The sequence below is a fragment of the Triturus cristatus genome, chromosome 12 (assembly GCF_964204655.1).
Source record: "Triturus cristatus chromosome 12, aTriCri1.1, whole genome shotgun sequence".
Taxonomy (NCBI): Eukaryota; Metazoa; Chordata; class Amphibia; order Caudata; family Salamandridae; genus Triturus; species Triturus cristatus.
In genome coordinates, this window is record NC_140595.1 from 37,397,716 (window position 1) to 37,974,431 (window position 576,716).

A 576,716-nucleotide genomic window follows, 5' to 3' on the forward strand; every position below is an offset into this window, starting at 1 on the left:
TCAACATTTAAGTCAGCAGAAACAGCTCCACCCCTCTGCCCAAGATATAATTCTGGCTGGCTCAACACACACCCCTTCCTCCAGCCGCCACCCTAAATACATATACACTAGTCTACCTATTATTGCGCCACTGTTCTGCACAGCTTGCTCAATGTTCTTGATTTGGTTTCTTAAAACTGACAGAAGTTTGTATTTTGGATAAGACGTTCTTACAGTATCTAATGGCTTTTTCTTTTATGGTTTAGTATGATACACATATTTCCTTTTCAACTGAAAAATCGAGTAAGATAGTATAATTTTTTACTGTCTTGTTTGTTTCCTTCCTTCACTCTGGAGATGGTTTTCCCCTCATCTTACTGCTAAAGAGAACAATGGTGGTCTTGTGTAGCCGCTTTAACAGACTCTCCCACGCTTATGTGGTAGAAGACATGGTCTTTTCCCCAGAACCCTTAGAGAAGTTGACCCCAAACCAATACATACTGCAAAACCTACCTCCACAGCTAACAAGTGCCATTTACACTCAGGGTAGTCTTATTGTAGTTGCTAGAATTCTCCCCCCCCCCCCCCGCAACAAGCAACAAGAGGTAAACAGTGGGATCTCATGAAAGAGTGCCGATGCATCTTCCGCTACCACAGAGCTCTCTTGGTGAATCTATGCTCATGACTGCACTGCTGAAGGAAAGTAAATGCCACTTGTGAAGAAATAAATTTACAAGACTAAATAGGAGTCATTCAATAACAATAAAAATGCACTAGAGGCGACTACTAAAGGTAGAAGCATTTCTACACGTGAGGCTTTGAAATCCAGTCACTATGCGGAGTATCAATTTCCCACAGTTGCAAAGAAGAAACGTTGAAAATAATATATGCAATTTTCTGCTAGATTTATTACCTCTACACCTCAACCTTTCTCTTAGACGCTCTACCCACTTTGAGGTCATAAAATATAACAATTCAAAGATGCTACAGTGCTAAGGAGGCATTAAATGCCGCTGTCAGGGAACGCTTGCCCTCCTGCTTCTGCACATGCTGGCAGATTAGAGCGTGTTATATGCAAAAAGGAGGTCTGACCTGTTGCTGCGGATGCCTTACACGTATATTTGTTTGCTTCTAGGTGTTAAGGAAGCTTGAATTGCAATTCCTCGAGAATTACACATACTTTCTACGTCAAGGAGCTAGGCAACATCATTTAATCACGCACAACCCATATGTTTGGCCTTGTCAATCTTTGTTCCTAGTGATTTGAATAAACATCTTTCTCCAAGGAGGTGCTGACTGATGTCCTACTGAAAGGTACGTATCTTTCAAAAACGTAGAGTCTAAAGAGCGTTTGGGTCATTAAGCATTCACAAACCTAGAATAGGTCAAAAAGGTAGAACAGACCACCCCCCCCCCCCCAATAGTGCACACTTCCTTACACGCAAAGCAGAGACAGCACATGCAGCAGTAGCAATGCAAGCATCCCCCGCATACAAAACAGGCAGAATCAGAATGACACTTTTCTCACACATAGAGAACAGATACAGGATGTGGAACAGCAGTACATGGTGTGAGCGTGTAATATTGTGTATAATTTAATGTGCACGAGTGTCATGATTTGGTATGTGTGAGTGATAAAGTGCAGAGACATCTGTGTGAATGTGTGTGAGATGCTGTGAGGGGAATCATAGTGTTTGTGCACATGTCCGTGATGGAATGATCGAGTAGGTATGATTGTGAGGATAACCGATGTGCAACAGAGTGTGTGATCACAGAAAGTGCCTGTCCCAGGCTTTTCATGTCTCATACGAGTCCTACGCCTGTCCCCACTTTAACTTCCCTCTAACACTTCACATACATATTCTGTTCACGTGACTCCCGCATGGCCACATCATGGTCAGTCAAAGAAGGATTTGTGAGCGATTATGTTTAGGAACGGAGTACATTCTATAGAAGAGAAGTGCTTGAAGACAGGAAGACCAGGGGAAAACCAACACATCACCATCTGGGAGGAGGGTGAACTGGAGGTGCCGACATAAACCACAGTGATGTGGTCTGTCATTTCCATAGCCGCTGCTCCCTTTCTTCTATTATCACCCAGCACATTGCCCTATAAAGGTTGAGCTTAAACATAAAAAATGAAATACACAAACTGCTCCACTTGGCTCCTTAAAATCAAGGAGAACAACAACGAGGAAAAAAAATAAACAGAACAGAACTGTGTGCATGGGAGTAATTTTGATGCAAGTAAACTTTTTTTTTTTTCTTCTAAAGAGGATTGCGATATGAATCTAATCAAAGCATTGCCTCCATTCCCCTACGCATGGGAGGAAAACAAAGCAAAGTGATGTAGATATCACACCAGTTGTTTTTTTATGTCAACTGTGTGTGCATTATTCATTAAATTCCAATTCCATACATCGCAATAGAAATAATTTCAAAGAAAATGTCTTTGCTGCAATTATTCGTTGCCACAGAGGATCTGGAAGGCAGATCACCAGGCTGAAAAGCTGAATGCTACAGCTAACCGAACATCAAGGCCATTTTCGTGAATGAAAGAAAAAATTTCCTTAACTTAAATCTCTGAAGCCACTCAACAGAGGTTCTGATTTTCCAACAGGACACTAAAGCAACAGGCTGGGATTTGAACAAGGCCTCTATTTCCCAACCCATCCTATGACAACCATCCAAGAAATGCACTCGAAATATAGACTATTTAGTGCATGTGATACAATTACGAAGACAACACAGAGACCTCCGCAAACACATACATACACATCCACCTCTAATAATTTTCATATGCTTGAGATTTTATACCTCGACCAGCGCCTCCAACACCCCTTCCTTTTTGCTGCTTCTGTTGCTGTTGCATTCCACCGCCACCACGGCCCCTGCCCTTGGACAGCACTTCCTCTTTCACCATGTCGATAATTTCATCAGGAATACGCAGGTACTTAATCGTGCTTCCACGAATGTAGCATTCAGGCATCCTCCAGAATTTGTCACCATCCTGTAGAACACAAAGGAATAACAGAAGGTGGGGAAAAACTATTCTGAAGAAGGAGGGGGTAGGTGATGTGCGACAAGAGCTGATGGAGGATTTAAGATGCTAGTTAAAAATGAACAGGTGGTTTAGGAGTGAAAAGCTTTGTTCGTCCGTAAATTATGGCCTTGATCAAGTAAGGTGAAGTTAACATTGTAGTATGAAAAACAGTTAATGAAATAGCATCAAATGCGTTCGAATATGGTTCCCTTCTCCTCTACTCTGCAATACAGACCAGTAACTCTTCTGTTTCCTCATGTATGCTGACGACATTGCTCTCCACGTCCGGGAACCTTCAGTCACTTTGGACCCCATCATTCGTGAAGTATGTAGATTCGAGGGCCAGTCTGGTATACAGATAAACTGGGCCAAGTCTATCATTTTTCCTCTCACCAATACCACACAACGTTTTGGCTCTGAATTTCCCCTGGAGTGGGCGATGGAACCGGTTAGATAGCTCGGAATCTGGCTCTCCTGTGACAGAGGCGAGGTGTGACGCGCTATGGTTGGGTGATGTCCTGGCTTGGAGAACAGAATCAATATCCACCCTACCGCTTCCTGCACATTTTCTCCAGCGATTGCGCTCTAATCTAAGATCACTGACATGGGCTGGGCAACAGTCCAGAGTCGCATGGGAAATTCTTACATTACCATTAAGACAAAGGGGTTTAAATGCAGCAGACACCTAAGCGTTCAGGCCTAATATTTACATTTTTAGTTATACCCTATACGATTTCAGCCGCATGTGCCGGTTGAGGCAGATGCGGACTCCCCAGTGCCCCTATCGACCGCACTTTATCAACCTTACAAACCCCCACGCACAGAGTGATATTGTCGGTTGCGTTCAGTGGGCGTGGGTTGGCCTCTGCCGCCGTGCCCATCTACACTGCATATATGCCCCCTCCATTCCTTTGGCTCAGAATCCAGTGCTACTGGCCCTACAGGAAGACGGTGCTAAAACACAAGCACGCAGACAGAAATTATTACATATGGTGATCTATATCCCGACGAACAATTACTCCCCCTGTTCATGCTTGAGGAGACTCCAGGCCCCACCATGCTATACATACTCCCAGATCCGTGCTACATGCCCGGCGCAACAAGTCCCTGCCTACACTACACTCCCCTGAACATATATTGACAAACGCTACCCCTCGCACACTAGTCACATGTATGTACGCAATCATGCAAGATAAGGCACCAATTTGCTACCCAGCGGCCCAAGCTAAATGGGCGATGGATATAGACCCACTCCACCCACCTACAGAGGAACCATGGATTTTTTGCTGCAAACAAATTGCAGCCCTTTCACCTGATTACAGACTCAGACTTATTAATTTCAAGTTTTTACACAGATTATATCACACTCACGAACAGATACAGGGTATGGGTCTGCTGGTGTAGGGGTACTGAGAGAAGCTCAGCACCCCAGGCTTCCTTCCTTCATCTGGCCTGGAATTACCCTAAAAAAGCAGCTTTCTGGAGGTAGGTACATCATATTATTCACCAGATTACTGGTCACACTACTGCAAACTCCCCGGATTAGTTTGATGAGCTGTGTCAGACATGTTTCACCTGAACACCGGTGCCTTACAGTTATGCTCTTACTTCTGGCCATGCGCTAAATTGCCATGCACTGGGGGAGAAAACCTGCACCAAAGGCTGTGTCTTGGCTACGAGATGCCTCCTATTGTCAAGAGCCACTGGCCAATTATTGGGAATAATTGCCGCTGACCTCTCGCCCTATAGACATTTGGGAGCGGTTTTTAATGTACTTACGATCACCCATCCCTGTCGCAGAGGGATGGAACCATACCGGCTATTGCCTGCCCGCCATTCTGCGGGTTTGCGGTCTTCGGTACTATTTCATGTGGTATCAGTAGTTCCAAAACAATTGCTTTTTTCAGTCAATCAAGACTTGCATCTGCCCGAATTTTGGCTCCAAAGGTGTCTTTAATTGATCACCCTGAACTTCCTGTGAGAAACAGGTCAACTTTCATGTCATGAAAACACAGCAGCTTCATCCAGTAGTCTGTCTTGCAGCTGTAATTTTCTTGGGCACCTTGTGATCACAGATTGTCTAGAACTTGACCTCTTGTTTTCTCAGTTTTTACCCTACTGCCCCGCAATATATCTTAAGGCTTAAAAGAGTGCAATGACTTGTGTTGTTAGTTGTATAATGGAAAATCCTACTCTTTGGTGTCATAGTACAGATCATAAACTTGGCATCACTTCTTTTGCTCATCTGCAGTTAACACAGCAGGGAAACATTTGTAGTAAGTGCAAATTTCACCTATTGGGGAATTGGTCATGCCAGCTGTTAATTTAATGTGTATTGCATAAAGGCGCAAGGACTCGTTTGAGGAGGCAACTGTATGGATTCCAGCTTTAAATAAAGAACAGTCTGGGAAAGCCTCTGTGGACAGGCAGTTTAGAGGTTCATAACAATACCTCTAAATGTGGTGGTAAGAAATGTTAAATGATACCTTATTCCAACCAAAAAGTAAACTCCAAAGAGAAACAGATCCGTATCACAGAAACAAAAACAAAATTGTTCAATTTCCCTCTAAAAATCTATTTCACACTAGTGCTAAGAAACTATGTTGAGCACTGTCACAAGGAAGCAGAATTCTAAAAGGTGGGCATTCTCTGGAAGTACTAAACAGCAACACTTCAAATTAGGATTTTACTCGATGGCAAAATCCAGTCATCGGAATTATACAGGACTTCAGGCCAATGTCAATACAATCTCTCTTTATGAGACTATCATTCAATAGCATCTCAGCACTTACTGCCTTTAAATTTGTGAAAGTTTTAAGTTACACTGGTCGTGTTTTCAGTTCACGCTGCAGTACATGGACAGTGTTTAAGATACTCTTGAGAAGGATGGACTCCTCCGGCAACTGTACAAAGGAAAACTGACCAACCGACAAAGGTGTAATGAACCAGCCTTACTGCTGTGTAGAATTGTGTATGGCCCTCATTCTTATAATCCAAAAGGGATTTAGCTTTAATTGGGCCCGGAAGATGAGAAGGATTTCCTTTAAAACCATATAAGTGATTGAGTTAAGGATAGTGTGGTATCCATTTGCTATGTGAATGAAGCCTGTTTAAGTAACATGACTGCAAGATAGAATTTGCAATGTTGAGTACGCTAGGTATGAGTATGCTAGAAGGGAGTATTCCGTCAGGAATCAGTTATGGAGATGGGAAGGAGAATTACAATCTATACTGCTGGAGGGGATATGTATACACTGCGATGCATGTATATTGTTAAATATAACTATTGGACAGAAACGGAGTTCTACAGAAGGCACATTTCTATAATTCATATCCGCTAAAAGATGTACAGCAGATTGTGCATTAGAAATGCAATTTGGCCTGGATACAGAGGTAGAGATAAAAATACCACCTAGCTAACTCCAAACACCTAGGATTTGAGGGTTGTGAAAATTAAAAGCAAGTACCTACCCTCGAGGTACAGATCACTTCTCTGAGATTGATGTTCATCCAGTTATCACAACTCACTAGATGGCCGTTATACGTTTCTCCATTTTTCAATTCCACCAACTGCAAAAATTTAAGAAAGTAAAGTTAAACATGTACTGGAAGGCTATGCTGCATGCAAAGCACTTAATCTCCCTGTGCCTGACAAAATGAATGTGTCCATCTGTAACGCAACTGGTGCTCATGTAAAGCGCTCCGATACCTTGAAGTCGAGTTTGCGCTATATACAACTTCCCAAAGAAATAGTACAATTTACTTCTGTAGGTAGTTAAAAGACACGAGGTGAGGATGAAGGATTTGCTGAGCAGATGCTGGGCAGGTAGGACGATAAGTCACCCACAGTAGTGAAATGCTTTCAAGCAATTCTTTTAGAGACTTGTGGGGAGACAGGAAAGAAACAATGGTTTGTCTGTGGTTTGCCCTTTCAGTGTCCCACTCAAGGCAACTGGTTCAGAACAAGGTACTTCAAAATCAATACACCACTGACTACCATGCACAAACTCAGGTTCTCTTTTCCGGAAATGCATCCTCGCCAAAAAAGAAAAATTGATATAGCTGAAGTAAAAAATTAAAAGTGGCCTGGGAGGAGGGGGGGTCTGCATGGAAGAACTCTCTGATTCTTCAAGGAGGATATTTCTTTTGGACCATTCTTATAAGGCTTGAAAACAATTTCTTTACTCACCATAGGGTGATTCTGAGCAGTCTTCAGTAATGATAAAGGCAGCTGCAAAAACAAAGGAAACAGCAAGTCACATAAGCGATGACAAAAACAGTCATCAAAACAAGGCATAGTCAAGCAGTAAGGAAGTGGACCCTTTTTATGATGTTTAAAGACACCAGATTATGTTTACTTTACAAGTTTCACATCTAGTACATTTGCATCCCTGTCAGATGCAAGAATATATTCTAAAGTGGTCATTACTCCAAAACCAGGATATCACACCATGGTGTGAGGTCTCACAAATACAGTTTCAATCAGGGACACAAATTACTGGTAGGGGCATCCTAGTACTACAAATCCAGATGTCATGCTCAAATGCAACATGGATTGGATTGGATTGGATGTCGATTTGTAAAGCGCGAATTGTTGCCCGAGGGCAATCACATGTACATACAGACAATCCTTCTGACGGAAAGGGCTTAACAAGCCATTTAAGATATGAATAGACAACTAAACTGAGCGACCCCCATAGGATTGATGTTAGAGGTGCGGAAAGCATCCAACAAACGTTATTTGTTCCAAGCAGCTGTATGGTTACAGCATATACTGTGGACTTTGAAACTGGCAAGGTTTTGGAGAGATGATTTTAATAGAACATAATTTGTCTCCAATATTAAATGAGGTAGTTCCCCGTTAACAGTGGTGTTCCAATATTTTAAATGATGATTGTTGGCTGCCTAGCAGTTTGAAAATGCAAGTCTATCATGCAATGAATCATGAAAAAAATCAAACACTTAGGGCATGGCAAGGAAATGAAAGTCTTTTGTTCACGATTACATTTTAGAGCTCGTGATTATTTCAAAGAATTGTGATATTCAAAAGAAGAGCACGGTCAGTAGTTTAACAACATTTATGTATCTATAAATCGCATACGTCTGATCACATCTCCCCTGCTTAATCATGTTTAGTTGTTGGATAAAAATAAAAATGGCATATACATACATTTTTAGTGCATTTCTGTACATGTTACATTTGATAGACATATTAGGAGTATAATAGTATAGTCCAGGGATGTAGAATCCCTATAGCCCGATGCCCACAACATTTTGTTTGGGGTTAAGGACAAAACGTTTTCATGTTCATTTTGTCCTTGGGACAAGTAGGCCCAACCCCTTGAAGCACAAATCCCTTTGCTGCCATATTACAGTACCACATTATACATCAGGAAAGAGCATTGTCTGCAGTTACGGTAATATTTATGTCCATATGTTAATTTCACTACTGTTTGAATTTGTATTTATGGTTCATTAATACAAAGCCTTTATTATTAGGGTGACCACTCTAAGGAAATGTAAGTTCAGACTGCACTGCTGACAGTGGTTCCAGTTTCAGTAAAATGGGTACAGTTGATTTCAAAGTTTAACAATTTGAGGCTACTTATAATGCTTCCAGGATGCTCTCTGATTAGATGTAAATGTATGCAAAAGCTTGAAAGCAAGATAGATGATTCTTTGCTTTCAAAATAAAATGTTAATTAAAAAAATTGCAAATACGAAAAAAAAACGTTTTGCTAAACTATGGTAAAACTCTAGGTACCATTTCTTTGAAGCGTCACTTAATAAAATGTGTTGATGATGGATGCTAGTATTTCCCAAAAATATTCATAATAGAAAATCAGTGTACCCCGTTTCAAGAAATTATATGAAACATGAAAAAAAGCATTGGCAACGCGTCTAGGTATGACATTGGTGGTCAGCCTTTTTGGTTTTGTCAATGCGTGTCTTGTTTTGACATGGTTTTGTAAAGTGGGGGCGACTGCAGTGCCTGTGCTCAGGCCAGGTCGCCCCCACGCTCCTGTGCTGCTCCTGCCTTGCCCAACTGCCGCTTCCTTTGTTTGCCTGCTGCCGCTTCCTGTTACTTCGTGATCGGGCGACCCAGCCGCCGCTGAGCCGCCCGCCCGAGCTTCTTCCCGCCGCTGCCTCCCTGCGGCCCCGCCAGCCTATTCGCCGCCCCGCTCCCGCCAACCAGCTGTTCCGCCCACCCAGCTCCCTACTTAAGGGGACCGTGCCACCTGATCGGGAGCGACTGCAGTGCCTGTGCTCAGGCCTGGTCACCCCCACGCTCCTGTGCTGCTCCTGCCTTGCCTGACTGCCGCTTCCTTTGTTTGCCTGCTGCCGCTTCCTGTTACTTCGTGATCGGGCGACCCAGCCGCCGCTGAGCCGCCCGCCCGCACCAGCTTCTTCCCGCCGCTGCCTCCCTGCGGCCCCGCCCCCCGCCAGCCCATTCGCCGCCCCGCTCCCGCCAACCAGCTGTTCCGCCCACCCGGCTCCCTACTTATGCTGCCCTCACGCATGCGCAGCGTTGACGTGCAGCGGGCGCGCCGATTGTGCGCCGAAGGCGCGCCAAAGGCAAGCCCGTCTGCGCCCGTCCGCGCCTGGACCACGCCCAGCGCCAGGACCCCTGGTCCCCACCGCCGATGCAAGACTACACGTCAGACCTACGACACCGCCACTCTCAACACACTCAATGCCGGCCGGAACCCTGCCTGCTACCGAGCCACCCCGAGGCGCACCCACGGACCCTTCGCCTGCAGAGCCTGCCGATTCACCTGCTACCGGACCTGTGCCGCCCCCACCGAGTCCAACACCAACAGCAACCACCTGAAGTGCATCCTGCTCAACACCCGCTCCGTCCACAGGCACGCCGTGGAACTCTGGGACCTGCTCGACGCGACAGCACCAGACGTCGCCTTCCTCACCGAAACCTGGATGAACGCCTCCTCAGCGCCCGACATCGCCATAGCCATCCCGGACGGATACAAGATCACCCGGAAAGATCGCGTCAAACAGAGGGTTGGAGGTATCGCCATCATACACAAGAACACCATCCGCATCTCGACTAACTCCGACGAAACCTTCACCGCCGCCGAACACCTGCACTTCCAGATACACACTGACCCCAAGACCACCCTCCGAGGCACCCTCATCTACAGACCCCCGGGACCACGCACACAATTCAGCGAAGACATCGCAGACTTCATCAGCCTGCACGCCCTCCCCTCCGCCGACTACATCCTCCTAGGGGACCTCAACTTCCACCTGGAGAACAACAACGACAGAAACACCACCGCCCTGCTGGACAACCTCGCCAACCTCGGACTCAAGCAACTGGTGAACACCCCCACCCACTACGCCGGCCACACGCTTGACCCCGTCTTCTCATCCAGCAAGCACATCTCCTTCAGCCACGCCACCGGACTCCACTGGACCGACCACAGCTGCGTCCACTTCTGCTTCAGTAGAACTACGAACCACCACCACCCGCAACAGGTCCCCTGCCGAAGCTGGAGCAAGATCACCGCTGAGCAGCTCACCGCCTCCCTCAGCCAGAACACTCCCACCTGCACAACGGACCCCAACGAAGCAGCCAGCAACCTCACCAAGTGGCTGACCGCCTGCGCCGATGACCTCGCACCACTAAAGAACCCGCCCAGCAGACCCGGCAGCAAGAAAACCCCCTGGTTCACCGACGAACTCAAGGAATCCAAGAAGAACTGCCGCACCCTCGAGAAACCCTGGCGGCTCGACCAGACCACAGACAACAGGACCGCCCTCAAGCACGCCACCCGCAAACACCATCAGCTGATCCGCGCCACCAAGAAGACGGCACTCAAAGAACGACTGGACAACAACGCCCACGACAGCAAGGAACTCTTCAGCATCGTCAAAGAGTTCTCCAACCCCAGCGCCGGAAACAACGACATCACTCCCTCACAAGACCTCTGCGACTCACTCGCCTCGTTCTTCCACCGCAAGATCGCCGACATACACAACAGCTTCGACGCACAGACCACGCACCCTACCACCGAACCAACGCCCGCCACCACCACCCTCTGCAACTGGACCCCGATCAGCACCGAAGACACCACCCGCACAATGAACTCCATCCACTCCGGATCACCAACCGACCCGTGCCCACACCACGTCTTCAACAAAACCGACGCCATCATCACACCCCATCTCCGAGACACCATCAACTCCTCCTTCTACACCGCCACCTTCCCGGAGAGCTGGAAGCACGCCGAGCTGACCGCCCTCCTGAAAAAACCAACGGCGGACCCCACCGACCTCAAGAACTACCGTCCCATCTCGCTCCTTCCTTTTCCGGCCAAAGTCATCGAGAAGACCGTCAACAAACAGCTTGCCGCCTTCCTCGAGACGAACGGATCCCTCGACCCCTCGCAGTCCGGGTTTCGGGCCAACCACAGCACCGAGACCGCCCTTATCGCAGCCACCGACGACATCAGAACCCTGATCGACGACGGGGAAACAGCGGCCCTCATCCTCCTGGACCTCTCTGCGGCGTTCGACACTGTCTGCCACCGCACCCTAGTGAAGCGCCTCAGCAACATCGGAATCCGAGAGAAAGCGCTGGAGTGGATCATCTCATTCGTCACCGGAAGAACCCAGAGAGTCCGCCTCCCTCCGTTCAGATCTGAGGCCACCGAAGTCATCTGTGGCGTACCACAAGGATCTTCACTCAGTCCAACCCTCTTCAACGTCTACATGAGCCCCCTCGCAGCCATCGCACGCCAACACAGCCTCAACATCATCTCCTATGCCGACGACACCCAGCTCATCCTCTCCCTCACCAACGACCCCACCACCGCCAGAGCCAACCTACACGAAGGGATGAAAGACGTCGCCGACTGGATGAGGAACAGCCGCCTTAAACTGAACTCAGACAAGACGGAAGTCCTCATCCTGGGATCATCACCCTCCGCCTGGGACGACTCCTGGTGGCCCCCGGCTCTGGGCACCGCTCCCAAACCAACGGACCACGCACGCAACCTGGGCTTCATCCTGGACTCCTCCCTGTCAATGACCAGACAAGTCAACGCCGTCTCATCCTCGTGCTTCAACACCCTGCGCATGCTCCGCAAGATCTTCAGATGGATCCCCACTGAAACCAGGAAGACCGTCACCCAGGCACTCATCACCAGCCGACTGGACTACGGGAACACCCTCTACGCCGGAACCACAGCCAAACTTCAAAAAAGACTCCAACGCACCCAGAACGCCTCCGCACGACTCATCCTGGACATCCCCCGACACAGCCACATCACCGGACACCTGAGAGACCTGCACTGGCTCCCCGTCAGTAAGAGAATCACGTTCAGACTCCTTACCCATGCACACAAGGCTCTCCACGACCTGGGCCCCAAATACCTCAACGACCGCATGACCTTCTACACGCCCACCCGCCAGCTACGATCGACCAGCCACGCACTCGCCACCGTACCACGCATCTGCAGAGCCACCGCCGGAGGAAGATCCTTCTCCTACCTGGCAGCCAAGACTTGGAACTCCCTCCCCACCCACCTTCGGCGAACCCAAGACCATCTCTCCTTCAGGAAGCAGCTCAAGACCTGGCTGTTCGAGCAGTAACATCCACCTCTCCCAGCGCCTTGAGACCCTCCCGGGTGAGTAGCGCGCTTTACAAATGCCGTGATTGATCGATTAAAGCACTATTGTTGTGGGAGCTGCCGGGCCCTCATCATAACAACAAACATTGGCAAAAGCAAAATATTTGACTCAAAAAACCCCACATTGCCACAGTAGTTAGTTCTTGGCACCGAAAAAAACTATTCTGCATACCAATATGCTCCTTGAGAAAGAGCAGAATGCAGTCACTCACAGTGAAGTCAACCAATAGATAGAGGGATAGAATTTTAACAAACACAAAAGGTCTCGGTTAACGCCAGACTTAAATAAGGACCCAATTCTTAAATAAAGTCACAAAAGTGCACCCATGGCTTACGTCCTTGCATTAGTGCAAATGTACAGTTATCATGAATTCGCAATAATTTACAGAAGTAGGTCAGGAAATCGCATTCCTAGAAAATATTTGTGAACTGCACATTAGCACTAGCAAATATGCATGTACATATTTGCTCATGCAGAAATCTGTTGAGCGGTAACAAGTTTGCACTCCCACCAACCACTTTTTTCCTCAACCCTGGAAGAAGTTTTACTTCTGCCCTTGTAAGGAGTAAATTTCAAACCTTTTTCTGTATGGGAAAATATTAGAGAAGAGCTGATGAAAACTCATAAAATATGCAAGTTATGTTTGCACGGACTCAAAATGGCATTCCAACCATGGAGAACTATTGCTTACCGCTACCTCCAGTCCCCAGTATGTAGATCTACAGAAAGGAGGCAAAATAAGGGAACTGCTACTATTCAAACTCTACCATGGTATGAGCTCTGGCATAATCAGAGAGGCGAATATCACAGCTCTTATATAATAGGATTGCTGTCATAATTTGTTGTAACACTTCATGGCACCAAAGAGACAAGTGAATTGTTACATGACAAGTAGATTTATGAAGCAACATGTTCCATGGACAAGTAGATATTTTATTAAATTCCACACACCCGATAGTCATACTCGGATGTAGAATGTTTTGGTGGATCACTGTTTTAATGCTTAATACATTTTCAAAACAATATTTGTCCAAACCATTGTCAAGAGGGATCTAAAAAGATCTTTTAAATCTTAGCAAATAATCTGGAAACTGCACAGTTTACAATTTTTGAGTCTGCACCATTATAACTGCTTTAGACAGATTGTCCCGAGCAACCAACAAATATATGAATACGCGTATCCAAATCTTCTTGCTTTCAGGTCGATTTCATCAACAATCTTCAGTGGCCACAGCCTTTCATCAACAATCTTCAATAGCCACAGCGTTAGTGGCCACCCTCTCCCTTGGAGCACCCAAGGCAAATAGCATTGATATTTACCGTGGGGGAATCTAAAAAAGTTGTCGCAAGTGGCCCTGCCACGTTCTAGATCGACCCATTATAATTGCTAATGCTGCCTTTCCAGGTGGCAATATGATCAAATGGACAGGGTTCCAAGTCTTGAATAAGAATTACGGCCACACTGTCCTATTCCCTCACTTCCTCGCTAGGATCTGAATAGGATTCTTAAATCTGCTGCTACCTTTTAACTCCTCTCACGAAAATCCATCCTGGAGCAGTCTTTATCTAGATTAAAAGCTGGTCTCCTAATCCATTTGTAATGTACTACCTGCTCTGATAGTAGCGGACAACAGTGGTAGAAGTGTGCAATAAAAGGGTCATCATCACTGTCGTAAAATGGGGTAAAACGCAGCCCTTGCTACAAGGCCAAAATTAAAACCGTAGTTTAATAATAAGAAAAATAAAGGAGTCCCTTTGAAAGGTCTGTAATAAAATTGACATGTATTCGGCTTATAGCGAAAACATTTGTTGTCCTTACTGAACTGCTATTACAGCATCTGATGCTATCACATGGCCCTTCAAATCTTGAAGAAGTTTTAGCTTCTCTTCACAACACCCAGTGAACTATCTCTATGTTTTGATGTCAGTTCAGTACATTCCATTAAAAGCACCACTTATGCCAGGGGTCTCCTGAAGCTTTTGCATCAGCCATTGATCTAGCCTCCCCAATCTACTTCAGCATCTAATTACACCCCCCTCTCCCCCATAGGCGAATATTGAAGAAAAAAACTTGATTAGATGCTATTTACTCATTTCTCCGTTGCCTTGTCTGTCCAAAATGTTCAACTGGATTATACACTGTTCACTATCTGATGTTATGCCTATAGTTTATCACTTCCTACTCAGAATAACTTGTGTTCTAGTTAATCCAGGCATTGGCTTACCCTAACTTTATTGTTCACACTTGTTTTGCTGCAGCCTGGATGCAAGGCATCTAAATCAAACACATCAGATGTTTGGAAGGCCTTTCTATATTTTGTTTGCATATGCCAAACGCAGCAGGCTCACACTATTGTTGCCTGGATGCTAACATAAAATGAAAGATTTATTCAGTAATTACAGTTGCAAATAATGCCCACAGGGACAATTCAAATGAACCCTAAGATGTCTGATGTCCCAGAATTGGTTGGGCACATACAGAGGCTATTTGAAGAACAACAAAAAATAAATATTAATGTTTAACATTTGTGTGGTGTATCCCATGAACTTTATTAGCTCTGGTGCCAAATATGCCGTATAAATGTCGATCCTAAATTAGGAAGATTGCCAGAATTTGAGAGGGAGGGGAAGCAAGCATGATACGAAGGCCTCTTTCAAAGATTTATTCAGGAACTTGCATAAAGCAGAATGCTATTCTTGAATTTGCGAGTCAAACCAGAGAAGAACCTGTAAAACCTATCTGTACTGAAGGTGTAAATGCACCTCAATTATTTGGAGGGGTGATGTTTGCCACACTAAGTACCATGCATCAGGAGTCAGACTAACACATTTTAGTACCGGTGTCCATAACATTAAAATTCTTAGTCACGCATATTAAGCTCGCTCCCAGAAGGCCAACTAGACACTGCAGGCCGCGGACCTTTTTTGATGTATAATTTGCAAAGCAGCAGTCAGCGATCTTGCTGTGCGCTGCTACTCAAGACAATTATGAGCTGTGGCCCAGGTCAAGGAGCGGTGACTCGTTACTAGGTGACAAGCTATGTACCCTGATAAGTTTGTTTACTTGTGCTTTCCTTTAAACCATTTAGGCTGTGGCCTTTAGGTAGCACTCGCAGCATTGTGGATCCAGCTTAACACATTTTATAAAACAAACAGGCAAGCCTAGGCAGGTAAAACGTATTTTGTCAGACCTGTTCCAACCTAGTTGCTTCTACAACAGCACAGGAAAAAGGAGCGCTACTAATTTCAACCTCTGTGAAAGGAGGTGAATTAAAACTAGTACCGAGGCTTCTCTATGAGAGCAGTAGCAGTCTGGTAGTTTTCAACAACCTCAGTCCGGTGAGGTTCCAAAGTAATCTGCCAAAGTGTGTTCAGTATATAATGTAAAGATTCTGGCTTTGTAAATGTACATTTTTTTTTATAAAAAAGGTAAAACATATTGAAATAACACTGCACCCTCTTCAGCAATCTGAAAACGTGTTTATTGTGATTTGCCGCATTTTAATGAGTTTTTGCCTTTGGACATGACAAAGCTAAAAAGGGTAAATGGACTGGAATATAGCGGTCTTCCTAATAAAATTATATTTACAGGAACTGCATTTTTCTGAACTTAACAGAGCAGTTTGCAATGTATGAAATTCTGTTTGTGTATATTTGTGTTCTCATGCATAGGGGACATGATGGAAAAGTGGCAAGCCATGATCTATGATATAACTGGAACGAGTTCTTGGATGACAAATCTTCAGTGTGTTTTTGCTTTTCACGGATTACTTTTGCTTTCTGGTCTGTTTTAAGGCGATTTCTAAATCATTTTAAAGCGAGAATTCCCCAATATTTATCATATTTCACGGCTATAACTGCTTTATTCAATTTACGATAAAGCGTCACTCAAAGTGTCACACATATGGCATTAAAATATCACACATGGGCAAACTGAAACCTTGGCAGTAATGTTAAGAGTCCAAGGGTTGCCTTCTATATAGGGCACAGAATTTGAATTCAATTTTTTGTCTAACAAAAGCACCTCGTGGAGGACTTTAATCCCAGAAGCAAATAGGGGCGTTTTCTTCAAATCAGTAAAGATCCTATTACTAATGGTGGACGTATTCGGGAGCGTTCTGGTGGAATTTTTGGAACCTCCATTAAAGGAATAGTCTTGCCTGCCTTTTAATACGCTGCCTGTCCAACTGCGGTGAATAAGAGGCCTCTTTGACTCTAGTTTCCATAAACTGAGACTAAGGTTTTTTTGGGGGAAACCCTTCCAATTACTGGTTGAGAGGTCCACGCACTCTGGTTTGTGGAGCCCTCCTAAACGCCCCTCTCCCCAACATCCTGCAACATTTGTTTTAAGGGCCCCAAACTGTCCACCCCCCTCTCTGCCCCAGCCCCGCCATCACTTGCCATGGTGCCAGAGCTTCCGGCGTCGCTTTTCTCTTGCCTCCGTCACTCCTTCCGCGGCGCGCGAACCTGCTCACGGCCTGATTGACACCTCTCTCTTCCAGTCGCCTTCTGATCAATGCCGATAGCTGACCAATCAAATTCCTCAACTTTACACTCCGGTGGAAGCAGCGCATGTCGCGGGCTTCTGACGTTGTTTTGGCACGTTGAAGAACAGCGGGAACGTGAGAATACAGCGTAAAAGAGGCTAAAAACTAGACAGCGCACAAGCAGCGCGGCCATATTACAAGTAGGAAAATGTACCTCTTGCTCGAAAAACTCTTAGTCATTTTCAAATTGAGGACTTCGTCATAACTGTGTAGTCACTAGTTGGACTTATCCCTTTCTGCTTCGGTAATGTTTTTAGCGTAGCCTACTACTAAATGGCCGCGAGATGGCAGGCTAAGCCTAGCTATCAAATGTCCGATGTTCCGGTTATTGATTTTGTAAATGTTATTTTCATTCACAAACGTCCTAAAATATGGCTTACACCTATGTTGGGTTTCGTTTTTGACATTTTAGAAATGTTCCAAGAATTCCAAGACTATTCCTGGAATTCTACAATTGCACATTTCTGCAGGAGTTTGAGGTAGAAAAGTATATTTCTGGTTGCGATTTTTTTTCTCAACGATGAAAGTGTTTTCCCAATGAAAAAGTGCTCTCCGCTGTACCCGCATAAATTCAGGGTTACTATAACCCAACAAGACATCCTGAAAAAGGCACGAACTGGCAGGAAGTACCTGCAAAACTCTACAGCATAGATATAGGCAAAATATATGAGAGAGAGGGTTTGGTTTGAAGTAGGCATAGCTGCCAATTTTTCTGATTGCTTATGCGTGACATCATTTTCATAATTTCAGTGGAATTATGAATGACATTCAACTACTATGAGTGACACTTTCTCACAAGCAAAATCAAGCACTAAAGACCAGCGAAACATATAAAGAAAAGAAATTACACCCAACTGACCAACAAGAAACAAGAAGATTTTAAAACTGCTAAAAACACCAGAAATGGAAGAGCTGTTAGTGTTGTCAGTGAACTGCCAAATGTGTGACACATGGGGTGACATTTTCTATGGAGTAAAACGAAGCAATGAAGTGCATGGAAAGAGATAAATATATAATATCAGACACTTTTGATCAACGAGAAACCCTAAAATACCTTGAAACTGCTTCAAAACCCCTGAAATAGACGATTAAGATACTGATACGAAATGATTCGTCTGCATAGATGATATGGAATTGAAGACATTTTTCATAAAACCTTTCACATCCCAATGCCATTGCACTTTATTGCGGCCTAATACGGGCAAGCACACGCTGCAGAGATCAAATGAACACAGGGCAGATATGTTATTCCAGCATGTAGAAAAATAAGCGAAATCTCCTAAAGCTCAATCAATCAATCAATCAAGAAATTTGTAAAGCGTGCTACTCACCAGGAGGGTCTCAAGGCGCTGGGGGGGGGGGGGGAGGGTCCGCTACTGAGCCAGGTCTTGAGTTGCTTCCTGAAGGAGAGGTGGTCTTGGGTGAGTCGGAGGTGGATGGGGAGGGAATTCCAGGTCTTGGCTGCCAGGTAGGAGAAGGATCTTCCTCCCATGGTGGCTCTTCGGATGCGAGGAACGGTGGCGAGGGCGTGGTTGGTCGATCGTAGTTGGCGGGTGGGAGTGTAGAAGGTCAGGCGGTTGTTGAGGTACCTGGGGCCTCGGTCATGGAGGGCTTTGTGTGCGTGGGTGAGGAGGCGGAACGTGATTCTTTTGCTGACGGGGAGCCAGTGCAGGTCTCTCAGGTGTCCGGAGATGTGGCTGTGGCGGGGGGTGTCCAGGATGAGTCGTGCAAAGGCGTTCTGGATGCATTGGAGTCTTTTCTGCAGTTTGGCTGTGGTTCCGGTGTAGAGGGTGTTTCCGTAGTCTAGTCAGCTGGTGACAAGTGCCTGGGTTACCGTCTTCCTGGTTTCGGTGGGGATCCATCTGAAGATCTTTCGGAGCATGCGTAGGATGTTGAAGCATGAAGACGAGACGGCGTTGACTTGTCTGGTCATCGACAGGGAGGAGTCCAGGATGAAGCCCAGGTTGCGCACGTGGTCTGTTGGTTTGGGTGCGCTGCCTAGGGCCGGGGGCCACCAGGAGTCGTCCCAGGCTGATGGTGTTGATCCAAGGATGAGGACTTCCGTCTTGTCTGAGTTCAGTTTCAGGCGGCTGTTCTTCATCCACTCGGCTACTTCTTTCATCCCTTCGTGAAGGTTAGTTCTGGCGGTGGCGGGGTCGTTGGTGAGGGAGAGGATCAGCTGGGTGTCGTCAGCGTAGGAGATGATGTTGAGGCTGTGTTGGCGTGCGATGGCTGCGAGGGGGCTCATGTACACATTGAAGAAGGTGGGGCTGAGTGATGAACCTTGTGGTACGCCGCAGATGACTTCGGTGGCCTCCGATCTGAACGGGGGGAGGCGGACTCTTTGGGTTCTTCCGGCGAGGAACGAGATGATCCACTCCAGTGCCTTTTCTTGGATTCCGATGTTGCTGAGGCGTTGAACTAGGGTGCGGTGGCAGACAGTATCGAACGCTGCGGAGAGGTCCAGGAGGATGAGGGCCGCTGTTTCCCCGTTGTCGAGCAGGGTTCGGATGTCGTCAGTGGCTGCGATGAGGGCGGTCTCGGTGCTGTGATTGGCTCGGAAGCCGGACTGTGAGTGGTCGAGGGATCCGTTCGTCTCGAGGAAGGCGGCCAGCTGTCTGTTGACGGTCTTCTCGATGACTTTGGCAGGAAACGGGAGCAGCGAGATGGGCCGGTAGTTCTTGAGGTCGGTGGGGTCTGCCGATGGTTTCTTCAGGAGGGCGCTGAGTTCGGCGTGCTTCCAGCTCTCCGGGAAGGTGGCGGTGTCGAAGGAGCAGTTGATGATGTCCCGGAGTTGGGGTGCGATGACGGAGTCGGCCTTGTTGAAGACGTGGTGAGGGCATGGGTCGGTTGGTGATCCGGAGTGGATGGTGTTCATCGTCCGGATGGTGTCTTCGGTGTTGACTGGGGTCCAGTCGCGGAGGGTGGTGGTGGGGGGCGTTGGTTCTGTGGTTGGGTGTGTGGTCTGTTCGCCGAAGCTGTTGTGTATGTCTTCGATCTTGTTGTGGAAGAACGTGGCGAGTGAGTCGCAGAGGTCTTGTGATGGAGTGATGTAGTTGTTTCCGGCGCTGGGGTTGGAGAGCTCTTTGACGATGCTGAAGAGCTCCTTGCTGTTGTGTGCATTGTTGTCTAATCGTTCCTTGAGTGCTGGTAAATATTTGCAACCTTTAACTGAACATACTACAAAGAACAAATGCAAATAGAAAGCACTTTAAACGTGTTCTAGCGCTGATCCATGACTTACTTAGAGTAACCAACACAGAAATGAAACGTTACAAATAAATACATCTGATTTCGTCTCCAGTTCTATTTATATCATGTCCAGGCATTTACAGACTTGATAAAACAAATAAACTTCTCTTGGGAATGTGACAACCCTAGTCAGAGTGCTCGACTCACCTGCCTGCTGCTGTCCATCCCACCACTGCCTGTAATTGGGACTCAAGGCTGAATGCTACGCCAGCTAACTTTTTTCACAGTGTTGAGGTGCGACGTGTCTTGGTGTTTCATCTGCAGTTTAAAGCTGAGTCGGAAGGAACAGAGAGCCACAGGCAGCTCGCCTCAAGATTGTCTTGCTCTAGTTGGCAGCGGATTTTGATACAGGACCCCAAGCATGTTCTTTTCAGGCGGGCCCGCCTGAACACCAGTGATGCCTTCCTGGAGGCTGGCCGGATAATATAGTTAAAAACATCCTGCCAGCCATGAGCGCTGACGACCCTCTCAAGGTTTGAGGTTAGCACACAGTACACTGCCAATTAAGTGCCATTTGGACAAGAGGTCGCCAGCCATCTCTGCTTCCGGCGGGAACAGGTGCGTACCTGAAAAAGAAAGTTTAATTTGCCTGCCGCTGTCACTCATTATTTGGCCATAATCCCAACACAGTGCACGGGTGGCGTCGGTTGACGGAAACATAGAAAGGCAAGGCGTGGCCCCCGGATCTTTCAGTGCAGGCACACTGCCGCGATTTGATCACTGCACAGAGGATAACACAGTTTCTATATCTGCGGTGATGCAGTCATGTGAGGCTGTGCCGCAACCCGGGCTGAAAGTGAGTGGCTGATTGAATGCAGCCAGGCCATGTGACGGCGCGATGCCAATTTGAACTGGTGATAATTGCAATGCTTCCCATCAGCAGGTTGTGGTCAGGCAACACAGTGTGTGCACTGTACGCACCAGGCTTGCGCTGCTTTACCTAATGGAGCACAGCTCCTACATCAGTCTCACTCGTGCCACCAGCGCCTATGGTCTTGGAAGGCACTATGAATGCGTGACAATGCATTTTAGTGCGGTGATGCGCACCACCACACTAAAATGCGTCAGTCTCACGCCTGATGTGTGATACTTGGCAGGGCTGAGTAGGTTCCATCAAAGAATGGCGAACCCTTCATCTGCACCTTGGAAAACACTGGCATCGTAGCCGCCTTAAAAGAAGGATCCAGAACTTACAATATCCATAATAATCAGCAGTTAGAGGGTGTTTTATTCCTTATAAAATGTGGGCATTTCAAGTTAAATTATCCTTTTTGTACTACCTCGCAATAATAACTTTTAATAGAGTTTCATCCTACGCATCTGACATGTCTAAGCGGTGTAAATAACAAGTGTTAATAATTTCCACTTTTTCTTTATATTATCCCATTGTGATCCAAGTTGCCTGCAGTGGCGTAGCAGTAGGTCCATCCATCAGTCCTAATGCAAGCAAGAAAAATGGTAGGGTAAACCTACACAGAAGTAAACAGTGGCGGCTCCTACGCTAAATCAGAAGAGCGTCGCCCCACTGCTATTTCAGCAGTGCAAAAAATAAAAATAAAATGATAATAACAGGATGTTATTATCATTTTATTTTTCTATGCGGGACTCAGAGCCAGGTCAAGGCGGGGCTGGGTTGTGTGACCAGAGCAGAGAGAGGAGTGGTTTGCACACCTCTAAGTGCGCATGATGGTTTGGCCGGCCCTCTTGGCCCGGGCTAACCGTCATGCGCACTTAGCATGTTCTCCAAGTGGCTGTGTTGCACCATACATGCCAACATTTTAGGATAGGGACGTGGGAGATTTAAAATGAAAAATCGGGAGAAGGAAAATTCCACATTGACTTGTATTGTAGAAAATGCAATTTCAGGCGGGAGTCAGCTAAAATAAAGCCATTTTTGGCTTGAAAAATCGGTAGTCTCCCGCCTGATTCGGGTCTATTTGCATGTATGGTGTTGCACAGCCCTGTGGAGCACATGCCCAGGCTCCCAGGCACTGCCTGAGTGGCCAAAGAGGCAGCTCAGACCAATCGGCTGGGTGAATACGGGAGCCTGGGTGCTTCCGATGCTTTCCAGCAGATGAAGAGGAGAGAGGAGAGGCGTACGAAGGTAAAGGTAAGTTTATTTTTTTATCTCACCACCCCAGTTCCCAGACAGCTGCCACTGGAAGTAAACAGGGTGCATTTGACCAGTCAGGCTTCTGGGCCCAGGGCAGCTGCTGGACTATTGATAGCCCTCCCCTAGCTGTTTGTGCCCATGGCTAGTAAGTTGGACTGGTGCAGGGATTCTGCATTAGAACAGAACTATTCTTGGAACCATAGAGCATCATTATGTAGGGACTAAGTCACCATGCCACCTAAGTATCTATGAGTCAGAGTCCAACTAGCTATGTTGCCTCACTTGCCCCCCTAACTTTACCATAAAAACAAGTGAATTGGCACCCCAGAACACAACACTCTTGACCCTCTCAAGGATCCCTGTAACAGAACACACCCTTTCACTCTCTCACTCGTACTCATGCACAATAAGAAAACCAGGAGACAGGAAGGAAGTTTAGAATATTTATTCAAACTATCGTGCTCTAAAATGCAGTATAGAGGGACATGGCCAAGATGGCGGCCGGATAGGATGCACGTTTGTGTTCCTCCGGCTCCGCCCCACTTAAGCTTTGCTCTCCGTTCCTGACCCTCTGCTGCTGCAGGGGAGGTGGGTCTTGAACATCCCAGAGCAGCAACAATTTGGTGCCTGAAGCTAGCTGCGGCGGACACTGAGGTGTGATGAGGCCTGCAGCCGAATAGCAGAGGCAGAGGCCGGGAATCCCTGGAGCTCGCTGGCCAGCAAATCGGAGGAGTGGCAGCGGCTTGGGCTACTCATGTATGCTACTGGACACTGTGGAGTGCACCAAATAGCAGAGTACTGAGAATGCGGCTGGTGGCCTGAACTACTGGAGTTTATGTCGGTGCGCAGGGATCGGCGCCTGCCGTCTTGGTGATTGAATCGGCGGTCCGCAGACAAGTCCTGGAGGTCGCTGACTGCCCCCAAAGTCTACGACAGCCTAGCTGGGAGGGTTCCCAGCCCCCCTGTGGCACAACAGGTGAAGCTTACTGCCCGAGATCGGTGATTGGCGGGCCCTGCTGCACGGGAGTTTCACAACGGAGCACAGCGCTCAGCGACTGCCGCTTTGAGGCCCGCCCAGCGGAGACGTGATGGATGCTCATCGGGCCTGCTGCGGCCTCTTGGGTAGGTGATGATGGCCCTGGCTGCCCCATCATACGAGGAATAGCGCCGCACGACCAGCGCAGCTTGTGGGGGTGAGAAGAGTCAGCTATTTTGGGTGTGAGCGGTGTGGCCGGCCTTTGCTGCAGCGGCGAGCTACGAGCACCTGGGCTCGCTATGATCAGGTTGGTGGGGCCTCGGGCCACCCGAGCAGGCAAAACTCAGCTCCCCTGGGACACTGTCATTGGTGGTTGAGTCCCCCCTATCACCGAATGTGTTTTGGCCCTCCCCTTCTTGGCCTACCGGCAGTGCACTCAGATCCATCTACCCTGGGAGGCTCCCACCGGCCAGAGAGACGGTAGGTGGAGCACATGGCGTCCCAGAGCCTACCGGAGGAGGATTGAGAGGGGGCTCCGAGTAGAACTGGCCACCCTAGCTGGCATTGAGTAACTGCCTGGGGCAAGCTCACAGCCTGCACACGTTGCCCAGAAAGACGCACCTAGCTATAAAGTCCTGGCTGCATGGGGCTTCCTGCGGGGTGCTGGACATTGCCCAAGAAGTAGGGAGACAAACCAGCGATCGCCCCGAGGTTCTGCTCTATGTGAAGAGGCCGAAGAGACTTACACGCCACCATTTTGTGTATACCCTCCTGCAACCTGGAAGTACTTGCGCAGCATTGAATAAATCCCCATGTGGCGGGCGATCTTTCCCGAGAGGACCTCGTGGCCCCATGGACCCTATGCCCCTCCTATAGCACGGCAGCTGGGAAGTTCCTAGTGCACTGACAACAGGGGAAGCGAGGCCTGAGACTCTGGACACTGAGGAAGTAAGTGGTGATGGGGGCACGGGAGCATACACCCAAGGCATTTTCTGAGTGGGACAAGACAGTGCACTACACAATTCAGTGGCCAGTCCGCAGAGTACCAGAGCAAAGCGTGAGAAGCGACCGACCTTGAATGATTCTCCTTATCGCAGTGCAGGCCCAGGTGACCTAAGATCTAAGCTGGGCGATCACCTCAGGGGCCTCAGGGACGCTGAGGAGAGTGATAGGCGCATTGAAACCTAACAACAGACCAACATCTTTGCGGGATCCTTAAGGCGTTTAGCCCCAAGAAGTATTACCAGGTGTCAGACATCGCTATGGCCACAGCGTGCGCAAAGAAGGACAGATCTGTGAAAGACATGTTACTGAAGCAGCCCGGGGCGAGCAGCCCAGCGGGAGGAGCTCACAGCGAGGAGAGCCAGCAAGAGGTGGCAGAAGGTGCTGATGGCCCGGCAACCAAAGCTTTTATGACAGCGCTGTTTAAGCCCCTCAGGGGCGACCTCCAGGACATGAAAGGACAACTCTCCACTGATCTGAAAGAGATCAGGCACGATCTAGAGGAGGTGGGTGACCGAGAGGCGGCCTTAGAGGAGCATGACACCAGCAGGGATGAGGAGATCGCTGCGATGCAACAGGAACTTATCCGTCTACAGGAACAGCCTATTGACCTGCAGGCTCATGCTGAGGACCTTGAGAATTGCTCTAGACAAATAATGTGCGTATTAGGGGCGAGCCTTGGCAGGCTGAAGGAGATGATCTCAGGGCCCATGTCCTTGCTCTATTCTGTCATGTTCTAGGCAGCAATTATTCCATAAGATATGCAGTTGGATCGGGTGCATAGGGTGGGCCTTCCGAGAGGGAATAAGGCCCCACCACCTGACATACTTGTGTGTGTCCATGATTCTCATCTGAAGGAGAAGATCATCCGTAGAGCATGAGAGACCCAGCCCATCCAATTTCAGGGGCACGCTCCTACCTTCTTCCAGGACCTGGCGGCGTCAACCCTGGTCAAAAGACGAGAATTTTGAGCTGTCACCACCCACTTCTTAGAAAAGGGAATCTCATACTCTTGGAGGCTCCCCATTAGAATTATTTTCAAATATCAGGGGCGTCTGAGGCAACTGCGCTCCCTGAAAGAAGTGTGTGAGGTGCTAGGTATTGCGGAACCCTCTGCAGCTGAGCATGGGGGTGGCCCCCAAGAGTCGGCATGCCCTCCTCCAAGCTTAAGCCGGATCTGGCAACGATTGCTAAAGAAAGGGAGGCAGTGATCACTTCACTGTCCCGATCGCCGGGTCGACCAACTGCCCCCTGCGACAACTGTGCAACAGCTGCCAGGATGGCTTACACAAGGTGGAGCTGGGGGGGACCCACTGAATCGGCCTGAGGCTCCCCGATGACAGACGCTGACTTGTCGGCGATGGAGGCCTGGGGCTGAGTCATGAAGACCTTCTGCCGTGCCATGTCCCCTATGGGCTTTCCCACCTCGACAAACTTGTTTTATGTGTTCTAGGTAAGGGTTTGTTTATTTTATTTTGGGAGTTTTTGTTCTTCCTCTTCTGCGCATGCACATGCGAACACTCCGCTTTACATGACAAATATGGTCCTCTGAGCCGGCTATGAAGAATGGTGTTGCAATTCTGTTTAGAGCAAATTTCCCAGGGAAGGTGGTGGCTGCATTAGCTGAAATACAAGGGCACTTGCTCGCACTTAGAATCTTATGGGAGAACACATATATCACAATTGCCTCTATATATACCCCCAATACACAACAGGAGTCCTTTGTCCTTAAAGCCTTAATGCAGGTACTATCCTCTCCAGATGCGGTGATCCTGGTGGAAGGAGATTTTAATCTGGTTATGAACAGCGTGCTAGATCGGTCGGGGCAGAGAACGATCCAAGCGGGAGCCTTCTCAACGGTTGGGCTGGAATGGCTCGCACAGAATGGTTATCGGGATGTCTGGCATATTCACCATCCCGTGGGTAAGGGATTACACCGATTATTCAGCGACCCATAAATTGTATGCGCCGCTGGATCATTTTCTTGCCTCCAAGTTATTTGTGCTTAACCTAGCAGACTCTGACCATGCATTATTCTCGGTCAATATCTACGCATCGCACAGCCAAACAAACCCACCTAGATGGCGCTTGAGGGAGAGCCTTTTGCGGTCTCCAACAATCTTGACAACAATAAAAAACAGATTGGTAGAATACCTGCAGACAAATGATGTGGGAATTGCCTCCTTGGCGGCTGTTTAGGAGGCATTGAAACTGGTGATAAGAGGGGAATTTATTGCAGTCTCTGCTGCTGAGAACAAGGTCCGACGAGAAAAGCACCAGACCTTGGAACGCAAGGTGTCCGAGAATGAATCCATACACAAACGAACGAGGGCCCGAGTGTTTGGGGAGAGCTGGAGAAAAAGAGGCTTTTATTTGAAAACGCCTAGATATAGATAGAGCAGAGTATGCACTCCTTAGGCTACGGCATAAATTCTGTGTCAGCAGCGACAAATGTGGCAAGCTATTGGCGCAGAGGCTTAGGGCCAAAACGGGGTCGTCATCGATTACAGTGAGCAAAAGCCCCACAGGAGAAGAGGTCTATACTGATCTGCAAATAGTAGACACCTTTAGGAACTTCTATGAAACTCTTTACACCGGGCAGGATCCCCCACTGGTAGAACCCCGCTCCTACCTGGAGAAATGTTCACTCTCTAGCCTGCCAACACATACAGCAGATCAACTAGATCAGCCAATACGCACAGAGAAGGTAATCTCTGCAATTGCCCACATTAAAATTCAGAAGGCTCCAGGTCCTGACAGTTTCTCTGTTTCATTTTACAGGGCTTTTTGCCAGGAGTTAGCACCCTTCTTGACCAGATTGTTCAATTTGTTCCTGGAGACAGGGTCGGTGACGGATTCCATGTCGGAAGCGGCTATTTCGGTATACTTAAAACCATCCAAGGACCCCTTTGACTGTGGGTCCTATAGACACATCTCGCTATTAAACATTGATGCAAAAATATTCGCCAGCATTTTGGCAGCTCGTCTAAATCCACTTATGGCGGGGCTGGTGAATCCTGATCAGGCCGGCTTTATTCCTACCAGGCAAGGCAGGGATAATACTAAGCGCTTTTGTCATCTTATGGACAGCATCCAGAGTTCACGTAAACATGCATTGTTTCTATCAATAGATGCCGAGAAGGCGTTTGATAGAGTAAGTTGGTCTTATCTGTTCGACACATTGAGGCACTTTGGGTTTGGTGAAAAGTACATAAAATGGATCAGTTGCATCTACGGTGCTCCCAGGGCTTTTGTCCGGGTGAATGGAGCAACTTCCGCCATGTTTCTGATCACTCGGGGGACACAACAAGGATGTCGTGTGTCCCCCCTCCTATTTGCTCTATATATGGAGCCTTTTGCACAGCGCTTGAGGGACGACCCATGGATAGAGGGAGTAAGATTTGAGAGCGATATACTTAAGTTCAGCCTTTAAGCTGATGACTTGATAGTTTCGCTTACTAACCCACAAACCACCCTGCCAGCATTGATTACCGAAATTAATTGCTTCAGAGAAACCACGGGCTTCAAAGTCAATCTAAGTAAATAACAGATACTAATTCTTTCGATCCCGCAAGCCCTAGTAGAGACCATACAGCACCAGTTCCCATTTCAGTGGACACAACAAGATATCTCGTATCTGGGTATTCAGCTTGCCCAGACTATTCAAAGATCTGTGGCCCTAAACTATGCGATGGTTTTCAACCAAACGATCAAAGCACTGGATAGTTGGACACGGCTCCAGCTGGCCTGGTTTGGGAGAATTGCAGCTGTAAAGATGACGATCTTGCCTCGCATCCTTTACATTTTCCAAACGATCCCGATGGCACCGCCTCTGAAAGCGCTGGGCCAACTCCAATCACTAATTAATAAATTTGTATGGGGAGGGAAGAAAACGCGTATATCGCTTGCTCAAATGACAAATCCTGGGAGGGAAGGGGGTGCGGGACTACCTAGGATTACCCGATATTTTCAGGCATCGAACCTTCGGTATGTAATAGAGTGGTACGTCCTCTCTCTGAAAGACAGTGGAACTTTATGGACCAGTCTGTAGCAGGAGCAAACATTTGGCGAGAGATCTGGCTTCCCAGGAAATACAGGGCATGGGGACTGTATTCCTGTCCAGTGACACCTTCAACCACGAGGGTGTGGGATGCAGTGGCGAGCAAGAGAGGTTGGACCACATTTTCAGCTTCCATGTGCCCGATAGTGGACAACCCAGATTTTCCCCGAGTTGGGATTCAGAGGTGCTTCAAAGATGGAGAGAGGGGAGTTGCAAGAGGATAGGATCCTTGTTCGATACAAAAGGACTGATTCCATTCGATCTGCTGAGGAGAGATTATGATCTCTCCCAATCTGATGAGTTCCCCTACCACCAACTACAGCATTGGGTTTTCTCGTCTTCCTGCCAAAGGGGGGCGTCGCAACCACTCACTGCCTTTGAAAAATGGCTGGTATGTAAAAAAGACAATAAGCGGCTCATTTCTGAGTTATATTCAATGGTTTCTACAGGCAACACGGGGGGACTAAGGGGCAATTGCGTTGGGAGGCAGAATTAGGATGAATACTCTCCAACAAAGAATGGGCAGACATACACTATCAGACATACCATACAGCGCATCATACAGCGGGAACTGAATCAGAGTATAAAGTGATATCGGATTGGTACTTTACGCCCGCACACATGCACAGCTGAGTTAAAAGCAGATCCGAGCAATGCTGGAGGGGGTGCGGGATGACCGGATCTCTAGTGCATTTATTATGGCAGTGTCCTAAACTACAGCTCTATTGGAAGGAGATTTTAGATAACATAGATGAAGCATTTGATACTTCCCTTCTTAAATTTCCAGCATACACTATTCTGATGCTGTCAAACCCTCTGACCTTTCCCCTTTGCTCTCTGAGGGGTAGACAGATTGTGCTAGCCTTATTAGCTTCCCGACAAGTGATTCTGGCCCATTGGGGGACACCGGCTACTCCTGACTTTGGCGCGTGGCTTCAGAAATTATATCTCGTGCTGGCAATGAAGCGTATGTCCCTGGTTGCAGATCCAAAAGAAGAATGATATGCGGAACTGTGGGCCCCTTTCTAATATCTGCTCTCCAAAGAATTGCGGAAGATAACATGTCCCAAATATCTACAAATTCTACGATTGCTTCCGCAGGACGCACCCCAACATGCATCATGCCCTAAATCATGAAGATACATTTAGGCACACTTTTCGCTATTTGGGCGACGGGAGGATAGTGGGGAGGTTGGAATGACTGGTGCGAGTTTTAGGGAGGAGAGTGGGGGAGGAATGGTTTATTTTGAGTTTTGTTCCTCTCATGTTCGTTTAGTCTGCAGGTGTTTATAAAACCCAGAAATGATTCCATTGACGCTGCCAGCCTCAGGGTTGTGGGCACACAGTGGTGTAATCTTAATTGATGTAAGCGCTGCTGGCCAGTGGTTGTTTTCCATCATCCCATTTGGTATTGCTTTGTTCTCCCTAAGTTGGCAGGGTATGCCCAGACGTGGGTCCCTTGCTCACTTTGCCACCGGATTCAAGATAGCCTGGCTGATGAGGGTTATGGACCCGAAACTGGTCCCAGGATGCTTGTTTCTGGTCCAGGGAAGACATGACTTGGCAGTTCAGGCTGGACTGTTCCCATGAGGCACAGGGTCAGACTGATTTGCATATGGCCATGTCTGAACTGGGGTGGTGGAGTGAGCTAAAGAATGATGATGGATTAAACCCAGATCAGTTGACTGGGGGTGAGTGTTTGATTTGCTCAAGCGCTCTGTCCATCATCCCCTTTGGTATCGGCCAGTGGTTGTAGGCATGAAGAACAAGTTACTTACTTTCGGTAATGATATATCGGAAGAAACATAGGTTAGTTATAGATTCCTTACCTTAGAATTACCCCCAGGCGTCAGACTAGATCCGGAAGGTTTTTCGTCAGCAGTACCTCTGCGCGTTGGAAGGTGGCGTCGGTCGACTCCGCGTCCGTCGTTGGCATCGTGGTCGCCGGGATGACGTCGCAGTAGCTACTTAGACGCCGCCCTCGTGTACTGACGTCAGTTCTGTACACGACTTTCCGCGCCAGAAACGCACAGCCATGCAAGACACTGACCACTGGTGCACAAAACGAGGGCCCTGAAAGGATATCCTTAACCCTAGAAAGTTTGCATAATGGGGAGAATGGGTGGGGCAGTAAGGAAGCTATAACTAACCTATGTTTCTTACAGATATATCGTTACCGAAGGTAAGTAACTTGTTCATCTGAAAGAAACAGTTAGTTATAGATTCCTTACCTTAGAATAGATACCCCAGCAATACCACCCCCAGAGGTGAGTCTGTGAACCAAGATCACACCAGAAAGTCCTGGAGAACAGAACGGCCAAAGAAGCCATCTCTCCGGACTTGGCTGTCCAGGCAGTAGTGTTTTGTAAATGTGTGCAGCAATACCCATGTAGCTGCCGGACAGATGTCATTCAGAAGAACTCCTCGTCCCAAAGCAGTAGTGACTGCCATCGCCCTGGTTGGAATGGGCACCTAGCCCCACTGGAGGCTCCTTTTTAGCTGGAGAATAGCAGGCTTTAATACACAAAATGGCCCATCTAGAGATGGTCTGCCTGTGTACGGCCCGACCTTTCTTGGTGCCCACGTAGCCAATAAAGAGTTGGTCATCCACCCGGAACTGTTTTGTGTGATCCAGATAGGAGGAAAGAGCACGTTTTGGGTCCAGACGGTGGAGCCTCTCTTCCTCTTTAGAAGGATGCAGAGGCGGAAAGAAGGTGGGCAAAGTGATGGTTTGCCCGATGTGAAAGGAGGTGACCACCTTGGAAAGAAAGGATGGACGGGTTCTTAGGACAACCTTGTCCGGATGTACAGCCAGAAAAGGAGGTTTGGATGAAAGAACCTGGAGCTCACTCACTTTTCTGGCAGATGTGATGACTACTAGGAATGCAGTCTTAAGAGTTAAAAGTCGCAAAGGACAGTTGTGAAGCGGCTCAAAGGGAGCGCACATCGGATAGGTCAAGATCGAATTCAAGTCCCACTGAGGCATTACGAAGGAGATAGGAGGAATGAGATGAGTAATGCCTTTTAAGAAACAATTTACAACCGGGGACTTGAAGAGAGAAGGCTCATCAGGAAGCCTTAGAAAGGCGGAAATGACCGAGAGATAGCCCTTGATAGTGCCCAGAGCAGAGCCCTGCTGAGCCAAAGAAAGGAGGAACAAGAGAACCTCAGAAAGAGGGGCAAAAAGGGGATCCACAGCCTTTGCTGCACACCATGCCACAAATTTGTTCCATCAACAGGCGTATACCGTCTTAGTGGAGGGACGCCTGGTTGCCAAGATTACAGCACATACTTCGGAAGGCAACTCAAACGACGTCAACTGCCGCCGCTCAATCTCAACACAAGGAGGTGGAGGCTGGGCAGGTTCGGGTAGAGGGCTGTCCCCTGCTGCTGCGACAGAAGATGCTCCCGAAGAGGCAGTCGAATCGCAGGATCAATGGCGATGTGGAGTAGCTCGGGATACTAGACTCTTCGTGCCCAATCCGGAGCCACAAGGATGACTTGGGCCCGGTCGTGCTTTATCTTCTTCAGCACTCTGGGCAGAAGTGGTATGGGCGGAAAGGCGTCCAACAGACCGCAACTCCACTTGTGACAAAAAGCGCCGCCTAGCGAATGCCGCCTTGGAAATTCCAAAGCGCAGAATTGCTGACATTGTGCATTCTCTTCGGTGGCGAATAGATCTAACCAAGGCTCTCCCCACTGTTGAAAGAGAGCTTGCACCACCTCCGAGTGAAGACGCCATTCGTGATCCTGCGGCTGAGTCTGTGCGCCCTGGCGTTCAGGGAACCCGCCAGGTGTTGAACAACCAGGGATATGCCATGATGTTCCAGCCATGTCCAGAGGCGGAGGGCCTCCTGACATAGGGTCCATGACCCCACACCGCCGTGTTCATTGCAGTACCACATGGCGGTGGTGTTGTCCATTAACACCTCCACTACTCTTCCCCGGACAGAGGGAAGGAATGCTTTCAGTGCACGCCAGATCGCCAGCAGCTCCAGAAGGTTGATGTGGAGCCCGGACTCCGCAGGAGACCAGAGGCCTCTGATCTCCACCTCTCCCATGTGGCCGCCCCATCCCAGTAGTGGTGCATCGGTCACCACTGTGAACTCTGGTTGAGGAAGGGAGAGGGATCTGCCGTTGACCCAATGCTGGTTCGTGAGCCACCACTGCAATTGGCGTGCAGTGCCCTCTGAGATCTGGACGCAATCTGACAGATTCCCCTGATGTTGAGCGCATGGAACTTTACGTCCCACTGCAGAGCCCGCATATGCCACCTGGCATGATCCACCAGCAGGATGCAGGAGGCCACCAGGCCCAGCAGCCGGAGGGTCATCCTGACCGAAACCAGGGATAAGGGCTGAAAGATCGTAATCATAGCCCGAATATCCCGTACTCGCTGCTCAGGAGGATAGACCCAAAACCGTGTTGTGTCCAGAACCACTCCGATGAAGACGAGATTCTGAGAGGAAATCAGGTGTGACCACGACATGTTGATGGAGAACCCCAGCGAATGCAGGAGGTCAGCCGTAGTCTGGAGGTGGGAGGCGACTGCCTGGGGCGAGCCCGCCTTCAACAACCAGTCGTCGAGATAGGGGAATATTTGAACCCCTGATCTGCGCAGATGAGCTGCGACCACCGCCATCACTTTCGTGAACACCCGATGGGTGCTTGTAAGGCCGAATGGGAGCGAGGTAAACTGAAAATGCACGTGGCCTACCATGAACCGCAAGTAGCGCCGGTGGGCCAGCAGGACTGGGATGTGAAAATAGGCGTCCTGCAGGTCCAGCGCTACCATCCAGTCTCCAGGGTCGAGGGCAGACAAGACCTGAGCTAATGTCAACATCTTGAACTTCTCCTTCCGAAGAAAGCGATTGATGCTCCTGAGGTCCAAGATAGGACGCAGGCCCTTGTCCTTCTTGGGTACCAGAAAGTAGTGGGAATAGCAACCACAACCTATTTCTGGGACAGGAACGCGCTCAATGGTTCTCTTTGCCAAGAGAGCCAAAACTTCCTGTTAGAGAAGGCCCAGGTGATCCTCCGACATGCAATGGTACTGAGGTGGCATGGCTGAGGGGTAGTCTTGAAGGGTAGGGAGTAACCCATTTGGACTATCTGCAAAGCCCACCTGTCTGACGTGATGGTGCTCCAGTGGGGAAGGTGATGGCGGATCCTGCCGGCCACTGGCGATTGATGGGCCTGAAAGGTCGGACTAGGAAGGTTTGGAGGCAGAAGCAGGGGGGGGTTAGTGGACTGGCCCGCTTGCGGGCCCCCAGAACCACGTTGGTGGTTCCCACGTCCCCGGCCGCAAGAAGGTTGTGCAGCTTGCCCCGGCCTGTGGCCCTGGGTGGGTCGTAGAGGGGCACTCCTTCTGTAGACACGAAATGGCCGAAAAGCAGACTGTGCAGGGCAAGTGGAGAGGCCCAAGGATTTGGCTGTAGCCCGTGAGTCCTTGAAACCCTCTAGAGCATGGTCTGCTTTGTCGCCAAAAAGGCGACAGCCATCAAAGGGCATGTCCAGGAGAGCTCTCTGGACAATCCCAGAAAAGCCAGTCGATCTCATCCAGGCGTAGCGACGAAGGGCTACCGACATGGAAATCGTCCTGCCTAGAGAGTCAGCGGTATTCAGCCCACAGCGGATGATAAAGTTTGCTGCATCTCTCCCTGCGGCAACGGCCTGGGAGAGTACAGCCCGGGCCTCCTCCAGACACTGAGGCAGCACTTGGCCAACCGTATCCCCCACAGAGTGCGAATAACGGCCCAATAGACATGCAGTGTTTACCAACCGCAGTCCCAAGCTGGCGATCGAAAAAACCTTCTTCCCAAGATGATCCAGCTTCTTGGATTCCCTATCTGGTGGTGTGGTAGGGAATGTGCCCTTGGAAGTAGAAGCATGGACCACCAAGCTCTCTGGGGTGGGGTGTTGGGAGAGTAAAGTGGGGTCGCCCGGGGTCAGGCAGTGGCGTCGGGCAACCATGCGATCCACGGGAGACCCCGTGTTGGGCCTGGACCAAGTGCCAAAAAGGATGTCGGTCTGGGCTTCATTGAACGGCAGCAGGGGCTCCAAAGAATTCGCTGCCGGCTGAAGCACCTCTGTCAGGTGGTTAGCCCTGACTGCCACCGTAGGAAGCTCGAGGTTGGGAGCCTCGGCCGCCCTACGCAACACCACTGCATAAGACGCACCCTCCTCCATAGGCATGGTAGGAGGAGACAACATGCCATGGTCTGGTGAGGTATCCAGTCCACTGGCATCCCCCAGGTCCTCTCTCCAGTCCTGTTCGTACTCCAACTGGTCTGACAAAGGGTCCCCAGACCCCTCCCAGTCTTCCTCACCTTCCTCTGGCTGCCAGGTTGGCTGAAAATGATCAGGGTGGAACACAGGGGCAAAAGTACCCATCGGAGCCGGATCTGGCACCGGCCGACGTCAGTCCAGCTCCGTGTCCACGTTGGGTTGGAAGCCGGGGTTGATGCCGGCTGAGGGTCCAGGCGGCGTCGGTAGCGAACGCTGTGCTGGTGCAGTCTGTGCCGGTGGAGGTGTCACAAGGCCGACCGGTGCCAATCTGGATCCAGGCCTGGATCCATGGGGGCCCTGTGGTGCCGGGGCCAGAGCCACCGGCAGGGATGGCCTAGGGCCCCCAAACGAGTCCGCGGGGCCCGAAGGCGCGCTGCCAGAGTCGGGCTGCCCAAAGATGGCATGCATGCCTTCGTAAAACTGACGAAGCTAGGCAGTGGTCGCTCTGGGTCCCGGAAAGGGAGGGAAACTCGGAGTCAGCCCTTCATGCTCTGCAAGTGAAGCCGCGGGAGTGGCACCGCCCGCATCCTTCATCGCGTCTGCCGACCCACGGGGAGAAGTCGAAGAGCGACGATGCTTCTTCGACTTTTTCTTGTGCTTCGACTTACCTGACCCCGAGTGTGAAGACTTGGATGACAAGTGGTGATGGCTCTGTGACTGGTCCCTTGACCTCCCTCGCGACCGGGACCTCGAACAGCAACGAGCCGAATGCCAGCACTCAAGAAGCTTTTGGGACTGCTTTCGCAAAGACTTCGGAGCCAAGGTCTGGCAGTCGGAGCACAACTTGGGGGTCATGGTCGCGCTCCAGGCAAAAGAGGCACACGTGGAGTGGATCCGTCACCGACATCATTCGGGAACAGGAACTACAGGCCTTGAAACCGGGTATCCCTACGTGCACCTGGAGTAGTTAGTCCTCGAAAAGACGTTGACAAAAGTCACTCAAAAAGTTCAGTCAAAAAGTGACTGGAGGTACCGCTCTCTCTGGATCTGCGCTGGCTGGCATAGTAAAAGAAAGAACTGATGTCAGCGCACGAGGGCGGAGTCTAAGTAGCTACCGCGACATCATTCCGGCAACCAGGACGTCAACAACGGACGCGGAGTCGACCGACGCCACCTTTCGACGCGCAGAGGTACTGCTGACAAAAAACTTTCCAGATCTAGTCTGACGCCTGGGGGTAATTCTTAGGTAAGGAATCTATAACTAACTGTTTCTTTCAGATGCTGTGTTCTGTCACTCTGAATATCCTCAATAAAAAGATTGGTTCTCCAAAATGCAGTATACGTGCCACAATTAGAAAACAAATGCATACTAAAAATACTGTTAGCATGGTTAATAATCTGTATATCATGAAAAGCCCTATCATTTTATAGGACAGTGTAACCTAAACCCCCCTCACCTGCTACTAAAGCTGGATAATCATATATAAAAGATCTCTGGGATTACTGGCAGACCCTGTACCTTAGCATATACAGATGAATGCTCTACATCTCAGCAGACGCAGTGTTCTTGTATCAGAACTCTTGTTTCAGGTGTCAGATTTTTGCTCATATGTTCATCTATATGATAGGACATGTGTGCACATAATAAACAGCTGTCAGGTGCTAGTGCCTGGCCAGAAAGAATAACAAGGGACATTGTTGTTTGACCTTGTTGATGGTGTTCACATTAAATCCCAGGAAAAGAACAGAATGCGAAAACATATGCAGGTTCTGTGTGAATGTACAATGGGGCACAAAAGCAAAACATGTTTATATAGTAACGTGTGCAAAGGAAATTAAGGCCTACAACATGCACAGTTAGGTTAACATAGGGAAAACTACAATGGGCCATGCAGAAAACACATGACAGGACTTTCACTCACAAATAGCATATATGCCAACCCTCCCGATTCAGGCGGTAGACTACCGATTTCAAGGCTAATCTTCCGCCTCCCGATTCCTGCATGCAGAAACTCGATTCCTCTGAGAGCTTTAGATGGCATGGGCTGGTCTTGTGAGTCTCGGATTATGCACTGCCAGTAACCTGCTCCTGGAAGCAAGTGCATAACATTTGTGCCACGCTTTCGCTTCCTGCTTTAGAGATTCCTCTGTGCTCCTGGCAGGTATGGAAATCACTTATATTTGCATTTATGGTATCCGTTCCTGCAGCAGCTCACTTGCAAGTCCCACACATGCAAATGGACCCGATGAAGGTTGAGATAGGAGGAAATGGGAGAAGTACATTCTCAATTTGTTTTTTAAAATCTCCTACTTTCCTCTTCCAAAATGTTGGCATGTATGAAATGGGTAATTGTATGACAGCAAGGTGACTTTTTGCTCTACTGTTGAAAGAGGTCAGTGAAGATGACTGAAGGAGGATCTGGGGCTGAAAGCTGGACAAAAGAGAAGGGCCTCAGTCCTGAACTTCAAGTTTTTTGGAATGTAAGAGAAAGATTACCATGTGAGGGAATAACATAAAATGTGCAACAGTAATTGTGTATTTCTGTTCCTAGTGTGTGTGTGTGGAGTGGAAGTTTATCAGTGTGTCTACCACAGATGGAATATTATAATTTATGCAAAGTGTTCTATAGACAGGGAGCACTTTTTTTGGTTATCAGAAAGGGTGTTCAGTTTACGTTAAACATTAAATAGGATTTTCTGATACAGAGAAAACACAATGGGCCCAGGAGACAAGAAATCCTACTGACTATGGAAAAAATAACTGTTTGGTGGAAACTGAACAAAATCATGTGCAAACGTGTGCAGACAGCACCAGCAAGTCTCATGCAAGGTAAGGAATGCTTAAGGCAGTAGTGAAATGCAAAATGATGCCACACCCTAAAAAATTTGATGAGGGCCCCTGAGTCTACCATATCCCACTTTCATTAGCCTTGAGTTGAAGGGGGGTCACCTGAAGGGTTGAGATCCCACACTGCGCCGCAGGGACCTGCGGTACGTCCATGGCTTAATGGGGCATTTTGGGCATAGTAATGTAAACCCACATGGAACCACACTTCTCACCTTTCGAAAATACTCCAGAACAGGGCTCTAGAGAAGAGTTCCCCAATCAAAGTTTAACCAAGTGTGGCTAACTGAATATTAGGGGTAGAATGGAACAGTCAACATTTATGAGTCTTTCAACGAAAAGAAGGGCCCGGTTAATTGCATTGTGTGCGGCAACTCCTGTTTCTACAAATATCACAATCAGGAGTTTGGCAACTAACATCACATTCCTGCAGTTTTCCACTGATAAATTCGGGAAGGTAAAATATGGCAGCGTTTATTGGAGAAAGATGCCTGATAATAACTGGAAAAAACAGATTTTTGTGAATGTGCATGTTAGTCCCCAATAAATATTGGATCCAATAAATTTCTACCAGGCCGAGTCAGATTTTGTCAGAGCTGATACATATCAGGTCTTACACTGGGCCACCTTTAATGAGGTCAAAGAGCGAGTTGTGGTATGATGAGGAGGATTAGGGATATGTGGGAGAGCTAGACTTGCACATGGGAGGTTAGGGGGAGATTAGAAAAGCTAGATCCGTGAGCGAAGAGAAGTTGATGTTTTCTAGTCCATGTCAGGTGTCCTTGTTGCAAAGGCTGTTATCCAACATAGGGATTCTACCATGTATTATGTGAATATATATGCACCCATGTGTGTTCTGCTATCAAGAGGAGGACGATTCTACCTTTTTCCTCTTCACTCCCTCCTTTGATTTTTTGCTTGTTGCAAAAGTATCTATAAAAGTGGAGGATTGTTATTGGTGAAGTCTGGATTGTGTGATTAAGGTAAGAGATGTCGAAGAATGATTAGGGTTTCTATTTGTCTTTTTCTCCAGATTCCAATATGGGAGATTCTGTTAGCACCCTGAATGTAGAAAAGAAGCAGGATTAGGGAAAATTTGATCTGAAACTGGAGAACTGGGTAGTCCATGTGTTAAGGTACAAAACCCCATGTTGCTCATCATCAACTTGTTTCACACAGATTCTTTAACAGACCTTATACGTGTCAGATTCTTCTTAAAGATTTTGTGTGGGTATTGTACCACGTTTTTTCTGTTTTAAAAAAAAGAAAATCTCTGTTTTTTTTGTAGTTTCTGCCTTGTACTTTCCATATCTGTATATTGTTTAAACAGGTAGGTATATTATAATGGTATTCGGTTATTTTACGGTGGGTCTCAAGCAGCTGAGACAAGCATTCTAGCTTTGGAGTGTTGGAGATATTATTTGAACTCACTTGTCGGGTCCAATGACCACCTTCTCTGTGGGGGCGGCTTACTGTGGAGCTGCTGCGGCAGGGGTCGCATCTACCACTTCAAATCCTGGAAGGGTAGCTCCTTAAGAAATGTTTGGCATCATTATTGCTGCTGTTTCGCTCATCGTTGGATCTACAGGCTCAATAAAGTCTTGGTAGATTCTGGTCATAATTTGGCCTTCTGCATCCACTGCTAATGATCCATGTCCCTTCACAAACAACCCTTTGAGTGGCAGGGGCTTTGCCCTCAAGTGCCTGGCATTTTCTTTCATGTTTTCCCAGATCTTGTACAAACATCGGAAGGGCACTGGCCTGGACATTTGTGTCTCGTACCCATGATGCGTATATACAGGGCATGAAGGGGTTAATATGAGAGTTCCACTCTGGAGCAATGTCGAACAGAGATCATTCCTCCCAAAATCTGCTTCTCTGTCGGCCTTACACTCTTCCACTGCCCAAAGTGTTCAGCTCTATGGCTCAAAGCCACCTCCAGTCCTCGTGTGACACCCAAGGCTTCACATATAGGTCACACTATATCTATAGATTCTCACAAACAAGCATATTAGACAGGATTGCCGCAAACTGACCAAGGACTGCTCGCACATCATGGTTATACTCTTAATGGGTACATGTTTCATTCTACAATATGCTACGACGCTTAAGGGTGTCCTTAGGTGGAAGATGTGTAAATTGATTAAAAGAAATTGGATTTTAATGCACGCCGATGATTTCCAGATTTGCCTCTGCCTGGAGAATGAGAGAAAGGGCCAATAATAGCTATTCACCGCATGCAAAGAAGATACCTCCCATTGGATGGGATACAGCCTCCACCAGCTCAATGAAACCCAGAGGAAGATGTTAGAACTGCATGACTGAGTTAGTTGCCCTAAATCCAAGGGCTTGCACAAGACAATTCTAAGATGTCAGACTCTTTGGTTCATCTTCAAGGCAGATATCTCCGCCTCCGTTTTAGATTGAGACACATCAAATAACTTAACTCGTAATGCGGAAATGTCTACGATTTGTCTATATAATATTTTATAATTTTGAGGTTTTTTTATGCAATGGTTTTGAGTAACTATGCTAATAAACTTGACTCCTCCATGTAGGCCGCTGCAGCAGTTAAAGGAGACAACTTCTACATGGCCATGTTGCACAAAACCTTATCACTCACCTAGGTTACACCAGAGGAGCTGAAAGATTAATTTACGGCTGAACTACCAAAATGTGAACCTGCGCTGGCCTCACATGGACACTCACAGACAGGTAACATACCATTCGGACTTTGCGTGCAATTTGAAAAGTCAGACCACATTGAACCGATTTTGAAGTTTGCATGGAATTGGTCCTAAACAGAAATGGCGTGTAAGGAAATATCAACCAGGAAACGTTGCACAGTTTATGTCGTCAATTACACTGCTAGTAATGTTTTTTGTTTTTGCCTAAATGCCATCCTTTCGATGTTGTTGTATGCACCTTTTTTTCTGTCTCACTGTATTTTATCTGCTCCTGTCCTGGTCTCTGGAGCACCACCAGTCATTTGTATTTGTGCCACTTAGTTTTCAATCGAATCTGCTGTTTATTCATTGTGTCTACACATCATTGTTGTGTAAAATGTAATTTTTCCAATAATGTTTTTAGTCTGTATTTAGTGTGTTTGGGAGTTTGAGCGAAGGACATGAAAGTGAATGTATGAATATCACAGGTTACTCAACTGTTAAGAATTTAATAAATGCTATTTTTGATAAATAGGTTGTAGCCTTGGTTCTTTCTGATTTTTATTGTTCATTCATTAGTACTAATTATCTCTATTTGAATGGTTGCCTTAAATCTGTACAGCGATTGTTTTTGTCCCTACTTTAAGGAACTTTATCTTCATTGCAGGGGGCCTCTTCTTCTGCTCATGTCCTGGTCCCCGCCTGCTTCACTTCTAGCCCCTCACAAATTCTGCATGTTTTTCCTGATCCCTTCCTTCTTACCCACTTGAGACCCAACCTTGGTTAAAACATTTTTTTTTTAAACCAATAAGTACTATCGTCAATTCGAATGGTCTCTTGATCAGCACCGTTGACAACATCACAGAGAGTGACATCATATGTCCGTGACCTTAAGGGAATTACAGGAAGTGAATCTTATGAAGCCCCCCCCCACATTAAAGTCATGAGATGTGACATCATATGAGCTCTCATACCGGAATAGACAACATCACTGGGTGTGTGAATGACACTCGAGGAATGAAAAAAGGAGCTTAACCTGATACCCATGAATTTACTTCAGTGCAACACACCTTCGCCTGTACCACATAGATATGGTCTCATGGAAACCACGGGCAAGATGACCACACAGTGACGTTGGGCTCTAAGTACAATGTGTGAAATACATAAATAGATAAGCAGTGACATGCCAATACGCCTGGCTTGCGTCTCTGTAGTAGCAACGGTGGGCACATAGTAGTAGCAAACTGGCATGCATGAGAAATTGTGAAGCTGAAAATGACCAAAATCATATCACTGTTGACATATTGGAAAGTCACTTTCAGTTTGTCCATCTGCGATACGCTTTGCCTTGTAATGTACCGAACACATTAGCATCTTGGAACAGCTAAGGCACAGAAAATAGATGAACAGATAATTAAATATTTGAATTAATTCAATAAATAAATACAAATATAAATAAATAACATTTCATACTAGAATGACGTGTTTGTCTGGGAAAGGTCTCTTTCTGGACTAGCAGTGTCACAGATCTGTTGTTTACACCCGCTATGTGACCAAATGTATAACCTCCTCCAAATCAGCAGTTGAAAATCTACCATACTTATAGCAGTTCACTATGAGGCCAAGGTTTCTTCACCAAAGAGGCTTTATGTGCCATGGCAGGAGCCACTTTGGTGCAGAAACATTTTGGTACTGATCCACCAATATGCGTTAGTGCTGGCTGATGTTTCAGAAGTTGGAACCGAAGGCAATTCTGGTTGTAACACGAACACCACATAAAGTGCATTAGATAGGGCGGTTGCACCACCAAAGGTACAGGTGGAGAATATATTGTTTTGACAGATTCCATGTGGCGTGTCCAAGGTTTTAGAAGGACAACAAGCGAGAAAATTGAAAGAGCGTTTCCCGTTGAGGCTGAGGCATACCACTCTATTGCGGCTATGATGCCAGAAATAGCTAACCAGCCTTGGCCAGGGGCCAGACTTCTGGTTCATGACATACAGCAGCAGTATGTAAACTTCAGGAAGACAATGGAAGCTGTCTGACAACTTCACGGTGTATTAGCTCTTCGCTGTCGCTAGTTTGTTCACTGTTCTCATCCGTTACATTTTTTTTTTTTTTTTTCGTTCACGGTTCCTTGGCTTCCTTCTCAGTTTACCAAACTTTCGCTTTGTGGGTTCTATTTGGCTTTGCCATACTCCTGTTTTATGGCTCTTTGATCCTTTGCCTTATAGCTCTGGCTCTTTGGATCCTCTTTTGTCTGGAGGTTTTCCTGTGGATTTACCTGCACTACTTCTCTCTAATCTCTGTTGTGGCTTTCTTGCCTGGTTGCGTGTCTTCGGTTCCCTTTCTTTGTTTAGACACATCCTGAATCTGTTTTATTCCATATAGGTACCATAATATAGGCCTTGGTAACTTCATCACCCTTCACCTATATTCTTCCCTACTTTACACTTGTCACGGTTTACAGGGACTGACCTTTAACCTAGATATTATACTGCATTCAGAACGCGGGTTTTCCCTAGTTTGAAATCTCATACATTATGCATGAGGATTCTTGGAAGCACAGCAGATTCACCATCTACTGTATAATATCTATCTATAAAGTTCATACCCGACGTCATCTTTAGGCCGACACAGTAATGCAGCACGGTAGGACACCTGGGGAGACCTATGGGTATATATACATTACATCTTGCTAAGAAAGCTAGAGGAGACAGAGACTTCCCGACTGACACACTGAACAGAGACGGTGAGGTTCCTGCATGCACGCACTCCAGCTCCCAGTGATCAAAAACATCCCTTGCAGGGTGTCCAACCAGAGACCAGGACGTGGTCCCACAGTCTCTCACTTCAGGTAATGGGGTTGACTAAATCCTAGAGGGATTCTTTGCTTAACACCTACACACAGGCTAGTTACACTTGGGTATATCTACTAAGGGAGACATTGTAGGAGTACGCGTCTTTTATCATGTGTTTTATATACTCAAATGTATTCATGGTTATTGTACGTTGGTAGAACTATACCATCCATTTACTTTTATAATACTGCTAATCATTTATATCTTATACTAACAGTTATTGCAGCTCATTCATTTTACACCAGAATAACAACTGTGTAATAAATGCTTATTGAAAACGCCCAGCCTGTTTATTCTGTATATCTCTCTGAGACAGACTAAGTAAGCACGAGTGACTGTGCGAAAGGTAGTATATTGTTTCCACGATCCTGAGGGATCAGGGTTGTCATGTTCGATAGCTGCCAGGAACTATTCTCTCCTTGATAAGAGGAGATTCTAGTGGCACTGTGAGCTAGTTGGTACAAAAGTCAGGGTGTTCAGAGTCAGTCTGACACCAATCCTACAGTGTATGTTGCCTAAACGCACAGATCCTGTATACTTTCCATAGTAACTACACAACAAATCCTTGCCCGAGTTGGAGGCTTGCCGGCCTCACTTCCTCCTGGCTTAGGTTCACTATGACCCTCCTTTCGGAAGTCAGTGAGTAAATATGTGTATCATGTTTGTTGAGAACATCTTGTATTTTGATTAACACTAAAATGCTGCATGTACCTTCTTAACCTCCTGAGAGTCTCTGTGAACACCAGCACCGCGACCAAATACGTACCACCAGGGACGGCCATACTTAAGAAGAGTTAAGCGTACTGCTTGCCTCCATCTGTCTCTCTCCACCAGTCCCCCACACCTCCAGAGTTTTACCCTGTCTGGTACAGAGACGCACTCTGGAGAGCAAGGTGGATTGTCGTCAGAACTTGTCGGATAACACTTGCAAAATCTAACATTACCATCCTCTAGTGCAGGCATTTAAAGATTTTCTTCAGAGAGAACAAAACTACTTACTAAAATGGTACTAATATGTCAGTTTTGTTTATAAGCTTTCAATGATAGACAAAGTTCTAATTACAATATTAACCATTTACACATCATCGTGGCCTTAAATACGGTTTTATCATGAAAGGGTTCTGTGATCTTCTATTGGCAGTCAATGGTAGCTCTGTCACTAATGTATGACAAACGAGAGAGGAATGTAATCTAACTAGTTTGGATTTTATAAGTGGCTCTTCGAAAAATAAAAAATAAAAACATTAAGGGGAAATAATAGTGATAAACTATTATAATAACATTTTTACCGCAGAGAGAGGTAAAATCTTGACCCCATTGGATATGGAATTAGAAAGGGCACTGGAGCTCTTGGGCAATCAGTCGGTTATTTTATGGGTGGGCGATTTCAACATAAGCCCGTGTACGTTTGCCATGAGTGATTTGTGTGGGTTAAGAAGGGAGAGTGGAAATAAACAGGATGCTGACTACTTACATTTTCCACATTGTACGTATGGCATGGCCTTAAATAATATGATAGCAAAACACGATTTGGATATGTTAAGTTGTACAAAAAATAGAGAAAATGTCAGTTGTCCTACTTTTACAGGAAGAGATGCTAATACTTATATTGATCATATTTTGCTCTCCAACAACATTGCTTATTCTAATTTATGGGTCAACGAACAAGTATTGAGCGATCATAACAGCATTTCGATATCGTTGCACTGTTGGGGTAATAAATTAAGAAACGATAGCAACTGCATTAACTCTGTTGAAGCTGTAAGACCAAATGGAATGAGGATCAGGCGGTCAAGGATCGTCCAACATAAAATACTCAAGGAGCTGCTGGACAAATGCAGCAAGGAAATAGAGTACTGTCTTGGCGAGGAAGTCAATTCACATATTATATTAAATAACGTACTTTTGATTAATGAAATGATAGATAGTTTATTGACTAGGAAATATAAGGGGGGGAAAGAAACTAATTCAGGTTGGTTCGATAAAAGTTGTACTCGCGCTTTGCATGATCTAAAAGTAGCTTTGAGTGCCAAACCTCGTAACCCCACTAATGTCAAAAGCTGTAGAGTTAATTATAAACTATCCCTTGCCAAGAGGAAAAGAGAACTTCAAGAAGAGGCTTGGGATAACCTCAATTTAGCCGCAGACACAAAAAATAGCAAACTTTATTGGCAGACTATCAATAGCTCCTTTTTAAAAAATGACAGAGTTCCAGAGTTATCTTCACATGTAGATTGTAATTCATGGATCGAACATTTTTTAAATTGTTTTTAATCCAGGTGGGATTGTTTTAGATTTAATACTGGATAAGGACCTTTCCTGGCCCAGGCTACCGTTGAATATAAGCCTTGAGGAGGTTTATGAGGGATTAAACAATAGCAAAGGAGGTAAAGCCCCCGGCCCAGACGGGGTCCCGTTGGATCTCTATAAATCTGAACCGCATTTGTGGGCCCCTCTTTTAACCAGATTTTTTAATGCAACTGCAGAGGGTCAGTTGCCCATTTCATGGGGCCAGTCTTTAATTATTTCTCTTTTTAAAAAAGGCTCTAAGTCTGAGGCGAGCAACTACTGCCCCATTTCTTTACTGGACTCCTCTATCAAAATTCTGAGTAGAATAATGCTAAAAAGACTAGAAAAATGGGCCATAGACAATTCAATTTTATCAAAGGCACAATATGGCTTCAGGAAAGGCCTGGGTACTTTGGAGCAGTGCGTTAACCTCGACCTTTTGGTCAATAAATACACTGTTGCCAAGGAAGGGAACCTGTTCCTCTGCTTCGTAGACCTGAGCAGCGCTTTTGATCTGGTGGATCATGAAATTTTGTGGGACATCTTGTTAGAACTTGACGCCCCAAAGGAGTGCGTTTATTTCCTGGCGCGGCTCTATTCACAATTATCTTGTAAGGTCCGTTATGGCCCCCAGGGTGAGTGCACACCTTTTTTTTAAAGTTGCAAGAGGCATCAGACAGGGTTGCGTATTGCGTATTTTCACTATTTATTAATCAAATTGACTCAATTTTATGTAAGCTACCCTCGGATGCCCCTATCATAGATGGGAGCGTAACCCCAATTCTATTGTACGCTGATGACGCCGTACTTTTATCAAGAACACAGGTTGGGTTACAACGCCTTATAGATAGATTTGTGTCATTTATCAACGATAGAAAATTGGTAGTTAACAAGACCAAGACTTTTGCAATGGCTTGTGGTAGGAAAGTCAAATCAACCACCACCACCTTTTATATTGATAAAGCCAAGATTGAAACGGTCAAATGGTTTTGCTACCTAGGAATAACATTTTCAGGAGACGGGAAATGGATACAAGAGGATGAAAATGTTAGACCAAAGATGAGTAGAAATACCAATAGTATTTTTAGATTTGCCGCTAAATTGGGTCAAAGGAGGATAAAAGAAATGATGACAATCTATAACGCCAGGTGTATTTCATCGGCACTATACGGGGCGGGCGTGTGGGGTCACCATAGTGTGAATGCACTACAGAATGATGAAAATAAGTTTAAAAAAAAACTATTATGTGTTCCCCCATCAGCATCTACCCTGCTAATTCACAAGGAAGTAGGCATAGACCATGTTGCGGACCTGGCTGCACTACGCCCATTATTACTTTGGCCATCTATCTGGTCTAAAAACGAAACGATTTTTACGCAATCAATTATCAAAGACTGTCTGAGGCTTGATAACTCATTATGTATACCCTGGCTGAGCTATATCTATTATTGGTTTAACCTTTTATTCGACTGTAATATCCGTCTGAACCCTGAGGCTTCAGGACTGATACCTAAGAAAGACTTAAAATCGAAGTTTCTCTAATACAAGAATGCGGCCAGAGAGAAGCAGTCTAGAAATTTAACAACTACTGTACTTTATAGTGATTTGAATCTGAGAAAAGGTTTCCAGGCCTACCTTTCTTTTGTCACACGTAATTCTCATCGCTTTGTTTTAACGCGCATAAGGCTGGGGATTGTCCACCATTTAGTTTCATTCCCCCATATGAAAATCAGATCCGATTATATGTGCCCCTGCGACAATGTTTCGAAACAAAGCTGCTGCCATTTTTTACTGTTTTGTAAATTTTATAGTCATTTTAGGAGGTTTTATCTTAAACCCATCTTTTTAAAATATAATGTTCGGTCCACCAAATCTGCATTGAAGTTATTAACAACTCTGGAAAGCCCTGACATTTGTTTTTCAACCGCAACTTACGTGTTAAAATGTGTATTTATAAGGAAGTCTATAATTGTTCCTGTATAGCTCCCGTTGATTTGCGTATTTTGCACATTTATCTTGTACTGTTAGTAATTTTCCATGTACTACAAACCTTGAGCTCTGTTTTAGATGCATATCGCACTTTAATATTATTTCTTTTCGCCTCTTTGCACTTTACATGTACGGTTTTTTAGCACATTTGTCATTTTATGCGAAATTTGCACTTTATCTCTGAAGGCTTCTCTGCTTTGCATGGAAAATGGTCACATCCATACATAAAAATACAGTGTGTATTTTGAAGAAGGTTTTTTCACAGGCTATGTAATTTTATTTAATGTTTTATTGTTTGCTTGCTTATATGGTTGTATTCTTCCAACCGAATAAAAGCTTTTGAAATTGAAATTGATAAATCCTTACAAACTCTGGTAGAGGAAAAAATCCTATTTACATTTTGCAACAATGCTACAATTTTGACAAAAAAGATGAAAATGCCCCTAAACCTAAAGGTATATCTACCCTTTATCCGAAGTGTACCCATATCCGAATGCCTCAAGCGCAACACAGGTCCCCAAACATATGTCTGATCTTAAATTGATCCCTTACACTCACAAGAACCTTAGTCCTCACCCCAAGTTCAACCCTTGTCCTATGAGTTGACCTAGCAGTTAACACTATCTCTAATCCTAACCCTCACACTACATCTAACACTGACCCAACAGTAACCCGCCATAGTCCTAGCTCCATCCACTCAAACCACAAACCTTCCCTCTAAACTAATATTGTTCCTTTAACTAACAGACTAAACCGACCCCTGGCAATAGCCTTAACCCATACCTTAACATGGTACAGCCCCAACTCTGACACCAACTAAACACTGACATTACTGTGGGTGTATGTCAGGATACTAAGCAAAAACATATTATTCAACAAAATTATAATTAACAAAATATTGACGACCAAAATATTGTGAAAATGAGTATATAAAAGTAAGAATAGATTGACTATTTGTAACTCACCATCTTCATACCTTGAAGGTAGATAATTATCTTGAAAGTACATAGGGGAGAGGAGTTGGCCTAACGGCTAGGGCGGTATACCTCGAATCTGGGAAACTGGGTTTGAGTCTCGGCAACGACGTTAAACATCCTGTGATTCTGAGCAAATCACTTAACCTCCCTGTGCCTAACAAAAATGAATGCGTGTCCTCATGTAACGCAACTCGTGCTATGTAAAGTGCTCTGATACCCGATTTGGGTCAAGTTCGGGCTATATATACAAAAAAAAACATAAATGTGAACTTAGGAGTAGTAAACTTTGACTTAACTATATATACTGTCACAAAAGTTTTGTAGTTGATATTCTGGCTATGCTTTTTTTTTTTAAGCACAATATTTAAAATGTGATAGTCTGGTACTAACTATAGCCACAACTATCAATATCTATCCTTACCATAACCCAAGCCATCACTCGAATTCTAACAATAACTGTAGTCACAGCCCCAAAAAACATAAGTAAATCGGACATAGTCTTAATTATAACTCTAGCAATAAACCTAACCCTGGCAGTATCTGTCTTTAACCCAAATCCTCAACCGAATACTAACTCCAACCCTACACCTAACCGTAACCTTAAACCAAATTCTCAACCCAACCCTAAAACTAAATTTAACCCTAAACAGAACCCTTGCAGAAATCCTGACTTTGATGCTTAACATAACTGTGATTTAACCCAATTCCTCAATCTAACTCAAACACCAACTCCAATTCTTAACCTAACATCAAGCATAACCATAGGCCTAACTCTAACTTATTGCCCTAATACTGCCACTAATAGTGCACTGATACATTTCAGTGAGCCTAGCCTTGGCTCTGAACCAAAGCATAACTCTAACCACAATTTTGTAAGTCGGCACAGCATTGTTGCATTTACTGTGGAGATTCTGTCATCATTAAATGTATTTCACATACTGAAAAATACACTTTGACTTTTTAAATAAAGTTTAACTCTAAATATTTAGTAAAATATTGTTTTAACGTTTCTTTCTGTGATCAACTTAGAAGAAAGCCACCTTTACAAACAATTTTTATTTGAGACTACCGACGTCACCGCGATGTCTGTAGTCGCGAAGAACGTGTGGTTTATACAAAATGTAAAACATATATCTATAGACATATTCTACGGTATATTTAACAGTAGAGCTTTGACCGTGTATTTTTCAAACTCATATTTTTATAGTGAGTTTACAAAATAATCGCCTTCAAACACTGTTTTCCGTTTCCGCAAAGACAGCGAAAGATGGGATGATGTCGGTAATCGCGATCCCCTACGGACACGTTGCGAAAACGGAAAACAAAAGCAGACATTCAATAGCCACCAACACATCCAAAAATAATATATAAAAAAATCCATTCTGAACATTACCCTACACATATTACCATATACATATTCTTTTAAAGCACATTTTGTACTAAGTTTCTTTATAAACCATCTTTCAGACCTATTTTCTCTTTTCGCAGTTATTCGGGTCGTCGTGATGAAGTCTTTAGCCACAACAATCGCTCCTTTTCCATAAAGTTAAAGTATTGTAGGAAGCGGGCTTTGTATATCTTATAATAAAGTAAGGTACAGTGTGCACAGAGTCCAGTGGATCCCCAAAGGTAGGCAGAAGTTAAAGTAGATAATACCTTACTCTCTATTTGTGGTAGTGTGGGCGAACAGTAAGGCTTTATCAGAGGGTAGTGTTAAGCATTTATTGCACGCACTCAGGCAAGAAATAATGTCACACAAGACTGAACTCTGACCAATTTGTTTTGTATATAAAAATATTTTAGTTGTATTTTGTTTCTAGAGCCTGGCCAGGCCTGGTGCAGGTGAGTGAAATAATACTTTGCAGGAATACAGTTGAGTGCCGTATGTAATTGGCTTGGATACAGCTAGGCCAATTATTCAGAAACAGTTTAAATTACTTTTCAGTGTGATATGCTTGATATCAAACTGGGACATTTCCTAAATAAAAGGTAAGTAAATCAGTTTTTGTAAGCACTCAGTTTCTTAGGTTTTCATACAATTTTAGAACTCCCCACTTAGAACATTTTTCACAGAAAAGCAGTCAATGCAATCCAATGGGAGGAAATTAAGGTATCAGTTTACAGGTAAGTACTTGGTTTTTGGGAGTTTTTTTTCTGGGGTGAGAACAAGGGTTCCCCCAGGGTCAAGGATGCACTGCAAGACCACCCTCGGCAGCCTCAGCAGCACTAGGGCGGCCGGGTGCAGAGTGCTGAGGCCCAATGTTATTCAATGAGGGATAGGGGGGCCTCCAGTTGGTGGCTGCTCAGGAGCAGGCCACCGATTTGTGGGAGCAAAGCTCCTGGAATTAAGCTCAGGGCAAAGGGAGGTTCAAGTTAGCACAAAGGAGTGCACCCACAGCAGCTCAGGGAAGGCCCTATTGTTTTCAAAGGGAGTTGCCGGTTTTGGATTTTGTCTGCAGGCTCGGTCCAGGAAGTCTCCCAGGTGGAACCAACACCTGGGCAGGTAAGTTGGAGGGCTCGAGGACGCAGGTGCACCTCAGGTCCTCTTCTCCGTTGCAGCCAGATGCAGGGGTGCCTTCTGAGGTCGGATTTCACCTTACTAGGTCACTCGCGTTTGAGGGGGTCTCCGTGCAGAGGCTGCAGGCGACGTCGGGAAGTCCTGGAGGGGTCAACCCAGGGTGGGCTCAAATCTGAAATGAATTTTTTTATTGTTCAGTTAATACAAACTTACAGTATAACACACTTATATTCGTTTCATATGTATTATCATTATTGAACAACTTTTAAAAAACACAATTTAAAATAAGGGCTAATCAATCCCACAGTAAGAAACACTCAATTCATCTTGATAAAACTACCTAAAAAAACCCTACATATTAGGTGCTTTCGCGCAAATCGTGGTCCACCTACTATTTCCTCTTTACCTAAAGTGCCCTATTTTCTCCGTTGATTACTAACATGCAACACCCTATAAATAAACCCAATCATTCCTGTGGTATGGTCTACCAATTTTAGCACCTAACATTACGGAACCAGCTTACCACGTGTAAAGCTTCAAAGTGCAATGTGCCTTTTCTTAAAGTCCTCTCTCAGCTTGACGGTGATAAGCCCTAATTATTTCACGTTGTTCTAGATGCTCATGTAATGTTAGGATGCAGCTCTACTCGGTCTGCCGTTCTAAGCGATTTGTTCCTAAATTAATAGGATACTAGCAGTAAAAGCCCTTTACTGAGCACAGTTAACCAGTTTCCCCTCTGCAATATCTACAAACTTTAAAAATCTTCCTGTAAATTGTAAAACTTTTCCCTGCAGGCTGGCTATTACTGCTTGGCGGCATGTACGTATAGCTTGATGGTTAAAATCCTGCCTAAACAGACTTCTGCGTTCGGCTGTTAAAGCTGGGCAACTATAGACTATACGGCAAATGTCTTCTGTCTTGTAATTGCAGAGACGACATGACCTAACACTACTCAGTTTTTTCCAGGCTGGAGTGTCACTGCGGAATGGAAAATTGCTAAGCCGGAGTCTCAAGAGCTTCAGCTTTGCATTTAGAACATTCAGGCCCCCCAGATAATTCTGGGGTTTTAGCTGGCTGTATGATGCAATTACCACCCACGCATGAGATCCTTTCGCCAATGTCTCTCTAGCCATTAGTGATGATATTTTCTTACTGCTTCTGTTAATAACTCTATTAAATGCAGACTGAGAGAGAGTTAAGGCCTATACTTGTTCAACCTTAAAAAAGGATATAGCCAAATTGAAATATTCATGCACCTTCATATGTTTACGATCGCTTATTGCCTCCCAAACAACGAACTTAAGAGTGGAGTTGTCGTTTCTGAGTTAATGGCAAAATTTCAAATATGCCCCCAATCTGTTTAAGTACTCTTCTCAGCCCAAACTCGGATTTGTGCTGGCGATGCCTGCTGTGGGAGATTGACCAGGCGATGATATGTTCTTCTTACAAGCTTGTCTATGATTTTATTTGCCTTCCTTCTTAAAATCTCCACCCCATATGTCAGAGATGGTCCTTGGACTCTGGAGTGCTGGCGGTTCTCGCTTGGACCGGTGGGCCACTCTGACTCGGGCCGTATGGGTTGGGTGCAGTGATGATTCCAGACGTCCTGTTTCTTTGTCTTCAGCAGGCTCGGTGTCTTTCTTTGGTGATTCTTTTGAACAGAGCTGCTGTCGTCAGGTGATCCAGTCTTTGTTGAAGGCAGTCAGTCCTTCCAGGGGTTCTGGAGGTCACTGGCTGCAGGACAAGGTGACTTTTGGCACAGGATCTCTGAAAACTGCAGACAGGCCGGTAGGGCTGTGCCAAGTCAGTTCTTCTCTGCAGTCTCCTCCATGGTACCTTTTATAAGGGACTTACATGTGGCCAGAGGGGTGCCAATTGAGAGTGCCAATGTACAGTTTTGGGAAAGAACACAGGCCCTGGGAACCTGAATGGCAGGGACCCAGGGCACAGCAAGTCAAAGTGCATCAGAAATCTGGCAAAAAGTGGCACATTACTCCAACAGAAACCCAGCTTCCTACAAGTATTTTACAGTCTAGGGGTTTATCACTGTACACTTCAAACTCATGTTTTTCTAGTGTATTTCTAGAACAATCATCTCTAAAACCTATTTTCTGTTTTCGTGGTGAGGCCAGAGATCGCGATGACGTCGGTAATCGTGATCCCCGTGGTTACGTCACGGAAGCATAAAGCAAAGGCAGGAATTAAATAGCCACCACCACATTAAAAAATTATAACTATATAATTCGTTCTAACCATCACAGTAGATAACTCACTATGTAAATAACTTTATAAAACATTTATCAATATCTCTATAACAATGTCATTAATGATTCATTGATTTTTTATATTTTCACCAATATTCGCAACAACATTGATAATCGCGATGTCCCCTCAATGGTACAAGGTGGTCCACGCTAGTGGTTGCAGCGTCACCACAAATATCGATGGCAATTAAAAAAAACAATTTTGAACGCATAACTTGTGTCACTAACACCCCCATTTCTCAACTATGGTGTCAGAGTATCTCCACACAGACCCCTTAAGTGGGCTTTCACACAGATTTTCAGCCCTGGGAACCATTCCCGTTAGATAAAATGGCAGCCACAACTTTCTGTTCAGGTTGCGTCCAGCCAATCAGAGCATTCCCGTTTGAGCATGCATTTGCGATTCATCGCAAAACCACAGTGAAAAAAAAACGTGGTCAGAGAGTTCACTATTATTTTAAACTTACATTTCTCAACAACTACTGAATTGATTTACACCAAATAAGCAAAAGGCACTTCCTTGAACATACATCTACCTCCCTGCCAAATTTGATGTAAGTCCGTTCAGCGGTTCTGGCTGTAGGTGTGGCTAAATGTTACTATGGGAATTAACATTACAAACGCAACCTTATTTCGCACGCCAAATTCTTGGTCCTCACTGCACGGATCAATATCACATCGAAGTCTAACCTTGAAGAAGGTCAGTGACAGTGGTGACGTGTTGTATTATCCGGTCTGGGCTTACAGAACCCAATGGGAGTGGCTGTTAAGTTGTGAGCTGTAAAGAGACTTGCATTGATACTTCATACCATGGTTCCCATGTTATTCTGATACTGGAGAAGAGTACATTGGTATTGACACTATTGAACTATGTGTACTTCATGAAGGGAGGAGGAGAGAAGAAAGGAAGAAAACAAATGCTACAATACAATTGTTGGATTCTTGAGGCGCTCCCTTTTGTGTGTTTTTTCAGTTTTAATTTATTTAGGGCTTTGGAGTAGCTTGACAATTAGAGGGTGAGTGCAAACCACTATTACCTTGTGGAACTAACACCTATTCAGCTGTCTTTAGCCAGAACTACTCTTGCTTTGGGATTATTGGTACCGCGGAAAGGCCTGGAGACAGGCTCAACTGGAGAGGGAAAGGCGCGGTTACATCTTTGTGTCTCCCTGTTGGGGTAAGTGCTTCCGGGGAGGAGGGAAGTGCTTATCTACCCGCCACAGAGCTTAGGTAAAAGGCCGAACAAATAATCACGACCACGGCATCACCCGTCCCTTACATGGAGCAGTGTATTATATATATATATATATATATATATATTTTGCTTCCAATGACGCGGCACACAGGGATTAAGTTTCATTAGTTTATTCAGCAAACACTCAGACCAACGCGTTTCAGCCTCCTGGCTTTGTTCACGGTCAGTGAGCCCTCTTTTCTTTCTACATATATACCATATAGCCATTATGTGGCATTATGGGATCTGTAGTTTATAATTACAAAGTACATAGTAAATGTGCATTTTACGAGGAAAAATTAGGCAATTAAGTTATTCAATTCATAACTGTTACTTAGCATTGCAGTCCATGTAATTCGCGTTTAGCAGCAAATACCTTTAAGACATGTATAGTACCATAAGTCCCTACTTCAGTAGAATTGACTATGTATTTGGTATAGTACCAATGTCGTTAATTCTATTAAAAAGATTTTCTCTTTTTGACTATAACTCTCAGCGTAATTTTACCCACTAAGAAATCGCAAGTAGAAAATTTAATCATCAATCTTTCACGTCGATGGGGTCGGAAGACGCCGCCGAATCAAGAGTCTCCCAGCAGGTGAGTGGGAAACAATTTTATACAAAGTAGCGGACTGCAGCGACTTGCTTGCTATCCGAAGACAGGACCGCACCGTAAACAGTACGGCGGTCGCGGGAGCGACAAGTAGGGATTTAAGTTAAAGAAATCAACAGCAGTTGAATTGCAATAACACTCAGTTGTGTAGATAGGCAAAGACTATCATTATCATTGCAAGATGGAAGCGCGAGCAGCAAAACGAGCAAGTAAAGCGGCGACAATGTTTAAAAACCCAATGGGAATTCAAACTGAAACAGCAACCACGAGTGAACAGCATAAAGTACCAAATACTTTGAAACAATCATTCAATGAAGCAGAAAGAATGTACAAAAAGGAAATCAACAAAAGTTGGGAGATCATTTCCCTGGAGAACTACATAGAAGTAAACAGAATACCAAGAGGTTTGCGTATTTTCACTTTACCGACACATCCAGAAACGAAGGTAGAACTTCTAAACGAATGGGTAGAAAATAATCAACAATGTTCGCTGAATATGATGCGCATACTAATAAAACATGCCAAAATAGATGTCGTGGAGATCACTAAAAAAATCGAAGAAATCGAGGATCTTATTAAGCAACAAACCAATAAAGAGGACATGGCAAAATTGCGCAAGGAGATGGATGGTAGATTAGAAAAATACGAAACAGAAATTGAAGAACGAAAACAACGAAAATTCAAAAGGGATGAACAGGACTATGCCCAGGGTAGAATATTGACCTTTGCCAGACGATTTGATGCACTTAAAAAGAACTTTCCAACTCAACAACAATCAAGCACTCCTACAAGCAGTGTTGAATCAGATGTAAGTGACGGTGAACTATCCAATGCAATGAGTGGAGTGACCCCAATGAATTTTTTAGAGGAAATGCGACTGATGAACTTAGACAAAACATTAGCCCGGGGAAGAGGTCGCGGAAGACCCTTAAGCCGAGGGCGGGGAAGAGCGATGCCGAACAGGGAACAAGAACAGGAACAAGAAAAACAAGACGAGCGAAAAGGAAAAAGTTTTTACCCACTAAGAAATCGCAAGTAGAAAATTTAATCATCAATCTTTCACATTACGAATTAACTCAAGAAGAAAAATCACTACTAAACAAAGGCCTATCCTTTTGCCCTGAGAACCACTTCAACTACACTCAAGTTAGAATTGATTTATATAAGTATATCCGGAAGCTAAAATTAGCTAAAGTCCATGCACGCAAACCAGAAAAACCAACAGTTTCAACAACAACAAATATACAGAACAATGAAACATGGACGATAAATGAAATACCGGAACTCCAGGATATGTTTGACCTCATGTATAATCAGAATGAGGAAGAAATATCGGAAACGCAATTGGTTACCCACCTAAATATAGCGACTGACAAAAGAATCGAAAGCGGCTTAAAAAGAAAATCCAGATTTTGTCCCACTCTTTCTTCGGGGAACAAGTTTGATTTATTCTCGGACGCCATCATTGAGGAACTGGAAAAAATGCCAAAAAAGAGAAATGAAAAAACTCAAAGAGAAAACTTAACAAAAAAGGAAAGGCAAGCTATCACTAAGTTAGTGGACAACAAGAAGCTGACCATCAAACCCGCTGATAAAGGGGGAAATGTTGTCATTATGAATACACAAGATTATGTGAAAGAAGCTCTACGCCAGTTGAATGACGCAACCAACTATTGCAAAATAAAAGCAAATCCAATTAACAACATGACAATGGAATTGAATACGTTTTTACAATCATCTCAAGAAAAAAATCTTTTGAGCGTAGAAGAATTTAAATTTCTCACTAACGATTTTCCTATTATACCCACAATATACTTTCTGCCTAAAATTCACAAGACCCTTACAAATCCACCGGGAAGACCGATTGTTTCATCCTGTGAATCATTGTACGAGAACATGTCCCACTATGTGGATACTTTTTTGGCACCAATTGCCAAATCAATGAGCTCATATATACAAGATACGGGCGATTTCCTTCGGATTCTAGAAGGAATAAACTGGTGCAAACAATATCTTTTAATCACTATTGACGTAGTATCCTTGTATACGTCTATCAGGCATGAAGTAGGGCTCAGAGCATGCAAATACTTTCTGAGCCAAAGAAACATTTCAGAACTTCAACATACCAACATGCTACTTCAAATGATTGAAATGTGTTTAACAAACAATGTTTTTCTCTTCAATAAACAGCTGTACAGACAACAGTGTGGTACGGCTATGGGCATATAATTTTCTCCGAACTACGCCAATATCACCATGGGCTGGTGGGAGAAGGTGGTAGCATGGAGTTCCGAAAATCAAGCAGAATTTAACAACATAATACTATGGGTCCGTTACATCGACGATTTATTTATAATTTGGAACAGATCACAACAGAGCTTCGAACAATACTATGCAAAATTGAACAATAACGACATTGGTTTATCTTTCACATGTACCTCAAGCAAAAAAGAAATTGACTTTCTGGATACCAAAATCTACATTAAAGGCAATAAAATCCATTCTACACTGTTTCGCAAAAAAACAGCGACAAACAGCATTCTTTATGGCACCAGCTTCCATCCGACCAGTCTGATTAAGAGTATCCCCTATGGTGAGTTCACCCGATTAAAACGAAATTGTTCTGAACCGAAGGATACAGAGAATCAGATTGCAGCATCAATGGATAGACTGAGAGCGAGAGGCTACAATGAAAGAAATTTACAAAAAGCGAAGAAAAGGATTGACATGAAATCAAGAACAGAAATTCTCAAACCCAGAAGCAAAAATCAGGAAAAAGATCAAATACCAAGATTTGTCACAACCTACAGTAAGGAGAGTGGCCAAATAATGAATAAAATCAAGAAATATTGGCACCTGATTTCTAGTGATCCGGATATAGGAAAAACATTAGGAAACGGACCAATGGTATCGTATAGAAAGACCAAATCCCTGAAAGATGCACTAGTACTGAGCCATTTCAAAGAAAGTGAACAAATAAATTGGTTGGAACATCAACAAAAAGGCTTCAAAAAGTGCAATACATGCAAAGCATGCAAGATCGGAAGAAATGTGAACTCCTTTACAGAACCTGATGGTAAAATATTCAAAATAGATCAAATAATTACATGCACATCAACACATGTGGTATACGTAATTGAATGCAATTGTGGAATGCAGTACATTGGTAGCACAATCTGTATGTTGAAGAAGCGCATCCTTGAGCATATAAGAGCAGTAAAAAACAAAGACATGACCTACGCTACTGCCAAACATATGGCATCATGCCAAGGAAGTAATTGGAGAGCGATGAGTTTCTTTGGAATTCATATGATATCACAAGATGAGCGAGGAGGAAATCGTATAAAGAAATTACGACAAATTGAATCGAAATGCATCATCCGACTGAGGACGAAGACCCCGAAAGGGATAAACAACGATGAAGAACTTTATGTGCACTTAGACTGAAAATTGATTGAAACTGAACAATAATACGATTAAGAATAGCACAATTTGAAAGATATTTGAAAACCGCTGAAAACATAGTTTTGGGTACTATACCAAATTACGCTGAGAGTTATAGTCAAAAAGAGAAAATCTTTTTAATAGAATTAACGACATTGGTACTATACCAAATACATAGTCAATTCTACTGAAGTAGGGACTTATGGTACTATACATGTCTTAAAGGTATTTGCTGCTAAACGCGAATTACATGGACTGCAATGCTAAGTAACAGTTATGAATTGAATAACTTAATTGCCTAATTTTTCCTCGTAAAATGCACATTTACTATGTACTTTGTAATTATAAACTACAGATCCCATAATGCCACATAATGGCTATATGGTATATATGTAGAAAGAAAAGAGGGCTCACTGACCGTGAACAAAGCCAGGAGGCTGAAACGCGTTGGTCTGAGTGTTTGCTGAATAAACTAATGAAACTTAATCCCTGTGTGCCGCGTCATTGGAAGCAAAATTGATGAAACTGGGTCTGGATCCGACCCCTACGCAGAGCACCCGCACTTGAGCGCGCAGGATCGATTGGATCCCATTGTGGCAAATATATATATATATATATATATATATATATATATATATATATTTACATATATACATAATTTATTGCAGTGTATATATCTATCCAAGAAAGAAGGGACTCAAACTGATGGATTTACCAAAGAACAAAAATATATTTCCACTAAAACGTTTCAGCTCCGCCTTCCTCAGGTGGTACAAGGTGGTTTGCTCAGTGGCTGCACAGCTGACACTGCTGTTTTTTCAAAAAGCATCAGGAGTGAAGATTTCATTTGGAATGTGGAATTAATGCAGTCCTGAGAGCTCTTGAGATATGCAGCAATCGGGTGGTATTGTCAGTAATGTTTAGTCCATCTGGATGCAGTGATTTTAAACGGTACATCCAGAAGTTTTCACTGGAGTCCAGAAGTTCTTCCTTTAAGACACGTTCCACTGGAAAAATCTTTAATTTCAGCTGTGCATCCACAGAGCAAACCATCTTGTACTACCTGAGGAAGGCAGAAGCTGAAATGTTGTAGTGGAAATTAATTTTGTTCTTTGGTAAATCCATCTGTTTGAGTCACTGCTTTCTTGGGTATTTTATTTCTTTGTGACTCATTGTATCCTGGGGGTCCTGATTTTTGCCCTGGCTGGCAGTTGGGTTCTTGTGATCCTTCCTCTTCAAGTATATATCATTGTTACAAAAAAAATAGAAATCACTTTTTTTCTACTGTTTTCCCTTGTGTGTGTCTTACTTTCTGGGAATGCGGCATTGTTTAAGGAATTGCAATAGTAATTATTGCACTCTTGTCCACTTTATCACTGAGGAAAAAAATTAAATTAGCTAACTCTTCTAGGAGTCACACCAGACGTCTTTAAGACATACTTCTACCTCCTGAACTTTGCAGAAAATGTAATTAATTCCCAACTAATGGCTGGTTCCTCAAAAAAGATTAGCTCTTGCATGGTAAGAATATACAGTTCTTCTATCGGATTTCCCTGATCTGTGCCAGTTTTTTGTTCATACTTAATCCTTTTTTCACCTCTCATTTGCTGATGGAGTACCACTTGCACTCTGCTTATTTGGTGCGTCCCCTTCATACGATGGATAGCATGGGATTAGTTCAGTTGGTTCAGGGGTCCATAGATGAAGCGGGTCACATGCTTGATGGCATATTTTCTAATCACCCACTTCTCACGGGTCGTTGCCTATCACGTGGTCTGACCACTTCGCGGTATAGTTTAACTTGGTTGTATCTTTTAATTCAACTGCCCCCAACATCTTATCCAAGCCACTTAAAACTCATGCTTGGAATAAAATCAGTTCTCACCTCTTTGAGGAGTTTTTATTGGTTATACAGCCTGAGTATTGTGACAATGTTGGGACAGTCATTACAGCTTTTTAGGTCTCTTCGAGACATGTTGTATTCAGGATATGGGCTTTGGGCTCCGCCTATCTTTTTAATTGGCTCCCTCTACTGTTCTTCATAAATGGCTGCTATTCATTGGTTAATAAACTCAGTAGTCCTTCCTTTTCTACGTTTGTAACCTCCCGTGAGGACTGCCCCTCTTACATGTGCTGTAACTCGTTATGTCACTTATTAGTTTCAGAGCACTCTTTTTTCCTTTGTGCCGCTTTAAGCTCAGCCCCCACACTTGCTTCCTCTCCCTGGCTGCAGCAGACTCCTCCTTGTCCCCCTTCGCTCCCTCTCTTCAGTTGCAGATGCCACCTCCTCCCTCCTGCTTTTCAAACACACGGCCTGGTGTCCCGAACCCTGCCTTCCTAAAGCTGCTGCCGACTGGTTATGACGATGCAAGCTTTTCTGCTAGGTAATCAATAATTAAGTGTCAGTTTGCTGTTAATACATGCGCTTCCTGAGTTTACTGCCTGGCCAGTAGACAGCAGGCAGGCATGGAAGGCATGCAGGCGAGAACAGGCAGTTTTGTCAGTGCACATCGGCCGACCTTGTCACGCTGCTCTCTTCAGAAAACTCTAAACTTTTCATCAAGCTTAGCCAGTCTTCCGTCATACACAGACCTCCCCCTCTGCTCTGATTACTGGAAGCGTCTCACCTTACACGGCTCCAAGTAAAAGCGGCTCCATGCAGGGGCCTTACGGGCAATGCAAACATGCAAAGGAGCACACCGTGTACCAAACACACTTTAATTTATGCACTCTTTGTGTTTGCCCATGTAAATAATGGCTGGGTAATCACTAATTGGGTGCGCCGCCACCTAGCCAGTGCATGCACTTGCCGAGTGGTAATCATTAATTAAGTACACGTAGGCAGAACAGGAGCTTGCAGAGTTTGCTTTTTAATGCCTCCTGGGCAGCCCCATTCCCCCCTTAAAGTTGTAATTCGACTCTTGGCAGTCCCTTGGCCAAAGTTGCCGAAATGCGACCCTCCCCCCTGTCCCCCAGTGTCCTGCCACACTCACTTTTTCCCCATTCCCTTAGCAACCACTCTTTTCTAACACACTAAACCCTGTATTCACTTAGCACCATTTCTTTGGCTGATGTAGCAATAAACCGACAGGCATGGATCCTGAGACCTCCGACTTCGGTCTCAGGATCACACTCTCCCTGCAGCTCCGCGGTGCTCTGCGTCGCCTGCCTGCCCCACCGTTGCAAGGTTCGAATCTACCCTGAGTCAGGTCTTGTTTTCTCCGCTCTGTTCCTCCTCATTTTACTTCCTTGTGCGTAAAACTGTTTTTTTCCGCTCTATGCCCTTAATGTTACTTCTTTGTGCATGACCGCTGTTTAATCTTGTTTTTCCATGCTGTGCCTCTTATTATACTTCTTGTGCCCGACTGCTGTTTTATTTTGGTATTGTGACCATTGTGCCTCACTGCTGTGCCCGTTTTCTTTTCTCCCCTCTCCACTCTTTTTCCCGCCGTTCCCCCCATGCAACCAGACCGCAGCCAGCGCCAGGACCCCTGGTTCTCCGAGACCTAACCGCTATGACTCAACCACCCTCCACGCACTCAACCCCGAAAGACACGTCGACTGCGCAAGATCCTCGCCGAACACCACCCACGGGCAGTTCTCGTGCAGACCCTGCCGCAAAACCTTCACCATCGACAGAGCCCCCGCAACCTCTGAAGGAACGCCCGATGCACACACCACTGAAACCCTGACTTGCATCCTGCTCAATGTGCGCTCCCTGCACCGACACGCCATTGAGATCTGGGACCTGCACGACACCCTCTCGCCCAACGTCGCCTTCTTCACGGAAACCTGGACCAACGCCACCTTCGGTCCCGACCTCGCCACCGCCATCCCTGACGGCTACAAGATCCAGAGAAAGGACCGTCCACACCATCCAGGAGGAGGACTCGCAATTGCTCACAAGACCCCCCTCTGCCTCCCCACATCCAGCATGAGTGACCCCCACTCCAACACAGAACACCTCCACTTCCCGATACAGACAAGCCCCAGGACCACGCTACGCAGAACCCTCATCTACAGACCGCCAGGACCTCGCACCCACTACGCAACTACCATCGCCGAGCTCACCGCACCCCACGCCATCACCTCCACGGACTACATTCTACTCAGTGATCTGAACTTCCACCTCGACAACGGCAACGACCCCGACTCCACGACTCTCCGACAACCTTGGGTTGAAGCAGCTCGTCAACATGCCCACCCACAGAGCAGGCCACACCTTCAATCCCATCTTCACGGGAGGAACAAACATCCGCTTCTGCCATACCACCCAGCCCCTCTGGACTGACCACCACTGCGTCCACTTCACCTTCAACACCACCAGCGCACCCAAACCCGCCCTACGCCACCACAACGGAACTGGAGCAAAGTCACAGAGGAGCACCTAAACACCATCCTCCGTCAATAACCCCCCCATCACAGCGACCGACACCAACGCCGTAGCCAGGGAATGTCACCGCTGGGTCTCCCAATGCGCCGACAAGCTTGCACCCCTCTGCCCCCCTGCCAAACAACGCCCGCTGGAAGCTGCCTGGTTCACAACAGAACTTCAAGAGGCCAGATGCTCCTGCAGATGCCTAGAGAAATCCTGGGAAAACCTGAAAACCACGGAAGCACGGAACAACCACAAGAGCACCCTGAAGGAATACCACCAGCGCATAAGACACACCAAATGGACCTTCAAGGGAGACAAAGTCCAGACCAATGCCAATGAACTGTTCAACGTCATACAGCAGATCGCAAAACCCTCCTGCGAAGCCACGGACATCACACCTTCCCAGGAACACTGCAACAAGTTCAGCTCCTACTTCCATCTGAAGATCAAGGCCCTCTACACGACAACTTCAGCGAACCAACGATGAGCACCACCCACCTACCCACCGCCGTCGATAAGCCGGCCATCACGTCCTGGGATCCCGCTACCGTCAAACTCATCACAGCAACCATGAAGAAAACCCACTCAGGAGCCCCAACAGACCCCTGCCCACCACACATCTTCCACAGGGCCGCCACCGTCATCGCACCCGAGCTACGAAGCACCATCAATGCCTCACTCAGATCCAGGCATCTGCCCAGTCGACTGGAAACGGGCGGAGGTAAAACCCTTCCTTAAGAAACCTTCGGCCAACCCAACGGACCTAAAAAACTACCGGCCCATCTCTCTCCTCCCTTTTGCAGCCAAAGTAACTGAGAGACTCAAACGCCCAGCTGACCACCTTCTTAGAAGAGAACTCCATCCTGGACACCACCCAGTCTGTATTCCGCAGCAACCACAGCACCGAGACCGCCCTCCTCGCCGCCACTAGCGACATCCGCATGCTACTAGACCAGGGACACACCACGGCCCTTATCCTTCTAGACCTCTCCGCAGCCTTCGACACCGTTTCACATCTCACACTCATAGCCAGACAGCATGACGCAGGAAATACAAGTAGCCGCCCTCTACTGGATCCAATCCTTCCTCTCCGGCAGAACCCAGAGGATTCGACTCCCCCCCTTTCTCTCCAAACCCACAGAAATCAACTACGGAGTACCCCAGGGATCATCACTCAGCCCCACGCACTTCAACATCTACATGGCCCCCCTCGCCGCCATCGTCAGACAGCATGGGATCAGAATCATATCCTATGCCAACGACACCCAGCTCATCCTCTCACTCACAAAGAACCCTGAAGACACCAGACTCTGTTTCCAGGAAGGTATGAAGAACGTGGCAGCCTGGATGAAGGACAGCTGCCTGAAGCTAAACTCAGAGAAGACCGAGGTCCTCATCCTCGGTCCCTGCACCTCCGCCTGGGACAACACCTGGTGGTCCTCCGCCCTCGGGAGCCCACCCACCCCTCTAGACCACGCTCGGAACCATCCTTGACTCCTGCCTCTCTATGAACCGCCAGATCAACGCCGTCGCCTCCACTAGTTGCAATTGCCTTTGCATCCTCCACAAGACTTTCAAGTGGATAACCCCCGACTGCAGGAGGACAGTCACCCACGCACTCATTATCAGCAGACTAGGCTACGGCAACACCCTCTACGCCAGAATCAACAAAACTCTTCTGCACAGACTCTAGACCATTCAGTACGCCGCAGCCAGACTCTTCCTCTGGACACCGCACCATGAGCACATGACCCAACACCTACGAGGCCTCCACTGGCTCCTCGTCGAGAAGAGGGTCACCTTCAAACTCCTCACCCACGCCTACAAATCCCTCCACAACATGGGACCCAAATACCTCAACGAGAGTGTATCCTTCCATGTACCCAACAGGAACCTCCACTCCGCCGACCTCGCCCTGGCAGAGGTCCCCCACATCCGCAGAAACAGAGCCGGCGGGAGAGCTTTCTCCTACATCACAGCCAAAATCTGGAACGAGCTCCCGGTGATCATCAGACGCTCCCCGACCCTGCACACGTTCAGGAAGGACCTCAAGACCTGGCTCTTCGACTGATCCGGAGCTGAACCCCTCCCCCCCTAGCGCCTGAGCAGCGCGCTATACAAACCCCCAGATTGATTGATTAATTTACTTGTAAGTACTTCCAGCTCGTGACTCTACCGCCTACCGTAGCTAAAAACCATCTTACCCCAACTCCCCCCACTGTACCAGGGCCCCGTCTACATCCACGTGCCATCAGCGTGCATTTCAAAATCATAGGACGGCATCATTGTTTCCCATCTGCCTGCACCGTAATGCTCACGGGTTGTACGGCATCCATGCAGTTTTAAAAAACACGCTGTAGCTCTACTGTTTTTAGCACTCTTTTATCTCTCTTTATTTCTGCCCACCCGCCCCCTTCACTCTTCATCTCTTTCCTCCCCTCCTTCCTTTTTAAGAACCCATAAAATGCTGCAGTTTACTTTGTCTGGCATATATCTGATTTCCTTATTTCTCTCAGAATCCCCGCTTGGGGTTAATTGCAAACTCATTTATATAAAGGCACATTTAATGGCACGTTTAGGGGAGAGGATGTAGCCTAACGGCTAGGGTGGTAGATTTCTAATCTGGGTAACCGGGTTCGAGTCTCAGCAATGACGCTCAAAATCCTGTGATTCTGGACAAATCACTTAATCTCTCTGTACCTACAAAAAATGAGTAAGCATTGGTGCTCATGTAAAGCGCTCCGTAACCGGATACCTTCGGGTCAAGTTCGTGCTATATAAAACTATGGGGAAAAAATGTCTGCGGGCAAGAATATTATCTAAAAAGGATATATTTTTTTGTATTTTTTTTTTTATTTTTTTTTAAAAACCTTTATTTTCAAAAGTCTGGACACAGCTATTCAGCCGACAACCCGGAGGTTCGGCAGCTTCGGTAAAGAGGAACAGAGACGCGTCCACAGTACAGTGAAGGAGGAGTGCAAAGATTCCATTTTTTAAATAAACACAAAACACACAACAACCCCCAGCAAGGCAAGAACACTGAATGCCCATGGTGATAGCCCCCCAGGGGAGGCAGGACCCCGATCATCTACCATTTACAGTACCGTGAAAAGAGGGAGAAGGGGGACAGCAGGGGCCAAAGAAGTACATTAATCATACTGAGCTGGAAAGAAGGTTAGGAGGAAAGCTGTTCCTCGGGGGGGATCCAGATCAGGGGCAAGACAAATTCCCCCCCTGTATTGGTTCCACCGCCCCCAGATGGCGTGCCACTTCCGAGGGCGGCCTCTAGCGCAATATACCGTCTTCTCCCTTAGCATACTCCAGTCCATATTTTCTTTCCACGCGGTCAATGTGGGGGGGCCCACGGATCCCCACAATCGCGCTATATCTCTCTTAGCGACCATGTTGCCCAGAGTCACCCATTGGGTCTGCGCCGCATTGTGATCAGTGGGCCCCCAGACATTCAGGAGACAGCACCGCGCTTCCGGCTGCATAGCAATGCCCGTCACCTCCCCCATCACTGCATGGACTCTCCGCCAGAATTCCGTGATGACACCACATTCCCAAATGATATGCAGGAAAGTACCCACCATACCACATCCCCTCCTGCATAGGCCGTCCTCCGAGAATCCCATGTGAACCAACCTTGGCCCCGTCACGTACACTCGATGCAGTATTTTAAGCTGCACCAGCCTCAGACGCGACGGGATCGCAACCTCCTTAGGAGAGGAAACAGCAGACTGCCAATCCTCGTCATCCAACTCGAGGCCATCCCTAGACCACTGGTCCCTCAGCCCCAGAAGCATATCCGCCCGGACGTTATCAGTTTCTTATAGATGAGCGAGATCGTGCTCTCGGGCATATGACCATCAAGGACCCGGTCCTCCAAAGGAGAGGACTCAGGCACCTTCTCACCCTCTATGAGGACTGATCGGAGGGCGTGACGCACCTGAATATAGCGGAAAAACTCAGATGGCCCCAGTTCATACTCCTTCTGCAACTCTTCAAAGGACTTCACCCTCCCCTTAATCAGGACATCTCCGACCCTGGAGATGCCGATCAAGTCCCATTTGTCAAAGCCTTTTGTGTGCCAAAGCCTACCCAATCTCTCAGATTCAAACAGCGGGGTAGCGAGGGTGAGCCTATCCTTCCAGCCCAGCGAGTCAGTTGCCATCTTCCACACCCGCACCGCCACACCAGTGGGCCCCGTGAGGGACGAGTCCAGGGACCGCGAATACAACGCCCTGTAATAGTTACCACCACGCAGCAACCACCTGTCCATGGCATACCCAGGGCTGAGGGCCGGGCCATAAAACCCATGATTAATCGCACTCAGCTGGGTGGCCCAGTAGTACCGTCGGATGTCTGGAAGCGCAATATCCCCGTCGTACCATGGGAGCGTCAACTTTGCAATAGCTATTCGCGGCCTCCCATCCCACAGCAAAGCTCGTTGGAGGCCTTCGACCTCCCGAAAGTAGTTGGCCGGTACCCAATCCAAAGTATTCTGCAGCGCGTAGAGGAACCGGGGAAGAGACATCATTTTGAACAGGGCCGCACGCCCAACGAGGGAGAGCGGCAGCCTCCGCCAGCCCTCCACATCCCGCCTCAGGCGCGCTAGGGGGGGGAGCAGGTTCCTCTCATACCGCACGGCAGAATCCATGGAGATAAAGATCCCCAGATACACGAAGCCCTGCTGAGCAACCTGGATCGAACAAGTTCGAGGGATCGGTGGAACCGCGCCGCTAAGAACATATAAATACGATTTACTCCAGTTGATAACGAGACCCGAGTTCCTACCGAAAGATGTGAGTACGTCACAGACCACTATAAGTGATTTCTTGGGTGAGGCAAGATACAACAGGATGTCATCAGCATAGAGCGATATACGGTCCTCGTGCTCAGGCGACCATCTAAGTCCCCGTATATCCGGGTGCCAGCGTATCCACGCAGCCAGCGGCTCAAGGGCGAGGGCGAGCAGCAATGGCGACAGGGGACAACCTTGCCGAGTACCCCTCCCAAGCTGAAACGGAGTCGACGCCCGGCCATTTACCACCACACTCGCAAGAGGGCCCTCATACAGCAACTTCACCCAGCTCACAAAACCGTGGCCATAGCCGAACTTGGTCAACACGGCCCACAAATATGCCCATTCCACCGTGTCAAAGGCCATCGTGGCATCGAGAGACGCCACAATAGCTGGTTCACGCAGCGTGCCCGCCCTGGCGATTACACCATGTAGGCGCCGAAGATTTAACGCTGTGTTACGGTGCGGGATGAATCCGGATTGATCCGGATGGACCAAGTCACCGAGTACCCTGATCAAACGGGCCGCCAGGATTTTAGCCAGAATTTTCGGCTCTGCGTTAAGGAGTGAGATAGGCCTATATGAGGCGCACTTATCTCGGGGTTTGCCCTCTTTGTGTATAACCACAATCGTCGCCAGGCGCTGATCCAACGGGAGGGCCCCACTCCCCCGCGCCTCCACGAACATGGCGCGCAGGTGAGGGGCAACCCTATCCGGAAATAGCTTGTACAGGTCGACCGGCAAGCCGTTCGGACCCGAGGCCTTGCCCGGGTTCAACGCGCGAATAGCCCCCGCCACCTCATCAACCGTTATGTCACCATCTAAATCTTCCCTATCTATATCAGAGAGACAGGGCAATGCAATATCACGCAGGAGGTCATGCGAGTCCTCGGGCGGCCTGTCCGACACTGAGGCATAAACCATACGGAAATAGTCCGAGAAACACTGCACAATCCTCTCAGGTTCCACAATCACCTCTCCCCCCTCTCCCGTCAACTCCGGCACTACTCTATTGACCCGTTCTTTTTTGTCCAGCCAAGCCAGGAGTTTCCCGGCCTTGTCACCAACATCATACAGACGGCCCTGCTGTTCCCTACCGAGGGTCTTAGCGGCATTCGTCACCAGGTCCTTATACTCGGATTGCTTCAAGCACAGCTCATGCAGTGAGGCCTCTGTAACCTCCTCCTCCAGCGCTCCCTCCAAAGCCTCGATCTCCTCCTCAACCTGCAAAACCTCGCCATCTCTCCGCCGCTTGGCAGCCACTACAAGGGAGAGGGCTTCCCCTCGCAGCACGGTCTTAAATGCTTCCCACAGCGACACTGCCGAGTCCACGGATCCCTGATTGTCCTTGAAAAAAGTTTTCTACTGTCTTTACCAGCGCGCTGCGCATCTTGGGGTCTCGGAAATACCAAGGGTTGATAGGGGCCACCCTTCCCCCTCCCTCCCAACCCAGATCCAGCCTGACCCACACCGGCGAATGGTCAGATATGCCACGCGCCATGTGCCTGGCCTCAGACACCAATGAGGCATGCGCAGCCAGAGTGAGTAAGTAGTCAATCCTAGAAAGGCTACCATGCGCCCCGGAGTGGAAAGTGTATTGGCTCTGTGTGGGGTGCCGGAGCCTCCAGCAGTCTATCAGGCCAAGCGTATCTAGAAAGTCTGGAAGCCACTTCTGAGCCCCCCCCGTGTCTCTGGGCGGGTATCTATCCAGCAGGCCGGAGCCAACAGCATTGAAATCACCTCCCACTACAAGCATACCCCCCGGGAGATCCAGCAGGGCCCTACCCAGATCTGTGAAAGTGGAGGCCTGCAGGGCCGGCGGGACATAAACCGAAACTAAAACCAAAGTTCTTCCTTCCCACCGCCCCGCCACCGCCACAAACCTCCCCCTATCATCAACAATGGTGGAGTCCACCTCAAATGGTAGCGAGGCTCTGACTAGGATGCCCACACCCCTGGACCCAGAGGAGAATCCCGAATGAGCTATGAATGTATAACCCTTCCTATTCAGGGCATAGCACGTATTACCTATAAGATGCGTCTCCTGCAACAGGGCGACATCCGGCAATGACCGTTTCAAGAATTGCAAAACAATCCCACGCTTAATGCGATCCCCCAAACCATTCACATTCCAGCTTATAACACTTAAACCCCTACCCCCCATCCCCAAACGTAAAGAGGCCCACCCCACACCCGAAGAGCCCCCATGGAACAGTCCTGGAAATAATCACTATGCCTTGCTGAAACAAACCCCCCAACAACAACCCCAAAATCCCGGAACCCCCCCCCACCCTGCCCCCCTGCTGCAGCTTACAAAGCCCCCCCAACTTGCAGTGTGCCTGTCGCCCTACCAAACCCAAAATCTACAAAAAGTACTCTAAGGGAGGAAAGAGCTCCCCTCATCCTCCCACAACCTCCGAGTTTACTGCAAGTCATTATCTAAAGTCAGTCCGAGTCAGTCCGGTTCCGAATACATCAACCTTGTTCATCCCGGCCACTGTCCCTGTCTACGGCAGTGTCCTCTTCCGTGCGTCGTCGAGGCAGAGCGTCCAGCCATTCATCCGCCATGGCAGGTGACTCAAAGAAGAATGTTCGGTCTTCAAACACCACCCGTAGTCTGGCAGGGAAGAGCATGGCGTATTTCAGATCCCTCTCCCGAAGCCTCCTCTTCACCCCCAGGAAGCCCTGCCGCTGCCTCTGTACCTGCTGGGTGAAGTCAGGATAGAAATTCACCGACGCGTTCTGGAAGGGGACCGGGCCCGTTACCCTCGAGGCCTGCAGGATAGCGTCCCGGTCTCGAAAATGAAAGAGCCGGGCGACGATCGGCCTCGGTGTGGCTCCCACCTTGGGCCGCCCACCAGGCACTCTATGGGCCCGCTCAACTGCGAAGAACTTCCCTAGACCCTTAGGCTGCAGATGATTGAGCACCAAGTCCTCCACGAGCAGGTCCACTGAAATCTCGTCCGAGGACTCCGGGACCCCGATAATGCGCACGTTGTTGCGCCTGGCCCGGCTCTCGAAGTCCTCCAGCCGACGGGCTGCGAGATCATGCTCGGTCCGCAACTTACGGAGCTCGGTCTGCAGGTCCGAGACATCATCGGCGAGGCCCGTGGTCTTGATGTCCAGGGATTTGACCCGTTCATTTGTTTTGCCCAAATCCGCGCGGATCAGATTAACATCCACCAAGATGGTATCCACTTTGTGCGCCAGGGCATCAAACTGTCTCCCAATCGAAGTCTGCAGCCCGTCAAGTGCGCCCATGACATCCTGCAGTGAGAGCTCCGGGGCCAAGGGTGCAGCAGTCTTCTGTGTATCCGGGGACTGGCTCGGTGCACCCGGTGACCCCTTCTGCTGGGCATAGCGGTCCATGTTATTGGCTTGAGTGTAGGCTCCCCGCCTGGTGGCCTTGGGCTTCGGCCGATCCACCTCTGCTTTGCCCGACATGGTGGGCTCGAGCAGGTCGGGTCAAACAGGACTGCCCTCTCTCAGCGAGAGAGAGCAGGAGTGCTCCGTCTTACGATGGGTCGCCAGTGTGGCATGCAGAGCGTCCAAATGATAATAAAGCAGACGCGAGCACTCCCTGGGCTGGGCAGACAAAGGGCGAGAAAGTGAAAGTGAAAGGATAGGGACCTCCGTCCGGCAGTTCACACCTCGCCTGGCCGCTGTTGTTCAATTAGAGGTCGGGCATCCTGCCAACTCGAGCCCCTGGCATCCCTCGGAGATGGGCCTCAATCTTCCGCCATGCATAACTCCGGTTCCCGGTGGGCGATTCGACCTCGGGTGGCATCGATCGCCTCCCTGACAAGTCATCTACACGATGCCATGCATACAAACAGGATTATATACAGGATAGACGACGGAGGGCACGAGGGTCTCGGGAGCTCACAGCTCAAGCGGCCATCTTGGTCAAGCGCTAGGCTCCTCCCTTACCTAAAAAGGATATATTAAACCTACTGTGTGCACAATAATTAGTGACAGCAACGAGCGGATGATTGAGCACTCGCCCAGCCTCCTCTAAACAGTGCCCCTACTTACAAGCCATTGAGCATTCTTGCTCTGCAGTCCTCATGCCAGGAGACTCGCCCCGGTATGCTCACAAGACAAAAGAAAATACATTCAAGTTTCATCCACTTTATAACGCAAGAAAAATATTTGTTAGGTTTCCTTATAGATAGGATAGATCATAATGTTCTTTAACATTTCTGGCAAATTAGTGTAGTGGTACTCTGGTACACCCCTTTCAGTTCATATGATTTATTACGCTGGTCTCCTTTGCTTATTTTTTTTTCCTGTGTGTTTGTTTTTTCTGTGTGGACTTTAAGTTTGATTAACAGATAGTTGCTTTGCGTTGGTTGTATTCTACAGATGTGTGGTTCAAATACTGTGTAAAAAAATATAAACTGGGGTGAGTAGCTTTGTACAGTAGTGCACAAGTAAAGCAATTGGCAAAAAAACATAACTAAGAAACATTGCTATCTGCAGCACCAATAGCTAGAGTTTTAACTATTGCGAGTCCTATTGCATTGCAAATGTTTGTTCTAATTGGCTTGTTGCAGCTGGCTCAGCATTAGTTCGAGAGCCACTTAAATATCCGCGCCACCATCTCCTCTCAGCGTTATTCTTTTTAGAGGATCTTAAAAAAAAAAAAAAATTGTAAGCGGCCAGAGCACCTTTGGCGCAAAGACTACGACAGCCTAGAGAAGGACATATACAAAAGATGCCTTCCTACCTATAAAGCTCCTTTAGTAAAAGAAAAAGCAGCTTATTTTACCAAATAGAGATGTTGTGCATTCTTCCAAAGAATTGTTCAATACTGTTAGGATACTTACCACACCAAATATGTCAAAGATGATAAGCAATCAGTCGCTCTGTGATAATATTGCAGTACACTTTACGAATAAGATAGAACGCATGTTCGAGCTCGACGGTCCCAGGGTGAACTCTGCGGAAGCCCTCGCATGTTCGAGCTCTACGGTCCCAGGGTGAACTCTGTGGAAGCCCTTCTTCATGCCTGTCATGACCTTGTGACAATCCTGCCAGACTCTCAAACTACCCTCTCTAATTTTGAACCTCTTCCTTCTAATCAGGTCTTGGACCTCATTCTCTCGGTTAAGTAAGGTTCTCCACTAGACACTTTTCCAGTTTCAGATTTGAAATTGATCCCTAAATTGATAACCAATAACCTAACCACCTTGTTTAACATATTCAAAACTGTGGGTTTTCTAAAGGCCTGGAAATGTGCCTCAACACTTCCTCTTCTCAAGAAACCTAGTCTTGATCCTAATGACCCACATATCTTTACCTATTTCATGGCTTCCTTTGTCTGCCAGATTGGTGGCGAAAATTATGAATTTCCAACTTTCCTCTTTCATTCAGGATAATTGTATGCTTGATGACACGCACTATGGCTATGGAGGAAGCCATAGCACCGAAACTGCTCTGATTAATTCAATTGAAGAAATCCACGAGGCTCTAGATTCAGGAGGTAAGGCTGCCCTGATATTATTGGAGCTCTCTGCAGCCTTCGATACAATCCACCACGACCTCCAGCTGGAATGCCTTGCATCCATAGGCGTTCAGGGAGTATCTCTTGCTCTGTTGTGTTCCTTACTTTTGGACAGGAAACAGTTTGTGGCACTCGATTCCTTCGTTTCGGAGCCTTTTTCTCTTTCTTGGGGGGGGTCCCACAGGGCTCGTCAATCAGCCCAACCCTGTTTAATGTTTATGTGTCTGCTCTGGCACCTTTAATCAGATCCTTTCGGTTCGTTCTGACCTTCTATGCCAATGATACACAAATTGTCATGCCGGTTTCAAACCAGGACATTACCATCGGCAGCATTTTTCATGGCTGTATGCAGGCGATCAGTTAATGGATGAGTAACAACTGTTTAAAATTTAATTTTGACAAAGCGCAGATTATTCTTTTTGGGAACAATCCTGCCTTCTTGCCTCCGTGCTGGTGGCCAGAGGAATTGGGTACATTATTCACTCTTGTCAGGGAGGCCAAAGATTTGGGAGTCATTATGGACAATAAACGTTCCTTTGGAGACCAGGTTAATACCTTGACTTACACCATATTTTTAATGCTCAGAATGATCAAAAAGATCTTACAATTTATTCCATCAGAGTCTCAAAAACTGTGGGGACCTCCCTTATCCTGGGTAGATTTGTTGTAATAGTTTGTATCTCAACATGCAGCAGCAACATCTTCATAAGGTGCAGGTGCTCCAAAATGCCACTGCCAGACTCCTTGTGGGCACTTGTAAATTTTGCTGTGTAAAATCAGTAATTCAGAAGCTTCACTGGCTACCTGTTGGGAACAAGATCAAGTTCAAAGCCTTGTGTATAGCCTTTAAGGCTTTACACAATACTGGTCCTGCATAATTCAAACAAAAGTTCTTGTGGTACTTACCCAATAGAAATCTTCGTCCTTCAGATTCTAGAACATTGGTAGTTCCCAGATTTAGGAAGTTTACCTGGTGAGGAAGAAGCTTCATCGTTGCTATGGCCAAGGTCTGGAAAGAGCTACCTCTTTATTCATTCTATCCACAATTTGCTCACTTTCAGGAAAGAACTTAAAACATCGCTATTTAATACCTAGTCCCCGGTCTGTTCCGTATTCAGATTTTTCTCATGGGAGTTAGCGCAAGGACCCATTTGGGTAATAGTTCGATCTGTAAACCTGATTAACATTTAACATTCTACTCCGATACAGTGAACATTTGCAAATTTCGAAATATTTTACCTTTCTTTTACTGCATTCTAGGAAGTCGCATCGCACTCACATTTTTCATTTCCCCTTTGCATCGCCGTGTTATTTTATCGATAGGTGTCATATCTCAAGCATCTCTTCTTGGATCCGTGTGCTGCCATCCTGTCCAGATGGTTGAGCATCCAAATAAATACGAATGGATACAAAAGTCTTGATTTTGGTCTTGGACTTGATTTATTTACAAAATACACACCCTTGGACTTGATTTATTTACAAAATACACAGCCAAGCCTTAAATTGCACTCTGGGCAGATCTGACCTAGATTTTCCATTTCACTTCGAAGTCTGTGAAAGTATACTTAAGCTCCCCTTCTAGTTACTCATTCTTTGGCTATCCCCTCTAGTATAGATCTGCATGCTTGGTTCCAATAGTATTATCTTACCTTACAGTACATCAACTGTGATACACAGGAATAGAGAGATTGGTACAGGAATCATTACTGTATATCTCCTTTCACCGTTTAAGTTTTTTGCCATTCCACATCAACAAACATATGATACAAGGAGAATCACTCTACCTGGTCCCTGACCGTTTATCCCAAATTTTTGTTGTCTGGCTGACCTTCTCATCTTCGATCATCCCGATTTTGCCTATAGTATTCTTAATATTTCTTAACTAGTTAGTAGCAACATAAATTCACACACACACACGCGCGCGCACACATGCACACGATGTGCAGTGTAATTTGCTTTTTATAACCATTGTTGAGTGGGGGTTTGGGAGGGATGCAAAGCCTTGAGTGGGTCATGGTGCCCCTCATCCTCCCTCAACAATGGCAATATACGGTATGTTACATTCCACACAACTGCATGCATGGCTTATGCTGTGGGACCTTTGTGTATTTGTTTAAAAAACATATTTAACCTAACCAGGAGGCAAGGGGTTATATTTCAGCATTAAGGTAAAAATCACATTGAAGAGTTGTTTTCTGGAGTAAAGGTATTCCAACATGCAGTCTGTCAGGCAATAAACCCAGTTTCTATTGCATTTTACCTTCCTGAGGTAATAAACTGGACTTTGACCTCTGCATTGTAGTAATAAACCTGTGAATGTGCGTTTATTAGTACAGTTGCTCCAAATACCACGTTGTTGGGCCACATTCATTTGAACTGCGATGGCATAAATATATGTATATATAAATATCTCCAGTTTATGGGAGGGCAACAACTCACAATCTAGAACATTCTCATTCTTCATCCACAGAACAGATCCTTCACCAGTCCCTCAAAGGAATAAAACACTTTCTTACATGAACAACAAGCCATACCCTCTAAACGAACACTTGCTCACCTGGCCATACAAAAAAACCAAACCCCCTAATCAACCATAAAACTGGAAGGATTGAGTTTTCAATCATCTTGGGCTTTACACACAATACAGATAAAAAAATAAAATTCTGGAGGTATCATTGCAATAACCTCTGTCTTTTAGTGTTACTTTGGTTTAATTCTGTATGCTCCTCTCCAATATCCATTTGGTTCCTGGCAAATTTCAGCTAGCTGAACAGTTCTCTGCACATCCACAGTATCTTGTGGCTAGAAACAAAGTCCTTCAGAGTTAGATTTGGGTCCAAATCCTCAAAACGAGTGACACACTTCTCCATCAAGATGACCATCAGCACTTTACTTCTGAATCAAAAGCAGGTTTTCGGAAACAATTCCTTGATAAATTCATAGGTCCGCGGGCCTCACAGCTTTTTTCGATCATGATCTAGATGGAGGACTTTTGTTCCTAGTTGGCTACCCAAGGCCTCTGAATTGTACTATGTCCCAGGTTGTCCGAGGTCCACTGTGATTTTTGTGTACAGCTTGTGCCTGGTTGTATGCACAATCTTGTATTGTATAGTTCTCACTCCATCACTATGCATCCTCCTGTGAGCCTGGTTAATCAGTGGAAAGCTGATAAAACATAAAATGCAGAAAAGTTACAAATTGAGCAGCCTAATATGGTAACATTTGGAATTTTTACAGTGCCCAGATATTTTGTCTTAATTGTGGTTTAGTATGAAATGAGTAAGAGATAAATATATTTTGAAAATGTCATACGCGGATTAGAAATATTTTTTCAAACATGATTGGCATGTCATGAATAAATGAAGTTTTATAATATGTTATTTCATATTTGGAAGAATGATCCAGTTTGACGTTCACTAGTACAATTCCAACTCATGGATAAGGAAAGCTTAATACAAGTGCAAGCGGGACAGCGTAACCCAGGCATCAATATGGTGGTTTCCAGAATCTGAATCTGTGAATGCCATTCACTAAATCTTTTAAAATGAATGTGTTTTACCACTGCTCTAAACTACAGATGTTGATTTTCTTCATTAACATTGGTATGCTTGTGTGGTTTCTTACACAATACAATACTATGACACAAATTGTGGCTTCATGACTTAGGGTAAAAAAGTGGCCTTTGTCCATCCCACCCCAACCTTATTCACAGGTGCAGCAACTGTTGTGTTTTTTCTGGTGGGGACATAACCAGATCCGATCCCTGGTTTGCAAGCACCAGTGGCATTGGAGGGGCAACTTTTATAAGGGACACTTTTTTCCGACGACAGCCAGGCATTTATTTGCTGTTGTGAACTGCCATATAAACAAATGGCTTGATTTAGAGATTATGCGAGACAAATAAGACAAGGGTCTTAGACAAGAGGCGCACTACACAAAATAACTCTAGCTGAGTGTATTCATTTCAAATAAAGAACAATATACGAACATGAAGCATAACATTCTTATGCATTGTTAAACATAGGTAATCAGTGAGTCCATTAATATATTACTCAAAATCATGGACCGTGCAAATTGTCTTCGAATCCATCTTCATGATTCTTTACTCAGCAGCTTCAGTGTAGCAAAAACAAATCTTGAAATATAAACAGTTCACGTACAAGGAGATTCTTCACTCCCAATGCATTTCGGGTGATCGCACACCCTTCGTCAGGGGAAATCTACAAACAAATATGTAGGTATAAAGTAAACAATATCGCTGTATTAATGAACATGAAGTCATCCTGAACATATGGCTGAACCATCCAGGATTGTCACTGTCTCATTTGGAAATCAGCAATTAATATGCGTGTGAAAATAATCCTGTAAACTATGGCCTTCATTGCTCTCGGCTTAAAGAAAGAGAAAATAAAAAGAGAAAATACAAAGTAACATGACAGATCCAACCACCATCTGGTGACAATAGCCTGCAAGTCCATATGGTAGTATTGACGTGAAACACCCGTGTCAATTGTAAGTGTAGGGGAGTCAAACGTGACAAGATCAAAATGAATTACCTCCAATGTCTGGTATAAAAACTAAAAAAGGACAACCTTCCAAATAGTAATGCACGTCCATGGTCGGGTGCCTCCATTAAACTATCATTCACGGCCAATTGTAATACACAAAACGTAATTTATGCGATTCGGTGCCCTTGTGGCCTTCTTTATGTTGGGAAGACAGAAAGGTCTTTACGAATTCGCATTACTGAACATAAAAGCCGCATTATAACTAGAGTCACAACGTCCCATCTAGCAAGCCACTGGAATGAATCTAAACACACCATAGCTCAATTAAGATTTACTGTACTAGAGGTCGTCAAGCATCGTAATGATAGGGACATGACTAAATTGATCACTTGCCGGGAAACATTTTGGATAAAGTTTTTAAATACACTACATCCGATGTTTAACAATGCATAAGAACTTTATGCTTTATGTTCGTATATTGTTCTTTATTTGAAATTAGTACACTTAGTTTGAGTTATTTTGTGTAGTGCGCCTCTTGTCTAAGACCCTTGTCTTATTTGTCTCGCATATTGTTCATTGGTGGCATGGTGGAACCACCACAACAGGCGCACACCGAGATTGATGATTGGGAATATTGAATAATTCATTTTGGTTTATACTTAGAAACAGAGTGCATCACCGCTGCTATCTTCTCAATTGATTTAGAGATTGGCAGTGTACACCAGTTCCTGATCGCCAAACCCTTGTTCCGCCTGCCTCACTTAGAGATGAATGGACCATAAGTATTCCCTTGTGGGAGCCCCTGTTGGATCCATCAACTGAATGCTTCTTCAGACGGCCTGAGAAAGTAGGAGCCATCAGAGGAATGACATTACACTTCCAACTCTATTTAGGGTGGACGGTGTAATGACTTTTTCCTCTCCATCACCACCAGTAAAGTAAAACATGGCACAGAGAGACAGGAAACATAGAATAACGATCTCCACACCATGGTGGAACACTTCCAGGGCATGGGGTGTCATTATTTTTTTGTTTTTTACAAACAACCTTTATTTGAAAAACAAACCGTTTTTGACAAGTTTGATGGCTCACCATCATGGTCGACAGTACCACCCATAAACCTTTCCTTCAACGGCAGTGGCCACTGTGACAACTGTTCATGGGAATGTATATTGATCCATCGTGCCCACAGACCTCTCCAATTTAAAAAAATAACTTTTTTATTGGTATTTTCAACATTACTCCATACATTGCCTTACAATACCCACTGGCAGCATTTCTCCGCTGTTATGCCACTCGTATATGGTTCTCTACCCACCCTTTACATCTCTAAGTTTGGTGGATGTGATGTGCACCTGGGTGATGAGATAAAGTACTTCTTCACCCTAATGTGCATTATTTTGTCAGCTGAACTCAAAATCAGGTTCTAAGCCTGAACACTGGAAACTTATAAGTTCATATGATGTGGGAAAGGGCCAGTGTTTTTAGTGCAATTGCATTTATATATTGCTTCATACCACTGAAGAGGTGCTAAAGTGCTAAAAAAGAAACACAAAGAATAGCCTGTGTCACTACTTTTTCGCCAGTTTCAAATAAACTGAGAAAAATGATACTCCACCACTGGCCAATTTTGAACGTAGGAACCCTTACATTAGACAAACCACTTTTTGCCTTTAAAAAGAACAAAAATCTAAAGGATCACCTGATCCGTGCTGCTCTACCCTCTACTGTCAATACTTCCACTCTTGAGGGTACTTGGGGCCTTCCACCCATTCTAGGGCATTTCAAATGCAGAAGTTGTAATGTTTGCGTTTTTTCAATGGAAGGTAAAAGTTTCACGTTTAATAACATCACTGCACTCAGCAATTCCTTTTCCAACTGTAACACTGCGAATGTAATTTACCTCATCATGTGTCCATGCCAAAAGATCTATATTGGCCAAACAACACAAAGAGTAAAAACGAGAATTTGCCAACACAGAAGCCGAATCCGGTGCAAGACTCCAAATGCGCCACTCGTCGATCACTTCGGAGAGGCCAATCACAATGAGGATGATATCCGCTGCACAGTGTTGAAAGTGCTGAAACTACCACAACGTGGGGGCAACATGGCCCAGATCCTAAACAAAGAGGAACTAAAAGCAATCATCACCTATGATTCAATTCGAAAAGGCCTGAACAGGTCGGAGGATTGGACAACGCTCCTTTAAAACTTTATTCAAAAAGAGACTTTTCCCTTTTGTGAACATCCTTGAATGGCTAAAACTGAATTGTTCTACAAAAAAACATACAACTTACATGCAATTTGTTCGCTATTTTGACTTGTATTGCATTTTACCATGTTTTCATAACCTGTTTGACTTATAATCACCGTCAATGCTTATCTCTCAAAACTTTATTAGTCACATGACCACTTCTTTCCCCACTCCAAAATGGCCCCCGCACTCACGCCGGTTCCGGCACCGCACCGACACAGTCCTACTTTTATTTTCACCATTCTTTCATCTTATACCAAACACTGCATCCTCCAGTCCAGTCCCCATCGCCGGTCGACTCCGACTTCCCATTGTGGCTGTGAGACTCTGATGAGGTAAGCGCCAACCCCGCACAACTCCTGTGACCTTCCGCCCCACTTTCATTCAACTAATGAGCCTTCCCCTCCATTTAGCTCTAACAAGGAACGCGGACAGCCATTGCAGCTGCCGCCTGAATACTACACCAGACGCGCTCCTTCATCCAATTCTCGAAGTACGCGCGTCCCCATAACCAACTAATCCGGTAAGCATTTCCATCTCTCCATTTGACTGTCCCTGGGCCGGCCCTCCACGAAAGCACTTCCTGATACGAGCTTCGCGGTTAGTGCATCAATCGCCGCTGGCCATCCACGTATTCTGCCTTTTAATTTAATTTTTCCCCCCCATTTAGCCTTATGACGAACCACGGACAGCCTTTTTAGCTGCCGCCCAGACACCGTACCAGACGCGCTCCTTTATCCACTGTTCCAAAAGCGTGTCCCCTTTAACTACCGATTTGGTAAGCATGTCCTCCTTACTTAACTGTCCCCTGACCGGCCACCAACCCAGGCACCTCCTAATACGAGTTATATTTTCAGATCCAACACCGTGGCTGGCCTATCCCGCTGCCTCGGTGGACGTCCCCGTTCTCACCCAGAGCGGAACTCACCCCCACGAAGTCGCAAGAACTTCCAACCGCCAATTGTTGTCCTACCTTGACACAATTCATACTCCTTTACCCCATTTAGGTAATTATCACCTTCATTCATTGCCAACCTCCAGGCTATGTAACTTGCACGTCTCTATCAAATCACCACTACCAGTCTTCCTTGCCGCGCACTCCATCACAGCACGACCGCAGCTCGCACACCAATTGTCGCATCGTCGCATGAACCTTCCTTCATCGTTTCAAAGGCTTTTGAGGGTTTTATTGAAGAATCACTCACATGTCTCGTCCAACACCAGGCACTTCTTCAAGCAACTGATAATTGCGGAACAACCTCCAGTATAAGACCACCCATCACAAAACCTTCGTGCGGATACTCCATCACTGCCACATACACCACTAAATTGTCGCATCGTCACTTGTTCCTTCCATCACCATCTGTCGCATGCGGCACTACTCCTGAGCACACATTTGCCGTTTGACTGTTGTCTTTTTGAGTACTATCATACGTAATGCTGTATTTTATTCTCCCCTTCCTTCCTTCATTTAACGTCCACAGGCTTTACAATCAAACCAGGCAATCTTTTGAAAAACCCTATAGTCCTGATGATGATCCCTTTATACTAGGAGCTAGGGATCGAAACGTCACGTCGACTTGCTATAACAGTTCCACATTGTATCGAGTGTGTAAATGTATTGTGGATACTGTTGGCTAGAGCTTACTTAAAGTTGATTAATGTATTGTAAGCCCCCATGATCGCTCCAAAGCCTTTTTGCCTGTTATTACTTTGTATATTCTTCTCACTTCTTGATCTTCTTTTTCCCTCTCTGTTGAAAACTCGGTACAGGATTGTGCCCTTGTTTCATCAGTCTTCACTATTCTAACTTATAATTTTGTGAAATTCATGATTAAATGCTCCTCTGTCCAGCTGGACACAGGAGGAACTCACATAGGTCTCATTGAAGTCTATGTAGAATTAGTTTTCCTAACCAAGATTACGCTAGGGACTATTGTTAACAAAAATACGAATTCACCCGTGATCCTTAGCTACCTTTACCGGGTTCCCTTGTTACTTATACTGTTTGGAGGAAACGTAGCACACTAATTCATAAGTTATGGACCATGCGCAAGATATCTCAGGCATAAATATGGACTTTGATTCTTGGTCCAAAGACCAAGAGTTTTTGATGTAAAGCCACTTAGGCTCTGCCAGTGGAAACCATTCAGTACCCAACTTCTAAATAGGGCAAGGGAACTGTGAGGTTGGCGGACAAGACATCATCTGTTTTATTGGAGTATGCCCCACATGCACTAACCTCTAAATGAGGTCTTATGCCCAGCAGTGGTGGAATTATACAGAGAATTGGTCGATTTTTGATGAATCCTCTTTACTTGTCCTACAAACCACTCTCTAGGACAGATCATCTTTTGTCCTGCTTTACTGGATGCCCCTTACTGTCTAAGTGAGATATGACTGGTCTACCAAGCACTCTGAGGTATGATAGGTCCAGAGAAGACAGAGTGTCCTCAATCTGAGTTTGGGAACTGGTGGACGGAAATAAGTACCTCTGGGGGAGTTTTGGAAATAAGAATGCCCTTTTCATGGTGGTCCTAAGTGGAAAAGTGGGTGCCATTGTATGGCTAAGTGCTACCCTGAAAAGAGGGGGAGTACGGGGGAGCTCTGGGCAGGTGTTCCTGCAAGAATGAGGACAACGTAAGTTACATTTTGAGAGGATTATTTTCTGAAGCGCTGTTCCTTAGTATGCCAATATTTTATCATGGACAAGCCTTTGTTGTGGGGCTCGGTATATCTGCCTTGTTTGTGCCTTTAGATGCCAGAGAAAATTGTGATATCAGAGAAAATTGGTGCTTTTACAGCCACAAATTTACAGTTGCTTTCTCTTTTTAGAGCAGTTTACTAAGCATATTAGTTTAAGAACTAAAGTTCTAAGAAGGCAGCGGGTTAGCAACTTGTTTGTCTGATTTGATAGGTGGCTAATCTCATATGTAACATCACTTTTTTGTCATTGTTAAATCCCAACAGTTCTACATAAAGTAATTGTGATTAAAAAGTTTGACTAGATTCTTTGATCAATAAGTAAGTTAAAAATATTACGTCATAATAAATTATGCAGTCACATAGGGATAGTGGCATGCGCTGTGAATTCGTTTTCTACTTATGCCTCATTGGCTATTTACACGCAAGGAGTAAAGTGCTCAATTCACTGGGCAAAAGTGAGATGTCAGACACCTCGCGGCCATTAGTGAGTTGCTACCATCACCCATGAAATTTTGTTGATAGTACTCTTTTCACCCAGCATGCCACAGAATTTGATATAAATAATTAAACATGATCATACTAAAAAAAATCTGAGGGTATCGTAAAATAAATGGGTCAATAATTATATAAATAAAATGGTTGGCATTGCCTGTCTCTTGCAATCGCCTTGCACATTTTAAGCAAGTTTCCATTTTTAAGAGCCATAACAAAATAGAGCAAAGCGTAACTGTGAATGTGCTGACTTTTCAAGGTTCTTGTGTAACTTCTCAAACCCTTACTTTGATGAGTTTTGAGCACTTTTACTGCACAAATGTTTACACATCTATCAGACTTCGGTCAGCAAGACCTAATGCATGTCTTACAACACAAGATCAGAAGAACTTTGAAAAACAATTGAAGGCAAACCTGTGAAAAAGTTGAACAAATCTAGCAAAAGGCCTCCTCAAGAAATTCAACCAATTATAAACAGATCCAATGGCAATAACTTGGCAGTCCGTCCAACAGCAAGTTAATAGTGTTAGTCAGATCAGAAATCAACATCTATTTGGGCATGGCAGATGAGCTCTACACATCACTACATGAGATTGCGAGTACACCAGATAGGGTTTTAAACATATGAAGAAAAAAGGGTCACCGACATATTTGAAGTAATTTGATCATCCTACATTGAGTAATATTCTGCATAACATCCCTCAGCCTTCTCATCTCCCTCTGTATTTGTTTGTCCCTTTCTTTTCTTCTGTTTTCTTCCTGCCTCTTTCTTCCAGTTGTTCATTGTTTATAAGTAGTTTAAGCATTTTTTATTATAAAAGTTACAAATTGCTATATGGAATATTTTTAATATGCGCTCATTTTTGCTCCTTACAAGTCATACTCCTTTGCTATTTTTTTGATAATGTAGGGGATATATATATCTTACCAAACATGCATCTAATATTCTTTCTAATAAAATCTCTAAGCACGTTGATGCACACAGTGACAACACTTGTTGTGGGGATTATGAAAGCTGCAGCTCAATCAGTGCCTATACACAACATACCTTTTCCCGTTGCTTTCATTCCCAGAATCCCTGTTGTGGACGATCATTTTAGACCTGGCGATGGCACTGTTGGGACGCTCAACCTTCATCCCTGATGAAACAACCCTAGTTATCATGGACGAAAGCACAAATGTTACTTTATAGGAGACCAGTCTCTCTGCTCACTCGTTGCATGCATTGGTGGCCCAATCGGCACACTGAGTGAAAGAGAGGAAAAATCTTAAATGTTAATCGTGGCTACCCTTCAAGAATGCCTAAAGCTTTTACATTTCTTTAGCTTTCACTTGTGAGCTACATGATTGTTTACATGTTTAGTAGATATTCAGAAACCACAATGAAATGTTGGGATATTAGGAGTAGCAAGAGTGCATTTAGTGAAATAGTTACTACATTATGTACGAAATACAAACCAAGGAAGTCCTAAGGCGACACACAAATTATGCTATTCAGAAAGTGGAACTTTGGGTAGTTTCCGTTGCATGTGGAGGACAGTCCGAGTGAAACACATCAATTCACCAGCAACATTTGAAAGATATGCTTCTCAACTGCTTTGAGAAAGTTTGGGTGTTGAGTTAGCGAAACGAGTCACATGCATTTGGGGTGTGGCTAGTGGACCGATGTGCTTGGAAGGCTCCAAATACAAGGAGAATCAACCCAACAGGCCAAAAGGGACAGGGTAGTTTACAACTAAACAAAAAATAATCCTCCCTTTCTTGCTTCGTGTGTGTCTATACACCCTTCATTAGACACCTCAACCATCATATTTGATAGAGTAAACATCTAAGGTAATATTCAACAACGATATTAAAAACACAAATACTATTAAAAACAAAAAAATAACTGTCTCACTCTCCTTTCAATGATTATCATTTATTTAAATATATACATTACATTAAAAACACACAGGCATTTATTAAAAATGATAACATCAAAATATACCATATTCAAATAAATAAGTCATTTTACTTTTGTTACTATTCTAAATAAAAAGATCTGTCGGCATAGTGTTTCGGTGGAAGTCAGAATGGTTCACACGACCTTCATCGGAACATATATTTTAAAATCAAGGACTATAGGAGACAGAAGCATAAATTACTAAAGTGCATTGTTTATTTAATGACATAATATACAATTCCCTAGTGTACAATCAACATTATAAACAAAGAAGGGCTTCCTTTCGTCTTCCACTTTATCTATGTAAATTGTTAGTGTAGATTAATAGCGTAGTCAGAATGCACTAAACAAAATACATCATATAGTGTCAGTGCATAAAACCATATATGACACGCAGTCCTTACTGTGAAAAAATATACATGTTTAAAAACATGGATATATCAGATCATCATATTTATTTATAGTATTGCATAAACAAACTCCCCTTCCTTCATAGACACTGTTTATCTATCCCACATTATAAATAAAAATATGAAAATATTTGAAACAGCAACATACATTCCTTTCCCTTCACTAATAGGGATAAGTTGATAACCATCTTTCGAGTTAGACACATTATAAACAAATATATACCTTAATCGTTATTCATTACACCATCGCTCAAGAGTGGTCTTGTAAATGAGGACTTAATAACGGGTCAAACAATTAGAGATGAAAACATTAATACTTTAAATTATGTCGGCTAATTAATTTGTATATATTGTAGGACATATACATTTCCAGAGGCAATTTTATTTAGACCTCCACAAGATCACTCTTGAGTGAGTGTGTAAAGGGTCGGTGATTTTTAGCCAGTAGTTTGCACTAAAGTATGATACATATTTAATGATGCTCAAACATAATTGCTAAATATGGATTGATTGGGTTTTTAGGTCTCTCTTGTCTCCTACAGAAACAATTGTTTTACTGTGTGAATTTATAAATCTAAATAGATTTGTCATCAGGAAGGCGGGGGATTGATCTCAAGAACAGACTAAACGCAGCATCAACAGAATTTATTTATTCAAAAGGACTTTTTACGTATAGGGATGCTTTGTTGCGGTTCCACATATTTTGATATTTTTATTTATAATGTGTGAATTATATATACAGTATCTATAAAGAAAGGGGAGTTTGTTTATGCAATACTGATGGGAGCAAGCTGTCCTTAACAATTGATCAGCTCCTGCCAATCAGTTCCTCTGTATGATTACCAGGAACATTGTCTCCACTTTTTGGGATTAACTAATCTGTAATGAATAAACCCAATTATTTTAGTTAATGCAATCCTTTATGTTGCACACTTCATTCTTCTGTGTAGTACGGGTAATGAAGTATCTCCTCACTCTTACCTCATTGTTTTATCATTGCTTGGTGTTCTATGTTTCACACAAAACTTAGATTTCCATATCCGTTTTCTATTAGTTTAAAACCGCCCGGAGTTGGTTTACTTATCCGCTCCCAAGACCGATATACTTTGCAGGAGGCAAAACAATCAGAATTTAACATAGTGCACTTCCTCTAAATTTAAATGTAGATGACATACCTATGGAATATGATTTGATACTACCTACATTTGTGAGACTTGCATTAATTAGAAGAGTAGAAAAGGGAAGCACATCTTGTTGGAATATTTTTCTACTATAATGCTGTTAATGCTCATATTTATTATACGAAGGAACTTTCATTAACATCAATGTAGTTCGTCTTTAATCAACACTGTGATCCATTTCTAAAGTGTATATAAAAAAGCTGGCAATGGTAGGAGCTAAAAATACAGATTTAATGTACGCAAAGGAAGAGGTGTCGACAAAATGACAGAACGATTTTAGGGCAGCGCAAACAGAGCACTATATTTTATTGGATTTAATTCTATCTAAACAAACTGTTGGAACAATCCGTGATCTCTCAGAAGTGCTATGAATCTATGACGACTTGTGTCAGTACAGAAGTGCTTTGTGTCTTGGTGACAACATAAAGACATCAAAATGTAGGCTCTTCATCAAATCTACCCCCAACTCCATTATGGGGACAGGTTATGTTTGCATAATGGCTATTTTCATATCCTGAGCTAAGAAACATTGAAAATATCTGAGTTACACTGTAGGAGGAAACCTTTTCCAATACAAGGTTCTTCCTTTCGATCTCGTCTGCACCACAACATTTCTCCAAATGTATGATGGCTGTGGCAGCTCACCTCGGGAAAATGAAGATTTTTGTCTATCCATAGGAAGACGACTGGCTCATCAAGGCATCTTCGTATCAACAAGCAAGCTCTCAGTTAACTGGGACTGTAGGTAAAGCACAAGAAATGTATCTCACCAGCAGTTTAACCCCTACACTACCTGAGTGCAGTCCTAGACACGGCACACACAAAAGTGTTTACTTCTAAGGAGAAAGGCTTATCTACCCTTCAGAAATGTTGCAATATGAAGACGACAGGCCATCCAACTGCAAGAGAAGTCTCCTCTCTTCTAGGATCAATGGCATCATGCATTTGTCTGGTCCCAAATGCACGTCTCTACATGAGGCCTCTACAACAGTGCCTAGACGATCAGTGGGATCAGCTATCAGGAAGATGGGCGGACAGAGTGATGTTAACAATTTATGTAAAACAATCGCTCAGCTGGGTCGCCGAGCATAGACTCTTTTCAGAGGAGTAAATTTCCATCAAGCCATTTCGATCGAAACCATAATGACTGATGCTTCCCTTACAGGTTGGCATGCTCATATGGACCAACTTCAAATAGAAGGTATGGGATCTCTGAGGGAACAGTCTTACCACATCAACCCATTGGAGCTGAGAGCAGTACATTTAGCCCTGAGAGCTTTCCTCCAGCCATCCAGGATGAATTCTCTCCTTGTACAGATGATGAATACAATAACCATGCATTATCTGAACATTGACATTATCTCCATTGAAATCATAAGCTCCACCCCGAAGGTAGAGATATAATAAGCATAACTCTATCCTGCTAATTTGAATATCCAAAAGAACTGAGCAAACTGCCATCTACAGGGCATGATGGGACACTGGAGGTTAAGGAGCACTAGGTGCAGTATTTCATTCTCAATATATTCAATGCTGCAGCATACCCTATACATCTACATTGCCATATATTCCAGCATACCCTATACATCTACATTGCCATATATTCCAGCATACCCTATACATCTACATTGCCATATATTCCCCTATCTCTTACATTAAAAAGAAATACAAAGTTTGTGGAAGACGTTTTTAAAAGGTCACCTTATAATTATTTCTCGTGAATTTTTAAAGCTTATGCCTTTTTGCTTCCAAATTTCAAAGTAATTCAATATAATTGGCAATACGGCCTGTTTTAAGGCTGCAACATTTCGCATTTGTGTCACACGTGCTCCCTGGCCCTACTGAAGTACAGCAAAGAAAATGTGACGTCGAAAGATCTTCTTCAAGGTCCTTGCACGTGAGCGGAACTATTCAGTGTTGTTGATTATCAATGGAGATCCCATGAGACAGAAATAGTTTTCAACATGAAAGTGCATGTCAAGCAGGTGCAGGAGTCACAAGAGGGCACATAGATGTCAGAGTAACTTGTGTTGAGCCCAAAGTGGGGTACTTTTCATCAGTTACTGCGCCCTGGAAATCATTGCCCTAATGTCCTTTCTGCCCCTTCCTCGGCCCTCTCCATGGGAGCAGCATGGTGCTCAAAAAACATAAGCTGAACCATCTGCTCCGGTGGGTTTAAGAGACATGTACTTTGATTACTGGTACATATGTAATTCCAGTGGGATTGGTAATGGACTCCTCTGGTGAAAATTCCAGGTGAAATATCAGGAGTAAAATGAGGATGGAAATTACTGATTTCCTCTTGAATTCTTTATTTCACAAAAGACTCTCTTGGTTTGACACATATTACCAGATTGTTGTGATTTGTGGACATAATGTGGAGACATATCGGTTTCTTGTTGATGTGTATAAACCCCTGGCCTGCAGACACAACCTGTACCAAAAATATTTTAGACTTTATCTGAGATACAGACCTGTTGTACAATTCATCGTCTTCTCCTCCCCAGCCCCAGAACATGTTGGAATATCCATTGATTTTGAGAAATTGGTCTTTGCTGAACGCTACCACCCCACCGAAGAGTGTATCATAGGGTAAGCTGTGAAAAGAGAAATATTCGACAGAATGAATGAGGTGTCCTTGGACTTAGAAACCATAACATCACAATTTGTTACACACTACAACTGCTAGCTATGAATTCCCCTAACCTGATTAATGAAGAAAAAGACTGCACACATTACCAAGTTAAACAGGATATTGTTTCAGTAAAATAGGTTTTGCCATCCCTGCATTGATGTAATTATAAAGAAGCATTCTGAGCAATCACTGTATTGTTATATAACATGGTTTTAAAAAGTAAAAGCAAGGATACATTATATGCATTAACAGTGCTAGACTGAGAAGTTGGAAACTGAGCTATTTCATTTCAATTCAAAATAAGCTTTATTACATTTCTTCTGTGGAAATCATAAAATGAAAATGCATATATAAAAACCCAAGTACTATTTACAAAGCTAAAAATCATGTGCAAATTAATTACGTATATGACAATCTTATTTGAAAAGTTAAGAACCTTCAGCAACAATCACTGTTGCTAAGAAAATGTATCATAAAATGCAGTCACATTTACATCACCAGAAGATCACAATATGATGGCCTTTCTGCATCTAATTACATTCTTTAAAAACATTGCCATAGACCACACAGTGTACTCATTGGCTAACAACTAAAAGGATAAAAATGCTGGGAGGGCGTTGTCTAAGGCCAAGCAGCCTTAAGGTCAGTAAAATCCAAATATTTCATTGTTTTTATTAAAATTTACAAAAGAGCACGACATGAATTGTTGCCTGTTGTGACATATCATCACATGGACATTTACAAAGCAAACATGACCAGTCATTAGTTACAGGGAAGCTTGTTAGGCGATGGAAAATGCCTAACCTAAAGCGAGTTAAAACAAATCTGTCCTGCGTCCCCTCCATGAATTGTTAGTATGGCTGTAACTGGTCAAGATCATTTGTTTATTACAAACACTCACCTTCAATATTTCCAGAGATAATCTAAGAGACTCCAATAGCAGCATGCACTCTCTTTTAAGATCTTTTCTGCTGATGTGTCTAGGGATTCCTGTTGTTCATAATATTCCGGAAGGCCTAGGTCGCTTCTGAAGTCTTTTATATATTTATATACTTCATCCAAGGTATACTAAATACCCACAGCAATTTAAGACAGTCCCTTATAATATCCCTATTAAGGGTGGTTTTCACTGAAGTCCAAATCTTATGCCATAAAAGAATAGATTGTATTTTAATTAAATCTGATAAGTGGGGTAACCGCCGATTCGCATGGCATACATAGGTGGAACAGCCACCCGGAACAGCTAGTACAAATCTTAAAAAGGCATTATCCACCAGATGTAGGGGCTGACAATCATAATAGCCCATATCCCAGCACCATACATAGCTGTAGTTACGCACTCAGCCTACACTTTTGCCCAGCTTCCTTGAGAAGTTAACCAAGGCTGACGAAGCTTTCAATGGCAATAGCTTTCTTGATTTAATTGCCTGGCACCAAGAGCCATTCTGGTCAAACAGGATACCCAGGTACAGAAATGTCTTGGTGAATTCAATCTTCTTATCTATGAGGATATCCTTGCACTTTGAGATCCCTTTCCACAGTCCTTTATGAAAGTCTTCAATTTACTTGCAACCCCAGGTTCTGCATGTAAGCATTAAAGCTTATAAATAGACGTTGTAGCCCCAATTGAGATTGTGCCATCACCGCTGCATCACCAGCATAGAGGAGGGCGGGTATTGGGCGATGTCCAATTTGTGGCAAATCCCGACACTGATCAGACAGTGTAAATACCAAACTATTAATATATAATGTAAAAAGAAAGGGTGCCAAAATGCATCACTGCTTCGTCCTTGGGGGCAAGTGTGATTTGTGTTGCCGCTACCCCTGGAGGGGCTGAGATTGCTGTTTCTGCCACTGCTGTGGATAAGGAAGGTCTCCGCACGGGACTCCAGCTTCCAGGAGTCCGTGCGTGCTCACAGCTGCATCGAGGTCCGCCCACCCGCCCATTGGTTCCTGCCCCCTTCAAATATCCCCAATCACCGCTGCGCGGGACGCGCGCGGGACGCCCTGGACGAAGCCCGGACAAAGGGCAGACAGTCTGTGACAGTCCAGGACAGGAGGGAGCTGGAGGAGGCTGGGACGGATCCAGTAGTGTGGGTGTAGCTTTAAGGTATCCAATCACTTCTGTTGCCCTGGTAAGACTGTTGTGCCTCCCATTGTAATATTAACAACTGTGACCTGTAGCGGGTAGCCACTAGTTTACTGGATCAGAACGGCTGCTTGGTTGAGTTTATTATGTCTAAAGCGAAAAACGCCATTGTGACGGCCACCATGGACAATTATTTGGTTAAAATGGCGGACAAAATCAACCAAGAGTGCAGAAAGTCTTTGGGGCGTGTGGACCCCCATATTATTTCTTCACCTCCATCTATTTTATCCATTTCCCCGTCTAACCCTCCCATGGCTATCAATAATTCCAACCACTTGGATAACTCCATCTTGGCGGTGCTTCCAGACCAAGTCCGTTCAGATGGTTTAATACCTGGGGCTGCTACTGATTTAGAATCAAGTTCGGTTGGACATCCAGATCCACCGTTACCCTGTCCCACGGCAACGAGATCGCAGAGAGGTCCACGGGCGTGTAGGAATATTAATAAGAATGCTCAACTGAAGCGGGGGACGAATCGCTTAATTAAGAGAGTGGATCCACCTTCAACCAGTGCTGTGGGTGACCCTAATTTAGTATCGGCCTCTACCTTGGCCACTTTAGATGGTGAGTTATTCGATCTCCTAATCAGTACCTTAGAAGCTAAGTTTGACTTGATTGTCAAACCCCTATTGATTAAGCTTGATATGGTTAATGCAGAAGTAGTTAGACTGGGAGGTATGTTGGATTCGTTTATTAACCCCAGTATAGGTGACCTAGTTAAGGATCAGGAAGTTGGAGGCCCTACTCCCAAGAATGCAAGTGAGATTACCCCTACGGTTATGTCCAATACCCCTATGCCTCCCTCTGGGGGTTTTTGTGAGAAGGTACCTGTTGTGTCTAACCTCTCGTTGAGAACAGGTCGTAATTCTTTGTCTAATTTAGCCTCAGGGAACCAGGTGACACATAGTACTGGAAAAGCCAAAATTAATGTCAACTCACAGCCTGATTTACCACCGGACTGTGCTCCTTATGTGGCAGTCCTGACAAACGTCCCCCCAGATAGAGAGAGCAGACATAATAATACATATAGCGAATCCCATGCCTCTTTGAAAAATAAGACTGTGGACTGGCTTCATCGGGAGTGTGGTTTCCCAGTAGCCCTAGCTGATGAAATTCTAAGTACCGGAAGAATTAATTGGATAGGTAGCTCGCGCAAGAACTGTGATGGCGATTGTATAGTTGTTAATTTTAGAAATCCCCATCTCGCCTCCACTGTTCTGAGAAGAGGTACTTCTCTCCCCTACCGAGGCCAAGGGATTTCTCTTCGTCCCCTTGGTTATTTTTATAGGCATTTATATAACCAGCCTAATTCCGACTATATTAGTGCGGGGGCAAGAGATTTAAACCTGCATACTACTTTTAGTGTTGCTACATCCAATAGATTCCAGTCACAGAGTGGACTGGATTCCAACGACTGACTGGGTACTGTCCAGAAGAACTCAAGGGATGAAGCTGTTTCTTTAGGACGTGGGGGAGGTGATGCAACATTGGGGGGTTTCTGACCCCGCGGGACTAGGTGCCAACTGTAGCCCTACTGTTGATACCATTAATGATAACAGACGCTGTGAAGGCGGAGGTTGGTTTCTGACGATCGGGGTGGATACCCTTCCCTTATTAGTGTTCCGCACGGTCAGAGCGGACCAATTTCATTGAGCTTTATGTCCATTAAAAACTCTAACCCCCGGTTATGTTCAATTGTTAGTTGGAATGTAGCAGGTCTCTCATCTAAGGACGCCTGCTTGGGTTGGTTGGAGTTTATTAATGCTTTTAACATTATTTGTTTTCAAGAGACCTGGTGTACTGATCTAATCAATTATAATGGGTTTGTTTCATATCAATTACCAGCTGTGGCATCCCCCTTGGGTAGGGCAAAGGGTGGGCTCCTGGTTCTGATTTCAGTGGATGTTCCCATCATTGTCAAAAAACATGTATTGGTTGGGGTCCATTCCCAGATTCTATGGCTTTATCAGGAGCATGGGAGAAATATTCTTTTAATAAACTTTTATAACAATGTATTTGATAATACCAGGCACCAGGTAGTGGTGGCTCTTGAGACCGCTTTGGCTGACATCATAATGGAGTTTGATATTGATTTTGATTATATTTGGGTGGGAGATTTCAATACTGCTGTTTGTCCTCTTTCCTCCCAAAGGGTCTGTGGATCTAATAATAGTTTAGGAGTTGATGTTCCCCACTTCCCACATACCAACTATGGAGATGCTCTGAATAAAATCCTGACCATTTACGATCTGGAAATTTTGGTTAACGCGAAAAATGCCTCTGGAGATATAATCCCTAGTTTTAGGGGAAGGAATGCAAATACCGTAATAGATTTTATTTGCATATCCTCTAGTCTTAGTTCATGGTGTCTGACCCCTGTGGTCGTGGATAATGCGCTCAGCGATCACAATTGTATCACCATTGAGACACTTCTCTGGAAGGAGAAGCATGGTCCTAACATTCGTACCATTGCCAATATTGAACCGCATCGACCAAATGGAACTAGAATTAGATGGAAAGGGGATAAAGCGGAGCTCGTGTCAAATTCCATTGTCTCAAGTTGTTTGGTAGAAATCACTACCATTTTAGAAAGTGAGGAGGTTACCGACCAAGTTGTGCATAATTTTACCAATATTAATCATATTATAGATAATAAATTTACCAAACATGGAAAGGCCAAGTTATTTAAACAAAACGGGTGGTTTGACCATGCTAGTACCATTGCACTAAAGGGGCTCAAAACCGCTTTGGCAGCCAAGCCAAGAGATAATAGTGTGGTTAGAGATCTTAGAGCCACCTATCAGGCTGCAGTCAAACACAGGAAGTCCGAATTAAGGCAAGAGGCCTGGGACAAACTTGATCAGGCAGCGGCTACTTCAGATTCCTCTTTATTTTGGGATACGGTTAATTGCCCGTTCCTAAAGGATGATAAGATGCCCGAACTGACGGCTAACGTCAGTGAGGGAAGAACAAATGTTACTTACCTGTAAACTGTGGTTCTCCAGTATTGGTGTCTTTCATAGATTCACATGCTTGAATATTCCCCGTCGTCGAAGTGGGAGTCCCACGGTACATAACAAAGCAATGTAGTAACAACCCAAGCCCATTAGGCATAAAAGAAAGAAAAAACCATAGAGTTTTCACAGATAGACAACTTGTCACCTCTATAACATATCACTGTCATTATGTTCTAGGCCAAATCCAGCCAATCAGGCGTCCGCACCCTCTAGAACCCTCTCCCCAGAGACTCAGGCTCTCAGATTTTCGTAGCACAAGAGTGACAAAGTCAAATACACAATAGAGCCTCTGAGGGGAGGTGGGTGGGTCGCATGTGAATCTATGAAATACACCAATACTGGCGAACCACAGTTTACAGGTAAGTAACATTTGTTCTTCTCCAGTATTGGGGTGTCTTTCATAGATTCACATGCTTGAATAAGAGTAGTGAGCAGTGCAGCAGAATAATACAAGGTACATAATAATCAAAACAACAGCATATACAGTGCAGAAGACTATATGCATATAAAAGCCATATATATATATATATATATATTCACTGAAAAAACCATAGGTTTCACACATGTTATAGTTAGCGGAAATTTTACTGATAAAAAAACCGATGAAATTCCCCCGTTATAGTTAGTGCAGGCAACTATAACTCACGCGACCGCAATCCTCTGCTGATGACATATGTGTCTTTATGAAAAAAAAATATTTGTAATATATGTATAGCTAAAATTTAATGGAAGAAGGCATGGGCAAATAAGTGTCTAAATACAGTATTAGCATCAGCAGAGGATTGCGGTCGCGTGAGCCTGCACTAACTATAACGGGGGAATTTCATTGGTTTTTTATCAGTAAAATTTCCGCTAACTATAACATGTGTGAAACCTATGTTTTTTTCAGTGAATTTGCAAGGTTTTTTAAATGCTAATTCCTAACTATAACGTGTGTGAAACCTATGGTTTTTTCAGTGAATTTGTACGGTTTTTTAAATGCTAAGTTACTTTACGACATTCGTGGCGTGCGCGCCCACTTAACGCAGTTCGTTCCGTGCGCGCACGGTGCGCTACGCGCACCGCGTGCCCACGTTACGCTAGATGGGCCATGTACGGACGATGCGCTTCGCGCACCGTGCGCACATGGAGGACATATGATGCGCTTCGTTGTGAAAGGTAATATTTTATTTTTTTACTATAATACAGAAGCCATGCACAACTGGTGGCCTTCGGGCACCATTTGCACATGGGGTGGGGAGAGTGTGGATATTTTTTTTTTTTAATCATTTTTAACGTACGCGTACGGTAAGCGTAATCGGCGAAATTATCGAAAAAATGAAAATTCCGTTTTTGGCTTTAGGGGAACTTTGGGGACTCCCTCAACAGGTCTAGGTGCTTAGGAGCTGTCTAAACAGCCCCTTTACATGTTTTTGCTCTTTGTTTTTTAACCCCCTCTCAGAGTGCGAGAGAGAAAATGGCGGCCGCCACTTCCTGGTTTCGACCGATTCGAATGTTTACTAAGATCTAACAGCCAATCAGAATCGCGCTCGCGCACGTCACCGTACGCGTACGGTAAGCGCACCGTAAGCGCACCGTAAGCTGGCTCAGATATATATATTGATTTAAAGGCTATTTTCTCAGAATCTACTGAACAGATTTACACCAAACCTACAAAAGGCACTTCCTTGACCTGTAGACTACCTCTCTGCCAAATTTCAAGGAACTCTGTTCAGCCGTTCGGGCTGTAGCTGTGTCTAAAGGTCCTATGGAAAAATGCATGGGAAAAACGCGTTTTGGGACCCCCCTTTTATCTCAGCCCCCGCTTGACGAATCCCCCCGAGACTTTCAGGGTAGGAGCGGAGCGTAGCGCCCCATTAGTTTTGAAAATGTCACGAGGATTCGTCGACCGGCGCCAAAGTTATTCCAAATAGAATGTTGCGGTTTTCTTATGGAAACAGGGTCCTAACTATAACTACCTACTGGCGACCGCCAGTAGGTAGTATATATATATATATATATATATATATATATATATATATATATATATATATATATATATATATATATCTACTATACATAATAAATAAAAGTACCTTGTATGCAGGAGGAGGGAAGCATCAGAGGCTCACCTTATTTAAAAAGATTACGAAGGACTGCTTGTCCCACGGCTGTGTCCGTGTTGTCTGCAGCATCCAGACAGTAGTGTCTCGTAAAGGTGTGTCTGCTGGACCAAGTCGCCGCTCTACAGATGGATTGAAGAGGGACTCCAGCAAAAAGCGCAGTAGAAGAAGAAACCTTCCTTGTGGAGTGCGCTTTCACGGCAGCAGCGAGAGGTTTTCCTGCTTGTTGATGGCAAAAGGTAATAGCAGAGGATATCCAACGTGTTATAGATTGTTTGGTGACAGGATGACCTTGTCGCATGCGTCCGTAGGCGACAAAGAGTTGGTCATTTTTACGAATGGCAGCAGTTCTCTGAAGATAAAATTTGAGACATCTCTTGACATCCAAAGAATGAAGTGACTTTTCTGCAAAAGTTTGAGGATTAGGAAAACACGTTTTTAAAACAACCGGCTGATGGAGGTGGAAATCAGATGGCACTTTAGGGATATAGGCCGGATTGGTGCGAAGCAGGACAGAGTCCTTAGTAAATTGAAGAAAAGGTGGGTTAATGGTAAATGCTTGCAAGTCACTGACCCGGCGTGAAGATGTAAGAGCTAGGAGAAGAGAAGTCTTCCACGTGACATGTTTGAGGCTGACCTTATGGATTGGCTCGAATGGTGATTTCATGAGCTGTGCCAATACAATGTTTAAATGCCACGGAGGAGGAGGCCGACGTATCGGAGGAAACATCCGAAAAAGTCCTTTGAAAAACTGTTGCATTACTCTTGACGAGTAAAGGGAGTTAGAGCCATCTTGACGGAATCGTGAGATTGCCGCTAAAAAGACTTTAAGGGTAGCATATGAAAGGCCTGATTTTGCTAGATGCAAAAAGAAAGGTAAAAGTTGCTCTGGCTTGGAATGTATGGGATGAATTTTGGCATCACTGCACCATGAACAAAATCGTTTCCATTTGAGTTTATACGTTTTTACAGTAGAAGGAGCTCTAGCCTTTGCTAAGACTTCTCTGCACTCCAAAGGGATGTCCAAATTCACAAATTCAAAGTACTCAGGTTCCAAGCCGCTAAGTGTAGAGACGCAGGATCGGGATGACAAATTTGACCGTGTTCCATGGTCAAAAGATTCGGAAGAGGACGAAGCATGATTGGTTCGCACTGAGACAGTAGCAGCAGCTCCGTGAACCATATTTGTCGAGGCCATCGGGGGACTATTAGGATGAGCCGACAGGGTTCTTTCCTCATTTTCCGTAGAACCTTGGGGACTAGAGGAATCGGTGGAAAGGCGTAAGCATAAATTGTGGACCAGTTCATCAAAAAGGCATTCCCGCATGACTTTGGTTGGGGAAGCCAACTTGCGTAGAACTGGCATTTCCGGTTCAGATAGGTTGCAAAAAGGTCCATATTCGGGGGACCCCATAGCTGGAATATGTGCTCCAAAGTGGGTTGGTGCAATTCCCACTCGTGATTGGTCGTGGAGGATCTGCTTAGGGAATCCGCCAGAATGTTGGACGCTCCCGGAACATGTACTGCTGTGAGGGCAATGTGATGTTGAATCGCCCAATCCCAAATCTTTTGAGCCTGAAGGGACAACAGAACGGACCTCCTTGCTTGTTGATATAGTGCATGCACGTTGTGTTGTCCAACGGATCAACACCGTGCTTCCGTGAATGATGGTTCTGAAAGCTTTTAAAGCCAGAAAGATGGCCAGTAATTCTAACAGGTTGATGTGTCTCGTCTTTTGATGAACAGACCACTTGCCCTTCACAGTTAGGCCTTGCAAGTGGGCGCCCCAACCCTCGAGAGATGCGTCGGTGGTGAGGGTAAATTGTGGAGTGTCCGCTAGAAAAGGACGCCCCGCGGAGACATGATCTTCGTGAGTCCGCCACAAAAGAGCTCTTTTTAAGCAATGAGTGACACTGACCAAGTCGTTGAAAGTGCCCGAGACCTGAGCCCATTGCTTGTCCAGTTCTTCTTGGACAGGTCTCATCTTCAGGCGGCAGAGAGGGACTAGAGGAATGCAGGACGACAACATCCCTAGGAAAGATTTCAACTGTCGGACAGAAACAAACCCTTTTAGATGGATAGAGGCCGCTAGATCGCGAAGACGTTGTCGTCGTTCGTGCGACACAAAAGCTTTCCCTAGAGTGGTATCCAGAATGGCTCCCAAGAACAATCTGTTCTGAGCTGGGTGCAACTGAGATTTTTCTAAGTTCAGTGTGAGGCCCAGAGACTGGAAAAGGGATCTGCAAAACAGAGTTTGTTTGGACGCTAGTTCGAAAGACTTCGCCTTTAGAAGGCAGTCGTCTAAGTAGGGAAAGATTTGAACTCCCTGAAGGCGAAGGTAAGCCGCCACCGGTGCAAGGACTTTTGTGAACACTCGGGGAGCAGAACGAAGGCCGAATGGCAGGACCTTGAATTGAAAATCTCGTCCGGCCACTCTGAATCTGAGGAATTTTCTGTGTCGTGGTAATATGGGAAGATGAAAATAAGCATCTTGTAGATCTAGTGTTGTCATGAATTCTCCTTGAGAGAGAAAAGGAAGGATTTCTTGAAGGGACAACATACGGAAAGTTTGTGTCTTTATGTATTTGTTCAGGGCTCGCAAATCCAAAATGGGACGCCATTCTCCCGATTTCTTCTGTACAAGGAAGAACCTTGAGTAGAACCCCCTGCCCTTCTGTAGTTTTGACACCACTTCGATCGCGCCCTTACTCAATAAAATGTTTAGCTGCTTCAGTAGCTCTTTCAAATGTGCAGGAGGAGGACCTCTTGGTGGAGTATTTGGAGGAATCTTTATAAATTCCAAAGCGTGTCCCCTGCGCACAATATCGAGAACCCATTGATCTGTGGTTATTTGCGACCATTTGGAGAAGAAGCGGGAGATTCGACCTCCAAGTTTTGGAGGAGTCCGTGACTGAGGGTAGCGAGAGTCATTGTTTCTTTGAGGAATCCTTTCCTCTGTAGGAAGATTTGCCTCTGTATTGTCTGTAGTTGGAAGAATTTTGCTGCCGATAAGATTGCTGGTTTTGTGAGGAATAGCGGTTTTGTCCTTGCCTGTATTGGTTGGAATTACCACGAAAGGAAGAAGAGGAACCACGACCTCTTGCGCCTCGAAAAGGCTGTTTTTTGAACTGCAAAGTTCCTAGAGCACGAGCTGTGTCAGTGTCCTTCTTGATGGCTTGAAGGGCATCATCTATATGCTGGCCAAAAAGGGACTCGCCGTCGTAAGGCATGTCCAGGATTTTTGTTTGCACCTCTTGACGAAAGGACGTAGCCCGTAACCACCTGACGCCGGAGGAGCGCAGAACCAGCCAAAAGACGGAAGCCAGAAGAAGACACATCAATGGCGCAGTCTATGATTTCCGAAGAAATTCTTTCTCCTTCTTGGAGAATCTTCAAAGCCTCTGACCTGGATGATTCAGGAATGAGATTAATCAGAGATGAAATGTCCGACCACATCTGGCGATCGTAGCGGCCCAAGATCGCCAAAGAATTGGCCGCTCGAACCGTAGCTGCCGCCATAGTGGAAAATGTTTTCCCTATACCATCCAGCCGTCGACCTTCGCGATCTGGAGGTGCCGACAAAGGAGATGAAGGGTTCCTAGACCGGCGTTGGGCTGCCTGAGTAATAATAGAATCAGGCTTTGTTTGTGAAGTCAAACAGGCTGGAGAATTTGGAGGAGCCTTGTATTTTTTGTCTATCCTAGGAAGGATGGCCGGAATCGAATTAGGAGTCTGCATCAATTTAAGGCCCTCTTGCCATATAAAATCAATGATCGGAATGCAGCGGACCTGCTTTTGAGGTTGGTCCTTAAAGTCATATAAGAAGCAATCCTCCTCTCTGGTTGTCATAGGGAGGTGAAATCTTTTCGCTGCTCTTTCCATGAGCAAATGAAAACCACAAATGTCAACTGGAGGAGAATCCAAAGGGGCTGGATCAGCGGGAGAAGGTGTTTGAATCTGATAGTTGTCCCAGTCAGAAAGGAGGGAAGCAACATCCAGCTCACCTTCCTCCTTGTCGGCGTCATCATCTTGTTCCTCGACAATATCTTTCAGTGGGGTTGGAGGAACTCCAAGACATTGTTCTCTAGGTACTGATGTAGGTGTGATAACTGTTTCCCTAGGAAAAACAGGTTGTTGAGGTGTCTGCGGCGTTGGAGTGGTATGGCCAGACCGCGGAAAACGGCGATTATAATCATCCAGCATGTACTGTAAATTGGAAATTAGACTTAAAGGCAATTGTGCCATTTGAGGTTCCTGAACTGGACGTGTGTCATAAGATGAGAAATCATCTTGTTGTAAGTCTTCGTCATCATCATCCGACTCCTGACATTTAATTAGAAGTTCTGAAGGACTGCGAGCAGCCCGAAATCTATCATCCTCGTAGTCTTCATTGTCAGAAGAAAACAGCACTTCAGGAGGCTGTACAGGTGTTTTAAGTGGCAGCAGGGTATCCAGAGACGAATGCCGTCGTTGAAGCAGAGAGTTTGAAGTCTCTAATGGTAGCAAATCCAGAGTTGGAGTCGTCGCCGTTGTTGCTGGCGGTGAAATTCGACGTTGAACAGCCGTCGACGACACCACCGTCGACGACGCAGTCACCGTCGACGACGAAGCCACCGACGACGAGGTAATCGTCGAAGACAAAGCCACCGTCGTCGACGAAACTACCGTCGACGGCAGAGCCACCGCCGACGAAGAGGCCACCCTCGTCGACGAAGCACCCGCCGACAACGAAGCTGCCGTCGACGATGAACCACTCTTCGACGACGAAGCACCCCTCGACGACGAAGCACCCGTCGACGATGTTTTCTTCTGCTTCTGCTTGATAGTCGTCGACGACGAAGTTAAGGGTAGCGTCGATGAAATGGGTCTCACCTTAACTGACACCAGCGTCGACGGTGAAGACGCAGACGACATGATCATGGTTGGCTTCATAGACATAGATGCCGAGGTCGTCGACGTAGATGCGACGATGGCAGCTCTCGTCGACGGAGGAAGCGTAGATGAGCTCGTCGACGAGAGAGGCAGTTTCTGAGGTAAAAACTGCGCAGATGGAGTCTTAGACGCCTGAGAATCCGATCTCGGGGGCGTCAATGAAACAGAGAGACTCCTGGGGGGAGAAATCACCCCTCTTGAAGTAGAAGGCTGTGAAGAAATCTTTTCTCCATGCTGTTTCTTCATCACTTTAGGTCTAGGAGAAACCTTTTGAGAGTCACAGGACCTTTTCAGAGAGGGAGCAGTGTGGATGGAAGATACACTCTCCACATCAGAAACAGGATTTTCTGAAGTTTTTAACTTCTGTAGCCACAGAAGGAGACGCCCTTCTCTGTCCTTCAAAGTTTTTTGTGAGAAGGTTCTGCAAAGTTTACAGTCTTTTACCTGATGTTCAGGATATTAACAATAAATGCATTTTTTGTGAGGATCTTCAGAATGAAGTCTCAGTTTACCACAGCTCCCACAAGGTCTGAAGAGGGACTTCTTGGTTGAAGACATCATAAACCCAATCTTCTGTGAAGTATGAGAAGAAAAAAACTGAGCAAGCTCAGGGAGACTCCCTTCACACGACGTGCGGTAGAAAATCTGAGAGCCTGAGTCTCTGGGGAGAGGGTTCTAGAGGGTGCGGACACCTGATTGGCTGGATTTGGCTTAGAACATAATGACAGTGATATGTTATAGAGGTGACAAGTTGTCTATCTGTGAAAACTCTATGGTTTTTTTCTTTCTTTTATGCCTAATGGGCTTGGGTTGTTACTACATTGCTTTGTTATGTACCGTGGGACTCCCACTTCGACGACGGGGAATATTCAAGCATGTGAATCTATGAAAGACACCCCAATACTGGAGAAACTGGGTTTCCCACTTCTCTGTGATCTTCGATTCAGATAGACAGAGGGGTGTGCATGAAGATGATTGGCCTATCATCCCTCTGAACATTTCTACAGCCGAAGTACAGGGAAGTATCACCTTAAGCAGCGGTGGGAAGGCCCAGGGTCCCGATGGGGTGCCTATCGATCTGTATAAATTAGTCCCTGAGCTGTGGGGCCCATTGTTAACAAATGTTTTTAATGCGGCAGTATGCAATGGAGTCCCATCTACTTGGGAGGAATCCATTATTATTCCTATTTATAAGAAGGGAGACAGGGGTGACGTGAAGAATTATCGCCCAATCTCTCTTCTTGATTCCTCTGTGAAAATCATGAGCAGGGTGCTCTTGGTCAGGTTGGAAGAGTGGGCCGATTCTAATAACATTCTGGCCAATTGCCAATATGGTTTTAGGAAGGGTCGAGGGACCGTTGAACAATGTCTCAACCTCGACCTCCTTATTGGGAAATATACGAGGGCTAAGAAAGGCTCTCTCTATCTCTGCTTTGCAGATTTGAGCAGTGCCTTCGATATGGTGGACCATAGTATTTTATGGGCCAAACTGCTTGATTTGGGGGCACCCGAGGGTATTATTTATTTCCTGGCACGACTTTATTCCAACCTTAGTACCAGTGTTCGTTATGGACCGGGAGGGGAGTGTACCCCCAAGTTTAAGATCGGGCGTAGTATAAGACAAGGGTGTGTTCTTGCCCCCCTTCTCTTTACCCTTTTTATCAATGAAGTCGATTCTGCCCTAAAGACTGTGGCGGCAGATGCCCCGAAAATCAATGATTTTAACGTCCCGGTATTACTTTATGCGGATGAGGCCGTGATCCTATCCAGGACTCCTATTGGCCTTCAACGTCTGATGGACAGGTTTTCTATGTTCATCAAGGATAGAAAGCTATTGATCAACAAATCCAAAACCCATATCTTGGAATGTGGTCTGGGGCGTAATATACCCCATTCCTATTTCATTGATGGGCATAAGGTGCAAACGGTGAACTCCTTTAACTATCTTGGCATCAATTTTACTAAGAATGATTGCTGGTCCAGGGAGATTACCTATGTCCGGGCCAAGATGGCTAAATGTGCTCATGGGGTGTTCAAGTTTGCTAGTAAAATTGCGGATAAACGGATTAAAGACATGTTAACAATTTATCAAATGAGATGTCTTTCGATTGCCCTTTATGGTGCTGGAGTTTGGGGCCACTACTCGGCCCGGAGTCTCCAAGTGGAGGAAAAGCTCTTTCTTAAGAGACTTTTGTGTCTGCCCATATCTGCCTCTAACGATCTGGCGCATAAAGAGCTTGGGATTCAACACCTTTCAGACCAAATTACCTTAAGACCATTAATGTTATGGCGTGCCATCTGGTCTAAGGAAGAGACTTCCCTAAATAGAGCTATCATCCGAGACTGTTTTTCAATCGATTACCATATGAAGATTCCCTGGATTAAATTTGTTGTCAATAGTTTTTTAGAGATCTATGGATTTGATATCAGTAAGGACATGTATGCTGCTTCCAGTTTGTCAAAGGGTGAGATGAAGACCATCTTTATGAGCCATAAATCAGAGAGGCGGGAGAGGATTGGTGGCCATTCTTCCACATGTATGCTCTATGGTAGATATAGTGAGACTGTGGGCTACCAACCGTATTTGAGTTATGTTACTAGAGTTTCCCACCAGTTTGTTTTAACCAGATTAAGGTTGGGGACTGTGCACCATTTGGTGGCTTTCCCCTGTATTAAAAAATATCCGATTGGCCCATGCTAATGTGATCATTCATCCGCACAAAGCACTATGCACTTTTTATTGCTTTGTAAATTCTATGGTAACTTTCGTTCAGCCTTCTTAAAACCTATTTTTGTGAAGTATGGAATCCGAAATGTCCATGACTCTATGAAGCTGTTTTTTAACCCTAACCCTGATGTCTATTTTTTTACTGCAACTTTTCTCCTACAAGCTGTTAAAGCAAGGAACAGCATGATATTTTAACCGTTTTTTAATCTTGTATTCTGTACTGTATATTTAACTTATGGTTATTATGATTTCGTTTTTGATGTTTGTATGTATGTGCTTTTATGGACTTTGTGTTTAAGCTCCGAATAAAGCCTTATGAAATGAAATGAAAAAATGCATCGCTGTCTTACCCTTCTCTCTACGATGAATGATGCAGTGCACTCGCCCTTATCCACATATCGAACCCTAGCTTTGATGCCAGAGTGCAATTGCCTCAAGAAGTCTAAAAGCGGCGGCTCCACACCTAAATTGGCCATTATAATCCATAATTTATCGTGCTCTACACAATCAAAGGCAGAGGATAAGTCTACAAATGCAAAATAAGCAGTCTACCATGTTTAGCCAGGATGTATTTCCCAATTAATAGGTTCAGATTAAACCCTGCACATCTGTGCCAAGACCTGGTTGAAAGTCAAATTGCAACTCAGATAAAATATTATTTGTTTTGGCCCAGTCCTGAAGTTTATTTAGTTCGATGAGTCCAGCCACCTTGACAAAGAATCAAGAAGTGAGATTGGCCGGTAACAAGCGGGATTCTGGCGGTCACCTTTCTTGTATATCGGAACGAAGAGTGATTCCGATCAGGTATCAAAGAAACCTAGGGTACAACAAGCTGTTATAACTCGTGTAAGTAGTGGGCCCCACAGGGCAATATTAGCTTTGAAGAGGTCTACTGGTATCTCATCGGGGCCAGAAGCTTTACCCCCTTTCCTTGCTTCAGGAGCTAAATTAACTTCTATCAGGGTGACCTGAAGGCTTATTAGAGATCTACGGTGCAGGGGGGCAATTGTGCTCGTAATTGTTGGAGCACTATCAGTTCCTATCTTCTCTACTGGAAGTCTATACATATGAGAGTAGTGATTCACCCATTCCTCTTTGCTGATCGCAATCTCTATGGTTGGTGTATCCTGGGGGCTCAGGAAGGGGGCGTTTACGGCCCGCCAGAACGCATTATTATCTCTAACCAACGTTGCTTCGTGCAGCGCCCTCCATGCATCCTCTCTCATGCCCTTCGTGCGATCTCTAAGTGCTTGTTTATACTCCAATCTACATGCTTTGATTTCTTACTTAGCTTACAAAGGTTTGTGTAGCGCATGTTTCAGGTTCCTATATGCCCTCGTACATCTAGTGTCAAACCAACCGTGATTTTTCTTGTTCCCTTTTCTATTCTTGACCAATAAGCCTTCCTTAATTCCATGAGTAATCAATTTAAGGATTCCAAAATCTTAACATGATCCACATTCTCATCTAAACAAGCTACAAAAGCTTTGTAGTGTTTACCCAAAAGCTGCTTGATAAAATTAACAGGATCAACTTTGGACCACCGTAAAGAGTAACCATTAGTTCTGTTGAGAGAAATATTATTAACCACATGTGAGCACTTACCCTATCTTTTTATTGCTTTGCTAGGCAGTTTAAAACTTACGCTCTGCGGAAAGTGATCACTTAGAGGATTGTTATGTGTTTTAAAACCCTTAACTCGAGATGAATGCCTATTTGACGTTATCACAATCTATAATCGTGTTCGCACCTCTTCCATTAAAGGTGCAGTCGAATGGTACTAGTGGAGCGCATAATTCATTAGCGAAGCCTAAATCAAACTGGAACATAATATAATTCAAATTATCCCCATAAAGCGAATGAGGGAAAAGGGTATAGCCTATAGCACCATCTAATGTTATACCACAGGTTTTTTCCACATAATGTGGACACAGACTAATAATAAAACCTCCACTCCGAAGTACAAACATGTCTTTAACGGTGTCATTATGTATGTACGCAAAATCGTTACCCTTAGACATTGTCTAAGGGCCACGCAAATCTGCTCAGGCGGAGCGTTATAATAATTTATCACAACTGCACAAGAATGTTTATTGATTTCAATAGTGATAATTTGATAATAAATGTTAGATGCCAGCAGCTTTATCTTGGTCGCATTCATATAATTCGAAATGTATGTACATAATCCTCCTTTAGGCTGAAGTATGAAAAGATTCGACCCTCTACCCAAGTTTCTTGGAAGCAGAGCATAAAATGACAGATGCAAACAATAATCAGTTACCTGAAGCCAAATTTGTCCACAGCATTTGCCATGTGCCGAGGATTGCTGCCACACCGATATAAGTTCCTGTCATTCATGGGGATGATGTCAATGTCCGAGAAGACAAAACAGTTGTAATCGTACTCCTTCTGGGCCTCGTTGAAACCCACGTTCATCAGCTTGGCTCGGTTAAATGTTGTGTCCCCAAACTACAAAGAGAAACAGAAAGATGTTAGGAATGTGCAAAAAATACATTATATGGTATTAATTATTAGAGCATGCAACAGAGAGGAATGTCCAAAAAGCACATCATAAGATTTTATCAATTACAGTATTCAACAGAGAGGAATGTGGAAAAAACATCATGAGATTTTATTAATTACAGCATGCAACAGAAAGGAATCTGCAAAAAACACATCATAAGGTATTAATTAGAGCATGGAACAGAGAGGAATGTGAAAAAAACACATCATAAGGTATTAATTAGAGCATGGAACAGAGAGGAATGTGCAAAAAACACATCATAAGGTATTATTAATTAGAGCATGGAACAGAGGAATGTGCAAAAAACACATCATAAGGTATTAATTAGAGCATGGAACAGAGAGGAATGTGATAAAAACACATCATAAGGTATTAATTAGAGCATGGAACAGAGAGGAATGTGAAAAAACACATCATAAGGTATTAATTAGAGCATGGAACAGAGAGGAATGTGCAAAAAACACATCATAAGGTATTATTAATTAGAGCATGGAGCAGAGGAATGTGCAAAAAACACATCATAAGGTATTATTAATTAGAGCATGGAACAGAGGAATGTGCAAAAAACACATCATAAGGTATTAATTAGAGCATGGAACAGAGAGGAATGTGAAAAAAACGCATCATAAAGTATTATTAATTACAGTATGCAACAGAGAGGAATGTGCAAAAACACATCATAAAGTGTTATTAATTAGAGCATGGAACAGAGAGGCATGTGCAAAAAGCACATCATAAAGTATTATTAATTAGAACATGCAACAGAGAGGAATGTGCAAAAAACGCATCATAAGGTATCATTAATTAGAGCATGGAACAGAGAGGAATAAGGAAAAAACACACCATAAGGCATTGTTAATTAGAGCATGGAACAGAGAGGGATGTGCAAAAACACACCATAAGGTATCATTAATTAGAGCATGGAACAGAGAGGAATAAGGAAAAAACACACCATAAGGCATTGTTAATTAGAGCATGGAACAGGGAGGAATGTGCAAAAACACACCATAAGGTATTATTAATTAGAGCATGGAACAGAGAGGAATGTGCAAAAACACACCATAAGGTATTATTAATTAGAGCATGGAACAGAGAGGAATGTGCAAAAACACACCATAAGGTATTATTAATTAGAGCATGGAACAGAGATGATTTCTGCTAAACATCACAGAAGTCCTATTTGACCTTCCAGGTGTTTGATTGCCCCTATTTCAAGGGTGTCAGAAAACAGACAACCCTACATTAAACCCACCTCCTGCTTCGACATCAACAAAAAGTCAGATGTTTGCGATTGTGAAAAACAGGGGCAAATTTCCTCCCAAAAGAATGAAAAAGAGAAATTATGGTAGAAACACTAAGTTGCATGTCAAAGAAAATTGAGAAGTGGAAACTCGTAATGTACCCCACAATGTGGGTACACTGATAGAACCCACATTCGGTGGCAGCAATACTTCCTTACCACACAAGCATGTTGGGATTCCCATCCAAGATTTTCTTGCCACCAAGTGTGTCCTCTATGGTTTTCTTTTGCATTCTTTTGGAAGGTCATGTTCCATGTTTTTCACAATCACATACATCTGACTTGTTTTCGAACCAAACGAGTATACGTTTCTGGTTTTTCAAAGAGCGTTCCTTCTTGAGATCCTCGTTGGTCAGTGTCTGGCATCCCTTGATGAATTGTAACAAAGAATTGACTGTCGCTTCATATGGCCGTCTTATCATCGGGATGACAGAAAATGAGGGTTGTTCACCTCATTGCCCCCTTTTAATCATCAGCTGGTTGGCTATATATGTGCCTACATTTGGGCAGACTTTGGGACTTAGAGTCATGGGTGATAATTCAAGGTTATTTGGCTTGCTTTGGTATCTATTATAGAGTAAGTACTGTAGCGAGGAAGACGGATGAGGAGCAGTGCTTTCTACAAGTAATTTTCATAACCCTACAATTCTTTGCACGCTACTTTCACCTGTCTACCCTCAATACATGAACCATTTGTTTAAATCTTTATTTTTTTAGATAGTTTAAAAAACAATATTTATCATTTTTAAAACTTACAAATAGTACCACGTTAGTGACAGTACATGAAATATGTTGTTGCAAAAACACAAATTTGCTCCATTGATGCAAGAAGGAATAGCATAGTTGACGGTTTGTTCTACACATACAACAATTTGTGTATCCGTTAGTAAGTCCAACAATAATCATATAATGACATATATAACCACTTCGTCCGCATCAGACCTTAGGGGGAAAACGCCATGTTCGAATGTATACACAAACAAGAAAACTGCAACGTATGTGTAACACAAAGCATAAGCCACGTTAATCAGCCCAGTCCATCTAATCTCCGTTGCTGCAAATAAATGTGTAGTGGTTGACAAATATTCCAAGGATGCGATGTGGGTGGTTGCAATGAAGCGTATAGCTCACGAGTGGTGTGGCAGACTATGAGACTTTTAATCCACTTTGCAGCAGTGGGACAGTGACTCCGGCCCCAGCATATCGCAATTTCATGTTTTGCCAACAAGACTACATTCGCTGTAAACCGTTGAATCCCCCTTGGGACATCATGTACATATCCCGGCAGTGCTAACAATGGTTCAGTTGTCAAGCTGGATTCCACCATCAAGGAGAGCTGTGCAAAGTTATCTGCCCAGTAGTTGCTTATGTGTATTCATATCCATGTTAGATGTATAATATCTGCTTCATCTGCATGGCATTTAGGGCAGGCCGAGGGTCGGATAGGGTCAATCATGGCCAAGAGACTGGGCATAATGCAAGTGTGTCTGAAAATTTTCAGTTTGTTTTTAAAGCTTTATTTAACGAATATAGGACCCGATGTAGATCTTGGTGGACGGGTTACTCCGTCACAACAGTGATGGCTATCCTGCCCAGCAAAATATAAATCCTGTTCGATATAATGGGATTTATATTTCAGTGGATGGGATATCCGTCACTGTCGTGACGGAATAACCCGTCCACCAAGATCTAAATCGGGCCCTTAATGTATAATTGTCTTGTGACAAAGTAATTGTATGTATGTATGTGTGTTCTTATATAGCGCTCAACTTACCCTTGGGCATCTCGGCGCTTGCATTGGGAACCCGTCCTGGCTTTTTCCCTGTGAGATAACCCGTACTGGGCATCCCCAAGGTGAAAACCAGGCATCCCGCCGCGGGGGGGGGGGCCGTAGTGGAGATTAAGCAAGCTATTGCCCAGAGTTGCAGAGTGTGAACCCATGATTCGAGTAGGCACCGAAGTGAGAATTATCAAGTCCGTGGACACTTGGGCTCAGACCCTGCCGCGTCGGGAATTGAACCCTGGTCCCGGGTCTGACCTCTGCTTCAGGGTATGCCTTCTCTAACCAGTGAGCCACACTTCTCCACAATTACACACTTCTCAATAATTAACAGTCTTATTAATTTAATATAATAACAGTAGAAGATGTGTGCCATAGTATATCGAACACTTTTAAAATGCTAACAAACTCTTTCTTTGAAACTGAAAAACAGTCATAAGCATAGACAGAAGTATTTATATATCAACAAAAGCTAAAACAAGGCTAAAAAAGAAACTAAAAGAAAAATAGGAAGGAAGGGTTGGAAACAATGGTTTCGATATTATAGATAGTACAAGGATAATTGCACAAATGAAAAATAACGTAAATCACAAAAAGTTACCCAAAAGTTGCATTATCTCACTGTAAACTTAAAACAGATACTATACAATGCACACGGACAATAAATAAACTTTGATATGCGCGAGTTGCCGCATTTATGGCAAAAGGAGGAAAAATATTTTTCTTATGAGTGTACAAGCAGAAAGCCTACGTTCAGTGGAAATTACCAGTCAGTAATCGAGGCATTTAATCCTGAAACCGGTCTAATCCACCAATCCATGCTAGATTTAGATTATTCTGGCTAGATAATTTTTCAATCTAACCCAAACCTCAGTATGACACCAAGCGGGAACATTTACCTGCTCAATCACATAAATTCCATAGTCTCCTTGCTGTCGTTTGAGGATGGGGAGCATGTAGTACAGCCAGAATTTAAGGTGCGTCTCGCGGTTGCGGAAAGGCACCACAATGGCGATGCGCTGGCGGGCCGTGCACTCCGCTGGCTTAAAACGGCCCCCGTCACTCACATCTCCGTGCTCCGCAATGATGTCGTCAATCGTTATTTTAACCGTCAGGTCAATGTTGAGAGGCCCAACTGCAAAATATTAGAAACAAATCCTTATTGTTTTAATTAAGTAATTGTTGACATGTATACAGCATAGAAAGCACTTATCAGGTTTTCCCACAGAAATGTAATCCTGTTGGAATTTCTACACAAGGAGGTAACATAACATAACATAACATGTATTTGTAAAGCGCATGTTCACCCACAGGCATCTTGGCGCTGAATAACAGATGTTTTTTTCCTTTATATTGATTATCATTATGGACACAGGTTCAGCATCATCGCACTCAAATACACATGTATAGACACTAGGTTGACATAGACAAGACTGATCAACACAGTCGACCGTCAATATTACACATCTGCATCTTCTCGCCCAAGTAGTTTGCATCAAAGTCTGGTCCCTGGGTCCAATTAACAATCCCCGCAATATCGGCAAAGGGATAATGGGGGGAAAAAGAGGGGAAGGGGGTAAAGAAGTGGGGGAGAGAAAAGTGTGCTGGCCTCCCGGAGAGATGGTCTTACAAGCCCACTTACATTCGTTCTGTGTACAAGTGAATGGTTTCCACCGTGTGACTTTCATTCATAGCGACGGGGGAGTCTTGTCGCAGACTTGTGGGTGGGAGTTAAGATACCTCTGCAATGGTTCCCAGATGTCCCTGGGTCGAGTCTGTGCAGGCATGTATTCCCTTCCCAGTACTCAGTCAGTTGTCCCTCACAGAACACTGTATCTCTAAACCAGGGCTTCGACATCGGGTCCAACCCATCGCTATCCGCCACTTGGCAAGTAGCAAGAGCAGAGACCCTAGCTTTCTATTCGGCGCAGTCACAGGTCGCACATATCCCAGCAAAATAACAGATGTTTGTTGTCAGACAAATCAATGGTACTCATTTTATCAACCTCAGGAGGATGGAAGGCTGAGGTAAAGTGGTGGCTATCTGTGGTTAGCCAGGAAGTCACAGGACAGTAGAGGTTCTACGGCTCATAACTACGAAGCAATTAGTACAGATATTAGTATACATTAAAAATGCCCTTGCGCTGCTGCACTCTGCATAACTAATTAGAAAACCGCTTCGCCTGCCTGGCCCTAGAGCAGAAAGGACTCCTCTGGGGGTTTTGCACATTGGTTCTAAAGCTTGGGAGCCTCAACCAAGGCAAATATGTTGCATCGATATTCGCTATTACACGCTCTCTCGTTGCAGAGGGTATATGCCAGCTTGAAGTGGCATGTGCACAGAGCCGGATTACCAAATAGGCAAAGTAGGCACCGGCCTATGGGCCCCACTCCTTTTAGGGGCCCGCAACAACAGATCAAAATAATATTGATTTGATCTTGAAATCCATCTTCAATGACACAAGAACTTCTGAACTCACATGCCATTATTGCCACTGAATACAGCGTCTTGCAAAAGGTAGACTTCCAAGACAGCCTGAAAGATTTCACCACAAACAAATTGAGGAAAGAGAATTATTAAAGGTTTTGTTGGTTTATTCATTTTTTTTATTTAACATTAATAATTGTTAATGTTTAGTTGTGTAATAAGATTGGTTTATTAAAATGGCTGGTTGGTAAAATAAAAAATTTATTAGGAGATAATTTACGAGGGGCCCCCGAAATTTCAACTGCCTTGGGGCCTCCACGGGGTTTAATCCGGCACTGCGTGGGCCCACGTGCAAAGTGCACAAGGCTCAACCCTGGCCCCTGCCTCTGGTTTACCCTCTGATGGTGGACTGCATTGCCTCCAGATCTCTCTTTGCAGCGACTGAGGATAGAGGAATCCCGAGGTCCCCCATTCCTAGAGGCCTCTATTGTGCCCTTTACTCTCTGTGTGGCTAAATATGTTGATACTTTGAGACTGGAAAATATTGGCTACAAATCCAGGTGTGTGTCTGCGTCAGTTCTCACACTTCTGTTACACCACGTGCTCATGCGCAGCTATAAGTTTATCACACTTAGTTCAGAACACGTCCCGGAACCTGCCGTACCGCACATAAATCCTTCAGCATAGGCACGCCCACTGGAATTATGCGTCAGGGAAAGACCAAATTATGCGGAAGTATTGAGTAAATTATGCGGCAAGAAAATGCAAATTATGCAGCACATTTTGTGATAGCGTTATTTCATTATCTTGTCATTTTTAAACTTAACACTTTCTGGGCATTGAATGCACCTCATTAATACCAGTTTAATACCCCAATACAGCAATAAGCTACAGAAAGGTGACTAGTGAACCTTTGCAAAGAAGCTTCTACTGCACGGCAACATGTGCCACTGCGTTTTAAGTAACTTACGAACCATCTGAGTTAGAATGAATATTTTTTGTTAAAATCTGCAGGTTATGCGGCAGATGGTAATTATGTGGTAAATGTGGCAAATGTACAATTATGCAAAACCGCCTCGGCTGCACAATTGCATAATTCCAGTAGCCCTGCACATAGGCCTCTCTACAGGTTACACCTTATCAACCGTGCACTCCGAGAAAGGCACCTACGAACCTGATGTGAACCACAGAGCTTCACAACTTTGTCGGGGGAATAAAGCGCAATGCATATGCCAATATTTTATATGCAATACAGGGTTTTTAGCTCCATTTGTAATGCAAAGCACACATTATGCATTGTGGTAGTCCCCTGTCCAAAGGTATTTTTTGTTTCAGTGAATGTGGCCATAAAGGATATTTGAACAATTTACAGTGGAAATACTGCAACACTGATGACATACAAAAGCAGAATCCCTGAAATGATCAAAACTGCCACTGGAATGCAGTGTGTGTGTACGCACACTTTCTGGGCCCCAGTTACTTTGGCAATGCAGGAGATGTTGCAGGAGCATTTATTTATTTTTTTGCTAGATTTATAGAGCGTGAACTTGACCCGAAGGTATCGAAGCTATCTGAGCGCTTCACATGAGCACCAGTTGCATTACACAAGGACACATTCATTTCTAGGCACTGGGAGATTAAGTAATTTGCCCAGAATCGCAGGATACAAGACTCGAACCTAGTTCCCCAGCCTTAAAGTCGGCTACTCTGGCCATTACGCCACATCCTCGATGCCGGCTGCTCAGCCATATTCTCATCCTTATCCCACATTCTCATCCTTGGTGCTTGTGTGGGGCCTTGTGATACAGAGTGCACCGATGCATGTATCAGTGACTCAATCTTAAGGGAGTGTTCATTCATTTGCACTGGGGTGTGGAATCATGCAAATTAGGAAACAATTTGCATCTGCATCCACGTTGCATTATGGACATGGGCACAGAGGCAAAACGACCATCAGGAGGGGCACTGACTGTGCGCCACAAAGAGGTGGCACACAGTGCACCCTATAAATGGCGCTACTAGGAGAAGGAGAGGAGGTCCTTGCAGACCAGTGCAGTCACTCACAGCCTCACCTGCAGGGAAATCTCTGCCCCTGTAGAAGTGCATGCTGGGATGCTGCCTGCACATCAAAGCTTCGAGCAGTGGGTCTGCTTTCTCAGGTGCTCTGGGACAAGAAATTATGGTAGGGCCCACTGAGCAGCACTGTGTAAATCCTGGCGGCTCCACTCAGCCTTTCATCCTTCTGAGGTCGAATAAAATGAGTACCATTGATTGAGTAACAATAAATCTGTCATGTCATGTTTTACCAAAATAAAAGTGTGACATGACGCAGACCGGGACAGTGCATCAGATCTGTAATATGTGCCCAGGTAAACAGCTCCATCTGGCAATTGTAACAGAAACATAGCATCATCTGCACTACACTCAAAACATGGCTACATACAAAATAACTACTATTTATTAGCACACACAAATCAGATAATATTTTCTACAACTTTACAAAGACTTGGACTTAAAATATATTGAACTGGCATTTTGTAGCTCCTGACTTCTTCCCAGTCTCCCAACATGGAATGAGAGCACCGGACAGGGTGCACCTCCCTCTTTCCGTCAGTGGGGCAGAAGGCGGGACATTCTTTGCCTCCTCTCATCAGTGGGCTGCCAGGCTGCACAACAAACCATATTTCCTTGGACCTTCATCTTTTATAGAGCATCCCTAGAACTAGATCACCACCCCCTCCCAATGAGGACAAGCATGTCACCACCCCACCCAGTGAGGACAAAATTGTCACTACCCCCACCCAATTAGTACAAACAGGTCACCAAACCCACCCAATGATGACAAACATGTTATTGGGTATCAAACGTCAATACTGGGGCTAATGCATGAGTGAGTACCGGGTGCCCTTCTCCGTGGAAACATGAGCTCATCCTCTTTTTTTATTCTCATGAAGGGTAGTACTTCCCGGTTTTGGCGCTTAACTGGCACAAAAAGAAAAGAACTGACGTCCGCGCGCCTGAGTGGCACCTATATAGGCCCCGCAACGTCATAATCTATGCTGCTGACTACTTCACGTGGAGCCGAATGGGGCCACCCGATGCTGCGCACAAGGGGTATTGCTTAGCAAAAGTTTCCGGATCCAGCCTGACTCCTGGGAAATTCAAAGGTAAGGAATCTGCAGCTAGAAGTCTCTATTACATTTTAAAAATTAAACAAGATCCCTTTAAGAGAAGACCGAAAACACTAAATGAAAGGAAGACGTCCTAACAGAATAAAGGGGTCTTTGGAGCTTTCCTATAGGCAAGATGGGAATGAATGGCTCAGAGGTGAACAGGAAGGTTTTTCCTATATTCAGGGCCACGCAGTTGAAGAGAGCGACTGCCTGAATGCGCACATTTGGGGTGTGGGGCAGAGAGCAAGAACAGAATGCTCAATCTGGGGCTCCTTTCAGAGTTGCAGCAACTGAAGAGATCTTTCAAGGACTTCTTGCTTGCATAGAAGCTCTACAGAAGGCTGAGTGTTTTGAAATTAATTCCCTTCTTGATGGGATCTAGTGGTGATGGAGTCTGGGTTTCTGGGCGATGAGATAGACCAAGACATAACATGGCAGTGTAGGGTCCTTCCACATATAACCATGGACATGGTGAACACGCGTGCAAGCGAGGCCCAGTAGAGCCTGTGCATACGAGACATTTGTGGAAATTGGTATCATTCTACTGCACAATGAATATACTACCGTTGGCCAGCTTCCCTATGTGGTACTCCATGAATCCAGGGGCAGAAGAGCGTTGTCAGTGGTTAAAGAGGGTGGCGCCTGAATGACTAAGGGCCGTATTTAGAGTTTGGTGGATAAGCTACTCCTTCAAAAAATGATGGCTCTCTCATCCCCATACTTGCCAACGTTTTAGAAGAAGAAAGTGGGAGATTTTAACAAAATCACCGGGAGAATGCATTTCCCCATTGATTTCTATTGCAGCGGAGGCAGTTTCAGGCGGGAGAGCCAGAATAGAGCCAATTTTGGCTTCATGAGAACAAATGTTACTTACCTGTAAACTGTGGTTCTCCAGTATTGGTGTCTTTCATAGATTCACATGCTTGAATATTCCCCGTCGTCGAAGTGGGAGTCCCACGGTATATAAAAAGCAATAAGTATCATGTATATATATATACATACATAAACCACATAAGAGTATATACATACCCAAATAAACTTTATATATATATATAGTTCAAATAACATATCAAGTAAAAATACCATAGGATAGCATTGAGACATAAGAAAGCATTGAGAAAAAGAATCACTTTACTGACATATCACTGTCATTTTATAGTCCAAACTCCAGCCAATCAGGCGCTAGCACCCTCTAGAACCTTCTCCTCAGAGGCTCAGACCCTCAGATTTTCTAGCACAAGAGTGACAAAAGAGCCGAAAGAGGAGAAGAGAGCCTCTGAGGGGAGGAGGGTGGGTCGCATGTGAATCTATGAAAGACACCAATACTGGAGAATCACAGTTTACAGGTAAGTAACATTTGTTCTTCTCCAGTATTTGGGGTGTCTTTCATAGATTCACATGCTTGAATAGAATAGTAAGCAGTAAACAGTATTCGGCTGACCAAGCCGTATTGATATTGCATGAAATACAATGACAATGTATTTAGAACGCAATTAAGAATACCCCAGGAGGAGGGAAGTAGCAGAGGCTCACCTTATTTAAACAGATTCCGTAGAACTGCCTGTCCCACAGCCGTGTCTGCTTCATTAATCGATTCCAGACAGTAGTGCTTCGTAAACGTGTGCCTGCTGGACCACGTAGCCGCCCGGCATATCTGATGGATGGGCACACCAGCGAACAGGGCAGTGGAAGATGATATAGCCCTCGTTGAATGAGCCCTCACTGCAGAAGACAGAGGCTTACCAGCCCTTTGATGGCAAAAAGAGATTGCTGATGAAACCCAACGGGCAATCGTGGGTTTGGTGACCGATTGTCCTTTGCAAGCACGCCCGTAGGCCACAAACAATTGGTCAGATTTGCGAAAGGATTGAGTTCTGCTAATGTAGAATTTAAGACATCTCTTCAAGTCCAGAGAGTGTAAGCTTTGCTCCGCCGGAGTTTGTGGATGCGGAAAAAAGTTTTTAAGAGCACTGGTTCGTTAAGATGGAAATCGGATGGCACTTTAGGTATAAAAACCGGATTAGTGCGGAGAATGACACAGTCCGATCTGAATTGAAGGAACGGAGGTTTTATTGTAAAGGCGTGAATGTCACTGACTCTGCGGGAAGAGGTCAGAGCAAGGAGGAGGGCCACTTTCCAAGTTAAAAATTTGATATCCGCTGAGTGGATAGGTTCGAAGGGCGCCTTCATGAGCTGAGCCAGTACGATGTTCAGGCGCCACGTGGGTAAAGGACGCCGGATGGGCGGGAACATTCGGAAGAGACCCTTGAAAAATTGCTGTATGACTCTGGATGAATAGAGAGAGGACGAGCCGTCTTGTCGGAAGCGAGATATTGCCGCTAGAAAGACCTTTAAGGTAGAGTGCGATAATCCAGACTGCGCTAGTTGTAGGAAGAACGGCAGAATGTGTTCTGGGGGAGCGTGCACTGGATGTATGTGGGCGGAAGCACACCAAAGACAAAATCGCTTCCATTTGAGCTTATACGTTTTCACTGTGGAAGGAGCTCTTGCCTTAGCTAACACCTCCCTGCAGGCTGGAGGAATGTTCAAATGAGCTAATTCAAGGTGCTCAGGTTCCAAGCCGACAAGCTGAGAGAGCTGGGATTCGGATGGCATATCCGACCACTGTTCATTGTCAGCAGATCCGCCTTCAGGTGAAGAAGGATGGGGTCGCATTGGGATAGGAGAAGCAACTCCGAAAACCATGCCTGCCGAGGCCACCGTGGAGCTATGAGGAGTACATGGCACGGTTGTTGTCTCATCTTCCGCAACACTCGCGGAATCAGAGGAATCGGCGGAAAAGCGTACGCAAATATCCCGTACCAATTGATCGAAAGGGCATTTCCGCACGACCCTTTGTGGGGAAACCAGCTTGCTATGACCGGCATTTTGTATTCTGAGGGGTTGCGAAAAGGTCGATTGTCGGGTGACCCCAGAGGTTGAAGACAAATTCCAGAGTCGGTTGATGTAATTCCCACTCGTGGGTTGATGATGCTGACCGACTGAGTGCATCCGCCAGAGTATTGGAAATGCCGGGCAGGTGAATTGCCTGTAGCGTTATCTGATGGAGTATGGCCCAACTCCAAATCCTCTGCGCCAGACGGGAGAGCAGTGGAGATCTTGTCCCGCCCTGTTTGTTCAGGTAGTGCATGCAAGTGGTGTTGTCCGTCTGAATGAGGACTGACTTCCCCTGGAACTGGAGGCGGAAGGATTTCAACGCCAAGAAAATGGCCATCAGTTCCAATCTGTTGATGTGCCAGCAACGCTGAGCCGCTGACCACTGGCCCTTGACGGATAGATCTTGAAAATGTGCGCCCAACCCTCCATGGATGCGTCCGTGGTAAGGACGAGTTCTGGGGTTGTCAACAGAAAAGAGGTTCCTGCTGCGATGTTGGCAGGACGGGTCCACCAATGCAGCGCTTGAGCCATGCGGGGTGACACCACGAGCTGATCGCTGAAAGAACCGGAAACCTGGCGCCACTGCTTGTCTAATTCCTCCTGAATGATACGACTCTTTAGTCTGCAATGAGGGATCAAAGCGATGCATGAGGACGCCATTCCCAGAAAGGATTTCAATGTGCGGACTGAAACTGACTGTTTTGCTGCGATGGAGCTTGCAAGCTGTTGAATCCGCGCTTGACGCTCTGCTGAAGCGAAAGCCATGGCTGTGCTCGTATTGATAGAAGCGCCGAGAAAGGTCTTGCACATAGCCGGCGTGAGTTGAGATTTTTGCACATTGATCGTCAAACCCAGGGACTGGAACAGATCGAGACAGCGCTGAGTATCGAGGGCCGCTTGGTGATAGGATTGAGATTTGATGAGACAATCGTCCAGGTAAGGGTATATTTGAATACCCGCTTGCCTTAAATGAGCCACCACCGGGGCCAGGAATTTCGTAAAGACCCGTGGGGCTGAGCAGAGTCCGAAGGGTAGGACCTTGAATTGGAAATCTCTGTGACCCACTCGAAATCGTAGGTATTTCCTGTGGCGTGGCAGAATGGGCACATGGAAATATGCATCCTGCAGATCGATCGTTGTCATGAAATCCTCCTGAGAGAAGAATTGGAGGATGTCCTTTAATGTGAGCATTCGGAAGGATTGGGTCTTGAGAAATTTGTTGAGCGACCTTAGATCGAGGATGGGGCGCCACTCCCCTGATTTCTTTAGTATGAGGAAAAAACGGGAATAGAACCCCAACCCTCTTTGATATTTCGGAACCACTTCGATGGCACCCTTGTTTATCATTATCTGGATCTGATTGAAAAGTTCTTTGAGATGGGCGGGAGGAGGTCCGGATGGAGGGGTGCGTGGAGGAACCTTCACAAACTCTAGGGCGTGGCCCCTTGAAATAATATCCAGAACCCAGCGGTCCGAAGTGATTGAGGACCAAGTTGAAAAGAACTGGGAGATTCGTCCTCCAACAGGAACTAGAGGACAACTGGGAAAAAGGAACTTTTGCCGTACACAGTCACTGTTTTTTGGTAGAATTCCCTCTGTAATTTGACTTCCCTCTATATGATCTGCCAGCTTGCTGTCTGTAGGACTGCTGTGGTTGTGAAGAGTATCGCTGTTGTCCTTGGTTGTAGGAGCGGTACTGGGAAGAGGACCCACGAAAGGAAGAGGAGGTGCTGCGGCCGCGCGCACCTCGAAAGGGCTGCTTCCTAAACTGAAGAGTGCCGAGGGAACGAGCCGTATCCGTGTCCTTTTTTATGGTTTGCAAAACATCCTCCACATGCTGGCCGAATAATGACTCTCCGTCATACGGCATGTCCAGAATCTTAGCCTGGACCTCTTGCCGGAATGAGGTTGATCGAAGCCAACCCTGTCTTCTTAGGACAGCTGCTCCCGCCAATTGACGGAAACCGGTGGATGCAATGTCGACAGAGCAGTCGATGATTTCGGATGACGCCCTCTCACCCTCTTGCAGGATCTTTTGAGCTTCCGCTCTAGAATCTTCCGGTATAAGCTTGACCAAAGCAGCCATGTCCGACCACATTTGTCTATCGTAACGGCCGAGGATTGCCAAAGAATTCGCAGCCCGGACCGTTGTTGAAGCCATGGTTGAGAACTTCTTGCCAATGGCATCCAGGCGACGGCCGTCGCGATCCGGAGGCGCCGACATTGGAGATGATGGATTTTTGGAGCGGCGCTGTGCCGCTTGTGTAATCACTGAGTCCGGCTTAGGTTGAGACACTAAGCAGGCTGGGGAAGAATCCGGAGCTTTGTACTTTTTCTCCAGGCGTGGAAGCACCGCCGGAATAGAATTAGGCGTTTTCATTAACTTTATACCTTCATTCCATATAAAGTCTATAATGGGCACAGCTCGTACTTGTTTCTGAGGCTGGGACTTGAAATCGTACAAGAAACAGTCCTCTTCCCTAACCACCATGGGAAGGTGAAAGCGTTGCTGTAGGACAGTAGGGTCTGCTATCCTATGGTCACCCCAAATTTTTGCTTTTTGCTTCACTGGTTTTTGACATATTGAGGCTGTGGGCCTGCCAATCAGACCCCCAGCCTGCTGTTCTCTCTACTAAATTAAAACTATGCACCCTAGGTGCATAACCAATTGGAAGTGGATCACCCTGTCAGCCCCTGTACCAGTGTACACTAGGTACCCAGGGCATTGGTGTACCCAAGGCCTGCCAGGGGCTGAAGCATGTATTATGCCACCCCAGGCTTGGCCTAACAATCTGACACAACTGGCTGATCACTCAGCTGGGGTAAGTTGGTGTAATCACCTCTTACTTAGGTGTAGTATACCTATACCTAACCTTAAATGGGAAACCTGGTAACCTATAAGTCACTCCTATGGCAGGCCTTAACAATCCTGAAGGCAGAGTGCTTGGTTCCATGTGAGATGGTGCTCTGGCATGAGCTGAGCCTGTCTGCAGTGGTCGGAACAACTTCCTTCTATTGTTTCCAGATATCGTCATACCATATACTCTTAAGTGCATTATGAACCTCGCGGTTAAATGCTATCTTTGGTTTGGCTTTATCAAAACATGTCGAGTAAGGTGTCATACGAATTGGAATACTAACCCCTCGCCAATTCTGGCGACGGGGTTAGCATTCCACCCTTCTAGAGGGACACGACATGTACAGTACCTGAAACCCGGGTAAAATCAGACATAGCCTCAGCTCCACAAAATGGATGCTGCCACCACAGACACAAGTCTGCCCTCCTGCTGCTGGGAGTCCTTCCAGCTTGGGAGGTGTGGACAAAGGGTTTCCTGCCAGGGGAGGTGCATGCACCACCTCAGACAGGATTTTGTGTATTGGTCAGGTAGGGCTTGGAAGAAACCAGACATGCCTGTGGCTCACAAGGAGCCTCGGTGCATATGCCAGTTCAAACCGGTCCTGGGGCACACCAGTCCCGAGCCTGGGGCAAGCTGGACAAAGGATTGGGGGTGTAACCACCCCCCTTCCTGGTCCCACCCTTAGGGAGGGACCTAGCAGGTAGTCCGGCCCCTAGAATCCGCTTAAAGGTAGGAGCTGTGTCCTAAGACTTCAGACATCCTGGAATCAACTTGAAACTAAGAAGAAGACGGGAACTTCGACATTCTGCTGCACAGAAGACTGAAGGAAATCTCCCTTGTGGTCAGGGAGTGACCACCTTGCTAACGCAAGCACCATCCAGCGAATCAACGTCTGCTTTGCCGCCGCCTCCCGCCGGAGCCCAAGCCCAGAGACTGACAAGACCTGGACCTCCAGACCTCTCACCGCCCGATCCACAGTCCCTGAAAAGAGGAGACCCGTGGTGGCACCGAGACACGTGGAGCCAGCCATCTTGAAACGACCACGACAAGCTGACAAGTGCAACAACCGAGGCTCCCTCCAAGTTGTGCTTTGGGATCTGAGAAGCCCAACACCCGAGCAGCATCTGCACCAAAGGTGAGCCCTCCAGCATCTCCACGATCTGCGTGGGGCCCTTCTGCATTTTGCCACTCGACGCGCCTAACCGGTTGCTGGCCCGCTGGCTAGTAGCCATCTTGGCGACGAACTTTACAAAATACACCGCTGGTCTGGTTGCTCCAGACTGGCCCTTGCTCCCCTCCAAAGGAGCAGTCCCTCTGACCTTGCTGGTCAGAACCATCAGCTTATTTCATCTCCTCCAACAATTGCTTTTGCCAAGGCTTGTTTGCTTTGATCAAGTCGCCGACACCGCCGACAGCGAGAGCCTGCGTGGGACAGCTCGTGAACCGGCTCCTGGACGTCGTCGACCTCCAGGGACCACGTGGCTGCAGAGACAAGCTACACCTTTCTTCCTGTTTGCACCCGACATTGCCTGGTACCCACCTGGTGCCACGCTGGTCACTGGCTAGTGACTGTGAACACTGTCCCCTCTGCTTACAGGTCTTCAACATCTCCGATCCACTCTTGGATCCACCGCATCTCTCCCGGACCGACCGCCTGCAGCATCTTTGTCCACAGGCTCCACGGAACAGATAGAAGAAACCCGACGCACTTCGAGGCCTATGCACCCGCTTCCTGTGGGTGAGGTAAAGCTGGCACTTCTGTGCCCAAGTGTAGTATTACATCTCTAGTGCCTGTGTTCCAAATCTTGAGTTCCTAGTCCATCCGGAAGATCCTTTTTGCAGTAACTTTGTACTTTTTACGCACCCATTGAAACCTATGGGAGCACGCGTGTGACTATTTGCTCTGCACACGCCACCCGTGGACCTCCTGGTCACTAACTGAAGTTAGCTCTGTAGGAAGGTGGATATCTGACTATGGTTACCCCCCACTTTTTGCCTAGTGTCTAGCTGGTTTTTCGACTTAGTTGGCCTGAGATCCTGCCATTCAGGGTCTCAGGCTGTCTGCTCTCTCTGTAAAATGGACTCCATGTACCCTAGGTACATAACCAATTGGTAAGGATCACCTTATTGGCCCCTGTACAGTGTACCCTAGGTACCCAGGGCATAGGTGTACCCTAGGCCTCCCAGGGGCTGCAGCATGTATTATGCCACCCCTGGTCTGGCCTTCCAATCAGACACAACTGGCTGATCACTCAGCTGGGGCAAGGTCGTGTAATCACCCCTTGCTTAGGTGTAGTATTCCTATACCTACCTTATATATAGACACATGTGTACCTATCAGTCACTCCTATGGCAGGCCTTGACGATCCTGGAGGCAGAGTGCTTGGTAACATGTGAGATGGTGCTCTAGCATGAGCTGAGCCTGTCTGCAGCTTTCGGAACCATGTCCTTATAGCTGTTCTATGATATAGCCTACCATATACTCTTAAAGTGCCTTATAATCTTGAACGGTTATGGTAACTATGGTTTGGCTTTATCAAAACATGTCGTGTAAGGTGTCTAACACTCGGGAATAATACCCCCATGCCATTTCTGGACATGAGAATATTATTCCCCCCTTCTAGAGGGAAAGACATGTTAAAATCATACTTCAACTGTTAGCCTCTGACCAAAGCCTCAGCATCACAAAATGGATGCTGCTGCCACAGACACAAGTCTGACCTCCTGCTGCTGGGAGTGATCCCAGCCAGGGAGGCCTGGACAATAGGTTTCCTGCTTGGGGAGGTGCTAGCACCTCCCCAGACAGCCTTTAGTGTATTGGGGCAGGGTGGGCTGAAAGGAATGAGACATGCCTGGGGCACACAAGGTGTTCCTTGCATAGTCCAGTTCAAACCGGCGCTGGGGCACTCCAGCCCCAGCTCTGGCGCGAAACTGGACAAAGGGAAGTGGGTGTAACCACCCCCTCCCAGGTCCCACCCATAAGGCGTGACCTAGCAGGTATCCCAGCCCCCCAGATTAGTATAAGAGTGGGAGTTGGGCCTCAAGACTTTAGATTATCCTGAACCTGCAAAACTGAACAGAAACTCTGGACCTTCGACATTCGACGAAAGAAGAAGACTGAAGAATCTCCCTTGTAGCCAAGGAGTGGCTACCCTGTGCAAACAGGCACCATCAAGTGACTACCCTTTGCTTTGTGAAACGTTCGACGAGGAACCGATTGCAGAGCCCGACCAGAGCCTTGATTTCCAGACTTCTCCGACCCTCATCCACATCTGCAGCCGAGCTGAGATCCGTGGAGGCGACGAGCGACGTGGGACCGGCTACCTGGGAAAAGTGGCTAGTAACTTACAGCGCAGCTTCTGAGGTACCCTCGAAGTTGTGCACCGGGGATTGAGAAGCCCCAACCCCAAGCACCATCTGCACCGAAGACCAGCCCCCCACACTCCACGAGTCCTGCGTGGGGCCCTTCAGCATTTTCCTGCTTGCCGCGTCTGTCCGGTTGCTTGCCCGCTGGCTAGTGGCCTCTGTGACGACGCTCCCTGAAATCTTCTGCGCTGGTTTGGCTCCTCCAGACTGGCTCCCGCTTCTCTGCAAAGAAGAAGCACCCCAGACCTTCCTGGTCTGCACCAGAAGCAAGTCCCTTGTTCTTCGTGGGTTCCGCTTGCCAAGGCTTGGTGAGTCCTAGTCCAACTTCGACGCCGCCGACAGCAAGAGCCTTCGTGGGACAGCTCGCCTCCTGGTCCTGGTCGTCCTCGACGCTTCCTGGTCCTCCTGGCTGCAGCGACAAGCTTCACCTTCACCTGCAACACTTCACGACATCGCCTGGTTCCTTCCTGGTTCCACGTGGTCACTGGCTAGTGACCCTGACTCTGTCCCTTCTGCTTGCAGGTTTCTTCTCTTCTTGATCCCAGGCTTGGGATCCACCGGACACTCTTCACTGACTGCCTGTCAGCATCTTTCTTCAGGCATCCATAGGAGTCGACGACGAAAACGACGCATCTTCACCCCTATGCACCCGCAGCCTGTGGGCTAGGTAACTTGGGTAATCCGGTGCTCATCAGGATAGTGACTATCCTAGTGTCTAGTTTTCAAGTCTCAACTTCCTAGCTACTCCGGAAGTGTCCTAAATCTATCTATTTCTAAACTGTAACATTGCTATTGACTTTTACGCATTACGCGTGAGTGTTTCCACTCTGCACACGAATCCCGTGGGCCTCCCACTTCCTAACTAACGCTAGTGTAGTGTAGCCCCAGCGATTCCCTAGGCCTAGGCCTATTCTATTTCCGTGACAGTGGTTCTTATACCACTTATTTAGTATATGGTTTGCGTGGCCCCTAGGGCCTAACTGTATTACTTACCTGTGTGACTTACTGTATGCATTAATAAGACTGTGTTGTACTTACCTCTAAACTCATAAAGAGTGCTGAGGGTTTGCTTAGAATAAATACACTTTATTTTATATATATATCTGTTGTGGTGTCCTTTCATTTGGTATTCAAGGGATTATATATGGTATCACAGCTGGCTTCACATGCCATTCAGAGTTTAGCCTAAGACTGCTCTTGTCCATGCTACCACTAGGATAGCTGGTCTATAAGGTTGACTTTACAACCAATCACCATAAGGGTATTTGGACTGATATAAGGTGTACACTATAACTAGTGACATCATACATCAGGCCAACTTCTCACATTGGTGAGCAGCGGTTGGGATCTGAGCTTGCTGTTGTAATACCATTGTAATCTTGAGATACTAAATTGAAAGATCACACAGATATTGTCTAGGTACATATAACATAGATTATTATACTTAAGTCCTACTGGACTTTGTAGTTGTAGGTTGAAGGGAATAACACACCCTGACTACAACTACTAGAAAGGTTTAGTAGATACAACTAGTGTAGGTAGGTGCACACACCACACCCTCACCAGATCATGCCTCTGGGAGGAGATCAAGTAGATGCTCTCTCAGGAGGGGCAGGTCTGCAGAAGACCCCCTCTAGGTATGATACCTTAACATTCCAGGAGATGAGACACTTGTGTACCTCCAGAGGAATAAAACAGGGTGCAAACCCTACCCTCCTTCAGTTAAGACAACTCCTAGAGGAGTATGATGCTCAGAGGGCATCTCAGGAAGGTGCCCTAGGCACAGAGGAGGGTCTACCCACCACAGAGGAGTCAGATGGGGCTTCAGATGGGGAGGTAGACAGCCAGAGCCAAGTAAGGAGACTTAGCCAGGCTAACTTAAGTTTACATGGGAGTTTGCATGGGATCCCCCCATACAGACCCACAAGTAGACATTCACAGAGAAGCAGGAGGGACAGATCCCCTTCAAGGGAATCCATCCACTCCCATGTTTCTAGCATCTCTAATGCTTCCTCTCACAGGGGAATGACTTCACCTGAGAGAAAGGAGCATAAAGCCAGAATGAGGGAAGCTAATCTGAGGATTCAGAGGGAAGAAATTGCCCTTGCCAAGGAGAAGCTTGCTCTGGCTAGAGAGCAAAAATTGTGTGGGTCAGAACCCACTGGTGGCAGCAACATTCCTAGAGATAGGGATAGGTCTTATGACCATAGAAACCTAAGCAAGATAGTCCCCCCATATCAGAATGGGGATGACATCCACAAATGGATGACTGCTTTGGAGAGGGCCTGCAAAGTACAGCAGGTACCCCAAAGTCAGTGGGCAGCTATCTTGTGGCTCTCCTTTTCTGACAAAGGTAGAGACAAGCTCCTCACAGTCAGTGATGAGGATGCAAACAATTACAAAGTCCTGAAGAGTGCTCTGATAGATGGGTTTGGCTTAACCACTGAGCAATATAGGTTGTTGTTCAGAGACACCCAGAAGACACAGACACAGGACTGGTCTGATTTTGTGGATTGTGCCACTAAGGCTTTGGAAGGTTGGTTAAATGGCAGCAAGGTGCAGGACTATACAGGATTGTACAACTTGATTATGAGGGAGCAGATCCTTAATAATTGTCAGAACCAGCTTCTCCATCAACACCTGGTAGACTCAGATTTGACCTCTCCCCAAGAATTGGGAAAGAGGGCAGATAAATGGGTCAGGACCAGGATTAGGCCTAAAAATCAGGGTGGTGACCAAAAGAAAGATACCACCAAGCCTCAAGAGAAGGGTGGGGATAAAGCAAAAGAGAAATCTTCCTCAGGGCCCCAAAACTCCACACAGGGTGGTGGGTCCCAAGCTCCCTCCTCTACCACAGTTAAAAAGCCTTACTGCCATGTGTGTAAAACACCTGGGCATTGGAAAACTGACAGCAGTTGTCCACAGGCTAAAAACAAAACTGTTCCTCCAACTACTCCTGTCACACCACCTATTACTGTCAGCAGTAATCCCCCAGGTGGTGGGAGTGCCCCCAAAAATTTGGTTGGGTTTTCTTGGGGAACACAGGGGGATCCTGGCTTAGCCAATTCCCCTGCAGCAGCTACTCTTGTCTGTGATGGTGGCATGGGGTTTGCCAACTTCACTGCCTGTCCCAACACTTTGGGTAGGTACCGACAGGAACCCTACATCAATGGTAGAAAAGCTGAGGCCTACAGAGACACTGGAGCTAGCATCACTATGGTGGCCCATAGGCTAGTTCCCTCTGAGCAGCTTTTGCCTGGTTTCTCATACCAGGTAACTAACATTGATGGCAAACAGAACAGTCATCCCATGGCAGAGGTATGTCTCAGCTGGGGAGGTGTCACTGGCCCTAAAAGGGTGGCAGTGTCTCCAACCTTGCCTGTGGACTGCTTGCTGGGGAATGACTTAGAACTCTCAGCTTGGGCTGGAGTTGAACAAGACACCCATTCTAAAATGGTAGGCCTTTCCAAAAAGGGTAGTGGGGTTGTGCCAGTCACAACCCCTGTCCAAGTAGCTTTCCTCCCTGAAAATGTTGGAAGGGCAGTGGTAGCCACAGCCCAGGCCCAGACAGACTTCCCTGTAGAAATTGGCAGAGCTGTGACAGTCACAGCTCAAACACAAACTGAGTGCCTTCCTGAAAAGGTTGGCAAGGCTGTAATGGTCTCAGCCCACACTCAGACTGATATAGGTGTAGTGAAGCCTGAAACTATGGATCACTCCACACAAACAGAGAGTAGTGGGGAGGAAGAAAAGTCTCCCTCTCCCCAGACATTAGGAAAAGGTCAGCCTCCTCAGGGATCTGACCTCACCCCTTGTGAAGGAACTGCCCCAGAGGTAGCCAGGCCTGGCCTGGCAGAGCCTCTGATGTCAGTGGCCCCTTCCAAGGTGGGACCCAGTCTGGTGCAGGTAGCCTGCCTCTCTCTACCCTGCCTCAGTCAGCCCAGGGCTGCAGAGGTCAGGGAGGCCAGTGGACACCAAGAGGGCCCCTGTCCACAAGAACCCCCCCATCAAAAGAATGAGGATTGCCTGGCTAGTAGCCCTAGCCAGGTGATGGGTAAAAGCATTCCTGAGGGATCCCCTTCACAGGTAGTTAGGGACCTCCCCCAGAGGGATTCTGTTGGGCACAGGCAAACATGGGACCTTAGGGCCCCAAACCTGACCTGTCCCTCCAGTAAGCCCACAAAAGGGACCCAGCCTCCAGCTTTAGGTAGCCAGAGGCTGACCCTGAGAGCACAGTGCAACTCAGTTAGAGAAAGAAAGGCATCCATGGTGGAGGATGATTGGAGGAAGCTGAGGCCTCACTTTGAGGACACTCACTTCAGTACTCCATCTCAACACCAGCCTTTTACTTTGCAAAGACACACCAAAGGTAGAGATTCCCTATGGTGGAGACCCTATGATATCTTTAGGATGAGGGATTGCTTAGTGGACCATGAGACAGGGGGTAACCATGCCAGTGCTGGTTCTTCCTTATATGGCCACTCAGGCAATAGAGGCTTACCTTGTCAAGGCCAGCCTTATCTCCTTTCGTTTGGGGGGGGGTTGTGTAGGAAGGTGGATATCTGACTATGGTTACCCCCCACTTTTTGCCTAGTGTCTAGCTGGTTTTTCGACTTAGTTGGCCTGAGATCCTGCCATTCAGGGTCTCAGGCTGTCTGCTCTCTCTGTAAAATGGACTCCATGTACCCTAGGTACATAACCAATTGGTAAGGATCACCTTATTGGCCCCTGTACAGTGTACCCTAGGTACCCAGGGCATAGGTGTACCCTAGGCCTCCCAGGGGCTGCAGCATGTATTATGCCACCCCTGGTCTGGCCTTCCAATCAGACACAACTGGCTGATCACTCAGCTGGGGCAAGGTCGTGTAATCACCCCTTGCTTAGGTGTAGTATTCCTATACCTACCTTATATATAGACACATGTGTACCTATCAGTCACTCCTATGGCAGGCCTTGACGATCCTGGAGGCAGAGTGCTTGGTAACATGTGAGATGGTGCTCTAGCATGAGCTGAGCCTGTCTGCAGCTTTCGGAACCATGTCCTTATAGCTGTTCTATGATATAGCCTACCATATACTCTTAAAGTGCCTTATAATCTTAAACGGTTATGGTAACTATGGTTTGGCTTTATCAAAACATGTCGTGTAAGGTGTCTAACACTCGGGAATAATACCCCCATGCCATTTCTGGACATGAGAATATTATTCCCCCCTTCTAGAGGGAAAGACATGTTAAAATCATACTTCAACTGTTAGCCTCTGACCAAAGCCTCAGCATCACAAAATGGATGCTTCTGCCACAGACACAAGTCTGACCTCCTGCTGCTGGGAGTGATCCCAGCCAGGGAGGCCTGGACAATAGGTTTCCTGCTTGGGGAGGTGCTAGCACCTCCCCAGACAGCCTTTAGTGTATTGGGGCAGGGTGGGCTGAAAGGAATGAGACATGCCTGGGGCACACAAGGTGTTCCTTGCATAGTCCAGTTCAAACCGGCGCTGGGGCACTCCAGCCCCAGCTCTGGCGCGAAACTGGACAAAGGGAAGTGGGTGTAACCACCCCCTCCCAGGTCCCACCCATAAGGCGTGACCTAGCAGGTATCCCAGCCCCCCAGATTAGTATAAGAGTGGGAGTTGGGCCTCAAGACTTTAGATTATCCTGAACCTGCAAAACTGAACAGAAACTCTGGACCTTCGACATTCGACGAAAGAAGAAGACTGAAGAATCTCCCTTGTAGCCAAGGAGTGGCTACCCTGTGCAAACAGGCACCATCAAGTGACTTCCCTTTGCTTTGTGAAACGTTCGACGAGGAACCGATTGCAGAGCCCGACCAGAGCCTTGATTTCCAGACTTCTCCGACCCTCATCCACATCTGCAGCCGAGCTGAGATCCGTGGAGGCGACGAGCGACGTGGGACCGGCTACCTGGGAAAAGTGGCTAGTAACTTACAGCGCAGCTTCTGAGGTACCCTCGAAGTTGTGCACCGGGGATTGAGAAGCCCCAACCCCAAGCACCATCTGCACCGAAGACCAGCCCCCCCACACTCCACGAGTCCTGCGTGGGGCCCTTCAGCATTTTCCTGCTTGCCGCGTCTGTCCGGTTGCTTGCCCGCTGGCTAGTGGCCTCTGTGACGACGCTCCCTGAAATCTTCTGCGCTGGTTTGGCTCCTCCAGACTGGCTCCCGCTTCTCTGCAAAGAAGAAGCACCCCAGACCTTCCTGGTCTGCACCAGAAGCAAGTCCCTTGTTCTTCGTGGGTTCCGCTTGCCAAGGCTTGGTGAGTCCTAGTCCAACTTCGACGCCGCCGACAGCAAGAGCCTTCGTGGGACAGCTCGCCTCCTGGTCCTGGTCGTCCTCGACGCTTCCTGGTCCTCCTGGCTGCAGCGACAAGCTTCACCTTCACCTGCAACACTTCACGACATCGCCTGGTTCCTTCCTGGTTCCACGTGGTCACTGGCTAGTGACCCTGACTCTGTCCCTTCTGCTTGCAGGTTTCTTCTCTTCTTGATCCCAGGCTTGGGATCCACCGGACACTCTTCACTGACTGCCTGTCAGCATCTTTCTTCAGGCATCCATAGGAGTCGACGACGAAAACGACGCATCTTCACCCCTATGCACCCGCAGCCTGTGGGCTAGGTAACTTGGGTACTCCGGTGCTCATCAGGATAGTGACTATCCTAGTGTCTAGTTTTCAAGTCTCAACTTCCTAGCTACTCCGGAAGTGTCCTAAATCTATCTATTTCTAAACTGTAACATTGCTATTGACTTTTACGCATTACGCGTGAGTGTTTCCACTCTGCACACGAATCCCGTGGGCCTCCCACTTCCTAACTAACGCTAGTGTAGTGTAGCCCCAGCGATTCCCTAGGCCTAGGCCTATTCTATTTCCGTGACAGTGGTTCTTATACCACTTATTTAGTATATGGTTTGCGTGGCCCCTAGGGCCTAACTGTATTACTTACCTGTGTGACTTACTGTATGCATTAATAAGACTGTGTTGTACTTACCTCTAAACTCATAAAGAGTGCTGAGGGTTTGCTTAGAATAAATACACTTTATTTTATATATATATCTGTTGTGGTGTCCTTTCATTTGGTATTCAAGGGATTATATATGGTATCACAGCTGGCTTCACATGCCATTCAGAGTTTAGCCTAAGACTGCTCTTGTCCATGCTACCACTAGGATAGCTGGTCTATAAGGTTGACTTTACAACCAATCACCATAAGGGTATTTGGACTGATATAAGGTGTACACTATAACTAGTGACATCATACATCAGGCCAACTTCTCACAAGCTCCTTGTAGGCCCAGCGATTCTAAAGGCCCTCGGCCTTTTCCCTTTTCTGTTCGTGGTACTTATACCACTATTTTAGTATATGGTTCGAGCGGCCACCAGGGCCTATCCATATAAAGTGCAACTTCTGTGTATTCTACTGTAATCTTGTTTGACGATTTGTGCTCCTGTGCTCATAAAGAGACTAGGGGTTACTTTGAGAAATAAATACATATATATTTTGAATATATATCTGTGTGGTGTCCTTTCATTGGTATAAAAGGGGGTTGCATTTGGTAAAACAGCTGGCTTAACACGCTTCACGAGTTTAGCCTCAAAGACTGCTTAGCCTACGCTACCACTAGGGCAGCTAGTCCGAAAAGGTTGACTTACAACCACACCATAAGGGTTGCTTGGCATGGTACAAGGTGATCACTTTAACTAGTGAGCATCATATACCAGGCCAACTTCTCACAGTTGCGCTGTTCTTTCCATCAGCTGATGGAACCCTGTTATGTCGACAGGTGGCGAGTTGACTGGCGACCTTGGAGGTGATGCGGGCGAATTGATTTGGTAGTCATCCCAGTCCGCCATAGAGTCGTCCTCCGGAAGCTCACCCTCTTCCGTATCTAGATTATCCACATTATCATCCGCTGCATTGGAAGGCAGTGCAGGTGTGGATGGTGTAGGTATCGTCGGCAATATAGGAGGAGGTGGAACCTCAGATGGCGCTTCACGTGGAGAACTTTGAGAGGATGCTGGAAAGCGACGATTATAATCTTCCAACATGTATTGGAGGTTGGAAATAAGCCGCAAAGGAAGCTGCACCGTAGGAACCGGAGCAGGGGAATGTTGCTCTTGTTCCTGATCGTAGTATTCATCCTCCTCAAAGTCTTGGCACTTAATATGGAGCTCAGAGGGACTATGAGCATCCCGAAAAGCAGACTGATCGTCCTCATCTGAATCAGAATTGTCCTCATCCCCCGAAGGAAATAGTTGACGGGGTGGTCGAGGCCCCGGTGGTAACATGACTGGATCTAGTACAGCCTTACGACGTAGCAGCAAGGAGCCGTCCACAGACCCCGGTGCTGGCGTTGACATTGGCACCAATGGCATTGTTGCAAAATTTGACACCACCGTCGTCGAGGCGATCGTCGACGAAGTAGTCGACGACGAAGCTGCCGTCGACGAGAAGGCTGCCGTCGACGAGGAGGCTGCCGTCGACGAGGAGGCTGCCGTCGAAGAGGCTGTCGTCGACGATGTTGTAATCGCCGACGATGTTGTAATCGCCGACGATGAAGACTTCCTCTTCTTCTTTTTATCCATCGTCGACGGAGCTGTAGACGTCGACGGAAGCGCCAGCTTCCCAGTCGTCGACGAAGAGGTGAGTGGTATCGTCGACGAGATAGTTTTAAGGGAAACACATACTACCGTCGACGGTGAAGACGTCGACGAAGTCATCGTCGTCGACGAAGGATATCTGCTCGATACCGTCGTCACCGTCGTCGACGAGGCTGATGAAGTAGCCGATCTCGTCGACGGAGGGGCCGTCGACGGGCCCGTCGACGGTTTTGAACGTTTCTGACTGGAAACATGCACTGACGGAGTCAGAGACGCCTGAGAGCTAAGTCTCGGGGGCGCTGGCGTGGTAACAGAGACTTGGCACTTAGACACTTCCTCAAGATGAAGTCTCTTCTTTTTTAGAAAAGGAGATGGCAAGTCCTGGACACTTCCACGCTTTGAGGAGACTCCTGTTTTGACAGAGGCTACACTCTCCACCTCAGAAAGGGGGTTATCTGTCTCCTTTAGTTTTTGAAGCCATAATAAAAGGCGACCTTCTCTATCTTTCAAAGTCTTTTGAGAGAAAGTTCTGCAGATCTTACAGTTGGCCACCGTTATGATCAGGATAAAGACAATAAATACATTTCTCATGGGGATCCTCAGAGAAAAGTCTTGACTTTCCGCAAGATGAACATGGACGGAAAAGAGATTTCTTACTTGTAGACATGATGAGAGACAAAAACCTCAAACCAGATCAAGAACTGAGCAGAGCTCAGGGAGACTCCCTTCACACGACGTGCGGTAGAAAATCTGAGGGTCTGAGCCTCTGAGGAGAAGGTTCTAGAGGGTGCTAGTGCCTGATTGGCTGGAGTTTGGACTATAAAATGACAGTGATATGTCAGTAAAGTGATTCTTTTTCTCAATGCTTTCTTATGTCTCAATGCTATCCTATGGTATTTTTACTTGATATGTTATTTGAACTATATATATATAAAGTTTATTTGGGTATGTATATACTCTTATGTGGTTTATGTATGTATATATATATACATGATACTTATTGCTTTTTATATACCGTGGGACTCCCACTTCGACGACGGGGAATATTCAAGCATGTGAATCTATGAAAGATACCCCAAATACTGGAGAAATTGGTAGTCTCCCACCTGAAGCAGGTCTATAGGGATGTATTCATCCCTCTTACTGTAAGTGCCACAGGACATAAAGCACTTGTAAGACTGATGGGCTGTGCGCCACATTTGTGATGGAGTCATGCGTCCGCCAAACTCTAGGTCAGACCCTGATGGAAAATTAACCGTGTCTTGCTCTCTTTCAAGGAGACCGCTAAAGAATGGCTCGCCAAGACTCCTGAACCAGAATCTAGCTCCGCCTTCAACTCACATGACCTCAGCATTCAGCAAAAGTGCGGGACGGCAGATTATAAGATGATGTGGCCATAGACACACGGTTATGCAGATATCGGACTGAAAATATCACCCTTAGAATGAGAGATCATATCCGATTAATTAATTGATAGTTAACTGTTTAATATAGAATTTTGAAATGCACGTGTTTGATGTTACTCAGGCTTTTTAATGGCTTAGAGTGTGAACTTTGTCCTAGGTCCGGAAACTTCTCTGGAAGAAGTATCTGGATCCACCTCAACTAATGAAGGTACAAGGTGGCCTTGAAAAGTCAGGGCAATGGTGTAGAAGGTAAGTAGTTGTATGTAGGGCACATTGTTTGACCTGCAGTCATTTAATTTAACATCAACTCTTATATCACTGACATTTGCAATGGGCCCAATTCTCTAAGCCACTTCATTCTAGAAATTTCTGTTTCCATTTTCCTTACCAGAGGTGCGAGGAAGTTCTTCCTTTGAACTTTAATCCACACTTGCTTGGTTCGTTACAGGGTAGGGTAGGGTGGGCTTAACAGTGATGAATGCTGAACTGTGATTGGTACAAAAGGGGGTGGTGATGGACGGAGCATCAGAACCAATCAAACACTCACACCCAGTCAACAGATCTGGGTTTGATCCATCACCGTTCTTTAGCCCACTCTGCCACCCCAGTTCAGACATGGCCATATGCAAATCAATCTGACCCTGTGCCTCATGGGAACAATCCAGCCCGAACTGCCAAGCCATGCCTTCCCTGGACCAGAAACAAGCTTCCTAGGTATACCCTGCCAACTCATGGCGAACAAAGCGGTACAAAAGGGGGTGGTGATGGACGGAGCATCAGAACCAATCAAACACTCACACCCAGTCAACAGATCTGGGTTTGATCCATCACCGTTCTTTAGCCCACTCTGCCACCCCAGTTCAGACATGGCCATATGCAAATCAATCTGACCCTGTGCCTCATGGGAACAATCCAGCCCGAACTGCCAAGCCATGCCTTCCCTGGACCAGAAACAAGCTTCCTAGGTATACCCTGCCAACTCATGGCGAACAAAGCGGTACAAAAGGGGGTGGTGATGGACGGAGCATCAGAACCAATCAAACACTCACACCCAGTCAACAGATCTGGGTTTGATCCATCACCGTTCTTTAGCCCACTCTGCCACCCCAGTTCAGATATGGCCATATGCAAATCAGTCTGACCCTGTGCCTCATGGAAACAGTCCAGCCCGAACTGCCAAGCCATGCCTTCCCTGGACCGGAAACAAGCTTCCTAGGACCGGTTTCTGGCATTTCAGCCGTCTTCAGCCAGGCTTGCTTGAATCCAGTGGCAAAGTGAGCAAGGGACTCACGTCTGAGCATACCCATTTCCTTTGGTTTTGAACTGTGATTGGTGGCCTCTGCTGAGCTGAATTGCCACAGCGCCCAGGGCTAACTTTATTTGTGAGGCAGGTCCTCCTGGAAGGAATGCAGTGACTTGGCCGGGCTGGTGATCTTGCGAGCCTCAGAGCTCTGAGCTCGTTAGCCCGGCACATTTAGGATTGCTGATGCATGCTCAGAGTGCATAATTTGTGCCTGCTATAAACCGGACTTGTGAATGCTGCCTGAAGTCAATGTCTGCGTAATGGCACAAATAATTTTTACTCTTAATCGTAAAATAAAAAGCACAGCTAAGAGGCAGAAAAAGGATGAGGGCGTAAACCCTTCGCCCATACAAATGAACCGCCACTGGACCACACCCACATTTATAGACACTTACAACTGAAGCAGCGCTCCAGCCATATTTACCTGCAATGACTGGCCTACCTAACTATAATCCCCCCAAAGCAAAACTGTTCATGCCTGGAGAACACATCACGCATGGACCGGGGAAATTTGGCAGAGCTTCTCATGGTTCCCCTTCCTGATTGGGGCCGTGTCTCCACCATACAAGTCCTTGGTACTTAACCCTGCAGATTCCTTCCCAGGACTACGAGAACAAGCATTGGCATAGCCAATAGGTCTCGCCTTTGGGACCTTATAAGTGTTTAGCCATGCAACAGTTGCATAACTAAATACTTATAAGGTCCCAAAAGCGAGACCTATTGGCTATGCAAAGTGGCCGTGTGGCCGCGAAAGTGAAAGTAATCGCGGTAAAGCGTGGCGCGCGCGCCCGCGCACGGTCACTGTAGCTCTAGGCTGGCCTGGTAGCACTTTTTGAGCCCTCTCAATAAGTATCGCCAGACCAGCGCATGCGCTGGGTCAGGCGAGACCTAAAAATGGGAGGGGAACTTGGCCAGTTAGACTATGTTTATTGGGCAGTAGCTCTCATGGGACCTCAGGAGTAATCAATTACCACATGATTCCGCCCGATCCAACTTAAATATATTCCTTATATATAGTTAACCCCACTACGACTCTGGCAAATGAACAGAGAGGCAGATCCCACTTGCCTACTATGAAGGATGGGAGGACTGTTTCCTACACAAGGTTTGGAGTTGCACAGTCCCTCGCCCTTTTAGCAACTCCACTGACAACACTCAGTGGTGTTGTTGGCCACCCAATTGGTCTCACTTCCAAAATGGCTCTCCTTAATGTAGTTGGCGATGAAGGGTTTAAGTGCAGGGAGAACCCTTGTCTTGTGAGACTGGGCCTGGAGACAGGAAAAAGAGACATAGCCCATCAATCGATACTGGCTGGTGCTGCTTTACGGGGGAAGGGGGAAGGATGGAGAGCGGAGATGGACCTATGCTGTTTAATGGAAAACTTGTGTATCAAGCCCAGGTTTGCACTGGGGAGCACAAGACTATTTGGGGAGGGTGAGTGGGCGGGGAGGCTGTGGCACCGATTTTGAGAGGATGTTTGAAGCTATATATTATATTGGATGCTTGATTGATTTATGGGGGATGAGCAATGGGTATTCTATCGACAAGATTACTCATATGGGCAACGCTTGGGCTGAGTGAGGAATGAAACCACTGTTATTGTCTGTAGAGTCGAGGTTAACTGTACATTATCACAAAATCCAAATAAAAACTATTTCCCTAAAAAAAAAAAAGATAGTAGGCCTGGTATATTATTGTGAAAAGCCTATGTTAAAGGTTATAGGCATTTAAGGGTGGGTTTGTTGGGGGGGGGGCATGGCCAAGATGGCGGCGAGTGTGGACCTGCTTTGTTCAGCTCAGTGCCCGGCCTATCGCATTTTCCTGACATATACCACCTAGACCCGTTTATCCGGGTCTAAATTGCAGAGCTATCGCCCGGAGTTCTAGGTGCCCTCGGACCAGGAAGAAAAAAAATGCACGGAGTGGCGGCGACACCGGAGCGGTGCTGCGGCCATCACTGATGGCGGGTCTACCCCGGGGCTGAGCCTGCCAATGCCGATACAATGGGGGTGCAGCGGGAAGGAGTGGTGGAGCAGCCCAGGCAAAGTGGAAATAGGCGTTCCCTGCTCTTGATGCCGGTAATTACGTGGGGGCGAGCGTCCTACATCATATAATCCTCCTGCAGGGCTGCCCTGGGCCTACGAAGGGGGCTCTCCTAAGAGGGCGGCCCCCCTTAGTGCCACAGGATGGCACACAACAGTCAGCCTCCTAGTGTTGGGGACCCTCGAGGGTCCCCCTGGCGTGCGTCACTTCCGGGCAAGAAGGGGCAGGAGAAGAAGTACTTATACCTCTCCCACCCTCTGCTCGCCCTCTTGCTGCCCTGACGCCATTTGGTTGTGTTGCGTCATCGCGCTCCCGGGACCGAGTGGTGTCTGTCGCGGTGAGTTATGGGATGGCCCCTCGGGCCTTTTGTTGTGACTGGCTCCTGTCCTTCATTGGGTCGTGAGCCTCCTACCGTCCCGTGGTATGCAAGGCAGGGTAGACTGAGGTTGTTTCTGTGCTCGGATTCGACTTGTAGCACATGTAGTCTCTTTTCGGGGCTTAGCTGCATGGTGTCTGTTTTGGTCCCGGGATTGAGTGGATTTGCGGATCGGCACGCAGGGTGTCGGTTGTTTGGGGCGCACACCTTCCTCATTTGGGACCAGTCTAGCAGATGGTCCGTAGGTTTGGGTGCCGGTCTAATGTCCAGGGGGGCGGCAGGAAGGGTATGCATCCGGTGTGCGGTACATTGTCTGACGTTGGTTCTTCCGCTGTTATGTCCTCGCGTCAGCATTGTCCTAGTGAGCGCAGGGGTATTGTTAACCCCCTCCCACACAAGTCTCACCGTCAGTATAGGGCTGTGCGGGGGGACTCGAGCGGCTTGGTGGGTGACCGGAGGCCTCGTGACCAGGGGGGGTTGGGTTTTGCGGTGAATGGTTCCTGGTCTTGCCCATGTGGGTTTCATGTCTGCGAGGGTACAGCAGAGCACGGACCCTGATTGCAGGCTGTCTGGTTAGGATTAGGATAGTGGCGGCCAAGTGGGGGGACAAACTGTCCGGCCCGGGTTGCTCCCGGTGAGAGAGAACATGGGCCCTGTAGGTTACAGGGCACATGGGTGGTCCGGTTTCTGAATGCCGACACCAGGACGTGGTGTCCCTTTTCCGTGGTAACTCACTTCATCTGCACTGCCTGGAGGAGGGGCTCGGGCAGTACTGCTGTGCCACTAGGAGAAGATACTGTTATCACGGCTTGCCCCTCCCCCCCTTCCGATACAGGCGCTTCTTGAGTCTGCATGCCCGGGGGGATCCGTTGTGGCAGTGAGTGTCGCAGGGCTCCCTCTCCAGTTCAGTCAGGCCTCCCCTTATAAGTTAGGGGGGGCATGGGGCCTGTGGTTGTGTTGGGGAGGGCAGCGAGCGCTGCATGGCCCCCCTCTCCCCTTCACGGTTGGTGTTCCTATAGTACAGATTTTAGTAGCGCTAGCTGTTTAGGAACTTGGCCGCTGGTGAGTTCTTTTCACTAATGTACTGCCAGGGCATTTTTGCTATCAAGTGTTATTTAATGTGCCATACTGTATATGTACTTCTAACATGATCTAACTCCTGGATTGGCACTGACTGTCGTGGAGAGTTAGATAAGAGAGAGTGGGGGAGATGTAAGATACTGATATCACAGCTAGGAGATAATGAACATTCAGTTTAACATAGCGTGGCGCTTGGCTGCGTGGATTGTCCTCTAAGCCGACGCCTGGAATTGTATCGCTAAGCGTGAGGCCTGACACTTGACTTGGAAGCGTCTGGGGATTTTGAGTGAGAAGCCATGACCGGCGTGAGGCCTCTGAATGCCTTCTCGTGGTGGGTGTGTCCAGTGAGGGGTGGGCATCAGATGAGAGATGAGTGAGGCATCAGATGAGAGATAAACTACCGTAGAGGGCCTCGGTGACCTCCTTACGCTGGAGCGCCATCGCCCTATAGGTAGTGTGTGGGCTCAATGAACCTTACGCCAATTGTCTAAGGCGCCTTTCATGCTGGTAATTTCAAGGCCCATGGCAAGGAAGCAACCTATGGATGTATGTCGTTACAACGCACACTTTTACAACGCATGCACTTACAACGCATTTTTTACAACGCAAAATCCATTACAACGCATTCCATTACAACGCATAACACTACAACGCATTTTTAAAAACTACCTTTACATCGCATTCCATTACAACGCATACTACCTTTACAACGCATACCATTACAATGCATAATATTAAATTGCATTTAAGGTAAGTATTAGATAGTATAGGGGTAACAATTACTTTTCTAACTCCAGGGGGTGCAACAGTAGGGTAAGTGTTGGATAGTATAGGGGTAAAAATTACTATTCTAACTCCAGGGGGTGCAACAGTAGGGAAAGTGTTGGATAGTATAGGGGTAAAAATTACTATTCTAACTCCAGGGGGTGCAACAGTAGGGTAAGTGTTGGATAGTATAGGGGTAAAAATTACCATTCTAACTCCAGGGGGTGCAACAGTAGGGTAAGTGTTGGATAGTGTAGTGTAATATTATGCGTTGTAATGGTATGCGTTGTAAAGGTAGTATGCGTTGTAATGGAATGCGTTGTAAAGGTAGTTTTTAAAAATGCGTTGTAGTGTCATGCGTTGTAATGGAATGCGTTGAAATGGATTTTGCGTTGTAAAAAATGCGTTGTAAGTGTAGTGCGTTGTAAAAGTTGCGTTGTAAAGGTTGTTCCCCGCAACCAATTGTTGAGTGAAACTCTGTATCAGCAGTCGCATCCCTAAACTGGGCGACCTGCGTGTTTGGGCCGGGACCGGAGCTTGAGGGTCGTGTGTGCCAGTTTGTGTCGTGGGGGTGGCGCAGCCGAGACTCAGTCATCCGCGCACACGGGACGTCTGCGGGCTGCGCACTGGGGTGGGGGCAGACTAGCACCAAGCCAAGGTCGGAGCAGGTGACGGTTACTTCTTTAACACAGTAACCGTAAAGCTTTGCAGCATCCTTTTAATAACACTGCTCACAGGCTGAAGATGTCTATATTGTTGACGCCCCCTTTTCTTGCATGATGTAATACGGGTAGGACAGTCAAGTTTGGCTTGAAGGAAGCGGGTGTGTTCCATGTGAACAGAGGAGCAGACCGGTTCTTCGGGGTTTCTTGTATGTCGGATTGATTTTCGCTTTGTTGAGCGATTCGTTCGGTGCTTATCTTATAGAGATATATTTTTGCCGATGTCTAAAGTTGACTCAGTGGTTTTGGGATGGCTCCTACGTTTTGGGTCCATCCAGGTCTCGCGTGCCACTCTGAGACTGGGTGTAAGGGGTGCCATAGGGGTGACGTCAGCGACGCGAATTATTGGAGGGGCCCTTTCGCATAAAGGCAGAGTGAATGACAGCAGGGCAAACGGGTGCGCGTTAGGTGTTTTCTGCCAGCAATAACTGGGGTAAAGGGCAGATTTGGCACTAGTGGTGGTTATATGGCTACATTGCCAGGCGTTGTGAACCGAGCCTCAGTGTGTCCCGCATCGCTGCAGCTTGTCGGGGGTATGATGTACCTCCAGCAGCGGCACTGTTACAGGCTGAATAGATTACCCAAGGCGACTTCTTCTGAGGTACAACGCCATGGCCGGTCAGCAGGCATTAGTCCTCCAGAGAATCCAGGGGTATGTGGTCAGTCTGTTCGGCTCCTTGGGAAAAGAATAAATTGTCAATGTGGATTATTCCTTTTTTCTGCCTATGCATAAATAAAGGCTCATGTTGAAAAATACTTCTAAAGCATTCTGCAATTACTAAGAAATAACACTACAAAATTTGGAGGAGGAGTATGTCTCAAACTTAAGCAATATATAAATAAAGAGGCAAGAAAGGTTCAACACCTCAAGAGAAGTCTCCTCATCACCCGAACAAGGGCATTAGTACTCAGGCTGGGACCTTTTTTGAACCTTCCAATATAAACTCTGTATGTGGTCGGTCTGGTTGGTTTTATCCTGCATTGTAGGTAAAAGGAGTTGTTGTTTCCCCTCTATGGCTTAAAGTGTCAGGCCCCTAGGTGGCACGGCTCCAGTGTTTTCTCAGCCGGTCCGAATGTTACCTGGTATTCATGCCCAGATGTCGGGGGTATAATGCTCGTGGGACAGCTTTTCAGTGCAGCTGCTCCAAGGAGGAGGGGGGAGTGTAGCAGCAGAAGGCGTGGTGGCTGTAGCTTGGGTGTCGACCGTGGCTCGCATTTTGGGTGCGCGATCTGGAATAATGCGGCGAATAAGGTAGTTTTGTAGACCGTTTTGCCGGTGATGTATCCTCAATAGTGACCCCAATAGTGTCTGAGCATGAGCTTGCACAGCCTTGTCATTCCATAACTGGAGCAGGTTCTAGGAGCTTGCACAGCCTTAGCATTTCAAAATTAAAGCAGGGTCAATGTCCAAAAGTCACTCAAATTGTTGTGATTTAAGCAGCGTGATAAGATTGGGGGCAGAGTACTGCAGAGTAACCTGCACACTAGTCTTCCCTGTGAGGAAGATTGGGCATAGGGGAAGCACTTAGGAGTAGCTATTATTAACGGCCATCCAACCACAGAGTGCACCGTCCACCCAGCATTTCATCCTCCAGAGGTTGATAAATTCCGTAAATTGGGGGTAGCAAGCAACATCTATGAGGCAGTGGCAGGATATCCCTCGGGTTGTAGGGGCACGCGACAGTGGCAAGTGATCAGGATATCCCTCGGGTGAAGGGGCGTGTGACAGTGGCAAGTGATCACGTTTCAGCAGTAGTGGCCAGGTGATCTTTGCATGCCTGGCGGATGTCCCGGGCACCACGCTGCCTGGTCGTGCCTTTGGTCGGGTCGGCAGCGCTTTGTTGCCTTCTGCTCCTACAGGTAATTAAGACCTAAGCCAGGTTCTCTCATTGGTTGGCTACGGGGTAATGCGGTGTAAGTCAGATTTACACTTACTCCTGTATCTGACATCGGGAATATACGTTCATCCTCCTCCCCCCCCCCAATCTACCAGCATGCCCCCTAGATACTGTGAGGGACTGGAACAGGGCATAAAAAAAATAAAAATAAAAAAAATATGGATTCTGTGTGCAATACCCGTCTGTTCTCAGGAGAGACGCCCAGTGGGAACAGGGCTTGGCATGTGCCGGCTGTGAGTCTCTGCTTTAGAGGAGGGCCCTGGTCATATGGACGGTGATTTGGTATGTCCGGGCCTGTTCTCTGTATTCCGCGGGGCCCACAACCTGTTGTATTTAGGCTGAGGGGCCGGCGGGCATTCTTGCTTAATTACCCTGGTTGGTTACTTGTAGCAGACAGACTGTGGAGGGTACAGAATAAATCACAACCTCCAGGCTTGCTGGAGGGGTAAGGTTAGGGGTGGATCATATATTGGAGGAAATGACAAAAGCAGGAAAATGCGGGATGTGTGGGAAGATATTAGTTCATTTGCAGAGAATGATTGTGCTGTTTTCCACGCAACATCCTTCATAAGTATATCTTAGACCAAAACGGGACCTCAAAATGTGAACTGGTGGGTGTCACAATTATTATTTCCAGTAACATTAGCGAGCTGCTGCTGTGCTCCTGTTGTAAACACAAGTCACTATCCCTGGATTGATGCTTAACGGCATCCTAGTAACTTGAAGATGGCCCGTCTGGTGTTCCCCAACTCTCCACCGCTGAGACATCTATGGGGCTGTCCATGGTTCATTGCATGGGCAGTTATTGTTTTCTTTTCATAAAGACCCCCGGTGCTAGGCTCCTAATTGCACCAGTCCCTGGCCAAGGCGGTAGATAGTGGGGACGGTCACCAACTTATAATTGAGGGGCTAGCCCCCCGGCTCTTGTTCAAAGACTTGTCCATTATTTGTTCCCGCTCCCTCAGAGCCGGGTGTAACAGATTGGAGCCTTCCCTAGGAGCACTGTTTTAAGCTGTCATGTTCTGCTGCAAAGCACTGTGCTTAAGCAATTTGCCACAGATTTAAATACTAGTACTTTTCCTAATGTGTTCTTGCAGGTGTATGCCTCAGGTCAAAGATACTTTCCTAACAAGATAGCTCCCTGAGGCACGTGCCTGCTACAAACCCCTCCTGCAATGTTCAGTGCATAAGTAGCTAGCTCATTCTTTCACTCTTTGAGTGTGTTAAAATAGTACCAGGAAGTTGCATTGCAATTAACAGCTTTTATTAAGCATCAAGAAAAAATTACGTTTGTACTGGGTGTACTTGCACAGATTTTAGTGTTATGATTCATCTAGACCAGCACAACATCACATATATGGTGCATTCAGGACACATGCTACATGTTCCACCTACCTGGTAGCGGTAACCACACATCTTCAGCAATTTTAAACATTACTAGTCAAGAGTGGCGAGAAGTTGTTTGCGACAAGACACCTGCAGCAGTGATTGCCGCAATGCGGCAAGGAGATGAAGGAAAAAAGGACTGTCAGGTCCCGCTGGGTGCCGGCCACATGGCCACTTGCAGGTTGTTTATGGTGATTCCCAAGGGCATAGGAGGGGCATGGCAAAGGAAACCTGGACCACTTCACCTGCTGGGGGGAATTCATCATCCAAAGCCATGCGCTGACTCCTGGGTGTGTAGATCCCCCTGCGTATTCACCCCTAGCGAAAGACCACAGTTCACATTCAGACAGCAGCTAAGTTATTGTCCGGTCGGATAAACGATCCCCTACAAATTAACAGGACGTAAGGTCAAGGCTATCTAGGGTGACCGGCGCAGGAAGGGCAATGCGGCGCTTAGCGTTAGACTCGGCCAGCAGCAGTATGTCCATTTTAGGGCTCTGATATTGACTTACAGGCAGGACGCAAAGCAAGCTCCCTCATCAGCCCCAACATGCCCACAGGTTCAATCAACTGGTTAATTGGATTATGCCACTTGCACAAGGAGGGCTGCAGCACAGAGCGAAGGCAACACGTTTTTGGACATTAGGCATTCCCATAGTTTGTAAGGCAAGGCTTTTGCTTGTATGGTTCGCTCCACTCCAGTAGCTTTTCTACACACAGGCCTGCTTCCTGGATACGTCAGCTGGATTCTGGCCCTGGGCTACTCCACGTTAGGGTGGGGACCTGGGTCAGCAAATGGGGACGACTTGCTCGGCATGCTCCCTGCAGACGTTTTCACTGACTTCAGTGATGCGGGGAAAAGGTTGCAAACATACTCCGAGGGATGGGTCATTCAACACCATTCATTATGTTAACCTGGTTAGTATGCAGGCCAAGGAGCGAAGGCACGACACCAGGTTGCCAGAGAGGGTTTTGGGGCGGCAGGCTTTCCCTAAGCTTGCACAGTTTGTTGCTTCCACAGAGTTTGGGGGCATGTTAGCAGGCCTCAGCTTGTAGCTGCGGGTTTGAGGTGTCTGTCGGGTCATTTGACCGAGTACAAATAGGCTCTATTCAGTCAGCTGGGACGGGAGTCTGCCATTCCCAATAGGGTGCCGTTTACCCAATAGTGCTGAAATAGAGGGTTAGGATCACATAGACTGACAGCTATCATCACATTTTGCATTCATAGTTAAGAGGGTAAAGGTACATCGCTCATAGGTTTACTCCATGTCCTCAGATCCTAAAGCTTTGCATGATACAGGTTGCTTGAGGAGGCTTATTATCCTGGGGAGTGGTCGGCTAACAAGGGGACTACTGTCCCAAGTTATGGCCAGGAATGCAGGCGGGGGGGTACTCCCTTACTGGGGTGTTTGGAGAAGGGCAAACTCCGACCAGGCTTGGTTTGAAGGGTATTCTGGTTGCACCGAGCTGGGGTATAGATGTATGGCCCAATGGGTATGGATGCCCTCTGCTTGGCCCCTCGCCCTTCTGGAGAGGGTTACTCTCTGAGTCATGCTGACAACAAGCCCCTCACCAATTTGGGGTTGAACGGGTACGGAATGCATGATTAAAGATGTCAGGCAATCCGGGCCCTGGCAGGCAAATTTTGCAGTCACCCTTTGTCACCCCGAGTGGGAAGGGTATGGGAAGGGTATGCCCAGACGTGGGTCCCTTGCTCTCCATGCCACTGGAATCAAGCTATCCTGGCTGAAGAGGGGTGAAACCCCGAAACCGGTCCTAGGATGCTTGTTTCCAGTCCAGGGAGGACCTGGCTTGGCAGTTCGGGCTGGACTGTTCCCATGAGGCACAGGGTCAAGACTGATTTGCATATGGCTGGGTTCAAACTGGAACGGCATGGTGAGCAAAAAAACGATGGATTTAGGCCCAGATCTCTGTACTGGGGTGAATGTATGACATTGTTCTGCATTCTGTCCATCAATTGTTGTTTTTGCAGAGGCAGCACACCTTGTGTTCTGGGCGGACTGGTCAGCAGACCGCATCATGCCGGGGGACGATGAGAATCCCAATATGTTAAAAGGTACATCCTCCCGCAGCCACCCAGGAGAGTGGGCGGAAGACAGATCATGTGTTTTATGTACAAGCAAATGTTGAGTAGACCAGAGGCACCCCTGAGAGAAACCTGAGGTTTGTTGGGGTGCAGTGGTAATAGGTAACTTATGTGCAAGCGGGACTTGTTGTATAGAATGGGGACTGTGCTCAACAATGGGTGTTTAGCAACCTAGCATTTTTCAGCCTCACACAGGAGGGTGGACAGCGCAATGCGTAAATTCACCGACCAAAGGGGTTTTGGTTTTATCCGGCATGGGTTACTACAAGCTAAGTCCACAGGGTGTTTTGATACAGATGGGATACACCTGTCCAAAGTGGGAATGTACATATTCTTGCTTATCTGGGGGAGGCCTTGGAATCATCAGGGTGTAGGTAACTAGGTCTATCGTGATGGGGGGCCCTGGGGTGACGGTGGCCACACCCAGTGCTGTGGCGGTGATCCAGAGACTGTAAAGTACAGAACGGTGCAGGAGCACAGTAAGGGTGCTAAAGCCTAATATCCCCAGGGAGGACCTCGTGTTGGACCCCAGAGGAGCGACGGCGCCCCGTTAGTCCTACGGGCGGTTGTGGACCTGAGCAACGGGGGTTGCCTGCAACGCTCCGCCCCCCTTAGCTGGGGGGGGGGCGTGAGTAAGAGGGTGGACTGGTGGTACACTAGTGGGAGGGGCTGTCACATTCCCCAAATTCGGCAAACCTCGGTTGGCTAAGGCCACGGTGTAATTTGGCTCATCAGGCGGGCAGGCGGCGAGGAGCTGCCTGCCATGGGTTCGCACGTAAGATAACCCACCATGTTGGCATTTTTGTTATGCAAATAAACCTGCAGCAATTTTCTCCACTAAGAATGTGTCTTGTCTGATTATTTATCCAAAGTATTGCTGTGGGAGGGATGGGGAGTGTTGCCGATATTGGCACTATGCAGGGCTGCCCCGGGCCCACGAAGGGGGCCCTCCTAAGAGGGCGGCCCCCCTTAGTGCCACGGGATGGCACACAACAGCCAGCCTCCCAGTGTTGGGGACCCTCAAGGGTCCCCCTGGCACGCGTCACTTCCGGGCAAGAAGGGGCGGGGGGGGAGGTACTTATACCTCTCCCTCTTTCTCTTGCTGCCCTGATGCCGTTTCCCTCCCCACCGCTTACCCAGCGTACAGGCGGGGGGGTTGTGTTTAACTAACTTATTATTTTGTGTTGCAGGCGGAGTTACAGGGCGATCCAGAGGCTCAAAGGTACAGAACGGTACCCTCTGCAGGAGCACTGTAAGGGTGCTAAAGCCTAATATTACCAGGGAGGTCCTCGCGTTGGACCCTGGAGGAGCGACGGCGCCCCGTTAGTCCTACGGGCGGTTGTGGACCTGAGCAACCGGGGGTTGCCTGCAATGCTCCACCCCCCCTTAGCTAGGGGGGCGTGAGTAAGAGGGTGGGCTGGTGGTCCACCGGTGGGAGGGGCTATCACCTCCCCCAAATTCGACAAACGTCGGTGGCTAAGGCCACGGTGTAATTTGGCTCATCAGGCAGGCAGGCAGTGAGGGGCTGCCTGCCCTGGGATCGCCCGTAAGATAACCCACCATGTTGGCATATTTGTTATGCAAATAAACCTGCAGCAATTTTTTCCACTAAGAATGTGTCTTGTCTGATTATTTATCCAAAGTATTGCTGTGGGAGGCATGGGGAGTGTTGCCGATATTGGCACTATGCCGTGGTGACCCTGCTGCGATAGCCGGGGCTTGGCCTATGCGGGTCGCACCAGGCGCGGCCCCTTCTTTGAACGGGTTCTCGACTCTGGGAGCCGGCCGCTGTCAACCGGGGGTGCGCAGCAACATCGCTGTGGCCTTTTTCTCCCCTCCCTATGAGGAGTCTTGTGACATCGGAGCGGCGATGGGGTCGCTGCTGTCAGCGGCCTTCGCCTGCGGCCTGTGATCAAGTCGCTCGTGGCCGCCATTAAGTGAAGAGAGGTGAGGGGGACCAACACCGGGGGCAACACGAGAGGCAACCTCCCAAACTAGACATTGGTCATCCTGAGGGGAACGAGCACTTTGGACATCCCGACCCCTCTTCCACCCCCAACATTGTATACTTGCCGGTGATCAGCCTGTAGATGTTGGGATCAGCCCCTGGCTTTCTGGAGAGCGCTGTTCAACCCCCCCCCCCCCCCCAGCTGCATCGCGGACCTGCAGCTGGCGGCGCGGGAGTGCTGAGTGACCGCTAGGGCTCTACCCCTCCCCTCCCAGCCTGGGGCTGGAAGCCTACGGGGGACTGAGAGTCACACGCCATAGGGCCCACTCCAATAATATGAAGGGGATGAAGCTGGGGAGCCAGTGCTACTGAAATGAGGCCTAGCTGCTGCGGTGACTATGTGCTGCTCTCCCTTACGAGCTGGGAATACGGTCTGCACTAGAGATCCTACACCCTGGGGGTCACACGAGCGAGAGTTGGGCTGCATATCCTTAGACCTGCACTGTGCAGTTGGCACTCGTGACGTTGATTCATTTGTTAATACATGCTCCACGCTTGGTCACTTTAGTCCCGTTCGTGAATTATTTCACCACCATTTTGTACCGGCACAGATTAGATAGCGCCATCAATCGCCACCGTTTTCTCTTGGCTTTTCACGAGCACTGTTTTCTTTGGTTTTTTCACAAGCACACGGAACGGCATTTTAGTCATTGTTTCACTTTTTCCAACACAGATTCCGAACACGCCTTCACTTGGTATTTTCTATCTAATGAGCACACGCAACGTTCTTTAACTCTTTAAGTCTACTTCTTGGACTGGAAGATGAATGGTCTCCTGTTTCAGTTTTCTCCCTAGAAACACACTGAGGGACCCCTGATGAAGGGTCAATGAATGACCCGAAATGCATTGGGTTCATTAACATGTAATGGATCTTTGGATGTCTAACTATGATGAATATGCATGCTGGATAATGCATTGAATAATCCAAACGTCCTAAAGATGGATTTGAACTTGCTTGAAGAGTGTTATTTTTGGATTCAACTGTTTAAATTTGCTGATACCCTGAGGTATTGAAAATGGTGCTCCCACCAGCAAGAAGCGATTCCCCATCTTGCATACTGATCAGCACTTAGCACATTAGCGCCAATGGACAATGCGCTGGTGGTTGAAGTACTCTGGATTTAACCTTTTGAACTTTTTTGTTTTCATAAAGGAGTGCACGTTGGCAACAGTTTTTGCTAATGGACAGCTTCGGCATCCCACAGGGCACTTTCCTTCTCTATGCGCTATTGAAAAGACAGTTTCTCCAGACATGGGGAGACACAGACAGGGAGCCAGACACGTCACAAGTGCTGCAAACCCTGCTTACACCTGGGAAAGGCAGACACGCGGGGACGGCATTATATAGTTCTCTTAACCCTGTTTCTACCCTCTTACTGGCACCGCTCAGGGCAAAACCGAAGTGATTTTTTGGGCAAATCCCAGCCACCACCGGCCGCCCTCTGGTGGCCTGAGGAACTGGTTCCGCCACCTGCACCCGCGGGACAGGCTAAAAAATCTGGGTGTAAAATGGCAGGTTGACCTATCCTTCTCGGCTCAAATTAAGCAGGTCACAGCTACCTGTTTTCGTAGCCTGAGAAACCTGCGGAAATGTATTCATTTGCTGCCAGAGAGCTGCCACAGGACTGTAATCCAAGCTACAGTAACTGCCCAACTGGACTATGCTAACGGCCTTTACACTGGCTTACGGGCCTACCTTGTAAAGAAACTCCAGATGGTCCAAAATGCGGCTGCGAGATTAATCAAACATGTTCGTTTTCGGCAACATATCTCTCCGCATATTAGAGACCTACACTGGCTACCTGTAGCCAAGAGAATCAAATTTAAGGCCCCGACACTCGCCTTCCGGGCACTTCACAGATCATGCCCTGCGTATCTGAAACAGAGTTTGGGTGTTTACACGCAGTCACGTGTTCGGAGATCCTGCTCCCAGAATTCACTCTGCACCCCTCGAGTGAAGAAAACTAGGCTAGGTGGCAGATCATTTACGTTTGGGGCATCTAAATTGTGGAATTCCTTCCCCAACTCCTTACGACAGATATCCTCTGCAACTCAATTCAGGAAGGCAGTCAAAACCTGGCTTTTTAACCTAGCTTAATTTATTCACTCTTTGTTCACCTGTTGCTACAGCGCCGGGACACCTCTTCGTAGGTGGCTGTTCGCGCTTAATAAATGGCAGTATTATTATTATTATACTGGGACTCTGAGCTGGCAGTTACTGTAACTGATAAGCAGTGGTTATCCCAAAATAGTATCCACAAATGCCAGACTCATATATACACAGCTCAATTATCTGCATCATACATATTTAACACCGCATAGACTGGCTCGTATGTACCCCACGTCGGGCGATATATGCCCTCGCTGTTGCCACATTCTTCACATGGTATGGACATGCCCCAGCCTGAGGGTGTACTGGAATGGAATTGCGGGGGTACTGGGTGGCGGGGGGGGGCAAAGGACACACTGGTACCTGTGCAGGGCCTACACTTCCTACTTGGCGTCACCAAGCACAACGCGAAGCAGAAAAACCTGAAGGCAGACTCCAAGGACCTCAAGAACTTCCGACCCATCTCCATACTTCCGTTCCCGGCAAAAGTCATCAAGAAGATTGTCAACAGGCAACGGACCTCCTTCCTCGAAGAGAAGAGCATCCTGGACCTGTTCCAATCTGGATTCCGCAGCAACCACAGCACCGAAACAGCCCTCATCGCTGCCACCGACGACATCAGGGCCATGCTCGAGAACGGAGAGACCGCGGCCCTCATGCTCCTGGACTTTTCGGCCGCCTTCGACATCGTCTGCCACCACACCCTCCGCACACACCTCCACAACGCAGGGATCCACGACAAAGCCCTGGACTGGACCACCTCCTTCCTCACCGGCAGAACCCAGAGTGTCCGCCTCCCCCATTCCTTTCTAAAGACACCAAGATCATCTGCGGCTTACTCCAAGGATCATCCCTCAGCCCGACACTCTTCAACGTCTACATGGCACCGTTCGCCAACATCGTCCGATCGCACAACCTCAACATCATCTCATACACCGACGACACCCAGCTGATCCTCTCCCTCACCAAGGCCCCCACCACCCCCAAATCAAACCTCCACGAAGTGATGAAGGCCATCGCCGAATGGATGATGAACAGCTGCCTGAAACTGAACTCGGACAAGATGGAGGTCCTCATCATCGGATCCACCCCCTCCGCCCACACTGGGAGCAGCACCGACGCCCATTGACCACGCAACCTGGGGGTCATCCTGTACTCAGCGTTGTCAATGACCCTGCAAGTAAACGCCGTCTCCTCCTCCTGCTTCAACACCCTCTGCATGCTCCGCAAGATCTACAGATGGATCCCCACCGGAACCAGAAGGACGGTCACCCACGCCCTCGTCAGCAGCAGGCTGGACTACGGCAACTCTCTCTATGCAGGAACCTCAGCCAAACTCCGGAAACGACTACAACGCATACAGAACGCCTCTGCACGCCTCATCCTCGACATCCCCCGCCACAGCCCACCTGTAAGACCTGCACTGGCTCCCCGTCAACAAGAGGATCACCTTCAAGCTCCTCACCCATGCTCACAAAGCACTCCACAACACCGGACCAGCGTACCCCAACAACACCCCGAACCGCCAGCTTCGCTCAGCTGACCTCGTCCTCGCCACCGTCCCCCGCATCCAATGAGAAACCTCCGGTGGCAGATCATTCTCCCACCTCGCCGCAAAAATCTGGAACTCCCTCCCCATCCGCCTGCGAGAGACCCAGGACCTGCTGGCCTTCAGAAGACTCAAGACCTGGCTGTTCGAGCAGTAGCAGCACCCCCCCAGCGCCTTGAGACCCTCACGGGTGAGTAGTGCGCTCTATAAATGGATTGATTGATTAAGTACCTAGACCTAGTATTGGCACTAGCTAAGTGGAGAATAGCTGTGTCTTGGAAGTCACAAGCAGCGCCTGATATGCATGTATGGCTGCTCGACCTCCGAAGGGCACTAGAGGAGGAATACACGACCAGCTTTGTCGGCACCTTGTAACCCCCCCCCTCGGGCCCATTCTATGCCATGGCAAGAATATTTATCCTTGGAAGGCAGACTGACAGCGTCTACCCCCTAGTAGGTCTGAAAGGGTCCTTCGCATCTGGATCTGATACCAATGCTATGGTACACGGAAATGAGCAATCTGGACACTACATACTGTCGCTGTAATCTCTCCTTTGTCCCCCTACCCTCCCTCCCTCCTTTTTCCCTTCCTCCTCCAGCTCTCGCGGACCACAAAGAGCACACGCCTACACATAGGTCGTGGCTCATACACGCTTCGCATCACGGCCCAGGCATGGGCCATTGGGATTGTGCAGGCTACTTCTTATTTGTGCGTTTTGTTTCTTATTCCTTTAATGGGATTATAATTTTTTATTCTTGTGTAAATAAGGTGACAGGGATGGTCAGTTGCGCTGTTCACTGAGTATAAAGTGGAAAACATATAAAGACATATATATCAAGATTGCTTTCTCCTCCTATCACCAGCATACAGGGCAGCCTGTCTCCTCACCAAGTGTTAAGCTGGTTAATGTTACTGTAGGATATTGCATGAGGACGACGGCAACTTGTACAATACTTAAAACGGTGTAAAACCCAATAAAGACAATAAAAATAAAAAAAAGCGGGTTTATTAATCTGAATTGCGTGCAGAGAGATATCTTGTTGCATGGAATTTCTCAGATTACCTTAGTAGGTAAGTGGGGTGATATTGGTCACAGCGCGCCCTTCCGACAAACTCTGACAGTGAAAGATTTTCACTGTGGTAATCCTGGTGTGGCTTTTTTAAAAAGGATTGTATATGGTTTGCCAGCTGTAATTTTGTATATATGACAACATTTGTCTGATCACATCGCACACCTGCCTGGAAATAATTGTGCTTTAGTCTCAGGGCTAGTGAGCCAGATCTTTAGTTTTCCATGTTCTCCTGTTATAGATAAGATTTAATTTCTTTCCTTCTCCTCCTATTATTTTCATTTTTTTAGAGCTTCATACAGCTCCCCAGACAGTGCTAGTGGGCCCCTTGCTTGCCACTCCTTTCATATACAGTGAGCGACATCCCGTGCAGCCACTGCTCTAAGCCACACAATGACACATAGAAAGGTATCGTCTGGAGTGCATTATTGTTTTAGCACTCAAAGATGGTCAACACGTTGGTTCATCATAATAAGCTTTATTTCGGCAATTGACATAAAAGCAAAGACAATAACTCAAAACTGTAAAATCATGCATAAAAACATAACATATAATATATAAAATTGTTAAGATATATATACAAAACCCACAGTTAAGGCTAGCAGCATTTAAGGGGAGCAGAACATATAGAATATAAAATAATTGAAATATTTATAATACCCACAATTAAGACTAGCAGCATATAGGGGGAGCATCACAACAGTTTTAAGAGAGAGAGAGTGAATCTCATTTAACAACTTCTGTATTGGTTATCTACCATTACACAGTCTAAAAAAAAAAATCATAAATGACAGCAGAGTGCAACTCGGACACACAAGAATTTTAGGTGCTAGATACCGGTGGCAATGTGCCAATCTTTTTCTGTCTGCGTCTGCACATAAATTACAAGAAACCGGGAGACAACAAAAACAAATAATTTAACTGTGTCTGCCCTGAATACCCTAGTTGCAATTTAGTGCACAAGTTACAGCAGAACAGCAGGATTCATTTCCTCCCGTGTGCATGATACTGTGGGCAAAAGTACAGGACATGATCAAGAGTTTAATTACCCTCTGGGCAAAATGGGCAGCTTAGGCCAGGTTTAGCGTCAACGGCGGTGCGCCGCCACTTCGCAGTAAATGATCAAAGTGGCAAAGTCCCAATTCGGAGCTTAATATGGAGTGTCTTAGCACCCGGAGGCTCAATTGTGTCCATATACCTTTCCAAGAGATGAGTGTCTTTAAATCCCAAAAAAGTACAAGTTAGGATACCTGCCCCTACATACGGTTGCACTCTACCATCTACATCCCTCCAATACCGCTCCTGGAGCATAGCTTTGAAAATGCCACTGAACATTTGGTTCTAAACATGGCGGCCATGATCTGAACATTTAAACAATGATACGATATGTATAATCCCATTAAAATTTGGCCACCTATTACTACGTTTAATTTTATTTGTTATTGCAAGCATATGCTCACCATGTTTACGTGGCAACATATTTTTCTTTTCTACTTGTACTCTTATCTTGCATATGATGTTAACTTTGTGTGTGTGTTTTATTGTGGCTGTGTAAGTGGTGAATGCAAGTGTGGTTTGGTGCGTGGAAGAAGGGTTGCATGAGTGAATGGGTAAATGAAAGAGTGTGCATTATTGTTATTTATGGAGTGCCTAATCCCATCAATTACTGGAGAGGCGCTTTCATTTATTATCCGTACCTATTGGCATTTTCAGTGCAGGTTTACTTGCGGGTTCCATTCTTTCCCTAAAAACTAGGCTATCCGTTTCATAATCTTGGCTTTTATTGTTCCAAAGTAGATAAGTCATCATAGTGGCATCTGTCACAATGCTTGCTTTGTGGATTAAAGTCCACATCTATCTTTTTGAATTGTCATGAATGTCTTGCAAGGAAGCAATACAGCAAGGGCATTGTGATGATGCCAGCTTTGTCCTTTCATTAAGGATCCCAGTAACTTGTTGACTTAGAACAGAATACCCAGAAGAAGAGTCTTTCCTGTTAAACAGGCTTTCTTTGCTATAGCTTTTTTCGTTTAAAGCGTTGTTTTTTTGCAGAACGCAGCCTCGCGGGTCAGGGCTTTTGTGTGGGTGTGGAGGGAGATATATATATATATATATATATATATATATACATATATATACACACACACACACACACACACACATATATATATATATATATATGCACATACACACGTATATAAATACACACACACACATATATACACACACACACATATATATACACACATATACATATATATATATATACACACACACACACAAACACACATACTCACAGATACACACACACACACACATATATATATACACACACACATATACATACACGCACACACACACATATATATGCACACACATACATATATACACACGCATATACACACATATATACACACACACACATATATACACATATACACACACATATATATATACACACACACACACACACACATATATGTAATGTAATGTAAGAGGTTCTTATAGAGCTCAGACTGCCACCCTACGGGTATCCTGGCGCTTAGACTCGAAAATGACCAACATGAGAGCAACCCAGAGTAACACATGGAAGACTGCAATCAGTCCTTAGGAAAGAGCCAGGTTTCCAGGCTCTTTCTGAACTCAGAGAGTTAGCTTGTTTGATACTTTGGGGCAGCTCATTCCATCAACGTACGGCCACCACACTGAGGGTTCTATCCCCCATCCTCGAGCGCTTAAAACTGGTAGTTGTCAGCAATTTTGCACTGGAGGAGCGGAGCTGCCTCTTAGGATTGTACCAGTTAAACTTTTCCTGCAGTGGAATGGGTCCCAGATTGTGTACTGCTTTATACACAATACACAGTGATTTAAAACAGACCCTTTCTCTAATAGGCAGCCAATGGAGATCTCTCAGGGCCAGAGTGGTAGATGACCTACGTTGCATGTTCAGCGCCAACTTTGCTGCCATAGATTGAACTCTCTGTAGTCCCTGAAGAATGTATTGGGGGGCTCCTATATAGGGAGTTACAATAATCCAGTCTACTCCGCACCATGCTCCTTACCATGAGGGGGCGCAGGTCCTCAGCGATTAACGGGAGGATCTGCCGTAACATACGCAGCAGAGAGAAACACGCCAATCGTTTTGTTGGCCTGTGATTCCATCTGGAGGTTGTTGTCTATCAGAACCCCCAGGTTGCATACTACTTTGACTGGGACCAGAGTATCTTCTTCAGGAGTTAGTTTAAATTCCAGGGGTAGATGACGAGGAGTTCTACCAGCCGAGCAATATAGCACCTCCGTTTTCCCCCCATTGAATTGAAGGGAATTTTTCTTAAGCCATCCATCAGTCTGACGCATACACTCTTGGCAAAAGTCCATAGATACCGATTGTTTCCCTTCCATGGAAAACACCAATTGAGTGTCGTCAGCATAATTGACCACGTCAATGCCAAAAGATTTAATAATGGGGAACAAAGGCCGCAAATAGATATTAAAGAGAATTGGGCTGATTGCAGAGCCCTGCGGTACCCCATAATGTACTGGAGACTTACTAGAGGAGAATGGTGTCATAGTCACCATCTGTTGTCTATCTGACAAATAGGACTGTAGCCATTGTAAAGCCTGGCCCTTCACCCCCATCCATGCCAATCTTCTCACCAGAACTGTATGGCTCACCGTATCAAATGCGGCTGACATGTCTAGTAGCACTAGGATGGTAGCATTCCCCTTGTCGGCTCGCATTCGTACATTGTCCATAACGGTTGCCAAAGCCGTCTCGGTGCCATGGTCAAGGCGAAACCCAAATTGGTCCCTGTCCAGCAAAGAATTATCCTCAAGATAACACGATAGAGTTTTACTGACTGCCTTTTCCAGAATTTTGACCGGATATGGCAGGAGGGAGATAGGCCTAAAGTTTGCAGGGACAGTAGGGTCCAATGAGGGTTTTTTTAGCAGAGGTGTCACAACTGTCTGCTTCCATACCTCCGGCACCACTCCCTCTGCCAGGGACTAATTACATATCTGCCTCAACCAAGGGAGAGTTTCCTGGCCGATCGCTTACCAGATTTTATGTGGAAGGGGGTCAGATTGAGAGCCCGAAGACACACTAAGGGCCAGGCTATTAAAAGAGTCTTCTGTGAGAGCTTGAAAGATTTCCAAGGAGGTGTTCAACCGAGGTTCCTCCTCCAACTTACATGGATGAGTATCCGGGTCATTAGTGTTGTTAGTATGGAAGTCCCCTACAATTTTAATGATTTTTTCTTTAAAGTGAGAGGCAATCTCATCGCAGAGTTTCTGCGATGCCGTCACCTTATTGCTTAGGCAGATTGGGTTAGAAAGATCTCTAACCATGCTAAAAGTGCTTTTGTGCTATTAGGCGCTTTTAAAATGGAATTAGCATAAAAGTCAGCTTTTGACTTACAAATAGCCTCTTTATACTTAATCAAAGCAAGTTTAAATTCTTTTTTATCCTGCTCTGAATAGTTCTTTCTCCATTGCCTTTCAGCTTTCTTGCATAGCCCTCGCAGTAGCTGCAGTTCCTCATTGTACCACGGAGCTGAAACTTTTCTCCTGGTTTTGAGTCTCTTGACCAGAATTAGCTGGTCCAAAGTCTCTATAATATGTCTGCAATATTTGTGGTAATTTTCCTCTACAGAGGTAGAAGGGTCAAAGAGATTAACTTTAGGAAAAATCGTCTGGCTCTTGTTTTTTCCCAATTTGGCCAACTCCCGTCCCGTTCTAAAAGTCATCAGGCATTTTTTACCGCGTTCCGGTCTAGATGGTTTAATATTGAAATGAATTGAGTGATGATCCGTCTAGCTTTGTGGCAATATTTTTATCACTTCCGTTTCTGTCGGGTTGGCGAACAGGAGATCTAACATATGCCCCCCCTTGATGGGTAGATTGTACCACTAACTGTTGTAAATTAAAGTTGGCACAGGTATCTCTTAGATCTCTCAGATGGTTGCCTAAGTTTCCATTATCCCAAAGATTAAAGTCCCCCAATAAGATCATTCTAGAGTGGGTTACAATCAAATTGGAGATGGAATCCAGGAGTAGCTGATATTGAATGTCCTGTCCTGGCGGTCTATAGCATATCATTCCTGTGAGTAGCCTGCCTTTGACATCTTGCAGCGAGAAGCCCATGAGCTCAACCCCTGTGACTTCGTCCACCTTCAATGGGGCAAAACTCAATTTTTCCTTAAAAATCAATCCCACCCCTCCTCCTCTTCCAGCAGCCCTTGGTTTGTGCAAGATTGTATAGCCTTCCGGGCAGGCAAACCCCATTTCTACAGTGGTGTTGATGCTAGTCCACGTCTCCGTTAGAAATAAGACGTCAAGATCCATGTCCTCTATCATAAGAGACACTTCTAGATAATGTTTTACTAGGGATCTACAGTTAATCAGCCCACAGTTTAGGTACTTCTTGTCTGTGGCTGGTGGGGACAGAAGATGTTCCATCCCCTCCCCCTTGCCTATACTATACAACTCTTCCCTTGAATACGATATCCTACCTGGGTCTCTGCGGGCAGGGGCAACATTGAAAATTTCGCGAAGATTCGTCAACCGGCGCCAAAGTTATTCAAAATAGAATTTTGAGATTTCCTATGGAAACACGGTCCTAACTATAACTATCTACTGGCGACCGCCAGTAGATAATATATATATATATATCGTTACGGTTCTTTCCTCCAAGCATAAATTCAAAGAGAGAAGAGACAGCACACCAGGAAACGGCACAAAAGAACTTTATTTGTGCGCTAGCTTAATCCAGGACGACGCGTTTCGGCGTTAGCCTTTGTCAAGTAACTTCCTGTATTCCAACAACCGTAGAAATACATGCACAAGGTTGATGAACATAAAAGGAATACTGCTATTATTTCGCATAGCATATATAATCTTGCGTGAATTTAGACAAAACTCATCATCTTGAATTCAGTTAACAAGTCAATAGTAATAGACATCGTGTCAAAAATCATAAAATGGTGCGATAGTGATTAAGGCAATAACAATCCATAGTCGTGACTTAATACGCTAACATGGAAAAATAGACGAAATATTACATTCTTTATAATTAGGCTGTCCGGTTTTAGGTTTAAACCTAAAATAACTGATAAAACCCCACTGAAAGAGAAATAACCCTCACCAGTGAAAACATATAAACACTGAAAAATCACTGGCACAACTCCAAACTAAATGCTATTCAAAGAAAGGAAAAAGAGAGTGAGAGAGTCATTATTTTCTCCCTGAAGAGGCCAATACAATGTAACTTTGTTATATAAGCTAGCAGTAGGAAAGACTGGGCTAACATTATTCTGCTTGAGTTTTGTTGTTTAGGGATGGCACTAAAATATTGTTCTTCTTCCTTTTGCTTTTTTTTTTAGTTTTGAGGTCTTTGGTCTAAAGATGCAGGGTTTAGAAGCATGTTTTAGGTCTTGTTTAATTATTTTATAAACTGTAGAGAATCAGGAAATATCAAAATTATTTGATATTTTAGCTGCGTTTGATTCTTTCACTGATAGGTAAAATGGCTGGTTTCATAAGAATCTTTCCTAATATGTGGTATCACATTTACCCACAGAGAGTGGGTAAAAACCCTTAATACATCAGTCCCCAGCTTCTTGTGAGTCAGTATTGATAGTGGGTGAATTGCCAACACCTCAGGCTTTAAACATTCAATGCAAGCTATAGTGACAAGTATATGTGAAAAGAGTGCTATCACCAAACATCTCGGATAGAGTTGAAAATATGACACCAGACTTTTGGAAAACATGGAACGCAGTGTCACTTGGTATGCTCTGCAAAAGGGTTTTTTCCAAGTTCAACAACGATTAGAGTGATATTGTTCATATTTGCAGTGATTCAGCTATGCATATGAACATTTTGTGTGTTGACCTGTGACAATTGATACCTGAGCTGAAGTGCTTTCCTGTAACATATCCTTGCCACTTGTTAGATGGTATGCTGAAAGCATCTTTACAATCTTCAGAGTTAATGAGGAATGCTATTGACTTTTTAGTCCATTCTGGTGCACTGTTTTCTTATGCACAGGAACTAAAATGCAAATATTCATCATTTCATGCTTTGTGTGGCATCAATGAAAAAGTCATCCCAACTGTGTACCTTAGCTGAGGATTCTCAGTCCAAGGGGCTATGAATGCTATATTATCCATGTGGCAAGCATTTACAGAAGTTTTGCTGAGTGGTGATGCCAAAGGCAAGACATGTGAGGATCTTTGGTCGCATATTGATAGTGATGTGAATAAAGTACACTCTACTGCATTCTTAGATTTTTACAGACAAACATAACTGCTGTGGTGGACATATTAAACAAAAATTACGTCTGAAAACAACCTTGTCTGCCAAGTGTTCAGCCTAATTGGTGTGGATGTGAAACATCTCCTGGAGACCAGGCTGGGCGACACCTTTAGTGAATTTGGCACTGCAACATGTTCCATGTTAGAGTGCTTGCCACTTGGTAAGCAAAGCAATGTTGAAGAGCAATTCAGGAACTTTTATTTTACAATGTATAGGAAATGGCTTGCAATGATGCATAGAAATGTCCCTTCACCACCTATGGCATTTGAAGTAAATGATACCTCACTGTGGTACTCTGTATAAGTTCTAGATCCCTTCTGTTAAGGGGAATTTCCTCTGTAGTTTCAAAAGTGCTGCTTCATTTTTGACCCCTTCAATAATTCTGAGGGCATAAACACCCAGCTCAATGCAATTGTTGCAGAACCTGCCTTGAGAACAACAATCTTCAAGTGCACCAGTATTGGCATGGACAGCTATGTTAGTGGCCAGAGTTAACAAATTGTGTACTGGCTGTTTTGGCATTTCCCTTCTCAAGTGCCAATGTTGAGAGGGCCTTTTCACAGAACTTTACATGGGAAGGAAAGAGCGGGAGCATATGACTAAAGACTCACTGAATAAGTATTGTATGGTGTACTGCAATAAGTTTAATTTGCAAAAATCTATTTGGACCTCATATATACTGTACATACACTGTCTATATACCATGCGCTATCAGTGCAGAAAGCAAAAAATAATAAAAGCGAAACGTTCCATAAACACCAGAAAAGCACTGTTTCAGTTGTTTTTAATGGCGCAAAAATGTGTAACCACTGATAACCGCTGTATTTTTAACGTATTGAAATCACTTGAAAACACTGAAAACCCCCCACCAGAATTGACCAAAAATAGAAACTGAAAACAGGAAAGCCTATTTATAATAAAGGATCATGTGTGATTTCATTGGTAGTCCATATAGGTCCACAGAATAAAATAATTGCAACGAGGTTGCATTCAAGTAATCTGCCCACTGTGTCGAATAATTGCGTCAGAAATGAACAATAAAGTTACAGAAATTCAAAGCATATTCAGCTTGTTTCTTTTGCCGTTTTTTTGTGTGTGTGGTAACCTGAAAAAATTATTATTGATACTGTTATCATATATCCGGAGACAACCAATTGGAATCCCCAGTTAACCACAACGTAATATAGCACAATTGCGCAATTGCGATAATATTGTCATTTCCTTTCCTTTCAATTTCCTGTGGGCAAATTTTCTGTAGTGGTATGGTCCGTGTGGGATACAGGAAGAGGCCTTTAATAAGTGCTAGGTGTGGGGAGTGTGGGAATAAAGTGCATTGTTACAAGTGAGACAAATAGGGGTATTGGGACATACGTGGGACACATCACATTTACCGCAATTGCGGTTGACCCCTATTGGGGCATGTAGACCCATACATGGATGTCCAATGGCCCCGTTTGAATAAAATGTGAAATCTAAGAAAATATAATACCATAACCAGTAAAATCCCAGCCTAAATATGTTGGGAAAGAAAACATTACTTATTCCATGAATGCAGAGTGTGGCGAAAAATGGCAGACTATAGCCCTATGTGGGTTGCAAGTTCCTCCCCACTATTGAGTCCCCTGGGTGCCTTACAGTCCAAATCTATAATAAATTTGGACTCAAATATTCTCAACTGTTTTTCTCGGTCACCACCCCGTGTGTGCTTGGGAATTCTCTCAACTCCAAAGAACCGTAAACTGCTGTTGTCACTCCTATGGCATTCTGAATAATGGCGTGCCACAGGATAATTGTGATCGCGGTTGGTAATTGCACGTAAATGCTGTAGAATTCTTAATTTTAAAGGCAACTTTGTGCTCCCTACATACTGGAGGCCACAAGGGCATTCCAGTACGTAGACAGCAAAATCGCTGGTGCAGTTAATAGTTTGTTTAATTGGACGTATTTGTCCAGAGCCTGTGATGTACTCTTTACAATTTTTACCATTACGGTCAGCTTTACACATGCCACACGTGGTGAAGCCATTAGGCATTTTTAACCACTGTGATCTCGTGTCATTATCCTGAAAGCTGTGAACTAGTCTGTCTCTTAGCGATCTTGCCTTCCTATAGGTTATCTGTGGTCTTAATCCCACGCGATCACCAATGATTGGATCTGCTGTTAATAGGTTCCAATGTCTCTTTAAGATTTTTTCTAATGTCCATGCACCTCTACTATATTGGGTTATCATTCTGGGTGTATTGGACTTGATTTCTTCACCCTCTTCCCTCCTAGTGCTGGTTTTAGAGGGTTTGAATAACAGGTCATGCTGTTTTAGATTTTTGACCTTGTTTTTAGCTGTCGTCAGGGTTTGTTCTTTGTACCCCCTTACTTTAAAGCGTGTCAACATGGTTTGTTGCTCTTTCAAAAAATCCTCATCTGTGTTGCATGTGCGTCGAGCTCTTAATAGCTCCCCGTACGGTATGCTAGATTTCAATGGTGCTGGATGGTGACTTGCAGCATGTAGCAGTGTATTGCCGGCAGTTTGCTTGCGGAAATAACGGGTGGTAATTTGTTTTTCCCTTATTTCTACTGCAATATCTAAAAATTCGCAATATAATGTACTTATAGTATGTGTGAATTGTAGATTGAGATCATTATTTCCTAGTTGTTCAATGAATTCCTTGGCTAGATTCTTTGAGCCATTCCATATAAGGAACAAGTCATCTATATATCTGATCCATACTAGTATGTGATCAGTATATTCCTGTAGGTGTTGCGTCCATACCACTTGCTCCTCCCACCAACCCAGAAATAGATTTGCCAGACTGGGGTAAAGCAAGTACCCATTGCGGTACCTGACCGCTGTCGATATAACGACTTTTCAAATAGGAAAATGTTGTTTTGGAGACAGAAAAGCATCATTTCTTTTAACATTCCATTATGCTCACAATGATCAATATGTCTACTTTTCAAAAAATACATGCAGGCCGCTACCCCTTTGTGCTGGTCAATACACGTGTAGAGGGAGCAAACATCCAAACTAATCATCATGTATTCCTCTTCCCATTGTACATCATGTAGTCTGCGCAAAAAGTCGGAGCTATCTTTGCAATATGACATTAGATTCAACACATATTTGGACAGGTATGAGTCAAGAAAGATAGATGTATTTTCTAGGAGTCCCCCATTGGATGAGACGATTGGACGCCCTGGTGGAGAAGTGGCATTTTTGTGTATCTTTGGCAGAAAATATACACATGGTACACGTGGTTTCTCAGTTCTTAAGAAATTGAATTCATCGCAATTGATGAGGTCCTGAAAGTACCAGTTGCTTAGAAGTCTATGATAGTCTGAGATGGTCTGTCTGTATTGGCCCCAGTCGATGCCTCTGATCTATAATCTTCAACATTCATTACTACAACGTTGCCCCCTTTATCAGAGGGCTTAATAATGATTGTAGAGTCTGATTCCAAAGTCTTGAGCGCATTTCTTTGCGCCCTTGTTAAATTGTCCCACTTAGAATTTTGAAATGTGTTCCTTGCTCTCTTTAGCTCAAAGATAACAGCAGAACTGTATGCTTCAATGTTGTCATAGGGAACATTGGGATTGAATTTCGATTTTCTTTTTAATCCACTGTACTTACTTGGAGCTCCATATATTTGCAGTAGGTCATGTTCAATTTTATCGCCATTATCTCCCATTTCCAAGTCATACATTACTTTCAGTAATTCCATATCTTGGACTTGTAAATTGTACAGTTCAGGACTATCTGATGTAGATGGTCTCGATTTTGCCTTTGTTTTCAATCTAGTCTCAAACATTTTCATAAGTTTGAGTTTGCGAATGTATGAAATAGATCAATCCTGGTATTTGTATAGTTTAGATTACTATTGGGACAGAACGACATGCCAAGCTGTAGTACTGAGATTTCTGCTGGATTAAGATTTCTAGTAGATAGATTTACGACTGACTTGTTGGTCGTTTGGTCCTCCATGCAGGGAGTTGGCCTGAATAAGGTTCTGTATTTGTTCTTCTTTAATCTTTTTCTTTTGTTGTCCCTCGTCCTCTTCCTCTTCTTTGCCCCCTTCCTCTTGTTTGTCCTCTCGTTTGGGGCTTGTTCACCTGATTCTGTTCCTTTTTCTGTTTCAGTATTTGAAATTCGTGAAGAAAAGTGAGAGGACGTGAGACTAAAGGGACCACTGTATTGCGCTCTTCTGAGTCGGTGCTTATATCGAAGCTGGAGCCTGTTGATAATAGTTCGGTTGTGCGTTCAATGGTGGTGACTTTGAGGTTTCTCTGGGCCCAATCGTATTTTTTTGCATATGTCAAAATGCGCCCTTCCGCATAATCACGCTTGTCCCTGAGAAATTTGCGTTGTTTCTTTTGTTTTATAGCGTCCTCGTACTCCTTTAATTTCTTGGGGAGTGTTTTCATGAACTCAACCGAGGCACTTTCGTCGATATATTTTTCTAGATCAGCTTTCAGTGTTGCCAGTTCCTTTCTTGTTGTGTCGAGATCTATCTGCGCGTATTTAATAAGCATCTCCAGCATGCGTTTACATGTTTTTGCCATAAACTGGGCCCATTCTATGAGTAACTCCTGGTTTGGATTGTCATAAGTTGGTACAATTGCGATTCTTAAGCCTCTGGGTACACGGCCAACCTCCACGTAGTTTGTTAGGGAGGCCACCTCCCACCACTTGTTAATTTCGCGTTTGCTTAATTTTTCCAATAGGAGTAATTTCTGTTTGAGAGAAGAATCCCCTCCCACAGGGGCTGAACTGGTTGTGGATTTAGTTATTGGCTCGTCTTGCTCCTCGTTAAATAATGAAATCGCCTCTGCCTTTCTCTCGTTCTCCCAATTGCTCATAGTTCAACAGTTTCCTGACGCCGCAGCCGTTTTCATGCTGCGGCTGTCGCGTCTGTAACCCGTACCACAATATTTACGAAGTTGGACTCTACATCCGGGGCAGAGGCTCCGTGTCGTGCATCCAGAGAGATGCGTTTGGCTAAATATTCCCCGTTCTCAACAGGGATTTTCAACTTACACAAAACTCTTTCGTCAAGACACAGGCTTACCCGTAGTAGGTGTTGAAGTGTGGATTCGGTCGGGAACGGCGGGGATCACCATCAATCATCGATTTTCATTGGTTCACTGCTAGAGCAATCCCCATGCCTGCGACACTGGTGCCGTCAGTGGTAGCAGAAACCACTCTTAAATTGTTACGGTTCTTTCCTCCAAGCGTAAATTCAAAGAGAGAAGAGACAGCACACCAGGAAACGGCACAAAAGAACTTTGTGCGCTAGCTTAATCCAGGACGACGCGTTTCGGCGTTAGCCTTTGTCAAGTAGCTTCCTGTATTCCAACAACCGTAGAAATACATGCACAAGGTTGATGAACATAAAAGAAATACTGCTATTATTTCGCATAGCATATATAATCTTGCGTGAATTTAGACAAAACTCATCATCTTGAATTCAGTTAACAAGTCAATAGTAATAGACATCGTGTCAAAAATCATAAAATGGTGCGATAGTGATTAAGGCAATAACAATCCATAGTCGTGACTTAATACGCTAACATGGAAAAATAGACGAAATATTACATTCTTTATAATAAAGGATCATATGTGATTTCATTGGTAGTCCATATAAGTCCACAGAATAAAATAATTGCAACGAGGTTGCATTCAAGTAATCTGCCCACTGTGTCGAAAAAAATAAATATATATATATATATATATTCACTGAAAAAACCATAGGTTTCACACATGTTATAGTTAGCTGTACATTTTACTGATAAAAAACCAATGAAATTCCCCCGTTATAGTTACTGTAGGCAACTATAACTCACGCGACCGCAATCCTCAGCTGATGCTAATACTGTATTTAGACACTTATTTGCCCATGTCTTCTTCCATTAAATTTAAGCTATACATATATTACAAATATTTTTTTTTCATAAAGACACATATGTCATCAGCAGAGGATTACGGTCGCGTGAGTTATAGTTGCCTACAGTAACTATAACGGGGGAAAAATCGGCGATTACGCTTACCGTACGCGAACGGTAAAAAATTTTTTAAAAAAAATTTATAATATTCTTCCTACCCCGTGTGCAAATGGGGCCCGAAGGGCACCATATGTGCATGGCATTTAACATCAAAGGAAATCTAAATGTTTAAAACAAAAAAATTAACCATACTCTCCCCACCCCGTGTGCAAATGGTGGCCGAAGGGCACCATTTGTGCATGGCATCTGTATGCAATGAAAATGTAAAAGTTTACCTTGCACAACGAAGCGCGTAATATGCCCTCCATGTGCGCACGGTGCGCGAAGCGCATCGTGCGTACATGGCCCATCCAGCGTAACGTGGCAACTATAACTCACGCGACCGCAATCCTCTGCTGATGACATATGTGTCTTTATGAAAAAAAAAATAATTGTAATATATGTATAGCTAAAATTTAATGGAAGAAGACATGGGCAAATAAGTGTCTAAATACAGTATTAGCATCAGCAGAGGATTGCGGTCGCGTGAGTTATAGTTGCCTGCACTAACTATAACGGGGGAATTTCATAGGTTTTTTATCAGTAAAATTTCCAGCTAACTATAACATGTGTGAAACCTATGGTTTTTTCAGTGAATATATATATATATATATATATATATATATATATATATATATATATATATATATATAAAGAAAGCACGCTTCCAACAGCCGAGAGTGTGAAAACGAGCCACACCGTCCGGTAATCTGGCACAAATAGTTTATTTCAGCAATCAGTCCATCATGATGCGTTTCGATCCACTTTGGGTCTTGATCACACGACATTAGGAGTGGTCAGTTCCTTTTTAAACGTAAGAGCAAGATCGAAAACAGCATAAGCATCCAATAAGTCCTTTCCCAATGACAGCATAAGCATGGAAATTCCATGCTTATGCTGTTTTTGATAAAGGATTTATTGGATTAAACCTTATTTCATCTTCACACCGATTCATTGTCACACCGCTGTGAGTGGGCAGTTTTGTTCGGCTGAGCTGGAGTTTTTGGAATGTTGTAATACACTCTATCAATTGGTTTAAAAAACCATTTACAATTTAAAACAACACTAAATCGAACGATACAAATGACAATAATAAGTGTTAAAAACTGTGGATTTAAAATTACTAAAAATTAGGGGACCATTATAGGCTAATAATGTTCTGCTGGAAGACATCGGTCTGGCTTTCTGATGCGCTGGTCTCCAATTTGATTGTTGAGTCTGTTAACTCGGCCGCCATACTAAGATGAGGAGGGTTTGGATGTGGTTATGGCTTCCAGTACTTTTGACGCTTTGTGGACGAATTTCGTAAACCCAATGTTTAGCTTGGTGTTGTCTGGGTTAGGAGCGGCCATTATTGCATGGCGGTAAGATCGAACTCCCAACACGATACATTGGCCTCGCAGCAATAACCGTCTGGCCATAAGCAATGCAGGACATGCACAGACTATGTGTTCCATTGTTTCAGAATGATAGCCACACAACCTGCATTCATTACTGCTACCTGGCCGGCACCATGCGGGAAGGTTTTTCAGAAAGGGCCAGTCACCCATCCTTAGGGCTAAAAACGTATTTTTCCAATAAAGTGTGCATGTGCTTGATAGGTAGAGTGGCTGAACACACACTTTAAAATTGGAGATTACAGCCCAAGCGTGTTTCCTCTTGGACAGTGTTGTCCTGTCCGAGTGAAAGGACCATAATCTGGCAGTTTTTTCAATGGTGGTCTTTAACACCGGGTTGGGGGGGGGTTAGTTTCCCAGAGGACTTTTACTCCTAGTAATTGTAAACGGCGGTCCAGGCGTTGCCGATGCTTATGGCTGATCTGGTTTTTCTGTATTTCCTGCCATAGTCGGACTTCCAAGCAACCCTCCCGGGCACGGCACAGTCTATGACATAGTTTAATAAATGCGCCTGCCTCCACTCCATGGTGATCTTGTAGTCCCAGTTCAAGTCTCACTTGGGCTGGCGAGGCAGATCTTGGCAACCGAAAGGCTCTTTTAAAAATGTTAGTTATTAGTTTGTTTATTAATACACTGGGTGTGCCATTAGAGATCTCATGCCCATACGTCAAGAAGTTAATTACCTTAGCCTTCATCACTTTCAGCATGGGAGTTAGGCTGGGAGTTAGGCTGGGACCAAGGAACTGCTTTGCTAATTTTGCAGCGCCCGCTTCTAACAACAAGGCTTTGGTTTTCAATGCTTCTTTATACTTGGTAAAAGTACCTCTTGTGTCGAGAAAGATACCCAAGTATTTGTAACTGGGAGTTGATTCTAGCTTTGTGTCGTTGAAGTGCCACCTTTCTATTGACCTTTTTTTGCTTCCCAAAAGATAATGTTTTGGTTTTTGACAGGTTCAGTTCTAGGCGATTTCTTGTCGTTTAAGGTAGCAGTTCATCCAGTAGCCTCTGGAGACCCACTTTTGTGTGGCTTAGCAATACCAAGTCATCGGCATACAGCAAGTTGGTGATGCGGGTCCCGTCTAGTTGAGGAGGATGGCAATTTACATTGTTGAGTACTGGAGAAAGGTCAGATATAAACAAATTAAAAAGAAGTGGGGCCAATACACAACCTTGTTTGACACCAGTTTCTGTTTGAATCTTCCTGGAGACATGGGAGCCTTCACCCAGCTGGATTCTTATCCATGTTTCCGTATGGAGTTGGATTATTGTTTGAAGTAGAGGCGGGGGTATGCCCCACGATTTTAGTTTCTGCCATAACAGGCCCCTGGGCACACGGTCGAAGACTTTGAAGTCAACAAAGCAGCAGTGCAGCTGGATTTGTTGGACTGTCGCTTTCTCCATCAGGACTGTTAGCGTTAACAAATTGGCTGTAGTACCGGTGTTTGCCACGACACCCGTCTGATTAAAAGGGAGGCGCGCAGTGGTTTCGGCCCAGGCCTGTTGCTCCTCCAATAGAATGTTTGCATAGTACTTAGACTCCACATCGAGAAGTGCAACCATTCAGTAGTATTTTGGCTCATTTCTCTTCCCATTTTTAGGTCTTGCCTGGCGTGGGCTGCGCACAAGCGCAGTCTCGCTGGCGAGATTTGATGATTTTGGGTATTTTCTGTAAAGGGCATTAAGCCCCGCCCCTCTTTTCCATTGGCCGGCGTCACCATTTATGCTAAACGGTGGCCAGCCATTGGAAAAGAGGTGTTCGTGACGTTTTTGTTCGGCCATTTGAGCCGTCCCATTTGGACGGGCTCGTCTGCCTTCCGTGCATCGTAAAAGCTTTCTTATCTTTATGGGGCCATGTGTTTCAAACACATGGCCCCATAAAGACAAGAAAGCTTTCACAATGGACGAAAGTGAAAGCGGACCGTGCTTGTTTTCCTGGTTGGAAGGAGACAGTTTTACAAGGGGTGTTCAACCTGACCCCACAGCAGCTCCTGGAGAAAAGGAGCCTGGTGAAGGTCTGAGACCCTGCCACCGGGGCACTGGAACTGCCTGGGGATCCCTTCCTGTCCCTTTCCTCTTTGGAGATTCACTAGTGCACGCTTTTATTCCAGGCTGGAAGGAGATCCGCCGTCATGCATGAGGGGCATGATTTCGTGTAACTCCCATCAGCAGCTCCCGGCTTGAGAGGAGGCGAGGAGGACTGAAAGAGTGGGGGTGGTGTTGGGGGTCTTTCGAGAGGTGGCACAGAAAACTTCTTCCAAAATAGTGTGCGCAGGAAGCGGCATGGGGATTACGCGGCCCCCGCTGCTGCTGCTCCCGCCTGTGCCTGGTGGGCGGAGGGGCCGTATATACAATGAAAACTGTGAGTCAAGTGCTGTATTGAACCTCAACGCTACTACACAATGAACACTCAATCGAGTCAAAATGCTGACGTGTATATATCACTAAATGTATATATACATGAATAGGATTCCCATCACCCACTTGAAGTGGCTCGCTTCATCATCTGGGAACCCGGAACTCAACCAGAGAACCATCCTCTACCAGATAAATGTAGATACTGGTTCAATGTGTGTCCCAGATGCATATAACAGTATGATATTTGTACTGAAGAAACAACATTAAAAATGATACAGGGTGATGTATGCAGTGCAAGTGATAAAGTGCTGATTAAAATTGGCTAACAAGGCACAGGAGAATTTTTATTAAAGTGCTACCTTGATGCCAAAAGATAAAAACAGTGCTATAACAGTTTAAACAAATAACTGTGTTGGAAAAACTGGAGGGGTCGCCCTGCTCGGTGCCCTGGGCAGTGACAGCGGCAGCCCAGCGCCGCCACCCCATGCACCAGGCACTGGCTGCAGCGGCGCCGTGCCCAAGCACACCGCGGTGCTGGAGCGGCTGCGGCTGCGGCAGCGCATCGAGGGCTGCCGGCGGCACCATGGCCACTGCGAAAGCCGCTACCAGCATGGCCAGGCGGAGCAGCGCGACATGGAGAGCTGGGTCAAGGTGAGCCTCTATCAGTGGAGCCTGGAGCAGCGCAACCGGAAGGGCCCCGGAGGATCAGGGGGCCCCGGAGGAAGTGGATGTTGACCCGGGTGTAACAAGCCACAGCCTGGCAAGGAGCAGGCGGAGGTGACTGAGCAGCGGAACCACACACTCATCATGGTAAGACCTTGGGAGTTGTGGTGGGGTGGGGGCAGGAGCAGGGACACAAAGGGGGGCACACTGCAATGAACAACGCTCCGGGTGGCATCCGTGGACTCAAAGTTACCCTGTAAGTGTCACCCCTGGGGGTGGGTTCAAGCCATGCACTGTTTTTAATTCTGTATCGAATGGTGTATACCATCATCTCAAGTAAATAACAAATTAATATATGGTGGCCACCTGTATAGGTTCTACGAGGGACTGCCCTTGCATCCCTGTATGCCACAAAGCGCATTGAGGTGGTTCAAAATGGCTAGGGTCTGTTAGGCAAGTTTGTACATTTCTGCATTATCTTTGTCACATTGTTCGCACGCTGTCTGCCCTGTCTTTAAATGCTTCGCATTTCTTTGTATGCAATGCTAAAATACCATGAATCTTCCGCTTGTCGTTTCTACCTTTGCAAAAAATGTCTTAGAATAGGATGAGTAAGTTGTGGCACTAATGTGCAGCGCTTCCTGTGGGATAGCAGAGCATTGCACTCTGCTGCTTCCGAGGAAGTTCACCCAGGCTGCACGATCCAACCACGGAAACCTCCGCTCGTTTGGCATGGTACATAGTACCCCCAGGGGCACCCCGCTGTCCCCCCTCCCCCATAATGGGTTACCCAAATGACACACACAAGACAGTTGGTGTTGGGTAACAATGCTGCAGGTTTATGACATAATTCCAGAATATGTAATGGGTGGGTTATCTAACGAGCGATCCAAGGGCAGGCAACCAACTGGGTCGCCTGCCCGCCTGACGAGCCGGGCAGCGCGGGAGCGATGCCCGCCGTTGCTGCCCACCAGGTGATTCTTTCTACGATCACGTGCCGTTGGTAATTCTACTCACGCCCCCCCTCTCGGGGCGGAGCGTCGCATAGCAAGCCCCCGGTTGTTCAGGCCCACAACCGCCCGCAGGACTAGCGGGGCGCCGACACGGCTTCCGGGACCTCCCTTGAGGCTCCTCGGTTTTGGCTCAGGCACTCCCTATGGTGCCGCGCAGAGGTACTCTTTGTACCGGCCTGCTTCCAGATCGCCCTGTAACTCCGCCACAGCCCTGGAGGCGGCTCACCGTCGCAGCCAGGGCCCCCCACCAACCCGCTATAGTCTTACCTGCAACCTCTCCTATCTAGGGCTTCCTGCAACTAGCTGGAAGGGAACCATCCCTGCAGAAAGAAGAGTTTGAAATTCTGCCACCTCATGACAGTTTGACAGTGCTAGCGGGACTCAAACCCAGTGAGATCCCTTATAACCACAGGCACAAGACTTACCAGTGAACTATAGCTCCTGGTGTTGTAGATGGCCCCATCTATGTCCCCAAAGCCCTGGACGCTATCCTAATCGGATAGGGTCTGCTGAAATAAAGGACCCGTTGGGCCTGTGAAGATGTACAATAACTATTCGCCCCCCAGCGGGAAGGTTACACCTATTCACAATTCTGGGCCTGCCCGCTTTGGCTATTATGACGAGAAGGGTTTTACTTAACATTTGTACAGTCCCTTCTGATAGCTAACCTGGGGCACGGGAGTGCTCCTGACTGCCAGCGCGTGACCATGGGCTAGGGGCGACTCTTGCCCCTGCCCACCATCCCTTATAGGAATTATGCCCCTACAGATCCCTCAGTGATGAACCCCCTAGGCATACCAGCTTCGGGAATCTGTTTGGCTTAAGCATTGCGCGCTGTCAGTAAAGTTCAAGCATTGAGGATTGACTAAGTCCTACTTCGCCCCTCCCATCATGCTCCCCAGTGGGAGGGTGGCAGGGGGGTGCCCCCCCCCCCCCACAAACCCAGAGCACCACCAGCGGTGCCAAATTCCTGCTCTGTTGAAGTAGAGATTCAGTGCACCCTGGGCGTGACCAATGTTCTATTGCCATAATGTCCCCTTGTGTTTGCCCCGCTGACACCCCAGTTATTGGGACAGCAGCACCCATATGTTGGCTGGCGGCGCCCCCTGAGCGCGGTAAAAGTGTCCGTAAACCAGGATCCCAGTCTCCTGCAGCTGCAGTACGCGACCAGTGATTCCGGTAGGGAGTACCACCAACCGCAATGGTCCTCTAGGCATTACGAAAAGCCCTATTTTACCTGGGCCTATCTCCAAATGATGGTGATTTCACCCAGCTGAAGGCCAGAGGCCCGCCTATGGAGCCTATTTACTTGTTTTGCTACTCGGCCCCCTTCTGGGTGGGCCTCAGAGTTAGGGCAACGCGCGTGCTCCCAGGGCACGGTGCTGCTGGAAAGCAGATATCTGATACCCACGCGCTGGTACCTTATCTGTTGCTAAATGCCCTATCGCTGGACGCGTCCCCGGAACCGAAGACTTCGTGGTCCCACCTAAATTGATCCCATCGCCTGGGGGGACCCAGTGGTGGCAGGACCTGCATGGTAACTCCATCCCAGCGTAGCTATCGCTTATTTGTGCCGTCGAAGCATGAAATGCCCCCTTAGTCTCAAGTTCTACCCCTAGAGGATAACCTTGGGGGCAGACAAGTCTGAGGGAACCAACCGGAAACTTTGGTGCCAATACAGGCCCTATTCTGAATGTTGCGAACGCTGCATGGTCAATAATGCCCTGACGCCATGGGGCTCTACGTGGTCTTTACCAAACTTTTGAACGACCGCACACTTGCTATATAACAACTATACCACCCACAAGCCGCCATGGCTAAAGCGCGGGTGGAAGGTCTTCATTGAAGCAACCCGAAATCTGTTCTAACTCTTGGTTATGGTGCCCAGCTCAGTGTGCTGCAGGCTAATCGGCTTAGCAATGAACTATCGGTCGGTTTGAGACAGAGGTAAACCAAGGGTTGCAATCCGCTCGCGAGCGGCGCACCCGCAACCACTTGGTCAATCACGCCGGTAACCTTGTGCCGTGATTTAGGCCCTAGTGATGCGCTATGTGGTGACCACTTATTCTTTTGCCGCTATGTCAGTGCGTTCCCGTGTTCAATGTATTTGGGGCACTGAGCTACACCCATATCTACACCCATCTAGTGGCTCAATCCAGACTTCCTTTAGCATTAGATAATAACTACCATTCTATCTCGGTTGCGTTGCCCTGCCCGACTAGGCACCTACCCGGGTGTCTAGGTTACAGTTAGATGTGTGAGTTCCTCATATCAGTGACCGTTGAAGGCGGCCCACATAAACATGTTGGCGGGGCCGAGTTGCGGGCTTAAGCATACCTCTTTTAGACTGTCGGCAGTGACCCGTGTTTAACTGTCACTAACATGGCAATGGCCGTTCAACGTTAGGACTATCCCCACACTGGTCCACCCTGCCCAAGGGCTGATGCAATTGGGAGCGCGAGGCCGTAAGCAATGGGGGAGGGTGTCAAGATAACAACAACAATGACAAATGACCCAAGCCCCCTTTCAGCAAAAGGTTGGAGACTAGCGACACGTGGTCATGTGTGGTCATGATTGGACTGCGCGACCCTTGCTGTAATTAGCACTTTTCTGTCGCGCGAACTCGACCCAAAGGTATGGCAACGCTGTGCATGAGCAACATATTTACACACATATTCGGGCACGGGAGTGAGATCATGAGCCGCCAGGTCCGCGACCCTCAGGAACCCAGGCATACCAGGTCCAGCAGCTCGCATACATATTCGGGCACGGCGATATTCATTGATTTACCCAGCGTCACAAACCCAGCGCGAACTCGATCCGAAGGTGTAGGCGCGCAGTTCATGAGCACCGTATTTACATAATCGGGCACGGGGAGATTAAGTGATCTGCCCGCAGTCACAGCGTGACTCGCCCGACGGTATAAGGAGCGCAGTCCATGCGCCCCGTATCTACATACATATTCGGGCACGGAAGTGGGATCATGAGCCGCCAAGATTCGCGACCCTCGGGGGGCCAGGTAGACCAGGCCCAGCAGCACACGTGCATATTCGCGACCCTCGGGGGTCCAGGTGGACCAGGCCCAGCAGCACACATGCATGTCTGGGCATGGGGTGATCAGTGATTTGCCCGGAGTCACAACCACAGCGCGAACTCGATCCGAAGGTAATGGCGCGCCGTTCATGAGCAAGGCACGTGGATAATAATTATCTGCCCAGAGTCACAGCGTGACCCGCCCGAAGGTGTTGGAGTGCAGTACATGAGCCCCGTATTTACATACCTATTCGTGCACGGTTGATTAGTGATTCGCTCAAACCGTAATGCGCGCAAAATTATTAGAGCGCCGGACACAAGCACCGACCAAATAACCCATTCAGGTGCAGGGGGAGTCGTAATGCCCGGAATCACCTAATGCGCGCGAATGTGGGCACGAGCAAATTCTTGTGAGTAATACATGCACTTGTATCATGTGTCTGCATTATAGGAAGCCAACCACTACATGTTGCATATTTATCTAGCGTGAACTCGACCGGAAGGTATTGGAGCAAAATCTTGTGAACAATGCCCACACTTGTATCAAGTATCTGCCTTATAGGAAGCCATCACATACATGTTGCATACTTGTATAGCGCGAACTCGACGCCAAAGGTATTGCACCGCTTTAAATGAGCACAGTATTTACGTTACACATACAGGCACGGGGAGCGTGAGAGATTCGTACCATAGAACACGAACCCCGTGCCAGGTCACGCGAGCACCGCACCAGATTAACCCTTGAGGTGCGGGGGGGATTAGTAATACCAGTAATCGCGTGATGTGAACAGTGCATGTACTGGTATCATGTATCTGCCTTATAGGAAGCCTGCAATTACATGATGAATATTTATATAGCGCGAACTCGACCGGAAGGCATTGGAGCACTTTACATGAGCACCGTATTTACATTACATCTTCACGCAGGGGGTGCTTAAGACATTCGTACCATATTACCCGCTCCCCGAACTGGATCACGCGAGCGAGTACCGCACCAGATTATCCATTGAGGTGCGGGGGTTTATTAATGCCCGTAATCGCGTATGTAAACAATGCATGCACTTGTATCATTTATCTGCCTTATAGGAAGCCAGCAATACATGTTGCATAATTATATAGCGCGAACGCGACCTGAAGGTGTTGGAGCGCTTTACATGAGCACCTTATTTACATTACACATTCAAGCACGGGGAGCTTACAAGATTCGTACCATACTCCATTACATCTGCCGCACGCAGCCCACTGCATGCCCCCCCCGCCCTCAACGGCAGCGTAGCCAACGGGAGGGGGGGCGATAACCTTAACCCAAGAGCGCCACAGGTGTTGCACCGCCCGCGATCAGCGGGGATCCAGGCAGCTCCCAGCCTTGCAGTGCTGGTGTATTGGGGCCGTGAACCCACGCTAATCTCCTACCGGCTCCCACGGCGCAGGGTATGCGGCTTCTTAGCCGGCCGTACCCCCTTCCTTTACTTTGCTCGCGAGGCCGACCGCCATAGCAGCGGGGGACCTCGCTGCACCCCCCACACGGCAGGCCCCCGCGGGCGAAGGCCCTAGCAACGGTCTGCACGAACGACAGGCGAGGAGGGGGGGGCTCACCACGCTCACTTGCCCCCCCGTTATGCAACAGCTGGCCAGGGGCCCCAGAGTCGGGTAGATTGGATGGGAGGCTTGGAGAACGAAGCCTCCGACCACCCTTAACCCTTCCGGAGGGGGTGAGGGTGGTAGCAGTGTGTATTGACTCCATTCCACCCCTCATGCACAGTCATGTATGCCAGGGTCTGGCCAGCGCCTGCTGTCCCGCACGAACAGCTACCTGGGGTGGGGGGGGCAAGATCACGTGAAACCCATTGCGGCGTGATGGGATTGATGTACCTTCTACCTTGAAAGGAGATGCACATCCTGCCGGCGGCGTAATCTGAACCCAGGCGTGGCTTCCAATGAAGCGCTGGGGATCACGATGGCACGGGACACGACAACGGGGTAACCGACAATGACCTGGTTGCAAGTAGGGGGGCAGGGGAGCCTGCACCCCTCCCTCCCGCCGAACCCCTTCTGGGCCTATGCCTTCCCCCAGTGCCGTACACTCAGGTGCAGCTTCACGAGCAGGACCTCGCGGTCTAGAAGGTCTAAATGCGGGGAAACGCGGTACAAAACATGGCGGTATTTGCAATTTGGACACGACTTTCAGAGGAAAATTAGACGAGAGGCTGTGGGGTTTCCCCGTAGAAGGTGAAACTCCTGCCAGCACTGCACAGCAACTGCACATGAGCAGTCCCCGCTGCTCCCGTCTGAAGGCTGGGAGGGGCCCTGCCATGCCTCCACCTTTCTGCACACTGCTGCTCCCCGCCTGCTTCCTTCGCAGAGCTGGAGAAGTGCCTCGCTCGGCCCCGCTCAGGACAGTGCTGCGTGCACGGTACCCCTATCGCTTCGCAACGGGTTCGAGCACAGGGGGGGGGTGCGGTGGGGTCTGCTCTCAGGGGGGCCCCGACAAACCTCCCCTGCTGCCTGTATGTGGGAGATATGCTGACAGTCGGCAAGTTGGAGCTGCCGCATGCTTCGTTTAGGAATTAGCAAATAATTCGTGAAATGAGAGGTTTCGCTATCTACTTTGAATCCCGGCGTCTCCGTTCGAATAAGTGGTATGACCCTGGAGAAGTCGCTATTCACCTCGTAGTCAGGTTCGCTTATATTTCACAAACTGGGAGCGCTATGGTGTGAATGAATACCCCAGATGTGCACTATATCAGAGTATTCATTCATTTGTATTTAATGCACATGACGATGCAAATACCAGCCTTTGTGTCATTCAAAGCCAACGCCGAGACTTGATATTTCCCCCGCGTCAGCAACCCCACCCCGACCCAACTCGAGGCGGGGGGGGGGGCCATCAATTGCCCAGGATCACGCGGCGCGGGGAGAGAAAATGGCCAGCCGGGGATAAATTCGGGGGGTGCGGGCATCAATCCCGCTACTTTTGCCCGCTGATCGGGAGCTCTACCAATCGGGCCTATGTCCCTTGCTACGCTGATCAGTGCCGCCGCCGGTTTACACGCACCGTGTCACGGCCCTCTAAAGTCGCCACACCGCCAATATCTTGCGCCCCCTCCGCCCGTGGCCATCCGAGCCACAGGGCCCTGTCGACCTGGTACTGCCCAGGGACAGGGCCGGGGCGGAGTGGGTGCAGCAAGACTCACCGCAATCTGGAGACGACGACGATGACGGCGGGGCCGGGATCGCAGCGACGAGGCGAGGACAACGATGCCGCTGGAGAGGACGACCGATCAAATGGCGAGGTGGGCGACAAAGAGGTCGCCAGGAGGGTGGGGGAAGGCTAAATAGCCTCCCCCTCACACCAGGGCCAGGAAGTGACACGCATTGCGCGTCACTTCCGGCCAGCCCGAGGATGGGGGCTCCGGTCTGCGTCCCACCCCCAGTGGGAGGGGTGTGTGGAGGGGTGACCGGTGCCCCGGGGGCACTAAGGCGCCGACCGCCGATTGGCGGTCAGCGGCAAAGGTGTTGTGTTTACATAAAAAAAAGTGGTGGGGGGGCGGGGCTACAGTGTACGTGCCATGGCTGTGAAAACTTTGGGCAAATGTGTGTCTACTCTGTGGGAGACCGATAACCTCGTTGTGACATGTAGTCGCGTGTGATTGAGTGCAATTAGCGTCGCTTGTTTTCTCTGCTGCCGCGGACGGTGGAGCTGCAGCTGTCATTGTCTGCGGCCCAGGAGCCGAGTGTAGCCTGCCCCGGGGACGGCTCAGCCCAGAAACAATAATACGTTGTCTTCCCAATGACTTGGTGGGATGCTCATTCAGTCACAGGGTGCACTCACACAAGGTACTCCCAAAATGTATATGCAGGATACAAACCCACAGAGGACCCTTCTCCTAGTGTAAATACACACAGATTGCTTGAATTATTTCGTTGCAACCGATGTGGGCTGAATAACTCTTATTTGCTTTACATGCACATTTCTGGAACCAATTTGCTTATAATTATCCCGGACTCATTGGTAACATTGCTAGAGGCGCGACAACCTTCAAAGAGGCTGCAAGAGCAGAAAGCACAAGTCAGCCATTTGCAATTCAAATGCGTGCCAGCCCCGGCTCAGAATTTGCATTGCGAGGGGAACCTCTCTTCCCACCCCCCAGGACGTGCGGGTTGTAACCGCAGGTTGTAGAAAAGGCCTATGTGACTAGAAGCAAGATTAGCGTCCAATCTCACCAGGAGGACGGAGGGGCTTGGGCAGAAACAGAGAGGGGGCGGCTCCTGGTTTTCAGAACACACAGGCCCTGGCTGACCCCGCCGCCCTGGAGTGTATGTGACTGGGCGCACATCCTCACAGGGGCTGTGAGCGTGGGGTAAGGGTCTGCGCATTCCATTCTCCGTCTGCTGCAGCTTGTCAGCGCGCGCCCCTGCACCCCTCCAGAGGCGGGACCAGGCCTGATCAAAGGCGAACCCCGAGCCTTCTTTAACCACCCAGCACCCAGCAACACGCTACGCTTACTCATTCAAGTGCTGGTGCTATTAGTAGAACGCCTTCGCGGGTCCTTTTCATATTCTCACTCACATGCCCTCCAGCCAAATTAAATACTTTTATGTGAAAATTCCACCCTGAGCTGATCAATATTAATTAGTATTAAAGGTTAGTCCTGGCGGTTTATTTACGGTTTGCTTTAACCCCTTATTTGTGGTTCAAATGTATTTGTTTTAGCCACGATTTTGATTTTTGTAGTACAGGTGAGGATTGTTCTATCACTTTGAGTCTTCTCCTCTCGGCTTTTGTAAAATGTGTCCTACCAATGTTTAATTTTTTTTTTTTTTTTGCATCTTTTATATAGCGCGAACTCGACCCGAAGGTATTGGAGCGCTGTACATGAGCAACGTATTTACATTACACATTCAGGCACGGGGAGATTAGGTGATTTTCCCAGAATCACAGGATGTGGACGCGACCTCGAGGCTCCAACCCTGGTTTCCTGCACCAAAGTCGGCAGTTTAGGCCGATGGACGACCACTTCGTATTTGTTACTGTTTTTAATAGCATCTGTTTCACTCCTGTGTTTGCTGTGCAAGGACTCCGTCGTCATAAAACTAACATTAGGATTTTTTTTACATAATTTTACCGCAAACATACTTTTACATCCTAGCGAAATGAAGAGCGTGTTTTAGCTAACTCAGGTGAGTTAAACATGCTAGCCGCACTGTTCGAATCCCAGCAAGGCTAGCTCGTTCTTCTGAGGGCAAGTAAAATGACGGTTGTCAAACCTAACGGAGCTACCTGCTTCTTAAGCTCAGAAACTGTATTTCCCTGCCCCCCAACCCCCTTCACCTTCCCAGTCCCGCCATGCCTTCTGTTTGCCTCGAGGCTCCAAGAAACATACGATAACAAACGGATGGAGAGGGGCTGACGTCATTCTTTAAGCCATTCTTGCCAGAGGGACTCAGATCGTGTAATTTTGCATCACTCCTAGTTCAATACCCAAATAAAAATACATTTGATATAAATAACTTCACATGGAGGTTTGGGGGACTAATACGAAAATATTCACAATAGAGATCATTGATGTGCTAGATTGTCGGCTTGTGAAGTTTATTCTCGGAATAGAGCAAGCCAGGCAGTAGCCAGAACACGCTCTGCTCGCCTCACTTGCGCCCCCTGTAAGTAGATTGCCTCATTGCATGACCCCAATAAAATGTGTTTGCTTAAATGAGAGTAATAGAAAAACTGAACAGTTTTTCTTAAATGGGATACATTGCAACCCAACCAGGGTCATAACGCGCCCATATATGCCCAGCGCGGCAGTGGCTAGGCGGTTGGGGAAGGTTTACGGGACGATCTCACCCATTACCAGGGCTCTAGGTGGGATGAAATAACTGGGGGGTGTGGCCGAGGTAATTGAGGGCGTGGCTTAAACACTTCTCTATAAATCTGTGCTTGGCATAGTGTGCCCTCCGACCGGTGTTTTGCTGCTTCTCTCATTGCATCCAGCTATATAATACAACAAAGAACATTACAACTACAACGAGCCAGGACTATTGGCTTTGTCAATGGCTGTAGGTTGCATAAGATAACAAGCATTGAAAATGCAATAGGTCTCGCCTTTGATGAAAGCCATTTGCTTTGCTAATGGTATTGTACAGCAAAGCAAATGGCTTTAACTTAATGAAAGGCGAGACCTATTGCATTTTTGATGCTTGTTGTAGATTGGGTGAATGATTGCACCTCACCAGGACTCTGGTACCGTGCTGTGTAGACTACAATAAAGAAATAAAGGGGTCAGGTATTCTGACCATAGGCTGACATCGGATTTAAACATGGCCTGGGGGAGGCCGTTCGGGCCTGGTGCTCCTTCAGCTCTGGCTTTCGATATGAGGCTTCAGATGTCGTTTTTTAAGACGTCAGGAGTCACCGTGGGTTCTAGCGATATATCGTTCCTTTTCGCTGTTTCCTTGTGTGACGGATCTTCAGATGGAGTTTTTACGGGGCGAGCTCGTCTCGGGCTCTCCAGTCCCAGGAGGGAGATCGTGTAGTTAACTGGGCTGGGGGACTTGGTGCAAGCATCATTTATATTGGTGTCCCGAAAGTGAAGAGATAAAAACTTACTCCAAACGGCTTCACTAATATTTGCACTGCCGTACCCACTTCTACTTTGTGTGCTCCTATTTACAAGAGACCAGAATTGCTTTGGATTTGGGTTTTTACTTTCGTAGATGAGCTTCAGCCAGAATTGATCCGAGGCCGCCAATTTTTCCTTTCGTGTGGAGATTCTAAAAGCTGCTTGAGCTTGCTTATAGGTATTGAAGTTGGGTTTATTACTGGGGTTTTTTCTTGATAATCGGAGGGCTTGGTTCCTCTCAGATCTTAGTTTCCTAGTGGCTTTTGAGATGCAGAATTAAGTGATTTGGTTTCTCGGGCCCCTCCTACTTGGCAGTTCATTGAGAAGGTGGTTTGTAAGAGAGGTCCAGCAACTAACAACGTGAGTATTTAACTCTAGGGATTGATGTAATAGGGCTCTGCATTTTTCCATCAGGGAAGGGGCCGTGGGGTCCCACCACTTTATCCGCTTTAGGTCCTCTGTGTGGCTGCCTGACGGGGTATGGGCGAGTTCTTGATGGTGTGGGGTGCTGGTGAATAATATTATTTGTGCCCGGTGGTCGCTCTCTCCTTGTGGTGCAATTTGATACCTCTCGATCAAGGGCAGTATTTCTCTACTCCCTAGAGTGAAGTTCAAAAACGAGAAGGATCTGCCATCTGACCGGGTCCATGCAAGCGGGATGTCGGTGGGGAGGCGCCCATTCAACAAGATAAATCCTAAGCTGCTGAACTGCATTGCCACATATTCGCCCAATGTCGAAAGTTTGTTTCCAGCAGGGATTGACTGGGGTGCAAAGTGTGGGGGGACTCTTGGGGAGTCTGGTTGTGTTGCATCAGCAAGATTGCAGTAGAGATTGGTATTAAAATCGCTTGAGATGATGCTGGGTGTGCTGCCATACTTGCCAAATAAGTCACAGATGGAGTTGATCAAGCAGTCCATTTGGTTTTTTTCTTGGTGGTGCAGGGAGAGATATAGACATTGAGGATGAGCAGCTGAGGATCCGTAAGTGAACTTCCCAGAATTATTCCGTAGAGCCAATCCTCATCAAATTTAATCTGTTTAATACATTTCGATAGTTTTGTTGATACGTAGATCGAGAGACCGCCACTTGGTCTGCCAAACTTGGACTGCCTGGTGGCAGGTGTCAAACAACAGGAAGTCCACTATTGGGATGCTTCCTCCTGCCCATGTTTCCCGTAAAAGGAGGATGTCGTATTCTTTTAAAAAGGCCAGGGTGGCAGAAGATAGTTTTTCCTGCCCAAATCCGTTGATGTTCCAGGAGCTGGAGTTGTGCTTTTAATATATATATTTATATCAATGTTTTGCAGTGGTATGTGGGGTCATTGCATTTTTTCTCTATTACAACTAGGACCCTAGGATCAGTGAATCAACTTCATATGGAGTTCTGGTAAAGTTAGAATCTGATCATGCAGTCTCACTTGCGTCCGGATGTCACAGAGGCCTCTTCCTGCTGCACTGGTGGTCACAGTCGGAAGGGCGTGTGCTGCTGGAGCCACCCTGTCTGCTCCTTGCGGCCTTGTCCGTGCTTGCCTGGTCTTGCAGAGCAGTCACACGCTGCTCTTGCAAACAGCGCTTTTATTTTCCAGGCCCAAAAGTGAATCAAAGAATACTCTTCATCAACAGGCTTGGAAGGAACCCGGAAGAGGGCTAAAGCTGCCCACTGGCGCGCCCACTTACGGATTCCTGGGCTGCAGTGGTGCTAGAGGGGCAAAGTTCAGCGAGAGCCACTTTGCAACTCTGCATGTGTCGAGACAAAGAAGCAGCCAGGTGCTGTTCAAGGTTCAAAGTGAGTTCGTTGCTCAGCTGTCTTGAAGCTGATACACCAGTGAGGATCACAGAGGTTTTCTACCACCTGCAGGGTATCACCTCAGCACTGCTCAGTGAATGTCCAGATACACTGACTCTGGGGTTTCAGCCCCATTTTTAAACTAATATTTTGCCAGACAGAATTTGTGGATTCTCCTGGCAAACATTTGGGCTGGTTTTCAGGAGGTTCGGCTCCTCGTATTGATTCCTCCCAGACTGATTAAGCCACAATCCTTATGTCAGCAGGAAGCAGGACTTGGCATGGGAGACTATGACGCATAGAATCCGAAAACACGGAGCAAAAGAAGGAAAGGTCTTCACACTCTACACCCATCAATCAGGTCTACGTAAGCCCTCCAGTGGAACAAGAGGGCTCTGTACTTTACACCTTTGCCTAATTTCCACCCACTCCCTAGAGTCTGGCTTGTCGCAAAAGCTTCAGGAATGATTTGAAGAAACTAGAAGAATATCCTGCTCACTTGGCAGGCTTCTTCGTACTCCATCTTGTACAACAGACAACTGAGGAAATCCAAAATAGATCACACTGCATCTACAGTCAACCATGACACACTCACTCCTTATGCATTTGATACACACATACTATATATATGCACACGTGCTGTTCTCGCATAACTGGATGCAGAGAAGGGACCGGTTGCAGGGGACCAGTAGACCATTTTGAGGGGGGAAAAGCCTATAGGCAAATCTCCCTGCAAAGGTTACAGGTAAAAAGTCCTTTTCCTACCATACAAACACATCCCTGTGTAACCCGGTGAACTGACACTAGTCCAGCTCCATTAAGGTGTTTGCACTAGGCGTGACCCTCCACACCACAGAACCCTGCTCTGGGTCCTGGGTCTCTGTACTCGCAAGATAGTCTGGTGGTCTGAGGGGAGTGAAACAGAGTTAAAATGCCCAGTGACTAACAGGCTAACTAAGGGCAGAGTCATGCAGAAAACATTCCATGCAGCAATGTCATTTTTTATTTTGTGATAGAAAAGGGGGCTTTTTGGTTGGATTCTAAGCATGCGTTCTCGTTGTAGGTGCTGCTGAGGATTCTTGTGCCTGCAGAAAGATTGATGTATATTTTTATGCATTCTTTGCCTGCCAAACAACTGTCAATAATTGTCCATCACTACAAAGTGCTCTTCTTCGTCTGACGTGGCATAGTGGGTGAAGAACAAACGATGGAATGTGGCCCTGAGCGACTGCCAATGGTTTGAGACTTTTGCAAGAACTCCACTTGTCTCCTTTCTATTAGACTCTGTGCAATACACTATGCATGACCCATATGCCCAGACATGTGTCCCGTGCTTACAGTACCAAAGGACTCAATTCACACCTCACTGATAACGCCTCAGTAAGCTCAAATCAGTTTGGGTGTGCTTGACATTTCATTTGAAGGGGATTAGGCCATGGAGTTCAGGCGGGACTGTTCCAACAAGAGCATTTATGACTGGTCTCTGTCTAAAGTGGCACAGTTGGTGAATAACAATGGACCTGAATGCAGCCCTGAGTGAATGCCAGTGGCAGAGACTTTTGCATGCATTCAACATTTCACCTTTGTGTTTTCGTTCAGTACGACGCCCTACGTGAGACATGAACGGCCAAATGATGGGCATGATCACTCGTTGAGTAAGATTCCCAAGGAAGGCCAAAAGCTAGGTCAGCACAGCTCCGCTGAGGCCAGTTCTGAAGGAGGCAAGAGTGGTCACTTCACCATCGACACGTCAGACGGCGAGTGACCAAGCGCTGGTGCTCTGCAGTAGCTGAAAAGTAGACAGGCTTCTAGAAAGTATTGTCCAGCTTGGGGACCAGATGACGGAGGCCCTTCTATTGTTTCCAAGAGTCGAGATAAGCAACATACCAAAAACACCAAATGGTAAGTGATAGCTGTGTAGGAGCAAGCCTTCCTCACCTCCTGCAAGCTGGTCTCCAGCAGTGTGGCTGAACATGCCCAGACACTTATGAAGACATTCTAAACATGCCTCAATCTGGGGTGACGATGGGGTTTTGTCGAGTGAGCTGGGTGTCAGACAGTCATAGACTGCATTCAGTAAGTAGAACTCAACCTACAAAAAGCAGGAAATGTTGAAAACTAACTCGAAGATCAACAGGAAGTCCCTGGTACTGACAGAAGCTACCAGTACTACTGCGCCTCTAGTAAGGGGCAAGAACCCACTCATGATCGGCAATTGAGTTAGACCGAGCGCCAGGAAAGGAGTGTGCTGACACAATCCACTTTTTAGGTCGAGCCTTAGCGCAGCGCGCATGCGCTGCTCTAAGGAGAGGGACTCTGGGAGCTGACCAAGACTTTTCACACGCTCGTGCGTGTGTTTTTTTTTCATTGGTCTATGCGTGTGTCTTTCTGAGAAAAACATCACGCAATTGGTGAAAGGCGTCTGCATGTATCCGTCCACGGCCTAAGGCTTGCGGTTACGTGCATGAGCTTATCTGTTTGACCATCTGTTTTTAATTTGCGCAGCGCGCACCACGTGCGTGCTTGTTAACAGGAGCCTTTCTGGCCTCTGGCAAGTTGCCCAAGCCCCCATGTAATTTTCCCAAATCTGCGCAGATGGGTTGCTTTTAGGCGGGGTTCTTAAACTCACTGCAGCATTCCACGTAGCTGCTGACATCCTGCTCAGAGTGCATGCTTTTCCCCAACAGCCTAAAAACGCCTCCCACTTTCCTACCAGCATACTGACTGGGCTGACTCCCTGCGGCTACCGGTGCACTTCTGGCCGTGTGAATGTCGTCTCTCAAAGACACTGTGCCTTAAGGGGTCTCCGGTCTTTACAAACCTAACTCCACTAGCCGTAATCACGCCTCTCACGAATGTATTATATCCTTTAAATTATGGCAAGCAAACACAGCTACTGACACTGACCAATCAGGTTGGTGAATACATATTCCTTTAAAAGATTAAAAGGGTGGTTACCTTCGAATGGTTGAATGAACTGTTGCCATGGGATTGGCTGGAGAAACTCCTCTTAGCTGCTTATAGGCTGGGTGATCTCAGAAATTATGCCTCTGTTTAGGATTGGCTGAAAATCATTGGTTAGCTGTTCATCGCCCCTTAAATTGTGCATCTTTACTGACACAGTGTTTTGGTATTTGCATGTCCCCAGGCTCCGGTTAATCGGCGGGCACCAGGCCCGTAGCGAAGCTGGCAGTCGCTTTTACCATACCAGCCTCGGTCAGCCAGTATTCACTGCTTGATGCGGTCAGAAGACGCTGCGTGTGCCTTTAATCATGGTATGGGTGAGGTTGCGTAAACTAAACTGTTAAGGCGGGCTTAGTCTGAGGGGACTCCGCCCAGCAGCATCTTCTGTACCCGATCTGACTGCTGCCAAGAATCCGTCTGCTTATAATTGTACAACAAGGACGTCATCACCAGCAATCAATTACCGGCCCTGCAGCACATGATCTCGTTACTGTCAAAAACTAAAAACCGTATGCAGGATACGCTCAACCAAATAGTTGAATTTTATTACCAGCCTCAGCTAGAACAATGAGTGATTAAGCCTACTCACTTAGCAGGCCACACGTTGGATGGCATTTTCTCTAATGGTCCTCAGTTGATATTTTCAGGCGTGCTTCCTCTTACATGGACTGATCATTACGCTGTGTGTTTCGAACTCACCTGTCCAAATTATGGGTTCAACAAGGGGGACTCCAAGAGACAATACGAGAGTAGATCTTGGAATAAAATTAAGGGGAAAGATCTAGAGGTAGAATTGGAAGCAACGTTGCGTCCCACGGGGGCAGAGGAGGCAACATCCTTTTATACGAATTGGTTAGCAGCAGCTTGTGAGAAATTAGCCCCCAAAAAACTGTGTACTCCTAAAAGATTGCATCCTAATGCCCCCTGGTACACTGAAGAACTGAAAACCCAGAAACTTATTTGTAAATCTCTAGAACGCAGTTGGAGAACGAAATATGAGGAGGCAGACAGAAGAAGATACAAACAGAGTTTGGCATTATACAAGGGTTAAATTTTTCTCCGCGTTCAATTGTAGTAATGTAGATCATATTCCCCGTCAGGAGGGAGTAGAACTTTTAAAGGATTCCCTCCGGGTTTTTAATACATTTTATGATATTTCCTCAACTGACACTATTAAACTCCTTTTGACAGTGAGATCTGGCTTGCCTTTTGATCCATGTCCGGTCGCAGTAGTTAAGTCTGCCCCAAACCCGATAGCTCCAGACCTCACCCCTCTTTTTAACAGCATTTTTGACTCCGGGCTCTTCCCAAAAATGTGGAAAATGGCTTCAGTGTTACCATTACTAAAAAAAGTCGAATCTTGACTGTAAGGACCCTAATAACTTTCGCCCGATTTCTCCCCTTCCTTTTCCAGCTAAAATGCTGGAGAAGGAAATGAATAGGCAACTAAGTGCCTTTCTACGGGATGACAAAGTGCTGGACCCCACGCAATACGGTTTTAGAGAGGGTCACAGCACGGAGTCAGCACTTATAAAATCAACAGAAGAGATTAGGGAGGCCTTAGATGGGGGAGGGAAGGCTGCCTTGGTTTTGCTGGACTTGTTGGCAGCTTTCGATACGGTCCACCATGGCTTATTGATGGACCGTCTGTCAGATTGTGGTATTCAAGGGAAAGCCTGGCTGCTTTTAAAGTCCTTTTTATCAGATCGTTCACAGACAGTAGCATTGGTCAATTTTCACTCTAAGCCTTTCTCCTTGCCTTGTGGAGTGCCTCAGGGGTCGTCTCTTAGTCCCCTACTTTTTAATGTTTACGTTTCCTCTCTTGGCTCACTGATTAGTTCATTTAGTTTTAAACTGACCTCCTATGCCGATGATACACAGATTGTTGTGTCACTACAGCCAGGTCAGGATTTGGAAGTTGGGAAACAATTCCATGATAGCATGGAAGCGGTGGGAACGTGGATGTCTTGCAACTGCCTTAAATTGAATTCAGGTAAAACAGAGGTCATCCTGTTTGGGAATGATGTAAACTTCTGGACTCCTAATTTATGGCCTACCATGCTCGATTCTCTTCCCACACCGTCTAAAAAGAACATTAAAAAACTTAGGAATCTTGATAGATGCCAAGCTTAATTTTGGTGACCAGATTAATTCTATCGCATCGGCAACCTTTTTTATCCTTAGGATGATCAAAAAGATCCTCCCCTTCTTACCGCCTGAGAGTCAACGTACAGCTGTTACTTCTCTCGTGATGGCCAAGATTGATTATTGTAATGGTCTATATTTGAGCCTACAGGAATGCCATATGAATAGACTGCAAACGCTTCAAAATGCGGCAGCTAGGCTACTGTCAGGTACAGCTAAGTTTGCGCCTATTTCCAAAGAAATTAGCAAACTGCACTGGCTTCCTGTGAGGAAGCGGGTCTGTTTTAAAGCCCTTTGTATTGTGTTTAAGGCACTTCAGGGCATGGGCCCGGAGTTCCTGAAACAAAACATCCAATGGTATCATCCTAAAAGGACTTTACGGTCCATGGAAGCCAGGTTGGCAATAGTACCACGGATAAGGAAGGCTTCCTGGGGCGGAAGAAGCTTCATTTTGCGAGCCACCAAGGCATGGAACGCCCTTCCGCCCTATCTTAGAATGTGCCCTGATCTTCCGGCCTTCAGGAATCCTGAAGACCTGGTTGTTTAATAGGTAGTGTGAAAGCTTTTGTCCCCTCCTTTAGGAATAATGGGTAGCGCCAGGACACCCTTGGGTAATCGCGAGCTATATAAATCCCCGTAACATAAATCCCCGTAACATAACAATGCAGTATTAAGCAGCAGCTGTTGCCGTGCAGGGATTTTCAGAACACCAGTGCCATCCTCTCTTTCTCTAAGCAACAAGTTCATTTGTAGCAGTCTACCTCTTGTGGCCATTTGTGTCGACGATGCAAGGCTGAAGCCTCCCATAGCCTTAATATAGTACTGACTGTAGGCAGCAGTTCAGTCCTGTTCTCTTACATTCGGCATGAGAGGTAAATAAGGTATAGATTTTCTTTGTGTCCAAGTGAATCATGTGCTCGTTAGTGCTTAAAATACCCTCACACAGCATATCATCATGTTTAGGGCTTTATAGCGGGTACTAAGGGGTACATTTTTGGTTAACATCAAATGAACCCATGAAAGGGGAGTGCCAGTCATTGCGGAGTCCGAGCTTGAAGGTAAGGGAGTGAAACTGACCTTCATTTGTTGTCAAATGACTACCTCTTGTGGGAAACATTCATGCACAAATATTTAGAGTGGTAAAAAGGCCCATCTATCTGTTTGGCTTTACAAAAGACACTTCGGGGGGAGGGGAATGGCTACTTATTATCCTGACGTGACGCGCTATTACCATGTACTGGCTGCTCTTGGTGGTGCAGGACATCCATTCGTCCCACTGTTCCAAGCAAAACAAGCATTGGCATAGCCAATAGGTCTCACCTTTGGGACCTTATAAGTGTTTAGGCCATGCAAAAGTTGATGTTGTTGCACCAAGGATATTGTGCCGGATATCTAAACACTTATAAGGTCCCAAAGGCGAGACCTATTGGCTATGCCAATGCTTGTTAGATCTGGCGTTGATTTGACTAAACTTCTAATTAGGACATTCGTACTTACAGGGACTTTCAGCCAGGCCTCTTCATACAATAGTCTGTTGCGTCATTCCCATTTTAATTCCGTCCACCACTGCGTATGTCATAGGGCTATGGGTGAGCCCCCTCCAGCCAATGGCTAAAGTCACAGCACAGAGCCCTTTCACAAAGCACCCAGCCACACAAAGCGCTAGGAACTACTATGGCAATTTGTGTTTGTGAGATCAAAAATAGTTTTGTAGTTAGCCAATGGACATTCACATTTAGATTGACAAGGGCCAAGCTTCACCAACAATAAAGTTTGCAAAAACCATGACAAAAAAAAGAAGCATCGACAAAACCAAATGGCTGGCAGGTACCACCAGTCATTTTGGCTTTGCCAATGCTTCTTTTTTCCAAGGATTTCTGTGTTGTAAGGCAGTTGCTACTATGGCCTTCATTTAGCACCAGCCTTTTGTGTCTATCTTATAAAACTGTCCGACTCCATCCGGCTGCTCCTGGTCATGTCTCCAAGCACTCTCGTGGTAACATCAGACTGAGATTCTGCTGTGCCTACCTGACCAGAGCCTTATTTGTTTGCTTATCCCTCAGGCCTCTGTTGACCAAATACATTCGTGGCCGGCAATGCGAGAGGATCAATTAATCTTCAATGAATCCCTTGAGAGGGAGTCTCCATTTCCTGGTCCTTGCTTCCTTCTGAGGTCTGAAGTGACCTGCAAGGCACAAGCTTGAAATTCAACATGGTCGTATTAGCCTTCATCTTTCTGGAGGTTGTAAAACAAGTTAAATGCAATGAATGTTGTTTATAGTGCCACAAGATGGATAAACCTGCAGTAGCAAGCACTATACAAAAAGTGAACCTCTTGTTAGCTTATCCAGGAAATAGCACCAAGGACAGACAAGGGTTGTCGAAGACCCCTCGCATCTGCCTCCTGGATTAACCAAAATGTTGTGGTCAGCGATGGCCCACTTTACACAAGGTTATCTGGGTGGGTTCACAGCCATTTTTTGCAGTGGGGGGGTCTTTAAATTTGTCGGGGCTTTATATTAGCATCATAGTGCACCACGCGATATATTCTTTAGAGGTGCTAGTGGCAAATCAAGAAATAACAGTTTGCCCAGCAAATAATGCAGTCAGCTTTTACCACGAACATTAATGTGCTCTATAGAACGAGAGCCACTGGCAACCATTTTATCAGCTCCTCAAGGTTGGGAGGGTGAGTGAACAAAGCAATACCTAGATATTTAATAAGGTATTATACATATCGGTAAAATATTCATTCGCCATTGGTTTCCTGGTGCTACTGACAGATAAGAGATGCTTAGAGTCATTTTTATAGAAAGATAACCAACAATGTTCTCCAGCTGGGCCTCGATCCTGAGACCATGAAGTTAAACACAGATCAATGCAGGGGATGAATTTACCACCGAGCCACCAGACACTGATGTCATCAGGTACCTACAGGTGGCACACAGATCTCTGCAACTAATGCGTTAATCCACTGGGCTGCAATACTTTCTTACTTGATGCTACTGGCTGCTTGGTGTATCATTCCACCCCCTATGGAGTGCTTGCATTGTATTGTATGATGGACTATTTTACATCTCAAACGTGCACTGAACCACACATTAATTCTGCGTCTCGGATGCATTGTAAAGAAAGCAACTGTATCATTTTTGTTTTTCCACTTCAGCAGGCTTTTACATTTTAGCCATCACTCAAAATACAATCCAGCCCTCTTGCATTTGCAGTGCTCGTCACTTTAGTGCAGAAAGCTTTTTTTTTTTTTTTAACGGTGTGTGTATTCTTTTAGTACAAATATATTTCCACATCTCATAATTGTTTTCCTACTTGGAAAGGGTGGTCAGTGTGTAATAACATGACGAAAGTAAAATAATAATTCCTGGCTGAGCGACTCAGATTCATTGTCCCTGTATGATTAATTGAACTGTAAATATTAGAACAATCCAAACAACTTCATATGGTTGGCACAGGTATGAGGGTCACGCTGCCTGGTGCGAACAACTTCCATCATAATGCTAACGCACCCTCCTATTTCTTGACCGTTCCTCTCGTCTTTGCCTTTCTGTATGTCTAGGCTTACTAGTCCTGAACCAGATCTCTGTGCCCTCTATATGGGCTAGAGCAATATCTACCTACATTACCAGTCTCATCTAATCCTCACAATTCCTAAATAAACAAGCATTGGCATAGCCAATAGGTCTCGCCTTTGGGACCTTATAAGTGTTTAGCCATGCAACAGTTGCATAACTAAATACTTATAAGGTCCCAAAAGTGAGACCTATTGGCTATGCCAAGCGGCCGTGCGGCCGCGAAAGTGATCGCGATCAAACATCAAAGCGGCCGCGAAAGTGAAAGTATTTGCGGTAAAGCGCGGCGCGCGTGCCCGCGCACATGCACTGTAGCTCTAGGCTGGCCTGGTAGCACTTTTTGGCGCCCTCTCAATAAGTCTCGCCAGACCAGCGCATGCGCTGGGTCAGGCGAGACCTAAAAACACATATGCAGAGGGGCTTTGCGCCAGCCCTCTTCACCCATTGGCCTGTTCAGCAGTAAATCATATTTTGCTTCCGCCCATTACAGCATACATCATAGGTGAATGGGTCGGCCCGCTTCAGCCTGTGGCTCTCTTGCAACCGTGAGTGGCAACATTTGCTTAAGCACATGTGTGCTAAAGCAAAGACGTACTGTACCATATTACATGTGCACATTCACCCAACAAAACTACTGTCCACTTTGCCAAAACGTGTTTTTGTCCATCTTTTTAAGATTCTTTTAAGCCATCCTGGTGTTTAAGATACAGACCCAAGGCACTAAGGGCAGTATACAAATCAGTATGTGTAAATTGTACACTGACTGGCTTGTGAGCTGCTACTCATATTGTGATATGACACATACTAATCCGTTATTTCACAAATGTATACTCGTAGAGTCTCAAAACTGCCTTATGAATATTAACGCGGCAGACTGAATTGTGCGACCCTCTATGAATGGCTTTCGTTATATAGATGGATGCCTCATAGGGACAGTAAACCTGCATTCACATGCTCAGAATTCCTCTTAAAGGGACAGATGCTGTTTTTAAAAATTACATTTGGACATGTTGGAAAGACATTGCAGGGGCATGCTGGGGTCAACAGGACATTTGTGATGTTAAACATCTGAACAACTGTCTTAAAACTATTAAGAGCTGGGTTTCCCAACACGGTCTACAGTTAAACTGCCCTACAAACAGCTGAAAACGAGTGGCACTGAGAAAAACCACTTGGCCATTTTTTTTAATCCTCTGCTTAAGCTGGTATTAGAGCTCAGGTGTCCAGGCTCGATGATCAACATCACTTCCCATTTCTAAAGGAAGGCCTTTGCTCCTTTTCCATATTCCTGGTCAGAACTTGGACAACCGTCTGCCAAGTTCCATGGTACTTACTTACCAGTGAACTGTGTGGGTGGTCAGACTCTGGTCCTATGTGGAATTGATTCCAAGTACTGTCCGCCTCTGTTTAGCCCCCAGAAACCTCTTCAAAACATAGTTACGGGCTATTGTTGAGTAATATCAGAGGACGGGGAAATCAAATGACTGAGGTCTGTGAGAAAATTCACGGCAGCTTTTGGTAGTTAAACATTTCATGGCTAGTTCTCCAGGCCACATGCTAGACTTACCGGATAGAATCAGAATTTGCCAATAGATTCTGAACTTTGGAGGCTGATCACTTTTATATACTCTCCCTCATTTAAGAAAGTTTAAACAGAACAGGATCCGGCATGATGCAAGATCCTTAGTCAGCACCGAGAACCTAGCAGGACAGAGCACTTCTAGATCAGCTTCTTCTTTTATAATAACTCATGTTACAACATGTACAAGACACCACAGCTGGAGTGGAATGTGATTATAGCTCAGTCACCTGCTCCATTCTTGCTAGGCATGACAGAATAAATATTGCAGCTTTAGATTCACTCCATCCCATTAAATCACACTCACTGATGGTGGGTACTGAGTGCCTGCACAAACAACATGCATACACGGGCACACATATGTGCATGCACACACACGTATATCCTCTCCCACAGAGTACATAACTCCACACATCTTTCAATCTAAAGACCACAGAACAACACGGCACAATCGTCCTAAACAACCAGAGCCAGACGGACGGACGGACAAGGTGTCGGACATCTTCCTACTGAACACATACAGCCTCACATTGAAAGATGCAGGAGGCAGGACCTCCTGGGGCTTCTCGTCTAAAAGGAAACAGCTCACCACTTCTCAGGGATAGCAGTTTTTTGCTTTATTTGAAACAACCAAAGCTTTTCGTCTGTCGGATTTACTTGTAACTGGTTTGATCTACCAAAAAAGGTGGCAGTAGCTTTACAGTGCGAGGATAAGCCAGTTTCTTTTACATCACCTAGTTACCGTACAGGGATGGCAATATGGGGAGGGCAGCAGTGCCAGTTGCTACCTTGGCTTTCCTCTCGGTACACCTGGCGCTGCACCTGAAACATCTTATCTCAGTTTATCAAGCGACCTGCAGGAACGGGGAGCGAATAGGTCCCCAGGATAAGAGGGTGTTCAGGTGCGGAGGGTGGTCCAAGGGTTCACCCCGTTTATGCGACAAAGAGCTCAGTGGTTATGTGATGCCACTGCTATCCTCTGAACTTTTTCTATGCGACTCTACACCCACACATCCTCGCATAATACTGCTGACTTCACTAAGCCACAGCTGCCTGGAAAGCGGAGGTTCTCACTTGGAGAAACACATATCAGCAGTAACTCTCCCACGGCCCCTTGGGGGACACGACATATTAGAACACTGGAATGCTGAGAGCTCCGTTGAAGACAATGGAGTTACTCAGGGTTTATAATGGCTGGTAGATGCCCGGAGCTCCCACAGTCCAATGTTTTTCTTCCTGTTTCTCCCTTTCTAATTCAGAACATTCTACCCTGAATGTGTGGAGTATTCTAAGAGTCTTATAGCCCTTTTAACTCAGTCTATGCCAGTTGTTAAAGGTCCGCTCCCTCGTTATAGACCCAAGCCGCACTCTTCAGGGTATTTAATACTTGGTGTAGCCCTCGGCAGCAGGCTATAAGGCAATCAATGCATGGGTTTGGCATAACTGTGGGTTAAATTAAAAAAAAGAGCCCACCCCCTAGGCTGTGGAACTTACTCGAACCTGTTGCCCTCGATTTCACACCTCGATGTGTGGTAGGTGGCCGTAGCAATGATGACCCAGAGTACATCAACCATTTGCTACCTAAAAAGCAATCATCAGCTGTGGAATTTTCAGGCTGTTCTCCATCTTCTGGGCCTCGTGCCTGGTAAAGATGGGCTAAGACCAGTGCCACGCCATCCAGCCCGTCGTCCACTAAGAGTTCTTCAGGATGGACGCACTGCTGTCAGAGTCCTCCTACAGTGGGGTCTCCATTCTCTCCTCTCCCCTTACCAGAGCGATTGGCATTTCCATTAATAAAAAGTAAAGTTAGTGCCTTGACTCTTTTCTGGTAAGCAAAGCGGAGTCATGTTTGGAATATCAAGGATTATGAGGCAGGGACTTGTCATTGTGGACACCACAGTAAATGAAAAAAGCGGCAGTTAAATCGCTTGCATGTCCTAACCTAAACTGTACACTCAAACACGCCTCCTTACCTAAATTGGGTGGAGCTTCCGGGCACTGAGGTCTGTCTTCTGCTGTTGCATTATCAATGTTTTCAATTTCGTGAAACACTGCCATGAATTGTGTGACGTTCGCAGATGGGGTAGTATCTATTTCAAAACAGACAAAGAGAAAAAGTTACTTTTACACCACTTTTTACATTTATTTATTGACAGTTTTCTATACTGCAGCCATAAACAGCTGGTGTATACATGCTTTACAAACAACAAGGGACATACAAGGAACAACTATATTTCTTAAAACAATGAAAGTAGTAAGGAGCAGTCCTTATGAAAAGAAGAAAAAGGTCAAACAGATTTCTTCTGGTTACAATCAGTCCAGGTAGAGCAAGAACATGTGGATTTTCAACAGCTTCTGCAAGGTGAGGGGAGTGAGTGATACAACCTAATAGCAGTGCTAGATAGAGTAGAATTGCTTCGAAGTGTTCAACACAGGTGTGTGGAAGAGGAGGGAGTCCTTGCTCCGACACCCTATTTGGTCCCTATAGACGTAAGCAGCGAGACGGTAAGAAGGAGCAGATAGTTTGTACTGTATTCCAGCTTGCTTGGGTAACCAAGGTGAGTTTGTTTAGCCAAGTGTGAGGCACAAATGAAAGACTGTTCTCTTTAAACAGGAAGACCATATTTCATACAACCTATAAACAATAGTGGACAGCATCCATTTATCATGTCAACAAGGGCATGATTGGCCCAATCAGCATGGACTGCCTAGAATGCGCTACATATAAGACATGAGAAACATTATTTCCTTCTATTCATACACCCGACATATGTAACATACCAGGAAGGCCAGGATCATGCCAGAGGTTTGGGATAACCATTGACCACCTCAATTATTGCTATAAAGATTTATGGTATGGAAAGGTTTTCAATCCAATATCCTGAATTCTAGCATGGATCCTGGCATCTGTGGACTCCTGTTATAAAGTATTTTTGTGGAGTGATTAGTGTAACACATTTACACACCTGCACCAATCTAGTTTTCCTGTGCAGAAGATCAAGCCACATCCCCGACAGATGGAATCTTTACGTTTAAAGGGGGCCATCCAGTGAATGATGTCACAATAGGTCTCAAAACCAGAGCAGGCGTCAACTAACAAAGCAGCATTCTGGAATGCCTTTTGTTGTCGATTGTTAATGATGGGTAGAGACAACAGTTTTTTCTCTGCGCTAGATGGTTCCTTTGGGGTGAGCGTACTATACATACTGTTTTTATGATGCTCATATTTGTGACTGTATAGCTGGGAAGAGACGTTGAAGGAAGTATTTTGTTGGTTGAAGTTACAAAAGTTGTGTGCTGAACTACTGATCGTATCACTACTAAGTAATGCCTGGTCAGCTGTGTCAGTTCCCCACCATGCTGTCTGTGAAGACAGGCGATCCACAAATGTCTAGAATTTTACTGAATATTTCTCAAAATTAAAAGTTCCACATGCTCTAAAGTGGAGTGGGTGGCAACCCCCGATAAGCCATGCTCTACAGAACACCAAGGGTGTGGCTGCTCATTGGTTGGGCTTCATTGCATCTCAAACCATCTCACTGGCTTTCTAAGCTATAATTCAGTACTCAATTTCATACATTCACACCACCCCCACTGATTTACTGTAGTTTGACTAATCATGAATGAATGGACACTTTTCTAGAGCGGGCAGTTACTTGAAATAGTGCCCGGGCGCAAAGGACTGCGTGTACAGCCCAGGAAACAAGAAAAAGTATTCACAAGCCTACACCTAAACAACAGAGAAAAGCCATCCAGTCTGTCTCCTATGTAAGACTTCCTCCGATGCCAGAGTCCATAGTACCAGGGGAAGGCAATTCCATGCCTTGGTAGCCAGGAACCTGAAGAATCTGCCTCCCTTCTTTATGCGCCTGATTTATGGCACTACCACCAAGGCTGCAAAGCTGAGCGCAGAGATCTTACAGGACAATAGGATAAACATCTGTCAGCGAGATAGCTAGGGCTGGCCAAACAAAGTGCTCGATGGACCACAGCAAGAGATTTAAGAAGGACCCGCATCTGATGAGCAACCAGTGCAGAGATCTTAAAAAAGGGGAATTCATTGTTAACTTTGGAAGTTTCAAGACAAGTCAGGCAGCGGCACTGTGGACAACCTAAAGCCGTCCAAGCAATGATCCAGGCACCCCAAGATAGAGAGTATTGGTGTAGCCTAAAACAGGTGCCAACCATTGCCGAGACTTGTGATTGGAAAGAAAGTGGACTGTCAAATTTGACTCCCAAGTTTTCTGACACTGCAGATGGGGTGAAGGAGTCGGCAAAGAAGGCCAGCCCGCGTCTCACCAATTGTCTTGATTGGAGCCACAAAAAAAAAATATAGAATTACCATCTTGAGTTGCATTTACACTGCCTCCTAAGCATCCAATTGAAAACAGCATGCAAGCAGGCTTTAAATGAAAGCTCCACAGAGGTGGACACGCTATCAAAGTAGAGGAACAGCTGAGTATCATCTGAGTAAGAAATTACTTCACACCCAATAAACTCCACCAATTACTCCAAAGGGGACATAAAAATGCTAAATAGAGTAGGGCTCAACGAGAAAACCCGGAGGTTCCCCCCACTTAAAAGAATTGATGGCAGATAAAGGGGCGCCAACCAGACTGACTGCCATCTGGAATCAAGAGCAATTTTACCCAGTCCCACACTGTGCCTGCACCCCCAAGGTTGGCCAGGCACTGTAAGAGGGATAGCATGTGGGGCAGTATCGACAGCTGCTGAGAGATGCAGAGAAATAAGTGCAGTGTTTTTATCTTGATCCAGGGACATCTTGTCTGATACCTCTAACAACACTGTCTCCATGCTATGGCGAGGCCGAAACCCTGAGTAACTAGGATGCAAAAACTTGCCCTTCTCCAGATATTCAGATAATTGAGAGTTAACCAATATTTCCAGCGTCTAGGAAAGAGCCAGAAACACAGAAATGGGCCTGAAGTTAATAAATATCTTGGGGTCTAGCAAGGATTTCTTGAGCAAAGGAACACCCTTCGCCAGCTTCCAGACAGCCAGCACAGCGCCGAAAGGCGAAAGGTTGATAACCTTATTTATCACCAGGTTAACGACCGCCACTGCCAAAATAACATCGCAGGAGGATAAGGGTCCAGGGGTGAGCCAGATTTGCAATTTAAATTTTCAGATGTAGACTGTGCAAGAGAAATTGCCTTGAACTGAGGAAAACTACTGTCTTTATCAGCTGGCCTTACAGAGGGTGACTCTGCCACCAAAGTGAGAAGGCTCCTTTGAATATTAGCGACCTGGTCCTCTAAGAAATCCGCCAGCCCATAACACCTTTCCTGAAAGGGAACAATCGCCCTATTACAGGCAAAAAAAAAGAATTTGCGATCTGAAAGACACAGCACTTATAGAGGCGTGATAGAAGCTCAAAGCCTTCTTGTATCTGGTCCCACTGTCCTGTGACTAGCCCTTGCTCCATTCCCTCTCTAATTTCTTGCAGGCTCTCCTTTCAGTGGCAAGGGAGGTAGAGAACCAGGTGGCTGAGGCACCACCCCTCTTCACCTTTTTCCTCTGACAAGGAGCCAAAACACGTGAGGCCATTCCCAGCCAGCTGATAACAACATCAACACTCGAGTCTCTCATTCGTGAGAGGGGGGGTCATCCTAGCCAGAAACACCGACAAGTCGCTGGCCTTAACTTTGTTCCAGGCTCGAAAAGCCTTCTGGCCTCCATCTCTGGCCTGTTGGAAACTGGCTTCAAACCTTCATCCGGAATTTGGAAGGGGTCGGACCAAGGCACCTCCTCAGGTGACCTAACAGCTAAAGGGCAGTTGGAAAAAATCAAATCAATAATATTTTCCACTGAGTGAGTAAGAACAGCTGAGACAGATTAAGTGAGGCCATGTTATCTACCAAGGCAGATACCAATGGATGGTTGGAGTTTTCGAAATGCAAATTGCGATGCGAAATGACCCAGTGCAGAATCAAGACATTTAACAAAAAAGCTCGCATAGCACGGAGGGTGGTAAATCAAGGCTCCAGCAAAGGACAACTGCACCAGAGACTGAAAGGCAAAACCCCAAGTGCTCAGCCCCTAAAAGCTCCGGCAACTAAAGGGTGGAGCACTGAAGTGCCTGCTTACAAGCCATCGCCCCCCCCCCCCTTTATGGATCCTATCCATATGTACCAGGGAGTAACCCTCCGGGATCGCCAAAGCTTCATCCGGAGCAGCCAAATGGCAGAGCCAGGCTTCAGCCATAAAAAGCCCATCCATCCCTAAACTACTCAGAAGATCAAGGATATGGAGGGCATGTTTGTGCAAAGAACTGGCATTTATTGACATAACTGCCACCTCTGAAACCTGGCCAGGCCTCGCCCCTGCCTCCGTTCCCTGCTCCATATACCCGATGCCATGAACCCCAGCTGTACCCCCGCGGGCAGCATGGCTGGCGCTGGCCGCAGTACAGACGGGCGCAGACGGGCTTGCCTTAGGCATGCCTTCAGTGCCAGCAGTGTGCCCTCTGCGTGCACGCATTGCAGTGCTCCTTAAATAAGGAGTATTGATCTAACTCACCGGGTGAACAGAGCACAGCCTTCCCAAAATGGCACCGCTAGTGGGCCACGAGGGGTAGAAATGGCCACCTAGCCCTCTAGTACACCCATGCACTGAAACGAACAATGTTAATGTCCCCGAACTGACACCGCTCCAGGTTGAGAGGAAAAAACTATTAGCACATGGCATGAGACCCCCCCCCCCCCTAAAAAACAAATTACAGCAAACAAAACCAAATTCCCCAAGTAAAATTCCAAAAAGCCGCTAAAAGACTGTAATTAAAAAATACAAATTCCCCCTAGTGTCCAACAAGTCAAGACAAATATAGCAGTTTAATAAAAAAAATTATTCCAATAAGGGATACAATTTTTTAGACGAATCATACCGCTAGTCATGTCAAACAACTCATACGTCATAAAATGAGTTCTTCTAACCAACGCAAAGTTTGCCTTAAATAAATCTAAAATAGGCAACGCAGCACTTCAGAATGACTGCTTTGGACAACAAAGAATGGACCACACAGGTTCCCAGAAGCAGCAGAAAAATATTGTCGAACTAGAAGAATGTATTCTAAAAAGATACGTACATACGACACAAACTGGATCCTGTTGTGGTCACTGCTCGAGAGTTGAGGGACTGACAGATGGGGTGATGTTAAATCCGGTGGTCCCTCCGTGGCATTATTGTGAGGTTTATGGTAATGCGATATCTGAAGGACTGTTCTCAAAAGTTTCACAACAAAACCAACAGCATTTATTTTTAAAGCAAATTATGTCATCCATCCCACAAGTAGGGTTACCAATGGGCCAGATTTATGGCCAGTATTTTAATGTCCCTGCCAGTACAAACATTATGAAAATCACCGAAAGCTGGTATGTTTTACCCTCATCAGTACATACTTTATGGTATGTCTAAGAAGAAAACACTTTAGAATGTATTCCACAGCTACCATAATGACCCCAGACTGATAATTACAGTAAACAAATACAGAAGACCATGTTAAAACAAGCACTGGCAAAGCCAATAGGTCACGCCCATGTGAGGAGGGACCCATTAACAGCACAGAATGCAGTGGGTGATGCCCTCAACAGTAACATGAAGCCATAAGAGCACAGCACAAAAAAGCAACACACAGTTAGACAAGGAAGGCCTCAGCAAGTCTTACGTATTTCCAGTTGTATAAAATAACGCTAATATAACAAGCATTTGCAATGCAATAGGTCTCGCTTTCACGCAAGTTTGAGCTATTGACATTGCAAATAACAATGCCTTTTATTTTTGTTTTCGTTTTAAAAACATGAATAGAAGGCATTGTCATTTACAATGCCAATAGCTTAAACTCGCGTAAATGCGAGACCAATTGCATTGCAAATGCTTGTTTCTTATTGCTGGTGGGACGGGAGGCAACACAGAGAAAGGTAGGGCATTTTAGATGGTCAACACGGACATTGGAGGTGTGAGTAAAAAGTGCTATTACGTGGCCAGTGTTGGGAGCAGGGACAGGGACAACTAAATAATCACAAAAACATGGGTATTCGCTTAAGAATCTGCACATCCACAAAATCAGTCAATTGCACATCAACATGTATGACTTATATTTCGCATATAGAGGTGCTACAATGGTGTCGGCAATACCCACCCATCAGGGTATAAAAACATTAGGACAAGTCCTAAGGCAACATATGGATTCAAAATACACCTGAGCACACCCAAAGATGATAACTGTAATCCAAAGGTATAGTTAGAACCTGAGCAACATAAACAGTAGTCAGTTGTTCAAATGTCCTTTGTCATAATAGCATAAAAAGAAGCTTTCCAATCAAGTCCGGTCGCAGAGATTTAATAGTCAGAGAACAACGCAGAACAGCAGCAGTCGACGCGCGTTTCGCCCTCTGGGCTATTTCAAGGCTGCAGAAAAATACATATATGACAATAATTGTACAGTAATCAGATGTGACCAGTTCAAGTCACAGTGACGTTTACACAAATTGAGATGCCCTTAAACAAAACACTTCAATTGCGAATACATGTTCATATATCCGTAATAACATGCATTGCATATCCCACCTCCCTGTACAGATTTAACTTAAAACTAGAGGTATGGGGATACGCTACTCCAACCTTCCAATATATTAATTTTGACAGGAGAACGCAAAATAATTAACACACAAATGTAACAAGGAATTGTTCATATTAAAACACAGGAGCACCATCCTAGTTGCAGGTTAACGTAGAACATAATGTGTATGATTAGCCAATCGCCATGAGTAAAACCTCAATACTAGGACTGCACTTGATGTGTATCCTACTGAATTCATAAAACCCACATAGCTAAATGTGGTGATCACCAAACTCCGTGTCAAGAATATAAAACACCACACCGTGACGGATTCCGAAAATAAAGAAGGTGAACACACCACGTGAGTGGTACCACCACCAAACACCGACAGTGAAAACCGGAGCAAAGCTAGAAGGCTCACAAGAATAATTTACAAAACCTGTAGTCCGCACTCCATGTTAGAGATAATCCTCTCACCTTGAATGTCGAGGCTGTATCCCCTAACTAGTTCAATGTAGATGGTTGTGTACCAATCTCTTGCTGGATTAGTTCTGAAGGGCAAGTGGGAGCAAGCAACAACATTGTGGGAGGAGGGAGGGCGAGTGGGGGAAAGCAACAACAGTCAGTGGAAGGAAGGAGGGCGAGTGGGGGCAAGCAATGGCATAGATAATAGAAGGAAGGAGGGCAAGTGAGGGCAAGCAACAACATAGTAGGAGGAGGGAGGGCGAGTGGGGGCAAGCAACAACATAGACAGTGGAAGGAGGGAGGGCGAGTGGGGTAAGGAACGGCATAGATAGTGGAAGGAGGGAGAGTGGGGGCAAGCAACGACATAGGCTGTGGAAGGAGGGAGGGAGAGTGGGGGCAAGCAACAACATGGACAGTGGAAGGAGGGAGGGCGAGTGGGGGCAAGCAACGACATAGGCTGTGGAAGGAGGGAGGGAGAGTGGGGGCAAGCAACAACATGGACAGTGGAAGGAGGTAGGGCGAGTAGGGGCAAGCAATGACACAGATAATGGAAGGAAGGAGGGCGAGTGGGGGCAAGCAACTACATAGACAGTGGGAGGAGGGAGGGCAAGTTGGGGCAAGCAACAGCATAGTGGGAGGAGGGAGGGCGAGTGGCAGAAAGCAACAACATAGACAGTGGGGGGAGAGAGGGCGAGTGGGGGCAAGCAACAACATATACAGTGGGAGGAGTGAGGGAGAGTGGGAGTAAGCAATGAAACTGATAATGGAAGGAAGAAGACAGTAGCGTAGCAAGGGGGACGGGTGCGGCCCACCCCGGGCAGCACAAGTTTTGGGGGCAGCAGCCTCCTGCCACTTTTACCTGCAGTGCTGGGCAGCAATTGCCAGCCCCCTGCCTGGTTTTACATTGCGGCTGTCGCGGGGCAGCAGTTCCGGAAAGCTGCCAGCACCGCCCCCCTCCCTCACCCGCTTTTCAATGCTGCCACGGGCGGTAAACCCCACGCCACTGGAAGTAGGGCAGGTAGAGGCAAGCAACAACACAGAGAACGAAGGAGGAAATGTGGGTTTGGGCAAGCAATGCAGATGAGGGAGGGAGGGCGGTGGGGGCAAGTAACATGAATGTGGGAGGGCGGAACATGGAGGGAAGAGAAGTGCACACGGGAGACAGCTGAAAAAGATGCACTCTGCTGAAGTGCTTAAGCACAAAGGAAAAAGTATTTCCTAAATAAATAAAAAACGGCCTTCCAAGCCTGGCAGGCCTTATCAGCTTACTATGTTATGTTATGTTATGTTATTTAGGATTTCTATAGCGCACGGCTACTCCATTGGAGTGTCCCGGCGCTTTTTATTTTATTTCTATCTTACCCTTTGGGTTACATAGAACACAGCCATGTTCTAAAGGATGATGAAGACAATACTAAGACTTCATGGGGCGTATGCAGCGGCATACGTAGACCTCATTATTCACATTTATTCATGTGAGGAGCATATGGGACACCTACACCTACAGTAGGGCTTACGATCGAACCTATGAAGAGCCATTTAACAACAAAACAAGTAAAATATTTGGGGTACTTGTTGGAGAAAGTGACTGTTTTAGCCCGAAGCAGAGAAAGTGTCAGCCATCCTACAGGTTCCTTTTCTGGAAAAAAAAAAGGCTTACGGGCAATCCTGGGTTTTGTGGGATACTATTGAAGGTTCATTCCAAACTTTTCCCACTGGCCCGCTCACTTGATTGCCCTATTGAAAAACATCTGAGAAGCCGGCAAGGAGTTAAGGAATCCTTCACCCAGTGTCTTGAATGCTATTAAAATGTTACAAAATGTCCTTAAGTCAGAACCGCTCCTGCGTACCTCTGATTATTTAAAAAATGTACATTACGAACAGATGCTTCAGGGTTTGGGTTAGGAGCAGTGCTCTCCCAGGAGAACGAACATAGGGTTGACAAACCTGTGGTTTATATCAACCATAAGCTATCTCCAAGAGACTGTAATATGCTATAGTCGAGAAAGAGGGATTGGTAGTCAAATGGGCTATTGAGACCCTCCGGTATCACCCCAAGGGATAGGAGTTTGATCTGTTTACTGATCACGCCCCATTGGAATGGATGTTGCAAAACAAAGGAAATGATGCCATAGTGTTAGTGTTTTTTGGCCATACAACCCTTCCAATTTAAAATATACCATCGGAAGGGAAGCAAACAAACCACTGTGGATTTCCTTTCAGGGTATCTCCAAGGAAGAAAGTATTGGAGGAGAGATGTGAACAGATGAGGCCTCCAATCCCCACTTACTCGATGAAGAATAAGAGGATCCCACAAAGACCCCAGAGGAACGCCGTGGCAGCTAGGAAAGAAAACAAACACAGCATTAGGAGAAGAGGGGGAGACGACACGTGGACAGAACACAATAACCCACGCTACTACTGGGCATCAAGTGCTGAAGGGATGGATACTTGTCCTAGTTGCTCGGGACCCATAGTAAGTCGAGCCCTGGGACATCAGAAGTGAAATGCCTCGACCCCCACGGTTTAGCCCAGTAGCTCCTGCTTGCCCTGTGGCCCTCTGAAAGGGTTTTTGACTACATTTTTAATTTTTATGTTGTTATGTTTCTTTTTTTTATATTGAATTTTATTTAATATTGCTTAATATGTTTTTCGGTATAATTGTCAAGGCACCACCACTGTCACATCGTAATACACGAATGTAGAAGTGTCTGGATCAGAGGCTGTTGTCATTTACTGTAGGAACAGAACGGCAGTGCAGGACACGTAAGGGCCCACGGCTCAACTGAAACAGAGTGTGCAATCCTCACAGCATAACGGAATGTACATTCATTCTAAGAATTAAAACCCGCCAGTGCTAGCCAAGATGACAGCACCACACTTGTCTTGCCCTAACAATGCCCGAAGTGGACTTAGTTAAAGCACCAGTACAAATAATGTACCAACTACCTAAAACCTGCATTACACATGCCCTTTTCATACCAGGCGGTCTGATAACGGAGCCTCTGGATGACACATGGAGGGAAATTAGAACTCAGCAGGGGAATAGAGAGCAGAATGATTGATTTTGCATGTATTTTTTAATATCTAAAGGGGGAGGTGTAATTACACCTCTATTAATTCCCTCCCCTCCAGATGTTGCTGGGACCCTGGTAACTGTCGCTCCAGGAGGAGCAGAGGTGGAGTTACCGTCTACATCTGAAGGAAAAATCCCTCCATTTTGAAACCTGCTTGAAGTCTAAAACAGGTTTATTGAACAAATATAAAGACAATGCATCACTTTTCCAGGATATAGATTGTGTGATGCTAACCCCTCCGCAATACACTACTTTCTAAGCATTTTAGTCTCTTAACCATCAGGGAGAAACTACATGTGACCGAAACTGAAACTCGGACAGTGGGCGTTTCAGCGGGTTCGGGGTTCTCCTCTGAGAAAGGTGGAGACAACCTTGAAAAGGTACAGATACCTAAATAAACATTTCTTATAGGCTGTGCTTGTCATTTTCTGCATCCCTGCTTAATAATTGTAATTTAAAGGGGAGGGGAGGCGGAATCCGTCAGAAGTGCAGGTACAGGACCTACAGAATGGCTGCGATTACACAACCTGGGGTTTTCATTAAAAGCAATATATATTGTCATGAAACATTCAAAAAGGCAAACCGAATTGACATGCACTACAGGAGAGCTCATAACGCAGCCCATAGTGTTGGTATCAAAGTTAATAATGTGATAGATGTCAAAATGTGTAATTCTTCTGAATGCATGAGAACATCTAAAAATGCAGCGACGTGTAAAAGCTCAGTGGGAGGCCTTTGCTGAGGGCTGGGCGGTCACATTTCATACGCCTATTACTGCATTTGACTGTTAAAGTGACAGTAATGTAGTGAAACCTTTGCTAAGGTAGTGATAAAATGGGTGAAAATTAGAAAGTAAATTAAGTACAACTGTGAAAGTGTGCCGCATTACGCTGCATAATTAGCTTTTTCGTGCTGAATAATTTAGTTAGCTGCTCTGCCACATAATTTGTTCCTCCTTTGCCGCATAATTCCAGTGACTTTCCGTACAGCCCCGTTTCAGTGAAATGCGACTTTTATTTGGGGTTCATCCTTGTCTCTCGGCAGCGTGATTAGTTGGAATTAGGGCCCAGTTCGGGGCCTCGCCAGGGCTCCTGTCACCTCACCTCCTTCGTGCCGAACAGCGAAGTGAAACTGGCTGGGTAGGTGTACCGATATTCCAAAGCGGGAGAGGTTCGAACTCTGTGAGGAACGTGACCTTAAAATATTGAGGCAAGCAATGACTGGGTCGGAACGTGTTCAGAGAATTTGGGGAATAATCGACTTCCGTTGGTCAATAAATACCACCAGTGTCCTCCAATCACGCAAGTGCTGGCGGGAGATTTGTGATACACAGCGAGGCAACTCTACGGCTGGAAGTAATGATCTAACACCCATATAATGGTCCAGAGAGTGAAAGGTACCCTGCACCCTGCTGCTGCTGGTTATTTTATCCTTGCTACAGTCTCAATGAGAGCCTGGATGAAAGTAATACAACAGAATCTGTGGTGTGTACCCGGACCCTATAATGATGGTATTAGAGTGGTTTGAACTGCAAACGGAAAACAAAACGCACACATTGTTTCAGCAACTTTTTACACATTTGAAAATGGGGGGGGGGGGGGGGCACAGCTTTTCCGTGTGGTGACCTGATTGTACCACAATTAATGCAGCATTTAACATTATTTTATTTAGCAGAATATATATTAAAATGTGCGGTAAACTCGACACACAAACTAATGGGGTAATTTCTTGGTTGAAAGCAAAAAGAGGTGAAAAAGTAGGCAGGCAGCTTCACTCAGTCGTCGCTTGCCTTCGAGCCCTGGGCACCCCTGCTACATCACTGCTGTAGGAGAAAAGTGAGAGGAAGTAGAGTCCTATTTGTTGAAGGTAACTTAGTCAAAACAAGACAAGCCCGGCGGAGCGTGGCGCGCGCGCTTGGCGGGGGTGGGGGAGCGCATTCCAGGCGGGGTAGCGGACCCTCTGAAGTATGATGCCGAGGGCGCCAGTGGGCTGAAGCGCTTCCCCAAAAGTGGATTGCATGGCGGCACGATGCACGTGATTGTGCGCATGCTCGTCATGCAATCCACTTTGGGGAGCACTTTGAAATGCCCCTTTACTAAAGTCTCGCATAGCGATTGCTATCGCAATAGCTAGGCGAGATCTAAAAACTGTTTTTGGTACATTACCTTTCAGATCAAAAATATAAAACGAAAACAGTAAAAAAAAAAAATAAAAAAAAATAAAGGAAGCTGGCAAACTAAACAAGAAAATAAAACATGCAGTAGCCACGCACGTACTAGTAAGAGACCGGGCCTTCCTTCGTGGGTTTCATGCAGAATGTTGCGCCTTTTTTTTATGTTGACTGAAATAGTTTTCTCCTCATTAACAGATCTAGTATACAATGGTAAAAGGCAAAGTCCTATGTGGTCTACCAGTGTGTACTGGGAGAAATTTCGTGAAACTGCCCAATATTTAACATGGGTTTCTCAAAAACAGGCATTTTTAGTGAGTAAGCACAGTGGTCGCACAAAGTAGCGGTAAGCAGCTGCAAGGTAAAGCCGAGCAAAAGATGTATATTTTTGTGTTAATCTAGGAAGCCTGCTAAATATATGCATTTGAAAGCTTCCTGCAGCACTTGAAATGCCAGCTATGCCGTTTCAGTGATTAGTTTTGAAAAAGTATGAATATGATAGGGAACTGTGAACGTGTGTGCGAAGCCGGGATATCTAATTAACTGGAAGAAAAATGTTTAACTGGAAGTTGATCAATCCAGAAAGTTGTGGCGCTTGTAATGTGCTGTAAAAAAACAGAAGGAAAAAACACTATTGAGGGAGCAGCAGGCAGGGAGGAAGGGGCTGGAGGGTAGAAGAAATGGCACCACACTCACGTCGGGAGCAGCAGACGGGCACGGACTATGTTGAATTAATCTGTGATCGGTTCCTGCTTCACAAAGGATCGGAAGTGACGTTTTCCCTGCACTCACCAATTAAAGCTTCAAAGAAGAGTGCCGCTGTATCCAACAAATGGTAAGCAATGGGCGGGCTCCAAGCCCTTTTTGTTAACAATAGTGTCTTGCAAGTGAGACACATGCGCTAGCGCATGCTACATGGACATCATTTAGGGGTTGCCGGGGTTGCTCCTGCGACCCCTGGCACTGCCTTTGCGACCCCTAGTGTCAGCAGTGGCACAAACAGTGCCAGGAACAGAAGCAGGTCGTCCTTATGGACATCGGCGGGGGCTTCACTCCTTGTTTATTGTCTTTTTTTATTACACTAATAGTGAGTATTATCACATTATTTGCTATTAGTTTATTAAAAAAATGGAGTACAAATACCTGGGATATGACTTTCCCTAGCAGCTGAGGTAAGTAAAAAAAAGTGCTTTTAAATGTATGTCTGTAGTGCGCATGCTGGAGGTTTGAGTGTGTTTATGTAAGAGACAGGGCTGGACTAGGAACAGAAACCGGCGCTGGCAAACTACTCGGCCGGCCACCCTGGGGTAGAGGATGGGGGTGCGGCCCAGCTGTTTGCATAGGCCGTTTTTGGGCGAGTTTGTTACAGGGGGCCGATAATGGCGGCCCCGGTAACAAAAAGGGACCCTCATGGGCCCAAAACTGCCCCCCACCCTGGCAGCCCACAGGGTAAAAAACGCCCGGTGGCCGCTATGGCCAGTCCATCCCTGGTAAGAGAGTGTGTGTATCTGTGAATGTGTGTGTAATGTGTAAGCAGAGTGTGTGTGTGTATGTGTGAATACATGTGTATGCGTAAGCATGTGTATATGTGAGTGAAGTTGAAGGTCAAAGGACATGTCACTTCTGCTACCCCTGCTATTTTGGTGAATTGACATCCATGGCATGCTCTTGCAGGCTCGACCCTAAGCAAATGAATACTGACGATTTATTTCATAAAAAGTTTTACTTATGAATGATCTTGGGGCCTTTGCAGAATGTTAAAGTGTAAACAGTTGGCCAGTATTTTTCTCTAGGAAAGGTGCAAACCCTACATACAAGACAACGGTAAAAGGTAGACTTATACCGAAAAGACACCAAGTTCTGTTTCTAAATGGTACTAAAACTCTTGGGGCATGTTTAGGAACGGGCGGCTGTGTCTTCGCGTCACTGGTAAGGTGGATATCCACCACTGCCTATGCTAGGGGTAGCCTGGATGGGACCACTCATCATATATTTTCATTTCCCTCCTTTTCAGGTGAAATGGCGAGAGCACATTCAGAGCAAAAAAACACACTGCTGGGACAGCTGACAATCAGGGCTGCCCATTTGTCATTTTTTTGTTTCTCAGAAACAAAGGCCTAAAAATAGAAGGGTAACTGAGGATCAAGTTGTGCATCGATACATTTAATTGATCCTTTATAAACCGGAGGCTGTTCTATTGGATATATTTTTAATATAATTGGATATATGTTTAATAGTTCCTCCACAGCATCTCCTACAAATTTTATTAGCAGATCGTTTTCTTGATTGCGATTTTAATTGTGTTTACGTTTCTTTTTGCAGTTCTATGGTATGATTTATTTTCGCTTGCTTTCTTTTTATGGCTGCTACACTGACTTCCTTTATGGTGAAAATGCTTTTCACCTTTTCTGCCTACAGGCCTTCATTTCACCAGCAATGTTTTTACGTGCCCCAATGCTGATCTTACTTTTCTTTAATCTGTCTCCGGGTGACAGCCGATTCCACATGTGAGCCATGCTTTCATCGCATTTTCTGCTGTATCCTTACTAACAATAAGCAATACCTCTCTTGCACCTACACAACATGCCTGGGCGGGAGTCACTTTTTGGGTCTCGCCTAGTGTTTCAGCACATGCGCTGCTCGCTTTGCGAGACATGCAGTATTAGGGTATTTTTTTTAGAAGTGGTGAGGAAGCCCCGCCCATATTTTATCATTGGCTGGCATCATCGCCCATGGTAAATGCTGGCTTCCGATTGAAAATTAGGCTTTTTAGTCCCTTCTTGTTACCGCCCTTTCTCCTTTTGGGACCGCCCATCAGGACTGGATCATTTACTTGAAGCGTTATACTGTCTCCTTTAATTAGTGGGTAAGCACTTCTTTTTGTCATTCGCGCAAAGGCGACAGCTTATTCTTACTGTGCCCACTGTTGCTCACACCCCAGTATTCAGCCGCCTCCCCGCCGACATCCTTCTGGGTCTCCCCGCGGCACTTCTCGGCTCCGCCGTCCTGTCTACACACTTCTACACGTCCCCTCGTCCTATTCAGGCCTCGGCCATCGCCATACTGCAAGACAGCCCCACTGCAGTGTGCCTCGAAGTGACCGACATAAACGGCCTTAACCATCGCCGAGGCAGCTCTGGGTTCTCACTTTGTCATCTCAAAGAGGAGTTTTGCAGTCAGAGGTGCCGCTCCGGAGGAATTGGAGTAAGTATCACTGGTGTGGAGGCGAAGCCCAAGACTCACTCCTCTTGTTTCTTCGGGGCCCAGGGGCCTTTCATCAGCGTGACCGTGCACTTCAAGTCTGTGTGTCACGCACGCCGGCTCTCCTTGCGGTTGTTTAATTAGGCTTTTTCGCACTTGCATGTCGCAATAATCACAGAAGAGATCCCGCTACGAGGTGCGGATGCCCGTCTTCAACTGACTCCCACTGAGAGCCAGGGCCCCCAGGGGAGGCTATAGCATTTACCCATACTTTAATAATAATAATTTAGCAATCACTTCACTTGAGGCTTGGGATAGTGTCGAATATGTGGCACGCGCACCCGCTCTAATCAAGATGTAAATGTGTTCATGAAGCCTAGTTTAATTTTAATACTTGATACGGATTCCTTGCCAGCACTACTTATTACCTATTGAATAAACACAGCAAGGCCTTGTAATCTCAGAGCAGGCGTACAGCCGTGGCCGCAGACTTGCTACCCGATGTTTGCCTATAGATCCTTGAAGACGTAAGTGACATTATTGTGAGGACTGCCTGCTGCAGCTCTCGCTGAAGTAGCGCAGGCGCTAATCGCAATAGAAATATTTATAATCATACTTTTCGTAGGCGTTCTGAAATCCTTTCCTGCTGTTTTGGTGTTTATGCAACATTGTGCCTTTTGCCCATGGCTTGTCTATGTCTAATGCACTCTAAAACAAGCTGTTAGAAGTCAGGGCTGTTAGATCTGCTCTCCATGTGTTCGTAAAACACTAGACTTGTCACACTCGTGTATGTATGTATGCTGCGGTGGTGGTGTGGGACCAATAGTTAAAATACTACATTTGTCTGTGCCTTAATAAAAAAAAAAAAAAAAAAATGAGTATACCAGCAATACTACCATGCAATGTATACCATGATTTTGTCGTACGGTTGTGCACTGTCAAGACGTAACCCGTGAGCTTCCTCACGATCATGAGCGACAAGTCGGCCTTCAATTCTTATCTTCTGTTATTGTCACTTTATTGTGTCAGAAATGTTACGTTTTTGCAGAATATCTCTAGTATATTCACAATAATGATGAAGTGACACTCACTGCATCGTTCTTTTTTCATACAAAAATGGTTACATGAATGATTCCTCTACTAAATTATCGTTGTCTCTATTGTTGTTTGCCCTCAACCAGTTGTCATTTGATAAATGAACAATGGGAACTTCATCCGTGTCGTCATCCCTGTGGAGAACTCCTCGGAATACTTCAGACTGAGTTTGTCTTTTTATTTTTTTTAATTGTATATTTTCATGTGAACACTCACTGCTGAGGTTGGGGGTCCAAATCATGTTTTGGTTGTTTTAGTGACAATGAGCTCTATGCTGTTAACACTTATGTGGGGAAATTCAAGTTAAAGGGCGCGCCAAGAAAGAGCTGTATGCTTTACTGCATTACACTGCGGCCTTCTTGTAGCCATCGTTTTGGGATTGTGGTGACATGAGGGAGAAAAGCCTTTTAATAACACATTTTTACGGATTTTTCGCCCCCTTCATACACTTTCTCGATATGCTTCCCCTTTAACTTTCTATTTTAAAAATCGGCATTCGTTTTTTTTTTTTTACTGTTGGTTGTGCTGTGACCAGGGCCACATTTCACGGTGTTTAGAATTGAAATATTTCCACTGCTCTGCGACAAGCTTCAGTTATACTGTTTTAGTATTACTCCAAGATGTGTATTGAAGCCCCTTGGTAGTTAATTGGTCAACGTTCAACATGAATGCAATGCACACCAATAACAGTATCAAATCATGAAAAGATGGGGCATTTGAATACCACACAACTGCCATATCTCCGCGATATAATAACATATGTGGAATGTTCCTCACTTAAACCAAACAGGTTACACTCAGGCAGCCATGGACGGCAACATCAAAATGCATTCATAGGTAGCAGTGTGTTGGCCGACTACCCTTGCATAGCATACAATGCACTTAACCCGTTCTCGGAGTACATTATTGAAGCAAGCGGCTGTACTAATATAAACCAGCTCTAATGCTGCACACCCCAAAGCATTCAAGAGCTCTGCCGTCATCGTGGTCAGAAACGATGCCATTGGTTTCAGCCTACTTCCATTTTATCGCAACAAATAAGGCTCTTTATGAGGTTTTCAGCATGGAGTCGAAATAGCAATGTGACACAGTCCCTTCTCTTGTTGATTCTACTTTTCATGCAGGAAAGGTGATGCCTGGTTGATTATTATACCACAGAAAGCGAGGACCCGATAAACAGCTGAACCCTGGCAAGGAGGATACCTAAAATGGCGGCGCGGCAATACTCATTGAAGCGCCGAAGTCTCTCACCACCTCTCTTATTTGACATATTCTGATTAACGTCGTGCCTTTGCAGGTATCCCACAGTATTAATCCAGTAACACGGTTGTTGCACTCCCCCGATGTCTAGTACACGCCCTTGGTTTCCCCCTTTTCTCCACAACATGGATACATACCTTTGTTAAAGTATTTCAGAGTTGAGGCATAGGGCTGCATTAATGTTACCAAGGCCCAAGGTCTGTGTGCGCAATCCGTCAGACTATATTGCTAGTCTAACCATGAGGTCCACAGGCAATGCAAAACATTTCATGTCAGTAGTTATATCTTAAAATAACAGAGTGGCTTCTTCTGAAAACAGTTCAAACCATAGAAAAAGACGGACTGTAAATGTTTTTGCTTTGCATACAAACGCACAAAAGCATTTCATTAAGTTATAGGGTTTGATTTTTGCCCGCTTTGCATAATTAGCAGGGCACTTTCACACAAAGGAAGCAGCACCAGGAAATAGACAAGCAGGTTCGACTGGCAGTTCAGGAGACTGGGTGAGGGCACGGTCACTGGGACACTGCAGAGAAGTGGAATGGGGTGATAGAAACAGCTCTCCCAATTTGAGATCTCCCCCAGCCTACAATTAAGCCTGACAAAAGTGACCCTAACCCAGCCCTAGCAGACTAATTATTTATCCGGGCCCATGCAACATGGGTACCAACATTGACTAAATGTCACAGATTGCTTTAAAAACTGGTCCTGTACATATATAGTCTTTAAACCTCTTAGGTTTATTTAGAACTATACCATACCTTACAAACATATTTTCAGAGTGATAGTTTCCAGTCTTCTGAATTTCTGGAACCATCTCACCGATGTTCTGCAACAGTCCACTCAACATTTGAGGAATTTACAGTCATTCCATTCTACTGAATCATCCCCTTCATCCATCCAATCATAATTTTGTTGATCCATCTTACCCATACTTACACTTAGCCGATTGACTCAAATATCAGACCTTTCAATCACTTAAAGCAGATTTTACATTTTACAAACTCTTAAAGGTTCAGAAAACGTACTTTCCCCTTTACGTACCTTCCTCTCTTTTCTTACTTTTACACAATCACCAATTTGTACAAGGATAATTTTCCTTCCTTGTTTGTTGTCATACCAATCCTTGTAAGCTTTGTTTAGATAATGCTCATCTTTCTTACATTCTCGGGAGACCATTCTACTAGCTTAGCAACAGGCAACCAAGCCTGCTAATAGGTTCACGCCCACTAATGAGAATAAATGGACTTTAATCCGTACTATTGCTAGGCGTAATCCTATAAAACCATATCGTTTTCCTAATCTCAGTTTCCCATAGCTATTTGTATGGACCCTTTTATTACACGGTTCCACCATTACAAAGCATTCCACCGAACCATTGCCTTTAGAATGATACGTTGAGGTGGTTTTATGAATGATGCCATTCCTCTTCAAACAGTACATTTTCTCATCTATGTGGTCTGCCTATGAGACAAAACAAGCTGCAAGTGGGGGGTGTTACTGGGAAAATGAGTTGCATCGACAACTTCTCGTGGTAGTGCTGTCAACCCCGTGGTGTGGCACACCTTTTCCCCTTTTTTCCCCAGTTGAAGAATTCTTACCGCTCATATATGAGCTGCACTATGTAAGAGTTACCCTGACATCTTGAGGGAGAATCTGCGGCCTGCCGCTTGGGTGATTTGTCCCCTCGCCCTCTCTCGCCTCAGCGCTGCTGCATACTCTCGGCCCCTCCCTTCTCCTGCCCCCCCCCCCCCACCCTACGCTCCTTTCCGGGTTAAGTGAGACCCTCGGGGTCCCAGCGTCAATTTCTTTTGGAGGATGCCCAGGTGAGTCAGCAACTAAATTCTTGATCTTTAGCAGCAACAATTTAGTTTGTGTTGAGAGCTCCGTAACGGAGCCAATAATAATTATTGAAATAATGCTGTATTAGAAATCGTAGCCGTCTTTCATTGAAGTGTGTGTGTGGGTGGCTCTGTGTGTGTGTGTGTGTGTGGGTGGCTCTGTGTGTGTGTGGGAGGCTCTGTGTGTGGAAGGCTCTGTGTGTGTGGGGGAGGCTCTGTGTGTGTGGGAGGCTCTGTGTATGTGTGTGGGTGGCTCTGTGTGTGTGGCTTTTTTTGTAGGTGGCTCTGCGTGGTGGCTCTGTCTGTGTGTGGGTAACTCTGTGTGTGTAGGTGGCTCTGTGGGTTGCTCTATTTGTGTGTGGGTTGCTCTATGTGGGTGGCTCTGTGTGTGTGGGTGGCTTTGTGTCTGTGGCTCTGTGTGTGGATGCAAATGCAATAGGTCTCGCATTTGAGAGTGATTAAGCGATTGACATTGTAAATAACAATGCCGTTTCTTTAAATGTTTTAAAAACAAAAACATAAACAAAAATAATGTCATGAGCAATGCCAATAGCTCTAACTTTAACAATGCCGAGACCATTGCATTGTAAATGCTTGTTCTAACTATGCTACTGATGCAAGACCATACATCGTTATATAATGATTACAAAAATACAATTAGTTGTAAAATCACAGGAAGTTGTGGAGTTCCTCCGTGGTATTGAGTCCTCTTGGGGCCTTACTGTCAAGCTCAATTATCATGCAAGTTTCCAATTGTCTCAGCATGCGTTCTCTGTTGCCCCACATCGCAATACAGGAATCACATTTATCACATAGTAAGTCAGGCATTTGAGATTGTTATTGTGCTCAGTCTTAAAATGACGTGCCACTAGATAGGTGCCATTATTGTTTACAATTGCCCTTAAATGTTGCAGTATGTGTACGTGCACTTGCAGCTTGGTACTACCAATATAGTTCAAGCCGCAAGTACACATAAGAACATACACTGCATATTCAGTGCGGCAAGAATAATGACCCTTAATTGGTATACTCCTGGGACTAAAAGGTGTATCGTAATGGGTCTTGTAAATGCCAAATTTACAGTTTATACATGACGTACATTTGCAGAAGCCATGTTTTGGTTGGAGCCATGTCACAGTGGATGTTATATCTGGGCTATTTTTTTTACCAACTATGACCTCAGACACTGCCCGTCTGAAGGTGACTGTTGGTTTGGAAGTTAAAGAAGGGGCAAAAGTATATGCCAATTTTTGTTGATGATTGCTTTTAATTGCCTTTGTTGCCTGCTATATGTTGTGATTAAGTGAGGGGTGACACATTGTTTATCTTTATTAGTGGTGTTAGACTCGGGTGATTGATCTATTTTGTTCTTATTTCTATCACTTTCCAGTGAGGATTGCCTGATTATTAAATCTGCTTCTTCACTGGCTTCTTTCAGTATGACTTCATTATATCCTCGTACTCTAAATCTCAATAATGTTTCTTGTGTGCACTTATTCAACTCATCCCTAGTGCTACATATCCTTTTTAATCTCCGGAGTTCCCCATAAGAGATACTTCTGATCAAATGGTTTAGATGTGAACTCGTAGCATGTAGAGTAGCGTTTCCTGCTGTAGGCCTCCTGTGTAAAGTAGATTCCAGTCTACCTCCAGCCACATATACCATGGTGTCTAAAAATGCTATGCTTTGATGACTAATATGTGATGTATATTTCAGATTGATATTATTGATGTTAATTACGGAAATGAAGGTTTCAGCACTATGTTGATCTCCCTTCCATACTAAAAAAACATTGTCAATAAATCGTAGCCACTATAATACATGGGTGGTAAACATTCTAGCATAGGTTCCTCTTAGAACCTGTTCCTCCCACCAACCCACGTGCAAGCACGCTTAGCTGGGGGAGAAACAGGCTCCCATTGCTACTCCACGTTTTTGTATATACAGGTCTTTACTGAACATGAAGAAATTATTGACTAGGTACCATTTAGTCAATTTCGGAAGCATTAAATTAGGATTATGAAATGTCAAGGGCCTAGTATCCAAATAATGTTTGCTCGGTAGTTAGACCTACATGGTGATCAATGATCGTGTAGAGCGATTATATGTGCAATGTTATTAAAAGTAGATCATCATTCCATTGTATATGGCGAATCTGGTTTAAAAAATCACTCATATCCCTTACATAAGAAGGGAGGGTCCGCACGTGACTTTGAAGAAAGTAATTAATATATTGACTTATATGTTCACTTATTCCTCCAATGGGCGATATAATAGGTCTGTCTGGCGTTGGAATTACCTCTTTATGGATTTTCGGGATAAGATTTAATGTCAGGATCACCGGAAAATAATTTTGCATGAATTTGTTTTCTTGACTAGATATTAGACCTTGTCTTTTCCATGCATGCAAGTCTTTTTTCAATGTCTCAATTGCCTTTTTGTACTTAGTCATAGTTGTTTTCTCATAGCATTCAATATTGTTGAGTTGCTTTTGTGCTTCCCGAATATACTCCTTGCGGGGCCAAATAACATTCCCACCCTTATCGGATTTGTTTATTATGATTTCTTGATTATTTTTGAGTTTTTTTATCATGTTCTCATATTGTTTATTCCTATATATAGGAGACCGTAATCTCCTGAGGCGGAAGCCGGGAGAACGATCACTTGCAGCTCTTAACATTTGTGTGTGAAAGTGTGCTTTTAATTTATCGATTCTTCTCCCTGGGCACTTATTATTTGTTTCTCACTCATAGGGCATCCCCCGCACAGCGGATTTATCGCTGCCATGGGTTACAACATAATTATCTTGCCGCCATTCCCTGGGACTCCCCAGGCCACGCCCACTATTGTCGGCCACGCCCCCCCCCAACATCTCCATTCATCTATAAAACATGTGTACTTATCGGACGCGCAGCAGACGAGCGCAGCGGGGGCGCCGTCTGCGCGCCGAAGGCGCGCCTAAGGCAAGCCCATCTGCGCCCTACCGCGCCGGGACCTGGCCCAGGGCCACCCCCCCTGGCCCATTCGTCCCTGAGACCCCCATAGCCCCTACCTTGATCAAATATACCTCCTCTCAACTTCGAGAACTTAACCCTTCGGCCAACCTACCGCACTCTATACCACAATTTTTATATACGGACCCTCTGATAGGTCCTTACAAATGCCCTGCTTGTATTATGTGAAGAGAGACACAATGGTTCTAAATGGCCTAAAAGGTCCAGGATAGGAAAACCTTTAAAAGGTAAACGTTTAAATAAAGGTTTTTTAAAATAAATTTTGAAAAGAGAGAGTGATAGTTAATATAGAACAGGGACAAGAAGGTCAAGGTATAACAGATATTTATTATACAATGAAATAAATTCAGATGCTCACATATTCAGTGACAGTAAGCGTGACAAAAACGGTGAAAGTGAACTTTAAAAGAAAACATCGCATTGACAACAGGAATTGAACCACTTTCTTTTAGACTTAATATGAGGGGTTCATGTTGTGAGCGGTCGACGACGTTTCGAACTCAGTTAGTTGAGTTCATCTTCAGGACAAAAATGAGCATCTATAATTGTCGGTGTAGATATAAGGTAGAATTTTTACTGATCACGAGAGAATCAAATGCAAGTTACTGCTTCAAAGTAGGGCCCTTTGTCATTGCAGGAGGCTTGGGAAACGATCTTAAATCATTTTAACGGGACCTCAGGGATTCAGGTGCCGGGCGGATTTAGTAATTTGTACGGTCAGATTGCAATGAATGCGAGCCTCCCGGTAAACAAGTCCTGTTCAAGTGCTGAAACTGCTTGTATTAACCACACTCCTCCTGATAATACCCCTAAACAGGTTCTAGCAGCACTCATTAATGTGCGCTCCCTCCCAAAACACAAACTCGATATCCTCGAGTTCATTGTGTCACACAATGTCGATTTATTGTTCATCACCGAGACTTGGGGTGACAATTCCTCTGGCCCTGACTTCAAAGCAGCCCTCCCTGAAAGTTACTGTGTTCACAGATTGGATAGAACCAAAAAAAAGGGTGGCGGTATAGCCATCATCTATAGAAACCACTATAAAATCAAAACCACTGCTCTTAATTACAGAGACTGTGAAGCTTTTTCCTTCTCTATCAGCCTCTCCGGCAATCAGTCATTTGCTGGCACTTTGCTCTACCGCCCTCCTGGCCCTAGATCTAACTTCCTTAATAGCCTTAACAACTTAATCGAAGTTACAGCTGGAGCTCCTCAATATACCATATTAGGACAAGGATACTATTGCCCTTATTAGTGATCTTTCAGCAGTAGGACTTCATCAAATTGTCACCCAGCCTACCCATAAAGCAGGTCACACCCTTGATGGGATATTCACCAATAACCTTGACATTCTGATTTCCCCTCCTATTCCCCTTATTTGGACAGATCATTCAGCAGTCTGTTTTTCTATTAAAACCAAGTCCCCTTCATCTCAAAACGGACTAACCTCACCTATCTCAACACGAGACTGGAAAAACATCGATATCTCTCATCTTGCTTCTATACTGACCGATGGCATCAATACAATGGAACCGGATCCGTCACTAGCTTCTAGTAACTACCTCAACATCCTGGATACGGCATGCTCCAAATTGGCACCTCCCAAAACCTCTCATCGCAATAGAAAATCTCCTTCTGCCCCATGGTTCTCTGAATCCCTACGTCTACAAAGACAACGTTGTAGAAATTTGGAAAGACATTGGCGCAGGCACTACAACCCTATTGACAAAATTTCATATAAAAGCGCCCTATCCAAATACAAAGACCTCATCGCCTCAGAAAAAACGATCTACTATACTTCCCAAATTAATCAGGCTCAAAACTCTGCAAGAAAATTGTTTCAAGTGGTTAATCATCTCTCAAACCCCCCTGTTCCCCCTTCTGATACGTCTCAATCCCTCTGCAACTCCCTCGCAGATTTCTTTATGGACAAAGTCACTTCTATCTTTTCAGCTTTTTTTCTTCACAAATCTTCTTCAACCAGCATAGTTAAACAATCTCCAGCCATCAACGTTTCCTCCTTCTGTAACTTCAAATCAGTCTCTGAGGAACAAGTCTCTCGTCTAATCTCCAACACCAAATCAGGATCACCCCTAGACCCATGTCCACCTTCCATCCTCAACCTCATCCCTGATGCCATCTCCCCCGCCTTGACCAACATTTGTAATACTATGTTCACTACTGGCTCATATCCCACAGTTTGGAAAATAGCCATTGTTAGAAATGGGATTTCTGGCTGGCTAGGGCTTGCGCCAAAGCCAGGCAGAAACCACCACTCTAGTCAGGGCTGGGGAGTTACACGCCAAAGATAACCCCTGCTCACCCTCTTGGTAGCTTGGCACGAGCAGTCAGGCTTATCCCGGAGGCGATGTGTAAAGCGTTTGCGCGCGCACCCAGCAACAACACCCAAGGCCCACCACAAAGGAAACTCCACACAAGGTATTATATAAAAATAGCCTTTGTATTACCAAAACACATTAGATAAAAACACACACTTTACAATGTGCCAACAGGCACGGGCAGAGTTTACAAGGGATTATATGTACAGGGGACAGGGCCACATGGACCACTGTCAGGAATTAGCACTTTGTAGAAATTAGCACTTAGAACATAGGAATAATACTTTAGAACCTAGCACATACAATCACTGTAGCACTAAATAACACATGTAGCACATGACCAGTAACTACTGGTAACAGATAAGTACCACCTACGCAACCCTAACCACCTTAGGAAAATGTCACGCAGGGAATCTGGACCTCGCTAGCACCACCTGTACTAGGAGAAAACAACCACCTAAGTATCACAATACCTGTAGGGGTAAACGCACATTACACATGATGCATCACATTCAGAGGTGTAGGGAAGGAAAACACATGATGCATAAAATACATTCAGCGGTGTAAAACAAGGCACATGATGCATCAACACACATTCAGAGGTGCAGGAAAGGAAAACACATGATGCATAAAAACACATTCAGCGGTGTAAGAACAAGGCACATGACGCATAAAAATACATTCAGAGGTGCAGGAAAGGAACAATAGCGCAAAACTCACATTAGCCACTACCTGTGGCAGTCCGTAGGCCAACTGGCCTTGTCGGGGCTAGGACACCCTGTGTCCAGCAAAGTCAGGGCGCGCCGGCGCAGGCTGCGCAAACCAGGGCGCACAAGGCACAACCTACACGTTGCAGCTGCCCACTAAGTGCTGGGCGGCTGGGAAAAGGAGCGTGGGCACCACTGTGCCCTTTCACACAAGTATGTCAGCCGTTGGAGCCTCTCCTGCACTCTAGACAAATGATGGGGCCAACGCTGGAGCCTCACCGGGCTCTGGGCATGACTAATGCCCCCAAAGCAACGTAGGAGCCATGTGGGCTCTAAACAAATACTCTGCCCCTTCGTTGGAGCCTTGTGGGCTCAAGACAACAAGAAATGCCCCCTAGAGCCTCCGGGGCTCTGCACAGCTCTGTGGGGCAAGGTGGGAGTGGCCCGCTGCCATCTGGGGCCACTCAATCACTGAGGAAATGCCCCCTTCTACCTGGGAGCCTCACGGGGCTCAGGAAACCACAATGTCCCTTTATGTTAGAGCCTCGGGGCTCTAAATCAAGAATGCCCCCGACGTTGGAGCCTCACGGGGCTCGAGAACCAACCAATGCGGGCCTTCGTTGGAGCGCACTAGCGCTCTAAGCCAGCACGCACACGGAGTCCCCCCCAGCCCTTCCGCACTCACCGGGCTGTTGCTCTGGGGACTCCCGCGTCGCCTCCTCTCTCTCTGCTCCGGGGCCGGCAATCTTCCAGGAAGGTGGGGCCTACGGGCCCCGAACACGACAGCAGCTCGTCCCAGTGTGGGGTGGGCTCCCGCCTGGGTGGGACGCTTCTCCTCCAAGTGCGAGGGCACCGGGGCGCAGGGTAGGCACCTGCCTGCTCCGGGGCCCCCAGAACCAGCCGCGAGTCCTCAGTGGGAGGCGGGGTAGGCTCCCGCCCTCCTACTTCCTGTTCCGGTTGTCTCGGCGGCCTGCCCCCGGCCCGCCTGACTTCCTGGATGTCCCGGCCCGGGCTGCAGCGGTGATTTTTAAATCTCGGCAATAAGAGGGGTAGGCTCCCTCTTGATAGCGGATGTACGGCGGGGTGGCCTCCCGCCGTAAAATAAACAAATAAGCGGGGTAGGCACCCGCAAGCACGGCAAAATAGCAGGGAATCCCTACGTCGGGGTTCCCTCGCTAATAATCGCAGCTCCGCGCTGCTGGCCACAAACAAAGCGCTCCTAGCGCTATAAATGAAAGAAAAGCGCTTCCAGGCGCTTAGGGGATAAGGCAAGTCCAGCAAAGTCTAGTAAGGTAGGCAGGGGGGCATGGCTGGGCCAGGGGCCAGCTCACTGGGCCCTCCAGGCAGGAAGGCAGTCCTAAGTGGCGGTTCCTCCTGGCCTTCAGCAGCAGCAGCCCCCCTCAGCTTGGATCCTGGAAGAGAACAACTCTGTGGGGACGCAGCCCCATTTTTATACACCTTTTCCCTTTGTTCTGGGTTCAGGGTGAGGGGAAAAACCAGTCGCAGCTGGTTGCGGAGCACCCATATGTGCTCAGCCCCTCACTCTATTCACTGGCAGGGCTAGGGTCGTCAGTCGCACCACAGGGGGCGGAGCCAGCATTGTGTGGGGAAAGCCCTGCCCTATTCAGGTCCAAGGTGCACTCCTCCCCAGCCATCAGCATGCTAATCTCACACTCACCACTGGGGCAGACCCAACCAGACTCCTGGAGCCAGGCTCACCAGCCAGCTCCAGCCAATCACACGCCAGACACACTTTACACTAATATGCTAACTCCTAGAAGTGGCACTTCCGCACATGACATAATCACGCATTATATATCATTGCGAAGCATTCGATCACACGAGTCCGCACATACCAAACTCGAGCCTGCACACCCCACGCATCAGGAACTACCAGGGACCCATTCATTCCCCAGCTACAGACCCATTGCATGTCTTCCTTTCCCTGCAAAAATATTTGAAAAAGTAATGAATATACAGCTTTCCAAATTCATTGATGAAAATAACTTACTGGACCACACTCAATTTGGATTTAGGCAGGGACACGGAACCGAGACAGGCTTAATAAAAGCAGCTGACTAAATAAGAATGACATTAGACAAAGGCGGCGCGGCAGTATTAATACTGCTTGATCTATCTGCGGCTTTCGACACGGTCGATCATGTCACTCTGATCGACCGTGTCTCAGCAATTGGCATCCAGAACAATGCCAAAGAACTTCTCGCCTCCTTTCTGGCCAATCGTTCACAGGCTGTAAAACTGGGCCCTTTCTTCTCCCACACGTTCTCCCTTCCATGCGGGGTACCACAGGGCTCCTCGCTAAGTCCGACCCTGTTTAATAGCTATGTTTCGGACTTAGCGAGGCTGATTAAGTCCTACGGCATTAGTCTCACAACCTATGCCGATGACACCCAGCTGGTTCTATCTGTACATAATGATGGACTTACATTTGCAGCAAACTTTCAAGAGGGAATGCTCGCCATCAGCTCCTGGATGTCTTCAAACTGTCTAAAATTGAACTCTGAAAAGACAGAGGTTATGATGACATTCGGGAAATTGGAACCTGCCTGGTCCCCCCTATGGTGGCCCAACGAGATGGGATCTCCACCAGAACCTGTCACTAAGGTCCGCAACCTCGGAGTCATATTCGATGACAGACTGCTCTTCCACCACCACGTCAACTCGGTAGTCTCCACCTCCTTCTTCACTCTGAAGAAAATCAAGAAGCTTCTTCCCTACCTCCCCACTTCAGCTGGTAAAACTCTGATCAGCACCCTCGTTTTTGCCAGAATGGACTATTGTAATGCCCTCCTTCTCAATGCACAGGAAAAAGTTCTTAATAGGCTTCAGTTGGTGCAAAATGCCTCAGCCAGAATCTTATTGGGCATTCCCAAGTTCACCTCCATCACTCCTCACATCCGACAGCTTCATTGGCTTCCTGTCAGGAGCCGTACACAATTTAAGGCACTGTGTATTGCCTACAAAGCCATCAACAACTCAGGCCCGCAGTTTCTTAAAGATGCCCTTCGTCCTCTCGAAAACCCCAGAACTCTTCGCTCATCCTCAGCTCATCTGCTCAATATCCAAAGCACAAGGAAAGCCTACAGGGGTGACAGATGCTTTGTGATTTCCACAGCTAGACTATGGAATTCACTCCCTTTTACCATCAAAACTGCCCCCACTCTCCTTAGTTTTAGGAAGAAATTAAAAACCTGGCTTTTCCCACATTAAGATCTGCTATAGCCATCATCTGATCAGTTAAGCGCCGAGACACCCCTGGGTATTTGCGCGCTATAAAAATTACTAAAACATAAACATATATTTCAATCTTTTTTTTACCATGAATGATTTTGCGATAAAATTCTTTCACATCCTCCGTTATTCTGTCATGAAAAATGTCTATCGCATCTTTTGGCATCATTGGCTAGAATGTGGATTTTGGCCTTGAAGGGTCTAATACCCGCACTAGGATGAATAAGATTCAGTGCTGACAGTCTGTCTTTTGTTGATTCCTGTTCTGCTTGGTCTCTTTGATCTTGGTCCATTTCATTGCTCAGTTCATGTAGAGTAAGTAATGTTTGTGCACGAGAAACGTTAAGATTTGCATTAATCGTTGTGGCATTGTTCTCTTGGTTTTCACCTAAACGTAGTTGTTTATTGCCATCTTTTATCGTGAAGAACTTTTTAAAAAAAATATATATATGTTCCATTCAGGTTCATTGTTTTCACATATATATTATTCTAAACAGTGAACATCGGCCATGCATTTTACCTATTTTGGGTGCCTATGTTTAACACAGACCTCTGCAGTGGGTGTTTACCCGACTGAGCTATCTGAGTTTGACTGAATCCTTTACATTGAATTCGTTCAGTCAGACCAGGTACTTAGAGCTGTCAGTCACCATCACCTTGTATGCAGAGGTATGACCTCGGGGTATGTTTCGAAACCAAGATGCTTAGTCTGGGGAAACCTGATTTTATCATGAAGCGCTTTAGTAGCTGCTTCCGGCTTTAGGGGACAGCCCAGCTCTGGACCTTTATCTTGAAGTGTATCTTTGTAGATATGTACGCCGGCGGGGGGGGGGGGGGGGGGGGAGGCATTTGCAATGCAATAGGTCTCGCTATTGGCATTGTAAATGACAATGCCTTTTATTCACGTTTTAAAAACCAAAACATAAATAAAAGTCATTGTCATTTATAATGCCAATAGCTCAAACTCGCGTAAATGTGATACCTATTGCATTGCAAATGCTTGTTTATAAATCCAACTGCTCAAGTGTTTGCTTGGACGTTTATTGAGTCTGAAAAATGCCATCAAAACACACATTCAACAAAACATTTGATAAGCCATCATAGTCACACACGAAGATAATATTGTGATTTAATGCATGGCCTTACCCAGTTAGCCTGTGGTCCGGGGACCCCTGCGGGTTTGCAAAACCTACTCAAGAAGTCCGTGACTGCTCATAAAATGTAATATTAACAGATTAATGAAGTGTATACAAATGAAGAAACAAAATGTAATATTTTTTTTTTTTTTTTTTTTTTTAAGGAGTTATTTTATTAAATTTAGAAAATAAACTTTTGTTGCGTCGTGACCTAGAATTCCTCAACTCTCAGCAGGACACTCTCGTCTTCTAGAACACTAACATCAGTCCTCAGCCAGAAAATCTTTCAGCTCAGGACGTCATTCTGTCCCTTGCCGACAGGGGTGCACATGCTCAGAGAGAAGAGTACCAATCAACAATGCAACTTGAGCAGTACCTGAAGTGAGATTTAACAGTATGTAATCCAGTGGCGATCAAGGCAGAATTTGTTTTCCATGCTGAACTCCCAGACTCAAAAACACAAGGGGTTGTAGCGCGTGTTGTATATTTTTTTTTTGCTGCACAGTAATTTCAAAGGAATCAATTCACACTTACACAAATGCACATAGTTCACATATACCAGGTAGTTAGAAGAACAAAGGAATCCTATTTCCATTGGTGATTCTGGGGGAGGGCAGCCACACATCTCAATTGGTGAAGCAGAAAATACCCTCACCTTGTTTTTTTACATACAAACTGGTCTGGAAAAAACACAGAATTTGGGAAGCAGATTAGGACCAGCAGCGCCAAAATAACAGATTATTTCTTCGCTTAGTCTTGCTTTCAATACCATTGCTAAACTGTGTCTGCCAGGAGGCTGTCATCCTCCCTCAACCTCATTTCCGTTTCTTGGCATGGTACATTTTATACTGTGCCAATGACAATAAACTTGAAACAATACAATGTCATTTGGAGCAAGTGCAGTAATAAAAGCAGATTCAGACACTTATCGCTAAAGATCTATGGTCGAATCCTGATCCTGAGTTTTTACTACAGTATGTGAAAGATGTCTCTGGGCCATGCCTGGATTTTCATTGCTTCACGCTTTGGGCCTATGCAAAGAGGCTGAGATCTGGTTCTCTTTTAAAACACCTTGTTTATAACTAATATACATGAAAGAACAGCATCACGTAAACCAGACGCACACATATGTCTGGTTTATGTGAAGCTGTGTACATATTGGAGGCGGTGTCCTGGTGTATTGTGGACCAAGGAGGCATCATAACTAGGTATGGGCGGTAAATTCCGTTCCGCTCGTGGAATTTGTGGAATTGGGGTAATTTCGCGCTCCACGGAAAATGCAGAATTGCCCAAAATTCAGCGTTTCGCAGCTTGGCGAATTTTTGCTTGTTCGCTTTCTCAAAATGTGTGTTCGCGAGATATTTACCCCCCACGAGCACGCAAACAGCGTTCATGAACAGGAAAAAAGCACCGCGAACAAGCAATTCCGCGTGTTTGCGGAATTTATGCGTGCTCGCAGAGATGTTTTACCGTTTTGCGTTTGCGTTTTAGCGCGACTATGCAAATTCCACCTCAAACGTCTTTGAAGAAAAACAAGATGCAAATGTCTAGGCCCTACACTAGATGGTAGGAGTATGTAGATGCTATGTATCTATGTCCACACATACTACAAACATATGTATGCAATCTGTGAATCGATGAACAATATTTTTCTCATGTCGCTTTTACTGAACTGTGGTAATAAATTGGAATTTTAACTGTGCACTGCAGTAATAAATGTATGAATCTGAATCACTACAGTTGCTCCAAACAACGCCTAATTGAGCCACATTTATTTTCACTTCCATGGTATAAAATGTGTTCTTTATATTGCATCAAAATAAATAGTTTAGTTAGAAAATAGTAACAGAAAACCTTGACCCTTCACTCCTGCAACAGCAGACACAGTTTAGGCTGGTAAAGGAAATTAAGCAGTGAACTGTTCAGGAGTACACCCATACTTACTGCGAAACAGTCTCACAGGCATGCAATCCCTAATTCACACCAATATTCAAACCCTCAAACAGTCATTCACAAACAAACGTAGTTTTGAATGGATGTATAAATATATACAGGATGTAAGTATATGGCAGCATTACATATACTTGCAAGTGAGCAGGTATTCATAGCGTACAATAATTTGCAGAATGTAGAGTAACACGAATGCTCTCTTCTCACCCCGCTCCCCCAGCTTGCACAAGGACGGTGCATATAGTCTTCTGCGAGGTTTAAATGGATTTTGTGATCCGCATCAGAAAAATTTGCATCAAAACGCCTCTATACAGCAACTAGGCTGGATGGTAACTGCCACTGTAAGGTTTTGCTTATTTTTAGTTAAAGCATTGAGAACCTCACAGAAAAGTACAATGCCATTCTTCTAAATCAGACCCAGAGCTATGTGAGGAGGGGGCGGGGCTTTGCACAGGAATATTTTTCACACCCTTTAATGGACATCGGCTGTTCAGAGCTTCCAAAGTTGAGCTTTAACCCCACTCTGTTGCAGAGGTTTCCAGCACGGCTTCCCTGCCACTGAGTGACTCCATGAAGGGAGTGAATTCTGGGTGACACATAGTGGCACCGTGCGAGTTGGCAGGTCTGCAGATATGACCATTTTAGCAGTAGTGGGGTGGAAAGCCCAGTGAATGGTGGCAAGTGGTCCCACGTCATGTGTTGCACCTTCATCCAGGCCTGGCCTTGTATCCAACAGCACTCTGCATTCTTGAATTTGTACCATTGCAGGCAGGAGATAAAAAAAAAAAAAACACAAAGAAACAGGGCTGGCTGAAGGTGTCATTGAAAAGCAAGGCTATGGACTTTTGGTGGGTGCCAGATGTAGGGTTCTTGGGGTTGAATGCAGCGTTACCTAACAACACTCATCTGGAGTGAAGCCCACAGGTCTCTTTAGTAGGCGCTTAAGCCAATCAACTAGCTACAAATTAGCGCAAAAATAAAGAAAGAATGCATTTCACGTAATACAATTTCCACAAAACCTTGCAATAGATGCAACGGCGTGCCGCTAAATTTCCATTTCTATGCAACAACATTTTAAAATCCGGGAGTGGTCTTCGTAGATAAACACATATATGCACCACCTTTTTTATATTTATACACAACTATTATGACAAACTATCATGTAGCCTCCTGCACACAGTAAACCTGACCAGTGCGTTCAATATGCATTTGTGCCCTCGAACCCACTGCTGCACTTTTGTCAGACTGATATGAACAAACGTATCTATATAACCACGTAAACTCATACATTTTGGAATATAATCACGATTCTTGCATTCACGCGTTTATGCAACTTCCTGGAAAGGCCTACGCTCACATTACCTGCAATAATACATACATTAACATACACACAGTCCTATGCTTTTAAACTTAAAATGGAGACACACGTTTTCTTTAACACCACATCTCCCATCCACAGTCAAGGATTACACTGCCTTCCTATAAATCGGATTTAACATCGGACCCTGTGGTAGCGGCGGATTGCTGTGCAGGGGCCAGTTTAAATTCTTCTGGAACTGCGGCCCCAGCGGAGCTCTTCTTATAACAAGCATTTACAATGCAATGGTCTCGGCATTGGTAAAGTTAGAGCTATTGGCATTGCTCATGACATTATTTTTGTTTATGTTTTTGTTTTTAAAACATTTAAAGAAACGGCATTGTCATGAGCAATGCCAATAGCTCTAACTTTAAGAATGCCGAGACCGTTGCATTGTAAATGCTTGTTAGTTGGAATCAAACAGTTTAGTCAAAACATGAAAATAAATGCTATGTGCAGCGCTACCAGCAATATATACCAAAGTTGCGACCTGCCTAAACCCCCCAGTCATGACACTCAGTGTTTTAAGTTCACACATACGTATTTGCAAACCAATACATCTGGGTGGAGATAGACTGCTTCACCAAAGCCATGTTACTTTCTATGTGCGTTCAAATTCCAGTACGCCTCTTGTATTAGTCCAGTGTAGCCACACCAGATACAACTGCACTCTAGGCGACACATGATGTCCATTCCAACAACGTATTCCATCCAAGATCAAGCACACAGATACCCAGTAGCGCGGTCTAAGGTTCCTTACCCTGCAATTTTGTTGCGGAGCTTCTTACTGGGGATGATGGCGATTTCCTCGCACACTCGCTTGTTGGTGTGGAAGTCATTGCCCAGCCGGGTGTAGTACTTCTCGATGATGACCCGGGCGGCCTTTTTCACGGTCTTAGTCCTCACTAAACTCGTGGAAATTCAAGTGAAAGTATTGAGATGCGGCTATCTGTGCAACCGAGCTGCCCGATACCCTTACTGGGGCAGGCACGTGTTACGGACATTACGAGGATATCACTCACGTGTGGTTTTAGAAAATAAGAACTCAATATATTATTAAGCAAAATAGCCCTGTTTTAATGTAAGAGTCCACAAGAAATGATCACACTGTCTAAAAGTCAAACATTCGCAAGAGGTTCAATGTAAACATTACCAAGATTGCCAAATAAACCATATATTGCAGTATATGGCGCTGAAGAGGAGGGGCATGGGACATCCGTCACAAAACCAGTAAATGGAACAGTCATTTAGGTACAGGCATAAGTCCACAAACCCAGTACTTATTTTTATTATCAATGTAACCACCGGGGCTAAGGGATACATTGCAAAACAAATCAATGTAATGACGACCAAATCAACATACACGAAAAATTAAAGCACCGACTGTATTTCTCACAATAAATAGGACGAACGGCACCATAAAAAATAAATATAGACCAACATTCACTGTCCCAAATTGAGTGTAGATGATTTCACTCACAGAACGACACTGAAACTGGAAAAACACTAACACACCCATTTGAAAACAAACCGGAGCACAAAAAAAAAAAAAAAAAAAAAAAAAAAAAAAACACCGGACATCAGACCGCTCACTTCCGCACGGGTACCCAAGGTAGAGAGAGGGTCACAGGTTATAGGTACCAAGCTCACCAACCACTCGATCAAATCATATCACTGTTAACGGGAGATTATCCTATAGAACTGGCACCAGGATTTTCGACACGTTTACTTTCCTGTCATTTTCCGAAAGAAGAACGGGTCTCTTCTCATTCATAACCACGAGGAGGAGATTTCCCCTCGGGGCATATACGCCCAGCATTAGTTTCAAGCACTACATTCCCATATTGAGTTGTCATAGGCGCATTGAAGCGATCGTGGTGTATTTAGGCACTGTGTCGCACACAGTCTCAGCCGTGTGCCTCCCTCCCTAATTCCCCTGAACCCCCACGCATGGGATCTCACCTGTATATCCCAGCAGAGCTGCCAATATGACCAGCAGGACCCCCAGGGATGTGCTGGGAATGAGGGGCGTGGCTCTGGAGGAGCTGTATGACGTCACTTTCCGGCAGGAGTGAGCCTGGAAGAACAGCAGACAGTCATGATGCAGTGATAAATAAAACACGCCTGCCAGGTTCCCTCTTTAGGAGGGAATCTGGAAACAGACTGGCAGACATGAAATGATAACTTGCACTCACACCAGCCCCTCTCCCATCTGGAGAAGAGCCGGAGACACACAAAAGACATCCGTGACAAACACACACCTGTTCCTTTTAGATCTCCCCAGCACGGCAGTTAACCCAGGAAACACCGGTTCACTTTATTATTCTACTGATGATCGGTTACAGGTGAGGTACTGCGAGAAAGCGCCCTTCATGGCTGTATTCAGATATGAGCTGAGCTATAGGGGACCCAAGTCTTCCCGAGACGCTTCGGCCTCAGAAGGCCGGTAGAGCTGAAACAGTCGCGAAGATAGCATGTTACGGACTCCCGCCAGCTCTACCAGGACCCGGCTCCCGTAAACCCAGGGCTTTAAGTGGGCAGGGCCTCGCCGGTGCCGAGTCCCGGCAGTGTATTTAAATGGGGCCCTATGGGGCTCGATTATGCGCCTTGCGCAGGTGGTCCGTTTTTACCGGACTGTAAGGGGGCCCATCGACGTGCGCGTGCTCACTTCTCACTAGCAGAGAAGTTACGGCATCACGTAATGCCAGATAAGCGTTGATGGGGAAGGTAAATCCTTTTAAAAAGTAAAATTTTCGCTTAAGATTTCCCTTTTCTTTCTGAAACACGGGAATAATATTATTCACAAGCCACAGTTGCTGCTCATTTATCTTATGCAACTAACAGCCATTGACAAAGCCAATAGTCCTGACTTGTAGGTATGAGGTTACTTGTTGCATCATACATCTCGATGCAATAACAGAAAAAGCAAAATACAAGTTGGGCGGCACACAATGTTTAGCACAGATTTTTCGCCTACGTGTTTTAGGCCACTCCCTTAAATTACACTGGCCTCGCCCCTCTAAGAGCCCCCCCCCCCACCAGTTTTTTCATTCCACTTAAAGCCCTGCGTAACCCCATCGTAATCGGTTTTCCTTACCGGACTGTAAGGGGGCCCATCGACGTGCGCGTGCTCACTTCTCACTAGCAGAGAAGTTACGGCATCACGTAATGCCAGATAAGCGTTGATGGGGGAAGGTAAATCCTTTTAAAAAGTAAAATTTTCGCTTAAGATTTCCCTTTTCTTTCTGAAACACGGGAATAATATTATTCACAAGCCACAGTTGCTGCTCATTTATCTTATGCAACTAACAGCCATTGACAAAGCCAATAGTCCTGACTTGTAGGTATGAGGTTACTTGTTGCATCATACATCTCGATGCAATAACAGAAAAAGCAAAATACAAGTTGGGCGGCACACAATGTTTAGCACAGATTTTTCGCCTACGTGTTTTCGGCCACTCCCTTAAATTACACTGGCCTCGCCCCTCTAAGAGCCCCCCCCACCAGTTTTTTCATTCCACTTAAAGCCCTGCGTAACCCCATCGTAATCGGTTTTCTTGGGCCTCAGAAAACAACAACACCCAAATGCTACCTAAACAACTTATCTAAACAGAGCCCAGGACCCTCAATCCACACAGCGCTTGCTGACCTCAATTGGATTTTAGCGCCATTTAAACGAAGCAGTATGGGTCCTACCTGCAGAGATGGACAGGATTCCAATGGAATAGTGAAGGGGCTCCGGTGCCTTCCCTGGCTCCGGCATCCTGCGGCTGGAGTAGACCTGGAGCGAGTCTTGAGGGCGGACTGAATCCGCAGTGATTCTGTTTTGAATCCGCAGTGAGTCCGGAGTCTGGGTTGATGAGCCTGGAGTGTGGGGGCCGATCCCGGAGTAAGTCCGTAGTATGCGCTGAATCCGGAGTGGCGAACGAAGACCGTGAACGATTTATATACTTAAAACAAGGAGATCAGGTGAGGGAGCAACGCCGGGACACCACCGCCTTTCTCCGAGGCACAGCAGAAAATGCCTCGGAGAAAGGGAGTGTCCTTTTCGGATTGGGGGGCGTGTTTTGCTGTTGTCTCCTCCCTGAGACTTCTCGCAAAAAACACGCCCCCCGATCCGAAAAGGACGGGGCTTCAACGGAGTGACTGGACCTCTTCTCCAGTGGCTGGCCAGCATTTAAGAGGCCAGCCAATGGAGAACAGGAGAGAAGAGGGGCGGGTGCAAGCCCCTCTTCTCAAAGTCACTCAAACTCATTAAATCTCGGAGCGAGACTGCGCAAGCGCAGCCTTTCGCAGCCGAGACCTAAAAACGCAGAGTTTTCAGCAGTGCATTTATCTCGTCTCTTTTCATGTCACTCAGGGGGATTCTATCCAGCTCTTTGTACTTGTTATCAAGGAGTACAAGCTCCGGATCCGCCCCGGCAATGTGCTTCATTTCCAGGTTGTGGTACAGAGGGAGGTCCTCAGTGACGAAGGCCTTCACCTCTTTAAGGCGGTTTAACTGTCATCCACCACAGGACTCAATCTTTCCCCTCGTCAAACCCTCCAATCTCTTCCAGTCAATGTCGTAGGCGAGGGCGTGCTGGAGGAGCCCGACCAGCAGCAGCAGTACCCACGCCATGGCGGACGTGAGGTGCTAAGACTTGTACAAAATGTAATATTAAACATTTCAAAACGTTCTGTAAATGTGAAAGAATTTGAAATTGGAGGCTAAAATGTTATTATTTATTTAATAGAGTTTAATATAGCGGAAATGTGACCCAAGAGCATATCAGAGCACTTTACATATGGTCGGGGGAAAGAAACCAGTAGCGTAAAACAACAACATATTTAAGAATGATACAGGATGACTCAATGCCAAGGTGATAGAAGTGATAAACATGGGTGAAGAGAAGGCCTGTTTCTGTATTTTTGTATATTGTTTTGTGGTTCAAGTAATGGAAAATGCTTAGGCTGGGGTCCCCGGCTTCCATTAATGACTCATTGGGTGGGGTGGGGTGGGGGGGGGGTCAATGAAATGCAATAATGATTCACTAGGGGTTCCAAGGTTCCAGAAATGATTAAGTGGGGGTCTACAGGAGTCTGGCCTATCTAAAGGTGCTTTACCTGCTATTCCAAGTCATAGGATACTTTCATCAGATAAAACATACCATAATGGACGATTGCATTACATATTGACCAGGGTGAAAATAGGGATGTGTGATAATGTGCATACAGCTACCTGTCCGGTACAAATAACCATCTACCATTCGTGTGCTCTGTGCTGCTCATATGGGTTTTGGCGCTGTTCAAGGAACAGAAGCAGATGTTGTGGCAGGTGATGGGTGAGACAACCCCAGAGGGTCTTAAAAGTAAAAAAAAACCTAAAAATAAATTGCATGAGTAAATAGTGGTTTAACAATATAAATGACAAGGTGAGACTTGGCTACAAGTAAAAGTAGTTGAAACACACTGTAAGATATAATCTTAGGCCATAGCAAACAAAGTGACAAAAATTTCCTATAGTGTGTTAGTAGCATCGATAGCATAAAAACGTACTTGTGCATGTATTTTGGATGCATTGAAAGATCTGGCGCCGTACTATGGAATGTGGCGCATTTTTCTGGTTAGCACCACGCACACCGAGCAAGCAAGAAGAGTGCCCCGTATCACATTGAATGCACTGCACCCAGGGAAAATAAGGGAACATCCTCTGGTGATAACGCTGGCGCTGTATGTGCGCGAGTGCGAACTGTGTTACAGACAGGGCCGCACAGGCATCTGCGGCCCCTTCTGTAATACCAAAGTGCCCCGGGCTGTGCAAAGTGGACGCACATGCCCTATGTGTTCCCGGGGCACTTTCTATAATACGACCCTTGTTGTGTGTGTTGCCCTAAAATGAGTGCGTTTGTGTATAGGAGCCAGTGGAGCTCCCGGAGGTGTGGTGTAATATGGGTTCTCTGTGGGAGGTTGACAATTGTGGCGCAGTGGAGAAGCCGACAGGGACAGTGTTCTAGGAATCAGTGGGTTTTATTGGGGTTAACAGGCTAGCAGAATGGGTTCAGCACACAGTACAACAAAAGTCAGGATCTCCAGGGTCTTGGTGGGACGTCGCCTTTGATTCTCTCCTCCTTTCTTCAGAAGCGTCCAGTGTCCCGAAAGACCAGTGAAGCTCCACGAGGTTTGCCAACGTTCAGAACATAAAATTGAAAAAGAACAAAAAAAACAACCCAAAAGGAGATGATCCTGTCGGTATACAAAATGATAGGGATCAGGGAGTGAAGGGAGTAATCACCCAGAACCAACACCAGTGAGTGTGCGCAGCCTTCGCGCTCGCAAGAACGGCCCACTTAGGCAGTTAATTCCCTCCACCCAGGCCGGGTTTTGTAGCCCCAACTTCCCTTCCCCATGCAGTCCCTATGCTGGTCCGTACCTTGTTTAGCCACATCCCTCCTAGGATGCGGCCGGCTTCTTCGCGGTACCGGATAAGGGTCGTGGCGGGCGAAGGTGACCTCCTCTCCCGGTCCCGGCACCGTGTTACTTGTGCCCTCTGTCCCTAGCAGGAACGACCAACAACAAACCCGGGGATATGTAGAAGGTCTCGGTGGGTCTCTCGTTCTTTTCCTGCTTCGCTCTCATCGTCCTGGGGCTTCCCGGAGAGAACGCTTCCTGAACGTCACTTCCGGCTTTATCCAGGCCGGATCCCTCGACACGGTCACATGACCGGGGAAAGAGCACGTTGGAGGTGCGCTCTTAAAGGGGTAGAACCAGCTGTCCTCGGAGGAAGGAGCCTGGAAGCAAAGGAGGGGACAGGGAGAGAGGTAAGGGAAGTCCGGTTCCAGTTCCGAGGATGAAGTGTTATTCCAGGGAGGTAGCGCTTACTCACAACAATGAATCTGGCTTTTGAGTTCTGGATGGTTTGAAGTCTCCTAGTGAGTTATTTGGGAAACCCGGCGTAGAAGGTGTTTTCATAGCTCAACCTGTTGGTGACTAGAGTGTGAGTGACAGTTTTCCGAGTGTTGCTTGGGAGCCATTTGAGGATCTTACTCAGCACCTTGAAGGTGTGGAAGCAGGATGCAATGGACTTGCGCGTGACTTGCGCGGTCATGTCCAGTTTGCTTTTAATGACTATTCTGCGGTTCCTGGCATATGTGCTGGGTGGGGGTCTAAATTTGTCCAGCCACAAGTTGGAGTCCCATATGAGGGGCTTTTGCAAGATCACTATTCTATCTTGCCTGTGTTGAGCTTGAGACAGTTGGCTGAGTGATTGTAGGTTTATTGTTATGGAAAGAGAAAGGGGCTTAACATCTGACCTGGAACCAAATTAGTGTCATCCAAAAGCGGTAGCACATATAGCAGATGGAGCTGCTTTGTGGAGAGGATAGCTTTCTCAAGGGGGGGAGGGGGGGGGGGGGGCTGGAGGGGTGAGATGAAAACTGGATCCAGGTCCCGCTCAAGGAAAAGGTTGCGCCAGCTGAATCCTGGAGAATTTCTCCCTCATATACCTCCTCTCATCTTGGCATTTCATTTTAACATCCCCCACGGCGCATGCCTCCTCCCAAATGCATTGACAGAGTATGTCACCTCCTGCCTCAAGGCTGCATTGTGTGTTTTAATGATGGGGAATGGAGGCAGCCCATGCAGTTGTTTCAGTGTTTTTTTTTTAACTTTATCATTTTATTCACAACTTACAAAGGTATACGATGCAGAAAATGGTAGGTACAGTCTACATTACCTCAAGGGTAAGAAAGGATACAGATTTAATAAAACAAATGCGTATGAATCGGCATATACCCTCAACCGGTATGAACAGTGGCGGCTCCCCCATTGGGGCGTGGGGGCGTTGCCCCACTGCTTTCTCGTGGTGCGAGAAGGCAGAAACAAACAGTAAAAATTACATTTATGTTTCTGCCTTCTCACATTGCGAGAAAGCAGAAGTGCCTCTGTGCCTGGTTGGGGGCGGGGGTGGGTGGTCCTGCTCGAGGGCAGGGGGGAGTGGCTTGCCCACTGTTGTGGGTGCTGACTGTTTGGTCGGCCCAGGAGCCGACCAAACAGTCAGTACCCACAACAGTGGGTAAGCCACTCCCCCCCTGCCCTCGAGCAGACTGCCCACTCTCCCTCTTTCTCTACGCAGAGAAAATGTCCCGGCTGGGGCGCTCAATTGCTGCGCCTACCTGCATTGCGATTGGCTTGCGTTGCATAGAGGAGGGAAGCTGGCTGCTGGCTGCTTCCTGTAGCAGCCAGCAGGAACATGTGGACCCACCAGTACAGCGTGGCTGGCCTGGAGCGGAGGCGGTGTGGTACCCGGCCTGCACTCAGGTAAGTTTTATATTTATTGTTTTATCCCCCCCCCGCTCCCTCGAGCAGGCCGGCCGCCGCTGGTGCCTACACTTCTTAGTAGGAGTTCACCGGCCCTTCTCAATACCAGTAGCTACACTTAACACTTCTATAACACCATGGCATTTTGGTTGGCAGCGTGAGTTGAAAAGTGTGCACACTCACGTGTTGCGCGAGTGTTTGGGGACTGGGGTAATGCCGAGCACTAAGTTGTCTCTCAACCCGTGGTGCTGAGAGAGCGGGAGCACAAAGCAGGCTCGCAGTGTGGTGGACAGTGCACTATAGTGAGTGGACCCGAAACCAATGGTCAGGGCCGGACTGGCAACCAAAACCGGCCCTGGCAAAGTGCTCGGCCGCCCCCTCCCCCCCACGGGGGTGTTGGGGGTGCCGCCAAGCTCTTTGCCAGGGCTGGATATCGGCCGATTTTGTTACAGGGCCGATTTTGCAGCTATGCTGCAAAAACGGCCCTGTAACAAAAACGGCCCCCAGGAGCCCAAAACCGGCCCCCACCCGTGCGGCGCAGCGGGGGATTGCCCGGTGCCCGCTACAGCCAGTCCGGCCCTGCCACTGGTGCTGCGAGTTTGCATCACAGTGAGAAGTGAAGGGTGGCAGTATGTGCTCTCACCCCGGATTATGCTCATTTTATTTCCTGCTCCGCCCGTGCTATGGAAGAGGCGTTTCAGTGTCTGTTTAATGACATTATTCACCCGCTGTGTTGTGTTTCAATTTTCTGACATTAATTGCTTGCTGTGTTTATTTGTTCAATGACATTAATCTCGCGCTCGTTGTTTTTTTGTTTAGTGACATTAATCTTGCGCTGTTTTGGTTTCCAGGAGTTTAAGACTTGAGGACTTTGAGTGTTTTACATCAGCTGTGAGATTATAGCCGCTAATTGCAGAGTCCACAGTTACCACCATTGCGGTTTGTGCTCTCACTGCTGGTCTGTTAAAGGGAGGGCTGGAGGCCGCTTGCAGCATTAGACACCTGAAGGGACTTCTGGCCCTCTGTCCCCGCCTCCCACCTGCCCACATAAACACCCCATGTGTGCTATTCAGGCAGCCCGGCGGTCTGTTTCTTAGTTGTTTGAAACAGAGGGCGCATAAGGTGCTCCTTGCTAATGCACACTCGTGTGCGAGTGGGCTGTCTTTTCTCACACAGGGTGGAGTGTGCCTTAAAAACCACAGAGGTCATTGATTGGGGTTATTACTTAACTTTACAATCCGCCTCTAATGCTGCCACCGTGTTTGCCAAGCAGTGCCAACTGTCTTGCAGGTGTTAGATGATGTCAGTAGCAATGAGCGTGTGATGCCCACCTGTTGTCGTCACTCAATCCCCGCACTGAGGCGCCTATAATCACATAAGTGTTTAAAGCGGGTGTGAGCCAAGCTTGTGTTGCACCCCTACGTCATACTGTTAAATTAAAAGCTTTTCCATGCCAGCAGTGTTTTTTGCCATTGAGTCGATATTGATAATGTAAAGTGTGGCTTTTGTTCAGTAGGAAGGTTTTATTACTTGGCAGGGAGGAATTCCTGCATTGAAAGCAAATCTTCTTCAGCCACTTAACAGCAGAATAGTTTTGCTTTAAAAATCACCATTTGCCAATCTTTTTCCAATTTTCTCTTTGTAGGAGGACCCAACCTGTACCCACTTTTATTGGCTTCGCTTGCTCGCTTTGCTTGGGGCTTAAAATCATGCCCAACTTTTACGCCCCACTGCTTTCAAATGTCACCAGCCGCAACTGGGTATGAATGATGTAGAATTGAAGTGTGTTATGTGATGTCCCTGCTCCCCCACTCCCACAGCTCCATTGCCTGCCTGAAACCTCCATGGAATTTAGAATGCAGCCGCGATCGCCTTGAACGGGAGTGCTTCGCCCTGAGGCATGTGTGTTCTGGCCCGTTCCCCGTCCCTCCTGACTAGCTAATGTGCCCTGCGTGTCTTGTAATCAAAGGTATTCCTGGAGAGGCTGCCATATGTCTTTGGGTCTCGAAGTGGGTGGTTGCAGTTCTGCTTATATTTCGCTAGTGGTATCGCAGTAGGTCATACTCTTAAGCTAGCTTTTGACCATAGGTTTCTGTCTGGTGCCCCAACGAAGAACTATTTCCCGTTTCGCCAGTAGCACGGCGATTGCCGTGAACCTGTGTGTGCTTTTGGGCAGTGGTTCTACATAGCCCATCAATGCAATTAAGGGAGTTATAGGAATTTGTGTTCCCATCACATGCTGTATTAGGCCATATATTTCCTGCCAGTAAGCATTAATTATGCTGCCGGACCAGGTCATGTGTAGGAAGGAAGCAGCTTGTAAATTACATTTAGGACAATGTGTGAAAGTGGTGCTCTTTATCCGGATCATCTGCTGCGGTGTGGTGTAGGCCCTCCTAAGTATCTTAAATTGTAGTAATTTGTGTCTGTGGTTGCACAAGACTAGCTTGACTCGTTGGCAACACTTTTTCCAAATGTGATCTGAGAGTGGTTGTTCTATATTGGCCACCCAGGCGTCTCTTACCCTGGCGTCCCGTTGTGGCAGCAGCGCGAGACAGACTCTATAGAGCCTGGAGGTAATGTGTTCTCCACGGTCATCTATTATTACGAATGTTAGTGGACTAAAGTCTGCTGGCTCTAGTTGGTAAGTGGGAATCTCGCCTCTAAGTGCACTCTGTAATCGGGTCAACACGAAATGATCCATGAATGTGGCCACTGTGAAACGCGTGTCTTCGGTATGAAGGAAAGCATGGCCTCCCGGGAATAAATCCCCAACAGTTTTGAGCCCCAGATGGGATAAAGTGTGTTTGGTCCCAGCTTCCATAGTGGGAGGGATCCAGGAGTTCGTGGTGAATACAATGGTGACCCCCCCGTTTTTATATGCAGTTTTTTCCATGCCCAGCATGTGGTGGGCAGTGATTGGATGTCATGGGGGTCTCGTGGGATCCCCACCGGCAGCACTGCATTCAGTGGAGTGGGATCTGCCAGATCTCTCTCTGGCCTGGCATAAGGTATGCGTGCATCTGTGTGATACCAGTGATATGCGTACCTGCACTGCGCTACTAGAAAATAGAGCTGCATGCCTGGTACACCAAATCCCCCTCTGTTATATGGGAGCGTCAAAGTGCCCTAGTGGACTTTGTGCTATTTCCCACCCCAAACCAACTTTATAAGAAGTGTGCAGAGTTGCATGAAAAATTAATTGGTCAATAGGATGGGAATGTTAGCAAATGGGTATAGGAAGTGAGGCAATATTACCATTTTTATGATGGCTATACGCCCTGCCATGGATAACGGTAGTTTAATCCACTGGTCCGCTTGAATCTGTAAATGGCTTATGGCCGGGCCATAATTTAAACGCAATACCTGTTCTCGGTCTCTATGTAATTGTATACCTAGATATTTAGTTTCCGCTTCGCACCACTGTACCGGGTACTCCCTGCATTCGGGATTTTGAACGTCAGTCAGGGGGAATAATTCTGATTCCCCCTTGATCCCTGACGGGTGCCTCTTGACACTTTAAATGGCTCCGGTATTGTGCCATTGAAATGGATATGAGCTGATGGATCTTTGTAAAGTAACCTCACTAAGTCTGTGAAGTTTTTGGGCATACCGATTTTGGCCAGGACAGCATGGATGAAGGGCCACTCCATGGAGTCGAAGGCCTTCTCTGCGTCCAAAAAGGCTGCTGTGGCTTGACTATTCAGTTGACCACTGAAAAGAACGTTAGAATGTTATGTGCCGTGGATCTGTGCCGCACAAAACCGGATTGAGCTGGTGCTATAATCTGTTCCATTAGGAGCGATAATCTGGTTGCCAGCATTTTGGCCAGGATTTTGTAGTCAAAATCTAAGAGTGACAGTGGGCAGAATGATCCGCATTTCTCCGGATCTTTACCAGGCTTGGGGAGTAGTACCAATACCGCCTCCCTAAATGAAGGTGAAAGAGTGCCAGATTCCAGTGCTTCAGTGTATACCTCTACCAAGTGTGGGGCTATGATAGTTTTGTAAAAGATTCCGGGGAAACCGTCTAACCCAGGAGCTTTGGAGCCATCCATTGCTTCGATGGCTTGTCCTATTTCTTCAACTGAGTACAGCTCGCTCAGGAATTACCAGTGTGCGTCCGGCAACCAGACCATGGCGATCTCATCTAAATAGTTCTTAATGTTTGCCATGCTGGCCCCTGTCTTTGATGTGTATAAGTCTGTGTAATATGACAGGAGTGCGCTCCCTATGGCAGTGTTCCCGTCTATGATCCGGCCGTCCTCGTCGCGTAGTTTGGTGATGTAATTTTGGGTATGTCGGGGCTTAAGTAGCCTCGCCAAAGTGCGGCCCGGTTGTTCACCTTCCCCATACCTTCAGGCTACAGCGTACTTTCCGAAGTATAACGCTTCTCTACTGGCGTCCTCTGTGTATTCTGCCAGTAATTCCGTCCTGCGATGTAAGTATTCCGCACTATCGCGGTTGTCGCTCATCATATTGCCTTTGTCAAGCAATTGCAGTCCATCTTCTAACCGGGCCAGTCATTTCCTCAAGTCCCTTAATACCCCTGTGTGTGTGGAGATAAATACCCCTCTTATGCAGGCCTTAAAGGCTTCCCATAAAACTGCATATGTTGTGACAGAGCCAACGTTATTGGCGAAATAGTCCCCTATCGCTGTGCGTAGTTCGTCATGAAATACCGGGTCTTTTAGTGCCTCCATGGTTTCTCGAACCCGCCTTCCGCTTGGAAATGTATCGAGAGGGACACAGGGGAATGGTCTTATAATGTGCGCAGTAGGTGCCTCACACTGTGGATCCATGCTGATGTGTGTCTAGTGAGCAGACAGTAATCTAACCTAGTCTATGTGCCGTGCTGTTGTGCATAGTGAGTGTATTCCACGGCGGATGGGTTCAAATATCACCATACGTCCACCAATTCCTATTCCTGACACATGCTTTGTAGAACCTTATGGGCTCTGGGCTTGTGTGTAGGCCTTCGCTGTGCTTTCCTGTAGGGGATCCATCAGTATGTTCAAATCTCCCCCTAGCACTATATGGTCTGTCGATAGATTGTCTACAAGGGACTGTAAACGTTTGAAGAAGGCACTGTCATCCGTATTTGGGATGTACATATTGATTAGTACAATTTTGTGTCCTGCTATTGTACCCGCTACTATCAAGTACCTCCCGCTTGGATCAGATATTGTGTCTGTGTGCGTGAATGGTATTCTTCTATTAATCAAAATGGTCACTCCTCTTGCATATGAGCTGTAATTAGAAAAGTATCAGTGGGTGCCCCAAGTAGATACAAATTTCGAGGGGGAAAGTGGGGATAGGTGCGTTTCTTGAAGGTAGACTATATCTACCGTATGTTGACGTATATACTGGAGCAGCAGCCTACATTTCTTAGGGCTGTTCAGACTGCAGATGTTCCAGGTCAGTAGGGTCATTTTAGCACTGCATCGTGTTTCTACCCTGTGGGCCATAACGGAAATTCAGTGTATGTGTGGTGTACCTGCATCTTTGGAACTTTGGAACAAACTAAAAAATAAAGGTGCATACCTGCTTCAAATGTATAACTAAACAATTGTATACTCCACCCCCTTCCACCGGGCGATACCCCTGTATCCCTCCCCTTGAACTGTTGCTGTAAATAATGCCAACATGACAATACCCCCCCTTTCAGTAACATTGTGATCCCACGGGGGTGCGGCAATGCCTCGTGGGATCCCACGCACCCCAGCAATGAACTAGCGATTATCCTTCCTTATCAGAAAATCGGTGTACATGAACACATTATTCTTGCTATGCCCCAGTGTCTGTGCCTATGCAGTTACCGCCTAAAATTATCTGGTAATGGGGCACAGCTGCGTACTCGTTCTGCCAGCAAGTGGATCTTCCAGTTTGCCAAGAATAAATCCACACTTGTCCCTGACAGTGCTTCCTGAGAAGCTCCTCCCGGAGAAGATCCGCCGACTGCTCCTTTGGTTCCTGCGTAATGTTTACAGAAGTTCAGGACCTCCTCAGGATTGCCAAAAACGTTTACTTTGCGGTTGACGTCAACACTGGGCCGGGTACAACATGCCATAGCGGAGACCCAGTTTCTGGACTGCTGCTTTAGCTCCTCCGAACTTGCATCTGGCGTCTTGCACCAGGACCGAAAAATCTGGGTAGAATGAGACAGTGGAGGCCTGCCACGTCAATGTCGCTGCTTCTCTGGCCAATCGAAGTACTATATCTCGGTCTTTAAAATGTAACAATCGTGCCATGATTGGTCTGGGTGGCAGGCCCGGGTTGGGTCAGGGGCCAAGTATTCTGTGAGCGCGTTCTGCAGTGAAGGTGTTTGAAAATTGTTCTGTCCTAAATAGATCCGTCAGTGGTTGCTCTACGAAGCAATCTAGCTTTCCTGTGTTAGTTGTCTCCGGAATTCCCATGATGCGCACATTGTTGAGCCGACTTCTCGCCTTCTGTCCCAAATAGATCCGTCAGTGGTTGCTCTACGAAGCGATCCAGCTTTCCTGTGTTAGTTGTCTCCGGAATTCCCATGATGTGCACATTGTTGAGCCGACTTCTCGCCTCCAAGTCCTCATTCTTTGCGGCGACTGTCTTTAATATTCTTTCCAATCATTTGACTCGTTTGGTGGTTTGGGCTGCTCAGTCCTCCACGTCAGATATGCGGCCCTCCAAGGTATCCAATCTTGTGTCATGGCGGTCGATCCGTTCTCCCATTCCGTATAGACTACGATCTAGGGAATCAAATCTAGTATCGAGAGCTTTGAACCCAGAACGCAGTTCTAGTAGCAAGGCCGAATTATCTGGAGGCGCTTAGCAGGAGCTTCTGCAGCCACTGTAGTGGGATGCCCGGTGGTTATCTTCGTGAGGCTTTCAATATTTTGTTGTTTCTGTTTGGGGTCTTTGCGCACCATTCCCAATTGGCTCGCGGGACTCTGGCCAGTCCAACCTTTTGCAGTGTAGTGGGCGTTCAGACATGCGACCTGTCCCAGTTCAGCAGTTTGCCATGAAAGGATAGGCACATTGTGAAGGTGTAAGGGCTCCCTTGAGTCAAGAACATTATCCTGGGTACGGACGGCGTGCTTGCTGGAAATGATGCGCACTTAGGGAGTGCGCCAATTCCCTGGGTGCTCTGCTTTGCTCCCGCGGTTTTCACCCCTCCCCCTTCAGTGCCCTGAAGCCTGCATGCCTGGGGGGGCCTCACTCACCGGATCAGGTGGTCGATGCACTCCTGTTATGTAGCTGCGTGCAGGTCCCTTGCCTGGGCGTCCTTTCAGGCAACGCTTCACAGGCTGCAGAGATGCTCCTTGCCACTGTGGAGGGGGCTGGGTGACCTACTCCAGTTTGCCTGCTGCACCTAAGCCAGAGGTTGCCCCTGCCTCCAACACTGCCTCATGGGCACCGAGGGTCTCGAGACAACGTTGTTGTCATCGCAGCCCCAGCGTTTGTAAAGGGCGGGGCTGTAGGAGCTGGACAATGTGTATTCCGACCTCAGATAAACGCCACCTCAGCTGCCAGGCATTATTTACGCTCCAGCGGCCTCGCAGGCACAACGGCCCAACCATGCAGGATCGCACCAGGGTCCCACCTGCGACCGCTAGAGCAGATCTCTGCCTGTTCTCACTGCCGTAGCTGGGCGCGCTCTGTCCGTCTCGGTACCTGAGATCTCCTACATCATATCTATTGCCGGCACCACTAGGAGCTCCTCAGATGCAGGGAGGCATCCGGGGTCCAGCTGCACTAACATGCTGACGCTTTACATCCTCAGGACACGCTGTGATCTGCTCACGCTCCGTGAGTGCCCTAGAGGTTTAGCGATACCGTCAACTCCACTTGTGATGAGGGAAGTAGTCGCTGTCGCCATTTTGTGTAACGGGCTCCGGAGCTCTCCACAGCTGGTTCGGGGCTTAATCGTCCATTTCTCTCCTCTATTCTTGGTGTAGCAGAGGTTGCTGGTGTTCCGGTCTTGGAATTTCTAAATTACGGGGGGATTAGATGATCTTTACTAGCCATATCGTGCTGTGGCGCGCGAGGTCGGCATGCAGCTTCGGCTCCAAACGGCCATTGTGGTCGCCGATCCGGCCACACCCCGTTGTTTCAGTGTTTCACCATAAATTTAACTAGATGGGCCTTCATCTCTTCAGTGAAGTTTCTCTTCCTCTCAAAATTGTGGCCTACGTTATTGATGAAGCATGTGGTGGTTGCAGAATCTAAAAGATGAAGAGGAGTAAAGCAGAGCTTATGGTGTGGGCAATACTTATATTGCTGGAATAGAATGGGTGTCAGGTGTGCGTGATTTAGTACTGGTATGTAATTCTATTATATTCCATGCAGAGGTCACCCTCCTGCTAGCGGATGTCTTTGGCCAGTTGTATAGGTCTCTGCCCCCACGCCCCTCTTTTTTGCAGTTTTTTATAACGCAAACACTACCTAAAGATATTGGAGCGATTTACATGAGCACCACTTACATTACACAAGGTCAGCTTATTTTTTTATTACTTTTTTAGGCACCGGGAGATTAAGTAATTAGCCCAGAATCACAGGTTGTTGAGCTGACGTGGAGACTTGAAACAGGTTGCCCGGTTTCAAAGTCAACAGATCTGGCCATAACGCCACATCCTTGCCCCTTTTTAGGTCTCGCCTGAGACAGCGCTTTAGCGCTGCTCTGGCGAGACTTATAGTAAGCGAGTTTTGGAAGTGGAAACGAGTGCTTTCAGGCCTCCAAATACAGTGCATGTGCCCCGGGCGCGCGCACCATTTGGCAGCCTGAAAGCACTCGTTTTCTTTCACTTTCGCGGCCCCTTTGATGTCCCGCACCACTGTGCCCGCCCCCACTGCCCCTCCCACTCCCTCCTCGTCAACTTCAGTGCGCGCTTGTTGTTTGTTGTTCGCTGTGATTTATTGTGCGTATAAACATCGGCCGTTTCGCCCTGGACGTATCATGTTTTTAAACAGCACCTTGCCTCCATGCTACATTGAAGCCAGCATTGCAAGTTGCAGGCAGGCTAACTACAGTGTGCTGCGAGGGGACTGGGGGAGGGGTGAAGAGTTGGTTGAGTTTGTCAATGAAATGCTGAAACACAATTATTTCAAATGCCGATTTTAATTTTAAGCGTTTCTCCTTCATTTCTAAAACGGGCCATTATTAAAAGAAAACAATTTTACAAAAATTCATGTAAAACACCATTCACTTCACGATACTTTATATATTTACAAATAGTTTGTGGCTTTCACATGCATTTATTTTTTGCTTTTTAGTTGTTTAATTAAGAAGGAACTTTGGCAACTGAGATTGCAGTATAGCTGCTGTTTTATCCAGCAAATCATGTGCATTTTTTGTAGACCTTCAAATTAAATGCCCACAAGTGTATAATTACATTTAAAACATGAGTGAGAGTTTTTACTTTTCTGTGGTTTTTGTCTTTTTTAAGGACCGTGTTGCTGGCATTTTTGTTTCAGTTTTGGGGTGCTTTTCCCTGCTGCCGTCCGCTTGGGAAGTGTGTGTGCCGTTGCAAATGTCAGCTGTATTCTAATGAAGCCAGGGCATTGTTTGTTCCTGAAGGGGCTGGCACATTCCAGGGCTCTACGGTTATTATGAGGCGCAGTGTGGGTGGCAACATTTGGTGTCTGCCTCTTGGGGCAGGGACTGGATTGGCAAGTTTCTCCGGCAAATAAGATCTTACCATGTCTCTGAATTCCCTTTAACAACAAGCATTTGCAATGCAGTAGGTCTCGCATTTATACGAGTTTGAGCTATTGGCATTGTAAATGACAATGCTTTTTATTTAAGTTTTTTTTTTTTTAAACATAAATAAAAGGCACTGTCATTTACAATGCCAATAGCTCAAACTCGTATAAATGCGAGACCTATTGCATTGCAAATGCTTGTTTCAGAAGTCTCTACTAAATATGTGGAACGTTAAATACAAGTGCAATGTTAATTGTAGTAACTTAACTGTAAATTACATTCAGGCAGACTCCACCCCCTGAACTGAGAGGGTGGACACATGTAACGCTACAGGTAGGAGTAAATGTACACTTGGAAATAGGGAAAACTAGTAAAGATACCCTTACTTATGTTTGTAAATTCACATTTGTGAACAGGCCTTTCCTCTTTAACTTGGCATTTTTGTTTCTCTGAAGGTAGGAACCAGGTATTCTAAGTAACGCTCCAGCATTTTGTGTTTTTTTTTTACAGTTTCCTTGTTTTTAAAAATGGAAAATACAGAAAGCATGATTCTGCAATGGCTTAGAACTTAGGTCTGAGCTACTTAGTAGATGAGATCAACGCAATCCTTTCTTTACCATCACTATTACAGGATAACGATTTAAATCAAACATTAGCACAGAACACTGACTGGGAAGACCAATCAGTAACCAAAAAAGAACAAGTAAGAACCGCTATTCATGACGTAATCATGACCGAATATTTCCGTGCAAATGCTGCTCCCAGAGGCCTCTGGGTACACAATGCACCAAGTATCTTCCTCCATGACCTAGCCTTCAGGGAAGACTGGTCGGCTGTTTCGTGGAAATGCACCAGGGACTACCTAGTCCTTATTATTAAAACCGCAACAACATTGACAGAAGCCCTAACGATCAAAATTCAACTGAGTGAGGCGAAACTGAAAAACTTGGTACACATAACCGTCTACAAAAAAAGACTGTAAGAAAGCAATAGAGAGATGAACGAAACCAAGGAATACATCACCCAAAACAAAATACAAAAATTAGGAAAAGGCCTTAAACGCTTCTCAATGGAGAAAATGCATCCATACAGCAAGGATGACTATGAAGCACCAGAAAACACATCAGATAACGATACCAGCGGTAACTCAACAGATAATTCTGATTGGAGTAATGATGACACCAGACAACAGAGAAGGAATAGAGGAACATACAGACGTCAACAACGCCGCAGACCAAATATGTGGCGCAACCCTCACTACGGAGACCAACAACAACCTCTTCTTCAACATTTCTCACCGAACTACCATGGATGGATGAACGCATACACTGCAGGACCGCCACCAATAGGCCCTTTTATGGGTCATTACATGCAACAACCGCCTTTTTTAGGGAGAGGCCAACCAAACCAGAGAGGACGAAGAAAAGGAGTAACATGGACAAATCAAGAGAGACAAATACTCACAAGGAGTATGTCAAGTCTGACAAAAAAAAAACCAGGAACAAGCACGACCCGCTTGTGATCAACCTGAGTGACATCGCTCTAACTGAAGAACAAGAAAACGTACTAAACAAGGGTTTAGGTTACGTACCGACACCCACACTGGACGTTTTCAAAACACAATGCGAAGTAGCAGAATTCTGCAGAAAGTTAAAACTAAAAGTCTTCTTCAGTGGGAAGAAGATAACATCACAGATGGTGACACTCCCTTACGACCAAAATCTACTTTCTGCCCAATGAACCACCAGGTACCAATTGAGATCCTAACATTTGAACAGGCAGTGATGGGCGAAATTGAAGACATCAAAATCCAAGCAAAGAAACCATTCATGAACATGACCAAAACAGAAAAGGTAGCATTAGAAGACCTAAGACAAAATGAAGACCTCGTAATCAGACCGTCTGACAAAGGTGGTGGTATTGTCCTTATGAACAAAGAGAACTACGATCAACAATGCATCAAACTCCTATCTGATGCAAAGTTCTACAAGACCATTAAAACTGACCCTACACCCAGACTACAACAAACCATCAGAATAATGGTAGAGGAAGCCAAGGTCAACAGATGGATTACAAAGAATGAGGCTGACTTCTTAAAAGACCATCTCACCAAAAGTAACTTGCTTTTATTCACTCCCAAAAATACACAAAGAGAGAAGACCACCACCAGGACGCCCTATCGTATCAGGTATAGGGTTGGTCCTTGAACCTCTATCACAATTCGCAGATCAATATCTTAAACCACTGGTCCAAAAAACTCCTACTTATCTCAAGGACACTCAAGATTTACTTAACCTTCTCAGAGAAGAAACCTTTTCCAACTAAATGATGCTTCTAGTCGGTTTTGATGTTGAAAGCCTCTATACTAGTCTGCCCCAAAAGAAAACGATGGAAACTTTGGAGGAACTACTTTTCGAACAAAATTGGCCCCACAAAACACCTAGGCATTTTGTTCTGGAATGTTGCAAACTTGCACTCACCGAAAACTATTTAGAGTATAATGGAACTTTGTATCAACAATGCCACGGTACTTCCATGGGAAGCACATTTGCTCCAAGCGTAGCAGGACTTTATGTCAGCAATTTCGAAAAAAATGTTTGTGCACAATACAACTAACCCACACCTATCCAAGATTCGTTTCTGGAAGCGATACATAGATGACGTCATGGTGATCTGGGAAGGCGACAAAACCAGCCTCGGCCAATTCCACGAATGGATGAACATGCAAGACGACTGCCTAAAATTCACCTACACTGCAGATCAGAAGCAACTAGATTTTCTAGATCTAACCATCTACATAGAGGACAGCACCATCAAAACAAAGACTTTTTTCAAACCAACTGTGAAAAATAGCCTCCTCTCATATAACAGCTTCCATCCACGCCCACTCAGAGAGAATTTACCCTACAGTCAATTTGTGCGCCTAAAGAGAAACTGCAGTGAATTGACAGAATATAAAACACAAGCAAAAGATCTGTGTTTAAAACTTTCTAAGAGGGACTGTCCAAGTAAAATAGTGGCGAAATGCCAAAAACGGGCAAGAAACCAACCATGGGAAAGCCTGCTTGAATCAACACAAAAGACCCCAACACCTGACAATCTAACATGTGTCACCACATATAGCACAGCGAGCAATATCGTCAAAAAGATAATTAACAAAAACTGGCGAATACTAACTTCAGGAAGTCTTGATTGGCCTAAACCAAGGTTCGCAAATAGAAGAACAAGGAACATAAAAGACATCCTAGTACACACACGGCCTCAAACCCCCCAAAGAAACAGAATTACCAACACACTGTGGAATACACCAGCAGTAACGGGTCACTACCCTTGCGGACAATGCTCTGTTTGCAAACTCACAACCATCACTAAAAATGTGCAACTGACCCCCGAACTGAAATGGACACTCAGACAACACACTAACTGTAACACAACACGTGTGATCTACATGATCACTTGTCCATGTAATCTCAGATACATCGGTATGACCTGTCGCAAAATCAAGCAGAGAATTTGTGAACATAGAAGCAATGTCAACTGCAAACGCGAAACGACAAAGATGAGCAAACACTACATTGAACGTGGCCACTCCATTGACGAGCTCAATTGGGTAATTATTGAGACACTGACGAGAACCAGCCAGAACGCGGAAAAAATCCTATTTGAAAAAGAGCAAAGGTGGATGCATCACCTTAAGACAAACACTATTGGCCTAAACGACAATATACCGTGGCTCAGCATAAAGTGAATAACTGAATCTAGAAATAAAAGACACAACACACTTTTGAGAGTAAATATACTCCGCAGTGACCCTCCTCAATGTGTACTGGTGCCACCAGACAGACACTTTTTCAGCCACATGATTGTTATCTTCATTTATTTAATCTTCCAAGAGCTACATCAAAACTGTAGCTTGTAAGTTTAGAAATATTACAAACTAGAGAGAGTTTCTTTTTTGTTCTCCTTTTTGTTTCTTCCCTTTCTCTTAACAATTTTTGGCCCTCTCAAAAAAAGCACTTCTGTCAGCAAGGACAGTTTCGCCTAACGGGAGTCTCTCCTCACTTTCCTCTGTTTGACAATATATCACTGACGCTAGAGACCCCGCGCAATCTGGGAGCTTGCAAGCTGCATCAGCACAAGTCGTACCAAGACCGCCGAAGAGGTAGGATCAGTGCTGGACTGCACACATCAAGACACGTAACGTACTTGATAAAAGAACCTTTTGTGACCCAACCCCTCCTTTTAAATCTACTAGTAGGTACTACGCTGCCACTGGCCCCGCTTGAAGCCCGACTTGGGACATCAAGAAAAAGGTATGCATCCTACATTAACCACCATACGATGTAATTAAGCGATACTCTGTACCGAGTTAATGAATATCGCACTAGCGTAAAACGCTGAGACCTCTGTGCCACTAATAGATGCGATATTTCCGATAGCTTTTAGTATAAAAGTGACGCCCCGCCTTCGCCATAAACTAACAAGACAGCGGGCAATGATTCACAGAGTATACTACAATAAGTTCTTTTTGAGAGGCAAAAAACATATTTTAAGCGCTTGAGAAAGACCCACGATCTCCTTGCTTTTGAATACCTAGCATAAATAACGACATAACATTAACTAGAACATTAATCAGAGACTCTGTTGCCAATATAAGTATTACAGCATCATGAAAAAGAGTTGCCATTTTATACTTGAATGATTACGCGCGAGTGTGCTTTTGACAACAGTTAGTAACAACTAACTTAGACCACAGCTTTTAAAGAGTTGCCATTTACCATAGTATGCTTCATAAACTAAAGGATTGCGATCTTTTCTATTTTTATATTTATTTTTATTTCAATGATTTCGTGCTCGTTCAATGATGAACTTCACAATTTTTTTATTGTATTCTTTACTCCATGTTCAACTTGAACCTTGATTAGCATCAACACTTCTTACATCTTATCGCACTTATGATATTTCAATTCTGTCTCCTCCTCTAGGTACTATTGACCTTAAACACAGGGTATTTATCCTGACAATTCTAATTGGAGAATACCCAATTGATGTACAGTTCAAAGGTCCTGAAGAAAGCCCATCGACCCTCTTTAGGGCGGATTTTGGGCTGAAACATGTCGACCATAGTGCGGTGGACTCATAATTAGCCCATCGCTGCACTTAAAGATTTTTTTACCCAGTTCTCCCATACACCACACAGAATAAAAAAGTTATTTTTGGCTAGTATGCGGATTATTTTTTAAAGGCGCACTACACCTCACTTTTCACTCACCTTGATTTCTGATCACTACTGAAAAACCAGTGGTTCCCTCCAGGTGGAGGAAGCATATACAAGAGAGACCCTATGATGATGCTGTCACGCATATAATAAGAGGCGGAGAATCAAGATACACCGCCGCACGAGATACCTGCGTGAATGAGGGTTTTTTAAGTACTCCTTGAGAAGTACTGATGGAAAGGACATAACGGACCCTGGTGGCAGGTACAAGTGATCCATTCCCCCCCCCCCTTGATTTTCTGGCAAGGCAATGATAACAGCTATAAACGCGATAGGTGTACAGGGAAAAGTTATGGCAGATGCCAAAGAAATAGGTTTATTATGAAAAATTACAACAAAGGCAGGAGCCCTGGCTTGCTACATTTACTGACTTCGAGACTGCATGCGACATTCCTTTTACACAGGGTTACTAGGTCTCTTCAATGTGATTCGACCTTGCCGCATAAATGTAACCCCATGCATCCTGGTTTTGGCTAAATACCTTTTGTTAGAGACACACAAAAAGATGCCAAGGCATAAACCATATATGCAGGGGTCATAAGCTACTTATTTGCACTCTTGAGATAAGAGAGTGGCATCAATAACCCTTTGAGGCATCACCTCTCGAAAGTTATGGCCATTCGCCACACTCAACTCTCTCTGTATATGTTGTGTGACCAAGACAAAGATGCTGAAACGCTCTACAGCGAAAGAATGCACGCAAAGAAACTTTGAAGTCTCGCCTTTGTGTCGGTGTCTAATTTCTATTGGGGAACTGATATATATATCAGATATATATATATATATATATATATATATATATATATATATATATATATATATATCAAAAAGTTTCTTCAAATGACGATGCACACTCAGGAGTCCATTGCATCCACAGGTATTTATTTCAAACAATCGCTACGCGTTTCGACAAACAGAGTGTCTTGATCACACGATCTCATTAGAAATTCATGACGTGTATATATTAACAATCAACATAGAAAAGGCACTTCCTGTCAGGTATACACTCTCGCCACATTGATTGGCATCCATCTTGCACTAGTTTACAAATAATGAAATACATCCCTGTTTCTTGGGTTTGCAAGTCTATAGAACGACAGAAGATTGGTTTCGGCATTAATATATCATGTATTTCGTAATCATACATAGCGACCCACAACCATGTCGGACATATGTGATGAAGCTAGTAATCTTCCCATGTTGACTGTGGGTGATGCAAATATGTTACAAACTGTGTACAATTTGGGTGACATAGAAACGAACAATGAAGATGGGGTATATTCACAATATACCAACACAAATAGAGCAGCATGTACCCCTTTTAAACCCAAATCTGTATTTTGCCCGGCTCTACCCCATGACTCACTTGATACTTTTCATGAAGTTGTAAACAGAGAACTTAACAAACAAAAATACAGAGCAGCTAAATACAAGAATGTTAAATTTAACTTAACTAGACAACAAAGAGATTTCATCACCACATTGTCCAAAGACACTAATGTGATCATTAGACCATCAGACAAAGGTGGCAACATCGTACTTTGGGGTAGGCAGATGTACATTGAAGAGGCCTGCAAACAACTCAATGATAGCAACTTTTATGTTGTCAGCAATACTACAGAATACAACCAAACCATTACTGACACATGGGAAAAACTGGCTCTATGGCAAGAAACTGGTCTACTGACTTGGCCAGAGTACTGTTTTCTCAAAAAGGACTATCCTAAACTACCCATAATATACTTGCTACCTAAAGTCCATAAAGATGCAAACAAACCACCAGGCAGACCCAATGTTTCTTCGATAGGAAGCGTGAATGAAAATATATCTAAGTATATTGATTTTTTTCTGAGAGAATATGTCACACTTCTCCCTTCCTACACTAAAGACACGAAAGACTTTCTTAACAAAATCGAAAATGTAGAATGGGCCAAAGAGTATCTTTTGATCACAATGGATGTAAGTTCACTCTATACAATTATAAACCATGACCAAGGTATAGAGGCTTGTTTTCATTTCTTACAACAACGGGATATATGCTATCTTGAACATACAAACATGATTATTGAAATGTTGAGAATATGCCTTACTAACAATATTTTTATGTTTGATGGTGACCTCTACAAACAAGTACGCGGTACCACTATGGGTTCTTGCTTTTCACCGAGTTTTGCTAATTTATTTTTAGGCAAATGGGAGGAAGAAATCCGGAAGGACGAGAATCTAAAATCTGAATTTAACTTAGTAGTGATGTGGATCAGGTACATTGATGACCTGTTTATCATCTGGAAGGGTACGGAATTAGAAGCACATATCTTCATTGAGAAACTTAATTCTAACCCATACAACATTTCACTGACTTCCAACATCAGCAAGGAAAAGTTGGATTTTCTTGACACTCTCATTGTACTGAAAGAAGGCAAGCTAGTCAGCAGTCTCCACAGAAAAGAAACAGCTGGGAACAGTCTCCTTCATGCCCTCAGTGCTCACCCGGAAGCTCTCAAATGGAGCATCCCTTTCGGGGAATTACTGAGGGCAAGGAGGAACTGTAGTACTGAGGACCTGTATTTACATGAACAGGAGAAAATGCTTGCTAGGTTCAGAGAACGTGGCTACCCAGAATGGGCTCTCAACAGAGCAATTAACAAAATCAAGGATACCACGAGATCAAGTACCCTGGAAACCAAACAACCAATAATAAGTGAAGAAGTTGAAACCAGAGTAATCACTACATTCAATCATGATTCTGAAAAGATTAAAAAAATATTAGTTGACAACTGGAAAATCTTAAAAACTGACAGCGTGATAGGTCCCAATATAGGAGACAGACCCCTGATCACGTATCGGAGAGGCAGAAGCCTAAAGGATATCTTAGTTAAAGGAGATATTACTGAAATTCCTGAAAAGAATCATAACCTCAAAGGCTTCTACCCATGCGGGCACTGTAGGGCGTGTAAATCTAGCCACATGGTGAAAGAGTTTGGGGTCCCAGGGACAAAACACAACAGAAAGATAGAGCAATTCCTAACATGCAGCACTAACTTCATAATATATGTTCTAGAATGCCCTTGCAAATTAAGATATGTGGGAAGCACAACCTGCATGGTTAAGAAACGAGTGCAGGAACATCTACGGGCTATTACTAATAAAGATCAGCATTACCCCGTAGCTCGTCATTTCGAAGCAAAACATCAATCAAACAACTCCCTTCTGAGATTTTTTGCCATTGAACAGGTCAACACAAGTAAGCGGGGCGGAAACAGAGAGGCAGCCCTTAGAAAGAAGGAATCCAAATGGATTATAGAATTAGAAACCAGATTCACCGGGGGGGCATAATCTCGATGAAGAACTAGCAAGTCATCTACATGAAGATTAAACCCCCCCCCCTCTCTTGGCTACAAACTGTGTTAAATATGAAATTGTATGTACAAACATTTTGTGATAAATGTATTGATTACTTCATTTCTACATTGTAAATAATGTGTTTTTAACTAAGTTTTTTTCTTGTTGAATTTTAGGAGGAAAGGAAGGGACCCTTCACTGGCACTTGCGGGCACAACTTCACGGGCACCCTACCCTTTTCCTTCGTCAGAATCATCTGGGCACTCACCATCAAAGAGAAGTAAAAACACATTAGATTATGTACAGCACTTTTTCTGATACTATTTTGTATGTTTATATGCACTTACCTGGAATGTCTTGACTTGAACCACGTCTAAAGGCCTGGATCATAGCCACTGTGGCGTTTAATTTCTAAACGGTCCATCTCACTTTCCTTTCCCTAACAACAAGTCAGTTTTTGTAGGGCACTTGCCTTTTCAAGCCATGCTTATACTTTACCAACGTTAAATAATTTGGACACTAGATCGCACATGTTGTAGTATGCCCTAAGCTGTCTAAACATAGGATGCATTCCATCTGTTCTGCTACAATAGCCTGTAAGCACAACACTGGTAATAACTTACCAAGAAAGAAACGGAGTCTTATATTATTTTGGACACTTGTCGCATTATACATATATTTTTCTATTCTTTTGTCTGCAAACTTTATTGACAACTGGCAATGACAATACGTGTGCACACAGCTGTCAGTATTGGTTTTAGAAGTTTTCGGCTGATGGGTTACTTTGCAATTTTCTGCACTTGCAGTTCGCGAGTATAACACATATATTTGTTTACTGTGCAATCGAACCAACCTTATAGCACTGATGTATGATTATCTTGTTTTATTGCAATGTTTAACATCACCAGTTTTCAAACGACCACATTATGTATGATTACGAAATACATGATATATTAATGCCGAAACCAATCTTCTGTCGTTCTATAGACTTGCAAACCCAAGAAACAGGGATGTATTTCATTATTTGTAAACTAGTGCAAGATGGATGCCAATCAATGTGGCGAGAGTGTATACCTGACAGGAAGTGCCTTTTCTATGTTGATTGTTAATATATACACGTCATGAATTTCTAATGAGATCGTGTGATCAAGACACTCTGTGTGTCGAAACGCGTAGCGATTGTTTGAAATAAATACCTGTGGATGCAATGGACTCCTGAGTGTGCATCGTCATTTGAAGAAACTTTTTGATACTTATTTACCGGCTTGGGTTTCTGCCGGTCGACGCATCACCTGGCGAAGGGACTGATCCCGGAAGGACCCGTATTTCTCTTGGTATATATATATATATATATATATATATATATATATATATATATATATATATATATATATATATATATATATATATAAATAAATAATAATATATAATAATAATATATATATAATAAAACAAACTTAATATAGATAATAGGATTAGCAGAAAATAAGTATTCATAAACAAAATGAAATGTTAAAGTAATAAGTAATAATACCCGAATATGTACAATAAAATAACCATACCTAACAATGTGTCACCTCAGTCTTATGACGCAGTGCTTCCAGGAACATTATTTTTAAGGCGAGTATGAATATGGAAAGATCTGAGTTGGAGCGGTTCAGCCTGTATTTGGAATTGAATCCATGAATATTCGATGAAATCGTAAGGCACGATCTGAAAACGAGCTTACTTTTGTAATTGAGAACTATGAACAAGTACGAGCAGCAGGAATAGAGCATTATGGGACATGTAGTCGAGGTGACTGCAAAATCATAAAATGTGAGGCATACAAGGATGGTAAATTATGAATACTATATTTACAAAGCATGAACTTATAAACTGCGAACACTTTCCATCTATGCCCAAGTTATTTGAAATATAATCACAAAATTAATTCACTGCTGCTTTAAATTATGTGTGGGCGATTAGTCCCTTCTCAATGTCCATAGCTGTTGAATATTTAAAAGAAACCAATGAACTGACCCAATGATTGTGTGCATTTGACAAAGACTCGCATGAGTTGAAACGCGTTATGCCTTCTGTTTGCCTGAAAATAAAACAACTTCATGAAGCACTGTCGGTGTGGCCTGCATCACGTTACCAAATAGTACGTGTTTTCTGGTGGAATTTTCAAAGGTGTCTGGCGCACCCTGACAGGCCCCGACCCGAGAGGCTGTGGCGCTCCTTTCGTCAGGAGTTTGTTTGGAGTTTATCTTAAAGAGGCGCCCGCCGGCTGTCCAAACTGAACATTGATGGAGTATTGATGGCAGGGCCGTCTGTGAGAGGCCCGCTTCTATTCTGGATAATGGATCTTTTGAATTGGCCAGGGTTTGCGACTGAACTCCTGTGTGCTGGCTGGAAATTTGAACAGTGACAAAATATTGACGGCAGGGCCACTGAGAGGAGGCTCGCTTCTATTTTGAAAGGTGGACAATTTATCGGCCAGTATTTCGGAAAGCCAGTTGCACGCAGTGCTTCCAGGAACATTATTTTTAAGGCGAGTATGAATATGGAAAGATCTGAGTTGGAGCGTTTCAGCCTGTATTTGGAATTGAATCCATGAATATTCGATGAAATCGTAAGGCACGATCTGAAAACAAGCTTACTTTTGTAATTGAGAACTATGAACAAGTACGAGCAGCAGGAATAGAGCATTATGGGACATGTAGTCGAGGTGACTGCAAAATCATAAAATGTGAGGCATACAAGGATGGTAAATTATGAATACTATATTTACAAAGCATGAACTTATAAACTGCGAACACTTTCCATCTATGCCCAAGTTATTTGAAATATAATCACAAAATTAATTCACTGCTGCTTTAAATTATGTGTGGGCGATTAGTCCCTTCTCAATGTCCATAGCTGTTGAATATTTAAAAGAAACCAATGAACTGACCCAATGATTGTGTGCATTTGACAAAGACTCGCATGAGTTGAAACGCGTTATGCCTTCTGTTTGCCTGAAAATAAAACAACTTCATGAAGCACTGTCGGTGTGGCCTGCATCACGTTACCAAATAGTACGTGTTTTCTGGTGGAATATATATATATATATATATATAAAATAAATAATAATATATAATAATAATATATATATAATAAAACAAACTTAATATAGATAATAGGATTAGCAGAAAATAAGTATTCATAAACAAAATGAAATGTTAAAGTAATAAGTAATAATACCCGAATATGTACAATAAAATAACCATACCTAACAATGTGTCACCTCAGTCTTATGACTTTATAGAATATTTTTGTCGGTGCATACAACTCCTTGGTCACTTGGCATATCCTGATTACACACATTTGGTGGTCCTTTATCCAATATATACATAGAACAGGTAAATTTAAAGTCTCTGAAAGCAAAGAGAGGTTGCTTTGAATGCCAGGACTAAAAGTGTCCTACCGATACAACAACAGGAAAAAACCATCTAATTAAGGCCACTAAGGTCCTTGTTTAGAGTTTAGTAGACCGGATATTCCACCACAACCATGGCATAAGCCCTGTCTTCCATATTCCAAGTGTCTTTTGGCCTATGGCACATGCAATCTGCCAGACGGGGTATCCGCCACATTTTGGTGGAGTATAGCCATCGCTATATAAAACCTTTCAAAATAAAATAAATACCGTCTGCCAAACGCTCAATAAAGCCTGAAGCATTAGAAAACGCCAATCTACTTCCCTTTCTCTCTTTTAATTTTTCTCTGTCTTCATATGTCTCAGATAACAGACCCATGCACAAAGTCTCGCACATTCTTGAGGGTGGACCTAGCCATAAAACTTACATCCTCCCTGCACCACTGGTCAGAATGCTGAACCACTAACTGCACAAAGCTTGGTGTCTGCGTTTGCAGTCGAGAAGTTTATTGGTGTAAACATTTGGCCAAAGCTTTAACACACCCCCTAAAGGTTTATATACATATTATTTGGAAAGATGAAACAGTCAAAATAATAAGTGTTTCTTAAACCACACCTAATAAAAGCTGGATTTAGCCCTGAAGATCTGTAGTGTAAAACAATGTGCACCGATGGACATGTGGCAGTCTAGTAGATCTCCAACAGTGGAGCAGCGATGGACATGGGGCAGTCTAGCTGATCAACAGTGAAGCACCAATGGATACGTGGCAGTCTAGCAGATCTCCAACAGTGGAGCAGCGATGGACATGGGGCAGTCTAGCTGATCAACAGTGAAGCACCAATGGATACGTGGCAGTCTAGCAGATCTCCAACTGTGGTGCAGCGATGGACATGGGGCAGTCTAGAAGATCTCCAACAGTGGAGCACCGATGGACATGGGGCAGTCTAGCAGCTCTCCAACAGTGGAGCACCGATGGACATGGGGCAGTCTAGCAGATCTCCAACAGTGAAGCACTGAAACATCTCTCAGCCATTGATTCCGATCCTACCAGCGATGTAGCCCTGAAGCGCTCTGTGGTACTTGTCCAGTTGTAGCATCCTGCCTCATGTCCACGGATGGGAGAGCGAAAATGTATAGTGGGCCCTCGTATGGAAGCATTGGTTGTTTTGAGTGAAGGACAGAGGAGGCTTAAGTTTGTAAAGGCGCGCTTGGCAGAGTGGAACAAGACCATAAGCTGGCCACAGTGTAGACTAAGAGCTTGTCAGGGAAAATGAAGCGCAGGAGCAACTAGGGCCGTCTGCTGCTGGAAAGCAAGCTAGCCAAGGCTTTGGCTTAGCACGGGCAGCCCTGAATGCAGTCTCAGAGTCTGCTGGGAAGCCTAAAAGGCAAGTGCACGAGGTGCCACCAAGGGCACATTGGGCAGGCAGCATTACAAAGCATGAGCAATGCACACATATACCTTACGGACGCATAGCTTTGCTGGGATGCTGGACTGTGATTTGGAGCTTGCAGCAGCTCTCAGGAAAATATAATCCAATTATCAACTTCAGAAGGATAAAAGGCTAAGTCGCCACTGTCTAATTTCAACCTGTGATTTGAGATTATGTAGGTACATTAACCAACTGAGTACCCTTAATGGGGTTGCAGCATATTACCTGCTGGTTAGGAGGATGGTTGCTGAGCATTTCTGCAAACTCAGAGGTGTTTATTGATACATATATGGTGAGTAGTCAGATTGCTTCTGATTTCAAAATGTGGAAAAGGAGTAGTCATAGTAGGAGGGATCGGTATTACAAGCTGATCCTCTATTGTTCCAGGATGAAACGGGGCCTAAACATGCAGACATCGCTATTTTCCCCATATGTGATTCTGTATCTTCAGTCTTGTGACCTGGAGGAGATGTCCCTGGTAAATATACAAAATTTCAGCATCTGGGAATACCAGCTACATTAATACTGTGTCACTGTTGATTCCCAGCCAAATGGGGAACCATTGACACCTTGTAGGGCGGGACTTAAAAGTGGTAATCTCAAAAACAAGAAGTATAATGTGGTCTGAAGCTAATCTTTTACCACTTGGAGACTACAGACAATACAAAACACAGCAGCCAGACTCACCCTCGACCTCCCCAGACAGACCCACATCACACCCATCTCAAGAAGCTACACTGGCTCCAGATCCAGAAGAGATGCCAGTTCAAGATGTTGACCCACACATACAAAGCCCCACAAAGGACCAACATACATCAACAAATGCATGACTTTCCACCAACCGACCAGACACCAACATTCCACGTGCCTCCTCCTCGCTGACACTCCCCAGATCCGCTAAGCCAAAAGCAGAGGACCCTCCTTCGCACACCTGGTGGCCAAAGCTTGGAACAACCTTCCCCTGCACCTCAGGACTGCCTCATCTATCCTGGAATTTGGGGAAGGCCCCAAGACCTGGCTGTTTGAATAAATAGATCTTCTTGATGCAGCTAACCACTGAAGCGCCTCGAGACCCTCACGGGGGATTGGCAGCGCTTTATAAATCCTGATTGACCTCCACAGATCTGCTTTCTGAAAAACGTATTATTTGATTTTCATTCCAAGAGAGAAGGATTGTCGACAGTCAAAGGTTAAGCACTGAAAGGTTAATATTTAAGGACTGATAGCAAGAACAATATACAAATCAAATATACGGTGCAAAGTCCAACACTGAAGTGCTTACAGGAAAGAACAGAATAATTGGTTAACTGATTTAATACTCTGAATAACGTTCCATGGTGACATTCGCAGACTGACCCGTATCTCAAACAGGAAGGGCTCCTATCACAAAGCTATTTTCAGCCTCAAACTTATGTTAACTGATCGAAACAGCTGGTTTACTCATACCACATGTCCATTAAAGGCTAATCATTCACGGTAAAGCTGAGGGTGTCCCAAGAGGAGATGATCCAGATTGTAGGGAAACCTGTCTATTCATGTGTATGCCCCTGGAGAGGACCCAAAATTTACAAACACTGTAATGCGGGTCCTCACAAATTAATGAAGGTGTCATGTTTCATCATAGGGCAGCCTTATTCATCAGAAATGATTATGGGGACAAATGGGGTCCCTGATTTCAAGGAGGACTTTCTGTAGTAGTAGTGAATCATCCAGAGTTGCCGACTAAAAATCTCAGCCACTTCCAAAAGATGTTGCCTTATTTCTAGAATGACTTGAAACAACAAGAGAGAGAGGGTTGAGCCACACTCTTAGTCCCCCTAAATTATCAAGAATAACAACAAAAGAGTGTGAAAACTAGTATTAGCAAAACCAGTGATTCTAAGGATAAAAGAATAGTAAATAGTGAAAACTGCACAACAATCTGGTGTTTCTATGGAACCCTCACTCACCAACATAGTTGGTGACATGCTTCATCATGGGGTTCCTCTGGGGGTACCTTGTGTACCTCCAGGTTGCTTCGACGCTATGTTAAGGCGGAGCAAAAAAATGGAGCAAAAATTAGACTAAAGGAATATAGTGACTCATAGTGAAAAAGTGAAAAAGTTAAAAAGTCAAGGTTCATCCACAGGTATATTTAATTGTGATGAAGCCTGAACACTTTAAAAACAGTGGAGGATGTCTAATACTTACTATAATTGGGTCAGGTACATCCTATTTACATCATATTGGTCGACATGTTTCATTCAGCTTGTTACTTGTATATCACAAAGCTTTCTTCAGGACCTAACAAAAAATTCCCACCTGGGCGGTATAAGCTTACTAAAGCTTATCTGGACCTCAGGTGCAGATAATCGATACACTCACGGTTTTGCTATATGCCTTCCACAACTCCGAAAGGATATCTGTAAAGAAAACAAATAATACACATGTATTGTCTCAGCATGTGACTGTCATCTGAGTGTTATTTATTACCAGAAACAGATTAAGTGCAGTATGTGACTCAAAACTAAGAGGAAAGTTAAATTCTATAACCATAATAAATAACTCATAACGAATATGAGTGACATTTACATTGTAAATGTTAATTCAGACCTCTATTTGGGAAATACTCAATCGAACCATTCGACCAACGAGTCCTTGTGAAAAATAAAGTTATCAACAAGTGTGATCACATAAAGGCTAGGCACTGATGACCAAGTGTGTTAAAAACCAAGTTGTTAAAAACAACAAGAATTGGAAAAACAAAGGCACTTACATATATGCAAAGTACACTGGGCTCCTTAGGCAAGAAGGTGGGTGGCGGGACTACAGAACAGCTATAGAGGAGACAAAAAACGGGAAACGACAGGTTCGTATTTAACCCAACGGTCCCTCGGTTGCTCCACCATAACAGCGTTCCGTAAAAGAAAGAAATAAGAGTAGAGCCAATGGCGGTACTTACATCTTCCAAGTCCACTGCCTGGTTCTTAAACCTACGTGTACCACCGAGCCTGGAGTCAGAGTCGTATGAGGCATACTGGTTAAAGTAAGGAAAGCCTCCGTAATGACCAGAAATCAGGTTCCGGCAATGGCAACAGAGACGATGGACTCCCTCGTTTGTTGTTTGTAGAAAGACTAGACCGTCGAGTTAGTAAACGTAATTCAAAACTATATTCGATGGTCAAAGCACAAAAACAATATGACAGACAGGGACGATTCATAATCAAGGGAATTTAGATTTTATGCTTTTTTTTAAAAAGTTAGTTTCCCCTGGAAAAACGTCATCAATGTTGGGGAAACATGAATCGCTTACGTGGGCAAAATCGTCACAAATCACTCTGTTAACCGCTGTGGCGTGGAAATAAATACATACCCCCCCACAAAATGTTTTGGGAAAATATGACGAATCAGAAACCACAAAATGTATAAGCGATCTAATTCATATATGGTTAAAGTAAGGAAAGCCTTCGTAATGACCGGAAATCAGGTTCCGGCAATGGCAACAGAGACGATGGACTCCCTCGTTTGTTGTTTGTAGAAAGACTAGACCGTCGAGTTAGTAAACGTAATTCAAAACTTTACTCGATGGTCAAAGCACAAAAACAATATGACAGACAGGGACGAATCATAATCAAGGGAATTTAGATGTTATGCTTTTTTAAAAAAAAGTTAGTTTCCCCTGGAAAAACGTCATCAATGTTGGAAACATGAATCGCTTACGTGGGCAAAATCGTCACAAATCACTCTGTTAACCGCTGTGGCGTGGAAATAAATACATAAATCCATACCCCCCCACAAAAAATGATTTGGGAAAATATGACGAATCAGAAACCACAAAATGTATAAGCAATCTAATTCATATATGGTTGTCTTGGAATAAATCAAGTACTGAGATTCATAAACAGCATAAGCTGAAAAAATATATGCCAGAAAATGAAATGAGTTGGCAGAATTGATGACAGTGGTTAATTCCGTCTCAAGACTGTCCCCCACGGGATATTGTCATTCAGACCCGTCAGGTGTGTAGATAGGCGGTAAATCCAGCGTTGTTCCTTTTCAAACAGAAGAGCTGGTTTTACCTGTTCAATGATGGTCCAATGCAGATCATCCACAGTGTGTTTAAAACGCAGAAAATGTTCAGTTAGTTTTGTCATACATTTTTTACATCGGATATTACTCCGATGTTCTCCAATGCGTAATTTCACCTTCCGTACGGTCATTCCCACATATCTTAAATGGCATGGACATGTAATTAGATAGACCACATTAGCAGTGTTACAGTTTGTGTGGCCTCGTTGCGTCCAGATTTTGCCAGTTTCCAAAGTTTTCGTGGTGGAAGTGAGATGACAAACACTACATGACCCACAGGGATAATGCCCTAGAACAGGTGGTAGACCCCATACATTGAGGATAGAAGTTTCAGTGAGAGTATTCAGGTTCCGTGGTCTAGTGTGAACCAGGGAATCCTTCAGGCTTGTAGCCTTCTTGTATGAAAATAATGGTTTTTCCCATTTAATGTTATTGCTCTCCAAAATTCGCCAGTGTTTTCTGATGGATTTTGAGATAGTGTTGGAGGCAACATTATAAGTAGTCACACATGTAAGTGGAATGTCTTTAGGTGGTTTAGGGTAGTCTTGTAGTAGCATTTCTCGGGGTTGATTTCTAGCCCTCTTGTAGCTCGTTGTCAGAATCCTTTCAGGGTACCCCCTTTGTCGCAGTTTTTCTGTAAGTTCCTTAGACTGTGTGCGCAATTCAGTCAGATTGCTACAATTCCGTCTGATCCGCAAAAATTGGCCGTACGGCAAGTTTTCCCGTAATGGGCGTGGGTGAAAGCTCGAAAAAGTTAGAAGATTATTCTTAGCTGTGGGTTTATGATATGTTTTCGTCAATAGAGACCCATCCACCTTAGAAACTACCACATCCAGGAAAACCATCTCATTGCTGTTAAACGTGTGGGTAAACAGCAAGTTTGAGTCACGTGTATTAATCCAAGACAGGAAATTCAATAGAATACTTTCGGGACCCTGCCAAATGATGAAAATGTCATCTATATATCTCTTCCAAAAGGAGAGATAAGGAGAGAAAGGATTCGAAGGGTCCAAAATATGCCTACGCTCAAAATGGGGTATGTATTTATGTATTTATTTCCACGCCACAGCGGTTAACAGAATGATTTGTGACGATTTTGCCCACGTAAGCGATTCATGTTTCCCCAACATTGATGACATTTTTCCAGGGGAAACTAACTTTTTTTTAAAAAGCATAAAATCTAAATTCCCTTGATTATGAATCGTCCCTGTCTGTCATATTGTTTTTGTGCTTTGACCATCGAGTATAGTTTTGAATTACGTTTACTAACTCGACGGTCTAGTCTTTCTACAAACAACAAACGAAGGAGTCCATCGTCTCTATTGCCATTGCCGGAACCTGATTTCTGGTCATTACGGAGGCTTTCCTTACTTTAACCAGTATGCCTCATACGACTCTGACTCCAGGCTCGGTGGTACACGTAGGTTTAAGAACCAGGCAGTGGACTTGGAAGATGTAAGTACCGCCATTGGCTCTACTCTTATTTCTTTCTTTTACGGAACGCTGTTATGGTGGAGCAACCGAGGGACCGTTGGGTTAAATACGAACCTGTAGTTTCCCGTTTTTTGTCTCCTCTATAGCTGTTCTGTAGTCCCGCCACCCACCTTCTTGCCTAAGGAGCCCAGTTTACTTTGCATATATGTAAGTGCCTTTGTTTTTCCAATTCTTGTTGTTTTTAACAACTTGGTTTTTAACACACTTGGTCATCAGTGCCTAGCCTTTATGTGATCACACTTGTTGATAACTTTATTTTTCACAAGGACTCGTTGGTCGAAAGGTCCGATTGAGTATTTCCCAAATAGAGGTCTGAATTAACATTTACAATGTAAATGTCATTCATATTCGTTATGAGTTATTTATTATGGTTATAGAATTTAACTTTCCTCTTAGTTTTGAGTCACATACTGCACTTAATCTGTTTCTGCTAATAAATAACACTCAGATGACAGTCACATGCTGAGACAATACATGTGTATTATTTGTTTTCTTTACAGATATCCTTTCGGAGTTGTGGAAGGCATATAGAAAAACCGTGAGTGTATCGGTTATCTGCACCTGAGGTCAGGATAAGCTTTAGTAAGCTTATACCGCCCAGGTGGGAATTTTTTGTTAGGTCCTGAAGAAAGCTTTGTGATATACAAGTAACAAGCTGAAACATGTCGACCAATAGGATGTAAATAGGATGTAAATAGGATGTACCTGACCCAATTATAGTCAGTATTAGACATCCTCCACTGTTTTTAAAGTGTTCAGGCTTCATCACAATTAAATATACCTGTGGATGAACCTTGACTTTTTAACTGTTTCACTAGGAGTCACTATATTCCTTTAGTCTAATTTTTGCTCCATTTTTTTGCTCCGCCTTAACATAGCGTCGAAGCAACCTGGAGGTACACAAGGTACCCCCAGAAGAACCCCATGATGAAGCATGTCACCAACTATGTTGGTGAGTGAGGGTTCCATAGAAACACCAGATTGTTGTGCAGTTTTCACTATTTACTATTCTTTTATCCTTAGAATCACTGGTTTTGCTAATACTAGTTTTCACACTCTTTTGTTGTTATTCTTTATTTCTAGAATGCCTTGGAGATTATTAAAATAGAGTCCTAATTTTTAAGAAGCGTTATTCCCAAAGCATGAATTCTGCAAAAGCCTATGTAGCAGGCGTAACGCAACCACTACTGCATGGCTAGATGCCGTGATAGCAGGGAGTGGGCGGCTCAAGCCATGGTATGTGTGTCCTGAGAGTTTGTGAACACCCACGAACTTGTGCGTTTGCAAGCATTCAGAAACACCTTTCTTAGCCTTATTCACACTGGAAATGATTGTATGTTGGAACAACGAGTTCCTTAACAACGACTCCTTAAACCACGCGGTCTGTACTACGACCGCGTCTCAACAACGATTTTTTTTACCACGCATTCTTTTACAACAAATTTTCGTGATAAAGGAATGCATGGTAAACCACCCCCTAAAATCTACCCTGTACCCTCCCACCTCCCACCCCCTAAAAATCTACTCAAACCCCCCAACCGCCTAATAACACTAACCCCTTCCACCCCTAAAAACTAACTCCAACCCCTCCCACCCCCTAAAAACTATCATGAACCCCCAATCCCTAAAAACTAATACAAATTCCCCTCACCCCTTTAAACTAAACTCGAACCCCTCCCACCCCTAAATACTAACACCAACCCCTCCCACCCCCTGAAAATGATCACGACCTCCCCCGAACCCCTGAAAACGAATACAAACCCCCCACTCCTTAAAAACTAACACGAATCCCCCCACCCCTTAAAATCTACCCCGAACCCGCGCCCACCCCCTAAAAACTAACAATCTCACAGTGGAGCTGAAAGTAAGCAGGGCTCCTGGACCCGTATTCACCATCCGTTGCCACCCCTTCTTAAAATACTACAAGCACCTAAGGACTTGCCAAGTGTACTATTTGTATTACATTTAAATTGAACCCCAATAAAAATGGACCTTATTATAAATAAAACAACATCCCTAAATGACAATTGGTCAACAACCCACTGGTTCCCCCCACCCATATCAGAAGACTGCAACGTCTTGGGACTTCTATTGATTCGGACCTTTCTTTAGAGACCCAGGTTCTTAAAACAGCAACTCCCTGTTTCTGGCAGTGACAATGCTTAACACATTATGCGGTACACCGATTCAGACCATCCTTCTGCCGCAATCATGGCCCTCAACCAAACCTCAATACGGCAGCTCCACCTACCATGGTCTACCTGGCAAACTGCTGCAACATATCCAGGTCCGAGGCGAGGGGGCCATACCCCCCAATACCAGGGCCATGCATTGGTCCAATGCACAAGAGATTCATTTTTAAAGCTCTAGTCATCACCCACTGCCTCATTCATTCTTCTTCCCCCACTTTTATATAGCCAATGTCTGCCTTTATGCTCTCAAACAGGATATAGGCTCCTGTGATCAATACTACAACTCTGAAGCTGGTGAAAGAGCCTTCTCTTTCACCGCTGCGAGGGAGTGGAACAGTCCCTCCTAGGACTTACAGGATCTCCCCTCTAGGCCTGACCTCAAGAGATTGAAGGCATGACTTTTTACATTTGTATTCCCATCCCTGATGGCTTTGTAGTTTGTTTGTTTTTATTTTAGCTATGGTTGTCTGTAACTTTACTTTTTTAAATGTAATATAATGTGAACTAATCAATTACTTTACTATTAATAATTAAAAAAATAAAACACTACATAAGCTCTTTTTTTTTATAAAGGTATGCATTAAAATGGTAACATTAATGGAAAGGAACGCGTTACTTACCTGTAACTGCGGTTATCCAGTATTGGTATCTTTCATAGATTCACATGCCTGAATCATTCCCCGTCGTCGGGATGGGAGTCACCGGTAAATAACAAAGCAATGTCTAGAAGACATATAGAGTAACAGGCCCCAAAGGGCCCTAGCTTAGAAAGCTATCCACGTCCTTATGTAAAAAGGACCAAAGTTTGGCCAGTAGCCAATCAGCTAGCACCACCCTCTAGAACCCTCCTGGAAGGAGCTCTAGTCCCTCAGATTTTCGTAAGCACAGTGCTAAGTAGTTGTATCACTGAGAGATCCAAGAGAGCCCTTCCAGGGGAGGTGGGTGGGTTGCATGTGAATCTATGAAAGATACCAATACTGGATAACCGCAGTTACAGGTAAGTAACGCGTTCCTTATCCAGTATTAGGGTATCTTTCATAGATTCACATGCCTGAATCAGAATAGTAAGCAATACAAAGCACATTTCGGCAGGCACAGTAAATATACAGTCACTAGATAATAACATATCCATGTGAAAGATAAAGTATCAAAGAACCATAACCCAGGTAATGCCAACATAACAGTGTGAAATGTGCGTAAAGAGACCAGGATGGTGGGATGAAAAAGGAAAGGGCTCACCTCTATTGAAATAGATGACGGAGTACAGCTTGCCCCACTGCAGCATCCTTCATGATCTCCGTGTCCAGGCAGTAATGCCTGGTGAATGTATGCGGCGTCTTCCATGTGGCCGCTCTACAAATATCCACCATGGACACTCCTGCAAACAGTGCCATGGAAGTAGACATCGCCCTTGTAGAATGGGCACGAACTGCTGATTGCAGTGGACGTCCCGCCTGTTGGTGACAGAAGGTTATGGCTGAAGAGATCCAGCGGGAAATACTCTGTTTGGTGAGCGGTAGTCCTCTTCTAGGCCTACTGTATGCCACAAAAAGTTGGTTAGACTTCCGAAATGTTTTAGTCCTTTCAATGTAAAACTTGAGGCAGCGCTTAACATCTAATGAATGAAGAGCCTTTTCTGCCCCTGTGTGTGGATTCGGGAAGAATGAACATAGTATGATAGGTTCATTGAGGTGGAACTGAGTCGGAACCTTAGGGATAAACTTCGGATTCGTCCGAAGAATGACCCTGTCCCGTCTGAACTGAATGAAAGGGTCCTGGATTGAGAAGGCCTGTAGTTCTCCAACCCGTCTTGCCGAGGTAAGGGCCAGCAGGAGTGCAAGCTTCCAGGAGACATACTTAAGGTCTGCTCTGTGGATTGGCTCAAACGGGTGTTTCATGAGCTGAGCCAAAACCGTGTTAAGATGCCAAGCCGGTGGTACAGGCTTCACTGGAGGAAAAGTTCGAAACAGCCCTTTAAGAAATTGTTTGATAATCCTGTGAGACCACAAAGATGGACCTGTGAAGGACCTCCGAAAGCGAGATATCGCCGCTAGGTGTACTTTGATGGAGGCATGAGCTAGACCGGATTTTGCGAGATGCAGGAGATAGGGTAAAATCTGCTCCGGGGTTGAAGAAAGAGGGTGCAACCCGTTTGTTTTGCACCATATGCAGAATCGTTTCCATTTCAGTGAATATGTCTTGTTGGTGCTATCCGCTCGAGCTAGGATTTGTCTGCAATCCGGAGGAATGTCTAAGCCCTGGAATTCTCTGTACTCAGGAGCCATGCCGATAACCTGAGAGACGCTGGATTCGGATGCTGAACCTGTTGATTGTGCAGCGTTAGCAGAGATGGAAACGGGTGCAGTTTGATTGGAGGTTCCAGGGAGAGGATGTGAAGCTCCGTGAACCAGTGCTGCCGTGGCCAAGCTGGGGCTATCAATATCAGAGTGCAGGGCTCCACTTTCATCTTCCGTAACACCCTGGGAATTAGGGGAAACGGCGGAAAGGCGTACGCAAAGACGTTGCACCATGCTATCGAAAAGGCATTCCCCAGAGACCCTTGTTGGGGATGCCAGCTTGCAAAGTGTTGGCATTTGGCGTTGATCTGGGTGGCGAATAGGTCCAGAGAAGGGGTGCCCCATTGATCGAAGATGCTGTTGAGGACTTGTTGGTCCAGTTCCCACTCGTGGCAAGTTGACTGCCGTCTGCTGAGGGAATCTGCCAACATGTTGTGGACGCCTGGCACATAATCTGCTCGCAGAGAGATGTTGTGAGTGAGTAGCCAACTCCAGATTTTTTGTGATTCTCGAGAGAGTGTCAGCGAGCGTGTTCCTCCCTGCTTGTTCAAATAGTGCATTGTCGTTGTGTTGTCTGTTCTGACAAGCACGATGGAGTTCTTGATTCTTGGGAGGAAAGCCACCAGAGCCAGGTAGACGGCGCGCAGCTCCAGGAGGTTGATATGAAGTGCCCTCTCTGTAGGGGACCATTTCCCGCTTATCTGAAGCTCCTGAAGGAAGGCTCCCCAGCCCTCCAGGGAAGCATCCGTGGTGATTATGTGGGGTGCTGCAGGAAGCAAGAAAGGCAAGCCTTTTGAAAGGTTCTGGGGAGACACCCACCATCGTAAGGCCTTCCTGATCACGAGTGTGACTTGGATGACGTCGTCGAAGGATCCTGTACACTGTACCCATTGATCCGACAGTTCTTCTTGAAGGGGTCGCATATGGAGACGACAATGCGGGACCAAGAGAATGCAAGAAGACATCATCCCGAGAAGGGATTTGAAGAGACGCACCGACAGCGTCCTTTTGGACATTATCCTGAGAGCTAAAGCCTGCAGCTTGTCCTTCCGTTCCTTCGATGGAAAAGCCTTCCGTAGTACAGTGTCCAGAGTAGCGCCCAGAAAGTTCATGCGCTGAGACGGCTGAAGGACGGACTTCTCTCGATTGAGCGTTAGGCCTAGTGAATCGAAGAGCGTTAGACAGGCGTTTGAAGACCTGGACGCGCCCTGAAGAGATGGAGACTTGACTAGCCAGTCGTCTAGATAAGGAAAGACCTGATGATGGTGATGGCGTAGGTAGGCTGCCACTGGAGCTAGACATTTGGTAACAATGCGGGGTGCCGATTTGAGGCCAAACGGCAGCACCCGGAACTGATAATGTCTGCCGGCCACCACGAATCGTAGGAATTTCTTGTGGTTGCGATGTATTGGAATATGGAAATAGGCGTCTTGCAGGTCTAACGACACCATATAGTCGTTCGCATTGAGCAGATGTAATACCTCCTGAATGGTGACCATACGAAACGACTGCTGCTTCAGATAGTTGTTCAGATTCCGTAAGTCCAATATCGGCCTCCATTTCTTCTCCTTTTTCCTGATAAGGAAGAAGCGGGAGTAGAACCCTTTTCCCCGTTGATTTGTGGGAACTCGCTCTATAGCTCCTTTTTGGAGCATAGTCTTCACCTCCAAGAGTAACAGACGTAGGTTTTTGTGAAGTGTTGGGCGGGGAGGGGTGGGAGGAGGGATTTGTATAAATTCCAGGGAATGGCCGAATTGTACTAATTGTAGGACCCAACGGTCCGTAGTTATTCTTCGCTAATTTTGGAGAAAGTGGGAAATTTTGCTGCCAATCTTGGAGGGTGGCGAGAAGGTGGAGGCCGGCCGTAGTTGTAAGTCATTGGCGTCTGGAGGTTCCCTTTTGCCTTCCACCTTTACCACGAAAGGAGGACTTCGTGTATGTGGATTGTTGCCGTTGTTGATATTGCGGCCGGTATTGCTGGGAGGAGGAGAATGAAGAACGTTGGTGGAATTCTCCCCTACCAGAGGATTGACCTCTTCCCTTGGGGCCCCGAAAGGAAGGGTTCCGGAATTGCAAAGCACCCAACGCTCTGGCAGTATCCGTGTCTTTTTTAATCCCCTGTAACGCCTCATCAATGTGGGTGCCAAAAAGCAGTTGGCCATCGTAAGGCATGTCCAACACCTTAGTCTGGACCTCCGGTCTGAAGGAGGTTGCCTTTAGCCAAGCCTGGCGTCCGAGAACTGCTGCGCCCGCTAATTGCCGGAAGCCAGTAGAAGCAATATCAATTGCACAGTCAATTATTTCCGAGGCCGATCTTTCTCCCTCAAGCAAGATCTTTTTAGCATCTTCCTTGGACTCCTCTGGCAGGTCTGCCACGTATGGTGCAATGTCTGCCCACATTTGGCGATTGTAACGCCCCAAAAGAGCCAGGGCGTTAGAGGCCCTCACCGTCAAGGCCGACATGGAGGAGAACCGCTTGCCAATGGTGTCTAAGCGCCTGCCCTCCTTATCAGGTGGAGCCGTCAATAGAGCAGCCGGGTTGCTTGACCTCCTCTGTGCGGCCTGCGTAATGACCGAATCTGGCTTCGGGTGGCCCGTGAGACAGACCGGAGCTGTGTCCGGCGCTTTATATTTCTTGTCCAGGCGTGGTAACACTGGGGGAACAGAGGAAGGATGTTGCATAATTTTAACTCCCTGTTCCCAAATGTAGTCTATCATTGGTATTGCTCGCACGGACTTCTTAAAGGGTTCCTTAAAGTCATAAAGGAAGCAGTCTTGCTGATGCGAGGGCATCGGAATTTGAAAACGCTGGGCCGCTCTCTCTATAATTTTATGGAAGCCGCCAATATCCTCTGGAGGCGAGTCGGCCGTGGTGGGGGCAGGAGAAGTCGGACAGGGAAGGATATAATCATCCCATTCGTCCTGGGGAGAATGGATCTCCTGAAGTTCTCCCTCTTCGGGCTCGTCCTCTTCTTCCTCATCTGTTGTGGGAGGAAGTGGCGTTGCAATAGGCTCTGATTGCAGCACTAATGGTGGCGGTCTTGCCCTTGGTGTTGGTGGCGCAACTGGTGTTGGAGGCGCCGGCGTCGGAAACCTCTGTTTGTAGTCCGTGATCAGGAATTGGAGGTCCGTGACCAGTGATGCAGGCAGACAAACCATAGAAGGTGGTGGCTGCACATATTGTGGAGGTGGAACCGGTTGGTAATCCTGGTCCAAGTCCTCATAGTCAGATGTATCTTGGTATTTGACATGTAGCTGTGAAGGGCTTGTCGCAGCTGGGAACATACTGTCCTCCTCTGAATTTTCCTCCTCGAAAAGCTGAGCAGGTGGCAAAGTAGGGACCCGACTGGGTGATGTAAGGGCCGGTGTTAGTGCCCGTTTGGTGATTTTGAGGTGCACAAATGTATTTGGCGTCTCAGAGTCAATAACTGTCGACGGGCCCATCGACAGGAGAGGTGTAGGCGGTGTAATAGGCCTTTGAGACAGCGTCGACGAGGACAGCGATGGCGGTGTCGTCGTCAGTGAGGAAGACGAGAGTTGTTTCTTAGACGACGATGGCGTCGACGACGGCGTCGACGACACTGGTCTCGCCAACGGTGTTCTTGTCGTCGTCGACGACGACGACGACGGCCTCGTCGACGGTGTCTTCGTCGACGTGGGTGTCGACGATGGCGCTGTCGTCGACGATCCTGCTGTCGACGATGTCGTCGGCGGCTTAGCTGACGACGACGACTTTTTTATTTTCAGCGTCGACGAGATCATTTTACCAGCCGTCGACGATGGTGTTGTCATCGTCGACGTGGTCATTGAGTGGGATATGACCGTAGATATTGTCGCCGTTGACGAAGTTACAACGACTGCTGTCGATGGATGTCTTTTCGTCGATGAAGCCACCGTCGACGAGGTGGTCGTCGGCGACGGGGCAGAAACTGGCTTCTTAAAAGTAACCTGGACATCTGGAGGAGAGGTGATTCCTGGCATAGACGAGTCCAGAACCTCGGAAGACCTTTTGTGTGGCTTCTTAGGAGGTGGCTGCGACGAAGGGCCCGGAGAGGACGCCCTTGGTCGCTTGCGTGAGGAGTGAGAAGATATAATAGAACTCTCACTCTCCTCAGAGGATACCACAGAGTCCTTGTCCTTCAGCCTTTGTAGCCAGATTAAAAGGCGCCCTTCTCTGTCCTTCAGGGTCTTGGATGAAAAGGTATGACATACCTTGCAATCCTTGGCACTGTGGCTGGGGTACAGACAATAAAGGCAGTCCTTATGCTGATCATCCACGTGGAGCCTTTTCTTCCCACAGGAAGCACAGGATCTGAAGAGTCCTTTCTTAGGAGTATCAGCCATGACAAAATCCGAAAGTTTTGAGTAGAAAGCACTGGAAAACCAGAAGCAATGAGCAGAGCTCAGTGGAGACTCCCTTAGCACGACGTGCGGTAGAAAATCTGAGGGACTAGAGCTCCTTCCAGGAGGGTTCTAGAGGGTGGTGCTAGCTGATTGGCTACTGGCCAAACTTTGGTCCTTTTTACATAAGGACGTGGATAGCTTTCTAAGCTAGGGCCCTTTGGGGCCTGTTACTCTATATGTCTTCTAGACATTGCTTTGTTATTTACCGGTGACTCCCATCCCGACGACGTGCTCATGGAATATTAATGGCCTGGCCTCCAAAATATCAGACTCAGAGTTTATGACATACATCAGGAACTTCGACGTCGTGGCATTCCAAGAAACATGGCTTGCAGATCCCCCGCATCTTCATGGCTACTTACGCTTTTTCTCCGCTGCAAAAAAGGACAGCTAAATACGGGCACCTTCAAGGTGGCCTAGCAACTTACATAGCAGCCACAAGCATCTTGACGGCAAAAGAAGTTGGCCCAACTTACACAGCCTTGTTGGCGGTAAATATTCATCTGCCACAATTTATAATAGGCTCCACCGGAAACGATATTACTTTAATCAACGTCTACATTCACCCGAGAAAGAAAAGAAAAGAAGCTAAAAATCTTTGCAGCTTCATGGAGTCTTGCATTAGGGAAAGATCCACAACAAACGTTATTCTCACTGGGGACTTCAACCTCAACCTCATGGGCGCCACGCAAGAAGTTGACCCACAAATTCAAAATGCAATCTGGGACATTCCTTCACAAGCGATTTCACAGATTTCCAAGCAAACAAAGCTAGGTAATAAGATTTTGGAAGATCTGGTACATTTTAACATCAGGGCCTTAAATGGAAGGACATCTGGAGACAATCCCCCAGCTGCAACTTTTCATTCAACAAGAGTAAGCAGCATTTTAGACTATACCTTCATTTCATTACCATTATTTCAGTTTTTAAAATCATATCAGATAGGTCGTAGCGGAGACAGCGATCACTGCCCCCAAGAAACCATCTTTAAGATTGCAAAACCCAATTTTGAACTCTCGAAAGAACCAAAAGAGTTAACCCACACCATCAACTTCAAAAAAATTAAGTATTCAGCAGTAATAGACGGAGCCTTAGTGGAAAGAGCAAAACAGCATTTTGGGAATTGCACTGGACACAGCGAAATCACAAATTGGGAACATTTCACAAATACTATGTCCATGCACGCTACAAGACCTAAAATACAACCACAATCAAGCAATGAAAGAACGAGCAAATTCTCCCGAGAACATAAAGGAAAAATCAGAGGCATAAAAACCATAATCTATCGCACAATGAGAGAACTTCAACAGAATCCTATGAACCTAGCAAAGCGTGACCAACTACGGAAATTAAAATTAACACTGAAAAAATCAAAATGGGAAGCAAACAAATCCGCTGAGGACAACCTATGGGCGAGACTACACTCTGACATCAAACGGAATGACGGGGCAAGGTTCTGGAAATCAATAAACTCATTTATAAGACCCATGCACCATGGGGTCTCATCTAACATCTCAGAGGACAAATGGGCAAGCTATCTTGGCAACCATTTTCACCAGGCTGCGGGACATAACCAGGACCATGAGTTTGACCCCCAAAAATCTCTAATGAGCAATAACACAAATTACACAGAAGGTCAGTTTCAAAATGATAGAGAGAATCTGCTGAACTTACAAAACACCATCCAGCGTTCAATCAAGAAGGGAAGAAGAGAGGGAGCACCAGGGCCGAATGGAATCCCGCCAATTCTCTACAAACAAGACGTGGCAGGCTGGGCAGCGGCCCTGGAACCGCTTTTTCTGGAGATAAGACACTATAACATCCTGCCAAGCTCCTGGAAGGGCTCAATTATCTCCCCAATTCACAAGGCAGGAGACAAGGCTTCCCCTCAAAACTATCGACTGGTGGCTTTAATTGACAATGAGGCAAAATATTTTGCAGGCATCCTACTAGAAGAGCTGACGGCCTGGGCAACAGAGAGATCCTTAATCCCAGCAAACCAGACTGGCTTTGCCAAAGCAGTAGGGACAATGACGAACATCTTGAGCATGGGCATGCTAATTGACAAGGCAGAATTTAACAAAATGCCCATACACTTCTGCTTCATTGACTACAAGGCCGCCTTTGACCATATAAACCGGAATCTCTTATGGTCTAAACTAAATGATTGGGGGATACCCAGACCCCTTTTGAACCTGCTAATCAACCTCCATACAGAGACCTGGGTACAGATAAAGGTGGGGGATGGATCCGTCCTGTCCAGGCGCATACCAACCAACAAGGGCCTGAAACAAGGCTGCGTCCTGGCCCCCATCCTATTTAATCTGTTCCTAAGCGACCTTGTCCCCATTTTAAATGGCTGCAACTCCCACGCCCCCAAATTAGGAGGACTGCAACTACCTTGCCTACTTTATGCTGACGATATCGTCCTTATAAGCTATACCAAGGTAGGACTTCAGCACCTCCTGAATGCAACACAATGCTATTCAAGAAAAAATGAGCTTACAATAAACCAGGAGAAAACCCAGACTATGACCATCAGCAAGAAAAGAAACAAATCAACATCATGGTACTGGGATAAAATAAGAATCAGTGACACGCCAATATATAAATATCTAGGAGTGAAGATTGATAACGGAGGGCAGTTTTCCGCCCAAAGAACGAGCATTCGAGGGAAAGGGATATCTTTGGCAATTTCGCTAAAATCAACAAACTTTCTGGCCCGTCTTTCCTGCCCTTGACGCAGGTAATTCGCGCTAAACTTCTCCCAACGATCACGGGAGCAAGGTGCTTAGAGGAAGAGATGCCAAGACCCTTGATAATACAATAACAGCTGCCTACAGAATCATCTTCAGCTTGCCCAAGCAAACTTCACCAGCTCAAATTAGGCTTGAATTTGGCATTGACCAACAGATCCTGGCTAGGCAGGGAGCCTTCACTTGTGGGACACCCCCGCGCCGCACGGCCACCAGCTGCTGCGTGTGCCCCTTAGCCTGATCCCTGCCGCGCTGCCTGCCTCGCCGCCGGCTGACTCCGTTGTCGTTTGTTTTGATTTTGTTTTGTCCGACATTTGTGCTTGTCATACTGTTTTTGTATTTACTGCATTCGTGCCCGTGTTAGCGTCTGTATTCCCTTAGTGCCTGTTTATTTTATTTTTTTCTGCTTTATCAGCTTGTGTCCTTCCTGTTTGGCCGCCTACCTCGCCGCCCTCCGTCTTCCCTCCCCGCTCCCCGCTTCCCGCCACCACCGCAGACCCCGCCCCTTTTTTCCTTCTGTTCCCTCCCCGCTCCCGCCTCCCAGCTGCTCCGCCCACCCGCGCACTTGGCCTTTAAATGGCGACCGTGCGACACAGGTAAGTGTGACCCACTTGTGGGACAGCCCCGCGCCGCACGGCCACCAGCTGCTGCGTGTGCCCCTTAGCCTGATCCCTGCCGCGCTGCCTGCCTCGCCGCCGGCTGACTCCGTTGTCGTTTGTTTTGATTTTGTTTTGTCCGACATTTGTGCTTGTCATACTGTTTTTGTATTTACTGCATTCGTGCCCGTGTTAGCGTCTTTATTCCCTTAGTGCCTGTTTATTTTATTTTTTTCTGCTTTATCAGCTTGTGTCCTTCCTGTTTGGCCGCCTACCTCGCCGCCCTCCGTCTTCCCTCCCCGCTCCCCGCTTTTCGCCACCACCGCAGACCCCGCCCCTTTTTTCCTTCTGTTCCCTCCCCGCTCCCGCCTCCCAGCTGCTCCGCCCACCCGCGCACTTCGCCTTTAAATGGCGACCGTGCGAACGCGCAGCGGTCACGCGCAGCGGGCGCGCCGATTGTGCGCCGAAGGCGCGCCAAAGGTAAGCCCGTCTGCGCCCGTCCGCGACCGGATCGCGACCAGCGCCAGGACCCCTGGCCCACGAAGACCCCGACCGACTCGCAGGACGTACTCAGCCGCCACCCTCAACGCACTCAACACCGGTCGACGCCCAGAGTGCCACCAAGCCACACCACGTCGCACCCACGGACCCTTCAGCTGCCACGCCTGCAAGTTCTCCTGCATCCGGACCTGCCTCGCACCAACACCCGCCAAGTCAAACACCAGCAGCACCCACCTCAAGTGCATCCTGCTCAACACCCGCTCCGTCCACAGACACGCCATCGAACTCTGGAACCTCCTCGACACCACAGCCCCTGACGTTGCCTTCCTCACGGAGACCTGGATGAACGCCTCTTCAGCTCCAGACATCGCCATCGCTATCCCAGAGGGCTACAAGATCGTCCGGAGGGACCGAATCGCCAACCAGATGGGAGGAGGCATCGCCATCGTCCACAGGAGCACCATCCGTCTCACGACCAGCACCGACAACACCCTGACCAGCGCCGAACACCTGCATTTCCAGATCCACACCAACCCGAACACCACCCTCAGAGGCACCCTGATCTACCGACCCCCTGGACCACGCACACAATTCAGCGAGGACATCGCCGACCTCGTCAGCCCGCATGCCCTCCCCTCCGCTGACTACATCCTCCTGGGAGACCTCAACTTCCACCTGGAGAACAACAACGACCGCAACACCAACACCCTGCTCGACAACCTCGCCAACCTGGGACTCAAGCAACTGGTGTCCACCCCCACCCACCTCGCCGGACACACACTCGACGCAGTCTTCTCTTCCAGCACAGACATCGACTTCAGCCACGCCACTGAGCTTCAATGGACGGACCACAGCTGCGTCCACTTCACCTTCAAGAGAACGACCACCCACCACCACCAGCAACAGGCCGCCCGCAGAAGCTGGAACAAGATCACAGCTGACCAGCTTGCCACCTCCCTGAGCCAGCACCCTCCTGCCAACTCAGCGAACCCCAGCCAGGCCGCCGACAACCTCACGAAGTGGATCAGCAACTGCGCGGACGAACTCGCCCCACTGAGGACCCCGCCTAGCAGACCCGGCAGCAAGAAGGCCCCATGGTTCACCGACGAACTCAAGAGCTCCAAGAAGAACTGCAGAGCCCTCGAGAAAGTCTGGAGAAGGGAACCGACACCGGACAACAGGACCTCCTTCAAACTTGCCACCCGGAAACACCACCAGCTGATCCGCGCCGCCAAGAAAACAGCATTCAAGGACCGGTTGGACAACAACGCACACAACTGCAAGGAACTCTTCAACATCGTGAAAGAGCTTTCCAACCCCAGCGCAGGAAACAACGACATCACCCCATCGCAAGACCTCTGCAACTCCCTCGCTTCATACTTCCACAACAAGATCGCGGACATACACAGCAGCTTCAACAACCAACCAACGCACACCATGACCGAACAACCGCCCCCCACCACCACCCTCCACGCCTGGACCCCGATCAGCACCGAAGACACCATCCGCACGATGAACTCCATCCACTCCGGATCACCGACCGACCCCTGCCCTCACCACGTCTTCAACAAGGCCGACGCTGTCATCGCACCCCACCTGCGAGACATCATCAACACATCCTTCGACACCGCCACCTTCCCTGAGAGCTGGAAGCACGCCGAACTCAGCGCTCTACTCAAGAAACCCACAGCGGACCCCACCGAACTCAAGAACTACCGCCCCATCTCGCTCCTCCCGTTTCCAGCCAAAGTCATCGAGAAGACCGTCAACAAGCAGATGGCCGCCTTCCTCGAGACGAACGGATCCCTCGACCCCTCACAGTCCGGCTTCCGAGCCAACCACAGCACCGAGACCGCCCTCATCGCCGCCACAGATGACATCCGAGCCCTGATGGACATGGGAGAAACAGCGGCCCTCATCCTCCTAGACCTCTCCGCGGCATTCGACACGGTCTGCCACCGCACCCTAGTACGGCGCCTCAGCAACATCGGCATCCAGGACAAGGCGCTGGAATGGATCATCTCCTTCCTCGACGGAAGAACACAGAGAGTCCGCCTTCCACCGTACAAGTCAGAGGCCTCCGAAGTCATCTGCGGCGTCCCCCAAGGATCATCTCTGAGCCCCACCCTCTTCAACGTCTACATGAGCCCCCTCGCGGCCATCGTACGCAAACACAACCTCAGCATAATCTCCTACGCCGACGACACCCAGCTGATCCTCTCCCTGACCAACGACCCCGCCGCCGCCAGAGCCAACCTGCACGAAGGGATGAAAGAGGTAGCCGAGTGGATGACGACCTGTCAAGAATTCCTGTCATACAAGGGAAACACGCCCTTATGTAAACAGGAGAGCTGTTACATAACTCAAGGGAAACACGCCCTTATGTAAACAGGAGAGCTGTTACATAACTCAAGGGAAACACGCCCTTATGTAAACAGGAGAGCTGTTACATAACTCAAGGGAAACACGCCCTTATGTAAACAGGAGAGCTGTTACATAACTCAAGGAAAACACGCCCTATAAAGAGAGGAACCGGGAGGTACAAGGCTGTCGGATATTGTGTTTACACCGACGTACCTGCTTCGTGAAGAGCAGTGTTCCGGAGTGGTGCTCCAGTAAGGCAAGAACGGAGGTAGGTCGAGTCGTTACTCCCTGGGCCGTGTCTTGCCCCATCGTCACCTGTGAAGGACCCGGAAGCTCTACCGGTCAACCATTGAGCTTCGCTTTTTGACTCGGCTGAGTCCAAGCGCAGTGGCGCTTTTGCTGGTTGGAGTCGTAACTCCCAGCCCGACCAGAGACACAGGGACTGCCAGCTGTAACGCACACCAGGAGGTGTTTGCCGCGTTACAGACTCGGAAGTCCACAGGATCGATCGAGCGGCTGCTCTCGGTTCAGTCTTCTTGCTTGTGATTGGGGTATCGGTGACGCATCACCAGGAGGTGACTCCGCGTCCCGGTGCAGTCTGAGGAAGAGGTTGAGCGGCTGCTCCCTTCAGGTAGAGACCCCGGCTGGGTGTTTCCCTGACTCCTCGATTCTCCCCAACACTCTTCGTGCCCCTCACAGCCTACCGATTGGCATTGTCGGCCATTTCATTTCTGCCCTCTGTTGGCATACGCCGGGATCGGCGTATATGCAGAGGACGGTTAGGACCATCCGTGCTGTGGGCTGGTAACGTACGTAGCCTGGAGGATTCCAGTGACTATAACCTTTGTTTGTTCTTTGTATTTTATTTGCCTTCATTAAAAGAACTAACCCTTCACAAGTGGTTGCGTCCTCATTGTCGTGTCTGTTAAACGATCCTGAGACGTTCAGGGCGTTACAAAATATCCGACCTTAATAACACTAACTGTCTCCCGGTCGATAACAGACATGGCAACACTTGATGATGTGCTGGCTGCTTTAGCGGCCATGCAAGTTGAAGTGGCTGCCTCTAGGCAAGAAACAGCCGATGTAAAAGCCAGACTGGATGCTATCCAATTGGACCCGCTCACGCCCAGCACCTCCCTCACGAACCAGACCCCTGCGGTAGTAGTGGAAATGCCGGTAGCCATCTCCTTGGCAACACCAGAGAGGTACAGTGGGGATCCTAACACGGTGCAGGTATTCCTCACACAAGTGGCGCTACATTTATCGTGCAAACCAAAGGCGTTCCCCACGAGTCAGGCTCGTGTGGCTTTCCTTATATCCTATTTGGCTGGAAACGCGGCACAATGGGCCGTACCTCTGGTGAGCAGGGACGACCCCCTCTTATGTGATTGGGGTGCTTTTCGCGAGGAATTCCTGAAGGTATTCGACAGAAGGGCTGACTCGTACACGGCGGACCGTGAAATGCTTGAGTTGAGACAGGGATCCAACGACCTGGTGCAGTATCTCAACGCGTTCCGAAGGCTGGTTGCGGAAACCAAGTGGCCTGTTGCTAAACAGACGGCGCTCTTCCATCAAGGGCTGTGCGATGAGCTCAAGGACGCCGTGGCTCATATTGACCCTCAACCCAAGACATGTGAGGGCCTTATCAACCTGGTATTACGGCTGGAACATAGGCTAAGTGAAAGAAAGGGGGATCATGGGAGAAAAGGAAAATCCCTTCCATCCTATGTGATGGTGGGAAGTCCTGAAACTTCCACCGCATCCAAGGGAGAACCCATGGACATCAGCGCAATACGAGCGAGCCTCACAGCCACGGAGAAAGAGTCACGCCGTAAACAAGGATTGTGCCTATATTGTGGCAAAAAAGGCCACTACGTACGTGAATGCCCTGCCAAACCGAAGACGTCACGTTATCGGGCCAACCGGTCGGTAACAGCCGTGGTGGACATACCGGCGGAAAACTAGAGGACTCCAAGACCAGAGAAGGGGCATCTCGGAGTCACTCATCCATCCCTTCACTTTCCAACTCGGTCACTAAGGGACAACGACACCTGTTTATCACGGTGCACGTGGGAGTGCATGACCAGTGGATACCCGTTGTGGCCATGGTGGATTCAGGGGCCACTGGCATGTTTATGGACCACAACGAGGCATGCAGGCTAGGGCTAGTGCTTCTTCCCAAAGCAGTACCCGAAGACGTCTATGCGGTAGACGGAAGGCGATTGGTGACGGGGCCCATCGGACAGCACACGGGGGTCCTTCCGATGAGATATGGGAGGAACCATTTGGAACAAATCGATTTTAACATCATCCGAGCGCCCCAATATGGCGTCATATTGGGATTGCCGTGGCTACAGAAACACAACCCCTTTGTGGATTGGCCAACACATCGCATCGAAATGACGTCACCGTATTGCATCCTGCATTGTGGAATAAGAACGGAATCCCTTGACGCAGATGAGAGCGGGAGTCAGACGGTGGCTACAGCGGCAGAAAAAGATGTGGCTCTCCCCCAGGCTTATCACAGTTTTGAGGATGTATTTGATGAGGTGAAGGCGGAAGTGCTACCACCACATAGACAGTTTGACTGCCAGATCGACCTGGTGCCAGGGGCCAGCGTTCCCAGCGGCAGGCTGTATGCCCTGACGGAGCCTGAAAACGTGCATCTCCGGGGGTACCTGGATAAACTCCTCAAGCTAGGATTCATCCGCCCGTCCAAGTCTCCGGCCGCCTCGCCACTCTTCTTCATCCCGAAGGCTAATGGGGAGCTGAGAGCCTGTGTGGACTTTAGGGCATTGAATGCGATAACCATAAAAAATCGGTACCCCTTGCCTCTCATCAGTGTACTTCTGGAACAGGTCAAGAAAGCTCGTATCTACACCAAGTTGGATTTGAAAGGGGCATACCATCTGGTGCGCATGAGGGACGGAGACGAGTGGAAGACCGCCTTTAAGACCAGGTTCGGCCTTTTTGAGTACCTCGTCATGCCGTTCGGTCTGTGCAACGCCCCGGCAGCCTTTCAGTACTTTTTGAATGAGGTATTCAGAGAGGAGTTGGATATCTACGTGGTCGTATATATCGACGACATCCTCATCTATTCGTCCAGTGTGGAGGAGCACGTACACCACGTCAAAGCTGTGCTCCAAAAGCTGAGGGAAAACATGCTGTTTTGTAAACTCAGCAAGTGTGACTTCCACGTCACATCCGTGGAATTCCTCGGAGTGATGCTGAGTCCAGAGGGACAGGAGATGGCAGAACGAAAGATCAAGGCGGTGAAAGAATGGCCGGTGCCCCAAAGCGTGAAGGACGTCCAAAGTTTCATTGGCTTCGCCAACTTTTACAGGCGGTTTATAGATGGATTTTCAGGAGTGGTGGCCCCAATCACACAGCTACTGAGGAAGTCCAAGGAGTTTGTCTGGTCCCCTGAAGCGAACAAAGCCTTTGAGGCCCTGAAAAGCGCCTTTGGTAAGGCGCCGGTGTTGGCTCACCCCGATCCGGATCTCCCCTACGTGGTGGAAGCGGACGCGTCGGATGTGGCGCTGGGGGCTATCTTGTCCCAACGCAACCACGACACAGGGGTGCTTCATCCCGTTGCGTACATGTCCCGCAAACTCAACGACGCCGAACGCAACTACCATATTGCGGAGAAGGAGCTTCTCGCAATCAAGGACGCCTTCACCGAATGGAGGCATTGGTTGATGGGGGCAAGACATGTGGTATCGGTGTACACGGACCATCGGAACCTACAGTTCATGACGGCCACTAGACACCTTTCTCCCAGGCAGCTGCGGTGGATGATCTTCTTTGCGGGGTTCAACTTCCGCATCACATATCGGCCGGGGACGGAAAACCGGAAGGCGGACGCCCTGTCCCGTCAATCTGCAGTTAAGGAACCATTGCCTGCAACCGAGCGTTCCATCATTTCCCCGAGGATGGTATTGGGGGTTATCCAACCGGATACTTTCCTGAGGGGAATAAAGAGAGGGATCAGGTCATTCGCATGGCGGAGGTGGCTCCTCAGTCACAGAGAATGGCAGCTGAAGGACGGGATACCCCTGAAGGGCAGGTGCCTATTGATACCCACGCCTAGGCTAAGGAAACAAGCATTCATCTGGTGCCATGACTCTCCATGCGCAGGTCATTTGGGCTTTGAAAAAACGGTGGCTAGCATGGGACGGCATTTCTGGTGGCCAACCATGAGAGTGGATGTCAGGAGGTGGGGACAGGAGTGTCCTACGTGTGCTACCATGAAGGCCGACCATGGCCGAACCCAAGGGCTCTTACATCCACTTCCGACCCCGGATAGACCATGGGATAGCATATCACTGGACTTCGTGGTGGGCCTACCGGTAGACCAGGGGATGACGGCAATACTGGTGGTGGTGGATTACTTGACGAAAATGGGGCACTTCATCCCCTGCAAGAGAGTCCCTACGGCCGGGGAATTGGCGTCACTACTCCTAAAGAATGTGGTACGACTGCATGGATTACCTGGGGTGATCGTGTCGGACCGGGGGTCGCAGTTTACTGCGCAATTCTGGAAGACTTGGTGCACTGCGCTGCATGTTAAGACCGCCCTGTCCACCAGCTACCACCCTCAAACGGACGGCCAAACCGAGCGCCTGAACCAAACGCTCAAACAGTATCTGCGATGTTTTGTGGACCAGGGCAGGGAAGAATGGGTCGACTTGCTATGGGTTGCAGAGATAGCCTATAACAACGCCACTCACAGCTCCACACAGTCATCTCCGTTCTATAGCAACTATGGCCAACATCCCAGGTTCTTGCCATTTCTACATCCGTTCAGAGAGGACAGGATTCCCGCCACAGCGGACAGGGTGGCACACATAAAAGACACGTTGATGCGCTCAAGGGCTGTCCTAATAGAGGCCAAGAGAAGATACAAGGCTGCGGCAGATAGGAAGAGAAGGCCCGGGCCACTGTACCGCACTGGAGACTACGTCTGGATATCCACAAGAAACATGAGGTTTCGAAAGAACAGTGTGTTCCATCCCAAGTACATGGGCCCCTATCGAATTACCAAGTGTATGGGTCCCGTGAACGTGAAGGTGTGCTTGCCCCAGTCATTGCGGATACACCCTGTCTTTCATGTATCATTGCTCAAACCAGCACCCTCCAAGCCGTCTGGGACACCTAGGCCGGTATGCGTGGAGTCGGAGGTGGAGTATGAAGTGTCGGGCATACGGGCATCCAAATGGCGCAGGGGGAAGCTGTGGTACCTGGTTGCGTGGAAAGGCTATGGCCCGGAGGAGCATTCATGGGAACCGGCTGAAGGGGTTCATGCTCCGCGCTTGGTCTCCTTGTTCCATCGGCGTTTTCCTGCCAGCGCTGGACCCGTGGGGAGCCGCTGAGAGGGAGGATGTACTGTCAAGAATTCCTGTCATACAAGGGAAACACGCCCTTATGTAAACAGGAGAGCTGTTACATAACTCAAGGGAAACACGCCCTTATGTAAACAGGAGAGCTGTTACATAACTCAAGGGAAACACGCCCTTATGTAAACAGGAGAGCTGTTACATAACTCAAGGGAAACACGCCCTTATGTAAACAGGAGAGCTGTTACATAACTCAAGGAAAACACGCCCTATAAAGGGAGGAACCGGGAGGTACAAGGCTGTCGGATATTGTGTTTACACCGACGTACCTGCTTCGTGAAGAGCAGTGTTCCGGAGTGGTGCTCCAGTAAGGCAAGAACGGAGGTAGGTCGAGTCGTTACTCCCTGGGCCGTGTCTTGCCCCATCGTCACCTGTGAAGGACCCGGAAGCTCTACCGGTCAACCATTGAGCTTCGCTTTTTGACTCGGCTGAGTCCAAGCGCAGTGGCGCTTTTGCTGGTTGGAGTCGTAACTCCCAGCCCGACCAGAGACACAGGGACTGCCAGCTGTAACGCACACCAGGAGGTGTTTGCCGCGTTACAGACTCGGAAGTCCACAGGATCGATCGAGCGGCTGCTCTCGGTTCAGTCTTCTTGCTTGTGATTGGGGTATCGGTGACGCATCACCAGGAGGTGACTCCGCGTCCCGGTGCAGTCTGAGGAAGAGGTTGAGCGGCTGCTCCCTTCAGGTAGAGACCCCGGCTGGGTGTTTCCCTGACTCCTCGATTCTCCCCAACACTCTTCGTGCCCCTCACAGCCTACCGATTGGCATTGTCGGCCATTTCATTTCTGCCCTCTGTTGGCATACGCCGGGATCGGCGTATATGCAGAGGACGGTTAGGACCATCCGTGCTGTGGGCTGGTAACGTACGTAGCCTGGAGGATTCCAGTGACTATAACCTTTGTTTGTTCTTTGTATTTTATTTGCCTTCATTAAAAGAACTAACCCTTCACAAGTGGTTGCGTCCTCATTGTCGTGTCTGTTAAACGATCCTGAGACGTTCAGGGCGTTACACGACCAGCCGCCTGAAACTGAACTCGGACAAGACGGAGGTCCTCATCCTGGGCACCACACCCTCCGCCTGGGACGACTCCTGGTGGCCTCCTGCCCTGGGCACCGCACCCAAACCGACAGACCATGCACGAAACCTGGGCTTCATCCTGGACTCCTCCCTCTCCATGACCAGGCAAGTCAACAACGTCTCCTCGGCTTGCTTCAACATCCTACGCATGCTACGGAAGATCTTCTGGTGGATCCCCACCGAGACCAGGAAGACCGTCACCCAGGCCCTCGTCACCAGCCGACTGGACTACGGCAACGCCCTCTACGCTGGTACCACCGCCAAGCTCCAGAAGAGACTCCAGCGGATCCAGAACGCCTCAGCCAGACTCATCCTCGACATCCCACGAACCAGCCACATCTCCGGACATCTGAGAGACCTTCACTGGCTCCCCGTCAACAAAAGAATCACCTTCCGCCTCCTCACCCACGCACACAAGGCCCTACACGACCAAGGCCCGAGCTACCTCAACAGCCGAGTCAACTTCTACGCTCCCAAACGCCACCTCCGATCAGCCAACGACGCCCTCGCCGCCGTCCCCCGCATCCGAAGAGCGACTACAGGATGAAGGTCCTTCTCCCACCTGGCCGCCAAGACCTGGAACTCCCTCCCGACCGACCTGCGCCTGACCCAAGACCACCTCTCCTTCAGGAAGAAGCTGAAGACCTGGCTGTTCGAGCAGTAGCGGCACCCCCCCCCCCCCTTCCCCCCAGCGCCTTGAGACCCTACGGGTATGTAGCGCGCTTTATAAGTGTCACTGATTGATTGATTGATTCATGATAGCCTGGGACAAAGTGAGGAAATCGATACAAGGAACATTAAATGAACATTTGTGGATGGAGTTAGCCCAACACCCGTCCTCGGCAGCAGCCAAGTTCCTACGGGAAAGCCTGAAGAACACTGGATTAGAGGAGCTCTGGGACACCCCAGCAAACCACACAACCTTCAAAAAACTGGTCAAAAAATCGATCAAACAGCTATCATGGGTTCAAGACAAGGCAGCCCTTTCCAAAAGAACGCATGGCTGGATGATCCTAAATTCGTATTCAAAGAAGACACCACAGTACTATTTTGGCGAGGGATATTCTAAATCCACCAAAATGTGTTTTTTAAAGTACAGGCTGGGCCTGCTCCCCTGCATTCAAAATCTTCCAGTATGGATCAAAACAAAAGCTGATCCGCTTTGTCGACTATGTGGTTTGGGGCAAGAGGATATGCTGCACTTGATCTGCTCTTGTGAGAAACTACGTGACGAACGAAAACACTTGTTGAAACACCACTTCAATCAGCAAGGGATCCGCACACGTAGAAAGGCAGTTCTTGTTTGCTTTTCTTCCCACGATCCTCGCATGAATTGCAGCTTTGTAAAATTTATGAAGGCAGTGGAAAAAAAGATGCCAAAAATTAATCCATAACGGTCCCTGTATCATCGACTTAACACTGCTTGCCGACTGACATTGTTGACCATACGAACTCATGAGGAAACCGAGAAAGAAGAAACAACCCTACTAACATGAAGCGCGCAATTTTACTCTGTTTTTATATAGAACTGTATTTTTGTATTTTTATTATACCTGTTCTTAATCAACTTTGCACAGCAATGGTTTTAAGTAACTATGCCAATAAAATTACTTACTTACTTACTTACCATCCCGACGACGGGGAATGATTCAGGCATGTGAATCTATGAAAGATACCCTAATACTGGATAATGTAAAAAGTTTGCTGCCGGCCTGCCGGACCTCTGTTGGGGGGACTCCATGTCCCAGACTGCTCGGTCCTATGGAGGAGGGGCTAGGACACTGCAGCATTTCCGCTCTCGCCACGGCGCTGCAAAGTGCCAAGGATAGTCCAGCGGCGCGAGGCGTATGTGGGCCCGGCCCGTCCGCAGCCGGATGGGCCGGGCCACCCGTCTAACACTGCTCTCCTGGGGTGAGTGTCATCCTTCATTGGCTCACAGGCGGGACCCTTGACTTGGAACATTTCTTGCTGTGAGAACGCTGTGTGATCAGGAGCTGGAGAGGGCAGACTACATTGTCTCTCAGCATCTGTGTGTTCCAAGCAGTCGGGTTGGTCCTCCTGCCTGCTCTTTGGACCTGGTCCGTTTTAAAGGCATTAGATTCCCAGCAGGCGCGCAACACCCATTGGACTCTTAGGGCTTCAGCCCCCCCCCCCCCCCCCCCCGTCGCGTGTGGCAGCCCGGGATGAGACAGCCTCGCGGCGCACACACAGCCGAACCCGAGCACTTCACAGGTCTTTAAAAGACCATTTGCATGTTAATGAGGCCTCGCTGTTGTTTCACTCCTTCTACGAGCCCCTGCAGCTCCATTCTGCCTATGGCTTAAAAAGATTCAGCCCCCCCGAAATGTTTTCTTTGACCCCCCCCCTTCCCCCCTCCCCCCCAAATTTGGCTCTAGTTGCGCCTCTGATTCCCAGGCTATCCTGTCTTCTTCCCCCAAAACAACCTCCGTAGACAGGGCGCAGGGCGCTGCAGAGGGCTCCGGGGTCATCTCCACCGAAATCGAATTGTGTGAGAGGAGACAGTCCCAGGGATGAGGAGCACTGACCGCCACAACATCTCGCGCTAGTCCAGCCTTCGCCTTTGGTCCTTCTAATGCGGCCACCACAGTCTCCCCTCACGAACTGGTTGGGGGCCAAGTACATTACCTAAGCTCGCCGTCTCCTGGGGTGTGCCTTAAGGCATGCTCCCAGACCTTTGTGGTTGCTAAGCGGCCCAGGTAGTTGACCCAGAATAAATCTACAGTAACTGACACTCCAGCTGCCCCCCCCCCCCCCACACACACACACAGTACGTCCTATCCTGGAGCACCCCATTTCCATTAATTGTATGCAGGGGCCTGCATCAGCGGCGTAGCTAGCCCTTAGACTGCCTGGGGCGGTCCCTGCATTTGCCACCCCGCAGCAGCCGCACTGAGGATCGGGGGGAGATGCTGGTGGCGTTCTCGGCTTCTTGCTTCCCTTGATGGCTGCATTAAAGAGCAGGACAGATTGCCGCCCCGAAATGGCAGGTAAGGGCTGGGGGGAGGCCGCCGCCCCCAAAACCCGTGCCACCCGGGGCGGACCCCACCTTTGCTACGCCACTGGCCTGCATCCAAACCACTGCAGATTGTGCAATTAAGGGAGGGGTGCATTGCTAGAATCAAAGATTTAGTAATTGCGGAACTCTCCCTAATTCTTGCTCGTGTGACAACTATCATAACAGAGGCTTCAGAAGAACAATTAACTACAGATCTCAGCAGCTCAAGCGCCTAGTTTCACCCTCGAGGCTGGACATGGGCGCACAGCAAACCAGTCTGTGGCATTGGCACCTTTGGGAACTGCTTTGCCCCACAGTGTGACATGGACCGGCCCCCATGCAGACTCAACCACTGCACACGCTAACCGGCGTAGACCCGCACCCACCAAGGGCCAACGGGAAACTATAGAGGGGTCCAAAGAGCCTCCAGGGCAGCGTGGCGGGAAGCTTGTGCCCTTGCTTAATGGCCACGCACCGTGCCAGAGCCCTCCTGGGATGGACCCACCACCTGCATCCTGTCCTTCTGCGGCAATCCAGTCAGATGTCCCACAATTGCAAGAGGGTCCGAGAGAAGGGCTCGAAGAGCTTACCCACAAACCCTGGAACTGGACTGTTCACAGTAGCGGCTGCTACGGGGGAGTAGTGGTGGGTGGGTGAGTGGGAGGGGAGGTTAAAAAAGAAAAGGAACAAAAAAATGTTTTTTCACTTACCTGCCAGCCGCATCCTCTCCTGCGTCCTCTTCAGTCGACGGAGGCAGAAAGCACAAAGTAAACAGGCACTAGACGCACCCCACGCGGGTAATGCCGTTCAAGCAGGATGTTTGTGCGGGGAGGGAGGGGAGCCCTTCGGAGATCCGCACATGACAAAGTGAAGCGGGCTCAAACAGCCACTTGGGATCGAGGTTAGTGGAAATTCGGAATTTTGTAAAGTCTGATCCTGTCAAAATTCAAGGAGGGGACCAAGATTTAAACTTCACACTCAGGGCGGTACAGTTGGTAATCTTCACACTGATTAGCTAGTGAATTTAGCCGAGTTAGCACAATACCTAGATTTACTTGCAGGGGTGCTCCAAGGCTTCAAGGCACTAAGGTACCTGATGTAGAAAACCTTCTAATGGTCGCAAACCCTCCGATTTACTAACGTCATATAATTTGTGAACGTTAAAAAGCATTTTTTTGTATTTAATATACACATTTACCAATTATGATTTTTTTGTAACAAATCTGTAAAGGGGTTTCTAAATGGATTACAAATCGCTATTTGTAAAGCATGTCATGTGGCCGTCCCTTCCTGCAATTCGTGACCGGATATATGAGTGGTTTGTGACTCATAAATCTGGTTGCAAAATTGTTGTCCTATCACCGACTTTCAATTTGCGGTGGTAACTGATTCGCAAAGGAGAAGAGGTTCCCTCTGGACTGGTCTGTGAATGTTCAAAAAAATATTTCAGCGTGCGTATGCAGTAATCCGCGACACCACTGCGAACTCTCCGTAAAACTTTTTTTACACAAAAGAAAACTATTTTTTAAAAACACAGTCCCATTTCCTTTAAGAAAAAAAGAGCTGCATTACAATCTCTGTGATTGTGACCAATTGCAGGGTGTTGCAAACTGCAATCTGATGCATGAATATTAATTAAACAGGTAATTCTGTAATTTCCTGCGAGTCAGTATTTTGGGAGCTCATCTAGGTCTGCATTGGTCAGTTCACAAAATAAGAGTGCTTTCCCAAAGCCGTTATGCAGTTTGTTTCCACTTTTGGTGAATGTAATCTTTTTTGTCTGGCCTGACCTTGCTAAACTTATAGTTTTCAGGTTGCCAGTCACATCATCAGTGTGCTAAGGCACCGAGAAGCTAGGATCTGCCTTGGAGGTGGCTATCAAACACTCATGGTTCTGTTGGGAGCCAGTTGCATACGTGACCAGTTCACACTTTAAAATCTCTACCTCCTGTATGGCTTTTATGAAACTGATGCAGTCGCAACTCATAGCTTTCCACTGACCTCCAGTGCCCACGTGGGTACCAAAATCAGCCCTGGCAAAAACCTTGAAACCAACTCTGCACACCAGGATTATATAAGACAGAGAGCATGTATACCTTCCAAGGTTCCCAGGTCCACGCATGATGTGCTGCTCCAGTCCAGGTTGTTTCTCCTGTTATATTCTGGGACTAGTAGTCTTGTTTTATAATAGAATAAATAAAGACTACATGTATGTCCTGGTGAAACCTTTATCTGATTAATGCAAGCGAGCGCAAACACTATCCGCCCCGGAGCCTGGCTAATGCCTTTGTACATGAGACCAGTAGGTCTGTGCCATATACTTTTTGCAGGTCATCCTTTCCCCATTGCCTTTGTATATTATGTGGTTGTCCTTCTATTGATTATTATATATATAATTATATATATATATATATATACATATATACATACATACACACACACACATATATATATATATATATATATATATATATATATATATATATATATATATATATATATATATATATATATATATATATATATATATATATTCACTGAAAAAACCATAGGTTTCACACATGTTATAGTTAGCGGAAATTTTACTGATAAAAAACCAATGAAATTCCCCCGTTATAGTTAGTGCAGGAAACTATAACTCACGCGACCGCAATCCTCTGCTGATGCTAATACTGTATTTAGACACTTATTTGCCCATGTCTTCTTCCATAAATTTTTAGCTATACATATATTACAAATATTTTTTTTTCATAAAGACACATATGTCATCAGCAGAAGATTGCGGTCGCGTGAGTTATAGTTTCCTGCACTAACTATAACGGGGGAATTTCATTGGTTTTTTATCAGTAAAATTTCCGCTAACTATAACATGTGTGAAACCTATGGTTTTTTCAGTGAATTTGCAAGGTTTTTTAAATGCTAATTCCTAACTATAACGTGTGTGAAACCTATGGTTTTTTCAGTGAATTTGTACGTTTTTTTAAATGCTAAGTTACTTTACGCCATTCGTGGCGTGCGCGCCCACTTAACGCAGTTCGTTCCGTGCGCGCACCGTGCGTACACAGTGAGTACACGGTGCGCTTCGCGCACCGCGCGCCCACTTTACGCAGTTAGTGCCGTGCACGCACGGTGGGCACGCGGTGCGCTACGCGCACCGCGTGCCCACGTTACGCTAGATGGGCCATGTACGCAGGATGCGCTTCGCGCACCGTGCGCACATGGAGGACATATTATGCGCTTCCTTGTGATAGGTAATCTGTTGAAATTTTTTTGGGAAATGCTGTGCTCTTATATGCCATGCACAAATGGTGGCCTTCGGCCACCATTTGCACACGGGGTGGAGAGAGTGTGGATTTTTTTTTTTTAAATTTTTTTACCGTACGCGTACGGTAAGCGTACGGTAAGCGTAATCGGCGAAATTTTCGAAAAATAAAAAATTCCCGTTTTTTGCCTTGGGGGATCTTTGAAGACTCAACTAACATGGTTATGTGCATGGGCGCTGTCTAAACAGCCCCTTTATATGTTTTTGGCATTTGTTTATCAGCTCCCCCCTCAGAGTGCGAGAGAGAAAATGGCGGCCGCCGCTTCCTGGTTTCGACCGATTCGAATGTTTACTAAGATCTAAGGGCCAATCAGAATCGCGCTCGCGCACGCCACCGTACGCGTACGGTAAGCGCACCGTAAGCGGGCTCAGATATATATATTGATTTAAAGGCTATTTTCTCAGAATCTACTGAACAGATTTACACCAAACCTACAAAAGGCACTTCCTTGACCTGAGGACTACCTCTCTGCCAAATTTCAAGTAATTCTGTTCAGCCGTTCGGGCTGTAGCTGTGTCTAAAGGTCCTATGGAAAAATGCATGGGAAAAATGCGTTTTGGGACCCCCCTTTTATCTCAGCCCCCGCTTGATGAATCCCCCCGAGACTTTCAGGGTAGGAGCGGAGAGTAGCGCCCCACCTATTTTGAAAAATTCGCAAGGATTCGTCGACCGGCGCAAAAGTTATTCAAAATAGAATGTTGCGGATTTCCTATGGAAACGTGGTCCTAACTATAACTACCTACTGGCGACCGCCAGTAGGTAATATATATATTTTCAGTCAGCTCAGCTAACACACTAGATAAACCACTATCTAATTAACTCTATAAAAACATTTATCAATATCTCAACATCTCTATAACAGTCTGTATTAATGATTCGCTCGGTTATGCAAGTGCCTTCATAAGTCTCTGACTGGGTCTGTCACTGCATATACAAGTCTATGAGTGGATATCAGAGTAGACTCATGAGTCTTTCAATAAATGTGTCACTGGCTGCCTAAGTCTCTGAGTGCATCTCTCTATCACTGAATGTATGAGTGGAAGTATAAGTCTCTTAGTGGCTCTTTCAGTCAGTACGTAATTGACAGACTGGATCTGTGACTGAGCCAATCAATGTCTCAGAGGGTGTGTGAGTGGAATTATAAGTATCTCAGTTGGTCTGCGAGTCAATGCATGAATGTCGGAGTGACAGTCTGTGTGTGTGTCTGAGGGAGTCTGAATGGATGCATGAGTGTCTAAATAAGTCTGTGAGTGGGTGTATGAGTCTGCGTATGTGAATGGGTACATGAGCCTGTGACTGGATCTATGAGTTGGTGCATAAGTGTCTGAGTGGGTCTGTCTATCAGTGAAGGTCTCAGTGGAACCAAAAGTCTCACACTGGGTCTGTAAGTGGGTGTATGAGTGTCTGAGTGGGTCTGTACATGTGTGCATCACACTCTTAGTGACTCTGAAAGTGCATGCATGAGTACCTGCATGGGTAGGACAGTGGGTACATCAATATCTGAGTGGGTATGTAACTGGATATATGTGTGTGAATGGGTATGTGAATGTGTGTATAAGTTTCTGAGTCACATGTGAGTCGGTACATGTGTGCGACAGTCACGGGTTAGTGTGTACTAATATATGTGTTATATATTTTCACCAATAGTCGCGAAGACTATGACATCGTGATAGTTGCGATGTCCCTGCGACGGTACATGGGGGCCGCGCTGACGGTTGCGGCATCATCGCAAATATCGCGTGTGATTAAAAAAAATCAGTTTTGAACACACAACTTGTGTCACTAACACCCCCATTTCTCAAACATTGGGGCAGAGTACTTCTACTCTGACCCCTTCTATTCCGGTATTAGCGAACCGCGAATGGCCAATGCGGTATGTACAAGTGCTTTGCATAACCTTTCATCGATAAATGCACTATGTATACGATGTTACACATTGACTTCGTGGGTTCCATCTTGGAGCGGGGGCCATCTTATGGTTGCCCTCACATAGGCTACACATTACGAACAAGTACGGGCCTTTAGAACACATGTGCCTTCCTTTGACTTCTCTGTGACCTGTGCAGCTTGGCTCCGCTGCCCCAGGTCAGTCCGGTCCCACGAGCTCCCCGTCCTACGGCCACCTGTGATTAGCATCAGGGTTTGACACACCATAAAGCCTCTTCATGAACACAAGCCTCCGGCTAATCTCTTTCACACCTGACTCTTCCTGCTTTATGGCTTGTTTTACAAACAGGAGATGCCCGTGTTTATTGGGGCCTGTTGATATCTGATGTGGGATCTGAGCCTCGCTGGGTAAATAATTGTGGGCTGGCTTAACTGGAATGTGGGATGGTCATCATGACTCTGCCTTTTCGTTTGTAATGGATACATGTGAATGACCATATCGTAAAACGAGGAATGTGTGCCTGAAGCATGATATTTTGTATTTAAGGAGAAGCCCGTTTCTGTAAGTTTAAGCAGTCTCCTGAGAACATACATTGTGTTGTACTTCTCGGATACCTGTAATTGGTCTGCAGCCAATAAACAAGATCTTTGACTTCACCTAGAAGACTCTGTGTTTCTGTGGGTCTGAAACAGGAAGAACTCGAAGTCTTAGGGTGTGTTCCCCTGCACCGCTGGGTTCTAAAAACCCAGTACTTCAATTGCCTTTGTATATTATGTGGTTGTCCTTCTATTGATTATTATATATATATATATATATATATATATATATATATATATATACACATATATACATACACACACACACACACATATATATGTATATATTTTCAGTCAGCTCAGCTAACTATAACTGCTGAATTTCTCTGGTTTTGTATGAGTGAAATGTCAGCCTAACTAGAATATCCCTGTAACCTTCGTTTTTATCAGTGAATTTCAAAGGTTTTTTAATTTGATTCCCCAACTATAACGTCCCTGTAACCTTTAGTTTTTTCTGTGAATTTCTAAGGTTTTTTTAAATGCTCATTCCTAACTATAATGTCCATGTAACACTTGTTTTTTTCAGTTAATTTCTAAGGTTTCAAAAAAAAATCTATTTCCTAATTGTGTAACTTCCATTTTTTTTAAAGTGAACCTCTAAGATTTTCATTTATTCTTTCTATAATTGTATATTGTATAATATAGACCACTCATTTTTTGATTTGGTATGTGTTTATCAGAAAGTATATTATTTTACACACTAGAGGTTTCTTACAGTATTCTCTAAATTCATGTTTTTCCAGACAGTTTCAATAAAACCCATCTCCTATTTTCTGTTTTTGCGGTGACTCCGGAGATCGCGATGGCATCGGTAATCACGATGCCAGCGGACACGCCATGAAAATGCAAAGCAAAAAGCAGGACTTCAATAGCCACAACCACATAAAAAATGTATAACTATCTTACTAATTCTAACCAACACACTAGATAAACCACTATCTAATTAACTCTATAAAAACATTTATCAATATCTCAACATCTCTATACTGTATTAATGATTCGCTCGGTTATGCAAGTGCCTTCATAAGTCTCTGACTGGGTCTGTCACTGCATATACAAGTCTATGAGTGGATATCAGAGTAGACTCATGAGTCTTTCAATAAATGTGTCACTGGCTGCCTAAGTCTCTGAGTGCATCTCTCTATCACTGAATGTATGAGTGGAAGTATAAGTCTCTTAGTGGCTCTTTCAGTCAGTACGTAATTGACAGACTGGATCTGTGACTGAGCCAATCAATGTCTCAGAGGGTGTGTGAGTGGAATTATAAGTATCTCAGTTGGTCTGCGAGTCAATGCATGAATGTCGGAGTGACAGTCTGTGTGTGTGTCTGAGGGAGTCTGAATGGATGCATGAGTGTCTAAATAAGTCTGTGAGTGGGTGTATGAGTCTGCGTATGTGAATGGGTACATGAGCCTGTGACTGGATCTATGAGTTGGTGCATAAGTGTCTGAGTGGGTCTGTCTATCAGTGAAGGTCTCAGTGGAACCAAAAGTCTCACACTGGGTCTGTAAGTGGGTGTATGAGTGTCTGAGTGGGTCTGTACATGTGTGCATCACACTCTTGGTGACTCTGAAAGTGCATGTATGAGTACCTGCATGGGTAGGACAGTGGGTACATCAATATCTGAGTGGGTATGTGACTGGATATATGTGTGTGAATGGGTATGTGAATGTGTGTATAAGTTTCTGAGTCACATGTGAGTCGGTACATGTGTGCGACAGTCACGGGTTAGTGTGTACTAATATATGTGTTATATATTTTCACCAATAGTCGCGAAGACTATGACATCGTGATAGTTGCGATGTCCCTGCGACGGTACATGGGGGCCGCGCTGACGGTTGCGGCATCATCGCAAATATCGCGTGTGATTAAAAAAAATCAGTTTTGGACACACAACTTGTGTCACTAACACCCCCATTTCTCAAATATTGGGGCAGAGTACTTCTACTCTGACCCCTTCTTTAGGTTAGCTTTTTCAGAAATGTTAAGCCCCAGAAACTATTCTCGATCAACAAAATGGCGGCTGCAACTTTCTGTTCGGGTTCCGTCCAGCCAATCAGAGCATTCCCGTTGGCACGGGCATTCACAATTCATCACGAAACCCCAGGAAAATATCCGCAACCAGAGATAAATACTTGTTGGCTTAAATTTCTCGAAAACTACTGAACAGATTCACACCAAATAGACCAAAGATATTTCCTTGAACCAACATCTACCTCCCTGCCAAATATGGTGTAGGTGCGTTCAGAGGTTCAGGCTGTAGGTGTGGCTAAAGGTTCCTATGGGAATTAACATTACAAATGCACCCTTATTTCGCGATCCCAAATTCTCGGTCCCCACTGCACGGATCCCCCCCAAACTTTCCATGACAACCAGAACCTACCTTGACACATTTTTCTGGGAAATTTCATGAAGATTGGTCAAACTCCGCCAAAGTTAGAGCCAAGTCAAAAAATGCTTTTCCTATGGAAACTAGGTCCTACTTGCGACCGGCAGTAGATAATAATATAAACATATTCTGAAATAAGGCACTGTTTTATGACTTAAAGATTTTATGAAGGCCTTGTACTTGATGTTATGGTACATATCTCCTAACCTTTTCCCTCAACGAAGTCTGGTGACCCATGAGATAATGTTCATTTGTAGCCATCTCTAAGAACCCTAACTCAGCACAGAAGGGTGGCATTTATATTTCATTCCTCTGGGAAAAAAACAGTGCATTTATTTACAAAGGTGACTTAAGGCGTACATACTATTTAACAGTGACGCTTTCAACTCTTGTCCATTTTTTTTATACAATGGCAGTAAAAAATATTAGAACATTGGAATGTTGGAAGCTCCATTGAAAACAATGGAGTAGCTCGGGCTTATAATAGCTGGTAGAAGCCCGGAGCTCCAACATTCCAATGTTTCTTTGTTCACAGCTCTGGCTGTGAACAAAAGCTTTGAGGAGCCTGAGGGGATTTCAATCCCCTCGCGCTTCCTGAAGCCTTTGTTTAATTTGTTAGAACATTCTGCCCTTTAGTGGCAGAAGGTTCTAATAGCCTTATAGCCCTTCGCAGCAGGGCTATACCAGCTATTAAAGTCCCACTGCCTTGTTAAAGTCCCTCGCCTTCGGCCTTTAACGCTGCAGCGGGCCTTTAATAGCCAGTATAGCCCACTACGGCAGGCCATAAGGCTATATTAAATCTTGTTCATTTTCTTAAAACAATTTGGGTTTTAGTTTGGATGATTTTAGGGCATATTTCCTTATGTGAAAGAGAATATTCAGATTGTATTTAATTATAACAATGCCAACGCCCTATGATATTCCTTTAATTAAATTATTAATAGGCTAGGGTATGTTATAGTGTTTAGACAGAATATCTGAACCAAAATTATTGTGGGACAACATATTCTGTTAAGAATATGAAGGACAAAAATATTGTGAAGGTATGTGTCCATAGCCAAGTATAGTTTTACTATATAACTCCACATATATGTACCTTGAAAATGTATATATATCTTCAAGATGCGTAGATGTGAAGTTAAGAATAGTAAATATATACTTACCTAGCTGTGCATACCTTCTCTATATTATGGTGCTCGATATTTATAACATGATGTTCTGCCCACACTATATTTGTGGCTCAGAATCAGATATTCTCTTAGTGATCCTTACGGTATTGCAAAATAAAATGTAATTAAGCTAGTATGAGAAGACATCCTTCCCACCCCAGGATATGTTAATTGAATTGTATTGTCTTGGATTACGGTTATGGAACACTACAGTAAATAAAAATGTGATTACCTTAATAAATGTAATTACAATTATGACAGTTAAACGTAAATTACTATTACGGTCATTTTTGTTTCGGCGAGATTTGTGAAGGTAAAAAAGGGTAAGAATTGGAGCCAGGGTCTAACAATATATTATAAAGCACTTACATAAATTGTATATCAAGATAATACATATTATCAAAGGTCAGGGTTAGAGTCACTTTTAAAAGGGTAAGACAACAATATTTAATTGGATTTAAATTTAATAAAATGAGTCTTTCAAAAGTTAAAGCAGGGGCGACCAGTAAATAGCAGGAACAAGGAAATGGTATTGAGGTAAAGGTTAAGCTAATATAATAATTACTTTGATGAGGAAACAACTGACTATGAAAAAACAACGAGGGGACGGCAGGAGAGAAAAGGACAGACAATGAAGTTCATGGCATCCCACTGAAGGGCAAGACTTGTCAGCCAAGCTGTGGTTTTGATCTCAAGACAATAACTTTTTCCCAGTTCTTGAGAGACTGCCTAGTTGATGGCTGCACTTTATCTGGGTACATATGTGTTACTGTACCCATGGGATGAAGTCTACCAAGAACCCAAGTGAGATCTTGAAGTATCTCTTAAATGGACCTTTGCCATTGTCCACAATGTCTGGTACGTTTTGAGAATCTATTAGTCGTGCCATTTTGGAGGTACAACATCAGCCACAGTTGGACAGGGAATCATTTCTGGAATATTCTGTTTCTCTATAGAAGCCATATTTCTCAAAAGGTTAAGAAAGACTTGAAACAGTTGACAATGGCCCATGTGGAAAGAAGTTCCTATTGGAGGAGAGAAAAGAAGCAATAGATTTAAAAAAAGAAAAATCATATGCAATAAATATAATACTAGAGACAAGTATTTTTAGCACAACTCTCGTTCGAAATCCATAGAGTGGGACTGAAAGCAGAGGCTTTAATGTACTTTATTGGGGCAGAAGGACACACCCAATCAGCCAACAGGAAAACCACAAGACTCAAATAAGCCCGGGAGGCTGATTCATGTTGTGAATGGCGATGCCATTGGCTGAAGGATTCAGAGTTAAAGTGGCCAATGGCTGAATGAAGGTTATCCAAAGCCTGTTAAAGTAAGTATATAATATAGTCTGCTCCCCATAAATGGTGCAAGTGCCATACCCAGCAAACCTATCAAGCACTGGCAAGGCACTAAGTTAGTTTTTAAACGAGACAGAGCATGGAAACCCAGGCATGCGCATTTGTGTATGCATGTCTTGTCATGTTAAAGTCAGACCTAATGATTTTCCCTATGCTTAGGAGTTTTATGCCTATGGGCCTGATTACGAGTTTGGCGGTGCAGGAGCGTGGAGACACGCTACCGCCCGCTCCCGCACTGCCAAACTCAACCACCGCCCGTCCGCCAGATTACAAGTTTCCTCATAGTCTGGCAAGCGATCCTTTGGCTTCTCACTTCGGTGCCTTTCAAAAAGAGACTGCAATTGTTAGGTCAAAGCCGGTTCCTGCATGGCATGGACGGCGAAGTCCATGCCATGCAATAAAGGGGAGTGCATGCACACAGGAGGGCACAACATGTACTCCCCAGAATGCATTCCATGGTCCTGAGACACCAGGGGGCCCTGTAGGGCCCCCTTACTTTCCTCACTGCCACCCTTTCCAATGCGGTCTCACCGCCGTGGTTAGGGTCACAGTGAGGAAACACGCAAAGTTATTTTCGACTTAGGAAAGCAAAATGTTCATCATCTGGAGCAAAATAGAGCTGCAAAAATACTTAAAAAGTAGAAAACTACACTTCTGCCAAAAGTATGTAGATCTGCTCTGTGGCGGCTCACTAAAAATGGGGGTAGTGGGGTGGGGGATTAAAAAAATGTTTTAAACATGAACTTACCTTGTCCGCTGTGCGGCTGCACGCCTCTCCAGCAGCCGCACGCCTCTCCTTTGTCTGCTGGAAGCACCGTAAGCACTCAGGCTTTCAGGCTCTCCCAGCCAATCACGACGCTGCAGGAGCAGCATTGTGATTGGTCTGAGCGTCCTGTTTGGACGCTCAGGCAGTGCCTGGGTAGGCTGGGCATGTTCTCCACTGGGCTGTGCAACACAGCCCAATGGATAACATGCCAAGTGAAAAGTAGAAAAGCGGTTGCACTCACGAGTAGAGAAAATGTAGTTTCTGGTAATCCTTGTAAAAAATCTCTGGTGCTGGTGAGTACCACCTCCTAATCGTTGAGGTGTGGTCGATAAAGGTCAAATTGCGTCTCAGTGAAAGACGTCCTCACTATAGCACTCACAATGTGGGTGACCCGCTTTTGAAGAAGGTACAGGCGGTGTAATTTGATTGTAACTTGTTTAATTCATATAACTTTTCGTGCGTGTGATACTGCTCATACTTTCAAAAAATGGTTCAAACGAAAGGTTCACAAATGCGTGTTCATTCTTTAGGCCAAGATTTTTTCAGATGTCCCCGATGCATTTCGGGACTCGCCCTTCTACAAAAGAAATAAAGGAGGACAATAGGCAAAGGTCCAGGATGCCAGGCTATAATGGCTAGTGTAGGTTATAGTTAACGCGTGGTGAGTATCGTTTCTATGAAAAATACAGATAGTGCTCGTGTTAAAGACGTGCAAACAAGGAACACATGTTCTCATCAAAAAAATTGCGGTGTGAATATATAGTGGTGAAGAAGTAGACGTGTTAACGGGAAAATAAATGAAACCGATACAATATAATTTCAAAGTTACGGGACCATGTGAGGAAAGGTGCTCACAATTATAACTAAGTGCACGGAATTTAGAGAAGTAACTTGTTACCAATAGATAGGGGGCTCTGAGCCATTCACCAGAACTGTCTGCCCGTCAAGTACTACGGGGACATGCAGTAGCCTGGATATCAACAGTGCAGCAAGTCCAGTGGCGCCGAGGACCAGGGATGCCAGGATCCCTCAGTGCCCCAATTGTGCCTATCACTCATTTTCTTAGCTTGCTTTATTGCCCAGAGCACCTTTGATACATCACTGTGAACAATCTGCCCTACCAAGGTTCCCAAGTCCATGTGTGGTGTGCTGCTCCAGTCTAGGTTTTAAGGTCTCGCCTAGGCAGCGCGCATGCAGTGCTCTAGGAGGGCCTTTAGCCATCGGTCTGCTAATTTTCAACCACATACTCGTGCTTGTGGCGGTATTCACCTTGCGGGAACGAGCAGCGGCGCGCCACAAGCACAGTGCTTGAAAATGAGCAGACTGCTCTCCCAACCCGCGAGCACCACTCACGGGCTCACCTCCTGCTCCCCCTCTCTCTCACGCGTGGACCACTCACAGGCTGTGTATTTTCAGCAAGCGCGGTGTATTTTTACTGCTCCTTTATTTTGCATCGGTCATTTCTATGAGAATACATTTTTATTATTGGCCTTGTATAACACAATGGCCCAAGTCTCGGCAAATATTGGCAGAGCAATGCTTCAACCCCATAAATGTGTGAGTTGCTGTACAGTGTAGAAAGCAGGGTAAAATAAATTAATTTCAGTTTGTAAGCCAGTGTGGATGTCTTGTAAAGAGCTCATTTTTCTGCTTTTGTAAACGCTCCTATGTCAGCTTTTGAGCAGCAACTTTTTTACATCCAGCATGTACAAGTAAACACGAGGAAATGGCGAGCCCCATGTAGCTTGGTGTTTCAAAAGGGGAACCTTTAATGTGAGGCGCTCGATCTGCTGTCCCCAAAGCCGAGTCACCATGCACACGAGGTAGCTTGTTTGGAAGTATTTGGTTTGTACCTCGGCGTTTATCGGGCTGCTGCTATTTTGAAGGACCAGAATCCAGATCCATGTGTAGTGTAGGTCATGGTCTGACTAGTGCTTAATTTGTAGAAGAAGTGCCAGAGCCCAAACGTTTTCTCAGCTATCACCGGCACTGCAGAAGGTTGTGGTGCTAAATAGCATGTCTTGATTAACCCTCATGCATCTTTAATCCACCACCAGACACTCCTTACCGCTCCAACTCACTCCTGTGCTTTCTTTTTCATCCCTGTTCTGTTTTTTAGGTCTCGCCTGAACCAGTGCATGCGCTGCTCTGGCAAGACATTTAGTTAGTGGGCTTTTAAAAGTCCTACCACAGCTATTTGTGTGGCATTCTGCGTGCGGTTAAGCGCGCAGGCACGAGCAGAGGTGCCATCAGGCATTCCTCTCGCTCTCCCGCGCGTGCCTCACTCTGCCTCTCTGTTTTGCTCGCCCCTCCCCCACCACAGAGCGCGTCTCGCGGCCGCACGTCTTTCAGCAGTACAATGGCAGCTGCGCAGCTTGCCAAACTCTTTGCTGCTCACTGTTGTTCTCATTGGCCTCTTCTATCCTTATGGTTGTTCTCTGTGTCCCAGAAAGGCTCTAAAAACCTAGTTGTTTATTTTGTAGGAAGACCCAGTATAACTGGGAGCTTTACCACCAGCTCCTTCCGAGCAGCACAGCAAGACTGGAGCGCCTGGACACCCATGGGCATTTGTTGCGTTTCATAAATTTTGGTCATTTCACTTAATCCATTCTACCCTTCCTCGTGTCCTTTCTGCCCTCTTCTGGCCTCCCTCTCGTTTACCTCTTACCCGCCCTCTTCTCCACGGGGCGGACTCCTAGCCAGAATTGTACTTGCCAAGGCTTCGTGGGCCCAAATGTGCTGTTATTTGGCCCTTCGAACGAACTTTAACCATTTTCATACGGAGCCCCTCCATTTACCCACCGTTTTTTCTGGAGTCGAGGGAGGCGATCACGGGATCTCCCATGGCGGACAGTGGAGCCCAGGATTGTGGAACAGTGCGACACGGCGAGAACCGCTCATCAATAACAGAGACGAGAAATGCAGGAGACCACCATCTCGGCAGTGAATTCCACTCCAGCGGGAGGGTTGTGTGCTTTGTGGCCCAGGCTCGCCCGACGTGCAGTGCCGGGGCCGATGATGTGCTCCACCATGCCCTGTGCACCAGATGGTGTTTGGGAGGCTGCTGCTGATCGCTGGCTGTGTGGCCCCGGGTCCACTGCTGATGCCCCGCTGTGCCTAGTCAACTGGTAGCAGGGAGACTAACGCTGCCGACATGGAGGCACCAAATCGGTGCCAAAGGTGCCTAGCATAATCAGCGAGCAGCAACATAAAAGGTAACATAAGACAGCGGCTACATAACTTGGACAGTAGCAATGTAATTTAACAGACTGACGAAACTTAATGTAATCTGGACCACAGCTAAATCTTGCATACCATCGCATAACAATATGCAATGGCGCCTCGCTCCGCCTCTCTGTCTTGCTCACCCCTCCCCCTCCACAGAGAGAGCCCTCCACAGAGCGTGTCTCGCGGCCACACGGCTTGTTTCATGTAAGTGGGCTTTTATTTTTCTTTTTTCCATTCTTCTTCCTATCATACCACTTTCCTCCCTCTTCCCTTCTTTCCTTTCTTCCTTCCTCTCACTATTCCATTCTACCGCACTACTCTTAACATCTCTCACCCTCGTTTTCTTTCTTTCCCTCCCTTCCTTTTTTATTTCCTCTTCGTACACATGGCAACACTTTCACTGCAAACGAATCTTTCCCCAGTCTTGCATGTAAATGTATCATCGTGTCTCTCTGCTTTTTCGGAAGATGAGAAAGGAAGACTTGAAACCAATGCCTGCAGCACAGTAATCTAAACTTGGAATAAAGCCCCAAATCTCGCTTTCCTTGAACGACAAACACAGATCACTTTCAATATATATATATATATAGACCAAAGACATTCCTTGCAATCTTCAGTCACCATTGCTGCCTTCGTTATCTCTGACCTCATCCCAGGGCATTTCCAAACGTTTACGTCTGTCATTACTTAAAAATCTGTTCACTCTTCTTTGATACAGTCTCACTTCACCTTTCATCACATTTCCCTCCTCTGCTGCACTATCTCCATGAACAGATCTTTTGCGACTTTTCAGACTGTACCTATCCTGTCCCTCTCTCCCTTCAGAAATATTAACATTTCATACTCTGTGCCAGATTCACCGTCCACTTCGTAAAAAAAAAAAAAAAACACATACATTTGCAAATTCTGCAATCCAAAGCAGCGACCATGCTTGGTGACGAGAGGCTATATGGGTGCAAACGAAAGACAAGCGGTCCTTCCAAATGACGAGGTGGCAACATACTTGTTTTTTGACAGAGGGAACCATGAAGAAAATCTTGTACCTCTGGAAGCCAAATGAAGGACACGTGCCAACAACATCCCTGGCTTGTGAAACTTGGGACTGCTCAAACCGATCAGATCTATCGTGAAAGAGACTGCTCTTGGGAAAACGTGAACAAGGCCAGTCTTGAGATTATGTTTCAAAATGAAAGCATCCTTTTGAATGCTAGAAAGTTGTCCATGGCACTTCGCAAGATCAAAATATCTGGCGTCGAGGCACATTGCAGAAGATGAACAGGTTAGATTTTTTATAGATAGGGTTGCCACATTTTAAAAGGCATGGTACTTTCTGCAATATCTGTTGCTAGTGAAAACTTTAAATTCATGTCTGGTATACAAAACTGAAGATGTTTACTAGAGCATAATCGATTTGGTAGGAGAAGGGATCTGCTTATCAAAAAAGGTAAGCCTAAAGGCAGAACGTTTTTTTTTTTTTAAGCACCACTGCTACTTTCCATTTACTTTACCCAATGTAATACAAGCATAGGTGAACAGAGATGTGTATCTATCGCCATCATCTTTTTTATTCGTTGTTATAAGAAGACGCAATAAATAAACAAAACAGATAAATGGAACATCAACCTGGAACAATGGATATTTAAAAGTGTTGTTCAGCGTTTAAAAAACTTCAGGGCTCGTCTTGATTTGGGTGAAATTATCTGCTGCCATGAAGAAACGCTCTTCGCCTGTGCCTCTCAGAAATGTACTGTGCCTGAAACATTTGGGGCAGTAGTTCGACTTCGATTTTAGACTCAGTAACCCTAATGAATATAGATGGTTTCGTTTATGGGACAGATCAGCAGAGCACAAACGCTGTCCTGAGATGTTGTAAGAATAACATTTTAATTAGGAGGCAGATGTCAATCTAATAAGGGGCTAAATAGTTGTCAGCCAGGCCCATCGTGACATCTCTCAATTTAAAATAAAAATGGCCGATGCCTCTGAAATTCCAGAGAGGCTGGGACAGTCAATCGTATTGATGCTGACTGGAGACCAACTATGCCCACCTCTCTCATCCATTGACCTTATGTAAACCAAGCATTGGCATAGCCAATAGGTCTCGCTTTTGGGACCTTATAAGTATTTAGTTATGCAGCACAATATCGTTGGTGCAACAACATCAACTGTTGCATGGGTAAACACTTATAAGGTCCCAAAAGCGAGACCTATTGGCTATGCCAGTGTTTGTTCCCTTTGTCATTGTTGTTCGGCTTTCTCTTCCTCCTCCTCCTATCCCCCTTTTGTGATTTTCTCTCTTGTTGTAGCTCAAAGTCTGAAGAGGAAAGAAATGTGCCCGTGCCCCAAAATAAGTGTTGGTGGGCCTCACCGGCAACAACGGCATCAATTTAGCACTGGTCTGATGTATTTAAGGCCTTTGTGGCTTTTACTGTAGTCCTGCAGATTAACTGGTTCTTCAGTGAAACCAGTGTTTTTTCTCCTCGTTAGAATTCACTGCAGTCGCCAACCACGCTATGTCCAATAACCGAGGGACATTGTTGCTCTCTCAACCTTGTACAGGGGCAGGAATATCCCCTGCATGGTTTTACAGATAGGTGTTACGCCAGCAAATTAGCCAGCCACCAGACAGCTTGCTTAACTCGCTTCTACAAGCCATCATTCCAAAGAAGGGTGTTAGTCAGACTGATTCTGCTGAAATGGAGCAATGAGCGAACTCCCAGGATGCACTGGTTTGGAGTTTCCAAGGGCTTGGCCACTGGTCCGGTTTGGACACTCCCACCCCACCACAGACATATGCTTATCAGGGCATCTCTCCAGCGCCCCAGGTTTCAGTTCCAATTACAGAGTATACTGGCCAGACCAGAGACAAAGGTAAAGCAGTAACATCTGCTCAAACATAACAGCAGAGGCAACAGGCCAATAGCGAAAGGTCAAAGGCCAAACACACCCCAGGCACGGGAGTGAAGATTTTTTAGCTTGATAAAAGTTGAGGACCTTATCCACTAGTCATCTTTCTGTGAGCGCCTGCACCGTGTTCGAACATCTTGGGATCTGGAATCAACCCCTGAGGGTTCCGCGACGGGCCATGGTTTAACAAATCAGTGCATCATGGGAGCTGTAGTCCTTCTTTGCTTCAGTTGAACTGTCCCGCTTGGACTCTGGCTATCACACAGCAAGCATTTGTTATTGTGCAAGTGTGGGGTAACGGGGGGGGCTGCTAACTCAGGGCTGCTCCACCGGCCTGGTAAGTCGCACTCCCAGCAAGCACTGGCAAAGCAAAATAGGTCGGAACGTGACTGTTAGACTTTGGACTTTGTAAGAGACTGTTTTTTTAATAAATTTTATTTGGTTTTCCTAATGCAATTTGGGCCTTAGCCCTACAAGTAGCTGTAGAAAACAAAATGAGTCAGGAGTACCATAGCATTGAAACAATTTTAACTCCTGCAGAACATGCAGGTCAAACAATATAAACACAGTGCAGACAGTTCTAGATCCCAGTGGTTGTATAAATGTTACACACATACAAAGGCAGACTGTTACATGATACGGAGCGATACGTTCAATAGACATTTGTATGAGTGGTGATTTCTATCAGGGGTCCAAAGATAGGAGGGGGAGAAGGTCTATCCCACGGTATGTCACCCAACGGGCCCATATTTTCCTATGTTTCTGGGGGCAGCCACGGGCCAGACACACCGCAATCTCCGCACCCATACAGCTGTCCAGTTCAGCCTTCCATTTACCTATGGTCGGAGAGGAGACCCCCCCCCCCCTTCCACAGCTGGGCTATATCGCGTTTGGCAATGGTAAGAGCCAAAAAGAGCAGATGTTGTTTGTACTTGTTACCCCCTATCTCGTCAGGGCTGTGTAAAAGAAAAAGTCTCGGATCGGGTGGGAGCACCCCTGAGTGTATGTTGCTAAGGCAAGAAGCCACCCTCCTCCAGAACGGCTGCAACGCAGTACAGCTCCAGACAGTGTGTAAAAACATACCCTCCTCCCTCTCACATCTCAGGCAGATAGGGGACTGGATAACCCCAATTTTCCAGAGTCGTGATTGGGTGTAGTATGCGCGATGTATATACTTGAATTGCATGAGGCGGTAGTGTGTGGGCACTGAGGCGCCTGGAGGGCTGGCTATGGCTTCCGCCCTGTCATCATCCGTCAAGTCAGGAATGTCGTCTTGCCATGATCTCCTAGTCTTGTCAAGTGTTGTTTGTGTGCACAACGTCAGTGTTTGATATATTTGCCTGATTTTATGTAGCCCCAGGTCTCCCATCAGTAGGCGGCCCTCAAGTGGGTAGAATTCCGGTAGGGTTTCTAGAGCGTGAATCAGGGGGCCCAACGCATGACGTAGGTGGAGCTATTTATAAAATTGTGTCCTATGTAATTGAAATTCCTCTTGTAACTGGTGAAAGGATTTCAATGTAGTGCCCCTTATTACGTCTCCCAACATAGATATTCCTACCAAATCCCATTGACGAAACCCCTTCAGAGCCGTCACCGGGCGCAAGTATGTGCCTTGCCGGGGCGTGGCTTGGCGCACTGCGAAATGGCGGCACTGTAGTGCAGCTCTGCCAGTCGTCGCTAAGATTTGCTGTATATCCTGACCTGCCGGAGCCCTCCCGCCAGCCAAACGCGGTGGAGCTGCTCCTGAGTGCCTGCGGACCGCTGCAGCCGAGTTTGCGGCGGAGTGTGCTGGCCCCGCCGCCAGAATCCGAATTGACCTGCGAGGCCCGCATACGGACAACATGGCGGCGCTCTGAGGGACGGAGCGGCTTCGGGGAGGCAGCGGAGCTCGCGATCGGCTGATTGCTGCAACTTGGGCAGAGCGGGGGATCGACGAGGTGTCGAGAGGCCCCCGCTGCGATTCTTCATTGATTGGTGACCCCGCACCTGCGTCGGTGCTCAGTGTGGAGACGCGTGTTCACGGCCTGCCCTGTTGTCGCGGGCGGGCGTCGCGCGCACGCACGCTGATCGGGGCCGGAGGAGCACATCGGAGGATCGGCTGAAGACATATAGCAGTGAGTGGTGTAAATGATCCCCCCCCACCCTAATATTATAACTGCTGCTGCTGAGGGGCTGCTCCGCATGTTGGAGGGCTCATGTGTGGCTTGTTGATGAACGCCCCGTGGACTCTGATTGCTGTACGCTCCCCCTCGTTCGACACCTGATTCGGGACATTGGCGATACCGCTGACCTCTGCGTGTGGCGGGGGGCCCTGACAACGTTGCGGACCGGGTCTGCGCTCCTCCCCACACATTTGGCGCAAAACTAACGTCTCTGCCGGGGGGGGGCCGACCTTCGGACCACAGGGGTGTATGCTGGACTGCGACGATTGCGAAGCTAAGCGGACTCTGGTAGGTGACTGCCCATCCGCGCCGGAGTCCTTCTGGATGCGTTGCGAGATAGGGCCTTGTGAACCGGCGGGCCGGGCTGGAGTTTGGACTAGCAGTGCTATCTTGCAGATTAGGGAAGCGGTGGGCGGCTGGTGGATGTGCTACCTTTGTTTGATACTGCACCACAAGCCGCTTCGGAGAATACTTGACAAGAAGGGACCATACTAGGAAAAATGGGCAAACCCGACAAACACCAGCCTCGCCTCAACTTCGAGTCGCGCAAATCGAGCAAGGCTCCGCAGGGTGCGACCTCAGACGTGGAGATGGACGCGGCGGAGCAGGTTCCCACAGCGCTGGCAAAGACTCTGGAGGCGATTCAGAACAGCTTGCAATCGATAGACGGCAAGATCGAGGGGCTCACCAGCCGCATGGACAATATATCTGCAAAACTGGATAAGCAAGGTGCGAGACTGGGGGCGGCTGAGCAGAGGATCTCTGACGCCGAAGACGGATTGCAACAGGTGGCGGCCAAAGCGACGGGTATGGAAAAAATTCTGGCACTGATCAAAGACAAAAATGAGGATATCGAAGCGCGCTCGAGGCACAACAACATACGCATTTTAGGCCTGCCGGAGTCAACAAATGTGGGCCGCTTGGATGTGTACATCGAGACTCTCCTACGAGACGTATGTGGGCCGGAAAACCTTTCCAATATGTTGGTGGTCGAGCGGGCGCACACATCTCTGGCGGCGCGCCCTCCTCCGGGTGCACCGCCACGGCCCATTATAGCGCGCCTGCTAAATTTCAGAGTCAGGGATGCGAACTTACGTGTGGCACGTCAGAAGGGAAAGCTACTCTATCAGGGTAACGAACTCGCCTTCTACCCGGATTTTACGGCCTCGGTCCAGGCGGCGAGAAAGGAGTTTCAGGGGGTCAAGAAGGTGCTGCCTCAGGAGCAGGTCCCATATGCTCTGCTGTATCCTGCGAGACTGCGGATCGGCGAAGACAGAGCCGCAAAGATTTTTACTAACCCGAAGCAAGCTATGGAATATGCGCGGACTCTGAGGCGCAAAGAACAGTCACCTGGACACACTTCTGATGTTGAATAACATTTATGTACTAGATGTCCTGATGCTTTCCTTTTTTCTCCATGCTCTCTTGGCTTGTGGGCCTCCGATGTTACGGCTGGGGTCAGATCTGCTGAGGAGCGATTTGACGCATGCCGACTGCCCGCACTACGGCAAATGTGGTCGATTTGTGAGGCCGGGGGTGGGCTGTGCCCTAGATGGAAATATAAGGGAGGGCATGGCGCTGCCTGGCGCTGTGGTACACTATATGATGTTGGAAGATGGGATGACCACTTGACCTGATATTCTGTCGCTGGATGTGTGTCGACGGGGGCCCCTGGGCACTCAGTTCCTATTGAGATCTATCTGTACGATATAGGCTGCGTGGGAGTGCTTCAGTGGAGATAGATTACTGGCGACCCTCTCCCTTTTCTTTTTTTGATGGGGGAGGGTAATGCGCGTCACTACGACTCCCCCCATGGGAATACCCCAAGTTAAGTTTGCGGGGTGTACTCTTTTGGTTGATGGGACAGTTACGGCATGGATTGTCTTTGGCGTGTTGGGGTTGCTAAAGTGGGTGGGGGGTGCGGGGAGGGCTTCGGCCCTCTGCTGGGGTTGTTTGTGTGTTATGGGTGATGAAAGCAGACATTGTTTTTCTTGGATGGTCGGGGTGTATGACAGTGTCGATATCTGCGTGCAGAGAGAAGTGTGGCAGTGGGGACAATGGGTGAGAGTTACAACTGTGTGACATGGAACATACGCGGACTGAACAATCCCCAAAAAATTCGGCAGGTGTTGGAGCATTTGTATAGGCATAAAATTCATATCGCTCTGCTGCAGGAGACGCATTTGTCCATGCGGAGCGAATCTAATGTAGCGCGCAGATGGGCGGGATACCGATTAGCGTCCTCTTTCTCCACATATGCCAGGGGGGTGCTAATCCTGATAAAGAGGGGCATTCCATTTACCCCAATACGATCGCAGACCGACGATGGGGGGAGATGGGCCTTAGTACATGGCAAGCTCGGAAATACACTGATTACACTTGTCAACATGTACGGACCAGTTGTGGACGATCCACAACCTTATGTAAAGCTGTTAGATGTGCTCCGGGTCTTGCCGGAAGCGGCGACGTTATGGGGGGGTGATTTTAATACTCATATTGACCCGATCCTCGACAGATCTCACCCACAAGGAGCGCGTACAGTGAGGGTAGCGCAGTGTGTGCGTAATGCTAGGGTGGAAATGGGATTCATAGATGTATGGCGACTGCGGAATGCTGACGAAAGAGTGGGTACGCATGTGACGACGGCGTATAATAGCTGGTCACGGCTGGACTACTGGTTGCTGAATGAGGGTGCTAACTGCAGGGTAGTAGATGTAAATAACTTACCACACACGCTCTCGGATCACAACCCAGTACTGCTGACAATCCTTATACCAACCAATAGGCACTTTCCGTTTACCTGGAGATTCAGAGCTGAGGCATTATTGGATCCGATATATGACAACACTATCAGACAGGCAATCATACAATATTTCACACAGAATGTGAGGTCAGTGGATAGTTTTGCAACGCTTTGGGAAGCATTCAAGGTTACGATTCGGGGGGTATGTATGAGCACCTCTTCAGGGATACTGAGGGACCTTAGAGGACAGTTGTCGAAGATTGAAGCGTAGTTGGGCGTACTTGAAGAACAATATTTAGTGAACCCGACAACCACTCCACTAGATAGGATACACGCTCTACTTAAAGAACATGAGGACTTAGCGAGCAAAGAGATACATTACATATCGAAGCGACAGGTGGCCAGGGCTTATGGCGAGGCCGGACGCCCAGGCAAGAGGCTAGCTGAGACTATTCGGAATCGCGCTAGTCACCAGCATATTCAAAAGATAGTAGATGACCATGGAGGTGAACACTATCAACCCCAGGACATAGTAGAACAATTTAAAAAATGTTATGGCGAGTTATACGCTTCTAGGGGAATGTGCGACGACGTGGCTCTGTCTGAGTACCTTGAGGGAATCGCATGCGTCTGGCTTGCAGACGGGCACCGCGAGTACCTCGGTCGGCCCATAGAGGAGTCGGACATTAAAGAAGCCATTAAGTCCCTACCTAATAACAAGGCCCCTGGGCCGGATGGGCTCACCTCGGAATTTTACAAGCAATACATTGACTTTGTCACCCCATACGTCTTAGAGGTGTATGCGGAGGCGCAAGAGACCGGGATGCTTCCGCCCTCACTCCGACAGGCGCTTATTATCACTCTATTAAAAAAAGATAAAGACCCGGCTAAATGCGAATCGTACCGACCCTTGTCATTAATAAATCTTGATGCCAAAATCTTTGTGAAAATATTAGCTCTAAGACTGCAGCCTCTGCTCCCAGTTATGGTGCTTCCGGATCAGGCTGGGTTTATCCCGGGGCGCTCTACCTCCAACAATCTGCGTACGATCTTCACCATGTATCACACCCTTAACCCTGATCTACAGGCTGCTGCAGTCATGCTAGATGCCGCTAAGGCCTTCGACTCGATCAAATGGGGGTACATGTTCCACATCTTGAGGAGAATGGGCCTTCCAAATGTTTTCTTGTGATGGTTGCAACTCCTCTACACAGCTACTTCTGCGAGAGTGAGGGTTGGGGGCCTTACCTCGGATCCCCTCTGCATAGACCGAGGCACCAGGCAGGGGTGCCCGCTGTCGCCTCTCCTGTTTGCTCTTGTGCTCGCGCTGCTGGCCTGTGTAATACGCCAACGCCATAGACAGGCTGCGCTTAATTTCAATCAACGCCCGGTCGGGATATCCATGTACGCGGATGACATGGTCCTCTTCATATGAGAACCGCAGATTCACCTTTCGCAGGTGCTGAGAGAATACATCAGATTTGGTTTGTTTTCTGGCCTTAAGATCAACTGGGGAAAGTCGGTGATTATTCCGCTTACCTCTGATATGCGTCCCCCTCCCTTGGAATATCCGTTAATCTGGACGACTGAGCCAGTTAAATATTTAGGTGTCTGGGTGCATCGTGATCCTGAGGTGGTTATCAGGGAGAATTACGGCAAGGCGCTGCATCGACTGGAGGAGCAGGTTGAGGGATGGGTGCATCTCCCGCTGTCTTTGGCAGATAGAGTTGCGCTACTCAAAATGGTAGTTCTGCCGCGATTTTTGTACTTATTCTGTAATATTCCCATACCATTAACCAGATATTTTTTTGTAACGGTCAGAACTCAACTCCTGAAACTAGTGTGGGGGGGAAAGCAGGCGAGAATAAGCTGGACCACGCTAGCGCTCCCATATGCTAGGGGGGGATTCGGCGCGCCCGATTTTTATCTTTATTATCTGTGCGCTCAGGCTCAGTACGCCTACTATTGGTACCGACCTCATGACTACACCCCTCACTTGGCGGTGGAGAGCGGAGACGCATATCTCATACCACTGTCGGGAAGATTAACTCATGTACAAAGAGGTACACCACAACATGAAATTAACTCGCGCGACGGTAACGGCATGGCAGGCAATTGGTAGGATGGCAGGAAAGCTCCCTCTATATGCCCCAGCGATGCCGCTTGCGGGACATGCGGCGCTGTCTGTTATACAGGAAGCTGGCCCTATTAAGGCGCTGAAAGAAGTAGTTATAACGCACATGCGCGATGTATATTCGGAGGGCATGTGCATGGTAGACGCTGAATTGGGATTCATTAGCAATCCCACGCCGCTATTCACATTCACTACACACCGATTAAAGTGCGCTTTGAGAAGTCACTATTCGGAGTTTCCGTCCGAGCCCCCAGCGCTTCTCTCATTACAGCTGCTGCTGGTGGCCCCCTCCAAGAAGAAACTAATTACAAAGTTATATAAATCGGTGCAGGAGGAGACGCGGAGGGGAGTAGATAGTAGTTTAGTGCGATGGAATTCTGCTCTAGAGGTCCCCTTGACAGTGAAAGACTGGGAACAAATATGCACCCTTACAGGACGGTTATCGCCCAATGGTAATCTACGTATGATACATCTCAAATTTATACACCAGGTATACTATACACCTCTTAAATTGTACAAAATGGGTCTACGAGACTCCGCGCGTTGTCGGAGATGTGGACACGACGGCGCGGACTTCTGCCATCTTATGTGGGACTGCATGGCGGTATACACATACTGGAAGGAGATCCTCAGTCATATACATGAGATGACAGGGGCTCTGATACAATGCACGGCAGCGGTGTGCTTGCTCTGTCATGTACCACATATAAAGGGGGTGCTAGGGAGATTTACTCGCGTTGCTCTTTTATTGGCTAAAAGGCGTATCCCTATGTCCTGGGATGGTCGTCTCTGCCCTCGGATATCAGACTGGATTAAGGATTTATTATACTGTAAGGAAACTCTTGAAACTTACGCAGAGGACTTACCCTCCGCGTCAAGGCCTAATGATATTTGGGAGCCGCTTAGACAGTATTTGCAAGATTCCACCGCCACTGGGGACACTGTCTCTTAAAATGCTAATGATTGTTTGCTCTGCCCATGGGTCTTGTCGAGTCTGCCGAATGACAGGGTTGGTACTGTGGATACAGAGTAGAAGATGTGTGGTTGCGATATCTACACTGTGCATGCATCGTTCACCTGGAAGTATTTCCTTTGCTTTCCTTTGTTCTCTTTTCACATATTACGATATGCGCCCTGCGTGGCGCACGTGTGCTGCTTTCATTGTTTACTTTTGAAATTTAATAAAAAGATTAAAAAAAAGTATGTGCCTTGCCACAGAGGGGTTGCCTGGGTCAAGGTCCCGCGCCACCCCATCTGCCTCATCGTGTACCGCCAGAGCTGAATCACAGTTCTACTTTCCAGGGGTAATATATTTAGGTTCCTGGAGCTATACAGGAGCTGAAGATGGGGAGCCCCCTCCATTGCCGCATGCTCCAGCGCAAAAGCCGGGTCGGTTGGGGAATTATACCACCATTCATATATTATTAAAAGGTGAGAGGCAACATAGCATGCGTATATATCCGCTGCTGCAATTTACCCACAATACGTGGATTGTGCGCATGTGTGTAGCACCACCCGGATCGCCCTACCATTCCACAGGAATTTATTGTGTATGGCATTGACTTGTGCGAACCAGAATCGTGGTATGTTGTAAGGGAAGTTTTGTAATCAATAGAGAATTCTAGGCAGAGAGACCATCTTAAAGATGGCAGACCGCCCAAATAACGATAGTGGAAGTGAGGACCATATTGTTGTTTCATTAGTTAGACTTGTAAGTAGCGGGTTAATATTGTGTGACAATGAAATCTTTGGACAAGGGGATACGAGGATGCCCAAATATTGAAAAACACCAGTAACGTGTGATAGCTGAGTCGCCCAGGTGCCCTGCCCCTGGTTCCCACATACTGAAAAAAGCACGGATTTAGCAGGGTTAGTGTGAAGGCCTGTAGTTTCCACAAATACTCTGAGGATTTGTAAGAGACGCGGGCCCAAGAACCACAGGTCAGTCAAAAAGAAGAGGACGTCATCCGTATATAGCGTGATGCGATCCGACCATGACAGAGACCATTTAAATCCGCGGAACACTGGGTCATTCCGAACCCACGCTGCCAGAGGCTGCACTGCCAAAGCGAACAACAGCGGGGACAGGGGGCACCCCTGCCTCATATCCCTGCATATAGGGCAGGGGTCTGAGTGAGGTCCTGCTATGCGAACGGAGGCCATCAAGTTAGTGTAAAGCAACTGACATATGCTATAAACCAAGGACGAGAATTAAATGCTTCGAGTAATTGGAAGAGATTGACCCAGTTAAGAGAATCAAATGCATTGTTTATGTCGGCTAATAGTATAGCCACTGGGCGTCCTAGTTCTGGGGCTAGAACCATGGCATTATGCACTCTTCGGATGTTGTGACGGGTGGCCCCGAAAGGCATAAAGCCAGATTGATCTGGGTGGATTAAATCCGACACTCAAGTCTGTGGGCAATCTGCAAGGACCTTGCCTAAAAGTTTGGGTTCGAAGTTAATAAGGGAGATAGGGCGGTATGAAGAGGGCTCCTCCAGAGGGCGACCCGGTTTGAGGAATAAAACAATCTCCGTGTGGCGCCACTCCTGGAGCAGTATACGCTTTTCTTGGGCATCCTGTATAGCCACCAGCAAATGTGGGCCCAACGTATGCATGTGAGGTCGCAGGAATTCTATGGGGAATCCATTGTGTCCCGGGGCCCGCCCTGGACCCTTGGCGTGTAGGGCCACCCTCAACTCGTCTAGTGTGATTGGGGCTTCCAGTTGGTCCCGCATGTTGTCTGTGAGTCTGCGGGGTGGGATATCTCTAAGGAATTGTGCTATTTGAGCCTCTGAGAGCTGCTTAGAACGCTCATATAGTGAGGAGAAACGTTGTGCAAATTCTTGAGCTACCCTCCCCTGCGACAAACTAAGGCCCCCCCCATCAGCGTCCCATAGGGTAGGGACTGCAGCGGGGGATTTGTCCACTTGACAAAGTCTATGCAGCATTTTACTTGACATGTCTCCCCACTGTTATATCCTGTGTTGCGATGCCTCCCAAATCTCTTTTGCCTCACCCATTAGGTATTGTTGTATAGCTTGTTGCACCCGCAGCAAGTTGCGCTGGAGCAAGGGGCTAGGGTCTAGATTAAGTTGTGTTGCCAGGGTCACTTGGCGTGACTCTATGTCCGCCAATTGCACTTGTCACGCGTGTTTCTCTTTGGTGCGGTAGCTAATTTCTGCCCCCCGCACAGTGGGCTTTAGGGCTTCCCAGAGGATACCTTTAGATGGAGCCGAAGTTACAATAGTGTCGAGATATTCGGATACTACGTGCCACGAGGATATTCGCCACCTAAAGGAGGGTCTGCGGGAACCAGTATGAAATTTGAGAGTAACTGGGGAGTGATCCGAAAGTCCTCTGGAGAGGTGGGATATTTGTGAGAACCTATGAATATATGTGTGAGGTGTAAAGAAGTGGTCTAGTGGGGACTGCGAACCATGTACCGTGGACATACAAGTGTAACTTCGTTTGGCAGGGTGATATTCACACCATATGTCTGCCCATCCTAAAGTAGAGGCAAGGAGGTTCAGTTTGGAAGGGCCTGCAGGTGAGCGGTGATCTGAGCTGCGCGGTCTATCCGCAGGGGCCATGGTGTCATTCCAATCCCCGCCCAGAAGGGTTAAGCCCTCTGGAAGTTCCCCCCAAAGCCTAGAGATCCTGTTAACAAAGGCAGTCTCCAATGGGAGGGGGGGGGGAAGCATAGATACTGCCTATAGTGACATGCTCACCATATAGCATGCCCGTGACCATTACATAGCAGCGCCCACTGGGTCCACCCAGTGCTTTGTATGTACGAAAGGAACTCTGCGGTGTATTAAAATGGCCGTTCCCCGTGATACCCTGGTGAACCCTGCATGGTATATAGTATGGTACCGAAATCTGTCCAGGCAGGGGGTTTTGTTGCCCAGAAGGTGGCTCTCTTGTAAAAGTAATATATTGGCCTCATATCGCTTGGCTTGGTGTAGGACCGCACACAGTTTAATTTTATTAATCAGACCCCTGACATTCCAAGAAACCACAATAAGGTCTCAGAGAGGGGCTGTGCCCATCTGTGCCGTCATCCCGTATCTATGAGAACGCTGTGTGTAACGCGTCGGGGTCTAGATAATGTGTCTGTACGTATAAAAACAATGAAACTGCCCCCCTTGGACCACCCCCCAAAATTCCCCTAACAGCCCCCCTCCAGATACTGCCATGAACTAGGCGCATCTGTCATGGCGAAGGGCGCGCCCGGCCCCCAGCAGGGGGAACCAGGGCCCGCCGCCAAAAGTACCCAACCCAGCCACAAAACATTTAACAGGGGGAAGCGAAAATGTCCCGGGCTAGGCAGCCCCATGGCTAGGCATCCATGCCCATTCGGAGGTCAGTGAAGAGCCGGGTAATCACAATAAAACATATTCTATGGCTACGGTGGTCAGCCAAACACTGGCAGTCCAGCTGGTTCAGGATACATGTTCTGGACTGGAGGAGTGCCAGTCTGAACCGGATCTATGACGTCACTTTGATTTGGTCCGTCAGGGTCTGGTCTGCTGCGAGCCCCGGAAAGAGTCAGAGTCCTGTGGCGGAGGCGTATGCAGCTTGAGATAAGTGCGTTTGTTTGTTGATGCAAATTCAGCTTCCGGCGTATCAAAGAATGTGACTTGGAGTTATATATAACTCTCATCCTGGATGGGTACAAGAGCATGTATTGCATTTTGAGGTCTCGTAATCTATGCTTCACTGCCACAAAAGACTGGCGTTGCTGTTGGACCAAGCGTGTGTAGTCAGGAAATATCATGATGGGCTTCAAGTCATAGTGGAGTTTATCTGTATGTGATCAAGCGAACTGCAGGATGGCATCTCGATCTGCATAGTTCAGCAGCCGTGCGATCACTGGTCTAAGATTCTCACCTAGGGGAGGTTTCTTTGTGAGTTCTCAGTGATCCCTCTCAACAACAAAGCAAGAAGATAGCATTTCCTTTGGCATGAGATCTTCGAGCAACTGGGTGATAAAGCGGGTCATGGAGGAACCTTCACATACCTCCGGGAGGTCCACAAAGCGTAAGTTATTGCGCCTTGCCCGGCCTTCTGCGACTTCCACCTTGGAGGCAAGTTCTTGTGACACAACCGTTAGCTTGTTGAATTTTATTTGCAAGGTAGTCACCGAGTCGTCAACAGTCGATACACTCACCTCGGCCTCTGTGATACGGTCCAACGCTTTCCTGAGTTCCTGGCACAGGAACGAGACTTTGGCCCCCACCGCGCCAATCTTGGCATCAACCTTGTCTCTGGCATCATGGATCACCGCAGAAGTGCAGCATTCTCTGGCACCGTACCCCCCACATCATACTGGTCCAGGGTACCCTGCTTGGAGCTTGCCCCACCAGGTTTGTCCTTGCCCATAGTTGTGTGCGCGGGTGGGTAGGCGCAGGCCCCCGGGAGTTCTGCTGGCAGGATGATGGCTATTTGATGGAAGGGAGCACCACCTCGTCAAGGAAACCTGTGAAGATGGTGTCAGGCCTATAGTGGGGATGCACCACCGGCAGGCCCTCTCTGAATCAGGCGTGTCCTGGGCCACAAGCCGCACCGAGCCTAGCTCGGCCACCTCCGCAGCCCACAACCGCCTGCCAAGTAGGCCCCGTAGTGGAACCAGACTCGCCGGACTGCTCGCCTACAGTGCTCCCAAGTAAAAGTCGAGTTTTCAGGCCACAGTGTCTCACCTAAAGCTCTAGGGTGCCGAATACACCCCTGGTCGCGTGGTTGGAGGAAGATGCAGTGCCCTGGGTCACTCAGTCATTCAAGGGGGATCGGTCCTCCCTTTTGATTCCTCCAGTGCCCACACGTGGTCTTGTGCCCACAGACTCAGCCGACAGATGTAAACGGGGGCAGATCTTTGCCATCCACATAGACCTCCGCCTTTGCCAATACGTTCCCCTTCGCATGAGTAACAATGAGGGAGAGGAGAGGGAGCCAGGCCAAAGCGTTGGATTCCAGGCCGGGCCACTGTGTGGGCTGCGGCGATCCCCAATATGGCACCCGAGCTTTAAATACAATTAAGCCCTCACATAGGGTCTTTGGGGTGCTGGGTCTCCACTGCGGTGCGGGTGCAGTAGAGAGTTTCCGCCGATGAGCTTTCCGGGTGGCCGGCAGCATCGGGAGGGCAGGCCCCTTCTCCCGCAGGCCCGTCACCGCCTCAGGATGTCTGCCGCGGGTCGGCACTCACTGCTGAACCCTCCTTGTCCCAGGCACCGTCGCTCATCTTCCCGGACCTCGACCCGGCCCACAGTCCCTCTGCAGCACCACAAGCAGCAGGCCTGATGTCTGATGGGGGAAGCCACCTACTCCAGGCTCCGGTCTGTGGCCCTCCCTCGGCGTCTCCACGACACAGAGCGCCAGCTCAGGCTCAGCGACAGCCAATCGCCGGGAAACGGCACTCCATGCACTGCCGGGATCAGGGTCTTCACTGATCCGCCTAAAATCCTGTTCAGGGGATCAGATTTCAGTTGGATTATGGCATGGACGCGCAGAGCCCGTTTAGGCTGCATCCCCCATTTTTCGCTATCCAAGCCACGCCCCCTCAGAGACTGTTTTGTGTTTTTTCATAGTGACTGTAAAACGGATTTGTTGACGGAGCTGCTGATACCTTGACATTGCAAAGTGGCTAAAAGCAAACATATTTTTGTTGGTCTCAAAAAGCAAACATTGCTGCAATAGTCCATGCCACTGGAGGGAACTGCCTTGTGAAAAAGCAGAATGCGGTCAGACACAGTGGAGTCGGGGAAAAAAGCCACTATAAATATAAATATATTTATATTAGCACCAACCTCCTCGAAGTTTCAAGGAGAGGAACACCACGGGACTCCAGAGAAGCTGCTTAAAATCCATTAATTTTGGCATAAATGGAGGACGCGTTTCGTTTTATTAAAAACTTTATCAAATGCTGCCGGGATTCAAACACCAATAGTTCTCCCACCCTCCTTTTAAAGCCAGGTACCTTGCTACGATTGGACAAGGCAACACAGGTGACTGAGGCACTGTGGAAGCGAACAGCCAGGAGTGGATTCTCGCGGAGCAGACACACCTGAACGTAAGTACTGTCCCAAGTGGGCGGTGCCTGCTCCTGTCACATCAACACTCACCAGATTCTTACGGCAGGGCGGTATAGCAGCTTAGCGTGTCCCTCACTCCGCCGCCTGAACTCCCAAATAACGCCCAAGTGTGTTGCCAAAGTTAACAGCACCTCTCCCACATAGTCGTAGTCCACCAGTCGTGGCCGGGCAAAATTAAGGGCAAGCGGCGTATCTATATATATATATTATCTACTGGCGGTCGCCAGTTTATAGTTAGGACCGTGTTTCCATAGGAAATCTCAAAATTCTATTTTGAATAACTTTGGCGCCGGTTGACGAATCTTCGCGAAATTTTCAAAACTAATGGGGCGCTCCGCTCAGCTCCTACCCTGAAAGTCTCGGGGTGATTCGTCAAGCGGGGGCCCAGAAAAAAGGGGGGTCCCAAAACACGTTTTCCCCATGCATTTTTCCATAGGACCTTTAGTCGAAGGTACAGCCCGAACGGCTGAACAGAATTACTTGAAATTTGGCAGAGAGGTAGTCCTCAGGTCAGGGAAGTGCCTTTTGCATATATGGAGTCAATCTGTTCAGTAGTTCCTGAGACAATTGCATTTAAAAGCACATACATATCTATAGCCGCGCACCCTAACGTGCGCGAGCGTAATTCTGATTGGTTGTTACATGTCAGTCAACGTTCGAATCGGTCGAAATCAGGAAGTGTCGGCCGCCATTTCATTTGTTTTCATTGCGAGAGTGGAAAAGGAAGGTGGCGAACGTGAAAAGGGGGCAGGGTAGAGAGTTCCTGACCCCCTAGCCTTGGTCAGGGGGTCCCTGAAGGACCCCGAAGGCAGAAAAAAACATTTATATATATTTTTTTAAATCGCGGAGGTGCGCGCACGGTGAAAAACCTTTAAAAAAAAACATGTTTAATAAGTAGTTTATCGAAAAATAAATATATAAAACAAATTATAATACATACATAACTTAGCATTTAAAAAACCGTACAAATTCACTGAAAAAACCCATAGGTTTCACACACGTTATAGTTAGGAAATAGCATTTAAAAAACCTTGCAAATTCACTTAAAAAACCATAGGTTTCACACATGTTATAGTTAGGTGGATATTTCACTCGTAAAAAACCAATGAAATTCCCACGTTATAGTTACTTCAGAGAACTATAACTCGCGCGACCGCCACTCTATCACAAGGATGAAGTCATCAGTGATGTCAAGGGTGATGCCACTGACCATGTCATGAGTGATGTAATATGTGACGTCATGAGCACAGGATTGCGGGCGCGCGAGTTATAGTTATCTGAAGTAACTATAACGCGGGAATTTCATTGGTTTTTTACGAGTGAAATATCCACCTAACTATAACATGTGTGAAACCTATGGTTTTTTAAGTGAATTTGCAAGGTTTTTTAAATGCTAATTCCTAACTATAACGTGTGTGAAACCTATGGTTTTTTCAGTGAATATATATATATATATAGATATATATTCAATGGAAAAAACTGCAACTAAAGTTAAGGATACTTTAGGAAAACTTTATTTCTTCTTCCTATACAAACCACACAAGCTAGACAAACATTACAAATTCAAATAACTAGAACGCGTTATAACTTTCATTTATGACTTACGAACCACCTTCAAATTACTTTAAGTCGCACACCTCTACACAGTCTGGTCACCTCACTCGCCACTCTAGAATATAGTAGCCTAGAATGCAGTGTCTTACAGTGGTATAGCTTAGACTGTAGTAGCGTAGTTTAGTGACAGAGTGCAGTGGGGTATAGTGGAGTGGCATAGAATGCAGTGTTGTATGGTCTAATAGCGTACACTGGATTGTTGTGGAGTGCTGTATAGTGCAGGGACATACAGCTGAGAGGAGTGGAGTGGCATACAGTGGAATAGCATAGAGTGCAGTGGTGTACAGTGGAGTGGCCTGGAGTAGAATAGTGTAAACCGTAATGTCGTACAGTGGAGTTGCATACAGTTGAATAGCGTACAGTGGAGTAACATACAGTGTAGTAACATACAGTGGAGGTGCGTTCAGTGAAGTGGTATAGAGTAGAGTGTTATTGAATGAAGTGGCGTACAGTATAATAGTATTGGTGTGTAGTGGAATGCAGTAGAATGGAGTGGATTAGATTGTAGTGGCGTATACTGGATTAGCAAAGAGTGTAGTGGCATATAGTGTAGTGACGTAGAGTGAAATAGCAGAGAGTGGAGTGGCAGAGAGTGGAGTGGCAGAGAGTGGAGTGGCACAGAGTGGAGTGGCACAGAGTGGAGAGGCACAGAGTGGAGAGGCACAGAGTGGAGAGGCACAGAGTGGAGAGGCACAGAGTGGAGAGGCACAGAGTGGAGAGTTTTAATTGAAACAGATGTAGCGTGAAAGTCTGCGAACAGATGTAGCTGTAATGTAGCAGGAATATACACTATGAGTTATAAATGGTAATTTTTGGTAGTATGTGTGAACAGTGTAAGTAGTGTAAAAGTTATACGTTTAAAAAAACGTAGTTATATATTGTGCAGCAGTATAGTTCAGTAAGTTTGCAGTATACCACAGTACAAGTGGATGAGAAGTCAGTATATGATTGGCTAATGGCTGTTTTCACCAAAGGTAAAAGGCAGCCATGTCATTTTTAGGTCTCGCTGAGTCAGCGCGCATGCGCTGCTCGGAGAGACTTTAGTAGGTGAATTTTCAAAGTGCTGCTGGCTAGCGACAAGCTTGCGTTCACGCGAGCGTGCTCGCGCGAACCGCCAGTCTTCAGCAGCACTTTGAAAACTCACCTACATGAGTACGCGCGCGCTGACTCAGCGAGACAAGCAGCTCACCGTCTTCGGGTCTTCCCAGCAAGTAATAAAAGCATCTTGTTCTTCATTGCAGGATGCGTTTGGAATGAAGACTGCAGAGGTTGGCTGGCTTTAACGTGCACGTGTCTAGAGCCGAGTCCATCTTTTCTGTTTGCAGAATGCATCGGGGGCCCGTACTGCAGAGGATGTCTGGGTGTGCACGCCTGTCAGCTGAGCTCTTTGTTTCCCACGTGCGATCTTCGGCATTGCGTTGTCCTGTGTGCCGCTGAAATCCTTTCTGGAAGGAAGGCATGCAAACCTGGCAGCAAAGAATGCTGAATCTGTTTTTTGGGTTGCTTAAGCGATTGGAGAAGAACGCTACTGCTCTTTTCCATGTTACTGGCTTCGGCATTCTTTGCCATTTACCTCACAGTTTCACATGATCCTTTTACACGTACTGTCTTTGTTCTCTAATTTATTGGATTTCAACTTTTTGTTGTACTAGTGCAACTGGTAAATTCCACCAGTCATGGTGGGAGTGTTTATTCTTAGTTGAGCTGGTTATATATGGGCCAGTCAAGAGAAGTTGCCCAGTTTTCACACTGCCAACTATTTATATTTATTTTATAATTTGTGAAGCATGGAGAGTGTTGAGAAATTATCCATTTTTGCCTCTCATATTTGAAAGATGCATCTTGTTCAATCAAATAGTAATTTGCTCGTATAGAACTTCAAAATGAGCAGGATGTTTTCAGATGATGTATTTGGCCCTAAGAGTTCATTCAACAAGTGATATGTATGTATGTAGTGGATATATATAGTAATATGCAATTTTTTCAGTTTTTCTTTTTTACCATTGTTGAGTGTGGGGAAGGTTAATTACATAGTGCCCATTAGTGTTTATGGTGTGTGTGTGTATGTATCTATGTGTATATGTATGTGTGTATATATGTGTATGTTTATGTATATATGTATAATTTTTTTTTACTGAAAAACAACAAAGGGTAAGGTAGAGTTAGTCAGTTGAAATGTTCAGTAATGACGTAATGTTTTGAACTAAAAAAACACAAATTCACCAGTTATAGTTATCTCAAGTCCTATAGTTACTATAACTCACACCTCTGCCATGCACAATTTTCTCATCAATATTTCATGACCAGCGTTTCAGTGATATCAATGATGTCATAGAAGATGTCATGAGTAATGTAATATGTGGGGTAATTGGCTGTGCATGGCGAGGGCATGAGTTATAGTTACTTGAGATAACTATAACTTGTGAATATCTGATATTTTTTGTTTAAAATGTGACGTTGTTACTGAACATTTCACCTAACTATAACCTTACTTTAACATTGGGTTATTTCCAGGTAATTTCTAGGGTTTTTCTGTATGTAAAGTAATATTTCGTTACCATATGTAAAGCTGACCCCTGCCACTCATGACCTTCGGCTGTGGGGAACCAACTTCACGATTCGAGGTTGATCGCAGGCATCCAACCACACACTGCGCATGGCCTTTTGTTGTACACAGCGTGAGATTGCTTGCAGCCATGCCATGCATTTAACTCCCTGCATGCAGCCACCCCAAGGCAGCCAACCCTATGCCGCACGCGGCCTTTGGTTGTGCTTGGGGTTGGCCGCAGGGCCTGGCTTCTGCAGAAGGCACATGCACAATCTTTGCAATTTGATGTAAGTGTAGCCTTTGGCCTCCAAGGTGTGCAGATGTATCTGCAAAAAGCACATTTACTCGCCCAGCTCTTGTACTATCTTCAGGAGCTTCTATGGTGATCCAGTGATGTGACAGATGCCAAACATTTCATCAAACACTCCCAAAAAGAATGACTACTTTCTTTGCACTTCAGATAAAAATGGGTCCATTCTCTGCTTCCATCGAACGCAGGATCCACTCACGACACTGCTCTTTATACCACATTCCTGACGCCTTCTTCCAATATTATTACTTGGTGCCATGTTACCTGGAGCACCCTCCGGTAGTCCTTTTAGGTAGCCAGTGACCCTGGCTTTTGAGACTCTTATTTCAATGCTTCTCATTATAAGTGAGTGACTGTCATAGAAGTGGCAGGAACTCCTACAGACGCGGGGCCCGTTACAACCGAGGAGTTCCTGTATGTGGGGCCCGTTACAACTGCAGAGGTCCTGTTTTTTCGTCGCTGACAAGAGGCCTCACGTCATGTGTGGCACCTTGAATGATGGCTTCCTTCTTAGCAACAGCAGTTTGCATGCTATGATTTATGAGCGTATATCAGAAATTTCAAAAGTGAAACTGCAACTCCCGAAATGCAGCTCATCACTGGTTTAACAAGCATTTGCAATGCAATAGGTCTCGCATTTACGTGAGTTTAAGCTTTTGCCATTGTAAATGACAATGTCTTTTATTTGTTTTAAAAACCAATACCAAAATAAAAGGCATAGCCGTTTACAATGCCAATAGCTCAAACTTGCGTAACTGCGAGACCTATTGCATTGCAAATGCTTATTATTACAGTTTTGCTGTGTTCTAAGGTTTATGTTTCGCTGCGTTCTGGTTAAGGGTCTTAGATATAGGTAAGTATTAGGATATATGGATGTTCACTACCCATCACCACTTTATTTAAGTGGCATTAGGTAGAGAATGTTATTTTATTTATAATTTTCTATATGTTTTTATAGCAGTCTGGGGAGAACTGCACTTTTTTAAAGTAGTGCAGTAATTTGTAGGTATCACTGCTATTCTGTAGACTTTTTTGTGCATATTTAAATATGTTAAAAATAGAAAATACACTTTAGTACACAATATTAGTAAAATAATGTGTATTATAATGAAACGTTACATTTTTTAGTGTACTGTGGTAGTCCAGAGGCAGCACCGCGGTACTCTGTACATTTTTTTTAAAAGTATATAGAAACTGGAAAAAAATTCCCTACCTATTACTGCCTTACTGAAGTGGTACTAGGTGTGGGACAAATAAACCTAATCCATACCTAGATCTGAAGGCGGAGCGCAGGACACAGCCAAACTGCACCTTAGAACAAGATGACTGCCTTTAACCTTTGTGAAGGCCGTCATTGGCCAATTGTTGAGCTTGGCCCTTTTTGCAGGGTCATCCCAGAACTTTTTGCCCTACTCCTGTATTTTTTCTGACCTGTTGGTGGTTTAATGACTCTGGGCACTTTACACTGCTGATCCGTGCTAGAGTGCATGAGCTCTCTCTGTTAAACTTGGTAAGATTGGTCTACACCGGTTTGTCATATTTAATTTACCTCTCAGTCCCTTGTACAGTGGTATCCCATATACCCAGGGCCTGTACATTAAATGCTACTGGTGGGATTGCACCGTTGCTTGCGCCACCCACTGAAGTAGCCTTTCAAACCTGTCTCAAGTCTCTGCTGCTGCAGGACCTGGGCGTGCAGTTTACTGCTGCAGTGACGTGGCATGTAAAGTGGTTGCCACGTCTGCGACTCTCCTTTTACTACATATAAGTCACCCCTAAGGTAGGCCCTGCCAGCTCTATGGACAGGGTGTTGTGTAGGTAGAAGGTAGGACATGTGTCTTAACTGTGTGGCATGTCCTGGTAGTGACAAACAGCCTATTTGGTTTCTCACTCCTGTGAGGCTGCCCTCTCATAGGTTTGCATCGGGATTCCTAGATATGTGCTTCAGTAGTAATTACTGATCCGAGGGCAAGATGGCGGCCGCATCGACAGCTGTGTGAGTGGCTTGGGAAATGCGCCCCCGATGAAAACCTCTCCGTGACTCTCCTCACCTGCATGGAACACTGTCTCCCCTTGTCCTGACTGGGTAATGCTGTGGCGGCATCTTTTTCGATCCTCGGCGTGCGGAGGAGCTGTCAGAGCCAGCGTGCGTTCGAGAGGCAGCCCGAGGCATCTCGCCCTTCTCGCTCTGCTACAGCTGCGGTTCCGGTGGCGGAGGGGCTCCGAAGTAACAGGGCAGAGGGTAGCGAGTATAATGGCTCCTAAGGGGAGTGGAAAGGGTGCTAAGACCCGGGTGGCTACCGCAGCAACTACTATGCCGGCAATATCGACACCTCCTTCCCGTATGGAGAGAGAGAACGGACAGGTCGTTTCGAGAATGGTGGCGGATAGCGGACCGGTGGAGCGGGTGGAGACTGTTTCCTCCTTGCTTATGGACAGCGATGTGCAGAAAGGAGGTATGGTGCAGAAACAACGAATGGTGCCTGCTATCTTAAAAAAATTAGCCGGGAAAGGCAAACTTGAGGAAAACAAGCTTGATGACCAGGAGAAAATAAAGTCTGGGGGCAACAAAGTATCTGCAGCTGTATCTTTATCTGTGGAAGATCAGTCACTTATCTCCCCTGAGAGTGAAACAACGTTGCTAACTGTGGATGTGTCAGGCAGCTTGACTAGAAAGAGCAGGAATGAGGCGGGGGAAGATCGCGATGCCAAATTAGGAGCCAAAGGGAAGGTTAGAGTGGCAGAATTACAGAGCAGTGACATTCACCAGTCTGAGGGGGAGAATCGAGATGAGGAGATAATGAATGATCCGGAGTCTGGAGATTCAGGAGGGAAGTTCTATTCAATGTCTGATCCTTCTAACTCCTCCGAGAATGAAAGCATTGCAGGGGACTGGGTTGATGATAATAGTTCTCAGGGCGATGAGGAGGAAATAAGCTTTGATGTATCTACTAATCAGGGGACCGCTCGGAAAATTCAAAACTCCGATACCCCGTTTGCGAATGAAAAGTCGGCCCATACCGAACCCTTAGTGTGGGACTGTTAATTTTCCCCTCAGATGGTGACCAATAGCGATACGGTCAATAGTTCTATGGCGGCGGTGAATACAGTCAAAGCAGCCCAAAGTGAAATTACTCTTAGCACAATTTATCAAGTGATAATGGCACATAGAGAAGAAACTAAAGCGGAAGGTATGCGGACCCAGGCTGCGGTTCGCAAACTACAGAACACGGTGAGACGAGTTGCGAAGACATTCTCCGAAATAGCAACCAGGATTGGGGAAGCGGAGGAGAGAATATCAGCTATGGAGGATCAAATAGTACAGCAGAAGGCGTCGATAATATCTTTGCAAAATTTAAGAGATGATACTAACTGGAAGCTAACTGATTTAGAGAACCACTCCAGAAGGAATAACTTACGTGTTTTGGGTATTCCAGAGGGACGGGAGGGGAAGGATGTTAGGCAATTTGTTATTGAGGTATTCTCTGAAGCATTTCCTGATCTTAAACAGTGGAACCTGGAGACAGAGATCCTAAGAGCACACAGATTTCCTTTTTTTCAAAGAGGTAGGGCAGGTGGGCCTAATGAAAAACCTAGGGCAATACTCATTTGTCTGAACAATTATTTGTTTATGAGAGGCACTGTATGACTTGGCCAGGCCAGACAGGAAGAGGACCGGTAAAGGCTGTGTTTTTTTTGTCCGTCCAGATTTCTGTCAGGCTACTGTTCAAGAGAGATGGAAGTTACGCCAATTGATTCCATCTTTTCAGGCCAAAGGGGCACAGGCCTTCCTGTTGAATCCTGCGAAGCTGAAAATAATCTATAAGGAGAAGACTCAGTTTTTTGCGTCAGAAAATTTAGCAGAGGAATTTTTGAAGGCTATGTGATGATATTTAAGTTTAATATAGGATCTCTCTTAGTATGATATCTGTCTTAAAATGTCTTAAATTGTTTGGTTTTGCGAGGGCTATGGGGGGAGGTTTTGGGGGGTGCGGCTTCAATCCACTATCCATCATTGAGGACTCAGTCCTTATGCCTTATTTGGGTGGGAGCGGGTGGGGGGGACAGTGGTTGGGGGGTACAGGGGAAGGGAGGGGGGAAGGCACGGAGGGGCGGTGGTGGTGGCGGTTGGCAAGTAGAATGGTTATAATACTTATGAATTTGATGCAGACTATATTGTACTTGATTCTGTTTGGAGGGAGTGGAGGGCAGTCTAGAGTGCTCGATCGATTTTGCTGATCCAACTTGATAAAGAATATGGATTGATTGTCTATTTGTTCATGGAACATATGTGGTCTAAATGACAAAAGGAAAAGGGGGGTGATGGCTCAGATGCTGCGGATGCAGCGATATGATCTGTTATGTGTACAAGAAACACATATAGCGTAGAATAATCAAAAATTGCTTAACGATCTAGGCATGTAAATTTTAGGATGTACTAAACAAAGCTCTAATACTAGAGGGGTAGCAATTTTTATGAAGTATGGGTTAGGAGTTTGTAGGCGGGTAAAAGAGGATGCTCTGGGGCGCTGGATAATTGTTGAATTGGTTGTTAATGGCTTTCTATGTACAATTTGCTCAATTTACGGATCCAATTTGGATGATCCAGAGGTGTTACATCATTTAAGTATCGAATTGGCGGCTTGGCCAGTGCCCTTGTTCTTCTGTGGGGATTTTAATCTTCATTTGGAGGGGGACTTTGATATTATGGGAGATAGTCCATACATGGGAAAAAAGACTAAAGTATTTAGAGCAATTAAGGGCTTAAAGAGTTCGGCCTGGTTGATGTATGGTTTGCCCAGAAGAGAAATGCCCCCGGCAGTACTTTTTACTCTGCCCCTCACAAGAAACATGTTCGATTAGATTTTTTTTTATTTCTGCAAATTTGGTGGCAAATGCTAAGATAGAGATTATGCCGAGGAAAATTTCAAACCACAATCCGTTGGCACTGGAACTTGATGTAAGAACAAAGGCGCAATCAAAAGTATGGACCTTCGAGCGCAATCTCTTGTTAGACCCCGAATATTGTAAACTTATGTGTGACTGGATCCCAGAATTTTTTAAGATTAATCGTGGTACAGCTTCGGATCCCATAGTAAGGGACACATTCAAAGCTGGCGTGCGGGGAGTAACATTGAGTTATTCGATAACTAAACAACGTAAATTACTTACGGAAATTAAGGAGGGGATGAAACAGCTTAGGCTCTTGGAAATTCGGTTTATGGAAGAACTGACACACCAGCAAAATGCTCACGAAACTTTAAAGGCTATTGCTATTTTGAAAATGAAAGTTCATCAACATTTTATAACAAAGACTGCAGCGAAGCTGGCCACATACAGAGCTCAGGTTTATGAATCAGGGGAAGATGCGGGTAGAATATTAGCTAAGAGACTGCAGCAAAGGGAAATTCAGAATCGAATATTCAGGATACAGGATCATTATGGTAGGATACAGGACACACCAGATGAAGTCTTGAATGTCTTTTGTAAATTTTATACTACCCTCTATACAGAGGGTGTAATAACCAATGTAGGAGGGCAAATGAAGGGATTTGGTAACGATATTGCAACCAATAAAGTATCAAATGATCAAAATGTGTTATTGGCAGCAGAGGCAACTTGGGAGGAGGTGGAGGCAGCAATACTATCATTAGCTAAGGGCAAAGCAGTTGACCCCGTTGGAATTTTATAGAACCTTTCATCAGGTGCTAATACCAGAACTCATTATTTTATTTTGTGATGCCCAACGTGGTATAGCACCAGAATCATGGTGAGAAACTATGATTATTGTTTTTTTTAAAAAGGGTAAGCCCGCGCTATCCCCATCATCTTACAGGCCGATATCGCTGATAAACTCGGACAGTAAGACTTTTTCTAAAATGTTAGCTCTGCAATTAGCGGCCGTTATTACTCCTCTTGTTTCTGCCGTCCAGCATGGGTTTATCCCTGGGCGGGATACCGCCGACCATGTCAGAAGGGTTATTGCCCTTCTGGATTGGGCCCAGGCACCAGATTCAATGCTAGGGGTAATCCTGTTGGACGCCGAAAAGGCGTTCGACAGGGTCTCCTGGCAATATATGTGGGAGGTTCTGCGCTGGAAGGGCTTCTGTGCAGAGTTCATTCAGGCAATCAAGATGCTATATATAAATCCAGTGGCCACTATACGAATATCAGGGCTAAAATCTGAGGTATTTAATATAAAAAGGGGCACATGGCAGGGGTGCCCGTGCTCCCCTCTTTTATTTTCTTTATACATTGATTTATTTTTGGAAAAATGTAATTGCCACAAGGATATCAAAGCTATTACATTTAGTGGCGTAGAGTATGGAGCACTTGCCTATGCCGATGATATTATTATAGTCTCTAGTGACATTGTAACAGCTCTTCCGGCAATAAAAGTACTAGCGGCACAGTTTGGTGAATTTTCAGGGTATAAACTTAATATTGAAAAAACGAAGGTACTTTATTCCGGTAAGGACCCCCCGGCAGATGTAGTAGTAACACCCGAGGCAACATATCTGGGAATAATAATCACTCCTATCGTGGATAGTATTCCTGCCCTGAATATTTTCTCAGTTATTGGGAAGGTAAATGCAACTTTGGAACGCCTGGATCATTTGCACCTCTCTCTCCATGGTAGATGCAATGTTTTAAAAATGTTGGTTCTCCCCAAATTCTTGTATCTATTTAGAACAATTCCTATAGAATTCCCTAATTCAGGTTTTATACAATTGGAGGGGATGTGTTCAAAGATTTTTGTGGGGATATCGAAGAACAAGAAGGGCTTATAAGAAAATGATCCTTCCAAGAAATCGGGGGGTTGGGGTATCCCACACTTTATAATGTATTATTGGGCTGCCACGATGCAGATTTTGGGGCCGCTGGTTGTGGGGAGCAAAACCTTGATACCTCTTAGTCATAGACCATCAATTTATGAATTCGGGTTAGGAAGTGATGCTAATAGCTGTTTAGTAACTATTGTAGAACCAAGCTACTATAAAAAAAACAAGGTTTAAGCTCTTGAAGGCAGCCTATTAAGTTTGGCAACAAATTAAACGGTAATACCACATCCCTAAACTAAACACATATACTCCCTTTAAAGCCTCTGGGTTACTACCTGTAATTTTTCTGGATCATGTAGCATTTAAATGGGGCCTAAAAGTAATTTGTTGTCTAGGGGATTTGTTTGATCAGGGGGATCTAGTAGCATTCTCAGACCTTAGACAAACGTTTGGGCTAGATAAGCAGGATTTCTTTAAATATTTACAAATTCAGGGCTATATGGATAAACTTGGTGCAAATATAGGCAAACAATTTGTGAAAAGTGCGATAATAGAGAAAATGAAGAGCAGAATATCGATAGGACAGTACTATCAACAGCTGGTTGAAGTCCTCCCTGATGATTTGGAGGAATGTCAAAAGAAATGGGAACTCAAACTTGGGGTGGAGGAACTTAATATAAGTAAATCGTTCGAGCTCGCCAATAGTGTATTAACCCCTTCAGCGAGGCGCGGATTACCGCGCCGTGCTAAAGGTTCTATTGAGCGGGCGGGGCCGTGACGGAGCGGTTCCGTCATACGCACAGCGCGACCGACGCGCATTACGGAACCGCTCCGTCATGCGCATCGAAAGGATTGATGACAGGAAGATTACGCAGTCAGCACTATATGGCTATGTATGATCTATATTATTCCCCTAGGAAGATATCTCTGTGGGGAGCAACATCAGGGGTTAAATGTAATCGATGTGGGCTGTTTGCTGCTGATTCACTTCATATGTTTTTCTCCTGCCCGAGATTGGGGAGATTCTTTCTAGAGCTGGAGGAATTTTTAAATATTATATTCGGAACCTCTATACAGATTACGGGCGATTTAGTTATTATTGGGGTAGGCTCGGACTTAATGGCTAATGCAAGAAACGATTCATTAAGTGCACTTTTGTTGATTATGATGGGAGTGGTTCGTGCATGTATTACTAATGAGTGGATAAGCCCTGATCCTCCTACTTTTTTGAAATGGAGAGCAAGATTATTAGCTATGTATAATTTTGAACTTTCAATTTATAGAACTAAAGGGCGAAGGAAGAGAAGGTTGGGTTATACAATTTGGTTGCCCATTCAGGAATGGATTTCTTAAAAATAGAATTTTTGGGGCTCAATTCAGGTTACTCATGGAATGTATATTATATTAGAGTTATAGCAATCTGTTCCATGCTTTTGTTTGCAGGTTTTTTTTGTACCATAACCATATGGAATAATGTGTGTGCTCCCTAATGTGCCTTGGGGAAAATGGGGATGTAAAAACTCAATAAAAATTTCAACAAAAAAAAAAAAAAGAGGGGTAGCGTGATTAAGTTTGGTATGTTTGGAATAGTAGTGATAAATCCTGCATATTGATGAAAGCAGATTTATCATTACTATTTTAGAAATCCACTTTTAGAAGGGGAGTTGAGGTGTGCCCGGCCTTTCCTGAGTGACTTCGTGCTAGGCAGAGTAGACCTTGGCTGAATTTGAAGTGGAGGGAGGTGTTTCCCTTGCACCTGATTAGGCGTGGTCTGCTTTTGGAGTGGCGGGAGGAGTTGCACCTGCACCTGAATAGGGCTGTGCCTGCCTTCTACAATACGCTGTGGTGTGTCTGGGGCCAGGGCTTACAATGTGAATGGTGAGTGTTGTGCACTTCTACAATGTGTCTGAAGTGCCCCCAGAACAAAGACTTTGGCACTATAAATACAGGGGCTGTGTCTCCATGAAAGATGAAAAGACACTGCGTGCACTTCACCTGGCCAGAGGACTGCCAGGAGGAACCGCCATTGGACCCGACTGCTCTAGAGAGCTGGCCTGCTACCTATTGGGCTGAAATAAGGACTACCACTTTAATCTAGGACCCTTGTGCTGGCCTGCCTGGCTGCCCCCTGCTAGCGTGTCCCGGGTGCTCACCCAGGAGTGCTGTTGTGCCTCTGTTCCAGGCAGACTCAAGTGTTTTGTTCCTGTGGGCTCTTGGCCGAAAACCTGGACTTGAATTGTGCTGTGGTTTGTTTGCCCGAGCCCCAGGTGAAGCATGTGGAGCGCTTCATTTTCATGGTGCTCAGAAGTGCATGGTGAGCACTGCATGTAGCACTGGGATCAGCAGGTGGCAGATCCCCTGGGGAGCCGGCGGGTAGGGCTGCCCGGATCCCAGGTCGGGAGTGCGTGGTGAGTGCTGACCTTGTCACCCGTAGACCACACCAGAGCCTGAAGAGAGCAAGTGAGAGCCCCAGCATGTGGAAGGATGGCCGCAGATCATTGTCAGCCGCGGCGGCAGCTGAAGAGGGAATCAGCCTCCACCCCAGCACCACCTACTTCAAGCCCCGCCCACAACCGGACAGAGCCTCGTGGGATACGGGAGCTGGAAAGAAGAGCCCAGGAAAACCTCCTGATGATGCTGGCCCCTTGTCCCTGGGAAGCCCAGGTCAGTTAGCCGAGCGGGGAAAGGAACCCTCAACGGAGGTCCCGCTCAGCCCCTTTTTCCCCAGCTGCAGTTTGGTCTCCTCACATGTGGAAAAGACCAAGCGGTGTCTCCTGCGGATTACTGTGACTCCCCTCCCCTTACCGCTCCTCACAGGGGTGCATACCTGGTTCAGGCACTGGACCTCAGCCATAAGGACGAGGTGAGACCTCGATGGAGGCCCCAGATTCCTGGAGTTGGAAGAATCCCCGGAAATTACCGCATTCCCTGTAATAGAGAAACGGATGCTTCTGTGGTCCACGCTGTGGATAGGGGTTACCATATAACGTATAATAGGAGTGCAGCACTCTATGCTTTCTGATGGTGTTTTATAACTCCTGGCTGCATTTCATGGCCTTTTCAGAAAATTCACACCGTTGGTGGATTTATGAGGTGTGCACTCGACAAATGGTTACTATAGTGCACCGCTGATGTTATGACAATGGCCCAAGTGGCCAAGTGATTTATGTGATTCTGGGTGAAGTCATGACTAGTGCCTAGTGGCACAGTGATTCATGTGATTGTGGACTAATATGTTTATGAACAATAAAAGGGATATTTTTAATATAACCTTGTGTGGAGTCTCTTTTTGTGGTGTGCCTAGTGTGTCACCGGAGTGTGTTTGTGTGTTGCACAAAGGCTTTACACATTTCCTCTGGGATAAGCCTGACTGCTCTGCGAAGTTACCAAGAGGGTGAGAAGGGGTTATCTTGGGTGTGTAACTCCCTTGCCCTGACTGGAGTGGTGGATTCTGCCTGGCTTAGGTGCATACCCTAGCCAGCCAGAAACCCCATTTCTAACACCAATCACCTAATGAATGTCATCATTATGTACCATATCATGGAGATGGTATCTATGTAACCACCCATGGTCATAATGTATCCTTATGTAACATCAAAAAAATAGATTTCCAAACATATCTAAGTAAAAGTTTTTCACCAACAACTACTGGCTCTTTTAAGAGCCCATCTACAGTCTATGTAAATAATCATTCCTCACTTTTCTCTCGCAGGAATTCACCGAACTCACATGCCCTTGATACCCCGGATTACTAAGACTAACGAGCCTCCCACCCAACAGACACTTCTCACGCATAGGCAGACGAGGCAGATACTTATACGGTTAGAACCCTAGTATGAGCAGGCACCCAAGGGGGGTGGGGGGGTGGGAGAGGTTGGAGGTGGGAGTTGGGGAGGTACTAGTCTCCCTTTGTATTAGTTTTGTTTTTTGCTACATAAAAATGTTGCACTTAGACTGACATGGCGGAATGTTGACGCTGAGTCAGAAGCTATATATTGACATATCTTTAATACAACAATAAAATAATTTTAACATAAAAATGTTACTCCATTTCTTAGAATGGTTTTTATGGTACCACGGTACTTCTTAGAAAGTAAAAAATATATATACACACACATATATGAAATGGCAAATCCCTTCCACTACTACCTTGCATGGGCTTTCTGAAGCTCACTTACAGTTTATTTAAAACCTCTCCTTCTCTATATTATTAGACAACACACAGCCAAAGCTCTCTTGCTGATCCAACATGGCTGCATTTCTACTGTGCACTATCTGCCAGTAGCTAATCCTATATTTTGTGATTTAATCGCTATGTACCACGGTAGTACTGCAGTACTACTGCAACAGATATCACCAAGTTGTTTTCCCTTATATCTTAACAACCACAAAACCTATTTAGTGGCTATGTGAAAAGGATCATCTACACAATATACTGTACACTACTGTGAAATGTCATTCAAATCCTTATTGGCGCTGTATTTAATACAAAAATTCTATGTAAAATGCATTGGGATCAAAATCTGTTATGGGACCACCCTTTTTTCCTTGCACCCCCTTGACCAAATGCCCTGAAACTTTACATCATCCACTAATTAACAATGAGGAATAGTTCTCGAAAGTGTTGGGGAGATTTGACAAATGGGTGTACAGTTATTAAGGGGTAGAAATCTGAGGAATTTCTATTTAAGGCAGCCCTAATTGGGTGCTCCCAAAGCATCCTGCCACACTGTTAATGTGCATAGTTACTAGAGGTCACAGAGGGAACTGTTTCCAGTCCTGGACTTTTTTTGTGATAGAGTAATGCTTCCTGGGTGCTGAAAAGGGACATAGCTGGGCCACAAAAACTAGCTGGGTCACAAAAACTAAATGGCTTCACAAAATGAAATGATGGACCGGGTCTTGAAACTTTTCAACACTCACCCCCAGCCACCAATCTGGGTTTAATCTATCATTATTTTGCTCGCCACATCGCCCCAGTTTGGACCCAGCCATATGCAAAGCAGTCTTGACCCTGTTCCACGTGGGAACAGTCTAGCCTGAGCTGCCAAACCAGGTCCTCCCTGTATGAAAACAAGCACCCTGAGACCAGTTTCAGGTTAACACCCCTCATCAGCCAGGCTAGCTTGAATCCAGTGACGCAGCGAGTAAGGGAACCACGTCTGGGCATACCCTTCCCACTTAGGGCACATATAGAAACATCAAAAAATAAAATGATGGACAGAGTGTTGAAATTTCTCAAACACTTGGCCTAATGAAAACTAAATACCATTGAAACTCACCAGTTCTGGTTATTAACACAGCCCCCACACTAACACAGCCCACATCTATCCTCGCCTCCATTCAAAGGTCAGAGTGAATCCCTTCTGGTTGCTGTTGTGATGAAGCCAATGACAAGCCTATCAATGCTGTTTTGGCAACGGGTCTGCAGTGGCTGGCCCACCGTAACGAGGTTACAACAGAGCTGACTCCACCCAACTTCTGCAAACAAATCTGTTCTCTCCATCTCTAAACCAAGCAGGAAAACTGAGGGATAGGTGGAACAGGGAGGAACATAATTTCTTCTGAGGTATTGTTGCCACCAAACCTTTAAATGACCCCCTTTTTTCTGCATTAGGGACATTAATTGATATCATTAGATAAAATGACGTCTTGTTTTTAATGTACAAATATTCTTTTATTACTGTTTTGATCATCCCTTTTGATAAAATAATGTATTTTAATGTGCTTTTATGATTTTGTTATTAAATCGAATAAAGTTTAATAATGAATGATTTTTTTTATTTGATCATAAATAAAAAATGTACAATCAGCATAGGAATAGTCACATTGTCAGAGAATACAGAAGAAATTTAGTACGCAGACCTCAAAAGAGATGTTCTCCAGCCACCCTTCACCAATGTGCACCCATTTTGAACAGTTCAAATGTAGGCCTGGACAGAGTTCCGCGAAGTGACAAAAAAACTCTGCCAAGCTACGAGGAGTTCTGCAAGCAGCAGAGCGCATTATCTTGCACCGTCCGCACTGATTTTTTGTGCCGGGTATTTGCTCCACATTGTAAAACCAGCACAAAAGACATCACATGCAGCGCAAGAGGGCGCTGCTTCTTTCTGCCACTCAAGTAGAAGTTCTACTCGAGCGACAGCATCCGAAACGTGAACGGAAGGTTTCTCAACACGAGCAGTAGCGACCATCCGCGACCACCCGCGTTGAGAAATCTCCCTGTGAAGCAGTCTAGCATTGGATTTTTCCTCAATCGCGATCGCCAGCTTAACGTTGGTGATCGCGGAAAAAACTCCGCTCCGCAGAGTTTTTCGCAACTCCTCAAGCTCTGTGGAGCGCAAAAAACGCTGCAAACTCCACAAACCGGATGGAGTTCACCACCCAGGCCTATTCAAATGTTATTTGAAATATAAAATGGTCGATTTCCAAGTCCTTTTTGCACATTTTCTGGAAGGTTAAGTTACTTTGTAATGAAACGTAATCTTTTCTACACAACATTATCTTTAATGTGTTACCTCCTTCAGCTTTGATAGTAGCACTCTACCTCGTGCTATATTACTCCTAGTGTTTCTTCTCAACATTACACAGATACAGGTTTGCAAAGTGCCTGTAAAAAAATAAATAAATGTAAATTTGATACTTGTATAGCGCACTAACTCACCCGCAAGGGTCTCAAGGCGCTTGTACGAATACCGCTGTGGAACCCATCCTGGCTTTCCCTGTGAGGCGTCCACTCCTGGGCACCCCCAAGGTGGAGGCCAGGCATCCTTAGCTTTGTGGGGTCTTGTGGAGATTAAGCAAGCTATTGCCCAGAGTTGGACTCCATGATTGGAATAGGCACCGAGGCGAGAATTATCAGGTCCGTGGAATTTTTTAGCCCAAGACCCGCCGAGGCGGGGAATTGAACCCTGGTCCCAGGCTAGACCTCTGCATCAGGATCTGCCACTCTAATCATTGAGCCACACTTCTCAACCTGTGGTTGTGAACATCATTGAGAGATAGATATCTTCTCCCTAGCATACACAGTGATGCTGATTCTAGATTATAACAGTTTTGCTTGTCATGGAAGACCTGTGGATACGTGATAAACAACAACAATCAACTGAACATTGGTGGATTTAAAGGGGCCATCTAATGTAAAGACAAGAAGATTCCTATTATATTAGAGCATTTATATAGCAGTTACCTGGGCCGGGCTGGCCGTACCGTGCATTGTTTCCCCGGGAGGCTGGAACGGGGGAGCTGGTTTTACAGCGGTGGGGGCGGGTTTGCATCAGTGCTGCAGCCCCAGTAACAAAAGCAGCATGCAAGCATTTCAAGCCTCCAGGCTCCAGGCACGGGCTGGTCCGAGAACATTGCTAGGGCTGCTTTGGGTTCCCAGTCCGGCCACGGCAGTTGCTACTCCTATGTGGAGCGCAGACATCTTACACCGCATTGATGTTGGTTGGAAGTGTGTTGTCTTTGCTTTGAGTCTATGTGGGGAGTGTTTCTATGTCGTGTGTGAGGTCACCAAGGTGTGCTGTTCTGGTGCACACCGCTTAGCAGTCTGGCCAATAAGGAAGTGTGAGGGACAGACACTCATTTTTATGATTTGTGTTTTTTTGACACCTCAGCTGCAGCTGTCCTCAATGTTGTGGTAGGTTTTTTTTTTACGTCTAACCTAGAGACAATATATATTATTTGAAAAATCCATAAATTTAAAAATACACACAGACATTTTTAATGGGGCTCCAAGTCAGCCTACTTCGCTCACTGGCCTTTAATATGAACATTTAAATGTTGCTTTCACCCACCACTTTATACCGCATGAGGCATAGTAGAGGCAGCCCATAGTGGCCACGGGGTCTCTTGCAGTGTGACTGATGGCATTTTGCCTGATCACATGTCCACACAATCTAAAAAAGTAAGTGCTCTTCGGTGCCGGAGCTTTGGGGACAATCTTTGCTTTCATTTTTTAAATATTTATTTATTTTAAGCTAATCCTTTCTATTACATATGTACGCAAAAAAAGAAAATTAACCAATTGCAAATGCTTGTTCCTTTAGGTTCTCAATCCGATTTCCTATACTCTCCTTACTCAATCCTTCTTCTCTGACAATCCCCAACAATAGGCATTCCAGAATACCCCTTGTTTGATGAAGAATTTTTAGACTAATTATGACATCATTCACTGGAATGTCCCATTAATAGGATTGGGGGCAAAATGAGTTAACTGCCCCCTAGCTTTTCATGTTTTATTCGTTTCTGGTGTCTCTTGGTGTGGGCCAACCTGGGCAGTGTGCAGGGGTCAAACCAAAAAACACCAAATTGACCACATTTAATTCATTTATCTGCAAATGTGAGTCTAGTGAGTGGCTGAGACATTAATCATAACCAAATTGTTTATAGGATGGTTCTCCTCTATTTTCCTCATTCTCTTTTTTCTCTTCTGTCCTTCTCCAGTTTGCACTTATATTTATTGGCATTTATAAATTTGCTAACTTGAGATTGTACATTTTTATTAGCTGCCGTTTTTTTATATATCAAACGACAATGTCTCAATGTGGGTTTCATTTTAAGGAACAAATATAGTAAGCACAAATAGTGTCTGTTAAGGAGTAAATCAACGTGGGGAGAGACACAGGGAGACAAAAATAAGTAGAACATTTTTTGTATTCGAATTACTTAAAGCATGTTGGACATATTCGACATCATATGTGCAAAACACATGGACAGAATGCACTGCATTACATTATTGGAAATGTAACCGATAGAATACTGTGCACAAGTGCTCGTGAAAGTTGTGACGGCGCAAGTGGCACGTGAAGTGGTATATACAGCGGTGATATAGGGCGCAACAAAGGATAAAATGATACAATAAGTTTTGCAAAAATTAGGACATCCAAACAATCAATGGTGAAAGAATATGAAGAACAATGAATTGGATGTCCATAGCAAGAGGGCGCCAAAAGTAACGCCGTTGGAGTCGACGGCGTTTCGGCCTGTAGAAATCTAGGCCATCATCAGGACTGGTTACATACAATTTTAAGGCAGTGTACGGTATAGCACTGTGGATGACTAATAACCAAACAGACACAGCATCACGGGTGTGGCGAGGTCCGTGTATTCAATCGGGCGATGTAGGAAAATGCGGTTCGGAACCCAGTGAATGGATACTAGTTGAGAGACGAATGAATTGTGCACCGGAGGAATCGTGGCATGCAGTGAGCCGGCGTTAGTTCGGCAGGATCGTTTTTTATATGAGCAGTTCTTTTCGTTTTTTACTTGTTATATTTATTAAATTGAATTATGTACTAACCCTAACCTGATTTGTGCTCTTTCATTGTCAAGAAAAAATGATTAGACACTAAAAAATTACTTTCAGCAACTGGTTTCAACTGCAGTTCCATGTTTCTTAAAATAAACTCTGGTTTATTTCAAACGGCCCCTCATCGATATTGACAAGTTAAGACCCAATTACAAGATCCCACGTATATCAGAAAAAGGCTGCCCTATCTAAAGGTGACAAGAGGATAGGGTGTGCAATGCAGTTCCAGTTGCTCCGAATCCATTGTGGATTTTCAGGACCACGGAGTAAATTTAATTTGCCCGCAATATTTTTCTGTATGTATGTGGTAAGTCTGTAGGGTAAGCCTAGCCGAGAGGCTAGTCTGTGTAATCTGGCATGGATCCGGCCCTCTTGGTCTTATGTTGACTCCCCTAGTCTGCTGTAAGAGTAATACCGCATCTGTTGTTCAGATGGTAAATAGAATCGGAGGTAACAAGGGGCAGAGACGGCTCTAGGGCAGTGTGATTGGTGCCACTGCACCAGGTGCGGACTTTGGGTGGGGGTGCCAAGTTTATGGTTTTAAAAGCACCTGATACCGCATTCCTGGTCTCCAGCGATTTTCAGTTATCAATAAAAGTGTCAAGATAACTCCAGTGATTAATGTTCTTCCTGGAGAGAGCTTGAGTTTTGTCTAGAGGAAGTTTTGACTTATGGTAAGGCAGCGCAGAGGGTTAATATGCCTTCTGCAAAGAACGTGTACCATGCAGATCACAAAGGGAATATAATATGAATAAGTCAGTGGGTTACTGCTTTTGTCAGAGATCCTTTTGTTACTTGCAGTTTATGATTTAAAATCCTAATCTAGAACAATGAGCTATTAAGTAACTGTCATCAAAGAGCTGCACGCAAACTGCAAGGACTATATTGGAGCTATATGTTTATTTGCCAAGTCTTTCGTTATCCTAATATTCCAAAAAGGGTTAATTTGGGTAGAAACCAATTTTTATTATTAAAGAAACCCCTAACAATGGTGTTACATTTTAAATTCTGAATTTGTGCTTTTACAATGATTCTTAAACTATACTGCCTACCAGTATGGATTACATGCGATTCCTATACCTTGTAGGCCTCTGTCTTATGTAACATTTCCTATACACCGATTTACACACGTATGTTTGTCTCTGTGCAATGTGTGTGTGATGTAAAGTGTTTTGACACCTTAAACTAGTATGAGTGGCGCTATAAAACTAAATGAATCTAAGAGACAGTGGTTATAGAGACTTGAGGGCCTTTGTCAAATGGTGGTAGTGAGGGAACCATGGCGGAGGTGTTCATTGGGGGGGGGTCAACAAACATTGTCGCACAGACGCCACCAGTGTTAAAGCCGGCCCTGACAAGGGATGTTCGTAAACTCACTGGATGCCACTGTACTTGTACAAGTTTTTGCCGTGTTCCAGCCTACTAAACATTCATGACACCTAGGGATATTCACTTTTGATCAACAAAGCCACCATGATATGTTATGTTAGCAGATTTTGTAGAGCGCACTATACCTGAAGGTGTCAAAGCACTGTGGGAGGCAGTACATGGCAGTCCATAGTAATGCAGAGGGTAACTAGGGGGTCTGGGAGGAAAAGAGCCACGTTTTCAGAAGTTTTTTTTTTTTTAAACAGAAAAGGAGGCAAGCACCGAGAGTTGGGGAGGGGGGGGGGGCTTGGGAATGTTCCACAATTTGGCAGAAGCCACCGAGATTGAAAGTCTGCCCCATCTGGCCTTCCAAAATCTGGGAATTATTGCCTTTTTATGGAGGGAAGATCTAAGTAGCCTGCTAGGACTGCGCCAACAAAAGAGTGCGTTAAGTTGACAGAGTTGTTTCAAGGCATGGGCGAAGCTGGACACAGCCTCGGGTGCCAGCAGCACAGGGCGCCAGTCGTGCACCTTTGATGAAGGGCGTAGCTACACAAGTGCCAAAAAGGAAAAGGCAGAAGTCATCAAAAATGCCCGATCAATGGGTTCAAAATACCTTGAGACATCCCTTGAAGTGATCCATGCCACGTTTTCAAAATAATGTATAAGTTTACCATTTATATAAGTTATGCTTACAGGTAAGATAGAGGAATTCCTGAATATCTGGCAAGGTGGGCCAACGTTCTCATGGACAAGGGGCACCTGAAAGGTACCAACATGTTGCGATGGTATGGCAGAGGGTCGTCAAACTGACGGCTGGGCCCCCTGGGAGGGGGCTTGGCATGGTCTCAGGGTGGGTGCCAGGCTCTGGCCAAGAGGAGTATTTTATTACCTCCCTGTGTCAGTCAGCCACTCTGTAGTGCTCCATCAATAATGTATTTTTCTTAGGTGTCAAATTGAAGAGAGTGTAGGCTGCCGCTAGCTGATTGGTAATCCTGTGTATAACGGCGTTCTTAAATTGAACATAACTTCAATGTTAGAATTGCTGACCATGTTCCGAGAGGCCACTTTTTATAGAAATGTTTGCAATTCTAGGGCGGGCAACTGATAACCTTGTATTTTTTTTTTTACGTGAGATGGGGGGGGGGGGGGGGGGGTGCAGCACTGAAAAGTTTGAAGACCACTATAAAAGTATAGACCCATTTTGATTAACCTCGCGGAATACTCCGTTCGCACGAACGAAGCAGAGACACAAAAACAACCTTGTTAATCTTCCTATATGGCTCATCTACCTGTGGACGCACATTTACTTTCCATTTCACAACAGCGTGCAACCTTCACGTTCGTTTTCAGCGACGGTCTGTAAATGATTCCCACCCTTTGCCTCTTAACGGTTTGCATTTTCCCTTAGTACGGACCCCCAACTCACCGACATGCTGCCGGAAAATGCCAAAGTTGCTGATTCCGCGCACAGAGTCAGCATTTAAAGAGATCCACTGGAAACTCAGGGCGAAGCCGAACAGAATAAAGAGGCCGACGAGAAAGATGAGGTGTCTCCGCGCCAAGACCATCTTTGGGTCTGCAGCCGGGCCTCTAGGCGCGCCGTCTCCGGAGAAGGCGCCTGCACGTGCCCCGGGCAGGCATGCCCGGCTCCCAAGGTGTGGGCGCTCCTGGCAGCCCGGGGGTTGGCAGCCACTCCCGTCGACACACCTGCTCACCTCGATGGACTGAGGACACTGATCTGCGGGGCAGCGCTCTCACCGTAACTTCCACCTGCAGGCGCCCCGCCCCTTGCAGATCACAGATATGGGTGTGGTGTGTTGCAGGAGTGGTGTCACGCGTGCAATGACATACGGTAATATGTAAAGTGTCAAACAGGCGTAAGCTACAGTTTTTTCTGTCCCTCAAACTCACGTGTTTCTCGTGGATTTTCTGCGTAATGTCCCTGGAAAGCTGAAAGTCCAAAATAAAAAAGTAAAAACCCACACGAGTGGAGTCGGCGGAAGAAACCGCAGGCGCGACCAGATGTCAGGAAACCCTGTCGCTGATTGGAGACGATTTCTGCCATCTCCTGAAAGCAGCTCATAGCAGAGAGACAGGCAGTAGTGGTAGTAGCAGAGCTTATACGGCGCTTCAGGCAGTGGAAGTAGCGTTTATACAGGGCTTCAGGTAGTAATAGTAGCGTTTATATAGTGCTTCAGGCAGTGGTAGCGTTTATATAGCGCTTCAGGAAGGAACTAGCGTTTATATAGCGCTTCAGGCAGTGGTAGTAGCGTTTACACTGCGCTTCAGGCAGTGGTAGCGTTTATATAGCACTTCAAGCAGGTAATAAGGTTTATACAGAACTTCAAGCAGGTAAGTGGTAGTAGAGCTTATACGGCGCTTCAGGCAGTGGTAGTAGCGTTTATATAGCGCTTCAGGCAGTGGCAGCGTTTATATAGCGCTTTAGGCAGTGGTAGTAGCGTTTATATAGCGCTTCAGGCAGTGGTAGCGTTTATATAGCGCTTCAGGCAGCTAGTAGCCAGGGCACAGTCGGGGGTACACGCGGGTGGACGCCGTCCCCCCTACCATGAAGTGTGGCCCCACTGACAAAGATGCTGAATTCGTCCCGGTGTAATTCCCAATCCCAAACACCGGGACACTCTCAGCAGCGCCTGCGCGTTATCTGCCTTCGATCGCAACAACGTGCAGGCGGGAGAGGGGCTCTCTTATTTCTAACTCCTGCTGGCTCTTAAAGGCAGAATCTGAGGGGTCATCAGGCCTCCTTTTGTTGAGTCTCCTGGCTGGCAACAGGCAGGAGCCTCACACCTAGAAGCCAATGCAGCAGAGGAGAAACAAAGGCTCACACCTTGTTAGCACTTCACACATACTTGAGAGGCAGCTTTTCACTTTGTTCAGTCCCTGTTTATGAGACCTGCAGGCACTGTAAGAACGTCAGATGCGTTGGTCTTTCCCAGTCTGGCACAAAATAAATAGCATTTATATAGTGCTTGCTACCCCTGAGAAGGCGTTGTAATAATTTAAATATCACTATTTTCTCTTTTAAAGCACTATGGGTAGAGGAAGCTTAACGCTGACAAAAGGCAACATTGTTTTATGTGAAGCTTACAAAAGTGTGAATCTTCTGTCTAAATCAGGAGAGTTTGCTAGTATGTGCTCAAATGTACTCATGATACACCTGCTAAACATGTATGTGAGGGCTTAAGATCTGATGTCACTTCTTGTGATGCGCTGTAATATCACGCGCTGTGATGCCACTTGCTTACTGATTAACTAGGTTAGCCCCTCCACTTCTTTTTAGGTCGAGCCTAGAACAACACATGCGCTGTTGCTCGACATTTAGTATACGGGTTTCCAAAGGGCTGCCAGACCTCGTTGGCCTAACGCTTGCGTTCACGCGAGCGTGCCCGCGCGCAGCCGCCAAGCACCACTAGCGCCATGAAACCGTTTGGTGTACGAGCGCTCTATAAGTATTTATAACATAACATAACATAACTGCTGCGCGCGCACCACTCGCGTGCTTAACACACAGCGCGTCCCGTCCTCGCGATCACTTTCGCTTTGATCGCGATTACTTTCGCTTTCATGGCCGAGCGGCCGTTACTTTTATGGCCGCGCGGCCAATGCTTGTTTATTTCATTTCGTTTAGAAAGTCTTCAATGTTAGATAGCGTTTGTTTTGTATTTCTTTTTAGAGGGTGTTGTCCTTGTTTTTCTTGCAGGACCTGGCAACACTTTTGCTACATTTTAGTCCCTCCGCTACGTCTCTGACTTACGGGTTTACTAGTACAACTAGCAACAGAGCTTGTACCAGAGTTTTCATGCTGACGTGTACAGGATGCTGAAAGGAGAGTGGTTCGTCAAGGGTCTCCGTGAATACACCAAGTAAGCGGGAACTAAATATTTTTAAATTGACATTGCTACCATGCCATGGGGATGTCTCTGGTGCTGCAATTGATTGAGTTTGTGTATAGGGGAGCAGGCAATCAATAGTGTAACCATACTGCACTGTTTTTCATCTCCTTTCTATTATTGAGTACCCTGTTTTCCATTATTGAGCTGTCATACGCAGGGTGCATGCACCCCAGGGAGCGGCCCCAGCCCTGTGCATCATGTTATGCAATGTGACGAGGCTGCTTTCATAACTGCGCCTCTCGGACCCTTCGACTGCAAGTCGGAAGCACCAATAAATGTTATAGTGCAGAGCGTAGTTTCTAGGAAATATTTTCAAATAATGTGTTCCCTGTTGCTACTTTTAAAAGTAATGCTTACAATTGAGTTTTCCCCTTCCTACAATCCAGTCTTTTCGGGGGAAGTGCCTACATTTTAAACCAGCGTTACTGCAGCAAATGGATCTGATTATTGTACACAGGTTTCTTCGTTGGTGAGTTTGCTCATGTGGGTGGGTGAGTGAATATCAGGATGATTCAGTGGTTGGATGAGTGAGTGAGTCCATTGATGAGGGAATACGTAACAGTGCAGAGATCATTACTTTGGGGGTGGATTCCTTCTATTGACACTAAAATAAAACTAGCATTTGCAATGCAATAGGTCTCGCATTTAGAGTTTAAGCTATTGACATTGTAAATGACAATGCCTTTTATTTATGTTTTTGTTTTTAAAACCTACATGAAAGGCATTGTCATTTACAATGCTAATAGCTTAAAATCTCGGAAATGCAAGACCTATTGCATTGCAAATGCTTGTTTTAGGACTTGTGCCCTGCTAGTAGTGTTTATACAGCGCTGCAGGCAGTGGTAGTAGAGTTTATACAGTGCTTCAGGCAGTGGAAGTAGGATGTATATAGCACTTCATGGAAGTGGTAGCATTTATATAGGTCTTTAAGCAGTGGTAGTAGCGTTTATATAGCACTTCAGGCAGTGGTAGTAGAGTGTATATATTGCTTCAAGCAGTGGTAGTAGACTTTATATAGTGCTTCAGGCAGTGGTAGTAGCGTTTATACAGCGCTTCAGGCAGTGGTAGAGTTTATACAGCGCTCCAGGCAGTGGTAGAGTTTATACAGCGCTCCAGGCAGTGGGAGCGTTTATACAGGGCTTAAGGCAGTGGTAGTATTTATATAGCGCTTCAGGAAGTGGTAGGGTTTATATAGGTCTTCAAGCAGTGGTAGTAGCGTTTATGTAGGTCTTCAGTCTCCATGCGAGGTGCTGAAAGGATTGGATAGAAGTGGATGGGCCACTGAAAGCTCGAGCCGGGCTTGAGATAGCTTCCTGGCTCAGTGTCAGCTCGAGGTCTTCTTGAGCCTTTGAGCCCGAGCTTTCACGTGGCTTTTACCTACAGGCTCAGACTGGCATATAAGCAGGGTCACTGAAATTACGCAGCAGGGTTGAGTAAATCATGAAGCATAATGCAGCCCTTTTGCGACAGTATTACTTCATTAGTTTGTAATTTTTACATTCGTTAACACTGTTTTGGCATTAGTTGCACCTCATTTATACCAGTTTAACACCCAAATATAGCCGTAGGCAACAGAAAGGTGACCAGTCAACCTTTGCAAATGGCCTTCCACTGCACGACAACACAACACTGTGTTTTTAGTAACTTTTGAACCATTTGAGCTCGAATTTTTGTTTTGTTAAATTCTAAACATTATGGAGCAGAGGATGCATTATGTGGCAACAGCGGCACATGTACAATTATGTGAAAAACGCTGCAGCCGCAAAATCGCATAATTGCAGTGGCCCTGCCTACAGGGAAAGCCAGCAGTGCCCAATGGACTGGTCTAATAGGTCAGTGCTCAGGCGTTTGTTTTGGCTGTTTGTGGGCCTGTTTTATGGTCGACTGGAAAACAAGCATTGCCAGCAGCAAGCTCAAATCCCTGCAGTCTTTGTTATTAACTTACAAGACACTTATACAAAGTGTCTTTATAAGTTCCAAACGGCCCACATTTGCAAAATGGGCTAGTTTTTCGCTTTCAAATTCACTAATGGTGAACACTTTTATTTTCGTGCCCGGGCCTATTTTTCGTCCTTGTCTGATCCCGTCTGCCTGCACCTACACTCTAAACTCATGCACCGAGATCTGAAGACAAAGTATGAACTGTAGATGCGAAACAGGAAACACAAAATATACTCATTTAGGGGGTGAACTGCGCAGCGTGCAACAGGAAAACACTGCTCAGTCTCGAGTCTCGCAAGACCTTCAGATATGTGAGAACAGGGTGTACGCCAGGCGCGCAACACCCATTGGGCTCACCGGGCGCTTCAGCCCCCCCCCCACACCCCCCCCTCATGTGTGTCAGCCCGGCTGAGACAGCCTCGCGGGCTGGCGTCCGTCTAATTGCAGCCGCACCCGAGTACTTCGCGGGTCTTTAAAAGACCATTTACTCGTTAATGAGGCTTTTGTTGTGTTTTCACCCCTTCTTACAGCCATTCTGCCTATGGCTGGGAGACTTAGCCCCCCCCCCCCCGAAATTTGGCTGCAGTTGCCCGCCTGGTGTACACTATTTAAAACAAGCATTGGTAAATGTGTTGGTATCGCCTATGTGATTAATAATAAGTTAAAGAAACTCCATAAAAAGTGTTCTGCCCTGTTTATTGAGAAAGGCAATTTATTGTAAATACTTCATAAGAACAGCAATTCTAAATTCCAACTTAAATACCATTTACATTCCAGATATTCGCAGCCCAACAGAGCGGTCGCAAGGAGAAATGTAGCCTTGACTACAGAGAGAATTCAGCTTGGTGCTTCATTAGTAGTGGCTCGGGATTCCCGCTGGGGCCCGTGGCAGAGTTAACCCTTTAGGAATTGCAAAGCTCGTGGCAGCCTCACCAGCAGGTCATGCTTCCCTTGAGATTTTGGACTACTGAAAGTAACCGAAATATCCCAGGGACGCTCGAAAGAGCACGAGGAATACAATAAAATAAGAAAGGAACACTTCACTTTAAGAAGAATCTGTTTACACCCTTCAAGCTCCATGTTTAGTAAATACTTTTGCAAAAAAAATTTGCAACCATATCTATAAAACATTAACACTTTAAAAAAAAACACAATAGAAAATGGTTAGCCTACAGGTCTCTTTCAACTGAAACAATGCACCCGATTGATGATTGATAGGTTGTACATGTTTCAAAAACAACACAGAAACGACCAAAAGCCAACAACAACCTGAAGAGACCGTGGTCTCTAAGCACTCACAATCACTCCAACCAGTCTGTCTCTTGGCTGCACCTTAGCCTCAACGATGGCCCGCGCATTGACTGAAGACGCGCAATCACGCTGACTATATGTTATAAAGGTGCAACCCGATGATAATTACGGCCCGGTTCTTTTATGAGCAATCTTGGTTTACGCCCAAGCTGAGAGCGCATCCCAGATAGGATTTATGTAACACCCCAACGCGCACCGGAAGCAGCGGCGTTGAACACATTGAGAAATGATACTAGAACAAGAAATAATTTGTATTTACACAATTTCTTTAGTGTTCTTTACACTCTAGACCGAACTACCGAAAGACACAATCACTCACAAGTTCACTTTGGTGATAGTGCTCACATTTGCAATTCACCAAATATATGCAATCCACATTTTATTCAACATTTTTGTTCGTTTCATTTTTTCAATAAAATATATATTTCTATTACACCTTTATTTTGAAAACTGAAATGAATAAATAACCCTAAAATAGAAATGATGTCTAATAAATGTATGGGGCCATGAGTTGTCTGCGTCACCCTCAGTGTCCTTCTGGCCTCATCATGCTTCTGCTGGGAGAGTCGCGGTTGTAAAGGTGGCCGCCTCCATGCCGCCGCGCGGGAGCGCGCGAGGGTCCCCTGGGCGCAAGCAGCTTCGCCGCGTGCATCTTGTTTCCCACAAGCTTCCCAAGCTCGGCTGCCTCAACCATTGACCAGGGAAATTAGAAAGGAGGATTACCAAGGATTGAGTTATTGTCATATGACTATGAACGATTGATAATGTACAAACAGGGTCACAGGGGCAGGGCCCCTGAAAAGAACAGAAATATGAAGTCTCCGGCTCTGCCTCCTGTGGCCACGCCTTACAAAACCATATGACCCGAGAAAAAGGGACAGTGATGTAAGTGGGATTTTTGCCAAGATTTGGTCAAACGGGCCTTCGTGAGTGGGTGCATTACAGGAATTATTTTATTAGTCCGATGTAGATGGACACTTTAACAGTGAATACAAAGTGATTGATCACATCACAAAAGTATAAGCCCTTAGATATATTCAGTATTTTGGCTACAAAAGAAAATGGCATTCCGTGGACAGTCACATATTTAAAAATCTGCATCTCGCCAGAGCAAACATACTATAAAAAAATGAATGCGTTACTTATAATTTTTCTGCACTTTCCCACTCTATATACTACCTATTTCTTATGTTGAAAATCTCTGGGGGGTACCTACAGAAAGTGTGCAACTTTGAATTGTCACATGCGGTGGATAGTATTATCAGCCCATAACTGCCACCCCCGCCGGTTATTCAGAGCAGACAGGCCTTTCTAAGACGACGCAATGTGTTGCAGTGTCAGACACATAAATTAACTTGCTTACAAGAGTCTGAAATGATTCAAGATAATTCCTCTTTTTAACTGATAATATGGTCCATGTGCTAATCAACCAAGCTTGCATGGTGCTGCATGCCATGAATCATGCATGAGCCTCAGTTCCTACAATCAACACACTCATGAGGTCTGTGATGACGTTTAAGTGGCAAATGCAACATCTAGCTAAACACGTATGCTCTTCCACGACGTTAAGTAATCAATCTAATCAGTAGAGCAAGTTAGAGCATTAGACGTGGTTTGCCGATTGTTGGTGTGGGTTTAAAGATTGTGGCAGCTTCAGTGTTACAGGGACACGTTAATAGGACGGGGAGGTTCCCCGCAGCTCAAGCTGAACCAGTTATACAAACTGGGTGAGAGAGTAACCTATGATATGGAGAGGAGTGTGGAAGAAAGCAGGAGAAGGGGCCTTTTAAACATGCCTCACAGTGGAGAGGATGTGGCGCAGTGGCCAGAGCGGCTGACTCGAAAGGTGGGGATCCCGGTTAGAGACTCAGCGGCGCAACATCCTGTGATTCTGGAAAAATCATTTAATCTCTCCGGGTGATAAGCTGTGCTATATAAATCTGCTGCAAGACGAAATAAAGCAGAAAGAAGCAAATCTTTATGAAAAAGCAAGTAAATATAATTTTCTCTTACTTACGTGTTATGAAGTGGATGTAAGTGGTGTGTACTGGAATTATGTGGTTACCATCCAGATATTGTGAACATTTAAGAAGGAAGGATATAGTTAGGAGGAATGGTTTGGTGGAATGATAGCTCTTTGTAGGAATGCTTGAATGGATGGATACCTGCATGAGTACATGGATGGATGTTTGGGTGATTAAATGAATGAAAAGATGATACGTGATGCATGGATGGGACAGTTACAGGCAGTTGGTATGGAAACAGAAGGATGGATACATAGGGAAGATATTCATAAAAAGGAAATCTTAATACTTTATTGGACGTTTGGTCAAGACTGTATGATATGTGAGGTTACATGGTGGTCACAACAAGTATTGTAACAGGCACAGCAGATGCACCAAGACAACAGTAGCCATGTTGAGAGTGCCAGGCTGTGGCGCGCACACACACAAACGGACAAGTTATTTACCTTCCGCAAAACCTTATCTGGTAGAGACATGATCTAGCCGCAGGTTCCTTACCTTTGAACTTACAAGCGTCAGGCTGGATCAGGAAGATTTTTCACAGCAGTACCCCTGCGCACCAGTAGACGACTTAGGTCGACTCCGCGTGATGTCGTCGGCATCGTTTTCATAGTCATTGTGACGTCCACGTCATCAATATAACCGCCACTATGACGCGCTGACGTCAGTACTTTTCACGACTTTCCACGCCAGAAGCACAGAGCCATGAAGTGACTCAGCAGTGAGGGGAGGAAGGGTGGGTCGGTAAGGAATCTGCGGCTAGATCATGTCTCTACCAGATAAGGGGTTACCGAAGGTAAGGAACTTGTCCATCTGATAGAGACATCTAGCCACAGATTCCTTACCTTTGAACTGATACCCAAGCAATACCATCCCCGGAGGAGGGACTGCGGAACGGGTCAGAACAGAAAATCCTGCAAAACAGAGCAACCAAAAGGCCCTCTCTGCGAACCTGGGAGTCCAGGCAGTAGTGTCTGGCAAACGTGTGCAGAGATGCACACGTGGCAGCTTGGTAAATATCCGATACGGAAACACCACGCTGGAGAGCCATGGCGGCCTCTTACGCCTCTGTGGAATGGGCCCTAAGCCCTTCAGGAGGTTCCTTCTTCGCTAAGGCGCAACACATGTTTATGCAGAGGATAACCCATCGGGTTATAGTCCTTATTTGGACAGTACAGCCTCTCTTTGCGCCCAAGTACCCTACAAAGAGTTGGTCGTCCACCCGGAACTCTTTTGTTCAATCAAGGTAGAACTGCACAGCTCTTTTTTGGTCTAGACGATGAAGACATTCCTCTTTCCTGGAAGGGTGCGGGGTGCATAGAAGGAGGGCAGGGTAACCGACTGTCCCAGATGGAAAGTTGTTACCACCTTAGGAAGAAAAGATGCCCTAGTCTGGAGTACTACTTTGTATGGAAAAATCACCAGGTAAGGGGGCTTTGATGAAAGTGTCTGTAGTTTGCGGACTCTCCTGGCAGAGGTTATTGCCAGCAAAAAAGCTGTCTTAATGGCGAGCAAGCACAGACAGCAGTTATGCAGTGGCTCAAATGGTTCACACATCAAGGTGAGCACCAAAATAAGGTCCCACTGTGGCATGATAAAAGGTGAAGGGGGGAACAAATCGGTCAGCCCCTTCAAAAATCTCTGCACAACTGGAGATTTGAATAAGGATGGCTGATCAGGCAGCCGAAGAAAAGAAGAAAGGGCGAAAGGTAGCCCTTCATGGTGCCAAAAGAAGAGCCCTGCATGGCCAAAGACAGTATGAAGATTAGGACTTCAGATAGGGGAGCAGATAGCGAGAAGGCCAACTGACCGATCTGTACAATATTCACAAAGTGTGTTCCATCTGCAGGCGTATACTGATTTTGTAGAGGGACGCCAGGTTGCTAAGATACCCTCACAGACTTCAGGAGGAAGATCAAAAAAAGTCAACTGTCGCCACTCAATCTCCACGCAAGTAGGCAGAGAGTGAGCAGGTTCGGGTGGAGGACCCTCCCCTGCTGCCGCAACAGAAGATCCTCCTGAAAGGGCCACCTAAACAGAGGATCGATGCTCATGTCCAGAAGCTCGGGATACCATACTCTCCATGTCCAGTCTGGAGCCACAAGAATGACTTTTGCTCAGTCGTTCCTGATCTTCTTGAGCACTCTGGGCAGAAGTTGAATGGGCAGAACAGCGCATAGGAGGCCGGAGCTCCAGTCACGACGAAAAGAGTTGCCGAGTGAGTCCGCCTTGGAAATTCCAACGCGCGAAACAGCTGACATTGCGTGTTCTCTCCCAAAGTGAACAGATCTAACCAAGGCTCTCCCCACAGCTAAAAGAGACCTTGTGCCACCTCCGGATAGAGACGCCATTCGTGATCCACAAGGCACCTTCAGCTGAGCTCGTCCGCCCTGGTGTTCAGAGAACCGGCTAGGTGTTGAACCACCAGGGAAATGCCCTGATGTTCCAGCCAAGTCCAGAAGCGCAAGGCCTCCTGGCATAGGGTCCACGACCCCACCCGCCCTGTTTGTTGCCGTACCACATGGCGGTAGCCTTGTCTGTGAACATTTGAACAAGCCTTCCCTTTATGGATTGCAGAAAGGCTTTTAGTGCCAGTCGGATTGCCTGAAGCTCCAGCAGATTGATATGGAGTTTGGTTTCCGCTAAAGATCAGATTCCTCTGATCTCTACCTCCCCCAGATGGCCACACCTGCCCAGAAGAGATGCATCCGTCACTACTGTGAGATCTCAGTGGGGAAGGGAGAGGGGGTCTGCTGTTGAACCACTCGCAGTCTGTCAGCCGCCACTGCAGATCTTTTGCAGTTCCCTCCAAAATCTGGAGCAGGTTGGCGAGATTTCCTCAATGCTGTGCCCATTGGAATTTCAAGTCCCACTGCAGAGCCCGCACGTGCAAGCCTGCATGGATCACTAGCAGGATGCAAGAGGCCATGAGGCCCAACAGCCTCAAAGTCAGTCTCACCGGAACCCAGGATAGAGGCTGAAACATCAGTATCATAGCCTGAATATCCTGGGCTTGCCATTTGGGAGGATAGGCCCGAAACTGCACCGTGTCCAGAACCGCCCCAATAAAAAGAAGCGACAGAGGGAGTCAGGTGTGACTTCAGCATGTTGATAGTAAACCCCATCGAATGCAAGATGTTCACCATTGTCTGGAGTTGGGAGACAACTGCTTGGCGCGAGCCCGCCTTCAACAACCAGTCGTCAAGAAAGGGGAAGACTGGAACCCCAGAGTTCCGCAGATGAGCTACGACCACCGCCATCACTTTTGTGAACAACCGAGGGGCACTGGTGAGGCCGAAGGGAAGCACCGTGAACTGAAAGTATTCGTGGCCCACCGTGAACCGCAGGTAGCGATGATGGGCAGGCAGGATGGGGACAAGAAAGTAGGAATCCTGCAAGTCCAGCGCTACCATCCAGTCTCCTGGGTCCAGGGCAGACAGGACCTGAGCAAGGGTGAGAATTTTGAATTTCTCCTTCTGGAGGAAGAAATTGAGGGTTCTGAGATCTAGGATGGGACGAAGGCCTCCGCCCTTCTTGCGGACCAGGAAGTTGCAGCAGTAGCAACCACTGCCTACTTCGGGCCCGGGAACCCTCTCTATAGCTCCCTTGGCCAAGAGAGCATTGACTTACTGATGGAGCAAGGCAAGGTGATCCTCCGTCAGCCAATTGTATGCTGGAGGCATAGAAGGAGGGGTAGTCTAGAAGGGAAGGGAGTAGCCCCTTCGGACTATTTGCAACACCTACCTGTATGATGTAATGGATTGCCAGTGGTGGAAGTGATGGCGTATTCTGCCACCAACTGGCTGAGAGTGTCCCTGGAGAATTGGACTAGGAAGGTTTTGTGGTGGAGGAGGGGATAGTGGCTGGGCTCACTTTCTGGTTCACGGACCCACGAGGCAGGGGGTGAGCCACGTCCACGGCCCCACAGAGGTTGCTGAACTTGCGGGCCCTCTGGCCAGAATAGGATTGGCGTGGCTGGTAGCCCCTTCTGTAGCCACGAAAGAAGCGAAAGCTGGATGAAGCCCTGGGGGTAGTAGTGAGGCCCAAGGACTTGGTCGTGGCCGTGAGTCCTTGAAGCTCTCAAGGGCAGCATCCGCCTTATCTCCGAAGAGACGGGAGCCATCAAAGGGCATGTCAATGAGGTTGGCTTGGACATCCCCAGAAAAACCAGATGTACTCAACCAGGTGTGGCGACAAACTGCCACTGTTGTGGAAATCGCTCTACCTAACGAGTCCTTCGTATCCAAGCCACATCAGATGGCGAACTTAGCTGCGTCTTTACCGTCGGATATAGCTTGGCAGAGTAGGGCCCGGTCCTCCTCCAAGATCCAGGGCAGTACCTACGCAACCGTATCCCATAGAGAATGGGAATAACGGTTCAAGAGGCATGCAGTGTTCATCGACCGCAGCGCTAGGCTGGTGGAAGATAATATTTTCTTCTGGAAGTTTTCCAGCCTCTTGGACTCCCTGTCCGGGGGGTGCAGAAGGGAATGCGCCTTGGGACGTGGAAGCTTGGACTACCAAGCTTTGGGGGGTGGGGTGGGTGTTGAGGTAAAGTGGGTCCTCCGGTGCGGGGAGATGGCAGCGGCCAATCGTCATATTCACAGGAGCCCCTGTTCTGGGTGTGGACCATGTGCCCAGAAGGACATCTGTCAAGGACTCATTGAAAGGCAGTAGGGGTCCTGAGGTCGAAACCCCAGCTGCAGGACCTCTGTCAAGACGTTTGTCTTGACCGCTACTGCAGGAAGCTGTAGGTCAAGGACCTCCAAAGCCCTAAGCACCACCATGGCAAAAGTCGGTCCCTCCTCTGTAGTCAGGGTAGGAGGGGAAAGCATGACAGAATCTGGGGAGGTGTCTAGACCACTGGCGTCACCCATTTCCTCATAGCAGTCCAGGTCTTGCTGAGGCGGAATTTCTAAGGGATACGGCTCCCCCTCCCAATCCTCTTCCTCCATTCCTACCCCTTAAGAATAGGGCAGAAAAAACAGCAGGGAGCCGTACGGCTCAGTCGGCGCCCGTCTCGGTGTCAGTGGACTCCCGACTGGCTCCGTGTTGTCGTTAATGAGGATAAGGAGGCATCGTCGGTCGACACCGAGGACTTGGCACCAGACGCAATGCCGGGGAAGGTCGCTGTGGCGGTGCGACCGGCGTCAGTCCGAACTCGGGAATGCTCGGAGGCTATGGGGCTGGGGTCGAAGCCGCTAGGCACGGGAACCACGGGGCCCCTCCATCCTCTGAGCCAGCGGGGCCTGAAGGTGCGCCGGCAGGGTCAGGCTATCCAAATATGGCGCACATGTAGTCTTAAAATTCCTTATGTTGGGCGGGGTTCACTTTCAGCCCCGGAAATGGAGGGAAATGCGGAGCGAGGCCTTGAGCGCCGTTGTAACTCTGCCGCGTCACGAGACGGGCGGGCGAAGTCGAAGCACGCTTCGACTTCTTGTGCTTTATGTGGTGCCTCTTACCTGACTTTGACGACTTTGACAAATAGGACTTTGAATCGCCAGAGCGGTGCTCGGACCTTCCTCTCGACCGAGAACGGGAACGGGACCGAGACCGGCGAGGCGACCTCCGTGGTGTCTGACGCCGAGTCGCAAGAAACTTTAGGGACTGCTCCCTCAAAGCCTTCAGCGCCCTGGCCCGGCAGTCAGAACACAACTTGGAGTCATGATCGCGTTCGAGACACCACAGACAATCCAAATGGGGCTCCGTAACCGACATGGCATGCTGACAGGCACCACACGGCTTGAACCCATAGGACTTCTTACTTGACATCCTAAACACACCGACGGAGTTAACAAAAAGTCGAAAAAAGTCTGTCAAAAAATGACAGGGGGTTGGTCTCTTCAACGGATCAGCACTGGCTGGTGCGGAAAGAAAAGAACTGATGTCAGCACGCCGCAGTGGCGGTTATATTGACGACACGGACATCATGCGGAGTCAATGAACGCCATCTATCGGCGTGCAGGGGTACTGCTACAAAAAATCTTCCGGATCCAACCTGACGCCTGAAAGTTCAAAGTTGAGGAATCTGCAGCTAGATGTATCTATCAGATATGCCTGGTACAAAGAATCTGGTAGGGGTGCACCAGGGTTTTAAAACCAGGTACAAGTAGCTGTAGTTCTAGAACATCCAGAGCCCGACTTGATATGAACGGAGTTAAAACCTAGATAAAAAACGGACTTTGTCTGCAAAGCCGTTTGTAACATGTGGACTTCTAGAACATGCTGTCCCGTGCAAATTTGACACTATGGTATCGGTGGAGGGCAAACAGCGCATTTTATAATACATATTCCAGTGTATAAGCCCAATTTCTAGATTTTGCCAAGAGACTCTCACCCTTCTGTGGTTACCAAGCACTGAGACATGGCAGAGTGGAAAGAGTAATAAGGAGTAAACATAGCTAAGAGAAGTCAGAGAGTAAGGTATACACAAAAAGAAAAAGCCAGAAACAGGAAGAAAACAGTAGAGTGTAAGACGTTCTTAAGGGAAGGGGTGCCACAGTGAGGAAAGTCCAGACAGTGACATAAGTAAACAGAATGGAGAACTGGAGAGTGTCACCCAAAGGAAATAGAGGCGACACCACATTACATTTCAGAATCTGCCAACCTCACAGATGTTTCTCCTGCCCCGTATTGGTTTAAAGTTATTTTGCTTTTAGAGGGCGCTGACTTAATACATATGTTGTGGGCCTGCCTGAGACTACTGGGACACCATAAGACATAGGATAGGGGAGGCGACACACCGCGAGGTGAAGGATACAGTAGAGGAGTGCATATTGGGGCTACATACAGGAATGTCCAAATACAAAGTGCAATACCGTTTTGTGGATTTGGCACTTATATTAGCCATACGAAACATTACAATGAGGTGGAAGTCGCGGAGGCCCCCGGATGTAATGACATGGCATACGGAAATTCTACGCTGGGGTACCGCAGAGAGTGCAGCATTGCGCAGGGAAGAGTTTAAAGGGCTAGGGAAAGTGCCAACAGCACTAGAATGGGACACCCTGCTGGAAACTATAAGATACATAAGCCCCGCATTCAATGATGGAAACTAGTACATGAAGGACAACCATGCCCTGCTGACGTAGCGTATGCAGGAGGTATCGAGCCGCATACCAATAAGTAAGCACTCAGCCTAGCTGGATCCTTATATACAGAAGGCTGGTAAGTGTAGTATGCGTGAGACCGGGGTGGGAGGGGAGAGGGGAGTTGGGGACAGTTAGACATATTACGGTGGAAACGTGAATCCTGAACAAGTACATGCTCATCTACCTCCTTAAATACTCGATTCGAAAACTGCAGTATGATGACATGTGTACAGGGGCTGCAGGAGAGCACTGCAGCGGACTTGTGTATATGGTTCAGTACAAAAAATGGTGCAAGCTGTACAGTTCATAATGTTGTAAATGTAAAAGGAGAAACTCAATAAAATGTTTTTAAAAAAAAAAAGTTATTTTGCTTTGCTAATTATTGTATTTGAGAATCATTTGAACCAATGCGTCTTTCCAAAAAATAATTGTGAAACATTTGTGAGTGAACAGCATCTGAAACGGCAGCTGCACATTCAACTTGATTTTAGTTGAGAAAAGAAACATAAGCAGAAACTCCTGTGAACTGTTTTCGAACGGCAGCATTGGACTAACATTGGAAATTTCTGCTCTTTTCCACGTTTGTCTTTTTTCTCCACGAACGAAACATAACACCCCCACCTTTGAAAGTACATCTGTGGATTGCCCAAGCAAAACAGGGAAGAAAGTGGACATTTTAACTGTCAGTCCAAGCGAGCCATTTATGTCCCCCTGGGTTTGGCTCAGTGCAAATTATTTGACCTTTTGAGTTTTCTGCAGAAAGCATGAAAATAAATACGGATCCTTGCAGCAGTCTCTTGGCTCCTCTCTGTCAGGACCACTCTGTGTTCATACTGTGCCACCGCATCTGCTGTACGAGAACTGTGGCCAGCACCACCGGCGGCTGGGCTCACGCTCACCATCAGGACAGGTCTTAAGGAGTCAAAGGGCCGGGTCTGAAGGGTCATGTTACACAGGATTGGATTGGATTGGATTGGATGTCGATTTGTAAAGCGCGAATTGTTGCCCGAGGGCGTCCAAGCGCTGAAAACACCAAAACCGACCAGAGAGAAAAAAAAAAAAAAAAAAAACACAACAGAGGGAGGGGAAATTAAACTGGATGAAATAGGAAGGTTTTTAGTTGTTTGCGGAAAGTCGTGTGATTAGAGTTGGATCTTAAGTGCAATGGGAGGGAGTTCCAGGCCCTCGCCGCGTTATAGGCGAAAGACCTACCTCCAGATCTGGATCTCCTTACTCTCGGAGTGACTGCCAAGAAGGACTGGATGGATCTTAGGTTCTTATTGGGCCTATAGTGAAGGATTAGGTCCTGTGTGATCATGGGGCCAGAGTTCCAGAAGGACTGGTGGGATATGCACATGGCTTTGAACAAAACCCTTTGGCGTACTGGTAACCAGTGAAGAGAGACCAACCCAGACCTTACTGACTGTCTGCGAGGGATGTCAAGTAGCAGACGTGCGGCGCAGTTCTGCACAATCTGTAGCCTCCTCAATGTGGATTCCAGGGCTCCAAGGTAAAGGACATTATTAAAATCGAGACGAGATTGAATCAGGCCTTGTACCGCTGCTTGCTTGGCTTCCATGGGAAGGAGGGGGAGAATTTTCCTAAGCATCTTCATGATGCCGAAGCAGGTAGCCGAGAGTTTGGTGGCTTGTACGCCAAAGGAGAGAGAGTTGTCCATCCATATTCCCAGACTTTTTATGCTGTTTTTGGGAATAGGTATGGGGCCCATACTGGGTGGCCAAAGGGTGGGCGGGAGGCTGGGGACCGAGTTGCCGAGAACCATGAGCTCGGTCTTATCTCCATTTAATTTTAAAGATGATTGGGACATCCAGGATTTTACCTCCTCTAGGCACTCTCTGAGGCCGCTCTGTACAGGGAGATTGGTCTCCTGTGTCAGGGAGACCACCAGCTGCGTGTCGTCCGCGTAGGAGATGATCTTAATCCCAAACGGACGGACGACATCAGCTAGTGGTCTCATGTACAGGTTAAAAAGTGCCGGGCTCAGAGAGGAACCTTGGGGGACGCCGCAATTCAGGGAGATGCTGGTGGAGACTGAATCACCATCAAACACTTGGAAAGATCTATCTTCCAGGAAGGACCGGAACCAGGTCCACGCTTTGCCCTTAATCCCGACCTGGGCCATACGGTCCAGCAGGGTGACATGGCTGACCGTATCGAAGGCCGCACTAAGATCAAGGAGGATCAGGCATGTGATTGCAGATCTGACCTACATGCCAAGGAAGATGGAAATGACCCCCAGCCCTGCCTGGACTGGGCTGCGCATGGAAATGCCCAGAGGCTGCATTATATCAGCCTGAAGGCATTGAAAGGCGCCTGTAGCTTTACTTACTATATAAATGCAAACCTTTGTCCCTCTTCTATCCCTCCACTATCCTTCTCAATTCAAATAACTGAGGAACCTATCCACCACTCAAATTACTTTCATATTTCACTATACTAATTCACCACTAATCCTTCATGGGTTCGAGAGTAGTGTGCTACTCGCCGAAAAAGCGCTTTAGGGGTGTAAGCACTATGTGAATACAATTACAAGACAATACAATACTGTTTCTAGAGGGCTGTTGAAAGGCAAGCCCTACGTCATGCCGTCATTCTGTAAGTGCCATAGTGCACATGCGTTTTTTCTGCCCCACAGTGCCTGACCTGCTCCACGACCGATAGTGAGCCCAGGCACTGATAATTAATGTTTTAAAAATACAAACTGAATCTGTATGACAGATTGCGATTTTAGATGTTTTTATAGGGCTGAAATAAGAGAGAGGCAGAGCCCCCACGCTCCAACTCAACTAGTAAATCAGTAAATGCATGTGCACAGGGGGGGCAAAAAAAGTCCTTCCATTAAGCTGTTACAAACTTAAACTGGTATTGTGTGCTGAAAATATATATATAAACTAGCAACAGCTGCAGTTTCTGAGGAAACAAGGCTGATTTTGTAGTCAGGCTGGAAGATTTCTTATCTCCTTTCTCCAAGACTACCTTTGGGGGAGGATAGCGAAGGGAAGAGAGCGAGAGAGCTGCAAACAAACACTCCATGGATTCCAAGAAAGGAGAGGGCGGAGAAAGCACAGGGGCAGCCTGTTGGGAATTCACCTCTCGCTTTTCTTTATCAACCATTCCTGCTCTCTGAGGGAGAAGATGTGGGGCAGCGGTCAGAGCTGACTACTCGGGAACTGGGAACCAGTGTTAGTCTCAGCAAAGTCTGCTCAACATCTTGTGTTTCTGGGCAAATCACTTAATTTCCCCTGTGCCCCTGGATAGTGCTATAGTAAAGAGAAACAAGCATTTGCAATGCAATAGGTCTCGCATTTATAAGAGTTTGAGCTAGTGGCATTGTAAAATTACAATGCCTTATATTTATGTTTTGGTTTTAAAACAAATAAAAGGCATTGTCATTTACAATGTCAGTAGCATAAACTCGCATAAAAGCAGTGTGTGGAGTGCAGCAGTGTGTGGAGTGCAGCAGTGTGTGGCGTGCAGCAGTGTGCGGCGTGCAGCAGTGTGTGGCGTGCAGCAGTGTGAGGCGTGCAGCAGTGTTTCGTGTAGCAGTGTGAGGCATGCAGCACTGTGGCGTGCAGCGGCGTGCAGCAGTGTGCTGCGTGCAGCAGTGTCGTGCAGCATGCAGCAGTGAGTAATGCAGCAGTGTGTGCCATGCAGCAGTGTGTGGTGTGCAGCAGTGTTTCGTGTAGCATTGTGTGGCGTGCAGCAGTGTGTGGCGTGCAGCAGTGTGTGGTGTACAGCAGTGTGCGGCGTGCAGCTGTGTGCTGCATGCAGCAGTGTGTGGCGTGCAGCAGTGTGGCGTGCAGCAGTGTGTGGCGTGCAGCGGCATGCAGCAGTGTGTGGCGTGCAGCAGTGTGTGGCATGCAGCAGTGTGTGGCGTGCAGCAGTGTGTGGCGTGTCCAGTGTGCGGCGTGCAGCAGTGAGCGGCGTGCAGCAGTGTGCGGCATGCAGCAGTGTGTGGCATGCAGCAGTGTGTGGCGTGTAGCAGTGTGAGGCGTGCAGCAGTGTGCGGCGTGCAGCAGTGTGTAATGCAGCAGTGTAATGCAGCAGTGTGTGGCGTGCAGCAGTGTGCGGCGTGCAGCAGTGTGTGGCGTGCAGCAGTGTTTCGTGTAGCAGTGTGAGGCATGCAGCACTGTGGCGTGCAGCGGCGTGCAGCAGTGTGCGGCGTGCAGCAGTGTGCTGCGTGCAGCAGTGTCGTGCAGCATGCAGCAGTGAGTAATGCAGCAGTGTGCAGCAGTGTGGCATGCAGCAGTGTGCGCTGTGCAGCAGTGTGTGGCGTGCAGCAGTGTGTGGCGTGCAGCAGTGTTTCGTGTAGCAGTGTGTGGCGTGCAGCAGTGTGTGGCGTGCAGCAGTGTGTGGCGTGCAGCAGTGTGCGGCATGCAGCAGTGTGCTGCGTGCAGCAGTGTGTGGCATGCAGCAGTGTCGTGCAGCATGCAGCAGTGAGTAATGCAGCAGTGTGCAGCAGTGTGTGGCGTGCAGCAGTGTGTGGCGTGCAGCAGTGTGCGGCGTGCAGCAGTGTGCTGCGTGCAGCAGTGTGTGGCGTGCAGCAGTGTGTGGCGTGCAGCGGCACGCAGCAGTGTGTGGCGTGCAGCAGTGCGTGGCGTGCAGCAGTGTGTGGCGTGCAGCAGTGTGAGGCGTGCAGCAGTGTTTTGTGTAGCAGTGTGCGGCGTGCAGCAGTGTGTAATGCAGCAGTGTGTAATGCAGCAGTGTGCGCAGCAGTGTGTGGCGTGCGGTAGTGTGCGGTGTGCAGCAGTGTGAGGCGTGCAGCAGTGTGTGGCGTGCAGCAGTGTGTGGCGTGTAGCAGTGTGTGGCGTGCAGCAGTGTGCGGCGTGCAGCAGTGTGTGGCGTGCAGCAGTGTTTCGTGTAGTAGTGTGAGGCATGCAGCACTGCGTGATGTGCAGCAGTGTGCGGCGTGCAGCAGTGTGCTGCGTGCAGCAGTGTCATGTATCATGCAGCTGTGAGTAATGCAGCAGTGTGCAGCAGTGTGTGGCGTGCAGCAGTGTGTGGCATGCAGCAGTGTGTGGCGTGCAGCAGTGTGTGGCGTGCAGCAGCATGCAGCAGTGTGCGGCATGCAGCAGTGTGCAGCGTGCAGCAGTGTGCGGCGTGCAGCAGTGTGCGGCATGCAGCAGTGTGCGGCGTGCAGCAGTGTGAGGCGTGCAGCAGTGTGTGGCGTGCAGCAGTGTGTGGCGTGCAGCAGTGTGTGGCATGCAGCAGTGTGAGGCGTGCAGCAGTGTGAGGCATGCAGCAGTGTTTCGTGTAGCAGTGTGTGGCGTGCAGCAGTGTGAGGCATGCAGCAGTGTGTGGCGTGCAGCAGTGTGAGGTGTGCAGCAGTGTGTGGCGTGCAGCAGTATGAGGCGTGCAGCAGTGTGAGGCATGCAGCAGTGTTTCGTGTAGCAGTGTGAGGCGTGCAGCAGCGTGCAGCAGTGTGCGGCGTGCAGCAATGTGTAATGCAGCAGTGTGTAATGCAGCAGTGTGCGCAGCAGTGTGTGGCGTGCAGCAGTGTGTGGCGTGCAGCAGTGTGTGGCATGCAGCAGTGTTCGGCGTGCAGCAGTGGGTGGCGTGCAGCAGTGGGTGGCGTGCAGCAGTGTTTCGTGTAGCAGTGTGAGGCATGCAGCACTGTGTGGCGTGCAGCGGCATGCAGCAGTGTGCGGCGTGCAGCAGTGTGCTGCGTGCAGCAGTGTCGTGCAGCATGCCGCAGTGAGTAATGCAGCAGTGTGTGGCGTGCAGCAGTGTGCGGCGTGCAGCAGTGTGTGGCGTGCAGCAGTGTGTGGCGTGCAGCAGTGTGTGGCGTGCAGCAGTGTGCGGCTTGCAGCAGTGTGTGGCGTGCAGCAGTGTGTGGCGTGTAGCAGTGTGTGGCGTGCAGCAGTGTGTGGCGTGCAGCAGTGTGTGGCGTGCAGAAGTGTTTTGTGTAGCAGTGTGCGGCGTGCAGCAGTGTGCAGCGTGGAGCAGTGTGCTGTGTGCAGCAGTGTGCGGCGTGCAGCAGTGTGTGGCGTGCAGCAGTGTGTGGCGTGCAGCGGCATGCAGCAGTGTGAGGCGTGCAGCAGTGTGAGGCATGCAGCAGTGTGAGGCGTGCAGCAGTGTGTGGCGTGCAGCAGTGTGAGGCATGCAGCAGTGTTTCGTGTAGCAGTGTGAGGCATGCAGCATTGTGTGGCGTGCAGCAGTGTGTAATGCAGCAGTGTGTAATGCAGCAGTGTGTGGCGTACGGCAGTGTGCGGCGTGCAGCAGTGTGCGGCATGCAGCAGTGTGCGGCATGCAGCAGTGTGCGGCATGCAGCAGTGTGTGGCGTGCAGCAGTGTGTGGCGTGCAGCAGTGTGTGGCGTGGTTTGTAAACAACAAGAAAAGCGGACATCAAAGGAAGGGTGGGAGGGAACGAGCATATGGGGTGTGAGTTATAACAAAAGTTCTGGCGAAAGCAGTCTGCTGCTTTCAAGTCCGATGCCAGATGCCAGCTTCGTGCTTGAATGCCTCACATGCACTGGCCATAAACCACATTCCTAAGGTCTTGTGCCCCTTACTAAATCTCTCTGAATGCGTGAGGCGGCGCACGCGCAGGAAATAGCTGGTGGCAAATGGAATGCACGTGGTTGTGCGCGTAACCGCCACCCGATCCGCCTGGGAAGCCTTTGGGAGCATTTTCGGAAGCCCCTACAGAAGTCTCACTGTGCGATCGCTTACGCGATAGCCAGGCGAGACCTAAGAAAACAGCCACGATCTTGGAGGGGTAGTGGGGGTGGGCAAGCAGTGTTCTGGAAGAGGGAGTGGGGGGAGACGGCACAGGGAGATTAAGTGACCACACTGCAAATTAAGGGCAATTTAATTTAAATGAAACAAAAGAATTAGTGGTGGTAGGAGAGTGTGTCCTGCTTGCAACAGCAGGCAGGAGAAAGTAATTTAAGAAAATCGTGCTCACAGACTGTAATCAAAACATACCGAGTAACAACACATGTAACAGGGGCAATCCTCATGGGAGGTTGCAACAGGAGAAAAGGAGGTAAAAAGGAGGGACTACTAAGCCTATTTACAAATCAAAAGTCACCATTTACAAAGGACAGTAACAGGAGCTAATTGAAAAGATGGGCGGAAAATGGGCGGTGCTTAAAGTCCATACCTGAATACAGCATCTCTCAAAGAGACAGCGCAAGCGGAGCCTAGGCAAGACCTAAAGTAGCCCCAGCCTGGAGCACCTCCAGTAAGCAGAATATTCCACCACACCGCATCGTGTGCATCGTGGTCTGCATCTTTTGGTGAGCCGCTTGAGGTCCTCTCACGACTCCAGTGCCTCCGGCCTGTGGGTCCATTTGAGGGTCCCCTTTGTTTCTTTTTGGCTCCCCTGATTGCTCGGGGTCTGCCTTGACTCCCCCGCTTGTGGTGAGTTTCCCTGGACCTTGATGGTCCCGATGTAGCTCCTTCTTCAATTGATGCATTGGTTGCATTTACCAAGGCTTGTTGGTGCTCCCGCCAGACTCCTCACCACTCAACATCTTTTGTGGGACAGCTCGTGCATGGCTCCTGGTCCTCCTCCGCATCGCCTGGTCCTCACAGCTGCAGAGTAAAGGTCATCATCAACTCTCCTGCAACACCCGACATCGGAGGGCATTCGTCTTTCAAATCTCCTGGTCACCCCTGAGTGACATAGACTCTGTCCTCTCTGCTTTCAGGTATCTCTCATGTAGACTCCACCTTCGGATCCCACCGGACACTTTCTCCTTCTTCAACAGCGGCACTTTCCTGAAGTCCTCCATTTTGTTCGATAGCGGTCTCCTACACCACTTCACACGTATGCGCCCGGCTTCCATGGTGTAGGTAACATGGGTACTAGGGTATCCACGGGTAGGGGTGCTCTCCAACCTTCTGTCTTCCACGGGGTTTCTTCAGGGTCCATCGGGACGGGTACTTAATCTTTAAAAATCCTACTGCGACTTACACGCAGAGTTGTACTGAGGACACAGTCGTGTTCCCACACTGCACACGCTCTTCGTGGGGTCCCTATCTACTCACCTTGGGTGGTTCCTTGGGCCCCCAGCACTTCTACGTCCTCTCAACATTGTCTTGGTCGTGGTTCTTATACCACTTTTTTGGGATATGGTTTGGTCCCCCCTGGGGTCCACTGTGTATTACGTGCTATTTACTGTGTCTCTTTGCTAAAGTATTGTGTGCATATCTCCGCATAGGAGATATTTCTATGTGTTAGAGAGTATTATATAATAAATACCTATTTTTATAAATACCTTGTGTGGTTATTTTTCACTTAATCTATAATTGCATTCTGGTAAAACAAGCTGCTTTACACTCCTTCTGGACTAAGCCTGAAGGCTGCGCTCCACAGCTACCACTTAGAGAGCTTTCTAAGGTTGTCTAAGACCTCTTAAATCACCATAAGGGTTGTCTGGACTGGTGCAAGGTGTCCACTTACATAAGTCTACATCGTATACCAGGCCAGCTTCTCACACTTAATGTTCTGAGATCCATGGTGTAGTTATCATTAGTGCAAAAAGTGCACTGGCACCAGGGCTAGGAGTGTGAGAGACTTAGTGACCACCAGTTTTGCCTCTATTTTACAACCCAACTTGGGGCATAGGGGTCCATTTGCCATGCTTGTATTATGACCCATGGTACCAACACTACGCCACTCAACTACGGGTGATCTGTACGACACTCCTTTTAGTTGAAAGAATTTCTGCAAAGTTTGTTTTTCAAGAGTTTCTTGAACTGAATATAATGTGCTCTTGAACTGAATATAATCTGCTTCTATTTGGAGGTGGGGCTGAGGCTGGTCTATAATTTTGGTTCCTACACTCCCAAGAACCTCTGCCAGGGCAGTTGTTTGATCACAAGTGCTGACAAAGTATGCGGGTTTCAGACCAGAGTGGAAAGGCATACCAGATTTTGAAAGGTCGCCATCACCTTTACCTGGTTTTGCTTCGTGTGAAAGGCATAGGGTATTTAACTTGCTTGTGAATTCAACAGGAAGTCAACTGAGGGCTTCAGGCCCGTATTAATGTGGCCATGTTTTTGAAATTGGAAGCACCGTCTACCAGATTTTGTATTCTTTGCACACTGGAGATGAGAGTTTTAGGGGGGCGGTAAGTATTACGCCACAGTGGCGAAGTCTGCCCATGACGAAAGAACAATTTGGTAGTTAGTTTAGAGGAGCGAGAGGATTTTCCAAGTCGGAAGTTAATTTCCTCGACTTCAGCATGGACTTTGGGGGGGAAGTTTAGTCCGAAATAAGATTGATAAACAGATTTCTGAATTGTTGGAAAGAGAAGGAAGGGGGAGTGCCCAGGTTAGGCAGCCTCTTGACAGACCGCAATTCTTGGCGACCTCGCCAATAGTCAGGAGTTCAGTTTTTAATCCATTCAAACAAAACTTTCCTTTGTCCACAAGTAGACGTGGTCTAGGCACGCCCAGGGTTGGCATGCTTGAGCGATGTCCCTGGAGGGAAATCCATTGACTATGAATGGAAAAAGAGGTAATCTAGTTTGAATGAGCAGCATCTGGTATGACTGTGTGACGGGGCAGGACCGGTGAGCAAGGGACATGAAAACAATCCAGACTGGTGGACTGCAACGCCACTCTCTCCCCCTCTCATCTCCCCTCAGCAGGACGACTGGAGGTCTCACAACTCCACTTTATCGAGACAGACCGAGGAAGAGCACGCCGGCTCCTTCAACTGGACCTTCCAGGACGACGAGACCCCGCCCTCGCGTGACGTCAACGCGTTCACAGCGATAAGGACCAGGGAACCCAAGAAGTGGGTACGCGTCGACACCGGAGCATAGGAGGAAGACCCGAGGGAAGGAGTGTTCGTGGTGAGAAGAGGAGAAGGTAAAGACGGTAGCGTGGACCGAGGGACGAGACCATCAGGACCCGAGCTGAGCCAGGAGGCCAATGTCCCCACGCTTCACCGAGCCACGCTCCAGGAGGAGCGTGGCTTGCTCAGGTACGGGAGAAGTTCTCGGGGTGAGTCGGGAGGAGGGACAGCCCGAACAGCTAAACGGGAGTTGTAGGACCCTCGCGGTCGTCCCTGCCTGCTCCCTCGAACCCGAGCAATTTTCATCCTTTCTCCTTTAGTTTTGTTGATTTTATGCTCACAAGAGTGTGTGGTGCCCCTTCACTTCCTGGTCCCTTTACAGAATAACACGGCACAGATTCCTGACACGTCTTTCCTTTTTCTTTCACGTACCATCGTCACGGAAAGGCCACTGCAACAATGAACCGGACCCCGGGAGGCAGAACTGAACACCCTGGGAAGAAGCAAAAGCGCCCCGGGCACGACGGATCCCGCCACCTTCGCCACAGAAAGACTGACAAGCCAACACAAACGTGTATTTAGAAAAATAAAACCTTACCTAAGCAGACCTGACCTCCGTCCTACTCCTACAGCCCCGCAACAGACTGGTAGTCAGTCTAGTAGTTGAATGTCTATTATCACTGTACCTAAGTGGTTGAACATGTTTTTGAAACACGAATGGTCCGTTTACTTTGTTGTAGTTGAGGTGACGTTGTAGGAAGCTGGCTCTGTATATACTATACCAAAGTAAAGTATTTTGTGCACAGAGTCCAGGGAGTTCGCAGAGATGATATTAGAAAAGAACTAACAGCTCTCTTTGTGATAGTGTGGGCGAGCAGTTAGGCTCATCGGGAGGGTATGTTAAGCATATATTGTATTCGCTCAATCAAGAACTGATTACACACACTCAGAGATAGAATCCAGACCAATTGGGCAAGTATATAAAAGGTATACTTATGGTTTATTTATAGAACCAAGCAGGACTTGGTACAGGTGGGCAAATGTTCTTGCAATTGTAAAACTTTACAGGCTGATGCAATTGGGAATGGATTTGCAATCGTTAAAGGTATGTATATGTTTGAAAAACAGTTGAAACTGTTTTTAGTTTTGATTACTTCTGCTTTAATTTTGGATTGCATCAACTACTCGGGGTGACATGCCTGTATATCACACTGTGGATCCTACAATACCAAGGTATGCAAGATGTTTTAAGGTTTGCAATATAGTTACTTTTATCTCATACAAACGTTAGCTGGACAGCATTTTTGGAACAAAATATCACAACATTGGTTTCTATGGGGAAAAGAAGGTTAACGGTTTGCAGGCAAGTAAATGACCTGCAAGAATAGTTTTTGGGGGTTAGAGCCGAGGTTCGTCAAAGGTTCACATGGCACTCAAATTGCACCACCAGCGAAATTGGGACCCTTCAGGTTGAGGCTCCAAGCGTTGTCTTGAGGCTTGGGGCAGGTCAGGGATCACCAGATTGCAGGTCAGGATCGCTGAGTAGACCTCATCTTGGTGTTGGGCCACTCGAACTCGGGCAATAAGAGTCGGGTACAGAGCGGTGCAAAATCGCAGAGCCGCTTGTATCTGGATCCTGTGGGTGAGTCTTTGTTGAGCAAAGCGGGTGCTCAAGAGAGACAGAGTCTGTAAGGTGAGTGCAGGGCAGGTTCTCTGGGCTCTGGGGGACTGCTGGCTGCTGGACATGCCAGGGTTTCCGCTGTAGGGACGTCATAGTCAGGACAGGCCGGCAGGGCTGGGGCCAAAGCAGTTGGTGTCCTCCTCTTCGTCAGCACGGCTCTTCGGTCCATCTTCTTTGTTCCTCTAATCGGAGGCGGCAAGGTTAAGAGTCACCCTGAAATACTATAGGGGTGTTACATGGGTGTGCAGGACCAATGGGTCCCTTCCTTGGGATGAGTACACCCCCTATTATGCCTCCCTCCAGTGGGAGGGGGGCATGAGCCTCTTCCTAATTGGTTGGGTCCCTTCATCTCCAAGATGGAGGGAACTGAGAGGTGTGCTTCATCTCGCCTCCCCCACCTTAGAGGTGGGGTTGGCAAAGGTGGGCACACCTCTCCTCCTAGCTCGGTTTTCCCCTTGATTTCCCCCCCCCCTCCCCCGAAGTAGTGGTCAGAACCAGTGGGAGCCAGTAACTAGGGGCAGCGAAAGGCAGGGACAGCTTACAAATGCAGCAGGCCTTTGAAGCTTCCCCTCTCCTGGACCCAGCCCATCCTGGGGGAGGAAGCATGACACCTCTGCCCAGGATGGGCTTTGTTTCTGGACCCATAAGGCGGAGGCTCTCTACCCATGGGTCCAAAACCTGTCTGTTGGAGGCAAATGGCGGGCAGCCATTCAGCAACCACACCAGGGCTGGTCGTTTTTCAGGAGCATCTCTAAGATGCACTCTATGTGCATTTTACATTAAATCCCTCACTGGCATCAGTGTGGGTTTAATGTGCTGAGAAGTTACTAACAAACCTCCCAGTTTTCAGTAAAGCCATTATGGAGCTGTGGGGTTCATAATGACTAACTCCCAGACCATATACTCTTTATGGCTTTACTGCACTTACAAGGTCTAAGAATGGAATTAGACACTAGGGGTACAGTGCTCATGAAACTGTACCCTCGCCTGTGGTCTAGTGCACCCTGCTCAAGGGGTGGCTTACCTATGCCACAGGCAGTGGAATGCAGGCATGGCACACAGGGATGAATGCCATGTCGACTCTTCTCCAAAACACGCAGCCTGCAATGGAAGTGTGAAGGTGTTAAGGCACAGGGCCCCTAGGGTGCCACTATAGGTGATGCAGCCCTTAGAGGCCTTTTCCTGGTCACAGTGTTCTTTAGGACACATCGTACCTTTTACAAGGGGCTTTCATGTAGTCAGAGATGTGCCAATTGGGGGTAAAAGGTACAGATTTGGGAAAGAAGACAGGCCCTTGGAACCTGATTGGCAGGGACCCAGAGAACACCAAGTCAAAGCGCATCATGTGTCAGGCAAAAAGTGGGGGGTAACCATGCAAAAAGGGGTACTTTCCTACAGACGTCAAGCAGGCAACGAGAAAAATGTGTGTTTTTTCTTTTGAAATCTGTAGGTGTATTTGGCAACCCCTGATTGAAAGCTATTTATGCTAATCTGATACAACAACTTCCAGAGCTACCACATTTGTAAACAATTAATGTAGCGCTTTACAAGGGGAAGTGGAACGAGGTTTGTCCATTTATTAAAAACACCGGAAGGGGTATCTCCTTGCTTCCTGGAAAAAAATATACATCTATCCAAATATTCCTTTCAGATCCCTTGGTTAGAAGTCATTGAAGTAAACCGCCCAGTGAATACCTATGCTTATGAAGAGCTTTATTCAATTCAAGTCAGTGCTTAATGTTTGCGGGTGTTTGCCGGTGCTTAACATCAGCACTTGTTTCTAAACACGGCACTTAAATTTTATTTGTAGATTTCCCCTGAAGAAGGGTGGTGGTATCACCCGAAATGCATTGGGATTGAGGAAAGAGTTCCATTCTTACTGTTTTTGATCTACTATATGGATTGTTGGAATTTACTTTGAATTTGGATCCTCATCAGACGTGCCAATAAAGAGAAGCACATCAAGAAGAAGGGCACTGCTTTTGTTTATTGTTTCATTGTTTGAACACAGGAATTGCATCTATAGTATGATGCTCATGCATTACATTGTTTTTTCGTTACGCTAAGTAATCAAGTTGTGGAGGAATTGATAATGCACACTCACATTTGAGTGTATCAGGTTGTGCATATCCTGTCTAGAACACATTGCTCTAGTTTACATTTCTCAATTGATTAGGTGGCAGGGTAGAACCACCCCAGGCATTGCACACCAAGAAAGAATAAACGTAGCACATTCAGTTTAGTTGGTTCACTAGTTTAACTTGAGTGCACGCCTAGCTGTTATAATTATTAACTATTTGTGGTGAAGGGGCATTTCTATGCATCATTGCAAGCCATTTCTCATACATTGTAAAATAAAAGTTCCTGAATTGCTCTTCAACATTGCTTTGCTTACCAAGTGGCAAGCACTCTAACATGGAACATGTTGCAGTGCCCAATTCACAAAAGGTGTTGCCCAGCCTACTCTCCAGGAGATGTTTCACATCTACACCAATTATGCCGAACACTTAGCAGACAAGGGTGTCTTTGGACAAAACATTTTTTTAATATGTCCTCTACAGCAGTTATGTTTTCCTGTAAAAATGCAGTAGAGTGTACTTTTTTCACATCACTATCAATATGCGACCAAAGATTCTCACATTTCTTGCCTTTGGCATAATCACTCAGCAGAAATTCTGTAAATGGTTGCCACATGGATAATATATCATTCATAGCCCCTTGGACGGAGAACCATCAGCTAAGGTACACAATTGGGATGACTCTTTCTTTGATGCCACACAAAGCATGAAATGATAAATATTTGTGTTTTAGTTCCTGTGCATAAGAAAACAGTGAACCAGAATGGACTAAAAAGTCAATAGCATTCCTCATTAACTCTGATGATTGTAAAGATGCTTTCAGCATACCATCGAACAAGTGGCAAGTGTCTCTTACAGGGAAGCACTTCAGCTCATGTATCAATTTTGACAGGTCATCACACAAAATGTTCATATAAATGGCTGAATCACTGCAAATACGAACAATATCACTCCAATCTTTGTTGAACTTGGAAATAACTTTTTTTGCAGCGCATTCCAAGTGACACTGCGTTCCATGTTTTCAAAAAGTCTGGTGTCATGTTTTCACCACTATCCGAGATGCTTTGGTGATAGCGCTCTTTTCACATATACTTGTCACTATACCTTGCATTGAATGTTTAAAGCCTGAGGTTTTGGCAATTCACCTACTATCAATACTGACTCACTAGAAACTGGGGGCTGATGTATTAAGGGTTTTTACCGACTCTCCGAGGGTAAATGTGATCACACATATTAGGAAAGATTCATATGAAACCAGCCTTTTTACCTATCAGTGAAAGAATCAAACGCAGCCAAAATATCAAATAGGATTTTGGGCTATTTCCTGATTCTCTACAGCTTATAAAATAATTAAACAAGACCTAAAACATGCTTCTAAACCCTGACTCTTTAGACCAAAGACCACAAAACTGAAAAAAGCAAAAGGAAGAAGAAACCATATTTTAGTGCCATCCCTAAACAACATAACTCAAGCAGAATAATGTTAGCCCAGTCTTTCTTACTGCTAGCTTGTATAACAAAGTTACATCGTATTGTCGCCTTCAGAAAAAAGAAATGACTCTTTCACTTCCTTTTTCCTTTCTTTGAATGGCATTTAATTTGTGGTTGTGCAGGTGTTTTTTCAGTGTTTATAAGTTTTCACTGGTGAGGGCTATTTCTCTTTTATTTGGGTTTTATCAGTTACTTTAGGTTTAAACCTAAAGCCGGACAGCCTAATTATAATGTAAAACAAAGAAAACTTACTTGGGTATCTGTGTAACATTAGATACCAAACTGAAACATATGAAGCTACTGCAGCTACCGGGGGTCCTTTGTCTGCCTGAGGTATCACTTTAATGGTGAATCATAACACTTATTAAGTATCTTGTCTCATGGGCTGGGGGGGTTCTGGGGTGGGGGGAAAAGGGGAAGAAGTGGGTGCGGGTAATGATGCCCAGGCCCCCTTCATGGCCTGGTGGAAGATGGACAGGCGAGATCCTCCACTGTATCCCAACATCGCTATGTGCCTTGTCCGCCCTTGTTGCGTACTATTGTCCTCTCGTTCTGTCTGGAGCCTGGCAATGGGCCTACCAATTTTGGACCCATATGTGTTTCCACCCCTATTCTGGTCCTGAGGTGTCCGTCTGTAATTGCCTGTCCATCAATTTACATGTATCTAATGACCCCAGTATGTCTGCCCATGATTCAGCCAGCGGTTTATGCCTCTTCGTGACCTTATCTTCTCGTAGCAAGGCCCTTTCCTCCGCCCTGGTCCTGCAGAAAACATTGCTTTCCCAGTCAGCTTTAAGCGGACTCCTTATTGCCCTCCATCTGAGAGCTATCCTCCGTTTGGCCAGGAGCAAGGCTAAATCCACAAACCTGTGCCCCATCCATTTGGATTTGGGCCTTGGGAAGAGTCCTAGTAGACACGCCTCTGGGGAGCATTCCATACTACGGTCCAAGACCTTATTGAGGGTTTCTACCACCGTGGCCCAGTACTGTTGGAGTTCTGGACAGAACCACAACATATGGTCAAAGTCTGCGTTTCTCCTGGCACACCTGGCACATGACTAGTCGTTTCTCCCATATACTATGTTCAATTGCTGCGGTGTAAGGTAAGTCCTATGTATTATGTTGAACTGTGTTAGTTTGAAGGCTGTATTCCTTGAAACTTTTTTGGGGCTACCCAGGGCCATCTGCCATTGCTTCTCAGTTAGTTGCCTATCGAGGGTGCCCTCCCACCGTTCCCGAATTTGGGGCAGAGGTCCCCGAGACATCTCCGTGATTGCCAGATATAGCCACTTCACCAGATTCCCGGCAGCTCCCAACATCACCATCGCTTGGAGAGCCGCATGCGTGACCGGTTCATCCGTGCCATTCCCCCATAAGGTTACCAACGCTCTCCTTATCCTATGATAGTTCAAGAACTGCCCTGGTGGCAGATCATGGTACTCCAAAAAATCCTCTAGAGGGAGCATTACCCCATCCTGGTAGTAGTCTCCGACAGACTGGATACCCGCCTCCCCCAGCCCTGTAATTGCCACTGTGTAAGGGGAGGGCCTACGCCCATCTGAGGTATTTCCGTAAGTGGTAGGTCTGGTGCATAAAGCAGCGTATCCGGTGCCCTTTTCTTGCACCTATCCTAACATGCCATTGCCACAGCGAGTAAGGCACTCATGTTTTTATTCTTCAGGTGGGGGTTGAGCATCCTGGCGAGCAGAGTTCCTCGGGCGGAGTGAGCCGGCAGCGCCAATGTCTCTAACCCTCGTCCATCTAACCATCTGACCAGCCACTGAAGCTGCGCAGCCAGGTAATATGCTTCAAGGTCTGGAGCCCCCAGCCCCCCTCCGTCCAGGGCATTCTTAAAGTCTGAAGAGAAACCCAATTTCGTCACCGTCCCACACCAAGTCCCTCAACAGAGCATCCAGGGCCCTGAACCAGCTCCTCGGGATCACTACCGACAGATTAACAAAGAAATATAACATTCTCGGCAGCACCACCATCTTGGACAATGCTACCCTGGCCATAACTGGCAGCTTAGGTGAACGCCAGAAAGACACATTCACCCTCAAGACCCTCAGGGCCCCACCCAGGTTCCCCTCTAACAGGTCTCTCTGTCGATGGTCCACCCGGATTCCCAGGTACCTGAAAGTGACCGAGGACCATTTCAGGTCCATCATGAGGCGCAGCGGCCTGTTAAGTCCAGGTTTTAGAGAGAATGAACACATTCTTTTCTTGTTAACTCACAATCCTGATAGCTCCGCAAACTCTTCCAATATACGCAATACCTCCTGTACACGGTGGGATCCATTCCGCAAATATACCAAAATATTGTCCGCTGAGAGCGAGACTATATGTTCCGTCCCCTCATGTACCACTCCAAGATTCCCACTCTCATGCTAAATCGTTCCGCCAACGGCTCAATGGACAGGGCAAAAAGCAGAGGTGATAGGGGACACCCCTGCCGGGTTCCTCTATATATGGGGTATTGGGTTGATACCGTGCTGCCCGTGCGTACTCTTGCTCTGGGACTCGCGTATAGCAGGCGGACCCACTTCAACCAATCATCCCCCAATCCCATCTTCCCCATCGTCGCTTGCAGGAAGTCCGAGCTCAAAGAATCAAAAGCCTTTTCCAGATCTACAGCTACTACTATCGCAGCGGGATATTCCCCCAAATCTCGGTGGAACAACACATGATATAGTCTCCTCAGATTAATGGATGTTGAACGTGAGGGGATAAACCCATTTGGTCCACATGGACCAATCCCTGCATCTGGGGAAGGAGCCTGGCTGCTAGCACTTTACTGAGTATTTTAAAGTTGAGTTTTAACATCGACAATGAACTAAATTTGGTTATATCGGCCACCTCCTTCTTATTTTTAGGCAAGGGGCTCACCAACGCCTCCCTGGCCGATGTTGGAAGATGTTCCTCATCGCATGCTATAGCATACATTTGTTCCAGTTTGTGGGCCAACAGATCAACAAAAGTGGAGTAAAATTCAGCCGAGAGGCCGTCCGGTCCTGGAGTCTTCCCTTGCGCCACTTCTTTAATGGCAACTCTAATTTCCAGCAGCTTAAGTGCTGTGCCAATGTCTCCCGTGCGGTCTGATCTAGCTGTTGTAGCCTCAACCCTTCTAGATATGTTACTATCCTGTTGCTCTGTATTTCCACTGGCTTCCCATATAACCGCTCGTAGTATTCCCTGAACGTGTCATTAATGCCCTGTGAAGAGTATATCACCTGTCCAGTGGGATCCCAAATACTAGTAATTGGTACTCCGCTACCCTCTGGCTTAATCAACCACGTCAATAGCTTCCCTGCCCTGTCACCTTCTACATGCTGCCGCTCCTGATATGTTCTGTAATCCAACATCCTCAGTCTCTCCCACATGGCACTATGGATACTCTTCACCTCCGTCAGGCGTCTCTGAGTGTCCGCTCCTCCATCCACTTCCTCACCCAACAACGGTATCTGGGCCTCCAAAGATTCAAGCTCCCATGTGATCTCCCTCCTGGCTCCTACCGTCTGTCCAATGCACTGCCCTCTAATTGCCACATTAATGGTGTCCCACTCTATCAAGTTAGAGCTAGCCGTCCCCTGGTTCTTCTCAAAGTAAGTTGTAATCGTCCCAGCGAGCTGCTGTCTAAATCAGTAATCCTCTAGTAGATTGGGGTCCAAACACCACAGTGGAATGGGGGCGTTTTCAGGGATAGGTGCGAATCGTAATAATAGGGGGTTATGGTCTGGTATAGCTCCCCCTAAGTATTCCTCCTTCACTAGCATCAGGGCTAATTTATCTGAACAAAGGAACATGTCTAATCTTGTGTGTAGATCATACAGAGAGCAGTAGAAGTAATCTCTCAGGTGAGTGTTCTGTATTCGTCAAATATCTAGCAACTCCCATCCCTTGATCCATTCCCGCAGGCCCTTAGCCGTCGCGGTCACTGTTGTACCCCCAGTGGAGGAGTAGATCTATCCCATGTCAAATCACAGATGCAATTAAACTCACCCCATAGAATCAGGTCACTCGCTAACACCCCCGACAGAGGTTTAGACAACTGAGTCAGGAAAGGGACTTGGTCATGTTTCGGCGCATACACACTCCCCAGCGTCACTTCTTTGCCCTTCACTAGCACAAACCTCCCTTTCGAGTCAATTATTATGTGGGAGGCTTGAAACGGAACCCTTGGTCTAACCCACACAAGGGCCGCCCTTGCATATATTGAGAACACGGTTGCGAACAATTGCCTCCGCCATCTACACCTGAGCCGCCCAACCTCCCTATCTGTGAGGTAGGTCTCCTGCAGCATCACTACATGAGCACTTCTGCGCTCTATGTAATTAAGGATAGTATAACGCTTAGAAGGAGACCCATGCCCCGGATATTCCATGTAGGGAGCTTAAACTCCTCAGCTAGATGACAGTCATTGGCCATCTCCTAGATCGGTCATCGTGCCCCACCCACCTCCCCCAGCACTCCCACATCAGCAGTGGACCCCACAGTGTAGCACAACAAACACAACTGTAAACCCCCCATCCTGTGAGCGACCGGACAACGGTCAGCTGCCGTAACCTGAAAAGAAACATCTTGTTAGTCAGAACACCGCCTCCAACTCCAGGGGCGGTATCCTCTGGTGGTGGGGTGGAATGAAAGGTCAGTAACCATAAGCAATGGCGGAACTACTGTCTTGTCCCATCTGTGGTGCTGAAGGGCATCCCCCTCCCCTCCCCTGTAGTGTAGTTCCAATAGTACCCTTTCATGCAGGACCTACGCTGTTTACGGATAACATATACTATGGGATTGGTGGCAAAGTGAGTCTGTACACCCCCACCGAATATGTCAGCCTATGTTTTCGCATTAGCTAGCTCGCAGTGCTACTATAATCTCCCGTTCTCGGAGAGATTAGTTTGTGCAATTTTTAGAACATAATAACCTCAGACGCGTGGAAACAATATACTACTTTTCACCCAGTCACTCGTGCTTGCTTGTTTTGCTCTCAGAGAGATACACAGAAGAAACAGTTGAGCGTGTTAACAATAAGAATTTATTGCACCGTTGTTCTTCTCATGTAAAATATATATGCTGCTACAAATATAATAAATTTGCAGAAATATAGTATCAGCAGTACAGTAAATAAAAAGGAATAGTACAGCTCTACCATTTTTCAATAGTCATGAACCTATACATGAATATAAAATGCCTTTATAAAATAAAGTGCGTACTCCTAAGACGCCTGTCTAGATGTACCCGAGTGTACCTAGCATGTGAGTAGGTGCTTAAGAGCTAATAAGCCTAAGAGCCTTATAGTCTACTAGTCTAGAATCTAAGAGCCAATAATCCCACTAGGATTTAGTCGAACCCCCATACCTGAATAGTGAGAGTGTGGGACTTCGTCCTGGACTTGAGTTGGACACCGCGCATGGGATGGTTAGACCACTGTCAGCTGGAGCGATGGCATGCCGGAGCCGCAGCATCTCTGGTCAGTGTGTCGGCCTTGAAGTCTCGGTTCCCTCCTGCTACTGATAGCAAGAGATGCTGTATTTATACAGTCTATGTACGTGTGTTACTCATTGTTCAGTATGAGGATGTCGTTGGGAGATTAAACCTTTGTGCGTAGATAGGAGAGGTGAAGTATGCCCCCTTGGAGAGTGTATTCATAAATTATTCATATGTGCTAAGGATGACGTCTTAGCAATATTGATCGGGCAACCCACCCTCCTCATGAAACTAGGTGAAAGGTTTAGTCCTTAAAAGGTGTCAGTCCTTATAAGGCGTTCAGTCCCTAGAAGGCATTCTGTCCTTATAAGGCTCGTTCATATGAAATCAAGAGGAGATGATGTAGGGAAAGAGTACGATGTTCTCTAAACCTATGTCAGGGTACCGATATGAACTATAACACCCCAGGTACCAGAAACATCCATATAAACAAGGCGTCACCATTTAGTGGTATGATGGTTAACTGTGATCCCCTGATCATGGGGTCAATTTCGGCAGCTCCATATCATTCTCCGAATTTTCCTCTGAATTAGACGGACAGCTCACTTGATCCGAAGATGTGTCTTTGTTCTGGTCTTGGCCTCTGGGCGACCTTTGCCGTGCCACTGCCTTCAGTGCAGCCTCTCAATCTTGCTGTGTTTGGGAAACAGTGGGCCTCTGCAATGCTAGTGCTACGTTTCTCCCCCTTCAAACCCGACCGTGGTCTGGGCAGGGGCGCGCCCTTTCCATAGGCTTCCAGCCATATCCAGGCTTCTTCTGGGGTGTCGCAGAAATGTGTGGTACCATCTAACACAATCCGGAGCTTCGCCTCTCAAAGAGCTTTCTTGGCCGATATGAAGGAGACTGTCTTCGCCTGGACTTTGGTGGTAAAGTACGGGTACATTGACACTTTACTTTTTCCCATCGTGTAGGAGCCGTGAGATCTGGACTGCTGCAATATGGCATCCCTGTCCCTATAATGCAGAAGCTTGGCTACCACTGGGGCGTGGAGGCCTCCCTGTAGCCGGGGGTCGACCAGGGACTCTGTGAGCCCTCTCCAGGGCAAAGAATTGAGATAGTGTGCCAGCTGGCATCGTCTCCTTAAACCCTGTTTCCAGGAATGTCAGTATGTCCGTCCCTTCCGTGGTTTCCGGGATCCCCACCACCCAGACATTGTTGCGCCGATTTCTCCCTTCAGCAGCTTCTGCCCTCCGTTCAAGCTCCGTCTCTCCGGCCGTAAGATCATCTAGCCGCGATGATCCTTGTTTCTACCCCGACACTAGTTCTGTGAGGGAGTTTTCGACCTCCGTGACCCTATCTGCCAGCTTATGGTGTTCCGCCTGCAGCAGACCCAGACCCACCGACACCACCCCTATATCCTGCTGTAAAGCTGTTTTGGTGTCGGAGACAGCCTCCAGGATCTTGTGCAAGTGGAGGTGCAACGAGAGATCTTTGTTGGTTGTGTCCCCAGTGTCTTGCCCACTATGCTGTGGGGATGATTCCCAGGTGTTGGGCCGGGTATTGCCTGTTTTAGTTTTCAGCTGCCCCATTTTGCTCCAGTGAGACTCAGCCCAGACACTCTCTCAGGGAACAGGCAACCCTGATTCGTAACTCCTGTGGCGTCCCTTCTTATTAGGTCCCTGCTCGGTGATCAGGGCCTCAACCCCCCGGGAAAAGTCCTACGGGGGATTCTGTCACTGCCTCCTAATTCCACCTGTATCCAGGCTCCTATAGGGCCCGAGCTCTTACTTCGATTGCCCGGCAGGTAGTATGTACCTAGCAAGTCGTGTGGGCCACACCACCTGCGGTCTCGCGCCTCCCTGCGTCGTCCCTTCCGATTCAATACTTGGCCTCGCGAGGAATCCACTTGCCCAAGTTCTCCACTTCACTGTTTGTTTCTGCACTGCAGGTGGCCAAGCTCCCACAACACCAAGGGACGTGCGCGAGCTGTTCATTCTCACAAGGTCTTTCTGTGGTCTCAGGCCATAACTGTAGCGGTCCCAAATCAGCCCTGTCCCAAATGCCCCAATCTGGACCTGCCGGTTCACTTATCAGTCCCCTCGCCAGTCCTCACGATGCGGCACCCAGCGATCTGCCTCTGTCTCTGACTTGTCTGCCGATCGATACTAGGCCCCTCCGTGCTGCGTCAGTGTATCGCCGGTTATCCCGCTCGCTGCTCTCACCTCCGGTACTTTGGCCTTACTCCTCCGTCACTGTAGACGACCGCCTCTCTCTGTCCTAGGTCAAGACTCGGCCTGCCTCGGTCGTCCCCTCGGCTCCCGTTGTAGGCCCACAGGGAGAACGGGCCTCCGCCGATCCCCTCTTGCAGATGCTCTGATCCGGGCCACTGCTCTCCTCCCCATAGTGCAGGGGCCCCGCCGGACTAGTGCTCTCACTCCAGACGATCCGTCTGCGTCGCCGCCACGCTCCTGTGATATTTTGGGCAGCAGCCATATCTCCGCTCTGCCTCCGGGGTCTCCACCCAAAGCCGCAGCCTCGTGGCAGCGCCGGTTTCACTTTCTGCAGGCCTGTTCCAGGCGCTCGCTCCGTTATTGCACTGTCTTCGGTCCGGTGGCGTCCCAAAGCCCCGGACCCAGGTCCACCTGACCGCAAGGACTAGTCCGTTAACGTGCCCTCCAAACGCTGGACCTCGGGGACGCCCCCCTCGAGTTCCGACAGGATTATCTCAGGACCAAGACGGAGGTCCGCAACTATGCAACCATCATGATCACGTCCATGCCACACATGGGCCTGATCCATGTAATAGCCAAGGGCCTGATTACGATCCTGGCAGACGGGTTGGTCCAACGGTGACGGATATTCCATTTGCTGAAATATAAATCTCATTGTATCCTATGTTCACCCTTTGCTGTAATCTAAAACGAGGATTTTTCAACATGGGGGAATGGATCCTTCTATGCATATTTCTTTTCTCCCGGGGGAACACATTTTTCCCGTGGACAAAGCTCTTCACCATTATCTCCATCAAATGTGGCGGTAATCCATTCCATCTGCCATCTTCGGAGAGACTTACTCCAGCCCTTGGGGAGAGGAATGTCCTGGCCATTTCCAGGGTGGAAACAGTTGGATTTCAGTTAAAGTATGCTCACATACTTACATGTTGGTGTGCGTTTACAAGCTTACACGACAAAGCATACCCTGCAAAGCTTATTTGCCAACCAATCACATGTTATTTACTAAAGCAAACTTCTCAACTCTCCTGGTGGAGAAATCTATGGTAATAAATCCATTTACGGCTCACAGGAGTCCCTTTATGAATTCTTCACAGGGAAAACTAAGGTATTTTAAGACATATATTATAGCAAAAATAACTACGTAAATACGGTCCCACCTCATTATTTGCTTTAATTTGAAATCCTAGTATAACATTGGTATTTATTGCATCTCTGACATTGGACTGGATAAAGACAGGTGGCCTATGAAAGAAAAGCCTGCTGTCGTTGTCTTCAGCATTCCCTGCCAACAGACAGGGGCGTAACTTGGACGGTAAGATTAGAGGTGTGTCAGCTTCATAATGTTAAAATACATTATACATTATACATCATATGACAAGCAGGGCTCACGAGCGGCTTAAGGGCAGCAGAAAAAGAGAGGAATTCCGATAGGTAGGGGTACTAAGTGAGAAAGCACATTATTTTGTGGAAAAACCAACATTTTTGAAGTCCTGTACCCATTTATTTATCACAAAATACATTTATTAGGGGGATGTAAACCTCCCCCCAAAGCTACACCCCTGCCAACAGATGGCATGCGGTGCAGAGACCGCTTTGAGGCAAACAACTCCTGATCGCTTGCCAGGTTTCACAAGCCGAACCAGAAAAGCTGGTCCAATGATGCATCATTTCCCAAGAAGCTTTTCCCGGTGGGACATGTTGAGAAACCCTGCAAAGGAGACTCTCCTAACACAAGCGACTGCAACCTTGATTTGTAATATTCATTTTGTCTTCGCTCATGTGTCCTTGTTTGGCCTTTTCAAATAATTGGAGGAAAGTTAAGATGTCTCAACATTTCTGTAAGAACCCCATTCATTTCTGAATTAGAACTAAAGAACGTTATCACTGAAATGACCCTAACTTAAACTAACAAAGCAAGGTCTGACGGGGCCCTGACTCTTCCTTCCTAAAATCAATAAATTGGCCATCACTCATATTTTATTAATCTGCGCTCTTCTAGTGGTAGAACTAAGTAGAAAAACGTTTTTTCCAGGAAAATTCTTTCCTGAATTTTTGTGGGCTGGAAGGTTCACCATCAAATAAATGTAAGTAATGTTAACAAACTTTAATACCTTCTCAAAGTGTGTTTGTCAACCTTTCAAGTTCAATTTAAATTTCAATCATCCCTACCAATGACCTGATTAGGGTTATTTCTTCAGAAAACAGCATCCACACAGATCCCATATTTTAGGGACTCTAAATCAATTTCCCTCGATGTCTTAGAGGCGGCTTGCCATGGGCCATCGTTGTGATGCCGAACGGCAGCGAAGAGCAGAACAGGGTCAAGGGCAGAGAGGCAATCAGAGTGACTCTAGGAGTGGAGTGCTTGGCCTGGAGGGAAGGTGGACTTCTTGTTGTGTTCCTTTAAAAGATATCTTCAGCTCTTTGCTAAACTGAAGAAATATAGGGGGGATGCTGATGGATAAGGGGAAGCCGTTCAAGGTCAGGGTGTGTAGATGGTTTCCGGTGCTCAGCACTGGCAATTTATTGTCAACATCAGCACTTCTGACAACTGCTAGCTGTTTGAGTATTTTGCTATCTGCCACACTGTACTTTCACACAGAACCTGCCATTGTTTTTGCGTTTTTTTCTGTACTGGGATTTATCCTGCACATCGTAGACAAGATCGAACAACAATGCCCCTTGTTATTTTGTTCTGGTCAGGCCTCAGCGCCTAGACAAAACACACAAATGCAGCTGTTGTTTGGGAACACTTGCTTCTGCCATATAGGTATGCACACTTGGAGAGGGATCTTTCCAGGGTAGAGATTGTGATAGCACCTGAGATGTAGAACTTCAATCCGTGCATGCTAAGGTACAGGGTATGCTGCTAACACCCAGAGATCTTCTGATATAGAGACATTTTGTTTCTGTAGAAGGGGAGGGAGGTTAGGCTAACCATTCTTATATAATGACAGCTCCCTTTATGATTTATGGACTACTTACTATGCTGACCGTATTTGTGTTAGGTATCTTCTTACATATTGTGGCACGTATACTGCATAGTAGAGCACGATAGTTAAACATTTTAACCTTTTCTCTTATCTCTGTCAGATCTTATTGTGGACTAGTACGATTGTGAGAGCGAAAGGTTGTGTCCTGCAACCACAATTCCTGAGAGGGTCAGGAGTGTTGTGTTCTGGGGTGTCTAATCACTTGTGCCTCTGTGAGTGTGTAGGAGGACAAGAGAGACACTATAAGCTAGTCGGTGCCGGGCTCATGGGTACTCAGGTGGTAGGATGACTTAGTCCCTGCCCACTAAGGTTCTATGGTCCCAAGCGTAGTTCTGTGACTCCGCAGAATCCCTGTAACACTGCGAGCTGCAGCTGCCTCCCGACAAGGGCCTTGGCACTTATATTATTTTTACAAATTAAGCACCGTGTAAAGCCTAGCGTTTCCCCTTTTTTCTTATATTTTCCTTGCAGCTCCTGGTCTCCAGACAACCTCATCTTTTAGATGAGACATCTTTTATGTCTCGACCCCTACAGGAGCAGCGATAGGAGTACTTGTGAGAACAACTGCTGCCACCAGCAACATCCAACAAGAACAGATGATCATGCATTCTGCTTCACAAGGACCGATGGAATGGGGCTCATTCAAGGACAACAAAGTATTCAACTGCAACCCAAATGCACCTTTTGTAATTACTATCACTGCCACTTTTCTCCTTATGTATCACTTTCATAGTTACTGTATTTTATCTGCTTCATGAAATGTCCTCATAGGCCAAGACTGTATGCTGCCACTTCTTGTTATGTAATCCCAATCGAAGATTATGTGATGACACTTCCACGTGGAATGTTGTGAAACGGATACTGCAACCTTGAGGGCATAATCATTTTAGACTTATAGTCTTGACAATAAACACTACATTTTAAGAAACTAGTAAAGGAGATGTCAGGGAGGGTGGCCATGGCACTATTGGTAGGGCTAAGAATGAATTGCATGTGGTTGGCATCTGTGTAATGGAGTTCATCATTTAAAAATAAATTATAAAAAACAAAGAAATGAAAAACAGATCAAAATAGCAAGTGGTAAGGTATGCTCTGCTAGATACTGCAGGTGCCTAAGGGGAAAATCTGCATTTGTAGACTCAAGTAAGAATAGAAGAACGGCAGACCCCTGTCCAAAACTGTCTTGATGCCATTCTAAATTTATATACAGGCTTGCTTATCAGAAGCCTCACCCCTCTCTGGCACAGACAGACTCACAAGATCTCAGTGTCTGCACGATCAAACACAACCACAATTTAGTTGTAAGACAAAGGCTTTCCCTAAAGTGACAGGAGATGTTGTGCATGTGTTGTTATTGTAGTATTTAATATCTTCCTATACTAATTCACCAATAATCCTTTTTGGGTACCGGAGTAGCGTGCTACTCGCTGAAAGAGCGCTTTGACGCCTAGTTAGGGGTAGTAGCACTATATAAGTGCAATAGCCCCCAGGGCTCTGAAGTGCAGAATCCACCCCCTCTCCCAGCCCTCACTCCACATTCTCCTGTAGAGATGGACAGGAAGTGAGAAGAGGTCATCACACCCAGAGCTAGGACCATGGCGGCACCATGGGGGGACAAGCACCAGAAGCAGATGAACATGTAGTGGTGACTTAAGGAAATAGAGTTGTGTTGGAGAAAGCAATAGTCTTTGTGTCGTTACAGCCTTACCCGCTGAAAACATCTGACATGCTATCTTATGATTTTTGTGAAAAGACAACAATGATTGTTTCCCTCCTGTTGTATAACCATCACACTTTCACAACATGCTCGACGGTTGTTGAAGAGGTTTAGCAGTTCTAGGCAGTGCTTTATTTGAGCTGGTGGTTTCCGGTGCTTAGCACCGGCACGTAATCATCCACACTGGTGCTTTTCATTAGCACCAGTTAAGGACACATTCATTTATGGTAGGCATGGGGAGATTTAGTGTTTTGCCCAGAATCACAGTATGTTGAGCCGACACCAAGGATCGAACCTGCTTCCCCAGCTGCAAAGTCGGCTGCTCTGGCCATGAGGCTGCAACCTCTCTCAACTTTCATTGCATAGTAGTTGGTTATGATGTAGGCGGCGCTAACAAGAGAAATGGACTGTTGCAAGCTGTCTCCTGACGAGAGCCTGGCACTTATTTTCTTTACAAATGAGCCACTGGTTCCATGGACTTTTTCACCAACCTCTCCATGAAAGTTCTGACTCTGTCTTCAAAAGCACTTCCACCCACTGTGTATCCCTGCAAAGATCTACTTTCTTAGCCAGTACAAATAGCTTATTTACGTCAAAGGATCATAACAACAGTACAATCTCAGCACGAACAGCTATTGACTGGAAGCGTCAGGTTTACAAATAAAAATAAACAAATTATAAAAATGTACAATCCGCTACAACAGCATCATGACAATTAAAGCTTAAGAAGATCATCTGTTAAATAGTTGTGGGAGCACTTGCCGCAGAAGCAAATAAATTACTCCCCTGAGGTGTTTGTCACTACAACAGCCACACCAAGACATTTACTTAATGATAAACCATTCAGGCAAACAATTGACACCAATAAGCTGCAAGTACGAGGCCACAAAGAAATCAGAACTGGCCTTAAATATTTCCAAACTCGGAACCTCGAGAAACTTACAATCTAGCACAAATGCATACAACATTCAAGAGACACTGAGGGCCTAATGTAAGAAGACTGCATTACAACAAGCATTGGCATAGCCAATAGGTCTCGCTTTTGGGAGTTTGTAAGTATTTAGTTATGCAGCACAATAGCCTTGGTGCAACAACAACTGTTGCATGGCTAAACACTTATAAGGTCCCAAAGGCGAGACCTATTGGCTATGCCAATGCTTGTTTTCCCTGTGTTGTGCTGAAGTGCCAACTATTTAATCTCCAGAAAAACTCCCTCCAACAAAAAATAATCTACCCACTAAGCACAGCAGGTGAACGTGGCATGAAACTCCCACCAGCCGCAGTTTGATTCCAAACACATCTTCATGTAAAAGGGCACGTCACCATATTTTACAAGCTGAGGTGATGGCACGGGTTTTGCCACCAGCTGCTTGATATAGGTTTGTCAGAAGGACTTTGAGATCACAGCAGCTGAATGTGCAAGAAGGGTCAAAGTGCCTCAGAGAAACAAATAGGTGCAATAAAATTGGTAAAGACAAGTGCCACGGGGGCCACTATAATGCATTTTAGAGAAGCACTTCCTTGTGCAAAGCACTGATAACTCAGGAATGTGTTAGTCAACGAGGTAAATGCTAGATTGGAAGACTAGTCTGTTACTGGGAAAGAAATCAACAATAGAAGTGTTTTAAATCGGAGGTCTCCAGAGCATTAAAGACAGGTGACTGCAGGGGGGCAAGGGAAGCCACCGGGCACACACGTCGGCCACGGGAAGGCGCCAGAGGAGTTTAATAGCCCGATTAGTAATTCATGATGGACGAGGCAAGAGTGAAGCTTGATTGCGGCGTTGGGCCTTACAATAGACCGTTCGTAGCCCAGCATGGACCAGTCGAGAGACAGCAGGAGTGAGACGGTGTTTGTGTGGCTCTTCAATGTTGTGTGAAATTAATATTCAGGGGAAGAACCTTCCGAACAAGTTCGTGTTTGCATTGCAAATGCCCAAACACGCCCGTAGCAAACAGAAACCTAGCAGTAATGCGGGAATACAACGTGCGTATTAAAAACAGAAAATGCCTTATTGAGGGAAATGTCTGGAAAAAATAGATAAAAACTGCACAAATGCGCGTTAAGCAACAGGGTCACCCCAAGCACAAGCTCGAATCGTTGCCAAAGAATTATGCTTCTGTGTATAAACGTCCCTGTAAAAGTGAAACTCGTGTGAACAAAAAATGTTGCGTACAAATATCCAAGGCAAACCAAGTGGTAAGTAAAATGACACATACACTTGGAATACACCAGTACAGTTTGTAATTCCATAAAAACTTGAGATCTGGGCATTTGCCATCATCTTCACAGTGCGCCCGAGCAAATGTGTTTTATTGGCAACGAATTGTTAACTAGTTAATAAGCACAGTTTCAGTTCACTGTATGCTTCTTCCAGACATGCTGGCACTTGTACAAGTGCTGGTTGAAAAAGAAAAAAAACAGGGGAGAGTATAAAGGGAGTGATGCACGTTCAGCCGTCGCGTGGCGAATGTGAAAGTGATCGCGATCAAGTGCGGCGAGCGATGCGCTTAATGAGCATGAGGAATGCCATATGGCGCCTCTGCTTATAAGCGCGCACCCGCGCACATGCACTGCAAGGTGTAGCCGGTGGTAGCATTTTTTGAAGCCCTTACAAAAAGTCTTGCCAGACTACACTGGGTCAGGCGAGACCTAAAAAAAATAAAGGTGCAGCTTTGATGCAACTAATAAGCTGTAAGCCGTGAGAAAGAGACGCCGTGCGCGTGCACATCTTCTGTCTGAGCAGGCACGGCAAACAGGAGAAGGGAAGCGCAAAGAGGGGCGGAGGCAGGGAGCAAGCAAGAGGAAAGACAGATGGCGCTGAAGGCTGGCGGTTTGCGCATGCACGCTCGCGTGAACGCAAGCTTGTCGCCAGCCAGCAGCACTTTGAAAACTCACCTACTAATGTCTCTCCGAGCAGCGCATGCGCTCTGACTCAGAGAGACCTAAAAACTGCCGGTGCTCAGCACCGGTGAGGCCCGGCCCACTTAAAGCCCTGCCCCTACTCTAGAATGAGGTTTCAAAGCTTTAAACTTGTATTTTTGCAGTCTCCTCTTCCTCTGCTCTTCTGTTTTCATACACGATGGGGTAATTTGTTATAATTGCGTGAACAAGGGTGATTATCAGTAACTCGCATCTCACTCATTGAGAGAACGTGACATTCTTCACAGGTCTTACGTCGTGTCTGTCGGTAGTGTGAGCGGGGTGGCCCATGCGTCGTTGTGGTTACTACGTAAACATCTTTATTTTTCATACACGCCAAAGTAAAATATAAGAGCAGCTAAGAGCAGGGTTCAGTGAAAAAACTAGGAGACCCTTTAACTTGCATTGAAGGTCATGACATATTAAGTACTCAACTAAGGGTTCTAAGGAGAAGAAACAGACCTCCGGGACAGCAGGGCGAATCGCCTTGAGCTGGCTTACTGAAAAATACCATTTTGCTTGAGTAAAAAGGGCTGGGATTCCTCTCCCCAGGGCCCCTTCGGGCACAGGACAGATGGGCTTGCCTTTGGTGCACCAGTGGTACGCCCGCTGCGTGTGTCCGCTGATCATCCACACCATAGCCGCTCTTAAATAGTGGCCATGAGCAGAACAAAATAGCTGTAGCGCTAACCGCACCAATGTGACCTGCCAAGATGCCCTATGTGTAAGTATGAGTGGGCCACCAACACACTGTGCATCACACAGTTAAAAATCACCCACATAAGAGTACAAGCATTTGCAATGCAATAGGTCTCACATTTGCGAGTGTTTAAGCTATTAGCATTATAAATGACAATGCCTTTTATTTATGTTTTAAAAACCAAAACATAAATAAAAGGCATTGTCATTTACAATGCCAATAGCTGAAACTCGCGTAAATGTGAGACCAATTGCATTACAAATGCTTGTTTTGTTGTTTTAGGCACAAAGAGATTAAGTAATTTTCCCAGAATCACAGGATGTTAAGCTCATTCTGAGACTGGAACCTAGGGCCTGATTCACAGAACTAATTTAAGACAAAATCCTAAACTTACTACAATTTTGGTATTCACACAAGGAACTTACTCATCAATGAGTAAGTGCCTTCTGTGAATACCAAAATGAGTAAGTGCCTAAGGTGAATACCAAAATGAGTAAATGGTAGTAAGTTTAGGATTTTGTCTTAAGTTAGTTCTGTGAATCGGGCCCCTAGTTCCCCAATTACAAAGTCGGCAGCTCTGGCCCTTACACCACATCCTCTACCCTAAGGGATTTTGAGCAGGAATCACAGTTTCTAGGACAACATATGGAAAATGAAGTACTGTTTTTATGCTCCTGCCCTAAAGTTACATTGAAATAAGGATACTGGATGACCCTATGTCATCAAGGACAGACCTAGCTAGGCTTTCCTATGACATAAAAATGCATTCTGAGATTTGTAGTTTTGGACAAATTCACAAACAAATAGGACCAACACGCCAGAAAAAAACGACATTTGAAGGGAATACTTTAATGTCCCTGATGACGTGGAGTCATGTTATAACGCTACATTGTAATTGGTTATTGGTTGTTTTCAAAGACATTCCTTGCTAGTTTATCTCAAAAGGGTAGGAATGTGCGGTAGGACAATTATAATTTGAATATGAAATATGAATAATGGAACAACTAGTAAAACACCTCCCTGACTGTCCTTTGACAGGGTACATTTAAATCCTTTATCTGCATTTGGGTTTAAGGTTATTCGGCAGCTTGCCCGTCGTGTACGTGCCATGAGAGTTTCTTGCCCACAGTGAGTGCTTCCTGCTCTGAAAACCTAAATGATCCTTTAACCTTGTTTTTTTGCAATTTTATGCTCCATTACATTTCTAGCCAGCTTGACATAACCTGTGTTTAAGGAAATGGAAAGCCTTGTCACAACAAAATACCCTTTCACCTGTGCTACACTAATTCACGTAACGCATATTTCTCTGGTGTCATTCTATGGAATGTACAAGTCAATTTAGTCGAACGCGTAACATGCCTTAAATCACGAGCGAGCAGAGGTCAGTCAGTTCTTACACACGATGGTTGTCTGGGCACATCTTCAGTCATTTAGTCAAGAAAAGAGGAGGGACCATCAGGAAATTGGAACTGTGGCCATACAAAAGCAAAACTACAATTTAGCTCAGATTATATTTGCATGTTTTTTCGCACTGAGCTTTATTAATCTGTCTCCTTTCTTGTAAACATTTCTGCACTGCGATCTCATTTTTGCCTGCAGCAAAAACTAGCTATCTCATCCGGAAAACTAGAGCCTGCTTTTGAACCCGACATTACAGAGCACAAGGCGAGTGCCTGACATTAAAGAGTAGAAGGCGAGTGTGAGCTGCCCAGTACAGAGCATCAGCGTCAGCTTGCTAACTAGCGATACCCCTCCTGAGTCCGTACTGCATAAAACCCTGACTCGCTCTGCCTTGCTGGAATCAAATTCACTCAACTTTGGTTTATTTTTAGTTTTTCACTTAAGCAATGCGCAACCTCTATTGCAACTCACCGGAAGAACACACAGCCAGGTCCACAATTTACAGGTGAAGCCTGAGTCACATGACCAAAAAACTATTTAGGAGAGCCGCAAGTAAAAAAAAAAAAGAGGCACAGGCACAATACAAACAATGGCGGACGTATTTGTTTTCCTCACAGCCGGCGCCCACTTTTATAAAAGCACTGCAGCCGCCGTTTAGAAAAAAATAATAATAAATACCCACAGCACTTTATAAAAGCAGGCGATGGCTGTAGGAAAATAAATCTGCGACTGCCATTGTTGCTAATCAGGGGCTGCGTGCCCACGGTGCTTTAAAAAAGCGGGCCACTGCTGTGAAAAGAAAACAAGCCCGGCGGAGCTTGGCGCGCGCGCTGGGGGCGGGGGAGCGGACCCTTTGAAGTGCTACCAAAAGGCGGATTGCATGGCGGCACGATGCGCGTGATTGTGCGCGTGCTAGCCATGCAATCCACTTTTTGGGAGCACTTTTCAAAGCCGCTTTCAATAGTCTCGCTTTGCGATCACTTACGTGATAGCAAGGCGAGACCTAAAAAGTGGCTGCAAATTGTGAATCAACTCTTTGTAAAGACAATCTGGTTTTCTGAATGTCAGGTAGGAATTTGTGACCCCCAGTAATTGGCTACAGTCACAGGGATGGTGGTCTGCTGTCTCTTGCAGCAGGTTCTATGACTGCCTTTCAAAACGGAAAACCTTTTTTTAAAGTAGCCCAAGTTCCTTAAAGGAGCTCGGACTGCTTTAGAAAGAAAAAAAGGTTTATGGATAACTGCCTACTTCCCCTGAGGCTCAATCACTGATCCCTAAAGGGGAATCAGTTACCACCTCAACTTGGGAGTTAGTAACATATCAATGGTTTGATACTGCTAATCATAAATCTATACTACTGTCTAATGGTTGTTGCAGCTCATCTATTCTACACTAGAATAACAACTGTTCAATAAATTCTTATTGAAACGCCCAGCCTGTTTATTCTGTGTATCTCTGAGACAAACTATGTGAGCACGAGTGACTGAACGAAAGGTAGTATATTGTTTCCACGATTCTGGGGGATCAGGGTTGTCATGTTCGATGGTTGCCAGAATCTATTCGCTCCCCGATAAGAGGAGACTCTAGTCTAGTGGCACTGTGAGCTAGCTGAGACAGACAGGCTAACGTATCCGGTGGGGATGCACAGAATCAGTCCGCTACCAATCCCACAGTTTATGTTATCCAAACGTGCAGATCCTGTATAGGTTATATAGGAACTACACGACACGGCTGCATAAGTGCATTCATACAGCCCCCATCCCCATCAATCTCTACTATCAAGAAAGCACAGCATAGAATGACAAACCTATTTTCAAAGGTCAAACCTTTCTTTAGGAGCAGTCTGGTGAGATTTCTTCTTACTTTGCCTGGGGGAGTAGACCTCCTTCGAATTGCTAACTATAAATACCCAGTCAGACTTCATTCGAGGCCTTTGACTTTTAGCACTGCTCGACAGCGTGTTCTCAAACAGATCTAATACTAACAAAAAGGATAAAGCCAGCTTCTGACCGTCGCTTTCAGCCACCAGGTTTCATCACCCAACCTCTCACAGTCCTTCTCCTTTCCATGTGTCTCACACTACTCCATGGGTCTCACACTGCTATTCTGTGTGCTTGCAGCATAGAACTCTGACCCCTTATCTTTGCCAATGCCTACTGCCACTGACTCTGTAGCCTAGTCTCTTTACATTACTATTTTTTTTGTTTTTGTTTTATCCCAGGCTCCCACCTCGCAGATTTGTTTCTTTACCATGACAAAGATAGGTTGTGGTCCAGTTATGTGTTCAGCATTGCTTTTGTGATTGTTATACCCAAGAAGCAATAGCTTTATTTTTCTCCATCTAATTAATTGAAGCATTAAATGAATGCATGATGCATTGAAATAGTCATAGACTGAATACAAAGCTTAAAAATGTGGATTGACGTCAAGTAGGCAGTACACAAAGGCATTATTTGGTTTATTTTCTGCTTTCCATAACCTAGGCGTTGACCAATCGCAAGACTGATCTTTAAAAAACTACTAAGTCGTTCTGGTTGCTAGTTTTAGAAACTTTAAATCTCCAAGTCAATATCATTATTCAAAACAAACAGGAACAGCCCTCTAGCAGGATGAAAGACCATGTGATGTACACACCTTTGATAGCTTAGGAGCGCTCAGATCTAAGGGGAGTCTATGTCACATTACATTCCATGTGGGGTGAGGGTCTGTAAATTTTCCGATATTGCTTCACCAGAATCGATTTTTTAAAAGGCATGAGAAAATACCAACCAAAAATGGACTTCATAAAACAATTACCATTCTTCAGACTAGTTTTTCAAAAAAGTAAGTAAAATATCCTTAAAACATGTTTTTTTAAACTGATTTTCTAAAATAAAACATGGAAAATAAATTATTGTATAAGGATTTCCCACAAAAACTGTATTTTGAAGGTAGGGAAGGCGAAGTTGGAAAGTCAAGCAACTCAAAACTTTGTCAATCTTCTGTCCAAGGGTCTACATATTCACTGAAGGATAAGAATGAGTTCTGGAAGTGAAAATGAGTATCCGATGTAACGCTAGGTCTCTCCAGGCTCAGGTAGAGGTAAATGTGTTCCTGAACTTTGAAGGAGTAGGAGTGAGTGACTACTATCAAAGGCCCATATTAAATTACTTTCGGTTTTCTTTCCATACTCACTCGCACAAAAGAATATCATATAGAAGTCTGAAGGAGGTATTCTAAGTGACTGATGTTAATGGGCTCCCCCACTCCGTACTCACTCATGCATGTGAATGTGTTCTAGAAGTCTGAAGCGGGCACTCTCAGAGGACAACTTACCTTGGTTCCTTGAAGGTGAGAACAGAGAGGGGCATTTCAGGGGTATTCAGATTTTTTTGTACCAAGCACCCCTTAAGTAGAAAATAAGTGGCCAGCCCCATCAATCACGGTAAGTTGCTGCAAAGTCTAAAGGTGACAGATGTCAAAATATTCTCACTTGCAATGAACAGGCTCAGAACAGGCCGCAGGAGTGGAAGCGTCCTCACGTGCACTGCACAAGCACACCCCAGAACGCAGGAGTGAAAAGCTTCCCCACGTGCACTGCACATTCGTAGCACAGGTCGAAGCAGTACAAGCTTCCGTCGCATTCAATAAACAGGCACAGCACAGGCCGCAGCAGTGGAAAGCTTCCCCACGTGCACTGAAAAGGCACAGCACAGGCAGCAGCGGTGCAAGCTTTCTCATGTGCAGTACAAGCTTCCCTCCTATGCACTGACCAGGCACAACACAGGCCCAGCAGTGCAAGCAGTGATAGAAGTATAATTGGTGCAGCAAGTGCAGGTATCGACACATACTACCAGCAATGGTCTGAAGAATGCATCCCCCACTTTGAGACCCTAAGGTACCCATTTAGAAGGGGGGATCCTAGGCTCAAACACTCACAGGAAACCCTAGTGGAGAAGCATCTGCTAGGTGGATCCTCCTGTCATGCTGGAACCCCTTTTGTAACCTAACAATAATTTTACAACGCCACAGAAAAGCTTTCAGACCAGAGAATCTTGACGTCAATCAGGTCTTTTTTGAATGCCCAAGCAGTTGGTCTCTGGGACTCACTCAGGAGCTCTGTCCCCCTTCTCCTGGGGTCCACCAAGGCCCCCCCAGCGTCTGTTTTTCCTTCAACCCCGAAAAGTTAAGAACTTGTTCAAAATGAATTTAAAGATCAAACAAAACAGTTTATAGGGGACGGGGAACGTACGGGTGCCATATGTGAAACAGTAATACTGTACAAAAAACACAGTGCAAGATGAAACAGAGCACTAGGTACATAGCATGTGCTGTTCCCAAGAGGCAGGGGTCCTTGAAGGACCCAGAAGAGCAATATCAAGGAGGACATGTGGTTCCACATCTGTACACAGAATGGTCAGTGGGATGAGAGGGGGGCAGGAAAATAGAACATGACAAAAAGAAACCACATAAATAGTAAAAAAGATCCAAACGTACAAGAAATAAAAAGAGAGGGCACTGGCCATGTTTAGAGGCTGCAGTACATGCTTCGGTACCAAGCCCCGTAACGCAACCTACAAGATATTCAGAGAAACATCATTGTGCAGCAGTGCAGCCCAGCTCGCCTGAGTGTGGCTCAAGGACACCGTCTCTCTCTCTCTCCCTCTCCCTCTCTCTCTCTCTCTCCCTCTCCCTCCCTCTCTCTCTCCCTCTCTCTCCTTCTCCCTCTCTCCCTCTCTCCCTCTCTCTCTCCCTCTCCCCCCCTCCCTCTCCCTCTCCCCCCCCTCCCTCCAATCCTCCCCACCCTGCCACTTTCACATTTTTCTCTGCTGGGCCAGTTGGAACTTGACAAGCTGCATATTTGTTCCTCCTGTTCCAACTCTGATTGCATCATTCAGGGGAGAATGCGTGCATGTCAGCTGGGCTGCAAATGATGGATAAAATCAGGGAGAGGCAATTGAAGAGAGGGCTGTGGCCTGCTTGTCTCCCTTGTTTTCCAAGTATGGCACTCCTTTAAAACAGGTACCATAAGCATTGACGCAGACAGAAAGAACTGCATTAGAACGCAGAGGAGGTCTCTGAGTCCCCAGGTGGGGGCGGCCCACAGACTGGACACTCTTCTGGCCTTGGGAAAAATAATTCCCAGAGGAATTCCATGAAGGTGTGGTAAATATTAGAGAACGTTTTTACAAACACTTATTGAAGGAAAATGATCATCCCATGGTCCCTAAGGTCTGCATTGCGTCAGTCGTGGAGAGAAGGGCATCGAAAGAGGATCTAAAGACTACCGAGGCGTGAGGAAGTGCCTCTTTTTGCATGGTTAGCCCCCACTTTTTGCCTGGTTTTGATGTGGTTTCAATTGTAATGCACAGGGTCCCTGCCAACCAGGTCCCCAGTGCCGGTGCTTCTTCCCCAAAACATAACAAACAATTGGTACTCTGCCACCAGTAAACGCCTAGTAAATGGTACCCTGCGTACCTAGTTCCTGGGAGGTGAAGAAGGTCCCCTGGGACCCCCTTTACTGGGCCTTTGCAGCTTGCATGCCCTTGTGAGGCAGAAAATGACAAAATCAACATGGCACCCTGCCTGGGTGCATGCCAGCCAGCACTTCCTGGAGGTATAGGTAATTCACCCCTGTAGCAGGCCTCACAGCCTCAAGGCAGGGTGCACTATACCACAGGTGAGGGCAGATCTGCATGTGCAGATATGCCCCTACAATATTAGTGTCCATTCCTTAATATTGTAAGTCCCAGTGAAGTCATAGAGAGTACATGGGCTGGACCCTCGACAATTCGAGTTCCACAGCACCACAGTGGCTTCACTGAACAAAGGAGTGTTTGGTCCCAAACTACTCCTCTCAATAAATCCACACTGATGCCAGTGTGAGATTTATTGTACCATGTACTCAGAGGGCACCTCCGAGGTACCTCCTGATAACCTACCAACCCTGGTGTGGTCTCTAACCGGCTGTAGGTAGCCAGCCGCCACCAGACATGTTTCTGAACCCCGGGGTGAAGAGCCTTTGATCTCTGGAACCAGAAACAATGCACATCCTGGGCAGAGGTGTCCCACCTTCTCCTCCAGGATGGGCCAGAGCTTGAAGGGGAAGCAGCAAAGGCCTGCCACCTGTAATGCGACTCCCCAGCCTCTGCTGCCAGCAGCAGATGGCAGCCCCTGGTTTACACCCCCACTTTGGGCGACAAAACTGGCGGGACAACTTAGGAGAATAGGAGGTGTGCCCCCCTCTGCCAACTCCACCCCTCAAGGGGGGGAGGCGAGGTGAAGCACATCTTTCAGTCCTTGGCATCTTGAAGATGGGGAGACTCTGCCAATCATGGCTTTGTCTATGACCCCTCCCACAGGAGGGTGACATATTTGAGGGTGTAGTCACCCCAGGTACGGAACCCATTGGCCCTACCTGCTACTCCCCTAAATCGCCCCTATATGTTGTATTTAGGTGGCTCTCCCAGACCAGAAAACTAGATCTGCTATGACCTAAGAAGAAAGAAGACATTCCTGCAGAGAAGAGTGAAGGCGCCGACTGCCTTGGCCTCAGCCCTACCGGCCTATCTCCAGCTTCTGTGAACCTGCCACCTGTCTTGCAGTTAGCAACCTCTGAAAGCCATGGAAGGACTGCTGCCATTGAAAAAAACTCCAATCTCCTGTGGACAGTGTACCTGTCCAGAAGAAAATTATTCCAAGGGCTCTGGATCCAGCTGTAACCGCGATCCTTGCCAACTCTGCACCTGATGCCCTGGGGCCGAGTCTGAGTGCCCCACCTGCTCAGTGAACTCTCCCAGCGATCTTTACCTCAGTCCAGTATTGGCTGACCTCTCCTGACCTCCACAATGACGCCTAAAGACAAATTCCAGAGGCTCCCCTTGACCACACCCGACTCTGACGTCGAAAAGCACCCCTGCACCCGAAGCCCCTGGGAGTTGGTGAGCTGAACCGACAGTGCCCCTGTGACCCCTTACATCTCTACTTTACTCTGTTGTCATTAGACTCCCTCTTGCAACCTCCGGTGTGATGCCTGCAGCCTGTTTGTCAAAAGAAAAAACTCAATTGAAAGCATTGGACGCCTGACGCTGATTTTGCCCGGCCGCCCTTTTGCCGCTGGTGGTGTATGTTTGTTGCTGCTTTGTGCGTCCCCCCCTGTGCTTGTGCTAACCCCCAAAGATTGACCCCTAACAGTGGTCCACTTACCTGCAAGCAGTGTGGCTCCAAGCACCCCCAGTCTCCTTTGACAAGCATTGGGCTGAACTCTGAGTTTGACCTCTGTACCCGGCGCCCCCTGTGCCACTGGTGGTGCAGTCTTGGCACACACCTGACCCTTGCTGGCTTTTGGGCCCGAAGACTGGATTTGTAAGTGTGGTACTTACCTGTTAATCCGCATTATTGTTTTCCCTATAGGATAAGATTGAAATGCTTCAACAATATTTTGTGTTGAGTTTTGAAAGTGAAAAGTATTTTTATTTAAAATCATACTTACCTTATTGCAAATATCTTGGTTTCAAAATAAAATACAAACAAAGTACATTTTTCTAAAATTGGTGTGGATCTCCTTTTTGAGTTGCGTGTCCGTTATTGGTCAATGTTGTGCATCGCCCATACTACCACTAATAGAGCACTTTGGGTTTTACATTGAGCCCTGTACACTTTCAGGGTAACCCCTGGACTCTGTGCACAGTATAACCACCTGGTGGGCATACCATATACAGAGTCAGCTTCCTACACAAGGCATCATGTGGCTACCGCCAGCAGTCATTAAAAAGCAAATGGCGGGTGTTTGGAAATGTGTAGATCTGTATGATTGTAAATAGGCGCAGGTTTGTGGATAAGAAGCTACTGGAAATGCCGTCTGTGTTGGCAGATGCCATAACATTGATTGTGATTTATATATCCAATGCATACCATCAAATCACTCTGCATAACGAACCTTTCTATCTAACACAACGTGGCACGCCAGAGGGTGCAGCACATTTCCTGCAGATGATGTTTGGACTAGTCTCTACGTCTGTCGTGTTGTCGTATGATTTGCATAAACCAGTTACAAGGATTTAGAGAGTCACCTATTTCCAAGGTGATATTTTATTGCACACCGCTAATACCAAGGGGCATATGATGAAGCTGTGGGCAGTTTGAAGCATGGCAGGTTGCCAAAACAGGGAAGAACCTTAAACTTGCAGTAGAAGCTGTGGAACATTTGGGACCTACCACATCCAAGAAGGATGATTAAACCTCAAATTAGAATTTTTAAGCCAGACATGTTCTCTTAGTCCCAAGAATACTGATGATGTCTAGTTTTTTCTGGTACCAGGAGAGTACTTTTGTAAATTGTTCAACACTTTTTGTAAAGACAATGAAACTAATAGATCTGTTGAAGAAAGACAGACTATGGAAGGGGCGGAAAGAGGGTAAAAAGACATTTCTGAAAATGAAAGAATATTGTCCACATCTTTAATTGAACGGGCTTCCAGTGTAGAGAAACACACTTCTCTTTGCCCAGCCCTGTTTCTCTAGCAATTATCAACAATACACATTTTAGAATGTTGCTTTGGTTGATGATGTCATCTGGGGTTTGGAGACCTATCATGACATCATTCAAAAGATGGCAGTTTTAAGCCTTCAGATACTAGGAGCAAATGACTAACCCCTAACAGGTCTCGGCATATTTGGCCTGGGTGAAAGAGTGGTTACAGGTGAGAAGAAATGCGAGGCAACGCGAGTACAGCAAAGAAACGCTGGACAAGTAATTTATGTAGCACCTCCCACTTTGAGGGATATCAGATTGCAATGTCTTCTTTCTGGTGTGCACAGCATTTCCATTCATATACATGACTTTTAGAAGTTAGCTCAGAAAGCAACCACACACATCTGATTAACATCCTTGCCACCAGTGGCACAGGAAAGGCAGTGCCTTGCATTGCAAAATGGCAGCAGAGCTTATAGACATGGGTATCCGAAGTAAGCTTGTATATTAAGCCTAGATTGCCAGGGAAGGTTGTTTATCCCATTCTGTGTTGGCACGGCAGAAACAGAGGGAGGGACCGATGACAGAGTGCGGTTAGAAGTCGGAATATGATTGACAAAAATGCTGACTGCCGAAATAGCGTGTCCTAAATGTTGTTTACAAAGAACATCTCTCCACTGGACGTAGAACTGAGAGGAAATACTGCTTATATAATACCTGTGTACCACAACCTGAAAGGGTGCAGCTGATGAGGGTGCCCAGTGAACCTGGAGATTGAATTAGCACCAATGGTTAATTTTCCTTTGGAAGGTCTGGCGAATATATGATGTTACAACGCAAACAATTACAACGCATGCTTTTACAACACGGTTTTTACGTCGTAACTACCATTACTTCTCATGATTTTTACAACGCAGGCCATTACAACGCATTTTTTTAAACTACCATTACAATGCATACCATTACAACGCATAATACTTTTATGGCAACAGTAGGGTAAGTGTTGGATAGTGTAGGGGTAAAAATTACTATTCCCACTCCAGTGAGTGCAACAGTAGGGTAAGTGTTGGATAGCGTGGGCGTAAAAATTACTATTCCCATTCCAGTGAGTGCAACAGTAGGTAAAGTGTTGGATAGTTTAGGGGTAAAAATTACTATTCCCACTCCAGTGAGTGCAACAGTAGGGAAAGTGCTGGTTAGTTTAGGGGTAAAAATTACTATTCCCATCTACCCTAAAAACCCATACCCACCCTAAAACTAAAAAATCTCCATTACTTACCTTATAATGCGTTGTAATGGCATGCGTTGTAGTGACATGCGTTGTAATGGCATGCGTTGTAATTGCATGCGCTGTAAAGGCAGTTGCGTTGTAACAGTTGCATTGTAAAAGCAGTGTGATGTAATGACTGCATTGTAATGGATGTTTCCCAAGTCTAGCATGACAGAACTGATGTCTTTTACACCTATTGTTACCAATTACTTCAAATATAAACAGAGCAGGCTTTGGCTCCACCCAAAGGAGGATCTCTTTTTCATATCATGTTATTGACTATATGTTGTGTCCGTCCCATCGCTAAGAAGCGCCTCCATTGGAATGTCTGATGGACTACTGGAGTCACTTTACACCTATAGGCTTTCATCACTGACAGCAACACTTTTCTGCCAATAGCACAGACTTTAATGTGATAAACAGCGTTTGTGAATGCTACCTGTGGCGGTTGCATTTACAAATGTCTGTGTTTACCTGCTCTAGCAAATTATAGCTAGACCTATTGACTTTGCCAATGATTCTTTAATTGTGGTCTCCGCCACCTGACTTTTAAGTATCATTAAAGACAATAAAACACCACATTTAAGAATACTTGTATAGTAACATGAAAAATGGAAACAGTTGTGGAAAGAAGTGCATAGAACAGGTGGCGAGAATGGAGAGAAGGCTGCAACCTCTCGTTGAGCAATTCTGCCCACCCCTAGCGCCATTGGTTAACACATGAATAAGGTGGTTTGGTTGAACTACCTTGGGGATGTGGCAAGGGAGAGTAGAAGTGAGTGAACCACACATTAGGGGCAACTCACAGATTGTCAGCAATGCTTATGAGCTTAGAAATGGGTAATAAATGTTAGGCACTCTAACCACCCTTGAACAACTGATTTAAAGCGCCTGTCTACTCTGTTTTGGGATAGACAACCACATAACTGGAAAACATACTTTATAGTATTAGTATTGCAACACTTACATAGCACCTACATCCATTATGTGCAGTGCTGACGCACTTGCCTACATGAGTAGCACGCTGCACCATGTAGTGAGTGTGGCTGGAGGGATGCTGTCTTTGTTTTGACCCTACGTGGGAAGTGTTTCATGTTGGGCCTGATGGTCACGAGTTCTGGTTATCGTAATGTAACGCAACCGACGATAGTACATTTTGGTGCTGCAAAACCGGGATCGCAGGCAGCGCCTCCAATGCACCTCACTCCACTGCGTATTGCTACAGTTAAACCAATATTTCTCACATGGAGTGTGGGTCTCTCTTGCAATGTTCACTAGTGTTTCATACTATTTATATAATATGCAACAAAACTGGCGCTCATGTAAAGCGCTCTGCCTGGCGAGCGCTTGTTTCCCACAGTCCGTAGGCAGCGCACTGGTGCCTGGGGGGGTGAGAACTCTGCCCCAGGATCCCGCTGGGATCACTGCTAGGAGCAGGGTGAGCCTGAGAATCCCAGCGCCCCCTCTGCGCGGACTGTAAACACGTGTGATGGGGGAGTTACAGGCCCGACCACCATCCCTGTGCAGGGCAGCGACATCCAGGATGGGCTCGAGAGAGGCAGACAGCTGTCTTCCAACACTCCAGCCATCATAACCCCTCTCCTCCACTACCTGACACGCCCCCCGCGACCTCCCCCGTCTCGGACAACACAACCGACGATAGTACCTTTTGCTGCTGCAAAACCGGGATCGCAGGCAGTTCCGCCAATGCACCTCACTCCACTGCGTATTGCTACCGTTATACCAATATTTCTCACACGGAATGTGGCTCTCTCTTGCAATGTTCACTAGTGTTTTATACTATTTATATAATGTGTAACGTAACTGGTGGTCATGTAAAGCGCTCCAATACATTCGGGTCGAGTCCTAAACATATAAACCGCTGTTAATATTGCAACAGATTACAACAGTCAGATGCACTCATTTTGTCGACCTTGACACAAACACACCATTGACCGTAATGAAGGGTGAATTTACTATTCTAACTCCACGCACGCTTTGATAGTAGGGAAGGTTATAAAGCAGACTGAGGCAAACTTAACTCCACTTTTAGTTTTTTGAGGCACTTGCTCGAAAGTACCTAAACACACCACGGGAACCAGTCCTCACAACGCACCGGTCCTCACAAAGATAGCGTTTAGTTCTGTCAGGGTTTACCCACGCTATGTGGACCACTCCTGTCCTCACAGCATGAATTATACACCGGGATCAGAACCTATCACCTGCAGAGTAAAGCACATCTTGTACAAGTCACAATAGCAACACCAGCTATTGTACTTCGTTTGAAACGTGATCTGCAGGTCTCTTTATCTCTGTCTTTCTCATGCACAAATACACCCACTCGAAAATCTACACAGCAAGCAGCGTGACCTATCCATTCGACTTTGGAAAATGTGATCTGCAGGTTACACATAGATATCTGCAGTGCATCAACACAATGTGTTGTCACAATGGACCGGGAGCCTGTAAAGCCTTGGGGAGAGGATGTAGGCTTACGGCTAGAGCGGTAGACTTCGAAGCTGGGGAACCGGGCTTTTAGTCTTATCATTGACGCTCAACATCCTGTGATTCTGGGCAAACCACCTAATCTCCCAGTGCCTAACAAAAATGGATGTGTCCTTCTGTAACGAAACTGGTGCTCATGTAAAGCGCTCTGATACCTGATGTCTCTGGTCTACTTCGCACTATATAAAACTCTAAAAAAAAAAAAACACTCTCCAAGTTGCCTTACTCTTTTTATGGTCTGCCTTGAAAGCGCTGCTGTCGGCGGACAATTATGTGAGCATCACTAGACAGGGGCTTTGGCTCTACCCACAATTAGGGAGCCAGGAGTACATGTTTTGATTGGGCAGAAGTTGTGGGCTTCCACAAAAAAGTGCTTGCCCTCCACAAAGCTGTGATCATTTTCTTTATTTATTCAGCTGCCTGAGCTTGAACTGAACTTTCAGGGGAACACGCATGACATTGAAATGCTATTAAAGTGTCTTAGTGTCACGGGGCGGACCAACCAGGGGACTGTGGTGAACTGTTTTGGCGTGATGACCCTACAACCAAACAACCTCTTCTTTTACCACAACAGGAAGAGTGGAAACCCCTCGCATGCCCACCTTCTGTACGACAGGAGCACTATCCCTTGAACAAGAGCACAACAGCCGAAGACCCCGCCCCCTGAGATGACGGGGAGTGGTGGAGGCCAATAAGCTCGGAAGAGACCAGGAAGGAGGTGTGGTACACCGCCGGACGACGCAACACAAGCGAGAGCAGCAGAGAACGGGGGGAGGCGAAGGACGCGGAGCAGAGAGGAGACCGAAGCCCAGACGGCGTGACAGCAACCACCGAAGACGCCGGTCGGAGCGCAGAGCGGACAACAGAGCCGGGAGACTACCAGGACCACGATTCACCCCGCCCCTGCTAACAGGAGAGGCCCAGGCTGCATACCAAGTAGCCAACCCCACGGGAGATACTCCTTATGGGATTATAAAGGCAGTCATCCTGGATCACTTGGGGCTAGATTCGGAAGCCTATAGAGTAAGGTTCCGAAAAGAAAAGGGAGCTCCAGGGGAGAACCCCAAGACCCTGTTCTTCCGACTGAAGATGGCCGCTGACAAATGGTTGACCCCTACAGTCAGTTCCAAGGAGGAAATCATGGATAAGATATACTTGGAGCAATACCTGGACGCCCACCCCTACCATACACAAAAATGGTTGCGCCAGCACACACGCCTAACCACCGAGCAAGCCATAGAGATGGCACCTCCTTCTCACGAGCACAACCACGTATCTCCATGGGGGATGCCGAAAAATCGATCCGGATGATCACACCTAAAATGGAAAAGAAACACCGTCCTGTACCAGACACCCCGAAGCACAGAACGGGAAAACCTGAAGTGCCGAGCATAAAGAGCCCCCAGTGTTTCGACTGTGGGGAATGGGGACATATAGCCCGTTTCTGTCCCAGGAAGAGAACCACGGAAGAACCCATGGAAGTGGGTTACCTGCCATAGTCCATCCTGTACACAGCAGAACTAGGGAGCGCTTTTCACATAAGTGTACAAGTGAACGGAAAGACCCTCAAGGCCCTGTTAGATTCCGGGTGCAGGCTATCAGTCATTCAGAGAACCCTGGTACCGCACAGTCAGCTACAGCCAGACACCACGGTACACAGAAGGTGTGTGCACGGGGACGTAAAACCATATCCCCTTGCTACCATACAGGTAACGCTTGGGACAGGGCTGTCTTATCAGGTCAGGGTGGGGGTCATGAAGGGTCTTCCCGAAGAATTGATACTAGGCACTGATATCCCTGAGTTCCTCGACTTATTTCACCAGGCTACCTGAATTCAGGACAGGAAAAGGGAACAAGAAGGGGGGAAAGGCAAAACGATCTCAGCCCTCATGACCTTCAGGCCTTGGCTAGGGGATAAAAGCTTTCAGTTCGCCAAGCTAATGATGCCACCTTATACAATGCCTGGGAGCAGGTGCATTCTACCCAAGATAACCACCCGGTCGTGTACCCCAGATTCCTCATTAAAGGTGAACTCCTGTACCGGCAGGCCAGCCCCAACGAACCACAACAGTTGTTAGTCCCTCTGTCGTTCCGAGAGCAAATTCTTTTCTTCTCGCACTCTCAGTCTCATCTCACTGCAGGGCATGTCAGGGTTGAAAAGACCACCCAAAACATAACACGCCACTTCTTTTGGCCAGGGATTTAACGAGACATAAAAATGTATTGTCAGACATGTGAGGTCTGCCAAAAAAGAAACACACACAGACCCCCAGCCGTGCCTCTACAACCCCTTCCCATTGTAGGCAACCCTTTTGAGCGTATAGGGATGGATCTCATTGGACCCCTGCCTCGCACAAAAAAGGGAAACATCTACACCCTAGTGATAGTGGACTATGCAACCCGGTACCCCGAGGCTTATCCCCTGAGGTCGGCAACCACTCGTAACATCTCTGAGAAATTATTGGAAGTTTTTTCTCGGGTAGGCTTTCCCTGGGAGATCCTGACGGATCAAGGTACACCCTTCATGTCACGCCTGATGAAAGAAGTATGTCAACTCCTAGACCTTCGTCACATCAAGACGTCTGTTTATCACCCGCAAACGGATGGGCTCTTTGAGCGGTACAACGGCAGGTTAAAGTCCACATTGAAGAAGATGTTGACGGTAAACGGCAGAGAATGGCATCAAATACTGCCTCTTGCCCTCTACGTGATACGAGGACAAGTGCAAAGCAGTCTTGGCTGTTCAGCATTCGAAATGCTGTACGGACGACAGCCACGTAGTCTCTTAGAAATAACAAAGGAGGCCTGGGAGAAAGAAGGCATGACAGAAATCCAAGACATGCTCGAATACGCCCAGAGTCTAAAGACGAGACTCGGAAAACTTAGAGATTTGGCGTACTCCAAACTAGAGAAAAATCAGAGAAAACAGAAACACTACTATGACAAGGGGAAAAGGTGGAGGAGGCTTGAACTGCACGATTGGGTATTAGTATTACTCCCCTGCTCCAGCAAGTTCCAGGCCGAATGGAGAGGCCTGTATAAGATAGTGGAAGCTATCGGGAAAACCACATACAGAGTACAAATAGCCCCGAACCGCACTCAAACATACCATATTAACCTCCTGAAGAAGTGGATGGGCCTGGTGCCTAAGGCCGCCCACCTCACACTACCCACTCTTGACGCGGACTCCAGCACCATCAAAAACCTGGTGATCAATGATGAGCTTGGTCTTGAAGAAAAGAAGACCTTGCAGCAGACGCTGACTCCATTTACCTCCATATTTTCGGATAAACCCGGGAGGACCACCCTAGCAGAGCATAGGATAGAAACCCCGATGGGGAAGATCATCAAACAACGACCCTTTCGTATCCCCGCCGCTAGGAGGGCCGCAATACAAAAAGAAGTACACGATATGCTGCAATTAGGAGTGACCCGACCGTCCTGAAGCGATTGGTCATCTCCAATCGTGATGGTGCCAAAACCTGATGGAAGCAGACGTTTTTGTATGGACTTCCGAGCCCTTAATGAGATCTCCTCTTTTGATGCCTTTCCCATTCCTCGCATTGACGAACTAATAGAAAAGCTCGGGGACGCCAAGTATATCACCACGTTGGATCTAACAAAAGGGTACTGGCAAGTGCCCTTGCGGGAAGAGGACAGGAAGAAAACGGCATTTTCCACCCCCGATGGCTTGTACCAATTCACTGTACTCCCGTTCGGGTTACACGGAGCCCCCGCTACGTTCCAGTGGCTAATGAACACCGTTTTACAGGGGTATCAGTCCCTTTCGTCCGCGTATTTGGACGACATTGTCGTGTTCAGCCCGGATTGGAAAACCCACTTGGAACATCTTCAGATCATATTACGAGCCCTTCAAAAAGCCAGATTACACGTAAACGCAAAAAAATCACGAGTCGGGTACCAAAAAGTGAAATACTTCGGGTATGTGCTTGGGCATGGGTTGATCGCACCCCAAGACGAAAAGATCAAGGCCATAACAGATACCCCTTTTCCCAGAACTAAACGAGAGATGTGGGCATTCCTGGGGTTAATTGGATATTACAGGCGTTTTGTTCCACAGATCTCAGAGGTGGCTGCCCCCCTCACGGACACCCTATGGAGGAACCTAAGTCCCAAGGTGTTGCTCCATCCCACCGAACCAATGATTGAGGCATTTTCATCCCTAAATAAAAGCCATTACTTCCAGCCCGGTGTTGGTATCCCCTGATTTTACTAAGCCTTTTCTTCTACACACCGATGCCTCCAGTTACGGGCTAGGGGCTGTCCTCTCACAGTTGTCTTCTGACATCAGCAGGAAACTGTTCCCCAGAGAAACAAAGTACCCTACCATAGAGAGGGAGTGTCTGGCAGTCAAATGGGCAGTAGACAAACTAAGGTACTACTTGGAGGGTCATCCCTTCACCTTGTACACTGACCACGCTCCCCTGCAATGGATGAGCCGAAACATGGCAAACAACCCAAGGGTTCTCCGTTGGTTTCTCTCCCTACAACCCTTCACGTTCACAGTGAAACATAGGAAAGGGGTAGAAAACGGTAGTGCAGATTACATGTCCAGGGTGTTCCCTCTCCCCGAGCGGGAGAATCCAGGGGAGGAGGTGTGTCACGGGCCGGACCAACCAGGGGACTGTGGTGAACTGTTTTGGCGTGATGACCCTACAACCAAACAACCTCTTCTTTTACCACAACAGGAAGAGTGGAAACCCCTTGCATGCCCACCTTCTGTACAACAGGAGGACTATCCCTTTAACAAGAGCACAACAGCCGAAGACCCCGCCCCCTGTGATGACGCGGAGTGGTGGAGGCCAATAAGCTCGGACGAGACCAGGAAGGAGGTGTGGTACACCGCCGGACGACGCAACACAAGCGATAGCAGCGGAGAACGGGGGAAGGCAAAGGACACGGAGCAGAGAGGAGACCGAGGCCCAGACGGTGTGACAGCGACCACCGAAGACGCCGGTCGGAGCGCAGAGCGGACAACAGAGCCGGGAGACTACCAGGACCACGTTCCGCCCCGCCACACTCCAGGAGGAGCGTGGCTAGCCCAGGTACGTGGGAAGTTTGCGGGCTGGGTAGGGAGGCGGGTGAGGTCCGACGACTAAGGGACGTAGCCCCTTCCTTACCTCTTCATAGGAGCACACCCTTCCCTGCACTAACACACCCTTTGGTTGCCGTAGACGTGTCTCACTACGTGGTTTCCCTCACTACTCTCCCCGTTTGTTTTGGCATTGCAAATACAGATCATTCACCAATATCCGTTCTCTCTTTCCTCTGTCCCCACGGGGCGGCAACCTGACCCGGGAGAACCGAAGAGTCCAATCATCTATCCGAAGACCGTGATAAGTTCCACCATACAGAAGGCTCCGTTCCTCTACCATCCTGAACATTATTCTGAACTCGGGTCTCAGAAAGGAGACGCTTCTGATTTAAATAAAAGCCAAACTTGTACATATATACCTGCGGTACTGCCCCTTCCTTTGAACCCACGACACTTAGATAGTAAGATAATTTATGTTGTTGTTCTCTGGCAGCAGCACAGATGGGAGGAAGGCAGTCATTAACCTACACAGATGCTGGGCCTGGCTTCACAGTGCAACTGTCACCTGACCTTTTAACCCACACCAATATTATTCTACAGTGTTCTGCTTCCACACAAATAAATATTAATTCCCCTTCTATTTACTAGTAATGCTTCACATTACCATACAATACTCCTTTAAAGCCAGGCCTATTGGCATTGCCAATTTGTTTTGGAATCTGTGATCTGCCTTGTCCACACAGATATCTATAGTGGACTCTCAATCACTTTAAACTATCCTACTTGGATTACTCTTTTATCATCAATCAATCAATCAATCGATCAATTAATAGATTTGTAGATAGCTTCTTGTCTACCATGAGGGTATCCAGGCGCTGACAAGGTCCAGTTGATTAGCTGAATAGCCAGGTCTTCAGTGGTGTTCAGAAGGCTACACTCTTCCCTGCGTATAGGTACAACCAGCCAGAGGTACTTCAAGCTCATCTTTCAGTATTGGGATATCAATGCACCATGCAGGTAGAGCCCGGGAAGGCCTTAGTACTGGAATGTGTGAGTGAACTCTTAATATATCAGTATAGGAATATCTGTGCATGTTGCAGGTCATAATAAATGTGCATTATAATAGCTCTTAAAATGACTCAAAAGTTATTTATCCATGCATGTTGAAGTCAATGTATAGGATCAATGTGAGAGATCGGCAATGTCTCAGTATTTGCATATAAATTAATAAAGCAGGCAGTACAGAAATTTATTATGAAAGTCCTGTGAATACCTCAGCAATGACATATGAATGCCTGGTGAGGGTCGGTGTAGAAGTGCATTTGTGGACTTATGGGCCGACCCATTAGTGTGACATGAGTTCATGAACCAAGCCATGATGCCTCAGAGGGTGGAAAGCTCTGTATGTTTTTAATTAGAACAGACAACCAATTTAGGAGCTTGCAGAATATCTCAGTGCTTGGCCATCCCATGTTTGTAGGATTGAATATTGCTTGAGGAACGCTGGTGGCCATTCCTTTGCCCACAGTTCTGCCATCCATAGGATGAGGAGGATTGGCATGATTGAAAGGTCCTGCATGAGCTTGCTATATAATAGTTTCTGTTTTTATGTTTTGCAGAGATTCCTCTATGTGTTTGCCAAAGAGGATCTGTCCATCAAGTGGCCTGACCAGAATCCTTGATAATGCCTCTGGCTAAAACAAGGTCGGCCATAGCAATACATGACTTTTTCATTGGCCATCTCTTGGAAGGTGCTGTTAGAAGTATCCATAGAAACATCAATGTGGGTGTACAAAATGTATTTGCCTTATTTAAGGATGATTGTAGCCTGGGCGTGGCTTCAGGCAACGTATCCAAGAGCTGCGCTATATCTTAACAGGATAACAGTGGCATTGACACAATGACAGAAGTAGAAGTGAATCCATGTGTTCTTATGCTTATGGTATTCAATCTTTTACTTCTTTCAGCATCAACATCACGCTCTTCACTTGGTTAAAGAAGCATCCTGTTAAAAACACAATTTCTCTACCTTTTATCAAACAAGGCAATTCTCGTGGACCCAGTGATGAAGTACTTTATGCACCCTAGGTCCTCTTTCCAGGGATGTATAAAGGGATATAGATCTAATGGTCTTACGGGATGTGTCCATAAAGTTACATTGAGCAGAGGCCATTGGAAAATTAAACTTCATGGCTGCTCTGACCATAAGGCTGTGGAGCCTTGTAATACTGTCTGATGGGCGTACAAAGGGCGCCCCTTAGTTGAGCTTCCATCTGCCTGTCATCTGGGTTAATATAAGACTTCCTTTCGGATCACAGGTCTTTTTGCTAGTTGTCATCCTCTTTATCCTCATTGTCTGTATTGGTGTCATTGCCTTTGTCTTACTCGTTGCACAAGTTGGGTGTGTTCTTGGAGTTTCTGGGGAGTCTGCATGGCTCCACTGCTCCTGGAGCAAGACATTACTCTTTAGATAGATGAGCAACAGGCTGCTGTAGGCAGGGAACTGCTACACATGGATATGGAGTCTGCAGAGCCTGAAGTGCCCTTGCCGTGGGATGGCAGTAGGAGCATAGTAATAACCCAGAGGAAGGAATCTGTTCAAGTCGTGTAACAAACCTTTGTGAAAGCTGAGAAGGTCTGCCAAGGAATTGGACCACCAACAAGGGTATAAAGATCTGATGAAGTGGATGTGGTTCGCAACTTTTTTCATACTAGAGATGATTTTGGTGGTAGTCATACTCTTAACCTGGTAGAAAGAAAATGTACAAGTCTTGTTGCTTCATGACAATGTAATCCCGTTGGTCAATGCTGGTTGTTGTTTACGTCTTCTGGTACTTCCACCATCTGCCTACAAGATGATACAGGACCTATAGAACAATGGGCAATACCTTACCATGTTTAGAAACTTCCTAAATAGCAAGAGTGGTGGAGGTCTAGGGATCCAGTATCATCCTACCGACTTCCAGCACTAACAACTACTTTCGCTGAAAGCAAATCTTTACTCGCTGGTCTTCAACTTTCACCAACTCCTCCATTCAATCTCTCTCACACAACACAGCATTTGCAGATGCTCTCTTGGACTCAGAATTCAATATTACAATAAATCATCCATGGTGCTCTGCCCTAAGAGATCTCCACAACTGGTATGACAAACTGACACTACACCAAACCTCATGCCTTCTCATTGAACATGAAACACTTGACCATCATCATATAATAAAGAGCTCATACATTTGCCATTTTAACCCAAGAGGGCTAATCTCAGTCACAAAATACAAGTCCACAAACTAAAGTTATCATCTCATCATAACTGCATCAGCACTACTCTGGCTGATTTTTTAACTAAACATCTTGCAAGTAAAACTCTACTTTACTATGTCCCTGCAGCTAGCAGTGACCATAAGGTGGTTCCTTTAATGGATAATATGGCCTGGCACTACCTATACCCCCTCCTCCTTTTGTTAAGACCCACATAACATCAAGGACAAAAACTTCGTTGGAAAAGGGGGGTCGTAGATAATTCCCCCCGGCCATATTTATTAACAAACAATGTAACATTTAATAATACGCAGACAATCATACAATTGACATTGATTACATTTGATATGTACAGATGTCAGATGGCTATCCTTAACATAACTCTAATACAAGTTATTCCTATCCGAATCAAAGCATAACATCATCCAGAATCATAATGGCAATTATTTTTCTGCATATCCATGCTTGAGCCTACGGCAAGGTCGATAACGTGTCAGATCCTTATCAATTAAGCCCGCCCTCCCGTCGGAGAGCGCATGCGCAGAGGGCCCATTCACCGTGAGGGTACTTCCCCCCCCCGATTACCCCCATAAGCTCTATATACTATCTCCATAAGGGGCCCTTGCAGTTCTGCGCCCTTTACTGGCGCCATTGTGCACGTGCGGGGTGGCCAAGCAGCCTAGGAAGAGCGTAACTCCCCCCTTCCCCGCACCCATCCAGCCAAAAAGGCTGTAACTGCCCCTGGAGTTCAAGGAGGGACGATTTGTCCCTCCCCCTTGGACGACCCCATTCAAGAATGGCGTCGCCCCCTAAGGACCTTAAATTTACTGCTCACCAATCATGACCTTACCGCCTGACCACGGAATCGCACTAAAAAATACGACAATATTTTACCTTAAAAAAGAGGAAAAACATGTTACTTGGACATAACACAACCCAGAATGGAAAAGAAAACAATCATATGCTATACAAACCTCTGCTTCAGGGGATGGTGGGTGGGGAAAATTAATTCGCAGCCTCCTAGCGAGGTTGCTCTACAGGCTGGGGAGCGCAGAAGGCAAAGAGGAAGTTTCCTCTGCTCCCCAGCCTTTTATGGTCCTCTATCGCCACCAGACCGGTTCCAGCCGGCCTGGTGCTGGACACCAGCGTGACCCGGAAGTGAATCCTTTAACTTCAGGGTCACGCCTATTAGGTGCTGACCTATCACGATGGAGGCGCGCCTGTCGCGTCACTGCTGTGCGCGACAGGCCCGCCTCCCTGGTCGTCGGGGGCCGACAGGACCGCCATATCATCGGCGTGTCCGATACCGGCCCCGCCTTTACTACTGGGGCGTTTGCTACAGGGGTTCCTCTCAAAGTACACATTTACAGTGCCAAAAAAAAAGGTTGCTTGAGTCATTTTGGATATTAAACTTTCAAAAACTGAAACTAGATGCCTTGATGGACAATGGTAAAAAAACATGGATAAGTAATAAAAAGCATTTCCAGGGTAGCACAGAATCTACAAGGCATCTTCCAAGAAAGTCTAGAAATCCTGCATCTCCCCTAACACTTTGAAGCTACATTCTCAACCAAAGAGCTCTTCAAAATAGTCTCTGAATTCCATAATCCAGCTTCCACTTCAATCACTGTAAATCAGACTCAAACGCTGCAAAACCTTGGCGAAACATGTAGTTGAAATGCTGATAACCTTGAATCACATTTTCCCTCAATAACCAGCAATAACTGTATCGCATTGCCAAAGCAGGGTGTTTCCGCCACACAATGTAAGCTCTGCTCCTTCAAATTGCTAATGAAAATAGAAACCAGCAGAATAAACATAAGTATGAATAGCACAGAATTGCCAGCAGATCTGTAGCTTCAAAACATTTTCTAAATCATCATTCCAGAATTCTCTGCGGCCATTCCTGTGAGAACAGTGATCAGTTCCTACCTTTCAATGACCTGAAAATGTCTTACTCTAAATTGATCCTAAAGAAGCAGAAGCATACACCAGACTAGTATCCAAAGGATAATTCACAGGTAAACTCTAGCTTAATTGAACTAAACAAATGCTTCTCTGTCAACCCCACAACCATGGAGAATTCAGACGTTAAGGAACAGCTGAATCTGAAATAATTTGCATATGGGATAAACTCAAGAACTCACATGATTTTAATAGATTTACCACACTTTTCCTTCTCAACCTTCGCATTAGCATGTGACACCATAAACAATGACATCAATTTAACCTTTGGTTTGGTAATTTTTTTGTGTGAATTTTTGTCTGAAAAGTAAGATATTATTACGATACCTAACTATAACGTCACTCTAACCTTTGTTGTTGTCCCAGTGAATGTCTAGATTTTTTTTAACGTACAATAATATTTTATTACCATACGTTACTATGCCAATCCCCCACCACCCATGGCATTCGGTAATGCACGGTGTGGGGCTGGCCACAGGTCCTCCCCTGCTGTTTGGGCTGTTTCACTTTTCAGAAATCCTTACAAGAATTGCAGGGCGAAATTGCACTTTGGGTCCCTCCTTTTTCCTTGGCTCCCCCTTGATGGGTCACCTCGAAACTTTCAAGGTAGGAGCTGAGGTAGATGGATGAACTTATTTTGGGAGAGTGTTATGTAGATTTGTCAAATTGCAAAAAAGTTATTAGTAAACCAAAAAATGGTCTCCTCTTGTAACTAGGTTCTAACTATAACTACACAGTGGCGGCCACCAGTGTGTTATACATACACTTCCATTTATGAGGTCTGCTGCACAGTCTAGTATGAAGTTTTGGGGGTGTTGCCATCTGTATGTATTTAGTTCGGCCAACGCTGATTTGTAGATGAGTACTATTGTTAATCAATTAGGTGCGAGTGAATATAATAAAGTCTATGGTAAGGAATGACCCTTCCACCCAATAGAAATAAAAAGAAGAATTTTTGGGAGGAATCAAAACATGGCTCCACTTGAAAAGTTATTAAAGAATAATCACAACTCAGTTCCTTTGTATGTGAATTAATTATCTGGAGCTAGAAACTAACAACTGACACGTTTCGCTCAAGTGTATTGATGAGTGCTAATCACTACAATCTATGTCACTGATGCTCAATTGAGGGTCCCAACTGAACGAGGTTTGTCTGAAAACAATTTTAGGTTCTAACCCACTTTCTATAGGCAAATGAAGCAAACTGTAAAAGACAAGAACCATGCAGCTATAAAATGTGCAGGTGTATAGGTGAAACATGCTGGACAGTATTAGTAAAATCATGGCTAAGTGAAAAGCTTGCGTGGGACAGTTTGGATGGTCCTTAAGCGAGATTGGAGTGAACTGGAAATATATTGTCTTACTAGACTACCAAATTCATTACAATGTTTTTGTACTGGAGAACATGTACACACCCCATTAGGGAAAGCCGTGATGATGTGATGGTTTCTGGATTTGTAATTCCACAAAATAAATATAGATGACAATCCAGTCAAACCAAGACACTGAATAACAGTGCATCGGTTAGGAAACCGGCTAAAACGGAGATAGAGAAAAGAAACTGCCAGTGCTTAATTTGAGCAGGTGGTTTCTAGTGCTTAACACCTGCACTTAATCACCAACACTGGCCCTTTTCATGAGCACCAGTAAAGCACACATACATTTTTGGGGAGATTAAGTGATTTGCCCATAATCATAGGATGTTGAGCCGACGCTGAGACTCGAACCTGGTTGCCAGCTCTGGCCAATACACCACATCATCTCCCCACTTTCATGGTTAGTAGCTGGTTGTATTTTAGGCAGCACTAACCGGAGACATGGGCTGGTGTAAGCTGCCTCCTGACGAAAGCCCCGGCACTTATTTTTTTTTACTAATTAACCACTGTCGGAGACATTAGTTCAGAATAGCACCAACAGCAGCCTTGCATCATCTCAATTCAATTCAAAAAGTCTTTATTGCGATTATTCATCTTAAAAGACAGAACAGTCAGTATATTAAAATTAGATACAACCAAAAATAAATACCTCTATTTACATATTAAAACAGTTCCTAATACAAGATTAAATATATCCCACGCACAAGACTTTGAACACATCATAAAAAACCATAAAAATACATAATTCCACGTAGTTCGTTCAATACCTCAAGGGAAAATATCTTAGCTATTAGGGCCCCCCATTTTTCATCTGCAACACCCATGCCCAACTCAGGAACTTAGCTACTCCTATTACTGCGATCTCATTATAGCCAGATTTCAGCAGCCTCTTAGCGGCCATCGCAGAGCTGGTTCCTAAGGACCGACATGCTGGTTTTAGCCACAAGCTACGAGGTTTGTGATAGACTGGACATACAAATAGGAGATGGTCAATATCTTCAGTATGATCCGGGCAAAATCGGCACTTATCACCAATTCCTGGTTGCCACTTACATGTAAACTTCCGGAGTGGCAATGACCCAACTCTGAATTGGTGGTAAAGCTTGCGGTCTGATGGCTTATTTTAATTAGCTCCCAATATGCTGCTCGATAGGATTCATTGGAAGGAAATTCCACAGATTCAGGGCTCTCCCAAAGTTCCCTCATCCCCATGCCAATAAGGAGAGATTTTATGCCAATCAGCCATGGGATCCTATGCAGGCGATCCAATGCCCTTACTTCGGACAAAGCCCTAGCAAAGAGATGGAGCTCTGGAGTAATCCAGAGACGCCTCCAAAAGGCCAACGGCCTATAATGGGCAGTATCCTCAATACTATGACAGCCTAAGTCAAACAGCAGTGGAGTACGGGGGGACGATTGGGGCAGGCACACAACCGATGTCATAAATTTATTCTGGGCTGTGGACAATTGGGTCAGGTTACAAAACCCCCAGATTTCAACACCATATAAAATAGCGGGAATAATTTTAGTCGTGTAAATTTTGACCACTGGTGCTATTGGCTTAGTTAATGATAACCTGTGTTCCTTGGTCAATGCTCCCTCTAATTGAGTGTGTTTCAGTGCGAGGATCTTAACTTGGGGATCCCAGCTCAACTTATCGCCAAAGGTGACACCCAAATAGGTGAAGACTTTTGTCTGCTCCAGAGGTTTCCCACCCATAAAGACTTGTGTTTAACAGGCTTGGACCCATGGAGCACCATAAACTTAGTCTTCCCTACGTTAACCACAAGCTCATGTTCGCAGCAAAATTCCTCAAAACGAGACAGAGCTAACTGCAACCCCTGTCTCGTCTTGGATAGTATCAGCGTATCATCCGCGAACATGAGCAGGGGCACATTTTGGCCGGCGAGCATCGGCGCGTCCGTTGGTTGGTCAACAAAATACTGCACTACCCCGTTAATAAATAGAGAAAACAGGGTTGGTGCCAGCACACACCCTTGCCGGACGCCCTTTCCTACCTCAAATTTCTTTGTAACCTCGCCCAGTTTCCCCAGATGAACCTGAGCATACGTTGATTCGTGGAGTCTAACTACGAGGGAGAATATTTCTTTAGGCATCCCCAGTCTCAATAGGACCTCCCATAATTTTGCTCTTGGCACGAGGTCGAAGGCAGATTTTAGATCCACAAAGGCAGCAAAGAGCATTCCCCTACCCAAAAAGACCTCCTTCCAATATATAAGGACAAATCTAAAAGCCTGATCCAAAGTCCCCATATGACACCGGAACCCCGCCTGTAAAGGAGATAAAATGTCATTTTCAGACATCCAGCCCTGGATCCTACCCAATATTACACGTGCTGTTATCTTTTGCATAGCGTCAATTAAGCTGATGGGCCTATAATTGGCTGGAGCGGAACGATCACCCTTCTTATAGATAGGGATGATTTCCGCTCCGGACCATGATGCAGGAATTGGGGCTCCACCAGCTATCGAATTAATTACATTTGTAATATAGGGTATCCATAAATCAAAATCCTGTTTGAATAAATCGGCTGGAATGCAGTCAGGCCCCGGTGCCTTACCACTTGGGATAGACTTAAGAACTGTCTCTACCTCTTTTGTGTTAAACAGCAGAGGGACGTCAATTTGGATTTGTGGGACAACCCCTGACCTGTCTGAAACCAGTTGGAATTGTGTTTCGAAGAAGACAACCCATTGCTGCGGTTCGACATTATTATTCGGGATTATTGACCGATGTTCATTCCCCCATTTATTAAGATCCCAGAATTGGGTCATATTCCTGCCTCTACATGCTATCAGCAGACAACGCCAACGATCCTCATCCCATTCTTTCTTGGCGTGTCTGATAGCCGTTTTATAAGTTACTCTACACTGCTTGATAATACCATGGATCCTACATTTAATGGCTACCACTAGAGCTTTGTGAGCTAGCCTACACGTGTTGTTATACCACGAGTTAGGTTTATACATACTAATCTTTTTAGCAGGTCCATCGTTTATGAAAAACCTTTTTAGGCCGCTAAAGAGGTCACAATGGATTCCACCCAACTTGGCATTTAGGACCTCCTGAGAGCCACATTCAGAAAGTTCCCTTAAAGAACCTGACACTAGAGCCCTAATTTCTGCCACGTTCTTTCCATCCATTGCTACCTTGGCCCACCGTACCCTTCTTAAGTCATTGGCAATAGTTACTATATTGGGGCAAGTGTCGCCTTCCATCAATACTGGACCACAAAAACTCTTATCCTCAAATTTAAGAACCAAGGGGTTGTGGTCACTTTCAGGGCGACATTGCACTTCCATGTCTAAAACTTGTATTCATTTCTCCACATTCACAAGGATATAGTTGATGCGGCTTTTGGATCTGCCATTATCAAATGTCACCGCACCCTTGGCATCGGACTTAGTCCTACCGTTAACCGCCCTTAGGCCTCGTTCCAGGCATAACCCTTTCATTTGAAGTGCGGCCTCAGTCCATTTTCTAATAGGCTCGAGATCCAGTTGCGGGATCCCCCAAAGTGCATCAATCTCTTCACTAAGCCTGCCATCTTCTGAATCTAGTGGTTCAAAGCAGGTATTGAAATCTCCTGCAATAATTAAATCATCATTGGGGGCCAATTGGGACAAATGATTCTCTAAAGCCATTATGACCTGGGAGCACCTCCCACCAGGTTGAACCCTAGCGTAAACATAATACAAAGTTAAATCAAGGCCGCTCACTGATCTGACCCTTATGGCCAGAATATCTGGGCTATCAATGCTGACCTCCTCCACCCTTATCCCCTCATATTGTCTCACCCAACAGGTCAGTCCACCAACTGCTCTACCCCTATGACCCCTTATTGCTGGTTTGAAGAAATTCAAATAGCCGACGTGAAAGACCCCATCAATAGACCATGTTTCTTGGAATGCCCAGATATCTGAGTCTCCTATATAAGTTATCCAATCAGCAGACAAGACTTTTGATTCCAGCCCTGCTATATTCCAAGAGGAAATAGTCATTGAAGTTCTCAACGTTGCCGGGCCACCACACCTAGAAGTTGCCTCAACAGCATTTATACAGGGATTCAGGACTGGGGGGTCTGGTGACATAGTGGGTCCAGTAGGTAAATACTTCTCCATCTTAGTTCCCATAGGACACCCTACTGTCGGAGGGTCTATATCACTTCTCATCTCAACCCCTCTAACTAATCCCGGCCGTTCATCCATTCCCAGTCAGTCAATATCTTTGAGTGAGGATAAAACCTCATAACGATTGTTGATCTGTATGGGATGGTCATTCCAGATGTCAGAATCCTGTGGTGCCCAAAAATCCCTTTTTCTATGTCTTATGTGCTGTTTATAAAAGAAGCCAAGGGGGAGCAGTCTAATCGCATCTGCAGTAAAAGGTGAGTGCCCAGCTAACTTGAAAATGTGACGAACCAAAGCAGGTGACCTGAAGCTTAGAACCACACAATCGCCTGGCATGGATTTAGTTGACTGTCCGACCCACTTTATGAGTCTAGCCATTTTGAACTCATAAAATAAGTCTTCCCCAATACCAGTTTTCTTACTCAAATAGTGTAGTGCCTTATTTCTAAGGGTGGACCAATGCTCGCGTCCCCCCGGGTAGAGAGGGGGGACGTTCGCTAAAATGACCGAATATGGGGTTGCTTCTGGTGGGAGGTGGAGGAAGCTGATCTTATCTGACCCGCCATCATTGCTAAGTTCCACCTGCCTCCAATTTCCCTCAGCCCCAGCAGACTGCTGCTGGGGCATAGGCTTAGCGTTACTAACATCATAGTGAGTTGTGCCTGTAGCCCTCCCTACTGGTTGCACCTTGTCCACTATTATCTGCGCATTCACCATTGTACCCTCTTGTTCCTTAAGAATTTCCCCCACTCTGATTGGGACAACCCCTCCTGTTACCCGGGGGTTTAGCTGTACAGGAATCTCTTGGGGGGAACGTAAAAGAGCTTTTCAATCTTTTTAAGCCTAATATTGATGGAGTCTAGTCTTTCCATTAAAGGGTCGATGAAGGCTACTAATTGTTCCCTTAATAGGGAGCTAAAGTCGGATTTGTTCGACAACGGGGTAGTGTTAGCAGTGGTGATGGTATCTACCATATTACTACTTGGATTACCGGATACAAAAGCCCCAATTGATTTGCTAGTACCTGGCAATACCTTTTGCTTGTTTAAACCACGTCCCTTCCGTTTTTTATTTGGAGGTTCCATGCCAGTGCGAGCAAGGGGCTTCTTCCCTCTAGTAGTTACCATAGCTGGGCTCCCAAAACTACTCTGAAACTGTGGAGAGATCAGGTTAGGACTATTAGGCGACAAACTTAGTGGCCTCAATGGGGACCGCTCATTTGTAGAAGCAGTGTCAGAATTGGACTGAATATTTGGCAACTGGTAATTAGGTAAGGACCCCCCCTTAGAGAAATCGGTTCAAGTGAAAGTCTCAATTTAATGAATTAAAACCAATTCGGCTCTTACTAAAAAAGCATCAAGGGTCCCCACCACCCTGTCCCCCACATTCCTTTTACTCATTGCAAACAATTAATGTATTAGCCCCCAACAGCCAGCGCTGCAGTCCGATATTAATTTAACGCTTTCTGTCCTTATATAAAAATAAAAGTGTCAATAGTGGATCCCTGTCCGGCCTCTTCCGGCCCCGGATGGGGGGATTCCGACGTCCTTTAGTGCGCCACCTGGCGTGGAATTAACGTGGAAGCGGCGTCCAGCCACAAGGGGCCCTGGGAGATGTAGTCTCTCCGCTCAGCGGCCGCGCGCAAGATTAAATCAGGCAGCGGCGGCGGGGGAGACTAACTGTACAGCGTGGCGCGTGCTCGCGCCCCGTCAGACCCCCAGAGTGCCTCAAATGGTCCGCTGTGAAGAGAAGTGGTCCGCTTTTTTTCCCACCCTTGTTCAGCCCGTCGCCAACAGGGGAGCACTCCTTCCCCAACAGCCAGCCCATGATGCAGTCGCTTCACCCTTTTTTAGCCATCTGCAGACCCCTGCAAAACTTTGTTTCCCTTCTGCCAAAGCCTCATAGGATAGACCGGTGGATCCAAACAGCCTTCACGAGCCGTCATGAGCCGTGCTCTGTAAGCAGAGCAAACCCAAGGAATATGGCACAGCTCCCCAGCGCTCCCCGCTCCAACGGCCGGGACCGCCGCCATATGAGCAGAACAAAAGCGGGGGCTAAAACCAAAGACGGGACCGGAGCAGCTCTGCCGCCTCTCAGCAGCTCTCCCGCCTCTCAGCATCCCGCAGTATCCTGTCAGCAGCCAGCAGCCAGCTGCCCGCAGTATCCGCCTCCTGTCCCGCAGTATCCTCCTCTCTCCTTGTCCCGCAGTATCCGCCTCTCTCCTGTGCAGTATCCCCGCCTCTGTCCTGCGCAGTATCCCCACCTCTCTCCTGCGCAGTATATCATCATCTCAGAACCCCTGCCCTGATATCTTGACGAGAGAGGTGAGAGAGAGAGAGAGACAAAGAAACAGTATGAGAATTTGTAAAGCAACAAACACTGAATATTTCACCCAATGGCATTTATAGCTCACCTCTCAATTAACAACGAGATAATGTGACTAGTCCCAGTCCTATCAGGAGTCAGACGTGGAGCCAAATAGCTGGGGCGAGGACCTCGGACTACTGGAATGGAATGAGCCAGCTTGCTGGTTAATCAGGATAGTTGCAGAGGCCTCTGCATGAATTGATGCAATCACCTCAAACGTGCTACAGAGATGGAGAGCAGCATCACGCTTCTAGATACGGAGCTCACAGAGGTAACAGAGTAAAAGAACTGAGCAGGCACAATGGGGTAAACACCAAGGGGTTCACATGACTAGCGGGGGAGGGGAACTGAGAAGGGGAAGAATAATAAAGAGTGAAGCATCACAAATGAGTAACTGCTGGATACGATGTAAGCATAAAACACTGGGCGATGTTGCCTATACTGGTCTTTCATAGTCAATGGCCTAGAAGGCAACAGTAATGCCGCTTGCGACCCAGAAGTGAGTACTAGACTAGCTTCCATGTTCCCATTAACCACACTCACCCAACCTGACCTCTTCTGAGCTTAAAGGAGTGTCTAACCCCTGGGTAATTGTATTCTGCTGGCACAATCTTTCCTGAGATTCCTGACAGACGGTCAGTATCCATACACTTTGGAATCCGGACCATCACGTCATGAAGGTGGTCTGTGATTTCCAGAATATTCTTGATGCATTAAACTTTACAGTGCAGTTGACAGGAAATCAATGTACATTAGGGCCCTGGACCTGTAGATCCTTCATCTCATAGACTGACAGGTACTCGCGATGCAGTAGACGCATGTCTGGCAAGCTAGACCTAAGATGCTCATGGTCATCCTGTGGATGCTTTAACAGCATTTCACAGAAATGTAGAGTCAGTAAAAGGAGCAGCAAAGTAGGAAATGATGGATTCCACTTTCTAAATGCAGGGTGTCTCGTTGCAGGATCAGAAGTTCTATGGGTCAGAGGACGATCCACGTCTCAGGATCTACAGAGGTAACTGACGTCAGGCTCGTCCACCTTCTTGGCACTGAGGTCCTACGAGCTACCTGGACCAATCAGCTGCTCTATGTAAGCCTGGAAGAAGTTGCACGCTTTGCAGCAGATTGTTGGCTGAGCTTCATGCTCAGACCCAACACCCTCAGGTGGACAGCCTGAGTCATCAGCTCTGCACAGTGCCTTCAGAGTCATGCAATCCAGATTCATTGACATTCGAGCCGGAGGGGTCGTACAACCGTTGAAAGGCTCATCTTTTTCTGGGCTTGTACCATTGCTGGAAATCATGCATAAACATGGCTGCAAGTCATCAGTTTCCAGTACAACCCAACTTCTCTGTCACCTCACTGTCACATTCGTGAATGGGTTGATATGCCTTCAAGACTGCGACCTAGCCATGAAAATGAAATGTGTCCTCAAACCAAGGAACTTAAGTTTGTGCACTGAGTAGTTTTTTCTGATCCTGAGAAACCGCGGGTAGCATGTGTCGCTATCCTGCCAGCATTACCCCATCTCTTGCAGGACAGCAAGCAAACCTTCGAGACTGTCATCTTCACATAGTAAGATTGCTTTGGTGAAGTCAGCTAAAGCTAGGACAGTGGAAATTGGCAATATCTCAATTCGAGTATTGGAGGTTAGGGTCTTGTGCAGAATTCCACCTGGGCTCAAAGGATTCTGCTTCTGACCGAAATGCTATGCTGCTATCTTACTGTTGACACCTTAGACCCAGGTTGTGTTGCCTTGCCCCAGAGCAACGCTATTGACAGTCCATGGAGATGGCCACATTTCCATTGAGCAAGCCATTCCCTTTAAAGAATGTTATATTCCGGGTTAGTAAAGAACAATAGTTCCTACCCCTGGTAAACAGCTTGTGTGATCTGTATGTGACCTGACCTAGTGAAAGCATGAACATTGGGGAACAGTCACCCATTCAGAGCAAGCAGTTGTTTCTAAAAAAAATGACAAATGAACTACTGCATAATTACAGTGGTTAAACCAGAGCTCTTAAAAACATTCAGACTGCAAGCAAGAGATACCGATGCAGAGCACATACCACTGTTTAAAAAAGACTCATTGATGCATTCAGTGTCCTAATCCTGCTTTGTCCAAAGTATTGTGCAGATTTTTAATGGGTTATGTGGGGCTGTGCAGTGACAGCACCAATAGCAGGGTCAGCAAGTGTAGTGTATAAAGATAAACTCACCCAAATGTAGACCTTATTCAAATTGTCAGCTACTTTCTCGAGTGGGTATAAGGAGAAAACCATAGACCCGTTAGAGGTTGTTGCTAATGGAAAAAGTTTTAACTCCAGAGAAGATTCCACCAGCAGGTTTCCTCTACCGTGGTCGTACTGATGAATATTAGCACCAACACTATTGTGGTACAAGAATACGGAATACAGAATATCGATGGACACAATACTGAAAATTAAGCCCATATAGGGAAGTATAGACTTACTATTCCTAACTCCACATCTAAGTACCTTGAAGATATATGTATTGCATAGGACCAAATATGTGGAGTTAAGTAATACAATCTAGACTTACTTACTTGTCGATATGTTATTTTCGACATTCTGCCCTCGATATTGAATCCAATTGATTTTGTGGAGTTGATATTCATGGGACACACCCTTCGGGCTGTACTGTTGGGGCTGGACTGTTCCCATTGGGCGCAGGGTCAAGACTGATTTCCATGTGGCTGGATTCAAACTGGTATGGCATGGGGAGCAAAAAAGCAAAGGATTTAGGCCCAGATCGCGGGTACTGGGGTGAATGTATGACATTGTTCTGCATTCTGTCCATCAATTGTTCTTTTTGCACTTGCACACCCTCTACTATATCATGCACAACTATTAGGAGTAAACAAGGGCAGTAGCTGTACTCTCGGCACTTCTTTTGGCACTGCTGGTACCACCCTTGCACTCCTGGTATCAGAGATCATGCAGGCAGCAACATAAACATAAAACAAGCAGGGATGCTGGACTCCAGTTTGTGTTCTGTAGTGCCCACACTAGTCCATCCCCTGGTCTCTCATCAGCAAAAAGGAGTCTTTAGAGGTTTTAAAGAGGGAGGATATATGTTAACCCTTTGGTGTTATTGGCGTCACAGGAAATCACTCCTGCTACTCTAGGCCCTCTGGTAAATCAACATTCATGCACCATTCAATCTCTCTGGTGAAGGAAATCCAGCCAGTAGACTTTTCTCCGGCTATAGCATTTTGCTTCAGAAATTAGCAGATATTCCATTACTGATGGCCTCTAAATTTGATCCTTAATTTCGGTCATGCACAGTATCCTTGGTCTAACAGAAAATGAGAATGTTCTGATCCATCCCAGGCACAGACTGTCCTGCTGCTTGCCAGATTACCACAACATTGCCAACGAATCAGACACAAGATGCTTGTACCATGCCGGTTTCATCGGTGCCACTTTGGGCATTGCCCTGAACAAATTGGTGGCTCTGAAAATCTATGCCCCTGCCCTGCCATTGTATGTATCAAGCTTTCAGCAGCCATGTTAAAACACTCTTCCGGAATGATATCTTTCTGACTGAGGCTGCGACCTGTGCACTTGACATGGCCTGACATGGACATTTCCATAGCTTAGTGGAGACCAGGGTGATCTGTTAAAAGTAAGGGTCATATGTAGATTTAGGTAGGTGTGGGACATCTATCAAGCTTAGGCGGGTGTCCCATCACCCTACTTACGGTTTATGGCCAACTATACACCACACATGATGCAAACGGGACAACTTAACTACCCCCCTAAGTCTGACCTGATGGGTTTAAGCTGGCCTAAAGTAGATAACAAGCATTGAAAGGTGAGTTTGCACATTAATATGCTGAGCACACTTTGAGTTCTTACCTCATCTGCAGGGCAAAGGCAGAGGGCTTGGGTCCACACATCGTCTCAGCAGTAACCTCACCATGTGGATAGGATTGCTCCAAATGGAAGTACCCTTTCAAATCCTGTCCTGGGCCCTTCAGCAACTTGGCCCCTTTTCACTCACAAGTAAACCTACAACCACAGGTGCTCCAGAAAAGGCCTCCTCATAGAACTCAAGACCAAAAGCTGACGGGCGCGAGGTTTGAAAGCTTCTGAGTAAACCGCGGGTGTCCGGCTCTGTGGGGGACATGGGGAGTGTCTACGAGTGAGGCTGTGTTACAGCTCACATTCGCATCCAGAGGCTGTACTACAAAGTGTGGGATTCGAGCCGAATCAATGAAGCAGCGCACAAAGGTGTGGAGCTCATGCCCAGTGAGTGAGATCAAGGTGTGAGACTCACACTCAATGAGTGAGACTGCTTCAAAATATAACATTTTGAGGACTTAAAAACTCTTCCTTTTGATTCTTGTTAAGGCAGCTGTATCTTTTTTTCTGATCCCTTCATCCGGTGATCTTTTCCGCTAGCGCCGGGACGCCTCCTCAGAGGTAGGTGTGCGCAACAAATGATATTGCATTGCATTGTATTTATTGTAGGACACTGTGCTCCCAGAAATGAAGCTTGAGGTCAGTGTGTCCCAAAGAACGAGATTGGCATCCATTGAATCCAAGATGTGAGATTCACAGTTTAGATTGCGGCATTTAGGGCAACCTCTGAGGAGAAGTGCAAGGATGCTATGTCAACAGCGTGCACCAGCTGCGCGGTCACGCGGCATTCCACTGCATTGGACCAAAGAACTCCATCCACCCTCTGCGTTCCTAAAGGGGGCTTATGAGAGCACGGACACCAATGCCTAACCCCCTCCAAAGGCCCAGCGCATTGAGTAAAGACCACTGACGGTGCTTTACAATCTGCCCCACTGGAAAGAGCAGTTGCACAAGTGCACATAGCGCAGTGGTGCATTGGGCCTGGGTGTGGCCTCCGTCTCATCTGGTGCAATAGCGTGTGGCATTGCCCAGCTTTGGTACTCTGCCAGAATATCATCATTTGAATATTGTCCGATAAAATATCGTGCCCGCGATATCATGCAAATGAGTATATATGGGAAGGGGCAGAAATTCTATGCTGAACTCCCATATACAGCACCTTAACAATCTACATATCTTCACGAGCTGTTGCTGTACAGTTAAGAATAGTAAATCAATCCTTCCCGATACTTGAATATGTTCTCACTGTGACAATGTTGTGGCTGTCTGTATTCTGGCTGGGACACCTGTGTACACTCTGGGCCTGATTTAGGCTTCGATGGACGGGTATTACAAGTGAATTATATCCAATCTGACAGCCCGAGCTGTTTGCCGAGGCCAGGGGTGATGTTTGCCCTGGTGGCAGCGGTGCCAGTCCCCGTGACTCACCTTGAGCTCTGCTGCTCTTGCGTCACAGTGTTACGACTAATCACACAAAGGGATTTACTTTAGGTTTACACGGAAAAATAGCCCGCTCTGCTTGAAAGATAACAGCGCGGAGCGGCAAAGGAAGTAGCTGTGCTGCTCTTTGTCTACTCACGAGCAGTGGCGTAGCGTGGGGGGGGGGGGGGGGGGGGGGGTGCACAGGGGCGGTTGCCCTGGGCGCAAAATTCTTAGGGGCTCAAAATGTTGAGTGCAAAATTAGAAAAGAAAGGTGGGAGGATACTTACCTTGCCCCGGGCGCTGGCAGTCCACGCTATGCCGCTGCTCCAGAGAACCAGGTTCCCTTCACAGGGCACCGCGGCCATTTCACTGCCTGCGTGTTCAAGCATCCCTGCCTGTATGATGCACGTGCTATGTCTTTGCGTTTCCATACACATAGTTATGTTTCCGCTTGCGAGCCACTACGCGCCCATTGGTGATTTCTTAGGTGCTGCATGCTGCCGCCAGAAAACACCAAGAAACCCAAAAATGGATGCATGCAGAAAACAATGTACCCCTACTTTGAACCCTGTCCCTGATGGGGTAGAGCAATGACAGGAACAAGCTTGAACCTCCCTAGCAGGGTTTGCGGGTGCCCGTTGGTGAAACTGGGTTAAATAAGTGAGCAGGTGGAGCATTTTACTGCACCACCGTGAAAGATCTTGGCCAAAAGCTGCCCCTTTTCCAAGCATTTATCGAGGAACACTCCGGAGACAACCCAACATATCAAGATGCCTCACTCAGGCAGATCTACCATCCCAATAAAATTGGTCGAACAATGTTTTTACAGCATCATGTCCCTGATAGATTCGGTAAAAATGGCATATTGACCTGCAATATACAACACCGGTGCGTGCTAAAAACACACTGTTCACCTCAATGAAAGACACCATGGCTGTGGGTCCACGGACATAGAAAATCCTGGTATTGCAGAGTTCAGAGCTAGAAATGATGATGCTTACTCAAAGAACCCTTAATGGGGAGGGGAGGGTTAAGGAAAGGTGTCACGAAATGGTGGAGGAAAGTCGCCCGGAGTTAGGAGGTGCAGATACAACATCAGGAAGTCTTTGGCCTGCACATGCATTGGAATTATTTTTACAGTCTCTGATTTGTATCTCAGAACCATATCTCAAAAGGCTAATGTGTTTGTAGGAAAGATTCTGGTGGAAATTCCTGTTACAAGTGCAAATGCTGGTAAAAAACAGCTCTGTGGATTGTGTGCCTGTGGCATATTTCACTAGGCAGCATCAAAGTATGGAGTGTTACTTAGGCACTATTCAGTCATTTACGGTGATTACAAATAGCAAGACAAAGACAGGAAAATTAATTTTTGTCGTCCCTAAGAGAACTGGCAGTGCGGTAAGTAAAGCGGACTGGTACATTAGTATGCCTGTAATTGGCAAGACATAACTCTCATTATATATAGGCAAGCTTTAGCACAAGCTTTTATTCTTCTAAAGATAATACAATGGGTAATATTGAGGTGAAAGGTATTTGACACATATTACATTTAAAAAAGAATACTAATTTTTCTGTGCAATGCAAGCAGTTGTTATTAGTAAAAGTACACACATAGACATAAGTGAAAGGGTCATAATGAAGCTGGTACTAGTGAGGGAAAATCGCCTCTAAATGCCTCGGCCTTACAAAAGGATGTTGATGCTAGGCCTGAACAAAATTTGAATGACATCAGCGTAAATCATGTTATTTTGTGGATTCCATGTTACACATGTGACTCGAAATTCCAGAAATTGCACACCACGCATAATTACGCACCATTCATAATTACGCACCATTCGCAGTAAAAAAAATCCTCAAACATGGAATTCAAGCACGTAAACAACAAAACACAACATGCACTATTTTGTAGCTCGAAATGCGTCCTTGTTTCAAAAATTGATGAGAGAATGCATTTCGGGCTAAAATATAGCAGTAAATGACGAGTTTGCATGTTCCATAACACGTCATTTTTTTTTGTATTTTTGCAGAATTTTTGCATAATTCTGTGAAAACAAATTGAAATTTCGTGAATTCCCCACACCTCCAGTATCTGCACATGGCAGATACATAGACTCAATGTGCGCTCTGCAAGTGCCAGAGAATATGCACTAAACCAGGACTCATTCACTGAGGTGGGCAAGCCACCCAATACATAGGAAGCGATGGGCCAGAGCCGAGTGAGGGGTCTGATATGACCTTCAGAGGCAAAGCACACCCGGGTCATTGAAATGCCCATCGCATGAATCATCAAACAAATATCATGTTAAAATATCTACCCTCCTTTATTCTTTTTGACATATGTGTTTCAATGTAATACATGACATTTATTACTTATTAGTACTTTATTGTTTTTATTATTTGCATCGTTATGTTTTTCATACATACATTTTAGAAACATTTAAGAAAAAATGTCCGGACAGCTTTGCCAGGCACGAGCTAGCAAACACATCATAAAAATGGTTGATGGAGCAGGTAAAACAAAATTTTGTATACTTTCTCTATTTTGCATGAAATTAATTACTTAACCATATTAAGTATTAACTCGTACTAACTAGTGTTGAATGGAACGACTAATCAACTTTTGCACCTTGATAAACATGAGATACACGTGGGGCTAAAATGCTAATTGCATGGCAAAACAATTAAAATAATTAACTGGGGTACGCAAACTAACTTTAGAACGTGGCAAAATAGAGAATTGCATCATTCATGTCGCTTTTGTGATGGTTTGTACTTTCAGCAATGCGGAATAGTGAGTATTATTGCTTTAAATGTTGCTATGAGCTAGGAAAATACTAATATACATTGGGATTAGTGTGGGTTTAAACATTAGAATCTTCATTTCTATATTCTAATTGCTGTGATGTTTGTTTTTACTTAAGTGGCATTCGGGCCTACTAGGCCGCAGTACTTGAGCTGGAGATCCTTTGGTGCCGCCGTCATGTGAGCGCGATGACTACTGCGCAGAATCGGATGGCTGTGGAGATCACCAAGTGACATCAATTACGAACCAGTGTTCCTTGTCAAGGACAGAAACATGGAGGACTGCCAAACAATGAATGGTGTGAACGAACGAGGGGACAATGACGGACCTGTATGAGGAGGCTTGCTTGTTGTTACTTCGGAACTCTTGCCTGCGAATTACAAAAAGATATACAAATGAGCGCTGCCATGCCAGGTCTCATGGGAAACAGGCGAACATGAGAATACTCGAAGAACTTACAAATTGAATTGGATTAGCCAATCAGAAAACTTTCTACCCCTAAATTGTTACACATTGACCAAAAGTTAAGAAGGAAAAGGGTATAAAAAGCAGTGATCTGTCAGACGGGGGTTGGTTCATTGGGATGATTGTTTTGGCGTTGGGTCTGCGTTGAACTGACGGAGATTTCCATGGTTTACCTGGGTTTCTTTAGATATGAGAGAGCGCTTCTATCTGAAGGGTTTTGATTATTGCCGTAGGCTGAATAGTATATCCTGGAAATTGGCGCAGAGACTTGAATAATCCTCTGTGTGATCGGAGGGTCTCCAATTTACGAGATTTGGTAAATATAATGCCATGCAAACTTATGCGGATGTTCTAAAGATTTAAGTCTCCTTGAAATAAAACAAATTATGTAATAAACTGTAGATTTTAAATGCTAATGTAGAGCGAACTAAATAAATAAACTAAATTTGGATTAATAAGAATTGGAAGGAGATGAACAAAAGTTACTTACCTGTAAACTGTGGTTCTCCAGTATTGGTGTCTTTCATAGATTCACATGCTTGAATATTCCCCGTCGTCGAAGTGGGAGTCCCACGGTACATAACATAGCAATGCAGTAATAACATAAGCCTAATAGGCATAAAAGAAAGTAAAACCATAGAGTTTTCATGGATAGACAACTTGTCACCTCTATAACATATTACTGTCATTATGTTTTAGTCCAAAATCCAGCCAATCAGGCGTCCGCACCCTCTAGAACCCTCTCCCCAGAAGCTCAGGCCCTCAGATTTTCGTAGCACAAGTGTGACATAAAAGTCAAATACATGATGGGAGCCTCTGAGGGGAGGTGGGTGGGTCGCATGTGAATCTATGAAAGACACCAATACTGGAGAACCACAGTTTACAGGTAAGTTACTTTTGTTCTTCTCCAGTATTGGGGTGTCTTTCATAGATTCACATGCTTGAATAAGAATAAGAGTAGTGAGAAGTGATATCAGAATAATACAAGGTACATAAGAAACAAAGCAATAGCAATACCCAGTGCAGAAGAGGCATATAATATATATATATATATATATATATATATATATATATATATATATATATATATATATATATATATATATATATATATATATATATATATATATAGTAGGTAGTTATAGTTAGGACCGTGTTTCCATAGGAAATCCGCAACATTCTATTTTGAATAACTTTGGCGCCGATTGAGGAATCCTGGCGAAATTTTCAAAATAGGTGGGGCGCTCCGCTCCGCTCCTACCCTGAAAGTCTCGGGGGGATTCGTCAAGTGGGGGCTGAGAAAAAGGGGGGGTCCCAAAACGTGTTTTCCCCATGCATTTTTCCATAGGACCTTTAGTCCAAGCTACAGCCCGAACGGCTGAACAGAATTACTTGAAATGTGGCAGAGAGGTAGTCCTCAGGTCAGGGATGTGCCTTTTGTAGGTCTGGTGTAAATGTGTTCAGTATTTGCTGAGAAAATAGCATTTAAATCAATATATATATCTATACGCGCGCTCCGAGCGCGTACGGTAAGCTTACCGTACGCGCACGCTGCCGTGCGCGAGCTTAATTCTGATTGGTGGTTACATGACTGTAAAAATTCGAATCGGTCGAAATCAGGAAGTGTCGGCCTCCATTTTGTGTGTCTCACACTGATAAACAAAGGAGGAGAACGTGGAAAGGGGGCAACGAAGAGAGTTGCAGACCCCCTAGCGTTTGTCAGGGGGTCCAAGAAGGTCATAAAAGTATGAAAAATAAATTTTAATTTTTTTAAAAAAAATCGCGTGGTGCGCGTACGGTAAGCTTACCGTACGCGTACGGTAGAAAAAAAACACAATAAAAAAAATAGAAGTAAAAAACAAATTTAAGTGTTAAGATATTAGGGGGCTCTAAAAAGAGCCGTTGTGTTTATGAAGTGTTTTTTGGTACCTATAAGTAAGTACCGATGCAGAGTCTAAAGTTCAAGAGGAAGACTCTGTTGCCTTCATCAGTGAAATGTACACCGTCTCCTCTATAAATGCCTTGCATGTTGTAACGCAAGTTGTTGTGGTATATAGAACCCATACCATAGTCTCTGAGGAAAGCAGAAATAGATTTGTTGACGTGCTTTCTTGCTTTGTCAATCTGCGGACAAAATTGGTTGGACCAGTTCCACTTTTGCCTTTGGCATATGTTAGAATATACAAAGGCAGATTGAGGAAAAAGTGACATCAATTGTACAAAGGAGTCCTTAATAAGCATTTCCAGACCTACACCAGTTATGTTGAAAGGTTTTCACCAAAGGCAATAATTGGTGCCACTTTAACCCTCTCTGACCAATCCATTTAATGTCTACATTTGGCAAAGCAAGGTCTCTCACCATAACTCTGTTTTCTGCATACTTTTCACTCCAGAAGACATAGCTGTGACCTACAATCCACACTGTGAACATCTTTCAAGGAGATCTGGATGCACTCAGAAGGTGTCTTTCAGTAGAATGGCAATATGAAATGAAAGACATATTTTTTTTAAAAAAAAAGAACTCATTGGCTGATTCAAATATTTTTACAGTAAAAAGTAGGCTGTATGTGTACATTTTTAGAAGCATGTTTTGTATTGGTTCAGAAAATTGTGTTCCCACAGAAGATTAGTTTGGATTTGCTGTTAGGTTGGACAGGTGAAGCACTCTTGCTCTTTGGATTTGAAACATTGTGTGCTGAACTTCTGACCTCTCTCCTCACAGCAGTGTTCCATGAGCTGTTGCTATGGTAGCAGGCAGAAGTCAAGTTGGGGGAAGGGTACATTTGGAAAAGGGTTGAAGTTTTCAACCAATAGAAATGTGTGATTTCATTTGAAAAAAAGTGGGAAGCACTGAGATTTGTAATTAACATGTATATGTGTGAAAAAAGAGAGGAAAACATTGCCATTTACTGGTTCTGGAGAGAGGAGAGAGGTGTAGAGCTTGGATATTCTGACTCTGATAGTCTGCTGTTTGAGTGCCACATTTCTTTCTCAACTAACTAATTTTAAAGGTGAGTTATGAGTTGAAATATGAAAATATGTGCACTGTATTCTAAAATGTATTGTTAAATATTAATACCTTTTTCTTTTTTTACAGATTGAGAAAGGAAAAATATGAAAAATAAACTTCTTTATAGAAAGTTAAATAAATCACTTATTTTTAATTAAGTTATTTTGATTGGCAGGTAAGTGTGAAATTTCTGGAATTATCACACATTTACTTTAATGCTCACTTTTTTTCACTACTCTTCTCTATGCTTTTCTCATTTCTGTAGTAGTCCCTCAAGGACCTTGTAGGGTGATTAAAAATTTTTACGCGTATGGTAAAAAAAAAAAAAAAAAAAAAAGTGAATAATTTTTTTTTTAAAAAGTTAAGCGGTAAGGTTGGCTCTTAAAAGAACCGTTGTGTTCATAAAGGGAAAGAGGAAAGAAAGAATGGGAATACTAATAAGAAACACAGATGTGCTGGTCTATCCTATTGTTTATTAGGGAAACACTGGTCTCCGCATGAACAATTAGGCCATGACATCTTGTGCACCTCATTGAAACCCTCCCAAAATGAGGGTTTATATCCAGAGGAGCAGAAGAGGGTGATGCTCCCACCGCAGAGGAAGGGCTCAGCTGAGCTGCCGAAGATGTACTCGGATGAGCTTCTGCGGGTGTGCTCGGGTGACTTACTGGAGATGTTTCTCCAGTATGTCGAGCATAAGTCCTGGGATGTTTATCCTTAATGTGTCTAACCATAGAGTGATTACCAAAGGAATACTTCTTCCTTGGATTCCCTCTAGATAAGACACGCTCACAAAGTGAGCAGGTGACTAAAGGAGCATTTACCTTTTTCTGCCCCTCTGGATAGGTAAAATATTCCCATACAAAAGAAGTCTTTTGTTTCCTCCTTCTCTCTCTGATGATGCTGCTACCAGGCTCACTCTCAGAAGAGCACTGCTGTTCTGCCATCGTATCTCAAATACAATTCAGCTCCTTCTCCTAAGGGGTCACAAGCAGTAATGAGGGGAATGGGTGTGGTGTAGGAAGGTTCTAGAACTGAAAGTAGTTTAAACCAATCAAAAGTGTTGTTTCTTGATCACATGATCAACCGTACGCGCACGTTAAGCTTACCGAGCGCGTACGGTAAGCGTCCGCATGCGCGTACGAAAGACACGCGCACGTGCGCATGCGCATTACAGGCACGCTCGAACACTTCAGCGTAACGTGCGCGCGCGCGTTCGCGTGTAAAGCATGCGCTTACGCGTCGCGTAGGAAGTACGGACGCCTACGCAAATTGCATAACCATACGCAAACAGAGTAGAAATATTACGTACATAAAGCGAACCGTGCGCTTACGGTAAGCTTACCGTACGCGCACCGTAAAAAATAAAAAAAATAAAAAAAGTTTGTTAAAGAGTTTCACTATGTTATACAACTATATCTTACCTTTTTTTTAAAAAAGGTGAAACTTTATATATTGCAGAATGCATTACATTTTAGCATAGTGTTTAAAGGGAAAAAAAAGTAAAAAAAAAAAAGATGTAAAAAACCTTGCAAAGTAAAAAAAAAAATGAAATGTTTCACACACGTTAAATTTAAGAATTAGCATTTAAAAAACCATACAAATTCACTGAAAAAACCTTGGGTTTCACACACGTTATAGTTAGGAATTAGCATTTAAAGAACCTTGCAAATTCACTGAAAAAACCATAGGTTTAACATACGTTATAGTTAGCTGGACATTTCACTCGTAAAAAACCAATGAAATTCCCCCGTTATAGTTAGTTCAGCTAACTATAACTCGCGCACCCGCAATCCACTGCTGATGACGTCACATATTACATCACTCATGACATGGTCAGTGACATCACTCATGACATCACTGATGACATCTCAAATGACATCACTGATGACATCACTGATGACATCATCCAGTGAATGTGTGTTTTTCTGAAAATTAAATATGTTTTATATATGTATATCTCAAGGTCGATGGAAGAATAAATGGGTATATACGAGTCTAAATGGATGATTTTTAAAAAAAAAATGTATTGTGTAACTGACTGATTAAGTGTATCATAGTGAATACATGGCTTAGTGAGTAATGTTTAAATATGTAAATATTTGTATCAGTCTCTCACGTTGTGTACAAGTGGCTGCATGGGTTGGTGAGTAGCTACATGGGTGTCTATATAAGTTATTAGTTGGTTTTTTGAGTATCAGTCTGAGTGTCTGCATGGTTCGGTGGGGGTATTACGTAGTGCATAGGTGCATGAATGAATGACTCACTGTATGTGTTGAAGACAGCATGTGTGCAGGACTTTATGGGTGGATGAGTGTGCGTAAGGGTGTGTTAGTGAGTGAATGACTTTCTCAATAGTGTCTTTATGAGTAACTACATATGTTTTAAACTAGTATATGTGACTATTGGTGTATATAAGTGAGTATATGTGAGAGTGAGAGATTGAAAGAGTTCCTGTATGAATAAGTATGTGTTTCTATAAGTGATTGTTTAAAAGACTAAGTATGTGTAAGTTTCCGTAGAAGTAAGTGTGGTGGTGTGTATAAGTGTATATGCAAGTAAATGTATGTTTGATTCTTTATTAGCATGAGTGACTATGTGTGTGAGTAACTCTATGGATGAGTGGCATTGTGTAACAGGATGTATAGGTGTATGAGTACATATGAGTGAGTACATGTATGAGTGACTGTATAGGACTGTTGGTGAATGAGTGGATGTGTATGTGGATCTTAGAATTACTGAAGAGATTGTTGTAACTGGTATTGGTATGTCCATTATTTTGAAAATTTTAGTCTCTATTTTTGAATGTGTGTATCAATTGTTATATTAGGGTGAGAGGAGGTCTGCCACTCTATCACAAGGATGATGTCCTCAGTGATGTCATCAGTGATGTCATTTGAGATGTCATCAGTGATGTCATGAGTGATGTCACTGACCATGTCATGAGTGATGTAATATGTGACGTCATCAGCAGTGGATTGCGGGTGCGCGAGTTATAGTTAGCTGAACTAACTATAACGGAATTTCATTGTTTTTTTACGAGTGAAATGTCCAGCTAACTATAACGTATGTTAAACCTATGGATTTTTCAGTGAATTTGCAAGGTTTTTTAAATGCTAATTCCTAACTATAACGTGTGTGAAACCCATGGTTTTTTCAGTGAATATATATATATATATATATATATATATATATATATATATATATATATAAAAATAATAAATGTACCTTGTATACAGGAGGACGGAAGCATCAGAGGCTCACCTTATTTAAAAAGATTACAAAGGACTGCCTGTCCCACGGCGGTGTCTGTGATGTCTGCAGCATCCAGACAGTAGTGTCTCGTAAAGGTGTGTCTGCTGGACCATGTTGCCGCTCTACAGATGGATTGAAGAGGCACCCCAGCAAATAGCGCAGTAGAAGAAGAAACCTTCCTGGTGGAATGCGCTAGAACGTTTGAAGCAAGAGGTTTTCCTGCTTGTTGATGGCAAAAGGCAATAGTAGAAGATATCCAGCGTGCTATAGTTTGTTTGGTGACCGGATGACCTTGTCGCATCCGTCCGTAGGCCACAAAGAGTTGGTCATTCTTACGAATAGTAGCTGTTCTCTGAAGATAAAATTTGAGACATCTTTTGACATCCAAGGAATGAAGCGTTTTCTCTGCAGGAGTTTGAGGATTTGGAAAAAATGTTTTTAAAACAACCGGCTCATTAAGGTGGAAATCCGATGGCACCTTGGGGATAAAGGCCGGATTGGTGCGGAGCAGGACAGAGTCTTTAGTAAATTGAAGAAAAGGTGGTTTAGTGGTAAACGCTTGCAAGTCACTGACCCGGCGGGAGGATGTAAGAGCCAGGAGTAGAGAAGTCTCCCAAGTGACATATTTGAGACTGACCTTATGGATTGGCTCAAATGGTGGTTTCATGAGCGGTGCCAATACAATGTTTAGATGCCAAGGTGGAGGTGGCCGACGTATCGGAGGAAACATCCGAAAAAGCCCTTTGAAAAATTGTTGAATTACTCTTGACGAGTAAAGTGAGTTAGAGCCATCTTGTCGAAATCGTGAGAATTCTGCTAGGAAAACCTTAAGGGTAGAGTATGAGAGGCCTGATTTCGCTAGGTGCAAAAAGAAGGGCAAAAGTTGTTCTGGCTTGGAATGTATAGGATGTATTTGTGCTTCATTGCACCATAAACAGAATCTTTTCCATTTGAGTTTATATGTTTTCACCGTTGAAGGTGCTCTAGCTTTAGCCAAGACTTCTCTGCAATCTAAAGGGATGTCTAAATTCACAAATTCATAGTGCTCAGGTTCCAAGCTGCTAAATGTAGAGATGCAGGATCGGGATGACAAATTTGGCCGTGTTCCATGGTCAAAAGATTTGGAAGAGGGCGAAGAATGATCGGTTCGCACTGAGACAGGAGCAGCAGTTCCGTGAACCAGATTTGTCAAGGCCATCGGGGGGCTACAAGAATAATGTGACAGGGTTCTTTCCTCATTTTCCGCAGAACCTTGGGGACTAGAGGTATTGGTGGAAAAGCGTAAGCATATATTTTGGACCAGTTTATCAAAAAGGCATTCCCGCATGACTTTGGTTGGGGAAGCCAACTTGCGTAGAACCGGCATTTTCGGTTCAGATACATTGCAAAAAAGATCCAGATTTGGGGGATCCCATAGCTGAAAGATGTGATCCAGAATGGGTTGGTGTAATTCCCACTCGTGATTTGTCGTGGACGATCTGCTTAGGGAATCCGCAAGAGTGTTCGACGCTCCCGGAACATGGACTGCTGTGAGAACGATGTGATGTTGAATCGGCCAATTCCAAATTTTTTGAGCCTGAAGGGACAACAAGACGGATCTCGTGCCTCCTTGTTTGTTGATGTAGTGCATGCACATTGTGTTGTCCGTACGGATCAACACCGTGCTTCCCTGAATGCAGGTTCGGAAAGCTTTCAGAGCCAGAAAAATGGCCAGTAATTCTAAAAGGTTGATGTGTTTTGTCTTTTGTTGAACAGACCACTTGCCTTTCACCGTCAGTCCTTGTAAGTGGGCGCCCCAACCCTCGAGAGATGCATCGGTCGTGAGGGTGAATAGTGGAGTGTCCGCCAGAAATGGACGCCCTGAGGAGACATGTTCTTCGTGAGTCCACCACAAAAGAGCTCTTTTTAGACGATGTGTGACTCTGACTAAATCGTTGAAAGTTCCTGAGACCTGAGTCCATTGTTTGTCCAATTCTTCCTGGACAGGTCTCATTTTCAATTGGCAGTGAGGGACTAGAGGAATGCATGAGGAGAACATCCCTAGGAAAGATTTCAACTGTCGGACAGAAACAAACTCTTTTAGATGGATAGAAGTCGCTAGATCGCGAAGACGTTGACGTCTTTCGTGCGACACAAAAGCTATCCCTTGACTGGTATCTAGAATGGCTCCCAAGAACAGTCTGTTTTGAGCCGGGAGAAACTGAGATTTTCCCATGTTTAGTGTGAGGCCCAGAGATTGGAAGAGGGACCTGCATAATAGAGTTTGTTTGGATGCTAGTTCTAACGACTTTGCCTTCAGTAGGCAGTCGTCTAAATATGGAAAGATTTGCACTCCTTGTAGACGAAGGTAAGCTGCCACCGGTGCAAGGACTTTCGTAAACACTCGGGGAGCAGAACGAAGGCTGAATGGCAGAACTTTGAATTGAAAATCCTTTCCGCCCACTCTGAATCTGAGGATTTTCTGTGTCTCGGCAGTATGGGAAGATGAAAATAAGCATCTTGGAGATCTAAAGTTGTCATAAATTCTCATTGGGATAGAAAAGGGAGTACTTCTTGAAGGGACAACATACGAAAAGTTTGTGTCTTTATATACTTGTTTAAAGCACGTAGATCCAAAATGGGACGCCATTCTCCCGACTTTTTCTGTATGAGGAAGAACCTTGAATAGAACCCCCTGCCCTTCTGTAATTGTGGCACCACTTCGATCGCGCCCTTTCTCAATAACATTTTCAGCTGATTCAAGAGTTCTTTTAGGTGAGCAGGAGGGGGACCTCTTGGTGGAGTATTGGGAGGAATCTTTAGGAATTCCAATGCGTGTCCCCTGCGCACAATATCTAGCACCCATCGATCGGTAGTAATTTGTGACCATTTGGAGTAGAAGTGGGAGATTCGACCTCCAAGTTTTGAAAAAGTGAGAGGTGTTGGCGACGGTGTGTGGTGAGAGTCATTGTTTCTTGGAGGAATCCTTTCCTCTATAAGAGGATTTTCCTCTGTATTGCCTGTAGTTGGAAGAATGTTGTTGCCTGTATGACTGTTGATTCTGGGAGGAGTAGCGGTTCTGAGTTTGTCTGTACTGATTCGAATTTCCTCGAAAGGAAGAAGAGGAACCACAACCTCTTGCGCCTCGAAAAAGCTGTTTTTTGAATTGTAAAGACCCAAGAGCACGAGCAGTGTCAGTGTCTTTTTTAATTGTTTGAAGGGCATCGTCTATATGCTGGCCAAACAATGATTCACCATCGTAAGGCATGTCCAGTATTTTTGTTTGTACCTCCTGACGAAAAGACGTGGCCCGTAACCAGCCCTGACGCCTGAGGACTGCTGCACCAGCTAAAAGACGGAAGCCAGTAGAGGATACATCAATGGCGCAATCGATAATTTCCGAGGAAATCCTTTCCCCCTCTTGGAGAATCTTTAAAGCCTTTGGCCTAGATGCCTCAGGGATAAGGTCAATTAGAGATGAAATGTCTGACCACATTTGGCGATCGTAACGGCCCAGAATCGCTAAAGAATTGGCCGCCCGTACTGTAGTAGCCGCCATAGTGGAAGATTTCTTCCCTATACCATCCAGGCGTCGATCTTCTCGATCTGGTGGTGCCGACAAAGGAGACGATGGGTTTCTGGATCGACGTTGAGCTGCCTGAGTAATGATGGAATCAGGCTTTGTTTGCGAAATTAAACAAGCAGGAGAATTTGGAGGGGCTTTGTATTTTTTATCTATCCTAGGAAGGATAGCTGGAATGGAGTTAAGAGTTTGCATCAACTTAAGGCCCTCTTGCCAGATAAAATCAATGATTGGAATACAACGGACCTGCATTTGAGGTTGATCCTTTAAATCATATAGGAAACAATCCTCCTCCCTGGTGGTCATAGGAAGGTGAAACCTTTTAGCTGCTCTTTCCATGAGCAAATGAAAACCACCAATGTCGACCGGTGGAGAATCCAAAGGAGCTGGATCAGCAGGAGATGGCGTTTGTATTTGATAGTTGTCCCATTCAGAAAGAAAGGAACCATCATCAAGCTTGCCTTCTTCTTTGTCACCGTCATCATCCTGCTCCTCGACAACATCTTCCTCTATGATTTGATGAACCACAAGAGGTTGAACTCTTGTTGCCGATGTAGGTGTGACTACTGTTTCCTTATTCAAAACAGGTTGCTGGGGTGTCTGCGGCGTTGGAGAAGTCTGCACAGACCGTGGAAAACGGCGGTTATAATCATCCAACATATATTGAAGGTTGGAAATAAGACTTAACGGCAGTTGTGCCATAGGAAGTTCTGGAACTGGATGTGTGTCACAAGTAGAGTAATCGTCCTCTTGTAAGTCCTCATCCTCATCTGATTCCTGACATTTTATTAGGAGTTCAGAGGGACTGCGAGCAGCCCGAAATCTATCATCCTCTAATTCCTCATCATCAGACGAAAAAAGCACCTCTGGAGGCTGAGAAGGAGCTTTAATTGGCATCAGGGTATCCAAAGAGGAATGTCGTTGTTGAAGCAGAGAGCTTGAAGCCCTTAGTGGTATCAAATCTTGAGATAGAGTCGTAGCCGTTGTTGCTGATGATGAAATTCGTCGTTGAGCCACCGTCGACGACGAAGCTACCGTCGACGACGAAGCTTCCGTTGACGACGAAGCCACCGTTGACGACGACGCCACCGTCGACGACGAAGTCACCGTCGACGACGAAGCCACCGTCGTCGACGAAGCCACCGTCGATGACGTCTGCTTCTTTCTATGTTTGATTGCCGTCGACGACGAAGTTAAAGGTAGTGTAGATGAAATGGGTCTCACCTTAACTGATACCAACGTCGAAGGAGAAGACGCCGACGACAGGATCATAGCTGGCTTCATCGACATAGAAGTCGAAGTCGTCGATGTAGATGCGACGACGGCAGCTCTCGTCGACGGAGGAAGCGTTGATGAGCTCGTCGACGAGAGAGGCAGTTTCTAAGGTAAAAACTGCGCAGATGGAGTCTTAGACGCCGGAGAATCAGATCTCGGGGGCGTAAAGGATTCAGATAGACTCCTGGGGGGGGAGTCACCCCTTAGAAGTAGAAGGTTGGGTAGTGGTCTTATCTCCATGATGTTTCTTCCCCACTTTAGGTCTTGGAGAAACCTTCTGAGAGTCACTTGTTCTCTTCAAGGAGGGAGCAGTTCTAATTGAAGACACACTCTCCACATCTGAAAGAGGATTTTCTGAAGTCTTCAACTTCTGTAGCCACAGAAGGAGACGCCCTTCTCTGTCCTTTAAAGTTTTTTGAGAGAAGGTTCTACAAATTTTACAATCCTTACCTGTTCAGGATATAAGCAATAAATACATTTCTTGTGAGGATCTTCAGAATGAAGCCTCAGTTTACCACAACTTCCACAAGGTCTGAAGAGGGATTTCTTGGATGTAGACATCATAGAGGTAATGTTCTGAGGAGATATGAGAAGAAAAACTGAGCAAGCTCAGGGAGACTCCCTTCACACGACGTGCGGTAGAAAATCTGAGGGCCTGAGCCTCTGGGGAGAGGGTTCTAGAGGGTGCGGACGCCTGATTGGCTGGATTTTGGACTAAAACATAATTACAGTAATATGTTATAAGGTGACACGTTTTCTATCCATGAAAACTCTATGATTTTACTTTCTTTTATGCCTATTAGGTTTATGTTATTACTGCATTGCTATGTTATGTACCGTGGGACTCCCACTTCGACGACGGGGAATATTCAAGCATGTGAATCTATGAAAGACACCCCAATACTGGAGAATTCCTGGATTTACCTGGGTTTATTTGATTATAAAAGGACGATTCCATCTGAAGGGATTTTTTGCTGTGGGTTGACGGGTCCTTCTGGATGTGGTCGCCAATGTTCAAATTATAGGTAAATATAAACATTATGTCAATTTATGTTAAAGATCAAAGATTGGAGGTCGTTCAATAGAGAAATTATGTGAGTTGTAATTCTGAATATGCCAATACAGAGTGAACTAAATTAGATAAACTAAAATTGATTAATAAGAAATTTGTTTGTGATTCTTTAATAAGGTATTGAAGTTAACCGAATGGTTCCGAAGCTTTAAATGTGTTTTAGCTGGTTCTAAATCACCATCAGCCAGTCCAACTAATTGGTCCATCGACCAAGTGGTGGAGTGCCTTGATGTCAAAGTTAGGATTCTATAGGTGCAGATGTATATAATGTATAAAATGTACATAATGTAAAGGAATTACTCCAGATAGGTAACAAGGTACCCCCACATGTCCAGTGCTTTTTCTCCTGTGCACAGATTCGAGTGAGATATATGAGTGTTGGTGTTATGGGCCCCACCAATGAATGAGTGTATGAATGAGTTAGTGTGATGACGAGTCTGTGACATCAGGAGAATATGTAAATTTGCCCTTTTCCGCTGGATCAGTTTTCTGGTAGCAGATTGATGGTTTTATTGAATTGGTTTGGTGATTATTGATTTATGTTTAACACTTTATGTTGAGTTTGTGTTGCATTTTATGTTGTAAAGAAGTTTGAAGACTTCCTGGACGTAAGAAGTTGGATTGGTTGCCCTGTATGTAGGCGGGGGAAATGTGTGGCAAGTGAAGTCGCACAGCGCATTGTCTAGTTTCAAGGTGATAGCATCATCGTGTGTTATCTTTAGGGACATTTTCCGTATGAACGTGTGTGGGTGAGATAGCAATAGATTCTCTTGTGAAACTCTGGCCTTAATTCTCAGGAGCATTGTAGTCTCCACATGTGTTTTATCCCCAGAGAAACGGTTGGCCTTTTTGCTTGTTAGAAGGGTAAGGTAGAGGGAAGTGCTACTTTATCGGCGAAACAGAATAATTCTGTGGTAGGGTAGAGGTAAGCGCTGCCTACTAGAAATACAGAATTCTTGTGTAAGTGGACAAAACTATCTCTTTGGTTTAGCGAAACAGGCAATGGAGATGTTTTATGTCGTTACTAACAGATGTTGATTAAAGGAAACGTAAAAAAAGTTTGCTGACACGATTTTGTAAAGGAGGGGTCCGCAGGAGCAGGAGTAGCGAGAAAGGCTGACGTTGGAAAGACCGCGCTGGGATTGGTCAGCTGTAGAGAGACAAAGCTTTCACTGATTGGCGCGATAGTGTGAGTCGCGCTGGGATTGGACAGAATACAGAGAAGTGGTGAAAGAAGTGATTTGCAAAGCCTAGTGATAAAGAACTTTGAAAACTTTTAATGATGTACTACGATCAACCTGAGAAAGAGAAAAAAATCATGGTTTGGGAAAATTCAAAATGTATTTAAGAAGGATAAGTCGATTGTGACTAGGGAAGGACAGATACTTCCTCCACCGAAATCGCCTGCATCTTTTATGGTAGCGAAATATGGGTACCATACATGTATTTGGTTAGAGAATTGGGCAAGGTATACCAAAGGGGATGGAGTACTAGCGTTTCCAGAAAGTGGTTTGTGTAGTTTGGCTGTATTAAGAAATTTAAGAGAAAGAATGATGAGGTTAGAACCGAAACCCAGACCTACTCAGTTTGAGGCTTTGACGGAGTGGGAAGAAGAGATGTATGACCAGGAAAAGCATCGGAGTGCAAGAAGGTATAATTACATGTTTGGTAGACATTGTGGTCAAGAAAGTCATGATGACAGAATGAGAAGATGGCGAAATGCGAATATGACTGATGGTATGTTTCCTCTGAGAAATACTGAAGAGATAAGTGGCAGAAAATGTACAGAAAAGAGAAATAACACAGGGTCAGAAGGTTATAGATTTGGAGTGAGTGAATCAGAAGATGAAGTGCTGGAGGACATGTTTTATAAAAACCCTCCCCCGTATCAACCGAATTCTACGTTGCTGACGCCGAGTGCACCAGTAAAAGAAACCTTGATGAATAAAAATCTTGAGAAAACGCCACCTAATTTGGGGAAAATTAATCCATTTAAAGATTCTGAAATGCCACAACCCGTTAGAACCGGGAATGAAAATTCAGTTGAGTTAGCTAAAACCACTCTGGAATTAACTGAGAAAATTAGAGAATTAACTAAAAATATGGAAGCAGTGACTGTGCCTGTAATTATAGGACCAGTGATGCCTGTCTTTGATAAACAGAAAGATAGTGAGCATTGTTTAACAGTTCCCTACAATTGCGGTAGACAAATAGAGACAGAAAGAAGTGGATCTGGAGGGAATGCATGGACAAATATGGCAGGAACATCAGGTTTAAGTACTCCTAAAAATTTGACTGTAAATCAAAGTCCAGCAAGTAAGACACTTATGAAAAACAGAATCAGCAACACAAACCCCAGAAAGAAATACGGATAAAATAAGAAGCGAGACAACCCCTGTACGTCCCACTTCTGAAGAATTATGTGAATGGTTAAGAAGTTTACAGCGAAAAGATACAGAACCACAACCTTTAGATGTAGTGAAATTAAAGGTAACATTAGAAAAAATAATCGTAGGAACCATTTCAAATGAAAAATGTAAAGCATATCAGGATGAGGAGCTTATGTTCCTCTGCAAAAGTATAATTTGGAGACCGAGAACTTTGCATGAGAAATTGGAAGAGAGAGCGAGTGAAATGGATATTGACTTTGAGAAAATAAGATCATTACAGAAACCGTATAGGGTAGATTTTTCCAAAAAGGATATTGAAAATTTGAATACTACAGGGAGATTGACTCAAATTAAATAACTGATTGCCTTGCTAAGGAAATGGGGTGATGTAGATAGGTGGAACAATAGATGGTTCTGAAAGAGAGAGGAAACAACAGATAAGGCTTTTTCAGCATTTCCAGTGAGAGAAAAAGAGCCAGTGGTAACCGAATGTCCCATGAGGGAAATCCCAGGTGGAGGTTATGTACATGTTCCTTGGACTAGACAGGATATTTTGTCATTTACTAATGATTTTCCGAGGTTTAGAGAAAAACCAGTTGAATGGTACCGGCAGGTAGAAAGATTTGTTTAACTGTCAAAAGTGCTGTGGATAGATCTGAACGGTCTTTTTGATATAATTGTACCTGCAGATTTATGGGCAGAATGTAAAATTACAATAGATTGGCCAACTCAAGAGTATCCTAAGGATCCTAAGACAGGAGCCCCTGGTCCAGAAGTAATGAAAAAATATGATCAGGTACTTACTTTTTTGAAAAATAAAGTGCCTCCAAAGGAAACGAACTGGATAAAAATTGACAGAACACACCAAGAGGTTAAAGAATCAGTTCATGCATACTACAAAAGGTTGCTGTTGGCTTTTAAACAATATAGTGGGGATGAGAAATTAAGTGAGAAGGATCTGAGTCATTTTGTGTATAGATTTGTCTATGGTTTAAGGCCTGAGGTTAGTGAAATGATCAAACAACATACAGTAGATTGGCAGAATAAAAAGCTAGATGAAGTGTTACGACATGCAAAATATTTTAGTGATGGAATTGAAGCTAAACAACGTAAACTGAAAGAAAAGGCAATGTGGGCACAAGTTAGGTAGCCGAGAGACAAGAAGCCCAGCTGATTGAGCAAGCTAATGGCATTGGCCAAGCTAAACAAAAACCTAATATTGGGAAAGGAATGGGACAAATCAGCCTAGAGGAAGCTAAAAAGAAGTGGCCAGGTCACAATTGCGGAAAAATAGGGCATTGGAAATCCGAGTGTAAATTGCCATCGAGAGCTAATAGTCATAATGCATCATTGAATTCACAGGTGCAGAATGAGGTGAGTTAGCAACCGCCGCGAAAGCAGCCGGTTGTTACCCAACAGTGTCAGGTGCCAAAGCCACCTTTTCCACAGAGCGTAAATCCTCAGAGATACAGTAATGAGACAGGATTCTACACCGAGGAACAGGTAACAAAGCTACTGCGTGCTAGTGCTGTTTCGCAGTATTGGCTGCAACGTGATGAGAGTGAGTCAGAAGAGAGTTATTGACGGTGCCTAGGAGAGGAAGAGGAGTGCGTACTTGGCGCAACTCTAGAGGTAGACCAGACAGGACCCTTTGTGGATGGAAAGGTAAATGATGAAAACATTACTTTCCTAGTGGATACTGGTGCTACTCGTTCGACTGTTAGATCAGCTGACGTTAAAAATCTTCCTCTCTCTGGTGAAACAATCCAAGTAGTTAGAGTCTCAAAAAGTCAGATAAAAACTTATCTTACAGATCCTGTTAAGGTTAAAATAGGGAAACTCACCGACATGCATCGATTTGTCGTGTGTGATACCAGCCCTGTGAATCTGTTGGGGAGAAATTTGTTGTGCAAAATGAATTTCACTATTTTCTGTACCCCTGATGGCATAGCTTTTGAAACTCCTGATGAAGACATACTGTATAGAATGACAATGGCAAACTTCGAACCTGAAATTACTGAGGCATTCGTTGTATTTGATCCGGAGGGATTGCCTCAAGAGTTGAAGAAAACAGTAAAACCCGAAGTATGGGATTTCACAGGAGAAGATAGTGGATTGATGAAAAGAGTAGATCCTGTGAAAATAACTGTAAAGGAAGGAGTAAGTTACCCGAATATTCCGCAGTATAAACTGACACCAGAAATAATTGCAGGAGTAACGCCTGTAATTGACAGAATGATTGAACAAGGAATTTTGAGAGAAATAATGAGGAGTCCATGTAATTCTCTGATCACGTGTTTAAAGAAACCGACTGGGGCTTTTAGGATAGTGCGGGATTTGAGAAAAGTGAATAAAATCGTTGTTCCATGCTGTCCCATTGTACCAAACCCTTCGGTAATCCTATATCAGACTCCCCATGATGCGGAATGGTACACTGTCATCAACTTCTGTCATGCTTTCTTTTCTATCCCATTGCACCCAGATAGCCAACAAAGTTTTGTGTTCCAGTTCGGCGAGCGTATTTTGGCGTGGTGCTGTATCCACCAGGGGTATACAGAAAGTCCTTCGATATTTAATCAGATTCTAAAAAAGTCTTGGAAGATTTAAAAATGCCCGAAAGTTCAGTGCTCGTGCAATACATCGATGACCTATTGGTGGCATCGAAGGCATGAGAGGCATGTGTGGTGGACAAAGTTGCCCTGTTGAATCATTTGGCGGATGGAGGACTCAAAGTATCCCCAAAGAAGTTACAGTTTTGTCAAAAAGAAGTACAATACTTAGGTCATAAGATCAAAAAGGGTCTGAGAAAAGTGACTGTGGACAGGATTAGAATAATAAAAAGAATGAGAGCACCAATGACACAGAGAGAAGTTAGAATGTTTCTTGGAATGGTGGGATATTGTCGCCAGTGGATCAGCAACTTTTCGCTGATTGCGAAACCATTGGTACGCTTGACAAAGAGTGATGTGAAAGATCCCCTTGAACTGAATAAAGAAGAGATGAAGGTTTTAGACAATTTGAGAGCTTGTGTGAAGCACCAGCTCTTAGAATGCCTGATTACAAAAAAGAATTCGAGCTCTATTGCAGTGAGAGAGATGGATGTGCACTTTCTGTGTTGGTACAACGGCATGGAAGATTAAGACGACCAATCGCATATTTTTCGGCTGTACTAGATCCCGTAGCCGTAGCTTTGCCTGGTTGTTTGAAAGCTGTGGCTGCCACAAGTAAGACTTTGGAATAGAGTGAAGGAATCGTGATGGGATATCCTGTGAGAGTGTTTGTGCCCCATGATGCTACCATCCTTTTGACCAGGAGCCGAACACAGTTTATGACGCATAGTCGTCTAACTAAATATGAAAAGGTCATTTTAGGTGCCACAAATGTAAGCCTTGTAAGGTGCCTTAATGTAAACCCATCAACATTACTACCTGATGCTGTGAATGTGGAAGTGAAGGACGAGGTGGATCATGACTGTTTAGAAGTGCTTGATTTCTGCACCAAACCATAAAAGATGTCCCTCTGAAAGAAAGTGACTATGTGATGTTTGTGGATGGGTCATGTCTGAGAAATGGAGAAGGGATTTTGAGTGCTGCATATGCTGTATGTACTGTAGCGGCTTTGTTAGAAGCATCTTGTCTGAAAGGAGTAAGGTCCGCTCAAGTTGCTGAGTTGTTTGCACTAATTAGAGCATGCAAGTTGGGAAAGATTCTGCGAGTCACTGTAGTCACTGACAGTCAGTATGGGTTTGGAGTGGTGGATGACTTTGGGCAGATTTGGTCCCAAAGAGGTTTCTTGATGTCGAGTGGGACTCCAAACATAAATGCTGAAATGGTTGGAAAATTACTTGAGGCGATACAGCTGCCTAAGGAAATCGCAGTTATAAAATGTGCGGCACATTCAAAGGGAACGGACTATGTGTCAGCTGGCAATGAGTTTGCAAATGACATAGCCCAATATTGTGCGCGGAATCAAAATTCCATAAACAGGAATCGGGAAAGGGAAATGGAGCCATGTCCCTTGCTTTTTACTAACACGGTGAGTACATGGGATGAGGTGAGGCAGTTACAGGAAGAGGCAGGAGAAGAAGAAAAAAACAGTGGATAAAATCGGGATGTGCACCATGAGAGGTAGACAGAGTTTGGGTTTATTGTGATGGAAGACCAGTAATGCCTGATAGCATGATCTCTACCATGGCACGGATGTACCATGGGCAGGCTCACATAGGCAGGGATGCCATGATTAGACTTTTTAAACAGACCTGGTATAATGCCCAGTTTCGGCTTATAGCTGAGAGTCTTTGTCAAAGATGCCTTATATGCCAGCAATATAACCCAGGAAGAAAAATAGTGGTAAGTTTGGGAACCATAGGATGGGAGGGAGGTCCTCTCACTAGAATGCAGATTGATTTCATTGAAATGCCCCCATTTAACACGGCTAAGATATGTCCTAGTGATTGTCTGCCTTTTTTCACGTTGGGTGGAGGCTTACCTGACCAGAAGGAGTGATGGAGCTACAGTTACAAAGCTTCTATTGAGATAGTTAATTCCTAGGTTTGGTTTCCCAGTAACAATTGAATCAGATAGAGGAAAGCATTGTGAGAAGTTGGCCTGATGTATGATGTCACTAGTTATAGTGTACACCTTATATCAGTCCAAATACCCTTATGGTGATTGGTTGTAAAGTCAACCTTATAGACCAGCTATCCTAGTGGTAGCATGGACAAGAGCAGTCTTAGGCTAAACTCTGAATGGCATGTGAAGCCAGCTGTGATACCATATATAATCCCTTGAATACCAAATGAAAGGACACCACAACAGATATATATATAAAATAAAGTGTATTTATTCTAAGCAAACCCTCAGCACTCTTTATGAGTTTAGAGGTAAGTACAACACAGTCTTATTAATGCATACAGTAAGTCACACAGGTAAGTAATACAGTTAGGCCCTAGGGGCCACGCAAACCATATACTAAATAAGTGGTATAAGAACCACTGTCACGGAAATAGAATAGGCCTAGGCCTAGGGAATCGCTGGGGCTACACTACACTAGCGTTAGTTAGGGAGTGGGAGGCCCACGGGATTCGTGTGCAGAGTGGAAACACTCACGCGTAATGCGTAAAAGTCAATAGCAATGTTACAGTTTAGAAATAGATAGATTTAGGACACTTCCGGAGTAGCTAGGAAGTTGAGACTTGAAAACTAGACACTAGGATAGTCACTATCCTGATGAGCACCGGAGTACCCAAGTTACCTAGCCCACAGGCTGCGGGTGCATAGGGGTGAAGATGCGTCGTTTTCGTCGTCGACTCCTATGGATGCCTGAAGAAAGATGCTGACAGGCAGTCAGGAGAGAGTGTCCGGTGGATCCCAAGCCTGGGATCAAGAAGAGAAGAAACCTGCAAGCAGAGGGGACAGAGTCAAGGTCACTAGCCAGTGACCACGTGGAACCAGGAAGGAACCAGGCGATGTCGTGAAGAGTTGCAGGTGAAGGTGAAGCTTGTCGCTGCAGCCAGGAGGACCAGGAAGCGTCGAGGACGACCAGGACCAGGAGGCGAGCTGTCCCACGAAGGCTCTTGCTGTCGGCGGCGTCGAAGTTGGACTAGGACTCACCAAGCCTTGGCAAGCGGAACCCACGAAGAACAAGGGACTTGCTTCTGGTGCAGACCAGGAAGGTCTGGGGTGCTTCTTCTTTGCAGAGAAGCGGGAGCCAGTCTGGAGGAGCCAAACCAGCGCAGAAGATTTCAGGGAGCGTCGTCACAAAGGCCACTAGCCAGCGGGCAAGCAACCGGACAGACGCGGCAAGCAGGAAAATGCTGAAGGGCCCCACGCAGGACTCGTGGAGTGTGGGGGGCTGGTCTTCGGTGCAGATGGTGCTTGGGGTTGGGGCTTCTCAATCCCCGGTGCACAACTTCGAGGGTACCTCAGAAGCTGCGCTGTAAGTTACTAGCCACTTTTCCCAGGTAGCCGGTCCCACGTCGCTCGTCGCCTCCACGGATCTCAGCTCTGCTGCAGATGTGGATGAGGGTCGGAGAAGTCTGGAAATCAAGGCTCTGGTCGGGCTCTGCAGTCGGTTCCTCGTCGAACGTTTCACAAAGCAAAGGGTAGTCACTTGATGGTGCCTGTTTGCACAGGGTAGCCACTCCTTGGCTACAAGGGAGATTCTTCAGTCTTCTTCTTTCGTCGAATGTCGAAGGTCCAGAGTTTCTGTTCAGTTTTGCAGGTTCAGGATAATCTAAAGTCTTGAGGCCCAACTCCCACTCTTATACTAATCTGGGGGGCTGGGATACCTGCTAGGTCACGCCTTATGGGTGGGACCTGGGAGGGGGTGGTTACACCCACTTCCCTTTGTCCAGTTTCGCGCCAGAGCTGGGGCTGGAGTGCCCCAGCGCCGGTTTGAACTGGACTATGCAAGGAACACCTTGTGTGCCCCAGGCATGTCTCATTCCTTTCAGCCCACCCTGCCCCAATACACTAAAGGCTGTCTGGGGAGGTGCTAGCACCTCCCCAAGCAGGAAACCTATTGTCCAGGCCTCCCTGGCTGGGATCACTCCCAGCAGCAGGAGGTCAGACTTGTGTCTGTGGCAGCAGCATCCATTTTGTGAAGCTGAGGCTTTGGTTAGAGTTAAACAGCAAAGTAGGATTTTAACATGTCTCTCCCTCTAGAAGGGAGGAATAATATCCTCATCACCAGAAATGGTATGGGGGTATTATTCCAAAGTGTTAGACACCTTACACGACATGTTTTGATAAAGCCAAACCATAGTTACCATAACCGTTTAAGATTATAAGGCACTTTAAGAGTATATGGTAGGCTATATCATAGAACAGCTATAAGGACATGGTTCCGAAAGCTGCAGACAGGCTCAGCTCATGCTAGAGCACCATCTCACATGTTACCAAGCACTCTGCCTCCAGGATTGTTAAGGCCTGCCATAGGAGTGACTGATAGGTACACATGTGTCTATATATAAGGGTAGATATAGGCATACTATATCTAAGCAAGGGGTGATTACACGACCTTGCCCCAGCTGAGGGATCAGCCAGTTGTGTCTGATTGGAAGGCCAGACCAGGGGTGGCATAATACATGCTGCAGCCCCTGGGAGGCCTAGGGTACACCTATGCCCTGGGTACCTAGGGTACACTGTACAGGGTCCAATAAGGTGATCCTTACCAATTGTGTATGTACCTAGGGTACATGGAGTCCATTTTACAGAGAGAGCAGACAGCCTGAGACCCTGAATGGCAGGATCTCAGGCCAACTAAGTCGAAAAACCAGCTAGACACTAGGCAAAAAGTTGGGGGTAACCATAGTCAGATATCCACCTTCCTACACAACCCCCCCCCAAACGAAAGGAGATAAGGCTGGCCTTGACAAGGTAAGCCTCTATTGCCTGAGTGGCCATATAAGGAAGAACCAGCACTGGCATGGTTACCCCCTGTCTCATGGTCCACTAAGCAATCCCTCATCCTAAAGATATCATAGGGTCTCCACCATAGGGAATCTCTACCTTTGGTGTGTCTTTGCAAAGTAAAAGGCTGGTGTTGAGATGGAGTACTGAAGTGAGTGTCCTCAAAGTGAGGCCTCAGCTTCCTCCAATCATCCTCCACCATGGATGCCTTTCTTTCTCTAACTGAGTTGCACTGTGCTCTCAGGGTCAGCCTCTGGCTACCTAAAGCTGGAGGCTGGGTCCCTTTTGTGGGCTTACTGGAGGGACAGGTCAGGTTTGGGGCCCTAAGGTCCCATGTTTGCCTGTGCCCAACAGAATCCCTCTGGGGGAGGTCCCTAACTACCTGTGAAGGGGATCCCTCAGGAATGTTTTTACCCATCACCTGGCTAGGGCTACTAGCCAGGCAATCCTCATTCTTTTGATGGGGGGGTTCTTGTGGACAGGGGCCCTCTTGGGGTCCACTGACCTCCCTGACCTCTGCAGCCCTGGGCTGACTGAGGCAGGGTAGAGAGAGGCAGGCTACCTGCACCAGACTGGGTCCCACCTTGGAAGGGGCCACTGACATCAGAGGCTCTGCCAGGCCAGGCCTGGCTACCTCTGGGGCAGTTCCTTCACAAGGGGTGAGGTCAGATCCCTGAGGAGGCTGACCTTTTCCTAATGTCTGGGGAGAAGGAGACTTTTCTTCCTCCCCACTACTCTCTGTTTGTGTGGAGTGATCCATAGTTTCAGGCTTCACTACACCTATATCAGTCTGAGTGTGGGCTGAGACCATTACAGCCTTGCCAACCTTTTCAGGAAGGCACTCAGTTTGTGTTTGAGCTGTGACTGTCACAGCTCTGCCAATTTCTACAGGGAAGTCTGTCTGTGCCTGGGCTGTGGCTACCACTGCCCTTCCAACCTTTTCAGGGAGGAAAGCTACTTGGACAGGGGTTGTGACTGGCACAACCCCACTACCCTTTTTGGAAAGGCCTACCATTGTAGAATGGGTGTCTTGTTCAACTCCAGCCCAAGCTGAGAGTTCTAAGTCATTCCCCAGTAAGCAGTCCACAGGCAAGGTTGGAGACACTGCCACCCTTTTTGGGCCAGTGACACCTCCCCAGCTGAGACATACCTCTGCCATGGGATGACTGTTCTGTTTGCCATCAATGTTAGTTACCTGGTATGAGAAACCAGGCAAAAGCTGCTCAGAGGGAACTAGCCTATGGGCCACCATAGTGATGCTAGCTCCAGTGTCTCTGTAGGCCTCAGCTTTTCTACCATTGATGTAGGGTTCCTGTCTGTACCTACCCAAAGTGTTGGGACAGGCAGTGAAGTTGGCAAACCCCATGCCACCATCACAGACAAGAGTAGCTGCTGTAGGGGAGTTGGCTAAGCCAGAGTCCCCCTGTGTTCCCCAAGAAAACCCAACCAAATTTTTGGGGGCACTCCCACCACCTGGGGGATTACTGCTGACAGTAATAGGTGGTGTGACAGGAGTAGTTGGAGGAACAGTTTTGTTTTTAGCCTGTGGACAACTGCTGTCAGTTTTCCAATGCCCAGGTGTTTTACACACATGGCAGTAAGGCTTTTTAACTGTGGTAGAGGAGGGAGCTTGGGACCCACCACCCTGTGTGGAGTTTTGGGGCCCTGAGGAAGATTTCTCTTTTGCTTTATCCCCACCCTTCTCTTGAGGCTTGGTGGTATCTTTCTTTTGGTCACCACCCTGATTTTTAGGCCTAATCCTGGTCCTGACCCATTTATCTGCCCTCTTTCCCAATTCTTGGGGAGAGGTCAAATCTGAGTCTACCAGGTGTTGATGGAGAAGCTGGTTCTGACAATTACTAAGGATCTGCTCCCTCATAATCAAGTTGTACAATCCTGTATAGTCCTGCACCTTGCTGCCAGTTAACCAACCTTCCAAAGCCTTAGTGGCACAATCCACAAAATCAGACCAGTCCTGTGTCTGTGTCTTCTGGGTGTCTCTGAACAACAACCTATATTGCTCAGTGGTTAAGCCAAACCCATCTATCAGAGCACTCTTCAGGACTTTGTAATTGTTTGCATCCTCATCACTGACTGTGAGGAGCTTGTCTCTACCTTTGTCAGAAAAGGAGAGCCACAAGATAGCTGCCCACTGACTTTGGGGTACCTGCTGTACTTTGCAGGCCCTCTCCAAAGCAGTCATCCATTTGTGGATGTCATCCCCATTCTGATATGGGGGGACTATCTTGCTTAGGTTTCTATGGTCATAAGACCTATCCCTATCTCTAGGAATGTTGCTGCCACCAGTGGGTTCTGACCCACACAATTTTTGCTCTCTAGCCAGAGCAAGCTTCTCCTTGGCAAGGGCAATTTCTTCCCTCTGAATCCTCAGATTAGCTTCCCTCATTCTGGCTTTATGCTCCTTTCTCTCAGGTGAAGTCATTCCCCTGTGAGAGGAAGCATTAGAGATGCTAGAAACATGGGAGTGGATGGATTCCCTTGAAGGGGATCTGTCCCTCCTGCTTCTCTGTGAATGCCTACTTGTGGGTCTGTATGGGGGGACCCCATGCAAACTCCCATGTAAACTTAAGTTAGCCTGGCTAAGTCTTCCTGCTTGGCCCTGGCTGTCTACCTCTTCCTCTGAAGTCCCATCTGACTCATCTGTGGTGGGTAGACCCCCATCTACAGCTATGGCACCATCCCTGGCAGCTCTTTCAGCATCATAGGCCTCCAGAAGCTCCACTAGCTGTCTAAGGGTAGGGTTTGCACCCTGTTTTATTCCTCTGGAGGTACACAATTGTCTCATCTCCTGGAATGTTAAGGTATCATACCTAGAGGGGGTCTTCTGCAGACCTGCCCCTCCTGAGAGAGCATCTACTTGATCTTCTCCCAGAGGCATGATCTAGTGAGGGTGTGGTGTGTGCACCTGCCTACACTAGTTGTTTCTACTAAACCTTTCTAGTAGTTGTAGTCAGGGTGTGTTATTCCCTTCAACCTACAACTACAAAGTCCAGTAGGACTTAAGTATAATAATCTATGTTATATGTACCTAGACAATATCTGTGTGATCTTTCAATTTAGTATCTCAAGATTACAATGGTATTACAACAGCAAGCTCAGATCCCACCGCTGCCACCAATGTGAGAAGTTGGCCTGATGTATGATGTCACTAGTTATAGTGTACACCTTATATCAGTCCAAATACCCTTATGGTGATTGGTTGTAAAGTCAACCTTATAGACCAGCTATCCTAGTGGTAGCATGGACAAGAGCAGTCTTAGGCTAAACTCTGAATGGCATGTGAAGCCAGCTGTGATACCATATATAATCCCTTGAATACCAAATGAAAGGACACCACAACAGATATATATATAAAATAAAGTGTATTTATTCTAAGCAAACCCTCAGCACTCTTTATGAGTTTAGAGGTAAGTACAACACAGTCTTATTAATGCATACAGTAAGTCACACAGGTAAGTAATACAGTTAGGCCCTAGGGGCCACGCAAACCATATACTAAATAAGTGGTATAAGAACCACTGTCACGGAAATAGAATAGGCCTAGGCCTAGGGAATCGCTGGGGCTACACTACACTAGCGTTAGTTAGGGAGTGGGAGGCCCACGGGATTCGTGTGCAGAGTGGAAACACTCACGCGTAATGCGTAAAAGTCAATAGCAATGTTACAGTTTAGAAATAGATAGATTTAGGACACTTCCGGAGTAGCTAGGAAGTTGAGACTTGAAAACTAGACACTAGGATAGTCACTATCCTGATGAGCACCGGAGTACCCAAGTTACCTAGCCCACAGGCTGCGGGTGCATAGGGGTGAAGATGCGTCGTTTTCGTCGTCGACTCCTATGGATGCCTGAAGAAAGATGCTGACAGGCAGTCAGGAGAGAGTGTCCGGTGGATCCCAAGCCTGGGATCAAGAAGAGAAGAAACCTGCAAGCAGAGGGGACAGAGTCAAGGTCACTAGCCAGTGACCACGTGGAACCAGGAAGGAACCAGGCGATGTCGTGAAGAGTTGCAGGTGAAGGTGAAGCTTGTCGCTGCAGCCAGGAGGACCAGGAAGCGTCGAGGACGACCAGGACCAGGAGGCGAGCTGTCCCACGAAGGCTCTTGCTGTCGGCGGCGTCGAAGTTGGACTAGGACTCACCAAGCCTTGGCAAGCGGAACCCACGAAGAACAAGGGACTTGCTTCTGGTGCAGACCAGGAAGGTCTGGGGTGCTTCTTCTTTGCAGAGAAGCGGGAGCCAGTCTGGAGGAGCCAAACCAGCGCAGAAGATTTCAGGGAGCGTCGTCACAAAGGCCACTAGCCAGCGGGCAAGCAACCGGACAGACGCGGCAAGCAGGAAAATGCTGAAGGGCCCCACGCAGGACTCGTGGAGTGTGGGGGGCTGGTCTTCGGTGCAGATGGTGCTTGGGGTTGGGGCTTCTCAATCCCCGGTGCACAACTTCGAGGGTACCTCAGAAGCTGCGCTGTAAGTTACTAGCCACTTTTCCCAGGTAGCCGGTCCCACGTCGCTCGTCGCCTCCACGGATCTCAGCTCTGCTGCAGATGTGGATGAGGGTCGGAGAAGTCTGGAAATCAAGGCTCTGGTCGGGCTCTGCAGTCGGTTCCTCGTCGAACGTTTCACAAAGCAAAGGGTAGTCACTTGATGGTGCCTGTTTGCACAGGGTAGCCACTCCTTGGCTACAAGGGAGATTCTTCAGTCTTCTTCTTTCGTCGAATGTCGAAGGTCCAGAGTTTCTGTTCAGTTTTGCAGGTTCAGGATAATCTAAAGTCTTGAGGCCCAACTCCCACTCTTATACTAATCTGGGGGGCTGGGATACCTGCTAGGTCACGCCTTATGGGTGGGACCTGGGAGGGGGTGGTTACACCCACTTCCCTTTGTCCAGTTTCGCGCCAGAGCTGGGGCTGGAGTGCCCCAGCGCCGGTTTGAACTGGACTATGCAAGGAACACCTTGTGTGCCCCAGGCATGTCTCATTCCTTTCAGCCCACCCTGCCCCAATACACTAAAGGCTGTCTGGGGAGGTGCTAGCACCTCCCCAAGCAGGAAACCTATTGTCCAGGCCTCCCTGGCTGGGATCACTCCCAGCAGCAGGAGGTCAGACTTGTGTCTGTGGCAGCAGCATCCATTTTGTGAAGCTGAGGCTTTGGTTAGAGTTAAACAGCAAAGTAGGATTTTAACATGTCTCTCCCTCTAGAAGGGAGGAATAATATCCTCATCACCAGAAATGGTATGGGGGTATTATTCCAAAGTGTTAGACACCTTACACGACATGTTTTGATAAAGCCAAACCATAGTTACCATAACCGTTTAAGATTATAAGGCACTTTAAGAGTATATGGTAGGCTATATCATAGAACAGCTATAAGGACATGGTTCCGAAAGCTGCAGACAGGCTCAGCTCATGCTAGAGCACCATCTCACATGTTACCAAGCACTCTGCCTCCAGGATTGTTAAGGCCTGCCATAGGAGTGACTGATAGGTACACATGTGTCTATATATAAGGGTAGATATAGGCATACTATATCTAAGCAAGGGGTGATTACACGACCTTGCCCCAGCTGAGGGATCAGCCAGTTGTGTCTGATTGGAAGGCCAGACCAGGGGTGGCATAATACATGCTGCAGCCCCTGGGAGGCCTAGGGTACACCTATGCCCTGGGTACCTAGGGTACACTGTACAGGGTCCAATAAGGTGATCCTTACCAATTGTGTATGTACCTAGGGTACATGGAGTCCATTTTACAGAGAGAGCAGACAGCCTGAGACCCTGAATGGCAGGATCTCAGGCCAACTAAGTCGAAAAACCAGCTAGACACTAGGCAAAAAGTTGGGGGTAACCATAGTCAGATATCCACCTTCCTACAAGCATTTCCAAAATGAGATTATAAAATTGATTTGTGAAGCATTGAATGTACAACAAAAACTACATTGTGCCTATCGACCAGAGGCTTCTGGAGTAGTGGAACAAATGAATGACACCATAAAGAACAGATTGGGGAAAATGTGTTTGGCCACAGGTCTAAAATGGCCGGATGTCTTGCCTCTTGTACTCATGACTATTAGGTCAATTCCTGATAGGAGCACCGGCCTGAACCCCCATGAAATTATTATGGGTAGAGCAATGAGACATGCTTTCATTCCTGTCAGCAAACTGCTGCCTATATCTGATGACTTTGTTTTGGATTATTGCAAGGGGTTGGCTGATACAGTTCATTCTGTGTTTCATCAGGTTGGACCAGATGCGACCTCCCTTGAAAAGAAGCCAACTCATAACTTGAGTCCTGGAGACTGGGTACGCATCAAAGTATAGAGAAGGAGAAATTGTCTGGTTCCACGCTGGGGGAAACCACGTCAAGTGATTTTGACCACAACGACTGCTGTGAAGTGTGCCAAGGTAAAGAATTGGATTCATGCTAGTCACACTCTTCGAGTCCCTGGTCCTGTAAATCGATCTGAAGAAGAGCATTTGGAAGAGTCTGAAACCAGTTCTGAGTCAGAAACAGAAGAAACAAGAGCCAGACAGACAGCAAGAGCAGGAGAAGCAGATTTGAGCAAAGTTGTGGGGCAGGAGAATATATCACTAAGGAGACAACTGGAAATTTCGGATACTAGCTCTGAATCAGAGACAGAACAAGTGGGAATACACAAAAGGATAAGTGAAAATACTGGAGAAACAGAACGAGAAATCTTTGATAGAGAAGCACCAAGTACAATCACAAGAGAAATTCCGCCTGAAAACATAGAAATAGAAGGTGAGGAATTAGATACAGAGAGTGAGGGTAAGATCATTGCGGAAGACCCCCGAGGAGGTGTAGGGATGACACACATTCAGGTAGAAAAAGTGACAGTTGGTCAGCAGGAAGATTGTGTGGAAGAAACACGAGAAGGGATAAATGCAGATAGTGAACCTGAGGTCCTGAGAACAGAATCCAAAGAAAGTACAAGCCAGACCGATACTGAATCTGAAGAGAGTGAAGAAGAAAGTAAAGAAGGAAGAACTTTAAGGAAAAGAGCTTGGAAATCAGAGCGAGAAGAGAAAGGGACGAAGTTAAAGAGAGAAGAAATTTGGCCTAACAAACTTAAAAGATTGTGATACCGATTAACGAGGAAAAAATGTTCCAATGAAAAATCAGAAGACACTGATCGGACACACCTGCAAGGAGCAAAGACGATAAAGAAACCGAACCAGAAGTACAAGTCACCGGAATGGACATATGTGGCACTTCCTGATATAGAAGAGGAAGCAGATAGCCAAGAAAGTCCAGGAGTGACTGTGCATGAAGTGGTTGAAGAAGAAGATTCGGAAATACTGAGAGTTATCTTATCTGATATCAGAGAAGAGACGGATGATCAGGAGGTTCTGAACCAAGATTGTGAAAACAGAGACAAAGATGATCCATGTATGGATTGAAATGACAAAGCAAGTAGTAAGGAATTAAAACTCTTGACAAGACACGTGACCCGAAAGAACCACGTAGGCAATCGAAGCCTTAGGATTAGACAAAAGTAAATTGTGAATGAAAAGAGGCTAAGTCAAAAGACACTGATCATTTCCGACATGGCAAACACAGAAGGTAGAAAACCTACATGTGGGTTTCTCCGAAGATGGTGTAAAATGTGTTTTTGTTGCATAGGATTGCTAGTGCTTGTCCGGATCATATTAGCAATAACCGTTTCATTTAGGGTAACATTTGAAGACGTAGAAGAACACACCGAGAACAGGACTAATAAAGGAAAGATTGATGATACCCATGTTACTAAACTGGTAGATAGAACCGAATTTCACAAGGATAAGTCCATAAATGATTTTTCTAATAATGTTTTTTCGAAATTACTGTACGAATATGTAAAGACTATGGAAGTTAGAGACTGTTATGTTTGCATGCAGTTACCTGCATCCGTGTCAGAAGGTGTCACCTATCATCATCTTCCTTTGACATATGGGATAACTTGTAGCGTATTAGCTAGTTTGTTTTATAAAACAGGGAAATTAGAATACTATTATACTGATGTAGATAATGTTTTCTCACAGATACCTGTAGTTCCCGAACTAAACAAGGTGATTCCTGGTAGAATCATAGGTGAATTTTTCTTGGAAACAAGGGAATTAACTTTAGAAGAAGTGTTTAAGAATAATCTTACTTGCAGTCTGAGAAAAGAAGGGAAAATATTCCTGAACATGGTAGAGGAGAGGAGAGTTAAGATGCAAAGAAAAGTGTCTGGGGAAAAGATGGAAACAACATTTTGGGATGCTGGAAAGGAAAGGGAGAAACAAATCCCGCAATGGCTTTAGATTGGCCTCAGAGAGGGAAATTGTGCATCAGTAGAGATAACACTGGTTATGATAATTATTTTGTAGGTGCAAGTGAATGCCATGACTTATATAAAATCATGGGAGGATGGGGATTTAAAGGAGGAAATGATCCGGTATTCCCTGGAATATATTACATCTGTGGGAACAGGGCTTATTATAGGTTACCGGACCACTGGTATGGCACATGCTACTTAGGACTGCTCTTCCTGAAAATATTTCATGTAGGAAGGGGAGAGGATGGTTTGCACGCAATAGGTAGAGAACCAACACGTAGAAGGAGGGAGAGTTGTTAGGAAATTATTGGGGATATTTTTGGAGCACAGATATCAGCCGTTGGAATATCTCTGAATGAACATAAAATTAGAAAAGTGTCCACAGTTGTAGATCGTTTATCGACAAGCACAGCTGGGAGGTTCTTGATGGTGAATACCGAAACGGTTGCCATGAGAGCTATGATTATGCAAAATCGACTTGCCCTTGATATTATATTGGCCAAAGAGGGAAGAGTCTCTGGAATGCTGAAGGTACAACATTGCTGTACCTACATTCCTGATGAAAGTCAAAACTTAAAGAAATACATTAAGAATATAACTGATTTGCATGAGGAAATTGTTCCACTGGAGGTTGAAAGTGTTTGGGAGAAACTTGGTAAAAGTTTTTCTACTATAAAGAGTTTATTAACAAAATTAGGTAGCTCTTTTGTGGGTAAAAACTGACACCAGTGACTTGTGTGATAATAGTGGCATTGATATTAAGACTAGGATGTGTGTGTATAAAAAGAAGAAAATTACAAAATAAGATAAAAAGAGAAATTAAGAAAAGAAAAGAAAAGAGAAGAGAAGGATATAAGAGAAAGAGAGGTAGAAGATATAAAAACTAGAAGAATTGAAAGACAACATGTACAAGAAAACGAGAGAGAATGATATGGGAAACACTATGATGTAACCTAACAAATGCAAGGGAACTGAGTAACCATTTCCATATATAATTTTGACATTTTATTATGATTTGTGGTGATGTTAAAAATAAACAAAGGGGGGATTGATGGAGCAGGTAAAACAAAATGTTGTATACCTCCTCTATTTTGCATGAAATTAATTACTTAACCATATTAATTATTAACTTGTACTAACTAGTGTGGAATGGAACGACTAATCAACTTTTGCACCTTGATAAACATGAGATACACGTGGGACTAAAATGCTAATTGCATGGCAAAACAATTAAAATAATTAACTGGGGTACGCAAACTAACTTTAGAACGTGGCAAAATAGAGAATTGCATCATTCATGTCGCTTTTGTGATGGTTTGTGCTTTCAGCAATGCGGAATGGTGAGTATTATTAATTTAAATATTGCTATAAGCTAGGAAAATACTAATATACATTGGGATTAGTGTGGGTTTAAACATTAGAATCTTAATTTCTATAATCTAATTGTTGTTATGTTTGTTTTTACTTAAGTTGGCATTCTGGCCTACTAGGCCGCAGTACTTAAAATGGAGCTCCGAGGGTGCCTCCGTCATGTGAGCGCGATGTCTACTGCGCAGAATCGGATGGCTCTGGAGATCACCAAGTGACCTCAACCACGAACCAGATGTTCCTTGTCAAGGATAGGAACATGGAGGACTGCCAAACAATGAATGGTGTGAACGATCGAGGGGACAATGACAGACCTGTACCAGGAGGCTTGCTTGTTGTTACTTCAGAACTCTTGCCTGTGAATTACGAAAAAGATATACAATTGAGCGCTGCCATGCCAGGTCTCATGGGAAACAGGCGAACATGAGAATACTCATAGAACTTACAAATTGAATTGGATTAGCCAATCAGAAAACTTTCTACCCCTAAATTGTTGCACATTGACCAAAAGTTAAGAAGGAAAAGGGTATAAAAAGCAGTGATCTGTCAGACGGGGGTTGGTTCGTTGGGATGATCGTTTTGGCGTTGGGTCTGCGTTGAACTGAGGAGATTTCCATGGTTTACCTGCGGTTCTTTGGATACGAGAGAGTGATTCTATCTGAAGGGTTTTGATTATTGCCGTGGGCTGAACAGTTTATCCTGGAAATTGGCGCAGAGACTTGAATAATCCTCTGTGTGATCGGAGGGCCTCCAATTTACGTGATTTGGTAAATATAATGCCATGCCAACTTATTCGGATGTTCTAAAGATTTATGTCTCCTTGAAATAAAACAAATTATGTAATAAACTGTAAATTTTAAATGCTAATGTAGAGCGAACTAAATTAGATAAACAAAATTTGGATTATTAAGAATTGAGTTTGTGGTTCTTAATTAGGTACTGATGATTAATTAAAATTTTCCGAGACTTTAATTGTGTTTTAGCTGGTTCTAAATCACCATCAACCAGTCCAACTAATTGGTCCATCGACCAAGTGGTGGAGTGCCTTGACGTCAAAATTAGGATTCTATAGGTGCAGATGTATATAATATATATAATGTATATAATATAAAGGAATTACTCCCGATAGGTAACAAGGTACCCCCACATGTCCAGCGCTTTTTCTCCTGTGCACAGATTTGAGTGAGACGTATGAGTGTTGGTGTTATGGGCCCCACCAATGAATGAGTGTATGAATGAGTTAGTGTGATGACGAGTCTGTGACATCAGGAGAATATGTAAATTTGCCCTTTTCCGCTGGATCACGGTCATTATGACCTTCTTCCTATTATTCTAAAAGCAACATGGCAATGCATTGTTCTATGCATACAGTAAACTCTCGACAGATTTACGGGCAGATTTTGCAGAAAACTATCTGCAGGGGAGGGCAACAGTCATTACGTAATTTCTGCATAAAGCCACAGACTTAAAACTGTAATCGCTTGTAATCAGATGGTAATAAACCAAAGTATATTTCGGTCTGAAAGAATTTGTTCTCCAAACAATGTACAGTTCACTATGAACTACAGTAAGGAGTCTATCACCGCCTTGGATGTTGAATTATTCATAATAGGAAGTAAAATCTGTGGCAGACTATTTCACAAGGTCACAGCCACAAACAGCATACTGAGAGTAGATATTGCACATACCAAATATGCCATCAACAGTATCCCCTATGGTAAAATGATGAAGATATGGTGCTATTACAGTGAGGAGACAGACTTTAGGGAGGAAATCTAAGGCTTAAAAAAAAGATTAAAGACAAGAGGTTATGATGATAAAGTCTTGAAACAGGCCAAAAATAGAATCTTGGGAGTCAATAGGAGTACAACTCAGAAAGGCAGCTTTACCTCTGCAGAATGCAATGTATGCTAGGTTGGGATCAATAAACTTAAAACCTTTTGTCATAACTCTGTAAAAGAGTATTACATAAATGATGTTATGAACTGTAATAGTACATATGCGGTTTATATGATTGTATGTAACTTTCAATTAATCTATGTGGGCAGCACTATCAGAATGCTAAAGTTAAGGATATAGGAACATCAGGGAGCCATCAGGAACGGAGTTTCTAGAAGCCCTATCAGCATATAAATTAAATGCAATCCTAATGATCTCAGGTTTACTTTCCACAGTATCCAAAGAATGGATCCCAATGACAGAGGGGGTGTTCGGGAATTGACTCTTAGACAGAATGTAGCTAATGGATAGCTAGGTTGATGTCAGTAGAGAAGGGTCTCAATACAGAACATGAACTTCACTATTTTCTGTCAGACTTAATATGGGTTAGAGCTGTTTCAACAATGCGGGAGATGGCAAACCATCTTATATAAGAATCTATGCATGGAACCTAGAGGCACACATATTGGGTTAAAGATCTGATAGTACAGTCTGCGGATGTGATCAGAAGGAATGACAACAAAGGAGTATCCGTTGATAATGAAACAAAAGGATAGAATGATGTCTTGGTAAAATAACAATATGGGTAGTGACTTTCCCCACTTAGCTTGTTGCCCTAATAATACCATGATAGTAGTGAGATATACATAGGAAACAAGTTTGTAGTGAAGAATACCAAGATAGCGCCCATTGGTGACTGAGATTACATTGCGCCGTCATGGAGCCCCAGTGTGGGACATGAAACTGATTGGGTGTGGCCTTTAACAGCTGTGGCACAGACTTTGCACCCTTGATAATGATAGGATGTGAGGTTGTTTCTTTCCCTAACGCACGAAGAACTCTGACGTAAGTACATTAGAATTGTTATGCAGTGTAACATTGTAATACAGGTAGTGGCTTGCCCCCTTTCTCTAACTGGTAGCTATTGCAATACCACGCAAATCTGATGCCGGCACACCACCGTTGTAAATATTTGTAGTTTTATATAATCCACAAGTAGTAACAGCGTGCCACCTATCAGCTGGATTATTAGTGGCTACGTGTTTGTAATACATCGTTCTGATGTGTATGCTTCCGAAACATATTTCGGTCACAAAACATATATTTATAAATGAATACCTTGTGGGTAATTGATTTATTTATTTTGAGGGATATATTTGATGAGGTGCAAACCACAGTTGGATTATGGAAAGTTGAACTTGTCATACTGGTATCATTTTGTTGCCGATATTTACCAGGTTATAAATTTGTGCTGCAGATGAATAGATGAAGTCAATGACTGTTATCGTTTGCAAGGAGAGTATGCCCTTAATAAGCAAGTTCAATAAGGACAAACATTTTACCATAATGATGGGATGTACAGATGGATGGATGAGAGTTGCAATACATTGCGGGGAATAGAAATGTGAAATTACAGTGTTGGTAACAATACAGTTATTTATTGTATTCGACAATATTTTGTACAGCGAGAACTGTATATGGTATGATTTGGCCACCAATACGAATAGAAAATATGCAAGTATGCACTTGGGTGCTGAGAATGATGCCAAGCTCGAAAATAATATCAGGTACAGATAGGTGATGGTTAAGATATAGGAATGAAGGAATGTTCTTTTATTAGTGAATTAAAATATATTGAAATTGAGGACATGCAAATTTGATGGAATTAGATAAGAAATTACGTTGTGAAAGTAATGAATTCTGTTCTACTTTATAAACATTTCGCACTGATATACTCTCCAGGGAGTAATAATTAGGGGTGGGCGGAATTTGCGAAATCCACTTTCGCAAATTATCGCGAAAATGTTAAAAATGATCGCAAACACGCGGAAATATCGCGAAGATGCGGAAGTTTTTTTCCCGCATGTTCGCGAGATTTTCTGCATGGTTGCGGCTCGCCAACTTACCGATGCGGTTGCTCGCGGGCGCGGCCATCTTGTTTTCAATTGTCTCGCGGTGCATGATCGCGAGAAGAAAGACGTGATCGCGCGACGCATGACGTCACTGCGGGCGCGAGACAGCGCAAATGGCTAAAAACAATACAACATCTCATGGAGAACGCGACCGGATCAAGAAAACTTGTCGGCGAACGCAGGGATTCAGGTAAGGCGATCGCGCGTGCGCGAGAATGTATTATTTTACAGCGCGAGCAAGAACCAAATTATCGCAAAGCTGCGGAATGCGGAAATTTTGACATTTTTGCGCTTTCCGCGGAACGCGAAAATGTCAAATTATCGCAATTTACGCGAACGGAACGAAATTTTAGCCCAGGCCTAGTAATAATCATATGAAGAATGGATCAATAGTGTATTTTTGAGTTGTAAGCACTATTGTTAAATTATTAGGGGCAAGGATGTTCACTATATTATTGTCACAGAATGAATTTTTGCTAGAACTAGGGTGCAAATTTAGATTTAGAATTTGTATATACAGAAGGTATGTACTTAATTTTATGTACATAATGTTTCAAAAATAATTTTAAAAAACTTTTAAAATGTCTGTTTATATATATATATCCTTGTGCTTCGTGCTCCTTCTGTCTCCCCACGCCACAAGCAGAGGATCCCACAAGCCGGTGGAGCGCGCCGGTCAAATTTCTCCAATACAGTTCCAAAGTAATGCGATCACTCAGAGGATTAATACCAGCAGTTGGTTTATTTTTCAGTTACGTGTTTCGCTCGCACACTGACTTGTGGGAAAAAACTGCATTACATATGGGTATACAGAAAGGAAAAACGGACTTGTGGCACAAAGCGTTGTATAAAAGGCATTCATTTTGAAATGTGCTATTCTTATTGCTAGTGATATAATCATGCACATATCAACTTTTAAGACAAGTTAAAACAGTATGATGTGCTATGCCTCAGTGGGATGTTATAGTTAGAGCACTGCAGTCGTATTAGGCCGATGGAAAGTGTAACCAGCAATGGCCTGTGACAGCCACCTGTAAGCTCTGATACCTTTTGCTTGACACAGTTTCACCCAGGAGGATGCTGTTGGGTACATAGAAGCTTGTAAACATGCAATTATGTCTGATGATAACAAATGCACTTAGTGTTGTGTTGTTAGGCAAGGGTTGTAATTTCCTCAATTAATCAAAGCAAGGTAGTAATGGCTTTGCTAACGAGCTGCCCACCACAGAGCTAGCTATGATGTAACTGGCAATTTCCTGGTGCCAACGGTATCTAAAACAGACATAGTTTCGGGGTTAAAGAAGTGCCAGCATCGTCCTGAATACCCAAATTACCATGTAATTGTATTCCACATGGAGAGGCATTCTAAATAGTAAAGGGAAGAAACGAAGCAACTAAACGGTCAGGGTAGTATTTCACAAGACTGCATATTATCAAGCACGGCGTTAAAATTATCGCCGCTTTGGCGGCAGAAAACTGCCGCTAATGCGGCGATAATGGGCTTTATGATAATTTGCCGCAGATAATTCCAATAGAAGCCCATGTTGACACCAGAACATGGGCTACTATGGGAATTCCCAGGGGCATATTATCAAGCCCATTATCACCGCTTTAGCGGCAGTTTTCTGCCGCTAAAGCGGCGACAATTTTAACCCCGTTACTTGATAATATGCCCCAAAGTGAGTCCATGCATCAAGGCCTGAGACACACACCTATTAAGAGAGACTGTGCACCAGGGTGCTGGGCTTACATCAAAAGAATACAGTTCTGTCAAGCTTGTGGTTAGAGTCCATAACAATCTATAGAGCAGGGGCCTCCATCCTCTTCTGTAACAAAAGCTACTTATGTTCAATGAAAATCTTCCAGAGCTGCCAATATTAGTGATGTAGCAGCGACCACCACATCCAAGATTGTCAGCACTGATCACAACAGTGCATTAGGCAAAGCTGCCAGCAGTAAAGTAGAAAAGAGTTATCATTTGGGAACACCTCTAAATGGGTAATACAGTGCTTAATTTGTAAAAAAAAAAAAAAACTATAATAAGTGCCAGGGCTCTGCATTCTCCCACTGCGGCTTGCACCACACATTGCCCCTGCCAGCACTACCAATGACAATACCAACACAACCACTAACCACCACACTCCTAAGAAGTGTCACAATTCGTACTATTCCAGGCCCCCAAAAGAATGGATTGGGCAGCAGCTAATAGTCATTTTTAATGTATATTAAATTAATAATTGACTGTTGGTGTCATCTCTAAATTAGACAGCGCCACCTTGTAACAGACTGTCACAAGCGCTGATGTTGACAATTAAGTGCCGGTGCCAGCACCGGAAACCAGGGGCTCAAGTTAAGCACTGGGGTAATATCTACCAGCCCTAGCTGCAATGCCCCAAGTAATAATGTGAGTAATGACAGCTACTAACAGGGAGCTGTAGAGTTACTGGGAGCTCACAAGCTACTCACTGGAGATGCCTGCTATAGAAGCTTGACTCTATGTAGGGGAAGGGATAAGGAAGGGCAGGAACAAGGGGCCATGACGGCTACTGAGGCTCCCTCCTGTCCTGGCTCCTCCGGCTAGAGTGGTCAAGGAATCCCTTGGCGCAGGCAGTCCTGCCTGCCCCTCCCACAACTGCCGCAGCATGGACTTTATCTCCAACGTAAGAGATTTGTTCATGACAAGAAGGTTAATGTTCAACTAGAATAGCCAGGTGTGATTTATGCAAATCTGTCACGTGTTCAGTAAACCTAGTTTGACTTTGGCTGCTCTTTTTCATCCTGGGCCCAACCTAAGGTTGCTGTGCTAATATTAGCGCAGTCTCTGGCCTGAAAGAGATCAGAGCGAGAGATGCCTTCCTTGTGTGCCGTACCTTGTACTCAACAATGCACACAAACCAGACTCCGCCCAGCTGGTGGCTCCAGCCTTCAGAGAAGAAAATGGTTGCTTCTTCCCTCTGAAAGGGTCGGCTCTGCTAAAGTGCCGGTGCACAGAATGACACGGTATGTTCTGCACAGAATATCCCTGTACTGAGTGGACTGAATCCCCATCACATGTACAGCAAATGTTGCAGAATGACCCCACCCTCTTAATTCAAAAAATGTAGAACACCGAATTACATTACTTTTTATATAGTATTTAGTGCACAAAGGCTTCAAAGCGCTTAAAGACCGTCAGCCAAAGACCTAATTCAAAACATTTCGCAATTGTAAATGTGAATTACACATTATGCATGTGTACATTTAGCACTTTTTCAAGGGCATTTAAGGCAAGCTAGATACAAACGCACAAAACAGGAACTTTGAGTCCGAGGTGTGTCTTAATGACTCACAAAAATTGGGTGTTGATAGTAAATACAGTGCAGTAAACTGCACCAATATCATTAATTACCTAAACATGCGATAAAGGAATGGCATATCCTGGATTAGCATTCATTTCTTGGGAAATACACGTAAAAAGAATCATTTATGAACGAAATGTTATCTTAATTTAAGTATGTCTGTTTACTGGATTCCACTACTCATATGGTTGCAAAGTGACGTGGGGATTAATTATCTAGGGCTAGGAAACCCGGTGCGCTTCCCCTCACATTGTGAACGTCATACAGCCATCAACACAGACTTGAACATGCAGAATTTACCCGTGTCCTCAGGAGATGTCTCTGAATCCCCACTCAGACATTTTGAAAAGCACAGGGTAAAATGTGCTTTGCGAAAAGAGCCCTTTCAGGGCATTATTTGCAACGTTTTCTTCAATTGTTGATGTTTACAATAGTGTGCTTCAAATAGAAATCCAGCAAGCAACCATTTATTGACTCCCTGGCTGACCGCTCTTGAGCATCAGTGGACCAGTGACAAGACATCATTAGATCGTACGACAGACAACTTAAAGAACAATCTCACCGCGTGAGGAGTTGGCAGGGTCTTGAAAGGGGCAGGGCCTCGTGCCAAGAAGTACCTATGAGGCACTTTTGAACCCCACCGTGCCCCCAATCCCCCTCCTCCCAAAAGAATAAAAACAGTTTGCTGAGGCTGGTGCCAATGTCCTAGGGAGTTTTCACACCCCTCTATGGACGTCGGCAGTTCATAGCCTCAGAAAACGTGATGGAAAACCATTATTTACAGTGGTTTTCGTTTTCCCTTCCACCATGTGATATCGGCTCCTCACCAGGAGACCGTGTATTAGGAGCCGATATCGTGTGTCGCATGGTGGCACCGTGTGAGTTGGCAGGTATGTAAGACATGGGTGGATAATCAAACAACAGATATTCAATGCAGCAGGGTGCAGTGATGCTGTGGACTATCTAAACTATCTACAAGAAACATTTCTCCATTTACATTTTATAACTGAGCAAAGATATCACTCCCTGCTGACCTTTCTCTTGGGAAGAGGTTCATATTTCAATCCAACAAGCCAAAGCACTGATCCCACTTCATTAGCGATGGCCGGAGAGCAAAATAATATTTGAGTTAAATTCATACAAGAAATCAGCAGAGATGAAAATGTTATGTTTGCTCTACTGGTAATGTCCATGATGTTTTGCTGACAATATGACCTACTGTGCCCAGTGCTTAATTTGAGCAGGTGATTTCTGGTACTCGGCACCAGGACTCAATTGTCAACACCTGCATTTATGGCAGTTTCCCACATTGTGGCGCTGTTTGTCTGATATAAAGATGAGCACGCAACAGTTGTTTACTAATTTCATGTACATTAAAATGACTAATATCTGCGGCCCAAGCTATTCTAATAGCTTAGGGAGCTTTGAATAGTCTGGATTGTGACACTTGTAGGAGTGTGATAGTTAGTAACTGTGTTGGTACTGTCATTGGCATCCCTGGCAGGGGACAATGGGTAGTACAAGCTACAGTGGCCTCCTGACGAGGGCACTGGCACTTATTTTTAGGTCTCAGTGCTAGACGGCACACATGCGCTGTCTCGAACCGAGACATGCTGTATCTGCTTTGTGGGCATAGAGCCCATCTATAGGCTTCTCATTTTCTAGCACTATCGTAGCTCAATTTTTCCTTCTCCCCATTTGTCAAGGGCATGCATACTTCATACTTTTTAATTTTTTTAAACGTTAGGAGCACTAGTGTTTTTATTACAGACAGGCACTGTTTAAAAACAAAATAATAATCCTGTGCCGCTGCTTGGCTCTTGTTTGTCCCAAGCTGTGCACCCATGCCAGTTTCCTGCACTATCCTCCCAACGCTGGCTACAGACCAGTCATAAGGGACATAAGACTCTGTTTAGACAAACATTGAACCTCTCTGCTGTGTCTGTGGACAATTGGTTTGATTTGATATTTTTGTACAGCGCTTCATACCACCTTGAGCGAGCCTCAGAGTGCCGTGACATTATGTTGTGCTTACTTTGATTAGGTTTTGTGTGTGAGCTGGACAAAGGATACATGCTTATGTCACACTGCTGTGCCATTCAGTGACCTTGGAGGTCTAGAATCATGGCATTAGTCCCAACTAGCAACTTATGGTCCATAGAGAGAGGCGTCACAGTGTGAATGAACATCCGTCCATCAACCGTACAGGCGAAGCGAAACTGACATCACTATGACATCACAGGATTCACCCCCTGACCCACCCTTTTCCTGTATGCTGCTGGGGGGATCGGGTTAGGAAATGGAGTGTAAACCACACGCCGTATACACAGCTCTTAAAGCCCTGCTTCCTTTCTATTCCTGTCAGAGGATTTATGACCAGTGGACCAGGAGCAGCAAGAGCAGTGTCCGGGCTACCAAGGGGCCAGCCTAGAGTAGAACTGCTGCTGCTGGCTACCCTCGATTGACTGTAAAGGTAGGATGGTCTATCTTGTTTCCACGGGTCATCACAGTCCGCACCTATCTCTTTCTGCATTGTGTCTGATTGGCTTAGCAAGGTTTTGGTAGATGCAGGGGTTGTTTTCAGTGTAAGGGGCGGGGTGATCTGACCTGCCCGGCTGGCCCAAGGCTCTCATAGTATGATCCCCAAAATAACCCTTTTTAGAATCTTCCCTCCTCTACCCCATCTTGCATCATCTCAAACCTCCTTTACTATTCAGATCTCCCAAACAAGCCTTTCTAAACCCTCCCACCGACTCTTCCCCCTCCACCTCCCATTTACTCATTCCATACTAAACCTCCTCCTACTGCTATGATCCCCCCTAAAAAACACTTTCTAGAGTCACATGTCCACCGCTCAAATTAATTTCATATCTCCCTATACTAATTCCCCACTAATCCTCTTTGGGTTCAAGAGCAGCATGCTACCCACCGAAAAAGCGTTTGATGCCGCGCTAGGGGTAGTAAGCGCTATATAAATACAATTACAAAACAGTCTCCAAAAAAGGGCAGTGGACAATGGCCAAAGTGTAGGAATGTGTGAAAAAGCGCTGCCGGTGCAACCGAAAGCCTGACAGAGACAGAAGAACATTTCACAAAAACAATGGGGAAACCCTGTGTCCCTCAGAACCTGGGTATTAAGCAACAAAACTACAATGGTTCCGTAGGGTACAAGACTGATTTCTTCACATAAGCATAGGTTATTTAAATAGTATCACTCAACTTAGATACCTAAGGAACACAACCGAAAATTACTCCATAAATGTCAGATATAATCAAAAGATTTTTTATTTTAGTTTCTAAGGCTGTCAAAATAAGCAGTGACATATAGTGAAGTGAAGTAAGTGCTCAGTGACTGTGGTGACTTGAGTGCATTATATACAGGTGTGGGTAGAATATTTCAAACAATCAGACTGAATTTACAACCAAGGGAAAGACGGGGGGGTCAGAATAAATTGAATCAATGTCTCTGGTATAAGGCAAAAGTGCTCATCTTTCTAAACCATGAGACTTGGTGTAGCTGAGCCAACGTATAACGCCGACATTTCGACCCTATCGACAGCCTAATTCATTGATGTCATGGTGGGTCTTCTTCACGGCTAGGAGGTAGTAGACAGCCTAAAAATGAGAAGAATTTATCAGGGCGTGTGTTCCAGAACTCTCAAATGGCCAATTAGCAGTAGCGTCATGGTGAGATACTCACCAAAGTTGAGGCATAAATTCCCTCAAGTGAACCTCTTCCAATCGAGGCTGGTGGGTGCCTAGAGGGAATGGGGGAGGATTAGTCTGCCCATTCATAGTGATGGTTAATCACGGTCTTACCTGATGAAAATCAGGGACCAATGTTGTCCTGAAATACGTGATTTCTATGTTGTAGCTGAAGTCTTAGTTTTCAGCCACGAGAACACAGTAAATTATCCCCCTTGAAAGGAGTGCAATTTCTGTAATTAAAAACGGGTATTTTCAGCTTGACATGCAACTTAATCCTAATGCGAGCGGTGCTCAGATGTGATTGCAGAGCTCGTAGACTGTCTAAAGGGGCCCACTCACCTAATGGTACGTCCTTCGGAGGCGGCAGTTTTGAGTAAGACTGTCGTTTCCCGGCAGGTGTGTAGCTAGGGGGGGGGCAGTGGGGGCGGACCGCCCCAGGCAGCACTATTTTTAGGGCGGCCGCTCAGCACTGGTGGCCCGTTGCGGCTGCGGCGGCCTTTAATTTATTTAGGGACAGTGACTGTCACTAAATAAATTATTAAGTCCGCCGCGGCCGCAACGGCGCGCGAGGCCGGGCGGCCCAGTTGTTAAAAAGTTCAAGCAGCGCTCTGCGCACTGCGCGCACCTGACCAGCTGACCTACTTGTTTGTAGTGCGCCAGTGCGTCAGCGCCTGCTGCAGTGCTGCCGCCTTGCCATCATGACGTTGGTTCGGCAAGACTAGAGCCAAGACGTCGTATTGTTGGTCCCATCATGATCCCAGCCTGCCCCAGGGCCGTCAATCTTGGAGAGTGCGCGCCAGCGCTACCAATGATGGCCCTGGGCTAAATTTTTGCCTGGCCCTCGCGTGAGAAAGTAGCGGTGACGTGTCACGCGCTTCACCACTACACACTCTTGTGAGGACCCAATTGTGGCCTGGGGCAGCCGCTCTGCTGCGTGGAGAATTCGTTTTCTGTGCAGCACAGGTCGGAGAAAATAAGTTTGTTTATTCCTACCTAATCACCTTTCCTGACCCCTGCAGCTGCTTATCACATCAGGCTGTGACACAAAGTTCGACTAATCGAGTAGTAGGTAAGAGAATCTGTTACTATTTTTTTTTCTTTTAAAAATATGTGCAGGCCCAGCAGGACACATACTTCGTGTGCGCTTCATTTAAACAGTTTTTATCCTTCTCATGGCCGATGCAGGACACAATATGACAACGCAATTCAGAATGCCCAGATAACGCTGGTGATTAATGATCCTGCTGGAGAGCAATCGTTTGTCTGTTGGTAGTTTTTAAGTGCAGATGAACTGTATTTTATGTGGATAGCTCAGTGGGTTACTGCCTTTGTCACAGAGATCCTTGTGTTACTTGCAGTTCAGAAGTTACAATCCTAACATAGGACAGTGACCAATGAACTGTCATCAAAGAGCTGCACACAAACATGAATGGTATAGTTTTTTTGTTTTGTGATATAGTTAAAACTTCCTCAGTCTTTCATCATTCTAATGTTGCTAAAATGAGTATGTTTGAGCAGAGATACATTTTTATCAGTAAAGCTGACCCCCATGGAATACTCTTTTAAATCCTAAGGTTGTGTTTCCCCAGACCAAACCCTCTCAAAATATACTGCCCACCAGTATGGATGACGTGATTCCTACACCTTGTAATCCTCATTGGCTTATGTGACATTCCCTGTAGACTGATTTACATACTTGTATGATTCATTGTGTCTGTATAATGTGTTCGTGGTGTAAAGTGCTGACACACTACACTGATATGAGTAACGCTAAACAACAAATGCATATGAGAGAGGGGCTATGGAGCGATGAGGGGCACTGGTGGAGGGTGGCAGTGAGGGAATCTGAGGAGGAGGTAGTTGGAGGGGCTGTGGAGCGATGAGGGGCACTGGTGGAGGGTGACTGCAGGGCTCGAGTCGGGGTACCAGGCGGGTGGACGGTGTCCCCTCACTTTATTATAACGGGAGCTCGATTACTGGAGCAAATGGAGCCACACATTTACTCTTTGGCCTCTCTGGGGCGAGATCGGAGCTCGTTCAGAACGCTGCTCACGCGCTGGCTTCTCTGATGCAATGGCATCTAAGGGGTGAGCGAGGGGAGGCAATGAGTCTGATGGTGCAAGCCACTTTCGTGACATTACTTCCTGTTGTGACGTCAGCGTCCTCCCACTTCTTTTTTTAGGACTTGTGCCCTGGGTGACAGTGAGGGAATCCGAGGAAGAGATCATGGTGTGGAGGGGGAGCTAGGGTGAGATGAGGAGCACTGGTGGAGGGTGGTAGTGAGGGAGTCTGAGGAGGAGGTCATGAAGGGGAGAGGCTGCAGAGAGATGAGGGGCACTGGTGGATGGTGGCAGTGAGGGAGTCCAAGGAGGAGGTCATGAGGGGGAGGGGCTATGGGGAGATGAGGGGCACTTGTGGCGTGAGGCAGTGGGGGAATCTGAGGAGGAGGTCACTAGGGGGGCCATGGAGGGATGAGGGGCACTGTTGGAAGGTGGTAGTAAAGGTATTTACGGAGAAAGTGGTTATTAGTGTGGCGCCAAAAAAGACTTTCGCATCAGCGCTAAAGCCGGCCCTGTCATGGCCTTTCTGTTTTTGTTTATTTAATTAGCAATCTGGTCATAAGGGCTACTGTGGAACATACTTTACAGTGCTGCTAATTATATTTACTGCTATATTCAATGTTTTAAGTTTGAAGGTGATTTTACTAATGTTTTTACCGGGAAAAAGCAAAGTGGAGTCCGATGGTGCCTGATATGGGGCTGGGGCCCAAGGTCAGCTGTGAGATAAGGTGCACTGGAGAGAGGAGTAGTGGATAATCAAGCCTGTAAGGGAGAGCGTTGCCGAGTCCGGGGTCAGGTGAAGGTAGTAATGAAGAGGGATCCTCCATGAAGGCTCAAACAGATGGAGCCTGAGTAGTATCACTTGCCTGATACTCCCACCTCATAAACATCCTCTTCCCATCAAAGGAACATTACATGGAAAAAACACTTTTTGTGAGTGATAATATTTAGAAAGAGATTTGGAAAAGAGTGAGTTTTACTGGTCCTTATAAGACTAAGAAGAGATAAAGGAGGGCCCTGAAGCAGGCCTGCCCAGACATATATGCGACAAATCGAGCCCGCAGTGGCCCACCCAAATGCACCCTTGGCCCACCCAAATAAAAATTCCTGGAGCCAGGCCTGATGTGTGGCAAGAATATTTGTGCATGTTTGTTGTGTGGCATTGCTCTGTGGTGGTGACTGTTTTAAGCTGCTCATCTGGAGGCATCCGACTGGGCCTCAGTGGGTTTATCCTGCTTGCTACGATGCATGCTAGTATTTTACAATGAACATTTATGTGCGATGGGGATAGTGATATGTATGGTAAGGGTTGAATGGCCACACAGTGTTAAAGATCCTCAACCCTTTACGTTCAAAGAATGGGTGAGCACAGCTCTAAACGGTTTGAAGCTGAAAGCATGGCTCTCCACAGAGAAGAGGCATGGGGCTTCAGAAAGCATTCCATAAGCGATCCATGACTGGGTGTATAATAATGTTAACAGACAAATCTTGTAGTTCCAACATCTGAGCAGTACTTCCAAAATTAAGACCCATTACACACATTAAAATCGCACTCCACATTGAGGAAGAATGTAACAGCTTGGACCCAGGGGCGTAGTTGATCCTCGACCATTTACATTCAAACAATGGATGTCTGAAGCTGACAGCATGGCACTCCACAGAGCAGCCCTGCCCTGGCACTGCCTCCCAGCCTGTGTCTCTCTCGGCAGTGGCTCCCTTCCCGTGCCCTGGGTAGACTTGGGGGTAGGTTACAGGCTCAGTCCACAGGACAGGCGGCTCTCAGCTTCCCACCATTGGCTGCACAAGAACAAGTTGAAAACGAAGTAAAGAAGTGGAGGGAGATACTTTCAAGATTGTTGGATATCATTAGATTCCTAGCTAAACAAAATTTGGCTTTACGGGGTCACCGAGAAGGAATTCATTGCAAGACTGATGATGACCCTGAATCAACAGGAAATAGAGGAAATTTTCTAGAATTAGTTCATTTGTTGGCGAAATACGATCCAGTGCTACGTGAGCATACTGTAAGAATTAAGCTGGGAAAAAAGTATGCTAAATCCTATATGTCGCCTACTATCCAGAATGAGTTTATAGAACTTTTGGGAGAAAAAGTAAGAAGCAAAGTTATCGAGCAAGTGAAAGAAGCAAAGTATTTTTCTATGATGTTCGACAGCATCCCTGATATTTCTCATAAGGATCAGACGAGCCAAGTTTTACGCTATGTTATGATCAATGGAAATAAAGTGATGGTTGTGAAATCATTTGTCGATTTCATTGAAACAAAGGGTAAAACCGCTGAGAATATTTCAAACATGATTTTGCAGAATTTAGAAAGTAACGGAATCGATATTCAAAATTGTAGAGGACAAGCATATGATAATGCTTCTGTGATGGCTGGTCAACATACTGGCGTTCAAAGACGCATCAGGGAAATGAATGGAAAAGCAGAATTTGTCGCATGTACAAATCACTCGCTGAATTTGGCTGGTTTACATGCAGCTTCTGTTGCTGTGAATTCTGTTACCTTTTTTGGAACTGTGGAGCGTTTGTTCGTGTTTTTTTCTTCCTCGACCCATCGCTGGGATATTCTGACTTCAGTCACTGGCCAAAGTGTCAAGCGTGTAATAGAAACTCGGTGGAGTGCACGGGGAGATTACTCAAAAATCTTAAGTGCTGTAGAACGTTTGACTGGTGAAAAAGAAAATAGAGTTACCAGGTCAGATGCTGGTGTGCTGCTTGTTGCTTTACAATCTTTTTCCTTCCTGTGCTTTCTTGGCCTGTGGGAATCCGACCTTGTAGAAATTAACAAAACTCAGGTCTACCTCCAAACCAAAGGATTGAATATACAACAATGTGACATAAAACTCAATGCTTTAAAAGCATTTCTAACTGAAAATAGGTGTGAATTAGTTAACAATTCAGTAGCTTACGCCAAAGAAATTTGTGATGATCTTGGGATAGTCATGGATCGTCGGTGTAGAAAGAAGAAACTAATGGCAGGTGAAGAATCACGAGATGCTGAATTGTCATACGAAACTGAGTTGAGGAGAGAAATGTTTTCTTCACTGGACATAGTGATCCAAGAAATCACCACAAGATTTCAACAACTTCATGTTCTTGCTGAAAAATATGCTTTCCTTGCTCCATCGAATCGTTTGAATGATAAATACGAATGTCAACTAAATCATTATCATGATGACATTAATGAGGAAGAGTTCCTTGTTGAGAGAAAAAGACTTCAGAGTTTTATTTCTGTTGCTGCTACGCAACACGAAACAGAGACCTGGAAGGACAGTCCCCTTGAACTTTTGCAGTTTATTCTAAAATACAGTCTTGAGAACTCCGTTCCAAATATTGTAATACTACTGCGAATTTTCCTCACAATTGCTGCAAGTGTTGCTGGTTGTGAGAGGAGTTTTTCTAAATTGAAATTGATTAAGAATTACCTAAGATCTACAATGAGTGCCTTACGCTTAATAAATCTTGCCATACTGCCTATAGAACAGCAACTGAGTGATGAAGTAGACTTCAACGATGTCATCGATGATTTTGCCAATAGAAAAGCAAGAAAAATAACATTTTAGAATGTTGGATTTAAGTTTTACTTGAAAAATAAACATAGTGTTTTCATTTACTTTTCTATACATCATTTTGAATGTTTGTTGTATTTTTGGTGTGTATTAAGAGGGGCTGCTAACTAAAACAAGCATTTGCAATGCAATAGGTCTCGCATTTGTGAGAGTTAGAGCTATCGGTGTTGTAAATGATAATGTCTTTTACCCATGTGCTTTTGCTTGGAATGTTGTTGAAGTATGTGGTGTAGAGTGGAATTATGTGGGTTGGATTGAAATTGTTAGTTGTGGAATTGCGTGGGGTGGTTTTGTGTGGTGTGTAGTGTATTTGTGTAGTGGAATTATGTGGCATGATGAATAGTTAGGGGTGAGAGGTGCAGAGAATTTACAGACAAGACAGAAAGAGATAGGTAATTTGTACACAGTGGTGAATGAATGCCAGATAAAGGAGCGGATAGAGTGTGTGTGAAAGAGAGGAAGAGGAGGGTGTGGAACCATATGAGAGAGGCAGGACGAGTGCGTGCGAGAGAGTGGTGAGAGATGGCACGAAAGAGAGCGAGAGATAGACGATTGGGAGGGGCACCGAAGGGGTGGGGGCGAAAGGTGGACTAGTGCACAGCCTGAGGAGGTACAGGTAGGCAGCATGTGTGAACAGGCAGTATAGAAAGGAGATAGGCAGTAAGCGAGGGATGAGAGGGGGCAGTGGGATTGCTGGATAAGAGGGGGTAGAGGCACCTAGAGGGAGTGATGAGAAAGGCAGTGGTTGTGTTGTAGAGAGATGATAGGGTTGGTGGAAGTGCAAGGGAGAGATGGGTTGTATTGGAATTGTTTGTAGTGGAATTGTGTGTTATTGAATTGTGTGATGTGGAGTTCTGCAGTGGAAATATATTGCATGGTGTGCTTTAGAATTGTTTGGATAGTAATTAAATAGTATTAAGTTAATTGAACGATGTATAGCTAGATTGTGAGTCATAAAGTTAATTATATAGGATTTATTGTGTGTTGTGTATTGGGAAGTTGTGGAGTTGAATTATGTGATGTGCTGTGAAATTTTATAGTATGATGTGGGAATCTGTGGTGTGTATTGGAGGTATGTGGTGTGTATATTGGCCGAAATATTTTTTGTAATGTAGGCTTTACACTACATTATGTATTTTACATGTCTGAAGTTTTGTTGTGTTGTCTACACATAGGAATTTGTGCTGGAGGATGTACAGCGAGTACAAATCCTACGCTAGGTACTACTGGCTCTCTTTTGTGCCATCGTGCAAAGCTGAACACTATGCAGAACATTAATTATTGAGAGGATAAAGAAGACTTCAAGTGGGATTCTTCCACTTCCATAAATGTATACTAGAATGATGAAATGTGTTTCCAAAGACTGGCATAGATGTTCACCTGATCAGCTTTACAAATGTAGGTGTGTGCAGTGCTCACCCCGTCCTATTGCCCTAATTATGTCATACTCCCAATTAAAATTAAGTTCCTGACTTTTTGTCTTTTTTTCTTGTAGGCAGTCATTTAAAGGTTAAACAGCCCAGTGGGTGACGAAAAGATGTAGTGTGATAGCGTTTCAAATACGAATGCCAGCATCTCACTACTAATGAGCTAGCATTAAAACTCCTTAAACGTATGAGCACCCTAAAGAGATATTTACCAGAACAATGCGGGCAGTAAAATGCGAAGTGTCTGAAGAGACACTGATAAAAAAAACACAATGTGCTGCCACCCCTCTCTCTGAGCTAAACCTTGGCCTAAAGGTTGGGGTGAATTAGGTGGAGAGCCTGAAATGGGTCCTGCGTTGAATAAGTGCAGCACATGCTGTGGGTGCTGTCCCATGAGGGCCGCCAGTGACACACAGCCACATATAATACTGCACACATGGATTGAAAACGAATAGTGCAGGGATAGAAGAGGGAACCACAGAAACACATTCTAGTGACCCCAATTATGTCACATTGACAATTTGCAAAATTGTGAAATGCAAAAATCAAATTAAGTTTCTGTCTCTTTTTTTGTAGGCAGTTAGTCAAAGGTTAAACAGCCCAGTAGGTGACAGGAAACTATATAGCTGGATATCTTTTTTTTTCCATCTGAATTTTATGTAGAGCGAACTAGATCTGAAGGTATCAGTGCACTTTCCATAAGCACCACTTGCGTTACAGAACGACACATTTCTTTTTGTTAGACTTTGGGAGACTAAATGATTTGCCCAGAATTACAAGATGTTGAGCATCATTGCCGAGACTCGAACCCGGTTCCTCATCTTCGAGAGCAACCGTTCTAGCCATTAGGCCACTTGCGCTCCCCTCTCTTGAGAGCACCAGGGTGATCTCAATAATCAACTGTAAAACGTGACAAACAACTATGTTCAGGTGTAGCGAACAACCAACTGTAAAGCACTTCAACACTACAGAAATCCAATAATGATGCACATCTTGATTATATACGGGACGCAATTAGTTAACTAAAATAGGCAGGGTCAGCTCTCATCGAAAATGTAATTGGCTTTGACGGCCTGATGCACAATTCTGCAGCCTATTTTAATACTATAGTATGTGCTTAGATTTGAGTGGCAGGACACACAGCACAACTGAGAAGTAGAGAGGGGAACTTAATTACGCAATGAAACAACATGAATTATGCGATGTGGACATTTTGCCACAGACTTTCATGTTATTGTGTATGGACTCATAAACTTAAAGAAGCATACATAGTCGGGCTTGGCGGGCGAATTGCATCTAGAGCACGAGGGGGGCAGCCACAAGGAAACTTGATCCGGGAACTGGCACTAACGTCAGGTTATAAGGATGAGTGGCGGATGATTAAGGCCAAAGAGTATTTTGGATGTGAAACGCCAGGGACAGAAGATTAAGATGAGAGCATGCTCTTCAGATCAGTAACAGAACTTAAAACCCCATTCCTGATGGGTAAATAAAAAGACCTTCAAACCTAGAAAATGAAAGCTTGGAATTGTTGGGTAATGTGCTACAATACAACCTATGCTAAAAATGTAATTGGTCAAACCACTTATCCGAATTCTAAAGGCGCATGCACCGCTACGTGGCGACGAGGAACAACAAAACACCTCTCAGACCTGCCATGATAAAATAAATGCTGTAACGTGCTGCAAAATGCCAGACTGTACCTAATAGCAGGAACAATAAGACCCACTGGAAGACGGCGGCGGTCTGGAGCCTGCTGGACAGGGGGATGTTCAAGGGAGCAAACTCGATCTTCATACTGTCGGGCTTCTGTGAGGGGAGACTCCGGCCGGGGTGCACAGCTCGTGGTGCCCTTTCTTCTTGCGTGGCCAGCACCCCTCGCTGCTCCTTCGAGGAAGCACTTCCACGCAGGAGACGTACCGAAGCAGTCACACTTTCCACCCACTGCCCTTGCCATTCCGTGCGCGCCCCCGACTTTTACAATTCACGCACTGTCCCGGCTGCACTTTGAAAGCGAAAGCGGGCATGTGCCCTCAATGTAAGCGAAGCGTGTGCTTAGAAGCTCAATAAAGGAACAAGCAAATAAAGGACTGTAATTACGTAAACTAACAAGCGCGTCAACAGACCTCGACCCCAATTGCTGCGCGTGCCCCGGTCTGTCTCCCGAGAGGCATCTCGGCGAAGCGCGTCTCAGAAGCGCGTCCACAGACCCCAATCGCTGCGCGTGCCCCGGTCTGTCTCCCTTGAGAGGCATCAGGGCAACAATAGTTCTCGTTGGCGGCAGCGCTTCGCGCTGCAACGCCAGCGAGACCTAACAATATTTTTTTATATTATTACAAGACCTAATAATAAAGTCATATTAACCTTAGTGTTGTTTTCAGTGAATTTACTATAATGAATTCATGTCTGTCTCCCTCCCCCCTCACCCTTCTTGTGCAGGGGGCCCTCCCGCCATGTTTGGGGTACAGATTCTGAGGTGGGCATGCGGGACCCCAGGCCTCTCATCTGGGAAGAGGCCAGAGCGGTCTTTGGCACCGAACGACAGGTTATTGATAAAGATCTGATTGACTGTCCTAATCCTGTGCAGTTAACTGGTCGATGGCCCCTCCACTCCCCTCCCTTCACACACCAGGGGCTGAAGGTAAACCCCACCCGGCAGTGTGCAAGCCTTGCCATTCCGTACTTGACACATTATTATGATTGTACTGTTCTTGTAGACTTTTAACACTGTTGGTTACCATGAAAGTAATGTGAAAACAAAATCGCAGAAAAATTTAATATTTCTTGTTTCTTCTGAATATTCAAGGAGTGCCGCAGCGCCGGAACAGTTTGTCCCGGGTCTTGGATAGAGTTGAACAAGTTCCCATGGCCCCCACAACTGTGTTTAAGGATTGTGATCATAATGTGTCGCCCCTCCCTGTATTTTAGCTTTGGGCCCCCAGGCAGGCTGTGCACCATGTGTGTGCTGAGGCTGCTGTGAAGGAGATATGCACTATTACAAGCTGGTTTGGGGTACCAAGAGCACCCGTCTTTTCATTCCCAGGGAGTTGGTTGCTGCTGCTTGGAAGTAATGACAGGGAGCGACCCCTGGTTGTTGCCTTTGGGCCACCAGAGTGGGCTTTGTATCTGGTGTATGTTGGCAAGGTGGAGCTGACTGACCCCTTTATGCTGCGTTTAGTTTTAAGGGCACACAGTGAGTCATTCCCTGTGAATGATTAATTTGCTGTTTTTGAAAGATAAAGAATCACAGGCTTCGACACTGTTAAGTTGGTTTTGGGTCCCCAGAGCACATCACGTTCGTGCAGGTCCCCACTGCTTTAATGGGTGGACCATGATGTATGGTCATTTAATGTCAGCTATAGATGAAGGTTACATGAACAGTGTCATGTGTGTGCATGTTTGCATTTTGTTGAGGGGATTACCAGGTAATTGTTCACGCAGCTCTCTGATGGATGTCACATGCGGTTTTTCTGAGTCCCCAGATAGATCATGCAGTCTGTGTGTTCTCTTTTGTACTGCCAGTCACCGCTATATTCAACTGTGTAGCCTTGGACCGTGTCATGTATGTGCATGTAACTTGCATGATCAAGGTAACCATTAGCGGCGATATTACGTGTCTCTCGGACCTCTTTGAAGTGCATGCCCTCCCCCCCTCCCGCCGGGGGGGGAGGGGCGGCAATCTGAGGGATAGCCCCGGGCGCCACAAGCTCTAGCTACGCCACTGTTTCCCGGGTTGTTTAAGGCTCTGGATCAGATTAGCGCGGACAGACGCACGCAGAGCGCGTGTACGTTCGGGTGCCGCCACTAAGTGCAGTTGAGGCTATGACGCTACCCGCTGGAGCCAGAAACAGACAACGTGCTTGTATTACTGTGTAATTTAGGAATGGGGACATCAAGGTGCTCGTATTAAAAAGGTGATAGGTGGTCAGGTAAAACCGAGATTTTAACCTACATGATGTCTTTAATTGATGACTTTTCCACACAAATAGATACCTTAATAGTCATCACTGTAATTTTCTTTAGCCTCAAATGGAAGAGGTTACCAGAGACAATTAAAAGACTTCGGTGATGTTGCCATAATCTCGAGTTGCAAGACAACGTGGGTCCCTGATTCTCATCAGGTAAGACCACAATTCATGCCATGGCTCTATGAGATTAACCGTCACCGTGGGTGTGTGAGAGCCCTAGTTCCAAAAAGGTTTCTCCCCCTTCTATTTTCTTGACCTGTACTACTCGTGATCAGGCCTTATTACCCATGACACGTGACAAAACATCCCTTTGTTTTCTTCCCTGTTTCCCCCCCATTCCCCTCTTTTTCGACTAGAGGAACTGTGTACCTTTTTGCATTAGTAAGACCACAATTCATGCCATGGCTCTATGAGATTAACCGTCACTATGAATGGGCCGATAACCCTCTCCATTCCCTCTAGGCACCCACCAGCCTCGATTGGAAGAGGTTCACTTGAGGGAATTTATGCCTCAACTTTGGTGAGTATCTCACCATGACACTACTGCTAATTGGCCATTTGAGAGTTCTGGAACACACGCCCTGATAGATTCTTCTCATTTTTAGGCTACTACCTCCTAGCCGTGGAGAAGACCCACCATGACATCAATGAATTAGGCTGTCAAACCCTTGCCCTTAGAAGGATACAAGTATGAGAGACGCCAGTTGGCATACAGACTTGTGAGAGCAGAACACGTCAGACGTCAGCAGTGAGGACTTAACTCGCTGAGTCGAGGCTTGCTAGCACGGTGGGATAAAAAAGTCACCACTGCCTGAAACTCACCGAAGACATGTGGCTGCCTGACAGCACCGAGGCCCTCTAGCTTCTGAGCTGGCAGAGCAGCGGGAGCACACTGCTGCTGTGACTCATCTATGGCAACAGAATGTATGCAACTGAAACAGCTACAACCAGTCAAAAACAGGGCTGCCTGTCTATTCTTGACCCTAAAAGTGTGGGATCCCATAAAGGGGGTGAGTGTGGCCTCACTGCCAACCAGGTTAATGGTAGATTAACTTTAAAAGCATCTGCAGACAGATGGTCTTCATTCCTTCTCCTCTCTCCATACCTCTGGCATCTGCAGGAGCACTTACAAGGCACCGTGTAGCAGGCTAGTCCTAACCAGCAGTCACACGGGGGTCAAACTACTACTCTCAGCGTAAGGATCGATGCCACTGACTTCACTCTCTCCCAACTTACAACAGATAACTGGCGAAACACAGACAAGTTCCCTAAATAAATCTGCTAAATACTGAGTCGCCCGCACGTCAACAGGAATAACCGCTTGTTTCATTTCTGAAACTAAAACGCCTAAAAGTACTCAGAAGTGTGCCCAGCCTGGAAAGCAAATCATTTAGAACCCAGTGGAGCCGAGCAGGGACAAGTAGTTGATAATGCTGTCGTCATTCTATTGAACAGGTGTGCCCGCCAGGAAAACATCAATGACAGAATGAGTGCTTTATTGCCTGAGGAAAACAGTCTATATATATACTGTACAGGAACTCGGCTTAATATCCATTACTAACAGTTTAAAGGATGACATTTGTCCATTAGTAATTTCCGTACTTCCGGGCAGTACGAAAGCCAATCCCGTGGCTGAGAATATTCTGCCCGTCCCAAAAGAATCAATCACTGGACGTCTTAGTAAAGAAGGCCTACAATGGAGGAAACTCAGAGGGTGGAGTGTACTCCATATTTAGTCAATCCTCCTCAAATTGAGAGACTTTCAGCTCTCCTCAGCCTCCCCATGAGGTCAAATATCTCTTTAAGATCCTGATCTGTTTCTTGTTGGGCAATGTTTGAATCAGACTTCATAATGAGTGGAAGAAACAGGAAGCTTTCCTTGATTCTACAGAATATCTCCACTTGTTTTTCCCCCAAAAGAGATGTTTATTTTATTTTTGTGGCAAAGTGAGGCAGATGCAATGGGGGTCAATTTCTATTGATGGAAGGGCCGTTGTGAGAAGCCAGGTAAGTAGCACAAAATACACAGTGGTCACCAGGGGGAGACCAAACAATATACTAAAATAGTGGTATGCGGGCCACCACTCAAGTCAAGAGTGGACCCAGAAGACGTAGAAGAGTCGAGGACGCAAGGAACCGCCCAAGGTAAGTAACCAGGAGCCCCACGGAGGCTGTGTGCAGAGTGGAAATATGACAGCGGGATCAATGCAAGTCAATGGGTAAGTAGTGGTTGCAATTTTAACAAATAAGGACCCTTCCCAGTGGACCCTGAAGAAACCCAGTGGAAGACAGAAGGTTGGAGAGCCACCCCACCCGTGGATACCTTAGGGACCAGGATACCTGCACCAGGGAAGCCAGGTGCATAAGTGTAAAGTGGCGTCGGAAAGCGCTTCGGAACTCAATGGAGGACTTCAGAAAGATGCCGCTGCTTGAAAAGGTGAAAGTGTCTGGTGGAACCCAAAGGTGGATTCAAGATGAGAAGAACCTGCAAGCAGAGGAGACAGACTCTATGCCACTCAGGAGTGACCAGGGGGCATGAAAGACGAATGCCCACCGATGTTGAGCGTTGCAGGAGAGCTGAACGTGACCTTGAAACTGCAGCTGTGTGGACCAGGCGACGCTGTGGAAGACCAGGAGCCGTACACGCGCTGTCCCACGTCGGATGTCAAGAGTTGAGGGGTCGGTGTCCGGCGAGAGCACCAAAAAGCCTTGGCAACTGCAACAAACGTGGAAGTTGAAGATGGTGCAATGTGGGGACCAGCAAGGTCCAGGAGACTCACCACAAGCAAGGGAGTCAGGGTAGGCCCAAGCAATCAGGGGAGCCCAAATAATTCCAATATAACCCTCAAGAGGACCCACACGGTGGAGGTACTGGAGTCGCGAGAGGACCATGAGCAGCCCACCAAAGATGCAGGCCCACTGTGCAAGTGTTGCAGTGAAGACAAAGATCTTGGTCACTGCAGATGCCTGAGGTTGGGGCTACTTGAAGCCTGAAGATCTTAGTGGAAGGAAGCCAACAAGCCTTTGCAACTGCAAGTCAACGCAGTGTACAGGGGCTTGGTTCCTGTGGCTCTGACGAAGGATACTGGCTTAAACTTGGTGAGAGGACAGGGAAGGCCTCAAGGGATGTGAAGAACTACCACCTGTGTTGCAGAACCTTTCGGAGTCCGTGGGAGCTCAGGATCAGCAAGCCAGTCAGCTTACTTGGGGTACATGCAGATGCAGGGAAGTGATTCCTTCACTTCAAGGGAGATTCCTTCAGGTGTCTTGGATGCCCGCAGGCCTTGGAAGGTTCCTGTATGATGCACAGGCATGGACCTTGCAGCAGACGAGCAGGGTGATGAAATTAGGAGCAGCAGGAGTCTTCTCGGCTGCAGCCTTGATACCCAGAGCGAAGTCCAGAGTGCCCAGACAGTTAAAGAAGAAGTGGTTTCTAAAATTAATCTTGTCCCACGACGAATCTAGGGACCCACCCCCAGGTAAGCCCTTAAGTAACCTAAGGAAAGGGTTGGCACAATGCAGGGTTCCCTCCCTGAGAAGGGGCTGTACAATGGGAAAGATACTCCTCTGTCCTTTGCCCTGTTTTGCGCCAGAGCGGGAGCCAACGGCTCCCTGAACTGGTTTGAGCTGGACTATACATAGAGGGCACCAAGTGTGCCCTGCACGCAAACTATTTGGCACTGGCAAGTGTCCCCACCCTGCCCCAATACACTAAACCCTGTCTGGGAGTTGGTCACACCTCCCTGTGACAGGATACCTATTGTTCTGCCTTCCCCTGCCTGAGCTTGGCTCAGCAGCAGGAGGGCAGAAACGTGTCTTTGGCCGGCAATAGCCCTAGCTTGCTGTCTGGGTCTGGAAGACTGGTACCGGGAGCACCGAGGGACTACCAGAGGAGCTTTACAGAGCATGGAATTATACCTCCCACACCGTTTACGGTGCGGGAGTATTATTAACACATGTTTGATACCAAACATGACAGGGTTTGTTACAGCCAGTTTAGAGATGGTCATCACGTAATGATGCGGTGCCCTCTATATGTTATATCGCTGTCTCTTTCACAACCCGGGAGAGTGGAATCCATAGGCTGTAGGGGTGTCCTGCTCATGCAGGGGCACTCTCACTCTTAGAACCGAGCACCCTGCCTTCATGATTGTAAGGCCTGCCTTAGGGGTGACTTATAGGTTTTAAGTGCTGTGACCTTAAATATAGGTAAAACTATATCTCTGATAAATGGTGCTAGCACCAACCTACACAGGCTGCAATGGCAGGCCTGTAGTTACAGTTTGATTGGTCCCTCATGGGTGGCATAATACATGCTTCAGCCCATGGGGGACCCCTGGTGCCACCTATGCCCTGGGTACAATTGTACCATATACTAGGGACTGATAAGGTTAAACCAGTGTCCATACTTACCAAACCAATTTAGGGGAGAAGGCACAGAGACTGCAGTCCTGGTTAGCAGGATTCCAGTCAGACTAGTCAGAGATGGGACTAACCTTGCCCATTTGAATCCACCTGCATTGGCATGGTTACTCCCAGGTCTATGTTCCACTGTATAGTCTATCCCGTGTAGGGAAATGGATCACCTCAAAAGTTTGGGATTCTCACCTTTCATCTGCTTAAGCCATAAGAGGGGCTTATGGTCTGTCTGAACAATGAAGTGAGTGCCAAACAAGTATGGCCTCAGCTTCTTCAAGGCCCAGACCACAGCAAAGGCGTCCCTCTTAATGGCTGACCAAAGTTTCTCCCTGAGGGTCAACCTTCTGCTGATAAAAGCTACTGGTTGATACTGGCCCTCTACATTAAGATGTGATAACACAGCCCCTACCCCTATCTCAGATGCATCTGTCTGGACAATGAAAGTTTTGGAGTAGTCAGGACTTTGCAGGATGGGAGCGGTGCACATGGCCTGATTTAGGTCATCAAATGCTGTTTGACAGCTTACTGTCCACTGGAGTTTCTTGGTCATTTTCTTTGACAGACCCATATCCCTTCACAAATCTTCTGTAGTACCCAGCCAGGCCCAAGAAAGCTCTGACCTGTGTATGGGTAGTGGGAGCAACCCAGTCCACAACGGATTGGATTTTGCTCCCCAATGGTTGAACCTGGCCTCCGCCTACCAGGTGGCCCAAGTATACAACCTTACTCTGCTCTATCTGGCACTTGGTGGCCTTGATAGTGTGGCCTGCTTTTTGCAGGTCCTCTAGAACATTTCTGAGGTGGACCAGGTGATCTTCCCAGGTGGAGCTAAAGACAGCTATATCATTTAGATATGCTGCACTATAGGCTTCCAGACATGTTAAGACTTTATTCAACAGCCTCTGAAATGTGGCAGGTGCATTCTTCGGACCAAAGGGCATCACAATAAATTGATAATGCCAACTAAGGGTTGAGAATGCTATTTTTGGCTTGGCATCCTCAGCTAGTCTGATTTGCCAGTAGCCAGTTGTCAGGTTCAATGTACTCAGAAACTTGGTTGAGGCCAAAGTATCTATGAGTTCATCTGCCCTGTGAATTGGATGAGCATCAGTCCTAGTGACTGTACTGAGGCCTCTGTAGTCCACATAAAGCCTCACCTCTCTTTTTCCGCCCTTGGTGTGAGGTTTTGCACGGCATAAAGACTACTGGACTAGCCCAGGGGCTAGCTGAAGGCTCAGTGACCCCCAATGGCAGCATCTTTTGGACCTCTGTCCTGATGCAGTCCATGACCTGGTCAGGCTGTCTGTAGATTTTACTCTTCACAGGCAGACTGTCACCTGTGTCCACTTCATGGGTACGCCAGGTGGTTTGACTGGTTGTCAGGGACAACATATGTCTGTACTGATTGAGGAGTTGCCTGTAATCAGTCTGCTATTGATCAGTGAGGTTGCCTGCCAAGGCTACTCCATCTACTGATCCATCATCAGGGTTCTGAGAGAGGAGATCAGGGAGAGGGTCACTCTCTACCCCCTGTCCCTCATAAGTTGCCATGAGCAAGCCCATGTCAGCCCTGTCAACAAAAAGTTTTAGGCAGTTCACTTGAAGTACCCTAAGGGGACCTCTTGGAGTGCCTAGGTCCACCAGGTAGGTGACCTCACCTTTTTATTCAAGGATGGAGTTGGGCCACTCCACTTGTCTTGGAGAGCTGCTGGGGCCATAGGCTCCAACATCCACACTTTCTGGCCTGGCTGGTAAACAGTCAAGACAGCCTTTTGGTCATGCCAAGCTTTTTGAAGTTCTTGGCAGGCCTCCAGGTTTTTGCTAGCCTTCTTCGTGTAGTCGGCCATGTGAGAATGCAGGCTAGGGACATAGTCCCCAATGTCCTGTTTAGGAGTTTTGAGATGTTGCTTCCAACCTTCCTTCACTAGACACAATGGACCCCTAACTGGATGTCCCAACAGAAGCTCAAATGGGCTGTAGCCAACCCCCTTCTGAGGAACCTCCCTGTAGGCAAAGAAAAGGCAGGGTAATAAGACATCCCATTTTCGCCTAAGGTTTTCTGGGAGTCCCACGATCTTACCCTTTAGCATCTTGTTAAATCTTTCAACAAGTCAATTGCCCTGTGGATGGTAGGGTGTGGTGAACTTGTAGTTTACTCCATACTCTTTCTACATGGCAGTAATATAACTAGACATGAAGTTTGTACCTCTGTCTGTTAATACCTCCTTAGGGAAGCCCACTCAGGAAAAGATTCCCAGGAGTGACCTGGCCACTGCAGGAGCTGTAGTGGTTCTAAGGAGAATGGCCTCCGGGTGCCTAGTAGCATGGTCCACCACCACTAGTATATAACTGTGCCCAGATGCAGTTGAAGGATTCAAGGGACCAACAATGTCAATCTCTACCCTTCCAAAGGGAACCCCAAACACTGGAAGTGGAATTAGGGGGCCTTTGTTGTGCCACCTGACTTACCACTGGCATGGCAAGTGGCACAGGAACGCCAAAACTCAGTTAAGTCTTCAGACATATGGGGCCAGTGAATATGAGGGACAAGCCTGCCCCAAGTCTTGCTTTGCCCTAAGTGTCCTGCTAGAGGAATATCATGTGCCAGAGAAAGGAGGAAACCTCTAAACCTCTGGGGTATTACCAACCTCCTGGTGGCACCAGGCTTGGGGTCTCTAACCTCATAGTACAAGAGTCCATCTTCCCAATAGATCCTATGGGACCCACTGATATTCCCTGTTTCCTCAGCAGCAGCTTGCTGTGTGAGGGGTTCAAGAGAAGGGCAGGACTGCTGCTCCAAACTCAAGTCTGCCCTGGAAGGGCCCCCTGTTCACAAGAACTCTGCCTGGTAAGGCTCAAGTTCCTCTGGGACAGTTCCTTCATAGGGGTGAAGATCACCTCCCTCAGGAGACTGATCTTCACTGAGGGCAATTCCTTACCCTTCCTGCTTATTTTCTTAGGAAGTACTTGGTCCATTTTTTGAGGATCCAGTGCTTTTTCAGTGGTGAGCTGTTTGACCTGAGCTCTGGGGACAGTACACACACTTGCAGATATGCCCATCATCTCTGCATGAGTCCTGAACTCCACTTCAGCCCTGGCTGAAGTTTCTAGATCATTGCCCAACAAGCAATCTAAAGGTAGGTCTGAAGATAGCACAACTCTCTTGGGTTCAGTTACCCCTCCCCAGCTGGGATTCATAAATGCCAAGGAATGGTCATTCCTGACATTGCTAGCATTGGCTACTTGGTCCCTTGTCCAAGTATGATCTGGTCAGGAGACACAGGTTTCTCTGTACCATAGTGACACTGGCCCCTGTGTCCCTGTAAGCCATTGCTTCTTTTCCATTTATTAAAAGCTGTTGTCTGTACTTGCCTGAGTTAGTGGGACTGACTAGTAAGGTGGCAAGATCTATGCCACCATCACAGAATAAAACAGCCTAAGCTGGACTTCTGACTAAGTCAGAACCCATATCAGAACCCAAGGCTAACCCCACTAATCCTTTGGTTGCTGTACTACCACTTGTTCTAGAGCTAAGGGGAGCAGGTGCATTAGGGGCAGTGGTAGTAGTAGTTTCCTTGGCCTTTGTACAATCAGCATACCTTGTCCAATGGGTCTTCACCTTGCAAAGGTTGCACCAAGGTTTCTTTTTGCCTTTCTTGGAATTTTGGGACACACCCCCAGATGCATGTTTTTAGGGCCCTTGTGAAGACTCTTTCTTATCTTTGCTCTTGTCCCCACCCGTATCCTGGGGGGAACAACCTTTACAACGCAACTGTTACAACGCACTACACTTACAACGCATTTTTTACAACGCAAAATCCATTACAACGCACTACACTTACAACGCATGACACTACAACGCATTTTTAAAAACTACCTTTACAACGCATTCCATTACAACGCCTACCATTACAACGCATAATATTACACTACACTATCCAACACTTACTCTACTGTTGCACCCCCTGGAGTTAGAATAGTAATGTTTACCCCTATACTATCCAACACTTACCCTACTGTTGCACCCCCTGGAGTTAGAATAGTCATTTTTACCCCTATACTATCCAACACTTACCCTACTGTTGCACCCCCTGGAGTTAGAATAGTAATTTTTACCCCTATACTATCCAACACTTACCCTACTGTTGCACCCCCTGGAGTTAGAATAGTAATTTTTACCCCTATACTATCCAACACTTACCCTACTGTTGCACCCCCTGGAGTTAGAATAGTAATTTTTACCCCTATACTATCCAACACTTACCCTACTGTTGCACCCCCTGGAGTTAGAATAGTAATTTTTACCCCTATACTAGCCAACACTTACCCTACTGTTGCACCCCCTGGAGTTAGAATAGTAATTTTTACCCCTATACTATCCAACACTTACCCTACTGTTGCACCCCCTGGAGTTAGAATAGTAATTTTTACCCCTATACTATCCAACACTTACCCTACTGTTGCACCCCCTGGAGTTAGAATAGCAATTTTTACCCCTATACTATCCAACACTTACCCTACTGTTGCACCCCCTGGAGTTAGAAAAGTAGTTTTTACCCCTATACTATCTAATACTTACCTTAAATGCAATTTAATATTATGCGTTGTAATGGTATGCGTTGTAAAGGTAGTTTTTAAAAATGCGTTGTAGTGTCATGCGTTGTAAGTGTAGTGCGTTGTAATGGATTATGCGTTGTAAAAAATGCGTTGTAAGTGCATGCGTTGTAAAAGTGTGCGTTGTAACGTCATACATCCGTATCCTGGGATTTAGAAGAATCTTGCTTCTTCTGGTCACCTCCATTGCCATGGTTCTTCTGCTTAGCACTGACCCACTTATCTGCCTTCTTTCCCAATTCTTGGGGAGAAGTCAGATCTGAGTCTACCAGGTACTGATGCAAAAGCTGATTCTGACAGTTATTAAGGATGTTCTCTCTCATAATCAAATTGTACTATTCCTCACAGTACTGTACCTTGCTTCCATGAAGCCAGCCTCCCAGAGCCTTAATAGCGCTGTCTACAAAATCCACCTAGTCCTGGGCCTATGCTTTCTGAGTGTCTCTGAACTTAATCCTATACTGTTCAGTGGTTAAGCCAACCCCATCTATGAGAGCAATGTTCAGAACTGACTAATTATCAGCATCCTCTTCTCTAACAGCGAGGACCTTATCTTTACCTTTGTTAGCGAAGGAGAGCCACAGGATAGCTGCCCACTGCTCTTGAGGGACCTTGTGAACTTTACAGGCCCTCTCCAAAGCAGCGATCCATTTATGGCTATCCCCCCTCCTGGTAAAGAGGGACTATCCTGCTTAGGTTCCTACTGTCAAAAGAAGTTTATCTGATTCTAGGGACACTATTGCTGCCACCATAGGACTCAAGTCCCAATTTCTTCCTAGCTTTCTGGACTTCTGTGGACTCTTTGTCAAGGCCCACCTGATCTCTCCTGAGCCTAAGCCTTGCTTTCTCAAGTTCAAGCAGTTGTTAATCCCTGTCAAATGATCTGTCCCTCTTACTAGATATGGAGGTCCCTATAGAATGTCCTGAAGCATTGAATTCTCTAGAGAAGGATCTAGACCTCCTTAGTCTACTCTGGACCCTCCCAGGATGAACAAAGGGTGTCTCCTCTGTTCCATCTGCACTGTGCCCTGAGGGATCACAGTTTGGCAGGTTGTAATCATTTGGGTTCTCCTGCCCATACTCAGAATTGGGATCATCAGCAAGAGCTCCTGATGCTTCCTCTTCAGGAGTATCCCCATTCATATTGTCCTGTTCTTCTGCCCTCACAGGATGACCATCATCCTTGTGCAGCAGCTCTAAGAGCAGCTTAATAGTGGGGTTGACACCTGTCTTTATCTTCCTAAGACTACACAGGGTCCTTAGTTCCTGGAACACTAGACCACTGTACTTAGCAGAATGTGGTACACTAGTATCCCCAACTAAAAACATGGTTCTAGGTGTAGTGAGATGTTGCACGTACCTAACCTAGTGGAAACTAAACTCTCTGAGGTTGGAGAAAGAGTTGTGCTAGACCCTTAACTACCCAACCCTAGGTTCAGTAGAACTTACTTATTCTAAGCTGTATTATTTGTGCCTAATATTAGTGATGGTTTTTCAATTAATCCACACCAAGATTATCTGGTAAAACAATACAGGCTTGAACCCAAATGATGCACACCAATGTGAGAAGCTGGATTGGTATATGGTGTACACTTATGTAAGTGGGTACCTTGCACCAATCCAGACAACCCTTATGGTGATTTTACTGGTCTTAGACAACCTTAGAAAGCCCTCTAAGTGGCAGCTGTAGAGAGCAGCCTTTAGGTTTAGTCCAGAAGGAGTGTAAAGCAGCTTGTTTTACCAGAACATAATCTTATAGGTAAAGATTAAGTGAAAAAGAGCCACACAGTGTATTTATAAAAATATGTATTTATTATAAGACACTCACTAAAACATACAGATATCTCCTTGCCGGAGATATACACAATACACACAATAATTTGCAATAGAAACAGGTAAGTAGCACGAAATACACAGTGGTCACCAGGGGGAGACCAAACCATATGGTACAATAGTGGTATGCGAACCACGACTCAAGTCAACACTATACCCAGAAGACGTAGAAGTGCTGGGGACCCAAGGAACCACCAAAGGTAAGTAACCAGGAACCCCACGGAGGCCTTGTGCAGAGTGGTAACACGACCGCAGGATCAATGCTAGTCAATGGTAAGTCGCGGTTGCAATTTTAAAGAAGGACCCTTCCCAGTAGACCCCGAAAAAACCTCCTGGAAGACTGAAGGTTGGAGAACCACCCCACCCATGGATACCTTAGGAAGCAGGATACCTGCAACAGGGAAGCCGGGTGCACAGGTGTGAAGTGGCGTTGGAAACCGCCGTCGGACCCAATGGAGGACTTCAGAAAGATGCCGCTGCTGGAGAAGGTGAACGTGTCCGCTGGACCCCAAAGGTGGATTCAAGATATGAAGAACCTGCAAGCAGAGGAGACAAAGTCTATGCCACTCAAAAGTGACCAGAGGGCACGGAAGACGAATGCCCACCGATGTCGAACGTTGCAGAAGAGCTGACCGTGACCTTGAAACTGCAGCTGTGTAGACCAGGCGATGCTTTGGAAGACCAGGAGCTGTACACAAGCTGCCTCACATCGGATGTCGAGAGCTGAGGAGTGGGGGTCTGGCGGGAGCACCAACAAGTCTTGGCAACTGCAACCAACGTGGAAGTTGAAGAAGGTGAAATGTCGGAACCAGCAAGGTTCAGAAGACTCACCACAAGCAGGGGAGTCAGGGCAGGCCCCGAGCAATCAGGGGAACCTAAATAATTCAAAGATGACTCTCAAGAGGACCCACAGGCCGGAGGCACTAGAGTCGCAAGAGGACCTCGAGCAGCCCACCAAAGATGCAGGGCCACGGTTCAAGTGATGTGGTGAGGACAAAGATCTTGGTCACTAGAGATGCTTGAGGTTGGGGCTACTTGGAGCCCTAAGATCTTGGTGGAAGGAAGCAAACAAGCCTTTGCAACTACAAGTCAACACAATGCTCAGGGGTTTGGTTCCTGTGGCTCCGATGAGGGATACTGGCCTCAAACTTGGTGAGAGGACAGGGCAGGCCTTGAGAGATGTGAAGAACTACCACCTGTGTTGTGGAACCTTTCGAAGTCCGTGGGAGCCCAGGATCAGCAGGCCATGTCAGCTTAGTTGCAGTGCCTGAAGATGCAGAGAAGTGACTCCTTCACTTCAGGGGAGATTCCTTCAGGTGTCTTGGATGCCCACAGGCCTTGGAAGGTTTCTGTATGGTGCACAGGCATGATCAATGCAGCAGACGAGCAGGGTGACGAAATTAGGAGCAGCAGGAGTCTTCCCGGTTGCAGACTTGATGTTCAGAGCGAAGTCCAGAGTGCCCAGATGGTTGAAGTAGTGGTGTCCGAAATTAATCTTATCCCACAATGAATCTAGGGACCCACCCTCAGGTAAGTCCTTAAGTACCCTAAGGAAAGCGTTGGGGCGATTCAGGGTTCACTCTCTAAGGAGGGGCTGGACAAGGGGGAGGATACTCCCCTGTCCTTTGTCCAGTTTTGCGGCAGAGCGGGAGCCCTAGCTTGCTGTCCGGGTCTGGAAGACTGGTAATGGGAGCACCAAGCACCTCCCAAATGAGCTTTACGGTGCATCAAATCATACCTCCCACACCGTTTATGTGGGGTTATGATGCCAACATGTTTGATACCAAACATACCAGGGTTCATTACAGCCAGTTTAGAGATGGTCATCGCGTAATGACTTGGTACCCCTCTATATGTTATATGGTTGTCTCAATTACAACCCGAGAGAGTTGACTCCATAGGCTTTAGGGGTGTCCTGCTCATGCAGGGGTACCCTCACATTTAGAACCAAGCACCCTGCCTTCAGGATTGTAATGCCTACCTTAGGGGTGACTTATAGGATTTTAGTGCAGTGACTTTAGACATAGGTAAACCTATATCTTTCGTAAGTGGTGCTAGCACCAAGTTACAGAGGCTGCAATGGCAGGCCTGTAGTTACAGTTTGTGGTCCCTCATGGGTGGCATAATACATGCTTCAGCCTATGTGGGACCCCTGGTGTACCTATGCCCTGGGTACCTTAGTACCATATACTAGGGACTGATAAAGTTACACCAGTGTCCAATCTGGGATGTACCTTAGTACTTACCAAACCAATTTAGGGGAGAAAGCAAAAATACTGGGGTCCTGGTTAGCAGGATCCCAGTCAGACCAGTCATAAACAGTATTACATCAAGCAAAAAGTGGAGGTAATCATAAAAACAGATCCTACTTTCGTACAGCCGTCATTAAATATTATTTTTTTTAAAAGTTAGTTTCACCACTACAAAAACAATGGAAATGAAGGCTAAGACAGAGTGGGAAGGTGCATAATCATTTTTTTATTTATTTTTGGATCACCTTCTGCAGTTTGAAAATGTTGCCTTGTTAGAGGCACTATAATTCTTTTGTTTTTTCTTTATTGGTGGTTTCTTTATATTGGTGACATGAAGCAGAGGAAGTGGGGAATATATGTAGGCTTGGGCACACATTTTCTTCACAAAGTTGAGTTGCTTCTGCAGTTGTGCAAGGGTGTTATGGAACTACATGCATTTATGACCAGCCTTGTGGGCGCTGGGGAAGCCATTCTGTGTTTAGCTGCCATCTTTACCTGTGGGCAGGAGGGCATTATCTATGATGTGGAAGAATACTTTTCTTACCTTTAATCCTAGTTCTCTTCCAGGGGCATCCTCATCAAAGTCATAAGTACTGAATATTCGTGCCCCTGTGCGGGGACCCCGGAGTACATAAAAAATATATATAAAGATATACATATATATCGCTACCAGTCTCTCTCCTGAAAGAAAAGAGTGTGACACAGCTCCGGGGGATCAAAAGACAGCTTTATTACTGTAAAAGCACTGGCAATCCAAGGGTCCCTGAAACGCTAGGCAGAAGCGTTTCAACCTTCGATAGGCTTTCATCAGTGCCCATTTCAGTGTCCTCGATGTTCCAGGGGGTCTGTTACTATGTTGTTTAAATCGTGATCACACCCCATCATGTGATCAATGGCCCCTCCTTTGCCTCACAGCTGCAAGGCACCTCACGCTATTCCTGCTGCTGCACTGCATCCTGGGCATTGGAGTCCACCGTTAGAGCCCAATACAGTGACTGGACAACCAATACATCACGTGATACCTCCAAACAATGTTGGCCGGTGCTCCCTCGCCGCTGCAGCCATTTAACAGGTAAAGTCCGTCCTTTGTCCCCCTTAGATCAGGCAAAATTAATTCTGCCTCCTCTCTCCCCAATGCGACAATTTCCACCATGTGGGGCACCGGGGGGGGGGGGGGGGGGCGACGCGTAGCAGTTTCATGCGCAAACCAAGGTTTGCAGATAAAACGCGTTGCTCCAGACCAAGAGGTATATAAATAATATTCCCACAAGTAGGACAGTGCAGCCTTAATGAAAACAAGGCTAAACAATGCTAATTGCCTTTGCATCAATAGACATATTCTTTATCTTTAATTCTTTTATATACACTTAGAGGAACAAAAAAACAGGAGCACAAAGAGACACTCATACACTCTTTATTGAACTGCAGAAGTTGCAATGCAATAGAGTAGGCATTGTTAGCCCATAGGCTGCATTGGAAAAAAACATAACAGCATAGAAAATTAAAGAAACTGGCACCGTGCCTTTAAGGCAGCCAAGACCCCTAGGCTTCCCATCATGCCTCACAGGTGACAATTAGGTCAGTTGTTCTTTACGGGGATCCAAACATCAGGGCACAAAGAGATGCTTTATTGGTTGATCATTTGTTCGGGGAGGTGGGTGGGTTTCTTATGACTTTGATGAGGATACCCCAAGAAGAGAACTAGGATTACAGGTAAGTAACTTATCCTTCTCTGCCAGGGGATCCTCATCAATAGTCATAAGCACTGAATCGAATAGCAAGCTCATCCTCTACCTCTGTGGACAAATGATTAAAAAACAAGAGCTGCTGGACTCAGCATTGAAATAAGTTTCTCAAAGTGGCCTGGCCTACTGGAGTGTCCGCTCTTGTATCTGATTCAAGACAATAATGTCTTGTGAATGTATGTACCGACTTCAAGTGGCTGCTTTGCAGATCTCATAAATGGGGACATTGTGCAGTAGGGCCACAGTAGCTGCCTTTCCCCTTGTGGAGTTAGCCTTGGGTGTAGCCACAAGGACTTTATTAGATAAGCCAGTTTGATACATGACACTATCCTTCTAGAGGTGGAACATTTTGAGGCTGGAAAAGCTGTTCCGATGGAACCCTAATTAACCAACAAATGGTCAGATTTCCTAACGGCCTTAGACTTGTCTAGGTAGACATTTAATACTCTTTTTAAGTCTAAAGAATGGAGAGGCCTTTCAGCTGGTGTAGTGGGATTAAGAAAGAAAGTGGGTAGCAAAATGGTCTGGTTAATGTGAAAGTCAGACAACACCTTGGGTAGGAAAGAAGGGTGGGTTTCGCATTACATTTACATGTTGCAGGGTCGCTTTGTGAATTAGTTCAGAGGGGGGACCATGAGTTTAGAGAGGACGAAATTGAGCTCCTAGGGAGGAGAAGGGGAGTAAACTTGAGGAAAGACTTTTTTTAACCCTTGCAAAAATTCCTTACCCACCAGAAGCTGGAAGATCGATGGTTGAGAGGGTGACTTTCTATACGCCTTAATGGTTGCAAGGTGTACTTTTATGGAAGCAAATTGCAAACCTGAATTGGCCAAGTGCAGGAGTTATGATAAGATTACCTCCTCTTGCCCTTGAATTGGATGGAATCCTTTTTGCACACACTACATAAAGAATATTTTCCATTTAAATGCATTAGAGTGCAGTGTGGAAGGTCTCCTTGATCTTTTAAAATGTTTATGTACTCCTGAGGAAGTCCTAGATGGCTGTACTGAAGGCCCCTTAGGAGTCATGCAGCCAAGTTCCGTGAGGGAAGGTTGGGATGATGAATTCTCCTGTTCAGTTTGGAGAGGAGATCCGTCCTGCATGGAAGCCTCCTGTGTGGATGTTCTCTGAGTTGTAGAAGGTACGGGTACCACCACTGCCGTGGCCAGTCTGGCATGATCAGGATCATCCTTGCACTGGAATGGTGAAGTTTGGTTAGGACCTTGGGGATGAGAGGGAGTGGTGGATATGCGTACAGAAAGTCCCCTGACTAATCGATGAAAAGGGCATTCCCTTTTGTCCCTGGCCGGTAATATCTTGATGCGAAGTCTTGGCATTTCTGTTGGTGTCGTCCGCGAAGAGATCGATACACAGTTGGCCCCATTCTCAGAAGAGGTCTGCCACAACCTCGTCGTGCAGAAACCAGTCTTGATGATTTTCGAAGTGACGACTTGGGCAGTCTGCTTGAGTGTTTTGTTCTCCTGGCAGGTGAACTGCTGTAATGGAGAGTTGTCTGGCCAGGAGCCAATGCCAAATCACTTGAGCCTCCAAAGATAGGGGGCAAGATGGGGTCCCTCCCTGTTTGTTTAGATAGTGCATCGTGGTTGTTTTGTCTGTCTGAACTAATATGGAGGGGTGGAAGGCCTTGAGGGCTAGATGAACGACCCACAGCTCCAGCAAATTGATATGGTATGCCTGTTCTTCGGTTGACTACAGACCTTGTGCTTGAAGAGGACCCATGTGGGCCCCCCACCCCTGGAGGGATGGATTCATGATCAGAGTTCGTGCTGGAGGGGTCTGATGGAATGGGAATCCCACAAGGAGACTTTTGCGATGAGTCCACCACGAGATGGAAGTTCTCATTGACTGGGAGAGATTGACCTTGTCATCTCATCGAGCCGTCCGCCAGTCCCATTTGTCCTCCAGATCCTGCTGTAAGGGTCGCATCCTCAATCTGGTATTGGTAACTAGGAAGATGCAAGATGCTATTGATCCCAGCAGAGAGACAACCTGCTGGACTGAAGGTTGACGAGTGTGAAGAAGATGGTTGCACTTTAGAGTTATAGATGATAATCTCTCCTTCGAAGGATACACTTTTCCTGATTTGGAGTCCAGTGTCGAGCCCAGGTAGTGTATCCTTTGGGTAGGCTGATGAATTGACTTTGCAAAGTTGATGTGGAGACCCAGTCGCTGTAGCACAAGTAGACATGTTTGATATTGGGTCTTTGCTAGCACTGGGGAGAGGAACTCTTCAGGAGCCGGTCGTCCAGATAAGGATAAACTAACAGTCCTTGGCGATGTAGAGCCGCTGCAACCACGGCCATGCATTTGGTGAGAGCTCATGGGGACGACTTTAATCCAAAAGGAAGAACTTTGTATTGGTAATGCTTGGCCCAGTGCTTTAAATGGGCCGGTACTCACCGGTACTGAGTACCGGCAGTTCTCAGTTTTCTCCCCCTGAGTATCGGAACTTATGTTCATTAAGCAGCAGGGCTCAGGCCCTGAAGTACGGGTACGTGCAACAGATGGTACGTGTTGAGGTGCTGCTCTGGCTGGCAACAGCCTGTGTATTTCTGCGCTGGGGTGCTCCTGCAGTGTTAGGTTCTCATCAGGCGAGCAAGCCCATTGGGATCAAAGAACTTCAGATACCCCCACCCGCCCTCCCCCGTCATGTGGCAGCATGGGATGAGACAGCTTACCGGGCGCGCACACAGCCGGGCGTGCACACAGCCGCACCCGAGTACTTCACAGGTCTTTAAAAGACCAATTGCTTTTTAACGAGGCTTTGTTTTTTCTCACCCCTTCCTAGAGCCCCTGCATCTCTGCTGCCTATTGCTGAAAGAATTACCCCCCCCCAATGTAATTTTACTCTAGTTGCGGCTCTGGTTCTCATTGGTATCACAACAAGAATGAGGAAATGGTCAGAGGTGCCGAGAGAGGAACTGAAGAACCAGGGTCAAATCCCGACGTCCGCTCATCATCCGGTGTTTCTGGACAACTCCCTTAACCAGGGGTCTTAAAAAAGTAAGCTTTAATGCAGATGTTCCGATTGTATGTAAATCGTAAATGCCCATGGCCCAAATTCGCGCAATATCAAACTGCCAAAAATTAGGCTCTGCACGTATGACATAGAAGCTGATGCTTGCCATGTCTCTTATGAAAGGAGGCAGTTTGATTTTGCCCAAATTTGGCCCATGGGCATTTAAGCGCTTTACAAGACATTCAGAACATTTGCGTTAAAGCTTACGTATGTGGCTATTATTAAATTCCTGGCTCACAGACACGCCCCCTGACCGCCCCTAGACACACCCCTAAATTCCTACCCAGTCTAATTAGTGAGTACCGGCACTTCTCATTTAAATCCCTGGCTTGGCCCATACCATGAAGTGTAGGAACCTTCGGTGGCGTGAGTTGATTGGTATGTGGAAATATGCATCCTGCAGGTCTATCGAGCACATCCAGTCTCCTTGCTGGAGGTGAGGATATATTTGATGGAGAGTCAGCAAGCAAAATTTTTCTCTTTGGATGGACTTTTTCAGAATACGTAGGTCTAATATAGGCCTGAACTCTGCTTTGGCTCTTTCTTTCGCACCAGAAAATACAGTGAGTATACACCTTTCCCTCTTTGAGGGGGAGAAACGTCCAATATGGCGGAGTTTTGTAGTGGACAAACAAAGCAAGCGTGTCCTGAAGGTAGGAGACGTCCCCCTGTGCACAGCGCAAGCCCCGGGTGAGGGGTTGGTAAAAATTCAATGTTCAGTATTCATGAGTTTGAAAAAATGAAAAGCAAACGCTTTGAAAGGATGTTGAAGGTTGATATTTAGTTAATCATATCAATGAAGGTTAATCCATATATATTCAAATGTCAATCCATAAAGATATTGGCCCAATGCATTTCGGTCCAAAGAGGACCTTCATCAGGGGATACACATCTGAAAGAAGGTAAAAAGCAAAAGAATCAGGAAGTAAACTAAAGACATGTAAATGTCGTAATTGCAATGTGTGAAAAAATGGTAACCAGCATCAAAAGTGTATAACCTATGTGCTCGAAAAAAGAGTAGTGCAACACCTCGCGAGAAAACCGGTGTGAAACGAAAACATAATGAAACATGTTGTTAACGGATTGAGCTGAAATTTCCAGTTAGACGATGATGGCTGGTAAGTGAAATTAAACAGAGAAAGGTGACCTTGTGAAGAAAACGGTGATGAATTAATAAAGTTGTGGCTAAAATAGGGGAAAACGGTTGTCGTTGTTAAATCGTGAGCAAAATCAAGGCAAATCAACCATGCTGCATGATGCATATTAGTAATGCAGTGCTCGTGAACTAAGGAACCATGAAGAAATAAAACAAGGTAACGTAGATTGCAACAACAGCGTACAGCCTATGTGATGGGGTGTTAAAGAAACGATGTGCAACCACCAGGTGGAAAAATCGAGTTTTGTAGTGGAGCACTACTTCTTGCTGTAGTAGTTGCAGCTTTTACAGGAGGGATCGCTGGAGGTGGATAGCGAAACTGTAGAGAGTACCCATTTTGAGCATACTCAATACCCATTGATCTGTTGTGATGTTGCGCCACTCTTGCAGATGATTGGCGATACTTCCCCCACTGGAGTGGGGAACGGCAATGGGGAAGCGACTGCTCATGGCTTTGTTGGAGCTGTTGTCGAGCACGAGGTCTGGCGTGGGGCTCCCCTACCATGGGAAGAGCGCCGCCCTTGGTAGAGCCGCCCCCTTGGTAGAGTGTTCTGGACTGGTGATGTTGCTGCTTTGAGACCATTGAGGGGTTTGAATCCTCTAATGAAATGGCCAGCGTCTGTACCTACGACCAAACTCCTTCCTTTTTTCAAGGCCTACCGCCTTCAGTGTCTTGAGTTCCGCCTTCATCCTGTCTATTTTATCATCTGTGTGGGATCCAAAGAGAGAACTTCCGTTAAAAGACAGGTTTAAAATACGTTGCTGAGCTTCCAGCTTTAGTGCACTAAGTTGGAGCCAGGATGATCGTCAAGCACATACTCCAAGTGTGTAAGCATGTGCAGCCAGGGTTGCACCATTCGCTGCCGCGCTAATCATTTGGTTCGCCACTAGGCCTCCTGCTTGGAGAACTTCATCGAAGTCTTGTCGATCCTCTTTGGGCAACTTGTCTTTGAATCGCTCCAAAGAATTCCATAGGGACCTGTCCTAGCATCCTAAATGGGCTGAAGCACTGGATACTTTCAAGAAGGAAGCAGAGGTGCCACAAACTTTCCTCCCTCAAGGATCCTGAGCTCTGCTTTCTTTACCTGGAGGAATCATAGAAGAGGACACTACTGCATGTGTCTTTTTTGCTGCTGCAATGATTACGGAATGCGGAGGAGGATCCGACCTCAGGACAGTGATCTTGTTCTGGAGGCTTGTACTTCTTCAAGATTCTCGCAGGGGCAGTCTTGAGTGATGCGTGCGTGAAGAAAGTGTCCATGACCAGTTAAAGGAGGCGAGGTACCAAAGGTAGCAATGGTCTTGTAGTTGACCTCTGCTGCAGTGACTCAAAAATAACCGAGGATAATGTTTGGGCATAGCAATATTCAACTTATTTGCTCCTATAACCAGCACTTCGTGGAAGGTAGTGATATCATCAACTGGAGAGATTCTTGAAGAGGAGCTGTCCGTCACAGTGGAAGAGTAGTCTCTTTTTGACAAATATGTGGAGGGGGAGGACCACGAAGGCAATCTATGCCTTGGCGGTGTATGATGCCTACGTGCCGGAGTCCTCCTACGTGGTGATGGACTTGTAGTTCAAGCGCGTTCCCAAACTCTGGGAGAAATTGTAGGAGGTCTACAGTCTGTGCCAACCGAGCTAGAGGTGAACTGTGCAGAGGACTGGAGTAGTCCAGAAGTTACTGCACTTGCACAGTAGAAAACTTCTACACGGGGTGCACTGGTAACAACCATCTGGGGGACAGAGGCACAGAAGGGGATCTCTAGAGCTCATGCTGTGCGGTAGGATCCGCCACCTGCGGTGTCCCCTTCTGTGTCCGCCTATCAGATTGAGAACCAGAAATGCTCGACGTCGACAGAGGCACCTACGGTGAAGACCTTGAAGTGGATCCTCTTCTCAAATGCAATGGTGTCAGCATCGAGCCCTTGGACGGGCCTGTAGATGCTGAGCGTCTCTTCGACATTGAACATATAAATGTCGAGCGCCTTGCCCGTGGAGATCGGGGCGTCAAAGCCGACTGGGATGAGTGCCTCAATGTCGAACAACGCTGTACCTGAGGCATGTATTGAGCCAGCGTCAAGTGCTGAGAAGATATTCATGGCATTCTAATTCACAACATCAGGAGAGATGTCGCCGACAGAGACTGGTGCCTTGACAACAGGTGAGATGCCACCGACATAGACTGGTGCTTCGACATCAGGAGTGGAGCCACCGACAGCGTCTGAAGTTTCAACGTCGGCGTGGTATTGCCGATGGAGACTGATGACTCGACGCCGTGTGGAGCGACGTCAACAGAGAACGTGTCTGGACATTGATTGTCATCAGGATGACTTCAATGTGGACCACAGCCTCGATGTTGAACACCGCTGGGTTGATGTCAATGGAGGACTTAATCTCGATGTTGTATGTCTCTGTGTTGACAGCAATGGAGACCGATGTCACGCAGTTGAGCGTTGTGTTGACGCCAATGGATATCGACTCCTCGACATTGACCATCGCCGGGTTGAGGTCAACGGAGGGCTCACTGGTACGACACCGAAGGTCATCGTGATCAGTCTTTTGACGCCGGTAAGTGTCAACAATGGACAGACATTGATCTTACAGCTTTCTTCGACAATGTAGTATTTGACGACGAACGCCACTGTGTAGTTGTTTTCAACACTGTCGAGTGCAGTGGAAACGGCAACAGAGAAACCTGCGATGTCTGCCTGCTTTTCTTTGCCACTGGAGGCATTTTCTATGCCGATCCTGATGCGGAAGGAGGATAGGGATATTACTTCTGGAGGTATATCTGGTTCTCCTCTTTTTATGCCTCGATGAAGATCCTCCTAAGGAAGTAGCGGACTTCTGCTTTTCTAAGAGGCAATATAGGCGAATCCTCTATCCTTTAGAGTACACCTGGAAAGGTTTTTGCAATGCTGGCAGGTCTTAGGAGCATGTGTCTCAGAATGGGAATCTGTTTTAGCCTTCTTTTTACCACAAGAAGGGCCTGGATCAAATAGAGAAGGTATCTTTTGACAGAAAAAAAAATCTCAGAAAATGGTAGCTTCTCACTCTAACAGGGAAAAGACGTCAAGTGAAAGAAAACTAACAAGAGGGCATTTTTTACCAAAAAACTAAGAGCTGAAACTCCAGGTATCCGACTGAAGGAGCCGGAAAGAACAACTGACCTATTTGGCACCCGTGAGGCATTTTTTGGAAGCTAGGGGTCATGGCTGCCTTAAAGGCACAATGCCAGTTTCTTTCATTTTCTATGCAGTTATGTTTTTTTTTCCAATGTAGCCTTATGGGCTGACAATGCTTACTCTATTACATTGCAGCTTCTGCAACTCAATAACGGGGGTATGAGTGTCTCTTTGTTCTCCTGTTTTTTTCTTCTTATTAGTGTATATAAAAGAATTAAAGACAGAGTATATGTCTATTGATGCAAAGGCAATTTGTTGAAGCATTGTTTAGCCTTGTTTTCATTAAGGGTGAATTGTCCTACTTGTGGGAAAAGTATATATATATATATATATATATGTGAGCAAGACTCGAAGGAGTTGAAACGCGTTATGGCGGCATCCAAATAAACACGTAAATTGGCACCAAGTCTGTGGTCCGTGTCCCTGTGTTGCTGTGAAAAGCTGAGACGCTGCGGATTCGCTGATATATATATATATAGTTATATATAGTTATATATATATATATTACGATACTCCTTCTTTTGTTTTTCTTCCAAAAAGAACGGAACGGACTCCCATTATTTTGTGCTTTCAAATATTTATTTTGCTTATGCCGCCATTACGCGTTTCGGGCCACCCAGAGCCCTTGATCACATGACATGCTTGTTTTTTTCCAGGTTTTTAAAGTGACACTGTGCTTATTGGTGCTCATGAATATAAAGAACAGACTAATCATCTTATTCTCTGTTCATTGTACTATTGCATTTGTCAATAAATATTTTAAGACACTTCATTACCAAGTTTGTATAAATAAATAAATAAATAGATAGATATTTTTACAAAACCATTAAAATTAATAAATATTGGTGATTGTCATTATGGGTTTTTATCTTTTATAAGACACACATATAAAATCACACATTAAAAGACCAAACTTGTGTCAGTGTCGCCAATTTTTAATATATCCGCTTAAATGCGCGAGTATTGTCCATATTTCAATGTTGTTCAATTCTGCTATTTTTCTGAAACAAATATAATTGTAAAATACATATTTCATTTGTAAAAAATAACGTAAACATGACACTTAAAAATTCCAATTAGGTCATCATTTTAACATTTGGTATCATTATTGTGTTATTACTGGTTATATATATATATATATCTCCAAGCTCCAACCTGCCAAATGCTCCTGCACTCGCTGGCAAGTGCCTCGTTCACGAGGGCAGACTTGTGAAAATCTCCAATGCTCCAAAAACTATCACAAGCAATAACGGGGGTAAAATCCACCTCAGGATTTATTGGCACAAAATAAACAAAACAAGCGCGTTTCAGTGGTACGCGTTCAACACCGAGGAAGGCGTACCACTGAAACGTGTTTGTTTTGTTTATTTTGTGCCAATAAATCCTGAGGTGGATTTTACCCCCGTGACTGCTCATGATGGTTTTTGTTTGGAGCGTTGGATATAGAGATATATATATGTATATATATATCCATATGAAGGGCACCCAACAGTGAAGGCGCCACACACAGTCGTTTCTTCCTTTTATTTGCAGGACCTGCAGGGCAAACAACATCGCTTGTTCCAGCTTTAGATCTGCCAAGATTCAAAACGCGTTTCGGGCGTCATCTCGCAAAGGTGCCCCGCCGCTAAGCAATTCGGCTCCAGCGCCTTTAATCTTGTATATATATATATATATATCCTTTCAAAACGGCCCAAACCTCTGACCCCTGGGCGCTCTCGGCGGTGCGGTTGCGGTATAGCAGAGCCAAGTCGTTTCCAATATCACCACTTTCTCCCAAGGGATTTTCCGCTGGCACTCACGAATGAAGGAGGTTCACAATTCACTGCAATTTCAGCTTTAATTTATTCAGCATGCCAGAAACTCTACGCGTTTCAGTCTTAACAGAGACCTTGTGAGAGGAAAAATATATATCTACATGTTTGCATGAGCCAAATAAGTGAATAAATCCCAAATTCTCCCCCACACTATCTCAGACCCACTGAGCTAACTATGTCTGTCTCTGACCAAACTGCTTGCTCTGTGCTCCTAAAATCATCCCTCCTTTACAAATCTATTCAAGCCTGACCCCAGGACCTTTATTGCCCTCTTTGACACGTCCTGGGTTAACAGCTGTGAAAACCCTCTGAATCTTGCAGGTTTTGCTTAAACTTGCTTTCTATTCCCTTGTGTCCTTATATTGCTCTATGTTTTGTGCTTGCATGACAATTCTATTTGTATATGTACAATCGTATTTGGCCTTGTCCGCATTTAAGGATTTTACTGATGACAGCACTTTCTGCCCTATATATGCTCCCCTGAATATCTATGTGGGGCAGAAGAAGCTTGTTCCAAGACGTGACACTGCATCTGCCTTCTGCCTTGGTATGCCAATAAAAGAAGATGCAAATACATTTCCTGTGTTTTGGGGCTGCTGGAGTCTGTTTGCTTTGCGTTGCTCTGAGGAGAGTTGGAAGAATTATTACCCAACAGAATGGTGTCAGTAGTGAGATGCATTGAAGGACTGTAATGTCACCAGCTGGTAAGTAGGCTGTAAAACGCTAAATGCCTTGCTGGAGTGACCTTTCAGTGTTTCAAATGCTCAGTTAGAACATTATATTTATTTTTAGGAAAAAAGGGGGTAGTAACTGGCATTTAATCTAAATAGGGGACTGAAGAGAAAGATAAATTGAGAATCTTTCTCTGTATCAATACCTTTTGAATTGATATGTGGCAGTGGTCTACAGGACTGCATAATCCACAGCAGAAGAGCCTAGCTACAGAATAATTTATGACCCCAAAGGTAGGGGTAACGAAGAAATAAAAACAACACTCCCGGAGTGTAGCGTGGGAACCATTGACTATTGGCTGGCGGCAAGACACAAGGAAATGAATTTCAAATTTGCACTGTCATTGATCAATGACTGTATTTAATTACGTTTATGTGTTAATCCTTAAAAGTATTGTCCCGCTATGTTTCTTTGAAATGCTTCTTTGAGTGATATCAAAACAAATTGCATCAGAGAAGTCAAATTGTTTTATGTGGTGTCTGAGTGGTCTACAACTGTTGATTTTTTTTCCTCTCAAGTCTCTCTAGCCACATCTTAACAAATTTTTCCGTCCAGAAGATAAATCTGTTTAACTTTCAGGGTTTAAAATTGTGAGTGAAGGGCACAATGGGCACCGGCAATTCTAAAGGAACTATGGAGGTGGTAAGGCCTTGCATGGTGAAAAAGACAAAACAATTGTTTAAACAACTCTCATTAGAGAAGGATTTTGAATGACCAGCAGATAGCCCTGCAGCTCAGGTTGTAAAAGATACAAATTGTTTAGAATATGTAACTCCTTTTTGCGCGCTAGTATGGACGTGGAAAGGGAATGAAGGGCCGTGGCCTAGATTTGGCTCTCTTGAGATAGATGATATTGAACGCATGACAGAAAGTATACACTTAAAGGGTGACCCATCATGGGATTCACACTATGTAAAAGATTGTTTACAGCAGTGGCTTTCAATTGCAAAAAATAAAGCTCTCCTTTCAAAAAAGAAAGGCCAGGGGAATGCCTCCACTGAATACAGAGACTGTTCTGCAATAGCAATGGTGAAAAGTGAGTGCAAGAAGCCTACTAAAAAAGAGCTCGAACTAGCAAAAGATTGGCCCACGTCTTATAGCCAGTGTTTATTGGAATTAAGTAACTATGTGCAATCAGAACAGCATTTGTTGTCACTTTGGCAAAAGTGTGGGTTTTCAATAATTGAAGCAGACCGGGTTAAACACATTCCAAATGCCACTACTTCTAGAAGGGCTGCTGCTCTGCTATGTATTTGGATGCACCGCCAAGTAAATATTGACATAAATAAGTTAAAGAAACTGTTTATCGCCTCCAAGCCTCAAGGCCTTTTTGTCAAACTGGGGGAAGGAACAGACAATGAGCAAATAACTTGTAGCGCTTTGACTGAGGAGGAGATGTTGTTGCTTACTGAGGAAGAAAGGAAAAGACAGAGAGTAGATGCAAATAGTGAATTTAATTCCTGGGTCTCAGATAGAGCCAGCAATGAGAACTGCCACCAAACATTGGGACAAACATCCAGTCTGCAGGGCCTGTTTCTCCTGCACCTCAATTCTCATCCCCTTCTCCAGCAACTTCAAATTACCCATCACTTTCAGGCCCCTACATACAGTGTGAAAGACCTAACACACCTGAGCAAGCACTGGCTTCACAACTAAACTTATCACGTGTACCTTATTTCCATATATCCCTGGAAGGTGATTTAACTAGTGTATCTGACATGCCAATTAGCCCGAGAGAAGGCAGTTTTAGAACACCAGTCCCGAATGGCCACTTAGCCTTAGGAGGGGACATGCTAAATGCTTTTGAATCCCCAGCCCAAACTTCCACAATTGGTCTGAGAGAAGATTTAGGGCTGAGTGCAAAAGAGAGAACAAATGAGGAGCAACACAAGGAGTCGACACACCTGAGGAAGGAGGCAGATGAGTTCCAAGAAAAAGTGAACACTGATAGGGAGGAAATACAACGCTCCAATAATAAACTACAGGGTAAGCTAGAGAGGAGGGAAAGGCTAATACATACACGGTCACCCACACGGACCCTAAAGGGAAAGGGTGAGAACTCATATACTGATGACATACTATTGAACACTAAAATAACTGCACCAAAAATTGTGTTGGGGGACAGCCATGCTCAAGCCATGGACCCCCTTGGAGGCAGCCCAAATGACTAAGGACGCACCTGACCCACTGACTGCCAGTGTAAAATATTATGAGTGGCTTCATAAAATATGTATTGCCGCTACCCCCCTCCCTCGAGATGTAGAAATGTTTTTAAAAATAGGATATGGGAGCAGATGGTCTTTAGTAAAAAGTGCGTTCCAAATTCCACAGGAAAGAGATTGGACCATTCTGACTAATAATATGGATGTCACAGAAAATAGATTGATTACATGGTTAGAGTCTATCAGGGACAAAATTAATGGCCTAGCAGTTAAACATGGTGATTTTTCTCAAGTCACTGCCACATTGCAGAAGCCAGGTGAGTCAGTGGTTCATTACATCTTGCGGTACAATGAAGCATGGGATAAGAGTGCAGGGGTACCGTGCACCACAGAGGCCTATAAGGTATTGGCTATGCAAACCCTTATGAATGGATTGCTAGCTTCTGTGGCTCACAGTTGTAAACTGCGCCACCCTGATTGGTCCACTAAAGGATATCACGAGTCGTTCACGCTTCTCATAACCATGGAAAGAGATGGTATTTTTTGGGTAAGGAAGGACATCGCTAAAAATGACAAAGGAATGATGTTGTAGCAAGTACAAAGAGAGGAGGAGCCGGAGGGAATGTACTTTCAGGGGGCACAGCATAGACAGGATAATGGACAAGGATACCAGAGAAGAGATAAGAGTAGGGATCGGTGTTATATTTTCCGGTATGGGCACTGGGGACACAATTGTAGAAATAATAGCGGTAGAAGGGACTGGAATGAGAGAAGTGACCAGTATAATAGAAATTATAGAAACAACAGGAATTAAAGGTTTGGCAGAAATGAGATCCAGCCATCTGCACCACCCATGCCCAGAGACCTGAAGCAGACCCAGCATGCCCTGAAGAATCCTTTCCAGAAGCAACATGGATCAGCATAGGACCACGCGGAGAGAGAGATTGAACAAACTGCAGCAACCAGAGCCCAGTGCTTTATTATGAAGGTATCAGACACACCTGAGGATAATCCCATGTTCCAAATTGACGTAGGAGGTAAAGAGATCGATTTCCTAATAGACAGTGGTACAACCCGATCAGCAGTAAGAAACAAGTTGGGTCCTAGTAGTGGTGAAACAGTCACTACTATAGCAGTAAATGGAATGATGATGCATGAAGAATTGTCAGAACCCCTACCAGTTTCTGTTGATGACTTCACACTGACCCGTCAGTTCCTCCTGTCACCAGATGCACCCATCAATTTGCTGGGGAGAGACCTCCTCTGTAAAGTGCATACAACATTATATTTTTCACAAAATGGGATTTACTTACAAGTACCTGAGGACAGGTTAGAATTGGCTAATAGAACACTTACTGCTTGCAAATTAAGTGAGGACTCGGTGTTATCTGCACCCCCGTCTTGTCTCTCTCTCCAACACGTTACCAATGGACCCCATTACATGGAGATTTTTATGAAAACATGTTTCAAGAACTGTTTAAATACAGCCCTGCCATTGAGAGTGAATTGGTCATTCATTTAGTGCAGTTGACATTAGTACCTGGGCCCATACACTGTACTGAAGCATTTTTCACAGGAGCAGTGCCTGAATGGTCGCCTACAGGGCAGACAAACATTTGTACTGGACAATGGAGTTGCTCGAGCACACATTATATGTAGGAAAACAAGGGTGTGCGGTGAGCATTGAACTAGGACCACAGGAAATTAGGTTATTTCAAGTGCCAGATTCTGAACCACATGTATCCATAGATGTAGCACCAGGTTACTACCCTAAGGATTTGGGCCCCATGGTCAAACCCCTTCAGGACTTACCTAGATCTAAGGATTTTACATTTCCTTTAGGAATTGTGTCTGTGTTAGGAGATGGAGAAGGGTGGTGTTGGACGTTGTGTATGAACAGAAAGGACAGGGCTGCAGTTTTTGACAAGCTTGAAGGGAATATGGCTTTACAGCGGACTACAAACAAGGTCCTAGAGCAAGTGAACTTAGAGGTTTGGGCAAAACACAAAAATGAGGCAGAATTATTGAAAACATGCCCTCCCCATAAAGTGACACTTAAAGAGAATACTGAATTACCTTATGTCCGTCAGTACAGGCTGTCGTCTCAGGCAGAGGAGGAAATAAAACCTGGGATTGAATCTCTCTTGCAACAAGGTATCATTAAAAAGACCTCCAGCCCCTGTAATAGTCCTATCATCCCATTGCCCAAGGGCAATACTGGGCAGTATAGGTTCATACAGGACTTACGACAGATAAATAACATTGTGGTTCCCTTAGCACCTGTTGTGCCTGACACCAACACTATATTATCTTCTATACATGTAGAGGCAGAGTACTTTTCAGTCATTGATCTCTCCGCTGCGTTTTTCAGTATTAGAGTCCATCCAGAGAGCAAGTACCTTTTTGTGTTCACAGTGAAAGATACATAGAATACTTTCAGAAGACTAGCTCAAGGCTATACTCAGAGTCCCACGGTCTAAGCGCAGGCAGAGAAGAGAGACCTGGACAGCCTACACCTGGAAGGAGGTAGCATCATCTTGCAGTACGATGATGATCTACTCATGGCATCTCCATCACTTGAGGCCTGTGAAAAACACACTGTAGCGCTGCTGAATCACCTCCAGGAAAGAGGACACAAAGCTTCATTGTCAAAATTCCAGTGCTGCCAAAAAGAGGTGACTTACCTGGGTTATGTGGTATCCAAAGGTGCGCGCTGCATATCACCTGACAGGATAAAAATGATTCAGGGCGTGCAGCCTCCGTCCACCAAGAAAGGAATGCTGTCATTCCTGGGGATGATGAACTACTGTCACCAGTGGATCCCTGAGTACAGATCCTATGATGCCATCCTGCGACAATGTACACTACAAGATGCTCCCAACAACATTGTATGGACTAATGAACTTGCAGACTGTTTTAAGAAACTGAAAGAGACTTTGTGCACTGCGCCAGCCCTGGGGCTGCCTGATTACAAACTGCCCTTCCATCTCTATGTGTCAGAGCAAAATGGCATTGCAAATGGTGTGCTGACACAGCAGCATGGCTCAGGAAAAAGACCTGTGGCATACTACTCTGTGACTTTGCCTGCAGCAGTAACTGGGCATCCAGCTTGTTTGAGAGCAGTGGTCTCAGCAGCTGTTATGGTAGAGAGGACGGCTCCCATTGTGTTTGACTACCCTTGTATTGTTCATTCGGCACAGTTGTTCTTGTCATCTGCAGCAACACAAGATTTTCCGGCGGCCAGGCAAACAGGTTATGAGGTCATTCTGTTGTCTAACATCAATATCACCATTAAAAGATGCCCACCTATTAGTTTGGCAACATTATTACCTCCACTAGGTGATTCAGATGAGACCCCTGACCATGACTGTGTTGAAGTTGTAGAGACATGCACCACACCCAGACCCAATTTACAGCAAACACCATTAGAAAAAACTGACTATGAGTGGTACACCGATTGTTCCTCCAGCAGACTAACAGACACAGATTACAAAGCAGGGTATGCTATAACAACAGTAGACACCATAGTTGAAAGTGCAGCCCTCTCCCCTGGCACATCTGCCCAGCAAGTCGAGCTGTATGCTGTAACAAGAGCATGCATCCTAGCTGAGGGGAAAAATGTTAACATTTACACTGATTCACGTTATGCTTTTGGAGTTGTTCACGATTTTGGCCAGCTGTGGCAGTATCGTGGTTTCATAACAGCAGAAGGACGCCCCATTCAAAATGGCCCCTTAGTAAAGAATTTGCTACAGGCATTCCTACTATCCAACAGAATAGCAGTAATAAAATGTGAGGCACATACAGGAGCTAATACTGAGATAGCCAGAGGTAACGCCATGGCTGACACAGCAGCAAAAGAGAGCATGTTACAGCCAGTACAGATGGTGCCTTCAATAGAAAAAAGTATTCCAAAAATACAGCTGATTCAGAGACAATTGTTGCTAGCTTATGTGAAAGAAGCACAATGGTCTGCACCACCAGAGGAAGAAAGAGCGTGGATTGATGCTGGATGTGAGCCGAATGATGAGGGATTGTGGGTCCACCAGGATGAAAGGCCTGTGGCCCCACGCAGTATGTTCCTGCCCCTTACAAGGCTTGCTCATGGACCCACTCACTTGGCTCAAGGAGGAATGAATGCTTTGATTAGACAAGAATGGTTTGCACCGGGGATAACAGCTTTCACTGCACAATTCTGCTCCCAATGTCTTGTCTGTGCCCAACATTCTAAAGGTCGGTCCCCCGCTACCCATGATCACTTGCCAGTACCAGAGGGTCCCTTTACCAACATTCAAATACACTTCGCCTATATGCCCCCAGTGAATGGATTCAAATATTTGCTGGTATGTGTGGATCAATTTTCAAAATGGGTGCAGGCGTTTGTCACAAGGAAGAATGATGCAGCAACTGTTGTGCAATGCTTGATGAAAGATTTAATACCCCGGTTTGGGGTTCCCCCGAGCAGAAATAGTGACAGAGGGGGTGAATTTGTGGCTGCAGTTGTGGACAAGATGTGTGACTGTTTGGGAATAGAGTGGAAACAGCATGACCCTTACCACCCACAAAGTTCAGGCCAGGTGGAGAGAATGAACTCCGCGATAAAACATAAATTAGCCAAAACAACTGATGCAACAGGCCTGAAATGGCCAGATGCGCTGCCTTTAATGCTGCATGCTATAAGAGCAACACCATCTAGAACAACTCTCTTTTCCCCCCCCATGAGGTATTGATGGGGCGGCCCATGTCTGTGGGGTTCAGGTTGCCTCGCACAGCATCCCAAGCAGCACTGCTGTGGACGGATGAGCAGATTTCTGACTATGCTGTACAATTGTCGGTATTCTTGAGGCATCACAATCTCCAGGTGAAGGAAGCTTTGCCCCATCCTTCCTCAGAACAAACACACCCTTTTAAACCTGGAGACATGGTCATGGTGAGAAAAATAAAAAATGTTTCTCTTACTTCTAGGTGGACTGGACCCCACGTTGTGCTCCTGCTTACCAGGACATCACTAAAGGTGCAGGGACGTCCCGAGTGGCTGCACGGAACATGATGCAGGGCTGCACCAACAACGCCTGAGGCAGAGGCACCTTTAACAGATGAGCACCGGCCACAAGTGGAGCAGCGCGAAACACAGGACAAGGGGGAGACAGACCAGACCTTTCCTAACAACAACGCTGAGGGTCCATCATCAAGTGTCCCAGGAACGGTGACACCAACTGATGCTGTTGAGTGAACACGCAACGCAGTCTAGAAAACGGTGAGGGTCTACCCCTGCCAAAAAATAGACTGAAGAGGACAACACAGGACAGGTCCGTGAAACTGCCCCTGTACAAGACGACTACGGACCAGGAGGAGAAGCAGATGACAGCGCACCACAAGAACTTTCATTATTGACACTTACAGAAAGTAACCTGGAACTGAGACAGAAAGACACTGCCTAACAATATTTTAAATTCTGAAAGTTATATTTACCACTGTCAAGAAAATGCATTGCATTATGCTAACCCTATTTTTTAGTACCTTAATTATGTGTGTGCTACCTGTATTGCAACAACCTGCTGACCATCCCCTCATTGCAGTACATGAAAAAGTTGTCCAGGCTTTAGGTCTTCAAAATTGCTGGATTTGTAGAGAATTGTCCAGACACCCCAGCGACCCAATTGGCCTATATGAAACACCTGTGCCTATACAAAATTATACGCAAGGAATAGGATGCCTCATATCCAACGTAACTTGGGATTGTGGAGAAGGAAGGATTGGATGGTACCCACGTTGTACCATACTGCAAAATATTCAAGCCCAATACCAAGTGTCACCTACAGTAGAATACAATGATAAGGAAAAAACATTTCCTGTATGTTTAAAGCATCATGTTTCATGATTTAACCCAGCTTCCCGATACTTAGGACATTTAAAAAGTAGCCAGTGTCCTAACATATTAGAATTTGATAATGCCACAGGTAATTGGAACATAAGAGACAGACAGTTAGTAAGTAGGAACTGGATGGCTAAGGTACGAGGAAAACAAGTTATCTGCACCTTACATTACTGGAACATCACTGTAGATGGAGAGACACTATTAATAACACCTGATGGTCTTCTATATGATCCATTAATTGAGCAAAAGAATAAGCATGCTAGGGCACCAAATGTGATTTCTAAAATATTAGAATACCCCTTATGGTCAGCTCGCTGCTCATGCATGGCACCATGGGCAAATTTTACGCTTATAAATTCTTCATGGATTGATTACAAATGGTGTGATCAATTCAAAAAAACACTTTTCTCGAAGGGGTAGGCCTTCCTCTCAGTACATATCACACATCGGACACACAGTTACATGGTGGAATGTATTTTATTTACCTTGTTCACGAGACAACAAATGCTGCATTTTTTTCTTATTTTCAACATACATGACCAGTTATTACATCATTTCCTGCAGCATACTGCTGAGCATTCTGGATAATGTAGTCCAAACCATACACACCACTACTTATCGTGAATAAAATTGTGAAAAAGAAATATTAAAAACCACATCAATTTGAAGTAAAATGAATGTGTTCCTTTTGGAGAACCAGAACTCACATTGAGCTTAAGAGCTCATGCTTGAAATTTAAGTACCATTTCTCAACACAGGTGTTAGTGAAACCTATAACACAGGAATGTGTGCCTCCTATATCGATCGTATTGCCAAAATTAATCTCAAAATCCATATTGTGTATTCGACGAAGATTTTTATAAATAATAAACCTCTAGTGGGTATACCTATGAACTCATTTCAAATCCTGCCTCTAGTGGGCATTTTTTTCTTATTTCTTCTTCCTGATTTTCTCATTTCACTTTTTTTTCTTTTTTTTTTAAAGAACATATCTCACCAGGAGGACAGGGAGACCCAGGAAGAGGTAGAAGTGTGACTGGGAGACACACAAACCCTGGGAAAATTAGAACTAAAGTTCAATATTTCTTCGTAAAAGTACATTCATATCTAACTACCGTTTGTTACTAGTGGAGGGGATTGCAACTGTACTTTGGCTGGTAGAAAGTAACATTGTTGTTAATGTTGCATGTTTCTACTTCGTTTGTAAGGTTTGTCGCTGGAACAGGTCGGCAAAGAGTTTGGATCAATGGTTCGTATTTGCAATTTTCTGTAATGTCCCTGCTACAGTCACTGTCACGATCCGCGGATTAAGGGTAGATCCTATGGGAGAACAGATATAGGTGCTTCTATAAACCTGCCTTCTACTTTTCTCCCACATTCCAGGCTGGTTACTGATCAATAAGGGGAATCATTTTGAATCCTACAATAATCTTGATTCAGGCACAAATTGCAGTTTGTGCCAAATCGGAACTAAAAATAGTACACATGAGGAGCCTAGCGCGCAACCAAGATGGCCGCGCAGGTGCGAGGCTCCCGAGGACCTCCGCAACCTCCTACGTCTATCCTGAATTCATCCTGCCTCGGTTGAGGGGACTGTGTTGGTGAGCCTGAGCTGAGGTGGTACCCGTTTTCCGTTCTCAAATCGGACCTCGGGTGCCGGAGTGAGCACCGATTGAAGTTTGCGGCCTTCTTCTCGCCGGACCCCGGATTTGCGTTGGGGGGTGACCCAGTGGCAAAGTGAACAACAACGGCGGGCCGGGCCTGGCGAGTCGCGTACCCCGCACTTTCGCTTTCGCACCGTCTCTGCCAGTGAGATCGCGGAGCTTTTGGTGTTGGTGTGGCCTCGCTGGGGGACCCTGCCTGCCTGCCGGCTGTGACCCACCCCGCCGATCTGGGGTGGCCCCCCCCGGAGCTCGTGGCCCTGATTGCCTGCCCTCTACGGCGTTGCTGGTGCGATTGTGGGACCAGCGGCGATGGCCACGAAACAAGATGGAGATCGGTCAAAGACCAAGTCGACCCGGCGTGGCACCGTCCATCAGGCCAACAGCATGGACCGCTATACCCTCCAGAGGGGATCTCCCGGCGGACCGCACAAGTCCCCTGAGGGCCCTTCTGATGCCCCGGACTTGCCCACGGATCTGACTCTCCACGACGTCATGGGCGCCATTTCCGAGATGAAGGCCTCGGTGGGCCAGCGGTTCGACACCCTGGCACAGAAGATCGACGCGGTCCTTGTAGATGTTGGCCTGGTGAGGGCCGATCTTTCCAAGACCAACGACCGAGTTGATTCTTTGGCCCAAACCGCATCGGGCCTTACGACTGAGGTGGCGGCACTACAAATGGAGGTGCGCCGGCTTAGTCAGGCGAGTGCACTTATGGATCGGCGCCTGGAGGATTCCGAGAGTCGGGCCCGGAGGAATAACATCCGCATCATCGGAGTACCCGAGGGACGGGAGGAAGCGGCGGCGGATCTATTTGTGGAGGACCTGATCGCTACCCATCTCCAGCCTCGGGGCCTGAGTAAATTTTTTGCCGTGGAGAGGGCCCACAGGGTTCCCGGGGGAAGGCCGAAGGTCGGAGCCCCTCCGCGACCTCTCATTGCCCGGATTTTTAACTTTCGGGACAGAGACGCGATCCTGCAAGCCTCCAGACTACATGGGCCGGTTAAGCTGGAAAATATGGAGGTGAACTTTTACCCTGATTTCACCCAAGCGGTCCAGAAGCAGAGACTGAGCTTCCTGGGCGTCAAACGCCGACTTCGGGACCTGAACTTAAAATACGCCATGCTCTTCCCGGCCAAGCTGCGAGTGGAGGTGGATGGTCGCACGCACTTTTTTGATCGTCCCAAAGCGGCCGGGGACTGGCTGGACACTCTGTCTGGGGATCGTGATCGAGATGGCGGGGGGGGGCGGCGGGAGGAGACGGCCCACTGGATCGGGACCGAGGGGTCAATATTGGGCCTCACTCTGGACGAATACGATGCTACTTTCGATCAAGCGTCTGTCTTTGTACATTCCCCTCCCATGGAGGTTGTGTGGGGTCTAGAAGGGGTACTCTTTCCTCCTCTAGGGGGTCTAGCTAGTTTCATTCTATAGGGGCGACAGGCACACTGCAAGTTGGGGGGGCTGTCCGGGCTCATGCAGGGGTGCAGGGAGGGGGGAGTTTTGTTGGAGTGGGTGGGTTGGGGTGGGGTGTTGTTCGTTTACACCACAAGGCAAACGTATCATTGTGTTATCTCTACAGTGCTCTCTGGGGGACGAGTGATGACTTCTGTTTACGATGGGGGGTAGGGGACTGAGTTTGTTGTCCTGGAATGTTAATGGACTGGGGGACAGGATAAAACGAGGTGTGGTCCTGCAGTTCTTGAAGCGAATTTCGCCCGATATAGTTTTTCTGCAGGAGACGCACCTCATTGGCAACTCCTTTTGCGCTATGAATCGACGGGGCTACCGCCTTGTGGCCCATTCGGGCTTCACGTCTGGTTCAAGGGGTGTGGGCATTATGGTTAAAAACTCGCTCCCGTTGGAGATAGATGAGGTGCGCCATGACGATAGGGGACGTTACACAGTTTTGGTGGGCAGAATGGAGGGCAGAGTGGTCGTTTTTGTGTCAGTATATGTCCCGCCGGGGCTGCAGACGACCACCTTTGCGGACCTGGGGCGCCTCCTCCTTGGCCTTCCGGAGGGGATTCTAGTGGTGGGGGGGGATTTTAATGCTGTGGTTTCCGGAACTGTGGATCGTCACCCCCCTAGGGATCTCCCCCGGGCCCAAGCGTGGTTATCTGGCCTCTTGGATACCCTGGGGCTGGTGGATTGTTGGCGTTTAAAAAATCCCATGCAGCTACAGTACACCTTCCATTCTGGGGCTCATGGTAGTCTCTCACGGCTGGATTATGTCCTGGTCCCAGCGGCTTATGTGGGGAGGGTGGGAGAGGTGCGCCATTTGGCACGGGGTATTTCGGACCACTCCCCGCTCTTGTTGCACTTTGATATTTTGCCGAGGGGAGAGGGTAGGGTGGTCCCGATCCATCCCTGGTACCTGCGTGACCCCACCATTCGCGCAGAGCTGATTAAATCCCTTAAGCGCTATTTTGACGAGAATGTGGGGTCTGTGTCATCGGCGGTCTCACTGTGGGAGGTGTTCAAGACAGTACTCCGAGGAGAGGCCCTGTCCCTTATTTCCCACTCCCGGAGGCGCGAGCGGGAGGAGGTGACCCGTGCTGAAGCTGAGATAACCGAGTTGGAGGGTGATCTAGAATGTGGGGTGACGGATGACAAATTACATGTTCTCCAACTCAAGCAAGCGGCCTATAAGGCCCTCGTCACGGAGGCGGCCAGGGGCCTCAGTAAAGAGCAACAGGGGAGACTGTATGATGTGGGTGATAAGGCTGGTAAATTGATTGCGTGGCTGGACAAAAAAGAGAGAGCGAGTCGAGTTGTCCCGTTGATTGAGAAAACGAATGGTGTGTGTGTCACTGAACCGGAGGAAATTGTCTCCTGCTTCGCGGACTATTTCCGTGGGGTGTATTCCCCGGTGTCTTCCCGCTCTGAAGAGGATTCCCATGCCCTGCTCAGAGATATCGCGCTGCCTTCCCTTTCGGAGGAGGACAGAGTGTCGTTGGACGCCGCTCCAACCTCCGAAGAAATTGCCCTCGCCATACGCTCGGTCGCTTCCGGCAAGGCCATGGGTCCTAATGGTCTTCCCATCGAGTTGTATAAACTGCGACCGGATACGCTGGCGCCTCATCTCCGTGCTATGTTCCTTGCGGCCCACTCGGTGGGTTCCCTCCCGCTAGACCAGCGTCTGGCTACCATCGTGGTTATCCACAAGGAGGGGAGGCCACGGGACCGGGTCACATCCTATCGACCCATTTCGTTATTGAATGCGGAGCCCAAAATTCTCGCCAAGGTGTTGGCCAATCGGCTGGTCGGCGTAGTGTGTGACTTGGTCCACCAGGACCAGTCCGGTTTTATTCCCCATCGCAACACAGCGCTTAACCTGCGGCGTTTGCATGGGGTGCTCGCACGTGTCCCATTCATACGGGAGCCGGCCATCTTGGCGTCCTTGGACGCCACTATGGCGTTTGACACACTTGAATGGCCATATATTTGGGCGACGCTCGCGAAATTTGGGTTTGGCCCAGGGTTTATCAGCTGGGTTAAATTGTTGTACTCTGGCCCACTGGCGCAGGTGGTTGTGAACGGTAGAGTGTCGGCTCCGTTTGAGTTGGGCAGGGGCACGCGGCAGGGCTGCCCGTTATCGCCGCTCCTTTTTGCGCTTGCCTTGGAGCCCCTGGCGGAGTGGCTGCGGTGGTAACCTTCTATCCGTGGTCTCCGCTGGACCCCCGAGTATGAGGACCGCGTATCTCTATACGCTGACGATATTCTCCTGTACCTGGCTTCCCCACGTAAATCACTGATAGTACTGGTTGATGTATTGCATTCATTTGGTAGTAACTCCGGCCTTGTCATCAACTGGGCTCAATCGTGTTCTCTCTGGGAAGGCTCCTATCCTTCCGCGGGGCTGTCCTATCCAGATCGCCCCGCAGGGATTTAGGTACCTGGGTGTCTTCATTACCCTGGACGCGGAGGCCCGGTATGATCGGAACTTGCTTCCCCCCCTCCAGCGCCTGAAGGAGGATGTCTCGCGTTGGCGGCGTTTGCCGCTCTCACCGCTCGGCCGGGCGGCATTGTTTAAGATGATGTCGCTGCCGCGTTTCCTGTACGCTCTGCAGAATACAATGGACCTCGTCCCGGCGCGCTACTTCCGCGAGGTGGAGAGTTTGCAACGCCGCCTGTTCTGGGACGGGAGACCGCGTATCGCCCTGGCGAAGCTGACGCTCCCGTGGTATAACGGGGGGATTGCCCTCCCGGATATTAAACTGTATTATTGGGCCTCCCAGCTGGCTGCGATTAATCACGGCCTATACGGGCCCGCCCTAAGCCCGGCCTTTGAAATGGATAAGATACTACTGCCGGGTGGTGACTATAATCGAGCACTCTACTCCAGCTCGCTCGACGCACGTCTGACGGGCCCCACGCGTGTCATGGTACGAGTGTGGCACGCGGCTAATGTAGCGATGGGGTGGAAGGATCGTTTGACCCGGGCGTCACCACTATACGCATCTGAGCAGTTGGGCTCCCTGTGGACCTCGAAGGGCTTCGAGAAGTGGGACATGATAGGCATCAGCAGGGTGGGGGATCTCTGGACGAGGGGGGGGATTCAAAACGTTCGAGATGCTGCAGACGGAATTCCAGTTACAGGACAGGGAGTACTTTCGGTATATGCAGATCCGTCATGCACTATGCTCCGCCTTCCCGGACGTCGCCTCCATCCCGGAGTGCTCCCCTCTGGAGGATAGAGTGCTGGATGGACATGTACCGGAAAGCAAGATCTCATTAATCTATAAAAAACTGATTAATGACCGCTCGGGATTGCTGACTACTCTTCGTGAGGCTTGGGTTGCCGATGGATTGGAGCTGGACGACGAGGACTGGGTCTCTGCGGTGGCCTCCCCGAAAGAGGTGGCCATACCGGCCCGCCTTCGCTTCGTCCAGCTCAAGATACTCCATAGGGTCTACATAACGGGGCCAAGGCTATTGCGTATGGGCTATGCTGTGGACGGGTTGTGTAAGCGTGGGTGTGGTTCTTTGGGGACCTTTCTTCATATTTTGTGGGAATGCCCAGAGGTGGAGCGATTCTGGCGTGGTGTGCATGAGGTCCTGCGGGTGGTTACGCGTGTGTCGCTACTGCCCGAAGCGAGGAGATGCCTGTTGAACGTGTGGGAACCAACCGACTACTCGGCGCCACAGACGTGGTGGGTGACTCTGGGATATATGGTGGCCAAGCACGATATTGCTCAACTATGGGGTTCCCAGAGGTCCCCGACTGTTTCGGCCTGGAAGGAAAATATGGACTGGTGCATGTTTCGGGAAAAGGTGGTGTATGTAGCGAGAGGTAAGCCTGGGACATGGGTGAAAGTATGGGGCCCCTGGAACGCCTACCGCGGGGGAATCTGTGCCCCGCCGTTATTGCCCGATCCATCGCCTGCCCCGTCCCCTTAGCCGGTTTAGCTCTCCGGTACCAGGCACTGAGTCCACCCAGTCCCTGTCCTGACCTTCTCCCCCCCTTGATACTCCTATGGATTGGTAGGGTCCCCCTTCTAGGGGAGCACATGCTGCTGTTTTCGATTGTGGGTTGCCTTGTGGTTTGATTTTTTGTTGTTATTTATGTTAAAAAGAAACCGTTATGTGGGGTCCGGATGGTGTGGCCATCAACGCTGCTAACTCCTGTACGTTTCCCTTTGCCGCAGCATGCGTTCTACTGTGTGTATCATATGCTCCTCTTGTTCGCTAGCGGCCGGCCTGAAGGTTGTAGGCCCATCTTTGTATATTCTTTGAACTTTGTAATAAACGGTTTAAAAAAAAAAAAAAAAATAGTACACAAATTACACACACTTTACTATGTAAAACTTTGTCAGGAAATACCTGGCGGAAGAATGCAATATTTTATGATTTGAAGCAAGAAAGGGGGAGATGCGGTATATCAGTCCTCATTCCGAGATGAAGAACTCGAAAAGATGGAGGGGGTGTAATAACGCTGCATATAGTATCAGTATTTACTCACTGCAGTATTACCTACCTGGATGACAGGCCACTCACAAGGAGACCACAAGAAGGGATGCGGCGCAGCATGCTGAACTGACACTCTTCTTAGTGCAGAGAGATCTGGATTCTAGTCGCTTTTTCCTGGATAGTCATCGACTTGACTTGGCCATACTCTTTGAGTCTGCATGGCTCTCCTCCTCATCTCTTGGGGTTTGATTGCTTCCACCCACGACGAGGGTATGATTCTTAAGCTGGATGCAATGTGCCCAGACAAAAAAATACCCTGAACTACAACGCATATCCGTGGCCTGTCAGGCTAGGTCCAGCCTTGTAGCCAATAAAAAAGCAGAGCTGCTCAACCTCCTCATTGCTGTGATGTCTTTTGTCCCCGGTACCTCCCTTTTAAAAATGAAAAAGATGGTTATGTCTTAGAATTGTGGATATAGCAAAACGTAGTCTTCCTCAGGTCGAGCTTAACACTCAACTATGCCAAAGTAACGCCTTTCATCTAGCATCGCTAACTGAGTCTAGCTTACAGGGTTCGCAGGTACAGAATACAGCAATCATACAAATTGGTGGGTTAAAAGCCATTGCCATCTTTGAGATAGTTGGGCTTCCCTTAGAGAGCCAAGTAGAGACATCTTTACTCTACGAAGCAGTAAACAAAGGCGGTGCAGAAAGACCTCTTAGTTACCAGACATAGAACTATCTGCCGAAAGAGCTTAAAGATATGGTGAATCCTTTTTGGAACAGGAGACTGCTTAAGATGGTTTCTTGTTCAGCAAAGCTCCATTGTAGTCATCAGCAGAGCTTAGTACGGCACAAAGACAGCTCTCGATTGAGAAACTGGCCTTGGTTTGACGCAGTGCTTTTTTAGCCAAAAAAGAAGGGCCCTCCTCAGTAAGCCTCTGCAGCTTGCACCACACATTGATCCTTCCAGCGCTACCGGTAACAATACCAACACACCTACTAACCATCACACTCCTACAAGTGTGACAGTTGAGACTATTCCAGGCCCCCAAAGCTTTAAGAATGGTTTGGGCGGAATTGAATAGTCATTTTTAATGTACATTGAAATAATAAACAACTTTTGTGCAGATATCTAAATTAGACAAAAGGTGCCACCATGTATCAGACTGTCAGAATAGCCGATGCTGACAATTGCGTGCCGGTGCTCAGCACCGGAAACCACTGGCTCAAATTAAGCACTGGTGTGAGGGCATCCCATGACTTACAGCAGCTTTAGGGATGCGTGGATGTGTTCATATTATATCTTTAGCATAGAATAAGAAGAAGATAACATAACATCAAACAGAACAGAACGTTTGTTGCTCGTGTGCTGTTAGCTACTGCATTTAGGTTGCAGACAAGTCGCCTCCAAGAAGCCACCAGAGCTTTGGGTAGCGGGCCAGCAATATCCATAGGATTTTGTAGAACGTGAAGGAAGTGTAAGGTCATGGCAAGAGTCAGGGGCGTAACAAAGGCCCCCGCAGCCCCCGCGGTCCAGAGGCCCCCTAAGCGCACAGTACACCTACAAGTTGTTTGCTGTTGCTGCAAGAGTCTTGTGAGGTTTACTGGGTGGAATTGCCAGCTGATATAATCATGTCTGGTGTTCGGGCCGCACATGGGAAAACTGAGAGAGGGAATATCAAGCTAGTTGTAATCAGGCAGAGTGGTACCCAACCCGACCCGGCATTATCTCTCCACCTAATTAAAATCAAGCCCTCTGTGGTCAGTAGTTTTTTCAAAGATGGCATATTTTTATGCCAAATTTCGGCAAGAAATACCACTTTGGAAAACAGCTGATGACAAACAGCCCATTTGGGACTTTTCTTCTTTCATCGTTTCTACGGTGCAGATTAGTTTACCACAATGAAAAATAACAATGGAATTGCAATAAATATAGCTGCAGTCTACTTCGGACTCTCCACTTTTTCATGTAGGATGAGCCAGAAACCTATCTAAATGTGAGGTATTTTTGCTCACTGCTTATATGTCAAATAAAAAGCATTGTAGATGGTTTCCCATTTGCAATTCTACTTGAGATACTAATTTACACACGAAAGACGTCAATGTGCAACTGTGTCCAGTTAAGGAGTGGGTCATGGAAAACTTTGTGAACACCCACAAACGCAGTACAAACCTTCCTGGGCATCACTGCCATGGAAGGAGTAATTTCTTACCTGTAACTCCAGTTCTGTAGTAGGGGTATCTCTGTTATAGTCATAATCTATGAATAGTCCCGCCCATGTGCGGGGACCCCGGAGCAATCAAAATATCTCTTAAGCTGTCCTGCATTTGCAAACCTGCAAAGACACTTAAGAGACAGACAAATAATACAGCCTAATAACAATATGGCTGCACTGGCCAGCACTTCGTCTGAAGTGAACACAAAAAGCCAAAATAAAGTTTAAATGTCATTTTTATACACATCTGACATGTACCTTTATTGCATCACACTCCCTTTACCAAAATCCCTCTAAACAATAGAGAGGAAGGGGTGGACAGACAAGCCCTATAGGCTGTCATTATGTGTCTGCTAAAAAAGGATACCGTGCCTTTAAGGAACTCTCCAGAGACCCCCGGTATCCCAGGATGCACAGCCCCAGCAAGTTACTTTCAGTTCTTTTTGAAGGTGTATAACAACAGGCCTGATACCGTCAGTTTACTCCACCGGGGAGGAGGGAGGGTCGCTTATGACTATAACAGAGATACCCCCACTACAGAACTGGAGTTACAGGTAAGAAACTACTCCTTCTGTAGTAGGAGATCTCTGTTGTTGGAAACCCACTCCCACACTAGAAGGGGTGGTGGTGGTCTTCCGGACACACTGTGGTAGCTTGGCTCGAGTGGTCAGGAATCAGGCTCCGTGCTAAGCATACAACATACCCAAACAATAACCATGCGTGCATCCGTTCCAAAAACGACTCTACACCGTAAAAATTATGAAAATATCTTTCTTTATCTGCTTTTTCTCTTAGTTGCTGATTGGATAAAATAAATAACAATCACAATATACAAACTTTTTAGGAAGTGCAGGACAAATAAATACTGGCTTAATGATTCAATAAATAGGGGTGATCATAAATACTGAAGGCATAAATAAAAGTGCAATACATACAGGCAATTAAATATTCTGAGGCAATAAATACTGTAACCAATAAATATTGTGCATCAATAAATACTGTGGACCAATAAATACAGTGGAACAATAAATAGGTTAAATACAATAAATACAGTGCCCCTAATAAATACTTAAAAGCTGACAGTGACACTCATGGATTCAGATCACTTTTGAATTCCTAAGGGCTGATTTGGCCCAGGCACAGCTTGTGGGGATGTGGAAGGCTTGGGGGTGTCTACTCCCTGGCTTGGTCAAGGCTGAGGCCTAAACTGAGGTAGATAAAGGGGGAAAATACCAGAGACCTGGCTCTCTCTCTCCACACAACTTCTCTAGATTAGCCCCAGTTCACCCCTGGCACAGTCAGGTTGGTTCCAGCACCTCCCTAGCCCCTTAGAGCAGTCTCTCAGGTCTCCACAGGGCCTTAGGCGCCCTCTACTCCACTTACTGCCCTTTTTCTGATGCTCCGACGCCGCTGGAGTCGTATCGATGCCGTGAGGCGGTTCCGGTTCGATGTCGGCGGCCTCGGCACAATGTCAGTTCTTTGACGACGCCGGCAGGCGGATCCGGTCTCGATGTCAGCGGCCTCGGTTCGATCTCGACCTCCGCTTCGATGACGTCGGCCGGCCTTGCCTCGATGTCGACTTCCGGCGGCTCCGGAGTGCGATCCTCACTCCCGACCTCCGGTGCTCCTCACAGGTTTCCGGCGACTCCGGAGTGCGACCTCCACTCCCGACCTCCGGCACGATTCTCACAGGTTCCGGCGACTCCGGAGTGCGATCCTCACTCCCGACCTCCGTTACCCTTCACCTCGGTCTCCGACGACTCCGGAGGGCGGACTTCACTTCTCCGATGACGCCGCTCACTCGACCTCGGGTGACTTCCTCCTCGACCTCTGGTATTCCTCACGACCTCTGACGGCGCCCTCTCTCGACCTCTGGCGGCTCCGGGTACGACGTCTGCTTTTCCAGTCAGCGCCGCTTCTCCACCTCGGGCTCCAGGTCTTAGGCTACTCGACGTCGGACTTCAGGGAACCCAGCTTCCAGGTCAGGATCTTGCTGTTCTCTTGTTTCTAAGGCCTGTTCCTGCTGTCCAGGTCCTCAGGATGGTTTTTCTGACTTCTTCCCACACAGGGCTCTAGGCTGGGCTCCGTCAGTAGGGACTAGTATCAAGGGTGGGTTTATGGACCCCACTCCAGGCACAAGTTTCCACCCCTGCTGCTTCACTCCTTCCTCCTTCAAGTTTCTGCTGCTCACTCTTCACCAGTCAGGTGCCAACTGCCAGCTCCAACTGCCAACTCTCTCTCTTAGCTTCCCAACATTCTAAACCGCCTCCAACTGTCACAGGGTTCTGGAATGTTCTGGAAGGTGCTAGTAGGTTCCAGTGGATGCTGGTGATGTCACAGGTGGCCACCATTTTGTGCTCCAGGCCCTCAGACAGAAGTTTCAGGGGTAGGTAAAATGGCTCCCTGAATCTGCAGCAACACTAAAAAGTCTGGTGGTTCCCAAAAAGGAAAAATTCAAACAGGGTTTGAGGCAAAAGTGGGACAAAATAAATAATGATGAGGAGGGACCACCCAAAGGGCTGACAGGTCTAACACGCGTCCCCCCCAGCTGAAAGTGGGGAGAGCTACCCAACCCCTTGGGAGTTCTCATCACTAAGGCGGAAATACCTTGAGAGACCGTCTGCATTGGCGTGGTCCACTCCAGGTCGATGTTCCACCTGAAAGTCCATTCCCTGTAGGGAGATAGACCACCTCAACAACTTGGGATTCTCCCCCTTCATTTGCATCAGCCAACGAAGGGGTCTGTGGTCGGTCTGAACTAGGAAGTGCGAGCCAAACAGGTATGGCCGCAACTTCTTCAGAGCCCATACCACTGCAAAGGCTTCACGCTCTATTGCACTCCACTTCTGTTCCCTGGGAAGTAGTCTCCGGGATAGGAAGACCACGGGTTGATCCAGACCCTCTTCGTTGAGTTGCGATAACACTGCCCCAATGCCATGTTCTGATGCATCTGTCTGGACAATGAACTCCTTGGAAAAGTCTGGGGCCCTTAAGACCGGAGCCTCGCACATGGCTTTCTTCAATCTCTCAAAGGCTTGCTGACAAGCCTCCGTCCAGACTACCCGTCGAGGTTGTTTCTTGGACGTGAGCTCCGTGAGGGGGGTTACGATGGTACCGTACCCCTTCACGAAGCGGCGGTAGTATCCCGTGAGGCCCAAAAATGCTCGGACCTCAGTCTGTGTCTTGGGGGGTTCCCAGGCCATGATGGCCTCGATCTTCGCCTGGAGGGGTTGCACCGCTCCCCTACCCACCAAGTGTCCAAGGTACACTACCGACCCCTGCCCGATCTGGCACTTGCTGGCCTTGATCGTCAATCCAGCTTGTCTCAGGGCCTGGAGAACAGCTTGCAGGTGACGCAAGTGATCCTCCCAGCTGTTACTGAAGACGGCTATGTCATCCAGATAAGCAGCAGAGAAACTCTCCATTCCGGTGAGGATCTGGTTTACCAGGCGCTGAAACGTGGCAGGTGCGTTCTTGAGCCCAAAGGGCATCACACAGAACTGGTAGTGGCCATTGGGCGTGGAGAAGGCTGACCTTTCCCTTGCTCCATCAGTCAAAGAGATCTGCCAGTACCCTGAAGTAAGGTCAAAGGTACTTAGATATTGGGCAGCTCCCAGCCGGTCAATCAATTCATCCGCCCTAGGGATCGGATGAGCATCAGTTTTGGTCACTGAATTCAGTCCCCGATAGTCCACACAGAACCTCAGTTCTGGTTGGGCACCCGGTGGTGCAGCTTTTGGTACTAACACCACCGGACTGGACCAGGGGCTGCTAGAAGGTTTGATCACTCCTAGCTCCAGCATCTTAGTGACTTCACTGTGAATGCTGGCCTTCACCTTGTCTGACATCCGGTAGATCTTGGACTTCACAGGTGGGCTGTCTCCTGTGTCCACGTCATGGACGCACAGGTGAGTCCTACCCGGGACAAGGGAGAACAACGAAGAGTACTGCCCCAAGACCTGGCGACAGTCCTCCTGCTGTTCAGGAGTTAGAGATGGGGAGAGATTCACTCCCTCCACCGACCCATCCTTCTCTTGAGACGCAAACAGATCAGGGAGAGGCTCGCTTTCCACGTCCTCTCCTCCGTCAGTCACCATCATCAAGATGACTTCGGGCCTCTCGTGGTGGGGTTTGAGGCGGTTGGCATGCAGCACCCGCAGGGGCTGACGAGGGGTCTTCAGGTCCACGAAGTAGGTAGCCTTACCCTCCTTCTCCAACACCTCAAAGGGTCCTGACCAGCGATCCTGGAGGGCACTAAGCTCTCCTGGTTCGATCACCCACACCTTCTGGCCAGGCTCCAACTCCACCGGGTGAGCATTGTGGTCATACCACGCCTTCATCACTGCTTGGCTGGCTTCCAAGTTGTCAGAAGCTTGCTTCCACAACTTAGCCATTTGGCTCCGGAAGGCCAGCATGTAGCTCACCACATCCTGGGGAAGCTTTCTGGGAGTTCTTTCCCATCCGTCTCTCACCAGGTTGAGAGGTCCACGTACAGGGTGCCCATACAGAAGCTCGAAGGGGCTGAAGCCCACTCCCTTCTGTGGCACTTCCCTGTAGGAAAAAAGTAAACAGGGTAGGAGGACGTCCCATTTCCTCCGCAGGCTTTCAGGCAGACTTCTGATCATGCCCTTCAAGGTTTTGTTAAACCTCTCCACCAGACCATTGGTCTGGGGGTGGTAAGGAGTGGTGAACCGGTATGTCACTCCACACTCCTTCCACATTGCCCGCATGTACGCTGACATGAAGTTGGTCCCCCTGTCGGACACAACTTCCTTGGGAAAACCCACTCAGGTAAAGATTCCCATCAGGGCCCTAGCCACAACAGGTGCTGTTATGGTCCTCAGAGGTATTGCCTCTGGGTACCGTGTGGCATGATCCACCAGAACCAGGATAAACCTGTGACCAGCTGTAGTTGGCGGATCTAATGGACCCACAATGTCGATGCCCACCCTTTCAAAGGGGGTGCTAACGACAGGAAGTGGTTCCAGGGGAGCCTTCAGCTTCACCCCTGTTTTCCCACTGGCTTGGCAAGACACACATGTCCGGCAGTAGGTATCGGACGACACTTTCATCTGAGGCCAATAAAAGTGTGGGACAAGACGGGCGAAGGTCTTGTCTTGCCCCAAGTGTCCTGCCAATGGTATCTCGTGAGCCAACTCCAGAAGGAAGGCTCGATAACGTTGAGGGACTACCAAGGCTCGTGACGATCCGTGTAGGGGTGCCTTGGGTTCACTGTAGAGGAGGCCATCCTCCCAGTAAACACTGTAGTTCCCTTCAACGTTCCCTGCTGCCTGGGCTTCGGCCTGTCGCCTCAGCCCCTCAAGGGTAGGGCACTCCCTCTGGCCCTGGCAGAATTCCTCCCTGGACGGGCCTCCCTCCACGTGCCACTCGGCCGGGATGGGTAGGTCCTCCAGGTTGGTAACGTCCCCCACCGCAGACTCCTGGTCCACCACCTCCGGTGGCCTATCCGTCCTACGGGGTGGGGACGCCGAGGCAGGCTCCCCCTGTCCTCGGTTCTTCCCTTGACTGGCAGCTGGCTGGGCCTTTGTTCCAGGCTCCAGCCGAAATGAACTCCCTCTTCGGGTAGTCGCGGACCTGGTGCTAACACAGGCCCAGTCAGGTGTACCCAGCATCTCAGTGTGAGTCCGGTATTCCACCTCCTTACAAGCGTTGTGCTCCATGTCATTCCCCAGCAGACAATCGACTGGCACGGCAGGGCTTACGGCAACTCGGAGTGAACCTGCAACCCCCCCCCATTCAAAGGGAACCTCGGCCACTGGATAGTGGCCTGTTCTGCCGTCAGCCATCGCGGCTGGGTGGAGTACATCGGGAATTACCTGCTCTGGAGACACCAGTTGACTACGTACCATAGTCATACTGGCTCCTGTGTCTCTCAGAGCCTCCCCTCTTTGGCCGTTGATGGTGACCCACTGCCCATACTTTGCGGTATTTGCGGGCACCTGGATCTTAGGAACCATCTCCCGTTCTCCCAGGGACACTAAAGTGACACCCGCCCACTCCCTTCCCTTAGTTAAGGGCATCTCCTCCCCGAGCACTACACTAGCTACTCCGGGGGTCTTTCCTCCAATGGGAGGGGGTGGTCGCTTCAGACACTTCGGATCTCCTTTATAGTGTCCAACGCCACCGCACTCGTAGCAATGGACAACCCTTGGCTGCTGACTCTGGCCAGGATTAGGGTTTCTGGGCGGGTTAGCCTTAGGGGTGAATCCTGTTCCCTTCCCTTGGAAGTTATTTTGGGGGCCTTTGGAGAACTCCTTTTTCTTTTCCCCTCCCTCTTTCTCCTGGGGGGCGCCCTGTCCGGCCTTTTGAGTATCCCCTCCAGTCCCCCTTGTGGATACCCGGGTACTAGCCCAAATGTCCGCCTCCTCAGCAAGCTTCCGGGGACTGGTCAGCTTGCTATCCACCAGGTGTTGCCGCAGTTCAGGGAAACATTTCTCGAGCAGGTGTTCCTTCAGTACCAGGTCAAACAACCCCTCGTAGTTCCTCACTTCACTGCCCTGAATCCAACCTTCCATTGCCTTCTTCGCATAGTCCAGGAAGTCCACCCAATTCTGCGTGCCCAGTTTGTGACTACCCCTGAACTTCTGTCTGTACTTTTCAGGTGTTAGTCCAAACTTTCTGATGAGCGCCAGTTTCATGGTGGGGTAGTGGGTCTGCTCATCCTCCTCGAGGGCCAATAAAGCATCCCTACCCGCTGGAGGCATGTACTTGTACAATCCCCCTCCCCAGTACTTCTCTGGAACCCCATGGGCCCTCAATGAGACCTCATAGGCCGCTAGCCACTTGGCGATATCGTCGCCCACTCCATAGCTAGCTACTATGTCCTTTGGCAGGTATGGTTTAGGTTCCCTGGTGATCTCTTGGGTTTGGCTGCCACCATTAGGAACAGGTTGTGCCCCGATTCTCAAGATCTGAAGATCTATTTCTTTCAGTCGTAATTCATGGGCCATCCTCTGCTCCTCCTTCTCCTTTTCCAGCCTTGCTAAGTCCCATGTGAGCTGTCTTTTCTCCCTCCGGTCTGTTAGCTCCACTTCAGACAAGCCACCGCTAGAGGCACTGCTGCCCTTCCTAGAAATGGTTCTGGGCCCTGCTGACAGGTTCCCCACCTCAGGTTGGTACATCTCAGCCCCCTCGGGGTCAGGCTCTCCATCCCTGTCTTCCTCCTCAGCCTTGCTTTCTCGGCGTGCCTCCCCCCAAGCCCTTAAGCTGGTTTGGAGTGCACCCTTCTTTGCTCCTGGGGGACAGTACACCCCCTCCCGCTGGCAAAACTCCCTGAGTTGGGCCACAGTGTACGTTTCTAGATTTTCTAGTACAAACTCCATCTTGCCCACTCAGGTTAGAGGACAGGTTTTGTGCAGTAACTATGCAGGGGGGTACCTTTAATAATACCTCCTCCCACCACCAGAGTAAATTTGAAAAAACAAAAACCCACAATTAGGAAGGCCGCTCTTGAGAAAACTCCCGGTGTAGGCCTATGGACTACCCACAGTTATTGTTGAGTATGCGTAGGCACAGCTCTATCCCACCACTGAACACCAATTTATGTTGGAAACCCACTCCCACACTAGAAGGGGTGGTGGTGGTCTTCCGGACACACTGTGGTAGCTTGGCTCGAGTGGTCAGGAATCAGGCTCCGTGCTAAGCATACAACATACCCAAACAATAACCATGCGTGCATCCGTTCCAAAAACGACTCTACACCGTAAAAATTATGAAAATATCTTTCTTTATCTGCTTTTTCTCTTAGTTGCTGATTGGATAAAATAAATAACAATCACAATATACAAACTTTTTAGGAAGTGCAGGACAAATAAATACTGGCTTAATGATTCAATAAATAGGGGTGATCATAAATACTGAAGGCATAAATAAAAGTGCAATACATACAGGCAATTAAATATTCTGAGGCAATAAATACTGTAACCAATAAATATTGTGCATCAATAAATACTGTGGACCAATAAATACAGTGGAACAATAAATAGGTTAAATACAATAAATACAGTGCCCCTAATAAATACTTAAAAGCTGACAGTGACACTCATGGATTCAGATCACTTTTGAATTCCTAAGGGCTGATTTGGCCCAGGCACAGCTTGTGGGGATGTGGAAGGCTTGGGGGTGTCTACTCCCTGGCTTGGTCAAGGCTGAGGCCTAAACTGAGGTAGATAAAGGGGGAAAATACCAGAGACCTGGCTCTCTCTCTCCACACAACTTCTCTAGATTAGCCCCAGTTCACCCCTGGCACAGTCAGGTTGGTTCCAGCACCTCCCTAGCCCCTTAGAGCAGTCTCTCAGGTCTCCACAGGGCCTTAGGCGCCCTCTACTCCACTTACTGCCCTTTTTCTGATGCTCCGACGCCGCTGGAGTCGTATCGATGCCGTGAGGCGGTTCCGGTTCGATGTCGGCGGCCTCGGCACAATGTCAGTTCTTTGACGACGCCGGCAGGCGGATCCGGTCTCGATGTCAGCGGCCTCGGTTTGATCTCGACCTCCGCTTCGATGACGTCGGCCGGCCTTGCCTCGATGTCGACTTCCGGCGGCTCCGGAGTGCGATCCTCACTCCCGACCTCCGGTGCTCCTCACAGGTTTCCGGCGACTCCGGAGTGCGACCTCCACTCCCGACCTCCGGCACGATTCTCACAGGTTCCGGCGACTCCGGAGTGCGATCCTCACTCCCGACCTCCGTTACCCTTCACCTCGGTCTCCGACGACTCCGGAGGGCGGACTTCACTTCTCCGATGACGCCGCTCACTCGACCTCGGGTGACTTCCTCCTCGACCTCTGGTATTCCTCACGACCTCTGACGGCGCCCTCTCTCGACCTCTGGCGGCTCCGGGTACGACGTCTGCTTTTCCAGTCAGCGCCGCTTCTCCACCTCGGGCTCCAGGTCTTAGGCTACTCGACGTCGGACTTCAGGGAACCCAGCTTCCAGGTCAGGATCTTGCTGTTCTCTTGTTTCTAAGGCCTGTTCCTGCTGTCCAGGTCCTCAGGATGGTTTTTCTGACTTCTTCCAACACAGGGCTCTAGGCTGGGCTCCGTCAGTAGGGACTAGTATCAAGGGTGGGTTTATGGACCCCACTCCAGGCACAAGTTTCCACCCCTGCTGCTTCACTCCTTCCTCCTTCAAGTTTCTGCTGCTCACTCTTCACCAGTCAGGTGCCAACTGCCAGCTCCAACTGCCAACTCTCTCTCTTAGCTTCCCAACATTCTAAACCGCCTCCAACTGTCACAGGGTTCTGGAATGTTCTGGAAGGTGCTGGTAGGTTCCAGTGGATGCTGGTGATGTCACAGGTGGCCACCATTTTGTGCTCCAGGCCCTCAGACAGAAGTTTCAGGGGTAGGTAAAATGGCTCCCTGAATCTGCAGCAACACTAAAAAGTCTGGTGGTTCCCAAAAAGGAAAAATTCAAACAGGGTTTGAGGCAAAAGTGGGACAAAATAAATAATGATGAGGAGGGACCACCCAAAGGGCTGACAGGTCTAACATCTGTGTATAGTCATAATCTATGAATAGAATGGCAAGCCCATCCCAACCAACAAACGGCGGTGGAGTAAAACCACACACCAACAAATTACTGTGCAAACAAATTCCTCAGCGAAGCCCGTCCAACCTGCGCATCTGCCCTAGCATCAGAATCCAGGCAGTAATGCTTTGTAAACGTATGGACCGACTTCCAGGTGGCAGCCTTACAAATGTCAGCGATTGGAACATTCCTAAGCAAAGCCGTAGTCGCCGCTTCGCCCTTAGTCGAATGCGCTGTAGGCTTACCCCCTAACGTCGTATTAGCTTTCTGCTTACAGAGCTGAAGACAGGACACAATCCATCTGGAGATGGACCGTGTTGAGGTAGCTAGACCAGCTCTTACCGAACCATAATTCACAAACAGTAGATCCGACCTGCGGACGCCTTTTGTCTTATCGAGATAGAAAGTCAACACCCTACGCAAAGTTATCATTTGATTCACATGGAAATCAGATATCACTTTAGGTAAAAACTTAGGATGAGTACGCATTACCACTTTAGAAGCATGGAATACAGTATACGGCTCTTGACAACACAGAGCCTGACTCTCACTTACTCTCCTGGCTGAGGTAATAGCCACCAGGAAAACAGCCTTCCAGAACAAATACTGCAAGGAGGCCTTATGAATAGGCTCAAAAGGCTCCCTCATCAATATGGACAACACCACATTCAACTCCCATGGTGGAGAAGGTCGTCTAACAGGGGGGAACACCTTACGCAAACCTTCCAAAAAATCTGTAACCACAGGCATTTGGAAAAAATGAGGTTTGGAAAGGGCCCTTTCTATACGCAGTCAAAGCTGCGAGACGAACCCTGATAGACTGAAAATTAAGCCCAGATTGAGCCAACTGCAGCAGATAAGGCAGAATAACATCTTCTTTACAGGATGTAGGGTCAACGTCCTTTGCCCTGCACCATAAGCAGAATCACTTCCACTTATAGGCATAAGAATTTCTCGTAGACGGTCTCTTTGCCTCTTTCAGTATATCCATACAGTCCCGAGGCAGGTTCAAGTGTCCATATTGCACTAACTCAGGAGCCAGGCTGCCAAACTCAAAGACGAGAGATTGGGGTGAACCATCTGTCCTCCGAACCTCGTGAGAAGGTCCGGCCGACATGGCAGGCGCCTGTGTAGAATAACAAACCGGTGAAGAAGGTCGGTGAACCACCAGTGCCTCAACCCCTCCAGAGCCATCAGGATCATCCTGGCTCTGGATCGCGACAGCTCGATCAGCACCGCCAAAATCAGGGGAAAGGGTGGAAAGGCGTAGAGAAAGCCGTTAGACCAGCTGATCCAGAGAGCTTTCCCCAGCGTCCCTGGTCGGTAGTACCTGGACGCGGAGTCGCAGCCTCTGCTGTCTTCTGCCCGAGCGAACAGATCGACATCCGGAGCGCCCCACTCTGCGAAGACGTCTATCAGCACGTCGCCGTTTAGCACCCACTCGTGATTCTCCTGAACGAGCCTGCTGAGCGCAACGGCTTGGGCATTCTGCACTCCCAGCAGATGGGTAGCCGTGATCGGTAGGTTCCTGGTCACCAACCAATACCAGATGGCCTGCGCCTCCCGAGACATCATGCGTGAACGGGAGCCCCCCCTGCTTGTAGATGCAATACATGGTAGTAGGATTGTCCGTCTGAACGAGCAGGGAGTCTGCCTTGAAGGAGGGATGTAACGCCTTCAGGGCCAAGGGTACTGCTCTGAGTTTCCCCAAAAATTGATGTGGTAAGTCATCTCCGTCTGCGACCATACCCCCTGTGAAGAGGGCCCGACTGAGGAGATTGTCCCCCGAACACCACCACTGTAGCGACTGAAGAGCATGCAGAGACAGCCGAATCTCGTCGTCACAAGCCCCTCCGATGGAGCGGTCACAAGGGCCTGAGCCTACCGAAGGAGTGACAATCGTCCTTCCTCCGAAGGAGACACGCTTACTGACAGCGTAGAGATGGAGGCCGCCACGTACTATATGCACTGGAACGGCGCCGGGACCGACTTGGACATGGTGACGTGCCACCCCAGCTTGTTCAAGAGAACGCACGTCTGGAGGGAGTGCGCTTGCGCTTCTGAGAAGGAGTGTGCCCTGACCAACCAATCGTCAGAGACGAGACCGGCCCCACCGTTGGGGGGGTGGGAGGGGGGGTAATAATACAAGAACTCGAGCCTTCCGAAGGATCGAAGAGCGTCTCCCCTCCGAAGGGCACACAGTCGTTGAGTACGACAGACCTCGTGAGGTCGGTGCGGAGGCCCAAACGAAGTAAGAGAGAGAGAGAGCGAGAGAGAGAGAGAGAGAGAGAGAGAGAGAGAGTCCAAGTGAAATGCAGGCGCGCTACCTGAAAGTAGCTGCCTTGATCAACCAGCCGTTCAGAAACGGATAGACAAAGCCACTGTGACTCTCATATGCGCAGCCACCACGGCCTAGCGTATGGAACATTCCGAGGTGTCGGCTGCAGGCCGAAAGGAGGCACAGAGCAATGATAATGGCCGTTGCCCCCTGTGAAAAACAGGAACTCGCGATATTTTACCCCGCTGCATAGTCAGTCACCCTGAGGAGGTTGAGGGGAAACCTAATGCAGAGACCTCCACCGGAATGTACTACTCTTTGATCCCACGAGTCGGCTTGTCGCCCGCCGAACATGGGTCCAAACTCGGTCATGTCCCCCTTGCACATTAGAAGGAACAGTAAGTACCATCCCTTTCCAGTCCGTCCCAGAGGAGCCGAGTCTATCTTCCTTTACTGGAAGATGGCGGTGGCCTCCTTCTACAACTCGCGCACGGAGCGCGATTGAGGTGGAGGGAGCGCTGGAGGGAAACCGGAAGAGTCGCACGGCAGTCAGCCCCAGAATGACTCAATGGCGGCCCGAGACCGCAGAAACAACATCTGGGAGGCATAACGCCGCTGGAGAGCACGGACGGCCTTAAGCCGTTCTCCCTGCCCCTCCCAACCGTCAAAGCCTCAGCCTTGGCCTTCATGCGGGCCACCTCGCTATTTGCATGGGAGCACAAGAGTTGCGGCAGAGAAGGAGAGTAGAAACACACTGCTGCGCCGCAGGCTGCAGAGATTCCGTCGAAGACAAGAATGTCGCCGTAGAACAAACCCACGGCAAAGCCCGGGATGCGCCTGAAGCGAAATATCTGCTGCAGAGCCTAAGAAGATATAGCCGCAACCATCATGCCCTGTAGACTATCCCTGTCTCTGGGCAGGAGATCCACACGTCGGTGAAGGAACGCACACAGGGATCACCACCACGGCCCAGCCAGAGGTTCGTAAGAACAGGAGAGCACCTCTCCCTATTCACGTAAGAGGCACCCCAGGCATGCCTGACCCGAGAACTTCCATAACGGTAACGACGGGACCTTATGGAAGACAGCGGATCCAATGGGACCGACGCCCCCACACGAGACCTCGTGCTAGGGACATCAAGATTCCACGGAGGGGGGGGGGGGGCGGCCGAGGAGCCACAGGCCCCCCGGTGAGTGGGAGATGAGCCGGAGAGAATTCTGCGGCATCCCCGTGGCATCACCCGTGGGGGCGGAGCAGGAGGCGACCAAGATGGTGAGCCGGTACGCAGACACTGCTAAGCGAGGGGACCAAAGTCCCTCGCTTCCGAGCGGACCACGTGTAAGTAGCCCCAGACTCCGAAGGGTTCCTCGGCGCCAGCTCAGCGTCGAGAGTCGACGCTGCCGGGAAAACGAAGTACCCGCCTATGATGATAGGCCCATAACAGAGCGAGGTCCAGAACGGGACCTAGACATCGAGCGCCAGTAATGACCCCTCGACGTCACCCATGACATCACCATTACTGCGACGTCATCAGCACTGCGACGGCACCACCACAGCGGTGTCGAACCTCCCTTCACTGCACCTCGATGTCGAGCATCACCGCGCCTCGACGTCGATCGACGTCAAGCATCACTGCGCCGCGACGCCAAGCAGCACCTCGACGCCACGCATCGCCTCGACGCCAAGCAGCGTCTTGACGTCAAGCATCGTCTCGACGTCAAGCAATGCATCGACGTCCAGCCACGCACCGACGTCAAGCCTCGGACCAACGTCAAGCATCGCACCGACGGCAGGCATCGCACCGACATCGACATCAAGCATCAACGTCAAGCGTCGACATCCAGCGTCGACGTCAAAGGTCGACATCCAGCGTCGACGTCAAGCGTCGATGTCAAGCGTCGATGTCAAGCATCGACGTCAAGCATCAGCGTCAACGTCAAGCATCAGCGTCAACGTCAAGCATCAGCGTCGACGTCAAGCAATGCATCGACGTCCAGCCACGCACCGACGTCAAGCCTCGGACCAATGTCAAGCATCGCACCGACGGCAGGCATCGCACCGACATCGACATCAAGCATCAACGTCAAGCGTCGACATCCAGCGTCGACGTCAAAGGTCGACATCCAGCGTCGACGTCAAGCGTCGATGTCAAGCGTCGATGTCAAGCATCGACGTCAAGCATCAGCGTCAACGTCAAGCATCAGCGTCAACGTCAAGCATCAGCGTCGACGTCAAGCATCAGCGTCGACGTCAAGCATCGACGTCAAGCATCGACGCCAAGCATCGACGTCAAGCAGCAGCGTCAAGCAGCGGCGTCGACGTCAAGCCTCGCCTCGACGTCGGAGTCGAGCATCGCGTCGACGTCGACATTGCAAGCATCGACGTCGACGTCATGGCTCTCGACGTCATGGCTCTCGACGTCATGGCTCTCGCCGTCATGGCTCTCGACGTCATGACTCTCGACGTCATGGCTCTCGACGTCATGGCTCTCGCTCTCGACGTCATGGCGAAGCAGCCCCTCGACGTCGAGGTCCACTCCTTGACGTGGGCTTTTTCGTGGATCGACGGAGAGCATTGGCGTATACCTGCCCTCGACGTCGCCGTCCTTGATGCTGACCGGAAAACGCGTCATACTGCAGGCGCGTTCCTACTGGGGAAAGCCCCCCAGGCCACAGCATGGGACGTGGTAGAGGACCTACCCTCTCCTTACCCAGGGGCTGAAGAAGAAGCCTAAACAGGTGGCAAAGACATAAGACACATGCAAGCACAGAAGACAAACTCTGTGAGCTTCAGCTTTGGCCTACCTTCAGCTTTATGTCCTACCGCAGTCAAAGCTCCGATTGTATAGAGGCAAGCAAACTGCAGAAATTCTGCCAAAAAACCACAGCAGAATGTAGAGAAAGGCCAAAGACGTCGAATGAAACTTCAAATCCAGAAAAAAATCACTCAAAATGAATAAAAGCTCAAAAAAATGAAGAGCTAATGCTCCAGGGTCCTGCTAGCAGGAGCCGGAAAAAAGAACTGAAAGTAACTTGCTGGGGCTGTGCATCCTGGGATACCGGGGGTCTCTGGAGAGTTCCTTAAAGGCACGGTATCCTTTTTTAGCAGACACATAATGACAGCCTATAGGGCTTGTCTGTCCACCCCTTCCTCTCTATTGTTTAGAGGGATTTTGGTAAAGGGAGTGTGATGCAATAAAGGTACATGTCAGATGTGTATAAAAATGACATTTAAACTTTATTTTGGCTTTTTGTGTTCACTTCAGACGAAGTGCTGGCCAGTGCAGCCATATTGTTATTAGGCTGTATTATTTGTCTGTCTCTTAAGTGTCTTTGCAGGTTTGCAAATGCAGGACAGCTTAAGAGATATTTTGATTGCTCCGGGGTCCCCGCACATGGGCGGGACTATTCATAGATTATGACTATACACAGAGATCCCCTACTACAGAACAGCCTTTTTCGCTCACGTCAGAAACAAGCATTTACAATGCAATGGTCTCGGCATTGGTAAAGTTAGAGCTATTGGCATTGCTCATGACATTATTTTTGTTTATGTTTTTGTTCTTAAAACATTTAAAGAAACGGCATTGTTATTTACAATGTCAATAGCTTAATCACTCTCAAATGCGAGACCTATTGCATTTGCACCCACACACAGAGCCACCTACACACACACTGATTAAGCTATTGACATTGTAAATAACAATGCCGTTTCTTTACATGTTTTAAAAACAAAAACATAAACAAAAATAATGTCATGAGCAATGCCAATAGACCGTTGCATTGTAATGCTTGTTGACCTTGCCGTAGCCTCTAACAGGGATACGAAGAGAATATCTTCATTGCTTAGCTTATGATAGGAACCGATATGTATTAGAAACATGTTAAGGTTAGCCAATTGACAGCTTGTACCTATCAATGTATTGGACTTTCTGCGTATTGTGTGCATAATGTAAATAAAAATACATTTTATTGTTTGTTTATTTTATCTAATAAAATACGGTCGTGGGTTTCCGACCCCTAATCCAAAGCAGTGTGGTGCTTGAATTGTTTGCCTTGGGGTAAAAGGGGGGAGGGGAGCCCCATGGGAGCAGGGAGGGTGCCCACCCCAAGGGTTGAGGGTGAAGAGGCGGGGACTGGAGGGAGGGAAACCGGAAGAGTCGCACGGCAGTCAGCCCCAGAATGACTCAATGGCGGCCCGAGACCGCAGAAACAACATCTGGGAGGCATAACGCCGCTGGAGAGCACGGACGGCCTTAAGCCGTTCTCCCTGCCCCTCCCAACCGTCAAAGCCTCAGCCTTGGCCTTCATGCGGGCCACCTCGCTATGCGCATGGGAGCACAAGAGTTGCGGCAGAGAAGGAGAGTAGAAACACACTGCTGCGCCGCAGGCTGCAGAGATTCCGTCGAAGACAAGAATGTCGCCGTAGAACAAACCCACGGCAAAGCCCGGGATGCGCCTGAAGCGAAATATCTGCTGCAGAGCCTAAGAAGATATAGCCGCAACCATCATGCCCTGTAGACTATCCCTGTCTCTGGGCAGGAGATCCACACGTCGGTGAAGGAACGCACACAGGGATCACCACCACGGCCCAGCCAGAGGTTCGTAAGAACAGGAGAGCACCTCTCCCTATTCACGTAAGAGGCACCCCAGGCATGCCTGACCCGAGAACTTCCATAACGGTAACGACGGGACCTTATGGAAGACAGCGGATCCAATGGGACCGACGCCCCCACACGAGACCTCGTGCTAGGGACATCAAGATTCCAAGGAGGGGGGGGGGGGCGGCCGAGGAGCCACAGGCCCCCCGGTGAGTGGGAGATGAGCCGGAGAGAATTCTGCGGCATCCCCGTGGCATCACCCGTGGGGGCGGAGCAGGAGGCGACCAAGATGGTGAGCCGGTACGCAGACACTGCTAAGCGAGGGGACCAAAGTCCCTCGCTTCCGAGCGGACCACGTGTAAGTAGCCCCAGACTCCAAAGGGTTCCTCGGCGCCAGCTCAGCGTCGAGAGTCGACGCTGCCGGGAAAACGAAGTACCCGCCTATGATGATAGGCCCACAACAGAGCGAGGTCCAGAACGGGACCTAGACATCGAGCGCCAGTAATGACCCCTCGACGTCACCCATGACATCACCATTACTGCGACGTCATCAGCACTGCGACGGCACCACCACAGCGGTGTCGAACCTCCCTTCACTGCACCTCGATGTCGAGCATCACCGCGCCTCGACGTCGATCGACGTCAAGCATCACTGCGCCGCGACGCCAAGCAGCACCTCGACGCCACGCATCGCCTCGACGCCAAGCAGCGTCTTGACGTCAAGCATCGTCTCGACGTCAAGCAATGCATCGACGTCCAGCCACGCACCGACGTCAAGCCTCGGACCAACGTCAAGCATCGCACCGACGGCAGGCATCGCACCGACATCGATATCAAGCATCAACGTCAAGCGTCGACATCCAGCGTCGACGTCAAAGGTCGACATCCAGCGTCGACGTCAAGCGTCGATGTCAAGCGTCGATGTCAAGCATCGACGTCAAGCATCAGCGTCAACGTCAAGCATCAGCGTCAACGTCAAGCATCAGCGTCGACGTCAAGCATCAGCGTCGACGTCAAGCATCGACGTCAAGCATCGACGCCAAGCATCGACGTCAAGCAGCAGCGTCAAGCAGCGGCGTCGACGTCAAGCCTCGCCTCGACGTCGGAGTCGAGCATCGCGTCGACGTCGACATTGCAAGCATCGACGTCGACGTCATGGCTCTCGACGTCATGGCTCTCGACGTCATGGCTCTCGCCGTCATGGCTCTCGCCGTCATGGCTCTCGACGTCATGACTCTCGACGTCATGGCTCTCGACGTCATGGCTCTCGCTCTCGACGTCATGGTGAAGCAGCCCCTCGACGTCGAGGTCCACTCCTTGACGTGGGCTTTTTCGTGGGTCGACGGAGAGCATTGGCGTATACCTGCCCTCGACGTCGCCGTCCTTGATGCTGACCGGAAAACGCGTCATACTGCAGGCGCGTTCCTACTGGGGAAAGCCCCCCAGGCCACAGCATGGGACGTGGTAGAGGACCTACCCTCTCCTTACCCAGGGGCTGAAGAAGAAGCCTAAACAGGTGGCAAAGACATAAGACACATGCAAGCACAGAAGACAAACTCTGTGAGCTTCAGCTTTGGCCTACCTTCAGCTTTATGTCCTACCGCAGTCAAAGCTCCGATTGTATAGAGGCAAGCAAACTGCAGAAATTCTGCCAAAAAACCACAGCAGAATGTAGAGAAAGGCCAAAGACGTCGAATGAAACTTCAAATCCAGAAAAAAATCACTCAAAATGAATAAAAGCTCAAAAAAATGAAGAGCTAATGCTCCAGGGTCCTGCTAGCAGGAGCCGGAAAAAAGAACTGAAAGTAACTTGCTGGGGCTGTGCATCCTGGGATACCGGGGGTCTCTGGAGAGTTCCTTAAAGGCACGGTATCCTTTTTTAACAGACACATAATGACAGCCTATAGGGCTTGTCTGTCCACCCCTTCCTCTCTATTGTTTAGAGGGATTTTGGTAAAGGGAGTGTGATGCAATAAAGGTACATGTCAGATGTGTATAAAAATGACATTTAAACTTTATTTTGGCTTTTTGTGTTCACTTCAGACGAAGTGCTGGCCAGTGCAGCCATATTGTTATTAGGCTGTATTATTTGTCTGTCTCTTAAGTGTCTTTGCAGGTTTGCAAATGCAGGACAGCTTAAGAGATATTTTGATTGCTCCGGGGACCCCGCACATGGGCGGGACTATTCATAGATTATGACTATACACAGAGATCCCCTACTACAGAACAGCCTTTTTCGCTCACGTCAGAAACAAGCATTTACAATGCAATGGTCTCGGCATTGGTAAAGTTAGAGCTATTGGCATTGCTCATGACATTATTTTTGTTTATGTTTTTGTTCTTAAAACATTTAAAGAAACGGCATTGTTATTTACAATGTCAATAGCTTAATCACTCTCAAATGCGAGACCTATTGCATTTGCACCCACACACAGAGCCACCTACACACACACTGATTAAGCTATTGACATTGTAAATAACAATGCCGTTTCTTTACATGTTTTAAAAACAAAAACATAAACAAAAATAATGTCATGAGCAATGCCAATAGACCGTTGCATTGTAATGCTTGTTGACCTTGCCGTAGCCTCTAACAGGGATACGAAGAGAATATCTTCATTGCTTAGCTTATGATAGGAACCGATATGTATTAGAAACATGTTAAGGTTAGCCAATTGACAGCTTGTACCTATCAATGTATTGGACTTTCTGCGTATTGTGTGCATAATGTAAATAAAAATACATTTTATTGTTTGTTTATTTTATCTAATAAAATACGGTCGTGGGTTTCCGACCCCTAATCCAAAGCAGTGTGGTGCTTGAATTGTTTGCCTTGGGGTAAAAGGGGGGAGGGGAGCCCCATGGGAGCAGGGAGGGTGCCCACCCCAAGGGTTGAGGGTGAAGAGGCGGGGACTGGAGGGAGGGAAACCGGAAGAGTCACACGGCAGTCAGCCCCAGAATGACTCAATGGCGGCCCGAGACCGCAGAAACAACATCTGGGAGGCATAACGCCGCTGGAGAGCACGGACGGCCTTAAGCCGTTCTCCCTGCCCCTCCCAACCGTCAAAGCCTCAGCCTTGGCCTTCATGCGGGCCACCTCGCTATGCGCATGGGAGCACAAGAGTTGCGGCAGAGAAGGAGAGTAGAAACACACTGCTGCGCCGCAGGCTGCAGAGATTCCGTCGAAGACAAGAATGTCGCCGTAGAACAAACCCACGGCAAAGCCCGGGATGCGCCTGAAGCGAAATATCTGCTGCAGAGCCTAAGAAGATATAGCCGCAACCATCATGCCCTGTAGACTATCCCTGTCTCTGGGCAGGAGATCCACACGTCGGTGAAGGAACGCACACAGGGATCACCACCACGGCCCAGCCAGAGGTTCGTAAGAACAGGAGAGCACCTCTCCCTATTCACGTAAGAGGCACCCCAGGCATGCCTGACCCGAGAACTTCCATAACGGTAACGACGGGACCTTATGGAAGACAGCGGATCCAATGGGACCGACGCCCCCACACGAGACCTCGTGCTAGGGACATCAAGATTCCACGGAGGGGGGGGGGGGGCGGCCGAGGAGCCACAGGCCCCCCGGTGAGTGGGAGATGAGCCGGACAGAATTCTGCGGCATCCCCGTGGCATCACCCGTGGGGGCGGAGCAGGAGGCGACCAAGATGGTGAGCCGGTACGCAGACACTGCTAAGCGAGGGGACCAAAGTCCCTCGCTTCCGAGCGGACCACGTGTAAGTAGCCCCAGACTCCGAAGGGTTCCTCGGCGCCAGCTCAGCGTCGAGAGTCGACGCTGCCGGGAAAACGAAGTACCCGCCTATGATGATAGGCCCACAACAGAGCGAGGTCCAGAACGGGACCTAGGCATCGAGCGCCAGTAATGACCCCTCGACGTCACCCATGACATCACCATTACTGCGACGTCATCAGCACTGCGACGGCACCACCACAGCGGTGTCGAACCTCCCTTCACTGCACCTCGATGTCGAGCATCACCGCGCCTCGACGTCGATCGACGTCAAGCATCACTGCGCCGCGACGCCAAGCAGCACCTCGACGCCACGCATCGCCTCGACGCCAAGCAGCGTCTTGACGTCAAGCATCGTCTCGACGTCAAGCAATGCATCGACGTCCAGCCACGCACCGACGTCAAGCCTCGGACCAACGTCAAGCATCGCACCGACGGCAGGCATCGCACCGACATCGACATCAAGCATCAACGTCAAGCGTCGACATCCAGCGTCGACGTCAAAGGTCGACATCCAGCGTCGACGTCAAGCGTCGATGTCAAGCGTCGATGTCAAGCATCGACGTCAAGCATCAGCGTCAACGTCAAGCATCAGCGTCAACGTCAAGCATCAGCGTCGACGTCAAGCATCAGCGTCGACGTCAAGCATCGACGTCAAGCATCGATGCCAAGCATCGACGGCAAGCAGCAGCGTCAAGCAGCGGCGTCGACGTCAAGCCTCGCCTCGACGTCGGAGTCGAGCATCGCGTCGACGTCGACATTGCAAGCATCGACGTCGACGTCGACATTGCAAGCATCGACGTCGACGTCATGGCTCTCGACGTCATGGCTCTCGCCGTCATGGCTCTCGACGTCATGACTCTCGACGTCATGGCTCTCGACGTCATGGCTCTCGCTCTCGACGTCATGGCGAAGCAGCCCCTCGACGTCGAGGTCCACTCCTTGACGTGGGCTTTTTCGTGGGTCGACGGAGAGCATTGGCGTATACCTGCCCTCGACGTCGCCGTCCTTGATGCTGACCGGAAAACGCGTCATACTGCAGGCGCGTTCCTACTGGGGAAAGCCCCCCAGGCCACAGCATGGGACGTGGTAGAGGACCTACCCTCTCCTTACCCAGGGGCTGAAGAAGAAGCCTAAACAGGTGGCAAAGACATAAGACACATGCAAGCACAGAAGACAAACTCTGTGAGCTTCAGCTTTGGCCTACCTTCAGCTTTATGTCCTACCGCAGTCAAAGCTCCGATTGTATAGAGGCAAGCAAACTGCAGAAATTCTGCCAAAAAACCACAGCAGAATGTAGAGAAAGGCCAAAGACGTCGAATGAAACTTCAAATCCAGAAAAAAATCACTCAAAATGAATAAAAGCTCAAAAAAATGAAGAGCTAATGCTCCAGGGTCCTGCTAGCAGGAGCCGGAAAAAAGAACTGAAAGTAACTTGCTGGGGCTGTGCATCCTGGGATACCGGGGGTCTCTGGAGAGTTCCTTAAAGGCACGGTATCCTTTTTTAACAGACACATAATGACAGCCTATAGGGCTTGTCTGTCCACCCCTTCCTCTCTATTGTTTAGAGGGATTTTGGTAAAGGGAGTGTGATGCAATAAAGGTACATGTCAGATGTGTATAAAAATGACATTTAAACTTTATTTTGGCTTTTTGTGTTCACTTCAGACGAAGTGCTGGCCAGTGCAGCCATATTGTTATTAGGCTGTATTATTTGTCTGTCTCTTAAGTGTCTTTGCAGGTTTGCAAATGCAGGACAGCTTAAGAGATATTTTGATTGCTCCGGGGTCCCCGCACATGGGCGGGACTATTCATAGATTATGACTATACACAGAGATCCCCTACTACAGAACAGCCTTTTTCGCTCACGTCAGAAACAAGCATTTACAATGCAATGGTCTCGGCATTGGTAAAGTTAGAGCTATTGGCATTGCTCATGACATTATTTTTTTTAATTTTTTTGTTCTTAAAACATTTAAAGAAACGGCATTGTTATTTACAATGTCAATAGCTTAATCACTCTCAAATGCGAGACCTATTGCATTTGCACCCACACACAGAGCCACCTACACACACACTGATTAAGCTATTGACATTGTAAATAACAATGCCGTTTCTTTACATGTTTTAAAAACAAAAACATAAACAAAAATAATGTCATGAGCAATGCCAATAGACCGTTGCATTGTAATGCTTGTTGACCTTGCCGTAGCCTCTAACAGGGATACGAAGAGAATATCTTCATTGCTTAGCTTATGATAGGAACCGATATGTATTAGAAACATGTTAAGGTTAGCCAATTGACAGCTTGTACCTATCAATGTATTGGACTTTCTGCGTATTGTGTGCATAATGTAAATAAAAATACATTTTATTGTTTGTTTATTTTATCTAATAAAATACGGTCGTGGGTTTCCGACCCCTAATCCAAAGCAGTGTGGTGCTTGAATTGTTTGCCTTGGGGTAAAAGGGGGAGGGGAGCCCCATGGGAGCAGGGAGGGTGCCCACCCCAAGGGTTGAGGGTGAAGAGGCGGGGACTTTAGGCAACTACCAGGCCATAGGTATTGATAGTGATAGCTCAAGCTCAGGAGACAGATATACAGACCAGTACATATGCAGGAAGCGAATACTGAGGCCCTGCTTACAAATAAATTCTGATTTCATTTTGCTTGGAGATTGGAACTACCAGTTGTCGAATAATGATCGCAACCTCAGTCTACTACTGACGGATTCCGGCGTGTCAAGTTGCAAAGATTCATGAGCAGAAAAGACCTGGAAAAAGGCAAACATGCAGACTTTTGGTGTGCGTAATATCGAGTATGCAAGCGGTGCCTCATTCAGAATCTGAAAACTCAGCATTGGAGGTAGTTAACACAACCAGTGTCCAAGGGATGACAACAATAAACACACAGATGTGCGTAGCCTATACTACACCAACTAAGCTCCAATTCCAAGATTTATTGGAGAAATAACCAATAGATGCAGCTTTCAACCACAGGTTCTCGCCCTGTAACGTTCTAAACCCTCCCCATATATCCTCCCATATCATTCACCCCATTATATTCGAAATGATATCAACTCAGCTTGCCTTTTACATAAAAGTATAGTTATCACCCAAACACTCATCAACACTTGAGTAGGCTTTGTTACCACCCAATCGTGTCTTAACAGTAAGCCGGCATGGTCTCTTCGGGTTCATGTACAGTTTTAAGGCAACCATATCCACGTTTAGAGTGGATTATAACACAGGGCTCATTAATCTTTCAGAGTAAAATACAGTCTTATTTGGCAAGTAGTTGCCACCCATTTGAACTTACAGATGTAAACGCACCCAATTATATTCAGCTTCTGGCCAGCACACTCCCCACAGGCACTGCATCGCACTTTGGAATACCTACCTTGTAGAGTGTTATGTTTTACAATATATGTTTCACTGACCGTGAAAACTTAAAAGCAGCGTGTACTTTGTTTTTATTGTTGGACACAAAGAGGACTCTTTGGATGCCTTTTCTCTAGGTCATATAATGATGGAATACTGTAGTATGGAAAGATGGAAGCTCGTGAACGTTTCTCGAGTACTTTTTATAGGCACCCACGCAGTGAGCATCAGTAAAGACAGTAAAAGTGAAGCTAACTTCAAACCCCCTAGAATGATTGTTCTCCATGAACATGTGCACTAAACAAGCAGCCCAAAGATCATGCAGTGGAACGTTACAATAACCAATAATAACAAAACATTAATGTGACCTCATAAGTAAACACATTACTACAAATACATCCGACAAAATCCCCAATGTATATAATTGTAGCGGAATTGGTGCAACATGGACTTTACCGCCAAGCTTATGTAATGGGATTGCACATCTCCACCAACAACGCTGACGCCAACGACGTTGCCGCCAAAGCAAACTTCTCGGTAGGCAATATGGTGGTCGACGGCCAGGCAGATGAATACTAAGAGACCAAAACAACATGTGCCTTGCTATCGTGCGCATTGATAATTTCGGAAATGGAATAGCTTATAATAGGATATAGATAATAGGACAGGACATAGTGGGCGTTCCATAACAGGCAGCTTTACCTACCCACGTGAGGCATGATGGGAAGGATCTGGGAATATCTCAAGAATAAGGACTCCAGGGTCAACAAAGCTGTGAGACCCGAACATGGCTTGCCTCAAATAGGTCAAACCAGCATCGATACAATCAATATTATCAATAACTATGCCAAATAGATTTCGCCATATTTATGGAACTTTTACTACTCGTATTGTGCTGCAGTTCCAATGTACATTAATCACTGAAAGTGAAAACTTAAACAACAAGTTAGTTACAAACTGATGGCATTCTAAATCATTGTAATCCCTTTTAACTTCGAGAATATACATTGGGTAGCAGTGAAAACCAGCTAACCATCGTCAAAGCGCCGCAAGCAGTTTCCACTTACTTATAACACATTATGTAAAAAAAGAATCTAAACAAGTTAGGTGGTAGAGACGATGAAAAGCCTGTCTCGGTAATTAAGACGTCTCACAAGTTTCGGTGGCTTATTTTAAAAGTTAACAACACTCAAAACGCCTTGGAAAACGTGCAAAGTAAAATCTCGGTCTTACCCGTGCAGGCCAATGCGGGTAACCCTTCATCTTGGCGAAGACCAGGTCCCCACACTTGTACTCAGTCTGCCGGTTGGGACTAGCTATTTTCTTCATTGGCACGGTTAAAAAGTAAAGTGTAACGCCTAGACGTGTGTGTTCGTGCCAAAAGGCGGTCACGGAGGACTCTGGCGCGAAGAGGCCTCTTAGCTCCTTGCGGTCTTTTTCCTAACTAGCGCCGGTGGCACCAACGGTCCAGGAGTCGCGTGTTGGTGGGAAGGGCGCCAGTCAGACTCTGTGGACCTGTCCAGGTGTCCAGAGCACTTGCTGGGGGCTGCCTTCTTACAGTTGCCCTCGCGATGATCGATTAAGGCCGTGTGATGTGCTCGCACAGCTTTCAGAAGGGTTCCTCTTCGGTTCCCTATCTCAGATCTTCCACTGTTTCTCTTCGGTGGTGAGCGCTGTTTTTGCGCTTTTGTTCGCTGACGGCGAAGGCGCTACAAAACTGCCCCTGGGTGCGTTGTTTGTGAAGGGAGAGAACAAGCACACCACTGCCTTTCTCCGAGGTGAAAGCAGAAATGCCTCGGAGAAAGGCAGCGGCATTTTCGGATCGGGGGCGTGTTTTCGGATTCGGGGGCGTTTAAACACGCCCATCGAAAAATCGACATAAACACGCCCCCGAATCCGAAAAGGACGGGGCCTGTTCGGAGAGACAATCCTCTTCTCCAATGGCTGGTCAGCATTCAAGAGGCCAGCCAATGGAGAAGAGGAGAGAAGAGGGGCGGGTTCAAGCCCCTCTTCTCCAAATCATTAAATCTCGGACCGAGACTGCGCAAGCGCAGCCTTCGAGCCGAGACCTAAAAAACGCCCATATGATTCATTATGTGGATGTAAATATTTTTACCAATGCAATTTAACTTCAAGAAAATACCAAACCATGGTTTACTCAAATACATTAAACTGAACTCCGCGATAGAAAGGGCTTTCTGATTCGGACTAAACACCTCTTCAAATTTTCAGAATTTCATTAAAATGTTTATAATCAATCCTGACTATGTACCAAATTAGACGTTGTTGCCATTTCTATTCCAAAGTACAGCCTCGGGATGAAGCGAACAAAAAGGTTAAAAATACAACAAATAAATAACTAAATAAAGCAAGACATAGTGGTCGCAAAGTGGCCAGATTGGTTTTATTCACACTCACACACTTTAGCGCCACTTTACAGAACATACCAGTGAAGCGCTACTTTCGTTTTCTCGTCTTTCTTTGAACAGCATTGTTTTCCTTAGTTGGGGAAGTGCAGCATTCCTGAAGGTACTGCAATCCCTAGTTAATGTGTAGAGTGGAAAACGTTTAATGTGTACATTTTCAGCTGTTTTCCTTATTTTAGTTTATCTGCATCCAGGGATGTGGTCTGTATGAACCAAACTGTTTACGTTTTGTAAGGATATAAGCAATGGACATTGAAATGGTTCACTTCTAGGCCCTGTAGTCATGTCCTTAACTTTCCAAGCAAAAACACTCATTGATTCCTGAATAATGAGTGTAAAAGCGTTAAGGTAGCCATGTTGTTCCTGCTTACATTTCACATGCTTTAGTTATTCCCTAAGAGTATTTGCTTTTTCCAGGATGTTACTTTTTTTTAGGCAGCATATTACTCTTGTCTAGTGCATTGTTTGAATTGAGTCGCATCCAGGTGTTTATAGCATGGCACAATTTGTTTGTAGCTGAAGGCAGTGCAAGTTTCTCTCAGTGGAGGAGTCTGGTGTTCAGTGGGGGAGAGGATGTGGCACTATGGCCAGATCTGCCAAATTTGGAACTGGGGAACCAGGTTCAGCCTTCACAACCAGTCCAGCAGACCACTCTCCTGAGGGAGCACATTCCCATGCTAGACCTTAGAAGGCCCCGCAAGACTTTAGAAGCTCTGGTGTCTTAGCACCAGCAGGTGAACCACAGCTGGGGCAAGTGTGGATTAACCTTGAAGGCCTGTCCACCACAATCTATACTGAAGTTCACCTCCAGTCGTGCGGGTAGGCCTATGAAGCAGAACACCCTAGCGCAACAGTGACTCTGTCACTGAGGTCACAGGACCCTTGAGGCCAGTCCACCTCACCCATTGGTACCTCCATTGGCCTTGTTACAGCAGTAGTGGTTGCAACTCACCAGGGATCGGCAATGGAGGATTTGCAGGTACACCAAACTAAGTTTGCAAACTTCATGGTCTCTCTGCTCATGCACAAGCACTTTTACCATGTGCTGCCTGCTTTGGGGCCACTGGAATTATAGAGCAATGGAGGACAAAATTATGCCGCAGTGTTGACTAAATTATGCAGCAAATAAACGGCTGCAGCGTAATGCAGTATATTTTCTGATACTTTATTATTTTGACTTTTTACACATGCTAAAAGTCTTTGCAAAGATTTTGTCTCATTAGTACCAGTGTAACATACAAATGAAGCAGTGAGAAAGGTAACCAGTCAATCTTTGCAAAGGGCCCTCCACTTCGCAGCAACACAAGTCACATTTTTTAGTAACTTTTGATCCATTTGAGCTACAAACAATTTATTAGTTATAATCGTCTAATTATGCAGCAGATGATGTATTATGTGGCAAATATGGCAGAGCCATGATTATGTGGAATACATTTGCAAACTAGGATATTTCGCCATTCATGTTTGAATTGCTCTTGTGGAAAAGGGCAAGAGAAGTTCTGATGACAAAAACTGCATGGCTCGGAGACAGATAGCTTGTGATTCCACTTTTGAGCGTATGTGGGACATTCTGTGATTGGAAATGTATCCCACTTTGTGAATGTATTTTAATGCCAATAACTCATATTAAACCTTCGCTGCCTTGGAGTCTCGCCTGCTCTCCTGCGAACTGCATGGGGAGGGAAGCGGTGCAGACTCGGACCAACTGCTGGAACTCCAGGCGCGCCATGCTGAATTGCTGGACCGGCTGCGATGCCACAACTATGCGGCCCACTCGGCTCGAGTGCATGCCACATCGGATAGGGCTGGGAGATTGCTGGCCTGGTTGCTACGACAGGAGTCTGCCCATGCCCGATAAGCGCTATACGTGGGCCTGATGGATCGCTGGTAAGATTCACCGGGCGTTGACGACACACTACACATTCTTGTATCAATCAACGGGAGGTAGACAGGCGTGTGACCTGGATCGGTTTTTGGAAGCTGCGGGGCTGCCCGGGGTCCCGGAAGAGCACCATGAATCTCTGGAGTGCCCCCTCACTGCAGACGAGATTAGAGATGCGGTTTCCTCTCTTGCCACCGGGAAGGCGCTGGGCCCGGATGGGCTCCCGGCAGAATATTATAAATCCTACAGGGAATCGTTGATACCTAAGCTTCACACTCTTTATCTGGCCGCCCTTGAGGAGGGTGCCCTACCTGGGTCGATGCGAGAGGCCTATCTGATCTCCTTACTCAAACCTGGACGGGACCCCACTCAGCTGGGGTCCTATCGCCCACTTGCCCTACTCAACACAGATTATAAAATTTTAGCGAAGGTACTGGCGGAACGGCTGGCGCTGGTGGTACCGGCGCTGGTACATGGAGACCAAAATGGTTTTGTGCCTAAGCGCAGCACCTCTCTTAACCTACGGAGGTTTTTTCGTGTAGCGACTGACGGTCTCCAGCAATGGCCCAGAGCAGGCTGCCTGGTCCTTGACCTGGAAAAGGCATTCGACTGTCTAGAGTGGGGATATCTGGTGGCGACGCTGTCGCACTTCGGACTGGGGCTTGGCTTTCTTCAACTTGCAGCTCTTCTATATAAGGGCCCTACGGTGCGAGTGAGGTACCTTTTTTATTTACCAATTTCATTTACTAATTTGGTTCTGATATATTCCTCTTTACAGATTAGGCTTTGTCTGGTTTTTGTTTTCCGTTTATCCACCTTTTTATAATACTAGGTATTTCTGTGGATACAGTTCACTGGATGAGATCTCTCTTCTCTCTATACACTTCCATCTTTAATTAGAGAGTTGGAGTGATTCCTTAATAAATATCTTTTGTGCCAAACTATACATTGATTGTGTTTTGCAGCAGGTACACTTATAATTTTGCATCTTGCTGTAATCTGTCGTTCTCCGCTTTTGGCATTTATAAATGTCCGCCGCGATAGTTCTACATTTTTAACTTGCCTGTGGTGGTGTTTTGCTGTAAAGGTACTGGTAATCTGTTACCTTTGCCTAATCTGTCACTCGCCGTTTTTGGCACTTATATATGGCCGCCGCAAGTGTTTACCCGCTTGAGGCTAATCTCAGGGTAGTCCAATATGGCCGCGTTATTTCTATTTCCTTGAGTTTAAGGCTTTGCCGTGATTGTAGATTTACCTCAGGACTATTTGGTTTTTTAGTTAAGCTTGAATAAACCCTCGCCTTTGGTATTGGCACAGTTGCAATTTTTGCCATATTTATCTGCACATAATCTAGATGCATCAGCCCGACACTCTCATTAGAGGGAAGTTCAAGATGGCCACCATTCTTGTACCCCCACGTGATTTAAGCTTATACGCTTCACAGCTGTGGTGTGTTGATTGCTCAACCCGTGAGTAGCAAGGTATATAAAGCTGGTCATTTTCCATCGGATGTCGAGACGCTTTGTTCCAGGGACCGGTTTGAGGTTTCCACGCTCCTGAACGGGGTGAGTTGTACATAGACTCTGGTTTGTTTAGCTCCCTTTTTTTAGTCTCTGTTAACATGTTTCCATAGCTCTCGAGTTGTTTTAGATTAGTTGGCAGCCTTAGCAGGAGGTTTGTAGACTGAAACGGCTGCCTAAATTATTTTAATGGTGCAGCATTGATTCTTATGGGCATCGTTTTTGTGTAGCTTTGTCTTAAAAGAAATAGATCTTGAGGTCTGTGGTTCCCCCTTTGATTAGAGCTTGCATTAACGCTTGAGGTTGGAATAAGGGGTTCTCTTCCTCTGTCTGCTTTTTTATTATTTTTAAAAAACATTTTCTATTTTAGTTTCTCTTTTCTGATGTCAATTTAAGTAGTAGCAGAGCCTCCACTTTAGTGCTTTAAAGAAGGAGAATTAGCTATACTGGCATATAAATAATGGATAGCTACTACATGAATTTCTGATATTGGATTTCCCATCCTTCGTAGAAATTTAAGAATCTCGAGAATTAATGTGAAACCGAGATCTTTTTGAACAAATTGAGGGATTGAAGTAACCGTTCCCCAGCAGTGCGTCACCTAAAAAGAATACAGCATCGTTTTCACTATACAGGCTATCCACATCTGTGAAGGATCCCAGTTTTAAGTGAGTAGGTGGCCTGTAATTACTACCATTGGGTTTGTGAGTGTGTTTATATGATACTCATGCATGGACTTTTCTTTCAGTATAAGATTTGTCTATATTTTCCAATCCTGACCCCATCCAAACACTGAATTGCAGGACGGCAGGTAATTAGAACATTGAGAGTGTTATATGATACCATCTTTATGGTGGAGAGTGAGACGGTTCTCTAACGATGAATGTTTCAATCTCTCTAGAACAAGTGGCCAATTCCAATATGTCCCTATCGAATGAAGAGCATTCTTAGGAAAAAGAGGGCAAGGATTCTACTAGTACCTACCTTTTTGGATGTACCGGTCAACCCATAAGGTAAATACCCTTATTAAGTACAGTCTAGTCTTGAATAGACTATAATAAGAATTGTGAGATATGGTTTGATTACAACGGGTGTCTAAGGGAACCGTTGGGCATGAATGGCTTGTATGATGAATCACCAGAAGAACCACACTGCTGTATTTTTTAATGGTTTATGGTGTTGGATAGATCCTCGGGTAGAACCAATGGACTTTGATAGTTCTGTCCTTATAATGATTAATATTGTTAGAATTTGTGGTGGGTTATATTATGTGTTTTTTGATATGTATATACAATGTACAAATGCCAATGTTTTTAATGTTGAATTTTTATTATTTAATTTAGATTGATTGTACCTTGGGAGATTATAATATTTGTCCTGAAGAAGGTGGTCCTCTATCCATAGACTTCCACCGAAACGCGTCGACGCAAGCCATAGAAGGCAGACTATAGATTGGAGTGACATCTGTTCTCTGAATAATCAAATATCTGTATCTTTACTTAACAGAATAGTTGATCCGGGTCTTATGTCTTCCTTTTCATTAGGATAAGAAAACATCTTTCTTACTTGTTTTCTCCCTATGTTTTGAACTGTTTTTTTATTGTTTCTTTATTGCTTGTTCATTGTGTATTATTTAGTAAACATAATATCAAGATGTGTTTTTAACGTTTTTTAACTTTGCCATACATTTTTGTTATTGTGCCAATATTTGGGCTTTTTAATAAAATACATGAATTCTATCCACACAAATTTATGACTGGGTTTAGACTCTGGTGTCTTGTTCTGGTGATTGATTGGTTTGATACCTGTATGAGTGTGTGAGGTTCTTATATGTGCCAAAAAGGGGAATCTTTCTTTGGACGCGAGTGAGAACTGGCCCGTACATATCTGACCCGATTCCGGTCGGTCGTGGGACTAGACAAGGATGCCCGCTGTCGCCCCTCCTGTTTGCGCTTGCGATGGAGCCGCTGGCGGCGGCGTTTCGCAAGGAACTGGCGGATGGCATCCCACTGGGAGATGCGACGCACCAGGTGTCCCTCTATGCGGACGACCTACTGGTTTTTATCAGAGACGTGTCCTGTGTTCCTGCTGGGCTGGAGCGTATTCTGTGCGAATTTGAAGCGCTCTCGGGGCTCCGGGTAAATGCAGCCAAGTCCTGCCTGTATGCATTTGGAGCAGACACTCCGGATCCGGGTTATCGCCTTGCGGGAGTACAGGTGCAGTGGCAGCCGGACACCTTTCGCTATCTGGGAATCCAGATATACCGTCAGCCGACAGATCTTGTTGAAGGCAATCTGGGAAGAGCCGTATCTGCGATCAGGGCTCAGATGAAGTTCTGGAGTACACTTTCCCTCTCGGTCACCGGCCGAATAGCGTTAGTTAAGATGGTAATTTTGCCCCGTCTACTGTACTATTTCGCCAATTTGCCTCTATACGTCCCGGCGTCCTTTTTTACGAGCTTGACGCGTTCCCTCCGAAACTTTGTATGGGGAACTGTGCAGCACAGGGTCGCACTACCCAAATTGTATCTCCCCGTAGGTCAGGGAGGACTTACGATGCCGTGTTTTGAGCATTACTACCTTGCAGCGCAGCTGCAGTGGATAGCTCGCTGGCTAGCGGACAGAAGCCGTGACGACACGGCGATGGCGACGGACCCCCCGCTGTCGTTGGCTGAGCTACTTAGGATTGTTCACCCGGCGGCAGATGTGATGAGACCGGCGCCGCTGCTGTTGGTGGTGGCATACAAATGTTATCGTAGGTGTCTCCGTCTTACTCGATCTAGGATTCCTTATGCACCGGCCATACCTTTGGAAGGCTCCCTTAGTGGGCGGGGAGTGCTTGGGGCTGTGGAGCTGAGGGACTGGAATGCAGCTGATATCTGTACCTTAGAGGACCTTTACCGAGATGGGGCTCTCCTCCCATTCGCAATCCTTGCGGAAGAGACAGGGCTATCCCAAGGCCAGTTTCTCCGACATCGGGCTCTGGTGGAGACACTGGCGGGCCACTGGGGGGACCTACGGGAGGAACCAGAACAACACTTAGTGGTGCAATATCTCCATGTTATGGGGCGGGGGAGACACCTGATTAAATGGTTTGCGGCGGCGCTACGAACGCACGCGGCGTTGAGTCTGGGGCCGTTGCGCGGAAAATGGGAGACGGATCTTGCTCGCCCCATGTCCGATAAGGAATGGGAAAAGGTGCTACAGGGTCCGAAAAGAGTGCCTAGGAACATGAGATTTCGCCAAATACAATTCTTCATCTTACACAGGGCATACCTCACACCGGCAACCATCAACAGATACTTCCATTGTACAGATGCATGCTGCCCCCGCTGTGCGGAACCAGACGTTGGCTTAATTCATATGCTATGGGGCTGCCCAGTATTGAGCGCCTACTGGCAGGCAATATGGGAGGCGCTCCGCAAGTGTACAGGATGGGATTTTCCCTCTGAGTGGTCTATTTATTTGCTGCACCTTTTCCATAGACCGCCCTCTGCAAAAGTTGCCTCTAGATTTATAGATTTGGGTATTGTAGTGGCGAAGAGGCTCCTCACTAAGCGCTGGAAGGCAGACACCCCCCCGCATGTGAAGCCATGGCGTGGCTCATTCCTAGTCTGAGCAAAGGCGGAGGAGGTGGCCCTCCGGAGGGAGGAAACATTGGGACTCCGGATGACACCCATCGCATCCCAGTGGAGGGTGATGTTGCAATCCCTGCTGCAATTGGGCGTAGCTGACACGGAGGACAATAGGGGTGGGCTGAGGGAGCTGCATTAGTCGACAAGGGGCTGGCTTGCCAGGTGGAGTATCACAGCACAGGGTGCTACAGCTTTGATGCAATTGGTGAGACACAGGAACACATATGCCATTGTCTGCGCGACACTCTAAATGGGGGATGCGGGGGCTGGGGGGGAGAGACCCGGTAGGGGGTGGGGGGGGCACCTAGACACATGTTGAGAGCGGCTGTTGTTCTTTTAGTTGTTTCTCTGTAGGGGAGACAGCTCCCCGACTGCAGAGATTGGTTATTAATAAAATTATTGGTTATCTGTTTGTTGTAATCACTGGAGGGAACGAACATAGCACTAAGGCTGCTACTTTATAGTCCCCGCATGGGGTAAGACTTCAAAACCTGCGGTGCTACAGTAATTGTACTCGCTGCCAAGGAGGCCTTTAATATAAGACAGACTTGAACACTGCCCCCATCGTTGCAGATCATTGCAGTTGACTATATAACCTCATGTATATATGTTGTACGTTAATTGTAACTGAGCACTAAACTGCTCCATAACGTGATATATCCCTATTGTTGCAAAATTCAATAAACAGATTTCTAAATAAATAATATTGAATTAGTAATTACCTGTTGTGGTAATCTCTAAATTAGCCAGACATCGCCACCTTGTGGTAGACTATCACAAGCGCCAATGTTGACATTGAAGTGCCAGTGGTGAGCACCGTAAATTACCGGCTCAAATTAAGCACTGCGCTACATTCAAACATTCTTAGAAATGTTCCCTGGACTTTTGCTCCAAGTTCGTCAGGTAGGTTTGCTCTATATACGTACCCTGCCGGCCTCCATATACACATAACATAAAGTCTTTGTAACAGCTATGTAACCTTTTATATTTTTAAATAGGCCGTATAGACAGTATGGCTCATCTTCCCATAAATCACCAAGTCTATGCAGAGTATCGAATCGGTGTTTTTTTTTAACAATCTTTAAAGTGTAAGTAATTGTTATACCCACAGTAAATGGGTAAAATGATGGACGTCATTTTGTTTTGGAATGATTCTGAATGAAAAAAAGTTATTTGAATGTGAATGGATTTGGATGGCTTGTTAGACCAGTCCATTTGGAACAGTGGTTTACTGCGCTGTTAATGCTGTCAAGGGTGTGCTGCCGGATCCGCTTGCTATGAAGGAGGGCAGTTGCGGACCATGAAGCGCACTTGATTCACCTTGAGTTGTAGCAGGTGTTGTAATAAATATCCACCAGCCAATCAGGAACTTCTGCCCACTGTGGATGCAAGGGATAGTTATGTATGTGCGCATGCTATGTTCTACCGGTCCTGACATTCTCTTGTACCTTCCCTTATCTCGGTGTTGCCATATCCTGTATTTTTCCCGACTATTATTGATTCCATTTGTCTCTGCTCTCTAAACAATAATTTTTGCTTTCCCATACTTTTCCAAATGCTGATCCGGTTAATGTTTCACTCTAACACTCCATGTGTTATGTCTGTATTATGCTTTTGCTGTCACATATGACTTAGCTGCTCTGTATATACTTGTTATCTATGTTGTGAACATTTACTGCTGTAAAGCGCACTGACCCAGATGCTCGGTATAGACTTGTTATCTTTGATGTGATCATTTACCGTTGTAAAGCGCTATGATGCTTTCAGGTCTAGCTAGCGGTATATACAATTCTCAAATAAATAAGTAAAGCATATAGAAGTATGCTAATGTCTTCCACTACAGAAGGGATCTCTAAAATAGCTGCCAGAAGAGCCCAAGGATTCTATAACGGTGGCTCTGACCAGATCTTGAACTTTTTTTATCAGGTCTGGCTTTAGTCAATTCCTTTTGTTTTTACTAAAATTATATGTACAATAGACTTATTAACAGGGGATTTCAGCAAGTCCTCTTCATCCACTGCTCTGTTTTTGAGTTATTTACATGTTTCTTTCGTCCACTACAGCAGACAGCATGGGGCAGTGGGGCAGCCTACTTCAGCCATTGGCTGACTTCGCTTTGAGTGACGGCATTCTGCCCTTTCACAAGGAGCAAATCCACAGATAAAGTATTTCCCTGCAGTCCCAGCGACTACTGTGGTAATGTGTGCTTTTTGAGACCCAAAATGTTTACTTTTAGTTGTTGTTTAAAAAAAAAAAAGATTGATAAGGGCACTGCAACTCCCCAACAATATTTGTTTTTTAAACCATGAGCAAACATGCATTGAGGCAGCCAATGCCATACCTGTTGGTTTTGCCACTGCTTGTTACATGTTGTTTCCTATTAATTTAATAGATGTGTGCTGTGATATTTTGTTTTTTACAAGTAAATTGAGGTCAGCAATCAACCTAGGAAGCCCTTTGCACAGTGAAAACTATGACTTTATGGGTAGACAGGTAGATAACGTTACAAGTTGTAGCCTATTGTTTAAAAAAAAGGATAAATGTAGCCTTAAATAGCCTGGATTAATCCACTGATATTCAGCACACATATGTCCTTCCTCTTGGATCATGATATTCCTCCTTCTGCAGGTAATTGCATATGTTTGTCCTGTGGCGTAACTGTGCATTCGTTTGGCTACTCTACCAAACAGCGCATGGATTCCAGGTTCCACAGACGGGATTCTTGCTCCCTTCTATCAATGAACAATGTATTTTGTGGCACTAGTAGAAGGGCCCATTTCATCAATGTTTTTTTTATCAAACTACATTAGTCGCCAGATATCCCAGGAAAAAAGTACTTTGGAAGATGGGCATCAGTGCAGCTGTTAGAATGGCTGTTCTTGTTTGGACTCCAATCTGTGGTTTGTTCCTCAAGTCAACCATGTGGAAAAGAAAGCCTTCTTTTACCTGAGGTGCCTTCATGCAAGGCATTTTCCACTACTGGTGTCTCGTAACCAGAGGTTGAAGTAGGCAGGATGTATTGGGAATGATGTCCACAAGCTTTTTTAATTTTACAAAACAAGTTCCCACACTTTTTGGTAAAAAACAACAGTTCTTGAACAGTTAATGTTATTCCCTTTATTTGAGTTGCAACAAGCTGAAAAGGAAGGGGAGGGTCTCCTGTACTGTGAAGTGAGAGAAGTGACAGACAGCTAAAGAAGAAGCAGGCCTTCTCTCCAGGGCACCCAGTTCCTGAAAAAATATAAATGTGTGCAGTTCGTTCAACAGCAAATCTAAAATCTGTGTGGTTCCCACTTAAGACTTTAATTGAAAGAGTCATTTGAAGCTTCATGGTAACACACAGTGACTCTTTTGAGCGAATGTGTTCTTTTAATTGTATGTATATGTAATGTCCCAGATTAACTGATTTGATCTCATGTGACTCATCCACTCTGTATATACTACTTTTTATCTAAATTGTGAATATTTACTGTTGTAAAGCGCTCTGACTCAGATGCTCTATATAAACTTGTTATCTTTGATGTGAACGTTTATTGCAGCAGCGGTCCGTGGCGGGAGTTCCGTGGGGCGGAAAGGCGGGGCGGGGGAGGGGCAGGGTGGGGGGTACTAAACACCGGAACATGGATAATTGGAGGTAAGTAAACAATTAAATAAATAAAACGAATTTCGTAGCGCGCCCTGCATCACAAAATGATTTTCAATGGCAAAACGTGAAGAACTGCTGCTAGCCACAAGCGTCGTCGTTGTCGCGAAGAATGAAAATGTAGATCTTGTAGAGAAGGACCTGAAAGCAGAGGAGACAGAGTCTGGGTCACGGCACAGTGACCAGGGGGCTCAAGAGAAGGAGCCCTTCAATGTCGGGTGCTTCCAGGTGGAAGAGGTGTAGCTTGGATTATCAGCCGCGGGGTCCAGGAGATGTCAAGGAAGGCCAGCTTCAGGAGGACGACTGTCCCACAAAGGATGAGGGTCGCTGCGGTGTTAGTGTCCGGATTGGATCCACTAAGCCTTGGCAACCGCAACCCACGCAAGAAACACAAAGCAGCTACTGGTGCAGACCCACCAGGTCTGAGCGAGGTGTCCAGCAAGGAGACTGAAGAGCAGGCCTGGAGCAACCAGGGGAACTCTTGGTATTGAAGATTGACTTCCGCTAGGGCCCACAAGTCGAGAGACAAGGGACCGCGGGAGGCAGCAATTTGGCGTGCGTAAAGGTGCGCCCACAGGTCTCCAGAGCGGGCTAGGGCATCGATCTTTGGCACAGATGTTGCTGAGAGGTTAGTTCAATAATGGGCCAAAGCACAACTTCCCCACTCGTCGGGGTTGGGTGCTGTGCAAGAGGTGGCCAGTGTCCTGGGGTATTGGGGATCTCGGCACCCACGGGGTCCATGGTGCAGAGCTTTGCTGTACACACTCACTGGCTTCTGGGATGCTTGGAAACCCACCTCAAGGTAGGAAAGAGTCGTCGATGTCCGCAGGAGCAGCGAGGTTCCAACCGGGTCATTTGCAGTGTTTCAGGTGCCTGCCAAGCAGGGGGGTAACTCCTTTACCCCAAGGGAGATTTCTTCAGGTAGCTGTGCAGCAGCAAGTCGAAGGTCCAGACTGTGAAGTTCAAGAATAATCTGAGGCTCTGGGCACCCAGTATTCACCTTTATCCAAAGATTAGGGGAGTGTCCAGATCAGAGCCCACCAATGAGAGGTCAGGCGGGAAAGGGTGGCTACACCCTCTCCCTTTGTGTGTTTCCCGCCAGGGCAGGGGACAGGATGCCCCTGAACCGGTTCTAGGCGGTGTATGCAGAATGTAGGCACTGGAGAAGCCTACATGCAACTCTGAAAGGCATCCTATGGTGCACCCACCCAGTTCCAATTCACATAGTCTGTCTGGGGAGGTGGGAACACCTCCCTGCAACAGGATCCCTATTGTCCAGCTGCCGTGGCTGGAGTTCTGCCCAGCAACAGGCAGCCAGAGTCATGTGGGTGGCGGGTAGCATCCATTTTGTACTACATGTGCACTTTTAAATTGGTGTCTAAATTCTGCCGCTTTTCCCATATCGCCCCTCTAGCAGGGGGGAATCATGCCCTCAGTCCCATGGCTGGATTGGGGGTATGATTCCTACATGTTTGACACCAAACACGATATGGTTCTGTGTAGCCATTCTCAAGTTATCACGCTATCGCGATATACTTATAATGCGGTTAAGAGTATATGTATGGCTACACTACAAACAACCCAGTAATGATTTTACGAAGGTTGCAGAGGGGCCCTACTCAGGTAGGGGTCCCCCCTCACACATATCTCAGCACCCTGCCTTGTAGGATTAGCAAGGCCTGCTCTAGGGGTGACCTATGAGGATATATGTGTTGTATTAAGTGGGATACAGGATACCTATATCCCTCTAAGGAGTGCAAGCACCACCTTACCCAGACTACAGTAGTGGTCTGGTGGTGTCATTTGGTATGGCTGTCCCAGGGGTGGCACAATAAGTGCTGCAGCCCCTGGTAGGCCTCTGAGGGACCTATGCCATGGGCACCTAGGGTACCATTTACTCACATCAGTTTTAGGGAGGAAGCAGATAGGCTGGGGTCCTGGATAGCAGGATCCCAGCCTGACTAGTCAAAAACCATCCAAATACCAGGCAAAAAGTTGGGGGCAACCATATAGTCAGATTCCACCTTCCTACAGACTGCCACCTGTTAAAACCATGTATGCTCTACAGTGGTGAGGGTTCTCGCTCGTAATGACATGGTCAGAAGATAAAACCTGTATTAAGCAGCAGAGTGGAGCATTTGTAGATAGTTTTGGTAGTGACAAGGCACGCGCTAAATGATGACAAAATGTCAGATTAAGTAGGTCTGAGGCTTTCCGGCATGTATTTGCCCAGTTTTCACTAGCAATACCAATGATTCGATTTAGTCATTTATCTGCACTCCTTTCTCCGGTTCCTTACACTGACTCTCGCGCTTCTTTTTTACTGTGTTCAATATTTTAGTCCTATACCAAGGTTGTGTTCATGATTTCTTCCCCTTCCAAGTTTAACATACATTGAAATTGCACTTCTGTTGTTTTCTCTTTTGTTCCTTTCCAGTTTTCTATAATTTATGCATAATCCAGTTATCCGTACCGGTCGTCTACAGGATTCCAATGAAACACATAGCTGTATGGCTGCATAACCATGGCTTTGACGCCACAGTATACGCAGTGCTGCTGATGGAAAAGCCAAGGTCCAGATGGATGACACACTCAATAACCATTGAAACTTCTAAACATACTGTCCAATATATAGGAATTCACCAAAATTAGCAGCGCTAAAGGTAGTCTTAAAAGGTCCATCAGATAAAGCAATAAAAAAAAGTTGGTTTACCCAGAACTGCATCACCAACAAAAAGAATTCTAGAATGTTGCTTTATGTGATGATGTCTGCTTGGGTTTTTGACACATAATGAGTCATAATTCAGATTTTCCACAGCAGAGGTGGGATGAATATCATAAATGTATTAAAGACACGGAGGCTAATATTAGGGCTCCTTTAACTTAAAGGACCATTGTGCAGGTTGACTAAACTACAGGCAGTGCTGCACTAAAGTAGCTTTATGTTATGCTTTTGAAACAAAAAACCTCTAAGTAAACAGCACATTTCTTTGTGGACATTGTCTCTTACTAAGGGATGGTGTAAACTCCTTAAAACTGCAGTGATGTGGTCCAACGTCAGCCCAATTTCACCGCCATAAAAAGAATAGTAGGTGAGAGAACGGACAGGGAAATGCGCATGGGAAGAGGGGAGAATGCTTGAATGAGGGGAAATGGCTGTTTCGGAAGCCAAAAAAAATAATAGCAGTTGATTTTTTTGGTAGTAGTTTCAGAGGTACAAATAGTTGTATTTAAGTAAAAAAAAACAAAAATGGTTGTAAAGTAATCCAAGGTTCATGCTGAAATGCAAATACAATTTTGATGAAAATAATATAATTTAACAGTTCCTATGGGAGAGAGGCTTTGCGTGGACACAAAGGAACACTCTCAAACTTCCAGACTCCCAAGAGCAGCATTTAGGAATTTCATTCAGTAATCAGGGAGTGAGGTAAGTAACTTTACCTTTAACACTATAGTCCCTACATATATAGCTAAACCAAATATATGCATTTTCACATAATCAGACATGGCATCAATATTACCATATGGTGGAGTTGCATGTACTTAAAAAAAGAAAAATATATTAAAAGTAAAACTGAAGTATACAAAATAGAACTACTTAGTAGTAGCTGGCAAAAAATGTCCCTCTATATTATTAGAAAATAGGTTGAATGTTGATGTATTAATTTTGCAAGATGGAAAATGGTTGTGATAAGATTGGACACTTCTGTGGCTGCCTACTTAAGGAGGCAAAACACTGGCATCACAAAGGTGGCGTGGACAAGAAAGGGGTTTGCAATGCATAAGTCTTTCTGCAGGACTAGGCCATTAGCCAACTGAGGCCAGTTCTATTCCTGGCTTGCTGTCCAAGGTGAGTCCTATCCTGTACTCTCCTCCCACACTGTGAATGCATAGTGGAAAGCAAAAACAAGACAAAGATTTGCAATAGTATCATGAGGGCTGTTAGCGAGGCGGGGGTGCAATGGCGTCTCACTCCTACGGAAGCAGAAAAACCAAGCCACAGCGGACTTCCTTCAAGGACTGATCCACAGGTGTTTTGGCTCCTGTGCCCGCTTTTTCTGCTCATGTTCTTGGGCTACGCTAGATGCTGAAACAGCAAATCAATGTTAGTATGTGGAGAAAAGCGAGGACGACGGAAGTCAGAACTAGAGCAAATGTTGAATGTGCATGTAGCAATATTTCTCGAAAGACAGCTGTGAAATGGGCAAACAAAGCCAACAGAGTGGTTGATTGTATTTAATCCAGAAAGAGATACCTCAGAGTACTAATTATCTTCAGCTTAACATGATTAACAGCTGCATCATCAGCTGTTCCTGTTTCTGTTCCTATTTCTCTTGGCAGGACAATATTGTTTATTGTTTACAAGCTAAGCATTAGCAGTCTTAGTTCAGCTAAGAGTAAGCATCTTATAATGAAGATCACAACAATTTGCTTTAAACAAATGTCAGGTGTCCATGCACACATTTGACAACCAAGAGGGCTGGCAGTGTGACCTATTCAAAAAGGTAAATTTACACAAGTAAATCTACTCATACACTTGTTATCCAAAGTGTACACTTACATGTCTTGAAACCTGGGGGCGGGGTCAAATTTACGAGTGTAAAGTGACAACGTTTTACATGTAGGTGGCTGAGATCTTCCTCACCGTGATGGAGATCTTGGCAACTAATGTGGAGAGCTCTCTATGGAAAAGAATAGGGAAAATGATTAAAGTTCATCAATTTAAAAACATATGTATTTATTTTATGGTAAAATATAAATGTAAATTAAAAGAAGTATTTTCTCTATAGCTAATAAAATAAAATGTTCAAGCATTTTATGTCTTCAAAATAAATATTTTGCAAATATATTAATTTATTTTACATATATTATTTTTTAAACAAAATTAAAGCACCCTACCTAGCATTGTTATTGTAATTAATATTTAATACATGTATTTAAAAGTTGTGGTTAAATAATGTAAATTACATTTTAATAGTTACTAAAAGTTAAACAACATGAACTTTTTTTTTAACAAGTTAAATGTTAATTTAAAAAACGTATAATCTATTTAATTACTTTAGAAGTGTAGTTTAACAGTAGCAATGGTCTTACTATTCTGTGGGTGAGAGTTTAGATAAGCAACTCCCTCTGTCAACTCCTCCTTGCTCTTCAATAAACCCATCCTTATCCTTCCCTAAACCCCTCTAGTTTAGGAGTAGCTATTCCTCTTTTGCCCACCCCTCCCAGGTCCCTTTCACATTTACCACTAAGGGCCCAATTACGATGTCGTTAGAAAAGGCTCCGGATGGGGTCCGGTAATGCAGAATCCGATGCGGAAACCTTGTTTCCGACCGAATCGTGCACATTTCCCAACAACTGATTACAATGCCCGGGAACTGTTTGAGCAGTCCGAATCGGTTCCGAAAGGCATCCGGACAGCAGGAGTCTTTCAGAGCCGATTCGTACAGCTCTATGGACACGGTTTCCGAACGAGCGGTTACGATGACCAATTCGGACAGCCGTTCCGATTCAGTTTACCTGAGATGAAACAGCTGCTGGAATCAGTCTTTGGGGGCCCATTGTGGGCCCCCTTCATCTGGAGACATACAAATGTATACAACCAAAGAAGTATCGAAGCTGTTCCTTAAGTGAATGAGACGGACCATGTGGTGTGCATAAAGTTCGTATAGAAGCCACAAGGTTGGATATGGAAGCCCTCACACAGCCATCAGGATGTCATGCCACACGCACCCATCAGGATGTAATGCCTCATCATCGGGCTGCTCCACGTCGAGTCGGCTGGTGCAATACCCGACGGGCTCCTGATTAGGGAGCGCTCTTATGGAGATCTTTTATCCAAACGGCCGTTAGGTGAGGTGGGAGTGAGGGGCTCTACTCTGATGTAGATGAAGGGAAGGTGGTGGGAGATAAAATAGGGAAGGGAGTACTTTCTCAATTAATTTATTATGAAGCCTCCTTACCTAGTTAAAAAATATATATGAGGTAAAGTGTTAGTACCGTAGATCAATGTGCTAGGTTATAGACACTGCCTCATCTGGGGTCAACATGTTTCTCGCTCTAACTGAGGATTACTCTAGCGATTCGTCAGGACCTCGTATATTCTATCTACATTCAAACTGTATATCCAAATTACAGTAAGCATTCGTTTTGGTAGCTGGTATTTTACCTGCAACTCGGTCTAACTGTGGAAAGGGAGGAGATGAAGACCAGGTTGGTTATAGAATGCACGAAAACAATTTGTTATGTGTTAAAAGGTGCGTCTCGTGAACTAGTTGGTGCAGCTGCAGTGACGGTGCACACTATTCATAGTGGTAATAAAACAAAAACACAAGCCACGTGATGTGATCAATCCACAAAGTGTCGGATAGTTAAAAGCTTGCTTTGGGACAGGAAACAAGCGTGCTGTGTGAACTTACCCTATCAATTCCATAGGATAGCACACTGCAGTTCCTGGTAGCTTACGCAAGGGGTTCCTTGCGTTCTGTAATGGTATATTAAGAGAGCTAGTAGATTGTTATGATCATAGACACAAAACTCCAGGGTTATGTAAGCCCCTTCTCTTACTCGAGCCACATGCAAAATGACGTTTCTGTAAAAACCTTCTAATAGTTAAAAGATGTTACCAAAGAAATATTAAGGCATTCGTGTACTTACAGACACGCCGAGTCCGTGTCTCCGGTCGACCTGTAACCCGTGGAGGTACCCAAGGGACCTCTCTTCCCAACCATGCACAATGTGGCAGGCACCATGGGGGGCCCGCCACAGGATGAAAGGTTTTCCCCAACCACCCCTTTTTTTCAATGGGAGCCTGTGTTCTTGTTCAGAACACAGGCTCCCATTGAAGTCAATGCGAGTCCGACCGAACGATGTTGGGAAGCATCGTAATCGGTCGTCCGGACTTGCAGGACCCGATTAGTTTGAAAACTAGTCTGGAACCGATTCGCTGGGGACAGTTTCCTAACAACATCCTAATTCGGCCCTAAGTAGTAAACTTACATGTGCTGAGATATCTCAAAAGAAAATATGGGAGGGGGGGTGTGGCCAACATGGCGATGGGAGCGGACGCTGCCTAAAGGAGCTCCGTGCCCGCCTGCGACAATATCATGAAAGATTCTGCCCGTCCGGAGCCCCATGTCTAAAAACGCCTCTATTTGTTGCTGGGGGGGGGGGCGACGGACAGTCATCAAAGTAGTCCTGGTTGACGCGGCCCGTCCTAGGGGCGGAAATTGGTGGTGGCTCGGACGGTGTCACGAGTGCTTCCGCGGAGTACGCAATGGGTCGCTGGGGCAGAGAGGGCTGGCCCAGGTGGAGCTCGACCTTGGTAAGGACTGGTGAGTTGAGGGCCACTGTGAGATCGCTGGGGTATCCCTTGACGGCCCTGGTGACTGTGTAGCCTGGAGGGATTGCCTCGCCCCTTGTCTCCTCAGAGTGGGCGAATTCCCGGGGATTTTTGGCCGATGGACTGACGGCCCCCTGTTTACACTGACACTGCCTGCGGTGAGCCGTGGAGACACCCCGTACGGCCAAAGCTGAGGCCTCAGAATCAGGTGCCGATTCCATGAGCAAGGATCACCTTTGCCCAGGCCCCCCCCTTACACTGAATCACTGCAGGGCACGAGAGCCCCTGGGACCTGAGAGAAAGCACCAGTCGGGTGCACTGTGGTCTTACATAGAGGTGAGGTGGCGCCTCTGGGGGGGCAACAACGCTGGACACGCTTAGCATTTTGTGGTAGGACACGTGGAGGGACCTGAATGCTGGGCCCCATATGAGCGTAGGATGCAGGTGATGTGGGTGTGACCCTGGATGGGCTGGAGGTCGCTGTCTACCCCGAGGCACCTGATTCCCAGCAGCCGCAGTGACTACCTGTACTGGCTGAGACTCACAGACGGGGGTCCGCCATTCTGGTTGCACTGACATTCTAAGCAGTAGATCGGTGCTCCCATAAGTGCACTCCACATGACATGGCCTACGAACTGTGTGCTGGTGGAGGGGTTCAGGAGCTGAGAGTCGGTGGACACTTCGGGCAGAATATCCAGCAAGGTCAAGGATCGCCTACCGGGGGCTGCCCAACAAACAAAGATGGACCATTATATGGCTCCGGGTGTGCCCCCAAAGACTGCTGTGGTGCCTGAGATGTTGACGGGGGAGATGTGACACAGCCTGAGCCCACAGGACCCCAGAGTTTGGCTGCTATTGAATCCGCCAGTGCAAAAAGTGCAGGCAAAGATAGATGTGGTTTCCCGGGATGTGGGTTTGCTGAGGGCGGATCTTTGGAGAACGGTCGCTGGCCATGGAGCAAACAGTGAGCTGCGAGAGGAGGTCTCGACCCCAAAGGTGGCTCTAAACTGAGCTCTCACTAAAAACGATGTCCCTGGAGCGCCGAGCGGAGGATGTGGAAGGAAGGTCCCGCAGATGTAATCTGCGTTTCGTAGGTTTTCCAGAGATGGCCGAAGGGAGGGAACCAGAACTTTTCCTTGAAAAATGGATCAGGGAGGCGCTACCGACTGCCAAGCTTTCCTCCGTCTTCATTATAGAGCGTGCACACCAGGCGCTCATTGTGCCTCCACCACCAGGGGCCCCACCCAGGACCCTCATCGCCCGGATTCTCAATTATAGGGATAGGGACAGTATCCTCAGGGCAGCGCGACGGGAGGGGGATTCGGCATTCGATAACCAGACAATTCACATTTTTCCAGATTACACCCGCATGGTACAACAGCAGAGGGCATCCTTCCTCGGAGTCAAGCAAAAATTGCGAGCCATAAACCTTCAGTACATGCTACTCTACCCAGCAAAATTGAAAGTCCTGCATGCTGATCGCGCATACTTTTTTACGACACCGGAGGAGGTGTGGGACTGGTTGGAGGTACATGGTGAAGGAAGGGTGCTGAGGAGGGGGGCAAGTGGTGGCAAGATCCTTGGTGCACCCTCAGGGTGGAACTGGTAGAGGTCGCGCTAGAAGACGCAGAAAAAGCTCCAGATCAACGCAGAGAGTGGTGGTGTAGCAGGATGGGTCCTTGAAGTTGGAGGCGGCTGACTCGGGGAGCGAGGGCAGGAGATCCCCCAGGATAGATTTGGAGACTCAACAGGCTGAACAAGACGTGGCCTGAGCATTGGTCGAGCTGGTGACAGCCACGGGTTCAGACACAAGCATGGGCGAGATTATTGAGGACACCCCGCAACAAACAGACCCTGCATGAACATTCCAGGGTAAACATGGTAATGAATGAAGTAACCCAGATACGGGTATTGTTGGGACATAAATGTGTGCCTTCGACCCTTTTGAAGGTGCGTGGGTTTGAATTTTAGAGGGTTCATTTTCTTTCTCCTTCCCCCCACCTCTCAGTTTTCTAATCTCCTAATGCTAGCATGGGGTAGCTGGATGGTTCAAACATATGGTGCGGGTGGGCATCATCTTTCACCCCCCCTTCTGTATCCTCTTTCTTTCTATTTCCCTTTTTACTACCTCTGCATCTTTATTGTTCTCTTGATTTCTTATCTCTCGTTCTAACCTCTCTCTCTTTGGGCGGATAACTTTTCTGACTGGGGAAGTGAGTGTTGAAGTGCTTGGCCATGAGTGACTGCAGTATGCGTGGGAGGCATTGTCGATTGGGCTAGGGTGGGCTCAGCTGACAGACGCCCCAGTGGTCCAGGTGGGGCACAACACTTTTGTCCCAATAGTGGAGATAACAGAAATGTTCATGGGTAGTGGGTGTGATGGTGCGCTTGGCTGGGTGTCTGAGAGGAGTGTGCGTGGGTTTTTGTTATTGTTGATATTCACTTTTGTACAGATGGGGACTGTGCTGTGGATACAACAATGTACAATTGGAGTGGTGGGTGCTATGTTTGGGGTTAGAATAGGGATGCACATCAGTTCAAAACAGTGTCTACCCAGGGGGTTGGGGTTTTTTGTTGTTCTAAGTGGGAGGGTGTTTGCCAGTAACAGCAGTGGCAGACAGGTTGATTACACAAAGACTGAGGCTGGTGGTAGCTATTGCTATGGGACACTATAGAACCATACCATGGAATGTGAGAGGGATAAACTCATTTATAAAGTGTCATAGGGTACAGACGTATTTATGGCGGCAGGGTACACAGGTGGCTATGTTACAGGAGACTCTTCTATTTGACATGGAAATACAGAAACTTCACAAAAATGGAGGTGACAACTGTTCGCATCTACGTTCTCTTCCTATGCAAGGGGGGGGCACCTGGATAGCTCCACAAGTCCCGTTTGAGCTTTGCAGCTATGAAGCAGACATAGTGGGTAGATATGTAATAGTGCACATGGATATGGATGGAATGGAGGTGTGTATGGTGAATGTTTCTGCCCCAAACCTGGATGACGCATACTTCTTTGGTAAGCTGGAGGATCGGTTGCTGCCATTCATCGGGATCCCCGTGGTATGGGCGGGCGCCTTTAGTTAAATCCTAGATGGTGCACTAGACAGACACCCTCCCAGACACCACACTAAGCCGAATATGTCAGAAGCCCTGAGAGGAGTGATGGGCAGGCTTCAGTGTGTGGATATCTGGCGTGAAACACACCTAAAAGAGCGACAGTACACGTGTTACACCCCGGCCCGTGCAGTATATTGTAGACTCTATAGGCTTCTGATATCCCATGAGCTGTGCGATAGTGTGGGTGGGATCACGGTGTTGGGCAGTGTCCTATCGGATCACACCCCTGTGCTGTTGGAATGGGGACCTGAGAGAGTTAGGCCGAGAGTCCCAATATGCAGATTGCAAGCGCAGGTGTTAAAAGACCAAGTATTCAGCGATGAACTTGGGAAAACCGTATCAGATTACTTCAGTGAGAACTGGTCTGTGAGAAGTTGGCCTGATATGTAGTGCTCACTATTCTAGTAGACACTGTGTATCATTCCAAACGACCCTTATTGATGATTGGTTGTAAGTCAACCTTGTAGACCAGCTATCCTAGTAGCGTGGATACGAGCAGTCTTAGGCTAAACTCTAGAGGGCGTGTTAAGCCAGCTGTTTACCATCACATATACCCCTTGAACACCAAGTGAAAGGACACCACACAAGTTGTTATGAAAATAAAAGGATATTTATTTATAACAAGACTACCCTGGCTCGTTAGGAGTCAGGGAGCTAAGCACACTACAAAACTCTTAGGAAAATACTTCAGTTGCACAGTTTACACAAATGCCCGAGGGGCACGAGAAACCATCTACACTAACAGTGAAATGCGAATGGTTAGAGTCTGGAGGTACTGATTCCGGAGTGATCCGATCAGTGGGACTAAACGAAAAAGGAACTGGACACTTGTAGAGCGAACCTGCGATGGAGCACCGAGATGCTCGAGTTACCTAGCCCGGAGGCTGCGGCTGCGTGAAGTTCGGCAAGATGTCGGGAGTCCTCGTGTAGTCTCAGGAGCCTGAAAGAAGCAGTTGCTGGCAGGCGACCAGTGACGATGTTCAGAGCGATCCAAGCCTGGATCGGTGATGAAGGAAACCTGAAAGCAGAGGGGACTCAGTTCTCAACCGCTAGCCAGCGATCGTGTGGGTACCAGGAGGGTACCGGCTGAAGTCACCTCGACCAGGTGAGTGGGTGACGTCGGACTCGGCTGTTCCTCGGGCCAGGAGGCGCGGCGGCGACCAGGATGGAGGGCGAGCTGTCCCACGAAGGTGTCTGCTGTCGATGATGCTGGGCCCAGGCAGGGGCAGCGGATCTTGGCAGTGGCAACCCAAGCGGGGGAGTCAAGATGGCGTCGGGAGTGGACCAGGAGGGTCCGTGGTACTCCTCTGTTGAAGGGGAGCAAGAGCCAGTCTGGAGCAACCAGACTAGTGATGAAACAATCGTGGTGCGTCGTGAAGAGGGCCACAAGCCGGTCGGCAAGT

At 46.4% G+C, this 576,716-nt stretch overlaps 3 protein-coding genes and 1 pseudogene across 7 annotated transcripts in view; 1 reads left to right on the forward strand and 3 right to left on the reverse strand.

The window, feature by feature from the left end:
• The window catches only part of LSM4 (LSM4 homolog, U6 small nuclear RNA and mRNA degradation associated), an 18,254-nt gene extending 965 nt beyond the window's left edge, over positions 1–17,289 (reverse strand). Inside the window, exons 1-4 of the mRNA XM_085636693.1 lie at positions 17,078–17,289; positions 7,212–7,253; positions 6,494–6,592; positions 2,797–2,989 (exon numbers count right to left, since the gene is read on the reverse strand). Coding sequence (XP_085492819.1) covers positions 2,797–2,989; positions 6,494–6,592; positions 7,212–7,253; positions 17,078–17,080 — 337 coding nt within the window. The 5' untranslated portion in view covers positions 17,081–17,289. The remainder of the gene's footprint in view (positions 1–2,796; positions 2,990–6,493; positions 6,593–7,211; positions 7,254–17,077) is intronic.
• Positions 17,290–47,778: 30,489 nt separating this feature from the next.
• On the reverse strand, positions 47,779–346,060 carry LOC146772341 (beta-1,4-galactosyltransferase 1-like). Of its 5 annotated transcripts, XM_085637910.1 has the most exons (9): positions 345,709–346,022; positions 230,956–231,070; positions 229,754–229,898; positions 195,521–195,637; positions 110,802–111,037; positions 106,580–106,767; positions 89,210–89,332; positions 84,251–84,355; positions 74,660–76,407 (listed from the first exon to the last, which is right to left on the reverse strand). In XM_085637910.1, the coding sequence occupies exons 3-9, from the start codon at positions 229,830–229,832 to the stop codon at positions 76,272–76,274; spliced, it is 984 nt and encodes a 327-aa protein (XP_085494036.1). In that variant the 5' UTR covers positions 229,833–229,898; positions 230,956–231,070; positions 345,709–346,022; the 3' UTR covers positions 74,660–76,271. The 5 variants fall into 5 exon arrangements, with proteins under 5 accessions (XP_085494038.1, XP_085494037.1, XP_085494036.1 ...); XM_085637911.1 differs by lacking the exons at positions 74,660–76,407; positions 229,754–229,898 and adding an exon at positions 50,258–51,171 and having other exon boundaries at positions 345,709–345,839; XM_085637909.1 differs by lacking the exon at positions 229,754–229,898.
• LOC146772342 (selenoprotein M-like) lies at positions 233,297–233,635 on the reverse strand (annotated as a pseudogene).
• Positions 346,061–478,641: 132,581 nt separating the features above from the next.
• Positions 478,642–480,162, forward strand: LOC146772343 (zinc finger MYM-type protein 1-like). Its single transcript, XM_085636992.1, has one exon. It carries the CDS (start codon positions 478,642–478,644, stop codon positions 480,160–480,162), a length of 1,521 nt encoding a protein of 506 aa, XP_085493118.1.
• Positions 480,163–576,716: the final 96,554 nt, after the last annotated feature.

Bases quoted from the DNA above. Each gene is read 5' to 3' on its own strand.
- LOC146772341 (XM_085637909.1), bottom strand. From the start codon at position 345,762: ATGCTGACTCTGTGCGCGGAATCAGCAACTTTGGCATTTTCCGGCAGC. The intron at 195,638-230,955 runs GTGAGATCCCAT...GTTTTGAAATAG, and splicing joins AGCTCTGCTGGGATATACAG to ATACTACCCCATCTGCGAAC. The intron at 84,356-89,209 runs GTCTGTATCTCA...CATGATAACTAG, and splicing joins GACGATGAATTGTACAACAG to GGTTGTTTCATCAGGGATGA.
- LOC146772343 (XM_085636992.1), top strand. From the start codon at position 478,642: ATGTCGCCTACTATCCAGAATGAGTTTATAGAACTTTTGGGAGAAAAA.